Source organism: Accipiter gentilis, chromosome 10 (assembly GCF_929443795.1).
Source record: "Accipiter gentilis chromosome 10, bAccGen1.1, whole genome shotgun sequence".
Classification (NCBI taxonomy): domain Eukaryota; kingdom Metazoa; phylum Chordata; class Aves; order Accipitriformes; family Accipitridae; genus Astur; species Astur gentilis.
Window position 1 is genome coordinate 27404390 of NC_064889.1, and position 484453 is coordinate 27888842.

The following is a 484453-nucleotide window of genomic DNA, read 5'->3' on the forward strand; positions in this document are numbered from 1 at the left end:
CCACTTTTTTGGAGCCCAAACCCAGAGCTCACTGCTGAGCTCCATGCTCAGGACATGGGAAGGCTGATGGAAACACTCCGCACCTTTCCCAGGAGGAGCCCAGAGCCAGCCGGTGGGAAATGGTGAGCGCAGGGGTGCATCTGAAGTCCTGCCTCTCTGGGGACCAGACACCAAGGGGTGCTGGCGAGGGCACCTCCCTCCAGCGGGATCCAGAGCGCAAGTGTGCTCCCCAGCGTGGGGCCAGCAGACATCGCTCTGAGGGGCTCTTGCAGCTGAGTCCCCGGGGTGCTGGGGTGCCACGTGGTGTCCAGCAGCCCAGTGGCTATCAGTCCTGGCTGAGGAGGGGACAGAAGGGTCTTGGCAGCTCAGAGCCCGGGGTTAAGAAGACCGTGCAAGAAGAGCAAGGGATGGCTGAGGCCCCTCCCAGGATGGGACAGCTGGGGGCTTTCTCCCCTCAGGTTGGGGAGGGAGCTCTGGTCTCCCATTCCAAGGGAAGCTGTAATATCTGCACTGTAAAGGCAGCATCCTCTGGCAGCAGCAGGTTAAGTATTAAATAGCTGCTGTTACTTTTCTGTGGGACCCTGCTCTCAGCAGTAGGTAGCAAGACTTATGCAGTGCTGTCAGGCTAGGACAAAGTGCCCTCAAGATGTGCCAGGGGCTATGTGAGGAATCTAGCTGAGGGGGCTGGGCTAGATCACCTGAGGTTGGGGACTGAAAATCTTTGACTTCCCAGTGGCCAATGACAAAGCCAGTCTTATCAGTAGTCCTCTCCTGGGTTTTTGCTATTGTGTTGTCTAGGATGTGGACCCAGCTGTGTAACAGGCAGGAGTGAGGCACATGGACAGGCAGCTCTGGGCATGCAGTCAGCAGAGGGAACATCTAGTTTGAAAGGGAAGAGGCCAGTAAGTTGAGGTGTCTCCAGGTGTGGACAGTCACTCAGCAGTGCTTTGGGGATTGAAGGTCAGCATGTCCCCACAAGCCAGTGTTAGAAACCTAGTCTTTTTTTAAAAATGATCCAAATCTCAGAAAAGGGTTGTGAAGCAGGGCATAGCAATGAAGGAGAGGCCGTTATCCAGATGGCTTTTGAATATGTCCAGGGACAGACACTTCACAACAGCTCCGAGAAACCTGTGCCAGTGTTCAGTCACCGTCACACTAAAAAGTGTTTCCTGATGTTCAGAGGGAACCTCCTGTGTTTCAGTTTGTGCCCATTGCCTCTGGTCCTATCACTTGACACCACTGAAAAGAGCCTGGCTCCATCCTCTTTGCACTCTCCCTTCAGGTATTTATGTACATTGATGAGATCCCACTGAGCCTTCTCTTCTCCAGGCTCCCTCAGTTCCAGCTCTCTCAGCCTTTCCTCATGGGAGGATGCTCCAGTCCCTCAGTCATCTTAGTGGCCCTTTGCTGGACTCTCTCCAGTATGATCATGTCTCTCTTGTACTGTGGAGCCCATAACTGAACAAGTACTCCAGGTGTGGCCTTACCAGTGCTGAGTCAAAGGGAAGGATCACCTCCCTTGACCTGCTGGCAACACTTCTAATGCAACCCAGGACACCATTCACCTTCTTTGCAGCAAGGGCACATTGCTGGCTCATGTTCAACTTGGTGTCCATCTGGACCCCCAGGTCCTTTTTTGCAAAGCTGCTTTTCCAGATGGTCAGCACCCAGCATATACTAGTGCATGGGGTTGCTCCTCCCCATGTGCAGGGCTTTGCACTTCCTTTGCACTATTGGACCCAATATTGACCTCTGGGTTTTGCCTAACCAGTACTCAGTTGCACACTACCCTCAACATAGAAAACGCTTTGTGTTAAATGGGCCCTAAAAATTGCAGAATCACAAAGACTTTGAGTTTTACTGCCACGTTTACCAGTATTGCTAATTGAGTTATCTAAATCATGTGTGAACTTCCAGCTAAAGTTCCTTTGTGACATTAAAGCAAAGCAACTAAAGTGCACAGGCACCTCTACATTCCCCCAGTAAACTCTATCCTTTGCATACAAACAGGGTGAGATATCTGTAGGTTCAATAGAATGTCCACAGAGGCAAGAATACATATGCTGGCTTAGAGACCAAACCATTTGCCATCTACTTCAGGGACTTGGCATTCACAAGCTCAAATATTGGACTATCCAGTTCACTGAAGTTGGTCTCTGCTTGGTCCTTCAAGGAGAATCTGGACAATGGGACTAGCAGCTGGCAGGATCCAGTTCTAACAGTGGTTCTGGCCCATTCTGACTGAAACTGTTCTCAATATGGGGCTATAAAAGGCATGTGGAAATAGGCATCCTGAAGGTTGAGGGGTAGAAGCTTGCAACCCCAGTCAGCAGAATAACTAGCATCATTATCTTGAAGGTATGAATCTGGCAGATTTCCTATCACCAGAAAGTATCACCACATTCCATGACACAAAGAAATAGCAGCTATAGAGCTATTCCACTGAAATGGCAAGGAGCAGGCTCCCTGTCCCCAGAGTCAACAGGGAAGAAACTTCCTGCCAATCTGTTCTCCTTGGTCTTAGACTGCAGTCCTTGGACTCTGACAGTCCAGGCATGCTATGTCTGTGGTCACCTCCTTAGGAGGGAAAGCGACCTTGCATACAGAGGAATGATACAGGATTTACACAAGAGAACTCAGAAAATTGCAGTCAGTCACATACAAGAAAGACTGGGAATGCTGCCTGATTGCCCAGGGTGTAGAGGGGCTGCAGGACATACAGTCCCACCTAACCCTGCATCAAGTGTTGGAGGAGGTCCTACTTTGGCTGAAGGTTTCTGTGGGCATATGCAAATCTACGGTGTGAATATATATGCTGGCTTAAGTTCAGAGAAGAAGAAACTATTGTTACTGTGGATCCTTAATTTGAATTTCTGTGCCCATCAGTAGTATTGAACTATGTCTACATTAATAGCTCTGCATTGGTGCCTCAGAACCAGTATAAACCCCAAAGTTAGCACCATGTGACTATGGGTATGTGGGGTTTGCTTGGTATCTTGGAGTGAAATCCCTTAAAGGTGCTTGGTATTAATCATTCAAGAGTCTGAAGGATTACTGAAATATAGCCAAATTCTCCAGAACGTTGTATATGGAGATGTGGCCCTCATACTAAGAACAATTTATATACTGAGTTCAGCTAAGACTTACATACTTTACATTAAATAATACTACCTCCACCATGAAGCAGCAGTTATAGATGACACCAAGTGTGTCTGCTTACTTTTCTGTCAGCTGCACTGTAATACAAAAATAATCCTGGTGGCTTAGACCAGCAGGGGTGAAGAGGCCTGACTGAATTCAACATTAAACAGTCCAGTGCCATTCAAACTGAATATCAAGGCTACTCTAGCAACCCCTCTGGAAGAACCATTGGTAGAAAAACTCTTTCAGACAGTCAGAACAAGAAGATAAAATATTAAAACATTGACTACTTTCATTTGAAAACTCTAAATTTGGATCAAACTCTTTTTTTCCCCCTTTTGCATTACCTAAATAAAACATGGAAAACAAGAACTTCTCATTCAGTGTTTTCAGCAGAGGTTTTTAAAATAACTTTTTGAAGGAAATTATGAGCTAAAGCAATGGCAGCTGGAACAGCATGTGTTGTGAACATGGGTAGTATATGAACTCTCAGTGAATGTCTACTGGGGAAAGACACCTGACAATTGGACTAATTTTTTGGAGGCTAGAAGAGGAGGAAGAAGCAAGTGCAAAAAAGTTTGGGAGAATAACTTAGTGTTCAGTGTTTTAGTGTATGACATAAAGCTCACAAAAAGAAAAGTGAAATGTTTGGTCAGCTGGCATAAGCATCCCTGAAAAGGATTCTAAGCTACTGAGCACCTGCTTTGGATTTGTTTTAATTTATAAATCTCATCTATCCCACCCAGGTATCATATGACACTGGTATTGTGGCTTCTTACAAAGAAGCAGTCTCTGATCTGAAGTAGATGATCCAAGTTTCACTGTAGTTTAACTCTGTAGATGCCAGTGAGTTACATCAGGGAAAACTCTGCCCTGTTTCCTGTATCCAGGCACAGCCAAGGAGAAATCTGTCCAGGAAGGGATCTGTTGAAAGAAGTGCAGGTGCCTCAATGCAAAAAGAAGAAATGTTTCCTGCAAGCCATTAATGTTCTGCCAATCCTATTTCCATCACTGCAGGGCTGGACTCCACTGGGACCAGAAGGAAACCATGGCACAGTTAAAAGAGAAGAGGCAGACTGAAAGCCATCTCTGGATACAGACTGTGCTGCTCAGCGATGTGGTGTCGGCAAGGCATACATTCCCCATGGAGGAGAAAGGATTCAGTCATGCTGAAAATAGATACTCCTTGAGACAGAGATCAGGCAGCTGCCTCCCTTTCTGCCAGCCCTTAAGATGCATATTTTCTTCTCTTGGTCCCTGTGGTTAACTAAGAGACAAGGAGTAAGAAGGTATTTTTTAGCTAGGCAGCACAGCCAGACTGGAGAGGGGAAGGGGAAGTGCTTACAGACTGCTGTATGTTGGCTAGTGAGAACCTCCGTCTCATGCACGTTCAGGGTTGTCAAGCTCATGAACTGGAAACAAGAGAATGCACCTGCATGGCAGGAAGTTTAGCAGTAGGAAAAGAAATCATTTACTGTAGTCTGGTGATGCCCAGTCTTTCACCCTGGGAACTACTCTCAGGCCCTCTGCTCCTCTACCTAGAACAGACTGCCCTCCAAGAGGAAGGACTTTGGGGTTATGGTGGATATAAATACGAGTGCTCTCACTGCAAACAGGATGAGCCAAGTACCAAGTGGTGTTAGAAGTGTGGTCAGCTAATTGTAGGAAGCTATTATCCCTTTTTCTTGACAGTGGTGAGTCCTCATCTGAAACAGTTTGTCCAGATTTAGGCCCCCGAGTTCAAAAAGGATGTGAACTAACGGGAGAGGGTCCAGCAGAAGGCTAGCAAGATGGGCAAGGGTCTGGAAAGCTTGTGCTATGAAGAGAATTTGAGGGCATATTTAGTCTGAGGAAAAAAGGTCTAATGTACATGAGGGGCACTTACAAAGACAATGATGTGCCAAGCTTTTTTCATGAGTAGCAGACAATGTAACAAGGAGCAATGACCACAAATTGTTGCTTGAAAGTCTCCAGTTAGACATTAGGAAAATTCTTGACTATTGGGTAATGCATAAATGGCACAGGCTACCCAGAGAGGTTGTGAAGCCTCTGTCCAAAAAGCTTGGCTAATCAAAGCCATGACTGATCTGGCCAACATTGGCAATAGATCTGCTTGAAGTGGGAGACTGAACTAAAGACCTCCAGATGTTCCTTTGCAACAGCATGTCTGTGGCTTTAATGTACAGGTTTCCTCTATCCATCCAAAGTAGACAATCCTCAAACCTAAGCAGAGAAGGTATCTGCAGCTTCATGTCTTGTGCTAAGAAACAGAAATTTTCCTGGAGTCCTGAAAAACAGCTTTTCTCAAGTGGACCACTGAGCATGAATCTTTGCTCTCACTGCATTGTTGGAGACAGTTAATTCCATGCAACCTGTCAAAGCATATCCCTCCAGAACACCGGTTCCAGAATACCACTTCTGAAGTATGTCATCTGGAAATGTCCTCAGCAGCAGTAGGTTTTCGTAGCTTTCAGTCCTTGAAGAACCACGTGACATGTAGGCAGAGTCAGAGAACTATGGAGCTCACTGGGGCAGCAAGGTGCATCACATCACATCAGAAAGTAGTTCCATCAGGTGAGGAGCAACAGAGCAGGCAGAGTACAGGAGAGTCCTCTTGTTACCACAGGCTGGACACATTCGCGGTGGTAACTGTATGCTGGTAAGCATTTACCTGGCATCATTACAGGAATTTAGGGATCTGGTACAAACCTTTTTCATTCTGAGCCACTAGGTACCAGTTGTCAGAAAATACGTGCATGATATAGTGAACAGCAGCTAACATCACCACTGTGTGTTATTTCTGACCATAACATAACATTAAAGGAAATAAGATTACATGATGTCCCTGCCAGTGGCGGAGGGGTTGGACTACATGATCTTTAAAGGTCCCTTCCAACCCAAACCATTCTGTGATTCTGTGAATGGCTATACTGGGTGAGATCAAAGGAATATGTAGACTCTCACACCTGAGACATTTCTCATCATCCCAATCTCCCCAGATACCCACCCTCCACATGATGTCCCACCCATGTGGTGAAGCCTTCTAGAGTACAAACCACCTCAAGTTGGTGAAAAATGTCATGTAACTAGAGCAAAACTAAATAAGGCACACATGGGAAACCATACTGAAAACAGCAATGCATTTTCTGTGTCACTGCCAATAATGGGAGACAGAAGCACAAGCACATTCCTACTATCTCTATATGAAGCCTAAGAAGCCTTTGACCTTCTCAGGTCTCAGTGACTTACTTGTCCTCCTGCATGGAGCCTGTAATGCTCACAGGATACAGCAGACATCCCCTTTAACAGGGATTACCTTGCACACCATGCTAGTGAGCCCTGGGAGGCTGGAGAGAGCTCAGAACCGCTCAGCTTCTGCTCCATTAGGAAACCTATTCCTGTGGGTCAATGGCCTGGAGAGCAGGCTCAGGTGCCTACTCAAATAGCAGTGTCTCCTGTGCCTGGGGACAGTTCACTTCAGCTGCTCCTCCTCAGGTGTTCAGGCTCCCTGATGCCCCAACCAGGAATTGGGAGGTGCTCAGGGCCACTGGAGGGACCAGGAATGTCTGCATGGATGTGCTGCTCCTCTGAGCACACATCAGAGCTAAGGTGAAATGAAGTCAACCCTGCATGTGGTAGGTAATTACTGGCGATTACTCCACCCTGCTTCAGCCTCATCAGCTTGCTGGGTGACTAGTCTCCAGCAGTCACTGTATTTACAGTCACTGTTAATATTCCATAACATAGAATTTATATACATCTGTTCACTGTTTATGTACACATCAATGTCTGATGTGTTACCAACTGTCTCTAAACACTATGTCACACAGGTGACAGACTCAGTGACAAGCAGCTTTGTTTGGACATGCTTCTGAAGTTAGGTTCCTCTCATTTATTACGACCAAATATTACCTGAGATATTCAAAGGGTTTTATCTATCTGCCCCATCTGTGGTCTGCTGGAGCACCTCTCCTATGAGGACAGGCTGAGAAAGTTGGGGTTGTTCAGCCTGGATAAGAGAAGGCTCTGGGGAGACCTTACAGCAGCCTTCCAGTACATAAAGGGGGCCTACAAGAAAGCTGGAGAGGGACTTTTTACAAGGGTGTGTAGCGGTAGGACAACGGGTAATGGCTTTAAACTGAAAGAGGATAGATTTAGGTTAGATGTAGGGAAGAAATTCTTCACTGTGAGGGTGATGAGGCACTGGAACAGGTTACCCAGAGAGGTTGTGGTTGCCCCATCCCTGGAAGTGTTCAAGGCCAGGTTGGATGGGACTTTGAGCAACCTGGTCTAGTGGAAGGTGTCCCTGCCCATGGCAGGAGGCTTGGAAGTCGATGATCTTTAAGGTCCCTTCCAACACAAACCATTCTATGATTCTATAACTGGGTGCCCACCTGACCTGAACACACCACCTCAAAATGTCTGTGAAATCCATGGTGTGGCTGCTTTAGGGCAGCTGCATGGTTAAAGGAATCTAATGAGAGCAGCAAAGGTACCCAATGCTATTGTGAAAGCACGAACTGTGTGATGGTGACTTGGATGCTGTGTTCCTTCAAAGGTTTAGATGGGAGCTCACCAACTCAGCTACCTTTCTGTACTGGAATTCACTGCAGCCAAGGTTAAATTTTACACCATGATTCTATGATGTTACTTATTTTCAGAGGAATTAGCATATATTCCCTCAAAATCTCCAGAGGAAAAGCATCCTGCCTTGTCACTAGTACGAAAGAAACTGTTTGCACAGCAAACCCATTCAGAACAAACAGCAATTTTGCTTTCTTTTCTTTTGCTTGACAAAACTCCCTCAGATAGGTGCTATAGCACTAGGATGCTTCCTGATTAAAGACAATCTGATGCTGTTTCAAGCTATCTTCTCCCTTGCATTTCTACCTGTTATCTGTTAAGCAGCACTTGATAAAAGGGGTTTTTTAGCAATTTTGATGCCAGGCATTGGAACCAGCCTGTTCCTGCAGAGGGAGGTGGAAGTGGCTGAGCTTGAACAGGTAAGTGTAAGAAGATTGCTGACTCTCCAGGCTTGCAGCTGGTGGGATGGGTGGAGAAAAGCTGTTGCTGTGGTTTCTGGGAGCAGCTATTTAGCACTACCCACTGCTCCAGTATGCCTTTCTGCAGTGGTAATGTGGTCTTGCAGAGCTCTGGCATAGAAAAAGACATTTTGCTGTGATCATTATGTGATTATTATCCCCTGCTTCTGAACACTGCTGACTACAGCAGGCTTTTCTTAAACAGTAGGGTTTTGTTTTACTCCCTTCTTTCCCTTTCCCCAGGTCTTCAGAGAATTTTACTTCCAAATAATTTGCTTTTCCAGCTGCCATACAAAACTTAACGCCAGCCCTTTTGAGAGGATATGAAACAGCAGCTGTGCATCCATCTCCTGGCTGAAAATAATAAGGATCTGTAAGGCTTGCTCAGCTGTGAGAAAGCCAGGGCAGGTAAAAAGCATCATGCAGAGATAGTCTCATAAATTTGAGAATAAGCAGACAACCGTACCAGCCTAGAGCAAAGATCCATCTGGTATTTTGTGCATGAGTCCACATTGGATGCTTGGTGAAAATCCAATTTCACTTTCTCCATACTATTTATAATATTATGTAAGCATATCATCTTCCCAATTTGTTGTTCCTTTCCCAAAGTTAAAGATCATAGTCCGGACAGCTTGTCTCTCCAGTGCTCCCACCAATTTTGTCATCTTTCTCTGTACCCTTCCTAATTGCACAGGCCAAAACTTTAGATAGCAGGTGGTTTGTGAACCTGGTACAATGATTTCTGTTTTGTTCCTAGCTGATCCTGATAATTCCTGATACTCTGTTTGCCTTTTGTGGCCACCAGTGAGCACTGACTTGACATTTGGAGGCAACTAGTGACTATTTTGGTAGCCTTCCTATCTCCTAATCCTGGTCCTCCTTTCAGAGACTGAATTTCTGTAGGGCTCAGAGTCATTGTATGGAGAGAGAAGTTGATGTTTTGTTTCATCTGCATAAAGGGGGTTTATGACTGATTATACAGTCTGCCCTAGTGACTTGCAGCAAAATGACAGTGAGTGAGACTCAGGAGTGGCACAGCTCAGCTAACAGAGCAGTAGAGACAGGTAAAGCAGCAAACTTTTATTTGGGGTTGAGCAGCTCTTCAGTAAGTATCAGAGTTGTGCTGTTACTCAGACTCCTTATGTCCCCAGCAAACATCAGTGGAAGAGCTGGCCGAGGATGTGACATTCAGAATGCCCTTTCTATCACCCACCAAAGCAGCTGAGGAGCTCTTGTTACAGAGCAAGGGATTGGGGTGGGCAGGCTAAGACGCCTCCGGGTAAGACAAAGAAAAAAGAGAGCAAGTGGCAAAAGGGGGAGGGAAGGGGAGAAAAGGAAAATCAGGATTAGGTGCATAATATTAGCACTAGCAACAACTGTATCCTAAAAAAGAGAGCAATGAGGTGATATCTTCCTAGGCTGACACTCATCTGTGACAGATGCATAAATCCTACTTCTGGGCAGATTTCAGTGCTGTAAATGGAAATATACTGGTATAGAATTTGTATAAACCTCTTCACTTTAAGCATTAGGCCTTTCAAGGTTAAGACAGCCTACTGGATTACCGTAAGATTTTCTGAGTGCCAGAGTCACTGCAGTAAAGTTACCAACAGTATATGTAGCAGAATATTCTAGTGACATTTTCTGAACTAACTTTTTATGTTGCACAAAAGTTCCTTTTGCATCCTCAGGGAATTTGTCAACAGCCTCCTTATTTTATGCTGGCAGATAGACTTCCTTGGTGGTCAGCCTAAACATTTCCTTAATTGCTCTCTGCATCCACCGGGGCTAAGGGAAGGATACATGTCCCTGCTCCCTCTGAATGGCAAATCAGTTGTGTAAGGCAGAACAGCTCCAGCAGAAGACAATGACAGCAACACGCCACCAGGTAGCCAACAGCCAGGGTATTTTACATCTCAATCTGGACCGTGGCCTGAGAAAATATGTGCTAAATCTTCCACAGCTCAAGATGCAGTGCCAACTTCACTCCATCACTGCTTTGCTGAGCAACACAGGTGTATGTTGCCTTCCTTCCAAATCAGTCCCTCAGGTCCCTCAAAGTGTCTGCTGCTCCCTGAGAAGTGCCTCCAGGTGGACAGTATCTTGCAGGGTGCCTTGTAGGGTCTCACAGCAGACTCATCCCATGATCCCACACTGCTGTCTGCTTCTTACATTAGCTAAGATTGGACTTTACCTCTCTGGGCTCTGATCCCAAAGCCTTCATGTGTGCTGCACTGCATTTCTCCCAGTAGTACTGTTCCCAACAGTACTGTGCTGACATCGGGGCTGTGCTGCTGGCAAGGGGGTGGGGGTGGGGAGAGGCAGGGCCTGTAAGACCACAGTCATGAGACCCTAACAGCAAGGCTCAGATGATTCCTTCTCTCCTGGGGCTCCTGATTCAATTGTTGAATTTGACTTTACTGACAAAGAGTTTCTGAAGTTGAATGTTTTCAACCATTTGCTCTACTATTATTGGAACATTGCATTTGAGCTCAGGAGATCCCTGACCATCCATATGGCACAGCAGCTCCATACGAGCCCATCAGCTGCATCTATTTTAAACTTTCTCTCAGAGATGTTCGTTTATGGCTACTATGGACTAATGTTTTTCTCAAGACCTTTGCACAAGCCCTTATCAGGTGACAGGCAGCCTTACTCCACAGATAGAGTGTCAATGCAAAATGAGCCTCATTCTCCATAAAGCAGTGAGCAATTAATCTTCCTCACATCAGTGTCCCACTTTGATCCTGATAATCCAGCAGGCTTTGTAGCAGTAGATGTCAGTGGGAATTTTTTTTCCCAGCCTCTGCTCCTCCTGCATGCATCCTCCCGCAGCTCAGAACCACTAAGTTGTTCCTTTCCCCATTACCCCCTCCTCTCAGAATGGGCAGGGGTGGCTAGCACCACTCAGAGATGCTTAGCTTCTGCTCCCATCTCCTCTTCCACTTCTAGGTTCATTGGTTGTTTTCTTGGAAGATTCTTAAAAAAAAAACATATGCATGGGTGGTAGCCACAGGCTGGGCACACGGAGTGACAAATTAGGTCCCTGTGGGGTGGGCCACAGCAGCAGTTCAAAACTTGGGCCACTCTGCACCATCCCTATCCTCTTACCCCCTGCCAGAGAGAACAGCAGCTCCTGGGGTTGGTGGACCCCAAGCCGGGCTGCCTTCCCTGCCTGGGGAGCAGGCTGGGGGATCTGAGGTCTGGCCATGTTTGGGGGCTTTCACAGCACCATGTGTGGGCATGAGTGATGGGCCATGTGCAGTAGTAATGAAACAACATACCTCTTTAAATACAGATTAAATACAGTAAATTATTTCTTCATAACTAAAATTCAGCTTTACAAAGCCGTCTTTAGGTGGGCTATGAGTTGGATTGTCATTTGCAGATTATCATTGTAGTGTTCCCCAGCAGTTTCCCCTCACATTTGTCCCAACCTTTCTTCCCCAAACCTGATGCTGAGTTGCCATTTCTTCCACCCCCACATCCTCTACCATCTTATCATTTATCCCTTTTCCTCACACACATCCATCTCACTTTCCTCTTCCGAGGCTCCTCCCTGCACTCCCCAGCACAATTTCAACCCTAACTTCAGCACAGTGGTTACTTTTACTTCCAACCTCTCTCACTTACCAGCTTACTAAATTTTTCTGCAGCAAGAGTCACATGAAGGTGAGTTCAGCTGCTCACATCACACTTAATGCACTGGGGCCCCAGCTCTGTACTTGATCTGAACATGTTCATGGGATGCTCCTGCTCCACTTGGCTAAGAGAAGGGACATGGCTTTCTGCAATTCTGCTGGTCCTGGAGCAAGCTTGGAGCAAGCCCTGCCTTTGCATTCCTCACCAGGGAAGGGATTTATGGATTGGGGCCTGTTGCTGATCAGCAAAAAATGGGTTTTCAGGCCCACAGCCATTGTTTTCATTTGCTGCTTTACAAGAGAAGTGATGCCCCCACGTACCCCACAGTGAGCCCCAGCTGACCTCTGGAAGTACCTGGGCAGCTGCTCTGTTCTCCCGTGGGACAGCACGTCCCAGGAGGGCATGGCGAGCACCCAGGCGCTGGGCTGGCACAGCATCATTGCACGGACTTCAGAGGGGCCACTCTTGATTTATACTCTTACCAGGGACGGCACACTTGGGCCTGCTTCTTATTTTTAACATTTAACCTGAGAAAGGAGCTGTGCCAGAGCAAGTCTCTCTGGGGTAAGAATAGCATCTGCCGTCTTAGGACACAACACAGTTGTCCAGCTCCTACATGGCAGCACGTTGCGCCAAGATATAGAAGGCAACCTACCCGCCGAGGAATGTCTTCGAGTGCTATTACTGGAAGCATATCATCTGCACAAACAGGAATGACCCCGTGCCAGAGTCTTGCAAGAGTGGGACTATTTTGAGCTTTTGACAGTGAGGATGAAGGGAGACAAATGACAGCCTGATCGTCCTGTTATGGGCAACCTCCAAAGCTCTCTGAGTTCTTGTCTCCTCCTCTGGGAATGACTCTTGTGAAGCCTGATGGGCGATTTGGTGGGACCTCAGAGCCCAGGAGGTGGGGGCCAGGAGGGAGCTATGAATTTGCCAGGGACACGAGGCCAGGCTTCAGTCCCATCAGCACTGCCCAGCCATGCTTATGGCAAGTCCTGCCTGAGGGTGTGCACCTGTCCCTGAGCTTCAGGCATGCGTCTGCCTGCTTTATTTTCAACCATATCCATGAAAGCTAGAGAGATATGAGAGGGTGTGTAACTGCATGCAAGTGAAACACAAATCCTTTACAGCCGTGAAGGTATTCACCTCTTACTACCTGAAGCTCTATCTCTGAGTGGTTCTCTGGCATCATGGATGTTTGAGAGGCCCTTATTCCTCTTCCCAGCCATTATAAATCCCCTCCCTGACTTACTCCTATCCTTTTAACATCCTCTTTCTTGTTCTAGTACAGATTTCTTTCATTCCAATTTATTTTTATGTCTCATTTATTTTTTATTTCTGTTTCATTTTCATTGCTTTGTGAAAACCAGATCTGCAAATTAAGCTCTCTGGGGGAAAAAAAACCCCACTCTCCCAGAGAAGTTTTCCAGCTGGATCAACTGACCAAGCCAGTCTCCCTCAGGACTCCACATTCAGCTGGACCAATGCACAGCAGCAGTGTTAGCAGGCAGGAACAAATGGTCAGGGGATTGAATGCATATTAGGTAGCTTATAAAAACGCTGCGACTAAATGCAATCCCACACCTTTAGGGGATGGATCTGATGCTAGGTCTTGAAGACGGCCCCTTGGCACAGTCCCAGCCTTCTGAGCTGTTCTCAGGCATGTCCAGCACTCCTGCAGATGAAGCCTCAGTGGGTTCAACTGGCAGACCAGAGGCACAACTATTCATTCATGGGCAAGTTATTTTTCCAGCAGCCTAATAAGTTAAACTGACTCCTCCTACAACCCCCAGCAGTCTGGCTTTGCCAGGCACCCCTACACTAGTTGGGCATCTCCCTGTGTCTATCACAAGACAGTACAACTGGGTGTGGGCAATATAAACAGCTCCTCCATGGCTGCTCACGTAAAGACCAGGCTGGCGATAAAGAGAAAGGCTTTACCCCCACATCTTCATGCAATGTGATGAGGCTTAGGTTCCTACAGAGCAGCCTTGCCAGGTGAGGCTCAACCAGGTTCTTAAAACTTTCTCCCTGGTGTGGCACGCTGCGTGATGGGGATGTCAGACAGGGCTGCATGCTCCTCTGAGGCTCTCCAGCAGTGGAGCGCTCCCATTTGTGCTGCCTTGAACCATCACGGCTCAGCATGGGCTAAGCTTCCTTGCAGTAACTCAAGCTATGAAGTTTTGTGACCATGGCCATGCATTTCTTTCAATTTGTTTTATTCTTATTGTTTTATTTTATTCTAATTGCATAAAATTGGCAGTATACAAAGCGGACCACAGGCTTTCCACAGAGCTGCATTGCTACCAGCAGGCCATGAGCCCAGTTCTGTAGTCGTGCTCTCAGGATCCTCAACTCCAAACTAGCCACACTGATCTACACGCATGGCGTTTTATGCCAATGTGGGCACCGTGGTCACCAGATACAGTCAACCTGGGGACTCAAGACTGCCAGGTGGGAAAGCCAGGATCCTCCACTTGCCATTCAGCCAGCCTCGTCGTGAGTCAGAGCCAAAGCATTAAACCAAAAGAAAGTGAATTCCCCTTTTTGAAATGGGAGAGGGCTCCACTGCCAGCAGAAAGGAGCTGGTGGGGTGAGGGTAGTGATTATTCTGCTAAAGCCACATCCCTGCAGAGCCCCATTCCCTATGGCCTGCTGGGGCTGCTGTGCTCTGCCCACTGTGCTTCAGCAGGTATGAAGGAGCTTCAGAAGACCAGGGACTGTGTAGCTGGGGCAAGAGCAATCAGCAAACTTAGTACCAAAAGCGGGAAAGATGGCTGGGAGCCTTACATGACATATCCAAGCTGATGCCTGGAATGATTAATGACAGCTCCCTCATTAAGTTTGCTAGACTTTCCTAGCAGTTAATAATTTCCCATTGGTTTTGCACAGCTACTCCTGAGCAAATTACAGCTGGTTTTCTACATGTCTACGAAGTAGATTATTGTATTGTGCAGCCAGTCATTTGACACTGTGGGCTAGGCTCAGTGACGTGAACTAAGAGCAAAGCGGGACTTTGGATTGCATCCTGAAGCACAGCAGTGTGCAGTGAGCTGCTGAGAACAAGACGCAGGCAGTCTCCTGGGAAACTGCTGATTCCAGGCAGCAGGAGCTGAAACAGAATTCATCCCTTGGGAGATCAAAAGAGCAACACATCCAGATCTGTCCCAACTGGTGTGTAAAACTAACATTCAATTCTGATTCCCCAAAATCACAGGCCCATAACAGTGGATGGAGGCCCCTCTTGAAAGGATCATGATGTGGGGACAGTTTGGGGGGAAACTAATGGCTAGAATGACTGAGAAGATTTATCAAAGTTCCAGGTTTCTCAGACAAGCTGAAGATCTTGCAGCTCATCAACTCAGTATTTCATGAGGTTATTTTTTGGGCAGAGTGGTAGGAAAGTTTGGCCCACTGCATAACAATCATTATCAAACACTCCTAAGGAAATGTAAAAACCCATTTGTAACTAGGGCAGTAGTTTACAGACATCTGGAGAACAGGGTGAGAGGAGAAATTGGTAACCCCAAACCCTGCTCAACCTAGCAATAGTTCTGTTTAACTCTACCAGGAATCTGAGGGCAATAGTTAATTATCTGAGCAAAACACTTGTACTGGTGTTTGCAGATGATCTGCTTCCCACGTCTTGGGACAGAATGAACAACTTGACTGATGACAGAAGAGTTGGTCTGCAAGCTCTCTGGTTTGAGGACACAAGCAAGGAATTTGCCACAGACTTTACAGCACCTTGGCTGTACACTTACATGACATATCCAAGCTGATGCCTGAATACTCCGGAATGATTACAGCACTCATTCATGATGAACAGTTGTGAAGGTTTCAGAATAGGGATCAAAGCACTAAACATGATTGTCCCAGTGGGTTCAGAGAAGTATCTGGGTATGAGTATGGATTCATAGTTTGGACCATCAAAATGAGATCTCATTTCCAAACTAGACTTGTAGATTAAACCCACTTCAGAAGCTGAAAATGCTGAATGTGTTCACTGTTCCAAAAATCCCCATCTACTTTGAACTGCATTTCATATATGAAAGACAGTACACTCACTTTTTAGGATACCAGTATATGGCAGTAAGGGCCCTCCATATCTCCACATGTTGAAGGATAACTCTGACTGTTTTGTGCAAGATGTATTTTATATATATCAATTTAACAAGTAAGGCTGTAATCAGAAAGGAACACAGTTGGCATTCATAGGATAAGGACACCCTGGAACAATTAGGCCTTGATGCTTTAAGGATGCTTTTTGTGCATTGCCAACTTGGCAAGGTCCATCAGAGAGAAAAGAAACATTAAGGATAATTGGACCTAAGAAATGTACGATGTGACTGACGGAAAGAAACATCCTGCTCCAGAAGGTTCCAAAGGCTGGATGATTGCCAAAGAAGCATGAACTGGGGGAAAGGTAAAGGTGGCAGGGGGAGATCATGACATCCAACTCAATTCCAGGCTGGAAGAACTTGCCCCCCGACACCTGCAAGCAGCATGTGTGCTAATCTACATAGCAAGCGAGGCTAATTTGAATATAACTGACCAATAGTAAACAAAATGATAACTACTAACTAATGAATGTAAATTTAGGTGGGTTTTTACTAATCAGGTACAGAATAAATATATTGTTTTTCTTCTGTGTGTTGTGCTAGATTTGTAGAATCACCACCTAGCACCCACCTTCATGCAAATATGAAATAATGTCTCTCCTGAGTGTGTGATTATTGGCTCATTGCACACTGGGAAACAAATATGCTTTTCGGACAACACACGTGCATGTATAAGTTTTCTGTATTCAGTAACAAAAGGTGGGAATTGATGGACTTACAGCCTCATTCCCTTGTACAAGTGTGATGCTTGCACAGACTTGCTAGCTTAGAAACATGGCAACTCATCAGAGTTTCCTGGAGTGTGGATTTGAGAAAGGACACAAGAAGATGTGGCTGAATGCAGGAGACAAAAATGAGACACCCAACTTCCATGATATCACCTGCAATCCTGTAATACCCCAGCTAGTAAAGGATGCCAAGGAAATTGTGAGTAACCAAGAGACCTTCTACCCCAATATCAGATTCTTTGAATCTTGCAACTGAAAAAAAAAAAAAAAAAAAGAAAATTTCACCAGTGGACTAAACTACCTAGAAAGGCATGCTGTGTGGTACACTCTGACAAGTCCAGCAGCAATAATCACATCTAGATTTAGCAAGGAATCCCTGAGAGACTCCTCTCTGTGGCACTACTAAACTATTTTGTGAAGCTACAAGAAACAGCACGTCCCACCAGGAGCTGTGAGGTCAGAGCCTAGAAAACACATGGAAGCAATGCAGACACTGTCCCTACTCCCACACTTCGAGACCTACTCCCACACTTTGGGAGCTCACCTTGCAGTACCAGTCAATCCAATCAGTGATCACAAGTTCTTTGGCAGCCACATACAGGAAGAAACAATGGGCAGGGTCCTGTGAGCCCCATCCTAGACAGCAGGCTAAAGACCTCAACCACACTGAGCTGGTGTTTGTGAATAACAGAAGGGGCCAGACAGTAGGGAGAACTATCAGTGACAAGAGAAACATCTGTGCTAGAAAATACATTGCGATCAGCTTTTGCTAGAACACATGAAAGATCAGACACTTTCTAAAGTGTGTGTACATTGTGTTTCCACTGTGGGCCAGAGGGGAGTGATGGAGGGGTGGGAGGGGGTTTGGACCCAATGACCTCTAGAGATCACTTCCAACCCCAACCATTCTGTAATATGTGGAAAAAAGAGAAATGTTAGAGGCCTTCAATCTCCTGGAGTCCAAGCAATGATAGATTGACTGCTCTGTTAGTTGGCTTTGCTGTGCTCTGCAGGTATGACAATGTCTTTGCCAACCTGGGAAGCCATGTCACACCACCTTAGTTTCTGTAGTGGTTCCTAGGTGGTACTTCTGGCACTGAACTCTCCAGGTTTTTGCTCTCAAACTGAGATACCATCTATAGTTCATGCAGCCTGAACTAGGGATGTGAATCTCCAGGTTATCTGATGCAAGGAAGTGATGTACTTAATAGGCTGCAACAGGGGACTGTTCATTTGGACAAGGTTGTGTTCAGCAGTGGGTCCCATCTATAGCACAGCTCTACCTCCCTTTCTGCACACTGAAGTACAAATCCCAGGTCAGGTGGGCCAGATGTGTCTGGCAGATAGGATCTCAGTGCAAAGGGGTACGGTGCAGTGCTGCAAATGAGTAAAACTGTTGACCTGTGTGATGGCAGCCAAGCGATTAAGGCTCCTGATTATTTTGTGGTAATGGAAGAAACAGGTCTGCCATCCAACAGGAGCAGCCCATAGGTAGGTAATGTTGGACTGGCAAGGATTAGGCAGAGACATTGACCACGATGGTAGAGCCACCCTGACTCTTTGCCAAGGAGCATGAGTGCACTGGATGAGGAGGAATGGAAAAAATAATTGGGGGTGTAATAGGGAGCCATGGTGAAACCTTCAAAGGTGTCATGGGAGAGACAGGTATCTGCTAGTTTTATTAAACTCTTTGTAGTTGAAAACTGAGAAAGAGGTGATGCCCATCACTTTATTAGACAGGAGTGACAGAACATCTTGGGTATCTCCTCTCCCATCCTTGTTATTGACAGCAGAAGCAGGCCAGACTACTTCCTGAGTGCTGGTGTGGCTGTGTCCTGGAGCCAGGTAAAGCAAGATCCATTTGGATATACCTTTCCTAGGCACACGGACATGAAGCAGTCAGCTGGAACTTCCTACCAGTGTCAGCATCCTATTTGACCCAGCATCTAGTGCTGTGCACAAATTAACTCATCTTCTCAGAGCACTGGGATGTCTGCACACAGGTGTTCCATTCACTCTCTAGCCCTCACTGTGCTTGCCAGGTATGTCTCCTCAGCAGTCTTCACCAGTGCCAAAGTATCTGGGTTTTCTCACTACCTGAGATCCTGCATTTTCAACTACACCACACATACACCACAAAGTAGCTGAACAAGTATTACTTTTTGGGAAACCCCAAACAGAATTATGGTGCCCAGTGCTACTGGGGAGATAGGCTTCAAGCAGCTACTCAGATTTTGCTGCTAACACTACAGACCATTTGATTACTATTTCCAATGTAACAAGTGTGTAAGACACCTAAGTTCAAGTTTTCAACTGCTCGGAGCTGCAACACTGGATAGCTCAGAAGTGAGCCAACTTTCTGAAGTGTGGTTTGACAAAAAGGAGATTAGACATACATGATTTGTCATGCACACAGGTGGCTGTGGGCTCACAGGCTGGACCAGTCTTGTTCTGCCATGCAAAGATACAGCAGTGAAACTAAGCATGACTGCTGTAATTTTGTTCACATTGCATGTTTGACATACCACATCTGCTCATACAGTAGTTTATTCTCAGCTTCATTTAACAAGGTCATGATATCTACCTTCAAGCAGCAGGTATGGAGGAAGCCTGTCAAACACCTAGATCTTAAGGCCAGGACAAAATTTCTCAAACATGGTCATAGCAGCATTAAGACTTGAACCCACAGTTTTGACTATGCTTACCTTAGAAAGAAAATTACTCTCATCTGAACATCAACATTCAGAGCACCTGAAGTTGCAGATATCTACTTTATTGACACTGGTACAGCAGCAGAGTGACAGAAAATGTTTGTCTCTATGAATGGAAGATTACTTCCTACCAGTGCAGCTCTACTGCAAATCCACAGCTGGAAAGATACTTTCTGTAAGTACTGGTTATCCCAGAGGAAGCTCATTTTTCACTTCCTATCACCACCTGGAAAGGAGAGGCTTTGTTTAGTCCACACATGTCAAGATGAATCTTTTGGTCCCTAAAATCATCTGTCTCAATGCACCATCCAGCTAGGATGTGCAAGTAGAGCCCAGGTCAACGTAGCCGTGTCTGTAACCCCTAAGACCACACATCATCAAATGTCACGCTGTCAGACTGATGGGTTGAAATGGAGAAACGTATCTGTTGGCTTTTCTGAAGTGCTACTTTACTGTTGCAGTGCTTAAAAAATCTCCACACCCATCCTCAGGGACAAGGAGTATCCTAGCATTTCCAAAAGTGAATGGAAAGCATGGAAGGGAGTTAAAGGATGTATTGATCCATTGGATCTATTAAAAGATTTAGGCATTGCAATGCTTAATTTTTAGGCCTCCCAGAGCAGAATCCAGAACTCATGCCAGGTGCTCAGCCTCCATATATACTGCACAGGATCAGGCACCTCAAAGCAGGATCTGCAACGATAGCATATTGCAGAGAAAGTTGCCCATCATCAGTATGTTCAACCTGCCTTTACCTGGGGATACCGAACAGGAGATATCTGAAATCTTGCCTCTGTCTGGGCTTTCAATTCAATTAGAGATTCAGCATTCCCTCTATAAGGTAATCTCATATCTAGACACTTTGCTCAGGAACCTGGACTCAGCCTTCCAAGTGCTTCCCCTGGAGTCTTGGCAAGATACCCTGACAAGCACTAAGGAGTCAAAGCCTTTTATTGGAGCATGGCATTAAGTGACTCACTGAAAGTTATACACCACCCTCTGGCAAAACCAACATTATCTATCGAGTCTCAGGCCACAGCCTTCAAAAGAAAGCATGATCTCCATAGTGTCTCTTCTAGAATTGAAATGCTGTATGAGCAAGAGGATGCTGCGGGTAAGCAGAAGGCAGCCTGGAGCCAAGGTTCTCCATTTCCTGGATACATGCTCTAGGCACCAGTAATTTTTCCAAAACGTAGACTGAGGGTATTTTACCTCCAACCGTGGAGCTATACTAGTGCAGTCGAAAGATGTTACATCTGCTCAGATGACACTAGGAAAAATAGGCTCTAGATCTGGTACCAAACAGTCTTGGGTTGGAGATGGACAACTGCCCAGGAAGTTCAGCGAAGGACACAGTCCTGCTGCATATTTCTCAATCAAAACATTAGTTCTGCCTAAGGCTTACAGGAAGGTTGTTTCAGGAATGTTCAGAGTTAGGTTGGCTCTCATTACTTTCACTTTGAGGCAGTTTCTTAAATCTGAAACTAATGTGATGAAACTAGCCAAAATACTCATGCTCGGCACCAGAGCCTGAAATGCCAGAGTCATAAAATGATAGTATCACAGAACTGGAAAGGGCCTTTGAAGATCATCTAGTCCAAAACCCCTTCCATGGACAGGGACATCTCTCACTAGATCAGGTTGCTCCAAGCCCCATCCAACCTGACCTTGAATACTGCCAATGATGGGGTATCCACAACTTCTCTGGGCAAATTGTTCCAGTGTCTCACCACCTTCATCATAAAATAGTTCTTCCTTGTGTCCAACCTAAACCTACCCTCTTTCAGTTTAAAACTGTTGCCCCTTGTCCTGTCACTACAGGACCTGGTAAAAAGTCTTTCTCTGTCTTTCTTATAAGCTCCTTTTATATACTGAAAGGCCAGAATAAGGTCTCCTTGGAGCCTTCTCTTCTCCAGGCTGAACCCCAACCCTCTCAGCCTTTCTTCAGAGTCCCTTCCTTCCAGAGCTGTCCTTTCTTAATGGTGGCTATAGCCACCAGCAAGGCACAAATCTACTGCCTGAGTTGCTTGAGCAAATAGTACAAATTGCACACCTGCCTCCTGCAATAAAGGCTTACCTTTGTAGAAGGGACTTCTCGGGTTTTAGCTCTGAGCTTGTTTACTTGACTCTCAGCAATATCTGCCCTTTCCTCAGCCTCTTCTAGCTTATGCTGTGCTTTTCTGAATTTGGAGAGATTAGTATTGGCTTGTTCATCCTGAAATTGCAAAACAAAAGGAACTAAAAACCATCTGGCAACATGCTGGGGCACAGAGCCAACTTTTAAACTGACGCTCCTAGAAAATGGCAAATAAGTATTTGCTTCAGTTTAGTAACTCACAGCTTCCTCAGCTTGTCTTTTGTAGGATTTGATTTTCATCTGCAGTTTATCTACCAGATCTTGTAACCTTATCACGTTCTTCCTGTGTTCTTCATTCTGTGGAAAGGGAATGTGCAATTATACGTCCTTGGGAGAAAAAACATGAGGAGAATTGCTTTCTATTTATACCCACCTGGAAAGTAAGCTCTTTGACACGCCGTTCATATTTGCGGATGACTTTCATAGCCTCTGCAGATTGTTTCCGTTCTTCTTCCAGCTCAGCTTCTAACTCTCCGATCTGGTTAATCAATCAACAATTGACTTGAGGCCTCACACACGACTCAGAGAAGAAAGGTATCTTTGACACCCATGTTCAGTGCTGGTACCCACCCTGGCCTCCAGCTTCAAAAGTTGTTTCTTCCCTCCCTTCAGTGCCAACTGCTCAGCCTCATCCAGACGGTGCTGCAGGTTCTTCACTGTCTGGTCCAGGTTCTTCTTCATCCTCTCCAGGTGGGCACTGGTATCCTGCTCCTTCTTCAGCTCTTCTGCCATCATGGCTGCCTTGGAAGGGAGATGACACAAGAAACTGGAAGAATGTGAAAGAACAGTGCAGGCTGCATACCATCTGAGGATTTATTCCTGGTTCCTGCTGACCATTCCTGCCACGGCATTTCCTGCTTTGTTTTTTTTCTCTGACATGACAGTGGCAGAAACATGATAGGAAATAGTAGGAAAAAGGATGGGAAAACATCTGCCTTGCTGTACATGTGGAGCTTAGAACGACAGAAAAGATAAATGCTCTATCCCACTGTATGGTCATTACTGTGACCTTCATTGACACCCAGGAGCCGTGGAGTACAGCAGGAGCCACAGCAAACTTGGGAGTAGGGCATGGCACAGCTGGAAGGCTTCTCTGCATAACACACGTGGAGTGTGATGGAGTCTGCATGCCGTGCCTTAGTGCATGCCCTGTTATTGCCACCATAGCCTGGATGGCTAGTGTTACAAGGCAGAAAACAGCTTAAAATAATCTATGCTATTTAAGACAAAACTAAGATATATTTTGCTCTCAAACATTTGATTCCTATACAATCAAATTAAGCATTTTGGTGAATTATTGAGTGACATTACTTACAAATAATGTAAAATTCAACAAATTGCTTTGGCAGCAAAATACCTGAAAAGTCTAAATTGAAAAATGTGAGAATAAAATAACAACATTAGAAATTATATGTATCTATATAAATATATATATGTGTGTGTATAATTCATTGTAATGCTCTGTTTCTGTTTTATTCAAACAGAATACAAATGATCTAATTATATTTTTTTTCATTTTCATGAGCAACTGGAGAAGTTTTCCTTTATTTTAACTCCAAATAATGTTTTTAAGTGTTAAGATTTTGTTTTGGTCCTGTTCATCAAAAATTATTAGCAGGTTGGGTCCCATGATACACCAGCCCTATCACCTGGCTGAGCTTCACTGGCCTTGCACAGGAGGATACAGCACCACTTTTGAATGGAAATTCATAATTCTCATTTGAAAAGTTCTTAAATAGGATTTTGAAAAGATACATATTTAAATACATTAGACACTTTACTGGTTTCAATACTGCAGGATTTTTTTGTGGTTTACATTTTCACGCAGCACAGAAGAAAATTATTTGGTTTAGACTGACTAAATGTGGGTTTAGTCCATTATGACGTCAACAGCCCCACTAAATCATCTGTCAGCAAGACAAGTTCCCTGTTGCTCTAATCCTCCCCTGACACATAGCCTCTTCAACCAGGCCCACAGACTGATTCTTTGTCCAACTTGTGACAAGAGTATTTACAGTAACTCCCAGCAGCAATGCCATTGGGAAGCCCTGAAAATTTGAAAAAAAATAACCCAAACCACAGTAATATCCTCACATCTGTGATTGCCTTCTTTGCTCTTTCTTCAGCATTTTTTGCTTCATTAGTAATATCTTCCATCTCAGTTTGGATTTGTGCCATATCACTTTCAAGCTTCTTCTTTGTATTAAAAAGGCTGGTGTTCTATGAAGGAGAAAAAGAGAGGCTTTGAGTGTCTCTTTGGTCTTTTACACATAGAGACCAAGAATTACTATTCATTCTTACTCTGTGAAACTCTGGACCCAAAAATATGTCTGTCTTAGCAAAGCAAACTACCTGGGTATGAAGAAGCTGCATATGTTCAGTGGCATCCAGAAGCTCCTGCTCAGCCACTTTCCTCGACCGCTCTGTCTGCTCCAGGGCTGCCCGTAGCTCCTCAACTTCAGCCTGCAACAGGTTTGCTCTGCGCTCCAAAATGGCCACCTGCTCTTTCAGGTCCTCCTGTGTCCTGAGAGCATCGTCCAAGTGCAGCTGTGTGTCCTAAATATGAAGAGCCAATTTTTGTCCTAATGAATTTCTCAGGTACTGTGCTTAAAAATAAATCAACCAGAAAGGTAAACCAAGACCTTGAGAACTCCTTGGATGCTGTGCAGGTGTTTCTGTGCCTCGGCAGCCTGGCGGTTTGCATGGCTCAGCTGGACCTCCATTTCATTCAGTTCTCCTTCCATCTTCTTCTTCAGACTTAAGGATTCACTTCTGCTTCTGATCTCAGTTTCTAAAACACCCTGCATTGTCTCCACAGTCCTTTGATGGTTCTTTTTTAACTGGCTGATCTCCTCGTCTTTCTCAGCAATCTTTCTGTTGATTTCTGATTTAATCTGAGTCAGTTCTCGGTTGACACCAAGGATTTTGACCTCTTCATGCTCAAGAGCTGCCTTTAAAAGAAAAAGGGAAAAAACAAACCCAAAAGTAACATTTCAGAGAACATAATCATTGTGATGTTACTCAGTGACTTCACACAACTTCCTGAAGCTTGTGGCAATCAAACTTGCACACAGCCACTGCCCAGGAGAGAGAATAGAAAGCTGTTCAGGCTGCTCTCTACTTCTTCAAGTAATATTTAAACTAACTCACCTCTGCCTCTTCCAGAGCTAACCGCAACTCAGATTTTTCTACTTCAGCTTGCTTTTTGGCTTTCTCAAGGTCTCTGATCATTTTGCCATTTTCAGTAATTTGTTCAGTCAGATCAGCTATTTCCTCTGTGAGATAAGAATGACATCAGCCTGTGGTAGCCAGAGAAGTTGAACTCTATACTTTGTGACTGTGTTCAACACCTCTTTTGTATAGCTGCGTATATACATATGTATACACATATGTACATGTGTACACAGTTGTATATGTGTATGTATATGTATGTACAGATAAAAACAGATACAGCCATCTCATGCAGGATGACATAAACACAAGGGCATTGGTGTGGTTTCATAGCCCTCCTTACAGACAGCCTGGAAGATACCTGCATGTGTTTATGTCTGTAGATAGGCCATCAGGATAACACTACAGGTCTTGTTATTGTATGGTCACAGCACATCTGTAAAATTCACTTTCATAAACTGTACAGCCTCTTGAGGGCACCACCTTTATCTGGGAGTGGCACCTAAATGCCCTTGATCTTATGTCTCTGCAGCAGATAATGGAGAGCCAGGACATTTGCTTTATTAACTTAGTCACTTAGTCACACTTGCTTGACACCTTTTGGTGAGACATTTATATTCTCCATTAAAATGGAAAGAACAGTAATGACAGAGTCCTGTAACTTAGTGTACCTCCTGCAGACACAAGCATGCTTGTAGAGTGTGCCTTGTTGTGGTAGGACTGTGAACAGCTAATAGAAAACCAGAGCCAAACACTTACGCTTGAGAGTCTTGTTTTCCCGTTTGACTGTTTCAAGCTGATCTAAGGTTTCCTCACAGGCATTTTTCACTTTGAAAAGCTCTGTGTTCAGCAAGTGTGATTCTTTAGAGAGACCTTCCCGCTCCAGCTGGCTCTCCTCATACTTTCCCTTCCATTCTGCCACAACCTGAAAGACATCATGTTTCATTTCCTGCTAGTACTGAAAATGTTAAATTTTTTTTGTGGCTATTTTCTGCACTAGATAAATACCTCAGTCTCTGAAAACATGACAAATTCCTATTGGCACGCTTTAAAGGATCTTATAACTATTAGACTCAACTTGATTTCAGTATTGACTTAACTAGGGAGTATTAGTTTGGCCTTCTAGGAAGGCTAGGCTTAAAAGATACTGTGCTCACATATCACCTTATTGAAGTTCTGCTGGTTTTTGTCAAGGGCAGCTGCCAATGTGTTTGCTCTCTCTACATCCACTGTCAGATCCTCCACCTCCCCCTGCAACTTCAACTTCATCTTCTCCAAGGAGGCACACTTTGAATTCACACTCTCCGCCTGCTGCCCTGCTTCCTGGAGGCGCTGAGAGAGTTTTTTCCTTAAGGAATATAAATAAAATAAGCATATAATTCAAAAAATCAGTGTATTATGTAAATAATTTAATAAGTACAATATCAGATGTCATTTTTTTAATTAAGTGTATATGCAAACCCCAATAAAATCATTTAGGTCAGGCTACTAAAAGTAGATTTATGTTCTGCACAATGTAGATAACATCTGGACAGTTCATCTCATGTATCACGTACTTGGCCTCCTCCAGCTCCTCCGTGCGCTGAATAGCATCCATCTCATATTTGGTTCTCCACTGGGCCACTTCACTGTTGGCCTTGGACAGGGCACGCTTCAGCTCCCCCTTGGCTTCCTGCTCCTCCTCATATTGTTCCCGGAGCAAGTCACAGTCACGGCGTGCTGACTGCAAGGCATGCGCCAAGGCATTCTTGGTCTAAAAATTACCCATAATATCATGTATTTATGTTAGCTGTGATCAGCAGGTGACCCATGACCTTGCACACTAAAAATATGGTCACTGCAGAATGGGCAGAAGACAAAAAGCCAGAGGTTTATAGGTGTTCAGGCAGCTACCTTCAGCTGCAACCAACTTTTCTCAGCTCTACCACTAGAAAAGACCAAGACTGATGTTTTCACCTTGGCACATGCTGTAGCTTTTCTTTCCTGGGACTACAGAAGCAAAAGAACTCACATAGACCATGGCCAGTTAAAAAACGTGAAAAAATTCACCAAAATTGAAACCACTTTTAACGTGTCAAAGACCTCCTTAGCAAAGCAGAGCACTTTGTGCTCACTGTACACATCCTGCCCAGTAGTAATTTTATTGTGTTAGACTGTAGGCAACAATACTTACAAACTTCCAAAAGTGTTCTTTAAATGAACTGAGGCCCTGATACGTTTTGAAGCACGTGCTCAGTAGTTAACACTACCTTGATCTCTTCCTCTAGCTGCCTTTTCAGTTCTTCTATTTGCTGTGTAATTGCCTGCTTGCTTCTGGACAGTTGCAATATCATGGTTTCTTTCTCTTCGAGCCGACGGCTTAGTTCACCTGTGACAAGAAAAGACAAGTTTCCAGTACTGTGCAGATTAAGCATCCTGAAAACATTCATATATAAATAACAATCAGTAACAGACAAGTCGAATCACACAATGTTGTTTATCTTATCAGTTGTTACCTTTATGGATATACTTTTACCATTCTTATTTTACCATCCTCATCGCATATATTTTTTTTACCATGTCTTCTTTACTCTTAGCGTAATGCAGGGTTTAGTAATGAAATTATGAGACAGATAGAAGTCTCCTGCAATACTTACCTATTCTATCTCCTTCAATGTTATTCCTATTCTGCTTTAATCATGAGTTTTACTGTTCATTCAGACTTCCACATACACATGCTTAAACCACAATTCTCTCAGCTTTAACTACTTAAGCACATAGTACTTAGTTTCTCTACCATTTCAAACCCTCCTTTCTCTTTCCTTTCTTGTTATCCCTTCTAAATTTTTTCTATACTGACTTCCTTTTTTAAAAGAACATTAGGGAAACTGGCAATCCTGTCTCTAGGTCTAGATGTTTCCCTTTAAGTTGTATTACTCTTTCTAGCTTATCCTGTGTTTTCTTCCCATTCTTTTTCACTGCATCTTCTACTAAACACTTCAATACTCTCCACCGCTTTGTACAGGTTTAGTCAATTTGTTCTTGTTATCAATGTTTACTTGACCTCTCCTTTCTTTATTCACCTGCTCTGGAAACCTCTTCTTCTCTGCTCTGCATCTGCTGTGTTACTGTAAGTCTCTGGTCATGCTTGGCCCACATAGGGAACTTTCCTCTTTTCCCCTTTTCTTTCATTCCTCCTAAACCCATTTCATAATACTTAGTAATATTCTGTACTATCTCCACAACTGATTCCAGGTAGGTTTCCCTACTTTTTTTCCACACAGGCATTTGCAATATATAGTGCAGTGTGTTTGGGCACCCAGTGCTACAAGGAACCTGATTCATCACTGCTGCTGCCAGAGGACCAGAGCTACCTGTGCTCCAACAGGACTGGGTGACTGGCACATTGTATTTTGTCCTGCCCATATTTAAGCAACTCCCCATCATCTCCCAACTTATGGATTAATATTAGTGCTGCCAATGCCATTTTTGCCTTACCTATCTGTTGGACAATTTGACTTAAGGCAGTCATCAAGGAGGCCATAGAATGATCCCTTGGTGCATTATGTTTAACCTGGCTAAGAGCTGGTGTAGCACAAAGGCTACTCAGTTTACTTATTTCATTCCTACTTTATTAAACGTATGCAGCAGATTCTAAAAGTGCCACAGTCCAACCCATAACTGTACTTTCTTTCAGTGGCCCAAGATCTGCAGCTGTCTTACATCCTCTGGTGTAATTTCTTTTAATGTAACAAGACTAGTTTGATCTGCAGTATCTCTCTGTCATAGGATGGTGGTAGTAGTCATTGTATATGCTGCTATTACCACCTCCTCTTCTTTTTTCCATTCATATGTATTATCCCAATAAGTGTTTTCTCCTGACTCCCTGTCCTGGTTTCAGCTGGTATAGAGTTAATTTTCTTAGTAGCTGGTACAGTGTGTTTTGGATTTAGTATGGTAATAACGTTGATAACACACTGATGTTTTAGCTGTTGCTAAGTAGCACTTATCCTAAGTTAAGGATTTTTCAGTTTCCCATGGCCTGCCAGCAAGCAGGTGCACAAGAAGCTGGGAGGGACCATGGCCAGGACAGCTGACCCAAACTAGCCAAAGGGATATTCCATACCATAGAACTGCTCAGTATATAAACTGGGGGGAGTTGGCCAGAAGGGGCAGATTGCTGCTCAGGCATCAGTCAGCAGGTGGTGAGCAATTGCATTGTGCATCACTTGTCTTTTCTTGTTTGGTTTTTTTTTTTGTTATATTCGTTTTCATTACTATTATTATTATTGTTGTTGTTGTTAGTATTATATTTTATTTTACTTTAGTTATTAAATTGTTCTTATCTCAACCCATGCGTTTTACTTTTTTTTTCCAATTCTCCCCATCCCAGTGGGATGGGGAAGGAAGTGAGCAAGTGGCTGTGTGGTGCTTACTTGCTGGCTGGGGTTAAACCAAAACACTCCCATTCTAATTCTTCATTACTTCCTGCAGATCAGCAGCTCTTTTTCATTTTTGCATCCCAATCTGCTTTTTTTGCAAGCATCTAATTTTAGTTTTACATTTTTTATGATCAGGTCCCTTTGGAGCTCTCCCTTGGTCTGGGGTGAACTATTGCACAGTATGTTTTAATTATTCAAAATTCTTCTGTTGTTTTTCTTTTTCTAAATTCACCTGATTCTCTAATTCCAATTGTATCCCTCATTATATTTTTGAGCCACTAGATGATACTGTTTTTCTAGAAACAAATTTGCTTTAGAAAATTTGCTTACTTGTTTCTTTTAAAACACAATTTTCATGCTGTCACACTGGCTCAACTGACACAAAACACTTTAGCAGCTTCCTGTAATTGGTCCTGTGATACAAGAGGTATATCCTAAATTTTCACATCATAAGCTTTACAATAACTGGAAAACATTTATTTGACATCACCCTGTGTCCTGTGGGCTGAAGTAACACCTCTCTCCCTTCTTGGAGAGGTGCCTATAGCCCATGCTGTCATCTCTAGCATTCTTGAGTCTTCTTGTAGCCCTCCACTATTGCCTTTTTCAGACTTTTCCTGAGCCATTTTAGACTTTTTCTCAAGCTTTCAATTTCATTCTAAGATTCCCCTTGAGCACTACGCACAATGACATTACAACAAACTGGTCAGATTTATAGAAAGATTTTGCAAGCATGGTCACTTCAAAAAGATCATTCAGAAGAAGAAAGTATTTGTGTGTCATGTGTGTTCCCACATGACATTCTCCATCAAAAGGTATTGTAAATTCATTTTTCTTTGATAAGGGATAGAGATGGGGGAGTCACAGATCACAAGCAGTATTTGTTTAAACACCTTCTATTAATTAAGTTGCTACAGTTATTAGCCTTGAGCTGTTATTAATATGCTAGGCAACTCTGAACACAGCACATATGTCTTCACAGCTCACTCATACACACATTCACCCGTATCTTCCTAGTAGCAGCAACACCTGGAAGGCCAACCCCAGTTCTCTGCTCAGAAGCAGAGGATAAAACTGACAGGCCAGTGCTTGGTCAGAAAGACCCTCAGGGGCACCTGTTTTCATCAGGTGGTATGTATAATCAATCCTGTAGTCTTTGCATATGGCAGCCACCACCCTCTTGGATGTGGTTGGTCCCAGTTATACAACCCATTGTTGATGCTGGTGTTTGCCAAAAGCCTTGGGCTGATTTGGCAGTTCTTGGTGTTCTGAGTTTGGCAGTTCTTGTGGGTTCATCAGGACCACTAGCCTCCAGAGATTACCAGATTTTGGGAGACTTTCACATGCTATGCCCTCTGTGGTCTGCTGTTTCCTTGTAACTGTATCTCCATCCATGCACAGATGTGCCTATAGAGCTCGTTCCCATAAATTCATATAAATTCACATAAAAAGGGGTTTCATGGCAGGTGTAGCCCTATGGCTCAGCTGCTAGAACAGTATAAGCCAGCACTCCCTGATCTGCTATTGTGTAAAATCCCTAAAATTCAGAAGGTTAGTTTAAGCCAATTTAGTGGGATTTTAATCTGAGATATCTTGTAGTCAACCAGACCAAGGAGCATTCACACTCGTCGCTCACACCGTTCCAAGAAGTCTGCGTGGGAGCAGTAACAAACTTCATGAAGGTAGCACACACACAGATACTGTGCACACAGTGAACGTGTTCACTCTTGGAGAAGAAAGCGCAGTTCTAACAGGTTGCTCAAATCATTTGGGACTGCCCCAAATTCCCAGTCCCCCTGCACGGAATAAGTGAGCCGTGTCACGTCATTCTGGAAATTATTTACCCAAGCAAATAATATTTGCAATTGGCATATGAACTTTAAAGTGTCACTCATGAACTCATTTCATTTGATTTATTCTAATGTTGTCTGTGCCCGTACCAATGAGTCTGGAAGTTGAATACACACCTTGGGAACAATTAGGTCTCACTCATGGTACACGTTAAAGGGTCTCTCAGCTACTGAAGGGAAAAAAAATATCCCCTCAGCAGATCTTTGTGCCTTCCTTACCGGACTCTGTCTGGAGCTGGCCTTTTTGTATCACCATCTCATTCATATTTCTCTGGGTTTCCTCAAATTTGGCTTTCATATCTCTCATCTGGTCTTCCAGGGTGTGGTACTTTTTTTCCAGATTAGCCTGAAAGACAGTAAGAAAGTGGAATCTGTGTACATGTGTTTTTATTGCATTGAATTCTCACCAGACAGGAATATTGCCAATTCAAGCATTTCACTTATAAAGAAACACCTTGGACTTAGTAATGGTCTCTGTACTACTGGCCAAGTCATCAATCTCCATCTTCAGCTCACTCTTCTCCTTCTCCAGCTTCTGCTTCACTCGCTGCAGGTTGTCGATCTGCTCCCCAAGCTCAGCTGTGCTGTCCGCGTGCTTCTTCCGCAGGGCGGCAGCTGTGGCTTCGTGCTGCAGCGTGGCCTCTTCGAGGTCACGGCGCATCTTCTGAAATTCTGCCTCACGCTTCTTGTTAAGTTCGTTTTGAGCAGTGGTGGCTCCTCCAGCCTCTTCAAATCTTTCACTGATTTCCTCAAGTTCATTAGCCAGCTCATCACAATGCTTCTCTGCTTTTGCCCGCATCGCTTTCTCACTCATAGTCTCCTCTTCCAGCTCTGCAACACGGGCCTATATAATGAGGAAATAGCACATCAGGAATTAATAAGAGAACAGATAATTCAATGCTTAGGTTAACATGTAACTGTCATAGTAGAATACCAAGCCCATTGTTTTGGAGACTATAAATAAAACAAAGTCCCTTTGAATTTTACTGTTTTGCCATTGTAGGCGAAGGCTTACCAACAGAAAAAGACCTATGGATCAACTCATACTAACTTTAGCTCACAGCTTACTGTTGTGTGGAGAAAATTATTGCAATGTAACAAGGTAATTACGGAGACTGGGTCAGAGATTTTATCAGTTACCAACTGTGGTCAAGCATTATTCAACGCTACTACAGTTTAAACAAGCAAACAGTAATGATGAAGTAGTTACATAAAGTCTCTTGCCTGCAATTCTCTGATCTTCTTCTGCAATCGAATACCTGAACTCTGCTGTTCCTCAATTTTATTTTGCATCTGGTTAAATTCAAAGTCTTTCCTGTGAAGGAAATTTTCTTTTAATAAAAAGAAAATATGTCCAGTTAAAAACAAATAATAAATGTCACTGATTTTTTTCTCATACTTCCTTAATTTTTCATCTAAATGTTGTTTATCATTCTCCAGATCCATTATGGTTTCCTGGGCGAGTTTCAAGTCTCCCTCAAGCTTTCTCTTTGCTCGTTCAAGATCCATACAAACTTTTCTTTCCTGTTCTAAAGATCCTTCAACCTGTAACAAGCATATATAAACATGACCAATGGAACAACTGAAGAATCTGCCCCTTCTCCTTGTGTCCAACATGCTCACATGGTTGACTTGTTGCTCCAGCTTGATCCTAGCTTTGGTGAGGTTATTAACTTTTTCCTCCTCAATTTGCAGGTCATCCAGTGCCTGCTGGTGGGCTTCTTGCAGGGCTGCCTTCTCCTTGACTAACTTCACAATAGTCTCATCCAAACCTGTCATTTCTTCAGTTAGATTTTTAACCTATTATAAGGCAAAATACTTGAAGGTCACTAATAATTTTGGCTTTTATATAGGCTAGTGATCACATAAAGGCAATAAACTCGTTGCTAGACTACCAAAGAGACTTAATTGGTTGCATTATATGGTTAAACTATATAATCTCTCTGCTTATATATCAACCCTTCTGAAGTCACAAAGCAATTCTGAACTTTCATTTTAATGCATTTTTGTATGCTTACGGTTGGTTTTCCTGCACAATGGAGGTGATCAAATTTAACACCAGGCCCATAGATTTCCTTATACAACACTGTGTTACTGTTCAAGTTGACTGCACCTTTACATCCTATATATAGACAGAGCAACTATTATTAAACATGAAATTAGCAGAAATAAAAAGTACCTTGTTTTCTGTGGCATGCTTTTCCTTTTCAGCTTTAGCCAGTGTTAACTCAAGGTCATCAATATCTTTCTTCATCTCAGAGCATTCATCCTCCAGTTTCCTCTTTCTGGCTGCCAGATCAGCATTTATCTCCTCTTCATCCTCCAGCTTTTCCATTACCTCCTTTATTCTTGCTTCCAGCTGGAATTTTGTTTTGATCAGCTGGTCACATCTTTCTTCAGCATCAGCCAAATTTTCATTTTCCTTTTTATAGAAAACAAAAGTGTGTTTCATTGTCACACATTGTCTGACACTTGCAGAAATCACCTACTCATTATGCAATTGGAACATGAAATAACAGAATTTCCATTCAGCCCTTTCCTGAACACTCAGGCAAAACTGATGTAATCTGAGGAGCCAAAAATGGTTTAAAACTACGTACAGTTTGTACTTGCAGCTGCAGGTCCTTCTTCTCTTGCACTAGAGTCACCATTTTTTCTTCCAGTTCTTTCTTCTTGGTTTCTGATTTAGCCAGTTCTTTTTTCATTCTCTCAAAGTCTTCCTTCATCATGGCCATTTCTTTCTCAGTTTCCACACTTTTTAAGAGGGGTTTTATCTTGAAGTACAACTTCATCCAGGACCAGTGCTTCACGTTCATGAATGCACGGATGTTGTACTGGAGGCAGAAGATGGACTCCCTGAAATCGAAGTGATTCATCAGTACTGTGAAAAAAGCACATCTTTGAGAAACCAGACCTCACAGAAGACACACACCTTCGGTCTACCATTCTTTTCAATTCAAGTCTCCTCAGGTATCCCCTGCATAAAGCCTGTGTCTGTGTGATCAGTTGTCCTAAGCAATCATCTCGCATCTCCTCCAGGACACCTAGCAAACCTGCCTTGAAGAACACCTGCAATCAAAGAACAGAGATCAGTCCTTGCTTGGCTCATATTTTAATGCAATGAATGATTTGTTATTGTATGGAAAAAATAAATGTTTACCTTAGTGTGTCCAAATTTGTACTGAGTATGATCTATCTCAATGGAAGACAGCAACTTTTCACACGCCTTCTTGCTGTCAATAAACTGTCCTTCTGGAATGACACCAACATTCAGAAGGCGGTATCTGGTTAAATAAAGGAAAAAAGCTTAACCATTGGTATCATTTTAGTGCACAGGATGCTACAAGAACAGCTGTCACTTTGAAGATACAGAGGAAGGCTGAGTCTGACTCGCATCTCCAGCCTTAAATAGCAAACTAGTAAGAAGCAGGTCTGTTCAGTAGGTTCTCAGCATGTGTTACAGCCCTCACTAAGACTGAGGGCATGGACAGTCTGTTCTCTGGACCTGAGAGACTCTGCTCATCTGTGTCACAGTCATTTACACTAATCTAGGGGGGCAGCTCACTGGCTTAGCTGTAAATTAAAAAAATGAATGGATTTTAAGAATAGAGGGACTGCTGCAATTATCTAATCTGACCTCCTGTATAACACAGGCACACAGTTCTCCCAGTGCCTTGTTCATCCAGCCCCCATCTTGTGATTAATCTAGTTCTTTTTTTTAAAAATATAAAAAATAAAAAAGAAATTTCAATCTTATTTGAATCCTTCAAACCTTGAGAGTGTCCCAGGTAAGCTATTCAACCTCACTTTAGGAAAGGTATACTTCATTTCTACCTTGACAACATACTTTTTCAGGTCCCACCCTTGGACTCTTGCTTTAAGTCTGTCTTTTAGACAACAGGTTCCTGCAAATTCAGAAATCTTTACACCTGTAGGTTCTCTACACCACAAACAAATCATCTGTTAACATACAGTTTCATGAGTTAAATAGTTTGATTTAAATTTCTCACTGCACTTCAGTTCACGTTTATCCTGCAGCTCTTTTCTGAACTATATTCAGCTTCTTGCATTCCTCCTTAAGTATGTAAACCAGAATTAGACATAGTGTCTAGCAACAGACTTCCTAATCCTACGCTGAAAGATTATTCCACCCCCTATTCTTTTCAGCATGCCTCTCTTTACCCATACACAAATCTGCCCACCCACATCACTGCCTTGGGAAGTCTTCTTCCGTTAGTGGCCAAAATGCCACTTCTGCCCTTTTCAATGTCCCTGCTCTCCAGGATACCCTGTTCAGTGCTGTAAGTGTGGTGTACTTCCTTTGTTCTTAGAGATCTGACCCTACATTTGCCTTTTTTCAAATACAACAAACAGATGAACCCAGCTGGGTTGCCCTAAATTTAGCAACTCTTTCTAAATGTCTTATTTGCATGGCAAATATTTTGGTTGTGGGTTTTTTTATCTATAAATTAATGTAGCTAAGGTGCTGTAGAAATGTTAGCATATAGAATGTTACCCCCATACAAAATGAGAATGCAATGTGGAACTCATTTAGATGTCCTACTGAAGTTTGTTTTGTTAATGTAGCTACATTTGCCAGTCAAGCTTCTAATTTCACCAAAAAAGTAGTATCAGGTTTAACACAATCTCCTTTCAGTAAAATCATCTGGTTCTAATTATTTAAACAACATTCTTCAAACGTCTACTAGATAGTGGTTAAATATAGGAAGTAGTATAGACCACCCTCCATATTCTTGCTGAAATAAGCTTGTGACAAATTTGAGAATTTAAGCAAAGAATACCCAAATTTTCAGATGAACATGAATGAAATGAAAATAGGTTTTGGTATACGGTATTCAGGAAGGCATTTGGGTGGGCACTGCCCACACAGACCCTCCTATTAGATACGTCTTCTTACTTTCCATAGCTGTTAAATATTAAAATAGTCTTTTCCCAAGAACTGTATCATTGACTTGTTTAGCATGACTCTTCTCTCAAACAAATTGGGCTCCATGCAAACACAAGAATGTTATTACAGACCTTTGTTTAAAATCCCCATATAATATCTTGTTAGGAAATCCTTTCCTGCAGATTCGAATGCCTTCCAGAACACCATTACATCTCAGCTGGTGTAGAACAAGCTTGTGGTCCATCAGGCCTGTGACAGAGCAACATTGGTATATACTGATTTTTCTAGCATTGGTCAATTGGTCTTTCTGCCAATTTCTAATCTATGTTTTACAAATTACCTGGGGTCTTTGTTTCATTGGGAATGATACAACGCACAAAATGAGGATGAGTTGTTCGCAAGTTGGACATCAGCTTATTTAGATTTTCCTGTAAAAAAGAGATCATTTGCAATCTCTACCTTACTTCAAGACATAATGCAAATATTGTCAATATGATTTGACTCTGACGAAAATTAAAAATTCAGAAGTTTTTCCTTAGTTGTGTAGTGAATATTCTACAATCCTGTATAGGCATCAGCAAAGTAAATGGCTACTAACAGTACAACAAGATACAACTTTCCTCCTATCTTAAAATGAAAATATCTCCTTAGTGGTTAGAAGCTAGTCATAAGAGCTATTAAACAGGCCAAGGATGGAAAGAAATGAGTGATATTCCAGGATACCAATAGTTGTCAAGCTTTTGATCAAATGAATGAATGAGTTGATTCGTTGTTTTCATTACTTAGATACATTAGTTATGTATGTTTAAAAGTGAATTGAGCCACAAAATCAATGTTTGTCTATGACATCATAAGTCATCTGCTCTGCAGGATAGATTTTGTTAGCATTGCATTTCTTCAGTCATCTCATACAATAATGACATACTCTGAGTATGGCCCGTGTCACAGCGAGGTGGATGCTGCACTCCTCATCCTTCCAGGAAGGGCTGAGCCTGTTCCTGGCCCCAGGATATAGATGTGCCACAGCACCATCAAGGGGCTGCAACATGTAATTTGCGTTGCCCACACTGACTGCAAGGCACTGGTTGCCACACAATGCCCTGTACTGAGAGACACATCCTGGAAGAAGCCAATTACAGCCAAATAAGGGAAGGATGCTGTTAGCACCAAAGGCCAAAGCCAAGAACTGTGCAACCTGATCAAAGCGCATGACTTTCCTTCTCCACCATCATCCCATTGGACCTCATCAGCAAAGCAGAATTCAACCTAACCTTTACCAGATCCCAAAGCTAACTTTCCACAGTATCATATGGCAACAGAGAAAGTGGGAACGGTGAACTAGTGCAGGCAGGTCTGACAGGACTGCCTTCTCGGCGTTCTTCTGCAGCTGGCCCATGCTGGGCCAGAGAACACACTTACCCGAAAGAGTACAGAAACAGTTTGGAAGGAAGAGCCCTTTTTCTTGGTTCCTTTCTTCATAATACCACCACCTGCAGCTGGAAAATGAGATGACAGTCCAGCTGAGTTACTGCTGTAGATTCCTTTGACAGCATTATAATTGTGCATCTAATACATAGAGCACGAATACTGACTCAACACTGATTCAAGTCAGGTGATAGCTACAGTTGGAAAAAACAGCCAGGAAGCATAATCCTCTGATCTTACCTTCATCTATAGAAGCAAAGGTGGCATAAAGATTGCATAAAATTTTCGTAGATGATTTCTGATACAGCCCCACAACAGTTTCGTTCAGGGGGTCTTTGTTCTTCTCAAGCCAGCCAGTGATGTTGTAGTCCACTGTACCAGCATAGTGCACCAGGGAGAAGTGGGCCTCAGCTTTGCCTTTGTCAGGCTTAGGCTTCTGGAAGTTGCTGGACTTGCCCAGGTGCTGGTCATAGAGCTTGTTCTTGAAAGAGGTGTCAGTTGCCTTGGGGAACATGCACTCCTCTTCCAGGATGGAGAAGATACCCATAGGCTGAATAGAAACAAGGTGTTTTCAAATAAGATTAATTCAAGTTATAATAATATGGAGTGAAAGAAATGCTAAAATTAAAGTACTAGAGGTATTTTATAGAGAATTAGCTTGGGAGGAGCAGGTAAGCAAGATTTTCTGTGAACAGTTGGCAAGATATTCAAAGGCACCAGATTTTCATAAATAAGAGTTTTGAACTACCCAGACATTGGATAAAAAACAAAGAAGGCCAAGCAAAAACTGTGCAGTAACTTCTTGGAATACAGTAGTGACTTCTCCTTATCCAGAAGGAGCAAAAAGCAAGCAGATGTGAAGCTTTCTAACATCTAAATTTAACTGAGTAGAAAATCTGAGGAGGAACTGATATGCAAAGACAGAAGACAACTGGGGTAAATATGACAATGAATTGACAATTTATAATGATCTTGAAGAAAGAAAGAACAGAGAAATAAAAACAATGTCTTTTTAGAAAGCAGAATACATTTCCAGTCAGTGGATAACTAATGAGAAGGGTTATATTTAAAGGAAGGAAGGAGGTAACGAGACCTGGAAGCTTCACAGAGATTGTATTGAAGGCACTCAGTGCAAACACTCTCAAGAACCCCTTCCAAATCTGATTTGTGTGATTGCACAAGCTGCACAAGAAACTCACCTTTTCTATAAGCTCAATGCAAGCAGCTAGGTCCATCCCAAAGTCAATGAACTCCCACTCAATTCCTTCCTTCTTGTACTCCTCCTGCTCCAGTACGAACATGTGGTGGTTGAAAAATTGTTGCAGTTTCTCATTGGTGAAGTTGATGCACAGCTGCTCAAAGCTGTTGAACTAATATTTGAGTAAATGTGTTAATACTGTTAAACTGACTCAAATCAATTTATTTCACAGAGATGTCAAGGCAAGGTCAGCCAGACTATCCCTGAAGAGTTTTGATAATACCATAAAGGATACATCACAGGTGGTCCAGGCTTAGAGAAAAGTTGTGCTGTGCAGCACATGGTTGATGTAGCCTGCATTGGCGATATTTATGGGTGACCCTAATGTCACTAAATACAGATTCTGTGGGGAGGGAGACAGCAGCTTCATGGCTATGCTTCTGCCATTTCTTTTCTTTTACAAAGTGGGTGATGAATCTACAAAGGCAGAAGCAGCTTCAGAGACATTTGCCTTGAAGGCTGCATTGGGGTGAGGAGAAGGAAAGGTTGGAAAAGTCAAACAAAAGGAAAAAAAAGCATTTAAAGACAGCCAGAAGTCTAAGAGTGCTATTTAAAACCAAACCTCAAAAATCTCAAAGCCAGCAATGTCTAAGACCCCAATAAAGTGCTGTCTTGGCAGCTTTGTATCCAGTTGTTGGTTGATGCGCATCACCATCCACAAGAAGAGTTTTTCATAGACTGACTTGGAAATGGCATTCACTGCCTGGTGCACCTGCAGGGAGATGGTTCACACAGCTGTGTCAGGGCACTGCTTGTGCATCTTCAGAATAAAATGCCCTCCCACCATGCACAGATACAGTCAGCCCACAAAGTACACTAATAGGCCTTAATGGTCTTGACCATCCTCAGCTGTGACCTGCACCCACTCCTGTCCCTTAGGGACAGGACAGTCCCTGCTGTTCCCTGACACTCACCTGATCTGCTGTTTGGCCCTTCATGACATATTCATTTCCCACTTTGACCCGGGGATAGCACAAAGCTTTTAGCAAGTCTGCTGAGTTCAGGCCCATCAGGTATGCTGCTTTGTCAGCTTCTGTAAAACAAAAAAAAAAGCTGAAAGACTTTCTTCTTAGCTGGGACAGACATTGGAGCTAGCCAGAGCTCACTCTGAAACCTGGCAAACTGGTTGGCTTTATTCACAAAGCTTGACCAACATTCTCATTTACTTTTCCAAATAGTCTTGTAGGGCTGGTCCTCATGATTGAGTGGCTATGGCAGCCCCAACAGGTGTGGTAAAACCAGTGAATACACTGGTGATGGGACAACAGAGTGTTTTTCCCTTTGAGCCCCTTCTCCACAATATCACACAAGCAAAACAAGTCTGGATGTGTTACCAGAAACTGGCGAACACTACAGTAACATGTCCCAGGCACACAGTCCTTCAGCAGAGCCACCAGGAATAAAGTGGATGCAGAAAGTGAATCTACAGGACGTGGTAAGTTGAAGGTTGAACCTCCTTTTTATGTTCATCAGGAAACAATTGCTTCTTTCCTGGAAGAATCCTTGCATTTCTAGTGAAAAATGGTATGAAAACAGTTCAAAATACATCTCTCCAAGCCATGAAGGTATTACCTTCTGTGCCATCCGGCTCTGCCTGCTCCTCACGTGGTTTCTGCTTGAACTTCATGTTCCCATAGTGCAGGATTGCCCCTGTCAGTTTGTAAATCCCCATTCTCTCATCAGGGCTGAAGCCCAAAATGTCAATGGCTGCCTGCACACCAGATAGATCAGCTGATTATAATGGTGGTGATGGTAAAAGTGATACTGTGTCTCCTTGCTAAATGTACTCACATCTGTGGCAACAAGCTCCTCCTGGTCATCAATGCTGGCCACAGAAATCTCCCCTTGGCTGATGAAGGGGTAGTCATATGGGTTGGTTGTGATGAGGAGCATCTCTGAAAACCAAATGAAGGAGTGAAAGACAGATCCTGGCAATGAAAATGGAACAATGGCTCAGCAAGGTTTCACAGGCTCTTTTTCCTTTTACATCCCAAAACTCTTGGTTTTTTATTAACAGACAGGAAAGACAGAGTAAAGCCATTCATCTATGTTCTACTGGATGAGCAGAAAGTCCCAGGCAGTTTGTCAGTCCTACCAGTTTAATATGCTGTGAACCAGGAGCTGAACACTCAGCACTGGCAGACAAGGAACAAGGGCCATCCAAAGAAACAGCTTTTAAGAAAGATACTTTTAGGTAAGACTCATACATGCTTATCATCATACATGACATATACTAATCCATCCTGAATGCCCCTTGCATCCACTGGTGTTGTCTGCTGGTGCACATAAGTAATACAAACATGTGTGTTTATCTCCATCTAATTGAGGCCAAAATTCACAATTCATTTTCAGTCCTGAATCCTATGGCAGAGTAAGAGGAGAAGGGAAGGTGTGCAGATATGCAGTGGGATTGTGCAGCGTGAAGGACAGGAAGCCCTCCATATATAAGAAGATAAATCTGTCTGTGTCCTTGTACAGATATGCAGTCCCCTGGCACTCAGCAGTCTCTCTGGGAAGGGAAAAGGGAGGTAGTAAATGTTGGGAGGGCACATAGTGAGAGGATGGTGGTAGGAGCTCCACCTTGGGAAATGCTCTGTGGATAGTTGGGAGGGATGGGCAGAGGAGTAAGGATGAGTGCAGTAGTCGAGTGTGTGGCAAAAGGGTTTGGGACAGATGAAGGGCATGGGTAAGGCATGCCATGGCAGTGGGAAGGGGGAAAAGGCTGGAGGGGCTATACTGGAAACAGGAAGAACTTTTGCCCATATGATGAAGAATTCAGATAGATGGTTTGTAGATCAGGATATCTGGTCATTCTGCACCCAGGGAATTTCTCACCTTTCTGTTGAAGATTATTCACCAGATCTGGCCCATACAAGTTGGAATTTCCACACCAGCAAGAACAGCAAGGTGTAAGGCAGAGTAAATTAGTCACCCACACACCTCACCTGCACACAGTTTGCATTAGAACTTACCCAGGGCAGATAAATTGGAGGTGGAGTAACCCCTAGTGTGACACCATTATACAGAGATAAAAGTGCTGTGTACAGCTTTGGTAACCCAGTCATTGTTAATGCTGGAAACTGGATGACATTAATAAGCATGTGATCAAAGCTTCAGTGCTTTGCACAGCCTGAGGCATCTGCCAAAAATGGAAGCTGGATGATTGTGACACATGGTACAAGGCCAGAATGTGCCACTGGACCCTCCATCACTGAGCTGGCATATTTAGGGAAAAGTTTCCCATATTGATTTTACTGTAAAATGTCACCAGGTGATGGCTGTCCTTACCAAGCAGTTCAGGCTTCTTATTGGAGAGGATCTGGTAGAAGATGTGGTAGCTTCTCTCAGCTTTCAGCTGGAAAGTAACTCTTGACTTTTCCAACAAGTCTGTAATATGTATGCACATATAAATTCTTCAAGCTCTTCTTTAATTTTTATTAAAGCAGTAAGCCCCCCTCATTTACTCACAGGTCTCAATGTCACCAGAAGCCAGTTTTCCAGAGGTACCAAAATGAATACGAATGAATTTACCCTGGCAAACAGACAAAAGGTAGTGGTCAGTGCAGCATTCCCAGGGTAATATGCCAGAGTGTTTTCCTCTCTTGAATCTCAGTGACAGCATCTCCAAATCACTCTGAATTATCTTAGATATTCAAAGATAGATAAAGGGGAACAGTTTGTTGCAGCCCACGCAGCTATGAGCATGGAACAGCTGGAAACACATCGGCATCTGACAAACAACCAAGAAATTTGTCAGCAAGAACATTTCTCCCAGCCCAGTGGCTCCCAGTTGCAAGTAACAAGCAGGCAAACAGGATTAGGAATGCAGAAGGGCAGAGAGAAACATGACGACTCACAAAACGCGAGGAGTTGTCATTTCTCACAGTCTTGGCATTCCCGAAGGCCTCCAGCAGTGGGTTAGCACTGATGATTTGATCCTCGAGCGTACCCTGCGAGAATGTTTGAATAATTATTGAAAAACACCATGGGCTATGTGGTAGGAAAAAGTGACTATATTGCAGCTTGCCTGATTACATGCGCAACCACATGCCCTTCATTTCAGCTGTACAGCATTACTACAGCATCCTCTTGACTATAGTGCCAAGAACCAGTACTGTGTGTAAATGGTAATAATTCATTTTTCTCTTATTCAGAATTTCTCCCATGGACAGAGCTCTCATCTCTCAGACTGGTCCATGTGAAGAAACTGGAACTTATGATTCTTCCTGGACATCAATCCCCCAGTCCAGGTGAAGCTACACCTGGGCAGTGACAGTGGCAGCTCCAGTGGCTTGTATTTGTTGTGGTCCTAACTGCCTATCAGCCCCTGGTCTTACTGCCTTTTGAGAGAGTGGCTGAGGCTAATAAAAGATACTTCATATTTTGAGGTAAACATTTGTCACCAGTGTTTGTCCACAGCCACAAGCTGATAACATCCCAAAGTGCCCCTCTGCCAAGCATTTCTTCCTCACACCTTCATCAAGGACTCCTTCTTCTTCGCTAGGTCCCCACTCGCTGCAATTGTTGCAAAGTACTGGATGACACGCTTTGTGTTCACAGTCTTTCCTGCACCAGATTCTCCACTGTTGAAAGAAAGCACAGAGTGAAGAATTATCTGCCCAGTTTTTGTTGGAGACAAAGTTCAAAGCGACAGATATACTTACGTGATTAGGATAGACTGATTTTCGCGATCTGTCAAAGGGAAAAATAACTGCAGTCAGAGAAGCTGTAGGGAAAAGTGCTGGTTCTCAGGTAACCCATGATCTACTGTCCATTGAAGGGAAAGAAACAAAGTCTCTGCAAGCAAAACTGAAAAGATTCATGGTCTTTTTTTCCTGCTTTCTTCCCATCCCTGTACTCCATTTCTTGTCTTCTCTCCTCCACCTTTGCTTCATCCTTCACTCTCCTCTGCTTCTGTCTTTACCATTCTTTACCTTTACTACTATTTAATATGGGACAGGACTTGATTCAAATTAAAACCATGTATTTTGGTGAAAGTATTTCTTCCAGCTCTGTTCTGAACCTACCTGCTGTTGCTTGAAGCCATGTGCTGGTGTGCTGACTAGGGATTTCCCAGATAGTGTGTCCTATCCAACTGCAACTGCCCTTTGCAGTGGTTCCTGTTATGGTGCTTAGCTTAGTATTTAGACCAGAAATACAGATAATGTGCAGTAAAACAGCACAGCACTTCAAAAATAAAAAAACTACTTCAGGAGACAGGGAAAACTGTCTGGAGCTGGTTTTGCATCCCCTAGAGATAAAATAGCACATCTATTCCAAAGTACAACAATTGGAAGCCCAAGCAGATAATATGCAACTTGACACAGAACAAGGGATTGGGGTAGCACACTGTAAGAGAAGGCAAAGGCGACTGAGTCCGTGGCAGATGAAGAATGGCATTTGGCAAAAGCAGTGTTTCTGACACATTTTTCTATGAAATCTGGTCAAAATAAATAGAAAAGCTCACCAGTCAGCATGAACTGATAGGCATTGTCAGAAATGGAGAAGATGTGTGGAGGGGCCTCCTGGCGCTTCTTGCCTCGGTAGGCCAACACCACCTCCGGGTTGTACACCGGCAGCCACTTGTAGGGGTTGACAGTGACGCAGAAGAGACCCGAGTAGGTCTGCAGGAAAGGAAACAGAACAGGAGAGTCACTGAAGTTCATCTCCTGGCAGCTTGATTTTCTCCCTTGCCATGAGAGGGAACTTACATATATCATCCAGGAGCTGTAGCGGTCCTTGAGATTGTAGAGGACGGCAGGTTCATGCAGGTGGGTCAACATGGCCACATCCTCAATTCTGTCAAACTTAGGTGGGTTCATGGCATATACATCATCAGATTTGACAACAAGCGTCTATAATTCAGAAAGAAAGATTTAACCTTGATTCAGCAACTCTTGGTGCTCCTTCCACGTGTACACACAGAGACACAAACACAGAGAAGTAATAACATCTGTAAGGCTGCTCTAATTCATACTTTTCTTTCTGTTAAACTGTGCAAAACAAGATATGGCTATTACAGGGCAGACACTGCTGCCAGCCAGGAACTCTACAACACTGGCAAAATTACAGGATGTAAGTTTACTGTCCTGGAATTGCTACAACCACACAGACGGGATTTGTGCTGGACCAGATCTTTCTACGCATTATTGCTGCTTATGAACTTCACGTTGCTGCTGCTCATGGCTGTAATAGCCAGGGGCACAACTGCTGGCTAGTCTACCTTTCAAGACTCACACTGCACAGTGCTGGACAGATAGGACACTAACAGCATAAGATTCATCAACAGCAAATCCTTCCTTGGAACAGATTTGTTCCACTCCTGCCTGTTGCCATTCCTAATTAAACAAAGGCTCTAGCTCAATGAAACAGCTCTACTGGGCTCACATTGCGGGCGACCATCCTGTCACACAGCCAGAGACTGTGGATGGGTGGGGACGGGGGCAGATGTGCAGGAAAGCAGATGCACACAGATGGCAGCAGCTTATCTTGGCCACACTGAACCATGAAGGAGCTTGAAAATCCTGTTGTCATTTCTGCAGATGGCTTTTCCCATTGCTTTTATGCTGTAATTTCTGGTCCCATGGACTGGTCCAAGCAGACTAGTCCAATCCAAGGAAGAAATAGTGTTACTGCAATCATACTTGATTCAGAAAGATTGAACACCATTTCCAAGCTCAGGTCCTGACTAGTGGAATGATCTTGGACTTCTCCTGAGAAAGAAAGAATTACAGGCACAGTTTTCAAAAGCAACTTCCTGATATGTGTGCCTATATACCTTTCTAAAGTGTTCAAACACTTGAGCGACTGGGATTCATGGAAGTCTCTGTATAAAACAAGAGATCGCGCATTAACTGCTGCTCACAGGACCTATCTGGGAGTCACTATAGAGGCTTCTAACATAATGTCAGTTCAGTGCTCAGAAGAGGGCAGGAAGCTCTAAAATATTAGGAATTATTAGAAAAGAAAGGGAGAAAAGAAAGTTTTATGAAGGATGTGTCCATCAGCTCATTCACACCTTCATTACTGATCACACCTCTTAGAAAGGATATAGTTGTACTAGAAATACTTCAGAGAAGAGAAATAAAGATGGTCATAGGTATGAAACAGCTTTGCTATGAGGAGACCATAACTTGATTGGGATTTGGGGGTAAAAAGGAGACACTTTCAAAGTCTGCAAAGTCAGGAATAGTGGAGAGAACCATGGCCATAGCAAGGAAGAATTATTTACTTCTTCTCCTTGTGAAAAAACAAGCTGAAATTACCAGGCTGCATATTGCAGAGAAAAGGAAGCACTTTACACATACTTCAATTTTAAACTGTGGAAATCTTTCCCACAGGACACTACAGAGGTAAAAAGATCAAATGGATATAAAAAAGCCAGCCCCCAGGAAAGCAGGTCCTTATACACAACAGCCTGCTGCAGCCTCTGCTCAGTCGCATACCTGTGATTGCTGGAGGCTGGGGGTGAACCAATGGACGACTGCTTTATTCTTTATTTGCTTTCTTAAAAATCTTGTAGCACCTACTGCCAAGATGTTGGTTGAGGTAGTTCTTTGGGCTGCTGCAGCTATTCTTACAAAAGGTATGAGGACAGAACCTGCTAAGACATTTCAGCAGTTTTGCAAGATTAACAACTTGCAGGCTCCCCTAGGAAACTGTTTTCAGCCAGTGACACTGGTAATTTCACATGCAAAGGGGACTTCCAAAGTAGCTGCCTACTCTGCTACCAGTAAAGGAAGGAATTTATCAGTGGATATGACAGTGTTAGATGAGAAAGAGTTAAAAGCAGTGGTTGAGAAATACTAAGACTGGCAAGGCTGTTAAGACTGGCAACGCAACCTGTTTCAGAGCATTGCCTGATCTTTAAAGCCTAAACCAAGAATAATTATCCAATGGATACCTTCATCCCAGCATCCAGAGCAACACTTTCCTCTGGTGGCTGTGCTGGTCCCAAAGGGCAGGGAAGTGCAGGGCAGGACAGATTTCTTGTCTGAGCTAGTCTAGTGCTTTCTGTGTTCCTTGACACCCTAGCAGATGTCCTAGGGCCCTCAGCAGGGCAGAGAGGAGGGCCAGGAGGAATGCACTTACTCTGCCATCCTCTGTCTCAACAGTTATCTTCCCATCCTGTGCAGCCTTGATCTTCCCTTTGGTGTACTCCACCTCAGGGTCAGCCACAAAGCAGTAGGTCTTGGCATCAAATGGCTGGTTCTGGGCTTCTATTCTCTCCTTCTCTGATTTGCGCAGGTATGGTGCCGCCTCACCAAAAACCTCCATGACAGCGTCTCTGCTCATGGCTGAAGCTGACAGATCAGCCCTGATGTGGTGGTCCTCTGTGTGGTCCTTAAGAGTCAAGCAGAGTCGAGCTGAACATCCACCAGCCCTCCCAAGTTGGCTGCTCTGAGAGCACCCTTCCCACCTCCCGGATGCATGCTGCAAGGTCTTAAGGGAGGTATTTGCCTTTCAAAGCTGGAACATACAAAAGCAACAACGAAGAGCTGCCACCCTTCACAGCCTTAAGGAAAGGGGATCCATGCCTGTAGGAGCAGGAGGGCTCCCTGGGGAAGTGCGGCAAAGGGGAGGGATATCTGAAGAATTTACATAGTCCATAGTAAGACTGAAGCCCTGAAGCCTGTTTTTCTTCCAGTTCTCCATTTATGATTTTCCCCACTCCCTTTTAACATGGAGCCTGTCCTAGTCCTCTGGTGGGCAGCTGTAGCTGGCAGGAACAGACATGTACCATGGCCCCTTAGAGCAGCTCATGCAGGGGGAAGAATGGGGATCTGCCCACAGTGAGCACAAGGAAAAAGCCAGCTCATGCCAGTCTGGGCAAGCTATTAGTTTTCATGCCTCAAACTCACCTTAACAATCAGTCAACAGAAAGAAGGAACGCGTTGACATCTCTGATCTCTGAAAGAGAAAGAGTGGAAAGTCAGACTCCAGCTAAGCTACAGCCTCTCTGAAGGCCCAATACCTCTCGCTGACTTACTGCGAGCAACCACTCCAGTTGAGGACCAGTGAAGTAACCTGCAGATACCAGTCCTTCCCTACCCACAAAATGGCTCAGCAGGGAATCCACAGCAGATTTCCCACCACGAGGCTCCAAGCACACGGAACAGCACCTGTGGCAGGAGCCCTCCACCCCTCTGCCAGTCAGTCACAGCACGGCCACCAGCATGGCCAGGGGATCAGGAGCCACAAACAAGAGCTTTCCCCGTGACAGATTTTATAGGCTCAGTCCCTTCCCTTAGTTCGGCCCCTTGCCTATATTTGGAAGGATGGGATCGACACTCCTGCCTCCTCACCAATTCATATTTGTTTTCTGCCATATACAGCACATAAAGAAAGGAGCCGCTCTTTTTTCCAACTTTAGTAACTTCAGGACCTTACTGTGGTTTGTAGGCTCTTTGTTGTGAGAATCTCCTCTACTGGGAACATGCTCTCCTGCCAGCTACAACCACGGCCAGCACTTCACTCATACCTGCTCTCACCTATATGTCAAAGAAATAATAGTCCAGAAGGGACCTGCTCCACTGCTCCTATTCACGGGATGCCTGGGCAGAGTTGCACAGTGGCAAGGGAACGCAAAGCAGCTACCTGTGGGGTGGAGGGGAAGGCCACAGGATGGGAAAAGGGTGATGAGGATTCATGTAGGATCTGTTTTGGCAATTCTTGTGGCTTCCCATCACTGCATGGGTCAGGGAAAATGGGAGGAAAGGCCGTGACCGAAGTATGATGTGACAAACCATAGCAAAATAGAAGCTAATCAGAAAGAACAACACCCAAATCCAGCCAGGGATGGATGTTTCATGAATGCCAAACCCTGAATATACTACAGAAATTTAGCTTCAGATACTGCTTTGGCCACCTAGGACATTCACTACCCTTGCTGCCAAAAGGAGGGGCAGAAGCCATGTCACACCATGCTATCAGGTTCTTAGACACAGCTGATTGCAATTGCCAGGTGAGAAGGATATCGGTAAGGGGACATAATAGCTTCCAAAACATTGAGCACTACCCACTTTTCCATGCCAGCTAGGACGGTGCATCTCTGCTCAATCCTGAGCACATGTAACCCAGAGCACCATTTTCACGTGTATCCCTGGGGCTGTAGGCTCGGCCATGCCTGGGGAAAGTCAGACCTGTGTCTGAGAAGAAGCAGGCTGTGCAAGGATAATACACTGCACCTATGCAACTCTTGCTTGAGCAGCACAGACCAAGGACTGGCAGCAAGGCATGGCTGGCATAGGCTCAGACACCCCTCTCTCTTCCCGGGAGCAGGGCTGTGCCACAGGCTTCCAGAACCACACTGCCAAACCATCATCGAATCCACTTTAGCCTATGTGTGTGTCCTGAAAAGCATAAGAAACCAGCGGGAATTAGCATGGAGAAAAATAAAAATGTAGCTAAATTCTCCAGCTCTGCAGGAGAGGTTGGAGGTCAGGCAGGACCCAGAGCTGAGCTCTCCCATCTCAGGGCAAAGCACCATGACCACGGGGCAGCCCAGCCAGGCTTCTGCTGGGTTACTCTTTTTTCTGGCCCAACAACCTGTGTTCTTGGTTGCACGTTTTCAACTAAAAAAACCCCTCACTGACTCTTGCAACAGTCTCGCAAATCTGACTCAAACTCCTGCAAAGGGCGTATGAACCCGCTTCAGGCCAGGGTGGGCTTTGAATGGAGGTCTTCCAGTCCCAGTCCCAAATACTCTATTTGGTTGGTACAGAGCAGACAGGCAATGACTACAAATTGATCTCACCTGGCAGGGCAGGTGAGGACAGCAGTTGGCAGGAGTGACAGGAGCCTTCATGCCTGCACAGATAGAGATAGCTCCTGGTGCATAAGCAGAAGGGTTTCCTCTGCCCCAAGTCATTCTGCCTGTTTTGGTTGTCTTCTGTCACTGTTCATTATCACCCGTTCACCCTCCTCACCGCATGGACACTCATCCAAGGCTACAGCACCAGCCTTCCCTCACCAGAATGAAGCCTATAGGACTTGTGTGAAGCCAGAAGCCTACCCCAGATGGCTCCTGCCACCACCCAAAGCACCACTCCCAGCTGGAGCATCCCGGGGCAACTGCGGCTACTTCAGCAGCATGGGCGAAGTTACCTCATCTTTCAGACACAGTGGCTGGCTCTGCTTGTGTTTGCCCGAGGAAAGCCGACCCCATCGTCTTGCAGGAGTGTCACTGTCACTAGTGTTTTGACAAACACGTTCCATGTTGCCCTTAATTTCATTTAAGGTCACTAAAAATGGACACCACAGCCACATATCTCATGAACCATGAACTCCTAGAATCCCCCTAAGCCTGGAGGATGAGGGAAAGCTTTTTTTAGCAAGCATCCCGTGATCAGCCCTTTGAACTCAGCACAGTGGATGTACTGAGTGTCTGCAAAAAGCCAAGACACACCAGACCAACCATCAGTTTGGGGCTTTGTTCTGACACTGAACTGTCAGTGTGATTCAGACAGTACCTTTTGTGCTCACAGGCATGCCTAAAAGCAAGGGGGCCGGACCCTACTCACCACACCCAGCTGTAGGATCAGAGCAAAGAGCACACACAGGCAGCAAGGACACTCTCCCTGTTTTCTCTCCCTCGTTCAGGTGCCCAGCTGGGAGCAGAATGCAGAAAAACAATTAGCAATGAGCAATGACCTACAGGTAGCCCCTGCTGCCAACTAGTCACAGGCCTCTGCTGAGCGCTGCACCAAAAACATACAGGACTGCTTAAAACCAGCACGCAGCCATTGCCTCAAATGCTCTAAATCAGGGCCATCCAGTATATCCACAAGCTGTAGTATCATTTCATGTTCTCCCCAGCCCAGCAAGGGTTAGTAGCTAAAAAAAATACACACTACTTTCAGATCTCTAATTCTGATACATGAACTACGTAACCAGCTACAACAGCCATTGCTATTACATACCTGCTATTTGAAAAGGTCCCGCTTTTCATCATAACAGTCACACTCTTATTTCTAGCAGTTCTCCATCATTGTATGAAAACATTTCTCAAGATAATAGTTGCTGTAAAATCTTATCAGAACGTAGCCTGGAGCAAGGGCTGAGATACAAAAATGTGCCTGTTACACTGCAAAGCAGGAATGCTGACAGACTCAGGGAGTGCAGATATATCTGTCTAGATGTTTTGGGGTCTTTTTAATTTGGTCTTAAGGACATGCATTAGATTTTTCTGGCTCAAGAAATAAGTGTACAAACCTTTCTATGTTCAGACTTGTCTGTGCTTTGGAGCCTTTGAATGTTTGACAAGCTGTATGAATAGGGATGACAGAGCTTCATGCAAGTGAAAATCACAGTGTCATGATAGATCTAAAACTTAAATCTTTTTTTATAAATGACAATAGGAGTTGAATGAGTGGAACACTGCAGGTGTTTAAAACCAACCAAGGAAATACCAAAATTTCAGGAAGCTGAAGAAAGATTACTGCTTTTATTCCATGTGTCTGGAGTTTTCCAGAGAGCAACTGCTTTAGAAATACTCCATATTTCATCCTGGCAAGGTGGCTATTCTTCCCACCCTGCAGAGGAGATCACACATGAATGATTTGCCTCCTCTAACGGAAAAAGGTTGGGCCAGACTCAAAGCAGGCTGTGGACATCTGGGTGCCAGCTTCTGGGTACTGGATTTCAAGGTGAAATCCAGACCCCAGGGGCTTTACATGAAGCTTCCTGTGCTGCGCAGGGGATCATTAAGCACCTCAGAAGGACGATTCACAAACTCTGCTAAAAAAAGGGGGATCTGCTTAGCCTGAGCTGAGTGACAATGCTGAGCACCCAACCTTTCAGTGTCGGTCCCAGAGCCTGTTGCTGCCTTTGGAGGGCTTGAATGGAGCTTAGCCCCTCTGACTGGGCTGGCTCTGATTGCTCCCAGCAGGGCCAGCAGGCAGGAAATGGGAGACCTGAAATCAAACCTTTTCTTAGCCTGGGGATTTTTGGCTGATGTCTCTCGCCTTCCCAGAAGAAGTGGAGACAGATGTTAAAGAGTCAGTGTCAGAAGGAGGGGCAGCAGAAGGAAACCTCGCTGCAGCCTGGAGGCTCCAGGGCTCAGCTGATGGACACCTTGCTCCCAGAATAATGTCTGGTTTTTGTTCCTATTCCTGTAGAGAGATACTTCTTATTGCACTCCCAGGGCTGGAGGACATGTCAACCATTTCCCCTAAACACCAGGATCGTTCAGGATTAGTCTCCTACCCACAAAGCCATTACCTATGACAGGCCACACACAAGTGGCACCTCCGCACTTGTGGAGGATCCTGCTAGCCCTCAGGAAAACCCAAAGCTGCACGTGCTGGGGTAGAGTGGTCCGAGCAAGATGAGTGCAGGCCTTGGGCTTGCTGCTGTGAACCCAGGTCATTATGGTCCACCACATCTCGATTCGGGTGCCTGTGGCCCAGGAGCAAGGGTTTAGCTGCACACCCATGTTCTGAGCAATGGGCCCCTTTAATAGACATCTTTTCAAATGTAAACAAAATGCACTAAAAATATAAACTAAGTTAAGAAATAGTGTGGTGCAAAGGGAGAGATCAGTGGCTGAGGAGGGATGTCTTACTTTCTCACGAGCCTGTATGTAACACACAGACTCTCAGGAGCCATCATTGCTGCTGCGAGCTGGTGTGGCATGGAGGTGATGGTGCTGCCAGCAGCCCAAAGGGGGGCTGTCAGACAAGCTTCCAGCCAGCACTGTCCCTCCACTGCTGCAGGGCACCTGGAGCAGTGCAGGCACAGCCCAACATAAGCAGGTCAGTATATGCAGCACCAGCAAGGATGGGGCTACTGGGCCCTTCTAAGAAAGCCAGAGGGTAGTATCTCACCTTCTTCTACACTGCAGCTCTACATTACAACTACTTCAAAAGTCCTGGATACTAAAAACAACTGAAATAAAGTATACAGATTATATGTGCATCAAATTGCAACTAAGCTAAATTATCACTGCAACTAAGTGTTTTCTGACACAAGGAATGGTGCGCATTGCTGCATTCCTCCTTATGTTCACCAGCTTCTGGTTTCAATTACTTTCAGTTTTCTTGAATATAAAAGGACTGGGCTGACCTTTCCCTTGCCAGATGTCTATGGTGAAAGTTTTCATGAGGAGGTCAGCAAAGTACATCCATGATTTCTGGGACTGAGGCTTGGAGCATGTGTACTGCAGGGAGCTGCAGTGGGCACACTGCGCACATGCACAGCCAAGAGAAGACCAGGATCTTTTCAACAGGGGAAAACAGACCCAAAAGCAAAATGAAGACCATAGAGTCAGTGCCAATACTAGACTGTGCCATGTTGATCTCTCTGCAACGCCCTTCTCTCTGATTTGGTCCCTAAGATCATCCAACACAGAGCACCAACCTAGGACCCAGCAACGAGAACAAATTGCCTGCTAATCACCCAGCCCTCCTCCAGAGACCTCACAGTGCCATGCTCTGAGGTTGCCTCTCTTTTTCCAGAGACACCTCCCAGGCTGATCAGTGCCTCTGTACCTCACTTCACAGACCCAGGCTTAGGTGCAGGGGCTAGGTCTCATACCCCTGCATCAGGGGGACACCCCAGAACAGCTCCCCATGCATGGGGTGGGCAAGGGAACAGTGCCATATCTCCTCTGCCCTACAGCCAGCAGGACCTGGCCAAGCAAGAGGCTCATCAGCTGGCTGAGGCTGAACCCAAGAGTCATAGCTGGTGATGTGGTATCTGCTGCATCTGTCCCAGCAACTGGTGGGAAGACCCAGAAAGAGCTGCTGGGACCACAGCTTGCTGGAGAACCTACAAACAGTGCCCACCCATGGTGCTGGCTACTAAAATGTGCTCCCTTGTAAGTATGGGAAAATGACACGGCCAAATCCCAGCAAATTACCCCTCAAGCTCCACAGTTACAACATGAGGGCTCCCACATAACCTTAACCATGACAAAGAAATGTCTGAGACCAAGCAGGCCATTTCAGAGGACGTGGGAACCCAGGGTGTTACACATACTGGGCAACATTCATTCCCAATATTTTCTTATAAAAGCAAAGGTTGCTTATTTCTTGGCCTCACAACAGCTGGATTAGGAAAAGCAACCTTTTTGGTTTACTTGTTGAGTGCCTGGATCTCCTTTCTTGGCTCAGAGCTCTGGACTCCTTTGCTCCTCTGGACTCAGTGCTACTTGTGCCCAGGGCCACCCTGCCTCTCCCCTACCACCACACAGTCAGAGGCAGTGCCAGTAGATTGCTCCTGAGAACCGGCCAACTGCACGTGGGGTTGGGAGAAGGGTGCTGCTGCCTCACAACAGGGTACAAGGTTGCCCCTTGTGAAGAAGCACTGACACCATCCCATCACAGCCAGGACTGCCACAAGCTCTGCTACTTGGTGTTTGGGCAGGCATGAAAGGACGTTTCAGGAGAAGATGAGATTTAGGATGAGTCCCAGGCCAACGATACCCTGCTTTGTCTTCTCACAGGCAGAGGACAGTGAAACACCTTCCTTTACCACCAAAGCCTTCTTAGGGCACTGCAGAGAGGCCCCAGGGCACACATGTAAGTGCACATCTACTTGCAAACAGCCCTGGGGAACAGCAGCTGCATTACATCTGTTGCTCCATGCTGCCAACATCATTTGCAGACACAGAGCTGTCCTGAGGTGAAGGTCACAAGGGTGCTATCACAGTGAGCTGCATTGCCTTGCAAGGCTCTCTAGTCCTGGTGTTGCCAGGGAGCTTTTATTACTGCCCTTCATTCAGATAAGGGCACTCATGGCTCAATATACCCCCACAAATTAAAGGTGGATTTACTGGCTGGTGTCTTATCTATTTTTGCACAAAGAACTTTGGGAGAACAAGGAGATTTTGTAAGCTGTAGCTGAGTAAGTTTCCTGGTATGCTGAAGGAACCTACTTTATTAAACCAGTAATACACAGCTTAAAACATGAAATGAGCTGGCTCTTGCACAGAGACAGATGCAATCATTCCTGCCCAGGTCTCCCCAGCACAGATCCTCATACTCCCAGGAACATGTACAACTGATGCAGAGCTGCTAGAAGTCAGGGGCTAGACACTCCATGAGCAGCAGGGCTTGCTTTAAAAAAATCAGTTCCCATTTGAACCAAACCAAACCTTTTAAATTCTCTTCTGGGGGGAATTAGTTACCTTTTTTCTTTTCTTTTTAGGCCACAAAACCTAAGGGCAATCCAGTAAAACTGACCTGCTTATCAGTTCACATCTAATAGCAAGGACTGTGGCCATTCCCCCCATAGCACAGCCCAGAATATCTGCTTCACTAACTATACGCTCACCGCCCCAAGGCTGGCGAGCTCCTAAGCACTCCCAGCACACACTGTCCTGGGTCTTCTAGGTGAGCACCCTATGCCAGCAGCAGGGACTGGAAAGCCTTGGCTGCAACCAGCAACCTCAGTGCATCATGGCAGGCTGTTCATAGCTCTGTTTGACTCCTCAGCAGTCCACACATCATTTGTTTTACCTGATGGGAGAGACATACTGATTTGCAGCTAGGTGGTAAAGAGCACAACTCAATGCTCAGCCTTCAGCTCCATCCTGTAGTTCACCAAAGAGCACAAGACCCCTGACTCATCCCACAGTTCTGGCTATGGGCTGATGGGAGCGCATCTTCATAACGTAGGGTCAGTGCTTGGACCACGCAAGCCTGATGAAGTGAGAATATCTGCAAAGTTACTGGAGAAGGGGAAAAAGAGCTACAGTATCTCAAACCACACATAGCCTTGACCCAAGATAGGGATGAGGAAGACCTGCTTTCTTCCTCAAGCTGCTAATAGCTAACAAGCAGCAAGCATTAAATGGTGCTGGGTGGCTGCAGGAGGATGCTAAGTTTTGGGCAGTCTTCTTCCACAGCCAGGCATCTTTGCCACTGAAGCTCAGTGCTACCAGCTATAGTTTCTGAAGGACTGCCACAACAACAGTCATACCTCATTGTAACCACAGCTTGCAGTGCTCTGCGGTACTGGCCAACAATGCTGTTCAGACCATCATTGCCAAAATGCTGCCAAGCAGGGCTGGCTGTGGCATTTCCATCAGCATTAAAGAGCCTGAATCCTGAGCACTTCAGGAGCCTGAGTCTCCATCAGCTGAACCTTGTGTGAGCACAGCACAACACTACTAAACCCAGGGGAGGAGGTCAGGAAAAAGCAATAGGGCTGGGAAGACCCTGGAGGGATGCAGGGTGTGTAGCAGCCACAGTCAAGGAGGCGCAAGCAGAGTGACAGCCACATGGCCAGGTGTCAGCTGAGGTGCATACTTTGGTCTTCCATGCACCCCACTGTTGCCCCCAAGTCTGTCCCAACCCTTGGCCTCATGCTAGTGTTTTTTGGTGCCCTCTGCACAATCTGCTCTAGCCTGTACTTAAGCCTGCTGTGCATGCAGCAACTTCCCTGCTCCCTCCCTGTACCCCCAATACCCGGGATGAGGAACCTGATACACAAAGGCAGCTTCCAATCAAGGAACCACTGCAACAAGCACAGAAGAGCTGTCCTGAGCTCTGCAGCCCTCTTCCCTGCCCTCCCCCACTGCCATTGCAGCTTGTCCCTCAGTCAAGCTGGCTGGTTTGTGCTTTGGAGTGGCTTGGGAGGGCTCCTGAAGTTGCCTTTGTCTCAAAGAAGGTGCTGGTACAAAACTGTGCTGAGCAGAGCATGCCTGATGACTGCTCAGCCAGCAACCCAGGAGCACCCCGCAGGCCCCAGGCCAGCAAGCTCCTAGTCAAGAAATTCATCAACCCCTGGAAGCACAGGGGCCCAGCTGGCACCATCAGGAAATGTTTGCTGAATCTAAGTGGTCAAGGAAGATGACAGATGACTGTGGCTCTGGAGCCTACCAAGACACCGTACCTTGTTTCCAGAGAGCAGAAACATCTGGTTTTCCTCCCTCATCTCAGTTACTCCATCAGATGGGGAGTTTGTTTGGAGGCAGGAGGTAAATCCAGCGCTGTGGGAAATACCTGCCCTGGAATTGTCCTGGACAGTCCCTCCAGGGCACAGCAAGCTGCTCTGACTGGGGACAGTCACGAGTGATTTAAGATACTACCATCATTCAGATACACCATGGGACTGCAGCCAAAGCACTGTGTGAACATGTATGTCCCAGGCAGCCCTCACCGCCAAAGCACAAGGCACAGACTGAAGTAGATCTGCTCCAAAAGCATCTGGCTTCATGCTGGGGCACAGCTCAAGCTCAATATAAGTGGAGAACAGAGCTGCTCAGCAGCTCCTGGTCAAAACAAGCTTCTTCGAAATGAACACTGAGGACCAGGCACTGACTGGATCAGGCCAGGAAGCCACCTCCTCTCTGCTGCACTCGCCTGCTCTTGGCACAAGGGAGCTCGTCAGCTGCAGCACACGTGGTTTCAAAGCCGGGGAGCAGATAAACTCCCATGTCACAGGCCATTTGATCCAGGTCAATTCTCCTTAAGATCAAAACTGGATTTGAACTGAGCCCTTTTGGCTATCATGGCAGGCACACGGAGTATTTTCACACCGGCAGTACACGTGACAGAGTACGGAAAAATAAAACCTGATTTGGATTTTGCCCTGATGACTGTGGACTGATGCCCAGTCTGGCTCCCATGTCCTCTCAAGAGACATCAGCCAAGATCAGGGCTTGCTTTCCTACTAGGTTTAAGTGCAGATGAAAAATTTTCAATGAAGAGGGAAAAAAACCACAGAAATGTGTTTGGAGCAGAACACTGGGCACATAAAAGAGAAGGTGACTAGAACAGTCAGTGTGGATTTACTAAGAGGTAAATCACATCTGACCATCCTGCTTGCCTTTTATGATACAATGACCAGATCCGTGGATGTGAGGAGATGCTGCCCAACCTCAGCTCCCAAAACTATCTGCCACAATATTCTTGTGTCCAAGCTAGGAGTTTATGGTCTGGATGGGTGGGCAGCTAGATGGGTAAAGAACTGGCTGGGCAATAAGACTCAGAGGATAGTTGTAATGGGTCACATGCATGGGTCAGTCCTGGGAGTTTTCCTGTTTAACACCTTTATCAATAGCCCGGTAGAAGCAACAACACACTTGCTTATGAAGTTTGCAGATGGCAACATAGTGGAGGAAGCAGCTGATACCCTCTATGTCAGAGCTGCCATCCAGCAGCACCCAGACAGGCTGGAGGGATGGGCTGAGAGGAACCTTACGAAGTTCAACAAAGACAAATAATGCAAAGTCCTGCACCCAGTAAGGAAAACATCCTTGCAAAAACACATGCTGGGAACTGACTGGCCAGGGGGCAGTTTGGGGAGAAGAATCTGAGGTCAAGACAGTCAGGGCCCTGGAGCCCTGACTCGTACACAGGAGAGGCTCATATACAACAGGAGAGGCTGAGGGAACAGGGCTTTTTCAGCCTGGTGTCCTGGTTTCAGCTGGGATAGAGTTAACTGTCTTCCTAGTAGCTGGTACAGTGCTATGTTTTGAGTTCAGTATGCCAAGAATGTTGATAACACTGATGTTTTCAGTTGTTGCTAAGTAATGTTTAGACTAAAGTCAAGGATCTTTCAGCTTCTCATGCCCAGCCAGCGAGAAAGCTGGAGGGGCACAAGAAGTTGGCACAGGACACAGCCAGGGCACCTGACCCAAACTGGCCAACAGGGTATTCCATACCATGGGACGTCCCATCCAGTATAGGAACTGGGAAGTGGGGGCCGGGAATTGCCGCTTGGGGACTAGCTGGGTGTCGGTCAGCGGGTGGTGAGCAATTGCCCTGTGCATCATTTGTACATTCCAATCCTTTTTTTACTACTGTTGTCATTTTATTAGTGTTATCATTATTAGTTTCTTCTTGTCTGTTCTATTAAACCATTCTTATCTCAACCCACGAGTTTTACTTCTTTGCCTGATTTTCTCCCCCATTCCTTTGGGGGGGGGGGGGGGGGGGTGGTGAGTGAGCAGCTGTGTGGTGCTTAGTTGCTAGCTGGGGTTAAACCACGACACCTGGGAAGGAGAAGTCTTCAGGAGGACCTAGCAGCCTTCTAATACCTATGAGGAGGTTATCAAGAAGATGGAGTCAGGCTCGTTACCTTGGTGCACAGTGAAAGAACAAGAATTAAAATACTGGTGGAAATGAGAAGTTCAGACTGGATATAAAGAAAAAGATTTGTTCTAGTGGGAAACATTTTTTTACCCATCTAGAGAGGCTGGGCAGCCTCCATCCTTGGAGGTTTTCAAGGCCTAGGTGTTTAAAACCTTGAGCAACCTGGTCTGACACCATAGCTGTCCCTGCTTTGAGCAGGAGGTTGGACTACAGACCTCTTGAGGTTCCTTCCCATCTGAGCTATTCCATGATCTGGACTGCAAATGCAACATCAGGCTTTGCAGACATTTAAGCCATGATCTCTGTACCTCTTCAGTCCCTGGCTCTGCCCGTGCTGGTGGTGAGAATGTTCCTAAAAGGGCCAGCTTCACCCGCACAGCTTAAGTATCGCTCATTAGTTCAGCTCCTCCACAGGGTATGTGCATAGCACACAAAAAATGCATTGCCTTCCTTGGGTAGACAAATGGAGCCATCCCTCATTCGTCAGACATCTTGTCACTAGTCCCCAGCCTGGGATGGCAACAGCTCTACAGTCAGTATTATAGATGCCAGCTGCTCTGAAAAGATGCTATTTTCTGCCGGTATTTTACAGGACAAGTAGGCTGAGGCTGGGTGTGGTGTAGGCACATACAGTAATGCTCTGTGGATTGCCCTCTGCCAGGCTTGTACACTATTGTCCGTCTGTCCATGGGGTACCCAGAGGTCTCTGTTTACCCAAGGTAACAAAGGTTCACCTTCACAGCACCAGACTCCAACAAATTTGGTTCCCAAGTGAAACCTGTAGTCCAGTAAAGTTTCCACTTTACTGGGACATGGGGGAGACCCACTTAGGGAGACAGGCATCCCTCAGCCCCAGTCCAGCACACAGCACAGCCACAAGCAACGAGTCCTGTCATAAACTTTCCCTGCCAGACATGAGTTCCCTCTTTGTGGGCTGGGCACTGTACTCTGAGCTACAGGGTATTTGGGTACAATGAGTACAGGGGGTCTCCAAACAAAGGGTCTCCAAAGCCCCGCATTATATTCCCTTTCTCCCCACTACATATCCACCCCTTGAACAGCTCTGCCTCCTCCTGGTGACCATCCAGCACAGCCCTCGGTCCTCCTAAACATGCAGGGAACAGAGCTGTGCTCTCTGCTGTCACCAAGGCAGGGCAGTGAAAGCCTAACAGTTGCCTTAACAACAGATATTTTTTTAAAAAACAAACAAACAAACAAAAAAACCTGAAAAAAACCCCTACTCACTTCCAAAGAAAGCTTCCATCCTGGGAAAGGCCAAGGCAAAAGAGATGAGCAGATGATGAAAATTCGAGAGGCAGAAAGAAGCAGGACATCAGCTGCTTCCGCTGCCAGGAGGCAAGACACACAGTTGAGTGCCGTGACATGGCCCACAGGCTGGTCTTTCCATCCTAAATCTTTCTGTGCCCTTCCCACAGGCCCCCCAGTCTGCCACAAGCTTCCTGTGTCAGCTGGCTCCGCCTTTCAGAACACATAAAAACAAACTAAAGGACAGCATACTTATGCCAAAACATTTGGAAGAAGACAGAAATCTTACATTTGTCTCTGTAGTGGGAGTCAGCTGCAAATTAACTTTAGCGAAATAAATGTAGACAAGGTGATCCTTGACATGTTGCAGTGCACAGGTTTTGTATCGAATTTGCAAAGCCTTGGGACAGAGGCTTGGCAGGCTTGCCTTGTCCAAATTTCTACTTTGTTTTAACTTGGCTTAGCTGTAATACTGATTTTTTAATTCTGAGCAGGTGGTTCTGGATAATTTGTCTTAGTTTTACTTATCATTGCTTCATACAACCATAGTTTTACACAGATTGTACTCTGTGCAGAATAAGGTATTTGTCACTAACATACTGATGGAATATAAAGAAATACAAGACTGACAGAACAGCAGACACCTTCAGAAATGCAGACAAAGAATACTGTATAGAGCAGTACAGCCACAGGATGATAAAAGATGGGGCAGAGACTTGGCCAAAAACAACTCACAAGTGGTCAGATAAAGAAATACAGACCTGTAGGTGTCACCAAGGAAAACCAGTTTTGTCCAGAGACCAGGTATACAACGTATGTAAAAATGCATGAGACATGTAACGTGGAGTCACACGGTGGAAAAAAGGGAGCATCTTGTGCTATGACTGACTTCACTACAGAGCCAGTTTTTGTTGCACAGATATGAGAGGTGAGCAGCAGGCAATTTACCATTATACAGCAATCCTTCAGGAACAGGAGGCAATTTTTCACTTTTCTTTCCTGCTGCCAGCAACAACTGACCAGAACCTACTGAAGATCACTGTGCCAAGCAACCCATCTGCCTAGCCCTTCTCATGATATTTTTGCACAAGCATCTCCTTCACATCAGTTAAATCCACTCCCTTTAAACTACCTCCTGCTGCGGAGCACGCACATGCCCCTTCCACGCTTCCACTATATGCAAAACACCACCAGCACAGTGAGTTAGGGGAAAACTCAAGGAAACTGCCATGCTTTTAACACATGCTGCCCTGGTAAAAATGGAGGGGCAATAAGAGACCCCAAACACAAAGGGAGGTCTCAGTCCCAGGAGGGTGCACACCAGTATAGCAGGGACAAGCCCCCACATAGCACAATATGCAATCCTGGCATTTCAGTGACTGCTGCTGACAGAGATGCCCCACACTGCCAGAAGAGATAGGTCCCCAGGCCAAGCCCTGCTCCTGGCAGAGGCTACCACATATACCAAATTCAAACCACTCCTCTACTTAGTGGTCAGTTAAGTAAAATGGGTTTTAAATATAGACACCCTCTCTCTCCCTTAGCCCCACGATCAACCTGCTGCATTTTTAGCTTTGAAATACTGACTCTTTCCCATTCCTTTTGGAAGACCAATATGGCTAAAAAATCTGTATTACGAGAGTTTTCAGTCCCTAAAGATTCAAAGTACGGTATTAAAATTCATCTTTTCTCCACAGGGTATCATAGGCACTTGGGAGTAATCAAGAGAAGCACAAATAGACTTTAAAGAGGCAAACAAAGTATCCTCCTGGATCAGCTGCTCCATTTCTTAGTCACACTCCCACCAGGTCTTCTACATCAGTATTTTCAAGAAACACAGAACAGAGAGGAAAGGACTCTTTATACAAAAGCAGCAGTGTGACAGGCAGGACAATTCCTCTCCCCCAGCCTGCAGGAAAAATATTCAGATTACTTTTGACTTGTTCAAAAAAGAAAAAAAGTATTTCTCCAATGCAAGTACAGTAAAGAACAGCCTGGGGACCTACAGCACGAGAGGGCATTAGAAAGAAGCTGCACAGGCCTGCACTTCTAAACACTGTCTCCACTAGCAGTACTCGCTGCTAGTTTCTGTTCATTAGCAGTTAATATGCACTTGTCCACTACAGATTGACATGACTGAATGGCCAGAATGTTGGGCCACTGAGACCCATAAGCAGGTGGTACTTCGATGTTGCTTTTATCACAAGAGTGGATAAATATAATCTACCACCTTCTGTATCCTAATGCACACTATTGCACAAGTCATCCTCAAAACAACTGCATCAGAAGTTCAAAAAGGAGGTGATTTTCCCTGGTAAAGCTCACAATGAAAAAAGGAAACAGACACACACTCATCCAGAGCAGGGAGGCTCAGAGCACTGAGTGAGTACAGTCTCAACAAGGCAAATTTCATACAAACACAGAAGTGGTGATTGGAAGGGAGCTCCAGAGGTCTCCAGCCCTGCTTCCCGCAGGACTATAACCAGCAGGTCATGCCACGGACTGTCTTGTTTCAAAACAAACTGGTGCACAACCACCCGGACAAAGAAATGCAGAGCTAGTAGGCACCAAACGTCAGCTCTGTAAGGGAAGTTTTGAATAGAAATTACCTCCAGGATTGTGGGAAAAAATAAAAAGCAAGGACATGCTCTTGATAAACAATGCTGACACTTGCAACTACCCTGTGAAAATAAAATTATTGCCAGTGCCACTTATCACAAACACTAACATCATTGATAACACCTTGGATTTGACACAGCCTCTAATTGATAGAAGACTTAAAGTGTGAAATTTCCTTTGGAAGTCACTCCTATTGCCTACTGCAATAAAGCCAGCCAGCACAAGGAGGAAAAAACTAACTTCCTTTTCAGCTGTTGAGTTTAATTCTACTAAGACACTTTTTAAAACTCCCACTGTAAAATGACACAGAAAAATCCTTGCTGATCCTTTAAAACAGAAATAAAAAGCTTCTTTAAACTATCTAGCATTTGGGGGGGGGGGGGAGGAGGTGAAGTATCTTGGATCCTCAGGAATCTTCCTTCCTTGACAGAGCTTTATCAGAAAAGTGCAGCCATAGACATACTCTATCACAGTTACCTTCCCGCTACCCTCAGGAGGTCATCATAGTAGAGGCAGCTGATGTGGACCTACACTACTTTATCATGTTTTATAACTGCCCTGGAACAGGTTAAGTTTACCATTTTTCAGGATTTTGGAAAGATGGAAATTTACTATAAATATTGCACCTTTCCTCAGACAGGAACGTTCTCTTCCTACCCCCACACTCAGAGTAATATCAGTGCTACCAGTAGGAACACTTGTGTTCAGCTTGAAACACTCTGGGACTTGCACCAAGAACTTTTCTGTTTTGTCTCCTGTGGGCCATTCTCCACTACCTTAAAAAAGCACATTCAGCTTATGGTTTGCACTACTACAGATAAACACTACTTTCTAAAAAGAGATAAAACAGAGCAAGAATATGAAGGTTGACCAGTATACTAAGTTCTGTTGATATTCTAGTCAAACCTAGCTAATGAAAAAAAAAATATTGCTTACAAAAAGCAACCTTTATTTTCAAATGCTGCACTGCATAAAATTTATCTGATTGACAGCCCTATGCATGGACACAGACCCCCTTCATGCTCCCCACTTCACTATTCAGCATAGCACAATCAGGCCAACTATGCATAAAGTCATTTAGACCAGAAGAAAAATCTATTTGCAACCCATTACTTGCTTCCTTGTAAGTTAACAGTGTTAACCTGGAAAAATCACCAAGAAAAAAACATTTCATTTCTGCATTCAAGTGAAGAAGAGATAAGGCACACTACAGGGCTGGTCCCATGCACGGAAGCTGCTAATGCTTTCAGTGCTCTTCACCTTCTTAACCTTGATACAGTAGTACTCTTAAGGCTCTCCTGCTTATAATATTGTAACTGCCTCTCCCAGAAGGTAAAACAGTGCCGAAAAAAAGAAAAGAGGGCAGGAGTCCTCTGAGAATGCCATGGCCCACATGGCTGTTCATCAAGTAATCATCCTCCTGCAGTGACCATCCACTGATATCTTGCCAAGAGTTACCAATTAATTTTACCAGTGATACATGTTCTTCACAAATGAAGCATCTTCCATTTTTTGCTCCCAACAATGTTTCACAGAAGTCCCAAATTTCATTCTGTAGCCTAGATCTTGCTGCAAATAATATCCATGGGAAAGGCTCTATAGAGATTTTTGATAATGGTATTTTGCAGAAGTATGGATGCATTTCTTGTCTGGAAGAAAGGAGGCATGTGGTGACAGGATGTTACACTTGTATGCTTCTGCTTTAACTCCAATGCCCAATTACAGCCAAACCTACAGGTGATGTTCACATCAATCTTTGAAGACCTTGTGTTTTAGGATCTGTATTTTCTCATGTGTGCAGCAACAGAAGCAGAAATCTCAGTGCTCTTCTTATTCTGGCCATAATAGTCCACGAAGTCACCATCTGGCCCAAGGAGGTACATTATTATTGTGTGATCCACCTGCAAGAGAGCACATTGTGTCTTGGTAAAAAAGATCGTAGAATACCAGGTTGGAAGGGACCTCAAGGATCATCTGGTCCAACCTTTCTTAGCAAAAACACTGTCTAGACAAGATTGCCCAGCACCCTGTCCAGCTGAATCTTAAATGTGTCCAATGTTAGGGAATCCACCACTTCCCTGGAGACATTATTCCAGTGGCTGATTGCTCTCATTGTGAAAAATTTTTCTCTTGCATCCATTCAGAATGTCCCCAGGAGTAACTTATACCCATTACCCCTCCCCCTTTCCATGTGACTCCTTGTAAAAAGGAGTCTCCATCTTCTTTGCAGCCACCCTTTAAATACTGGAACATCCTGCACATCTCTCAAAGTCAGCAGCAACAGCATCCTGTTCAGCCTTTGGTTCAGCTGTCTGACAAGACTTCTCACCAAGAAGCTAAAGCAAGATAAGGAAAACTTTAGCACCACCTCAGTGACGTCTTCTTGTTTTACCCAAGAGAATAGAGAAAACTAGTTGCATATTCAGAATGTGTGAAGGAATACTTTAAGCAAAAGAAATCTTCCCCAAGCTGTTGACACCCTTCCTCCAGCACAAACAAGACTGGGGCAAACCTGTGGACTAATGGTCTTTCCCCCTCACTTTTCCTACTTTCTGTCTACTTTTCATGATGCTCCATGACCCCCACAAGGTATTCAAGCTCCTGCTGCTAATATGATGTAAATCCATATAACTAATATAACTAAATAAGAGGTATTTCATGAAACAAAGTTCATTATCAAACGATGGGAGCAAGAGCATCACTGGGATACAGGGGCTGCAGACAGAGGAGCTGGCAGAGGGAAATACGTGTGCTGGAAGGGGGCTCCCTCTACTGTCCGAATTGAAATAACCTTAAAAAAATGTTCAAAGTAACAATTACTTGAATGTTTGAGGTATTCCAATTTGATTTATGTAAAAAATAACTCCACTGTAAGTTTATTTAAAATGCCACTGCCAGTATTGTCTGCATCTGTGACAACATCTTTATAAGCAAAGACACAAAATACTGAAAATGGAGGCCATGAACCTGCGATTGCTCAAGTGACTACATTATCTCACTGCCACTAGAGAAAAAGAAATGAAATGTACTTATGCACTGAGAGTACAACTGTGTTTGAAATTAAGAAATCACATAAACATTTCCAGTACCACAAGCTAAAAGGATGCATTAAACTTAATGGCATTACTGTCACTGAAAGAATGTTTTTCAAAATTTTATTGAAACAGGTTTAATTCAAATATTTTACTCTAGTTTCAAATTTTCAAGATAAGATCACAAAATCATGTTGTAGGAGACAATTTTTTTTAAGAAATTTGAATCACAATTTAGATCCTTCAACTGGAAATTAGGGAAAAAAAAAAAAAGTCAAGTAGCCTGCTCAGAGCATCTTAACTCCCTGGCCTATGAAAGATTAAATATAGTCAGGATGGAGTGCAGTTTGTGTGTAAAAGACCACTGTTTTTCAAGCTGTGTCTGAAGCCTGCACTGTTCCCACTGTATGCACACAAGATCATCATCTGAGTTTCAATGCAATCTTGTAAACCACAGAACAAAAGAACTAAATTGGATATTCTGATACTGAGAGTTATAAAATTGATATTATAACATAGGAACTAGTAATATCCAAGTAATACTTAAAAATTCAATGAGGAGTTTAGAAATTATAATTTCTAAATGGTCATCTCAATGTTCTTTTCAAGTTAAAACAAGCAGACAAGTTTAATTGGCTGTAGTGGACCTATTCCTCTTCCCTACCTCCCAGCAGCCTGCAGAGGAAACTGAACCCAGTCTTGCTCAAACATCAGTCTTAATCACCCACTGGCACAACAGGCCCATGCAAGAGATAATGAGGTTAAAAAAAAACCCTTACTGGAAGAAATGACAGAGTAGTAATTACCTGGATAAGTCTCAGGTAGGCACAAAACGAACCTCAAGCTCTCCCTCCCAGGTCTGCTGTTGCTGCTATCCTCCTTCCATTTTGTTTCAGAGACTGGTATCCTCTGGCCTTCCTGCCCTGAACACATAGAGCTCACTGCCTCTCAAAACCAAGTGCCTATGACAAATCCTGAAGAGATGCAGGTATACTCTTCCTCCTTGGCACCACATTCAGGGCTCCCAGGCTGCTCTCCTCCTCCCAATTCACTGGTCTTTCTTCCTTGTTGCCCTTCCCTTCTCTCAGACTCACAAACATAGCACAGACCAGTGGTATCTCCCTGGATCCTGAATCCCTTCTACTTCATTACATCTATAATCACATTCTCCAGTTCAGATTCACCCTCCAGCCTCCCTTGAAGCTGACAACATCTATAGAGTTACTTCCCATGGCTGAACTCTGTACTTTCCCTTCACAGCCATGCCAGAATGCAGGTGTGGTTTGCTAGAATCCAGATGCAGTTTACTTCATGAGGAGCAGCACTCCTTCAGTTTTTCTCTTTTCTATTTCCATCACCTCTCCTCAACTTCAGTTCACTCATTTATTGTCAGATTCTAATGATTTTTTCCCTCTCCTGAGCAGGCATCCTTTGCCAACCCTGTTCCTGTAATCTACCCTTGCATTTCCACCAGCCCCCTTTTATAAATCTGGTTTTAAGCAGTATCTTTAGATTGATTTCAGATTGATGCTAGATTGATTTAAATTGGTGTTGAATTTCTCCAGCAAGCTTCTCTCCTCCATTCAAATATAGCATCTTAGACCCAGACTTCTGTAGCTATTGAGTTGCCACTTTAAGCGAAAACAAGTTCTTGATCTCCCACTTCACACTCCTTTAGTAATGTAGAGCAGTGCACATCACCAGTGTGATCCCATCTTCTCTTTACTGAGACCACGTGATGCTCTTGCCTTTTCTTTCTAAGCAACACTTTTTTGTGTTTTGTCCACGTGGATAATTTATTTGCTGCAGTCAGGTGGTTTTAAAAAACAGATTAAGGATAGACAATACCGGATTAGACCAAAATCAATCTGCCTCAGCATCATACCTCAAATAGTGGCCAACAATGATTGCTTTAAAGAAGAGTATAAAACCAACACCAAAAATATACTATCTTCCTCTATTACCTCCCAGTTTCCAAATACTTTTAGCTCCCAGACTTCCTGAACTAGCCAAGATTTCTGTCCATTTCATAACCCTCAACAGACTGTTTCTGCCAAAGACTAAAAAGTCTCCCTGTAGACTCCCATAAACTTCTACCATTTGCATCTGTAGCAAGTGATTCCACTTCTCACGTGCCCATTGCAAGAAGAACCATCACTTTTCCTTTTGAACCGGTTTTTAGTTTTCTCTGATGCCTTTAGTTCTTGTAAATGAAGAAAAAAAATTACAATCATATAACATGTATCCTCACTTGTCCTATAACTTGTACCCACCTTACTCTTCCAGTCTGCTCAGGATGTGCCAATTCAGGAAGGCCTTGGCAGGAGCTCTGAGCCCTATAACCAGTCCTAGTCACTTCCAGAAGTAAGATTTTTGACTACCCAGTTTAGTGTTACTTAAACCTCAGTTACCCCCTTCACAGTATCACTCTACATATTTTATTCCCACTTAATTTAGCATTAATATGCTCTCTCCTCCTGGTCATTTGACACAGGAGGAAGATCCCCACAGTATCTGCAGGCAGACTTTGCATCATCCAAGTCTCTAGCCAGGAAGAGTCTACTCCTTGGTGTCAGTTTGGCAGGGAATTAATTGCTACTCACTTTTAACTCTCATTTCTCCCTCTTCCTATTGCCTTAATTTCCCACTTCCATTTTCACTTTGGAGCACACAGGAAAACAGCCAGACAAAAACATTACATGACAAAAAAAAAGTTCAAATTACTGCCAGGCTTGCTAGCTCATATGCTATTCTGTATGCAGGCCTGGGATTGTACATTTTTAGAACATGTTTCAGTGAGGTTCTGAGCTTGTAAGAAGGCACATTGATTCTGACTGAGACCTCTAAAACACAGCTTAACACATCAGTGCAACAGGGCTCTGTCATGTAGGACTTCAGCACAGATTGCAACAGCTGCCTTCTGATTTTAAAATCTGCATGATGCTCTTATGCAAAGCCTTTCATTAGGCAAAGGCTGTACATTTACTCACTATGTAATCATCATCTTCATCTTTGGGACCTTCACTGTAATACACACGGTAAGCTTTAGCCACTTGGTCAATCTGTGCCTTGGTACCAGTCAATCCGATCAGCTTCGGAGAAAATTCTAGGCAGAAAGAAGACATTTATACATTTTAGTGAAAAGAATCCCATCAAGAGCCTCCTTTTCAGTGCTCTGTATTACATGCTATAAGACATCAAGGAAGAAAACACTAATACCTTTAACATATCTGGCAATGGCTTCTTCGTTGTCCCTCTCAGGATCAATGGTGATGAAGAGTGGGGTCAGATTAGGCAAAGTTGGAATTCTGTCTGTGACATTAACAATTATTATTTTTCTTAGAAAACTAAAAATCATTTCTCATCTCCCTTCAAACAAGCTCACAGCCAAGCTACCGTAACATCAATCCAAGCCTACCCTAAGTGACAAAAAAAGGTTTATGTAATTTGTGAATGAAACAAATGCCATGAAATCCGACGCTCTGTACTTCTGCTGGGTGCAGCTATACTTCCAGCCTCTCAGCTGGAGACCTTGCCCTGCTTAAGAGAGATGGCAAATTGGCTCTGATGCAGAAAATGCCATGGCATCATGCACATATCAAAGCACAATGGTTGATACAGCAAAAGCACGCCTGCGATGGTGGAGCAAGAGGATAGGTGAAGACACAATTCAGGCTCTTTCCCTCATGTTCCAGCCATAGCCTTCACTATTATTTTCTTCAGTTTAGTCTGCCCTCCCACTTGCTTAGTTACTGCTATCGCTGCTCTGTAACTCTTCAGGACCTGCAGGCTGAGAAAACCACCTCTACCACACAGCCTTCCCCCAACTTCCATTCCACAGCACAGTCACTCTCAGAAGAGACTCTCACAGAGATTTGTTCTCAGAATGAATAAAATAGAGGGGAAAACCCCCTGAAACAACCCACAACCACTTCTTGGCAAAAACACAACACAATGGCACTGTTCCCTGTTACCTGCCACCATCATTGCCAGCTGAATATGAGCCAGCAGTGTGCCCGGGTGGCCAGGAAGGCCAACAGCATCCTGGCCTGTATCAGAAATAGTGTGGCCAGCAGGAGCAGGGAGGTGATTGTTCCCCTGTATTCAGCACTGGCGAGGCTGCATCTTGAGTACTGTGTTCAGTTTTGCGCCCCTCACTACAGGAAAGACACTGGGGTGCTGGAACGTGTCCAGAGAAGGGCAACCAAATTGGTGAGGGGCCTGGAGAATAAGTCTTATGAGGAGCGGTTGATGGAGCTGGGGCTGTTTAGTCTGGAGAAAAGGAGGCTGAGGGGACACCTTATCACTCTCTACAACTACCTGAAGGGGGGTTGTAGCGAGGTGGGTGCTGGTCTCTTCTGTCAGGTGGCTGGTGATAGGACGAGAAGAAATGGCCTCAAGTTGCAGCAAGGAAGATCTAGGTTGGACTTTAGGAAAAAATTCTTTACTGAGAGGGCTGTCAGACATTGGAACAGGCTGCCCAGGGAAGTGGTTGAGTCACCATCCCTGGAGGTATGCAAAAAGTGCGTAGACAAGGTACTCCAGAACATGGTTTAGGGGGCATGGTTGATGGTTGGACTCAGTGATCTTGAAGGTCTTTTCCAACCTAAATGATTCTATGTTTTATTACCAAGAAGTCCCCTGTTGCAGAAAGATCACTGCCGTTGTGCTCTAAATATCAGATCCTATAGGCAGATTGATGTATGTATTACTTAGCAATTAATTCAACTACTGAATAGTAGTCAACTACATTTTTAAAAAAAATATATCATCCATTATTACCATTTGCAATATTTTACCACAATAAACCTGCACCTCCCATAAAAAGGACCACTACACGAACCAAATTTCCATACCAATTTCATCTACCACTTCAATCATTTTCTCCAGTTCATCAGGACAGATGTCAGGGCAGTGTGTGAAGCCAAAGTAGATCAGCACCCACTGGCCAAGGTAGTCCTTACTGGTCTTGGGCTGTCCCTCATGGCTGACGAGTGAGAAGGGTCCTCCTAGCAGCGGTTTCCCAATGCCTCGGTTTCGTTCCTTCTCCAGCTCTACAAAAAGACAAGAGAGGATCAAACACATCCATGCTACAATCAACGCTGCTTCCCAGGTGAGCCTCAGAAGCAGTTGAGAGTCAGGCAACCTAACAGAGTCACAGCCCAGAGCATTGAAACATCAAGTCTACAAACGTCCATCGTGCTGAAGTCCAACGTGGACAAGGCTTCCAAAAAGCATTCTATTTTGAGCAAAATCAAATATCTCACTAAACTCCTTTGAAACATAATAACGTCTTTCATTGTCACCTGATTGTATTTCTATTTTAAAAAAAATAATAAGGAAAAAAGGGAAAGACAGATACCTGGCTTGGTGTGAAACAGAAAAATTTGCATCTTTGGCAAATGGAACGCATCCTAAAAGCTGTAATATCTCTGATTTTCAACATTAAAAACGTGAAAATGAAACGCACGGGCAGTTACCGCAGGACAGGGAAATGCACGCATAGGCTACACACAGGGAAACCCACACGCACAGAAAATGCTACCGCCGTGTCTGTGCAGCATCGACTGGCAGCAGTGTGCATAATCAAATGCAACTATTCCGACAGCAAAAGCATATTTAAGAATTTTAAAACGCTTAACCTTAAAGGTTTTTTTTTTAATTTTTGAAAGTTTTCTGTGGCACTTATATACAAACAGGCATGAAGCGGCACTGTGCAAAGCATGAAGTGATTCAGCGGGATGCCTAAATGGGTAAAACACATCATCTGAACACAAAATACGACGCTCCTGCTGCTTCTCCCGCCCGCCCACACGCTGGCAGCCTAGGCTGGGTCCCGCCGAGGCAGCACGGCCTCCCGTGTAGGCGGAAAGGGTCCGGTCGCCCCCCCCCCCCCCCCCCGCACTCACCCTCCTCCTTACGCCGCTTCACCTTCTTCATAGCGGCCAGCAGCCCGCCGCACAGCACAAAGGTGGCCGCCAGCGACCGCCATGACACCAGCTGCTGAGGAGAAGCTGTTTAGTGACCGAAAAGGGGGAAACAGCGCGGCCCGTCCCGCCGCCCCGGGCTCCCCCTCTGAGGAGGGATGTGGCTCCTTCGCTCCTTCCTCCCTCCCTCCTCACCCCCTCCCTCACCTTCCTCTGCGCGCCCGTCCGCGGGCCGCTGCCCGGCGGCAGCCGGGACAGCGGGCGGCAGCCAGGCACGGGCAGCGCTGACCGGCCCCTCAACACCGCGTCCGGCAGCCGCCAGCACAGACCCGCCCGCCAGCAGCGTAGCGCTGCCGCCGCCATCTTGTCGGCCGCTCTTCCGTGCCCGCCCCTTCCGTTCCCCTCACCCGGGAGCGGCCGCCATGGAGGCGGCGCCGCTCTTCTCCTTCGGTGTCATCGCGGACATCCAGTATGCGGATGCGGAGGACGGCTACGACTTCGGCGGGTTTCGGCGGCGGTATTACCGGCAGAGCCTTAACCTGCTGCGGGACGCTGTGGAAGCGTGGGCCGCCGAGAGACCGCCGCTCGCCTTCGTGCTGCAGCTAGGTGACAGCATCGATGGCCTCAACGCCCGCAGCGGCGAGGCCGAGGGCGCCTTGGAGCAGGTGCTGGCAGTGCTGGGCCGGCTGGCAGTGCCGGTGCATCACGCATGGGGCAACCACGAGTTCTATAACTTCAGCCGGGCCCGTCTGGTGCGCACCGGCCTCAACAGCCATCCTGCCAGGGCCATGGCCGACCCGCCAGCTGGGGACTGCCAGGCCTATCACTTCAGCCCGGCTGCACAGTTCCGCATTGTCGTGCTCGATGCCTATGACCTGAGCATCCTGGGCAGGGAGCCGGACAACCCCCGCTACCAGGAGTCCCTGCAGCTGCTGCGGGAGAAGAACCCCAACGATAATCTCAACAGCCCCACAGGTACTCCCCAGCTCGTCCCTTTAGCAGGGAGCACAGGCGGCTGAAGCTCTGCTTCCCAGAGCAATAAGGCAGCTCCCGGGGCTGACATCTGGTTGCCAGGGGGCTGAGGCATGTGCCCCATTTCTGCCGACCTCCTCTGCCTCCCTGCTGTCAGCTGAGAGCCAGTCGGTGGGTCTCCAGGTAGGCACAGGAGATGCTTCCCCATACCCGTCATGCTGCTCTGGTGCTTTAGGGACGGGTTTATGTTGTACTGTGTGCCCTGTAGTATCAGAACAAAAGGCAGCTGTTGGTGCAGCTGCTATTGCAGAGTGTCAGGTGATGCCCACCCTATCCCATGCTGGGTGGGCAGACCCAAGAGTGGAAGTGCTGTGCATGCAGCATGACCAAAACACTGACAAATAATTTTCTCTTGTTTGTCCAAGGAGGCTGGAGTTTTGAGCCAAGAGATGCAAAAAAAAAAAAAAAAAAAAAAAAAAAGGTTATAAGAGTAAACCATCTATTGTAAGCTGACTTTCATAAGACAAGCAAATAGGGGAGCCATGAGAGGTGTATGCACCTATGCCTAACCTTCTTCTTTCTTGCAGGACTCAAAGAACCTCAGTTTGTAGAGTTTAACGGAGGATTTAGCCAAGCCCAGCTAGACTGGTTCAATGAAGTCCTCAAGTTCTCTGATGAAAACCAAGAAAAAGTTGTAGTTATGGGTAGGTGGATATGGGGGATATATGGGGATATGTGCAAAAAAAAGTTATGTAGCCAATGTATGTTAGCTGAGGAAAATATTTAGTGGCTTTGTAGTTCCACTGAGGTGCACACATAACCTGTGAAGTAGGAGAATAGCAACCATGTCTCCCACTCAGGTGAGCTTTCTGTATACAGTTAGACGTCTGAACTTCCCAGCAATGAAGGTAGAGTTTGGTTACACTTAAAGTAGCTCTCCTGCTTCTTTCCCTCTCAACTGCAGGTCATCTGCCCATTCATCCAGATGCCTCAGACAGAGTTTGCCTAGCCTGGAATTACGAAGATGCTCTTTCGGTCATACACTCCCATCAGTGCGTGGTCTGCTTTCTTGCAGGGCACCTGCATGACGGTGGCTATTGTTTAGACTCTCATGGAGTTCATCATCTGACTTTGGAGGGGGTTATTGAAACTCCACCTGAAAGCAATGCCTTTGGAACTATTTATGTCTATGAAGATAAAATGATATTAAAGGGAAGGGGCAGAATTTCAGATAGAGTTATGCATTTCTGAAAATTGTAAGCAAATACAAATTTCTCTTCTTCATGAAGTACTCAGATAAAAAAGCAGGGGATTCAGCTTATTATTTGCTTGTAGAAAGATGTGCATGAGCTTTAACTCAAAAATTTTTCTCTTGGATACAGAATTTTAAAAATTATGTTTCTGTAAGAAAACAGACCTAGTTTCTTCATGGAGAATAGAGAAGGCCAGTAACCATGTTTGAAATAAATACACTTGAATGCAGAATGTTGACTTGAAACACCCAATCCTGACTGGATTGTTACTTACTGTGAAAAAAATGCAAACCGTATTATGAATATTGTCCAAAAAAAGCCACTTTTTTTACATCAGTCAGAATTAAAGCATGCAGAATTGTACCTGCCCAGCCACATTTCAATTTTTTTTTTTTTAACATAGTCAATAATATCTTATGTCTGGCAGAATTAGTCCACCCTGCAGCCTAATGCAGTCTTCTTAACACTGCTTTAAAATACTAAAGCAATCTTCAAAAAAAGCTAAGCCCAAGGAAAATGGACCATCTATGCTACATCATGTAATGCTGCAGATACACCCACTGGGATCTACGTGTGCACAGCTGTATTAGCCTGCAGCAGTACTGAGCAAAGAATCCCTAATGTAGATCTAAAGCATGTTGCTGTGCTGCACCTGGACCTGTTCTGGCTCTCTCCTAGCCAGCTTGCATGTCCAAGTATATTCACCTGTGCTTCCTTCTCCAGGATTAGTAGTGGTGGAACACGCTTACTGTCACTGGGCTGCTGCGTGGGTTCTGCTTTCAAGGACCAGAAATTCTATGAGAAGCAGAGTTGTGATAGTCACCACATCTGCTGGTGGCAGTCTTGAGTACCCATCTTGCAGAAAATAAAAGATACGGAAGCTTTCATGGAATTTTCTTTAGAAAAATAGTATTTATACATATATAAATCCAGTAATTTTCAGTTAAAGGTAATAGCAAAAGTATTTCTTCAGATACATTCTACATACGATTTTAGCATAGGAACAGAAATACAGACTGCTCAATTTTTCAGTTAGTTTCAATGGACTATCCAGGCAGATATCTGGACGTTTTATGGCTGTAAGTAGTCATTTATTGAAAGAAAGTTTTTGCTTTACTTTTCTGTTATGTTACAGAACAGCAGATTTCCCAAGGTACAAGGTGGTTGAAGAGTGATCCAAGGATGCCAGGGTATCTTGAATATACCATTAGAACACACATTAGATCAACAGTGCTTTGAAGATGTATGACCAAGCCAGCCGAACAACAGTTTCCATAGAAGAATTCTCCTCTCAGATTTGACAGTGTTCCTCAATTTTTTTAACAAACCTCAAACCACACTGCTGGAATCAGTCAGGCATTCTTGGGTCCTATCAAACTGATACTAACCTTTTGTTAAGAACCAAAAGCAAAGGCAAGTAAGGTCAGAATATTTATTCAATACTTTCTCCCACCCAATTAAATCACTGTTTTACAGTGCGTTGGCCAAGATGCTCGCATCTCTTTGTTCACATAAATGTACAGCCACAAAACAAATGGGAAGAGGGCAACCACAATTGCAGCAATCAAACGAACTCCAACCAGTGGATTCCTATAAAGAAGCAAATGCAACAGAGCTACTTCAAATCAGGCTGCTACAAAACATTCACACCTGGCTGCAGTTGAAAAAACAGCAGAGTCTTTGGCCACTTTAATGTAGCTCCTGTGGATGCACCAGCAGAGTCCTTTACTGGAGAGACACCACATGTCAGCAGAAAAAGTTTTTTCTGCCGCCTCAGGCTACATAAACCAGGTTAAAAAAAAAAAAAAAAGCGCCCTGCTTGCCCAGAGCATGTGACCTTGTGACATGTTTTCCCAACACGAAGGTACTGTTTGACAGATTGGGATTTTTCATGCTCCCAGCTAACAGGAATTTAGCAAAACTGCTGTAGCACAGTCCTCTGAAGAGTCTGGAGGGGAAAAGTGTGGAGGCACTGCAGCCAGGCAGCCACCCAGAGCCTTCTGCTAGCTTTGCCTGCATCACCCACCTGCTCCAGTGGATGCAGCGGACACCAGTACAGAGACACTCACTGTAAAGTTCTGTAAATTGGGAGCAATGGCAGAAATAGCTTTGCAGTTCAATAGCAGTTGTGGCCAACACTCACTAGCCTGTTCCACAGAAGGGGTGCACTGTCCTTAGGCAAAGGGAGAATGTCCCCTGCCCATTATGGCAGGGGGAGCAGGAAAAATGTTTCATGTAGCTTTACCTTCCCTGCACAGACTTTTATCTGTTCAAGATCCTACAGGCTGTAGCACCAGTTACTACTGCTTAGGTATCTGAGAAGGTTCAGACAGTGACATGAAACAGAAAAACAAGCTGCCAAAATCAACTGTGTGTTTTCAAGAAGCTAGTCACTAAATGTGAACATATGAATGGATTAAAAAAAAAAAAAAGGAAACAAAACTTACTTTGCTGAACTGCGACAAAGACTCATCCATATTGTAATAATCACCAGACCAAACAACTCTCTAAAAAGCCAAACAAAAAACAGATCAGAAAATAATACAAGCAGATGTTTACTTTTAAAAAATACAAATTTTGCCTCCAAAACAGTAGTGTCTGCCCTTTTGGAGAAGTTCAATGTATTTTACTAGGATTATAATCATAAAGGTATTTACATGGAGTAACTTTGCTTCCTACCACAAATCTATAAACACACAACCCATCTGTACAGCTGCAAAAATCCCTGCTTCCATTTTTTGTTCCACTACTAAACTTACATTCCACAGCACATTTCCCTCATTAACACAGAACAAAGCAGCATCCCAGTGTTCCAGACCATAAACAGCTGCAGTAGCTGCCAGTGCTTCACCTCAGTACCATGCAAGTACCCACTTCAGGCAAACGACCGAATGTCCAGGTGAGAAATCCTCCCTCCCCCTCAACCCCTGGCAGTTCAGAGGACTTAGCGGCCCAAGCCAGATAAACATGCATATGGCATCACCTCAAGAGTTTTTAAAACCTGAATTCCCATACAGGTCCAGCAAGAGAACACAAAGCTGTTTCACTGTACTAGTGCCCTGGACTTTGAAAGCAGAACTGCCCTAAATTAAATCTAACTGCCACAATCAGGCAAGTAATCACAACTGTTCACTCTCCCTTTAGCTCTTTTGTCCAACAAATCGCTGGTGTGGAGCACTATGGTCTCTCCTCCTTGGTTTGATTCCCCTGGACCAAGAGCACTCACTGCAACAGCCCAGCAAATAAAGTTTAGCAAGGTGACCACCAGAAGAAGATAGCCTGGCATGCTAATTCATGTAGGGGAAAATAAAAATCACTGCTTACCTGCCTTCCTCTTCGTGCAAAATGTTTCCTTGAGCATAAGCAAACAAAGAACAAGCCAAGGCAACGGTCCCAATAATACAACCAGCAGAATGAAGGTCACAGAGGCTCCTCCAAATGCCGTTATCTGAGGAAAAAAATAGACTGCCAGCAACTGCAACGTAGCATGAAGTAAACCCTATAAATCAAAAAGCAACTGAGTTGCTAAAAAAGACGCCTCCAGCAAACACAGGCATCTTAGGCAGGAAGATAGAATTAATACCAGCATCTTTATGACCACAGAGATCTGCTAGAAAGTGGTGTTGAAAATAAAACACTAGTGGGCTTGGGGCTTGCTTTCCTAGGAATGCAACTTCTTGGCAGCAGCACCTCAATGAAAACGGTTTCCTATTCTCTCCAGCAAACAAAACCATTCTATGATTCTATGAAAACAGGCTCCAGCATTCAACATGCATGGGAAAAAAATCACAAGGTGGATTACAAATGAAAGTTTTCTTAAGCAGGAGGAACAGCCTTTCCAGAGCTCACAGCCACAACCAGATGCTCAGCATGACCCCAGAGGATCACTGGAGTCCAGGGGAGCAAGCCCCAGCTCCCAGCCAGCTGGCAGGAGTACCGAGCGCCCACCACACCGCAGGGAGCATCTTCCCTCACACTCCCTGATAAGCCTCTGCCTGAGATTTTGCCAGTGATGATGAGCAACACTGATGACATGTCTGCCTGGGGACTGATGTTTTTAAACAGAGAAATACAGATATTTCAAATACTGTGTGAAATATCTGAATGGGCCCACAGATTCTTGTGGCTTTCCATGTCCATTCCCAGGGCCTCGTGGGGGAGAGGTGAGCAAACAACACGGGCAGTTCTCCCCGATCTCAGCAATGTCAATGGCAAAACCCATAAAGTTCAAAGCAGTCTTTTCTGGGCACTGACCCCTCCAGGCAAGCATTAAAGACGACAAGGTGCCAAAATTCAAGAGCTCAGTGTGACCCAATGTAGTAATTGATGCCCCGTTTTGCTGAACTTACTCCAGCTCAGCAGAGGCAGAATCTGGGTCTTCCATAGACTTGAATGGCAAATATCCCTTGGTGAATTTACGTAAATGTCCAGTTATACAATAGTTGTGCTATTTTAATCTTCATTTTCCACAGATCTTGGCACAAGTAACAAAAACCTACTTGAGACTTTAACATGCAGATTCTCTTGACCAACCAAATGCCATCATGTTGAAGCTACACCTATCACACAAATAAACCTCCCCTGAAATGTTCAAAACCACAGGCAACCAACCCTCACAGGTTTTGGCTTTATGAATGCTGCCATTTTATATGCTTAAGGTAGCCAGAATGCTGATGAGACTACAATGGTGTGATTTGTGACAACAGCATGCACTCTTGAAGATTTTCTTTTTTGACTTAAGTGTGGTTTTAGTTTATTCAGAGTAAGTATTCAGCCAGAAAAGATACAGTCACTTTTTGTATATAAAATGTCATTATTTAAAAATTATTTCTACTGGATGAAAATACAAAAAATGGAACTATTTTCTGGAGTCCTGGACCAAATCTGATGTGACTGATTGTCTCAACATATGATGTGGCATTTGCCTCCTTAGCATATACGCCCTTGGAAACTCAGCCACTGCACTGAAACCTCTAAACGTCCCCATTGCTGCCCATGCGCTTTGTGAGGTAGCTGCAATACTTGATACTGAACAAGACCTTTAGCTCTTTCAAAGGACTGTGCAGAGCCCAACTGCTCTTCTATAAGGTAGATAGGCAAAAACACAGATTTACAACAAGGAAACAAAGTGAATCAACGGGCTAACATCAACACCAAAGCCAGGTTCAGAGCATGCTCCCAGGCTTGTGCTCCACTCAGGCTTTGAGTGCCGGAATCAGGGTGCAACAGTAAGACCATCCCAGCAGCAGGCCTTCATGCAGGGCTCCTCTGTTCACCTGCAGCATGTCCAACCACGAGCACTGAACCAACGACCAGCTTTTGTAGAAGCAGGTCCCACAGCTTTTTGCCCTCAAAAGGTAATAGGACACGTTTCCACGTGGCCTGAACTTAAGCTGTGATTCAATTAAAAAAACTTCTGGGAGCAAAATTTGAGCAGAGACTCTGTTTTGCACGCCAGTATCATACCTGTTATTGAAGGCTTAACGCTGACAAGCAGCGTCAGGGCAGCTGGCATTAAGTAGACAACCTGTTAATGAAACATAAATCTACGTTGTAGCAAAACTTTGCGAGATAAGGAAGCAGAAGCCCCCATCCATATCAAGGCTGCTCCCCTTCACAGCAGTTCGTCAGATGCACAGGACAACTGCCAATCCCTCTCCCGGTGGCGTAACCTGGCACTGCTACTGCTCATCTTCACCATCACTACTCAAAATCCTGGACCATCAGCTGAGTGCCAGCCCTTGTTCCTCAGCTTCTGGGTTACCGAGTCCTTGCTGCCCAGCCAGCCCGCTGCAGAGTCCCTTGCGCTGCATCTTGATCCCCTAGAGAAAGCCCCTACAGGACCCCCCCCTCCAGGCCCCCCAAACCCTCCACTTGTACCAGGCGGCTCCCCTGGGAGCAGAAGCCCCCTTTGCTGCCACAGCGCAGCCCAGCCCTGCGCTGTCAGCTGAGCTCACCCGCACAAGGGATGTCCCACTGCACAAGGGACATGCAGGGGACAGCCCCTGCCACATTACACAGACATTCCCCCTTGCCACTCAGCTCCAAGCCCTGTGCACACCGGGCCAGGGCCACCGGGCTGTTCACCTGCCCGAGAAAGGGCTAGCAAAGTGGGCAGAGAAGAGGGTTTCCCCCTAGGTTTCCCCTGGAGGCTGAGGAAGCCCTGCCGAGTTGAGCGGAGACAGAAAGCAGCCCAGCTGGTGATTCAAGGCACAAAGAGGTGGCGATGGAGGCAGGAGGTCGCCCAGTCGGGGGGTCGAGCGCAGGGCAGGAGGAACGAGAGCAGTTTGGTGTGTTCTGCACAGGGAACCAATGCTTTGCGAGGGGCTGGTACAAATCTCGGGTGAAAGAAGGAAGCTCCTGGAAGCACGGTCGGATTTCAGCCGTCACTGCAGTAGACAGATTGTCTTCCCGCCGCCTGCTTGCTCTTCAGCTAAAAGCAGGGAGCCGGTTTCCGCCGGCGGCCCCGGTTCGGACCAGGCGCGGGGCGGATGGGTGCAGCGGAGTGATGCTGGGGCCACAGGGGCCCCCTCGGGGAAGGCGCCGGCAGGCGGAGCCGCAGCAGAAGGGCCGCCCCCGGCGCCCGTCCCCAGCGCCCGCCCCGCTCCAACTGCCCGGCGGGAAAGGCAGCTCGTACTCACTGTCCACAGCCCGGCGTCGGGGTCGTTCACCTGCAGCGAGGAGGCGCGCACTGAAACCCTACAGCCGCCGCCCCGGCCGGGGTCGCGCTCCGCGGGAGGGGACCGCAGGGGAGCCGCCTGCCGCCCCCAGCCCCGCCTGCCCCGCCCTCACCTGCACGGCGGCCGCCAGCCCGAAGAAGGCGGCCATGAAGAGGTTGCAGAGCCGCCACAGCCGCCGCGCCGCCCGACCACCCGCCATGGCCGCCGCCGGCACCGGCACCGCCTCCGCCGGGGCGGGACGCGGCCACGGGGGTGGGGCGGGGCCGGTGGGGCGGGGCCGGCGGGGGCGGGGTATCGCGGCAGAGAGGTCGCCGCGGGGGCGCCGGGGTGGTCAGTGTGGTGTGTTCCCAGTTACTGGGTTTTTTTCAGAGAGGATTGAAAAATGCTTGCTTTCAAAATCGAGCCAAAATACAGAACTGCGCGGCGCTGGTTGCAATACGCGTATTCCGGTAATGACAGGAAAGCCAGGGTTCTCCTGTCTTTCACCGGCTGTTATCACTGAACACGAGCCAGTCTGCACATAAACGGGTCATCCATCAGCGAGCTCCTCTGGCAAATAAGTCCCAGTACGTCCCGGGCTCCATGAAGAGAAGCGTGACCAGCGCATTGCAGGGAGTTATTATTCCCTCTTTGACCTGGCGCTGGTGTATCTGCAACTTTCGGTCCTGTCCAGGGTCCGCGGTGAGGAAGGATGTGGAAGGTCTGGACTGGGGTCCTGCAGACGGCGGCCAGGATGGTCAAGAGTCCAGAGAATGTGGCCTTTGAGCAGAAGTGGGCAAAGAGGAAGCAAAATCCAGTAATAATGTGTAACTGCCTGTGGGGTAGCTCCAGAGATGAGAGAGACATATTTTCCTTCTTGGCAAAAGATGATATAGCAAAGGGCAGTGGCCACAAATGGTGGCTTGGAAGGTTTTGACCAGACATTAGGGAAATATCCTCATCAGGAGGGTTGTGCGGCCTGCTGTGGGTGACCCAGACAGGCTGTGTGATCTCTATCCTTTGGGATTTCTAAGGCTTAACTAGACAAAGCCATGGCTCACCTGATCTGATGTTGTGACAATCTTGCTTCAGTTGGGCTGTTGGACTCGAGACCTCCAGCCATGCCTTTGTAGCAACATTTCCATGTTTCCATGATAACTCATGTACCTGAAAGAGAATTAGATCTTTGTCTCTGTGAATACATATGAACAAACTTGTACAGTAAAACTGGCAGGTAGTTATGCAAAAGTACAAACCCCTCAAGAGGGGCCCAGCAGTCCCTGCCTGAGCTGTTGCAGGAGTGCCCACCTCCAGCTCAGCCACAGCCTTGCCTGTGTTTGCCCCATGAAGCCTGTTGATCCAGTCCTTGACCCTTGGGCTGACTTCCCAGCTTGACGTCAGACCTGCCTCATCACCATGGATCTCACTGGTCATCACTGGGCTATGTTTGATGCTGGTTACCCCCCACTGGGCCTGATCCTGACCCATAGGTTGACTTTCCAGCTTGACCTCAGGCTTGCCTTGTCTCTGTGAATTTGGCTGGTGATCTGGGCTCTCGGTTGGATCTGTCTGCAGTCCCTGGGTCTGCCCTGCTTGCCCCATGCCAGGGCAGTGGGACGGGCCTTGCTTATGCTCTGTTGGCCATGGTGTGCCTCCTGGCTCCTGTTCCTTCGGGAGCAGCCGGCCCTCACTGCTCCCTGATGAGCATCTTGACCCAGTTCAGCACATGTGTGCTGGTGGCTGGGCAGGGCAGGAAGGTGCTGTCAGGGTAGCAGGGAAGGCCCAGAGTGCAGAACCCTGGTGCAGACTGGTTGAGGCTGTGGAGCTGCATCATCAGTCATCACAGTGGACTGATGGGTGCTGGGGCATGACTGAGCTCAGAGACCTCCCATGGAGGGGTTGGGAACAGCCATGGCTGTCAGTACAGCTGCAGATCAAACCGCTAGTGGTGACACTGATGGGCAGGGACCAACTGTTACTGCCGTTTTGAGGGATACCTCCGAGGTCAGGCAAGACTATGCAAGACTAGATATTAATTTTTCAGCATAGGCAAGGCAAAATAAGGAACCACTGCAAATCCTGCGGTCTGTGTCAAAACTAACTATGAACAGTGAAGTTTCCACTGAGTTTCTGTCCAGTCTGTCCTTATAGTCAAGAACCATCCTGTTTAGTTGCAAAGGACATTGTGAGCCCACCTCTACATCCAACCTATGTGTGAGAGAGATTCGTGTTTGTCACAGTTAACTTTGGCGGTAGGTATCTGAAAGGGTTTTTTTCTCTACTGTAGAAATAACTAAGCTGACTGAGAGCTGGCATGGCAGAAGAGAAGGATACGTCTCCAGAAAGGCCTCCTGTAACACAGCAAGAGTGAGCACCAACTCCAAGGATCCCCAGTGAGCTTGTCACAAGTGTCTTCTGTCTCCCAAGGGCCATGAACAGATGTGGCACTGGGTGTCACAGCTATGCCAGGGCTTGGAAATTTGGTGATGTTGAAGAACCATGGGTGTAGGGGAGGAATAGTCAGGAGTAAGAGGAGACTTCTTTCTTTTCCTTGCCAAGAGATTTGGATTTAAATGGGAATTTTTATAATGACTCAATGGTCTAGGATTAGTTTTGTGTTTAAGAGATTCAGTCTTCTCTGTTGTCTGGCGAACAAAAAAGGTGTTGCTCAGAAGCATAGTACTGCTTCATCATTTGCTGATCATTTATGACCAAAAGTGATGACTGGTGATGAATTGAAAGTGGGCCCTTTAGAAATGTTATATCTACCATATCCATCTACCAAACCTGAGTATCTGTCAGACAATTTCTCCCACTGATTTCAGCAACAGCGTAATACAGCCCTCTCAGCCCCCAACAAAATTAGGTCTTGCTGAACCATTATGTGGAGGACTTGTGAATGTGTCCACATTTGTGGAGAGGATTAATGCTCATCTTCTGTTATTTTTAACTGAGTCTTTCCTTAAGCAGGTTATGAGAGATGAAATTACTGCAGAGAAAGTCACAGAGAAGTAAGACCCATCTTTGTAAATGGCTGCCATTGTTACAGCTCCACTGAGTAGGCTGTATGGTTCATAATAATTGTGTTATTCTGTACATTAAACAACTGCTGGCAGCTGCAGGCAGAACAGCAGGCCATGTTCACTACAACTAAATCTCTCCCGACATTTAAATTGAGTCACATTCCCATCCCAAAGCCCAGGAAATTTAAACCACTGTCTACAGGTGCCCTTAAGAGTACAAATTTCCTATTTACAAGCACTCCAGGAAGGGACTACAAATGCTTAAAAGAAAGCTGGGGAACAACACTCCACATTTTGTTCTCCTCTTCCCAAACCCAGCCTGATGCATGGATGAGCAAGAGCAACAGTCCAAATGTCCCTGCAATTCCTCAGTAGGTCCCCATGGAGCTGCACTCCATCGCTAAGGCACCATGAACTACACCATACTCCTGGTTGAGTTTTTTAAGGAGGCAGGACTTCAGTGGAGAGCACTCAGTGATGTTTGTCTTCATGGTGTAACCTCTGTCCCCAGATCTTTAGTCCCTTCCCCTCACCTTGGTAGGAGCAGTGCTCTAGTAAAGAACCTAGTAACATGCTCTAGTAATGAATCACTTTCATGCTTTGTTTCTAGGTCAGCGATAGGCTTCTGAATGTATTTTCTAAGGGAGGGGAGGTATCTCTGGCTGGAAAACAGAAATGTCAAAGATTAAAAAGTAGCAGTAGTGTTAAGAATTGTGAGAAGAATGTAAGAGACTGTGTCTTTCATTAGAGTAATTTATATAATAGAAAAATAAAAGCAGAGAAGCCTTTCAGGCACACCAGCTCCTCTTCATGTGGGAAACAAAATTATGAATTACTGTCCATTTTTTCCAACTGTATTTGCTGATCTTGCAAAAAGAAAATTCAGTTGTGTTGAACTCCTATGACTCTTATTTGTCCGGTCACAGGTTATTGCACAAACCTGCACAGCCCACCTGGTTTCTGTGCCACGGCTGGGCTGCTGTTTGCCACACCACGTGCTGGGCTGGGCTGCAGGTCTGGAGGGGAGACTGCAGCTTCTGGAGAGCAGCTGTGGGAAACTGGTGGAGACTGGGAGAGAGGGAGAGAAACAGACAGGCTCCTCCTGGGCACTTGCAAGGGACGGCATGGAGGGTTTGGCAACCCTGTAAGCGAGCAAAGTTCAGTGACGCAAGAGCAAGAGCGGGCAAAAGGCCCATCTATCTCTTGTGAGGATAGGGTGGGAAGGAGGGGAGCAGTTTACCAACTGTGGTATCGGAATCTGTCTCGTTCTTTACTGCTCTAATTCAAAGGCAGTCGGGCTGTAGTGTGTTTCAGAAATGTAAAGGATTTTTAGTGTTTGGTGTGCTTACTGCAAAGAAGAGGTCGACACTGTTCACTTTAAAGCTTTACCAACTATCACAAGCACTTCCTATAAACACCCCCTCTCTGTGGACGGAGGACAGTTTGCAGAGAGTCTCCAGCAATACTGCTTTCTCCCATAAGAGGGAGGCCAAGAACATTTAGTACCCTTGAGTATAATTTGAGCTACTCGAAAATCAGTTCCTCAATATTAGATAAAACATTTTCCCTCCTTATGCCTCTCTGGAGTCTGCTACTTAGCCCATAGAAGCCCGAGCTTAACTTCAGTGAGAAAATGCCACCCATAAAGGACAGAGGCTTTCAAATGAGAGTGCTGCAGGTATGAACCCAGCAGCCAAGCTGTGATATTGGGAGAACCAGGCTGGTTCCCAAGCGCCTGTACCAGAGATGTTACTGCAACATTGCCATAGTCACCCATCCTAGTGACCCAATCCATAACAGCGCTCAACCTCGTGGACACTGATGCTGCTGCCATGAGTGACCACAGATTGGTTTTGATTGGATCAAAACTGGTTAAGAGGCTCCAGGTGGACAGGTGAAGGGCTTGGGGCCTATGGTGTGTTCCTGGCCCCAGGACCCTGACTGCAATTCAAATAGGGACACCTGCAGATAAATGCATGGTTACACAGGTGATATTGCCAAAAGGGCTTTGGTTTTAGTTGCTTTAACTGGTGAGTCAGGTGCCATGAACAGGGAAGGATGGAGCCCACCTTACTGAGACGGGGAGGAGCCGAATGTTCACTAACTTCAGGGGATACATGTCTAAAGTGTTCAATAGATTGCCCTCCTTCTTGTCCTTATTATAATCCTTTATTAACAACCTTCTTCCTACCTCATTAGTTTTATAGAGCTCACCCAAACTGATCTTGTTTATGCTTTGTCAGCTGCTTTCTTTAATCCTAATTTAAATTCTCAATTCCCAGGAAAGTTCTGGAACAACTTGTTAAACAAGGCACTTGTATGCACCTAGAGTACACCAAGGGGATAGACAACAGCCACCGTGAACTCATCAGGAACAAATGCTGACAAACCAGTCTGATGTCCTGGTAGGGCACAATTTTTTAGGTGTAAAGTGAAAAATAGCAGATGTCATGTATGTTGACTTTAGGAAGGTTTTTAACACTGGCTATTAAAGATGACCACATGGTGAGTGCAAAACTGGTGAGATAATTGTACCTCAAGTGCTAATTATCAGTGGTTGTCAAAATGGAAGGACATATTGATGGGATTTTTGCAGGGGTCCATTCTGACACCAGATCTTTTTAATTACTTCAGTTAACAGCCTGGATGATTAACACCCATGAGTGCCTTATTAAACCTGCAATTACTCCAGGCTGTGAAGGACAACAGAATTCAACACTAGGCTGACAAACAGGAGAAATGGGCTGAAGCCTATAGGGCAAAATTCAACAGGTACGACTTTGATCATTACCTTTATGAACAGTGAGCAATACAAATACAAGTGAGGGAACTGAGTGGATGCAGTTTTTCAAAAAAGAGTACAAGGTATAATGGAGAGCAAACTGAACACCAGCAATGGAAAAGGCAAACACCACTCTGCAGCATATGAGCCAGGAGCATAGCCTCCAAGACAAGCTGGAGTAATATGCCTAGCTTGGGACACTGTGCTTCAAAAAATGCAGATCAACAGAGAAAAAAAAAGTCAAGGAGGTCAGTGAGGATACTGGGAGGCACAGAAAACATGAAGAAAAGCTGAAATAATCAAGTTGATGTAGTCTGTAGAAGGGAATGCTAGAGCAAGGAGGGGAAGGGAAATATTACAGTCATCAAGTGCCCAAGAGGTCATTTCAAAGAAGGCCACGGCCATAACAAACAGGACACAATATAAAGGATTTCAGCTCAGACGAAAAAAAGCTTAAGTTAGGCTTTCAGGTAATGTCAGAAGTGTGCCAGAACAGATCGCTGGGGGATGGTGCAGTCTCCATCACTGGAGGTCTTTAAGGACAGGTTTCACAAACATCTCTCAGGACAGGTTTTGTTGATCCTCCCAGATTTGCAGTGTGGGGTGGGGGAAGGATAAACAGTATGATTTTACCTAATTGTAAGCAAATCACATGCAGGTGGCACAAAGCAGAGGGGGAAAACAGCTGTCAGCTGCTGCCAGTAGGCACTGGTTTTCTGTATCACAGCTTGCAAAATGCCAGCTCTGGACCTGCACTCTTGGTTAGGGCAAGAGAGAACGCTTAAGCAAGAGAGGGAAGAGAAAAGAAAGTTGAGGAACTTGAGGGCCTGAGGAATGTCTTTTGTGTCAGGAACTGGACTGCACCCCCCTCCCAAGAAGTTTAACCCTCAGTATTTAAGGCCAGTTTGTTGGTGAGAGCAAGCAGTTGAATAAGCACGAGGTGGCTTTGGAGCACTTTGAGAAAAAGCTCGAAGAAGCCTGGGGCGGGAAGAAACCACTCTTCACTCTTTTGTCTTGGGAGCTGTTTTTAGCCAAAGCTTTTGCTCTGGTTACCACCTAAGCTATGTTACAGCTGTGTTGCTGCTGTGCCTGGCCCTGTCCTGGGGCCATGAGCTGGGCCCTGACCTGGGGACTTAACCTCAGACCTACCTTATTGCTGTAGACTTGTCTGGAGTCCAGGCTGAACCTGGTTACTGCTACAGGACCTGCCCTGCTTGCCTTGCTCAGGTCTGGGCTCTGGCTGGTGAGGCCGCTGCCCGTCCACCGTGTTATGCTCCACTCCCATGACTCCTTCATTGCAGAGCAGCTGCCCTTGGTGCTCTCTGGCATTATGTAGGTGAAGATATAGGGTTGGGATCCCGCTTTGTGCTATGTATTGAGGTGTCCCATATGGGAGTATGGGAGGAGAGGATAAGGGCACACCTTCACCTGCACACGTGTGCATGTGGGGCTTGCGGTCTTTGTTACAGGCTCTGCCAGGCACTGGTGCTGATGGTAACCACCCACTGTGCCCACAGAAACCACAGTCAGGAAGGGCTGTTCCTGTGGGAAGAAGCTCTGGGTGCAAGGGCTTCCTGCACCTCTCCAGCCAAAGCCGTGGAGGGGACAGACTGTATGTGGCTTTGAAAGAGTTGGCAATGTCCCCAGAGATAGCAGAGGCCAGAGTGGGACAGAGTAGGGTAGCAGCCTAAGTTTAAACCCAGCAAACAGGTTACTGAGATTTTGGCCTGAGTGTGTGAGGAGGTGATGGTGTTCCCCAAGGCAAAGGAAAGCTGCGTCCCTGACAGGGAGGAAGATGACTTTGCTGGACTAGCAGGAGTTAGGAGGATAGAGCGGAAAGAGGGGGATGGTGAGGACCAGCTCTGCCCCCTTCTCCCACCTCCTGACAAAGGGGAGCTCTGCAGAGCGGGAAATATTCACTGGAGAGCAGGGTTTGGGTAGAAGGCTGGGTTCCTTCTGTGCCCCAGGAAGGAGTACTTGGGTCTCAGCCCATCTCCCTGACCCCATGTGCAGCTGAGCAGGGAAACCAGAAGACTCTAGGATGGGAGAAGATGCTTTCCCAAGCTCAAAGCATGAGAGGAAAGTAAAATCGTGGCCTTAACACGAGGCGAGATAAATAAACACGAGCTGAGCTGAGGGAGAAAGAAGAAAAAATGAAGGCCAGAAGGGGAGGCAGCTCCTGCCCCAACCTCTTTGCCCCATTGCATTTGCACTTGCACAAAGGGTAATGGTTGGCAGCTTCTGGAGGCACATCCAGTGGATGTTGAGGTCTTGAGGTGTTTGCTCTGTCACTACCTTCATGAGAAGCACGGAGAAGCCTGGGCAATGGAGGAGCAGGGAAAGGGTCTGCATGCTGCTGTTTAGCACTTGGGCGTCCAGCTCTTTCATCAGTGGATCTCAACTCATAAAGGAGGTCAATATTATTTCTGTTACACAGATGAGGAAACAAGGACCCTTGTAGGTGAAGGGACTTGCCCAAGTCACGCGGCAGGCTGGAGAGAGAGCCCTGTGCCTCTGGGGGACCCGTTTCACTGCTCCAATTCCTGGCATGTGGTGTCCCTACAACTGAGGCTGTAAGCTTGCTGGAGTTAGAGGTAGGATCAGAAACGATGTGCTGGAATGAACAGCAGTGGCTAAGGGAGGAAAGAAAACGTGGAGGAGACTGATGGTGGCAGAAAGGGGACGATGGCCTGGGTATCACAGAAAACAGCGGAGGAAGTTGTGCCCTGTGGTGGCCAGGGAAGAGGTCTCGGGGAAGACATGAGAAGTTTGCAAGCAGCTGCTTGTGTGGGAGGAAAAGTCATGGGTGAAGACAAGAAATCCGACCAACTGCCGGCCCTCAAGAGGCCTCCCCGGGCACAAGGAGGAGAGCAGATGGTCGGGCACCCCCCGTCGAGGGGGCTTGCCGGGGCAAAACGCGTGGGACACGCCATGGCACGGGGGCCCCAGCACGGTGCAGGCCTCCCGGGGGAAAGCCGTGGCCCCCAGAGGGGCTGGGGGCGAAGGCGGCGGGCGATGCCCCTCCCGCCTGAGGCAGCGGGAGCGGAGCGGGGCTGCCGGCGACGGGCTGGCGACCGCGGCGCCGGGGACGCGCGACTCCCGCGGCAGGCAGCGCAGCGGGGGGCCCGGGCGAGCAGCGGCCCCGGGGGCTCCCCCTCCCTCCCCGCGGGAGGCAGCGCCCGCGCCCGCCCCGCCGCAGCGGCTGCCGCAGGGCGCCGGGGCTGCGGGCGCCCCGCCTGGGAGGGGTTAAGCGGCGGCCCCAGCCCGGGGGCGGACGGGGCGGCTGCGGCGGCGGCGGCGGCTGCTATACGGCGGCGGGGCTCTAGGTGTCCTGCCTGGGAGGGTCCCTGCTGCATTGCAGCCGCCGCGCTGCTCCCTCTCCGCGCACACAATGGCGACTCCCAGCCCCAGCAGCGGCTCCGGCGCCGGCGGCGGGAGCGGGCCGGGCCCGGGCGGCCCGCAGGCGCACGCCGCCGCCAGCAGCATGCAGGGTAAGCAGCCCCGCGCTAGGCCGCGGCCGGGCCGCCGCCGCTTCCGGGCCGGGCGGCGCAGCCCCGCGCTAGGCCTCGCCGGGCCGGGCCCCGGGAGCGCGGTGCCCGCCGCGGGTCTCGCCCTGCCCGGGCCGAGCGCGGCGGCGGCGCCGCCGGGCGGGCGCTCCCGAGGGCGGACCCCCGAGCGGGGGTGTGTGGGGGGTGGGTGGCGGCGCCGGCTGCCCGGTGGCCCCCGCGCTGGGCCGCGGGCGCGGGCGGGCCGCGGCTCCGGGCACCCCGCCGGGGCCGGGGCGCTGCCCGCGGGAAACACACGCCGCGGCCTCTCGGCGCGGCCCCGGTTCGCCGCGGGGGGAGCGGCGGGGACCTGAGCCCGGCCCCGGCGGGCCCCGCTCCCGGCCTGCCCCGTCGCTCCCCGTGGCTGCCGCCTCCTGCCGCGCCCGGCGGGCTCCCCGGGAGGAAGGGCGGCCCTGCCCGCCGCCGCGGCGCTGCGCCGGGGCACGCCGAGGGGAGCGGAGCCCGCCTCGGAGCTCTGCCCGCGGCGGGGGCCGCGTCGCGCCGGACGGCAGGAGGGAGCCGCGGAGCGGGACAAAGGCCGGCGGAACGCGGCTCCGGCTTCTCCCGGCCGGGGACGATTTTGCGGCCTCTCCGGGGTGACCTGCGCAGGCCGTGGGCTGCAGCAGCAGCAGCAGCCCGGAGGCGGCTGCGGGGGGGGGAAAGGGCGTCGGGGGCGGCCTGTCCCCTCGTTGGGAGCCTCGCGGTGCTGCCCGGGACGCGGCCCCGGGCGGGGTGGGAGCGGGCAGGCGGCCGGGACAGCGCTTCTGAGCGCGGCGGCCTGCGGCTGGACGGCCGGGCCCGGAGCCGGTGCAGCCCCGGCTCTGCTCGGCGCCCTGCCTCGGTGCGCCGTCGTCCTCGTCCCTCTGCGTGCGTTGAGGTTCTGTTCTCAGGGCAGACGTTGAAGTAAGAACAGTTCAGCGGCGAACTTCTGGTTCGGTTTTGTTTCATTCGGGTGGAAATTTACAGTGTTCCAGCAGGGTCATGTTGCCAGGGTTCCCGCCTGCACTTGTTGGTGGTTGAGTCTTGCAAAAACAGTGGATATTTATGTTTCAGGAGATCCGCAGCAAACACATTTCGAGTTTTTCCTTTGAAGCTAGACCACTGAAAAATACTCGCTGCTTGAACAGCGTTTTAGGCTTCATTAGGCTGAGGAGATGCAGTACTAGTTTATTTATGTTAATTTAATACAGAGGTGGTAATACTAAAGAAGCTGTTTACCCTGTTTTGGGAACTCTTTATTTTTTTAATAGAAGAAGGAAAGGTCATGTTCTCTGTGAGATGTGCAAGCACTCTCAGCAAATAATGTTTGTCATAGTTGTTCGCTATAGTCTCTGTTTAGTCCTGCTAGGACTCTGGGCAGAGAACTGATGATACAAACTAAAGAGTTTGGTATATTTGGAATAAAAAGGTGAATTTTTGCTCTTGGCAGCTTCTGCTGTGTGAAGCTCTTGTGCTTGCTAGATGAAGGGGTGTGTGTGTACCTGTTGGGCTCTGGGAGGGTGGTATTATCCATGTTTACAACACCTTTCAAAAACCAGAATCCCAAAACTTTTAAATTAAATGCATGGATTAAAACCTTGTCTGTGATACACCAAGGTGGTTGTGATAAAAGAAGAAATAGCCTTCTTGCAGTGCAGTTACAACTCTCTGTGTTGCCCCTTGTATTTCCACCTGACCCCTGTTTTTCATATTTATCATCATTCCCCTGAATCCTGTGTATCTTCAGGGCTGAGAGTTGGTTTTGCACCCTGACTCCAGAACCTGTGATGCCCTGTAAGCTTGTGATGATGTAGCATCTGCATCCTTTCTCCAGGTGGAGGAAGGGCACTTGTTTCTGTTGTAGTTGTTTTAAAGTGGCTATTTAAATATGAATTCAGGACAACAGGGCCAGTTTGATGATATGCAAGTGCTTGTGGTGAAAGCTGGTGTTAGGGTGTTTTTTGTTAAGGTAACAGATGAGTGTTGCGCCCTGGGAGGAGCTGAGTGTAGGATTCTGGGTGGGCTCTGGAGGAGCAGGTTGCTGTGGCAGCGATGGTGAAGGCAGGTTCCTGGAACCAGCAAAAAACTCCATCCCAGGCTGGGATCCCTCTGCTGCTGTGTGACCGCCTGTGCAAAGCCGAGGGAGTCTGTGGGTGGGATGGGAAGGATCTGGACGTGTCTGATGGTGGTCTGCAGTCTGCCAGGGCAGGTCTAGCTGCTCTCAGAGGTGCACCATGGCCTCGCCCCCGGCACATGTTCAGCTCTCGCTGGCTCCCTGCTGATGCCAAGGTAAGCTGAGCTGTAGCAAAGAAAACCCACCAAAAATTGGCCAATTTTCCGTAGTTCGGGTGCCCAGCGTTTGCTCATGGTGGGGTTGGGCAAGCACTGGTGCAAGGGAGGTGTGGGAATGTATTGCTGGGTGGGGAGAAAAGTAGGTAGGACTGCGTCAGTGTTGATTTAATTGGCTTAAACGGTATGGTGAGGTGGAACAGGGAAGTTATTAAGCTGGAAACAAGTAATTATATTTAAAAAAAAAAAAAAGTTTTGCTCAGTTAATTTTCAGCCAGAAATACTCTCTGATCCAGCTTGTGCAACTGCTGCTGCGAAGGAGGTGGTGGGAGTGGGAGAGGGTGGGACAACTCTGGCCATGGCAGTGCTCCTCCGGACAGCGATCCATTGCTTTTGGAGACCATGCCCAGAGGACACGTGCTTGGGCAAGCTGGCCTGAGGTGACAGCCTCTTGGAGGGGTTTTCTGTTTCGGTGTGGGGGCTGATGGTTTTGTAAGGAGTATCTGCTGTCAGGAAGTTTGGCAGGCGCTGGGGATAGGGGGAAGGTGGGGGTGATGGTACAGGGGAGAAGTCTTCATGGAAATTGAGGCCTATCACGTTGGTGTCTGGAGCTAGGGCAGCAGATCAGAAGGTCTCTACAGGCCACTCTGTTTTGTTTTCAATTTGATATCCTACAGTGTTTTTGTTGCACACAGGCTAAAGCCCCTCCAGGTGACAATACTGAGACAAAGGGACACCTAGCTGTCCTTACGCTGGGCTTATTGTGCAGCCATGGCCCTCAAGCCTTGCGATCAAGCAAGGGGTTGCTTCAGGTCTCCTCACGCTTAGTGTTCTGCATGCCCCAGCTTCATGCTCATCTTCTCCTGGCTAAATGCATCAGCTGTTCATGCCCATGAACTTGGGAGCTTCATTTTTTTCCCAAAGGGTCCCCCTGGCCAGTGCAGTTGATGGTGCCGTGTTTAAGGCAACATTGACAGCTCAGAGACAAAGGAGAACTGGAATTCTAAGTACTGAAAATATAGCCTATTTCATAATTTTTGAAATTTTTATTAGTTGTGTGCAAACTGAAGTCTGTCTGGATGCTGGTGACTGCTGGTGTGAAGAATTGTCCTCCTTAGTTATGTGTAAAGTTAAAAGTCCAGAAGCAGTCCTGCATATTTAGTGTCCTGGATGTTTTGCGGAGAAAACAGAGATTCTGTGGGAAGTAGGATATCCCACTTTGACAGTGATTTAAGAAAAAACAACACTCAGACTGTAATTGGAGCAATTTTGCATTTGTCTCATGGCCAAAATTAGTTATAGTCTTTACTGCTGACATTATGTAGAAAATTGTCAGTTGAAGAATGGTGGTGTGAAATCCAGAAATGTAATTAATTCTAAGGCACAGGAAGAATTTTGATTCTAATTGCAACCTGTGGAGTCACTTGTCCTACCTCCAGTGCCAAGCAGGAGCAGGAACTGCTTAAAACTGGCTGGTACAGATTCAGCTCCTGTGTTTAGAATTCAGGAAGACTGGAGGCAACTGGGACTTCTCGAAGTACTTGCTGCTTGGTATGCTCTGGTGTCTTTCAAAAGCAAAGCATACATACTGTATATGTTTTTTCAGAGTGTATGTGATGGTTCAGATGTGTTGGGTGGGAATTCCTGACCTGTTCAGCTGGAATTTGGGATTCTCAGTTACCTTCACATGCATGGTCCTGCCTGCTCCCCCATTGAGGCCTTTGTCCTCTCTACCCCACTCCAGCCATAACCTCTCTGTTTTTAGCAAAAATCAGAGTGAGTCCATAGCTGGTTAGAGAATTGTCTGTGGGTATGAGGCAAGGAACCTGGGCAGAGAGGTTGCCAAGGTGCATCTGAGTGCATCAAGAGACTGTCTAGAGTCCCACTCTCGCCCTTGGATGCCATTCAGGACATCAGTGACATATTGGAGTTGGGAGATGGGTTTCTGCCTATGTACGAGGAAGCTCTGCCCTGTACCTTTCTCTGCCTGGTGGAAAAGAGCTTCTGAGAGGCTTTTTGAGAGGTCAAAAATTGTTCATGTTTGGCAGATGACTTAATTGGTGAACACTGTGAAGGACTTTGTCAGTCACTGTGGTCAGATGAATTTGGCGACAGTGTGTAATCTATGCTGTGTCTTTGGGGTAATCATAGTTACTTCAGACAGCTTGCCCGATTGTCCCAGCATTGGAGCAGCCAGGTGATAATGTGCTCACCTGGATGATGGCTGAAATCTTTCCACATGTCCTGCAGCTCATTCAGGGATAAGTATTGGGTGATTACCTCTGGTTCTGCCTCTTCTTCCTGTTCTCGTGATGACCCTGGTTCATCTTCATCCTCACTAAGCGAACTAATTTTTTTGTGTATTTCTTCTGCGTGTGGACAACTGATACTGTCATGAGTTGGTTCTCTGGTTCAGCGGCAGTGCTTGTCGCAGGGGCTGGAGTGGCTACAGTGCCTATACAGATGGGTTCTGCCCCTTTATAACTTGATGGCTTTAAGCTACACTGTGCACTGGGCTCTACTAGAGCTTTCAAGTTACTGAGCGAGTGGCTGCGTAGTGCTTAATTGCTGGCTGGGGTTAAACCACAACAGGTGTCAAAAGCAGAATATTACTTGAAACCATTTGAGGGCATCGCTGTGACTGGTACGATCCTCGGTACAGGAATTCGGTAAGAGATGCCATGACTTCTGTACCTTCTTCCTCTTTGTGTTGCTGCCTTTGAGTGCAAGGAGTGACTGGAGCGGCTCTTCTCCCCACTGCTGAAAGTGCTCCTGGACCCAGGCCTGGCAGGAGGAGAGGAACGAGGTGCTGATCCCTCGATGTTGGATCTGCTGGGGCACAATGTGGGCACTGTCAAAAGGCTGGCAGGTGGACTTACTTTCTCCCTCCATTATGCCCCTCTGCTTAGAAAGGTAAGAGGAGCCCCAGTAAACACAGCAATCTGCTTAGGGAACCTCAAAGAGGGGAATTTGGGGAACAAGACGACAGTTGGGAGGTGGAGGGAAGGGTGAAGCAAAGGGAGCAGCAAGTGAGCAGCTGATGAGGTATGAAGCAGTGTATGAATGGCCAGGTAAAATGAAGCGTGTGATGTGGATTAGAAAACAAGGAAGACAGAAAAGAAGGAGATAAGAAAATAGAGGGGACTGGGAGAATGAATCCTTGTCCTCAGTAGGTAGTAAAATAAGTGTTGTCTGTCACTGTGTATTAATTACCTGTTCTTATTCTAATGTAGGCAAAGTGAGTTGTATCTTTAGCAGGTGGGAACTGATTGAATAAAATCGGAAGGTGGTTGTACTTACTCTTGCTCACATTGGAATTACAAAACCGGTGTGTGTTAATGTACACCGCTGGTGCAAGCTGACACTGGCAGATTTGTCAGATTGATGGGTGTATGTCTACTTGGATGCATTTGCATTTATTATGGAAGGTAAAGATAGTTGTGCGGTGAGCAAACCCATGTGTTCCAGTTCATTTGTGCCTGCCAGTTTATTCCTGTACAGTATCTCCGCAAGTATACGGTCAGATATGGCTGACCGTATCTGCTTTGTGTTTGAGTCTTAGTGTACACCTGCGCGTGTAGGACTGTATTTATATGTAAGCATGTGTTTTTGCATTTCAGCTTTCCGTTTTGGTTTACTTGTAATCAACTGACATTCTTAATATGTCTGTTTTACTGGTAAAGGGGCAGCCCCAAAATACTAGTTAGTCTCGTTGGGCACTGGGAGGCTTTTTCAGTTATTTTATGTTGATTTTAACGGAGCCAGCAGGAGTGGAAATCACACTGTTGCCTGTCAAAACAAGGACCGTCCAGCAAGAGAAAGATGAGTTTTGTGAGGAAGCAAAAAAAAAAAAAAAAGTGTGCTTTCTAAACTTGATTTTATTGAGGAGTCCCCCAAATTAAATTTATTCACGGTCCTGGTGTATATGTAGTGAAGCATTACTTACAGGAGTCTTGTGCAACCACATCAAGCTCTGCATTTATCAAACAAACATGAACACCTTGTTAGGATCGTACAGCTGGGATGTGATTGCTGCTTTTGAAGTCAGATGTCTTCTGTTGGATTCAGGTTTGATAAGATTTTATGTGAGTTGAAAGAAAAAGTGGGGGCCTACTTTCCAATGGGAGGAATAGCTGCTGTATGTCGCCAGTGGAAGCTAGAAAGAAAAACTGCCTGAGAGAAAGAAGCTGCACAGGGTGTTTGTGTAACGCTCTGCCCTGCAGCGCAGGAACCAGCAGCAGATGTCCATCCAAGTTTCGCTGAAGTGATGTTTATAAAGAAGTTACAAAAATCTCTGAATGGATGTGATGCTTCTGGCATCCTCTCAAAGGCTGGAGTGCACTGATCTGGACCAGCTTTCAAAAGGTGCTGGTTATGTTCCCAGATCTCATGTACCTTATTTAAAATGGACTGCATTGTATTCACTAAAGCTATCAATGCCTGCTTAGATCTGTATGTTTTTGTTGCCCTTCTGCTGCGTGCTGAGGGAACAGCATCCAGCTCAGGGAGGTGGGAATTGCTGCGCTGCAGCAGCAGGGTGGAGAAAACATGCCTGATTTTGGCAGTTGAACCTTTTCATCATGGTTCAGGGGTTGTCACCTTGGGGCATGGGCTCTGCCATGGATGTTCTGGTCGGGATGGATTATTATTATTATTGTACAGTCTGGCCTCCTGCTTTGGAGGGATGAACAAATGTTTAGGAGATTCCTGTGCTGACCCTGGTCATTCATGGTTGGGCTGTAACATCTCTTCTACAATGAGAAACCCAGTCGCTGTAAAGACACCAGTTCAGGATATTCTGTGTCTTTAAGTAAATTGGTCCAGTAGTTACTGCATTTTTAAGCTGGTGTTTTTTTTAATATCAGTTTGGTTGGTTTCTGGTTATTGGTTGCTGGCGGAGGAGCCCTTCTCCAGCAATCTCCCTGTGCAGTCACTGTGCTGTTTGCTTGGCCAGTGTCTTAAGTAATGTGAATCCTGCACTGTGTTAATCAAGTCTGCTGGCATTCCCTGCAAAGGGCTTTTGTTTGTCTTCTAGATCCTCAGATTTCTTTTTATGTTGCAGGATTGTTTGATTGCAGAAGAAATGTGTGAGCAGTGGGTAAATGACAGTGCAGTGCCTGTTGAGCACTGAAAAATTTCTTCCTTTTAAAAAGGTGTATTGCTATGGCTGGATTAATTAATGTGTGGTAGTTAACTCATGGTGAATCCCTAGTGAGAAATGCTTCACCTGTGTTTCTTTGGTTCAACTCGCACATAACTTAAATACTGTGTCTCTGCTAGGCTTTGACAGTGGAATAGCTAATGCCTGTTAGTTACCCCTCCATATGCACATGCCACTCTTTGGTGATGATAGCAGTTCTGTTTGGAGAGTATCTGAAACAAAAGCTGTGAGGCTTACCCCTCTCAGTAGGCAACTGACTTGGATGTTTAGGGTGACTGTTAAAATATCAAAATATTTGATTATCAAAATCAATGAGAAAGGGCTCTAAGTTATTCTGAAGGTGCCTAGGGGTTAAGTCATTGTCCATAAAGCATGAAATGGCAGGGAGGGTGTCTTTCATTTTGTTCTCCTGGGGTGGGACTGCAGGAAGGATTTGTGCAGCCTTGAAGCCCTCTTCAGTTTTTAGTCGGGGGTCTTCTGGTTGTCTGAACAAGACAAAGTTATTTTTGCTGTAACTCTGCATCCTGTTTTCTATCCCCACCCTACCTCCTTGTACCATTGCTGAGTTGTTGGACAAGTTATCCCTGTTACAAATCTCTTGCTGAGATTTGCTAGGTGGACTTGTATAACTGTATGTAAGATGCCTGGAAAACTGCCACTGCAGGTGGCACCACTTGTGGCAGCCTCTCAAAGGGGTATTCCTGTGTTATGAGCTTTGTATTGACTGCAAGTGCTAGTATGGATATACCTTTAACACATATATACCTTTAACATATACAGCCCCTCTATCTGTTCACCTTGTAGGCATCTCCCTTGTTGAGGCCGTGTTGGTCCCTTCACCCTGTGACCGGTCCCAGCTCAGGAGCTAGCCTTCCCCTTGGAGGGGGCAGAGCTCCCCGAGCTGTAGTGCTGGTGAGGGGGTAGGATGCTGCTGCTGGGGGTGGCAGGAGGTAGGACACCTGCCTTCCCAGAGGCAGGCAGGGAGCATGGTGGCTTGGCTCCATCACTTGTTAAACTGTGCCTGTATGGCACACTGGGCGTAGGTTTATCCTAAATCCCATGCCCACTAAACTAATCTAAGCCTAAGTCAGTTGCTCGCATTAGGAAGCAGGTCCCTTGCAAGCTCCTCTTGGGTGCTGACACGATGTCAGTGTCTTAAGGCCAGGCAGCCCTCATAGCTTGCGTTGCTGGCAGGGCAGAGGTGTGTGCTGTGCTGTCTGCGGGACAGCCTCATGCTTCTGACTCACTGAGGAGCCTCTCTGCTGCCAGGCTGCACCTCTGCCAAAATAATTCGTGTGGCCTCCCCAGCCACTGTCTTTCCTGGGTGCATCATTGGTGTGGGTGGTAGGCTCAATTAGTTCAACTGGCTCCTATTTTTTTGTGTTGGGTTGGGGTTTTTTTGTGTGTGTGTATGTGCATGTTTGCTTGTCAGGGATCAAGCAGATTTCCACAGTTGCGTTGCACTGGCAAGCTGCAAGTGTATGAAATCGGCGCTCTGGTGTGCAATAACCTTATGAGTTAGAAGAGCACCATGTTGGAGCTAATTAGCTTCCTGCCTGCCTTTAATCCCAGTATTTTCACCTCTTAGTAACTGTGCCTGACTGGATTGGTGGTTTTTTTGAGGCACTTCTTACAGTTGAAGGGAAGGATAGACTGCAGGGAGATTTGCAGTGGGACAGACTTGAACTAATTCATGTGATTTAATATGGTAAACTCGAAGCACCCAGAGGATGGGAGGGATTAATTTTAAACCAAAGGATGTAAAAGAAGACCAATAAATTTTGGCAGCTGAATACATTTGGAAATGACAATACAGGGGGAAGGGAGAATTGAAAACTTGCACTGCCTCAGTGTCTGGGTGTGCCTCAGCCGTGGCAACAAAGCTTTGTGTCGGCCTGCATTCAGGAGACTTCTGGATAATTTTAAACTTTTCACTCTGCTTTATTTTAAGTGAGGTTAAGCTGTCTCCTATGGGCATCTGCAATCTTATTGGGATTCCTTTTGTTTGAGGGGAGGCTTTAGATCTTGAAGATACCTATGATGTGCATTTCTTGGTCTACTTAGGTGGCTGTTGTTTCAAGGTAAGTTCTGCAGTTTGTGCAGCTGCAGTGTGTTTGTGCCTCCGCATGGTTAGGTGGAATGGTGCAAGCATGGCTTTTAGCAGATATCATAGGTTTATTTAAGTTCCTGTGTGCCGAGTCTGTGAATTTTTGAGGAGACCAAACTATTGGTAAGCAAAAGTCCTTGTGGACCTCTCTGCGCTGCCGGTTGGATGCCTGCTCCATGCCTGTACAGACCCTGCGCAGGGTGTGTGAGATATCGTTGGTCTGGATTTGCATCAGGACTGTCATGTGATGCTGCAGAGCATCTTCCAAAATGTGTGACCTTGACTCCTCAGGCTGTAGCCTCTGTGGAAGAATCTCTGCTATTGCTGCTTGTGAGGAAATACAACATGGTGTTGCCAAGCATCTGCTACCTGTCTCCCTCCCGGTCAAGCTAAACTGCCATTGAAGTGAACCCGTGCAATAACTTTGTGCTTAGCTGGGTACAGCCCATTAACTTTTGTATGAGCATCAAGGGAGATGGAGGGTATGTATATTGCACAAATTGCGTATTTATTAGCTGCTAAATTGATTTCCTCTTCTGCAAATCGAAGCCTTTGTGTTTGCCCTTTGCTGGAGGCAGAGCAAGCCCTCCAGGAAGCAGACAGCTCGACCTGATCCTGGAGCAAACAAAGAGTCCAAGCGTCAGGAATTAGTCTGTGTTTTGAATAATTTATCTGATCTTTCTGAGGTGCTTCAGGAGATGCCCTGTGGTGTAAGGAGGACAGCTGTTGGGAGCAGGCAGAGCTGAGCCAAAAGGGAGTCAGTCCTTCTATCAGTTTTTTTCTAGGCTTATTTTTTTCTATGGACCAAAAGGGTTTTATGGTTTGCTTTGGACCCAATTCTCTGGAAGTGGTTCTCTGAACTGAATTAGCCATCGCTTTGCTTTTGGACCAGAGAGCAAAGTGTTTGTACTTTGAAGAGGTTTGTGGACAGAGATAAAACAGTTTCCTTTAAGAACACATGGCTGTGTTGCTTTGACCTGGGAGGGGTTATGGACTAAGATAAAAGCATTGCATTTGGAAATCCCTTCTGGGGAGTGATGGGACCGAGTTTTCTCGTAAAGACCAGTTCCCCTCCTGAACAGTGTCAGTTAAGGACCTGGTTTCATGCCAAACACTGGAAACCTCACCCTACCTTTGATGTCCTCTTCTTTCCTCCTGTCCCACTCAGAAATGTGGATGGGCATAGGGTAGGAAGGGGGAGGATGATCAGAACTGCTTCGTGCAGGGCTGGCCAAGTCTGGCGGCCCACAGCCAAGGATAGACATGCGAGTTCAATCCTTTCTTCAAGGTACTTTTTGCCTTGGGATAGTGGGAACAGTCAGAATGTGGAAATAGGGGTGTTTGGATGTCTGCTTTTAAAGCTGGTTTCCTTACTGATTTGTGGAAAAGTAGAGGTCAGCTCTCTCCTTTCTGATCTGATGTAGCCCAACTGTTGTAACTAGGAAGTGTGACTGTATGGTACAAGTATGCATGCAAGTTTATGCAAAGGAGTTGTGAACAAGCTCGGACTTCCATTGGAAGAAGAAGGGGTTGGATGTAAAGGTTTGGAGATGTGCTGCTTTAGGCAGCAGCTTGGCAGTTGAGTTGTTGCTGCACTGGGGGCACGCATTGTTGAGTATATGAACAAGCTTGCCAGAGTTCTCCTGGAAATACAAAATCTATTTTAAAATATGTTTCTATTAATGTATTTCTTTTTGAGAAGAGTTGGAGTAACATCCTAGAGCTTATCTGCAGAGCTGGTTATGCCAGTTGTGGTCAAATATGCTTCCTACATGTTAAGTTTTGCCACTGTGCGTCAGTGCTAGATATCCTCAGGGCTGAGAACAAGGATTTGCTCTCTGGCCTGCTCCCATGGCTTCATCCCTGCTGATCCTGCTGGTGAGGACCACAGCTGACCAAATGAGAGAAGGATCTTCTCGGCAAGCGTGGAAGTGACAAAGGTTGAGGCAGGAGTGGAGGGAACTGTGGCCCACGTGTGTCTGTGGACTCGCGTGGGAGGGCTCAGTTGGGTTCCCCATCAGGGACATGATTTGGGATCTTCTGTGAGTTGAACTGGAAATTCCAAGTCTGATTTGTCAGTATGGCTGGTTTTTTTCCTGCCCTACAAAAATAAACTGTAAATGAAGAGTGTGTGAATGCAGTGTTTATTTCAGTGAAGACATGCAATGTTTCTGGGGCTGGTCATTTGCTTTAATATAGACAGGTTGCAGTCACAACTGACTTGAACGGGAGCCTGTAACTGAACTGGCAGCAGGGAACCTGCTTCATAGCTGAGCTGCCAAAGGTCTGAGATGGACCCTGCCTTGTGCCAGGGCACTGTGCTGCTCTCACAGCACCTGGGATGGAGTCCAGGAGCTGCTTGTCTATGGTGCTATTTCCATACAGTAAATGGAAGCTTTCTGGGAAGGTTTGTGTTGGGTTTCCTTCTCAAATCTGATTAGTACTCTGACTTCGGCAGTGAAGCTTTGACTGCCCAGCGTTCACGTCCTTAGAGTAATGCTGTGCTGGCATATCCTGAGTCTTTGAGACCCAAACCAAACACAATGAACCCTCTGTGGTGATGTTCTTCAAGGGGTTGATTGTCCATACTGTGGAGCAATGCACTAAACTGCGGATGTAATACTGGGGTCAAAATTGTGCTATCCCTTTGGGCATTGCATTTGAGACATGTGGGTTTAGCAACCAATATTGGTTGCTTCATGGCAGCTGAGCTGGTGAAGATGAAGTTTGGGTCATCTTCGTCCAAGCTGGCAGGAGCTGCTACTGCGTTACTGCCCAGCAGGAACATTGACTCATATGCCAGGAGAACAAGCAACTGCTCAGTCAGTGTTACATCCAGAGAGGTCCACAGGACGACGAAGCTGAGTGTCCCTGTTCACCATGGGTTACAGCATTCTGCATTTGCAGCAGTCTCATACCAATAGTTTCTTCCAAATTTGTACCCATAGTTAAAGTCCAAAAGCTGCCACTGTGATGTGCTGAAGGAAGAGGCTATTCACAGCACTTTGGATATTGCAGAAAAGATAATTCTGAACAGAACTTGCAAGTGATCCTGTGAAGTAATTTTGTCCAGTGCTTCAGAGGACCAAGGTAATCTGTATGTGCTAGAAGAAAAGTTCCCTCAGTCCCCAAGTATGGCAGTTGTTTTAGATGACTGAGTTTGATATGTTCTGGTCCATGTTAGGGTCAAAGACAGACAAAGACCCTTGGAAATCTCTTTAAAAATAAAATAAAAGTAATCACAGAATGGAAACGCAATGAGAGAATTCTGTCTGGCACCTTCCCTACGTGTGCACTCGTACTCACTCTGCCAGGATCAGCCAGAGCCCAGCTAATAACATAAGCCCTTCACTCCCCCCTTAGAGATACTAGTAAGTTGGATCCCCAAGAAATCCTACCACAAGTTTGATATTTTGTCTCCAGTAGTTATCCCTTTCTACCTCATACATAAGCATATCAAGCTGCTTTTTAAAAACAGTTTGGACTCTTTGCTTTCTGGAGGACAATTTCAGTCATTAGCTGCAGATGTTCTTTTGGTTGCCAGACCGCGGTGATTTCATGACAACTGTGTAGCTGTTGATTTGTCATCTTCAATGTGTGTGCTGCTACGCCCTCTGCAATGCCTGTTTCTTGGAGATGTTTCATGGCGTGATGGTATTCCTGCCCTGGCGTGCTTTGAGCTAGGCAAGCAACCACCCTCTGCTACCCTTTCCATGAAACGAATGCTCTGTTTCCGCTGATGGCAAGTTATTTGCGATGACTTTGGAGTTTGCTGATGGCCTTGCGTGGGGCAGAAGACAGGGGCAGCAGGACCAGGCTGATACCTCCAGCTTCCCCCTTCCCCTGGAGTGCCTCCCAGGGCAGCAGCACCAGAAACAGACCCAAGCTGTGCTGGTGCAGCATTTGATCAGCCACGAACAGAGATGAGCATTGCATCACTAATACAAGGGCAGCATTAAGCAGCTTCTACCTTATCAGCAAAAAATCTTGAGTCCTGCTGTAGTGAAGAAATTGTGGCATCTTAAACCAAGGCATTGCAGATCAGTTTTCTCTGCGGTGAGACTTAAGGCAGACAGCAAGCAGTGTTGGCTCTGGCCATAGGCTGCACACAGATGGCTGTGAAGGTAGAAAACTTCTAGTTTTGTGTGCTCTGATGCCTTGCAAGAGCCAAGAGGACCCTTTGGTGGTTTTGTGTGGCACAGTCAGATTTTGTATGCAGAACTGGTGCATGAGTTCCTTTCTCTGGGAGCTCCGGGGGAGGAGGAGTTAATGGGGATGAGGGCAGGGGAAGAAGATAGCTGGATCTGTGTTGGGGCTACTGGCTGATATTTTTGCAACAGTCTTCTGTTACCCAGCATGAGACTGTGGGGATTAGCCGGGCAGACTCTCAGGCTCCTTCCGTACTGAAAACCTGCCTGCCCTCTGCACAGAAGTAGAGCTTTTTTTCCAATGACTTTCAAAATCAGTGGACTTCAGAAATTTTTGTTGAGAGACTCCATGGTGCTTATTTCTTTAGCAGAGAAACTTTGTGTTTGCCCCTAGTTCTGGGTCTTTGAAAGTATGAAAAAACTTGTATAACCTCCAAAAGTATCATGTCTGGTGTAGTAGCTTAACGTGACTGAAAATAAAAGTAAGGAGATGAACAGAAAAAAAACTAAGAGGAGATAAAAATGGCATTCACTGTCTCTGAAAATCTAAATGTATTCAGAGTTACCTGTTTGGACTTCTAAACCTGTTTTAAGGACCATGGTGTAGCTGAGCAGCACGGTAGCATGCACGCATGTCCCTCAACCTGGAGCTAAGAAAGAAATAGTTCAAGGGGAGAGCAGAGGTGACAGACACAGAGCTGGGCCAAAGGAATGGGAAGAAGTTTTAAGGCAAGCCGGTAAACTTCCAAGCTCATCAAGAAAGCTGAGTTGGTTTTGTAGGGGTAAAAGGAAATTCCGTTGCAGTATGGCATAAGGATTTTTTCCTTTCTTTTAAATTTTCATGTTTTCTTACCAGTCAGGTGGTTAGCTGATGCATTTCTCATTTTCACTAATCAGCGTTATTAAGATTTCAGAGCCTTAGAACTGACATTAGTAGACTTCTGTGGATAATTTCAGTTACAGTTCTTGCTTGATTATTGCACTCTGAATGTATTGCCAGCCTGCTGTGGTGGCTTTTTTTTGTTGTTTTTCAGTTTTTGTGTGCTACTGTAGAGAAAAAAACAATTAAAAAAAATTAAGTCTTATTTAGAAGATTGTGTAAGTTGTAGCTGCTGGTGTGAGGGGACACCAGGTCTTGTGAGACCCATGGTGAAGTCCAGAGCTGGCAGCAGTGTGCCCATGGGGAACATACAGTGCTGCCAGCCAGGACCCATGGTGGGAGAGAGCAAGGCTGGAATTTTTGTTTCTCTTGTTTTGTCTCTACAGTGTTGGGTTAAGTAGTTTTTGTGCACTTCTCATTCCTTACTCAGAGTCAAAAATGTCCCATGTTTTTTGTATCTGAGGTTATGTTAAATTGAAATGTGTCTGTAGCACATACAGTGTTTTTTGAGAGCTAAAATAGTTGCCTGGCTCAAGCCCTGCAGCTGGACGATGAGCATCCAGAGTTTCCTGTCTGGTGGATGATGGTTCTTATTCTGGAGGCTGGCACGTGGTGACATGCTCGTGCTCTTTTTTTGCTGTGTGCCTGACACGCGTGCACGTGCTGTGCCATTGATGCGCTCCCCTTTGGCATGCCAGATGCTTCCCAGAAACCTGTCTCTGTGCAATTCTGAGTGGCTATGGGGAAGCAAGTGACCTCAAGCCAGGTGCCCTCTCTCTGGGTGCCTTTAAAGCTTTCCTTACCATATGATAAGGTGAGGCTGTGGAGACAGCAGAGAAGATGGTGTTTGTGCTGGTACGAAGTATGGCTGCCGTCCTGTATGGCTGTAACGTGTTGGGCGGACTTAATGTGGCTCATACTGGATCAGATGTAAATGTCCCAGAAAAAGTCAGAGGTTAATACCCATATCCATTGGCTTGGTCAGCAGTGGTGGAGAGGGATGTGGGTGGTTTTTGGCCCTGCTGCTGGCCACACACCTGCTGCCCATCCTTAGGTCGCCACTGTGCCTGAGGGAGATGGGTTTGCAGGCTCTTCTCCGGGTACTCAGTGCATTGTTGCAGGGAGCCCTGTGCTACCTGTGGCTGGTGTGGTGTCAAATCCCCCTTAAGCAATGCTTGGTTTCCCCTGCTTGTATTTTGTCAACGTTGAAGGTAAAATGGTCAGAAACAGCAAGTTTACAGCTTCCCAAGAGTGTGACGGTGCTAAATTCCCCATGCTCATTGCTTTAGTGCCTCCATCACCATAGCCTGCTAGGTCACACGTGCTTGTTAGGAGTGTTGGTTGGTCGTTTTCACTGCTTAAGGAGTTGGAGCTTTGCCATGATCTGCCCCTTATATCAAGCAACGGATCTGTACCCAGGACTGAAGTGTGGTTACTCCTGGTGTGACCCTGGGCTTACTGCAGGCGGGGTCGAGGAGCGGGCAGCAGCTCTGCATGGAGAGGCAATGGGCTGTGGACATTGCTTCTTCCTCAGGTTGCTCTTACACAGCATGAACTGTCATTAGCAGCACCAGCGTTGGGATATTGCCATGTCATCGTATGTGTCCTGTCCTGCTCTGGGTAGGCTTGTTTGCTGTAGATGTGTAATGCTGCCTGCTTTATCAGGTCTGGTCTTTTGCTGTGGTGGCAGTGGTGGACAGCTGGTCCCTCTTGGGAATTCACCTGGGCATGTGCAGCTGGACTGTATATTACAAAATATTACTTAGTATGAGCAGATTTAATGCAAACCTTCAGCTTTCTGGGGATGGAAACAACGTCTTCAGTCTTAAGAGTGTTACTTGTTACCACCAAACTCGCATGATAGAGCTGTTCTGTTCAAGTAGGCTTTTTATAACAGTTGGCAAGAAATGCCCAAATAGTTACTGTTGTAGTTTTAATAACAGCTGGAGGAAACTAATACTCCTTATGGTACCCTGATCTCCTCTTTGCCTGCCAGGTACCAGTACTGGTTCCCTTGCTGGTCTGTTGATCTGTGCCTTCTGGTGAGACTGGTTTATAAAATGATGGATCCTGACATGACGGGGTTGCTCTATATTCAAAGCAATGCAGTCTAAAATTTAATCTAAAAACTTAATTTTATTTATGATTTTAGAGTTAATACTGAAACATAGAAGGTGATTCTTAACAATGATGTGCTGCTTTGACTTTCAGCGAATGAATGAGAACTGGTCTCTTTTGCTTTAGGCTTTCAGGTAAGCTTCTGTGAAAAGGCACAAAATAAGCTATGCGGGGTTTTTTAGTATTATCCTGCTTTTTTTTAATCAATCTTGGTACTGGGAATTTGCTTTTTTGTCCAAATAACCAGCTGCAGCATTCCTGCTCCTAAGACAGCCTATGTTTTTCACAGTGCTAGTGAAGTAAGAGCTCAGTTAAGACGTTTTAAAAGGTCAATAATTGTTGAGGTGGCTTTATGCTTTCTTCTTTACCTGTAACAAAAGAGCAGCACTCTTATCAGTATACAGTTACGCTAATCGTAGATGCAGTGTATGGAGTACTGGGGGGTTGCTGCTGGCTAAATTGCTATGAAATACCAGCTGGCTGGGATTTGGCAGTTTGACTTGCGCTTGTTAAAACTTCTGCTGAATGAAGACCTGACTTCTTAGGTGCTTTTACAGAGCAGGGAACAGTATCTGTCATTAGCTTACAGGTGAATACCTCAAATTTCTATCTTGGGTGTGGTTCGCATGGGCACCGGATCCTCTCATGGGTCACTTCTGGGCCCGCTTCTTCGTGAGAAGCGAGAGCAGGCAGGGAGGTCTGAGATGTTGTTCCCACAGGCAGCGCTGAGGGTGCCCAACGCTGCCAAGCAGACCCTGGGACTTGGGGAGCTCTGTAGGATTTATCTTTCCATTTTCTGTCATTGGCTTAGGCTGTGCATCACTCAGACATCCAGTCAGAGTACCCTCTGCAGTAAGGTGGGAGCTGTATTAGAAACCAAGTCTCTGCATGTTTGGTTGGTTGGGGTTTGTTTTGTTTTAATTAAATCTGAACTGTAGAAATCTTGAGACTGCATTTCTTGCAATTTGCATTTAGATTTTTTTTTGCACTTAATATGCATATTTGTTACAGTGATTCTAATATTTAGAGAAATGATTGTACATGTTTTTTAAACAATTGGTGTATTTGGGTTTTATCTCTGTATATTTTGTGACCACTGCTCAGACATATTTCTTCTGAGATAATGTATATAGGAAATTCTTTGTTGGCCATAGCTTTTCACAGTGATGCTTTTCTGTCTTGAGCTGAGAAGGACGTATACTCCAGTGTTACAGTGCAGAGTGAGCCTGTGTGTCAGAATTGCTCCCTAGGACAGGGTTGGAAAACACGTATTTATTCTTTAATAATTTTCTATTAGCACAGGATATACAAATCTTTATGAAACTTGATGTTCGAAGCAGGAATTTCAAATCTCTTTTGCAAGCTAGAGCTGTGTGGCAGGATCGGAGTTAGACTTGTAAACCTTTGTGGTAAATTCCTGAGATGACAGTGACTGCAATGTGAAAAGAGGTGGAAGAAAAGCATCTGCCCAGACAGAGTGGAGTGGTGGAGCTGTGTTAATGGCTCTGCAGGTGAGACAGAGTAAGAGATGGGACTTCCAGCTGGGAACAGCTGGCACATGATGTTTCATAGGAACCTTGGTAGCTGAAGAAGGTTGATTAATATTTATTGAGGACAATGGCTTGCTTTTGTGTCAGTCTTTTTGCCAATTCCCAGTTGTCTGGCATGTTAAGAAGACTGTAAATGCTTCTGCAGGGTTTTAGTTACTTCCTTAACAGTGCTTTTCGTCTGAAGCTGGAATCTTCTGTCAGCATAGACAGTCCATGTGCATTGGAGGGGTTGAAATCTGGTACAAACCAAAAAATCCTCAATAAATGATGTTGGGGGGAGGGGGCGCAAAAAAAATAAAAAAAGGCTATGTCATCAGAGCATTTTGCAAAGTTAGGTTTTTTTCCAGAGCTTGGCAGCTGGGTCTGATGGTAGGTAATCCCTGAAGCAAGCTGGTAACGAATGCAGTCTTAGGGAAGGGAATTTGTGGTTTTCCCATTGCAGGAGTGGGTGGGCTCTGAGGCTACTATAAGCTGAGCACCAAATAAGCAGTGAATCTTTTCTGAACAGCTGGGTTGACTGTGTTGGTTATCAAACTCATGAACCGCTTGCTGGTGGCAGGTGAGGACTGTGCAGCATGTCTGCTAGCAGTACTGTGCCAGGGCTGCTGCTGTAAGGACTTCAAGAGAGCAGGCAACAAAAAACCCTCTAGCTTCACTGTGGATTTCTGACATTGGTAGTTTTGTAATGAAAATTTGTTAGTGTTGCCAGCTTGCGGTTTGTCCTACAAGCAGCAGTGTGCTGCAGCCTGAGGGGATGGGGTTGGTGGTTTTCCACCTGTGGTTTTGGAGGTACATGCTGTAAGCTGCCCATGGCGGCATGGTTGGTCACAGACCCTGTGCAGGGGCTCACAGTGAGTAAGGCTGTAAAATACTTCCATTAAAATTGTTTGGCCGACTCCTATACCTGGAGGTAGGAATGCAAGGAGGTCAGACCCAGGAGGCTGAAAGGCATTAGAAAACCCCTCACACTCTTCCCTTGCTCTAGTGTGGGGTCCCTCCCATGGGAGACAGCCTTCACAAACCTCTCCAACGTGAGCCCTTTCCACGGGCTGCAGTTCCTCACAAACTTCCCTGACGTGGGTCCTTTCAGCGGGCTTCAGTTCTTCCCAAACTTCCCTGGTGTGGGTCCTTTCCGTGGGTCGATCTTCAGTCACACACTGCTCCAGTGTGGGCTTTCCCATGGAGTCATGGCCATCTTGGGGGGGTCTCTGCTCCCCTCCATGGGCTGGGGGGGGACAGCCTGCTGTCTCATCACAGGCTGCAGGGGCATCCACCTCCTCAGGCGCCCCTCCTCCCCCTCCTTCCTCACTGACCTCGGTATCTGCAGAGGTGTTCGTCTCACATTACAATCCCCCTACTCATTACCAATTCCCCTTCTTAAATCTGTTCTCCCAGAGGTGCTACCACAGTCACTGATGGGGTTGGCCTTGGCCAGAGGTGGCTCCGACTTGTAGCCAGGGGAGCTTCTAGTAGCTTCTCACAAGAGCCACCTCTGTGGCCCCCTTCCCTGCTACCAAAAAAACTGCACCACACCAACCCGTAACACTTTTATTCCAGGGAAAGTTTCACGTGCTGCTAAGGGAGAAGAGCGAGTGCTTTCTTGCATGGTGTGGGGTTGTTGGCCTGGTTTCCTCGCTGCTTTGGAAATCTGTGTAAAATGTGGTCAATAGGCTGTTTCCCAGCGTTAGTCATTGAATCACAGAATGGTTTGGGTTGGAACGGACCTTTGAAGACTGTCTGTTCCACCCCCTCTGCGAAGGACAGGGACATCTTTCACTAGATCAGGTTGCTCCAAGCCCCGTGCAACCTGACTTTGAACACTGCCAATGATGGGGCATCCACAGCTGCTCTGGGCAACCTGTTCCAGCATCTCACCACCCTCATCACAAAACTTTCTTCTATACATCCAGTCTAAACCTGCCCTCTTTCACTTTAACACCATTGAAGGTATAGATGAAAGATCTACATTTTGTCGGCAGTAAGTTTAACCTAACACATTAAGGTGCTGGGAGAGCAAGCCTGCCTCCGGGAGGGGGCCTTGTCCAGCATGCCTGGGTGGGTTTGGGGGGAGCTTGCAATGAGCAGCGGGGGCCGGATCCAGGGACTCTCCTACCGGCACAGCTGCAACCGGAGCAGCTGCCTGTGCCACAGAATGGGCAGCATGTGACAGCCTGGAGAGCTGCTGAGAGAGGGGACAGTGGCTTTTGTCCCTGTGTATTTTAACCAGTCAAATTGAGAAGTGCACTATTAGGAAAGTACTCAAGAAGATTCTTTTGACAGGGAAAATACCTGATTTCTTCCTAGCAATGATTATTTACAGGAAAGACAGATTCTGATGTTGAGTATTTTCCATTAAAAATACTGTTGACTGTTACGTAGTGACAGTGTGTTTGCTTGAATTACCTCCTAGATTATATTTTAATTGTAGTTTTATCTTTAAACCACATTTAAAGTGTTAGGAGTATATTAGCTGACTTTGTGCATGTTACGTGCAAATGTCACATTTATTTTGAAGGAGAGGGTAATGGAAGCATTAACGTGTTTGTGAATTCTCTTACCCACTTAAAGACTTTCTGTTTCACAGGCAAACTTTGTAGGTCATGTTTGCCAGCTGTTAATGAGAATGACAGGAGATACTGTTTTTTAATTTATTTTTTCAAGTCTGCAATCAGTGCTCAGTAACTGTGGGTAGCAAAACCGGTGATGCTTGCAGTGGGCAGGAGGGGTGTCACTGGATCCTGCACTAGGTGGCACATACCTGTTGCTCTCTCCCAGTAAGTGATGGTTTCTGCTGTGGATCCAGTTTTTTGCCAGAACATCATCTAGCCTTTAATCTGAAGGTGTTTTTCTGTGCTGAGAAGGGAAAAGGCTGTTGCTGTTCTCCATGCAGGAAGATCAGAGGTGTGCAGCAGAGGGGAGATGCTTTGCAGATCCTCTCTTTGTTGTAAATGAAAAGAATGTAGCACAGATGTGTGAATTTCTCTTATAAACCATAGAGAAGTTGCAGGATCTGATCCTCAACTCTCTATAGCTCTTCCATGGAAGAACAGCAGCAAGTATCTCAGTTCAGGACAGAAGCTTTGCCTTATTGAATAACTTGACAAAACTGCATGCTGTCAGGTGGGGTATGAAGTCTGTTGATTTTCTGTTGAGCTGTATTTGAGAGACCATGGCAATAAGCAGTCAGTTTATTAATAAACTATGAAGAGAGGGGGAAAGGTTGCAATGTGACCGGCTTCCCACTGTCCTAAAAAGAGCATCTTTTTGCTAGCAGCTTCTGCTGTGCACACGGGGGTGCAGCTAAGCGAGGCAGCTGAAGGCAACACTGAACCTCCTGTGGCTTTAATCCCCATCCCTTTCCCGTGGCTTTTCTTGCCCAGGCAACAGCCCAAGCGATTTCTCTGTTCTGCTGTAGCTGGGCTCCTGCCTGCACCCAGCATCTGCCCTCTCCTGAGGGTACACTGTTCCCAGGGGTACTTCTTTCCTATTTATGTTTTCCTGACAAGTCCGTAAAGCAAAAAGGAAAGGCTGAGGGCCTGTTCTTTTGTTTTTTCTTACTGTTTCTTTTGGGGTTGCAAACCTTAAAACTGTTTGAAGTTTGTTTCCCAGACTTTGATATTAAGATCGCTTCCCAGTGTAATCTTATTTCTCCTCCTAAGAAACTGTGTAGCATTAAAGGAATGCCATGAACCAGTACATTTTTGTAGACTAGCTGTTTCAGTGCTTTGGCTACTTTCTTAAAAAAATACTGTGCGTGTGTGCAATGACATTTTTTAGAGTGAGAGCCATTGTATTTCCATGGCAGCAAGAGCTGTGCTTTTATTAGGCTTCACTTCAGCTACTTTCTCTGGTTTTGTTTTGATAATGAATCAACTTTGTGTAACTTTTCATGCTTTTGAGCACCAGCTTGCTAATCTTTCTGAAGCAGTATTTACCAAATCATGTGTTGGGTACAAAGTGCCCTTCAAGGGACATGTGAGACTAAAATGTGGAATAAAACATCATGTTATCTAAAAGCAACAAAAGCATGCATGTTATACAGTTTACTGCGTATCCTGTGCTTGACAGGTCGTATTTAGGGGGTTTAATGGGTATTATATGTGTTGTTCAAGAGTATTCTGAGTAAAAGAGGAGGGTAGCATGCTCCCAAGAAAATAGCAAGGATGAAGGAGAGGACCCTGGTGCAGGACCAGTGAGTATAGGTCAGTAAGGGTGACGTTTTCCAAAGGGCCAGTTCTTCCTTCCGCAGGTGAAACATGCTCCGGCATCGGGACTACAGGCAGGGGTCCAGGCACTGAGCTCCCAGCTGGGTCCTAGTCCAGAGTAGGTTTAGGTTTGCATCACTGGCCCCTTTGATGATGGGGAACCAGAATTCAGATTTAATCATCGCGGTGACAATTTTCAAATGACCTATAAATGAAGACAGATATAGCTTTAAGAGAGACTTTTGTCGGAAGATATTCCTGATGCATATTTTCTTTACTAGTATAGATCAGAATAGGCTTTTCAGGATACTGACCTTGTGGGTTTTTTTTTGGTTTTTTTTTGTTTTTTTTTTAATACCAATAATTTTCTCTTATACCATGAATCTTAACATATAGGGCACCAGAAGTTAATGTGCATATGATTTTTCTTCTTTTGTAACCAATATGTAAAGCTAAAGCTGTGATGTTCCAAAAAAAGTCTGCTTTATGCTTTTAATTGCTGGTGAAATTACTGTATTATGTCTTTCTGATTGAATAAATTTGGGCAAAATAAGAAATGGAAGCAGTCCAACTATCAGATATGAGGAAATAAAAAAAAAAGTTTAAAAAATCAAGAACAACTCAAAGAGTCTTACCTAATTAGCTTCATAAACAGTTGTTAAAACTGGCTTATGCAAATCCAATATCCTTTCAATTTTAGATATGTATTTTATAATTTAGGGGAAAGTTGCCTGCTTTAACAAGACTGGTTTTGCTAAATTTGCAAAACTGACCTTATTAAATTTTTGGACTGTGTTTAAAAACAGAATCACACATATTTTTGGAAATCTATTAAAAAAAAAGTGTGGTGTTTTTTTTTTAAAGTAAGAAGTGTGTATTACAGTGCTGTCTGCTATAACCCAGGAAAGAGAACAAAACAGATAAATTGAGAGCTGGTGAAGTTTCAAAGTGCTTTGGACATTTGAATATGAGAATATGTGGAACATTTGAATATAAGAATATGTGAATATTTGAATGTGTGGAACAGTTCGATGGTATTGTTCACTGTGTCTGCTGATGCAAGATTTGATACTCATCAGGTTAAACTATCAAGGAGGCAAGTTAAAAAAAAACCAACCCAACCCAAAGGGAAGTGGTTCTTTTTGCACTGGGTAATTAGGCTGTGGAAACTGTGGTACACAGTGTTGTGGGTGTTAAAAATGTAGACGTGATGGAGAAGAGTGTGGACAAGCTCTTGGAGGGAACAGTCCAGTACTGCTATGTATGGGGAGCGCCTCTGGAGAGGAGGTGGGTGAATACTTGGCTGGGAGGGTACTGAGAAGCAGGGTGTACATTTGCCCAATTGTGTATGGTGCCCTGAACCCTCACGTAGGCCATGGGGAGACTCAGTAGTGAGGTGGGACATTTGCTCTGGCAAGGTACAGTTGTTCCTGTGCTGAGTGAAGAAAGTGCTCCCCACCCCACATCTTTTCAGGAAAGGATGGGATAGACGTACATGCCAAATTGGGTATAAGCTATCTGCCCCTTGGCATCGAGCCAAGTAAAAAGGCACACTGCAAATCCCATCCCACCTTCTGATTCGGTGGGGTGGGATAAAATCCTTATGTTGATTAGTGTGTGCCTGTCTTGAAGACTGTTAGCTGGGATGCTGTTGATGGATGGAAGTGAGTCCTTCAACGATTGCTAGATTATTTAGGCAGTTCCTAATGGCTGTATTAGTAAAAGAATGACACTGAAAAGCTCGGGTGCTGGATGGCATACTAAATTCTGCTTTCCATTAGTGAACATAAACTTTATTTCAGTTCTTAATTGATTTTAATATCTTTAACTTAAACACAAAATGGTGGAGTCTGTGATTTAATTCAATCGAGAACTCTGGTGCAATTGTTGTATTCCTCAGTGAGATTAAATTTACCATTTATTTTAATTCATGTATGCAGCTGTATTGGGATCTTTTAGTTAAATGGCTTCTTTTGCTTAATATTTAGAAGTGTCAACAGTAACTAGGAATATATATTTTGGAGGGAAAACAACATTTTGCAACATAACACGGCTCATTTATAGATGCGACAGGGACTAAAGTTGGCAGTTCGCTCGAGGCAAAGCATGAAACGTATCTGCTGGATGTCTTGTGGTGAGAGGACCGCTTGTAAGTTAGAAACAGTTCATTCTAGAAGTGTCTTGGGGTTTCTCAAGTAGCAGCAGAATAAAGCTGATGTGATTCTTACCAGCTTTTTTCCATAAATTAGGAATTTGAATTATTTGCTGTAATTTATAGCGCTGCTTGTTCAGACCCTGTTTTGTTGTCCTTGAGCCTTGGAAGAAGAAAGTTTCAGTAGAAGAGAGATGGCCATGACTTGCACAAGTAAATGTTACTTCTCACAGGCACTGGGTGCTTCTCATCTGAGTTTTCAAAATAAAGTAATGAAAATTAGGGTGGATCTGCATCTCCAGACAGTCCCCTGCCCCTTCTAGGAATACAAAAACCTTATACTAGGAAGAGAAGAATGGCAGTTTGATCCTGACTGGCATTGTTCACAGACGTGGGACTTCTAGGTAAATACAAATTCAAAACAATGTGTGCATGGCTTGCACTCCCTGGGCTGGATTAATAAAGTTCCTAGAAAGTGTTTCTCTATGGGAGAGGGAAGCCATGGGGAGTATTCAGAAATTACCAGCCAGAGGGAGCTGTAACTTGTGGGCCAGGTGCTCCAGAACCGTTTCGTTTCTCCAGGGATGTTGAAGCCTTCCATCTCCTAAGCAGTTGGGAGTTGTTGGTGCTGAGCAGCAATACCAGTGTGCCCCTTGCAATACCTGCTGTCCCATGTGCTCTCAAGGGTCTTGAGTGTCAAAGTGTAATCCTGCCCCTTTCAAGACAGTCTTGGAAATGGTGGCTACATAGGTTAGGTTTTGATGAGCTACACAAAGTGTGTTTCCATGTTCATGCTGAGCAATTTGCATAGTGATGAGCTTTCAAGGGCATGGACTGTGTGATTCCCACGTGCTCCTGTGCCCAGAGCAATCTAGCACTAGGAAAATGCAAAGGAAAAAAGGAGTAAGAAACAACAGTCTTAGAAGGATGGCAAAGTGAAATTTCTTGCAGAAGTAGTTGGTTTGGTGGGTTACAGCTATCTGTTCTGTGCATTGATTTAATACTCTGGTTCCAGGGTAACTGAAAAATAGTGGTGGTGTTGAAGGAGGCTGTGTTGCTTTTCTCCCCCATTCCTGTGCTAGCTCGTAGTGTGTGCAGCTGGCAGTGAGGGTGGTTGAGGTAGCAGTCTGGGTTAAAACTAACCTCGGGGGGGGGGGGGAAGTCAGGGTTGAGCACCTGTGGGAAAAGGCAGGGCTGCAGCTTCTGGGGGTAACCCAGGTATGAAGCAATTGGAGATCCTGCTATGCTGGTTCTTTGCAATGACAGGTCTTCCTTTAGCATGACATTACAGTCCCAAGCACAGTAAGACCCAAGTCCCAGGGTCAGGGCCTGCAAATAATGCTGCAGGATAAATACATAGTATTAAAAAGCAATTTTTTACAGTAAAGAAAGAAGGTGTAGTAATAAAAAGGCAACCTGTTGCGATTGAAGTTCCTGCACTGGGGAAGGAATGGGTTTGTGTGTCTTTCAGGCAAGTGCATGTCAAGGAGCAGAACGCTTTGAGCTGGGTGGTAGAAGGAGAGCAGAGCTCTTTACAGAAGTTACACCTCCTGACTGTGATTCATATGCTGGAGCCAAGGTCTTCAGAGGCTCGGTTTTGTCCTAGCTGGAAACACTGAGATTTTACTCATCTGGAACCACACAGAAAAGGAGAACCACAAAACCATCAGCTTCCTGCTAAAACCATCAGCTTCCTGCTTTGCAGGTTAACATGATGCAGCTCTTCATTTTTTTATACTCTTACTTTCTGCACAGTGTTTGCTCTCATTAGGAATGGCTATATTAGGATCAGTAGCTATATTTTCTTATATCCTCTTAGATCCATCCTCCCTACACTAACCGGATGCGAGTTCTTTGTTTAGAGTTGCATAAACTGATACACCAAAGCTGTAGTCTGTAGTATATTGCTGCAGATGTTTGTTGCTGCAGATGTCTTGGCTGTTGGTTCAGAGTCAGAGTTTGTTGTGTGCAAGCTATCCAGTTCTTCCATCTATATTATCTTTGCTAACAAAAATGAAAATTTCTGCCACATAGGTAAATACCCACAAAAATTATGAGAGCAGCCAGCCGTTGGCCTGTTAGAGGCAGTTCCAGCTGTCTGCCAAGCTCTTGATGGTGGCAGCACTTTGACTATGTCCCTTGTTGCATCCAGGCTTCAGTTGAGGCATGGAAGAGGTTTGGTACCTGCTGCTTGCTGTCCTTCCAGCACAGCAGCAGAGCAGCAAGGCTCAGTCCTGGCATTTGAGGTGTTTTGGTAGTGAATGAAAACATTGGGCAAGAGTGCCATCACTGTGCATCTTTCTGAAGAGGTTTTGATGCTGCCAGGCTATTAAAACTACAAATTCTGTTGGAAACACCAATTGTTAGACATTGCCCGCCATGTCTCAGCAGTGTGAAATGGGGCTCCTTCGTATGCTCTTCGATGTGCTATATAGCATATTACTAATTCATAAAGAAGGCTTCAGAAAGACAGCATAAAGCTTGAATTTTTATGAGTGCACAAGATGTTCTTTTTTTCTTCTGTAAGAAAAATGTGAACCCAAAAGCTGGTGTTAGCAGTGCAGTGGTGCTATGTTTAGTAAGGCCTCTAAGTGCTCATTAAAAGTGCGTTATTTTGGTGATGAGAAATAACTGGACTTACAGATGCGTTTGGCTGTTTCTGCTGGTTTTCAGCATGAAGAAGTGTTTGAGCAAAGTAATGAAAAGTAAAAAAGTTTAAGTTTTTTTAGGGTTTTTTTTGCTTTTTTTCATTCCTTGTGGTGTGAATTTTCCTTTTTTTTTTTTCCTCTCAAATACCTTGAAAAGCAAAGTAGTTATGGTGCTCAGAGATGAGCTATGACATAGTAGCAGGATGCTCGTGACCTTGGTGAAGGCGTGCTGGGCAGACCCTAGCGCTGGGTCGTGTACGTCCATTGCAGCATTGAGGATCTGCTGTCCTGTGAGACAGGGCAGGAGCATATGTGGACCCAGTGGGGACAACCAGATGCGTTGTGCGGCCATGGTGAGGTCCATGCTGCTGCTGCACTGGATGGGGCCATGGAAATACAACAGACTCTGGTTGTGTCTCAAATGCAAGTGCCAGGGAAGGACCTGTGCAGCAAGGAGAGAGAGTGGATGGTGACAGGGTGTTGGGCATGGGTGGCAGCTCCTGTCTGTTCTGACAGCCTGCACGTAGCTGAGCTGCTGGGTTGGGTTCATGTTGTGCAAACTGCCTTTGTGTCCGAGGGCTGGAGAGCCAAGTATTGGGTTGAGTTGTGTGAGCTCCTTCCAGCCTGGTGTGACGGAGTCTGACAGCTCACAAAGAGACAAGAAGATCAGGGAAGTGAAGGCCAGTGACGGTTATTATATCCAGGGATACCATGGTTGGCAGAGGAGGTCCTTGAGCTGAAAGTGGCTGGAGGCTGAGAGAATATCTGAAGGAAGGATGTCATGGGTTTGGTTATTGCTCTCTTCACTAGCATTTTCTCGGGGGCGTGGTGGAGTGCAGAACGCTGTGCTACATGGACCACTGCAGCTGTTCTTATGCTCTGTGTCTTTGGGTCTAACCCTTACCTCTCGAATTAAAACATCTTTTTCTGATATTCTAAATTGGAGATATACAAAGTTAGATCATTGCCTGTCTACAGATACCGCTTTTGAAGCTTAGCATAAAATTGCCTTGGATTTAGTGTCTAAAAGTTGTCTGAAGAAGGAGTTAAGAAAAAAAGTACTTTCAAAGACAACTAAAAGCTTTATATGTTCTCTAGACTTGTGTTTTGATTTCTTGCTTAGAAGTTGAACATACCTCCATTATAATTCAGCAGAACTAAGCAAAAATGCTTTTTGGGACCATGTGTTCCTAGGCATTTTTAAGATCCAGACCAAAATCTTTCCCAATCTAACAATGCAGCTAGATAAATATATTTTAAAGAACCTTGCTGCTGAGACCAGGCTTTCAGACAGGCTCAGCTCCTTTTTAAGCCTGTAAAAGCAATGATTAGATCTTCGAAAGAACAAGGCACTTGGGAGCTCACAAACAAGGAAACCGGCTTACGTGAAGCAGATCCTAAATTGAGAATTTGGCTTGGTGTATTTTTAGCTATGCACAGATATCAGGCAATAGTATTTGGAAAAATAAGCATATATTGCAAAGTTTTGGATCCAACCATGGGGATCTGCTGCCCTTGCATTGCAAAGGATTATTTCTTGTGGAAGTAGTCATCAAGTGGAGAAACAGCCTGATGCTGGTATCAAAGTATTACCCCTGCCCAGTGGAGTCTGGAGCATGTTAAAAACTTGCTCCAGTATGACTCTCTTCACCACAGCACAAGTTGTTTCCAACATTTTATTTGTGCAAGTTAGTGCAGCTTGAACATATTCATGCACACACACTTTCTCTGCTTTACCTTTTTAGTTATTCAACCAGTTGGTGACAGGTGGTAAGTATTCTTTTTCCCCTAACTCTGAAGGGTTCCTGAGATATTCCTCTCAGCCTTCCCCTGCCCAGTTTGACTGGTTGTTGCTTCAAAACAACTTAATCCATTTTCTTAAATATGCTCTATGTGTGTGTGCTCCATGTGGCTTAACAGTAAGACGAGGTGACAGCGTTGCAGTGGCGACATCTGTGTGTGTGTGCACCATGCACTGCTCTTAAAGGTGAAGCAAGGAGACAGCATTGCAATGGTGGCATCCTTAGGCTAAGGTCTGGCTGGGCACGTGGTGCCAGTGTTGCCTGCCTCTGCCTGCCTCGTTGGCCTGTCCTGTGCTGCTGAGCTGCATTTCGGTTACCTGGACCTCTGCTCAGGGAGAAGGTTGTGTCCTGTCCTGCCTGCTGCCTGTTTGCCTGAAGTGCCATCCAAGCTCCCACCCAAGCAGATGGCCTGTCTTTGTCCCCTGGTAGCACTTTGCACAGAGGCTGCCAAGGGCTTGTTTTAATGGGAGATGTCAATGTGAGAGTTGCAACAGGAGCAGTATCTTTCGGGGTCGGTGTAGCCTGGCTGACCCTGTGCCAAAACCACTCGTAGAAAAGCAGCGCTTTGTCAGGCAGCATCCTCCACATAGATGATACGAGGCTCAAAAAAATACCCGTTTGGTTTAACAGGCTTAACAGGGAGAGACAAAGATGAAGCCTCCTGTGCCATGGGGATGTGGAGCAAAATGTTCTGCAGTGGGGGAGAGCAGCACCGGCACAGGGAGGGACGTGGGGAGGAGGAAGGCAGGGATCGGAGCGCGGAAGTCCCTTTCACAGTTTCCCTCTTCCTGAAAGGTAGCAAATGACAGCCTGATGAGCAAAAGGCTGGAACCCTCCCGTACAACGGCCCTTGGGAGAAAAGCAAGAGGCAAGACAGGGAGATGTGTGCAGGAGTCAGACGCTTCCCTCGTTTCTGTTGGCATCTTGGGGAACATTTTTCTTAAATGAGTCCAGATTTACTCTGCTAGTTCCACCTGAGAGATCAGTGAGTCACTGCCCTGTGGATCTCTCTTCTGTTAGAGAGTTCTCAGCAATTACACTTAGGAAATCCAGAACTGCTGTGTCAGGAGATGCCTCTTGGCTTGGTGGCCAAGGGCTTTCCTCATCCTTCCCTATGGACATCAGGACAGTGATTTCTTAACTCCCAGTGCTGTTTCTTGCCCTCAGCAGGATCCACTTGTGGTCTCTTTTGTCTTCAGAATTAAAAAACCTGATACACTAACAATAAGGTGGACAGCATCAGTTGCTCTCCCCAAAATAATTGTGCCTTAAAAATGGAAAAAGCCCCCCTCCTGTCCTCTGGTTCCTGCTTTTCTTCCCAAGCTGTGGCTGTAGGGCTCTCAGCAGCTGGGTCTGAGGTGTTTATTAGAGCTGGTGGGATGCAGGCTGTGATTGACATTGCCACTTTTCTGGCATAAGGTATCTAGAGGGATGATGGAAACATACTTGTTGCTTTATCCAAAGAAACTAAATCCTTTCCATTGACCTTAAGCAAAGGCCTCGTGGGCTGATTTTTGTCCTTGCTTTTCATCTAGGTACAAGCTCCTGAAATTAAAAGGAAAAAAAATCAACCAAACCCCTCCCCTGTCTTCCTCCCTACAGTACATTTTATAATTCTTGCTGTGCTGTTTCATAATGAGAAAGTACCTGGCATGGCCTTTCAAATAATTTAGTATTGTTTTACATCAGGAAGGGCTCCAGGTGCCTCGCAATAAATTTCCAAGGGCAGCGTCATCATTTCCTTCTGACAACTGCTCTGGTACAGTCTCCGCAGGATTATACTGCGGCTGCCTCAAACACGAGTAGTGTGAACGTTTTGCAATATTTGTGACTGAAACAAAGCGCTGCTTTGAGAGCAGCCCCATTTCCATAGACATCTGGTCCAACAGCACCTCCTGCATGCTGGCTGGTTGAAGGTGCCTGGGACAACTGGACCCTCCAGGTTCTCTCCATCGGTGTTTCACCAGGCTTGGCATTTGACTGTGACTATGAGCGATGGGGTAAATGTTCTCCAGTGAGAATTTGCCTGAACCCCAGTTTGGGAGGGAAGCTGCCATCTAACACTAGCACTATGCTCTCTTCTCTCTGCAGAGAGCTGCCCGTCACAGCCTGACACAAGCACTGCTGTGCATCTTGCTGCGCATGTGCAGCCATGTGCTGTTATGTTCACCATGCAACACTTGTCCAGGCACAGATTTAAGCTCTTTTACCACAGCTGATGCGTTTAGGAGTTTGGGGTACTTTTATTTGTGCTTGGGACTTGGGTAGTTTTAACTCTGTTTAATGGCTGTTCATACAAATGGTATTTCTGTGCAGGGTAGCGTCAGGGATAATAAATATTAAAGGTTAATGGTGCATTTTGGAGGTTTCAGAGACTTCATTCTCAGGTCTCCTTTAGTGCTGGGAGTTTCTGGTCTGAGGGAACTAATCGTAATCTGATTGCAATTTCTTGCACTTGAAGCCTAACCTACTTTAGCAAGGCTTCATAGTGGAGGTATTCATAGAAGCTGTTGTAAGCGCTGTTGGATGTAGCATAAATCATGTATTGCAAGTTGCAGAGGTGCGTGTCTGCTGGTACAGGGAGCGTCTGTGCAACTGTGAGCTACCTCCCAGCCTTAAATCAATGAGATGTCCTTCTAACATTTTGTTTAGTACAAATATTTTACTGTGTAGGGGTTTCATGAAGGTAATGGCCAGTAACCCTTCCAGAGACCTGGCTGATCTGGACTTGAGTGTTCTTGTGCTCCCTAAGTGGAACACACGTGGGGCTGTAGGTGAATTATGGATAAATGCTCTTTTTAATGAGGTGGCTTCTAAAAATGAGCATATTTAGCACATTCCTGCAGTGCAAAATCGTCATCTTGGATTTGAATGCTCTTGGATTATACTAAATTGAAGGTTTCATTGAAGGGCAGTAAATGCCAGTAAGAGACAGACATACTGTAAATACCGTACACTTAAGGTTCTATAGTTACGGTTCTTAAAACTAATAACTCAAACCCCAGGCCACCTCTTTCAGATTGCCGAATATAACTGCACTATATGCTGAAGTTTTTCATGCTTTGTTTCAGAATTTGACTAGTTTTTTCTTGAAAAATGGTTTGTCTGGAGGGCAAGGCTGGAAACCCTCTTTGTTCCCACATTAGTTGTGCTGATGTTGGAGTACACCCATGAGCAAGACTGGAAAGGAAGGAAATATAACTGCAAGATTGTAGGTTGGAAGGGTCTATGGGAAGGCAGTACTGTGCTAGCAGCAACAGAGATAACGAGCTGTGAATCCTGGGTGCATTCAGGACGTCAACAGCTGTGGGGCTCCAGCTGTGAACACAGGCAAATGTTCCTCAGCTGTCTCTACATCAAAGCAAGCATTTTGTTAGCAGACAAGATCTAACGACTTGGATAGCAAAGCTGTTGGAAGAACAGAGAGATCTGTGGTGGTGGGATTTTTTTCCATCTCAGGTGAGAGCTGGTACTAACTTTGCTTTGAGATGCCCTGGAAGAGATCAGACCTGATAGTTTTCTCTTACGAAGATAATTTCAAACATTCAACTCCCTTTCCAAATGGAAGAAAATCACCCAACCCATCAGGCCCCCTGACACCCCTTCCTCCCCATTTTCTCTGTCTTTTTGTTGATGTGTTTTAATTTTACAAGGGAGAGGTAAAAAGGCTGCACGGTTCATTGCAAATACTTTGGTCATCCGTCCTGCTGTTTGCTGCCACAACTCATTTTCCTGTGCTTGGGGGTTTTTTGTTGGTGTTTGGTTTGTTGTTTTTTTTTTTTCTTTTTTTTTTTTTCTGGTTATACTAGAGTAAGGAAATAAAGCACAGACTTGGTTCCTGCCATATTGCTACTCCACAAAAAGCAGAGACTTCAGCCTCTGACCAGAGAGAATATTCACCTTTGCACTATGACAGACACGCTCACACTGTGACAAGAGGTTGATACTGCAGATTTGAATCAAGTGGAAAGCATTTTGGCAGGGATCAATTTGTATCCCTGCAAGACAGAAACCTTGAAAAAAAAATCCATTAAACTACTGCTGTTTTGAAAATCTTGCTGCTTGGAAAGTAAGCATTTTCTTATGCGTAACCCAAATACCATTAGCAGTGTTGTTGAGGTGTGGCATGCAGGGATGGGGGGTGAGGAAATTCTAGGAAGAAATTAGGATTGCTTTCTCCAACAGGAGGTGACTCCAAGGCTTGAAGAAATCATAGATGTCCTAGGTGAAGTAAAAATAGTAATACGGAATATAACTCTGGACGAATACTTTTGGACTGCACATTATCTGCTAGATAGCTGTTTCTTCTTGTGTGAAGACATGTTGGCTGTAGTTGTGGTAAAGGGGCCTCAAAAAGAGTGATGGGACCATAAATGCAGAGCCAAGTGCTTGGATTAATCCTTGTGATGGATAGCAGCACATAAATAATTACATACGTAACCTAGCATCCATTCACCAGTGCAGCAAGAAACAAATGTGTGCTATGAGTCTGAATTATTCTTCTGTGGCCGTTGTGTAGGTGGGTCTCCAGTGCGAGCTTTTCAGGGCTTCCCAGCTGCTTTTCACTGTGTCCATTTAGGCTATGGTCTATGAAACACCAAGGGATGTGCATTTATGGAGTAGCAGGACACAAGGGATCACTCCCTCACCTCAGTTCCATGCAGTGGCCTGTTGCTAAAACACCACCACCCTTTTAAAAATTGATTTGAGAACAAGAATACTATCATTTTAAGGCTGCAGTGATTTGAAATAAGGATTGCTGTCATTATGGGTAGAAGATTAACTTACTTACAATTAGAAAGCTATTTCAGCTGTCTTTTTCTTCTCTGAGAGCAGCATAACTTGGCATAACAATCTTGTTTAGATTCCCTCAAAACATAAGGAAATAATTCCCTTACCACTTGAGCTCAGCCAAAGCCAAGGCCATCCTGCATTCAAATATAGTCTGGATTGAATATAACTATTAACATACAGCTGAACAAATCCACTAGTCAAAATTGGGAAGACCCTACATCAAGAAACTTCATAGTTTCGGGTCTGGTTTTAAGGATTAACCTAATTTAGGAAAAAGTGATATGTTCCAAAGTCAGTTTTGGTTTCTTCCAAATCATTACTTCTCCAGTACTCTTTAATTTTACAGTTCTCAGGGAAGTAGATGTTATAGTGGTCGATGATTAGAATTATATTTTAAGTTAGCAACACTTTTAAAGGATGTTTAATTTACATAAGGTGGATATTTCTGCAGCACATTTTAGGACAATTTTGAACACACAACCTTGGTGGTGATGGGGGCATTAGTGAATTTCAGAAGCAACATTTGACGCTAGGCCTCTATTATAGCAGAACAGGGTGGTCTGAATTAAATCTGTGCATAGCAAAATCACCAGCAAAACCAGTTAGTTTTGAGTGATGTTTCTGCAAGGAATAGGGGCGCGGAGCTGTCAAAAGTCTTTTTTGGATGAAACTCAAGACTCGTAGAGTATATAGCTGAAGTACTTGATTTTTGAAAGGCTACTGGAGAAGACAGCTTGCTTTGACTCTCATCAGACTTCTAGTTCATTTTAATGTGTTTCATTTACAGTACGCATTTCCACGTGACTTGGGCTGAATGGAAATTCCTGGCATTTCTCAGGATGTCTGTTTCTCCCTGGTCATGTTCCTTGTTCATCACCTGAACAAAAGCAAACCATCCTGTTTGCTTTTGAGGGGCAGGTTATGTTTCTGTATTTGCTGGATTTGTAGAAAATACAGCTCTAGATGGTGGATCGACATCATTGAAACTATTCTTAGAAACCTGCTGAGATAGAAATCAATAGACTGACGTTTAACAGTGATAAAAAATGTTGTCACAGTGTGAAAACAGGAGGAACCTTGGTGTATAAAGTTTGCAAGTACTAAGAATAGGAGCAGATTTTGAGAAGAGGAGGTTTTCTGGTAGGAGTTTGTAGTTAATTGTGTCGTTTTCACTGTTGCGCCACTTCAAAAACAAATGCTCTTTTAAGTTGTATTAACATTGCTGTTAGAAAGGGAAAATCTTATGGCACTGTATTATTGCCCTTGAAAGAAAGGGTAGGGTTTCAGGCATGTCAATAAAACAAAACTGGAAGAATTGTGAATGCTGTAAATCCCTGGACGCTGTCTACATAGACTTCCTATTGCACTGCCTACTCTAGAAGATTTTGGAGTGGCAAAGTCCGAGCAGGAGGGATGGGTTGCTTATCTTCATGACTATGCTATGTGTATAAATGCAGTCCTTTGTCTCATCTTGCACAAAGTGAGTAATGTTTTGAGTACACGCAAGTAACATAAATAAAATATTCCTCATACTCAGAGCACTGGACTGCGTCAGTGAAGGGCAGGGATGTAGGTTGGTCAGAATTTAGAGATACCAGGCCATTCCGCTGAGCTTGGGGAGGGACCCTATGGCTCCAGTTAGATGCTTTTCAGGAGAATAAATGATGTGTAATAAACATGTGGAAGAAATTGTCTTTATAGGAAAAAGATTAAAGAAAGTTTCGAAAATGCTAGCATTGTTCAAAGGTGGAACCTTGTGCTGGGAGGTCAGCTTGTCAGACAAGATGGTTAATGGATATTTTGGGCATTCTTTCATTTGCTAAACTACGTTATTTCTTTAATATTTTTTTTTCCACAAGACAACAAAATAAGAGGATGCTACTAAAGGGAAGGTACCCTAAAGCAGAGCAGCTTTCAGCACCAGCAGTGGTGTTTCTCCATATTCTGATGGACAGATCTATACTTTTACTCTTGAAAGGAGTAAGCCATTCATTGCTTACCTTGTTGCAGTGTGCTCAGGATTTTTAAAAACAAGTATTTTATTGTTTGTCTCCCTGTAGTCCTGCAGCCTAGACCCTACTGTGCCATCTGGTTTTGGGTACCATACACAAGAAGGATCCATTGGGAGTGTTTAGCTCTGTGCTGCAGCAGTCCTCACCCAAACCAGTTGTACCCAGGCTGGGCATCCTCGCTTTCCCTCTTCTCCACCATGATTAGTGATGAAAGGCCCAGTATCATTGACTGGGACCTTATGGAAATCTGCTGGTGAATTGTTACCAAAAAATGGTGATGTGTTGTTTATTTTAGGTAGTTGATACAAAGCTTTGGATAATTGGTTTCACACTGTTGGATTTTGTACAAGTTTCTTGTGTTTGTCTAACAAATTAGGTGATATTTAGAAAATGCAACCTGTATGCAGATACTTCCAGATTATTGTATTGCAGCAGGATCAAAACTGAAAGTGTGTACCAGCAATTTAAAAATAAAAGGTATGATAGAGGAAATAGGTGGTCATCTCTACGTGGAAATCACAAACAGGGAGCAATAGGAGTCTCGCTACGGAGCTCAATATGCTGTAGGTCGGGTAATGCCAGCAGCAGCACCCGTGCAGTGAGACCTCAAGGCAGAACTTAACCCAACTATATCTGAACCTGTAATTTGGCATCCAGCTGAGCTTGTCTGGGATGGCAGGTGTTAAGGAGCCTCAGCTGGGTGCAGATGGGTGTTTGCTGGCCACAAGCTTTCCTGCACCTTCCACACTGTGGGGTGTGTGTATTTCTTTTGAGGGCATCCTTAATTCTGAGGTTTGTTGGGTTTATCAAGCTGGTTTTAGATGTGTGTTGCCGAAGTGATCTGAAAGGTCCTTTCCAACCTGAATGATTCTATGCTTCTCTTAGTGAGGTGGGAGTTGGTCTGTTCTCCCAACTAACAAGTGATAGGACAAGAGGAAACAGCATCAGGTTGTTCCAGGGGAGGTCTAGATTGCATATTGGGAAAAATTTCTTCACTGAAAGGTTTGTCAAGCACTGGAACAGGCTGCCCAGGGAAGTGGTTGAGTCACCATCCCTGGAGGTATTTAAAAGATGCATAGATGTGGCACTTAGGGACGTGGTTTAGTGGTGGACTTGGCAATGTTACATTTACAGTTGGGCTTGGTGATCTTAAAGGTCCTTTCCAACCTGAATTATTCTCTGATCCTTGTAATATTTCATGCCCTGAAATTGCAGTAAAGTGCTTTGACCTGTAACTGGTTTTTTCTCTCTCTCTCTCTTTTTTTTTCTTTTTTTTTTTTTTTTTTTGGCTTTGGTTTTGGAGTTATCCAAAACACCTCTTTGTGCAAGGTAGAGGAATGCTGCAGAGCAGGATGGTGCCTTCCTAGGAGGGCTGTGAGATGGTTGGGAATACAACACGCGCTCTAGGGTTAAGGCAAAGGAAGGTTGTTGGAGGAATCCAGGTATTGTGCTAGCTTCAGGTGGCCGGTGCCTCCTGGGATGAGCAGTAGTGAGTTGTTAAGACATCGCCCAGGCAGTGGGAACCCCGGAGGGGTTCAGTTGCAGGCTCCTTGGAAGGTGGGGTGGAAGGGGTCCATCCCTATCTCTGCGTGTTTTGGTGGAGAGCAGTGCAGTTTTCCTGTGGCTGAATGGGAGCAAGACAGGGTCTTTTGCAGCTCAGTGAGAGGACTGGGAAGGGACATCTCCCTTCATAGTCCCTGATCCTGCTGTTGCTTGAGCAGGTCATCTCAACGTCAATGAAAAATACATAGCCAGTGGCTGAAGTGGTGACCTGGGCCCCTCCCACCCTACTATTTATTTATTTTCTTTTTCCCCATGCTTTCTCAGTTGGCTGCAGAGCAAAGCTTTCTCTCACCTGGTCACCCCTCTGATGGGCTGAATTTTGCTCTGCTTGGCAACCTGCTTGGCAGAAGGAGTGCACAGCAGATCTCCTCCATCCTCACTCAAGCCTGGTTAACTCCATTTGCATTAGGCTGAGGAGGGTCAGGAACCCTGTCAGCCCTCCTATGGTTGGGGTGTTATATAAAAGACATCCCAAGGTGCCCTTTTCCCTCCTCAGTGCCACCTGCTGGGTCTGGTGGCATGTCCAGGCTGTGCTGAGCAAGGTGGGCCCCTTTGCCACTGTAGCTGAAGTTGAGCCTGCCAGCATGGATCTGTTTAAAGGAGTGGCTGTCCGTGGAGGCTGCTCAGAGCCCTGGTGTGGAGGTGCCCTGTGGCTGCTGGTGGCCAATGCTGGTACTCCAGCTGGCACAGGAGGTGCTTTGGACACCTTGCTTTGGCATCTGACTTGGAATGAGACAGGGGAAGAACTCGGGGTGAGAGCTGACTCCATTTCTCCATTCCTGTGTCTCTAACAGAAGCTATGATTTGCTAATGTTGTGAAATGCATTTTCCTTTTCTTAAAATATGTCATTTTTTCTGTTTATTTCCAGATGCTCTTAATATTTTGTTGCTGACAAAAAGTTTACTTTGTTCATTGTCTCCCAGGTAAACGCAAAGCGCTGAAGTTAAATTTTGCAAATCCACCTTTCAAGTCCACAGCAAGATTTACTCTAAACACTTCTGGAGTTCCTTTCCAAAATCCACACATGTGAGTATAAAGCCAAAGGCACAACTAGTGGAACAACTTCAAAATTATTTAGCCAACGCGCAGCGTTATTTTAAATGCAGTTTGATTACTTCAGTTATTTGTAGGTTGTTCAAATCTGTCAGTTTGAATTATTGTAGATTTTTTTTTTTCCTCCCAGAATTAAAAAAAGGTTAAATTTGGGATCTTCCTGCTTTACACTGGAGCTACTGCCTTCCAGAATTGATTAAATTGAGATAAATTATAGCTAATAATGCAAGATATGCCTGTAATTAATTTCCAGACCTATTCACTGTCATTTTCCTGTCTCTTTATTCAGTGCTTATTACTTTTCGTTAGAAGTTCTTGTTTCTATGTTATTTGCGAAAGACATAACTGTGATAGATTTTTTTTTTTTCTTCTTTTTTTTCCCGAGCACTAAAATAAAAGTTTTTGAGGATTATCATTCTACCAACATGGAGATGTCAGGGAGCTACGCGGTGATTAGCTCTCACTGGGTTTTCTAGACAGCTAGGTACAGGATATCTCTATCCAAAGTTTGAATGGAAGTGTGGCACAGAGCTGTTCCTGATGCTAATAAGTAACAGTAGTATGTCATCACAGAAAATATTAGCTTTGTATCCTCAGATCCACCAATCTAGATGGATGGGTGATGCACCCACAGCCTGTACATGTGGCAGAATGTAGCTAGCATGCGAAGATATCCCAAATTTTTCCTCTCTAAGTTCCTCAGCAGGTGTCAAGATTTTTGTCAGTGGCAAGTCTCAGAAACTGCACCTGCAGCTTCCCCTGCCGACTGGACTCTCTGGGGTGTCCCTGGTTATAGGCTGCTTCTGCTTGGCTCTGCATGTTGCTGCCTCTCTCCTTGAGCTCAGTGCCTTCTGCTTCCCCAGGACATACCTTCTGGGGTCTGTTCCTTTTTCTGGTAGCTTCTTTATGCTGGGGTTTTTCAAGCAAGCCTTTATTGAGTTAGAAGCATGTTTCTGATGAGTTATTAACGGTAATTACAACATCTAGGAATTTTATGTAGAGTTCTTTAGATGATTCTTCTTACCATCCCAAGTACCTTTCCAGCAAGTCCTCCGCTCTCCTTCTCTCTCTTTTCCTCTCTGAAATAGAATATTCTTACTGGTTGTAGAGCTAGCATTTAAATAGTCACTTTTTGTGTCTCATCATATCATCAAACCCCTGTAACAATTTTCTGTAGAATCTCATCTGGGGCTCTTTCCTCTCTCAAACCTCCCTAGTCCATTAAATAAAGGACTTAGTCTCAGCTAGTGAGTTCCCACCATCAGCCATCTATAGGGATTTGACCTTTCTGTGTTTATCTACATGGATTTCTGTCTCGGATTCACTGGAAGTCACAGTGGCTCCTGTCTAGCACAGAAGAGCTTTCATTGTTAGTCGTTGACATCCTAAGTTTCATGTTTGTGCAAGTGACTGTCAACATTGTCCATTAAGAAGGTGCTGCTCTGTCTCCATGGGAGTTGCAGTTGTTGGCAGGGGTTGGATCCTGGGCTGGTGAATGGTGTAATTGGTTCTGAAGGCTTGGAAGTGTTTTGGGTTGGATATGGTAGCTGTTCAAGTGTCATAAATGATGGTGATGTGTCTGCGCTAAAGCTTTCTTGGGACGCTACAAGCTGTAATAGCCATTTCTGTTTGAAAGAAGTGGATGCTGTTGGTTGGATTGCTTTCTCTGTGTTGAGGCTGACCAAGCTTGGATACAGCTGATTCATCTTCATGTCCTTTGTGTTGTCTATAGTGGATGCTGTTCCTCAAAAGCAATGTTCACATCTTCTGGTTGCACGCTTCTCTCAAGTGTTTGTCTTGCAGCTGGTGCATCATGGTGATGTATCTGCATCTCCTGCTTGCTTCTCAGAGAGACTGGAATGTTTTTTCCTCTGTTGTCTAGAAACCTTTCTAGACCTCAGATTTGAATTGGATATTCCAGACCTCCTGGCCCAGATGCGTTCCGGATGCAAGGTTTGTTTTTGTTCACTGAGTCACTTCTCTTCCCCAGCCTGATAGAGCAGAGTGGCCTCGGTGCCTTCCCGAGATGAGTGCTGGCTCAACACTGCTGGGGATTTCCCTGTGTAGACCCTGTTGGTCTGGATGGGTGGATCTGAAGATATCAGAGAGGTCAATTTCTCGCACGAAATTTGGGTTTCTGTGACTTGGATCCACCGATCCAGAGGTGTCCCATTGCTCCTGCCTCCAGGAAGGCAGAGGGTCCTGTCATCAAATGCGTGTTGCCTGTGCCAGGCTCTGGCTGGGGCACAAGAGGAGGCAGTCAGCAGTGACCTGCAGCTGCCATGAGATGTAAATTGTCTATTAGCTGTATTTTGCTTAATTAACAGGTTTTGGTCGGGGAACAGATCAGGCTGGATTGGTGGATATTCAGGTAAGAGTGTGGTTTCTTACTATGTAGACAGAAAGCAAAGGAGCAGATGGGTCTTCTCATGCCCGTGCGTGTGTTAGGAGGGAGGAAACCTCTGCGTAAACTGCATCACTGGATCAAAGACACTGCTGCCGAGGAGGGAAGGCATGTCATGCTAGAGGTGGCCTTGGAAATTTCAGGATATTGGGTGTAACCATGCTCCTCCTCAGTGCCGAGGTTCTGTACTGTGGTAAAATGGATACACACCCCAAGTACCCCATCAAGGTGTGAGTTCGGCTTTCCTTTTAGGGATTGTTTCTCGGTCTAAGAGATCTCAGGAATGTTGGAGAAGAAGTTGGGGAGTGTGGAGGAAACCATTTTGGGAGTCACCATAAGCCAGGCTGGAGTTTAGCTCCAGTGAGCAGGGGTGATGCGCATGTGGGCTGGAAAGGGACTTGGAGTGGTTTCCACAGGGAAGTTTCCCAGGTGATCTGTGTGTGATTTCTGACTCCATTCATGCTAGTTCCTGGGTTTCAATGGCATATTATCTGGAGGAACTATTTCAAAGGCCATGGAATCTCAAATGCAAAACGTGGTGTTACTAAGACTCTTGACCAGGGCTTCCCAGTTGCCTTACATCCCGTGGCACAGAATACCCTCTGTAGCCTGCCGAGTATCATGCCCACTGTGCTCCTGCACAGAGGCTGTTACCAGAGCTTTGCTGCTCTCATGGGTAGAGGCTTTTTGTTAATATATAGGCTGTGCTCTGGAATACTATTTCCAGGGGGAGAGAGCATAGATTAAACACTACTGAATAGAGAATGTTGTGACATGGGTTCCCAAATCTTTTTTGCTGCCCTCCTTGTCTTTTCTTTCCCATCTGCAGTGGTTTTGAGCCATGACATATGGTTTGGGTCTCAGGTTGGGGCTGCATCCCTCCAGGCTGTAGGAGTGTGCTGCCATGGGTGCGCAGGGAGCACAAGAGGTGGGTGCCAGGGCATGATACAGAGCAACACGTAGGAATGTGAGGACACATGAAGGAGCAGGAGGACCTGCTGAGTGGTTGGGACCTCTGAGCTTTGCTGTGCTGTCTCTGTGATGGCCTTGTAGCTGAGCTGGTGAGGACTGCAGTGGCCAAGTGGCAGCGGGTGACATGGCCCTGCTGCTCCTGTCCCGTCCCTGCCCAGCCCGCAGCACCCCAAGCCCCTGCTCAGGACGCCTCCCTTCTTCACCCTTCCCAATACATCTGCTACCAGCTGTGTTGGGATGTCTTGAAGGAGGTCGCTTTTATCACAGATGACCAGGAAACTAAGCGAGGAGGAGACTAGCAGAGTAGAGGCCACAAGTGCTCAGACTGGAGCCAGTGGCAAAAACCTCTTGCATCTCCAGTGCTGCTAGAGTTTTGCCCTAAATATTTTCTGAGTTAGAACATGTGTTAAAATCAAGGGGCTTTGAAGTGACCTTTAAATAGGAGACTGACTCAGGGTGGCTTTGAATGAGATTAGAAACTGGAGGTACTTTTCTAGTTGCTAGAATTTGGGCTATGGCTCCCTGAAATCTCCCTTCCTGGTGATGCTGAGGGCTGACACATCCCTTATTGAAACTAAAAGGCGCTGTGAATGGCTTTCCTGTGCAGATCCTGTGGGGCAGGTGGGCAGGGCCCTGGGATGACGTTTTGAGCAGCAGGGAATGAGGCAGCGGGTTGGAAGGGAAGGTCTGTTCTGGTTCTGTGACTGCATGTGACTGATGGAGCTACGGAGGAAGTGTGTCTTGTTTGGTTCAGCCATGACTGCTACCACCAAATCCACTTTATAAGTGCAATGAGAGGTTTTGTCTAGGTACAGCATACCATATAGTCTGTATGCAGGGTATCTAGCACAGTGATATACATAATTTTACATGTGATCTATACAAGGTAAAGGCAGAATAGAGCCTGAATGAGAGAGGAGTTGGGGAGTAAAATTCTTACTTGAAAGGATGCAGCCTAGAGAAGATGCAAGTGTTTTACTGACAGCTGATGCCCCAGTCTGGGGAAGTGTATGCTCCTGCTTGTGCCTGGTCAAAGTCAGCAAGGTTCTGTGTGATTGCTGTGCTCTGCAGGCTGGGTAACAGTGGAGGCTATGGAGAACTGTCAGTTGAGACCGTGGTTCTCATTAGTTCAGACTGTATTTCTGACTTAGACCAGATTAACAAATGCTTTGTTTTCCCTGCAGCAGACAATTGCAGAGGCTGGAGGACACAAGCCATGGTTAGGGTGAGCTCTTAAACTTCCAACCCATTGTTTTTCAATCGCTATTTCCAACCAACTGAAAAGCATCCCACCTCTTCTACCTCATCTGTTCTGTGTCCAAGTAGGATTTAGGCCACAAACAAAACTAGATTACTGGATTATGTACATGTAAGCTCTACAGACCTACTTGCAGCTGGTGGCCTTTGCTGAAAGGAGGTTCAAATAACACTAACGTGGGAATGATGCGGCAAGATGTGACTGTATAGCTGTGCGTGGCAGGTTTGCCTGGCAGCTGTCTGTGTTGTGCTGGCCATTGCTGGCATCTGAACTAAGTTGTTTGGTTGGGTTTAGAGGAGTTTTTTGGTTTTCTGGAAAGTGTTGTACTCTTCTGGTGCAGTGATGCCTTGATCTTGACTTCAGACTACAGAATTTAGATCCACCTGCTAAGAAATGAGCATGCAGAAAGAATTTTGTTTAGCATCTGGTTCACAGCATGTTGCTGCTCGAGTATCCTGTCTGCTGGCTGGGAAGTCTCTTGGCTGTCAGAGATGCTACCTCTCTAGAACTTGAACACTAGAGTGTTGCAGTCTCATCTGGAAAGGTGACGAAATGATGTCTTTTAATGCTCACAAACCCAGCTTCTGAACTGTCTGGTGGCCTGTTGGACTCTGTAGCCTTCTTGTAACATGTGGGTGTCTTCATGGATTCTTTGTGACTTAAGTTTCCAGAGGTGCCCCATGTGGACCACCTTCTTGTGACACCTGGGAGAGTCACACACTTTCCAGATAGATGCCCCAAGAGTGTGTTGGGAGATGTTTGTTTAATAGACCTTTGGGGTTGGATTCCTCAAAAGCAGATGGAGGTCCAGTTGCATGTCAGACTCTGCTGTTTCCTTTTTCTCTGTACAGTTCAGGGATTGTCATTATTCCTGGAAAGGATTTTTCTGGCTGTCCCAAAGTATCTCTGAAACATCTACTTCTCTTTTAATCTACTCTTACACTTTTCCAAACCTTTCTGGCATGTGGTTTACAGGCTCTCTAGCTGCATAGCCTACAGCTGGCTGAGTTCATTAGAAAATAACCTGTGAGAGTTACTACCATTTGTCTAAAAAATATTAAAAACCAAAGTGCAATATCCTAAATTGGCATGTTCACAATTACTTGTGTGAATTTTCCTGTAAATATTTCTCAGTCTGTTTCCCATTTCTATCACAGTCATTTCACATCTTTATTGTTAGTGTTTTCTGATACCTTTCTGCTGCATGATACCTTCCGATCGCAGGGTGTGATGCCTGGAAGCTTTAGAGATGGGTTTCAATGTAAAAGCTACCAGTTAAGAATTTGAATTATTTTCTGTGTCTGTTCTGTAACAGTTCCTGAAAGTTGCAGTATCTGAATGTAACCAATGGGAAACTTGCTTGTATTTTCAAGCAAGCACAAGTAAAATGGATACCTCCAAGGACTCAGCAAATACATGTATGAGTGAGTCTGTGGAAAACATACTTTCACTTTTAATACAAACATGACCTTTGTTTAAGTACTACAGCAATGTTTCTTACACATTTTTTTCAGGAGTTTTCTTGACAAATTGATGAGTTTTTTGTCTGTACTTTAACCTTCCTGCCTCTTCCAGAAGTTTAGAAGTTCGTTTAGCCAGTGATCTCTGTGGCCTAGATGACAAAGAGGTAGTATGGTTTGTAAAATACCCATGCTCAGTATCTCAGACTTCAAGTAGGTCGCCTCTTCAGAGAAGGTGCTGCCAAAGTTAGCATTAGATTTTGCCTGAATGTGCTGCATTAATCTCTTTTTTTTTTTTTCTTTCTTTCTTATTTTTCCTTACCTTCTAAGTTTTGGTATACCTCTAAGGTGCTAATCCTGCTCTGCAGAGGAGCTTTTTGGTATCTGCTGCTTCCAAAATAGATTTCTCTAGCAACTTCAATGTCCCTTCGAGCATCAGTGCCCTAGTAGGACTGTTCTCTTCTGTCTGCAAGGGTTTTTGATATTTCAGCACTCTGCTTCTGAATTTAGGCCTTCCACATCTGGAAACAAAATTTGGAGCTTGTGTATCTCCATTAAGCTAATTCATATTGATTTTTCAAAGGTGCTGAGCACCTAGCTTCCTGCCACATCGTTGGTACCTGGGATCCTCAGAACTTCTGGAAACCTAATCACCCACCTTTGGGTGTCTAAATCAGATACAACCCGATGTTATATACTAATCTGGCTCCCATGGGTTCTAAGTGCTTCACATGTGCTGAGCGATTCAGTTTTGCAAACCTAAATGGTTGCATAAAACTCTGTGTTCCCCATTTTGCAGATGGGAAGCTGGGGCATGCTGTATTTTGGAAGAGGTAAAGGTTAAGCCAGAAGCTTGTGACGGGGTAGAGAGTTCAACAGAGATCTCCTGATAATCTGTGGTCTACAGGTTAGCTCTGTTACCTGTCCCATCGCTGGCGCACTTAGGAGCTGTTGTCCTGGCTCTTGTGTGCACACAGCTGTGACCAGAGCTGCTCAGTTGGGAGCAGCGTTTTGACCTTGCAGCCATGACCTTCTCAGTGTGCTGTGCGGTGTGTAACTGGTCCCCTTCCTGGTGCACAAGGGAGGCCTGTCCCTTCCACCATGGGGAAGAGTGACCAATGGGTAGGAGGCTGTAAGAAGATGGTGGTAGTGGCAGTTACCTTCCAAAGCACCAAGACCTGGCCTGTCCTGCCCAGATGGGGACAGCAGCCTGGGTGGTGGGAGTGGAGGAAGAGCCTGTGGTGGCAGTGGGTGTTATCCAGAGACAGGGGAGGCTGGGGGCTTCTGTGTCTGCCCAGAGCCACCTGGGGCACCACCCTGCCTCTGCGGGCCCCCGTGGGGAGGTGGCTGTTCTCAGTCACTTGCAGGTCCTGGCAGTTGGCACACAGATGTCTGAGACACACCAAGGCATGAACATGCAACATTTCCTAATTCAAGGTGTGGTGTCTGATGTTCATACTGCCTCCTCAGGCCCTTTTTCACTGTCACATTGGGCGAGGGAAGGTGATATGGGGTAGAGGCAGAGCTGCCATCCTGTGCTGCCTGCGAAGGTGTTTTTAGTGATGCTCTCCATGGTTTTCCTCCTCCAGGGACACCAAGGTGGTGTCTGAGGAGAGTCTCTGAAGAGCAGCAGTTCTGAGTTGACTATTTTTTCTGCTGAGGTGAGTGTTGTGTGGAGGGAGGTGAAGCATTCTGGTTCGATGGAAATTCAGAAATTATCAGGTAGAGCAGTGAGGTGGAAATGTTCGCTTTCAAACTGAACCTGACTTCATTCACCATCAAATCTGCATTAATGTGGCTGTGTGTTGGGACGCAGAGAGGCTCTACAGAAGAGCAAAGCTGGGCGATGTCTCCCTTGGATAGAAGTATACTGTAGACTTTCCTTCTAGTGCCTGGCTTTTAGTGAGATGTGCTGCCTACCCTTTATCTCGTAACATGGCTCCATGGGTGACCTGTGGCTGGCCAGATCCTTCCCTGAGACATATAAGTTAAGTCATCATCTTTGACTCCATCCATGCTCATGGCAAAAGACAGGTGCCTGCAGCCTGCTCAGGACCAAGCTCTTGCTTTGGAGGTACCTGTCACACTCTAGAACCTGGAGGAGAGCCAGGAGAGCCAGTTTGTTGCTTAGTCAGCTTGGTTTAAAAAACCTGGGTTTATAAACCTGAGTACAAGGTCAACACTTTAGTAATATTTTCCCTGGTCTAATGAGGAAGACAGTTTGAGAAATGTCTGTTGTCCTGACTATTGGAGAGTTGGAAATTTCCCTCAGTCTCCCTGCTGTGTTTGAGATGGGGGGTGGTGCTGCCTTTGTCTGAAAGCAGTTCGAGGTTTCAGACTACAGAGGATTCAGTGTGTTTTAAGAATTTTGGGTTTTTTTAAAATTCTGTTGCTTGTATCCTGATGGTTCAGAGGCAGCGCTGGGTCTCACAGGAGCTGTTGCATTGGTGTTCAGTAGACCCTGGGGCTTCCTGAGTGATAGCCCTCTTCACACATCAGGAGGGACACATCTGGTCCTGGCATAGCTGTGTAGTTCACATGAAGATGTAACTACTGCAATGTTTATTTAAGAGAAGTGAAAGGTAGGTCAAGTAGTTTGAGAGTCAGCATCAGCTCTTCTGTTCCCTTCATACTGCTGTGATAACAGAAGCACGATTTTCTCTCCTTTTTCCCTTTATTACTAGGTGCTGTAACCCCTAGCAAGGACAGCAGTGTACATGCTTATATGCAAACTGGTTGTAAATCTTGGTGCGTGGAGATTTTAGAAGCATTCTGGACACCAGAATTCCTGAATCCTGTCTAGAGGATTAGAGAGAAAATGGGAGACGACACCTCCATCCATGTTGGACTTTTCAATAACATTTGAATCTGTTGGTGTGTCTTTCAGAGTATTTTTAAGACCTGTGTGTCTGTGCTTTACCATTTTATTTGGTAAATTCTGTAAGCCATTCTAAAATTCATATTTCATACTTCATAGGGAAGGTGTGATGCATTGCCATCTCTGAGCCTTCAAATGGTCTCATTATCTACAGTCAAAAGTAAGTTTATCTGATTAAGAAGTACAGGTGAGATCCAGAATTCCATCTGGGAACTAGGAGTTGCCAAAATTTCTCCCTCCCTCCAGTGATGAGCAGTCTTTGGGACTTGAGCATTTTGATTAAAAGTACCCTGTGGCACCTGTGTGTTATCTGTGTCCCAAGGTGCCCCAGGGATCTGTTGAGCTGTGCTCATCGCTGCTGTCCTGCCTAAGAGAGGAAGTTGAGCATCCCCATATCTGAATTCACCAATTTGTAAGCCATGCTCTGAAAACATATCAGATGGTACTGATTTCAGTTAAATTTTATTCAGGGAGCGGGAGATGCTGTTGCTCATCTGAGAGCATGGACTGCCCTCTTGGCCTTTCTCCTTTAGCTTCTTTTCTTCTAGACCTGTGAATCTGGAGTTCTGAGCTGGGGATCGATCCAAGGTCAAGAGGGGCAATAGGTGTCCCATCCTGTATGTCTTAGAGACCTGTGTCCTGAAACATGGATGAACTCCTGAGACTGAAGAGAGCCTATATCCCCATGTTCCCTCTTCCTTGGGCAAATACAGTAACTGCTAGTGTAATATGCAAAAACCGCTGGTGTTTGTAGAGGAAAATGAGAGGAAGCAGATTATTATATGTAATGTCTCTGAATTAAGTATATATGCACACACAGGTTTGGCCTCTACCTATTTTTTTGATAAATATATTGTGCAATAATTATTTACAAGTAACAAAGCAGGACATCGCTTACACATTGGTCTGAGCTTGGTGCCTATGTATAGGAGTGGTCTCTGCTGTGTTGTACAGATGGTGTATCTGTTTTCTGACCTTAAGTGGCTGTCACTGTTGGACTCCAATTAATCTGAGATGGTCAGGCACAGATGGGTTTTTTTTCTGCTTGTGTGAAATGCAGAAAAATCAGAAAGAATTTTATATATGGACCACCACTATTCATATCTGTGACTTAAGTTGGACTCCAATGCTACGTTTCCAGATGTGGACCTTGCAAACCACATTCCTGCAGGAAACCCCAATAAACAACTGCCATTGCTAGCTGTAGGAATAAAATTTGCTCATTGGTGTTCTGTGTACTTGGGATCACACGGTGTTTCATCAGAGCAAGAGTACATCCTTTATCTTCTCAGACATTAATCGCCACCTCATAGTAAAATATCTTGCATTTTACCCCGGCTATGGAGAAGTGAGCCAACTCTTCTGTTTTGTGGGTTCAAACTGAAGGAATCAATCATCCCTTTTGTCTTCTGTACACATCAAGAAATGGAGAATAGAGAAAGGAGAGTCTGCAGATTTGGAGACAGCTTTCACCCCACAGGTCATTGTCAACAACTTCTGTTTTTGTCCTTTGCATAAATGAGTGACTTTCAACGTGTACTGTGGAGGACATCTGGACTGAATGAACACGATGTACCCATGAAAAGCAGCTGCTGTACAAAGAGCTCATGGAAAGGACATTGTGGTGGATTGGATGGATATGACGGAGGTGGGGGTTAGCCTGCTGGGCGGAATTGGTTTTGCCATTCTGATTGTTTGAGGAACTCACTTCTGAAAAGGACTTAGATTAATTGGGTTCATGGTATATTATGTTGGTGAAAACTACAGACATCATCTTTGAGATTCAGATGGATGTTCTTACCTCCCATTGTGAAGGCCCCTCCATTTTGGGAAATCTCAGAAAAGAGAGAACAAATCACTAAGCCAGTCTACAGTGGATTATGACGACCCTAAAGGGTCTTCTCTTTGAGCTTGTTTTAATTCCCTCCTATATAAAATATGCTTGGAGTAAATCTGGATGAGCAATTGGTCCTTTGTGACCAACATAACTGATGCATTTGCTGAGACAAGTATGGATCACTTGAAAGTGATTGTTTCAAATATCTCTTGCTACAGCAGTGTAAAGGTGGTTGTCCTTTCTGAGGAGTATGAGGGCTCCTCTATAATCCAGCTGGATTTGTGTGTCTCATGTTCTAGGTGGGTATTTGATACCAGTGAAAGATGGGAAAGGTGATTCTCTGGGGCCATTGGCCTAACTCCTTACAGCATCCTTAATTTTCTTTAAGCATCTTTACAGAGCTTACAGAAAATCACCTCTTGGCTCTTGAGAGTCAGTGGAGAAAACTCTGCTCCACGTAGCCATCTCGGAGGAGACCAACATTTAAAATCTCACCATACTACTGGACCGTGGAGCATGGGGTCCTTCAACACGCAGTTGCTTTCACTGGCCTATAGGAGTCTTAGGTCTTAGAGAAGGGGCACTTTAGAAATACAAGTCACATTTGGTCTACTTAGTCTTGTTGTAAGGTCTGTTTTGGTCACCACGTTTATGATAGCTCCATCTCTCTGAAAAAGCAATCTCTGTCTTGCAGTTAGGCGATTTCTTTGTCTCCCATCTGTCCTTGTCTGCCACAGAAAGAAAAACACTGCCAGGTACCTTCTTGGCACTGAATTTCATATTATTTCAGGCTGTGATGCAGCCCAAAGTGTTTTGTGTTTTTATCCCAAATAGAAAATAAATCCTGAAGGAAAAGTTGGAGAGGTTTTAGCTTTCCCAGACCAGGGTTGGAATTTTATGACAGAGAGAAGTTTAAATTAGAAAAATCACTTGTTAAAGTAGTTGAAACAGAAATGTTTCATGTAGATGAAATAACAGTGCTCATTTTCTACCGCTCTCAAGTGTTCCCAACAAGGAGCTGAGCAAAACCATAAGTTTGCATTGCTGACTGTTTGTAGATAGCTGCATTGGTCATTTGTACAAGTACTTGAGTGCTTGTTTTCTGTGTGCCTTCCACAAAGTGCTTAGCAGCAGCCCATCTTGCCTGAGCTACTCGAACGTCCTGAGATAACAGGTCCTCGTATTGGGAAGGGAGATTTCCAAAGCTGGATAGCTTGAAGGACTCGGAGATCCAGAACCTGATTTTTGTTCTTAGAGAAGTCTCGTAATACAGAGTGATAATTAAACTTCATTTATCTGTTAGTTGTCTGGCTCTGGAGGTAATAAGAAGGGACGCAGATGTTCAAGTCATGCAAACTTATTTATTAAGAGAGGGGATAAGATGAATGACAAGTCCACCTGGGAGATACCACCAGTCCTAGATTGGTGGATTCAGGATGGAAGCTAGATTTAAAAGAAAAAATTATTAGTTCTGCTTTAGAGACCACAAGAAAAACAGAGCAGTGATGGTCAATGTGCCTCGGGGAAACAGCATGTCACTAACATAGAAGTATTTGGTTAGTAAGTTGAATGCAATTATTCATGTTTCTAATCATAGTAATAATACAGTTGGAAATAATAATTGTCATTGCTGTAAGAAAACAAATTGCATATGATTTAATGTGTTAAAATACAGCTCAAATCATCAGAAGTTGCATTGCTCCCAATGAAGGGAGGTTGCTTAGGTGAAATTTGGAAGAAAAATAAATAGCTCACTAATTTCTTATGCTAAGCACTCCGTGGGTAGTGTGAATAGCTGAGTATTGTGTTATACGTTATTGTGTCATGTGATAACAGCACCATGTTTTCCTGTCATTTTCACAACTTTTCCTGGCTGAAGTGATACACAAGCAACCCTGGGTAGTAATCACATTGTCCCGTTCAGTTTCAAAAGGAGAGAAGCGGACCTCATCCAGAAACTTTCCAGCAGGCTACAGTAAGCTTAACTGTCTGTTAGCCATTGTCAAATATTTTCCATACCCACAAAAATGGCATCTATTAAAGTAATGGAATTTGTCTCAGAAATAGTGTCATTCCATTGAGTGATTTTTGTGTAATGATAATGATATTGCATCTCAGTATCATTTTGCAAAGTATTTAAAGTATGTATACGGGATCTTTGTTGATTCTTATGGATGTGCTCGTGTCTCTGTTTCCTGTTCTTTCTCTGGTAGCTGACCATGGCTCAGCAGAGGTCATGTTTCAGTAAAAGAGTCAGCATTCTCAGAAGGGTTATTTATATTAATTAGCTCAGTTTTTTTCCAGTATTATTCTGAAATGCTTGAATCTAGTGTAAGCTTTGAGTACCCAGCCGTGGTGGGTTCAGAGAATGTGCTGCAGTCTGGCTCATGTCCCAGTCAAAATGAGTTTGAGATTAATGTGCTCAGTTAAATTCGGTACAGGCTGCATCACGATGAATTGAGAGGTTTCCTCCATGTCAAGGGCAGGGTTAATCAAAATCCATTGTAACTCAGTAGTTTACCAGGAGAGCTTAATAAAAAAATATTGATATTTTAAAAGCCTCAGCCAAACCCCACTGAAGTCAGGGAGACCCTTTGCAGCCTTGAGAGTGTGCTGGACCAAGTCTTGAGGGCTGTGGAAGGGGCTATGCAATCTTCCACACTTAATTAATTATCTTTATTGTAAAGTTTTGGAGGAACATAGAAAGCAAGAACAGTGCTAGGGAGAATTTCTGCCAATTGGTCATTATGAAAGGGAGCAAGTGTGCTTTTGTTTTTAGTCTGAGTAGGTAAGAGATGCAAAACTAAATAATTTCTTTCCTTTGACACGTTTTCTGTGTCTCTTGATGTCGAGGAATTTGTTATTAAAAATAACTAAGCCTGAGAACAGCTTACGTGGGTCAGAGCAAAACCAATTTAGTTCTGTCCCTCTTGCAAGGACACTGTTGCCCAACAGCTTATTGGAAGCAGATATTTCTTCTCGTGAGAATCCAAAAGATGTGTGAGAGCACCAACATTTTCAGCCCTTTAGAAAAAAATGGAACATTTCTTTTGGAGACTTTCTCCAGTGAAATTTAAACTAGGGTTGCTATTTTATTAGTATTAGCCTGCAGGGTCTGAAAACTGTTTTGTAAGTAACAGACATTGGAACAGAAGCATTGCAACCTCTCTGGGCTATTCAAAAGACTTGGTAGAAATGTGTTAGTCAAAGTCATAAGCCATGTTTTTACTCTGAAGTTACGAACAGTGCACAGTGTTATTAAAACCCTGCAGTTTACATGGAAGTTTTTTTGTTAGGATTTATGGTTTAGCATTCCTTTGGCTGATAGACCACAAATCAGTTTCTAAAATCCCATTGTTTTGAGCAACTTTTTTACAAAATTTGTGGAGATGTAGAGTATATTCTCATTATCCACAGTGTAAATAGGAGCTATAATGAGAGACTTCCTAGAAGAATCCAGCACTAGGCAGGCTTGCGAAGCACAGCTGGTTTGCTTGGATCTTTTTGACTCTGCAGATTTGTTTTATTCATGTCAACTGTAATGTTGAATACTTCAACTTTTGGGCTTCTTTGAGTGCTGCAGAACTGTTAATGAAGTAAAACAAAGAGGAGATAGGTAGCTACCTACAGTATCTTTCTGGCCTTGCTTCATGTCTGATAACTTTCAATTTTGCTTAAAAAAATCCACCAACTTTTCTCTGCTTCTCCCCACGGTCCTTCTTTTTCATGCCAAGGAAATGCTTGTTTTAAAAAGTTTTGGCATCCCTGCAGTTCAGTGCTAACAGCAGGGCTCGGGGAACTAACACAGCCTGTCTGAGAGCTTCCCAGTGTCTCTGTGGTTCTTCCCAGCAGGTTTTGTGGGCCTCTAGCCGTGGCAGACCTTCCCTTGTGAGTCTAGCTCACCAAGCTTGCAATGAGCAACCTCCCGTCCCGAATGCGTGTGACCCTGTCCTTGGCCTGGCTGCGGTGCCTGGCGCCAGCCGTCCGCCTGCCTCCTGCCAAGCTGGGCCCACAAACATTTTCATTTCTGACAAAGGGCAACTGTTTGGAGGAGTTGTTGTCTTGCTCTGTGCTCCTAATCCCTGGAATAACTGCTGTGACAAGCATAGTAACCATCTGCAGTAAGACTGATACATTGGTGCCTTTAAAGTGCAGTAATTGCAAGGACCTCCTGAGCCTATTTTTTTTTTTTTTTTTTCCCTCCTTTTAAAACTTTTTCAAAGCAAGACAGGGAGTTGGAAGCTGAAGTCCTGAACAAGCCATCAGGAGCTATAGTCCTTGAGGTGCATTTGCAAATACTACTTTTAACTGTTTGAGGAGTATCTGGCCCTCTTTATTTTATTTTTTAAATCATACATTAAGTCCCACAAGTCCATCTTACGCATCCTGATCATTTGCAGAATGTATGCCCAATTTTGCCCAACATTCCCAGCCTTAGAGAGATTTGGATTGCACAGTTTAAAAATGAAATGGGAAGAGGAGACATATGTTTGCTCACATCTGTGCAAACTCTAATAAACACTAAACACAGGGACTGAAATCTGATCGGTTGCAGAAGAAGGGTCTGGGCTTTAATTATTTTTCACCTTCACTAGACACTGTTCTCTGTGGTTACCCTTCTATTTTCTGAAGCAAGCTGTTGTAGTATCCAGTGCACTAGAACGTAGTGCAGGGTTTATGCAAGCTTTTTTGTGTTTTGGGGTCATGTCCGCCCTGTGGTTTTATGTCCTCATATATCTGCTGCAGTGCAAATCTAGTAATAGGTGTACTGCATTGATGATTTATTTGTTCTTATTTCCTCGCTCTGTTTCACATCAGAAAATTCCCATTTTATATCATTGCAGAGAATCTATGTTCTAGATTTGCATTTTTTGAGCTGCTATTTTGGCATGGAAATCCCTTGGGATTTTGATTTACACTGAAAAATTCCTGTTATAAAGTGTAGTTTTTTGATGCTAAAAGTAATCATTGCGTTCCAGTTACTGACCCTTAAGATAGGCCACGCTGCTTAAAGGAAAACTGCATTGTTCACATGTGACAAATTAGCTAAATGAGCAAAATCTGTATTAAAGTCTCTGTTACTCTGTCAAACTTGTCACTTGGTTATTTGACCATTTCCCTGGGTATTTGAAAAAAGATAAGCAGGAACTGTGATGGCAGTATGAGGCAGATGGCATCATAAATACATAGTGGAAATTAAGCCGAGCTCCAACACGTGAGGTTTTGTGGGTGGACAGTGACGGTACATCTTGATCCAAATCCCTGGAGCTCTGCTGCTCTGCACCAGAATACAGCTGCAGAGGGTACTCGGTGCAGACCCGCAGAGGGGGTATTTCCTAGCTCACATCTTCCTGGCTCCTTGAACCACCCATCCTGCAGCTGTGGGAACAATGGCACAGATCTGCTTTCATGCTACAGCTGGGGAGAAACAGGCTTCTTGTGTAACAAGGAAATAATGAATTCAAATTAGCTTTCTCTTCTGATGTAGGGTAAGAAACGCAAAGTTTCCTGGGCAGAAAAACACACAGAGGGAAGAGTGGAGATGTGTTTAATTGCTTTATTTGAATAAACGATGTCAACATTTAAATTTTTTTAACTGTATGAGAACTTCAATATGAAATGTTGTTTTGAAACAAGAGATGGAAAGGGTTTGCTCAGAAAATCAGATCTCACATTTCACCCGCCTGGTAACACCTCTTTGCCTTTTTTCCCCTGCCTTTTTGAACAAGATTTAGCTCTCACTGGTTGTGCTTCTTCCTGCGTGCCAGCTGACAGGAGGTAGGCAGGAAATGCCCATTTGCTGGTGCCTCCTTAGCATGATGCTTCTCACCTACCTTCTTCCTTCAAAAGAAGAACTATTTTTACGGTACTGAAAAAATAGGATGGTTGAGAAGTTAGATAGTAACCAATTCATGCAGCTTCCAACATAAGTTGCCTGCGAGACAGCTGGCAAGTCTGGAGGTCACGTTTCTTTTAATTTTTTTCTTTTCTTTTTTTTTCCTCTGTTCTTTTTTGGGGTTGTTTTACTACCTTATTTTCATTCCTTGCTCTTTAGTAATCCAATTCCATGGAGAACCCCACTCAATGCAGTGTTTTATTATGCACAGAAATTCAAAGATAGTGTAAATAGTGCTAATGAAGGGGTGCCCCCTCTGCTCCACGGGCTGCTGTGTCCGTCCCATCTGCGCTGTATTGTAGCACTATCAGTAGGTTTCCTGAATTATTCCTAAAGGCAGTGGAGGGACACTGTAGGGAGTGGCAGATTGAAAATCTCAGACTAGGCAGTTTAGAGATCAGGAAAGACCAGGGCAGGCACAGCATAGAAGTGGCGAGAGGAGCTGTTCAGCAAGGCTTTCATCAAACAGGTCAAGGGTTCGGGATGTGCAGCTGTTCAAAGCCCGGGAAGTGCTAAACCAAAGCATTGCAGAGAATCTGAAGTGCAGCAGATGAAGCCATTTGAACCATAGTTGCTCCAGTCAATTGACCTTTGGGCCTGACCTCATTGCCCTCACGAAACCCAGGTTCCAAATAAAACTTGGTGGAGGTCATGGTTGGATCCACCATTGCATTCAGCTGGGTAGCGTTTGCAGCTGCTGGTTGGCAAACGGTTGCATTTATCCATGTGGAATAGGCCAGAACATGTTTATTCCTCTGGCTGATAAACTGAATAAGCTTTATGCATTTGGTTGAACACTTCAAGTATGTTCTGCTCATTGGGTCGGACCCTGGATGAGCAAATGGTGGCTTGATCAAATGCCCAAGAGAAGTGATCAGAGTCCAAGGGATGAGTTTGACAGAATCTCCCTTGTACACAAGGTGGTCAGAAGTACCTGTGTGCTTTAATATCTGCGTGAGATTGGTGTGCCCTGGAGTGGGAGCTGTCTTTAATGCTGTTAATGCTACTCGAAAGTGGGAAACTCAGGCTTTTGGCTTTCTTTACAACTTAAGAAGTGCGAATCGGCTAATCAATTAACGAAAACCTGAAAATTTGCATGGTATTTTAAGATGAAGAGTGTTGAAAATACTTGTGCATTTCCTACTAATTCAGTGATAGCATTGCTGCATTTGAATGAGTAATTGGGGGCACCTTAAAACAACTGTTGAACTCTTTAGTCCTACAAATTTTGGGCATCGGTCTGCTCCTTACTGGGGACAAATCTTGGTGGAGCAAGTAGGAGCAATGTTTGCCTAAAAATGTTAATTTAGGTGTTTGATAAAGATACACTTGAACAGGCAGTTTTTGTTTTCACAGCTTGTCTTGCTTTTGAGAAATATAAATTATTGGCTCTTTATTTGTTTTTTTGAATAAATTGATTATCTAAAATGTTGGTGGGTTTTTTTTTTTAATTAATTGCAGTTTTCCATTAAGAGCAAACTCTTTCTAAAGTCCCATTGATTCATACAGAAGAGCTTGCCTGTGTTGCATAGAAACCCAACTAGAAGGGAGACGGTGGGAGTGTGGTGGTACAGAGCAGCAGAAGCTTTGGGGAGATGGGGCTGGGGAGTGCTCTTCAGGCTCTTGGTTCTGCATGTTACCAGATCCTGCTTGAAGCCTGATATATTTTGTGCAAAGTAGAAAAAACTGTGTAAATGAGTGTTTAGAATGACTCTACTATATGAGACACATTGAATTTTATGCCACAGCTGGAGAAATTTATCCTTAATTGAAGCTGTGGGCAAGTGTATGTCATTTTTGATTTAACATTTTCCCTCACCCCTGCACCCCTTACCCCAACCAAAATCCTTTGTGGAGTCAGATTGTTGCTGTAGCCTTTGTGAACCCCTCTCTTCTAATGTTTAATCAAGTGCTGAAAAGAGAAATTTACAGACTATTTAAAATGTGGAAAAATTGCTTCCCAATATTTTTGACAGAGAGAGACTGAGAACACACAGCATTGAATCATCAGGAAAATTGAAGATTTCCCCTGAACAACATTGGGATTTTACAGCAGAGGACTTGAAAGACCTTGGAGAAATTGGACGAGGCGCTTATGGTTCTGTCAACAAAATGGTCCACAAACCAAGTGGGCAAATTATGGCAGTTAAAGTAGGTGATGCCCATACTTACATTTGTACTTCAGTCCATTAGGGATGAAATGTGATGGAGAATTAACGTTCTTCCATCTAGCACCCATCTACTGCTCTTTTCTATTTATTTCCAGTGTAAAGGCTGCTATGTGCTGAAAATACATTGTATAATGGGCATATTGTCAAGTGATTTGTGAAGCTCTCATAATTGCTTTTGCCCTTTTGAAAATGCCTGTCAGGAACCTACTGTTTTGAGGGGATCACATGTCTCTGGAGACTGATAATGGGGCATAGGCCTTTCACCTCTGGGTCACTGGTTCAGATACAGCCTAGGCTGGTGGTAGGCACAAGTTGACATCTAATAGCTTCTTGGTGTCTTTTGTGAAATAAGGTAGTGACTTAAAATCTGCTTTTTATGTAAGCATGTGCAATGGTGTGGTCTCACCAGGAGGAGCTGGAATGGAGTGGACATCTTCTAGGGAGTGTTTTGCTCTTGCTGATGTATGGTAGAGTATCTTTGCTTTGTGTTTACCATGCCAGACCTGCTCTGGAGATGGAAAGCGTAGCAGTTTTCTGGACTGACCATTTCCTACCTTATGCTACCCAAAACCTCACCTTAAAACCAGAAACAATATGCAGCCTTGTTTCCCAGCTGGGTGATACGGAGTAATCTTTGTCTTGCTGCAGCAGTGCTGCTTACTGGGCATCTTTGAGGAGCTGCTTGTCCATCAAGCTGGGTGAGGTGGGCAGCAGCTATTCTCTCTCCCTTTCTCTCCCTCTCATCCTTTTCTTTGCTTGCTGCTGCCTGATAGCTAATGACATCAATCTTTTATCTCTGTTGTTGATATCAACTGTCAGTGCTCCCATGGCTCCCATGAAAGAGTATAAGTGAGCCATGTAGGAGTCTGTGTTGCTCTCTTTCCCAACTCTCTCTGTCTTCTTTGGAATATTCCCTGAGCCGATCTGGAAATGTTCACTCCTGCTGGTCTCAGATGCCAGGTAGACATGTTTCAGCCCCAGCTCTAGCTGCTGTGAATATAATTCATACTTGTCTCTAGAGTGTTGGGTTACTGAAGTAACCACCATCCTTTCATTTTCTCCAGTAAATATTGACTTCCTCATAGCGGTGGGATCACTGGCCAGGTCTCTGAGTGGCTTGGATCACCACGCAGTGGTGTTTCAACCTGGTTTTGAATCCCTAAAGTTTTCAGTGGAGCTAGAGGAGGCTACCTGTAGCTAAAGGCTTGTTTTTCTTAGTTGTCTTTGGTGGAACTTTTAGATGGAGTTTGCAGATGATAGGTTGAAAACTGCAGATGTAGTGAAACGATGCCTGGGCACCCTCAGCTTCTCAAACCCAGGGCGTGTGACCCGGGTAACTATAGTTTTGCTGCTATAATTATGATAGCCATGGGTAAAAAAATACATACCTATAGCTGAGTGGCTTTGTTATCCGCAGCTCTGCAATGGGTAGGGCTGTGCTGAGCAGAGCGCTTTGTTGGGTTCGCTAACATCATCTAGAAGGATGGCACAGAAATTCTGTGGTCCCAGACTGTGTTTGTGGAAGGGGTGTTCAGCATTGTAGGATAGTCTTGTCAGCGTTGAGAGTCTGTGATGCAGGTACAGCTCCCATCTGGGAGGCAGAAGGCACCAATGCGTGTTCTTGAAGCACACAGTTGGAGATGACATTGCACAGCATGTTGACCTGGCTTTCCCAAGGGAAGAGAGGTGGTCTGAGCCTCATTGGGGTGCTGGGCTTGGGTGCTCACTTTTAAACAAGTAAAACCTGATAGGTTTACAGTGTCTAGACTTTGAAATGTCAATGTTGTGGGCTGGGATAGTGCCACCTTCTTTTCCCTGAATCCACTCTCCTGAGGCGGGCATGGCTAGGCCTGCAGGAGAAGGAAGGTTGGAGGGTCTGGGCAACCACATAATTTCAAAAATGTTAGTGGCAAGGGACTGTTCCGTTTGTCCCAGTGGGGATAAAACACGAAATTGAGCAAAGAAGACCTGTGGGTGGAACAGCCAAGGCAGCAGCAGCTGTTCCACAGCTTGGATGGTAGTTATTTGAGATGAGGTTTCAGGACAGGGCTGAGCTTGGGCTAGTGACTAGTTCATCCCAAACCATTCAGCCTTTTGTCAGATTGCTGTTGCTTTTGAGGCAGCTGAGGTTGTGCATTAATCTGCCTGCTCCTGTTCTATTTAAATCTGCCCTGTGGGCCATCCATGTTTGGGGCTGTCCACCTCCTGCTCCCTCTGTCTTCCCTCAAGCCTGTGGTGTCCTGACAGCTTGCAGAGTTATTGCTGTCTGAAGCCCCAGCTCCCCACCTGCATTCAGGAAAACCAGCTGCTCTCCATGGTCTCTCCTTGCTCTACAGACAGGGACTTAACTTGTTTTCTTCTCCTTCAGCATAATGCCCTTCTGTAAGAGAAGGTCGAGAAGGTTTAGAAGGGGGATTGTGATGTGAGAAGAAAATGTGTCAGTCTGGTGATTTGAGGTCTTGGCAATGATCTCAATGACATCTGCTTGCAACTCTGTGGTGTGTCACCAGCTGTGTGCAGGGCATCAGGAATGCTGCCCTGCAACTAGCTGGCTTGTGAAGCCAGTGTCTCTGGTTATTTGGTGGTACTGCTGTCCCTCTCCTGTGCTTCCCCAAGAGCAACACCAGCGCAGCAGGCAAATCATCCTTGGAAGGACATTCAGCAGTAGGAAATAGGTTTATGGAGGCCACAAGCCAAAAGTTGGCTGTTCTGTACTGATGAGTGAAACACAGAGATGGCTCCAGAAGCTGCTAATCAGGTGCAGAGAAAATTGGAACGGGGGCCTCCCCCAGCTGTTCCTCCATCCTTCTCCACCACTACCCAAATTTCCACTACCGCTGCTGCAAATTTCCAGCGCAGTCAGGTATCTTCCTACCTCAGTTCTGGAAGGGCCGAGTCCTGTTTGCAGCTACCATGACCCGGCTGCATCCCTTGTGGCTTGTCCGCCCCTTCTGCCATAGGCAGATTCAAATTCTCCTTGTTCCACAAGCGTGCAGTGTGAAAAGTTGCTCTTGCGCCCATCCTGGAGTCTTCCTCTGGCTGATGGCAGCTCCTGCTGTGTTGAGGTAGCCTGGTACCTCTGGGCAATTGTCCTGCTCACCTCTTGGCCTCTGCAGATGCAGCTGCCGGAGCATACCCTCAAATCCTGTTTCCAGCTCCTTTCTCTGGCTTTTTCCAGCCTGTCACGCCTTTGCACAAGGAACAGGCTTTGGTTCCTTGAAGCATGGTTTAACTTAGCCTTCCACTTTCTCCTCACTTGTTGCACGTGGCACCAGTGTCGGCATGGCACACGGGCTCCTGCTGTCCCCAAGGGCTCCCCGAGCACAGCCTTTTTGCTGTTTCCTGTCTATATTTCTTACCACTGCAGGAAGATAATTTGAGTGCTGAAATATCACTGAAATAACTTGAGATCTGCAGGTGGAGACACCATTTTCTTTCATTTTTTCCTTTTATGCATTTTGCCTCACCAGCCAACGTATGGATCCTGGCAGATGTAATCCTGGCACCTTTAACAAGGGTGTCTAGCTGCTCCCACAGGCAGGGCTGCCAGGCCCCTGGATGAGTCAGAAAGCTTTCATCTGTGCTCTAGCGTCAGCAGCAAAGGAGGAAAATGAGCCTTGTTGTGTCGCTGGCATGAAACCACTGCAGAAAAGCTTCAGCTGGCGGAGCATTGCTGGGAAGAGGCTCAGATGATGAGCTCTTGTCCCCAGTCCTGCTCCTCACTCTCCCTCAGCCTTTGTCATTCTGTACTTCTATGAATACCTATTCAAATAACAAAAAGACATTATGTGCCTCTTCAGGAACAGGCTGGAGGGGGTTGCAGGAGCAGGGACCTCACGTTTGTGAGGCTGCCAGCTGCAGCAGGTTGGTTTTGGAGGCAAACAGTTGCAGTTTTTGGTGTGATGCTTTTGCATCCCTTATCCGTTCTGCCATGGAGAGCCTCTTCCTACTGCCATCAGGAAGAGGGGAAGAGGATAAAGGAAAGAGGAATCCAACTCAGAGGATTTGTGTTCAAACCTTTCTCATTTTTGCCCCTCGAAAATGTTGCCTTATGTTTTCCAAATCTTAATAACAGACAATCCTCCTATTCATTAGGTCCCTTCCTCTCTCAGATAATCCTAGAGATGCAAAGTCCCTGTTTGCTCTGGGTCAGCTGGCATTGCGGTCTTCCCTCACTGGAAAAAAAGTATTCATTTTCTTGAGGATTTATTGGCATATAAGGTCAAGACTTTTCCAGGTGGGAAAGAGAACATCCTAATTTTGTCCAGTGCCAGCTCTGTCTCTGCAAACTCACAATTGCAAGGCCAGTTTGTACGTGAACGCCTCATGTCCTTGGCAGGTTTCTCTTCTGGGCTCTTTGTTTCCTTGAAGAAGTCCTTGCCCTGGCTGGCATTTGCCTGCAGCACCAGCACTCTGCAATACTGCCTGGTCTGGCTTCCAGTTCTACCCAGTGTCCTTTGACTTTGCTTCTGGTTACTTGTTTTCTCTTTAGTCTGTTTTTGCCCAGACTGTGGCAGTTATTAAGTGACTTGTGAATAATCTCCTGGGCTGCTTCGCTCCTTTGAGAACCCTGGTCCCCTCTCAGGGTCTGCTCCAATGCTGTCACTCCTGGGTTCATCCCAGAGACTTCACAGTATGTGTAGTTCTCCATCCTGCTTTTGTATTTGCCCTCTGACATCACCTCATGGTGCTGTCCCAGCTGCCTCAGGGGGCTGTGCATCTCGTTTCATGAGGGTACCACAAATTCAAGGAACAGGACTGTCTTTGGCACATTGGAGGAACTGTAGAGAAGTCCCATTTTATTTGGGTGAACTGGTTTTCTTGGGAAGCTCACCAGGCAGCTGGGGAGTTTCTTTCTGTCCTGAGGTTTCCCTCTGGCACTGGTGATAGTTCACACAAAAAAAAGTGCTTTAAAAGACCTTTGGCATACTTGGTTTTTCCGGACTGGTATAAAAATACATAAATTAAGAAAAGCCCAGACTGGAATGAAAGCTGGGGATTGTTCTCCCTGTTGGAGCAGGATACTGTTTTTTACCATGTAATACCTGGTGTGGGATTTATTAGCCAGGGTACTTAAAAAGGCCTCTCAGAAGCTAAGAAAGTTTCTTGTTTGAAGAGTTCACAAAATAAATAAGCGAGTATTTAAAATAGGCAACCTTCCATCTCTTAGGTGGTACCTGTGCGGGTCAGGAGCCTGAGCAGTGATGTCCTGAGCGTGCAGGTGGCTGGCAGGAGACCTCTGCCTCCTGCTCCTCTCCCCCTCAGCCCCCCTAGCCCCAGGGGGCCAGGCAGGTCCTTTCTGCCCTGCAGCAGGGAGCGCCTCCAATATTTGGGGTACAGTATTAGCAGCTTCTGCCAATTCCTTTCCAGCCAGTTCAACTAGCTGAAAAATACACCGTCAAGAGACAAGTAGAGCGTTTTGTGCTTTGGTTGACCTTCAAGCTTCCTGTCATGGCCCCATGGAAACATTTTGTACCTCTTTTTAATTGAATTCTTTTTCTGTCAGAAATAGTTACAGCTAGGCGAGTAAGCCACTGGGGAGAGGGCATTTTTGTCCACAATCCTTGTGCTTGGTTTTCGCCTACCCCAAAAGATGTAGTGATTTTCAGCCGTATGCCATAATTTTCTGTATCTTCCAATATCTATTGTATAAATAAGCCTAGCTGATTTAGTCCCACTCTGCGATATTGCCTAGTCTCATCTCCAGTTCCAGCCAATGTCTTCAGACATTGTTGCTGATTTCTTGTTTCCTCTTTAGTCTAGCAGTATTTTTGACCAGACTACAGGTTGTCTTCCACTTCTTCTGCTCCAAACTTGTCCTAAGAAAATCAGAAGCAATTTCAAGATCAAGTGGGTAAATGGAGAAGCTGGCCAAGGCACTGTCTCTTAACAGAGATATGCAAAATTCAGGAGGTCAAGCCTATGTCTATTAAAGATCCCTGTTCTTCCTGGAGAAGCCAGTAAGCTGTGGAACCATTTCTTTTTCAGAGCACAGTGCCTCTTTTGACTTGTAGTAGTCAGTGCTTACTCTTTCATCCATAGCTTTAAAACAGATGTTCATGTCTTTGGTTTTCACAGGTTTTCTCTGATGGCAGTCTCACAGCTGAAATAGGTTGCTAAGTATCAGATATCCCTGAGAGCAGAAATTTAACATTTATTTATACCTCCATAATCTCTTCATCCTTACCTGGATGCCTGATAGCCTATAAAAACCCGCCAAAATGACACATTAGTGTATTACGCTCAGCCAACGGGCAAGTTTCTCTGTCCTTCCAATTTCCCAAATGACTTCTGAAGAGAAGTCTTGGGGCTTTTTGCAAGCTAGCTTTATTGCAAATCATCATTTCCATTCTTCACACAATTAGGTACCCTCTCCCAAGTTGATTCCTTGTGGTTTATTGAGCAGAATTTTCTGTTTTGCTCATCTGTTTAGATAGCTGACTGAGAGTTGGGGAAACCAGTGCTCCAAGCCCTGCTGGTAGTACACTGGGAAAGGAGTGAATAAGTAAGGGCTAAAAGGAAATGGTGAGAGAGAGTGAGAACCTTATTGTAAGGAGGTGGACAGCTAGTTGTGATCAGTGGAAGACCTGACATACTTCTGTCAGCAGTAAATGTGTTTTGGATGGATAGATAAATATTCTCGTCCTCAGCAGTGAGTGTGCAAACCCCCTTTTTCCTGCTGGTTTGGTGTCCTCAGTCCCTGCCATCCCCTGGGAGTACCAGCCCTCCAGTGGCGCTGCGAAGCACTGCTGTGCTGTGCTTTCTGCTGAGGACACCTGTGAGCCTGGTATGCAGGACAACACTGTGTTGTCTTGCAACTCAAGGAGTTGGTTTTCAGTTTGGTGTTTATAGCTTTTTTTCTTTTTTTCTTTTCTTTCCTTGTCTTTTTTTAACTGGTCAGTACCCACTGCACCTGAATCTATTGGGGCTGTGGGATGTCTCTTCTGTTTTGGATCCAGTTTCTGGGATCTGTCTGCTTTTAGGTTTGAGTGTGGTCCAATCCACAGCATAGCTTATCCTTTTGCTGTTGATGCTGCCCAGGGCATAGCTTTCAGAGCTCTTGTTCCTGATATCAGAAGGCTTTGTCCTAACATGTGTTTGTATTAAAAGGGCTGGAACATTTTCTCCTGGAGGATTTGATGCAGTTTAAGTTTGAGGCCAACAAGGAACTGTTAAAAAAGAGGCTTTCCTTACACCTCTACTACAAAAAAATGCTTTTTCCATATGTGGTTTGTTTGGCCATGTCAGTGACTACATGCAGTAGAGAGACCAGGCTGAGAGGTGTTAAGACCTAAAGCTAAGTCAGACCTGTCCATCCCTGTCTTAAATGGTGTCTTCAGGCTGTTGCCTCACCTTGTGTCTTCCTTCCCTGCTATCTCCCATGTTCCTGGGGCAGTCTGTCTGTGGTAGCTGCTTGTCTTGCAGTCTGCCTTGGAGCTAGATAGCAGATGGTCATTATGGCTCGTGTACTATTTGGGTAGTGGCTGCTGTTGACTTCAGTTACCTTTTGCTGTTTCTTCCTTGTGTTGCTGGTGAACACTCGTTCCTTAGCTGGTAAATGGAGACCGCTGGCCTGCAACAGACTCCCTGGTGCACTCCAGCTAGACAAAGCCACCTTTTCCAGCCTGGGCTGACCCCAGCTCAGTGCTATGCTGCATGCTGCTCCTGATAGTTTTCCTCCGCTCTTGAATTTGCCAATCTCCAGTCTTTAGTAGTCTTGTATGAGACCTACCAGTCTTGCATCATGTCATTACCTTCAGTCCCTGAAGCAGTGTTTGTTGGTGATTCCATGCTGGCTTCTCAAGGTGTCCTTTGGCTCCTGTGTCTGCCTGGATGCTCTGCCCTATAGCTGACCCACTGTCTGTCCTCTGGGTCTTCTGCCTGCCCTTTCTCTTTCTCCCTGGGGAGACTGTGTTTGGGAAAAGGAGGAATCTTTGGGTTCAGTAGTGTTCTGGGGTGCTGTTAAAATTGTCTCCTCCATACAACACATTTCACATGCTTTCTAGAGTTGGAGAAGTAACAGCAGATGAGGAAATGTCAGAGGTGAGAGGAAATGCTCTCAGGGGAAGTTATGGAGTTTGAGGAGCACACTGTGGGGATGATTGCGACAGGATTGTGCAGATGCAAGGGGAATGCAGAATGGGGGCTGGGGAGACTCCCAGATGACCAGGAAAGAGGCTTTTTGGAGACACATACAGAGTTGGCACAGAAGGGAGATATGAGTTACAATATGGAGAAAAGCGCCTTTTGGTATTGCTCCTCACCAGAGGTGAACTTTTCAGAGCTGTGGGTAGCATCTCAGTGAGAGACTAAACTATTCCTCATAAGTCCCACCATGGTGGCTTTGGCGTCCATCATCTTTTATCGAGGTCAGAGCAATGGCATTATCATTTCACACAGTGCTGATGGTGTGCCACCTAGAAAAAGACATTCAATCTGCTCAGCCTTTGATATCTCAGCAGGGGGTTGCAGTGATTATATGGTGTAGACGCAAGACAAAGAGATAAACAAACCCATCAGGCTTCCTTCAGTGATGTGTCTGAACTTCTGTGAAACAAACTTGAACCAGTGACCTAGAGGTGAAGCATTTTAGTTTCATTACTAGTCCATTGAGCAATCTTATTGCTCTGTTGTGACTACAAAATCCCACCCGCTCAGTGGCACTGCAGGGCATGGATGTTACAGATTGTGGGTGTGCTGGGCAAATCTCTTGCCAGTTTTCCCAAGTACTCTAGAATTCACTGGTGGGGAAAGGGCAGTATGAACGTGACAATTACTGGTCTAGGCCAAACTAGAGCTACTAGAACATTAAGAACAAGTGGTGAAATACCAAAATATCAGGATACACCAAAGGTAAGGAAAATTATAGTGTCGATACTGTCCTCATTTTGTGTGGGTCATCACAAAATAGTCTTAAGGTACATTATCATCCACTGTTTCTCAAATGGTGCTATATGAATGGCCAATCTTGAAAGTACTTTCATATACGTAGTCTTGTGCTTGCTAATGTGTGTGGTCTTGATGCCACCAGCAGTTGCTCACAGGGCAGTATTGTCGGTGAGAGTGGGTGATGGTGTCTTGCAGATTTTTCCCACAACCTTGAATAATTTTTCTTTTCTTGGATAGCCAAGTAGTTTCTCTCCTCAAGGAGGGTCCAGGCTACCTCTGTTGCTTTGGACTTCTTGCCAAATTTTTTTCTTGTTTTTTTTGTTTTTTTTTTTTTTTTAAAAAAAAGATTTTTTCAACACGAGTCACACCTTCAGGATCACAATTTCCTCACCTGTGATTCAGGGAGTGCATTAATTAGTGCAGGATGTTAAATATGTCTGTAAAATCACATGAAAAACTAGGGATGGTCTTCTCCATCCTTCATTTAGCAAGGTTCATGTTTGAACACGTACAGTTTTCTGTTTTCAAACTTGCATTGTTGTTTTAAGCCCAAATAAGACTTTCCTTTATATATAGTGTATATATAAAGTATAGTGTGTATACATATATATCTTTATATACATGTAGCATATATATTTTATACATATATTTAAAGTATCTTTTATATAGTGTTAATGTTCCCTAGGCTAGTACTAGGTAAAGAATTGTTAGTTTTATGAGAAGAGCTCACGGGACTATTGCCCACCATTAGCATTACCAGAGCAATGTGTTCCCTCGGTTATGTGATGGTCCCTTTTCACCGTGCCAGCCATGGCAGAGACATGGTGGAAGGAGCCTTTTTGTCTTCTGTGCTTGTCTTAGAAATTTTAAACATAATGTTCCTTGGTTAAATTTCAAAACAGTCTTCGAGCCCTGTCCAACATGGCTAAGAACTGTGTGGGAATTTGTTTGGAAATGAAAGCCTGAATGTGTTGTTTTGCTGTAGTTTTCAATGAAATCTCTGCTTTTTAATTTCATTCTGACATTTCATCTGAGAGTGTTGATGCTCATGAGAGGACTGGGGATTTTAGAGTCTGAATTAAATGGTTTTAGGGGTTTTCAGTTATATTTCTTATTTGAGAACACAGCTTAATTCTCTAGAGTGTGTTTGAGCATGCCTTGGGGATTGCCTGGTCAGCCATGGGTTTGGGGTCCCTGGCATGCTTCTCCAGAAGCGGGTCTGAGGATACAGTAATGGCATGTAAGTGATAAAGTCTCTGCCACTCTTCCTCTTTCAGAGAATTCGGTCGACAGTGGATGAAAAAGAACAGAAGCAGCTTCTGATGGACCTTGATGTAGTAATGCGAAGCAGTGACTGCCCGTATATTGTTCAGTTTTATGGCGCACTCTTCAGAGAGGTGGGCACTCCAAACTTGCTTCATTCATAGCAGAGTTTGGTTTTTACCTTCTTTTTTTCTTTGCAGTTTCCAACTTGCATAAAGAGGGGAATGTTATTTATGTTAGGTTTCTTAGCTCTCCACTTCTAATCAAGGGTATTTAACCAGGAGACCCAGCCATCTGGGTCTTACTGAGCACATACATGCTATTCCCATGCATTGTTATGTCTCTCTGCATATTTCAGTCTCTCCTTCTTTCCTGCTTTTCTTCTCTCTTGATGAGCTCCAGGCCTGTGGCTCCCCCACACAGAGTGTGTGCTGCTGGGTTCAGCGCAGCTCTGCGGCACAGCACTTGGACACAAATGTGGTTTATATCAGCGCTTGTGAGATGCAACCATGTGGAGGACCTGTATCCCTGTAATGAAGGTGATTGCTGTGATAGTAGTCACAGCTCCCCATAAGGTTATCTGATGTATGTATGTATGTATGTACATACCCAGGCTGTGTCAGAGACTCCCAATTGACATGCATCTGCCTTGAAGTGGTTTATACCTGCAGATACATAAGAAAACAAGGGCAACCATGGTGGGTCAGACCAAAACTCCTAGCAGGATGTTCTGTCTCTGGCAGTGGTCCACAGGATCTGCTTGCAGAAGCACGTATGATACTTTGCCATAGTCTTCAGTTGTATGTAGCTCTCTTCTGAGCTAGATGTGCTGTCTTTGTGCTCAGTGACTCTTACTGGATTTCTTTTCCATGAAAGTGTTCAGTTTGCCCTTGAATACATGTACATTTTTTGCATCCATGGTGCTCCCTGAGAGGCACTTCCCTTGGTTGTCTGCCCCTTGTTTGAAGGCCCATCACCTTGATTCATCCTGAATTTTCATCCTGCTGTTTTGAGTGGTGCCCCTAGTGCTTCCCCTAGTTTTTTTATTTGAAGAGGTGGTAAACAGTTGATATTTAGCCATCCTGTCCAGGCCACTGAGGATTTTATGGACAGTTCCCATATTCCTCCTCTGTCATATCTTACCCAACCTGATAAGTGCTAGCCTGTGTCGGACACGGAACCCCTTCCAGACCTTTGATCATCTTTCTTGCTGTTCTCTGCATCTTTTCTATTTCTGCTCTGTCCTTTTGGGACAGAGACCAAAATTGCATGACTGTTCTTGAAAGGAGAAACATCTGCAATAGCTAGTCTAGGGGCTGTAATTTTGCTTGGCCCTTTCATGTACCTAGATAGTGTGTTCTGTGGAGTGGGTTTATTCAGTGTGATACTTTGATGAGTACTTCCAACTGAAGAACAGATTAGATCATTGAAAGCTATGTCAGATGACCACCATTAATCCCGACATACTATAGCTGTTCATGGCCAGGAATATGATGTTAAACATTGCATGTTTGTAACTGTTTTAGCATATACTTATTGTAATTTAAGGTAGATATTACACTGCAGGGCCACAGAAGGTATCCTTCTATCTCCTTGTGCTTTGCTCAAGCACTCCCATTGCTATCTAGCTTCGGATGACCAGTAAAAACCGTTGGGAAGCTGGCCTTCTCCATGCAGCCCGGACAGTCTTATGCCATGGTTGGAGGCCAGTCATTAGGCTGAGCTGAGTCTGTTCAGTACAGGCACAAGGAGAGGATCATAGCATTGGTGAGCAGTACTGAATTGCAAGCGTTTGGTCCATTTGCAAGAACAAGAGTTTTGGAGAAGATGAATGTCAAAACCTGACTACTGCATCCCCTTCCTCCAGAGAGCAGCAGCTCCTGCAGCTGTCCTGCAGGTATGGATTATTCCTCTTCCTGTAATTGCTCTGGTGTTGAAGCTGGCACAGTATAGGGGGATAGACATTTAGCCTTGCCTGTTTTCCACTACTTCAGCACAAATCCAGTACATTACTCAAGGGAAGAAGGAAAATAGAGACCTACTGGCCACTGGTCATCTTTGCATGTTATCAGGCATAGCAGCCTGTGCAGAGTCTTGCGGGGTTTACCAGGGAACTGTTAGAGAAAGAAGGTCAATGTTGTAGTTAAAACCCAAAACTGGGACTGAATATTCAATTCCTGCTTCTTAGAGAGCCTGCCTCTGTAATTTTGCCAGGTCACTCCTCTGGCTTTAACTCTCAATCTTTAAAATAAGGATAATAATCCTTCCTTTTCCCATGTTATGCTTTTTCTTATCTGTTTAAACACAAAGCCATTTCGGGCCAGGAGGCATTGTCCATGTTCACACAGTACAAGCTCCTGCCAAGCGTGGAGCCTCAGCCTTGGCTGAAAATTTCCAGCTTTGCTGAAATACAGATGATAGGGCTGTCAGCTGGTGTGAAGAAAAGTCTCTGGGCAAGACAGTATCTTGCCAGATGGTGATAAGCAACATGTTCAGAGCTGTGCAAGCCTGTCACCTCTGTGCAGCTCTAGGCACATCCCAGGATAGAAGTATAAATACATAAATAATATTAAAACCTACCTTGATCAGAACCCAAATATCAGCCTGGCTTCTGCTGCACCCTTTGTCTTGCCCAAAAATCCTGTCAGTCTGTAGCCAGGCAGGGCACCTTACGTGCTCCGTCTGGCAAAGATTTCAGTAAGGTCACTCTGGGTTATATCATGTTGGTCTCTGGAATCCCTTTTTACCCCCACCCTCAGCATCAGTGGTATTTATTTTTGAGATGAAAGCAACATCCCCTCTCCTCGGTCCCATGCTGCCAACGTGATGGTCCAAGTCACGTACCTCAAAGGTACACAGGGTGTGAGCTGGTATGCTTGGATAAGGTTTTCTGTCTTGTCATATTAATTACATGTTCTAATATTTATTACATCTTTTAAAGCTAGGAAACTATGACAGCAGAGAAGCACAGAAAGGGAAAAAAAGAATTTCCCCAGTATGTTTGGACCTGTCTCACCCCCGCACTCTGCTTAGCAGATCTGTTCCCAAATAACTGTGAACGATCCAGGTCACTGCTGCACCATCCCCTGGAGTATAAGAGCTCATGGGACATTGCTAAAGACTGAACCTCTCTCAGGAAGTCCTACAGCAAAGCATGTATAAACAAAGCTGTTTGTTCCAGCAATTCAAGGTGAAAAGTAAGGAAGTAAGTTCCAAAAGGCAGATCCTCTTGGGACCGCCTGCTTTGAGCCAGGATTCAGATTTTCCAGGGATGGATGGAGCTACAGATGGGAAGTGGTCTTCTGCCTGCTCCTAAAAGGTGAAAGACTTCAATTTGAGCCTCTTTAGAGGAGCTTAAATGCTTAGTGGAGGAGCTTAAATGTTGAGTAGGTGGCTCTCACAATCAGACGATTGGCAAGAAGATTATAAACAGCTTCAGGAACAGCAGCAGGGCAGCTGGGCTGTTTTGAAAGGCAGGTAACCTCTCCAGAAGAGTGAGCTGTTGATGCAGAGAAGCAGAGCTAAGCTCTTGCATGCTGACAGTTTGGGGCATGGGAGTACTAAACCAAACTGGGCAAAACTGTTCAAGGTTTTATTTTGCAGACAGACAAGTATCCCAGCTTGCAGTCAGAAAAGTAACTGTAAACAGGCAAGTTACTGTGGCAGCCTCTAAGACTACGAAAAGTTGGATTTGGAAAGGCAAAAAATACTACAGAAATATTTCTCCCTAGTGTATTCTGTCTCACTTGTTCAGCAAGCATTTTCTGATAGGGAAAGTATTCTCTGAGAACTGGTCTTGCTTGTCCCTCAGCAGGCAGCATCTTAACACTTATCGTTTGCTTCTTGTTCTTCAGTCATATGGGACATCCTTCTGTTATTGTGTATGTCTGTGTATATAATGTAACGTGTAACAATGAAAAAACTACAAGTTGATTGCTGGCTACAGGACTTAGCTTGAGTTTATTGGCACCCATTAGATGAGATTAAATTGCCTGTTTAATGAAACAGGAACAAAGCTGAAAAAGCAGAAGACAGCTTTTCAGCCTTTGCATGGAGCCAGGGGCTTCATTGCACTGATGCCAAATAGTGCACGTGATGGAGTCAGGTCCTCCATGCGACAGCGCTCTGCTCACTTCTGCTCTCCTTGATGAAGCTGTGACCTTCATGTCAGCATGTTGCACTTCCCCATGATGTTACAGCATCCTTCATTCTTCTAGTGCAGCTGTTGAGGGGACTGCTCTGTTACTTGGCTCTCTAATGATCCTCAGGAGAAAAAAGTCAACCTTTTTTCTTTCAATAATGGAAAGAATCCATGTGCACTGATGTTGTAATATGTGGCAGTTGAAATGGTTTTCATGTCCATAGCCTGACTTCTCAACAGAAGAGAGAAGAAAGTTGCATCTAGTAGAGGCTGCAGAATGAAGAGAATCAGAAAGAGAAAGGCCTGGAGGAAAGTGCAGAAGGGGTAGTTATACCACTGGCTATATTCATGGTTACACGGGCTATAGAAGGGATTCAGTGGCTGATGAATTATAAAATCATCAAGTCACAGAATGGTTTGGGTTGGAAGGCAGCTTTGAAGATCATCAAGTCCACCCCCACTGCCATGGGCAGGGACATCTTTCGCTAGATTAGATTGTCCAAAGCCCTATCCAGCCTGACCTTGAACACTTCTAGAGATGGGGCATCCGCAACTTCTCCGAGCAACGTGTTCCAGTGTCTCACCACCCTCATTGTAAAATATGTCTTTTTTTATGTCCGAGCTAAATCTAACCTCTTTCTGTTTAAAGCCATTGCCCCTTGTCCTGTCACTACAGGCTCTGGTAAAAAGTTTGTTCCCTTCTTTCTTGTAAGCCCCCTTTAAGCAGTGAAAAGCTGCAATAAGGTCTCCCTGGAGCCTTCTCTTCAGGCTGAACAACCCCAGCTCTCAGCCTGTGTTCATGGCTGGTGCTCCAGCCCTCTGATCATTTTTGTGGCCCTCTCTGGACTTGCTCTAACAGGTCCATGTCCTTCTTGTGCTGGAGACCTCAGAGCTGGATGCAGTACTCCAGGTGTGGTCTCACCAGAGCAGAGTGGAAGGGGAGATTTACCTCCCTTGACCTGCTGGCCACGCTTCTTTTTATGCAGCCCGGGATACGGTTGGCTTTCTGGGCTGCAAGCGCACATTTCCAGCTAATGTCCAATTTTTCATCCACCAGTATCCCCAAGTCCTCCTCCTCAGGGCTACTCTCAATCCCTTCATCCCTTTGTCCTTATTTATACTAGTGAGTGCCCCGATCCAGGTGCAGGATCTTGCACTTGGCCTTGTTGAACTTTTTGAGGTTCTCACTGGCCCCATGAAGCCATGTGGTTTCTCCATACTGCACCAGTGAGAGCCCTGACTCCTGTAAATGCACACAGAGCTTTCCATGTCATTCATCAGAGATGCTGTGTTGAAGAGGATCTGGTTATGCATGTCCATTTGTTACGTCTCAGAGCAGTACTTGCTAGGTGGGGGAGAAAAAAAGATGATTTCTAGGGTTTCTGCAAAGGTTTCACTTGAGTCGCTTTCTTCTAGTGAGAAGAGAGGAGTGTTGGGCTGAGCCATAGGACTGCACTGGGCAACCGTGTGACTTTGCCCCCAAGTGTTGCTGTTTAGAGAGTTTTTTAGGTCTGAGGGGGAAAAAAAAATCACCTTTTCTTGCATGTCTGCTGGAAGCTTTACAGCTAATCTAGTTTGAGACAGTGCCTGTAAGGCTGGGAATGTTTGGTTCATTATCATGACCACACTAATTGCTCTTTCAAAGTAACTGTTCCTGTTACTTTCCTTCTCAAGAGGGGGAGAGGAAAAAAGCCTTGTCTGGCTTAGGATCTCAGCAGTGACTCCTACACAGTGTGAGTGTAGCTGAGCCAAGTTTAAACCAACAAGGTCAATAGTTGATAAAATTATTCAATGAAAAATTCATTGCAAGTTGCAAAACATGCCCGGGAAGCCAGGTATATTAGTCCTTGGGGAGCTTCTGCTGGTAGGAGAGAAGAGCCTAGTATGGATGTGTCAGTAGCACAGTGCTGACATTGGTGTGATTGTGGACGTATCCTTGCTCAGTTGATACAAGGTGTTTGCTTTCTTTGCTATTGATGCACAACATCCTATTTCTATGGAAATCTTTGGCTGTGTTGAAGTTACTCAAGGCACCTGTCCCCATGATCAGTCACCAGTCCTTAGGAAGAGTGTCCTCTGGGTCACATGAGGATATGTGAGGGCGATGACATTCTTCATTCTCTCTCACTAGTGTAGATGCAACTTGCATCAAAACTTGGCCACTGCCTGTAGTGTGGTAATGTGATAAGCTTTCAGTATCACAGAATGACGGCTGTTGGAAGGAACCTCTGGAGGTCACCTTGCCCAACTCCTGTGCTCAGGCAGGGCCACCTAGGGCCACTTGCCCAGTACCATGTCCAAATAGCTTTTGAATATCTCCAGGGATGGAGACTCCACAGCCTACCTGGGCAACCTGTGTCAGGGCTCAGTCACCCTCGCAGTAAAAAGTGTTTCCTGATGTTCAGAGGGAACCTTCTGTGTTTCAGTTTGTGCCCATTGCCTCTGGTCCTATCACTTGACGCCACTTAAAAGAGCCTGGCTCCATCCTCTTTGCACTCTCCCTTCAGGTATTTATTTACATGGATGAGATCCCACTGAGCCTTCTCTTCTCCAGGCTCCCTCAGTTCCAGCTCTCTCAGCCTTTCCTCATGGGAGGATGCTCCAGTCCCTCAGTCATCTTAGTGGCCCTTTACTGGACTCTCTCCAGTATAACCATGTCTCTCTTGTACTGGGGAACCCAGCACTGGACACAACACTCCAGGTGTGGCCTTACTAGTGCCGAGTCAAGGGGATGGATCACCTCCCTCGATCTGCTGGCAGTGCTTTGCCTAATGCAGCCCAGGGTACTCTTAGCCTACTTTGCAGCAAGGGCATATTGTTGGCTCATGTTCAGCTTGTCCACCAGGACTCCCAGGTCCTTTTCAGTCAAGCTGCATTCCAGCTGGGTGGCATCTTTTTGACATGCTTGATTGTTGACTGGGAACTCGGGACTCTGCATTGAGAAGCTGAAGCATTCCAGTTGCTGGTTAAGGAGTTTTTGTGTATGTCCTAGAGATGGGCAGCAATATTTTGAATGAAACGTGCAGGGTGTTCCTGGACATGTTTTTGAATGCCTACAAGATGTGCATTAACATCTGGTAATTTAATCGTAGAATAATAGAATGGTTTGGGTTGGAAGGGACCTTGAAGATCACTTAGTTCCAACCCCTCTGCCATGAGCAGGGACACCTTCCACTAGACCAGGTTGCTCAAAGACCCATCCAACCTGGCCTTCAACACTTCGGGGATGGGGCATCCACAATATGTCTGGGCAGCCTGTTCCAGTGTCTCACCAGCCTCACAGTGAACTTCATGCTTACATCTAACCTAAATCTACCCTCTTTCAGTTTAAAGCCATTACCCCTTGTCCTATCACTACACGCCCTTGTAAAAAGTCCCTCTCCAGCTTTCTTGTAGGCCCCCTTTACGTACTGAAAGGCTGCTGTAAGGTCTCCCCAGAGCCTTCTCTTATCCAGGCTGAACAACCCCAACTCTCTCCACCTGTCCTCATAGGAGACGTGCTCCACCCCCCTGATCATCTTCATGGCCCTCCTCTGGACTTAATCCAACAGGTCTATGTCCTTCTTGTGTTGAGGGCCCCAGAGCTGAACGTACTACTCCAGGTAGGATCCCACAAGAGCAGAGTAGAGCGGGAGAATCACCTCCCTCGACCTGCTGATCATGCTTCTTTTGATGCAGCCCAGGATGCGGTTGGCTTTCTGGGCTGCAAACGTACATTGCCAGGTCATGTTGAGCTTCTCGTCAGCCAACACCCCCAACTCCTTCTCCTCAGGGCTGCTCTCAATCCACTCATGACCAGCCTGTATTTGTGATTGGGATTGCCCCGACCCATGTGCAGGAGGACCTTGCAGTTGGCCTTGCTGACTTTCATGAGGTTCACACGGGCCCACCTCTCAAGCCTGTCAAAGTCCCTCTGGATGGCATCCCTTCCCTCCAGCATCTCAACCACTCCACACAGCTTGGTGTCATCAGCAAACTTGCAGAGCGTGCACTCAATCCCACTGTCCATGTCACTGACAAAGATGTTAAAACAGCACTGGTCCCAATACTGACCCCTGAGGAACGCCACTCATCACTGGTCTCCATTTAGGCATCGAGCCATTGACCACAACTCTTTGAGTGGGATTATCCAGCCAATTCCTTATCCACTGTGTGGTCCATCCATCAAATCCATGTCTTTCCAATTTAGAGACAAGGGTGTTGTGTGGGACAGGGTCAAATGCTTTTCACCAGTCCAGGTAGATGACATCAGTTGCTCTTCCCTTATCCAATAACGCTGTAACCTTAGAAGGCCACCAGATTTGTCAGGCATGATTTGCCCTTAGTGAAGCTGTGTTGGCTGTCACCAGTCACCTCCTTGTTTTCCATATGCCTTAGCATAGTTTCCAGGAGGAAAAGATCACTCCATGATCTTGCCAGGCACAGAGGTGAGACTGATTGGCTTGTAGTTCCCTGGGTCTTCCTCTTTTACCTTTTTTAAAATGGAGGTTATGTTTCCCCTTTTCCAGTCAGTGGGAAGTACCCCAGACTGACATGATTTCTCAGATATGATGGATGGTGGCTCAGCCACTTCATCCACCAGTTCCCTCAGGACCTGCAGATATATTTCATCAGGTCCCACGGACTTGTGCACCTTCAGGTTCCTTAGATGGTCTTGAACCTGATCTTCTCCTACTGTGGGTGGTTCTTCGTTCTCCCAATACCTGCCTTTGCTTTCTGCGACTTGGGTCGTGTGGCTGGAGCACTTGCCAGTGAAGACTGAGGTAAAAAAGTCGTTGAGTACCTCAGCCTTTCCCAGGTCCCGGGTAACCAGGTCTCCAATTTCCTTCTGAAGAGGGCCTGAATTTTCCCTAGTCTTCCTTTTATCACCAACATATCTATAGAAGCTTTTCTTGTTGTCCTTGACATCCCTGGCCAGATTTAAATCTATCAGGGCTTTAGTTTTCCTAACCTGATCCTTGGCTGCTCAGACAATTTCTCTGTATTCCTGGCAGGCTACCTGTCTTTGCTTCTACCCTCTATAGGCTTCCTTTTTGACTTCCTTTTGACTTCAGGGGAAGTGTCTTCCTTCTGCTGGTCCTTGCAATTGCAAGCTTCAATTCTTCTGCATTATTGGCCCCCTCTCCATTTTGTGTGTGCTGGTAGGGGAGTTTTTGGCTGTTTGGCCATGCTGTCTGTCTCTGCCGCAGGAGAAAGGTCTAGGCACTTCCTGCAGTCTGAGGTCTGCACTGCAGCCTCTCCCTTCAGCAGCTCCATCTGGGTGGAGGCATCAGCCACCGCTGGGGTAGATGGTGCAGACCCCCCAACCAGAGCTTCAGCCTTTGCTCTCAGATGAGCGGCCACCATTCTGCATTGAGGGTCTGGTAGGATGAGTGCCCTTGACCTGTGCAGTTGGTCCCAGAACAGTGCCTGATTGCTGGGTTATGTGTACTTCAAGTCTCTCCTCAGCCAGTGGAATGTTGCTCCTTCTTCCAGGAGACCAAGTAAACCAGGTCTTTCCTTTGGTTCTTTTGATCCTGTACAGTTTTTTTATGCTTAAATTAACATTGGATAACAATTTATTGTACTTGTTCGAGTTTTCAGTAACACAGGCATCCCAGCGCTGCAGATGCACAAAGTATATTGTGAAGCTTTTGTTACGATAATGGCTCTAATAAGGTTGCATGTTGTTTCACTTTGATTTGCTTTTGCTGTACATCACTGGCCATTGTAACCTGTGCAACTGAAGACACTCACAATATTGGTGTGATTGGACATAAATACAAGGCTTCAGGTGGTCGGTAATATTCTGGCATTCTTGAAAAATCCAATCCCCTGCAGTCTAAATACAGTAACACAGGAATATAGCTCAGTACCAATTTATATATAAAGCTGGTCAAAACAGAAGCAGTGTTTTGAATGATCCTGCAGCCAGTAGCGTAAGTCCATGTTTGCTTTCAGTACAGTTAGCTTGTAAGGGTCTGGTGTGGTTCCAGTTTCACCTCATGTATGCACATCACTAGCACTGGATCTACGTTGCTTTCTCTGAGGCACCCTTGATAATATGGAAGTACCTCAACTGCACTTTGCATTTGTTGGCAGTGCTGAAAAGGAAAATTTTCTGCATGTGTTGCCTAATTTCATTTCTGCAGTTTAAATCTGAACAGGTCCTCAGCCATATTCATCCATAGCCAATCTTTTGTTCTCCAGCAGCCTGAGGTCACCTTTCTCCATGTCCTCTGAAACACCAGTCATGTCCTCTTCCTGCTGCACTGCACTTGTCTCTTTCACCATGGTGCCTCTGCTTCTGTGTCTGGCACAGCACCTTCTTGATCAGTCTCTTCTGCTTTGTTTTGGGTGAAATGCACGTTTTCTGGGCTCAGGCTTGTAGCAGCCATTTCTCTTGGGTGGATGACATTAGCTCCCGCTCTACCTTGTACTGATGTAAAGCCTGGTGCCAAATGAGCAGTGTAAAATGGGGCTGCCCATGGCGCTGAACCCACAGTCGTCTTCTCCAGCCAGCCCACTAGTGGCTAAGCCCTTCCTAGGAAAGCAGATCCCCTCTTCTCAGAAGGGAGAAGCTCTCCACTTGGAGGCAGCATCCCTCCTTTGGAAGGAGGTGGTGGTGGATTCACTGTCAGTGAAGCAGCAGCATCTGTACTGCTGGTGGCATGTGGAATGCTTCCGGGCAGTTTGCTGCCTGTATTGCTGAAAACAGCCTTGCATGTGTGTGAGCGGCCCAAGACCAAGTGAGGTGGCACCTCTCCCTCTGCTTATACCAGCATGCAGTATTTGACACCACCTTTGCTGGGCACTTCTGTTCCTGCTAAACCAAGGATTTGAACTGGAGGCATCTTGGTGGATGCAGTTCTTTGGCTTGCATTTCTCAGGAAGTCATTCTGAGTGGCAGAAAAGCCCTTTTGGGCTTTAAAACCTGTGGCTCTACAAGCTTTTCCATCAGCTAAATACAACTTGAGAATGACCTCTGATTCTTATGAGCACTGGGGGATTGCTTCAAACAGAAGTGACTTGGGTGTGCAGGATGGGAGCATGGGGCTTTGACACACCTCCAGCATGTCCATACCCTAGGTTTTGTTTCTAATTTCTTTTCCATGTATTAACATAGAATTTGCTTGGTTTGTGTTTTGTCTCGTCAGGAAGAATCTACCTTCTGTAGGATAATTACTTGGGGAAGTTTCTCCTGTATTTGTTGCTTCTATATATTACAGGAGTGTGCAGCTTAGTCATAACTAGACAAGTATCCCGTGCTTTGAAACACCCAGGCACCCCAGGGTAGCACTACCTGCACAAGCTGCTGCTCCTTACACAAGTGTTTTAAGTGGTATTTAGCCAGGATGAGACAACCAGGCTAATCTACTCTGCTCTGCATGTAGTTTTTGATAGCTAACGCAGTTTTAACACTCATTGTGAAACAGCTTGTAGAAGATGGGTATGAGTATGTTATTTCTGGTGAGGACAGGTCTAGTTCTACAGTGTTTTAGTATTTCTAGCCATGAAGAGTTGCCTGAAGTGCATTAGAGTCTACAGAAATAGCTCACACAAAGCCTTCTGTCATCCTCAACTGGAGCTAAAATGTTTGAAAAAATTTAAATAACTAAGATCAATCCATGGCTAAGCTGCCCATCACCATATGGTAGATATATACTAAAACAAAAGATGAAGTCCTTTTATATTGTGGGGATCCATTTCTCATCCTCAGCGAATCCATTGTGAGCAGGTCAATTAACAGATCTCAGGAGAGTTTGATAAAAAGACATGTTATTCTCCTATGGTAGTTAAGCTTAGCTTGGTTTGACACAGGTACTAGTATGTTTTACAATTTTCTGAGTTTAAATTGTTTAACTGTAAAGTGCAGATCAACAAAAAAACCCCCACATATTTGGGTTTATTTTCATTTTCTCTTGCTTAGATGATATCTCTGAATGTTGTGTGAAACTGTCCTCTGCAGGGTAATCATAAACGGAAGGGATTTTTTTTTTTTAGTCTTACTGTGTATGCTGGTGTTTCACTGTGCCTGCAGCTTTCTGGAGAGCCAAACTTTTTGAGACTTGGATTCCTCTAGGTTCAGGCGTCTAAAATGTAATATTAGGTCTGTGCTGGTCACCTAGATGCCTCTGCTGGTGGAGTCAGGGAGAGGTGCATATAGGGGCAAGTCTTCCATTGTTAAATTAATCAAGATGAATTCCACCCTTCCTGTCAAATGCATGTTGCTGCTAATGTATTTTGTTGGATTCAAGGGTTCTCTTTATGCTCTCTGGATTCTTGTTTCTCATTTTTATCTTGACAGTAACACAGATTCTTTTCTCTTTCCAGGGTGACTGTTGGATCTGTATGGAGCTCATGTCTACCTCGTTTGATAAGTTTTACAAATATGTATATAGTGTATTAGATGATGTTATTCCAGAAGAAATCCTAGGCAAAATCACTTTAGCTGTGAGTATTTTGTTAAACCTTTTTGTGTATGTTTTTGAAGCTAACGTGAAAAATTCAGATCTCTTTCACTCACATGTGAGAAAGCTGGTTGATCTGCATGCCGCAGAGCTGCTGCTGTTGTATTGCACCACGCTTTTAACGATCCTTGAGTATACTCTGAATTTTCCACAGTGTATTTCATGACAGAAAACCAGGTCCTGGGGTCTGTAATCAGTTCATAAAGAGACCCCAGGACCAGCTTCCTGCTCTGTCTGCTTAAACATGGGCACCGACAGCATAGGCACCAGCCCCCTCCTCAGGGATTGCTTCATGTGCACTGGTGGTGGCATCAGTGGAAGCTGGACACAGGTCATCTCATCCCAAGGAAGGTGCCTAAAATAGACGAGCTGTGTCCCCTTCCCTTGTTTGTAAAGGGAACAAGGGATTGGGCATTTATAGCCAGGACATCTGAACCCCACCAAACTGTTTGAGAGTAAGGGTCTGGTCTCAGTGAATTGCCTACCCTCTCTCTCAAGTCACTGGGGAGAGGTTGGTGCCTCTGTGTGGGAGCTGAGTTCCCATCTCGTGGTGCCTTAGGTGGTGAAGTGAGATGAATCCCACCCAGGGTATCTGAGTGCAGCCCTGCTACATGAGGCCCACTGTCTCCCTTTAACGAGCCCTGTAAAATTATCCTTGGCTGTTGCAAAATGAGCCCTTAGTTGCCTAAATGCAAGGACGAGGTCTGGCCCTGCAAAACAAAGTTTTGGGTTTGGGCTATGGAGGAAGGCATGTTGAAAGGTATCCCAAAATCTCTGTCCTGCTGCTGCCCATAAAATTGTCAGGCCTATTGGATTTCTGCAAGGGATGCTGGGCCACTCCAGTCTAGAGAAATCTCTGGTAGCCTTGTGCAAAGGCTCCCGAAAGTAAAAGGGAGTCTTCAGCAGGTGGGGAACCTGGCTGATGTTTTCTTGACTTACCCTGGAAGTCCTGGCCCAATAAAAAGTCAAGACCAAGCCAAACGAGTTAGTTTAGTGAGGCTGCTGGAAGATGAAAAGCTGCAGAAGTGGAGCACCATTCAGGAGTAGTGGGGAAAATGTGAGCGAATGCTGGAGCCGTGCCATGTTGGTGACAGATGGGCAAACTGCCTCTGCATCAGCCTCAGCAGGTGAATGCCGCAGTAAGCTGATGTCCTGAGCTGTCAGAGTGGTGGGATGGTGCTCAACAAGTCGCAAACCCTGACCTCTTGAAAGAATATGGGCAAATTCTGCTCAGGGACAGATCTTTGGAGACAGCCTTCTTCACTCTTCTTAGGGGCATCTTTATAAAATGTTGAGCCTACCTGGACCTGCTGCTATTTCTTACAGATAACAGGCTGCCTTGACGGCTCATGCACTGTCATGTATTTACATGTTTATAGCCAAGACTGAAAATCCTATCAAAGGCAGCTGATGGCTGTTTTGCAGCCCATGGGATGCATCATCTTACCACCAACAAACTAAATGCGTTACTGTCCAAAGCAAGGCTTGAGATGTAGACAAGAGATGGCTCGATAAGGTCTGTCCTTCCAGAGTAGTCTGCTTGGAGTTACATGTAATTCTGGGGGGGCTGGGTGGAGAAGAAGGAGATCCTTTTAGGGTTTGCAGGGTATTAGAGACACACTGGCCCACATTTTGGCTCAGACAGACCTTGCAAGGTGTTTGCCTGATTAAGATAGTTTGGACAGAGACTTGAAATGTGCTTTGAAGCTCTCAAAGGGAGTTTCTCTACTTACCCTGTGCAGACAGCAACCTGTGAAAGCGCACCAAAGCTTTAACTCCTGGCCAGGAAAATGGCCACATTGGTTGTTTCTGACCTGGGACTGAGTGATGGATTGACTGAGTAATCTAAAATTTTCCATACCTGATACCCACAACAGATCTGAGGATGTGAAGCCCAGTTGTGCTGTGTAGGAAGTCGTGGGCTGCTTGTTGAACGCTGCTCTCCTTCCTTCATGCTACACCTGAAGGCAGCCCAGCCCCAGCAGCTCCCAAGGGAGGTCCTCTGCACAGACTGGCTTTAGGAGTTAAGACAGATTCTGACTAGGTCTTGTGGTCTAGGGTTCATTTTTGTCCACTTTTTTCTAGAAAACAAATGAGGAACAGCATTTAATAACTCTAGTATGCGAATACTGGCCCTAAGGATCTTAGACCTTGAGGGCATCCAGGTCCAGAAGGTCTACATGTACACTACCCTGCTAGCCCCATCATGTGCAGGTGGGGTATGTGCTGCAGCTCACAGCTCGGTGTGCTCCACCAACCACCCTATATTTCATGTTAGAGCTCTTACCCCAGGTTGAAGAGCTGTGGGCTTCTGCTTCACCCACTTGAGGGTGGGGGCAGAAGCCTCTGGCAGGGTCAGCTGGGATTTAAACCAACATTCACTAAAATAAAAGCTGGCTTTCTCTTGCTGAAGCTCAGGTCCAAGGAGGCCATCCAGTCTCATAACACCGTGGGCCTGCCTAGAAATCAGTTGATGCTGTTGTTCAGAGAGACGTAGTAGCTTCTGCTGCCAGAGCAGAAACCTGCACTGGAGGACCAAGGTGGGCGGTGAGGAGGAGACAGCACTTCAGCTGCCTCAGAGCCTGCCAGAGCTTTTAATTACCTAAACACTTGAACATGGGGTTGGGCAAGCAGGAAGGACCAGTCTCTTGGAGTTGTTCCTCGGTGCTAGACTTCATCCTTAGAGTAGCACAGCTTTGGAGAGCTTTGCAGCACAACACGATCACCTTCTTGCCTTCATCTTCAAGGCAGTCTTTTGGTCATAGGTTTTGATGATCTTCTCAGCAAAAGCAAAACAAATTAAAATAGTGAACTTTCAGGGTTTTTTTTTAAATCATCCTGTGAAATCAGGCTCCCTAAGTGTCTCTTGATGGTGAATGATAAAATCAGAACAGCCTCTGCTGCTCCCCACACTGTTTCTGCTCAGCCAGTGGAATAGGAATAGTTGTTACCTGCTGAAAAAGTATAGCATAGGGTTTGAAATAAGCTATTACTTAAGATAATTAACATCAGAAATTGCATGACTTCACCCCTTGCTCCCCTCTCCCAGAGTGTGATCTTTCTAGGTTACAGGTGGTATATGTTTACTTAAGCACATGCCCTCTTTTATTTCACCTTCTGTTTGCAGGAAAGATTGGGAGAAAAATGCTTTTATTACATGGCTTATTAGAGCATTGATATCTCAACATATTAAATGCTTTTTCCCCCTGTTCTTGGTGCTCCAGAAGTTTAATAATCACAGGAATCTTAGGACATTTGCTTATTTTTCATCTGTTTTTCTTTCCTAGACTGTGAAAGCACTAAACCACTTAAAAGAAAACTTGAAAATCATTCACAGAGGTGAGTTCATGTCTTCTTGCCTACAAAAATAATTGCAAGAATTTTAAGCAGCCTTTGCTTCAAGTCAAAGTGTAATTAGCACATGTAGTACTATGAGTGTGAGTACAGGTTTTGCACAGGTGTGTCCCCAGTGGCTGTTTCATTGCCCCTTTGGTCTGTGCTTTTCCATAAAAGCATGATTTTAAGGTGGTTGGGTGTCTGCCTCTGCCTCCAGGCACATGGCATCTTTGGGGCTGGCTCCATCTCCTCTTGCTCCCAGTCAGGACCCTCAGCAGCAGTGAGAGCATCCAGTCACCACCCACTAAGGGGCAGTGGCAATTGTGCAGCACTGCTGGTGTTGTTTCTCTGCAGCTGCTGTTCTTGAAATTGAAACCTCCAGCTGTGACTTACTGATTTAAATTTCTTTGCCTTGCAGACATCAAACCTTCCAATATTCTTCTGGACAGAAATGGAAACATTAAACTCTGTGACTTCGGCATTAGTGGGCAGCTTGTGGACTCCATTGCCAAAACGCGGGATGCAGGGTGCCGGCCGTACATGGCGGTGAGTGGGGATGAGCTGGACAGCAGGGAGCTGGCATGGCTGTGGGCTGTGCAGGATCTTACCCTCCTTTGGCAGGCCCGGCTCAGCATGGGCCTGCCTGTCGTCTGACTGAAGTGTCAGCCTGTTTCCCGTGGGATGAGCACCCCCTTCCCAGATGAAACTGAGCTCTGGAGTGAGTGCTGCTGCTGGCAGTGTCAGTGAAGGCATCCAGGCTGTGGCACAGTGACCAAATTCCCTTTTTTTTAGCTGGGCTCCTTTGCTGCTGCCAGTGCTGCGGTGCTGGAGCGGAGAGCTTCTCTGTGCCTTCCAGCAGTGCTGGCTCATGCTCCAAAACAAACACTGCATGGGGGGAGGCAGTGCCGTTGGGGTGTGGGTTTTTCTTGGTCTGCAAGAAATCCATTTGCTACGGTAAGATTATGTCACAGGAGTTATTGCAGAGCGGAATTATAGTGATTTTTGCAAACCGCTTTAATTCCAAGTGTGCTGTAACTTAATTCCAGGAGAATGTGATTCTGGAGAGCAGCGGTAACAGAGCAGCTGCATGGAAATCACTCGGGCTGAGCTGTGGCTCCTGGGAGTCTGTCCTGTTTGTTTGCTTCCCTCCCCCCTCCCAGGAAGAAAAACTGTGGTGGTGATTTTTGAAGCTGTATGAGGGTTTTAAACACTTCGGTGCATTGTGCTGCGTCTCTTGGTTTCATGTGAGCTGAGGATACCTTGTGCAGGGAGCTCTGTGTCTGCTGCTGTCAATGTAACTTTCATTTCAGTGGATATATTTAACTCTCATTGCTTATCTCATGGCTCTATATGCTGAAAAATACTGTTTTCTGAACTCTTTTTATCTACCACCAAGGAGACAAAAAAGGAGTATCTCTGTCTTTTAAGGTACAGTGCCCATCTGGTCCAGGTAACGACTCTCATATGGCTTTTGTCTAACTGTGGTGTCCAAGGCAAAACCTGTCTGCCCCAATTCTGATCTGTGCAAGCACAGAGTCTGAATTTTGGAGCATTTGACCTTTTCTTTTCACTGTCCTCATAGCAGAGCTAGTTACTCAATGAGCTGGACAGAATATTACAGATGAGTACTGTCATTGGAGACCAGTACTGTGGTACAGCAAAGTCTGTGCAAGCTCCAGACCTATGTAATGTAGTGAAACGGGGCAGTTTGTTTAAATAAAGACCTTGTGAGGCTGCAGAGAGGGCAGAGGCATGTCTCTGCTCTGAGCAATTTTGGCAAGTGCATGGAGCTCCCCACAGGGAAGAGGATCAGTCAGAGCTGCCCAATTTGTTGTGTTGGTAGGGCATGGGATGCTGAGGGCATCAGGAAAGAAAGGTGCCCCAGGAGGGGATGGGAGCCAGTGCAGTCTGAGCTAGCCTGACCCAAGGATGGGTATTTGCATCTCAGTCTGCAGGCACTTCTGATAGCATCACTCTGTGGAGTTACGGCTCTTGTTGACTTTTCCCTATCCTCTGAGATGTGTATCAGGTCTGTAAATAGGGCTCTTGAAAAATTTCTCTCTCCTTTTCCCCTCCCAAGTGCAGTGGGGTATAATTACAGGAATTAATGTTCCCACTTTTTCTTAGAACTGTGGGTAGATGGTTAGCTTTGCTCAGGCTGTTGGTTTGGTTATGACATGACAGTTACTGGCATGTCTGTAAATAGCTGCGCTGCTTCATTTCCCCTGGGACTTGGGTGGGTGAGTGCTTCCGATAGCTCCTTGGTTTTCCTCCCTGTCTGTGCAAATGTGCTCTGCTCTGGAATTTGTGGATCTCCATCACCAGCTCCAGACTCTGTTGGATTTTTAAGTGAGCAAAAGTGTTTCAATTCAGTTTGTGTTTTTAAGAGGCTTGGCATGGTACATGGTTTGTGGTACAAGCCAGCAGCTGGCGAGTGGTGTGGGAGACGGCTGGCCTCTTCCCTTCTGCTCTCCTGATTCAGTGACTTCTCTCCAAGTACATGAGCATTTCCATGTACCAGGAAGCCTGGGAAATGGGGAGATGTCCCCAGCACGCAGGCTCATCTTCCAGCTCTTTCTCCAAGCCAGCAGAGGCTGATGGCTGTAGTGATGCTGTGATCAAACCTGAATATACCTGGGAAGCAGTCAGGCCAGTCACACCCCTTTCAAAAGGAAGACAGTGTTATTTTTTTTCAGTGTAAAACAGGCAAAGGGCATTAGCTGTGTTCAGCCAGGGAGAGTCTGATAAGGGCTGCTGGATGATGCTCCCTGACAATGAGAGCGTGTTGCTCTGCAAGGCCCACTTGGCCCATGGCACTTGCAGTAATTCTTGTAGCATGAGCACTTGCCCACTGAAGGAACCTGGTAACACCGTGTTCACTGGACCTAGGTCCTCAAGTAGCCACTGATAACAATAACGTTGGACGTCAGTCAGCTTGACTGTGAGCAGTCTGATTAGGCAGCAGGAGCCGTGTCCAGCTGCTAAGCAAGTGCTGTGTGGCTTAACCAAATTGTTAGAGCTGCCACAGAAAGCAGCGTATCAGCCTTGGAGCTGCCAGTGCTGGAGAAGTTGTTCTGCTTTTGGCTTTGAATTCCCCTGCGATCGTTATATTGAGTAAAGGCATACATGTTGATGCCTTGTGTTCTCTGAAAGAAAGAAAGGAAAGACTGAGCCCCTGTGCTGCCCGAGGTGGCAGCCAGCCCCCAGAGCAGACTGGGCTCTTTGCTGAGCCCTCCAGAGACCTATGCCGATGCCAGCATTCTGTGTTTGCTCTAGGTGAGGTTTCACAGCATGCTCACAGCAGCTGTAAACCAGCAGTGGGGCTGAGATTGCTCCCGGCCAGCCCTTTGTCCACCCCCTCTACTGCTCCCTGGCGATCCCTGCATTGCCTCTTGCTGTGGCGGGTGCTGCTGATTTGGGTGAGAGGGGAGGCTGTGTGAGCCATGCTGAAGCTGGTGGTCCTTGTGGCATTACTGCTTTTTGCCTATTTAATGCTCAAGTGAACCCAGTTTCTGTGTCAGAGAGGAGGGATGAGATTGGAAGTGCCTGGTTTAGGTAGGGGAGGACCCAGCCAGTGTGAGGATGGATGTCCTGCCCTGCCCTGCTCCTTTGGGACCCCCTCCAGGGGTAGAGTTTGATGGTGTCACATGTGTCCTTGGTCCCTCAGGTCCTTTTCCCAGGTCACCTGAGAGCTGCCCGCTGCAAGCTGCAGCTGTGCCTGAGTGCCAGTGTCCTGTGCTGCTTTGCCCACCCTCCCCAGGGCTGCCCGCTGGGCTCTCCCTGAAGAGTTGTCAAGATGAGGGGGTGGGCAAGGGGTTGTGCAGTGCTGCGGTGTACAGAGCAGCCTTCTTGGTGCTAATGCATGATCTGTGACCCAGCAAACACAGTTCTGCTTGTCCCTGCCTATGCAGGAGTAGAGGGCCAGTGCAGAGCCCTGTTGCTGCAGTGCTGCTGCAGACCAGCGCTCAGGATGTGTTTCCTGCTCATCATTTTTCCCTGGTGAAGATGGGCAGTCGCTGCTGGCCTCAACATCCAGAGCTGAGTGGAGGCTGTGTCCCTGTACTCAGATGGCTCATGCAGAGTTCAGGCCGTGCATGGAAAAGGGAAAATTCCCAAAGCAGGTGACAGAGATGGCTCTAAGCCGGGCTCTTCCAGCCTCCCTGTGCACATGCAGGGAGAGGCTGCAGGGATGCAGGAGCTCTCTGAATCCTTTACCCAAGCAGAGCTGCAGCAAGAGCCTCTGTTTCAGCTTCACATTCCTGACCCAATGCCCAGGTTTTCATCAGGCTCAGTCATTCATTTATCTGAACAGGCAGGCTGTTAGTTTGAATTCATGCAGCTAAAATCCTCTTGGATGCTCCTGAATATTGCTGTGCGTTGGACTTTTTTTTTTTCCCCTCTGAATCTTGGCACCCAGCCATAATTTTTATGACTGAGAAAACAAATCTGGGAGGAGACTGGGAGACATGTGGCACCGTCCCTCTGCAAGCAGCGCAGACTGGATCCAGGCTCTGCCGCCCGCGGTGTAGCAAATGCCGGGGGAGATGCCTGAGCTCTGAGCACAGCCCTCTCTGCTCGTGTGCTGCTGCTGTCACCCGCATGTTTCAGGGGTTTCAGCTGAGAACATAACCTCCGCTTACTCATTCACCGACTAAAACTGTCTGTGAGGTTCGCCCAGCGTGGGACTTCTCCAGTCTAAACTTGGCTCCTGACATCACGCGGCGCAGAGCCCATGCCGAGCAGCTCCACTGCAGCACTGAGCTCGTGTCTTTGCGTTGGCGCTTCCACCCCCATCCTGCCGGGGACGCAGCAGGACAGGATTTTCCTCCTCGCCCGTTTAGACGCTTGTCTGCACAGGCAGTTTATATAAACCTGGGGAAGCATTTCAGCAGCTGCCTGTGTAAGCAGACCACTTGGCCAGAAGTATTGCGGGCAGGATGTGAGTTTTGTGGAGGAGAGTATTGAAATGGGGGAGAAAAGTCATTTTGGCCACTGGGATTTACGTTAGAAGTTCCTAAAAGTCAGGTTTGGGAGATAGTTGCCCTTGGGAGGCATTGGAGGCTCAGCTGGAAACAGCAGGCTGCTCCTGCTTGCCATGGGTTTGTTCTGCGTGGGGCACGGCTGGCTGTGCTGGGGTGGCCCATGGTAGCTCCCGCAGCTGTGATTAGCTGCGAGGTGGCTAATTGGAAGCCATAAATAGCAGAAGATGATCATCAGGGCAGTGAAGATGCAGAGAGGGATGGACGAGGCTCCTTAGGGCAGGGTCAGGTGTGGGGAGAGGGAGCGAAGGGTTGTGCAGGCCCCAGGTCCGCAGGTGTGAGCCTTCTGTCCTCCCTGAGCCTGTTTGGCTCTTGCCACTCGTGTGGGTGAGGCTGGGGGGGGGGGGGGGGGGGGAACTCTGCTTCAGGAGTACCCACGGGGATTTGCAGGGGTATTCTCCACCCCTGTGCCGAGCCTTTTCCTACCAAGCATGGGAGCACCCTGCATGCCTGTCGCATGCTCGGCGCAGGCTGGGGGGCTGCTGGAGCCGCTCAGCAGCGCCCCGGCCTCCCCTGACGGCTACCCTGGCACCGCTGTCTGGATGCAACCGAGTCCAGCCTCCACCTCCTCCATCTGTTCCCTGCTGCGGCATGACCCTTGGCAGTGGAGCAGGCAGGGCACGACGGCCGTGGCAGGGAGGGTTCAGGACCCACGAGGGTTCAGGACCAAATACTCAAACCTTTGCAGAGCTCCTATTTCCCATAATGTGGGAAGGACCGGGGTCAGGACTAGACCTGGGGGGTGAGGGTTATGCTTTGCAGGTGCAAACTTCCGCGGGTGATGAGGCCAGAAGGAGAGACAATTGAACGCAGCTAGGGAAGCCTCCTGATCCTGTACCCAGACCAACAGCTTCTGACTGAATGGAAGAGATCTTTAAGAAAGAGAAAACAAATTTTAAGGCTCAAACTACTAGTGACTCCAGCCTGGCCCTATCTGAGTTGCTACATGATGATTCATCTTTGCTGATGACCACCTGCATTTTCTTGTGCTTGATTTCTGGTTAGGACACGTGTAACTTCATCTGTAGACACCCTCTCGGTTCCCTTTCTCTGCTGCATCATATTGTCCTCTACGATCGGAAGTGATCCCCTTGCACTACCTCCTGCTGGAGTCCTTTTCAGTATGTGTTTGAAGGCTTGCCTTTTGGTTAGGCATTCAGGCTATGGAAAAATAACTGGGCTTCCTACAATTCGGTCCTTTGTAACTACCTACTTCAAGGACTTCTAGAGCATGCCCACCAAAATTGCAGGCCCTCAGTGAGGTTCTGTGACAAAGTTACATAGCAGGGCTGAAATGATACCTTACAGCCCTCCAAAACTGCTGCCGCTCTGGAGCTTGGCCCTGTTAACCTAATACAGTTCTTGGAAGCAGCGGTGGGGATGGCACTGAGGGGATGTGTCTGGGGTACTGGAGGGTGGCCTTCCAAAACAAAGCCAGATGGAGAACACCTCCAAAGTCCTGAGTTAAAGATGGCCTCTTCAAGTGCTGGAGAATTTACCATAGGGCCCATGAAGTTGTCCTGGTCATTAATTGTGCTCCTAATACTATATTTTTAATACAAGTAAGTCTTGTTTTAATGGATGGCTCTGGGCTCTTGTTTCCACATCATTTGCAGAATTAAGCAGTCCTTTACTTGCCCCAGCCTCTTTCCCCAGGAGGTACTTACTGACTCTGATGTAGTCGCGTCTTAAGCTTTTCTTTGAGGAGATTAGGGACTGAGCATCTTATGCCCTTAAGGCAGATTGGATTGTATTATATGGCTGTGCTATAAACTCCCCCCCCTCCCCCCCATTTTTTTAGCATCCTTTTACAAACATAGACCCTGAAATTGAGCAAGCTTCCAGTGTTTGTATCTCCTGTGGAGTGTATAATAAGAGCAGCGGTTCCTAGCGCATCATCCCAGCTACACACCTTTAATATTGATGGTCTTCTGGGATTTCATGCTCTCTTGTCCTTTTCTAGGAGCCTGTCTGTCACCCCAGAGTGCTGCTTTTTCTGTGTCTGGTTGAGTGAGTCAGCATCCAGCCAGACCCCAGCTTACCAAACATTCAAATCACACTAGTTCTTCAGGAACCCTTATTTATCACACTAGCAATATTTTTATAATATGCAGAATTTAGCAACACTAATTTTATATTTTCTTGGATATTATTAGCAGTAGGCCAAGGAAGGTCACCTTTGAGGTCCCATTATAAATCCTTCCTTTCCCACTCAGTAGAGTCCTTTTAACAACAGTTACATTCTGAACTCTATCAGTGAAGCCATTTACTGCTGCAAATTATTGATGCTTGATTTAGTTGCAGTCCACACAATGCACTGCACTAGTCCAAGTTTACTACAGCCACACATTTAATTTTTTTAACAAGATGAATAAGGTAGTTGAGAATATTCTGTGCTAAGCCCAACAGGACCTCGCTGCCTTCATTAATGTTCCTGCCAATCCTCCTGTGCCTAGCAAGTGTCCCCCGTCCACCAGTCCATCACATTTCTGCGATCTTCCTGATTTTGAGATCAAGGAATTCAAATGCTGTTAGGAAAGCCAGCTGGGAGGGGATGGTAATCTCATGCGAACGGAAACCAGTGCCTCCACCTGGAAAATGCTGCTAGAGAAGTTTTTAAATGAAACATTCTCTCAGAGTAAATACGTAAAGGAAATAGGAGGGGAGGAAAGGCCATTCTCTAGAAACATGATCTCTGCTGATAATCTCTGTGCAGCCACAGGCTTCGTGGCTGACCTGGGGAAGAGGGAGGGACAGGAAATCAAAGAACAGAGGGGATTTTGGAAGGAATGTCTGAATTCAAAAGTCCAAGCAGGGATGAATATTTTGGCTGGAGTATTTTTTGACAATACTACTCTTATCTCCTGTGTAGTGTAGAATTAACAGTGTTATTGCTGCTGTCCTAGAGGTGGTAGACTGAGGAGCAGGGGGAAGCTGCAGATCCACCTAGCCAGCACAGACAGAAGAACCAGTGCTGTCCACTTCCCTGTCAGCTCCTCCACCCATCACACTGTGTGTCCTTTGCTCTGCTGCCTCACACCCTGGCTGAGGAGCTGTGTCTCCTCCTGCAACTAGGGCAGGCTGCTGCATAGGATGCTGCACGACCCCTGCAGCTATTGGCGCTGTGATACAAGCCCAGAAAAAACAAAGCGTTAATAGCTTTTTCATCGACCACCTGGTACTGGAGGGGCGGGTATAACCTTAGAAAAGCCTTTGCCCAACACAGTGTGACTGTGATGCCTCACTTGCTCCTGTGAATGACTCATGTGTGTGCTTTTAGACCCAGGCTTTTGCAGCACTGAGGTCACCTTCTGTGAGCTCCTACGTGCCCAGGAGGAGATCCAGAAAGCTTATTAGGCTTCACTGCACGTAAAGATTGAGGTCTACGTGAAATTAGATACCTCACCTCTTTAGCAGCCAGTAGAAGAATTTGGTGTCACCAAAGGGAGATCACTGTCAGCTAAGGGAGAGCCTCTGAAAATTCCTGTAGAGCAGAGCACGAGTGAGCGGATGGATTTTCACATCTGTTTGGAGCTCCAGCACCTACTGTAGGGTTGCATCTTGGGCACTGAGGTCTGCTTGAGAACCAGCATGGTGAGTCCCCAAGGACAGTCACCTCACAGAGCAGACTGCCTCTTTTCTGGGAGATGGTGGACATGTTCACAGGGCTGGTAGTGAGCATCTCCTGGGGAGGTGAGCAGTCAGGCTTTTCCTCAGCCTTACAGGGTCTGAACTGCCAACCCAGGGCTGTAGGGAAGTCAGGGAAGGGACTTGCAGGAATGATACATCTGGAGGTCTCAGTGAGCAGATGAGAGGGAGCTGCATGCAGCATCCTAGCACTCTGGAGGAGGAGGAGACAGGAGAAGCAGGTCCGAGAGCCCAGCGAGTCAGTGCCTCCTTGCCTGTCCTGCTTTGTGCCCGTCGTGTACATCCCAGCCTGGGCCGTGCTGTGACACTAACACTGGACATCACTCTGTGCTCCGGTTGAGTGTATGAGAGTCCTGTGTAGGGGAGAGCCCTTAAGGAAGAACAACTTGTTTTTCACCGTAGGAATATTCTTGAGAATTACAGCAATGCACAAAGTGAGTGACAACGTTTTCCTTTACTGAACAGCAGAAGAATTTCCCAAACGAGTTATTTATGGTCCTAAAGATGGTTTCCATTGCTGTTGCACAACCCTGCAGGCAGCTGTTCAGAGACATTGCTCCTTTCCTTGCTGTGGCTTCAGTTTGGAGTTGGCCCTGAGAGCCAAGTCACTCGGGCAGTGACAGATACTTCTTTCTGTGAGCACTTGCTGAGCCCCCTCACAGGGCACTGCCACCCAAATGAGAAAGCCATGGTAATGGGGTCACCACCGTGGGAGAGATGGCATTTTTGTCTTGAGCATCCCTAACAAATACACATTTGGTATTTCAGTTAATACAACAGCAGAATAGCTTGCTAGGGAGCCATGGCTCTTGCGTGCAAGACTTGTAGCCAGTTTCTGTGAGAGCAGTGAATGTCTGTTAATTCTGGCTGTCCCAGTTCGTAACTCACTGTCTGGTTTGCAGCTGAATTTGGTGCAGATGATGCTGCAGCCCGCAGAGCCCTGCTTCCAGCTGTGCAGTGCTTTACCTTGTTCCTGCCATCAGCCAAAGCCAGGGAGGTCCCTGGACTTCATTCATTTCACATGTTTTTTAGTGCGAGAAGATAGTCTCCAATGGAGCCTGGTAGCTTCCATCGTGCATCTGTCCGTGCCCATGGTTGGAGCAGAGAAAGAGTTTGTATAGTGTAGATTTTGTTCTGCTTTTTGTATTGCAAAAATTTAGCTCTTTATGGTTGTTCTTTGTTCCTGGTGACCTTTTATTTTATTTTAGTTTAGGGATGCATTGACCTAAGTAGCAAATAAGAGTTTATTATGTACCTTTTAATGCCATGGAGGCAGTTTTGAATTTGCAGTGCATGTGGGATAAAATTCCCTGATGATATAACCAGTGAAAATCCAGATCAGAGCTTCAAGAATTGGGTTTTCCCAGAAATGCTACTTTACTCTTTAGCAACATGAAACAGCTGAAGACTGCAGGGAGTCATGTGTGCATGTGTCCTTGTGTCACACCCGGAATTGCATATCTTTGCTTAGCTGGTGGTTTGGAGGAGAGGGAGGATCAGTTGCCCACTTCTGCTCATTTTTCAATCAAGATGCTGGTGCTTAGGTGGACACTGAAATAGAGAGAAGCCCTGTGGCAGCCTGCACCCTTCTTTGATGCATTCATACCCGGCCCCTTCACACTGTCAGCACATCCAGTGGTGGGTCTCAGTCTCAGCCATTTCCTTTCCTCATGCTTGGCATTAGAAGGACACCTGGCACAAGCTGGGCTTTGTCTGCAGCCCTCGTTCCAGGTCCCTGGAGTGTGACACACTGACTCTTCCTTTGTTGGTGCTAATTGCTCCCATGTCGTCTAGATGGAAAATTCCCAGGATTATTTCTGCTCTGTGTTTAGATGGGATTTATTTTGGTCCATCCTGCTTTCCCTTTAACTGTGCCACCACGGTCTAGTGCCGAGTCCCTGTTCCTTGTCTTTGCTCTGCTTGGTCGACTGTCTCACCAGTGCCACCTACCTCACCAGTCCCTGTAACACACAGCCTTTTAGTACTTCGCGCCCTGCCCAAGATACCTGCTCTCCATGCAGCCCTTTAATTCACTGTGCTGCATGGAAAGCGAGTCCTTCTGCAGTCTGTGAACTGCTCTACTCTGTTGTAGCACATCCCTATGGATCTGCGGTGTGGGGGTCCTGGCACTGGCCAGGCCAGCATCCCCATAATTTTGCGCAGCCCTGTGCTGGCTGGTCCCTGGTGGCAGCCTCCTGATGTCATGATGTATCCCCAGCAGCACGCAGGGCTGGGCCACCCGCCACCGTTCCTGCACACCAGTGTCTGTCGCACGGGCGGTGTGCCCCACAGGGCTGTGTGTAGCCTGCTGGCCACAATGCTGTTGTGCCTGAGGGATGGGAAAGGAATAGCTCGATGTCCTTCACACCCACTCTCACTGCTGGCTGCTGGAACCTAGAAGGGAGAAGGATTCACCTGTGTCTGGCAGGAGGGGTTGGAGGCAAGAGAATGCAGTGAGAGCTTTGCACAGAGGGAAGGCAGGACTGGTGTTGCAGGGCTGCAATCACAGCAGCACGGTACCGGGCATGCTGCTGTGCTGATGGAATCTGGCTGTTCTGGGGCCTGAGACCCGGGAATGCTGGAGGGGCTGTATGGGAGCTGTAGGAAACAAGGCTGTTGGGGAGGGACAGGCCCATCATACTGCCAGTGACATGAGACAGGGCAGGGTAGACATAGCATCACTCATGAGCATGATTGATGAGAGTCTCTGGAAGCGTCTTTTCAGCTTGTAACCTTCTGTACAAGCGGACAGAGGAGGTGCCTGCCTTGCCACATCTAATGCTGGTCTGTTGTTGATGCCATGTTCTTCTATGCACCTTTCTCCTGCTGGTATTTTCCACTTGCTTTCTCATGAATATTTTGGACTGTTCACAGATACATATCGCTGAGAGCATTTTGATTTTTTTTGTACCCATTAGGTGATGTTATTCCAGATGTTACTTCCAAGCAGAGGACAGCTTTGATTTATAAGTCTGAGCTCCTCTTGTCCTTCCTGAGCCTGAGTGTGAGCCAATGCTCACCCACAGGCTCCTCCTTGAGTTGTTTTGCTTCTTACTGAACAGTCCAGTAACCTCCTGAAACATCCAAGAGCATCCACGTCCTCAATGTTTGCTGCTTATCAAACCTTCAAATAAGCAAGTAGCAGGGAGTGGGAATATGCATTTTCCATTCAGATCCTCACTCCTCTTGATGTTTTCACATACTTTTCCCACTGTCTCAACTACAAAATTGTGGAGAAATTGTCATTAGATTTCTGTTCCCCATATTTAAAGACATGAATGCTTATATTGGCTATTAATTCCTTATTGGCTGATTTGGTAGTCTGTTGATATGGTGTGCCCAATACGGAAAGACTGAACTCATCCAGTAAGGGCAGGATGCTGGCCTGTGAGCAGTTAGAAGCATGGGTTAACCTGCAGTATAAATGTGATAGGTTTTGACTGACCTAAAAGATGAGCATGTGAAGGGCTGATAGTATGTTTAATAGAGTTGAATTTTAGTAATTTTATTGTTTTGCCTGCCAGAATTATTCAAAAATCCATCCAAGTTGTGAGAGGAATAACTGATACATGAGTTTAAGATGAATGGAAACCATAACCAAAGGATAAGCAAGCAAAGTGAAGGGCAGACCTAGGAGGGTGGAAAAAAGGCAGTGTGTTCAGGGTATGGCCTTTGAAGCCAGACTGTTTCAAAGCAGATACTGTAACTGGTAGTAAGGATGATAAAACACATCAGTGGCACTGGGAAGGCAATATACCATGTACTGAGGAGTAGTGGACACAAGAAGGTTGTAGAAGAAGCGACATGTAGAACCACTGAAGCTTGGTGGAAACTTCTTCTCCCTTCTCTATGTGGGTATGCATGGGTGATGGCCTGGGCAAGTTTCCTTGTTGGAGAAGATCCTGGTGACTAAGGGAATGGGAGAGGTCTGGAAGCAGTCACAGCTGGGGCAGCCATGTGTAAGTGGTGGGCTGCAAAGAGGAGAGCTGGCAACATGGCAGAGCAACCAGAAATGCCATGAGGGTTTAGGGGCTGGGAGGTGTTGTGGGAACATGGTAGTCTTATGCTGTAGTCCACTGGAGGGTTGATGTTGCACTAAGGGACTTCATTCACTGCATGGCACTCATCAGCCGGCATCTGCCATGAAATTGTATAAAAGTGTAGCTTACAAAGCAACCAGGGCTTTCATAGTATTTCCTGTACCTGATAATTTAGTATTTTATTGCAATTCAGGTCTCTTTATCATTGTTGTAGTCAAACCTGAATGAGACACTGTTTCTTTTGACATTTTAATTATCACGTTTTTAACAAAAGAAGGCAGAATTAACCTTTTCTGAGAAAGATGACATGTAAAGCATAAAAATGTTTTGTACTGGTTCTCCTCTCTGGATAGCTTGCTCTTAGGTGCAAATCACCTATGTCTGGCTCAATATTGTTTTCTATGGAAAACTTTTTGAGTGTCTGAAGACTTTGTAACATCATAGTTGCCTTCAAGGGATGCCCAAAACCTTGTAAAGAAGAGCTGTTCTTAAAATGTATTGTTTTTAATACCTCCTGAGGTTTAGTGACCAGCAGACAGTTGGGAAGAAGAGTTCTGATAGATGCTGCTAACCTCAGTTGCCTCAGCTGGTGGGTGAGAAGACATTTATTCCAGTTCTTATGATTCCCTAGGGACAACTTCGCTGTAAAAACAGAGAAAGCAAGACTTTGTGTTAAAGAGATCCCAGAATTAAACAAAACTAAATAAATAGACAGTAACAATTATTCAAGCTGCTTTTACAAAAGGGGAAAAAAAAAAAAAAAAGATTGGACTGTGCTGAATTGCCATTTCAGATCACCTTTCACACTATACCTCCATAAAAGCAGTGTTTGATTCCTTAACAGCTTTCTCTGCTGGGGTTAAATGTCTGCCCTAGCAACAGGTTTGCCTCTAGGGCTGTGCCAGGTTCTGCCAGGTGGGACGAACTTGGAGTTTTTTCTAAGTTTGCAGGTGCTTCTCATTCCTTCCTGCATGGCAGTGTTTGACTGGTCCTTCTACCTGTTTCAGCCTGAAAGGATAGATCCCAGCGCATCCAGGCAAGGCTATGATGTCCGCTCAGATGTCTGGAGCTTGGGAATTACATTGGTAAGTGAGTGGGGTTTAAAACCTCTGCTGCGCTGTACTTTCCTGGTGAGTACCCTTGGTGCGCTTTGCAGTGTGATGGAGTAGGTTGGTGTCAAACACGTGCTTGAAACAAAGCCCAGCTTTGCTGCTGTGAAGCATTTGCATGTTGTGATTGCAGTGGGCACGTCCTGGCTCAGAAACAATATAAATCCCTTCAAGGCAGATGGCTCTCCTGAGCCCCTGAGGATACATTTAGCTGCAGCTATGTTTTGCAGAGAAAGAGATGTGAGCAGGGAAGAGGTGTTGGATCATAAATGAATTTTGTCTTCAAAATCTCAGATGAGAAGCATTGGTGGGTGCGGTGGTGCAGAACAGAGCATCCAACCTGTGTAAATGAGCCTCTCGCAGCCCTGGCATCTGGTGTACTTCAGCTATGCAGAAAGCTTCAGTTAATCCTGGATCCTGGTTGCTGATTCCTCTCTGGCTTAACCACAGCACTTCTGGATGCACACAATGATAAATTGAAAAGATCTTCACTTCTCGAGGTGGTGAAATAGAAGAAAAAGCAGAAGCAATAAATATGAACCAATAGCTTCTGTCTTCCCCACTAATGTTTTAAAATGCTTATTTTCATTGTCCTGCAAGGAGCAGGGAGTTGGACTCCATGATCTTTAAGGGTCCCTTCCAACTTGAGATACTCTATGATTGTGTGATTCTCATTATCCATTTTCTCCAGTGGTTGTTAGGATGCTTGGGAAGGGACTGGAGAATTTTACTCTCCTACTTTGGAACAGTAAGAACATTGGTTCATTTTGTAGTCAGTAAAGGAGAAGACATTGTCAACATGAAAGCATGGGATAGCCAAGTTAAATCTGGAGGTGCTGCTAATGTAGGCAGCAAAACTTACTATTGGGTAAAACTTTCCCTCCTCGTGTCTTAGCTGAGCTTTGTATAGGGAATGGGATGAAGAATCTCATCTTAGTCTTCCTTTTGGGGGCTTCAGGGTCCTTGCAGACATTTTCCTACCTTGATTGGACTTACATTGTGTAACCTCCCTGGTGCTGTTGCTGTCTCTCTGCAGTATGAGCTGGCCACAGGGCGATTCCCCTACCCCAAGTGGAACAGTGTGTTTGACCAGTTGACACAAGTAGTAAAAGGAGACCCACCGCAGCTGAGTAACTCAGAGGAAAGGGAGTTCTCCCCAAGTTTCATCAACTTCGTCAACTTGTGGTAAGTGTTTCCTACTGAAAGCACTTGGAGTTGGCTTGTTTTGTCATTGCTAGGTATTTGGCAAGGGTTGCATGCCAAGCACTTCGTAGCTTAGTTTCACATTTTTGCGCTAATGTGAGGGTGAGGACCTTTCACATTTCACTGGTTTGGAGGTGATGGGAGACTCATCTGGGTGGGGGCTGAAGGACAGATCTTTGGAAACTGCTCTTTGAGGAAGGGATGAAGGAGAAAACCTCTGAGATGAGAGTCTGTGCTCAGGAGAGGCGTGATAAGACCCGTGGCAGGAGGTTTACATGACCAGGTAAGGGCCTGGCCTGTGCATCCTGTTCCTTGGTGTGGCACAGCCTTGGAACAGACCTGCTGTTTGCTTTTTCTTCTGCAGGCAGAAGCCTGAGACACCTGGCAGTATTGTCTTGTTGTTGGGCAGAGGATCTGTACTGGTCCTGCCTTTTGCCTGGCAAGGCCAGGAGCCTTCCCACCCAGTTCTGCTCAGCACAGTGACTGTCAGGACCTGTAGTGGGTGGCTTGTTTGGTTGTTGGCTTCATGTCTTGTGCCAATCATATGTCAAGATCAAGACTAGCGATGGTTTTCTGTAGGGCAGGGCCTCCGCAGCATGGTCAGTGTTGGATGGAGCATGTGCATTGTCTGCCCAGGAGGGGCTTGGGGCAGTCCATCTGCCTGCCACGTGTGTTTAGTCCTGCTTAGGTTAAGGGCTGATTGTGAATTTTCTGATGAAGTATTTTTCTCTCAAGATGTGAAAATTGTTTAACATAATTTTGTTAACCTAATACTGAAGCATACAGGAGATGCATCAGTGTGACCTGCGTTTGTCTTCTGGGACCTTGTGCCCTGGGCAGACCCAGGTGATGGACATCTCCAGCATAGGGGTGTCCATCTCAAAGCTCTGTGATACAGGAAGACTTGGCTCTAGACAATTTTAACTTTCAAGAGGTTTTGTTTCAGGGTTTTGCATCTGCTGGAGATGTTTTTGGGGTTTGGATTTTACTCTTTTTCAGAATCCTGAATTTTTATGGAGGCCAGGTTCCACTTTCCAGCTGGCTGTAAGGAAAGCCTGGTTATTGTCTTTGGGCTGCAGAAAATAGAGCGTCAAAACAGTTTGCTGCTCAAAAGAAGTTCCTATTTTTCAGTCAAAAATGGTGTAGTATTTGGTTAGAAAGTCAGAGTTGCTTTCCCTGTGTACAGTACAAGCAATAGTTGGTTTCCCACATAGTTCTCTGCAGAGGTGCCATGTCATTACAGAGTTTGCAAAGCCAGGAGCTTACTTTTCTGCCCTGTATGCACTGGTGAGTTTGGCTCCAGATCACCCAACAGAGGAGCCTGTGTGGCATCTCTGCTAAACAGCAGCATCTTTGGCCCATGGCTCTGATTGGGTCAATTCATATTTCCAGCCCATTTAACCCTCCCAGGGCCTGCTGCTCTGGAAGAGCCACAATGCATGGAGCACGAGGCAGTTTCCAGTCTAATTCTGGTTTTTCTTTTACCTGGTTTTGTAAATAATCTGACTTCTGCCTGGAATCTCTCCATAGCAACACTGTAGTAAATATTTCTCTTAATAACTGTTAATTAAGTGCAAACAGTAATCTTTGGTGTTAGTAAGCAGGCAGGTGAGTCTCCAAAAGGCTGTGCTTTTAGGTAATAGCATAAATGTCCTGGGCATTACCCTACAAATGCGAATCTAATAAACTTCTATTTTTGTGCATTCAGGAGTCAGGAAAAATGTTGAAAGAGAGTCCTGCAGTGTTGCTGCCTACTCACTGTGATAGATCAGTGAGGAAAGGATATTTTTGATAATGTTAAAATGTTTCTGGGATTTATTTTTTTTTTCTTTTCTTTAACTTGCTTTGAATCCCAACGGTGCTGTGAATGCCTGGGTGGAACATTTTTCCCCTTCAGCCCACTTCCCTGTGTTAGATGCATATCTGAAGTCACACTCCTCCTGGAATTGCTTACAGCAATTCATCTTTCTGCTCCAGAGTTTGCAGAGTATCCAAGCTTTGTGTCTGGCTTTTGGAAGCCTCGTGCTGGCAGCTGCAGAGCTAGCCATGCTCGCAGGCAGAACCGTGAGCTCCTGAGGTCTAGCGTGCCTGGGGAGGAGATTGGATGTTCCAGCGAAGGAGCTGTACAGCACCTGGTGCTGCAAATGGCCACTCCAGACATGCAGCTTCACGTCAAGCTGGAAAAGAAATGAAAGATTTCTAGGACTGCTTTATGAAAGCATGCATGGACGTTTCAGAGCAAACTTGGTCTGTGAGCTGAAGTTCTTACTAGTTGCCTTAAAGGCATTGCAAGGAGCATGTTTGAACCCCTGAGGTCAGAAATGAACTCCTGTTGGGTAGCAAAGGCCTGAAGCGAGGATGTTTGTGCAGCAGCCATGGGATTTCCTGCCCTCTCTGCCCCTGTGCAGCTCTGCAGGCAGGTCACAGGACAGAGCAGCGCTGGGCATGCAGTGTTAATTACCCTCTGCTTCTCTGAATAATTTGAGGCCACACTGTAGTAGTGCTGGAGCCTGAGAAAGGTCCAGCCAGAGCCTGTGGGGATGGAAATACGGCTGTTCTTAATTAGACTTAATTCCCCTCATTTGGGAAAGATGCTACAGTTACCCTTCCTCTTCCCAGTGGTGCAGCTCTGGCTCCCAGGGCAGGGGCTGCCAGTGCCACCCATCACTGAGCCCTGTCCTGCAGCCCCTCTGCCTCTGGTCCTCATCGCCTCTGCTGTCCTTGCTATGTCCCCCTGCTGCAGGGCCTTTGGTGGCCTTCGCTGCCACCTGCTGTCCCTTGGTGGGTGGTCGAGGTGCCAGAGGACACTGCAGGAGGGGACACTTTCCAGCTGGCTCCCCTGTCCCCCAGCTGCCTGTGGGCAACCACGTCACCTCTCCTGTCCCTTCCCGGCGGCTGTGGCATGCTCAGTGCTGGATGTGCCACCCATGCTGGGGATGAGCTGGGAGGGCTTGGGAGCCTGGACCTGGCCCAGCAGAGCAGTTTGGCTGTCTGCTGCAGCCTTGGCCCCTGCCCGTGCATGCCAAGATGATGGTGTGGTGCCTGTGTTCCCTGCCTGTGCTCTGGCAGGCAGCACTGGCTCTCCTCTGCCTTTGAGCCCTGCTGCCTGATGGAGGAAGAACAGGCCAGTCACTGCTGCCCAAAACTTGTGGTTATGCTACAGTCAAACCCATTTCCGTATGGAGGCAGCGGCAGCTGTGGTAACATTCTGCTTGCAGCTCCCTTGGGCTCTGTCCCCAGCAGGATTTGTTGGTGGCCACACCTGCTCTTTCATCCATGTGGGGAGGGAGAGAGGGAGTCCCTGTGGTCACTCACAGCTCAAGGATGGCTTTACCAGAAAACAAAAAACAGCGAGTCCCACCATGACAGCAGTGGATTCAACATCGTGTCCTGTAAAAATTCGCATTTGATGTCTGTCACAATTTCCCCAATCCCACTTTCTAATTCTCTTTCTGCTTTCTTTAGCCTTACAAAGGACGAGTCCAAAAGGCCAAAGTATAAAGAGCTTCTGGTGAGTGCAAAGTGTGGCTGTTCATGCCAGCTGTCAAAGCTCTGCTGGTCACACAGCAGGGCTGTGTCACATGTCTGAGGTCACTCCTTGTCTTCTTGGGCCATCAAAGCAGAATGTTCAGCTCCACAGCCTGAGGAAGAGCACCACCTCCGTGCCACAGTCTCTGGCCTGTGGTCATGGGAGTGGCTGAAATCGTTAGTGTCTGTACATAAACACAGGAGATCAGCATGGGGGAAATGCCCCACTGCAGCAGATCGGTGATCCCTGAAGTTGACAGGCTCGAGCAGAAGCATGCTGGGCGTGCCATGTAAATGCTGCCTTTGCTTGAGGTCCTGGTACTGCGCAGCAGCCCTGTCGAATTGCTGACCAGCACTGTCACGTGTAAATGCCTCCAACGCACAGGTCACACAATGAGGTTGGGAGTGCTCAGGCAGAAGTGAGACCTGAAGGAGCACAGCTCTGGAGTAAGACAGCAGCAGAGCCTGCCTGTGGTGGGGGGTCCTAAAGGAGGGAATGCAGCAGTGCTTTTGGGTTGGATAAGTCACATGGCAACTGTGCACCTTCAAGGAGCTCTGGGCATCTGGAAGCCACCTCTTCAGGGGATGTGTGAAACCATGCCCTGGGTCCCTGATGGTGGTCACGTGATACGAAAGGAGTTTGCCTGGCATCCTGGCCCAGAGCGTCACCGTGTCATTACTTCACAGCTGCTCAGAGTCGGGTCTGGCCAGTATGGCCTCCTGGGCAGAGCAGAGGGTCAGCATTCAGGAGAACTGGGTTTGGGTCCTGATCTCCTGTTTGACCTCCGCAAGCCACATCTCCCTGTCACTCCTGTCTCCCCACTGCTGATGAGGCTGATGATGAAACGTCTCTTGAAAGTATTTCAGTACATGTCCACAGTACAAAGGAGCCAGGTGCTGCTAATACCGTACCCTCGCTGCCTCCTGCCCAGCAGTTCCTGACACTCCTGTAGTCCTGTCCCACCTCCATACTCCAGATTTAAGATACAGATTCCCTGTATGTCAAGCCATGGACCAGGCTATGTCCTGTTGTCCTGCAGCCACCATCAAGCCCTGTGTTCTTGCATCAGGCAAATCCATATGCTGATCTGGGGTAGCCAGCATGTGTCAGAAGAGCGAATGTAACCTTGGTTTTTTTTATCTGATTCCAGAAACATCCCTTCATCCTGATGTATGAGGAACGCACAGTGGATGTTGCATGCTATGTTTGTAAAATCCTGGATCAAATGCCAGCAACTCCCAGCTCTCCAATGTACGTCGATTGATATTGCTGCTACATCAAACTCTAGAAAAAGGGCTGAGAGAAAACAAGCTGTAAAGAATTTTCATCACATATTGCAGTGTTTTTAATGCTCGCCCAGACACCATGTGCAATAATATTGGTGTTATTTCCATCCTGTCTGTATACTGTTGTCACATATAAAGTGCATCCCTGTAATATCTGATCACACAGTGTTAGTGTTGGTCAAAGAGAGACCTCATCTTGCTCTTTTGTGGACATATTCATGAAATGTGGAAATAAGTACATTTATTTGTTGACCGTGATTGGATAGCACCTAAAATTCATTTCTGACTCAAAACTTGGAGACTTCTCAGCAGCTACTGGAAAGATTTTTCTCTCAAACTCTTCCAATTGTTGTTTCAAGTAATAATAAAAAGCAAACAAACAAAAGTTAGGCGTTGTCTGTCTGAACATTAAGAGACTTTGCCTGGAGGGAGAAGAAGTTGCTTAACCAACGAGATGCTTTGCCTTCTGGAGCTAGAAAGGCAAAGGAGAATTTTATTCTTCACAAAGTGCAATAGATTTACTGCTATGAAATTCTGTTGCTTTACAGTCGCAGTGTACTTTCTGGGGACAGTGTGCTCAGCTGAACTTCCTGTTAAAGAGAGATCATGTTAAATATAGTGAATATGTCTTTACCAAAAATATGTTGCGTTCAAAGAGGCTAACATTAAACTATTCAGAGATGGGACATAATGTATTCTTTCTCCTTTTACCAAGCCAGCCACTCTTCACTCTTAACTAGGTGTCCTGTAAATTGTTACCTGGTAAGATAAGACCTTTGACCTGAAGAATTATTAAACTACTCGATTGAATTTAACCTGCTTGTGACCTGATTTATAGCTGCACAGTGCTCACCACCAGCTGGCTTTTCTTTGTCTTCGACAAGTGCTGTTCACAAAGTCTGCAGCTGTTTTAATGAGCCGCAAAAGAATGTCTGTGATTTCTAGCCAATATTTCTCATGTTCTTCACTGTCCCCAGCCCTGATGCTAGCGGCTTTTCACTGACCCCGAGACCAGGCCAGCAGCACTGCCACCTCCCAGCCCAGTGCCCTCACAAGACCAAACCTCAGCGCTTCCTTCTCGCCACTGCAAGCAGGATGGTGGGCATGTCCCCCTGTCGCAGTGGGGCTCTGTGCCTGCCCTGCTGCTGCAAGTCATGCTCTGCTTAGCTTGCTGGAGACTTTGTTCACAACCTTCTGGGCATATTTAACCTCTTGTGACCCTCCACAGCTCTTGTTGCTGCACCCTAGAGCGAACCTCACTTAGATTTTTGGTGCAGATAGAGATGAGGTGGAGATGAGGGAGTGTCTAACGCCTTGTGGGCTTTTAGCTAACCCAGCAATGCCAAGCAAGCTATATCTTCTGGCCCATTGCTGAGCAAAAAAGCACATAATTTGGTTTTTTTTAAAATCGACATATTTTTCAAAGATTAATTTTTTCCAAAAAAACTTCTTTTTTTCCAAAACTTTGCAGTTTTCAGGTATTTAGTAGCATACTGGGGATAAAATGGAGGCTGCAGCGTCTCTCACTTCTATTTTTAGTTGTCTAGTTTAGGCATTTGGTAGGACTTCATCAATGTTAGAGCAACCTACTGTCAAAGCTATGTGGCAAAACTGGACCCAGGACACAGAGGGCTAGAGATGCAATGGGAGTGAAAACACAGCGGTACTGGCAGGATTCCCCAGGAAGGGCTTTCCATGTCAAATCAGTGCTACCAAGGGCAAACTGGACTGATGCAGGAGCACTGGAGACCAGCACATCCCTGCCCCAGTTGCTCGGTTGGGAAGGGAGGGAGCCGAGGCCGTGCTCATGTGGATGCCTGGTGTTTCTCTGGCCGCAGAGGTGACACCTTGCCTAAGGCTTGCAGCACTGCGCATCTCCCTCTTGGCTGCCAGAGCTGGTCCCTCTGGCACCAAGGCTGACACGGATGCAATCCCTTGGGGCACAGTGTGCCTGGCTGGGCAGGGAGGTGCAGTCCTCATGCCCTTCCTGGATTACATTCCTCCAGGGCTGCTCATCAGGCGAGGCAGTCACTAAAGTCTTCCCAAAACGGACAAGGCAGAGCTTTTTGAAGTAACTAGTCATTCCCAGCAGCTCTGATAAATCACGTGGAAGGATCAGTTGAACAAGATACACAGCATATCTAAAGCAGTAATTCTCCCCCCTGCCCTGTAGCCTCAGAAAACTTGGCTTTTCTCAGGCTTGGCAAATCCCCACAGCTGTGATTCATCTCACCAGCCTTCAGCCACCAGTAATGGGACCTTGGGTGTGCTGGGTCTCACAGGGTGCTGGCTGGGGGCCTAGAGAGACACAGATCCAGTAAAGACAAGACGCGTGCAGAGGTGCTCTGCCTCTGCCCCCACCTTTCAGACACTGAAGTTGATTCAGAGCTGCCCAGGGACAGGGAGTCCAAAAATGTTTCAGAGGGCTAACACTGAGATGGATCCTCCCAAAAATCGGTTTCCTTCCAACGCAAGTGACTGCCTTGCTCTGCTCTTTTGCAATGGCTGGGGTCCGTTTGCTGGTGCTGGCCCTGTCCGGAGCTTGTCTTTAGCAGCACAACCAGTTTGCTTTTGACGGATGGGAAATGGAAACACAAAGCTTTGAGCTGCCAGTGGAAAAATCAGGGTTGAGGTGCTGTGGCATGTTTGGCTGTACAGAAGGACAGGTTTAGTGTATTAAACATAGATTATTATAAACTATTAAGGGTGCACCATTTATTACGATGTATCTTTATTAAAAAAGAAAAAAAAAGGTGTATAGTGTTCAGAAGCTGTGAAAATAGTGTAAGAACTGTACATTGTGAACTCTGGTTATTTTTTTTTCTTGTACCATAGAAAAATGTATAAAAATTATCAAAAAGCTAATGTGCAGGGATGTTGCCTTATTGTCTGTAAAATGGAGCTCAGGAACATAATTGCTTCAAAGAGCTTCAGAATATTTTATCTGGTATCCTGGTTTGACTTCCTCCTCTATTTAAGATATTATACATGGATCAGAGTGTTTATGTAATAGTTCTATCCTTTTGCCTGCAGGTCAGTTGTAATAAAACTAGGATGCGACTGTGACCTTGTTATTTTCATTTTGTAAGGTCAGACACGAATGGGAAGATTCATTAAAAGCTGTTGAAATACCTGGCTTCCAGGCCTTTCCTCCAGGTGGAGGCAGCTGTGCAGGACAAAAGCAGCCTTCGAAACTGCTATGCTAAATTTAAAAAAAAAAAGTGTAGGGAGACCTGGATATATTTTCTTTCTTTGGAAGACTGCTGAGCCCTCTGAGCTATTGGGGTGCCTCTCAGGTGAGCCCTGTTTTCTGCACAGGAAGGTTCTGGTGGCTCAGGACACCTCATCCCTCTGAGGAAGGCAGGTAGCTGTGCCCACACTCTGGGGAAAGGGCAGCTGATGCTCACGGCCTTGCAGGCTTTATTTTTGCAAAAGCAGTCAATGTCTGCAGAGTCCTGATGATCTGAGAGTAAGAATTCCTGGGTAATTCCTACTGCCAAGCCTCCTGGTGCTGGGATAAGTGTCTCTTCTGCCTGAAAGCCATGGAGGGCTTAGAGACTGTCCAGGCAAGTGGACAGAACTGGACCCCAGCAGCCCCACTGGGAAAGAAGACAGTGTCAGGGGAGAGGGGCTGGCCATGAATGCCTGTGTTGCTCAAACTGGTTTGATGGGACCCCCCCCAGGAGTGCCCAACTCAGTGAGGGGAGAGACAGAGCATACTGGCAGGGATCATTGGTCATACCACAGCTCAGGACCAGAAGTGCTTACAAGCGAGTGGAGTAACCTGACGTTGGCTCTTGCAGTGTCACTTCACTTGGAGGGTGACACTTTTGTCAAGAGAAGGGAAGGCAGATAATGGCACTGAAGAAAGTGTTGTTGCGTAGAGATACATGGTGTGAAAGGTTAGTGGCAGCTGAAGTCTGTCAGTTTGCCTAATTCGGTGTTTACACCACACCAACCCTTTTTCTGGAAGGTTCTTGTTGCCAGCACAATGCTTTGGACATTTTTGTACCACCTGCTGTCCTCACTCTTCAGCCAGAAGCCAAGATCCCTGATTTGGTGGTCTCATGGTAGAAGACAAAATCTGACCACACACCAGCAAGACTCCTTCCCTGCTGGGCAGACACTGGATGGCCCAGCTCCTCACCTTGCAGCTCCTTTTTCCATGAATTGGAGCTGCTCTGGGATTCTGTACCTTTTGCACTGCAATCTGCCTTTGCATCCTGAGATTTGTTCTCGAGGAAGCTGGCACAGCTGAAAGAAGCTGGTGGCTGTATGCAAGTCCACCTGCACATCCCTGCACTGGGTATTCCCACGCTCTGAAGGAGGCAGAGGATTCCTCTTGTCTCTTTTACCCTGCGACTGTGTGGCATGCCAAAGGGACTGCATTTGCAGCCATTTCAGTTCCTCCCAGTTATCCCTTGTTGAACTCATGCTCAGTTTTTCCTTCTGTGGACTCTTTTCCTTGCTTATTTGCACTTCACTGCCTTCACTGAGGACCCCCGTTGTCATTGTGTCACTGCTGAGGGTGGTACAGAAAACCTCTGACCCACATCCCAGATGCTGCTAGTGTCTCAGACAGGACCCACACCTGCGCAGTGTCACTGTTGTGCTCCTTTGAGCCCTTGGACAATTCCAACATTCCTTGCTTGAGTGATGTATGATGGCTTTCTCCAAACCCAGGGCTGGGAGTCCTCCTACGGGCATCATGACCAGGTCCGTATGGCTCGACTGTGGCTTCTCCCTCTGTGCCACCACAGGGGCTCTAAGGCTGCCCTGGTTTCAGTACTCGGTGCCAAGGCTGAGGAGCAGATGTTTGAGCCAGCCTCCAGGTAGACTTTGAGCCATTGACCACTCTTTCTGTGCCCAGTGGTCCAGGCTGGCACCTCATACCAATTCCTCACACCGTTATGCCCACTTGCATGGCTGAGGCACTTCTCTGATCTTCACCAAGCACTATGTAGCATCCACAAAAGCATACTGTGCTCTGTTATGATTATTATATGTCTATGGAACTCCAAGACCAGCTTTGAGGTTCAGATGAGTTCAAACACATCCCTGCCTGGACCCAAGCAGTATGAATGCAGATGTGCACCACCACCTATTCCTGTCAGGAGCTCTTTGATTTGTGTGGTCTGTATTTCCACTGATCTTCTGCTTGGCTTCCCCCGACCTTCATCCCATCCTCTTGTCCCCTTTGGTGGCCAGGAAAATATAAATGAAATGCTCAGCCCTGGGTTAATATCACAGGTGCTGCTTAGAAAAAAGTTCCATTTTCACTTCGTGTCCTGATACAAATCACAAGTGCAGTCATTGGTTTGAACATGTTTAAAGATCCAGGGAAAGAAGGAGTGGCTGCTCTGATGAATAAGAAAAGAAAGCAGCTCTTGAATTTTTCCATTAATTTTAAAGCTGTGTGAATGCTTGGAGAACAGGATGAAGCACAAACTCCCTCTTCTGGAGATACACAGCACCATTGTTTTATTGGGAATAAAATAGCAGAGCAGGCTGCCTGGCTGAACTGTGGGGTATCTGCCAGACAGTGTGTCACTAAAAGCCATTATCTTTGCATAAATCCCAGATGGAAGAGCTGAGCAGGCCTTACTGTCAAGAGAAAGTGTCATCTCCAAACAGCAAATCTCTGCTCAGCTGCACCAGAAGAGCTGGGTGCAGGGATGTTACTCCACAGGTGTAGCTGTGCTAACAGTCCCAAAAGCACATGCACGCTCAGAAAGTGGGAAGGCTGAAAGGGTTTGGTGTATATAGAAAGGCCATCTACTCACACTAGAGATGTGCTTGCTTGCAAGGTTGTGTGTATTAAAGTATATGGTATCTGTGTGGGTGTCCATGCTTGTGCTTGTGTGGGTGCTGACCTCAGAGCTACACCGAAAACCATCAGACAAAGTGCTTTGTGTGAGCCCGACATCTCTTTGGACACTAGACACCTGCTCTGGCTCATTGGCAGTCATGTCCCATTGTCCTGCCCAGAGCAATTCTGCTCTGTCCCTTCTTTTCCCAAATTTGGTCCATGCTCAACATGTCAGCCATCTCAGATAGAAAGACAAGAAGAAAATGAGGGCCAGTAAAATTCGGATGCCTCATTTTTTTCTATGCCACTGGGAAGAAAGTTTACTTTAGTGGCTGACCACGGAGGCAGCTCTGTCCTTCAGCCAGAGAGGAATGCAGTTTGTTGGATAGAGATGGAGCCAGCCAATGCTGCGGCAATCCAGGTTATGTCCAGTCAGATTATTTTGAGAAGAGGGGGAGATGCTGCCTGACCTTCCAAGGAAAACAGGTTTCTCAACAGATTCATAATGGACTGAGAACCCATCTGCTGCAGCATACCAACAGCTTCATGATGGACCGATTACAAGTGATTTGTCTTGAGAAGCTGTTGTAAGTTTCTGAGAAGATGAGAAGAAAAAGCTTCATTATCAGGCCCACCAGACATTTGCAGAACTGGTTCATGAGCTATTGAGTTTGTGACCACCTCTAATCCCACTGACCCAGGAGACATGCTGAAATCTCAGTGTTCCACAGAAACATAATCTCTGAGTGCTGCTCCATGTGATCAAGCACACCTTGGCCAGCTGAATATGCTTTAAGAGAAAAAATACCAAAACATGGAGGAAACAGTGATGGGTGCATGGTGGGAAGTTGTAACTCAATCTTCTGCGTACTGCAGACCATGGCCATTCTCTTGGTTCCCTGCTCCAGAATCCTGTGTTTCTTTCCTTTTCTCCCTCTGCACTTGGGTTTAGCTGGAAAAGCAAGAGGGAAGCAAATAAGGAAGGAGGACAGAAAGATTCAGATCCTGGGTTTCCACATCACAGTGATTTCTTGCAGACATTTGAATCTGATCCCATTTTCAAGAGGTTGGTGGAAACCATCTTGAAATCCAGCCAATTCCTACTTCCTCCAGAAAGGTCAGTGCAGCTGAAGCCACCTTTTTCACAGGATCACTGCCACATCAATGTGTAATCTGAATGTAGGGGCATTTCCAGCAAGGGGTGGGTGCCAGAACCATGGCTTTGCATGGTGCTGACTGAAGTTGGCACCATGAAGAGCATTTACTTGGATGGGAGAGGTTCAAGTGTCCCTGGAGAACGTTTTCTTACCAAATAGGCAATGCAGGAGATGATACTTTGTGGCCTCTCCTGAGGTCCCATGCTTTTGTAGCTTTGCAGCCCAGTAAATACGGTGCTGCTGCTGCTTGTATGAGACCACAGCCTTGTGCTAAGCTAGCAAAAGGGGTCTCAGGACTTGTCAGACCTTGTCTGAACTAGTCTCAGCCTGCTTGGAGCTTTGCTTTAGCTTGTTTAGCTGTAACAGCAATTATCTAATGACAAGATGATCATTACTTGCGTTGGTTTAGCTCTCCCTCAATTGTGTGATGTAACACATTGTTTTGTGTATATTTTTGTAACTAATAGCTAGTAATACCAGGTAGTTCTTCTGTGTATAAATAACTATCTATGCCTCTATAGTATAATGCACTGTGGAGGACTACAGGCACCGGATGACAGCAGGGGCCTGAAGGAACAGGCACAGGATGATGCCAGGGGCCCCAGGGCCATAAACACCTCATCAGTGGCCAGTCACTGGCCATCAAAGAAATGTAATTTGGGGGGTAGTGTAAAGCCAGCCTTAAACAAAGAGAACAAAGAACAAGCCTCTGGCATATGTAAATCACACCAACTACAGTAAATTCAGTTGTAATCTGGAGTTATATACCAAGGAAGAATGAGCATGTTAGCAGAGGTGTAAAAAACTACCTTGGTTTCCTACAGCCGACTGTAGAGTGAGGAGGAAAGCCCCATCATTATCAATATCTTTGCTTCTCCTGGCAAAGACTGAGGATGCTGACACATGCCATGGCACCCCACACCCTCCTCCTCCAGGCTGAAAGCCCCAGAGAGGTCGTGAAGGTGAGCAGAGCCCCCCAAAAAGGTGGTGGGTACAAGGAGGTCTGTGAGCATTGATTTTAATTGTATGTAACAGAAACTATTACTGTCATTGTAACTGGACTAAAACTATTTCTTTGATTCAATTCTTAAGACGTTAATGAAACTAACAAATTCATGGCTTTGTATAAAAGCACGTTTCCTTTTGCATGCAACAAAATTTTGAGTGTAAGAAATTGGTAGGAATACAAGGAACTTAGTCCCTAACTTGCATGCAACGAGTCGGTAGAAGCTTGAGGGTGGGAGTGCTGTGATAAAAAAAAAAAAGCATCTCTATGAAGGCCATCTTGTCCTCCTGTAGGTAAGCCAAGATGTGCAGATAGCTCTGGTGATCTCAAAAAAAACTGGCCATGCAGCTGTATCACTACCAACGCTCCAGGGTGAAAAAGGGTCTGGGCTTTAAAACTATGTTGACGATGCTGAAGCCCGCTGAGAACCTCGGTGCATCCTGCAGAGCCAGAAGAAGTCCTTCTTCTTTGGTGCCCTCCTTTTAGGTGTTGCAGATATGGGAGTGACAGCAGATCAAGGGGGTACAGAGGGTCCATGCATGGGTGAGGAGTGGCCCTGGTCCATCCCCAGTGAGATTGAGTGAAAGGAGGATAGAGGCTCTGGGGGAACTGGCCAGGGATGAGCCAAGGGGTCTGGATGGGTGGTGAGTGGCAGTGTGCTCAGAGAGGGGTGAGAGGTGGTCCTGTGCTGGTTAGCAAGTACAAGGGGGCTGTACACACTGGTGCAGGAGGCAGTGGGGGCCTCTGCGTGGGTGATGAGGTGCCAGGGCTGCCTGTGCGCAGGAGGAACCCAAGGGGCCCCCGGGCGGTGGGCAGCTGGTAAGGACTGGGCTTGGAGCTGCTGTGGGTGTGGAGGTGGTATTGGGGTGCAGTGGGGGGTGCTTGTGTGGGTGTCACAGGGATGGGGTGTTGGTGATGGGATGTTGGATGCTGGTGTGGGTGTCACAGGGTGATGGGGTGGCGGTGGAAGGCACTGACAGCTGTGGCACTGGGCTCTGGGGCTTTCGGTCCCCCTCATGCTGCAGGTGTCTCTGATGGGTACATGCCAAGTTTGTACCTCTGCAACCTCCTCATCCCACACCCCCCCACCCAGGGCAGAGGGTACCCTTGCTGAGCCCAGAAGGGCTGAGAAACAGGTGTTACCCCATGTCACTGGGGAGGGAAACTGTACCTAAAACATGGTCTGTCTTGATCTGGGAGCTGGTGGAAAGATGTTGTTGATGTCTCAGTGCCTCTTGTGGAGGAAACACTGAATGATGCACTGAGCCAGGCATCTCACATTTAAAAAACTTGCCAAAGGCATGAAAAATGTTAATTTGATTCTTGGAACACTTTTTGGCTTTTTATTTCGTGAATTTTTCAGGCAGGAAGGCCCAGGGACAGTGGCACATCACCGGAATCCTCCAGCTTGGTGTCAACAGGAAAGAAAACCCCAGGACCCTAAATCCCTTGGGACAGGCTGTGTGGGAAAATCACCCACACATCAAAGGCTGAGCGTAGACTACCCCAAGGCAGTGGGAGGGGAGACCATGTCCTGTCCTGCCAGCACAGCCAGTGCTTTCTCAAGAGGCTGCTCTGGTGGGGCTGGAGAAGGGATGGCTAGGGTAGAGCTGAGCTGAGCTCTTCTCCAGGCAGCAAAGGATCTCTGCTGCAGCTATCCTTCAGGGCCTGGAAGGAGAACTTAGGAGGCCCTGAGATCCCTCCCTCTGCCCCACAGCAGGACCTTGGTCTGGACTCAGCCTCCCTAGATGCTCTGCTCCAAATCTTGGCACCTGACAAGCATCTTTCCTGCACTTTAAAGCTGTGACTCCCTGTGCCATGCGACCTGCTCTTTGCTTTTTACAATGAGAGACTGGCAGCACGTCCTCCCAGCTCCTCTTCTGCACGTTGAACAACACAAGCAGGTCTCCTCAATGGGCAGATGGGACAGGTGAGTGCTGCAGTCCACCAGTATTCCTGAAACAATCCTAGACTGAGGCTTGTCTTCTCATTCTCTAACCATAACTTGGCTCAGTCCAGGCATTTTATAACAGTATGCTTAGTTGCAGGGTGTAGAGATTAAAAGATGTTCATAGGAAATAGTGATTTTTTCACCTATATCTTTTCAGATTCACTTCTGCAGTGTCTCATGATCATTTCACTTTTTAAGCCCATCTGTGGACACACAGGCAGTCCCTCCCTGCAAACAGGTATGTGAATGTCCTGGGAACCCTTTTTTAAGCAAAGGAAAGATGCAATGAACCTGGAAACTGGCACTAATGGGTACTGGGGAGAAGGAGCCAGGGTACCCCTGGGGAGAGGTCTCCAGCCTGCTCTGCAACTCACCTGCGGGCAGCGGGAGGTTCAGCTGCAGGGAGAGATCTGCCCGTGCCCTCAGAGTGCCCTGTGGCCAGCAGCCCGCTGCTGCCGGGAGCTTGGCTGCTGGAAAATGCAAAGGGGTTTGAGCAGGGTGCGAACCACTGCCTTTGAAGGGCACACTGACCCAAGGAGCGGGGTTTGCAGGAGAACAAAGGGAAACCTAAACCAACAGAAGAAAAAACCTTCAGAAACAGGAGACTCCAGCTAGCTTGTTTAGAAGTCTTCCAGGAGAAACTTTTGCTGTGAAAGAAATACTTCTGCTCTTGCAAGGACTGTAGCTGTCCCAGGGCACGGATCTGATGCCAAATGTTTGCAGCTGGGACAGCTGTGGCTGCCCCAGCCTGTGAAATCAAAGAGCAAACTGCGAGCAGAGTGGCAAGACAAAGGGGTTTTTAATAATGAAGTGTTGCTGGTAACATAGGTAAGGAAATGTGCTTGCTTACAAGTTTGAAGCTGACAGCATCCCTTTAAATAAGGAAATACATTTGCTGAGAGGAGAAAGTTATCTGGAAGGCCCTGTACAATGATGCAGTGTAGCAGCTAACACTACGCTGTTTCAAGTGCTATTAATATTCTCCATGGACCGGCTTTGAAAAATCTCTCACTTAGAAAAAGGACTTCTTTTAAAAAAAAGCAACCTGTGATTGTCTATCCTAGCAGTGCACTGTGACCATTTGTACAATAGAAAAGTGGTGCTTTAAATAGTGACTTGAAAGCTACTGCCATGTGCTTTATACAGCATGCAACAACACCACAAACTGGAGACACAGCAGGGGCTACAGAGCCTCCTCCAACAGCTCCAGCATCCCTGGGAGGAGTGTCCCACTGGAACCACAGCCAGACTGCCTGCAGGCCCCTCACGCAGGATCTCCTCCCCAGCTGCTGCATCTCCGATGTGCTGTCCTTCCAGTAACAGAAATATTAAATACACTCAGTCTGTAAATAGTTTAACAATCTTTGTCAGCAACAATATTTACTTTGGCAAAACCAGAATTGCAAAGAAGTAGACATGTCCGTCAAACAGTCTGCAGCAAGTCCTTTGGTGGAAGCCAAGAAGTGAAGCAAAGGCTCCTTCTTGCTAGAGCCTGAGGAAGTATATTGCACAGAGACTCATAGGAGAAATGCTGGTGACTTCAAATAGGAGGCATCACTGCAGGGGAGCATCCATCTCTGCCAGCTTCAGGAGAACTAGCTCCTCCAGGCTTAGTGATTCACAGCTGTTCTCCGGATGGCCTTGCTCTGGACCAAGTGAACAGTGATGCTGGAGTAAACTCGGGAAGAAGGGGATGACTGCTGGGGATCAAGGAGGAATGGGAAGAAGGATGGAGGGATGGATGACAGAGGAGTGGAGGCAACAAAGGAAGATGCTCACACAAAATCACAGCCATGCAAGGGCCTGCTCAGCCCTGCCCCACATGCTGGTCGCTGAGTGTCTGTTTCTGGCTTCACCTGCTTCCAGGTCATGCAAGGTGGTGGAGATCCATCCTGACTTCTGGCTGTGCAAAGGACAGCCCCTCCAAAGCCTGGCTGTATTTTCCATACAACTTGCTCCTACCTTGGACCAAAACACATTACACATCTCTTTGTCTGTACCATACTAGCTGGGATGCAGCAGGTCCACCAGGATGCCACATCCCTTTGATACCTGCACCTGCAGCCTGAGCAGCTGCCTCCAATGTCCAGAGCTTTCTGCTCCAAGGTCACAGGCTTCAGCCTGATTCAGTTCAGACTGCAGCTGCGATGTCTCCTGGGCTTTCAGCCCCCTAGGCACCATGAGGACATGATGAGGTGCCACCATGAACGTGGTGGTCTCCATCTCTCATCCACCTGGAGCAGAGCTGTGCAGGGACTGAGCAACATAGCTTCAGGGGCAGGAGGCAGGAAGCAAGGCGAGCCTGACTGTATGGAGAAGTGTGCTTGTCGCTCTGGCTGGGCAGAGCCTCCCTGCTCCCACAGCCCCATGCCTGGTCATGGCCAAGATGAGCCCAGCAGGATTGCCTAAAGGGCTGGATGGGCAGGAGAGTAGAGAGGGCAGTAATGGGCTCTCCTCTCCATGATTTCCCATTGCTGCCCAGGTGAGGTTTCCTCACTACACAGTTTTGTCACGAGCTGCTCCAGTTCTCATGAGAGTGACTGATAAAATTGGGGGGGGAGGGGAAGATAAAAGAAACAAACCTGAAGTTCTTGTCAATCTAAAAAAGTGTTGTTAAAGGCACTGTTGTCCTCTGTGGGGACGTGTCGGTGGAGGAAAACCAAAAAGTGCCAGAGCTGTAGTGCTGTCAATTTGCAGTAACTGGAAATTCGAACAAGTTTATATGCTGGGAAAATAACTCCAGTTTCCCCTGGATGTGGCACATTAGCCCTGTGTGTTCTTTGGTGTGACAGAAACACTGTGCTGGCTGCTGCAGGCTTATCATGTCCTGCTTCCACCACCCTCCCTTTCACCACTGCTGCAGATGCAGGTCCATGCTGGTGTTTAGATTGAGATCAGTAACATCTAGGAAATCAATGTTGAAGATGCTGGGACCTGCAGGGGTGAGTGAGCCAAAGCCAGTGGCAGAGCTGGGGGGGGTTAGGTCCAGCCACTCCATTGTTTCCCATGGAGACTCAGTGAAACTCATTTGTAAACCAGAGCTGTCAGCAGGGGAAGGGGAGAGCTGTGTTTCCATGGGTGAGAGAGGAGTCTGTAAAATCTCCTGGGAGGTGAGCAGTTCATCTGCAGCTTTGCCAGAGAACCCCTCTATCATCCCTTCAAAGTGGGACTCTTCTCCCCCCATCTTCAGCAGTGCAATTTCACTGACTCTCCCCAGGGGGCTGTGGGCATTCAGCAGGACCTCAAGGTGAGCGTCGCTGCTGCCTGGACAGTGCTCAAAGGAAAGCTGGGCTGAGGAGACCTGCTCGAATGGGGCAGATGACTTTGGGAGTGAAGCGCTGGAGTTCCCTGTAGACACCGTTATCTGAGGTACTTTCTGGAGGCAGGACCGATCTTCCTTGGCATTGGCTGGCATTTCTGTCAACAAATGAGAGGGGTTTGAGATGCTCTGGCACTGCTGGGCACAGGGGCACTACCACAGCCTCCCAGCTGGGAGCTTGGGCATGCCTACGGAGACCTGCTCTCCACTCAATCCCTTTGACATTGCTTGCCCACCCTCCCTGTGGGAAATCTCACATGTTCCTGCTTTCTGACCTCGACTTCCCTGGTTTTGGACATGGTCCCTAGGGCACGAGCACTGGCAGCTGTCCCCATGGGGCTGAGCATGGGTTGCGCATGGGAAAGGCAGCACTTTGCATTCGGGAGGGCACTGGCAGGACTGGGGAAGGTGTGGGACACTGGGATCTCTGCGTGGGGAGGATGCTGGCAGTGCTGTGCACAGGGCTGCTGCCCTGCTGTCCCTTCTCTCTGCGCAGTCTGCATAGGCGATAACCAAGCCCAGACCACCCCACTGGCTCTGCATGTGCAGGAGCAGGCTCCCAGAGGGCCAATATGTTTTTGGATTCAATCTCAGTGTCTGCTGGCACAGGGAGGGCACATGAAAGCTGTACTCAACTCAGACAGCTCTGCTGGGGTGCACAGAGTGCACTGAGCCCCACAGACGGATGCTGGCTTGGAGGGGAAGCCCTGGAGGGGAACAGGGAAGCAGTGCGTACCTCCGCTCTCAATCAGCACGTCCAGGAGCTCGTCCATCTGCTGACTTCGTGTCATCTGCTGCAGCAAACGACAAAGAGGAGAGTAGAGGGCATTAGGAGGAGAGTCCCTCCAGCCACAAGACAGGTAGGTGGCTCCAGACCCCACAAACGGCTTTCTCCCATGCAGGAGAGATGCCACTCCAACACTGGGCTGGCAGCAGCGTTCAGGTGAGCACTGCAGGAACCTGGGACAAGCATGGTGGATATGGGGAGCACGGCGCCAGGTTCCCCCACCCTGCTGCTGACCCTCTGCTCAGTGGCCACAACAGACTGCCTCTTCCCGGGGCTGTCAGGACACACCAACTCTTTGGACCCAGCACCTTGCACTGGCATGTGCCTCCTTGCACTCCCTGCAGCTCCCTGGGAGCCATGCATCTTCATCCTCCTCTCCCTGACTGGGGTCTGGAAGGACTTTCTGCACACCTCCCTGCCAGCCAGCATAAGCCCATTTTTATCACTGCCAACAGCATCACTCTGTTTTCCTAAAGGCACCATCATGACCATCACTGAAGCTGCTGCCAGACTCTCACAAGAAGTAAGGGGTTCGTGGGCGATGGAGAGTCCTACCTATGGGAACAGCACTCCAGAATAAGGCTAAGCGAGGCAGATGGCATGGAGCAGGGCACTTTGCTAATGGGCTAAAGAGGGAAGGTGAGGTTTCCCAGTGACTTGGGAATGCTCAAGAGTGTTTCTCACATAGTGAGCACCCCAAAGAAGAGTACACCGAAGTCCTGGTATATTTGTGTGCGATGTCAGGATCCCAGGGTGGACTGGCACCTTTCATCAGCACAGAAGATGCTATCCCATCCAGCGTGGTGTCTGACTGCTTTGTGGCAGTCATTCAGCCACTAACTCTTCAAGAAAATCCCATGCCTTGTGGAAACAGACCTGTCCTACCCAGAGACCCCAAAATGGGTTGTAAATCCTGCAGATGATTTGTATTAACCACAAAAGAACACCCTGTACAGCCCTAGCCCTATAGAAAATAAAAATCATGCAGTTACCTGCTTTACTGCATCCTCATAGGGTGGAGGCTGCTTTACCTCTGAGAGGGCTGGGCTTGACTTACAAAAACTTGGGGATGGAATAGAAAACTTTTGACCTGCCTGCGTAGCCATCTGCGTGGGGGAAATACAGGGAAACGGAGTCAATGCACAGGGAGGCATGGCAGGAGGCCCAGCTCTCTTTCACCCCTGTTGAAGCTAGTATGGTGCCAGGGAAACTAATGATTTTGTGGGTCAAATCAGCTTGCACAAGTTGCTGGCCTCTGGGCAGGAGAGAGGGAGGTAAACTAGTTCCATCAGGCTAGCTCTGAGACCCAGGGCCAGGCTCACCTCCGGTCGTTGCTGGAGCACAGGCATGATGCCACAGAGCATCCTGGTGCTCAGTCCAGCCATGAACGTGCAGAGCAATGGGGAGAGAGAAACAGGCTGCTGGTGGTCAGCTGCACCCAGCCAGTGATGCAGCGCTTCCCCAGCTGCCTCCCAGCCCCTCTGCTGGGGACCCTCTCCATCACTGCCTGTCCAGGGGCATCTCACAGAGCCCAGGCCAGGGAAGACCACTCAAAAGAGTCATTGCCAGGTCAGCACCTAGGCTTTCCTTGTGCTTGTGCCAAATACCTGCATATCAGTGCCAGCTTTTTGCCGGTCCCCCCTTCTAGGAGGTACCTCATCCCCATGCTGTGACCATCACCTCTAGGCCCTTGTGTGCCCTTCCCCACTGCCTGGCCACAGCTGCCTCATCCCATAAGAGCCAGTGCCAGGGGATGAAGCATGGCCCCAGCAGGTGGGTCGGATCCAAGGCAGCAGTGAGGCCATTCAGCTTGGCCATGCACATCCTGGCCACCTTTCTGCAGAGGGCGGCTGGGAGGAACAGTTTCCCTGGCTTGTGGGGACAGCACTCCAATGCTGGGCAGAGACAGAGCTGTTGCTGAAGAGGGATCCTTGCCCCTGGGAGCCCCTCACAGGCAGCAGAGGAATGCCCAGGATGGGCAGTGCCACAGCCAGGATGAACTGCAGGACACCATGGGGCCATCCCCTCTGTATGCCTCTTGTGCTCAGGCAGCGAGGAAGGAGCTGGAGATGCCCCCAAGGTGTTGATGCTCCTTGTTGATGCTCACTGATGGCTGCCCAGTCGTCCAGAGCAGCCCTGCTGCCTGTCTTGGAATATCTCCTCACAGCACTGTGTCCCACAGCCTATTGCACCCACAGCTCTGCCGCATTGCCCAGCTCACCTCTACAGCTCCGTGCTCCACTGCTGAGGTCACCCACTGCAGCCCACTGCATTCCCTGCTCTCTGCCCCACTGCCCAGCTTATCCACAGCACTGCTCCCTACTGCCCAGCTCACTCAAAGCAGTGTTCCCCACTGCCCATTTCAACCCAGCAGCAAGCTCCACTGCCTACCTCACCCCTACAGCACTGCACTCCACTGCCCATCCCACTGGCAGCACTCTGTCTCTCTGCCCCTCTCCCCCTAAATTGCTCCCCATTGCTCACTTCACTGGCAGCGCTGTGTGCCAACTGCCCACATCACCTATCTCACTGTCCTCTGAATGGCTTAGAGACAACACTGCGCCCCACTTTCTGCCACCTCGCAGCACTGCACCCCTCAATGTGCTAACTGCGGGAACGTGATTTGTGTGGCTGTCACCCTGCTGTGCAGCTGTCGTGCACTCAGCATGCACTTCCTGAACATCTGCCCTGAATGCAGTGTGCATGCCTTGCACCACTGTGTGTGTTTCACAGACTGTATAATAGGTATTGCTGCTGCCTGGGAAACCCCGGTAGGGTGTTGGGATGAATTGGGGCTGTGATCAGCAGCACCTTGCGCTGCTTTTATGTGTTAGCAGCATGTGCCTCTCTCCAAGCTTTTGTACCTGTCCAGAGGGCTGAGTGAGGAGTGGTGGATGCTGAAGGGACAACTCTCTCCTGTGTTGGTTGCCTGGTGGGGAGGCACAAGCTCTATCTGACTGCAGACCCCAGTTGCAAGCCCTGCTTTATCTCCCCAAGAAAAGGCTTTCCATATGACTGGCTGTCCTGGTTTCAGCTGGGATAGAGTTAACTGTCTTCCTAGTAGCTGGTACAGTGCTATGTTTTGAGTTCAGCATGTGAAGAATGTTGATAACACTGATGTTGTCAGTTGTTGCTCAGTAGCATTTAGACTAAAGTCAAGGATTTTTCAGCTTCTCATGCCCAGCCAGGGCACAAGAAGTTGGCACAGGACACAACCAGGGCACCTGACCCAAACTGGCCAACGGTGTATTCCATACCATGGGACGTCCCATCCAGTATAGGAATGGGGAAGTGGGGGCAGGGTATCGCCGCTCGGGGACTGGCTGGGTGTGGGTTGGTGGGTGGTGAGCAATTGCCCTGTGCATCATTTGTACATTCTAATCCTTTTATTACTACAGTTGTCATTTTATTAGTGTTATTATTATCATTATTAGTTTCTTCTTTTTTGTTCTATTAAACCGTTCTTATCTCAACCCAGGAGTTTTACCTTTTTTTTCCCCGATTTCCTCCCCCATCCCACTGGATGGGGGGGGGGGGAGTGAGCGGCTGCGTGGTGCTTAGTTGCTGGCTGGGGTTAAACCACAACAGGCTGGGATAGAGTTAATTTTCTTTCTAGTAGCTGGTATAGTGTTATGTTTTGAATTTAGTATGAGAAGAATGTTGATAACACACTGATGTTTTTAGTTGTTGCCAAGTAGTGTTTAGACTAAAAGTCAAAGATTTTTCAGCTTCTCATGCCCAGCCAGCAAGAAGGCTGGAGGGTCACAAGAAGTTGGGAGGGGGGGGCACAGCCAGGACAGCTGACCCAAACTGACCAAAGGAATAATCCATGCCATGTGATGCCAGGCCCAGTATATAAACTGGGGGCAGTTGGCCAGGGCAGGGCAGATCGCTGCTCAGGAGCTAACTGAGCATCGGTAAGCAAGTAGTGAGCAATTGCATTGAGCATAACTTGTTTTGTATATTTAAATTATTTTATTATTATTATTGACATTTATTATTATTATTATAGTTATTTTCTTCCTTTCTGTCCTTTTAAACTGTCTTTATCTCAACCTACGAGTTCTACTTTTTTTCCCAATTCTCTACCCCATCCTACTGGGTAGAGGGGGAAGCGAGTGAGCAGCTGCATGGTGCTTAGTTGCCAGCTGGGGTTAAACAACAATACCGGGGTAACTGCCCTCCTTCAACCCAGTGGTCAAAATCCTTCACACACTGCTAGGAGCTGCAATGGCTCAGCAAGATGCCGAAAAGCCCTGCAACACTGCACTGGGGTTCTCCCAGGGGTGTAGGACCTGTGCCAGGGCTCTCCCTCAGGCTGAGGGATCTGTGCTGGTGCTTCCCTGCTGTGGATAGAGCTGTGCCAGGGCTCCATGGGGCAGGGGGAGCTGTGCCAGGACTCCCCCAAGGGCACAGCAAACTGTGCCAGGGCCTCCCCCTGAGGGGAAAGGCAGCTGGGTTAGGGCTCTTTTAGGGCAGAAGAAGTTGTGCCAATGCCCCCCCCAGGGCAGAGGGAGCTGTGCCAGGACTCCTCCAGGGGCAGAGGGAGCTGTGCCAGTGCTTAACCAGGGGCAGAGGGAGCTGTTCCACTTCTCCCCAGGGCAGAGGGAGCTGTGCCAGGGCTCCGTGGGGCAAAGGATGCTCTGCCAGGACTCTCCCAGGACACAGGGGCCTTTGCCAGTGCTCACCCAGGGGCAGAGATATCTGTGCTGGGGTCTCCTGGGGAAAAGGGGAGCTGTGCCAAGGGTCCCCCAGGGCAGAAGGAGCTGTGCTAGGGCTGAACGGGGCATGGGAGCTGTGCTGTGTCCCCACAGGGCAATTAGGTGTGGTGGGAGCAGGTGTCTCCAGGAGGTGCCCTGCAAAGGACCCTGTGGTGCTATCAGCTTCCAACTTGTTGTCCATCTGGGATACTCTGTGCCTTTCCAGGCAGCCCCACATGCTGCCATGCCCCCCTGGGTACCCACCCTCGGTGCCAACAGTCCTGGTCTGATAGGAAAGGACTCAAACTGGGATGTTTGACTGACTGCCCACAGACACCAGCACATTCACCACCGCGATGACATAAGGGGTGCTCTCCACTTACCGATGCTGTGCGAAGGCAACTGTTTGTCTGCGGGGACCCACTGCGCCCTTCTGCCTGTGAGCCGGGGGACACCGAGAGGAGATAGTGACTGTTGGGGGATGGTGGCAGGCTGATGTGCTGGGGGCTCTTTGCAGCCCCGAGTGGAGAGTGCTGGGGGGAGCACTGTGGGCTCAGGAATGTTGAGGAAGTGAGGGTGCTTTGCCCTGCAGGCTCCAAGCAGTGACTATTTACAATGTGAGGCAGCTGCGGCACCCCACAGTTACTTAACTTATCCGAGCTGCTGGCTTGGCCTTTCAAGGCAGTTTGTTTGGATGCAAATGGACAGCTGGACACTGCGTTTTCTTGCTTGATGGGGACACCAAAGAAATGCTGAGCAGTCTGCTGCTTATCCTCAAGGCCATTGCTTCTCTTTCGCTTCTGGAGCTGCATTCGTAGCTCTTCCACCTGCCTCTGTTCTTGCTGTAGCTTCCATGTCAGTTCATTGATGACCTTCTGCTTCTCCACCAGCATCTTGTCTTTCTCTGTGTCAATCCCTTCCAGCTCCAGCTGGATGCTCCCTCCATTCATGCTGCTCATGAGACTTTCTTCAGCACTGCCATGAACTGGAGATGGCTGGAGACCAAACTGTGGAGAAGACATGGGCCCATCGTTGAATGTGTCTGGCAAAGAGCCACTCACAGAGAGGTCGGAGGAGGCTGGAGAGATAGGTGGGGTGGAGCTGGTGCTGCCAAAGTGGTAGAAGCCATTTGATAACATGCTGGTGGAGGACTGCGACTGGTAACTTGAAAGGGTGCTTGTCGGAGTGACGGGGAAGGTGACAGTGGTGATCTCACTGAAGTTTGGCACCGTGTTGCTGCCGCAATCCTGGAAGGGCCGCAGCCGTTCCATCAACGCTGTTTTGGTACCTGACACAGGCAAGCCTCGTATTCGGAGCTGCTGTCTCAGTTCTGATACCTGGAAGGAAAGTCACCAATGATCAGTCCCAATGGCAGATGAGCCCTTCAGAAACCCAGCATTTCTAACAAGGAGTCTCAGATCACAGGCTCCCAGCTTCCTGCTTTAAAGCTCTGACCCCCCAGGTGCTCACTGTCTCACCTGCAGTCACCATGCACAGCCCTGACCACCATACGTCCTGCAGGTTCTCGACCTTTCCTAACAGGAAACCTTCCTTCTTCCTCCAGGAACTGTGACCACTCTCCATGAACCAGCAGTGGTCCTTGGGCCATGAAGGTAACTCAAGATTCCCTTCCTAGCAGTAGGTTTCTACATGAGCAGAGGACTTCCACACAGACCAGGAACTAGCTGATGGCATCCTTTAGCCCAGAGAATGTGACCATGTACCTTGGAGCCAGATACTCCATGTTCAGGCATCTGCACGTGGTTCAGGCATCTGAGCTGGGGCATCGCTATGGCCAAACTCATACTATTTCTACCTCACTTTATTTCTTTCTTGAATAATGAGTATTGCCCCCAGGTCTCTGCTCCTAAAAGGACTTGGCCTTCCCCATGGCTGAGGGTCCATTAGCAAAGTATAAAAGAACTTACGCTCTGCCTGTCTTGCCTACATGAGAGATTTAGGTACTGTTCAAAGCAGTGCTCATAGCTGCAGACTCCAGGAGATACCTGCTTGTGCAGAGAGCTGAGCTGGCCTGGCTGCAATGATGACTGAGAAGCTGAATCACTAAGTGGAGGCCATGCTGACGTCCTAGCTTCTGGCTGGTCTGCTAGCAGCACCCATGATGTCCACCGTAAAACCACAGATGGTAGGACCCATGAGCTGCAGAAGCAGCAGCACAGAAGTCCTTTAGTCCTTGACCTGGTGGCCTGGCCTGCAGCCATCTCAAGTTATACTTAAGGTTTTCTGATACATGCCCTGGAGCAATATGCACCCACGCCACCTGCAGAGCAGCAAACCTATGTTTTCAGTTACCGTCACGATGATCAATTTCTGACCCAGTGTGATGTATTCCTGGGTTTGCTCACAGCATGGTAGTTCTGGTTTGCTGAGCTGTAACGCACGGTCACTCCCAGCCAGCTCAGCCTGTCGTGCTACACTATGTACTTCAGGGGTAGAAAAGCACATTCAGGCTACAAGATTCTGCTCCTGCAGTGACAAAGTTTGCACTCACTTTCAGATCATCCAGGTTAGACGGCAGAGGGCCCGGCTTGATAGATGAGACACAAGTCTGGCCCGAAAAGGTGGTTTTCACAGGAGAAAGAGGGGTGTTGTTGACAGAAGTTGATGAAGAATTTGAACTTTTGACCATTTGCTCATTTGATTGCCTGAAATAACAAAGGAGATTTGGGGTAATTTTTCTGTCCCCTGAGGTCTCTGTTCCCAGCTCACCATCTCTTTGCTCCCTTGGGACTGCTATCTGCTGTATGAGACCTGAAGGATTGCCAACCCCAAGGAAAACCAGAATGGGCTGTAAAGAGATTGCTGGTGACCCACCAGCAGGTCACAGATGCCCCAGCCAGTGCTCAAAGCCAGAACAGCTTTGCAGGAGACTGTGCTGTACCCAAGCTTTTATGTTTTACCTGCATGCGTCTATCCCCCTTGCACTGGCACAAATGGGTACAGCAGGGGAAAGTTTGGAAGAGAGACAGAACTAAACCCTGTTATTGGCACATTGCCACTCACTTTAGCTGGCCTTGGTGCATCCCTGGGTAGCTGAAGTGCTGCTGCTGCTGTTGCTGCTGCTGCTGCTGCTGGCTGAGGATCTGGAGCTGCAGGAAGAGCTGCTGCTGCTGGAGCAGTCTGGCATATGCAGAATCCATGGGTGGAGGGGACTTCTCTGCCTTCTGGTCTGGAGGGATGTACTGGTGATACTTCAGCTTCTTCACCTTGGGTTTGGTGTCCTTGGGCTTTTTGTGACGGTTCTTGCTATCACTGGATGATTTGGACTGTTGGTCCAAGAAGGAAAGGAATTAGCTGGGGAAAGATCTTCTGCCACGCCCAGCCTGGGGCAGAGCAAGGGTAGCTCCTGCCGGCACCCTGACACTCCAGCTCCAAGAGCTGCTGTGCCTGTAAGTGGGGGAATCCCTAGGGGCTGTGTCCCATCTCAGTTGTGCTGGACAGCACATGAGATGGAGAATGACCCTTCTCACCGGGAAGGTGTTTCAGTGTTGCCTTATATCTCCTTCTGCTCCTAGCCCCAGGGGACGTTTCCAGTGCAGGACCTGAGCAATTACCTTTAGCAAGGTGCAGTGCTATACCTTGTACCGTGACAAAATGAATCAAATTGTAGTTTTTGACAACATGGCTTGTCTCCCTGCATTATTCCAAGCCTTTAAGGCCAAACCCCCAGACCCCCCACACATGTGGGGTGCAGCACATGGGTACTTCAGGCTTGGACGCAGCCAGGTGCCCTGGGCTTATTCTGTCTCCTGGGCAGCCTGGAGGCACAGGCATTACCTTTACAGCGGAGGGCACTGGGAGGGTTGGGCTTTCCTGCCCCGCCATCTGCTTGGGGCTGTCACACTGGCTGCCCTGCCCCGAGGCCGGGTCCGGTGCGTGGCCATCAGCACTGTGGGGGTGATCCTGCAAGGGAGAGGCGAGCTGTGCAGTGGGAGAGAGGATGTGGGGCCAGTGCCAGGGGCTGGCCGGCCTGGATGGCCTGTGCCCACAAGGGGCACCTGGTACCCCATTCCCCCTGCCCTGTGATGTCCCCAGTCCCCCAGTCCATCCCAGATGCCTCAGTCCCTCCCAGTTCCCCCCCCCCCCCCCCATGTCTATCCCAGCCCACTATCCCCACTCTCCCAGGCTATCCCAGGCCTTTCTCAGTCCTCTGTCTCCCCAGTACAGCCTAGTCTCCAAGCCCACCCATCCCACCTCAGCCCTGTATCCTCATTCCCCCCAGGACACCGCTGGCCCCTCAGTGTCCCCCGGACTAGCACAGTCACCCCAGTCCACATCTGGCTGGCCCCAGTCCCTCTGGTCACCCCCCCCCCCCCCAACCCCCAGTCCGCTTCAGTTCCTCCCAGTCCATCCCAGCCCCTCCAGTCTGCCTCGGTCCCCGTCAGCCCACCCCGGTCCATCCCATCCCCCAGCCACTCTCCACCCCGGCCCGCCGCCTGCAGTACCCGCGCCCGCCAGCAGGGAGCGCGGCGGCCCCGCTCAGCCCCGCGTCCTCCGGCGGGGCCGTGGGGCCCCCACGGGCAGGAGCCCGAGCTCCGGCGCCCGGCCCCGGCCGTGCCTCCGCGCTCCCCGGGCAGGCAGGGTGCCTCGGGCCCTACCTGGGGTGCCCCGGCAGGGGCGGCGGGGGCTGGCTCCGGGGCCTTGGTGCCCGCCGCCAGCTCGGTGGAGCCCGGGGAGTCCTCACTCCTGGCCTGCTCCGGGGACAGCCCGTCGTTGCTGCTGTCCTCCTCGAAGGCGAAGGCGTCGGCCGACTTGGGGAAGCTGACCTGGGTGCCTGGCGGGGGGAGAGGGGGTGACGGTCAGGGCCCTGCACTGGGCAGGGGGGACGAGCCTGACGGTGGGAGGGATGGGGTGAGCCTCGTGGCAGGCTTCCGTGCCTGCGCCCAGCTCCTGCAGAGCTGGCCGTGGGCGAAGGATGTGGTGCTCAGAGAGCTCGGACGCCTCCCCCCGTCGCCAGCCATGCACAGGGGCAGCGCCTGGCTGTGCCCCCATGGCCGAGGCTGGTGGGAGAGGGGCTGGTGTCGGCTCCTGGCCTGTGCCGTGGACCGTGTTACTCGGGAGCGGGAGAGAGGAGGCGTCCGACGAGCCTGGCCTGTCAGGGGCAGGGGGCTTTCTGCAGGCAAGTGGGGCTGGCGCAGGAGTGGTTCTGCTATCCTGCCCCACCGCTGGACTGAGTTGGGGAGAGGGGTGTTAGCGTCGCCCTCTCCACCAGCTGAGCACCCCAACCACAAGCCCACACCACGCCTGGGATCCTGTCCTCAGCATTAGAATGGAGGTTGAAATCCACCTGGAGGGTGACCCATCCGTTCATGGCACGAGAGCCAACATGAGTGGACCTGGCTGCAGCTGAATAGAGGCTTCCAGATCCTTGTCCCTGTCCACAGGCTTCACCCACACGGCATGCTTCGAACCACCACCATTGCCTCCCTGACGGCCCCAGACATTGCTTCTCCCCCCTGCAAAGCTCCCGGCACGCTATCTCCTAGTCAGATGGGCAAGAGCTCTTGACCCCCAGCTTTTGCTGATAAATAAAGTGCTGAAATAAAAAAGGTCTCATGTGAGTCTCAGGAGGGCTGCAGGTCGGGCTAGAGGAAGGAGCAGTGCAGCCATGCTCGTAATCTCCTCGTGCTCATGTCTGGCATTTGTCAGGCAGCCTGGCATGCCGATAGCGAGGTGACAAATGGGGAAATAGGAAGGGCCCAGGGACAAGCTTCCACCTGTCCCTGCTGCCGGTCTAGCCATGTGCACCTCCTCACCGACACGCACCCTCCTGCTCTGACCCCTGCCCCTATCTGCAAGATAAGGGTTATCTTTGCTTGCTCCGGCTTGTGGTGCCAGGGTGGGCAAGGAAGCAGGGAGCCCTGTCTCCCTGTCCTGAGCTGCTGCCCAGCCACCATACGGGGTGGGGATATGAGATCAACTGTGTCCTGTGGAGACCCTCTCCTCCCTGCCCTCCAGGGCATGGGGCTCCTTATATGTCCCTGGAAATAGGGCCTGTCCCCTCTCTCTCAGAAACAGCACCCAAACTGGGTCTTCCCTGAGGAACTTCAGCACTGCGTGGTCTACCACCTGGGCTGGGTGGGAGCTTCTCCCCATGCCTGCAGACGAGCGTGGGCATCTTCTCTCTGGCAAAATGAGACCAAGCGAGGGGGACTTGTGGATCTGCAAGACTCCCGCTGTGCTGACATTTAATAAGCATGCATGGAGAAGTGGTGCCAAAACCAGGAGCCCAAGGGACCTTCAGGACACCATGGCAGCCCAGAGCATGACAGGAATGTGCTGCATCCTGCTGCTTGATACCACGGGCCTGTGCCGGCTGGGGAATGCTGCCCTTATCTGTCCTGCTCTCACCCAGCCCGGGGCTGACCGTATTGTTTCACGATCCCATGTCTCTGCTGTAATCTCAGGCAGAATGGTGTTTGCTCGGGGCTGTTTCTAATGCACTGGGTATTGTCCTCTCAAGCGTATTGGACAAAGTGATGACAAGGACCTGGTAAAAAAGGGTTCTTATATCACTGCTCAGCTATGTAGGGCACTGGCGGCCTCCTGTCACTGGGACGTTAGGGCTTTCGGTTGGGGTCTGGCACTTTCTGCTCACCCTGCCGGAGGTGATTAGAGGAACACGTCAGCTGAACTTTCCACTGTATAAACAGTTGAGATTCCAAGGTTAAAGTAAAATGATTTTAAACCCTGTCATCTTTCTGGTATTGCAAAAACAAAAGGCTTAATGTTCAGCAGTGCCAGTGCTCATCTCTGTTCTGTGTTCAGCCCTTCACCCCAAATTGTGAGCACCACAAGGTGCCTCTGACTCCAAAAATCAGCTTGAGGAGCTGTCACCCTGGGGCTTCAAAGATGAGAGCTGCGATACGCCGGACATGGAGCAGCTCAAGGGCCAGACTGGAGAAGCCGCTGTACATATGCTGCTTACACTTCACAGTGGGAAAACCAAGAGCAGGAACAACTGCGGGGTAAGACAGAGCAGTATCTGAGCCTGGAATATTTCATGTCATTTATGCTGGTTTCTGAGATGAAATGAAAGTCAAAGTGCTTCATTTCAATTCCCACTTTCAGCATCACTCCTGTCATTCAAAGACCCCTCCCTCCTGTCCCAGAGCCCTGCCACTGTCCCTAGTTTGCTCTGAGCCCCAGAACAGGCACTTAACGTGGAATTACGCCAATGGAAATAATCTCATGAATTGAGGAACCTGGAGCAACAGAACAAGCAGTTCCTAGGGGGCAGAGCATTTCACAGTGCCTCACTAGAGACCCGAGGGCCAATTTGGACATGGAGAGATGGCCCCAGGCTTCAAAAATACAGGCTGCTGTCCTGGCACTGCAGGACCCTGCTGGCTTTCCTGCTCCTTTCTCTGCTTTTGGAACTCCGTGTCCTGGCAGTGGGCCCTGGTGAAGTCTGAGTCACCTTTTTGCTTTGTGTCAGCTCTGACACCAGCCTCCCTGTGGCAGCATGGGGGAAACAATTGCAGAGGATTCTGCCTTCCTCCTCTGGCTGGGGGGTAGGTGATGGAGGAAAACCAAGTTTAGGCATAAATCAGGTGCTGGGTACTGGTAGGTAGGAGTGTACCCTGCTTTGGGGTGCAGGCTGCTACTCATATTCCTCAGCAGTCTAGCACCCCCGGGATGCTTCCCCACCCCAGCAAGGCACCATCCTGCTCTGTTGGGCCTTGCATACCACTAGCATCATTGGGGAAAAAAAAAAAGACAACTGCAGCCTCGCTGAACTGGGGCAACTTCACCCCCACCTACTGGGATGTAGAAGCTTGGCAGGGCACAACTGGGAGAATCCAGGCTGGCCTCACAACCACACATGTGCACCCAGGTCCTCTCCCACGCAAGGGAGGAAGGAATGTCCTGTCTCCAGTAGTATCATTTGTGCACTCAAAGCCATGGGGAGGGAAGGGGTTTAAGAAGGGATGCTCTTTCTGAGGAGACATGGCTGAGAAATTCTGCATGTTTCAGTAGTATTGCTCTAAGAAGATGAGAGCTCTCTTTTCCTAGGTCTGGATAAGATAGCAGGGCTGTGCTGGACTGCGCTGATTACTGTGAAAATAACAAAATTTAAGCAATAAAAGCAGTTCTTAAGTCCAGGTCAGTTACTTCCTGCAGTCACTGTTGTACATCCTTATAACCTTGCCAGCCCCTGTCCCATGCCATGCATACAACATAACATGCACGTTCACTTCCACTACCTTTTATGGCCTCTTTCACAGCTGAGTCGACAGGAATAATATTCTTCTCCACCAGCTCCAAAGGACCCGGCCTGAGAGCAATCTTTTCATTGAGATCATCGGCCAGTCGGGCTCTTTTCAGCTTCATTTGAGTAGACTGAATGGACCCTTCTGCAGCTGAGTCTAAAAGGCCAAATGGAAGTGTCAGTTCAGGACCCGGGGTATCTGTAAGCACAGTGTTCAGCAAGAACATTCTTCAGCAAGAATGTTCTTCCCCTCCAGCACAGCCTTTCTGGGTTGTGGCCAAAACCTAAGCATGGCTCAGTGCACAGCAGGAGGTCCTCTGGGCCTGGGAGGATGGGTCTGGTGGGGTTTGGGACATGGGTCTTCCTTTGAACCTTAGGTCCAGGTTCTCCATTCCCAAGCAAGAGCCTCTGTCTACTAGCCTAGGCTTGCAAACACAGACTGCAGCTGGAGCATTCTCCCCAAGGTCCAGCAATGATCTGCAATGGAAATTTCATTAACAAGCTATGACTAACATAAGAGCCAAAGTGGACTCCAGCTCCTGCCTGCTAGGAGCCCATTGGCCCTTGTGATCCCTACTTCTGGGCAACAGCTGGAGAAAAGACCCATTAACAGTGTTAGACAACTGGAGTAAATGGCTTACACTGCAAGATTGAAAGCTGAGTCTTTGGGAGTGGACATTTGGAGATGGAGTGATTACAGTGCTCCAGGCCTTCAGGAGAAAAACAAGCTGGAGAGGAGCATAACAAAGGCAGCTAGATCTGGAAGCTACAGCCCTACCAAACCCAGCTGAGAAGTCCCCAATTATCAAGTGGTGACAGAAGAGCAGCCAATTAAACAGAAAGGTTTCCTGAACAAAGTTGATCTGGCTTCTCTGGTGGCACAGGCATGAGTATTGAGGGAGTGGGATTCTAAACTAGACCATGTCTATACCTTTGGGGGTCTAAAGTAAGAAGGGCTGCATTTAGGTTGTGCTGTCTTCAAAGAATGGACATTTCTAGAAGATATACTGTAGGCAACACAAGCTACAGGGTTTGATGGCAGGGAAAAATTCTCTGCGGGAGGTCAGGAGAGCTGATCTAGGGTCACTTCCGGCCTCAGACTATAGGGCAGTGAACATAGAATCATAGAACCACAGAATCATAGTCAAAGAATGGTTTTGGTTGGAAAGGACCTTAAAGATCACTTAGTTCCAACCCCCCTGCCATGGGCAGGGACACCTTCCACCAGACCAGGTTGCTCAAAGCCCCATCCAGCCTGACCTTGAAGAATTCCAGGGATGGGTCAACCAAAATATGTCTGGGCAACCTGTTCTAGTGTCTCACCAGCCTCACAGTGAAGAACTTCATGCTTACATCTAACCTAAATCTACCCTCTTTCAGTTTAAAGCCATTACCCCTTGCCCTATCACTACACACCCTTGTAAAAAGTCCCTCTCCAGCTTTTTTGTAGGCCCCCTTTACGTACTGGAAGGCCACTATGAGGTCTCCCCAGACCCTTCTCTTCTCCAGGCTGAAGAACCCCAACTGTCTCAGCCTGTGTTCATAGCAAAGGTGCTCCAGCCCCCTGATCATCTTTGTGGCCCTCCTCTGGACTCGCTGCAACAGGACCATGTCCTTCTTACGTTGGGGGCCCAGAGCTGGATGCAGTACTGCAGGTGAGGTCCCACAAGAGCAGAGCAGAGGGGGCGAATCACCTCCCTTGACCTGCTGGTCACACTTTTTTTGGTGCAGCCCAGGATACAGTTGGCTTTCTGCACTGTGAGCACACATTGCTGGGTCATGCTGAGCTTCTCATCAACCATGACGGACATAGCTGTGAGCAGATGCTCTGGCTAAGAGGTGTGTGTGGGGCAGCACAGCCAGCTTGCTCAATAGACAGCCAGGCAGTGTCTGCTCCACCTCTCCTCTGGCTGTGTCTGGCTGGCCCTGTCCATGCCCGGTGACAGCAGCTGCCTCCAGCTGCCTTCCTGGTTTACAGCCCCCGAGCCCCAACTCCAGTCTGTATTGCTTCTATTATTTAACCTAAGGGAAAGACAATTTCCACCTGTCAAACAAGCAATGGTGCTAGCTCATTTTAGGGATGGAGACCCAAGGGAAAAGCAAGGCAGTGGCACTGATCCGGCATGGGCCTCTGGCTCAGCCCTCCTGCGCACCAGAGGAAAAAGAAATACGGACTTCATCCATGCTGAGAGCAGAGGACAGCATTTACAATTGCCAGAGAGTGATCTGCTTCTTCCAGGCGACTGACAGGACTTGAGGAGAGAGGCTGCACATCCTCCTTGTTTCTAAGGATCTTGTTATCTCTGGAGATAACAAGGGACACTGCAGTGTTCTGCTGTCTGTGATGGGATGCAGCAGAGCTGTGCCAGCTCTCTGGCTGGGAGGGGACAGCAGGATGGGAGAGGGGAGAACTGCTGTGGCTCATGGACCGATAGCAGGGCTCATCCTATTCATATGGCTGTGCTTGGATCATTGACTGCATTGCCATGAATTGTCACATAGAATATCCAGAATTATGGCAAAACAAAAGATGTCCAGCTTTGGAAGGGTATCGCAACCATGTGCTACAGGGATTTCAGTGCCCTGGACACCAAATGCCCCAGGTATGCTTTTCATGAGGATCAGATGTCAGCACCTCTGTCTTACAGAGTCCTCTCTCGCAGCTGTTCTCTACCCCACTGTCCTCTAGAGCATCTTATGCTGGTCTCTGCCAGAGATGGGAGAAAGATTAGATGGCCTTGGGTCTGCTTCTGTCAGGGAATAAATGTGTGTGCTGCCTCCTGAAGACCAGGTCTGGACTGACTTCTGTACAACATGTATCCCATTTCAATCTGCCTCTCATGAGCAGCTGGGACAAAGTTAATCGTTATGAGAGTCCTGAAGGGAATCCAAGTGGGGCAGTAGAGACATGAGTCACAAGGCAGGAGACACAAGGATTATGTGGGAGAAGCTCAGGCAGTCTTACCTTGTAAAATGTGCATATTGACCAGGTCTGATCGCTCAGGCCTGCTTCTGATCTTGTGCTTGAGATAATCTTCAGTCTGCAGAACACAAATGCAGAGAGTTACCTGGCTAGAGCAGCAATGAGGTACAGAGAGCATCTGCCTCTGTGCCATCCCATGGTTTTTTGAGTTTATTACAAGCTGGGTTGAGTGGGCTCTTAAATGGAATTATTTTTCACTCAGACACTGGCTTGTTCTTGGGCAGTTCTTCAGAAAGGGAACAATGTGCATGGAGCTGCTGTCTGTTCACTATACCCACTCCTAAGCTGTGTCCTTTCCAATCTCCCTTGGGCTTCTGATGCCTGAAGTATTATGAGAGCTCATGGGAAGGATGAGACCTATTCGCTGGGAGTGGTGGATCTGCTCCTAGCTTAGCATACCATGTGGCCTTTGAGAGTTGCACCAAGGCAGCTCCAGAGTGTACCATTAGCAATGGCTTCTGTGGGAAGCCTGGCACTCTGGGATGAGGTGTAAGGCCGAGCAAGTCATGAAGATACCCAGACTCTCTACCCAGGTCAGCCACAAGGCTTAGCCTTCCTGCAGTCCTGCAGCTCCTGTGTTCTGTGATTCCTCACCCCAGCTATGATGTGGGGTTGGGAGAATCCACTTTACAGATCACTGCAGCAGAGCTTGTGATGAACACGGTCCTGGAGCCTTGTGTCAACTTCCTAATGTCTTTAGGAACAGAAAGGCATGCAGAGGTATAATAACACCATCCACTAGGGCCCAGGAAGTCAGTATTGAGGGCAGCTGACCTCAAGAATACAAATATAAGCTTATCCCCTGCTGAAGAAAAGCTAGGGCACAACTTGGACAAATTATTAGCCATTTGCTAAATTGAGATGCAAGAAGAAATAGTACCAAAAAATGTACATAGTTCAAAGAGGTTAAAATCTTAAGGATAAATGTAAAAGAACAGTACAAGCAGCTGGAGCAAAACGAGAAAACCCACAGTACAAAATGTACAGTATCATGAGAAAAAGATTTTATAAGGACTTCTGTAGCCAGGACAAGGCAATGGAAAGTGCTGTCTGTGTTCCATAAGCAGGAGAAATAATTGTGAATGCTGCTGAGATGGCTACAGGATTTAATGCCTTTTTAAACCATCCTCAATAAAAAGATAAATGGCTATTTATCCATCAGATGACTAAACCAAGAACCTTCAGCAGCAAAAGAGAAGAGGCTCTAGTTACTGGGTTGGAGAACAGGTTGGAGAATACTCAGATGAGTTAAATGTTCTGAAACAGTTTGAGATGCAGAATGCTATAGTAATAACAACTATCTGTGGGTCTCCAGGAAACTGGGCAAGGGAGAGCATAATTTCTTGCTTTAAAAGAGAAGGAGTGAAGAAACCAGGAAATTATAAACCAGTCAGCAAGTTACTGGAACAAGTAATCAAACAATCTATAAATTGATTTTGAAGATAGCAAGGAGGTGAGTAGCAGCCAAGATGGATTCATCAAGAACAAACTATATCACATCAACCTAATTTCCTTCTATGGAGAGATGACAGATTTCTGTTACAGGAATAAACAATTAATGTCATGTAGCTTGACTTTAAGCATGTTTTGACAATATCTCACATGTCTTTCTCATATGTAAGCCAGAGAAATTTGGTCTGGATAAGACTAAAATAAAAAAGGAGCATAGCTGTGGGTCACCAGAGGAATTAGGAATGGCTCACAGTCTAAACAGAAGAATATATCAAATCATGTTACACAGCAATTCTTCCTACTAGTCAACATATTCATTAATGCCTTGGATGATGGAAGACATACTCCTTAACTCTGAATCATTCAAGGCTAACAGGTTACAATGCAGCATGATTTGGAGTAATTGAACAAATGATCTGAAATACATTTGATAAAATTTCAAGAGGATATTTGGAAAGGACTGCATTCAGTTCACAGTTAGCCACAGCTAAACCAGGTGATTAAGCACTGGGGTGGATGAAGACTTAATCCATCAGAGATGCTTCTGTAGTGGTCACTGGACAGTGGCCTTAGGCAGAAATTAGTTACTTCATAAATAGACAAAAAAATATAAAAGGAACCGGAGAATCTAGTGATCAGCAGCTGAACCACATCCTTAGACCAGCAGGCAGCTTTCTAGAAAGACAAAATGAAGGATGTCAGATGGGCCCTAGGAATAGCAAAGCCCTATTCTATGCCCTGTATCTGAAAGGGTTCATGGGAAGGGTCTGGACAACAGCTACAGAAATCATTACTGCACAAGAGATGGGATCAATGAGAAGAGACTGAAGGGAGGGGAGGTTGGTCAGTCCAGGGGTAAGATGTCTATAGGGAAACAGGATGCAAAATACTTTTTAGAAGTGCTACAAGAAAAAAGATAAACAGTTCTGCATATGCATGCATATAGGAGAAAAAGTAATGGGCTTAAACTTCAACAGAATAGCTTAGGCTGGGAATTGGGGGACACTTGCTAACAGCGCAGGTTAGAGAGCACTGGAGCACGTTGCTGGGGGGTGGGATGTCTGTCAGTGGTCACACAACTGTCAGGAATGACCCAGATGGGGCTGTTCTGCTCTGGGGCAGAGGCATGACAGCTGTCCCCCACAGTCCCTCCCTGCCACACTTGTTGGGGTGCTGGGAGTAAGTACTAAAGCCCTGCTGAGCCTAACTGCCTCAGGAAAGTCAGCCTGCTCTCTGTCCTCCAATCCAGCAATCTATTATAGGACATTGACTTCAAAGTCTGCTGCAGTGGCTTGATGCCAGCCTCTAACATAGCCAGTGACATGTTTAAACAAATAATAGACATTTTATTTACTGAAGCCTTTACAATTCCTTACCCTTCCCCCCATATTTTTTCCCCAGCTTATTTTCACCAACATGATCCCTTGCTTGGACCATGTGTAGGTTTGCCTGGTTCCTGTGCCAGGTCAGAGCAGGCTGGTGTCTGCACCTGAGTGCAGTTAAATTCACTTAATGCATTTCCAGCTAATCCTCAGATCGGGTCCTGACTTGGGCTAAGCTTGAATTGCCATCTTGCAGATGTGGCATTGTTCATGTTGAGCCCAGCATTCACACTGCGTTAGCCTGACTTTCTGCTGTGATTTCAGTTCCCTTTGACCTTTGCTGTTTATAAGCTGCATTTGTGTCACTGGGGTGCAAATGATAGAGAAAGACTTCAGATGTGGGGATTTTTAGCATCAGCTGAAGCAGAAGAGCTTTCAAAACACATGAAAGCAGTTATTGTTATCTGCTTTCTGTTTGCAGAACTTTAGTTGGGAGGAATATGAGCTAAACAACAAATACCGTTGAGTAATTATCTGGAAACAGCCACTGGTCCTTCCCTGTCACAGCTCTAAGCAGGGCATCCTTGCAAAGGAGTATATGTTTGTTATGGGCTGTGCTCATTAGTGTCTTCATTAGCATGCTCTAAAAATGTATGCAGTTTGGGATAGACTAGATCATCCTTCCCTTTTCCCCAGGCAACTAGCCAGTGAAAGCTTTTGAAGAGAAAGACAAAGAGACAGAAATATATACTTAAACTGTAAAATATATGACACTTCAAGGATACTTTGGATTGCTTGAAATTTTGTAAGCATGCTAATTTTTCAGAGTCATGTTGTGTTTCTTATGCTAGCCATTTATTACCGCAGGAGAGTTGGGCAAGCGACTGGAGTGTGTTTAAGTTCAGAAGAGCACTTCTCCATATTTCACAATCATTCTTCCTTGCAAAGGTCCTTTTCCATGTGAGTGCAAGCATGTTCTGCAGATTAATGGAACAAACTCTTGTGTTCAAGAAAAAACTGCATGACTGATTATTCATTTTTCTGTGGACACCCCTCCAGTTTGGTCAAGGCTGGATGATGGGTGCTTGGAAAACTGGTGTGAAAACCGGAGTGATTTCCCAAAAATCAGGTAAATCACATCACAGAGTTTCGATGTGTTCTGGAAATGGCTACTTATCTTATCTCTGCCTTCAGCAATATTTAGGGAAGCCTGAGTGCAGTTAGATAATGGGGCTGGTGGGAGCCTGGCCCACTTAGCCCCTTGGATGTTGTATGTCGTAATGGCCAAGCTACACTGCTGAGCTAAAAGCCAGGCTCCTGTCTGATGACAAGTGTGAGCTCCCTGGGGACTCACTCCAGGTGACAGAGGGCATCTGCATTCCTCCTGCACACTTGCTAAATAGTTAGGCTCCTTCAGTCCTGTTTGCTCCTGGCTCTGCTCTAACCCCGCTGACTAGAGCATGAGTGGAGAGCAGGCAGCAGAGTGAGGAGTGGGCTGTGGACCTGGCCCGGAGAGGGAAACAGCCCTTCAGCTGGTTGGTTGTCTACTGCAAGGACTGCCAATGCCATGCTGAACTACACCCTGCCCATAGTCTCTTGTAAAACTCAGGAGCTGTTGTAAAACCCCATAGCTCAGGGCACAGGTGGTCCCTCTGCCCTTTTAAAACTTCCCTGCTTGGAGAAGGGTGCTCCAGATAATTTGTGAACCCTGGCTTGGCCCAACCATGTCTGGAAGCAGGGGAGACACGCTGACCCTCATCCTTGGCCACAGGGCCTCAATGGAGGATGCCAGAGGAGGGCACAGTGGTGGAAGGTGCTTTCAAACCCCACAACTCATGCAAAGCGAGCCCACGTGTTCCCTCATCGGGGTGGCTGCAGGAGTTACCTTGGCTCGCTCCAGACTTTTTCGCTGTTCATGGAATGCAGATGGGCTTTTCAGTGCTGCAACAGGAAAGAAAGAGGAGCAGTCAGCACAGGAGTGGAAGCAAGCAGCCACCAGGATATTCAGCAACAGCATTTTAATGAGTGCTGTAAAAATAGTAACACAAACTAGCCATTCTCTTTATTGCGCTGACTAAAAATAACCCAGGAAAGCTCTGGGAAATCCCATGCTCTCAGCCAGTCCATGGCAAGAGAGCAGGGGGGATGGAGAGTATGGGTTTGCTCAGGAAGCACATGGGGAGGGAGGGGTGCTCTGTGGGACACGTCAGAGAGCAGATGAGGCTTTTCCCTGGAGTGCTTCCTACATGTCGTGAAAGGCACCACAGCCCCCAAAGACAGATCTGGGAAAAGCAACAACCTGAGAGGGGATCTCACCTGCAAGTAAAACCTGCAGGTGACTGAGGCTTGAGGCCAGCAGAAAACCAGAAAAGACCTGCCTCACTTCTTGGGGTCATGTGGGTGCAGCCTCCAGCGAGGGTATTTCAAGGCAAGGCCCTGGATCTGTGGTCCTTTGTCCCTCTTCCATCGCTGACTACCCCTCCATCTCTCACTGTGCCTTTGTCCTGTCCCCTGCCCAGAAGCACCTGTGTGACATGGGGCCTCCCTGGGCAGGCAGCTGCCTGGCCAGGTACCAGGTAGTAGACTATGCCCTCAGCATCTCCTGACACCAAGGAGGATTAACCCAGAGGGGTCCCAAAAAAAGGCCAATGATCCCTGGCTCTTGGACCAGTGAACACCAGTCCCATGGAGCAGTCTGTATTGGAGTCATGGATAACCTTGCACATTTCCTTGTTTACTCTGGGTCAGTAGAAATAGGAGCAGAATTTGTATGGTGAAGGGGTTAATATTTCTCAGATTCTGCAAAAATTCTTTTCTGGCTGTGTAAGTGGGCAAAATTAACTATTCCCATTGGGACAGGGAAGGGGAAGGTATCCTGACCCACAAAAACAGTCTGCTACAACTCTTTGTTTGGCAAGAGGAATTCCCTTTCTGTCTTCTGAATGGGATCCAATAAGGATAGAAATTATTTTCACACAGGACATGTTATCCTCTATCAGTCTAGAGGAGGATGAAGAGAAGACTGGGGGCAGCTGGGACATGTTTGGGGGCCCTCTGAATTGGCTTTTGGTAGGCAACACCTAGGGCAATCCCCATAACCTCCAGTGAATCACAGTAAAACACAGAAGGCACATTCCTGCTCCTGACATTTGGAAAGCAAACATACAGACAAGCTAGTGTTACTGTGCCATGCTCCGGTGAGCAGCCAAAAGGACTAGTGACAGCTGGTTTAATCAGAAGCAAAATAAAATGGTGCACACAAGAAAAAGAAGTTAGCAAGAGAGATGACTTTTACAGCCCTGCTTACTGTGAAGTACTGACATTGGGAGTGTGCTATGGGCATTGACCAAACGCCGTGCTATTCAAGAGGAAAATGTTTTAGAATTTAGTCATTTACCAAGATTTTTGGAGGAATTATGTGGATGCTGCAGCTTGTATTAGTCTGCAAAACAAATAAAGACATCGCTAGCACTAGTTATTCAGACAACTTGTCAGGGGATAACATGTCAGCTTGAAATGACTGAGGGCCTGGAGGCAACAGGGCAGAGCTGCTGTGCTTGTTGATAATCTTGGAACTATTGCGTCTAAGGTTTCAGTTAGAGGATGAGGTGGTGGCTGCGTACAGCAAGAGGGTCTTTACTTCAAGCGCAGCTATTTCTGCAGCCCATCACAGTAGGGGGAACCTTGCCTTGAGGAATCCTTGATCCTGCAAGCTGCCTCCCCCTCCTTTTGGGTAGGTGAGCAGGATCTGGCTGGGGTCTGGGGCAGGCATCTGTGCAGGTCTAGAGGGAGGGTTCATCCATGCTCAGCCCTACAGCCTGCCTTTCTGCAAGTGACCCCACATGCTCTTGATTTAAAATGCTTTTCCTGGGTCTGTACCAGTTTCACTAGGACAATAAAACTGCATGTGTTGTTGCATGAACTGGAAATTTCGTACTCAGTGAGCCTGAAGAATGGGGCAGGCTCTGCTCTCGCCTGCACTCCTATGCTTCAGGAGCATGGCAGTGTCTCTATGAACCTGGATCTCCCCTTGCTTTCAGAGGATCCTCCACAGAGTCACAGGGCTGAAGGAACTCAGAGGCTGCTCTTGCCTAGCTGTCTGCACCTGTCTTTATTTGCAGAGGTTTTTCAGTATTGTTGATTGTTTTGCCAGCCAGTTGTTCAATTTACAACCTGAAAACATCTGACAGTCAGAGTCCAGCTTTGAACCTGAAGTCTTGTTCAATGCTGCTGCTCCTGAGCATCCTGCTTTAGGCAGTTTCCTGCCTTCTCCAGTGATGGGGCAATCTGAAGGCTTCACATTTCTTAGAGGAACATCTAAGGGAGTGTGAACAGAGCTCAGGTATGCAATGGCATTAATCTTTTCCAGTCAAACCAAATGCAGACTGGGCTTTGGTAAGGATATTCATCTCACTGCGCTATGCTCAGGTAACACTGATACTTCTCCCTGCACTATTCTCTTGGATACCAAAAACCAGCCATCTTCCTAGGACTTACTCCAATGGTTCACACATACTGTGCTATAGCTGCACTGCTGAACAGCTCAGCAGGCTCTGCGTATAGTCATCAACTCCCCTTCCTACAATGGTTTTCACAAGCCCTCAAATCTTTTATCCAATGCTATTCTGATACTCTGATCTTCCATCTCTCTTTCTGGTCTCTGTATAAAATGGATCAGCTAGAAAAACAAAGTTTCTCTGTCCTGGGATTATATCAACAGAAAATGTATACAATGGGTTGAAAGCAATCCTTGTGCAAGATGTGATGTGCAATGTGGGATTAAGTGCATGCTCCAAGCCTGGTACTAAACCCGACTCTCACCATGGAGATCAGCAATGCCCATCTTTTCTCTTTCCAGAAGGGCTATACTCAACCAATGTGGGTAACAGACATATGGGTTTATTTCTCGCGCTCCTCCAATGCATGTGAACAGAGATCCTGTCCCAGGGCATCTCCTAGAGCCCACCTCATCTGCTGGTCCTCAGAGCCAACAGGGCATGGGAACACTTGTTTTTCATAACGAAAGACTGCACATGCCCAAGCAATGGGGGGAAGCTGGCTGGGGCTCCCACGTATTAAATGTTAACATCTGACTCTTCCTCCTGAGGTCAAATTCAGCAGTTAAATTCTGCAGGTTTGTTTTTATAATGGCAAAAATGCCTTTCCTTCTATTACTTTTAGTGAGTGAACTCTGCTCAAGCTTTCCCAAATGGCCTTCTTGGACAGAAACCAGACTGCAAAATGTCAGCCTAGAAGTTGGGAGTGCAAAGAAGCCATAAGTAACAGGAAAATACCCTTCAGTTGCCATCACATAAATTTGTCTTAATATGTGGTTGGCAATGTGTAAGGTTTCAAATGTTAGGTGCCATTTGTAAAAGTGCAGTCCCATGCACTCAGCCTTGCAGAGCAGTGTCAGGTATGCAAACCTCTCAGTTGGCACTACTGCTCCCTACATGTGCAATGGGGTGTCCTGCACCTTATTTGAGTGTGCCCACTTTTACAGAGTAGACTTAGCAGTTCAGGAGATGTTAAACATATTTTTGGCCACTCACTGTATTGCCAGTGCTTGCAATACTGTAACAAATGTCACAGTATTTTGCTTGAAGCTCAAACTCCTGGAGTCCTGTGATTAAAATGCTTGCTCTTTGGTGGCAGGTAGCATAAAATCTGAACGCTTAAATAAATAAACATAAGAAAAATGGAAAGAGCATGCATTTATCAGTCTTAAAACCATGTGATCATTTTGACAGTCATGATTTTTGTCATCCTACTCAAGTTTTCTTAATGCTTGATGCCGGTAATACTGTACTGAGAAGGGGTCTGTTACTGGCTACATTGACACAATCCTCTAGGAAGGCAGCTGCATGAGAAGGACAGAGGGATGGACAGAGTGCAGCAAGCAGTGCTAGAGCCATGTTCTTAGTATGTTCTTGTTCTGCTGTTTAGACCAGAGCTGCATCACAGTGTTCAATGTTAGCCAGAAGAGGTAAAAGTGACACAGCCTTTGGAAAGTTGTGATCTTAGCAGTGAACCCAAGGGGCCCTTGATGAGACAGAAAGGTTAATCCTCTACCTGCATCCTAGATAATCACAGATTCATACACATGGAGCCTGAACTAGGTCAGTTTGGAGTTATCCATTGAGCAGGGCTGATGTCTCAACATCATTTCTCTGATAGTGCTACAGGTTTCATGATGCACCTGCAGGTGCAGAAGGGACTCATTTTCTTTCACTTACTTTCTGGGCTTTAGCAACTGGCTTTCTGATGCTGAATGATTACATGATAATGCTGGCCTGGAGCTTGTCCTTCAGGCTTGAATGACAGGTTAGCAAGGATGAATGTGGTCAGAGAGGTGAAAACATGGACATAATTTGTCAGTCTGCAGCAAGAAGGTCCAGGTGGGGTTTCACTGGCTTCAAGTGTACACTGAGAGTTCTGCCCTGTGCAGTCCTGGCTGGGCACAGGCACAAATCTGGATATGTCTCACTCATCCAGGGGCTGCCTCTCTGCACTGGGGCCAAGGCTGTTAGCCACCTCTTCCTTTTTCCAGAGGTTCCTGGCTTTTACAGGAGGACATGATATTCTCTGCTCTTGCCTATGTGAAGAGCTTTGCGAGTCTTCTGCTTGGAGCTGGATATTTTTGTCCTGCCACAGTGACCTCTGGGACAGGGAGCTATTCATCTGAATTTTTGGATGGTGTAAGCTAAGCATCTCTCCTGACTTCAGTTAAGCAGCAGCATTATAATCTGTGTGGCAAATACTGGGCACCATTGTATAGCACCAGGGACCATAATATCTCTACAGGGCAGGAAGCAAAGTTCCCGCAGTAGCAATCTGCTCAGAGCTGAGTGGGTCTGAGCAGGCAGCTGGTGCCACACAGTGCCCCAGCGTACCCAAGATGAACACAGCCCCTCTGAGCCACGAGTGGGTGAAAAAGGCAGAAAAAGATACTCACGTGGCATGATGCCTTGGTCTGCCAGCTGCTCACGGGTCCTTCTCTGCTGAAGCCGTAGCTGCAAAACTGAGAGAAAGGGAATTTCAGGAAAAGATGCAGGATTTTGCTGAGCTACTAATACATCTATTAGAGACAATGTGTCAGGGGGTCTGTGTGTGGCACAGAGATCTGGCACTGATCTCTGCTGCTGCTGGACCAACCTTGGTGCAGCAGAGTGCTCCAAGCCAAGGAATACTGCCATGGAGGAGACGCGCAGCCTGCAGTGACCCAGTCCTCACTTTTGCAGATAGATAAACAGGGCAGGTCTGTTTCTGGTGCAGGCAGTGCCCTAGTGCCTGGGACGGACTGATCCCTGCCTGGCACCTGTAATAGCAGCCTCAGGTGACCATGGCTTCAGCTCAAATATTTGCTCAGCTCTGAGCTCTGAAGCTGGGAGGTCTTCCCTTGCGCCAGCACTTTGGGTTGAGTGGAGTTTTCCAACTCCATCTCCTTCCTGAGGGCCTGGCAGCACATTTCCAGCCCTGCAAGGCTCAGCACTGGATGTAGATATACTTACTGTACCAAGGGGGATGTAGATAATGTGGTGAGGAGAGATTAGTGCCATCTCTGTATTAATCCACTGCTCCAAGGACATGCAATCTCCAGTATAACTTCTTTTTGGAAACAGTGCACTGACAGATGGGAGTGAACCACTGATCAGGGTCACTAAGTGGCTTAGCAGCATGGCTTCAGCTACAGAGCATCGATTAGGCATCTAACAAAGAAGCACCTCTCAGTATTTACAGCACATAACGACAGCCCACCATACAACTGCAGCCTGCCTTCTGCAAGGTTACAGACCCCTGCATGGCCCAGGACTGTACAAGTTAATTCATCCCATCACTCAAGGGACCCTGCCTGTACTTTGAGTTAGTAACTTCAAGAAGACAGACTCTTGTATCACAAGGTAAAACATAAAACTCACTTCCATATTTTCCTGCTGGAAACTCAGTACAGCTTGCCATGAGGACATATATGTTTCAGCGGTCACAATATAACTGCATGCATATCCCCTGGCTACCAGCACAGCCCCAGACTGTATCCCCTTAGCTGCCCAGAGCGAGCTGGTATTGGAAAGGGAAGAGAGGGAAGAACAGCTATTTTGTCCTCAGGAGCAACCTGCTGAGCTCTGCCAACAGCTCATGTCTACAATGCAGCTTCCCTGGGATGTGGGATGGAGCTGAATAATAATCCCTTCCAGAGGAGTCCCCAAAACACAAGGCTTCCTGAGATGCCATTGCTTGTGACTTTTCCATGTCCTCTGTACAAACCACATCTCACATTCAGAGCAAATGTTTAGTGAAGGCCCCACGTGGGACAATGATCTCCTGCCAAATGCCAGCACTTCTTAGGGCACCAAAGATAGATTCGTGCCGTGAGGGAAGAATGTAGCCTTCAGTACCTGGTAAAGTCTGCATGTGTGCTGTTCCCCTTATGCCAGCATGAAGCTGGTGGCTAGAAGTCACTGCCAAACCTTGCTGCCAGGGAATTCTGTAGCCCTCTGTTGCCCCATGGCACCACCCCCAGTTGGTGTTGGTTCTGCTCACGGACACAGATTTAGATGCTTGCACTCTAGGTATCTGCATCCCCTTTGCAGGAGTCATTGCCCTCAGGGAACCTCAAAACCAAATTAGACTGTCCATGCTTTAGGAATGCCTGTCTTTCCTCCTTGACTATAGAGGCAGTTTAATGGTAACCAGCTCTTGGCAGGTATCTTACACAGGGTGAGGTGAACCCCACTTTGTCTGTGTAGAACGTTCTCTGTGACTGGTCACAATATTGAAGAACCATGCAGAGCTTTGCACTTTCCCTGAGGAAGACATGTATCTTTATGGAATAGGTGAGCTGAGGGAGGTCAGAGACTGCTCAAGAATAAAGATTTGTAGTTCACCCAAAAATGGTTCTCTGCTCTCCTAGGTCCTGGTCCAGTGTCCTGAGCATTAGAGGATCTTGCCTTAAACTGAGGCAATTTACACATGACATGCTGTCATCAAACAGGAATTGGAGATAGCAAAGGCTTCTACAGCCACATACAACACCTTGCCAAGGACACAACAGTCTGCCCCATCTAGCTGTAAAATATCCCAAGTTGAGGATGCTCCATCACTTCCCTTCACAGCTCCCACATGTGCCAAACTATTTGCACCATTTCACTCCAACTTCTGACACAGCCAGACCAAGTGATATACCACATCCACATGATCAAGGGGGATGCTATCAATCAGACGACTGTGCATTCAAAGGCCACATTCTCTGCTGCTTCTGCTTATTTTATAGCCCTTCCTAGCACACAAATAATTTAACAGTCTCAGGGTGCAGTCAGCTGTCAGCCAGGCCTGTTTAAAATAAAAAGGAGATATTACAAATTCCCTTGAAGCATAGTTTGGAAGGTGATGACGATTTCTAGTGTGGTGGCTATAAGATTCAGCATCTGCCTTGATGCAAGAAGTGCTGAAAATGTGTAGGTTTCACTGCCATAATTCTCCCTTTGCTTGGGTGCAGGAGTAGCACTCAGAAACCTAGATTTCCCAGATCCTACTGCCTTCCTGCAAACAGTGTACAATCTGAGGGAACCTACCCTGCTGATAGACCATCACAGAGGGGACCTGATATTATTAAATGATAATTTTGTGCAGGGAGAAAAGGTCTCCAAATTGTTTTTCATGCTGACAGCCATAAAGGCTGTGACCCAGCAATGACACAAGCTGTTCTGAGCATGAGAGCTAACATCTTCCATGGGTGAGTGGCTATGGGCAGACCATGCAACCTCCCCCACATGGTTCATCTTGGGCCATGCTGAGCTTACAAACTTCCTGGCCCATTCTTAAGCCACAGGACGTCAAGGAGGAAAAGTTTATCCATCCTTGTCTGTTCAGGGCACACTAACAGAAAATGTGAAGACAGGCAAGTGCAAAAGCTGGCTATTTCCAGGAGCAGCCCAAGCTCAATGGTTGAAAAAGTTATTTCAGCCACTGAATATTCATCCAGATCTGGACCTCCTCATGCAGTAGGATGCATGCCTTGACTCTCAAATATCATCTCTATGAGATTCCAAAGCTTGTTGCAAACCATCTGAAGAAATGTAGCTGTGGACAGTGTCAGATAGTAACACTGAACATCCCTGCAGGAAGAGGTAAAGCAGCCACTACTTTCGGCAGCCTCTAAGTCAGTGCTGCAGCTTGCAGCTTGGTGGATGCCAACTCAAGGCTTGCACCTTTCCCTTACAACCAACAATGCTTAAAAACAGGGCTGGAGGAGCCCCTGGCAACATCCAAACAACCATCACTTAGCTGCTTCTTGAAGGGGACTTGAAATCTGTGTCTGACCCCAGCTGCATTCCTGTCCTCTTCCTTTGCCACATGTCTGAAGGCCTAAGCTCTGAGTGCTGCCTGTGACTCACTTCGAGGATGCTGTCACCCTCCACATATGAGAATTACTTTTTTTCCCTGAATATTTTATTTTTCAAGGAAACTGCTTTGCTAAAACTGCAGAGGAACATTTATGTTACAAGGAGTGATGACTGGAGCACTGATGAGACAATCTTAGTCCCACACCCCAAGCATCCTTGTTGCCTGCCTGCACCAGCTTGGATGGTGAGAAGTACCCCCAAGGGAGCAGTCATGCATACTGGTCACCCTGTGGTACCAAGCTTTGCTGGCACCATCAGCTACCTTCAGCTGAGACACAGCCTTGCTCCCTCCCGTGGTACACCACGATGAGAAATCTCTCCCTAGATGATGTGAAGCATGTCAGAGCTATTCCAGAGGTTTTGCTCGTGAACTTTTTCCGTTAGAAATGATGCTTTCTTCTATGCTAGCACCAAGTCCCATTTAGTGCTACAGCTTCCAGAAACATCCTCTGCAGTGGGGCTGTGTCACTGGTGCAGAGAAGACCTCCTGGCATCAGTCATAGCTGGCTCTGGTGGCCCAAGCCACTGCCCATGACTCGTAGTCATGAGTCATCCTCCTCCCTAGGAGTTGACCTCAGAGCTTTACAAAGCTAAGAAGACAGCCTGGGCCTTGCCTGACCTGGTGATGCACTGGAAAAGGCATGTTCAAATCCTCCCTCCACCCCAGAAGTAGGCAGACCTGGCTTTCTCCTTCAGTCTGTGGGAGCACTTTGAGTCCAGTGCTCCGCAGATGGTCAGGATGGGACTTTTCCCACCTGCATGAGAGCATCCCCCATGCTGGGGCATTGCCAGAGCACTCATAGCACCATCCTCTCTCTTTGGGGAGTGGCTTTAACAGCTGAGCAGCACAGAGGCACATTGCTCAGGGAGGTGGGGGAACTGCCCTTCTCGCAGGGTTCAGCACAAGGACAAGCAGACAAAACCATGGCTGACCTGACCTAGTGTTGGTGTCGGTCAGTCTCTGAGAAGGAGGCTGCACCATCTGGTGCTGCTGGGCTGTGCAGTGAAGGGGACCAGCAGAAGCACAATGTTACGCCAATTTGACCCAAGTGTGTGACCATGATGGGAGTCAGCAGTTTGACAAACAAGTGAAGCTGCCACTGCCACTGAAAAAACCGTCCCCTCTGCCAGCCACCCCAGCAGCTCATTCCTGCCCTTTGGGGCCCAGAGCTGGGCTTTGAGGAGCATGAGTGCAGCTCAGTGGTGCACAGGATGGGGAGTGCTCTGCTGGGGCCAGGGAGGAGTTGGCAGCAAATTAGAAATGGGGTGATGGGAAGGAGGGACTCCTGTTTTCAACAGCAGCAGCTTTGTTGCATGTCAAACAGCAGCTGAGCAAATGTGAAACATGTGTTTGTCCATGGCCATGGTGTGTACGAGAGGAACCTGGAGACTCACCGCTGCTCACACACTAGCTGACAGAAAACAGTCCTGTTTTGGACCCAGCCTCCCTTGAAAGGCAGGACTGCTGCTGGCTTCGAGACTGTCTTTACAGATGATGTCTGAGGCTTTCTCACGTGAGCATGCCAGGGGGAGAGAAGCTGCCCAGTTGGAGATGCACATGGGATCCTTCAACTCTGCCCAGGTCCCAGCAGGGCAGGAGAAGGGCTGGCTCGGTGGCAGGGTGCAGTCGTGTTGCTTGTGGCCTTCTTGGGGCTGTGGCTCTTGCGGCTGTGTCAGGACCAGGAACCTGTATTCAAAGCAGGATGTCCAAATGGGCAGGGCAGCCGGGAGCAGTGGTGCTCTGTCCCAGCTGAGCAACAGGCTGACATCAGGCTCCTGATGTGGGGGCTGTACTTGGGTGAATGTGGAGTCACCCCGAGCTGGGTGACAAGCCAGCCAACCTCCTGGGTGCCACCACTGGCAGGGTGAGGCACTGGTCCAGCAGAGCATCGTAGGGCCTGCTCTTCTGGAGCTGTTGTTTTGCAAAAACCCTCCATGGCTGTCAGCCCATCTGCTCTGCCAATAGCCAGGTGCCACAGAGTAATTTCTCTGTAACATCAGGTCTCTAGGCCCATGTTATCCTCTGACAGCATGGCCTGTGTGGGGCCTGTGTGGGACCTGTGTGAGCAGAGATGAATCTCAGCCAGCCACAGCCCAGCTGAAAATGGCACCGCTCAGCCAGGACAGCCATGGAAAGCCCTGGTCAGTCCTCTCCTGGCCAGGCGCTGCCTCAGCATGGGGCCAAGCCACACCAGCTTTACCTCTGCCTGTGATGCTCAGCACTTCAGAGGTAGGAACATTTTACCTTTTCCAAGGCAGACGTGCTACGAATTTGTATGTTACCTGGGAGGCTGCACTGTGCTGAAAATATCATCTACATTGGTGAGAACAACATCTCTAAACCCACGTCTGAACCTGCAGGTGCCTTGGAAGAGACATAGACCCGCACCTAGCTAGCAAGGAGCCCAGACCACCAAATGGGCACAGGTCACCACTAGAGAACAACCAGTGAAATCCCTCTGAAGTCTGTGTCCATCATAATGTGCAACCCCAACCTTGCCATGGTCCTGAGAACAGGCTGCCACCAGCCCTCCTTGAAGTCATCCCTTCAGCATCCCCGTGAGCAGCCCATACATCCTTTTCCTCAAGCGCAGTGAGATAACTTTCAGTCTGTGCTATAACATATGCCTGACTGACAGAGAAATATATGTCTGTCAGCTAAAGCACCAAGGTATAAGATGCTGGAAAAACAAAACAAAGCACAAACCAATCTACAACAAGTCAGTGTTTTACAAAAACTTCACAAAATCACAAAACAGTGTCATCAGTTACAGAGAGGCTGAGGTTTGAATGCACACACTGATTGTGAACTGTATGGCTTCATGACCTGAGAGGAAACACATGCGCATGCTTTATCTTTGAACACTGGGAAAAGGAAAATAGGGGTTCTGCCAAAATGCCTTGCCTAACACCCTACCAAGACCTACTCTCTTCTGCCTTTATTAACCTGCTGATCTTGGTCCAAATCACTCTCTCCACCAGAGGCAAACAGAATAAATTCCTCTCCCATCTCAAACAGCTTCATTCAAGCCCTATGCGTAAGCATGAATCCTTTCCTCGTAGAGCCAGGCAAGTCTTCTCTGCAAATTCACACCCATGTGTCCACAATTAGGCCTGGATCTTACCGCATGCCAAGCCATGCAGAGCCATATTTAGAGTGTTAAACTTTCACTTCTCAACAATTATCTGAACTACCACTGATGTTATGCAGATGTTGGCCTTGTAAACTCTCTTTCCATATCGCTGGACAGAAAAGGTCAGAGTTAATGTTAAGTCTACATTTGCCAGCTTTGTTTGCCCTGTCCAATGACAATGCGTCTCTGCTGCTGGAGTACAATTGGTTTGTATTCAAAGCAGTAGATCACTTCACATAAATGATCGTCTCTGGGAAGAGTTAAATATGTTTCTGGAACAGCCCTTAGATGTCCTGGTTGATTTAGTACAATCCTATTGATAATTGGAGAACATGGGATAGCATGGCAGGCTCGAAGAATCATCATTCCTGCAAAATTTGTCAGGATGACCTCAGATCAGTATATTTATCTTTGGCAAAACACACAAAATAAACATGCACACAAATCCTTGAGGAAGGGGAGGGGGAACCTGAAGGCCTGCAGCTTGTTGCTGATTTGATTTATCTCCTCTGGAGCGGTTCCTCGTGCCCTTCACCAGGGTAGCTGCAATCTCTCCACACTGCATGGCTATGCTGGCCATTCACTTTGGACCACTGGAGAGTGAAGAGCAGGAGAAAACACTGTGGGACTCAAGGAAGGATTGCTGGGCATGGTGCGAAAGAGCCACTGCCTCCACCAAATCAGCCTTTCCTGGACAAACCTTTTCTTGCTACTGATGCTGCCAGATGGAAGCAAGAGACTGAAATGTGACCCTCTAGCCACTCTAAGAGGGACCCCTATGTGCCACCATCTTCTAGTTGCCACCTCCTTGCTCCACTTTCTGCCTGCTGTGTGCCACGGAGATTAAAAGGATTCTGTGATGAGGAAACAACAAGCATATATATCTCTAATCATAATATATCTCTAGCACCCTTTAGCACACACATGGCTCTTTCAGCTGCTCAATGTGTGCAAGCCATGGAGAGATGGCAAAAGTTTAGTTATTAAGAATTACTTCAGCCCTCATTAACACTGGCCTGGAATCCTTCAAAAGGGATTCACACTCGTCATGAGTCACGGAGCACAGCTAATCCTTCCCAAACCTGGGGAGCAAGCAAAGCCTCACACCTGCCTGCACAAGACCATTTCCAAAGCAACGGCGCATCGTGAAGCATGGCTCCTTGGGGCTTGGCATTTCAGGGTCTGATCCCTCCTGGCTTGTCCTTCGCATGCTCCATGCAAGCTACATATCTCTCTGTGTAAACTGCTGCTGTCCCGTAATGTGTTACAGCCCCTGAGCCGTGCAGGGGGTGTGGTGCAGGGCGGTGGGTTGTCTGAGACATTCATTCCTCTTCCAAGTGAATGGAGGACAGTAAATCAGAGCACTGCACGTTCTGCCATGTTTGTGGGGCTTTACAGCTACCAAAGTCTGCACACGGAGCAGGGACACTGGAGGAAACTCTGTCACATAGAGGCTTTGCACATAAAAGACATTCAATCACTTCAACCATTAAATGTTAGCTTTTCTTCTCTATTCCCCATGTTACTAACAATCCAGCACAAACTGAAAGCAGCATTATTTATTTATTTGTATTCCTTAGCATCCTGCTTTCCTCCTGCCTCACAGATTGTGATGACCAGGGTTGTGCCATGGCCATGTCCCACATTACCTGTGGCAGTCCCAGCGGTGGGGAGAGTGAGGAGCAGACACTCACTTGGGATTTTGGCAAGCCCAACTCAAACAAAATAAATAGACAGAGAAATCTTGTCAAATGGGAAACCTATCTCTCACCAGGCAATAGTGAGGGATGGCAGCTGTGGGAATAAGTCATGAACCAAAGAATGCCCCACAAATTGACTGCTCTAGAAATGCTGAAAGGCACGAGAATTTATGGATGAAAAGACCCACAAAGTTTACTTTTACTGGAGAATCATTTGAAAAATATGTTTAGAGATCCCACTGTTGGTTCCATAATAAAGCCAGCTTACAAATAAACCAGCAATGAGCCTTAAAAACAATACTGGTTCATTTGAAAAGAATGCAGAGGCATGTAACACAGCTTGTCCTCCTCTCGTCAGAAAGGTGGCAGTGTTGCTTTGTAGTTGCTGGAGGAATTATTACAGACTGCGATTTTTTTCAAATGAACAGCAATGTACCATAATATACCAACAAAATCTAAGGAATGACTTAATCTAATGAAATGTAAGATCAGAGCGATATGGAAACCACACCAAAGCCCTGGACCCAAGTTTTGTATAATTCAGCCAGACTAGGACACTTGTGTTTGCACACACACTCTTGGGTTTTCAACCAACTGCCAACTTTGTATTTGCTGAGAAAACAAAGTTTAAGTTGACCACCCAGCTATCTAAGAGATCCTGATAACACCACTCATGTCTACCATCAGTATCATAAATCTCTGATTTCATTATCTACAATGCACAAAGAGGCAAAAACACACACGGCGTGGGTGACATGCCAGACCGGGTGCATGTTCCAACGTGACTACCCCGTCCGGTTTTACAGTGTCCCATACAGCACATGCAGCTGGTTTGTCTGAACATCCTCCCAGATAATATTCCCAGGGAGAACTTCACCTCTGGGAAGGTCAGAGAAAGCTCCTTGAGAACATTTTTTGACATTACCATTAATGTTACAGTACATTATGGTCATTTAAAAAAAATTACAAGTAAAGATATTCACTCACGAACACAGCATACTTACTATAAATAAAGCCAGTGAATAAAGGCATGAATATCCAGCAGAGGGTCTGATTTAGAAGTGACTGTCCCATAGTTCACCTTCACTCACCTTCACTCACGCTGAAAGTCCTCTGAGAAGCCCCTTATCGGTGCTTCTCCTAACTTACGAGACGGAGGCATGTTTTACTTGCAAACCCTCTGAGAGTGGCAATCAATTGTGTGGCTCTGGTTTTATTTCTCTGATGATGTCACTTTAAATACTTTTCATGTTCCATTTGTTATTTTTACTTCTAAAAATGACGCATTTCTTCAAATTCATTTTTCTCCAATTAGTCACGACTTAATGGAACAAAGTCAGCTGCCTGCATGTCAGAGAGAGTGTCAGGCCCATCCTCACTGCGATTATCACAGACGGACCCGCAAGAGCACCTAGAATATATGGACGGCATTAGGTACCTTGTTTATCCCAGATGCCCTTTTGGCTTCCTGCCCAAATCCGTTGCAGCAGGGCCAGGGCAAGAGACCCGGGAACTGCAGTTTTACCAAAATAAACCACAGACATAAATCGAAGACAATGAAAAACCAGGGGAAAAAAAAAAAAAAAAAAGCAACAGAGAGGAAGGAAGATGCGTTTCTCCACTTGCGGAACAGCCTCTGTAAGAGTAAAGCCGTGACAGCTCTACGACCCCTTGAATATTTTGCTTGCATGCTGCTTCCAAACATTTAATGCAAAACAGTCTGTGGCTACGGCTTGCCGGAGAGAGAAGTTTTAAAAGAAATCTCAACATTTCCCCTACCTGATCTGAACTTGCTCCGAATCAGCAAGGAGTGCTCAGACCCCAGGAGTGTCATGGTGACTCGGGGACCAGATCCAGACGCCCCTCACTTAAACCATTAACTTCCTCCACAGAGAAAAGCCGACCAGACCACAGCTAGTGCTCAGGATTCATCCAGCTCTCCTGGACTCTCTAGGTGCTTTTACAGCCGGCTGGCAAGAAGCAGCAAGTGGCTTTGAAAGTTTTGGTCCCATCCAGCACTGACCCTCCACAGACACCAACTGCTCCCCCTGTGCTGTGTTGAACTAATTAACGTGGAGCTAGCGGGAACCTCCTCCTGCCCGGAGTTTACTACCAGCAGCTGGGTGTCCTGGCTGATGTCATCGTCTAGCGGGGAGCAGCGACTATCGGAAAGGGTCTTAGCAAAGACAGAAGTTTGATATCTGATACTAATTACTACCGGCCGGTGCGCAGCCAATCAGGACGCTCCCCGTCTCGGCCGACTTTGGGAGCCACTCGGAAATATCAACAGAGCGAGGGCTTAACTCTTTGCAGCATGGTGCGAGGCAGGCCCCACGACCTCCCGTCTCCCACGCTGGGGCAGCCAGTGTGGTTTGTGGTTTTTCCTTCCTAAGACGAAGGACGGGCTGGGGTCAGGGCAAGCGTCCCAGGCGAGGGGACGGCTGGGCACAGGTCCTTGCACCCGAGTGCCGGGCTGGATGGCTATCCCATCAGGGAGCCAGAGGACCAGAGAGGACTTGGCTACTCGGCAAACCGGGCTGTGACTCTGGCCACTGCTGCTGCCCCTCGTCCGGTTCGGTTGGGTGCTGAGGCACAGAGCAGCCTGTGCCCTGGGCTGCACAGATCCGGGGGTTGCACTAGGAAGCTGAAAGTGAGCACAGGGGTGTGCTCAGATGTTTCATCTGTGCTTCTCTCTCTTGCAGTGTAGGTGTTCCCAAAGCTGTGCTGCTCGGTGCGCACCTTTGTCAGTATGTGGCTGCATCCATGGGATTATCTACTTGAGATGCTCACGTACACTGCGGCTCAGGTAGCATGTGCTGCAGGCACTCAGAACATGTCCTCTTGTTCTGTTATACACAGACACTCAGAATAATGCCAAATATATGGGATGGGGCTAATTGTTGGCTTAAAGTTTCCTGTGCTACAGGTGAGCACAGTAATCCCAAAGACACTGGGCAGAGCCATGTGCTGGACCTAGCTGCAATGGAGGATGCTTCTCCACCTACCAAACATTCTCTCAGAGAAGAAAAACTTTTTGCCAACATGCAAAGTAAAGAAATACACATCCTTCAAGGCTTCCCCTCCCCAAGCCCACATCCGGTTCACTTGAGGTAAGTGGAAGAAAATGAACTGGTGGCACCTTTTAACTTGTAACATAACTGGTACAAGTCAAGCTAAGTCAAGGACAGGTCTCAGCTTCCCTGACACATGGGTCTCAGCTGGGAAGCTGCCTAAATTCCTGCTAGATCATAAACATCTACGTGAAAACTCCTTCAGACCTGGTTTGGGGTTTTATTGTTTGGTTGGTTGGTTGGTTGGTTGGTTTGTTTTGTTTTTAAATCCTATGGTTTCTGGGAAGCCCTCTTAAACATTTTGGCTTGGTGATAGGAATTTCACAGCTTCCAGACTTGTATGCCCATGTTGCCAGGGCCCTTAGAAACCCGGTAACCACAGAAGCTCTGATTCCAGTAGTGCCCCACTTAGAGCTAAGTGCTGCGGTCCCTCACCCTCAAGTAGTCCATGTGATGAGGCTGTCCTGAGCTGAGCCCTCTACCTGTCATGGACTGGACATGTGATTTCTTGGTCATGCTACATCTGATTAAGCCGATATTCCTTAATGTCTGATGGTGAACAAGTTATTGAAATAAATTAATCTCCAAGCATTGACCTGAGTCAGTAAACAGAGCCCTACTGCAGTATCCAACAAGGTGGCCAGGAGGCTTGTTCCTTACTAATTTTTCCTAATGTTTAGTCCACTATGTTTGAAATGTCCCATCTAATGGACTTCTCCTCATAAGTAGTCTTCTCCTGAAACAAATGCCACTATTTAGCAGAACCACACCATGAGCAGCTCAAGGACAAGACAGGACTCGTTGACACCCCTAGTCTCAAACTGCACTTTCTGTACTTTTTGCATTGCAAACTTCTGGATGATTTACTGGCCCTGCTGGCCAAAGCACCACTCAGGTATCCCTGCTCCCTTTGGAGCCTGCTGGTTCCTAATGTCTTCTCCATCATGCATTGGCTGGACCTGCCTGAGCAGGCTTTGGCCATACAGCCCCTCATGTGCTGATCTCACCCTGGATCTGTCCCTCTACCCCTTCAGGACTATCTGCAGGTGCGATAGACAGATCCCTGGTTCCACATGAGCCATGACAATGCCTATGTCACCCAGCAGCCCAGAGGAAGGGTCTCCAGGACTTTTTCACTCCAGTGTTATGTCTTCCTGCGAGAATGAGCTCTGCTTTCTCAGTCCGCTCTTGCTGCTGCTGAAGTGGTTCATGTTCATGTCCTTCTCTGCCTGCAAGTTACCAACTCCAGTCTTTTGAGTTCAGTGGAAGAAGAGTGGAGTGCAAGGGAGATACTGCATGGTGCAATCCTGCTTGGGGTAAGTTTTCCTGTGGCAGTAAAGGGCCATCAGTGGGGATGGCTTAGGACCAGCAAGGAGAGGTGATCTGCCCTAAGTGCACAGCACCTCATGTGCTGATCCCACCCTGGATCTGTCCCTCTACCCCTTCAGGACTATCTGCTGATGTGATGCATGGGCACACAAGCTCCAGGCCTGATACTAAATACTTGGAGGAGGCTGGCAGGACAGGCCTGCTCCCTGCTGCAAGGCACTCTGCTGGGTGGGCTTCTCCCATTACCTCCACCACTGGCATCTTGTCTCTGCTGAGGTTCATGCACAGAAGAGGACTTGTCGAAAGATACCACATCAAGGATTTAGACAGTGCAGGAGCCTTCTGGGCCCCTAAAGCCCTTGAGTATCATAGTCTTCCCTCTGTCATGGAGATGCATTGCCCACCTAAATGATAAATGAAGACAAAGGACTTTTTTTTCTAGCATGGACTACTAAAATTATTAGTGGGTGAGATGGATAATTAGGACATGTGGTCTCCTAATTTTTCAGAGCAGTCTGAAGGTGCCTCTAAAGCAGTGGATAAACCAGAACCAATTAAAAAATTCAGGTTTTGACTTTCAGAAAATTTTTCACATGGTCCCATACAAACTCAGAATTGTTCCAAGGCAGGAAGCAAAGTATTGTGATGAGTCAAAATCAGGAATACACAAGAAAAGGAAGTAGAAATGTTGGGCAATGATCAACAGAGAAAAAGGGCAAGCATTATATTTATTACTTTTTTAGATGGGGTAGGGGCTGCAACATGTGCAGCTGAAAACGTAAACAGGTTAGTAAAATACCAGAATGATCAAGAAACTGGTTCATGGCCTGCCTCAGTTGGGGAGAATGGCCAGACAGTGGCAGATGGAGCCCATTTGATGTGGATAAACTCTTTACTTTTGTGTCAGAATGGAGGATGAACCCTGCAAACCCCCTAAGCACAGAAGCCTGGGAGATGGAGTCATGCAAGGATCACAGGTTCCTTGAGCTTGAGTCACTGTGAGTGTGTACAGAGGTAAGTGGGCGAGATGGTATCTATACTTCAGAGTAAAGCTTTCTACTTACTTATTCAGTGACTTGTCATCCAGATTAATGCATAAAATGTGGTATGATTTAGCAGGCACATCCCAGTTGATAATTTTCTAGGGATGTACATGGTGTCTCAGCTGGCAGACCTGACCTCCATTTTAATGGGATGCCTTCGTTCCTCCCTACTCTTTTCTCACGACTTTTTATTAACCTGCAGACAATTCCTGAGCATTTCCCCTGGAAGGCACATGTCAGACCAGCACTTCATATGGGAGGTTGTACTGGTCATGTATCTCAAGGTATGTAGGTACTTCTCCACTGGCTGAAAGAGTGAGACTACTTCTGTCTGAACACATTTACACTAGATATTTAGCTATGTGAGGCACCCAAGCACCCACTCACACAATGTGAGTTTCTCAGTGCCAGGGTTTGCTCAAAAGAGATGTCAGATCCTGTCCTGAATGCCAGTGCCTGTGCAGGATTGCTAGTGTTATGGCTTTGCTCCCTCTTCCCTGGCATTACAAGCCCATGAGGGAATGGATAAGACTGTTGCAGCTTGCTTTGATTCCTTTTTCTTGTCAGCTACAGCCTGTTGGCTACTGATAGTCCTTCCCCTGAATGCCCAGATCCCAACAATCAGCATTGGCACTCTGCTGAATGCCACCAAAAATGAAAGGGAAGAGCCGGAAGATTGAAGTGTTGACTGAGGGGCTCAAACTGCTGCATATGATCTCATCTAAAAACTCATCTCCTGGTTAAACCAAAATTTTCTTAGGGAGTCTGAGGAGAAACTCTGTGTCAGCACAAACAACATCTCAAGATGATCTTGCTTAGCTGGCACTTTTCTTCAGGCAGCTCCCTGTCCAGGTGGTGTTGGAGCCACCACTCTGAGAGCACCGAAGTGTTTTTCTGAGATGGCTATAGAAACTGTACTGGTCACTTTGGCAGTCACTAGACATGGTGCTGTCATTTCTCAAGTCTGAAGTGACCCCAGCCTCTCTTCCTTGAGTGGTAATTGCTAATGCTGGGCTCTTAACTGATGCATAGAGTGGTCATTTCTTTTCCCTGCTTTATGTGTTATTTACATTTATTGATGTAAAATCTCATCTGATGTTTCATCTTTCAGGCATTCAGCATGGAGAGAGCATTCTGCAACTGTTTGCAGGAAGTTTTGCTTCTAACTGCTTTTAGTAATTTTGAATCATCAGCCCTTTTCCCTGATGTTTCTGCTGAGGAGCCCTCTCCTCTCACATGCTCCTTTGGCACTCCACAAACTACCTCACTCACAGGTGAAAAATGGCCATTTATTCCTATCTTTAACAAGTCATTAGTCCCTGGAACGCTCTTCCTCTTCCTCTTCCCACCTACAAGGTTGGAGCTAGACATGTCTGAGGAGAAATCTCATTGAAAGGTTGGTGGAAACCCATAGCCACTGTATTCTTTGGCCCACTCTTATCTGTACTGTCAGTGAATACTTCAAAGACTTTTGAGCAATTGGCAGGCATGATAACCCTCATACATAGAATTCCTCCATATCTCTGCTAAACCTATTCAACAAATTTACAAACTGGAATGAACGTCTACTGTCTACTCATCAATAGTTCTTTGGGTCCTCACTGGAGCCTTTTGTGATAATGAGCATCAGATTTACCACTCTTATCCACACATGGCAGATAAGCATGTTGAGTCTCACACCGTGCTTAGCAGCAGGGATGTGTTCCTTTGAATATTTCAGAGTTCTGCAGTACTCTGGGACTACCAGGTCACAGAAATTTGTTACTACTCATTTGACAAATTTCTTCTAAAATCAATTCTGATGCTACTTCAACAGCTCCTTAATCACATTTGCAGGACAGACAGACCCCAGCATACTACTGGCTCCAGAGATGTTATTAGCTGGCCACCATCCTTTCCACCTCTTGCTCTTCTGCTGGTGCTTTCAGTGACTGTTCCTCTCTCCTTGGGATGCTTTACATAGTATGCCAGTTGTTTATCCCAAATTAGGGCAATGCCCTGCCCTTACCAATCCAGGCAAGTAAGGTAAGGTAAGTTGCACAGGTGTTTAGGGGAGGAGCAAGCCAGTTCATGAGCTCCACTAGGCACCCTATTTAGGTTCCTACTGCCATGTACCCACCTGACATCCTCTCAGAGAATTAACTAAAACCCAGTGTGTGGTTTACCACTCTGTTTAATGCAGAGATAAGCCTGTGATAGAATTAAGTGATAATGAAGAAAGCCAGTTAGTCATATTGTTAAACAATGCCTGAGCCTGATTGGGCCAGGAGAAATTTCTGCTGCCTTGTGAACACTGTACACATGCTGTACCCACAGAGGTACCTCCATGAGGAGCAATGCCACAGGTTTGGCCTGGCTCTTGCAAACTGCTGCCTCTCCCTGCTAGGGCAGGTGTGGAAAGGGATCAGGCACACATGGGCTCTGATGGGAGGCCATGTTCTTAGTTGACCTCAGGCTTCTGAGATGGTGAAGATTCAAAGTCCCATGATGCCGATTCCAGGACCTGCTCTTAGAAATCCTTTCTCCCCTCTCCAAAACTGAACAGCCACAAACTATGCCCTGTAAAACCATGCCACTGACAAAGGCTGAGAGGTCAGAAGAGTTGAAAGACATTTTCTTCTCCTCCTCTCCCCCTCCCTTTCCCTTTCCTCCTGCAGGGAGTACCAGTGTCCAAGTCTTGCAAGCTCTCAGTTCACTGTCCACGCTTGTTTCTTAGGAGGTGACGCAACCTCTAAGACAGGACTCATCTACACAGATGACTCAACTGCTGAATTCACAGTCCAGAGCTGGTGTTTCCCTATGCTGGTCATTAGGTGAGAGTCAGCCCTGACCACATGTATTCCTGATGTCCTCAGGAAACAGAGGTAAGTTGTCTCCCATAAACCTCAGACTAGAGGCAAGGAGGACAGGCACTGAGATCACACCACAGATACTGAGCCATTTGCCTGAAGGCAATCTGCCTTAGGTAGTCCAGAAATAGTAAAACCCTCCACAAGGTCTTCATGTGTTTCCAGAGTTCACACTGCCCTCACATGTCTTGAATGTGTCTGCCACCAGGCACTGTGCTGCACCACAGTCACTCTTCAGCTCTGAAAAGGGCAGGCATCACAACCAGTTACCACCTTTGGAAGGTGAAACAGGCACATAGGTAGCGAAGACCACAAGGACCAGTATTGCTCCCTGTTCTCTTCTTTTCAGCACTGCTATAGGCATCTCTGCTGTAAACAGGGTCATATCGACTGCAGTGAGTGAAGGAGTGAGCCTTAAATACCAAAAAAAATTAGTCATGGTAGGGAATTCCTTTGAACTGAGAAGTCACACCCCAGAGCCATAAGGATATCAGCTCTGTGTTGCTCACCAGATACCAGGAAGCAGTCCCTTCTAATCTTCCAGTACACCCTATTGTTTATGGTACTGATTTATTTTAAAGCAGATTGTTTGTTTCTGTGTAGATTTGCATCTGTGGGAAAAAGACCCAAATGAGCTGATGTTTCTGTGAGATCCCTCTGGGGACTTGGAGGGGTCAGCGTGTGACACAGTGTCTGTGGCACAGAAAGCCAGACTCCAGCAGGTCTCAGGGCTGTGGAGCTGCAGCCCTAGGGAGGGATGTCTCCCAGACCCCTCCCAGGGCTGCACTGCCAGGTGAGGCTGGGGTCTGTCTCCTGCCCTCAGCCTCATGCAGGGGATTCAGTTTGCCTGGCCCACTGCTCTGCCATTTGCTTTCTCATTGCACAGGAGATCCAGCTCTGCACCAGGGAAGACCTGCTATTTTACCCATGTACTCCAGCTACTGCTGGTGTTGATGCCAGCACAGAATGTATTTATCGGCATTGTCAACAGCAAAACCCTGAATTCAGCAAACTCAATTGACTGTTAGGCTTAGGTTTGGATGTAGTGCCAAGTAAAAGGTCTGGTAAACGTTTTGCAACTGTCCAAGCAAACGGTTCTTCCCCAAACCTGGTATCGTGCTAGTCACATCTGCTCAGACTGTCCTCTCTTGTGGGAATGAGCCCAGTTTGCCTTTGGCTTCTTCTCTCTAACACCTGGAAGCTCCATTTGGTGAAGAGCCCTCCTGCCATGGCCTTGTTTCTTGAATCTCCACAGCATGCTCTGGGAAGACAAATCTGATGGGATGAAGTTGTGACCCTGACTGTCCTCATCCTATGTGTAGGCTAGTGATAATTTGCTGCATGCTTGTGTAGCTGTGCTGGTGAAGGTCCCATGGGGAGATAAAGCTGTATTCGCACAGAGCTCCGTGCTGAATGTCCCCAGGCTGGTATAATACTGAATCCTGAAGGAGGGGGAAAGCTGGAGAGAGATTTCCCTTAACAAATGTGTTGCTCAGGAGGAGTGCATTCTTCCATTCATAACCAATACAGCTGTGATAAACTGAGTGTAGGGCAGGCATTACAGGGAAACCAGTAGCCAAGGCTCACAAGGAGCTCTGGACATCCTTTGAAGATACTCACTGCCAGGATGTCATCACCTTAGAGAGTGGAAGAAGCAATCTTTCCCCAGAGGACACTTTTACAATGGGCCAGGTGAACTGCCCATTAATGTGTCCAAATGATGGAGACATGGATCGCTGCACATCTGAAGTTAGGGCAGATATGAATCTCCTGCTCTGAGACTGCCCCAGCAAAGCTCCAGCTGTGCTGTCAGTCATGGTCTTTAGGAACCTGCAAAGAAATGAGCTTGTCTTTGCATGCCTGAGACTCAGCCCAGGGGTGAATTGCACAGAAAAGAGGTCATCTGCCTCTCACATGGCAAATAGTCAGGACCCTCTCCATGACCTGGGACAGACAGACCTTTTCTGAGCTGGAGCTAGCAAAGCAGCAGTGTCTTTGTCACTGTGAAGCAGAGGTGATCTCTGGGGAATAGCTCAGAATGAACCTAGCTTGGTCCTAGCTCAGGACTTAGCCCAGAGCATGGTATTTCTTTGGTCAGGAAGCTGTGAGCATGGATAATCACCCAACACAACCCAGTCCTTACCTTCTGATTGCATCAGACCCTGGTAAGTGCCATCACAGCAGCATTTGCCTACTTTGAATATGCCACAGTCTACCAGGCATTTAACTGCTCTGTCACCTCCCTATCTCGTCATAGAGCTTGAGGGCAGGAATTTATGGTGAAGATGTCATGAGCTCTTCCCATTCTCACAGCAGACAGGTCTTGCTTGAATTCAAGCTGTGAACTATTTATTACAGTGCTGCAAGCATCCAAGCAAGGTCCCTTAATTTATGAAGGTCCAGAAGATATTATGCAATTGACAACACGAACACAAAAATACTTCTGCACTTTACTAAAGCTACTATTAAGCTGCCTGATATTTTCATCATAATATTTACTTCTTTGTAAATATGCTAAATTCTCCAATTCCAATTCAAAACAGAGAGATCAGAGAATGAAAGTAGGGAGATGACATAGCTGTTTAAAGATTATATAAAACGTTTTTTACTAGCATAAATATTTGATTGTAAAACTTTGCCTGTTGTGTTTACTGAGCAGGGATGCGCAGTGAGTGCAGAGAGCTGCCTCAGCCAGGCACTGTGGTGGAGCCTGCCCCATGTCCCTGCCCAGCCCTTCCCATGCGGTCCAGGCTGCGGGGACAGTGGATGCAATGACAGTCACCCCTGTCTGGCTGGCTCTGGGCAGTGGGCACAGCGGGGAGCTCACTCTTGACACACTGACTGGTTCTTTGGCTGCAGTGGCTGCAGCCAAGTAGCCATCATCTCCAGGAGTCTCAGGGCAGGGTGGATCAGAGGGAGTGAAGGAAGAGTTAAAGGCTCATAGTCTTAGCCTGGTTTGAGGCTGGGGAGGTCAGCGGGAGGAGTGATGCTCTTGATGGGGACTCTGGCTTGAGCACAGCTCTAGGGTCAAGCGGGCTGCGCTGGCAGGAGTTCAAGGCACTCGAGGACCTCCTCTGTCCATGCAGAGCAGGGAGAAGAGCCAGGCTAGACACGGCCCATGTTGTCCAGAGGCAGCAATGGTCTGGTCTGTGGGATGGAAGATGCCAAGAACTGCCTCCTGACTCATGATCGTGGGGGGACACCAAGGTCAGGGCACTGCCCTTGGTGGGAGGACCAGCACAGCAGCACCATGTGCTCTGAACGTGTCCCTGGTACGGACCCACAGGTGGTGGAGGGTCTTCGCCCCATGGTCCTGTGGGGAGGTGATGGGGAGGAGGACTGGGGACAGGCTTTGCTGATTCCCTGCAGGCAAACCTGAGGGAGCCATACGCTGAGTGGAACTGCATATTTATGTGTCTCACAGCTGGGGCAGGTGAATTTCTATTTTAATCCACTGGAGATAACATTTTGGGGATGGTTTCCCAATGGAGCTGGGCAGGGATGGCAGAGTCTTGTGACTTGCTCCCCTCAGGGAACTTCTCTAGCACCCACGGCTGCTCTGATGTCTCAGGCCACAAGCAATGTGCTCTCTGATGCTGAGCTCCTGTTGCAGTGGTGCCTGGGGTAAGCCTCAAATGCTGCACTCCAGGAAAGCAGGGACTTACTCCCTCGATCCTGCAAGTAACTCGTGCATAGTGCAAACCAAGCCTATGGTTGGTTGCCTGTGTCCTTCCTCCTGCATCCCTCAAGCTTCTCCTCCTTCTCCTCCTCCCTTGAGCAGCCAGCCACACAGGTCACCCCAGGCAAGAGTCCAAACATGCCTTCGCATCCCCAGACCATGCTGCTAGATACATTCTATGTGCTGTCTAGGCTGCAGTTTCTGAAGGGATGTCACAGTGAACGAGACAGCTGCTGCGTGCAGTAACTGCTCGGCTCTCCTGCCTTTAATGCCAGCCAAATGTGCACTGCCTTCGAGCAACCCCCACCCTGCCCCAGCTTGCGCAGCACGTGTTGCAGCAGCATTGGTGCTCAGGAGTCTCTACCAAAGTATGAGAAGGGAAAGGCTGGGGCTGGGCTGATACCTCTACAAGCAGGGCATCCCAGCCAGCCAGTCTTGTGCAAACAGCTGCTGGACCAAGTATAGAGAGCAATAAGGAGCATGTGAGCCTCCAGCCTGAGCTGGTGCATTTTGTAGCAGTGATGAATGAGCCTTTGGCTGCTTGCTGGATGGCCAGTGCAGGCAGGAGGGGTTTTTTATGCCTGGCCTGGCTGCTCCAAGCTCTGGTGGCTTGGTGGCTGGCTGGAAATGAGGGAGAGAAGCAATGGCAGTGTCAGCATCACCACCAGAGGCCCCAGATTACATGCCTTGCTGACCTGTGTCCCCCCCTTCACCCTCTGCTTCCTGAGTGTTTGCAGAGAGATATTCGGCAGCACACGGGTGTCCGGAGGGGCTGCACAAGTCCCATTAGTCCATGGGAGAAGCTCGGCAGCCAGGCAGTGCAGAAACAGTTAGGGTAATAGACCCGAGGAGGATGTGCCTGAGCAGGGCAGTGCATCCCGAGAACTGTGGAGGCTCCACAGGGCCCCGGCTGGTGGAGTGACCTGGCTTCTGTTCCCTCTGCAGCAGGACTTTGGGCAAGTCACGTCTCCTTTTGGTTTCCTTATCTCTAAACGGCGGTAATGAGGGTATCCCCTTCGTAAAGCTCTTAGAAATCTCCCACCGAGCAGGGCCAGATAAGAGCTGTATTGTTATAAGCCCTGCAGCAGCTCCAAAGCTTGAGGTTTTGCTATAAAGCAGCCTACCCAGCCCTACCTCTGCTTTAACGATGCAGGAGAGCAACAACGAATTGAACATTTCCATGCACATCCCTCCCTCCTGCCCACTAAACTATCTTGACACAGCCACTTGTTTTGTGGTTCAGCTGTAAATAAGGAGCATGTTCTGGAGGGGGTGTGTGTGTGACAGGCACTAGCGAGCGATACGAAGCAAAGCTGGGCCCGGGTTAGTGGCGAGCAGAGCTAAAGCCCCAGATATACATCGGATGGGCTGGGAGCATTATGTATTTCTGGAATGCCTTCTGGTCTTTATTAAAATGAAACCACAGCCAGCCCAAGAGAGCTCATCACCCAGGCACGGGGCCAAGTATAAGTTACTTCTACAAATATTTATTTAACCATATCAATGACAAACTCTTTTGTATAAATGTTTTTATTTAATCATAATTTACCAATTATTTTAAATCAATTGTTTGCCTGGTTTCTAAACACTAATCAAGAGGCTTGCATTAGCATTACTCAGGCGGATTAGATGCATTATTTCACTCAAGCTTGTGCCATTGCTTGCCTGCCTTGGCCATGGAAGAGGATGCAGATGGATCCCAAATTTCACTCAAACTGTCATATTCCTGGAGGACCATGCCTGCAGCATTGCCAGCCCTCCCCACCCAGGTGACCTCTGGGCTCAGATGCGTTCCTCAGGCACAGGGACACACAGATGCTGTTCCCATCTGAGCCTCTCAGGACAGGACTTTGGTCTCCCTGGGCTAACGGTCCTTGCCCTCAAGGAGGTGCTGGCCCCATCACAGATGCTTCAAGTGCCCTGGCCTGCCACTGCTCACCCCTCACACCTGAGCCTGGACCTTTCACCAGGGTAGGAGACGTTCCTCAGTGTCCCCTCAACCCAGAGTACCTGGCAGGAATATATGAGTGTGGCCACGGTGGTTTGGGGCAGAACAGGAGCCTGTGGATGATGGTGTCTGTTTCCTGTGTCCAGCACCCTGCTCCCAGCCCTCTGAGCTCCCTCACCTCCTCAGGAGCATCCTGGAAGGCTCCCAGCTCCCAGGAATCCTTTACCCCAGCTCCCTCACACATGGACCTTCTCCAGCCCAATTATCCCACCTCCATTCCCAAGATTAGACAATGCTTGAAAACAGAGAATCTGCAACTTCTGCAGGGCTCTGCCTCCTCCAAAGCACCACAAGATGCAGTGATGGCATGGTGTGCACCCAGCAGAGCTTCTGGGGAGATGGACGCTGTCAGGGTCCCTGGGGGTCAGCACCCATCAGTGTGCCCTGAGGGCCCTGTGCACTGTGGCCTCTCGCACATGGCAGCCTTCAGGGAGCAGCTAGTCCTGCACTGCCGCGCAGACCCGAGGCAAGAGCAGGAATCTGCGTGGTGCGATCTGCCTGTGTTGTTTATTTATAAGATTTTGGGCTGCTACTGTCTTGCACCTTGGCTCACTGCTCCGCAGCGCCTGCTGTAAGCACCGGGTCTGCAGGGAGGAGTTCTCTGTTCATGCACATATCTGTTCATCATCTGCGGCAGAGACTGCACCGTTTACAGCATGTGAGCTGCCAGCTTCCTGAGAATACCGATTCCCCCTGTAGCCCTCCATGGGATAGCCATCCTTCTGCTGCAAAAATCACTGCCCGCCAGCCTTTCACCTGGGGTATCTGAGACGTCTTCCTCCATCGGTCACTCTCTAATCAGAAATGGGAGCTGTGTTGCCGTGAAGCCAGGACAGCTGGTGGTTAATTCTGCTTACAGCAGCCCCACCAAGTCTCACTCTTCAATCAGTTTAGGCTACTCAAGGAGGAGAGAAAGCAGAGACGTTTAAATTCTCCTAGCTGGGGAGGGATACGGAGGTGCCAAGGTTTGCAAAACACAGATTTGGAGATGAATAACCTGAGCAAAGACTTCGTTACAGCACTGCAGCAGAGATGCAAAATTTCCAGAAAATTTCTTCCAAGATAATAAAACTCAAATAAACAAAAAGAGAAACTGGGGCAAGTCTGATGTAACCATGGGGCTTACCTACTATTTTAAAGATTATGAAAACAGAAATCAATGCTAGGTATAACCTTTTACCATGTAAGTATATGTTTTTTTCTGAATGATGAGAAATAGACCTGCTGCTAGAGACAGAGCAGCATTGCTTTAAACCACCTAGCTATATGTCCCTGTTCTCTACAATGAGAAAACATTAAAGCAAAGGTAACAGGGAGATTCCTACTGTTGACTTGTAAACAAACAGGAAAGTTATTTGGACAGGGCTCTGAAATGCTGTGTAAACATAGACCTAATGCTACAATGCAGATGAAGAGGAAACTCTTGGAAATAAAATCACTTCACACACTTCTCTAAAAAGCCTTTTCCTGTCTATTCTAAAGGAAAATGAACCAAAAGGAGGTGTCTGTCCTTGTTCTTTACATTACCCTATTTCTTACAAATCTGTTTTTAGAAATTAACTTTGTTGGTTTTTTTTTTCGTTGAAAGTATTGAGGGATATTTCAGAGCCTCGTGTTTCTGGATGAGAAGGAAGAGATTCTGTGAGAACCCCACACCTGACCCATGCTGGCTGTGAGAGGCGATTCTGTCCTGTGCTGGTGGGAGGTGGCAGTCCTGAGACAAGCAGGGGCTGCCTTTAACCCCCTGCTCTGTTGTAAGTAGCAAGACTGCTGTTCTGTGAGAGCTGCATTCATTCTTCCCAACTTGACTCTAAAAATTAGATGCAGAGTGCAGCTTTTAGGTCTCCTGCAAAGGCAAAGGACAAAGCAGGTGCTGGCAGAGAGCCATCTGCTCTGCTTATCTTCCACCCTGAGCTCAGACTGGGAGGAGCTGGTCTTTGGAGGAAACGCTCTCTTTCCATCAAGCAGAGAGGAAGCCTAGATGACAGCCAAGACTAGATTCTAACTTTCAGATAACTGACGTGAGAGGAGATGAATCCCACCGGACGTGGCTGAGATCAAACGGCAGAGAGGACAGTTGGTCACTGGACAGCACAAAAAGATGAGTGTAGAGGGAATGGACTTGTGGGGGCCAAAGAGATTCCTGGTAAAGTGAGAGTAGTGCAGCAGCACGGTAGGAAAAGAGCAGATCTGAATTCACGGGAGACAGAGACGCAAGCAGCACTGAAGAGTGACATTAGAAAGCATGCAAAATGGGGCAGGAAAACCTGGTGGTACAAAGCAACTTAACAAGCACCTGGGCTGAACACTGGCACAAACCCTGTTCTGCCCTGTCCTCACCTTCTCTTCAGTCTTCTTCTAAAACCCTCCCCAGGTGGCCAGCCAAATCTGTGTAGATATATTATGGAGTTACGGTGTTTATGGTAAAAGCATGAAATCTGCTAGTCTTAGGATGTGACTTAACAAGACCTTCAGATGTGGAGCTGTTGCCAACTCGCACCCCATTACCTGGGACAACATCTTTTTGGCAAATACCATCTTTTTATGGCTGTGTGAGGGATGGATTCCTGGTTGTGGTTCAGTGTGATCTTATCACTGGCAGAAAAGTTTAATGTTTACTGTACAATTACAACCTAAATTGTGTCATCTAATGTCAGTGTCCCTTTGTGGGCCTGGCACAGAGAGGACAACATTATGGGTTGTCCCATCTGGCGATGGGATGGTTTAAGTGGATGTGAGCTTTGTGAATAGATAGCAGGGCATTGAAAACAGACCAAAGTGGCTTCCCTCAAATGCCTACTCTCTCTTGAATGTCTCTCTTGTCTTATGTGGTGTAGTAGGCTCAGCACATCTCTGTCAGTCTGGCCTGTGTGCCAGATGTCAGTAAAATGGTGAGGCTCTGCTGGAGTGTGTGCCAACTTTAGCCACTGTACAATAAATCCAGAGTGTCTTGTACAAAGTAACGTGTTGTCATTGTGTCTAATGAATCTATGTCTCCTTGGAAAAGGCCTTGGAAAGTGATCCCTGGGGCTCTCTGTACGGGATAATACTAATAACACGTTGGGGCTGTTCACATCTAAGGTATGACAAACCTTTGTACAATGCATCCAGGTACACTCAGAGGGCTCCTATGGGGAAATATCACAGCCTGTAAGACATGACAATTTTTCTTGACCAAGCTCATAAGCAAAATAATGTGAAGATCACTGAGGACAGTGAGGTTCTTGGTCCACTGCAACATCTAAGTCTGTTCAGTGCTGATGACTGCAGGAACCAGATGCTCCAAAGGGATACAAGAGTTTGAAGCCACAGTAAGAAAAAGAAACTGCCTGAAAATGATCTGCAGGACAGACAAAATCAAATGAAAGAGGTGTCTTTCATGAAATACCAAAGTACTTGTTCAGGTCAGGGACAACTGTAGAAAAGTGGATGTGCTGTAGGACATTTATTCTGATTTAATTCTGTCTGAACAGTGGGCCTTACGTCACGCAGCTTCAGACCCCTAATCCCAAACTGGTCATCCAGGCACATCTGGAAATGTTAAATATACTGGGAAGCAAGGAAGGATTCCTGAGTTCTCTATTCATTTTAGGCTGACTATTTACATAAGATACTTTTCTTATATTCTCTAACTATTTATAGTTTTGTTTGTATGTTTGGGACCTAGACATATCCCACTATGCTTCAATAAATCTGAAATATCTTTGTTGACAAAAAGAAATGTCGTCTGCTGTTAATGAAAAGAAGGTAATCATTGTATCGAGTTGCTTGTATAATTAATATTCTCGTAAATGCTCTCTGGGTAGATGTTGACTCATATACATTAATTCTTAATATTTTTTTTTTTTTTAAAAGTTAAGAATTAGATGTTTAAGTCTGAAGCATATCCATACTATGAAAACCAGAAATAAACCAGACAAAGTTAAGAATTAGATGTTTTAGTCTGACAGGTATTCATAGTATGAAAACTAGGAATAAACCAGACAAAATAGATCATCCTTCCAAAAGATCTAATATTGTCACTAGCACTCCCCAGCACATAGGTCCATACAAATGTAAAAATGACTTTCAAATACCTGCCATCACCAGGATTGCTTGTGCTGGTACATGAAGGTGATGGAGTACAAGAATGAGCCACCCGGCTGATCAGATCACCCAGGTGGTTCCTACCTGCAGTTTCAAGCGTTAAACCCCAAACAAGCACCCTGCCACCAAGCTGGGGACCAGCACCCTAGACCTGAAAACAGGTAACCTGGGCAAAGCAGTGACAGAGGGGTGGTTGTGAGTGAGAGGAGCATGTTAAAAGTGACAAATTAGAGCAGGAAAAAGAAATCACATCTTTTTTGTTGAAGGAAGGGGATTCTGCAAGCGATTCGGTGTTTTTTGGGGGGCTGAACACAGGTAATTTCATCAGGTTGCCAAGCCGGGTGATTTAAATACCTCCTTCCTAGCCTCTTTTAATAAAATTGTCTCTGAACATGTCCAGTTTCTCTAGACAAAAGCTATGGAGGGAGTTTCGCAGAGTCCTTGGATTAGCGTAAAATGAGATTTACTGTATTCCCTGCAAGCGGCAGCCAGGGTGCCTTCACATCGAAGTGGGGGTGGCAGCCCAAAAGCCTCTCTTCTGGAGTTGCTCCAGAACTAATGGTGCAGAGCACGATGGTGTGGAATGATGCAAAGCAAAGGTGTCCTCAGCCCCGTCCCCATCACATGGGCTCGGAGGGGTGAGCTTGTGACCTCCGGTACCTGGCCCTATTCGAAATGAAAATAGATAGGCTCTGCTCCTTTAATATGCCTTAAATATTCTGAAAATGAAAGGAGGCAGGTTAGTTTGATTTCATTTACTCTGAGATTTTATTTTAATGTAGGTTTGATAACTAAATGGAAAACAAATGTGGTGCATTAAAGGGAGGCGGCCCAGCCCAGTGGCGGGAACAGGACCGGTGCAGGAACATTTTTCTAAAGATCCCTTCTGGAATGTTATTTTGAACTCTTTGAAACAGCAAAGGTTTTTAGACATTGTATGTTTTGCTAAGTGTCCCTCGGGAAAGCTGGGTTTAAAATTAGTCAAACTCTTTCACTTTTTTAAAACTCTTCCCTAAAATAGTTGATATAAAATTTGGTGGGAATTCTGCTGAGAGCTTAAATTGGCTGAAACAGACAACCTAATGGAAATGACATTTGGGGAAAAAATGTAAAAAACCTGGTTTTCTTTCTGGCTTCCAATGACATAATCGGGACATGGCAGGACTGCCTGCTCCTCTGAGTGTGGCCCTGACCCCGGGGCTCTGGTCACCAGTTTCCCTCATATGGGAGAAGGAGGGAAGTAGCTGGGAGACAGCTAAAAGAGGGACATGACTGCTCTGGTACAGCACTGCCCATCCTCAGTTGTATGCCTTTGTGGACTGATATTCATCACCCTTGGAGTACATAATCTGGTGAGCAGGCCAGCAAACATCCACAACTCTGTCCAGAGGTGTGTGGTAGAGCTGTTGCCCTCCGATGAGACACCTGGCTGGTTTTCATGCTTGGGAAAGGAGGGGCAGACAGGTTTTGGCCTAAAAGGAAATATGGGAGAGTTCTCTTGGTGACACCCAGTTCAATGCTGTATGGAGGTCTCCAGCCCAGGGGCACCTGGCTCATCTTCCCGGTGGTCACATCATCACAGGTGACCAACATCTTTGTGACAGCTCACATCACATTCCCAAGGGACCTGTTTCTGGATGAGACTGTGTGACCCTGCCCTCGCTCACCGAGGTCCAACAGAGGGAGACAACTCCTCTGACTGCTTTCCTCACCATGGGTGTCAGATGTGTGGATTGCTATGGGCAGTCTGGGTGCCTGCTCCATGCCCTGGTCCTGTTGATTTTTCATGGGGTGTGAGGAACGTTTGTGCTGGCAGTACACACCACTCCTCCATGAGCTCCTCCCTGCTCAGCAGTGAGCTGTGATGGTTCAAAACATGCCCCAGAAACACATCTGGGACCTTTCCCAAACCGGTAGCTTATTTACTCAAGGCATTTTGTCACTTGGGGAGATAAAGCTGCCTTCACACACCTCAGGTTCCTCTCAGCGCAGCTGGGAGATAAGGGCTGAGGGACGCTGGCTCCTACTTGCCATGAACCTTGGAGGATTTTGAGGAGAGGCCTCTTTGGGAAGCCCCCTCTGCTATCGCTTTGACAGGTGTCAGCTGCGCTTTGAGCAGCCAGCCACAGACAGAGATTAGCCAAATGTGTCTCCTGCCCAGAGCGCTCAGGCTCTCCAGGCATTGTTTTAAACACAGAATGGGAAAGGATTTTGAGCTGAGATAGGGGGCTTTATTCAGAAATGGTCTGACCTAAGGACCTCACTATCAGCATCCCCAGCAGTCATCACAGATGGGGTCCCTTCTGAGAGGGGTCTAGATGATAACATGGAGGAGGGGCTGTTCTACCATCACAGACCCCAGTTTACTGTGTGGAGTGCAGGGGATGAGATTGTCTTTTGCAGTCTGCTTTCTGATCCCAGAGGTGTGCCAAAGACACAGCCACACCAGAGCAGCCACTTGGGAAAGTGGTGATCCCTTTGGAGAAGTAAATTTGGGTGAACTCTTGCTGTGTTACTGAGAAGACACCTTATTTGGGGGATATCCACATGCCTATGGAAGTTATATCAGCCAGAGAAACAGGGACTTCCACTACACAGTCACAGCCATAAAAGTTAGCCCTGCCCTGAAGCCTCCTACCTGCTCATACATGCATGCAGAGCATGGGAGCATGGTCCACGAGCAGTGGAGTTCAGAGGATGTGCAATATGGCTGAGGGCAGAAGGGAAGAGATGAATCAGTGTGTGGAGACCAGGCTCTCTCAACGATGGGGCAGGGTCCTGTAGAGAAAGCAAGGACTATTCAGGGGGAGATCAAGAAGTAGCCAAGAACACAACATGCTGATTGAAGGTGTGTAGGGCCACTGGGCTTCTGGGGGTGGTGGGTGCACATCAAGTTGGAGAAACTAGTTTAGGAGACAGAGTACTGGTTGGCACCGATGCTCAGGGAAGCTTCTTTTGTCACCCGCCAGCCTCAGGGAAGTCCCTCTCCAGCAAGTCACTTCTTGGCCCACTTCCTCTCCCACAAGGGGTTTACTGAGATGCTAAATTCCTCTGGATAGGGGGTGTCCCTTGTCATGGTCTGTACAGCTCACATCCAAATGCCTCGTATTCTTGTTACCTCATTGTAGATGGCATTTTTCTGGAATTTGTGCACTGTTGCCTGGCCAGTCAGATTGCCAGAAGCACTGTGCATCTTTCCACAGGCTTTTGCTTACCAGGCATGCCTGATCTATAGGTTGTAGCATACAGTCAGGCACAGGGGAGGCACGTATTCTGGGCAGGGCATATGTATCCATGGTATGCATCTATTGTGGGGCCCATTCTGGTAGCACTGAAAAATGGCATTCCTCATGGTACCCACATTTTCATGCCAAGCTAAACTTTCTTGTCCTTTTCAGAGATATTTATAGATGGGAATCTGGACAAGAATGAGTTTCTGTTTTGGAAGGAATAGTTTTACATATTACTAACTCTGATTTGAGAGTGTGTGTGTGTGCTCAAAGGTGCAAGCAAGTGACAAAAACATCACCTAAAGAATGTGATAAGTTAATCCCTGGGGGGGATGATGAGGAAAAATGAGACAGTCTTTAAAGTGGATGCTAAACAACTTGACACAAGCAAATACACTCCTCCTGTTCTGGATGGTGTGTGGGGCCAAGGAAAAGGGGCAGGCGCTGCCAGTGAAACTGACAGGGTCTCATCGCTGCATTGCACTGGTGTGTGTTGTGAGCAAACAGAGCCACGCTCACAAGGGAACCCTTGCTTCCACATTGCAGACTGCTGATACCTCACTGAAGCACTATGTGCTTAATTCCAGTGTTTTCCAGAAAGGAATTGTTGGGTTTTTTTTCAGAGGAAAACTATTGGCTAAGAGGTTTATGTAAAGTTGCCCTGAATTAGACTCACTAATATCTCTGAAAGGCACACACACCTGTGCTGTTATGGGAGGACAGGCTGGCTGGGGGGACTAGCCAGTCCAGCTTGGAAAGAGCGATATTTCTCAACAGACTTATTGCAGGGTTTTCACCATTACCATAGTGATGAAGGGGACAACGAGTAGACATGATGGTAATGACGACATATGCATTCCTGGCAGTAGCAAATTTTGGGAACACAAGATGGCAGGCATGTCCTGCAACCCCTCCCCTCGCTGGCTGCCTGTCTCAGTCTCACCTCCATGCCTTGGATGGCCAACCCCTTTGACTTTCCTTTCACCAGATCCTGAATACATCCATGCACTTCTACCCCCAGGTGCCTACAGTCTCTCATCCTGCATGCTAGGGTTGGAATAAACTCTTAAGTCTCTTCAGACAGAGGCTGTCCTCCAGAAGGCAGTTCCGTAGCATTATGAAGGCAGCAGGAAGGTCTGACAAAAAGTAGTGCAGAACTGTTGAAACCAACTGAACGGTACCCAAAGCTCTGCATGATTTTCTGCTTGTTGATGAATACAATCACTGCCTTCAGCAAGCAGAGATCTGCATTACCACTATTAGGTTGCTGTGGTGGACAGTTCCCATCCCTTCTTGGCTGCACACCAAATGACCAAGAAAAAAATCTGTGCTACAGCCTGGGAGAAAAAAAAGAGATTTGGTTTTCCCTGCTTGTGAAAGTGTCTGCATCTTGACATGAGCTGGGATGAAGAGGAATTCAAGGGACTTGTCCCTCCCCAGAAAAGAAAAGAAAATCAATTGCTTCAAAGTGTTTTGACTGCAGATTGTATATGGAGCAACTAAATAAAGAATAATGCAACACAAATAGTGCAGAAGAGAAAGAGATGCGTGGAACAATGTTTAGAAATCCAAAATAAGGAAAGGAGGCTTCAGGCACCCATGTTTTACCTCTCAGGTATCAAACACACACTGGCAGCCTCCAGGGGTCAAAACCTTCTCCTCATGAGATAAAATGCATGGCTGCACCTGCAAAGCAGAGCTTCAGCATGGATAAGAGACTGCTTTTTGGGAATCTTGCCCAGAGCAGGGCACTTCTCATACCCCTCAGGAATTAATGAGAAGCTGCTGTAGTACAAGTATGGCAAGTAAGGTGTCCTGGGTTCAGCTGGGATAGAGTTAATTTTTACAGGAACCTGGGAGGTGGGGGCATAGCCGGGGCAGCTGACCTGAACTAGCCAAGGAGCTATTCCATACCATGTGCCATCCTGCCCAGTATATAAATGGGGAGCGGGCCGGGGGGTGGTCTCTGTTTTTCGGTGGGGGAAGTGGCGGAGCGTCGGGTCCCGGGTGGTGAGCAGTTGCACTGTGCATCACTCTTTTTGTATATTTTTTTTTCATTAGTGCCGTTGTTGTTGTTGTAATCTCTTTGTGTTTGTCCCAGTAAACTGCCTTTATCTCAACCCTCGAGGTTCCAGTTTCTTTTTCTTTTTTCTCTCCTCCGTCTCCTCCCCATCCCACCGGAGGGGGGCGGAGTGAGCGAGCGGCTGCGTGGTCCTTTGTTACCGGCCGGGCTGAAACCACGACATAAGGTTTTCTCACCTTCCTTCCAGGTAGACTAGAGCCAACTTTGGCATAGTTCTGCTACTGCCTGGTTAGCTGAACAGTTGCCTCGTGTCTGTGGTTAGCTCTGAGTATCTTCCCAGAGCAGATAATACAGCTTCTCACCTTCAACAATTTCCACTCTTTCTTCCTCCCTTGACATTTCTCTCTGGCCTAACATAAAACTTTGTGACTTAATTAAATATCTCGAGGACTCTGGAAAGGTCTATGAAAACCATTAGCATTATCCTGCTGACCTTCCTACTTGGTTTTAGCAAAAATTGTGTGTTTATAGTTTGAGTCACCATCTTTTAGCACAGGAGGACTGTGGTCCACAGCAGGTGCCACCTCACATTATTTAGAGGTGCTATAGCAGTATCTCCAAGGTCATTGACACAGTTTGAGAATAGCCAACTCCTGGCAGCAGAGACCACTTCTGCTCAGAGAAGACAGCCTCGCTAAGAACGATGGTGCTCCTTACAGACAATGTCAAATTTGGCCCAGTGTGACCTTGCCTTGTAGTCACACACAGTTGTCATCTCCTACACTGCTGCCGTTGCTTCCCATGAAGGGTGAGTAGTCTGTGCAGCTATTGGACTATTTGCTTTTACCCCAGCAATAACCAGACGAGTATGAAACAAGAACCACCTGCTCTTGCAGATGCCACTATCTTTGGAAAACCTTCCCAAGAGAAGGAGTGGACTGAGCTTTCCAACACCCACTCTGCCAGGACAGCAAATGGCATTCAGCAAGGGGTGCCTACCTGCTTTTACAATACCTGCCTGCACTGCAGGTACTGTTGATCCGAGCCAAGCATCAGTGAACCCCCCAGATCTCCATGCACTGGATCGTGGTGGTGATGACTGAGCAGGCTTCTGGGCTGGGGCCATGAGGTCCAGGCCAGTGGCTGGGGCTGAGCTGGGGCTATGCTCAGCTGTGTACTTGTGTACCTCATATCTTTTGCATCTCTGCTCCAGATTGCTGTAGACAAACCCTTAGAAACACAGTTCAACCATGTTCCCACTGCAGTTCTGCAAAGCCCAGCATTTCTCAGCAGGAATGTGACACAAAGATGGACACGGCCTGATCTAGCTGCTGCACTGACCAGTGTGTGGCACAAGTGTGAGTACTGCACTACCTGGTGCCCAGGAAAGAGGTAACCACCTCTAATCCTTACAATAAACCTGCATTTGTAGCACCTTGCATGTGACTGCGCTTGTCACTTACTACAGAAAATGACAGGAACACTGTGTCCATACGAGGCGGGGATGTGGGATTGTGTTGTTCCCAGCACACCAGTCCCAGTGCTGTGCACTGGAATCTGGGCAGGCCCACTGGGGGACATCTTCAGTTGTTGCCAACCTAAGAGCAATCCTCTCTGCCAGCTGTGTGTGCTGCTATGAAAATGTTGGTAGTTTGTTTTTAGAGCATCTGGACACCTGCAGATCAGCTTCCCACCAGTGCTGTTAACTTCTGATGTTGGCAACAGGGACTCAGTGACAATTCATTCAGACCTCTGGAGCGCACAGTTCCCCAGACCGCATAAATAGGCATGTGATGATAGCCTGAATTGGTGAATTTAGAATCCCTTTTCCCGGGTTCACCACTAGTTATGTCATTCTTGGTCTACATATCCCACTGTATTTCCAGTGACTGCAATAAGCAAAGCAAATTTAAGTACACAGCCAGTGTGATGGGGCCAGGAGTCTTCCAGAGCTTTGATACAGGGCTACCAAGCTGTCCTTTTCTTCATGAGTACCCCATGTAGCAAAGGGCCTTTAAATATAAAATTATTTCAAATGAAGCCAGGAAGTTCAACGTAAGACAGAGTGCAAATCAGCAGGCTTTGCAAACAAGATACCCTTGATCCACTGTGCCCTGACTGGGAGGTCTCTTCTTCGGATTTGCTCTCCAAAGGGGCAGCCTTTACATAGGAGAAGAAAACAGGAAGGGATGTTCAAGTTCAGATGAGGATGGGCACAGTTCCTCAGAAGTCTCCATTTCATGCCCACCCACCCCCCCCCCCGCCTCATCCCCATCCCCATCCCCAGGGATAGTGTTGGACATCTCAGACAATAGACACAGGAAAGACGTAGCTGAAGCAATCCTCTGGGGAAAACCAGCCCTGGAAGAGGGAGGCCAAGATGCCAGCTTCCCAAGCAAGCTAAGACACAGCGGCAGCTCTGGAATGCATTTCTTATTATAATCCTAATCATGGCTTTTATTGGTCTGTATTTTTGTAGCTATTTCTAATATCACAAAGATTTGCATTTCCCTGATTTTCTGAGATCCATGACAAATTCTCAGCTGCCATCTACTCACAATACCATCTCAGAGACTTTACGCAGCTGAGTGGAGAACCACGCAGATCCTTCAACCTCTTGGAGGACCTATGCCAGAGATGCAGTGGGGAGTCCCGTGATGCAGGACTCATCTTCAGCCTGTCCTGCAGAGGCCCATCTGGATATTATCCTCTTTACTGACATACACTGGCGGCGGGAAAGGCTGGGGCAAGGGACAGGTCCTGACCCTGTCCTTCAAATGTAGCTGGGCTCTAGGCTTTTGGCTGTGAGACCTCTCCTGCACTGAGATAGGCCTGCCTCCTCTTCTGGAGAATCGAAGGTCCATGGAACTCTCCCTCTTACCAGGAAGGAGTGATACACTTGCAGGATAGAGGTGATTGAATCCCCTTCAGAGGCTATTTGACACCAGAACTGGATTTCACCTATGTCTCCAGTAAAAACCCCAAAATCACAACCTGGCACTGTTCTGTTACAAACTCTTCCCTTGAGTTTCCAAGATGGGATGCTCAGACAGCTCTGTCAGGAGGTCCACCTCATCACGGTGGATGCATCAGGGGTTTGGGATCACCTGCCTGAGTGCCTCCCTAACACTACTCAGGATATAAAACCTGCTCTGAATCCTTCTAGCAAGTGAAATGTGCCTTGGCATATAACACAGGCAGAGTTTGCAAGGCACAGATCACCTGAACAGTGTTTAGGCTATGGGAACCGGCAGCGGGAACGCTGTCAGCCCGCAGCACAAAGCAAAAGCAGCATGGTGACTCAGGCAGGGAGCCACTGCTGCTTTTCCAGCCTCCCTCGCTGATTTGTGTTCCCATTTGCACTCTCTGCGCAGCAGCTGCCTGGGACATCCAACGCTGACAGAAGCAGCCTGGACCCGCCTGCTCCTGCAGCTCCTGCTAAAGGAGGATTTTCCTCGGCAGCATCCCTACAGCCCTGGGAGGTGCAGCTGACAGTGATTTGCATGTGCTGTCCTCCATTTGTCATGCAGCCTTGTGGACAGGCTGCAGAGGTGGCTGCCTCAGGATACATAGGAGCCAGGCAGAGCCCTGCAGCAGGACTGGGGATAAACCATGGCAGGTGACTCTTTCAGCCAAAAGTCATGACTCCTAGATGTTTGAAAGCCTGCTGGTGCCAGGCCATCAGGAAGGAGCTGGGGTCAGCATGGCCAGTAGAGAGTTGAAGGGATTAACAGCTGCCAAGCATTTCTCTGCAAGGTTGCCTTGCCAAGAAAGCCAAGCTCCTCTTGAGATGTAGAGGTGATGGAGAATAATTGTCAGGCTGAGGGGAACAGTAACTCTGCACAGCTGCACCCACAGTGATGCTCGGTCATCAGAGGGGCTGATGGCCAAGCCAGCTTTCCCTAAGCTAACGAGCCCCTGGGAACCAAACTCTTAACACAGACATGCCTGGGCTCCTTAGCAGCAAGCAGGGAGAATCTGAAACCTTTCTTGTAGAAATATTATTCCTTAATTCCCAGAAAGCAGGGGAGAGATGTGAAGCACAGAGCCGTTCAGCCATGGGCTTAGTGCTTACCTGACCTCCTCACCCACAGCTTCTCACCCAAAGCCTGCCTTGTTAGCCCAAACCCATCTCAAGGTCAAAACGCTTCTGAATTAGGAGATATCCCCACCAGTGACAGCTGTGTGTGGTCAGGACCCCCATCCTGCTCTAGAAATCTCCTGAAATGGGCTTCCTGTCCCTAGATATGCTGGCGGAGCTACTTGTGGTTTCCTTGCCAGCCAGTGTCAGTCCCCATCGCTGCGCTCCCTGGCAGCCTGACAGCCATGCTTCCCCACTTGAGCAGAGCCCATCCTGAAGAGGTTACACAGCAGTTCCCGGGAACTCACAAAGCACTTCCTTGGAAAGTCAGCATGCCTGATCCTGGCACTGTACTGCTTCCTTGTGACGAGTGGAGAGGAGCTCTGTGCTATGTCTGGTCCAGCAGCACACCACTGCCTACCTGCCAGGCAAGCTCCCTGTCCTACATAAATAGCAGGATTTATCACCTGTTTGAAATCACGCAGCAGTGTCTGGCTCCCTGTTTTCCCTGCAAGGACTCAGAGGGCTGCAGCAGGTACCAGCTCCTGTTTCCAGAAGGCCTCTGGAGAGACAGAGACATTTTCAAATGGAGATGATAGGTGGTGAGAAGAGCAGGATGCCTGGCAGGATGCCTTGCACTTTGTGGTGCAAGTTACTGCCCCATGGCTGCACCTTCCTTCCACACTCTTTTTGCTCCCTCCAGGCAATGGGTAGAGTAAGAGGAGGCAAAGACACTGAGTCACTGATATAATAGCTGGCTGTAATACCTGCAGATGCTGTTATAGCCAGGGCACATGGAGGCATTGCATTCCTCCTGTCTCCTGTGCACACCTGTGCCCAGCCAAGTGGTGGCTTGCAGGAGTGCTGAACAGGCGTAAGCTGTGAGAGAAGGGGCTGTGGCATGCACCAGACATTGCGCAGGGCTGCTAGCCATGATTCTTACTTGCCCAGACAGAAGCCATCACCATGAATGGTTTACCACATCCATGATTTCCACCTCTGCTTGGCAGCCCGGAGGAAGGAGGTGGAGACAGTGTCAGCAGACCTGGACGGTCTGTATCTAGTACAATGTTGTGAGTTGTGATGGCAGCAGGTATCCAGTACAAAGCTCACAGCAAAGACCTGAAGCAACACTTCCTCCATTGGAAGATGTGCAGAAGAGATCACAAAGCTCACAAATAAAACAGGTGAAACTTTGGAGAGTACCTTGCCCCGCAGTGCTCAGAGTAGTTGCTCAGTACCCCCTGGAGCCAGTCACACAGTAAAGAACAGGAGCTTTGCCAAGATATGTGCTCAGCATGGCTTGATGTCCAGCTTGCTGGGATTTCTGGGAGTGCTGGGGTTCCTGGTGAGCACATGCAGGGCAGCTCCACGCTGGGGCAAGTGTTTGCAAAGCAGAAGCATGCAAATTCAATCCCAAGTGAATATTCATCTGATATTTCTTACCAGAGTGTATTTTTGGGTCTCCTGCTTAAAAGCCATCCAGTTAGGGAACAGAAACAATGGCAGATGATTTAAACTATCAGTCACACAATGTGAATGCTAACAAATAGCCAAGTCAAATGATAGCTGTTTAAACTCCTAGCTCATGAATAAGGGCACATTGGCAGAGCTCTGGGGGAGCAGCCTGATTTCTGGCTGTGGGGTCTCCTCGCTCCCTCTTGCCAAGTGGTTGTGTGAGGACACTTGCTGGGTCTCACCAGGAAAGGGGGGTTAAAAGCTCCTCAGTATGAGAGAAGCTGTCACTACCCTGTGCTAATGTGGAACACATCCTTCTTTCCCTCAACTCACATCTCAGCAGGCTCCTGCCTGTTGTCTGCTCTGGGTACATGATAGGAAGGATTTACTGAGTTCCTGTGTGGGTTGTGCTTGTCTCTCCCTCTACCCCCCATTACTGAGCCCTCTGCACATCCCCTTCTCCCTACCTGGAAGTGGAACTGAGTTTCCCTGGGGCTCTGCACAGCTGGGCTGCCCAGGGAGGAACCAGGATGACCAGCTACAGGAAATGTGTATGGCAGACATATGCTGTGTGCCCTAAAAAAGATCATTGTGGGATTGTGTGGTGCAGAGATTTCATAGGGGGTAACTTCTGAGAGAACATTTGCTGGTTTTGAGGCACAGAGAACTACAATGTGAGTATTTAGCAAACCCTCTCCATCTGCACACACACACTGCAGCGGTGCCTCTTCTCGGCACCCAGAAACTCCCAGTCTGGAAAAAATGGGACTTCAGTGTGTCCTGGGAGATGAAAGACTGTGCAAAACAAACAGAACATTCTGGAGAGATGAGAAAATTTCAGAGGAAGGGCTGATAACCAGATCGTCTGCTTCAGCTCTCCTCAGTTCCTCTGCCCTGGCAGTCCCCTGTGCACAAGGCAGATTGTGCCTGACACTGGCAAGCTTGTGCAAACGGTGCACCGCCAAGCTGCAGTTTGGTGGACCTGACCCTACAGACAGCCGTGTGCCTTTTTATCCTCCAGTGAATCATGTCCATTTTGAAGTGATTTGATTACTCTCTACTGTTCATAGGGAAGGCTGTTCCTGTATCCCACTCCTGACCTTCAGACTGTATTTCCTCATTTTCAGAGTAAATTCATAATGACCAGTTTATATCCATTTGTTCTTTTGCCAGCAAAGATCTTTAGCTTAAACAGCCAAGAACAGCTCTTCTTAATCACTGGTATTTACCCCAGACTTATGTGCAGAGAGCAATGACTGTGTCTCTCTTGAAGCAGGCAAGCACAACTGCATGCACCTTTCCAGACATGGTCTCTCCAGGGCTCCCTGGCACCAGTTTCTCCCTATCACTGCTGGGAGGAGCCATTCTGAGGCATCCTGGCATTGCATTTGCCTCTTTCATGGTTACATTACATTGGTGGATTATACTTGTCTTACAATGAACTTGTGCACTCCAGTCTTGCCTGTGATTTCCAGCTGCTGAACTCCCAGTCTGGAGCAGAAGCCCACTTCCTGAGGGCATGATCCATGCTGGTATGTGGCAGCCAATTTCCAGTACTCCAAGATCAACTAAAACTAAGATCAAATATCATTCATCTAATCAAAAGTGTTATTTCTACAAAGCGCTCTCCTGTCATGGCTGAGACCATCACCATAGCAGCAACAGTAGTCCTTCCAGTACCCCATGTTTGGTAAATTGTATTAGTTATTGTTACTTACTTTCCTGTTTCTTTAATAAGGAGAATTGCAAGTAACAACCTTCTACCAAAACCAGTGAGGCATGTGTCTTTGACAAGGAAAAACAACCTTGCATTTCCATCTTGTCATGCTGACCAACTCCCCGTGCCATGGGACTCTGCTTTTTGCTGCAACTGGTTGATAGCATCATTTAGTTTAACTGAAAAGAGCAGCCTAGGTTTTAGCCAGAAATGCAGAAAGTGTCCTTGTGCCTTGAAAGGATTGCAGTTTAACACAATTGGGGAGCAATCCTTACATTGGCCAACCTGTGCCTGCTCACCTGAGGATCAGCTCACAACATTGCCTGAATTCAGCAAAATAGCCATAGTATTGCAGTACAGTGACTTCTGAGACATTGTCGCTCTCCCTAAAATAATGTTTCAAAAAATCACGTGCTTTTTTAATTACGCCTAGCTGACGAACTATCAAGAGATGCAGTGAAGTACAGGGTACCTTTTACTGCATGAGGCAATGTCTTAAAGGGCATTCAGAGCTCCAGGAAGAAGCTGAGGGGCAAATCATGCTGTGAGGCTGTTACCTAATGTTGTGATGTGCCACCGAACCCGTGCAGTGGGAAGCTGGAAGACTGTCATTGGTATATTTTATGTGGTGTTTATTTGGCTAGGAAAAACAAGGATTATTTGGTCTAGCAGATTTAGTTTCCATTCTCTGAAGTCCCCAAAATTTCCAAAGACTGGAAAAAAATTAAACCACAATGTTCTCTGATAATAATGCAGAAAACTCAACACCTGAGAAGTCAACCCCCCTGTTACTGGCTGTTAAATAAACTGCAGCACACCTTGAGGTTTGGCATAAACCAGAGGTTATGCCATGGAAAGTGGCAGAAAGCTTGTGGGAAAGCTGGGCAGAGAAAGGATGCTGAGAGGTCACAAAAAGCTAATCACTGCTCTCGGAGGTCCATGGGCAGATAGCGTGACGTCAGAGTTTGTAAACTGTTTTTCTTCCTTTGGCCACAGAACTGTGTTGTTATATACCTGCTTCTGATAGATCCAAACTGTTCCCAAGGTATCCCTAAAAATCCTCAAAACCCCACCCTGTTTTTTCCCTTCCCCTTTCCCCTGGCTGCAACTGGGGCAGAGACTGAGGTGCTGAGACCTGCTAGGCTCTTGGGGGAGCGCTGGGACTGAGCCTGCCCTATGGTGGGTGAGGTGGTGTCAGACCTGCCTGTAGACAGCTGTGTGATGGGCTATAACACAGAGGATGCTGCTGGCAGGGTGAAGTGTTCTCTGGAACTGGCAGTGGGCTCACAAACGCCTCCCTGACAGCTGCTGTGGGTCGCTACGGGGCTGGAGGGAGGCTGGGCTGGGGCTGGGAAGGTGAGGAGGACAAGCCCAGGTTGAAGCCAGTGCCCATGTCTCCCTGACACCAGCACCACCAGCAGAGCTCTGCCTTGGTACCCAGTGAGCCTGCGAGGACCCTTCAGCCTCTGCCAGATGTGAAGTGTCTGACAAGACCATGGTGGACAGCCAGTGATGGGGCAGGAGCCTCTCATTAGTAGCACTCTGCTGTGCAACGAGGTGACGGCTGCCCTTGCTTTTGGGCACCCTCCCCTCACAGCTGAGATGCTGGGCTGACTCAGTGAGAAGCTGGCTCCAGTCCTGACACCCCTTCCTTCATGGACTCGGTCACAGCTGCCTTAAATTTCCTGCCTAAATCTGGTGGTGATTGTTGCCTTGACCTGCTGTGCTCCATGTTTTCACCAGCAAGCCAGAGCACAGCTGGGGACCACAGCTCAAGTTAGGGAAGCTGTTCCTGCCAGAGCCAGGCTGGCATCTCCCTCTGGAGGCTGCTTCTAAGGGTCTGCCCTCCCAGAGCAATCTTGCTCTGCTTTCACGTGGTTCACTGCCAGTAGGTCTCTGTCCTGTATCAGCAAAGGCGATCATAGGCCAAAGGCAGGAAGCAAGCGAAATAAAACAGATAAAATCAGAGTGAGAATGGAGATCCACAAATGAGTCAGGTGAAGGTGAAGTATGCTCTGGAACCAGCTGCATGTGGGGTTTGGATGGGGGACCAGCTCAAACGTGTGGGGGACCTCTCCCTTCCTAAGAGCACATGCCATTGCAAGTACATGCACAGCCCTTGCTGGGAAGGGCCCTTTTCCAGCTCATTTAATTGCATCAGTGCCAGAACTCGGAGGGGGGTTTGGGAACCTTCCCCCTCGCTGCCTCGCAACCCAAGAAAATATCCCTGACTGCTTCAGCATGAAATCCCAGAGCTGCCTCCTGTGAATCCTTAAGAGAGTAAACATGATGGCATGGGCACATGTGGGACTTGATGGGAAAAGGCAGGGGCACCATCTCTGCTGTTGTTGTTCCCTTTACAAAAAAAGCATGAAATGCAGAGTAGATAAGTAGCAGAAGTTAAAACCTCACTTTTGCCCCTTTGGGGAGCTCAGGAAACTTCAGCAGCTCAATGCGCCGAGAGCGCGTGCAGCTAAAGCCAGATGAACAGGAAAAACTGACCCAGCATCTTCAAAGGATTAAGGCGACAGGCGTAAGCTATACACCATGTAAGGCTCTGACAGGGGAAGCAGAGCTTTTTAATGAATCACTGCACAGTCTGCTGTCTTGTATGCCTTTCCCTGCAGGATGAGACAAAGTGATAAGCATTCCCTAACCTGCCTTGAACACTCAAACAGTGTTTCATCATTCCCCTCCCCACACTGCTGAGAAGTAGAACAGAGACACAAAAGCTGAGAAACAAAGCTCACATCCCCCTCTTGGCCTGTATCATCTTCCTTTACACCAGTAAAACTGAGCCCTCCCTGTCCCTTGCAAGGGCATGTCCTTCGGGGCCACCTTTCGAGCCTTTCGTCCCTGATCACAGAGCAGGGAGAAGTGACAGTGACTCACCAAGCTTGAGATCTCAGTTCCTGTAGGCTTGGAAGATTTAAATGGCACTTCAAGAGCCACGTCTACATGAAAAGGGGCTTAAAAGCAATCAGGCAATTGAGTACAGAGGAGATCTTGTCAACTAGCTGGTCCCATTAGCATTGTCAGGAACACTAAGAATATAGACATTACATGGTTTGAAAATGTTTCCAAGAGTTCTGTGTATTATTATGTTATCTCTGATCTAAACCCCTGTTAGGGATTTCATGCTCTTAGCCTGTGTTTGAGATTCAGCACATTAATCAGTGAGATCTCTCTAAGATGTGTCAACAAATTCAACCCGCTGTTCCGTGTTAGCTGCTCTGAGTGAAGGAGCACCATGTTTAGGAGCAGCTTGAACCTGCAGAGACTGAGTGACACTCAGTGCAGGACCTCGCAAAGGAAGAAGATGTACTGGAGTGCCTTTTCCTAGGGCAGTGGAGATCACCAAGAAACAAACCGGGGGACAAACTTTTCTGTCCACTCTGGCTGCCCTGCTCTTCATTATTGCTTCTCTTGAGAGGTGAAAATGGAGTTTCAAAACAAGGCAGCTAAATATTAAGAACTTGTATAAATGGAGCATTTGAATGTTGATAAGAACCCAGGGAGGAGGAATGCTCCAAATACCCCAGCCTGCACACAGAGCAATGAAGAGACTGAGTGGGGACTGTGCCCAGACCCAAGAGTACCCTCTTGCAAGAGGGGGCCGGTGTCATGCCTGCAGTGTCTTCTGCATGGAAGGAGGTGGACATCTGGCAAAGGGACAGTGGCACTTGGGAGAAGGGAGTGACAGATTTCTGTACCCCAGTGTTCCCAGTCACAAAACGAACAGGCATGCAGCCACGGAGCCAGCAGAAAGGAGGACATGATAAAAGGTTGTGAACTGTTTGTTCATCCATAGCTTGTGTTCCCTGCAGCATGGACAGCTGGGCAAACATTGGGGTCAATGAAGATCTATGCTTCAGGCTCTGGAGAGATGGCATTTCCATCAATCCCAAGAATGCAGAGCACCCTGTGGCCCATCTGTATGAAGCCCCAAATATTAAGGAAGAAATACTGCGATGGCACATGACAGCAGGCCTGTGTTGGTGAGTGGGTGCTGAGAGCAGGAGCACACTGTGTCAGCAGTGCTGGGAGCCCCAGCATGTTTGCCTCAGCACATGCATGTGTCTTATTGCAAGTGATAGCATCCATGTAAGAACATGAATATTTGCGTGAGTACATTGGCAGCGCTAAGTGTACGTGTGTGCTAGTGATTGTGTAAATGTGCGAGGGAGACATCATGAGTTTCCACACGCCATGCCCTTAGATTTCATTTCCTCTCTAATGCAACCCATGCCTGGGAGTCAGTTGGCAACACGGTGCGGTGCAGTACCCCGACGTACACTAGAAATCTAGTCCAGAAGGCTAATTATTCTCCCTGTTGACCAACATTTCTGAGACAATAGAAAGACGAAAATTAATTGCAGAACTCATGTTTTAAAAAGTAAATGGAATTAAGCAAAATGTTCTCTGCCAAAATCTGATCTAGTAAGAGTAAGAGTGAAAGGGAAAATAAAGGGAACGTCACGGGAAATGCTACTTTGTAACACTGCATTTCCCCAGCAAAGATAACCTTGGATACAACCTCTGATCAAATCCACATTGTCCTAACAAGGTACCACTGCATTAATGAGCTGCGTTTTTAAAGGCTGGAACAAACTCAGCCAGTAGAACTGAGTAAAACAGCCCAGGAGCAGCATTGTCACGCAGGACCTTATAACTGGCTCACATGAGTCTGCAGAGCCCTGAACCATTTCACTGGCTAACAGCATTGGTCAAGATCTGCATTAGCACTTTGGCTGGCTGTCGGTGATGGCTGCCACAATGTGTGTAAGCTGTATTAACCAGACTATCTTTGTTTAAGCAACTTTTGTGATGACAACATCACCCCTCCACCTATATGTGTTCATAGTGTTGGTGCAGACCAGCCTGTGCATCCTCCACATGGCAACAGATTTTATTTTCTTACAAATGTGTATAATCATAACCTCAGTTAACAACACTGTTTTGGTGGTAAAGATATCCTTGTAGTTCACTTGATCCTCTGTTTTTGTTACATCCTTCTTGAAGCTTTTGGACAAGTTTTTATGCTTCATCTGATCATGGCTGGCAGTGCTGGGGACCTCTTGCACTTGATGCTATTAAAACTCAAAGGGAAAACCAATTTTTGCACCAGGATCCCATGTGAGCAAGGATTGTCTTGTCCTGAGTCTGTACAGTGCCCAGTGCCACTGAGCTCTGGCCAGTGTGCACTCAATGGGCTGCTCATGGTTTGAAAAGTATCAATGGCCGAGATCTGTGCTACAGCAGAAGCAGAGTGCTGCCATACCCACTGAGCCAATCCCCAACACACGAACCCTTAGCATGAACACCATGGTGCTCTGACGTTGTGCTCTTGTCCTGCTGGAGATACTGACACCTGCCTAGGCTTCTGCAGCTCACCAGCAGTCTGATGCCACCACGCTGGGTTTCTTTGCACCATGGCTGTTCTTATGTGGGTCTGACTAATACAGTAATTTGACAGAAGATAGCTTAAGGACCATGGAAATTCATGCCTGTCCTGTAACTCAGGCTAAGTGAAGGTGTTTCTCCTTAGTGAGGTTCTGCCAGTCTGCTCCAGAGGCCTGAAGGAACCATGCCTTTGTTCACGTTCAATGTCTCCAGGAGGTAGGGCAACCTCTTTCAGTTCAAAGCTCCTGCAGGGTCATGGTTCCAGCACAGCAATCCCTTGGAGGTAGCAGGACACCACATGTATCAGCAGGCAGTTACAAGGAAGATCTACCCAAACATATAGGGTGTTTAACTGGTGAGGACTGGGACCATGAGGGCATCTGGAGGATCCCAAACAGGCTGAAGGACACTGATGTGAACTGTACCAATTATTTTACCCTGCTGTGTCTCTCAACAGTGGTACTACTGCTCACATCAGCCCTGGGGGAGCACAGCACCAGCTGAACTGGAGGTGGCTGCAGCCTGGGCTGCAGGAGAGAGCCGCTGCCTTCATGGGAAGCCCAGAGGGGCAGTGAGATCCTGCCACCTTTACAGATTAGAGTCCTTGGAAAAGAGGCCAGTGATGGCAGCTTTCACCTTCCAGACACTCAGGGGAGTGAGAGCCTCTCAAAGGGTCTCATTCATCACCTGAATACTGGTGTCCCATTGCAACATGGACAGGAAACAACACTTCTGGCAGCCCTGAGAGATGACACCAGTGTTTCCTTTTGTCCCCAAGAGGTGGTGGCCCTGGAATTGACCCTGTAACAGTGAAAGTGTCCAGGAACCACAGGTGGGTAGAGGTGGGAGCCTATCCATGGAGAAGAGAGTGAGCCAGGCTGCTCTGTCTCCCTACCCTTTTGGATGGAGCAGCAGTCATGATCCTATCCTGCCCCAGCCTTGCTTTGGTCCCTTGTAATTGTCACAGAAAAGCCACACTGTCCCCTGCCACAGCATGAGCAGTCGCAGTCACCTACGTAGTGAGGGCCTCTGGAGAGGAGGAGCCGCAGCTCAGCAGTGGCCATCCCTCCGGGGATGCCCTGGGCTGGTGTGTGGGGCAGGACCAACTGCTGGCCAGGGCAGGCTCGCGGCAGCCCTGCACGGATCCTGCCTCCCGGATGGTTCAGGAATGAACTGTGCTGAGCTCAGTTCCAGGGAAACACTTAGGGCTTTTGAAAACATGAAAGACAGCTCGAGCAGTGTCCAAACTGCCTAGCTCCACCTCATTTTGGGAAAAGTGAGAAGAGGAGGATATCCAAAATAATGAGTTTTCTGAATATTTATTCAAAACATAACAACAGATAAACTCCAATCACATGTTGCATTCAAATATTGGAATATTTATTCCAAATATGGTCCTGTTGCAATTGTATGATAAACATGAAAGCGGGAGTGCAGTTATTTATGTCCTGCCTTCAGCTTCTCAATAGCATGTTTAAGTTTAGGGTATTTATGCTCTTTCATCCAGCTGTCTGACTTTATCAAGTCCTGTACAAGTTGGGAGAGGCAACCATGCCAGCGGCAGAGCAAGCCCCAGCAGACCTTGATAGTACAGGCTTCCCTTGTGGAAAGCACACTATGTCCCTCCTGTGTCTCTCCTGGCCCCCGTGGAGCAGTACTGGCAGAAAACCGTTGTATTACATAGTCCCCTGGCAAGGAGGGAAAGCCTTTCTCCCTGGCTGGGGCTGAAGGAGCTTCCAATATCATTTAAATGAAACAATAACTCAATGGTAGTGTGTGAGGGTTATTTGGGGTGCTCCAAGAAGGCACATACTGTGCCCAGGAGCAATGGAAAATTAGGCAAAGGGAAGTTTTGACTGAACAGCCAAAAAAAGCTCTTGGCAGGACCGCCTGTACTCTGTGGAGCCACCTCTCGTGTGGCAGGACGGGTGCCCTCCTTAACTGCTGATTTGGAATTGGATTCACACTTACTGGTATGATACTATGTTTACCTTCATGCTCTGCTCTGCTCTGGCCATGGACTGAAACTGTCAAGAGTCCCAAAGAGGGACAGAGCTGGAACTGTACCCAGCACAGATATTCTCCTGGGCCTTGGTCAGGCTCCAATGCTCAGCCTCAGAGAATGGGGCCAAGGGGTCTACATCTAGCTGGTAGAAGAAACTTGAGGGCACCTGCGTGGGGCGATGGAAACTGGACAAGCCACTATCACCTGAGGTGAATGCAAAACCAAGAAGGAAAACACACCCTCTCTTGGCTCCATCCTCGTTCTGGATGAAGGACCTCACAAATCCACTGCTGACTCTGACTAGTCTGCATTGTGGGCTCCAACACTGTGATTCTGTGCTCTGTCAGAGACCCCAGGGCTCTTTGCAAGTAAAAGTTTCTTAAGGGAAATTTATTAGGTGAAGGACTACTAGGTGGCAAAGTCACAGAGTTGTGAAGACAAGAGATGTTCCTCCTGACTTGCCAAGCCATGAGAACAGCAATATGCCAGCAGCAAAATATTCCAGGGGTAATCCAACTTCTACTAACATATATCAACATGTATCAACAGGCCCAGCAGACAGGTGTCCTGCCTCCCCAGGGGATGGGAAGCAAGGCCACTGAGTGCCACAAGTAATGGTAGACAAATTCCACCCAGAGTCACCTTGTGCAGAGCTGTGTGCATACACCCAGTGCTCCCCTGCGTACTGCTTGTTTAAACTATCTCCCAAATCTCCTGATGTCACTGTCCCTCGACCCCAAATTACAGACAAATTGTTTCGTCAGGTCTTCCAAGTGCTCATCAGTTTATCTTCTACAGAGAGCTCCTTGGAAGTTCGACCTTTTGAACCTGCCCATAGCAGGAAGCACAGTTGCTGCCTGTCCCGCACACAGGCTGTACTAGATGCTTTGCAGAGAACATAAAACTTTCAGAGGAAAATCAGACAATAGTTCAAGTGCCTACTTTGCACTTTAAAAGTAGTGTTGGATAATGCCTCGAAGTCTTAAATTTATCCTCTGAAGCTTTGTCGCAGGAGATTTCTTATCCATATAAATGTATAACATGCTCAGAATCCATGCGGTTTCTGCATTTACAGCATCCAGGTTCTCCTCTAGCTTTAACGTGTTATTTTCTAAACTCATCAAATGTGTCTTAACACTTGAATGATGACAACAAAGAATGAAGTGGGAACCTCAACATGCTCTGATGTTTCTCTGCTGTCCCTCAGGTTTTGTGTCTATATACTATATCACGGCAACCATGTACCTTGTCCTCAGGTAGGATGCTTTCTGCCTCTCTTTTCTGCTCCTGATTGCACCTTTTCTGTCTTCACAGCATCCTCTTCTGAGGTGAGGTGAGTGATCCATCCCAGGTGAATGCATGCCAGCCTTTTACACAAGCCTATTGGAGGGTAAGGTTCTGCCCTTGGTAGCACTAAAAGTAAGCCCATTTTTGGTTGCTTTTCACTACACTTTTGCAATGACCTCCTGTTTGGACTCAGCACATGTAATTCCTTTGAATGCAAAAGTTTGCACTACCAGCTCAAAAATTCACTTGTCAGACTGACCTAAGTTTAGCTGGCTTCCTTCCAGTCTTGACTGAAGTCATGTAATTTTTCAACACCTGCAATACTGTCCACTTCACTGTGTGAAGCCATTATTGTATTATTTAATATAAATCTCATTAAAGCTGGTTCTCTCTCACATGGTTGTCCAATTATTGCCCTACTTTGTTTTTTCCAGGCAGAGACAATCATGAATGAAAAGATGCCTTTATCCTTAGTTCATGGGTATATATTCAGAGAACAACAAAGCAAAGAGGCACATGCTAAGATGTATGAACAGGGTGCTTGCCCTTTTGAACCACTGTGGGTTGTGCAGAGGAGATGGTCTGAGGAAAGACAACCAGGCCTCCAGGACATGAAAATACAAGAAGCCCAGTCTGGAATCCAGACCGTAACACACAGATTTGTAGAAACACTTTTCTGGATGGGCAGAGTGAAAGGTATTCTGGACTGCACCATTTCAAGGTGGACAGACAAGGGCAATCCCCTTTACAGTGGTTTCTTAGAGCAGAGTTTTTTCCTCTGCACAAATGAGTGCATTCACATCACCCAGTTATGCTGCAGGCCTGAATGTGCAAGTTTCAGAGCTGTGTCCACAGTCTAGAGGTTTTTCTGCATTCACCAAACAGAACCTCATCACCTGGCAGAAACCGGCTTCTTCCACATCCACCCATGAATGTGCCACTCTGTTACACTGAGTACTCCTGCCCAGGCATCTCATAAGTCACAACGAAAGCAAGTGGATTGTACAGGCGTCTCTGAGGCTGGGATTTAAACCAAGCAACACAAAGTTCTGCACGTCTGTTGTTACTGATGGTGGCATCTCATCTGGAAGGAGCCCAGCATGTTTCTTGCAGCCTGGAGTGCTGCGGTGCCAGCTAGAGAAGACACGGCTGTGTTTGTCAGCTGAGACCATTGGGTATGGTATCTGCTCCTCCATCCTCTCCTCCTGCAGCTGTGCTAGTCCTTGTACTTGCCCTTTAGCAATGTTTCCTCAAGCCCTGTGCTAGGAAACAGCACTGGACAGCCCTCTTTGGCTGAGCTAAAATCAAGGCTGGAGGCAGGGAGATAAAACCAGTTCTCCCACTGTGCTGTACTCAGCAGAACTAATTGAGGGGCCTATTAAGAAACAATATGCAGTAATATCCACATTCTAGAGTCATTTGTGCAGGCCAGAACCACACTTAAAAACATCTTTCAGTTCTTTTGCCACCCGTTTCATTTCCAATCTAGGGAAAATGAGCATCAGGGGAAGCTAAGAACTTGCTGATTGCCTCAGATTACTCAATAAAGTCTCTCATTAGCTGCTTTCCATCTCTATGATCTGAAGGCAGTGCTAACATGGAGTATAAGCAGAGGGAATGCTGCACATAGGGAGGTAAACAGATCTATTTATCCAGTAGAGCACCACAAATTTTCTGCTAAAAGGCACTGCTTATGCAGGTTTTTACACTCTGAGTCAAGTAGAGGATCCCAAACCATTTGAGCACCATTTATCTGCAGCAGCATTCCCATTGCCTGAACCCTATTGCTTTCGAGAAAATAGCTGACTAGGAGCTCAAACCACTTGGAGACAGCATTTGGCTTTGGCATATGAGAATTTAGGCTTCAAATCTGGTAAAGTTTAAGCTGATACTGGGAGCAACAGTTTGAAGACGAGGCTGAGGTGTGGTGCCCACTCCAGGCCACATGTGGGCTGGCGTTGCAAAGGGATTCCCGAGGTTGAAGAGGAAAAGTGCAGGTGAGAGATGGCCAAGGTCACACACTGTGCTGCAGGAAGCAGGATGTTTTGATATGGATGTTAGTAGGGCAGGCTGTTGCCCCAGTGGTGGCCTCTCTGCAGCCTGAGGAATGAGATACCAGCTGCAGAGCCATGCATCAGAAATGCCTCCTCAGAGCATCTGGCTACTGCATATGGAAACATAGAAAAGGAACGGCAAGATGGTTTGTGCTCAGGCAAGCCAGCAGGAGACAGAGTGCATGCGGTCATGTAATCAGTCTGTGCAGGAGGAACAGTAGGGTTTAGAGATAAAGAAGAATTATGTGTACAGTTAAAACTAATGAATGGACTTCACCTAGGAAGAAGAGCAGGCAGAGAATGAAATAAGAGTTTGCAATCCTATGGCACCAGAAAAAGGAAATCAGCCCTGAATCTGTTAGAAAGGCTTGTCCCGAGTCTAATAGCATGATCCCTGCTTTTGCCTCACTCAGCCCTGTGTGACAGCTCTGGTGGTGGGCAGGGGATCAGCTGAACCATGACAGGGCAGGGCAGAGCAAAGTAACCCCTTTCCCCTGCTGATGGCCCGCTTTGAACCTTGAAGAATCATCCCCAGAGGAGCAGGGGATGCGGCTTTGTGCTGCCACTTCCACAACTTCAGTTCTGGTGTGCTGTGACAGCACAGCTGTGCAGGAGAGCACCAAGAAGAGCGAAGGCTCGGGCTGCAGGTTGACCGTGGTGCCACAAGCTGGGTGCATGCAGGTGGAAAGCACTTTATCAGGAAGGAGCCCAGTGCAGGCTGTGCTGCAGTCCAGCACGAAAACTTCTCAGGGCACCTTCTAGGGAAAAGAGCACCATGGTGTGACATCAGACAGTGAAGCAATGATAAAAGAAATTGCAAGTACTGGAGGGTAGGAAATCAAGAGGGTAGCAAATCAAAAGGGTAGCTCCGAAGGGAGCCCAGAGAGACCAGTCTAGACTGAAGTGGCAAGCCAGAAGCTAACTGAAGGGAGCTGAGGTGAATCTCAACCTGAAGTCGAGCAGCAGCCTAAGGGAATGCCTGTCTGCAGGCTAGGAAGAGATGTAGCCTTTCTCATTTTATTTGCAAGTCCGGAGCAAAGAGACAAATATTTACTGGGATGTTTATTTGAGAACAAGTTGGTGGGAAGAAGAGCACGGCTGATATCAAAGGAATGCTCATTCGTGTCATAGCCTTTGGAAACAGTGTTTATGATTAATTCATCTTTCTATGACCAGCACTATCCACAGAGTGTTTGTTATTTATTTATTCATTTATTACCCTTTTCTGTATCCATCAGAGTGATTTATAACATGTAATGAACCAAAGATCATTAGTGCGTGACTGAAGAACTGGTACAAGCTTATCTGCAGGACATTGCTCGGCAAAGCACCAAATTCTCTTCTGAATTTATTTTTCTCCATCAATGCATCATCTAAGATGTGGTGTTTTCTTGAGCCTGGCCATTCCAAAGATGTTATTTCCCTTTGGGAGGCCCTGGTTGTTCGAATGTTCAGCAGTTGACAGCTGCCTGGAACGCACTACAAAAGGATTAAAGCCAACAACATTTCTATCTTTTCATCTTTCTAGCCTTAGACTGAATCAGGCACTGGCTGCTACTTGTTGCTGCTATTCATGACATAGCTGGTGTTGCTGTGACCTTTTCTCTGTTATGGTCTTATCTGATGTTTGCAGGACTTTGTATAATTGAGGGGTTTATGTGTAACAATGTTTCTGGGTCACTTTCTCTCTGTTTCTGAAGGAATTTATCATTGGTGAAAGGTGCTGCAGAAATGACACCACAGGACGAAATCCTCTGGGCAGTCATAAGGCAGTTATAGCAAGGAGCAGCTCAGCTCCTCCATGCTGCTCTGAGCAGGCTGCCTCAGTCCGGGGCAGAGAGGAAATCCCACAGCCCAACGTGGGATTTCCCAAGACACAGGAGGCACTTGTAGTCACAAGATGTGGGAGAGCCCACACAGCTGCAGAGACTGTCTCTCCTCTCTCCAAGGGGTCTGCACCTAGCACTGAGCTATCAGTGGAAAACCCATATCCAGAGTGTGCATTATCACCTGCTATGGTAGCAGGTGAAATAGAACAACTCTTCTTGCTCCAGAGTTGTTCTCATCCAGCAGAGCCTGGGGCAGCCCAGCAAATGAAATGTGAGTTCAGCACAAGCTGGAGTGTGTTTTTCTGTCCAAGTTACCATTTCTAATAAAGTCCTACCCTATCAAGGCTGCAACACTGCAAGCAGGACCATCTTCTGCTCTAGCAGTATTAAATCTCTCATCCGCAGTGCTCATGGTAGGGCATGATGTTGTCACACCCCTTTTGCCTATTCACACATTATCACTCAAAGCCCGCCTGTGACATGTCCCACTGGGTCTTCGTGCCTAGATCCCCCAGTCTGACATTGCCCCTGGGAAGGGTATGGTTTCCCAGTGCTTTTAGTGTTTCCTCCTGCTCTGCTTAATGTGTGCACAGCCTGAGAGAGGTCTCCTGCTGTAGCCACTTGTCCATGCAGATCACAATGATGCTGATGGAAATGGGTGAAAATGCACACTCTGGATATGGGTTTTCCACTGATAGCTCAGTGCTAGGTGAGACCCATTGGAGGGAGGAGAGACAGTCTCTGCATCTGTGTGGGCTCTCCCACATCTTGTGACTACAAAAGCACATGTCTAAGGGAGGAGACATGGGTTGAAGAAGTCAGTTCCCAACACACATCAGACCAAGTTTTAGCAGCAATTTTAACTTCAAATATGGGACAGAGCCTATGTCTGAACAGCCCCAAGCTTTGGATGAGTCTTGGTGTTGCTCCTATGTAAGCCCCTGAAGCAGCAACTTCATTTCTCATACCTTCCAGCTTAAAGCATAAATCTTTGAAAAGGCTGCCTGAATTTATAAGCTGCAACTTCTGGGCTTGTGAGATCTAACACTTTCTGCCTGGCACTGGCTGCAGCACCACACAGCATTTGTGTTATATTGCAAAATTTTTGAAGGCTTTATGACACTTTATTTGAGAAAATAAAACCATCTTTAGGAAGAGTAACTGTGTAACATCCCTTTCAGAGGCTGTATTCCCAGCACCCAGGGGAATAAGTGTGTGTCCTATTTTGAGATAAGTCAAACAGAATCCATCTCCCTGAGGCAGAGCACACACTCTGCACCCTGCAGCTGTGTGGCATTGCTGAAAAGCAAAGAAATCCTCCAGGAAATCTTGTGAGAATACAACTCCAATGGAGAAAAGCAGGTACGGTCTGGTGGGAAGGTTTGCTAACTACGAAGTCCTTCCTTTATGAAAATAAAAATGTTTTAAGAAGGAGCAACCCTTATATGATGTCCTCTCCATATGGCTGTTGTAACAGCAGCCCTGAAATATAGCGGAGGAAAGAATCACAGAACCACGTGTCGGTCAGCAGAAAGGGACCTTCATGTTGTCCATGCCCTACCCCGAAGAGGGATTATGAGGAAAATCAGGACAGGTCAGCCATCACTTATCTACCCGAGTCTTCAAGACTTCCAGGGATGGAAAGCCCATAGGCTCTCTGGGTGATCTGTTCTAGTGCTGCATCACCCTCTTGCTGGAGTTTTTCCTGAAGTCCAGTCTGAACTTCTTACCATGAGTGGCACTTGCTATGTTGTCTCCCATTACTGGGAAGAGTTTGATGCAGGCGCCTTTGTAGCTGCCCTTCAAATATTTGCAGTCTGCTGTTAGATTCCTTCCGAGCCTCCTTCTTGCCAGATGAAACAAGCCCAGCTCCTTCCACCTCACTCCGTAGGCCATCTGCTCAGGCTTACCTCTGTACCATCCCCAGTGTCTCCCCATCCCCATCAACTAGGAGGACCCAGCACAGAACACATTCATCCTGGCACGCCCTCATCAGTAAGGAGTAGAGAGAGGCAGTAAATGCCCTCAATTTGCTGCCCAAGCTCTTCCTACAAGTGCTTTGCCTTGTTCACAAGAAGGGTGCACCGCTGGGTCATATTCAACCTGGTATCCACTGCAAGTCCCAGGTCCTTTTCAGCAGGGCTGCTGCTTGGCCCTTGCTCATGCTGCAGAGGAAGACCCACTTTGGGTGCACCTCTGTGTTCTCCACCCAGCTTCCAAATTCAGTGGTAATGCTGTACACCTACCACAGTGAAATAGTTATCTCAGCATGCTGGGCATCACTAATGTTCATTAACTGGGGGGCTTCTGGTGGTGGATGGGAAGAGGATTGCTGCCCCAGCGAGTCAGCGGGCAGCAAAACACACATGGGAAGCCTGCTGCACCCCACAGCCTGGCACGCAGAAGCTCAGACATATCAGTACTGCCAGCACCACGCTGAGGTGGCAAGGGACGGAGATCTCCTCTGCACCCATTTCAATCTGCGTTATTGGGAGGACTGGTGCTATCTAGGCTGGATGTGGTCTGTGCCAGAGGGTGCGGGAACCTGGTTAAAGGCAGAAAGAATGGAAAATGTTTGCTGCTGTTTCTGTTTAACGTTAGGAACTGATCCAGCTGAGATAATAACAGAAGAGTTCACTTTGCCATGTCAAATATGCAGGTACTTTGCAGTATTAAGATTTGATGCCCTGTTCTTATAAAACTGGCCCCTGCTGATTATGGGAAGAGAAAGTTGCCCATAAACAACATTTTATTTCTTATTTAACGCAAATTCTTGGGCAAAAGGAGTCAATCAATTTTTCATAAAGTATAAAACAGAGATAAGTGCTTGGGATCATGTGTGAGTCCCTGTCAAACAGAACCGATAAGTCTGTGATGCAGTACTGGGAGTGCTTTGCAAGTATTGTCCAAGTGACCTTTTCATTAGTTTGCCTTAAGCAGTTAATCTCTTTTTTCCAGGATACAGACTATTTTAAGTCCCATTACATCATACGTGCATTTTAAATATTAATTTTTCTTCCATGTCATGCCTAGGAGGATTTGGTTGTTTTTTACTTTTTTTAACACAGTCCTCCCCATCTTGCTGTGTTTTCCAGCAGAGTCAGAGTTAAGGAGCTTCCAGGCAAGAACTGAAAGTGCTTGTTTGGAGTGAGTATGTGATGGCTGAGGGGCAGGATGTGAAGCCCTGTGATTTAGGAAAACCTGCCAGGCCAGAAGCGAGGATTGGACCTCTGCAAGGGCAACCCTGTGAATGCAAGGAACTACAGGGCCAATGAGTGGAGGCATTTACTGCCTGTGTGTGGGGTACCATAAACGGGAGAAATTCAGGCCTGAGCCAGAGCGCCTCAGCAGGGCTCCAGCTTCTACAGAAAAGTACTTGAAAATTATTTAGAGGAAAAAAAATGTGCTTCAAAAGTGTCACTGGCATGTTGTTGTTTCTGATTTGTAAATCATTTCAAGCTCCCTGTGCCACTTAAAAAACCCCAGACGTACCAGCTGCTACCTGTGAAGGAGACCAGAGTCTTTAAACAAATCTGTTCCTGGCCCCACCCTGGCCCTCAAAACAGGTGTAAAAAATGCCTCAACAACACCTTCGACATATTCCCATCTCCCCCATATTTGGATTCACTGACCTCATAGCAACAGCGTCCCTGGTACAGAGATCAACTTTGCATGGAGTTTGTACTTTATTATTAGCCACAGTTGAAAGAACAATAATAAATCAACTTTGTTCTTTCAGAGTTATGGGTAAAACAGAGATCACGATATTTATAAGCAATGTTGCAAAGGGTAAAGCAGTAACATGTTTTGTTGATATCCAGCAGTAACATGCACTGCTGAGCCCTGTAAGCCTACACTCAGCAAACCTCGCCTCTCCAAAACTGGCTTATTTTATTTTGCGGAGGGGAGGTCCCACCAGGCTGTCCCATGCTTTGCACAGTTACGTGGAGAGTCATTACTCTGCTGCTGGATCACTCTGGCTGGGCACCCCCCGCACCAGGGATCGGCTCTGAGTTTCCAGCCCCTTGCTCAGAGGATCACTATGCTGCTGCGATGGAGGACTGGTTCCTGCCTACTTGAACAGACCCTGGAGAAAGGACTGGGCAGCCTGTCCTCTGCAGGACCAGGATGTCTCCCAGGTCCTCCTCCCAAACCCGAAGACATAGGCTGTAGGTGGGAGCCCTTATTTCTGTCTTGCACACACTTTCTGCTTCTCTTCAAACAAACCTGCTGTGGGAGAAAGCATCTGTGGAAACACCCCATCACTGGATTAATATAGTTTGTGTAAGTTAAAAAAAAATGTAAGGGTTTTTGAGAGCAGTCCAGCAAAGTCTAACACAGAATACCTGGGCTTGCCTGGACTAAAGTCCCTTTCTCCAAACCTTCTGGAGGCCTGGAACTAGTGGGACAATCACCTGGCACATTGCCAACCAAAAAGGATCACCCAACCATGGTGACCCCAGCCTGCTGAACCCAAAGTGAGGAATCAGGGGCCTGGAACCATGCATGAAACAAGGAGAGTAACAAGCCAGTGTTACACATCTAGTTTGGCCCAGTCCCATGCCATCTATTCTGGTTCCCCTGCCACATCACTGGCACTCTTCAGGCCTCTCTTCTCTGTGTCTCAAGTGTTTGGGATTGCTCCTGTGACCCTGCCAACTGGGACACGCCCAAGCCTAGATCCCACCATCTCAAGGACCAGAGCAGATCAGATCTATTTCAAAGAGGTTCTTCACGTCCCCAGAGTTGAAGAAGAGAAGATGGCTGGATAAATCATTCACATACCTATTCCCTCAGGAAGCCTGGTATTTCAAGAAGATAAAAGGGATTGTCTCAGATATTTGACTGAAGGATTGGGGGCTGGAGACAATTCCTCTCCATCCTCCCCTACAAGAAGAGTGTTGGGGGCTGAGGCAGAAGACAGACAAAGGAAGAAGAACCTGCCTGCCCCTGTGTAGCCTTGATTAGCTCCTCAGATCTAGTTGCTGACTTAGTTCTACCCCAGGAGGTGGGCAAATGGGGCAGGAGGCCAGTCCAGAGAGCTGGGCTGAGATAAGCTTCCCCCAAGATTCACTAGTGCTGAAACTTCCCATGGCCTCGTGTGTCTTGGCCATGGCTGCAACCATGAAAAGCCTGAACTGGCCATGCTACACTATTGCTACACTTCCTGCAAAGCCAGATCAAGGAATTAAAACATTAGTGATTTTTTTATAATCATGAATTTCTGAGGTTTTTGTGCAGCACTTCCATTTCCCCCCTTCCTTCTTATTAATAATACACAGGATTTTTTTCTTTATATTCATATTATGCAAATGATTTTACAGTTACAACAGCACTTACTCTGATAGTCCACTTCTCCTTCCCTTGTTGTTACCTCTCACAAATATTTAGTCAAGAAAAACTACACCCTGGACCATTCTTTGGACAGATTTTTTTATTCTGGGCTTCTGTTGCAAACTTAATAAAAATATTTCCTTTTCAGCAATAGCTTTTACACCTTTTTTTAGCTAAAGGGATTCCCTTCCCTGTGTTTCAGAAGGGAGTTTCAGTCCACAATCACAATAAAACTGCACAGGTTTAAAAAAGTAAAGAAAAGCACTTCTTGTGCTGGTCTAGGCTGAGTGTCCAGCTCTGATGTGCTGGCTGCCTCACAGCAGATCCCGTCCAGTCCAGGAGTGCTTACACCAAGACCTCTCCTGCAGTGATTTAGCCAACACAGGGAGGGAGTTTAACTTAGAGGCACTGCAAAAACAAAAATACTTTCTGAATATGCAGCAAGTCAGCTGAGTGTTATCTCAAGCTAAAGAGCCAAACGCTGTTCGTAGCTACTTGATGAACTGTTAGCAAGCTGAACTTTCTTGATGACTCCAGGACCAGCTTGCCAGCCCCAAGGTCTGCCCAGCAAGCACCTCGCAGGACCTGACCCTTGGCGTCTCCCAGAGCACAGCCCTACCACTAAACAGCTATGCGGCTGCGTATACTATGCACCAGGAACGCATGGACACGTTTTCATGCAGACTGTTGTGGCTGCTGCAAACACATGAAATGTAAATTGTGAAAGTGAAGTTGCAAGGAGAGCTAATCTCCACATTGTATTAGACAAAATACCAGCGTGCACGCAGATAAGCACCAAGTGTGAAGTGTCCAGCGGGAGGAGGTTTCACATTCCGCCTGACTCAATGGAGCCTTAAAATAGCACTTCCCACTGCAATACTTTAAACAAAGACATCCAAGGGATTATTAATACCATGAGACAGAAACCAGTTTCATGTATTCCAACACAGATGGGCAGAAAGGGAGCTTTACATGTTTAAGCCATGGATGGGTGCGTGTGAAGGCAGCCACTGCAGGCAGCTCTGCCCTGCCGGAATGCCGGCTCTGCCTGTGCTCAGGGGAAGGAACCTGGCTTGCAACTGGCTGCACGTGCCTGTGGGATCTGTCAGCCTTTCTCCGGGCTCAGCAGAGGAGGAAGGGGACACGCCGCCGCACCAGGCACGTTGCTGCTTCCAGACAGCTCATCAGAGTTACTCTGCTCCGGGACTGCAGGATGAGCGCAGCAGGGCAGATACTATTGCCACAATGCAAAATCCTGTACCAGTCCCTGCAGACTCTGCAGGCTGTAGTGGGGGCAACAGCTCGGTGCTTCCCCTCAGCCCTGGCAATGTGCTGCTTTTTTGGATGCAGCCACGTGAAACAAACAGGGACTAATGGTCTGTTTTGGAGACCCCCCTGCAGCAAATATCCTCTGCCTGGAAGTGTGTGAGAGAACAGCATCCTCTCCTCTTGCAACAGGCGGTTCTGCCTGGCTGGCAGGTGCTCTCCTGCTCTCTGCCTGCACTCAGACTACCTGCCCTCTTGGAGATGCCCGGGCATGCCTGCTCACTGGGGACAGACACAGTGGTTCCCCTTCTTCTGGCAGGCATGCTGTTGTCCTCCGGGAGAGCCCTCTTCTCCACCCCTGTGCCCTGTGCCCTTTCTCAAAGGGCAGGGGAAGTTTGGCAGCAGAGACCTCACTATTTTTTTGGCTGTCCCTTCACTGTCTCTGACCCCATTCCCACCATTCCCTGGAGCCCCAGAGACTCCAGCTGCCATCTACATGCAGCTTTTCTTTGTAGACTGTTTTTTATCTGGGTCTTGGGAGAGAGAAGAACAGAGGAGGTGCATGAGCCTCAACAAACAACTTCCCATTTTTATTTTCCCTATTGCAGAGTGCTGTACAGAGCATGCAGAGTCCTTATCAAACCAAGAAGCCCAAGAAATGTCTCAGCTTTCTGTATTTCTACCACTACATTCCTACACGTCACGGGCAATACCAAACTGGAATGTACATTTGCAATGTGCTGAATGAAACATCCTGGTGCACTGAAGTCCTCCTTCCAACACAGAGAGAATTATCCTCCAATGGATGCTGCAGGACCTGTCCCTGCGCCGGGCACCTGGGGCACTGCATGGCATGGAGCTACACACCTCCTCCCACAACTCTGCCAGTTGTGGCACATACTCCTCCCGGCTCTGTGGGACACCCACGTCTGCCCAGCCCACACCAGTCTCCCAGTGGGGAACAGCTAGAAACACACTTGAAATCTCAAAAGATCAACGGGACTGTGAAAAAACTGATAGTCTTCAAAAGCCATCTGAAATGACCACACTCTGCTACATCCTCTGTGCTCTCAAGGAAAGCGAAAGGAAACCACAGGGGCTGCATGAACAAATTGAACCAAATAGGCTGTTTAAGAAACAGACTTATCAGACCAAGTGGTGAATGCAAGAAGCAGAAAGATTTCTCAGTTCTCTGGCTTTCCAACGACTCTAAGCTGACTTTGCCATAATTAAGTAAAACAAAATTTGGTCTTATACTTCCTTCGCAGGCATTGTCAATAGTCATTTTCAGTCCCTGTGCCTGCCTTTCTCTTTTGCCAGCACAACCACTTCAGTGGCAAAACAGAGGTCATGGAAATGGTGTAGGTTAAAAAAAAAAGTAAGTTTTTTTCTATTCTAGACTCTAAATCTGTGTAACAATATAAGTCAGATAGATAGATATTGTAACATGATTTCTTTCAAGCCTGAAAATTAATTCTCCCCATCATCATTCACTAGTCTTTGGACGTATGCAACATTGAACAATTAAATTTCACTAAAGAGAAGCATTTCTGAGTGGACCAGGATAATGCTTATCAGACTAGAGAGACAGGCTATCCCACACCAAAGCAGTTAATTAATACATTGCACAAGATGCATTTAATAGACCCAGGCACACATCTGAATGAGCCCTTCTTACCTAGCATTTATAATTTTTTGTAATGTAAGTATGATGACAGTACACCTAACTTAAACCCAGTCCACAATGCAGCAGTGGCACAACTATGGCAGCAACGTAGCATCTGGCAAAATCTGTGATGGAGCAAGAATTTATACTGGCTAAAGGTTTTCCTGCAGACTGCTTCATCTCAGTAAAACTTCTTGAGAGTTGACTGAGATGAGTGCTTCTGTGGGCTCTTCTGAGTTTACTTCTGTTGCTTAGGGCTGTGCTGTAGATACAGTGGCACTGAGGACTCCCCTGCTGTGGAGTCCCTGCCCACAGCCAAAGAGGTGCTGCCTGGATACTGATATGCTTTCAGGGACCTAAATATTTAATTCAGTCAGGTTTTAAGTACCAGCTCTTGATGGAATATCTTGATGGAAAACCAACAAGGACTGCATTGTTAAGGACTGTCAAACATTAATCTGATGCAGGTATATCACACCCAGTCACAGATACACTGGTTATTGTCACAAAATTTAGTAAAGTTTCTGCACTGTGACTGATTTGTTCTTGTTCTTCAATTTGCAATGTTGGGGGTGAGGCGTTTGGCCCCATAGTTCTGGTTAACATCTCATCCAAAAATATGAATAACAAGGATGTGTAATTATTTTTTCACATAAAAATATTGTTGTCAAGTTAAAATACAAGGTCTGTTATTATCTCAAAAACATTAAGGAAAGACAGAGTATTGTAAACAGACAAGCAGAAAGTGATTTATAATAAACATGTATTGAACCAAAACTTCCACACAGCCCTCACTGCTGTCTCTTTCTGCATAGTTGCTGATAGATTTAATAGTACTTGCTGCCTTTGGTCACTCCCTGGTGCATGGCTCGCAAAGTGTCCGCACCAGCCCCCAGTGTCCACTGACCTGCCCAGCATGCGGGCACTGCAGGGACATCGTTCAGTGGCTAATCTTCCAGAATGCACACTTTTTCCAGCTTGGATTCCTGACACCAAGCACACTCCTGGGACACAATCCAAACACAGGCAGAGTGAAATCCTAAACTGTCCGTGAGACAGCACATGCAGAGCAACCGACTGACAGAAACCCCAGCGAGGTGTTTCCAAAGCAAACATCTTGTACGCAGTGATAGGATCTGAGCTGGAGCTCTTTGCTGGAATCAGCCTTTGTTGTTTTCCTTATGGCAACTACTAATGAACTCAATGGTAAAATATGGCATTTCCCAAACAGCAAGTCTCCTCCCCAAGATGCACCATCTCCGGTATGGGCCTGTCATCAAGCCTTCACCTTTAATCACTCAACACATGTTTTCAATCCGTGTGTTCATATGGTAATAACTTCACTCTATTAGTTTTCGTTTGTCAGACCAAAATGCCCTTTAGGTTGGAGTATGCTCTAGGACATTGTCCAGGCAGGTTATTCTTAGCAACAGATGAATTTACAAAGAAAAGGCAGGTCTGCAGTTCAGCCTTTTTATTGCCTGCACTGCTCCCATCATGCCTGACCCCCGGCCTCTCCTCCAGTCCCTTCCCACCCCAGCAACAATTGTCAGCTGCCCACTTTGCTCTGTGCTTTACATAAGTTATTAAAAAATGACGATGAGACCTTCAAGTTCAGCTTGTTTGGGCCTGGAAATTCCCTTTCTGCCTCTTTCCCCTACACCCATGGCAAACAAAATCACATGTGTCAGCAAGACCCTGACAAATCCAGCAGAACTAGACTTGTGGATGCAAAGGGTGATATGCAACAGTACATGTCTATGTGCCACTGCTGGAATACACTACATCTGCTCAATGGCCCCTTTGGCCATGCTTTGGCCTTAAAGGCTGCCAAGGGCAATGCAGCTTCTCCATGAATAAAGACAGCAGGAGCCTGGAGGTGAATTCTCCGCAGCCACATTGCATACCATGGTGCAGCAGCCCTGTCATCCTGGATAGATACAGTGTGTTCCTACTATTGCAAAATGGGGAACTGCATGTAGTGGTGGTGTTTGTTTATTACACAATAGAAAAGTAGTTCTTGTGAGGCAATTGAAAAGTAAAGACTACTCTGTCAAAGTACTCTCAGAAAGTGGCTTCAATGAGAACTGTATCAATGCTAAATCTCTCCTTTCACTTTCCTTTGGGGCATTGCATTTGATGGTTGGACTCAATAATCTTAAAGGTCTTTTCCAACCTAAATGATTCTATGATTTCTGAGATGTAACTGTATGCTCATGTTCATGCAGTTACTGCTCTAAGCTCTGCATCCTCCCCATCAGATCTTCCATAAAAACTAATCCATTTCATCTCCTGAGCAGGAGGTGGTCTTGAAGCTGACACACCCCCAAAGGAAATAGTTTGAGACTGCTCGATAAATTACTGGTAAGACGGTTGTTTCATAATGGTTTCTAATTGCCCTGTGCTGATCACAGATCTCAATCATATCTTCCAAAAGGCTGTTTAAGCCTATATATGGTCAGAAGATCATTGGGCCAGCATATTTGTTTTGTTTTGCTAGAATCAGATAGATAGGGCCCATCACTGACTCCAATGGGGTGGAGAGAGAACACTGCAAAAGGATGACATTTCTGAAATTATGGAGCCTGTGAACTTGAATACCAGGAATTTGCTTCTTCTTAAAGAACAAATGTTGGGAAGAAGGAGGCAAGTGAGAAACAGCAGCAGAAATATCAGAGATAATAAAAAAGCCATCAAGTCATTGCACAGCTCTCAAAGATGAACAAGAGTTAGTGGAAGCTGCCTATTCCAGTATCAGTAGAAAAATATTTCCAACAACCTCCTTCCTCTGTATCATTGGATACAGGAGGATTTGGCATTCAGTCAAGGGAGGATGCACATAGGGAGTTAATATACATTGGCCATGTCAGCTTAGTTGTAACCAATCCTTTCTTTCACAAGTGCTAAGTACTACTAATCATGACAGAAATTATTATGGTATAAGTTGCACCAAAAGCAGTTTGCAGTTCTGCTGCATCATTGTCATTAAGGGGAGACTGAAAGAACTCTTTTTCATGCAAAGGAAAGCAATCACAAAAGTGCTTGCATCATGATGGCTGTGCGGCCATCTCACTGTGCCCATACCAGCCAGCCCCTTGTTTCTTCCTGCTCATGCCCCAGCTCTGCCCAAAGACCTCTTCCAAGCCCTTAGTTGCAGGCAGCTGCCTGTCCCTGGTCTCTCCACTCGCCTATGCACACAGTAGGGTTGGGATCTGCTGCTCACTCTACAGGCTGATCTCAACCAACCTGTACATTTGCAGTGATCAGCAGCACCTTTCAAGGGCACCATGGGGACACTTAAGAGCACAGTCTCTCTTTCAGGTGCAACACGGGAGGGAAAAAAATGGGAGGGTCTGCTCTGTGCTGTGTTTCTCAAGGGGTGCAAGAGCAGGGCTGTTGGGGAGCAAAGCCTTTGCAATTAATAGACCTAATATCAACCAGAGGTCCTGGACCTCCTCTGGTGACTGAGATCCACATCACCCATGCACTGCTACACCTAACAAACAGGAGTGAGGTAAAACTGCTCCACAGGGGGCCGTATATATTCTTTGCAAGTGGACAACCTCTTCTAGGTGAGACTTGGTTCTCAATTGGCAGGTTCCCAATAGCCATGGATGTTTAATGGTATGAATAGGAAGGGTCAGGTAGGTGGTAGAAACAGCCTTTTCTCTTCAGTGTACACTTGCTCACTTGGAAGGTTTTGCTCAGTGCTTTCAGTATATACCTGAGGAATATGATATGGTTTTCAACCTGCTTCCACCATTTTATTCTTGAGTATTTTGAAGATGGCTGTCAGAAGGCACTGTTGCAATGACAGTGTATTTCAAGGTGGTTTCCAGATATCAAACAAAAATATGGTTAAATTGAAAGAATTGTACCTGGTTTGGTTGATACATCTTACTGCTGATTTACATGAGCAGAAGTACAAATTTAAGCCTGAAAGGCTATTTGTACTGTTTAAACTAATAATTTGCCACAACTCATTCATTGCTCAATGAAACCCTGAATCAGTCCATCTTGGAAACACAATATATGCTGTCAGAATAAATATTTCTCTTTACCAAAGGGGTCTCAGAGTACATGTATGCACACAAATGTCTCTCCAAGGTAAAGCCATTAATATACATATTGTCATAGCATTACATGAAACCACAGATATAAATCTGTCTCTGAACTGTCTCTGACACTAAAAAATTGAATAAAGGATTTGTTCCCTGTTTGTTAATAAGCAGAATTTTCTTTCAAGGACATATAATCCCATCCTATTACTTTCTGAGACACAATTATGCACAGTGTTAAATAGTGGTGTTTGACTTCTATGTTCTGATGAAAACTAAAATACAACTTTGCATAAGAATATGATAACTTATGGATCCCCAAATTCCCACAAGTTCATACATTGCATACCTGTACCTACGAATTGCCCAGACCTGCTTTTCAGTGTGCCAGGAGAAGCCAAAAGAAAGTGAAGATATTCAGACACTTTTGATGATCCATTAAAAGCACCAGGAAGTTCTTATTTGAAAAATCATCAGTTCAGCCCATTTCCCAGGGAGATTTCTGAACTGGTTTTGGATAGTAGCATCTCTCACTATTGAACTGAAATCTTTAGGACAACCCTTGCTACAGGGCTGTGATCTGCTGCATGGAATAGCTATCAAAAGCCATACCGCTAAACAAGTAATTGAGCCAGAAGTAGCAGATTTTCATGCTGTTCTGTCCTTTCCTCAGCCTAAGAGTGTCATCTGGCATTTCCTAAGTGTGGCTGTAAACACTCTGTCCCAAGCCTTTGTTAGAGTGCCTGTGTCCCAGAGCAGCCTCTGACTTCCGCCTCTGCTCCCTTCTTTTTGGTATCAGATGACAACTTAATAAAAAAGATGCCCTGCAAATCTTATGCCTTTGGTTTCTCAGGATGTATGAGATCCAACAGCATCTACACATTATTGAGAAAGAAACTCCTGCACATGCTTTGAACCAGAGAGGATGCTTCTTCAAGCATCTCTTCTGATGGCCTCATATTATAGGTCCTGCCAGATGCTGTGATGGATCTAGCAAGAATGCAGAGGCCCATACTCTGAGGTGTTTCTTCTCTTCAGAAGGACATTTTCAGCTTCTTGGATTACTTACTCAGAAAAAGTAAGAAATTCTGGAAGAGCCGCTTCTTTAGCTTTTGAGGGTTCATTACCACCTGATCACTCACAGCAGCAGCATACCAGCTGGGTTATAGCTTATGCCAAAACAAGTTGTTAGCTTGGAATAAAATGTGCCTGTTGTCCCACCAGTCCACAGAGGCTTTTGAACAGATGCCTGAAGGGGACTTGAGCAGAAACTACACCTTGGTTTCATTTCTTTGTTTTGCTGTACACAAGGGGAGAAAACCATCGACAAGTGTCAAGAGCTTGGAGCTACAGGGACATTGGAATGAACTCATTTTACAGAAAAGAAGCAGGGTCAGAAGCAGAAACTAACTTCTCCAGTATGTGACAGGTAATTAATGGGACTGCAGGGAACACCAGCCCTAACCTCCTAATGGGAAGAAAAACTAAGTGTTTTGTTTAGAAAAACCTGGTTTAGGTTAATTTTTTTCTGAAGCAAACTGGACCAACTGAGTGTCTTGACACTGCCCATTTTGTCCTCAGCCCTGCAGGACCCTTCTGGCAGCTCCTACACATTGGGCCAATACAGGCAATTGCCTTTAGAGAGCTCAGAAGCTCTGGGAAACTCAGAGGAAAAACCTGGGCAGATGGCTCTGAGAGGCAGTCATTTTATTTCATTGTTTCATGCTCTGGGTGAAGCCAAAGTAACACATTTATTTGTGATATAGACCTTACAGTCATATACCAGCAAACTTTCTCCAGCAATTCTTATATTTTGAGATGTATGAAAATATACACAGAGCTGCAGACACCCAATGAAACTAGAGCCTTCCTGTACTGTAACAAATCTTCCTCTGGCAACATTCTGGGCAGAGGAATGAGAGAAGGAGATCAAACCACTCTTATTAGTAATTTCACACAGCTAGCAGTGCCCCTGTGCCGTATAGAAGTACATGCACAGAACAAAGCCCCCAGAAGGAATGATTTATCTCTGAAAGGGAGTTTGTTTCTATTCGTGTTTCTATAAAGTGGCTTTTCCACTGGACAAACTCCTTGCCAACAGCTCTTGCATGTCCGGCTGCAGCTTGCTGCCTAGAGGGCCTGCTGGAGACTGTCTCCACAGCACTTGCTGCTCCTGTCTATAAATAACATTTCAGATGCCCAGGCCACACAGTCACACTGCAGGAAAGGTCAAGCATAACCGTCATCGCCCAAAGAGATCACTGTCCACAACTGCCCTACGGCTGAGGCTTGTTGTCTGGACTGCAGCCAACGCTCCGGACCTTATCAGGGCTGGATCTCACTGAGAATTTTCTGATGAAACAATTTTATTGGAAAATGCTGATTCATAGGCATCAAAATGTTTCATGGAAATGCACCATTTTTTATTAATTTACAAGGAAACCCAGACATTATTTGGATGTACTAGTGACTGGTTGGCTGCCAGGGTATCCCATGGCTTCTAGTGTGTCTCGTTGCAGGACAGCTGTGTCCTCTGGACTGCTTCAAACACAGGAGCCTGAGCACTGCAAAGGCCTCTGATGGTTTTGCTCTGATCTAGCTCTCCGCAGCCCTTAAACCTCAGCATGAGATGAGCTGTGGGGGTTTTGGGCTCCATAAACTAAAGCCCTAGGGGGCCACCAGGAGCTTGGCGACTGTGAGCTGCCACACTTTTCCTCCTTGGAAAGCAGGGAAAACTGTCTGGTCTCTTTCCAGAAATACGGATGATTTTTTTTTCCTTTTTTTTTTTTTTCAAAATTACAATAATCCAAGTATACTGGCACAATCTTCAACATGTCAGAGCTTTCCTGGAGCAGGAGCCATGCTGCAGTCCTCAGCCTGGTGCAGCAGCCCTACCTGCAGTCTGTCTCCATGTCTCCTGCTTTGCTCCCATATACCATGAATGCATAACAGCAGTGCGTCACAGACACAACCTTCTGGCTCACTACCTCACTTCAAGGTCAGCTGGGAATGGCCCATCCATGAGCAACGGTTATCCAAAATGACTCTGTCACCAACTTCTCAAGCTCCTAGTCCTTGGAAGCCCTTTCCCATGAGGGCAGAGGAGCCCTGTGCTGCAGGACAACATCTCTGTGGTGTGCACTGCCATGAAAAACAGAGTCCTACACCAGGGTTTTGCACTGGCAGAGGCCATCTCTGGTAAGACCTTGTATTGGATGCAATTTTTAGGCTGTTCCCATTCACTCTGCATGCTGGAGGCTTGCTGCTGCTGCCACCCTTGAGGATTTTCTGGTTGGTCTTTCCAGGTCGTTGTAGCCATGTGCAACAGCCTACCAGTGTCCTGCTTCATGTGACATAGCAATAATGTGATCACCATCCTCATGGCCTTATCCCTTTCCTTTAGACCCCCTCATGGCTGCTGTTTGGTTTGGTCTGTGACTTTTAAGGACCACAAGACCCAAATCTTACTCCCTCCTAGAAGTGAGCTTCATGAACTTCAGCTTAGATATGTTTGATACAGAAAAGCTTAGGTCTCCAAAGAAAACAGACTGTAGAAGTTTGAAAAAAGACCTGATGCACTGTTCACAGTGTCTTTGCAGACATGGTGTCCTCTTACCCAGCAACCTTCAGTACCTCTCTTGGTGGCAGCAAGCTCTGCATGGTCTCTTCTGGGTCCAGAGAAAAATCCCTTTCTTTCCATCATCCTATAGTTGCCCTTGTGTCTACTTCCTCCTCCTCAAGAATTTCCCATCTCTGCTCCAGCACAGGGCTGTGTCCTGTGGACGTCCTGTGGTGTTCCCATGGACTCTGAAATGCAACTGAATGGACTGAACTCAGGGCCAAATTTACCCTGTGAGTCCATCCTGTAGGCTAATCCCTTTCCCGGGCTGTAGGGGCATAGCTCCCACACTGTGTTCAGGTATCTTTAGACTATCACACTCAAAATGGCTCTTCCCTTGCTGGTGGCTCCCTACCGCTGTGCTTTGGGCACTTCTACCCAGAGTGGATGGGTGGGATAGATTTCTTCTCCAAACCACAGAAAATAGACTATTCCACAGATGTGGGAAATTGAAACAGTTGTAGCTGGCACCACAGGAAAAGTGAAGCTGACCACAGGTTTACCAGAGCTGGAGTTTGGGTTTCCTTGTGCACAAAGGGAAAGGGGGAAAGCTTGTGAAGGCATGAGCTCCTCTCAGGTAGTGGGGGGAGGAAATGTGGGGACCAAAAGGAGGTAAGTGGCTAAACAGCATCTGTGAGAAGAGGATGCAGGAGAGATTTTTGCCAAGGCAGCATTCCTGAGTTTATGGGAGAGGGAAGCTTATTGAAACAAAACAAAGAAAGAAAGAAATTAAGACCTGAAAACAAGATTTGGTCTGAGCAAGGTAACATTCCCATTTGTTTTGCATGCATGGTACATGATGAACTGTGAAGTGCCGGAAAGGTACCGAGAAGCAAGCTTGTATTTTTCTCTGAGTGAATTAAAGATTAAACTTTAGATTTCTTCTATTTTTACAGCAATAAACTCAAAGTTATTAAAATGCTCTCAGTCAGCTGTAGTGGGTTATGCTATATACGGTTAACAGACTGCGCTGCATGCACGACTTCCATAATGCTCTATTATTTTATCAGGGCTGGCTTGTTGATGCAATCAGTATAGGATTACACCTTGTGCTGGGTCTTGCAGGTGTAAGTTTTCCATCTGATACTGCATGTGGCATCTTCTGGCTTTCACTTATTCCCTCCAGCAGGAAGGATGCTGGTGGGCAGGTGGCTGCCCAAAGCTGAGGGTGAAGGAAACCACATACAGTGGAAGGGCACTTCATGCCTGTGGTGTTTCTGCTTACAGCCTGAAAGGAGTCCAGGCTGGTTCTGGCATCGTCATCAGGGTCTTGGCAGCCAGGAAGGAACAGTGCTAGCCTCTATTTTCCTCCGCATTGATCTTTCCCAAAGACTGTAGTATATCCAGGACAGGGTCTGAAAGGGGCATTTTGAGATTTCTCAAGCTGCAACTTGGCATCAGAGAGAGAAGAAGATTTTGTTCAGCTGGGAAGAAGAAACCAGGACAATGTTCCTGGGTCAGATGGAGAAAGAGATGTCATTCCTGGACTCCCTTATTTCCTTGGGTAGTCAGTGGTACTCATGCTCTTCTTAGAGATGCTTTGGGTACCTGCTCCTTCTCTTCCCCTAATACTGTCACCCAGCCTTGCTTTTTGCCCCAGAACACCTTGCCTTCTTGTTTCCTGTGAGGGGGCAGTGGGATCATGCAAAGCATGGGGATGTGAAATCATACCCTTCCTTCCTCCTGCTTAAGATGCCTCTATTTACATATCTACTGTTGTCTTTAATTAGTATGTTTGTGGCTTTATGCATCTGGTGAGGTGCATTTGCTTACAGTCCATTTAAGATAGACTTCTTCACGCTGCCAGCTGAATATGAACTGGCAGTGTGCCCAGGTGGCCAAGAAGGCCAATGGCATCCTGGCCTGTATCAGAAATAGTGTGGCCAGCAGGACTAGGGCAGGGATCTCCCCCCCCATACTCAGAACTGGTGAGGCCACACCTCGAATACTGTGTTCAGTTTTGGGGCCCCCACTGCAAGAAAGACATTGAGGTGCTGGAGCATGTCCAGAGAAGGGCAAGAAAGCTGGTGAAGGGTCTGGAGCACAAGTCTTCTGAGGAGCAGCTGAGGGAAATGGGGTCGTTTAGCCTGGAGAAAAGGAGGCTGACAGGAGGCCTTATCACTCTCTACAACTACTTGAAAGGAGGTTGTAGTGAGGTGGGGGTTGGTCTATTCTCCCAGGTGGCAAGTGATAGGACAAGAGGAAACAGCCTCAGGTTGTTCCAGGGGAGGTTTAGATTGGATAGTAGGAAAAATTTCTTCACTGAAAGGGTTGTCAGGTATTGGAACAGGCTGCCCAGGGAAGTGGTTGAGTCACCATCCCTGGAGGTATTTAAAAGAGGTGTTGATGTGGTGCTTAGGGACATGGTTTAGTGGTGGACTTGGCAGTGTTAGGTTTACAGTTGGACTCAATGATCTTAAGGGTCTCTTCCAACCTAAATGATTCTATGATTCTATGATAAATCATTATTTTAGTTCTTTGAGAGCAGCATGCATGCCATGCACAGAAACAGCAGGATTTGCAATGTACAGGGCTAGGCTGTATAAACTCCCCTACACTGAGAGTGCTGACTCTTACACTACTTTTCCAGTGACACCTCCATTGTGGGAATACTTAATTTTTTTATTAAAAGGGAATTACAATATTTCCAGCCTCCATGCAGCTATTCCTAGTGCTGTCCTCTGTCTCTCATTAGTATGTTTCATTTCAGGATAATACACCTTCATGCAAAACACAACCCTAAGCCACTGTCACATGTCCACTGGGCCAACCACCCAGGAAGGAGTAAGTCTTGGAAATAATTAGTAAAGGTACAAATGGACATAATTCTGCCCTCTATGCAATAACTGGGAGATATACATCTGTTGTAATGTTCTAATAGGTACTGGCAACTTAAACAGATTTTTAAAGACACAAGGCTGGAATAGAGATATAAGAGTCTTTATAGCTTTCAAAAATGGTAAAAAGAATATCTGTTTTTTAAAAAGGGAAATTATGGATCAGCTAGTTCAACTTCCATTTCCAGAAAAGTACTGGGACAACTAATTGAGCCAACAAACAAATACTGAAACGAATCAGGGAAAAGAAATAAAAAACAGCCAGTATGAATGTGTCAAATCGAATCCTTCTGTGACACTTGTGGATAGGGAAGAAGCAGTACATGTCATCTATCTTCCATTTAACAAGGCTGTTGACACTGTCTGACATGACATTCTCAAAAGCTTATTGGGAAAACATGGACTGTATGAAACTGCTCAAGGTGGTGGAAAATGCTTAGAAAGGCACACAGAAAAAAGCTCTCAGTGGATCACTAAATGCCACAGACTCCCCTTGTCTTCTGTGTCCTTCTACAAAGTTGAGTAGAAAATTATTTTATTTAATAAGAGATGAAGTTGGAAGGGTGCACATGCATGCAGCAGAGCAGCATTACAGCTAGAAATGATTTTTAAAAAGAACTTAGGAGGTGAGGACATTTACAGAAACAAATCCAGTGAGAATTAATCAGGAATGGCCTATTGCACATACTCAATGTACGGAGCAAAATGCTCTGCAGCTGTTCTGTGGAAACAAACAGTCAGGTCAAGACTGTCGGTGATGCTATGCAAGTGTGAGAAGGGTGAACACTGGGCTGGTACAGTGCAGACTATGAAACAAATCACTTAAACCCCCTGCTCAGCTCAGCATGGGCATGCACTTAGCTTGAGTACTATGTTCTGCTGTGCATCACATTAAGAAAGATGAGAGATGACAGAAGAGAGCCCAAAGGACAGAAAGACACGCCAGTAGTCTAGAAAATAAGACATTCAAGGGAAGACACAAAGACTGAGAGTCAATCTGGAGAAAAACAGGCTGAATGAAACCTTGATAAGTTTTTAAATCTAGAGAAGACTACTATGGAAACAGAGTATTTTATTCTCCATATCCATATCGGGTAGGACTAGGACTTATGGGCTTGCACTTCAGGAATGAGCTGGAGCAAAGATGGCTGGGGAAAGAGTTGTAATCTCCATCAAAGAAGGTTTTTAAGAACAGGGTGGACAAAATTCTATCTGGCATGACTGAGGGAAAGCTAATCTTGACTTCGGGCAGGAGAGGTTTCCTCCAGATGTACCTAGCATGCCCATATGGTTGTGTGGATTTAGAGGGGATGTGTAATGCTTAGTTCCAGACTCATGACAACACCATGGCATTTTATATCATTTTCTCCCAGATGCATGCTCTCAACTTTAACAGCTGAACACTGTTTCTTGCCTAAGAGGACCCTTTTCCCTCAGCTCATCTGTGCTCCTGCTGCATAAGCACCATAAGGTCCATAAGCACCCTGCAGAGATGCTTAAAGGCAAGCAACAGTGAAACCCTGGCAGAGCTAACCAAGAGGCACCTCAGGGACTCGGGCATTATAAGAACCCTATTTCTAGCCTCAAAGCACAGACCATCACTGGAGCCTTTGTAAACAACAAAAAATGAGAGCTATCTCTGTTTCTCTGGAGAGTGCAGAGGCAGCAGCAGCAGTGATGCAGCAGCCGGGGAAGCAGCTGTGGGAGGAATGCTGCCTGTTTCTCTGGTTATTGCAGCACAGCTGTGATTTACATCCCTCAGCAGGCCACAGCGGAAGCAGCAAATCACCTCTTTTACAGGGGTTCAAAAGGCAATTAGACAAATCCATGGAAGAAATATCCACTGAGGCCATTAAATCTAAAGTCCTTCTCCTGGTTAAGGAAAGCCCTACATGGCTAATTGTTGGGTGGGAGAATTGCTACTGTGTGATTGCCCTGGGTTTCCACATTTCTTTTGACTACCGGTGCTGTAGGTGGAAGGGTGAGCTGGAGAAATCTCTGTCCTGTGCATTCCTGTGTTTTTCAACTGCATTCTCAGTGCATTCATCTGGGATGGCCACAGACCCAGAGGTTTATTAACAAACAATTGGAGGCTGGAAATGGGAGAGAAATCCTGTGTCTCGGAGTCAGGCCACATCCCAGACTTGCTGCTTTCTGGATGTTGTTCAGGAAAAGCCAGGAGCCCTGTCCTGCTCTGACTCTTCCCTAAGTAAGCATGGGTTTCGGCTGCAAGGGGTCAGGACAGGATTGAGCTCCAAGACTTTCTCTGCCAAACAGATTCTCCCCTGTGCTGGACAAACAGCAGTAAAACAAAGTAAAAAAGCAAATGCCATCCCATGTGCAGAAGCATGCTTTTATTTAACTAGCACTAAAGTTTTCAGATGCAAATAGCTTATTGAGTTGGACAAAAGTCATGGCAATAAATGTTTCTTTCTAACTTCACCCTACAAAAATATCTTTGAATAATAGGATTGCGTTTTTCCAAAAATATTCTTTATTGATTTACAGCAGTATCACATTAAAGCACAGCATTAGAGTTCCTTCATTAATGAAATAAGACGCAAAAGTCTTATTATATTAGTGATTTTCACAGAGTAACTCAGTAAGCTATTTTTAATATTCTCATGGATGCATGCCAGAAGGATAATATTTTTATGTTCTATAGCAGAGAAATATACTTTCAGACAGTTTTGACTGACTTTAAAGTGTGCTTGAATGCCCAGGCATGTTTTCCATCCCTACAAAGTGACCAAGGAAAGAGGAGTCTTATCATTAGCACAGACCAAAACCCTAACAGAATGAAATCCCAGTTGCCACAGTGTCAACAGTGTTTCCCACACATGGTCACAAAGAGGGTTGGAAATAAAAGATAGTCACTCATCCCTCTTTGAAGGCAGTGGAACGAACCGCTGCTGCGGCACTTTTGTATCAGGAATGCTGCATTTCTCCCTGCTACAGGTAACAACAAAAACCTCTGGCCTTTTTCTGCAGCTGCCATAGAGATAGGAATCCTGTCTCTTTACCCAGTTTCCAGACTCACTGTATCTTGTCCAGTGCAGTTCTCTCTCCAATGTCTCTCTACTCTTTCTATATACTTCCTTGGTATTCCAACTCAGGAAGAGGGAGGACCAAAATATCACTGTCCTAGGTGACATACAGCATGAGCAAAGCAACACTTCCAAGCAACCTGTGCAGCTGTGGCTGGACCAAAGTGCAGGCATGATGTCAGTTTCCTTCTGCTGTGCTGTGACTGTTCTTCTTCATATGATACCTATTCCAGACAGTCCCACTTTGCAAAGGGCTATTTCAGGCCTAATAAGGGGCTCTTATCAACTTTCAGGCTCATTTTCAGTGAAGCAAATCTCTACTGAATGAGCATGATCACCACACACACGTCAGGGGCTGCCTGAGGTTTTTAAGGCAGATTGACATTTGAACCCACATTTCAAACCCTGGTTCAGTGCTAGTAAAGACAGCCTCCTTCAGGGGACCTTTGGGCATACAGCAAAGCTGCTGATCATTCCCATTGAGAGTCCAAGGCTTCACAGAGCTAAGGGGAGCAGGCACCTATCAGTGGGATGTTTTAGAGCTACCAGGTGCATATTTGGATGACAACAGTCCATGCTTGTACAAACCACACAATGCAGATGGACAGATTCTGTGTCATTCCCCTGTGGTTTCAACAGAAACATCCGAGGGCTGGCAAAATCTCCCACCTTCTCAGGACTGTTGCTCCCTTTTAATCCCCTTCTCTGCTGGAAAGGGTCTGTGTCTTCCTCCCTTCCTTGGTGTCTGTGCAGAACTCGCCAGGGTGGCAGAGCATTTTCAAAGTGATGCCCAACCATTATCCCTATACAACACACATCAGGGTCTGTAGGAAGCTCTCTCGAATCATCACCACAGACCTTTATGCCCAACAGATATTGCAAAGTAAAAATTAAAATATGTTGCTAAGGTTTCAAGTAGCCAGGCTGCATTTGCAAATTCTGGAAGCCAACTTAATGGTCACTCTTGGAAGTTCTTACTTTGAGCAGTGACTATGCCAGTACAGCAGACACGAAATGTTTGCAGGGCTGAGCCTTGAATCTGAGAAACCTCCAGTCGTCATTACTTTTACATACCCTTGTGCTGGCCTGGCATCATACGCACCACAGGCATTTTAGCTGAGCTTGACCACCACATCTTGGGATGATGCAGAACAGTTCTGGGCTGTACCTGCCTGTGGGATCTTCTCAGCAGGTCTGAAGGCACTCTTAGTCCAAAAGGAGTCTCTTGGCAGCACTCTCCTCTGCTTCCAAATGGGCCTCAATTGCAAACAGATGGTCATAATTTTGAAACCCCAAGAACCACAGGACGAGACTGTAGCATGCTTGAAAGCACCTTCAGAAATCTCTGGCAAGATCTCCAATGTGACAATGATGTTTATGGACTACATGCATTCATCAGGAAGGGATCTGTCATGTTTATGTTAAAGTTACGATTCCTCTGGTTTTACTAACATCTTTGCTAGTAACCATGTTCCTTCCAAGCACTGCTCTGGTGGTTTGCAAATGCAGTACAGAACATGCAGTGTTTCTTCTGCTGGTTTCACATTAGTCTCTCCTGTAACTGATTTGGATAATAATACTGTAACAAATCCACAGCCACCTTGGTCTCCATGCCTGTCACTATGCAGCAAACCATGGCTACTCATAGCTGCAGGCGACAGCAGCTCTGGCAGTCCAGTGCTCCTGCTGCTTGGACAATGCTCCTCCAGTTGTGAACAGCCTGGAGCCTGTTCCAGGCTTACTTTGTGGTCCTCCAGGACTTCTTGCTCCTAGTTCCCTTGCAAACATACAGACTCACCATTTGGTGTTTATGGGCACACTAAAACTTTGGCCAGCCTCCTGATGCCATCTCATAATTAACAGTGCCTATACATCCTGTTTCTTCTTTTTCTCCTCAACTTCCCTGTGTAGCTGGAAGCTACGCTTCAGTGTGAGCAGTGCTGTTCATTGTTTATGTTCACATTTCCGAACAGACTGTTGCATCCTGATCAGTTCAGCCATCCTTGGCTAAGCTGCGTACCACTGAGGACAATGTCTATTGTCCTGCATGCTGCTGGCTGGCCAGAGGAGCGCTTCACATCTGGTATGAGCATTGTAGGACTGTGGTTTTGGGAGAAGCACCCATAAAAGGAACAAATCGAAGTCCATTACCCTGAGCTGATTAGTGTTTAATGTCCACTGGTAACAGCAGTGTGTGCCACACCCCTGCAATTGCAACTCCAGCCCCTGCAGCTCTATAGGTGCTGCTGACCTCCAGAAGGTTTAACAAGTGCTTGCAAGCACCATAATCAGCCCTGCAGCATCAGGAAGATAGGGACAGTGAACACAGCGATGATAGGAGAGCCTGGCTTTGTGTTCACAGGTGCCCATGCTGCCTGGTCAGTGTGGAATTGCAGCCATGATCATGATGGTGGTTAGCCAGGAGATTTATTTTTTGGCTAGTTTTAACATGAGACAGGAATAACCAGTCGGTGAAAGGCTCAGCCAGGCTCCTGTGCCCTGCCCTCTCTATTGGTGTTCAGTAAGTCCATTCAGGGGAAGCAGTTTTGGTCTCAGTGAGTTAGCCTCCCTCCTTTCCTGTTCCTGTAGTACATCTTCCCACACATGCCCCCACCTGGAAAGCCCGAAACTCTCCAACCAGCATGATGGGTGAGAGGCACACAGAGCTGAGCACCTCCCTGGGAGCTAACAGCCCGGACAGGCTGTTCACCATTGCAGGGGAAGCTTGTTATCCTTCACCCAGACAAAACAAGTGCAAAACAGCACTGGGGCAAGAAAACCAGCTGCTGCCCTACCCAGCCTGGAGAGCGGTTCATAAGCCCTAGTCCAGGAGATGTGAAAGCAAGCAGTGCTATAAAGTCCACGGTCATAAAACACATCCCTCTCGGCAGCCTTGCAAGAGCTGATGTTGTGCAAACAGGGCACTGACTGTTAAACAGATACTCAGGTACAGATACTGATTTATTTGCAAAATCTCCAGGTTCTTCATCTGATTTCTGATCTTCCATCTGTGATGGCTGTGACAGTACTTTGGTTACCAAACATTAAAAGAGAACTCACTGCAGTGATTTACATCCCTTACTGTGAAAAGCAAACACATCATCCAGGGAAACAAAGTACTAGCAACACAACACAACTGGGCATGAGGAAATGCATAGTAGAGCCAAGAGGTTTCCCAGACCTCAGCTATCAAAATGTTCCCCTCCTGTGGCAGAACTCAGTAAGATAGTGTGGAAGACAGCATTGGGAAGAAGGGTTTTTAAAGCAGAAACCTCAGCAATATAGGAAGGGAAGTACAGGTCCTACCCCAGTCTCATGGGTCCAGAAAGGCCCAGTGAAGTGGTACCCACATTGATCTCTTGTGTCCCCACTTCATAGCCTCCAGCACTGCGTGCCTGTGAGCAGCAGGATTTAGGGGGATGGAGGAACAAGAACGTGGCAGTAGAGATTTCCCATATATTCTGGGAGATGTAGTGCAGGAGAAACAATGGGTATGCAGACCAGGGTTGCAGCAGTAGCTATGGAGAGATTTTGCTGCTGATCAGCAGCCTCAGAAGGAACAGCCCTCTCCCTGCGGCATTCTCTATGTCCAAGCCAGAAACAGGCCTGATTTGGCCCTAAATACATATATAACAGACACAGCTGTGAATTTCCTCTCTTCTGATTTTAAAATATATGAGCTGGTTTGCACAACCCCAGTATGAAGCAGCTTTTCCCATCCACAGAGCTGTTCTCCAAACACCACCCTAGCGAACTACTGGGAAGCAGCCACAGCACTAAACATCTGCACAAATGTATTGTGCCAGATGTTACCAGAAGACGATGCAGCACTGGTTCTGGAGATGGATTCCTGGAAGTGCCACCCCTTCAAGCCTGCCCAGAACAAGCCCTGAGAAAGCAGGATTTACAACAAACATGGGAACGGAGTGCAAGAGCTACGATTGCAGCCTGTCTGTCCCCCTGGGAGATTTTGCTTGTCGCACAAACAGAGCAACTGGGCACACAAGGGAGCACGAGGGCAGACAGAGCTATTGTGACAGGAATGTCAAAGGAAGGGAGGAACTAGCCCTAGCCAGCCCCACATAACCAGCTCCAAGCAGGTCTCCCACAGAGATCTTCCTGGCTGCTGATTAGCCACAGGAGCAGGCTCTGCGTCTGGCACGCTAGTCTCTCTGGTGCTCCCCAGCTCTCCATGAGGTCTGTGGCTCTGGCTGCACTCTCAGTGCACAAGACCCAATCAAGCAGCGGTATCTATGGATCATGCTTTCCAGGCATGGGTGCCTGCACTGCCTCCTCCCAGCCTCAGAGCAGCCAGCGCTCCCACCTCCCGATTGCTCAGACCTCTCTTCTGGGCTTTGCAAGCGAGTGAAACACTGCAGTGGAAGCGCACATAAAGCCCTGGTCCCGTCCCCTCTGCAGGAAGATGGAGGCCAGTCCCAGTTCATGCCAGATACTGGCTCACTACTGAGGGTGGACGTGGGTCCTCGAGGAGCCTGGCACCCTGTGGCAGTGCCCTCCCAGCTGCCCAAGGAAGCCCCACACCCAGGACCTGACCTTGGCCTATGTAGGGAGCCCCTGGTCTGATTCCACCCGCACTTCCCCCAGCAGGGGCCGGTTCCCAGGCATTTCACCCTGGGCTGCCTTTACTGATGAAAATTTCCACGAAGTTAGTTAAAAAAAGAGCTTGCACTGCACCGTGGAGAATGTCATGAGGATTATGTGGTGCCATGTGGTTTCTGTGCTGTTCCTCTGTAAATTGTGCAGAGGTCAGACAGCTCTGAGCAAAGTGCCTGCGGGGTTCACACATGCACACGTGCACGTCCACACTCACAAACACTTGCGCACACAGACACGCAGATACAATTTACGTACTTGCTTTCCTTGCTGTCTCTTCATTTGAAAAGTCATTCGGAGTGAAAATGTGTTTTCTCTTTGTGAATGGACAAATCTAACACAGATGGTGCATTAACTGGAAACATCTTGTGTCCCAGTATGTTCACATAGTCATTCTGTTCAAGGGCAGAAGGCTCCATTTATGATCATTTCTTCAATGTTCCTGATCTTTACAACTTGGTGATCTCCTACTAAAAGCTGTAACAAGTCATCATTTCTTCCCTTCTTACCAACACTACAAAAGCATGGGTCTAAAGGCTATCAGTCAGCAGTGAGGCATCAGTTGTAACTTGCTGGTGTGCAGCAAGGCTGTCCTTGCGTTTGACTGCAATGAAGTCTATAGTACTTTGTGTCTCCTGTGACAGCCTTCCGTGACTCCTTTGGGCTTGCTGCTCACCAGCTGAGAGCACTCAGGCAACAAAGTATGAAGCAAGGGCCAGAGAAACTTTCCCAGATGTTTCTGCATAAATGTGTAATTTCCTTTTACATAAGAATGGATCTTTTGGAAGGAACCAGTGCATCCCAGCTGAAAGACTTGAACTGCTGCAGATTGCAATAAGTTCCTAGATAAACTGGCCTAACAGACAAATTACCCTGAAGAACTATTTAAGCCTCATTTCTTAGTAAATTTTTCTATTAGGCCATCTGTCGTGGTTTAACCCCAGCCAGCAACTAAGCACCACGCAGCTGCTCACTCACTCCCCCCCATCCAGTGGGATGGGGGACAAAGTCGTGAAAAAAAAGAAGTAAAACTCCTGGGTTGAGATAAGAACGGTTTAATAGAACAGACAAGAAGAAACTAATAATGATAATGATAACACTAATAAAATGACAACAATAGTAATAAAAGGATTAGAATGTACAAATGATGCACAGGGCAATTGCTCACCACCCGCCAACCCACACCCAGCCAGTCCCCGAGCGGCGATTCCCTGCCCCCACTTCCCAGTTCCTATAGTAGATGGGACGTCCCATGGTATGGAATACACCGTTGGCCAGTTTGGGTCAGGTGCCCTGGTTGTGTCCTGTGCCAACTTCTTGTGCCCTGGCTGGGCATGAGAAGCTGAAAAATCCTTGACTTTAGTCTAAACACTACTGAGCAACAACTGAAAACATCAGAGTTATCAACATTCTTGGCATACTGAACTCAAAACATAGCACTGTACCAGCTACTAGGAAGACAGTTAACTCTATCCCAGCTGAAACCAGGACACCATCTTACCTAGGGACTTATTGCAATAAGTGTTTTTCCCTACCGTTCCCTGTTAAATTCTCCACGTGCATGCTTGCTCATTATGATGTTGTGGATATTCCCATTACCTCCAGAAATATCTAATGCTTTCCAGAATCCTCCTGATTTTTTGGTGTCAGTGAGCTCAACATGCTACTGAGTCATGCAGGTTAAACATGCATGGAGCAAACACAGTGTTATTCTTGCAAGAGGATGTTTTCTTTTTATGATTTTAGGGCTATCAGGTTTTATACCAAAGATCACAGTTTCAAAAGCAAGTTTCACATGTTCAGATGTCATTCACATGCCATTCATCAGGCTGGATCATGAATGAAGAAATATGTCCTGGATCAAACTTTACCCTTGACTAGCTAGCCCTCAAAATGAGCTACAAAAGAGAGGGAGATGCTAAGGCAACCTGACTGCAGGTGCTCTGAGCAACGGCCTCAAGAATGTGCAAATCATGAAAGCAACACAGAAATAACCACAAGCGTAAATGAGATGAAACACAAATGCAAACTCTGCACGGAGACATCAGTGCCCTTTCCCCAGTGCAGCAAGGAGGGGAAAGCTTATAGTCACTGACATGCTTTGTTTATTTAGTCACAGGCATGGTTACAAGGGAAGGACAAGAGGCAGAGCCTGGATACGGAGTGCTGAGCAATGGTCCTGACCAGTGGGGCACTCAGCCCCACCCCAAGAATGGACTCATTGAAGATAACCGGTACCTCAGCACTACTGTGTTTTGTGGTGCCCAGGCTGCGATAAGCAGCAGGATGGGGTCACTTGTGGAAGCATTGCAGGACCTGGTTCAAAGCACGTGGAGATGGAACAACAAGAAAGATCATGACAAATGGCTATCCACATTTCAGTTTGATTTCTGAAAGAGGAAACAAAGCAGCAGGTTTGAGTCATAATGAGATTGAAATTGTTCTTAGAAACATTTCAAAAGATACGTGAAAAAGAAATGGGAGTGACTCACACATATCCCCACTATAAGAGTGGGGTGAAGGTGATTACACAGAGTTGGGCATAGCCTTGTTTTTGGGTAGAGACCAGGCAGCTGGGCAGGGACACCATGGGACTGAGAGCAAGGGTCAAGGGATGGGGGAGAGGGGAACTGACTCCAGTCTCCCACACACCATCCTCACCCTGCATCTGATGTCCCCATATAGCAGAGAAAGGAACCACGCCTGGGGAGTGTGGCCAGGGCCCTGCACACCCAGTGGGTTTCTGTGCTGGAAGGTGAACTTGGGACTTGACACATGAGAAAACAAGACTCGAGGTGACTCTTAGGCTACCAGGCAGGTGGTTGCAGAAGGCAAAGGTCAATCTGCCTGTGAGATGAGTTCTGTGCAGGGTGGGCCATTTCTCTCTGAATGCATCCCAGTGTGTTAGAAACTGGGAGAAAACAGTTCTGCAGTGTAGCCCCCTCTAAACAAGCCAGTTCCTTTATCCTGAAAACTGCAGCTTGCAAGGGCCAGGAGCCAAGAGCAATGCTGATCATGAGGTGTCAGGAAATGTTTGCCATGAATCTATCCTTAGAATAACCCCTGTAGACATTTTGATCAGCAAAGAAAGGTCCTACCCAGCCTCTTGGTGCACAAAGCAACACAGACCCCCAAGAAGGAATGATGGCTCACTCAATGAACTCCTGTTAAAATGATAACTAAACTCCAGATAGCCAACAGGGAGTGGAGTGGGACCACAACTGGTTGGGTCCAAGGCAGGGTCTTTGTCCTCTGCCACCACTGCTTTGATTGCTCAGCCAGACTGAGAGCCTGTGAAAGGTTTGAAACATGCAGGCAAATAGGTTCCCCCCCAGCTGTCTAAAAGAAAAAAATAGATCCTAGGAAACAAATGAACCTCTCAGTGCCTTAATAGAAAAGTGATGTGTGTGGTGCTTGTGCAAGTGAGACACAACTCGGAGCTCTGTTATGGAAATTTTGCTCTGTGACAAATATGTTATGAATGACTTGTCTTGAAAACATGCCAATGTGTAGGTGCTGCTATCACAACATTTGATGCCTTTAACTTACTGTGAACGTTCTTGCGATAAATCATGGAAAACCTTGCTTGTGCTATCTTTAGTCACTGCAATGTTTCACTCTCACAAGTCACTCACAGCTCTAAAAATACAGTTTATATCATTGGATTCCTGGAATTCTTTTAGTTCTTACATTCTGACTTAAGTGGCATTAAAGCTGGGCTGCGCAGTTCAAGGCTTCAGGCTGATATTTCATTGTGGATTAGATATCACCTGGGTTCAATACAATGTTTGCAATATTTATTTGATTTGGATCCAAAGGTAATTTGGAAAATCTTCCTGTAGATACACCTCTTACCTGGCTATGTGGAACAAGGGCTAGATTTTGTTTGGGACTAGATAGTAATTTAATAACCGTTCCAATATAGATTTAAACTAAAACACATGCTCATCATAAGAACTGAACAGAGACTATGTGGGGTTTTCTCCCCCAAACCTGTAGGTCTCTTGCCTGTCCTGGACTATGCACTGTGATGTTGTGATGACTTCTAGGTCAGACATTTCTTTCTCTTTTTTTCTGTTTCACTTACATGTCTTTCACAGTAGTTATTGATTCAGAAACACCAAGAGCAAAAGAGCCTTGACCTCCCACCAGCCTTTCTGGATTTGATTACCAGCTCACCAATGGCTGATAGTTTGAGCATAATTTAATGCTTTCTAATTTTCCTTGATAGGGTCTATGAAGCACGTTACTTTTTTTTTTTATCCCAGCTGGCAGCTCAACAAAGCCCAGCAATATAAAGCTCCATTTGTGTAATAAACTGTTGTACAATCTACTACTTATGAACACGGGCCCTGAAAATGTGCAACCTTTCTGCACATTACATTAAACGCAAACCAGATGGGCACTTGAAAATCCTCCCCTTTGTTGCAGGGGGCTAAAGGAGCTGGTGGTCAGAAGGTCTATTTCACTATACAAACAAACAGAAGAGTTTAACTACATTATTTTCCAAAATCAGCAATGGGAAACCTATGTAGAAACATTATGAGCAGTTAGCAAACTTGCTGCTTAACCAGAGTAGGCACGAGGGGAACTCTTCAGCTCTCCTAACTGCAGTAGCCAGTCAGTGGCCTCTGGCCCCATGCCTGCGGAATAGATCCATCACCTGCAGTGGGAGCTCTGACACCCTAACTTAGAGGCTTGTATGTGCAGACAAATGGGTAAAATGAATCTCTTCTCTAAAGGGTGTCTTGGTCAGACCTCGTCATCTATACTCTGATAGTCACTGGAGAGAAATGGGACCCTCCAGAGGGGACTGAGCCCATCCTGAGCACAGTTTCTGAGGCAGAGAAAGCTCATCAGATCAGACCGGATGTCTCACGCTTTGATAACTCTGTAAGTGAAACACATCTCACTCTCAGAGTCCTAGGGCAGGGAACAAGGAACAGTAGCTCTGAGCCAGGGACTTCCCTATCTCTGGACTGTACCAGAGGATGCCTAACTCCTCACAGATTGAGCACACGTACTGAAAAAATTTTGGAGGAGCTCTTTGATAGTAAGTAGCTCCTGCAAGTCCTCTGACCCCTTTTCTTGTGATTGTGTTATCATTAAGTTCTTTCTGAAACCCACCTGGCCAAATTAGCACTGGGAAAGAAGCATGGCCAAAGTCATCCACAGAACCTGCATCCTCACTCCCTTCCCCACTGTCAGGAAGGTGCGCAGAGAAATTATCTTCAGTCACATAGGGAATGAGCAGGGTAAAGGCAGTCTTGATACAAACCAGAGAAGACAAGAAAAATTTTTAACACCTGTTCCCATGGCACAGCTGCCACAGATAAATACAGGTGTGTAGCATGATGGGATGGGGTGAGATGGAAGCTGTTACCAGCTGAAGAAAATGATTTTTGGGAGCATTGATGCTTCAGAGTGTAACCACTGGCCCTGGTGTCAACATGTGAGAGGGTTTCAGATGGACCTGGGAGGGAAGAGCAGCTTATGGATCCTAAGGATGCTTAAGGTGCTGTCAGAAACTGCTATCCAACCAGCAGGGAATTCAGTTTATTACTCAGACACAAGGTGTTAAAGAGAACATGTTTGTTTTCCTTGACCCAGTAATTAGGCCCCATGTGGAGGGGGTTGCCCTGTAAATCCCTCTCTGACCCCAAACTTGGGATGACTGTGGATGACTGAGCCTGTGAAGAATGCATGTACTAAGCACCTCTGGACCAGGGCGTGATGACTATTTGGTACCTGCGCAATGGGAGTTTGTTTCACATTGTGCAGTGCAGACACTGTCCCTCATCATTCCCAGGCTGAAGGCTCCAGCACACTAGGGAGCTGGAGGCTTCAGCACCTAGGGAGTAGAGTGCTGGGGACCCCAGTGCCCTGCAGAGGCCCAGGTACCCACTGCATCATGAATTATCTTATTGCTTTTTGTACCTGCCTTTGTGTGCAACCAAATCAATTCTGGGAGGAATAGAGGTGTAGGCAGAACATCATGTGTCCTCACTCTGAGAGAAGCCGTGCATTGACCTTGCGACTCAACAGTCTCACTACATGGCCAGGTGAAATGGGCTGGGTAGAGCATTGATTGAGAGGGTAAAGTCACCAGGTTGAGCTCAAAGTGCCTTTCTCTGTCAAGACAGAAGTGCAAGAGCTCATGGAACCAGTGCCCAGCCAAGGTGCATGCATAATGGGTAGGGTGGGGGGTCTAGGCAAATCTCATCTCTAAACCCAGAATCACTAGTGACTGTAGGAAGACCCACAGCCATGTTTGCCTTAGGATCTTCTAAGACAACAGTTCACAGCTCTGCCCAGTTCAGGCCAGTGTGGACCAGAACTTAGGAGGAGAAGATGACATTGAGCATATAAACACCATGGGCTGTGGGACTGGGCAGGACAGGAACGGGGCGAGGGGTTAGGGTTACATCTGCACAGGCAGATGTCAGGATTCCTGCTTGTTGTAGAGGTAACAGTCTCCATTTTCCTGGACCTATGCATCCAGTCCTGGGTTTTGTAGGTCCTGCTGAATGGGCTTTCTGCTTGCTCAAAGGTGATTTATTTTTACAAATTTAAATAAAATCCCTCAGCCATTTTTGAGTAATACTAGAGTTAAAAAGACTATTTTCCTATTTAAAAATGTTCTAGCTAGACTGTTTTTATTAAATCAAAGTTAAGTCAAATAAAGACTGCAGTTTGAAAGTTCAGACTCGGGCAAGAGCTAGTCCTCTCTGAGGAGCTGTGCCCATGACAGACAGGTGTCTGTCCAATGTCCGCTGAACCACCACAGACCACCAGCCTGCAGCTGGAAAGAATACGGAGTAGTGGCCAGATCCTGCCTGACTGAGGTGTGCTCACCCTGTACCCTCAGAAGATGGGATGCAACAGGGCAGGAGAAGGAGGAGGGGGTCACACACCTTGCACTTGCTTCTCCTTGCATGTCCTGGCAGATCCCCAAAGACAATAGATGGGAGTTTCATCCCTTTCACCCAACTCATTCCCAGGCATTGTCTCCTTCAGTGGCATAATCTTGGATGGTGGGTCCCTGCTCCCTCCAGCTGCTCTCCCCCATGCATTTGTGGGGTGAAGGATGAAGGTGGGAGTGGTGAATACACCTGTATGGGTGCCCTTCATTGGGGTAGGATATGAGGAGACACTGACATCTTGCTTTCTCCTCACAGCAATCCCAACTACTGACCCTCCACCCTGCGGTGGGGGGGATTGGGTAGAAGGTCTCTGCTGTGACAACCCAACAAATGGCACTGAGTGGGACAGGGGTGCTCTGCCCTTGGCAGGGACAAATCTGCTACAGGGCTCTGTGGTGTCGTGGAGGGCAAAGGGAGGTGACTGCTGTGTACTGCTGGGGAGGGCAGCCTGTGAGGCCATGGGATGCCCCCCTCCCTCTTTGTTCCATAGCCGGGTGCTCATCAGGCTGCTCCACCAGCCCTGCGGGAGCTGTCACACCAGAGAACGTGACATCAAAGGCAGGCGTGGGTGCCACTCGACATGCGTGACACTTGGTGGGCCTGCCAGCTCCTGAGATGATGTGAGATGAAGGGAACAGGCTGTTCCCAACAGGAAAGGCAGGAAGAGCCGAGCCCCTATGCTGTCTACATGTGCAAAAGAAAGGAAAAAGCAGCAAAAGGAGGAGAGCAAAGGGCTGGAGGGATGCCCAGACTGTGGGGGGCTCTTCTCGCTTAGAGACTCTGCAAACAGCCCAGCATAGCGGGGCTGCAGGGGCAGAGCCCTGTCCCGGTGGGCCACCAAGCCAACAGCACTGGGGGCATGAACTCCTGACACAGGGTCAGCTGCAAGGCAGATGCTCGTGGTACTGCAGGGCCTAGTGTGGTCCCTTTCTGCATGTCTGCTGGGCGTGCTGGGAGGCAGCTTTTGCCTGTGGGCACCTGGAGATGTTTCTTTCTTTGCCTTCCCATAACACAAACCATGTGGTAAAACGGATGCAAAAAATAAGGATTTGAAAGCTAGAGAAAATGTGATTTCTTTACATCACCAAACATTCTGCCCCTTTATAAGTCCATGTCATCTTTTCCATTGTTATCATATTATCTTAGGTATACTTTGATATCTGGGACTGTAGAAAAGAAGTGCCCTCACTGGTGTGACTTAGTCTGACTATGGGCACACTCTGGGCCTGGTTCTCTGCTGTGTTACTCCAGTCTGACACCAGTACATTGCCATGATGACATCATTTGGATTATTTCTGATTTATAGTGTTTGAGAAAAATTGGGTCCTGTACAATAACGCAAAGACGCAAAGCAAAAATAGTGCCTTCAAGCTGCACTTTCACATTACATGATATTTTGAGGACTTAATGTTGAAAGCCTTAGAGTGCACAAAAAGAATTTTCTTCATTTCATATATTATACAGTTGCCTAAAAGAAATGGCAAACAACTCCTCAGCCTGAGTATGCTTTGCGCAGGCTGAATTGTGGGCTTTTCTGTCCATCAGCTTTCTATCAACAGATCTCCACTGAAACTCAGATCAATATCTGCCAGCAAGACTAGTTGCTGGACCCATGTCCAAGGAAAAGCAAATGACCCTTGCGGAGGCCAGGGCCAAATTGTGCTCTCTGTTACACTGATCTTAAGCAATTCTGCTGAAGACAAGTTATCTAAAGCATCCCATGCTCTGTGAGAGCAGATTGGGTTTATCAGTGCCTCTGCAAACAAAATTCCCTTTCCATTTCTTCTCCACTGACCAACTTCAAATAACCCTAATTCCCCAGCAAATACCTTAACTATGGTTAGAACACCAGTCTCTTCCTAAGAACTTGAAATGCCACATTTCAGCCAAAATTATACCAAACGCTTGGATCACAAAGAACACGGTAACTGCCTAAAGTCTGACAACAGCATTTAAGGCTGACCCAGAAATACTGAGCTGAGGAGCCACTGCCATTAAAACTTAAAATGTTGCCATCAGAAACACCCTCAAAAGCACCACACATAAAAATAATGATGAGCTGCAAACTCAGAAAATGCAGGAGATGCTAAACCAGCATTTATCCAGTCTCACTTCCCTTCTATTGACACCGCTGGGTGAGGAACTTACCGTTCTTCCGCTCCGCAAAGGGTGGTGGCTGGAGCTTGGTGCCACCTCTCACTTCACTGGCAGCCTTTTCTTTGGGTGCCTTTTCTTCTTCATTTCCACTTGGTGCACTTTTGTGGTCCGAGCAATCCTGTTTGATCACACCATTCATCACCGTGCCTGAAAGGATTGGTCCAGATTCTGGCTGCTCCACTTTGGATGATCAGGTAGAGAAGCAGACACCAAAGTGGCCTCTGGAAGAGAAGAGAAGCAGCTAAGGACCAAGTCCCTGACCAACCCTTGGAATAGTGAACAAAGACTGTCATTCGTGAAACAATCAGATCACAGAAAATTAATTACTCTATCTGTTCTCCTGCATTAGACACATTGCAGGGGAAGACTTCAAGATTCCCTATTGCCTGCTTTATTCTGTTCTCCTTGTCTTCTGGGTTTGCATCCTTGACTGCTTTGCTGGAAGAATTTCCACCCATTAGCACAGATTATTTGCGGAAAGCCAGGGGTTTTATGAAAAAACACAGTCATTGGGCACCCACATGAGAGAGCTCTTGAACTGTTAGATATACAGAACAGATCTACAAACGAGAACAATTTTCCTTTATATAAGGCTCTGGTTTGCTGAGAAAACTGGGTGACAGAAATAATTCCACACAACACAGAATAGCCTGATAATTACATGATATGGATAGCAAATGACAAATAGCAAACACCAGCTAGCTTTTACACCATGAAGTGTACAAACACCCTGCAAAGTAAAATATGTATGCAAAACCTATTCTTTGACATCAAAGTTGTGATTAGCACACATGATGGAGTTAAAGCCTTTATGAAGAATTTGACCACTTTAAGTAAAAAATTTTGAGACTTTTTGAAGAATGGGAGGAGTTGTTTGTTTACCACATTGTTCTATTCCGAGGTTTATGTGGGGTTTATGGTCAAAATAGATCAGGAAATCTCTCAGGAAATTCTGCAAATTCAGGCTGTGTTTCTACAGACTTCCAGGCAAGGAGGTGCTTCCCTTGATGGCACTCATATGTCACCAGAAACAGGGAGAGGAAGGATTCAGCTCATGCCAAATGTATTTGTGGGATGCAGGCACATGATGCAGGAAGAGCTGCTCATACTAAGCACAGCAGAAGAAAGCTGCAAGGACTGTTTCAACATAGCATTGTCCAAAAAAAATCGCCAGATGCTAAGTGAAAGTGAATGCCTGTAAGAATCAGCACCAGCTCCTAATGAGTCCCATCAGGAAAGAGCTGAGGAGGGCTAAAAAAGGTCATTTGTAGAGAACAAGAATAGAAAAGTGCAAGATTGATTCAGTGATAAACTCTGATTTAATACAAAAAAGTTACAAATTTACTGTATAAGGAAGTAAGAATAGTGCATTGTATACGATACCATCTCCTCCATGCTACGTGCGCCAGGACTGTCTCACACCCCTCTTTCTGCCCTGCACCAGCAGGGATTTTGCCATCTGCTTTCTCATCCAGCTCACTGTCCACCCCCACCTGCACTAAGCATTCCCTCACTGGCTGCAGGTCAGATACTGCAGCCGTCTGTCCTGCTTCACACTGTGTTTCAACGTGGGGAGATTCCATGTAGTGTGCCCGTGGGGTGGAAGCACTGGCCAGGGAGGAGGTCTCAAAGGTGCATGTGTCTCTCTATCACTTTGCAGGGTGGGACATAAAACTGTCCCCATGTGCATCGCCTAGGACAGACTGTGTCCATACCCAACCCTGCTGTCTGGGCTCTGAAACAAAATGCAAAACCACTCTTGATACAAACTCAGCCCTTACCACCAGACCCTCCCTTCTGCTGTGTGCTTCCCACCACTGCCTTCTCCACTCGCTTTTGTGGCCCTTTCCCCATCTCCTGCGCTCAACTATTCGTATCAAGATCTGACATGCTGCCACTACACAGGTAAACAGCCCTGCAGGCATCCAGACAAGCCAGGGCTGTGTTGTGTGCCACATATTTGAACTGACAATCTCAGTTTCTACCTCTGCTTGAGCATTTAAGCTCCCTTGAGCAGCTCATGGTCTTATTTCTAGCGGTGTGACTGCTATGCAATGCATCATCCCCACTGTGATGGGCAACTAATCTACTGCACATCCCTCCACTGGTGTCTGTAGGGCTGCAGACCCACTTTGGCACAAGCAGCATTAGCCCCTAAGCTCTCTATTTAATTCATGAGTAATGTGGAACGTGCAATAAGTGTTTACATTACTATTTTAAAATGTACAATTTTTTAACTTTTAGAAGTTGCTGATATGATGCATCTTTCCAGTGGAAACAGTCGGTGATGACAAGACAATCCAGCAAACTGTATCTGCTTACAAAAATGAGACTTTGTTCAACTGAACACTAAATCTTTGATAAATTAGTCAGGGCTTTGGTGACGTACATGTTGAACCAATATGACAGTTTTATATGGATTATGATTATTAATGTTTTTGGAAAACTAGAAAGCATGAGCCAGACATCCAGTGCTGAAGCTGCAAGACCACCAGCAGAGGTAAGAGCCTTTCAGGAAGGCTTCTTACAGGCACTGTGTACAATCTTTTTGCACTCAGAGCATATGCAACATTTTAATTTGCAGTGAATGTACTGGGTTCTTACTGCCTGAGCCAGGAGGTCACGCTGTGACCCCAGAGATGCATGCTTTCACAACACACTCAAGTACCACTGGCTCAATGGTGTTTTTTTCTGAAGTCAAATTTGGCCTCAAAACATTCCACATTGTTCACTCGTTTCAGCCTGAACTGATTGTATTTACAAAGCTTAAGCACACTTTTGAGCTTCAGAGCACATGTCCCATCAACCACTGCTGCCAACAAATAAATTGCAAGACTATACACAGTACAGGCCATGTCCTATCTCTCTCTGCCTATAAATATTAAATTCATAAAGCTGGACTACCATGGTAGCTCATGGGTGCTTCCTTGTAGATCCTCTGGAGCTGATGCTTGGTTTACAAGCATCCTTGCTTTCTGTTCAGAGAGCAATGTAGCATGGATGTGGATCAGATTCACTCCCCCCTAGACAAGCTTGCCCACCCATAAAGGCCTAGATGGGGCTTGGTTGTGTCTCTTTCCCAAGGGCTTTGGCTCACATATAAATCAAGGGTCTTCTGAGAGCAGCCTCAGTCAACCCGGTCAGGGAAGGGGTACCACAGCCACAGACTCCCTGGCTAGATCTTTTCCTGGGCCAAGTCAGTGCAGCTCCACAAGGGCCAGACACTTCATCTTATGTATGGCTTTTCAGGAGAAGGCACGGGTTTCCTGGTTGATGCAATGCCTGCATCCCACTGCCACTTTGCAGTGCTCTTCAGGCCAAAACTGAGGGCATGGGAACACAACAATTCAGTTCTAGTGGAGAGGAGAAGAGGGAGAAAGCACAACTGGCATGAAGCCTCATGGTCCCTGAAGCCTGTAGCTGGGTGCTGAGCTTGTCGCTGAGGGATCCTGAGCCCTGTGTCAGCCCTGTGTCCCTGGGATATGGGCCAGGCTGGATGGACTCTTCTCCTGACTGCTTCTGGGGCAGGCACTGGCCAGGTGAGGTACCTGAGCACCTTTGGGTATGGCCAGCTCATGCCACCCATGGCAGCATCTCACATATTCCCTTCCTTGACTTTGAGTCTCAGCAGCATAGTGTGCTTATGCGTTCTCCAGTGACTGTCACCCATTGTGTCCCTAATGGCTGCTGCTGCTGAGCTTGGGGCCGTGACACAGGCGGTTCACGTTGGCCCTGCCCTGCACATTGACCACTCTGCACAAACACGCTTGGATGCTGCCTTTCTCCCACCCCTTGTGTTGCAGGAGGAGGTAACAGAGCAGCACACCCGGACAGGGTGGCCCTCTCCCCCCATCTCCTGGGCAGCCAGTGCGCTGCCCAGACACTCAGAGATCTGCAGTCCTGCTCTCTGGGGATGACCGTTTCTGCATGGAGGGAGCAGGTTTGGAAACCAGAAATCGAGGCAAGTGCTGCACAGGCATATCCCTGGTTAGTGGCATGGACCTGGAGCATGGCTGCATGTTCCCCCCTTTGGGTTTCAGCGTTCCTCACCGTCCAGCCAGGGTAACTCAGCGAGGAGATAGCCCCTGCATGGGGGCAGCTTGGGGAGACCCGCTCTGCCTCAGAGCTAGCTGTCAGGAGGAAGACATGGTCCCTGTTCCCACCACCCATCACAGCATGGGCCTGTGTGTCTGCTGTTTCCTCCAGCCTCCCCTTCCCGTCTCTGCTGAGCCCTGGCTGTGTCCCTCTGCTACCTGGCAGCCCCCAGCCCACCACCAGCAACCTGCAGGTAGGGTCACAGCCAAAAACTGCTGAGCATCAGGGCTAAACCGTGAGCTATCACTGCCCTCATCCAGCCTGGGTGCTTGGTGCTGCTTGGGCCTTGCAGAGGTGCTGTTGTGAAATCACCCAGTATTAACTGGAGGAAGAGCTCAAGTACACCGCCTACCCACATGCATGTCACCTGGGGCGCTGCAGGCTGTTCTGAGTTTGTCACAGATGCAAGGAAGTAATTTTTCCCACACAGCAAAACTTTCCATGATTTTTATAATTTTCCCTGATCCTAAATTGAGATGGGAAGATACTGCAAAATAAACAAGATAAAAAAAGGGTAGCAGGTAACTCATAATTTTTCAGTGGATAGTTCTAAAATATTTTATTTTTTTAACATTTTTAACTTCTTCTTAGGAAAAAGGAACTAAACCACTGAAATTAAAAATTATTTTAAGAAATGGGGAAAAACTTTATCTCCCTGGGAAACAGTTTTGGCTTCAGCAGCTCATCTTCCAACCAAAAAAAAATAGTTTGGCTGGAAAATTCCTAAACTCGAAAATTTACTGTCCAGGTCTCAGCAATCCCCTTCCACATCTCAGGTCTACACATGTCAAGCAAATGCCTGGATCAAGCTTCTTACTAGCTTTCCAGGAGTGAGCTTTGTGCCAAGGTGCATACCAGAAATAGGATCTGCCACTCGTTGGAGCCCTGTTCTGGAATCTAACATAGGGACAGACACTTCTTCCTCTGCTCAGTGCCAATGCTCTCCTGCAAATACACCTTGGCAACCCAAAAAGAAAAGAAAAAAAGGAGATGGAGAGTCTCTCTGTCACAGGAAGCATGCAGGGCTCCAGTCTTGATCCTAGTGTCTGAGCAGAGGCCTCCAGCACCATTTGAGATACCCCTGCTCAGCTGGCAGATAGGATGCAGAGACTATGGCAGCTGGACCTGAGGCACCTCTACAGGCTTAAGACACTCATGTTTAGGCACCTGACTCCTGCCTGTAGCCTGCATAGGATTAGGCACAACACCTCAAAGTGCACTTTGCTTCTAACCTTTAGAAATGTCTTGATGAATGACACTTCCACAAGGCTGACTCCTGTTTAGGTTACTGTGATGCATCTTTGATGGTCTGCACAGTTATTCCCTGCCCAGCATGGACCCATACATCTAATCCTCACTTTCTACCTTCTCACCTTTTTCCCTGTGCCACCTCCTGCATGCACCGAGATGGGAATGAGCATAGCTCATTCCTCAGGTAGTGGATTCATCTAAATCCTTTCCTGTTTGCTCTATTGGAGGTTGAAGTGGAAGTAAATACATTTAGCTCTTATGCATATGCAGTGCCTCTTAAGCAATCATGACCCACCATAAAACTTTAAATATCCAAAGAGAAAAAACAGGAGAGAGATGTTCAGAGATGCAGTTTAGCCTTATCAAATTTTTCACGTGTTAGTTGTGGTGTGTTTGTATTCCTAGGCTTCTGCTTGCAGGAATGTTGCTGATAAAACCATCTCACTAAACATGGACTTCTTGTGTTTTAGCTGATGTTTACAGTGCTCAGACAGTAGGAGTAGCTCTGGGTTCCCATGGGCAAATGTGCTGTGGACATTTGCACTGTCTTGTTGCAAATATTGTTCAAACCCTGATACATACAAACTCCAGCAGGAATTCTGCCTGGTCCTCCTTAGAGCCATGTCATGTTTGACTAGGCAGAAGACAACTCTGACCACTTGCCCCTGTACCCAGAACAACAAGAGACCTTTGCTCCTCTGAGACCTTTCAAGGGCTGCCAGGGAATGCACCACTGCTGTTATCTCATTGTTTCCCTTGCAGACAATGTCCCCATTGGATGATTCCCCTCATTGAACTCCCTCATGCCTCCTCAGGGATGCAGAAAGCCCCATCCTGTGACGGTGCTGAGGGCAGCGGCACGGCGTGGAGCCTACAGGCTGTTTCCCACACATCTGTGCATTTCTCCCATGCCCTGGAGAAGTGACCTGCTCACCACTTCAGCCTCCACGCAAGGAGATGCAGCTCAGGAGGAGCGCCTGGAAAGGCAGCCAGGGGACTTCCCCAGTGAAGGGAGTACAAACCAAGGAAACCTGCCACAAGCCTGGATACCCCTCTTCACTGACAAGTTATTCCGTGCAGCTTTTTGTGCAAACCCTCTGTGGGGCCAAGACCCAGTGAACAGAGCTGTGCAAACATGATGCCGTGAAATCTTCACTCAAGGGAAACTCGCCTAGTATTTGGTCACACTGTAATCCCCACACTCAGCAAGGTTTGCCAACTGTTTGCACCCCAGGGGTTTTAGGATATTATCTCCTTCCCAGCCTCCAAATTCCCAGCATTGATATCTGCTCCAAGCTGCCCATAGGCCATGTGGCCTGAGATGGCAGCAAAGAGCCCAGTGATGGAAAGTGGCAGCTGTCTTCATCCAGGACACTTCCTGGCCTTCAGCCTGGGGAGGATGATGAGAGATAGGGCTGTTCTCAGAGGAGCATCTCAGCTCTGGCCTCAGCCCTGTCCCCTTGAGCTATTTTGAAAAGAAGTGATTTCTCCTTAATTTTTCACAGAATTAAGCTTTAAGTGGTGAAAAATAGTAGAGGAAGTGCCGATCAGGAAATGGGCTATTACCCCAGATACTCCCAGGATCCACCTCTCTGTCAGTCCTCTAAATAGGCTGAAAATATCTGGGACAAAATCAGACCGACGAATTGTATGCTTCTGAAAAAAATTGATCTCAAAGTTAGTGTAAACTCATAGTGATCAGATTCACTGGTGCAAATTCCACAAGAACCGATTCCCTGCTTTTGCATCCATGTCCATGGCACATCTGCTGGCACCCAAGGGCCCTCCCCAGGACAAGGCTCCCTCATGCTGCACTGTGAGCACAGGCAGGCTGGTGTGACCTCTGTAATGTAATTTATTGTATTCTAGTAGCACCCAGAAGCTAATCTGGAGAGTACATATCATGTGCAGCATTGCAGACCATGTCATCATGTGGTAGCAAGGAAAGACAAACACAGAAAATGTCAGAATTGAGAAGAACCTTAAAAATGAGACTGAATGACTACAGTTGGATATGGTGGCACATGGTGACCATCACAAGAAGGTAAGGCTACCAGGGCAATGGGTTGGCACAGTGATGTAGCTAGAGTCTAACACCGTGGCAGGAGATGTCTCCCTGGAGGGCAACCCACCTGATGGGCTCTGACTATCATCAGGACACACCAAAGAGCTGTCAGCTCTCTTTAACCTCCTGCTTGCAGTGCTGCAGAATTGACACAAATGCTACCTCCTTCCCTTGCTAGCAAATTTCCCATGAACATGGGATGTGTGGGCATGCCTGGCAGAGCCTGCAGCATGGGTGGGGTCTGGGATGAGCTCTTGGGGATATTTCTGAGTGACGAACTGTATGGAAAAGGCAATGGCAAAGCACTTCTCCCATTCCATGTCTGCCTGCTTCTTCTGCAAGACCTTGTGATTTTTTAGGACAATACCGGGTCAGTATTAACCTTCCAAAAGGTGACAGCTTTAACCCTTTGCTAAACAATGAGCTTTCTCGGGGGAACTGGGAGGAGGCCTGTGCTATACAATATCCCTTAGCTGACATGTGTGGAAAATCCACAGCTGTGCCCACTGCCAGCTGTCTGATGGGACCCAGAACACCAACAGTCTCCAGTAAACATCCAGGCCTTGAGAACAGTGTGTCTCAGGTTGGTGACCCGGTGCAGGTCTCAGCGCTTTCCCTGTGGTTGGCATCTGACCAAATGTTGCAGTGCAAGTGCAGGCACTAGAGCTAGGCACTCTTAGCTCCCTTTGCATTCACAAGGGTAAAACAGGAATTTCTAGTGCCTGTCTGTAAGCTGAAGAGTAGGTGAGATGATCTGCTCCCTAAAGCACCCATTTCTTGCCACTGGCTGTAAAAAGACCCTGTGTGATGGACTCAAATGGAGAGGCCTAGCATTAGCTGACACAGTGGCCACACTGTACCACTTCCAGTGATTATTCCAGGGTGTTCAACCCAGAATCCCAGCTTTTCTTGGAGTCCTTTCATTCACAGCAGCTTGAATAAGAAATTATTTCTTTGCTCCAAATGGCATTTAACACAGCCCTGGTCACTCTACAGCCAGCAAGCAAGCAAGTAAGCTCTCCTCAAATCAAACTCCACAAGAGAGGGGGCACGTTGTCATCACTGGTGTGGCCAGGAGTGAAAATCTGAGCCCTTGTACATCATGTTGCCCAAGAGAACTGGGAATTTTGGAAAATCTCTATGCAAATGGAGCACTTGCTCTGTGACTGATCAGCATCATACTTGGACATCTCATAGAGCCAGCACTCCCTATGTTGGCAGCTGGAAGAGATAGGCTCTTTGGTGAGCCTGCCACTGTGGAGAAGTTAGGTGCTGAGACAGGGTGGAGAGGATACCCCTTTTACACGCATTGTCCTCAAGTTTTGATGCCTTCATTTACAGCATTACTGCTCCTCTGCACAGGCTCTGTATTGGCACAGAGGCAGCCGCAGCTTCTGGCACCATCCAGGGAATGATGTCCCTGCAGCCAGCACACTGCTAACAAGACCCAACCACAGGAGGGGTGTGAGTGATGGATGGTGGTGTAAGGGATTGATGGCAGTGATAATGCTGGGACATTGTACTGTGCTCCAGACACACACAGCAAATGCTCCAGAGGGAAAGGGGGAAAAAGAGTCATCCACATAGGGTGGAAGATTGAAAGCTTTGAAAAAAAGGAGCAGAGTCTGCCTGAGCAGCGAGACTACAGGAGCCATAGTAGTAAAATTTCATTCCTGGATGTCAAAGACAGAGGACGTGTCTTCATGTTGACATGTGGCAGCCTGAGCACTGCAGCTGCCTCTGCTCCTGTCCTTGTACAGAGCTTATTCAGGTCTGGTCACAGCAACAACATTGAAGATACCTTCAATGGATGGCAGACCCAGGGCTGGTACTTTGGCCTTTCTGCAGACTTGATGTTGCCTACTGCCACATGACACAACCCCTGTAGAGACTCCAGCACTTTTCCCTAGTGCCCTGTGCTGATCCCTGACTCCTGTGAGCAAGCCCCTTGCCACTGACGCCAGCCTGCTCTCCCATTTACAACCTCTTTCCATGCTGATAAAGAGATTCAAACACCCAGAAGGCCAAAGCTACCACCTTGCTCCCTGCAGTCCCCAGAAGTGCAGTACAGTGGATGGAGAAGTTGGGTCAGGAGCTAAGCCACAGCACAAACCTACACAGTCGTCCACGGCCTCTGCCCTGACCATGGGCTAGCCCTGGGCAGGGCAGAGGAGCTACAAGCCCTTGTTACTCAGCCTGCTGCACTACTGCCCTCTGCTACAAGCACTTTGAGTTTTGTCAACTGTGGTTGTGGTTTCTGCATTTGGCTTGAGATTAAAAGTACTTAAGGATTGCAGTTCATGTGCTACCTGGCATTTGCCACCAGTTCTTAGCCCTGCTCATGTGTCCGGGGCTATTTCCTGGCAAAACAGTCTGTTAAAAATACTACTATAACTTTACTGCATAACACATGCAAGTAGTTCTGAGTTAGATAAAACACCTCTTTATGAATCTGGGCCATGCTTGTAGTTTTTAAACTAATCTTACAATAAACATAAAGTCTTAAAATAAGTGGTAATGTTCTAAGTATGTTTAAAATGCTCAAAAAGTGGCTTACAACCCCAAATTTGTTCTTGTTGCTTGTTCTGTTTGCAAAATTGCTTTTAGGCTAATCTTGTAAATTGTCCAGGTCTGACTCATGAGTCCTGTGTGCTGGGGCTGGTGGTGCTTGGATCACACCGGTTACTGCGGAGAGACACTGGATGCAGGGCCCTGCACACCTGGGGACAGCCCCGTTCCCAGCAGCCTTGGTGGGCTAAGGACACAGGCAGGATGAGTCTTTTGACAGAAGTAGCAGTTATTTGTAAACTATTATTTGATTTGATTTTGTTTTATTTATAAACATTTAGCAATTAGCTGTTTCTGCTAGTGGCAGTGCAACCTGGACTGTTTACAAAGGACAAACAATGCTCCTAATTCAAAGGAAACGGCATTGTTTTCAGAATTTGGTTTAAATCCAGCCTCAGCCAAAACTCACGTTTTTCAACTTTTGTGGTGAAATACTAATCCCTCGTGTCTAGAAGTGCCCCCTGGTACTTAACATTACCAGTATTGCTGTTGCCATTAATACTGACAATGCTTCTACTACCAAGTCATGGCTCGGACAGCTACATAGTGAGCAGGTTTCTCATTTCAATGAAGCATAGAGGGTTTCTGAGGCCAGGCCCTACAGCAGGCTTACCCATCCTATTCTGAGATTCCTGAGCTTGTGGGCACAAGTGTCCAAAAAATCCAGGCTGAGTTTTCTCATAGCATTGCATTGGATTCAGGAAAAAACTTACTGACATAGAGAGCTGTCCTGGACTCGGTAACATGGAGTCTTCCAGGTCGTGTCTCTTGCAAGGCTGGTTTGCTTATGAGGGGCCATGCAGCACCAAAATGAGACACTAGCTGAAGTCCCTCAGCCCACATAGGTCCATAGCTCAGTCCTGGGCAGGGCAGCTTCTCTCTGAGACCTAGGTCTGGTTGCCCTGCTCACATGGCGTTACACAGCATGGATTCCCTTTGTACTGGGTTTGTGCAATGTGCTCACATCCCACGGTCACTCCCTCCCCAGTACATCTGTTAAGACCACTGGAGCCCAGCTGTCAATTCAGGTTCTCCCTCTGTGTGGATTGTGGCACTGCGGCCACCAGGCAGGTCTAGTTGTGATCAGTCACCCCCGAAAGGCTCTGCCGGTGACACTTGCACCCCTACTAACAGCTGCCTCCCACATTTCTGCAAGCAAGCATTGGCTTCTCTTGTAGAAGGTCATTTGAATGTCTTTGGCTATTGCTGGATCGTTTAACTGTGTCCTAATTTTGCGCCATTTGCGGTTATGTCTGATCTTTGTCTCTCTTATTTTGTTACGTTTTAGAAACGTAATAAACAAAATCTTTCTAAAAGAAAGAAAACATGGCAGAGATTTGAAATGGAAAATGAGTGCAAACTGGACCCATGCCTCTTTATTAGATGCCAGAAGGAGGGGAAGAAACAAAACCCACAATGACAAACACTATTAATAAAGTGACAAAGGCGGTTCTCAAACAGGAGTGCAGCTGGAGGCAGAGCCAGCTTGCTGGCCCTGGACGGTCCCTCTGCCTGGCGCGGGGGCCTCGCCAGCTTGAGTTGGCAGAGGGAGCATTCAGTGGGTGGGAAAGGCCACAGACTGACCTAGCAGGGCTTTGGGAAAGGTCCCAGACTGCTGGCAGAGGACTTGTGCCCAGAGGGTGTGTTCCTGCTGCAGCAGGGTCTAACCTGAGCCAGACTATGGAGTGGACCTATGCCTGGGGTGGGTCATGCCCTGTGTGTTTCCTCTCTAGCCCCATGGCTGTGGGTCCAAACACTGAACAAGAACATATCTGGTGACAGGGGTCACGTCTAACTCTGCCTTCCAGCTTGGTGACCTGGAGCCTCTCTGCCTTTGGCTACCCCAGAAGGAAAGAAGCCAGGAAAGGCAGGGCAGCTGCTGACCTCTGCCATCTCCTTGCTCAAAGTCTAGCAAAACTATGGGGTGTGTTTGTCCAGACCTCTGTCTCTCTTGTCCTCAGCTGTCGGCACGGGCAGCAGCTGGAGCACCATGTGTCTCCTGCACAGAGAGCAGCCATGCCCTGGTCTCTCCCACCGAATCACCTGGGCTTTGGCATGCATCCTGTGCAAGCCACTGTCACTGCATAAATTAACAGAGCTGTCCAGTAAAAGCTTTTAATAATAAACCCCCCTAGGGAATCTAGGGCACAGCCTGTCTTATTGTGTTCATTGATGATGTCAAAATACACTTTAATATGGATAGAAATAGAATAGTCAATAGAAAGTGCCTAAAGCTGCATGGCAGGTGCAAAGGGAATAAGAAGGAATGGAAAGGAGGTCCTATGTGCTGAGATAAAGTACTGTTCAACCTTTAGGCCTGCTCCACAGCACTTTGCTCCAGAGCCATCACATCCTCCACCACACCCATGAGAAGTCTCAGAAACAGCATAGCTGGCCCTGTGCCAGCACATGGACACCGTTTATGTTCAGGGGTGGACAGAATAGCTCTCAGTGTCCCTGACATTGTATGCCCACAATGCTCAGCAGTGCTGGGAGCAGACTCTGACTGCAGAGCAGTCTGGATTGGGACTATGCTGTGAGGGGATTCCCTCTCCAGCGTGTTGTGCTCCTCAGCCATCACTGTGGATCGGCGCTGAGCCCTGCAGAGGTCTCCAGGGCAGTCTGATTTTCTGAAAAAAGCATTGATGCAACTTTCAGATTACAGGCACTGCAACTGGAAACCAAGAGTGGGACACTGGTGAAGCTGCCACAAGCTGGAAGTGGCTATAGGGTTTGTGTGAAAGACTCTGCTTCGACTCTTCCCTCTATAGGTTTCAAGCACCCTTCACCTCCTTGCTCCCAGATCTAGTGTAGCCAAGCCTAGGATGTTCCTCAGTCTCCTGCCGGACTTGCTCAGTGCTGTATGGACCAAGGGACCAGGCCACGTGGTCATAACCAGCCCAGGATTAGCAAGGAAGGAGCCCCTCTCAGTCCCTCTCTAGCTTGGTAAATGGTTTTTGCAAATGGGACCCATCTTGAGGCAAAAGACATATCCCATGGTTTTCCAGTGTGCTGCAGGAGGCACAGGCCCCCACTTTGAATGAAGGATGATTGCATGATGGTCACAAGCTTGAGAGCACCCTGAGGCGGGTGACTCACTCACTGTCCCATAGCAGTTATGCCCATTAGAGTGAGGAGCTGAACTGTTCATGGGCTGAAGAAAGGACATGCACCAAGTCCTGCAGGAGGCCACAGTATCTACAGGAAAGCCATCATAGGATATTCATGATTCATACTCATTTCTCTATGACAAGAATGAGTGACTAGGGGATCAGCACCAGTCTTTGGGTCTGATGCCCTAGAATGATCTCAGTGACCAAAGCAGCTAAACATCTACCTGTTCTCCCTGCAGCCACAGGACTTTTAAAAGTGAAACTCCTAGGTGAACCCAGGTGTACACACACTTCATCCCATAAAGGAAGGAAAAGAATACAGGTGGACTTGACACTCCAGCTAAAGGCAAAATGCTGTGCAGCTCCAAGTCCAATAAACTTTTTACTGTGAGCAAGATACCTCACTCAGGCACACAGGAGTGCTCTGACACTAGAGAAGCAGTGTATCAGATCCAGATCCCATCTCTAACCAAAATGCTACGAAAGAAAGCAAGCTCCTTTCTTCATCCCAAAAGCCAAGGCTGCATCAGGGGGAAAGAAAAACTTGTGGCTCCTTCAGACAACTAACTAAAGCTCTGTAGCATGGGGATGATAAACAATAGTGCAATAAAGAATATCAAGAACTGAAGAACCCCTCTCTTTTTAGCAGTCTTCCAGAGATACTAGAAACATTCAAGGCCCATTATCCCATGACTTAATTTTTCACTCTAGGATCATTCCTGTCATGTCATAAAATCCCTTGCATTAACTTATCAAGCTCCATCTAGAAACAACATAGGCTCCTTGCCCCTACTTTCCGGTTTGGAAGGCTGTTCAAGAATGTTATTCTTCTACTGGCTAGAAATTTTAATATATCCTCCAATCTAAATTTATCTGCAAAATCACCCAGACTCAAAGCACCAGGCCTGTGACCAAAAAGGGCCATGTTTAGGTAAGTACAGGTGGGGTTATTGCAAGAGACAAGGCTTGGCATTAACTGGAACTCCAAGTCCAATTGCTAATCTCATCACTGGTCCCTCTCATTTCAGTGACCATGACCCGCAACTCCCTGAAACACCTGAGAAATCAGTTCCCTGGCTGTGTGGGAAAGGATCAGGAGACACAGTAAAGCTGCACAGGCATTACAGACCTCTTTCATCATGGATAACATCGATGCCAGAAAAAGAAAATAATTATTATCCCGCAGTTGTACAAGGACAGATGCCTAGTGTTTCCTTGCAGAATCTAGATTCCTGTTGGAATATCCTTTCTGGAGGAGCTGAGCCTGGCTTGGAAAGGACACACACATAGCTACAAGACAAGATGCAGTGAAATGTTTCCCATGATGGTTTTGTCTGTATCCTGGCAAGTAAGATCCTTTGGGAAAAGGTGTCTAGGGGTGTGAAAGGAAATCTCCCCAGTCTCGTCAAATACCCCAGAAAGATCACCAATTATAGATTCTCCTGAGGCAATAGTATTATATCAATGGATCCCCATCTCCAAGCCACAGCTCACATTAATAGATTTAAGCCTTCCCTAACCACAAACAAGCAGGCTCTCAGCACGAAAGATGTCAATAAGTGTAGCCAGGTTCAGCGAGGTAGAGGAGAAATTTTCCTTATAATGCCCTATTACTCAGTACCATGAAAAAGAAACCTCATATGGAGAGCTACAGAAGGATAACCTGGTATTGAGTGGCTGAGTGATAAAAATGCAAATGCAAAGTAATGTCCGTGGGGAAAAATAATCCACAGAGAAAAGCAACAAGGATGACAAAAAGAGAGGTGAAATGTGCTGGGGCTCTTAGCTTGGAAGGAGAAGACTGAGGCTGGAGACCTCGGTCTCGAGGACTGCCCAGTCAGGAGTGGCCCAAACAACATTGATAGGAAATGGTTGTTCATTGCAGGAACTAGGGAGAATCAATGAAGTGCTCAAGCATCAGGTTTAAAAAAGACAAAAGGAGAGATTTTCTCACCCGCTTTATAGTTCAACTGTGGAACTCTTTGCTGCTGGATGCTGCACATGCCAAAAGGTTGGATGGGTTCAAAAGGCACTCAGATACTTTCATGAAAGAGAAATCCATCACGGGATATTAAGCACAGAGATGCTAGGCCTGGTTCAAGGAGCCTCTGAGGCACAGATGGTTAGAAAACAGATAGACCCACAGCAAGAAGGGTCCCCGAGCATTCAGTGCTCTCCTCTAGCCATGTCCCCATGGTTGGAGACCAGACACTTAACTAGACTGACCTGTCTTTTGACCCCCAATAAAGCCATTCTTACACTGTCTGCCTTCCACAGATGAATGTGCTGCAGTGACTGCCTATCAAATCTGGTCTGTGGCATGGTGGAGTGCAGGCAGGGAGGAGAAACATGTATGGATCAGGAAAGGATGGAGGTTTGTGGCAAGAGCTCTTGAGGCCTGGCTGAGACTCAATGCACCCAGCACAGCAAATGCTCCAAGGCTGTGAGGAGCTCTATGGCCCCACTGCATCCCCCTGCTGCCAAAGGACATTCCTCAGAACTACTTGCTAAATAATGGAATCTAAATTTCCGCCTTCTTGTGGCAAAGTTAAAAAAAACATTAAAATTAACCAAATTATACCCTGGTCTAAACAAAGGAGGGCTGGGGCTGCCAATTTCACAATTATCCCAAATGGCTCTTAATATGACACAGATAAATACTTTCCAATTACCCAATGGAACAAGGCTGCCCTGGGGGAAATGGAGAACAATATAGAACAGGGGCCAGAGACCCAGGAGATTAAGGATTTACACTCCACTACTCCTGCTGCAATCCACACATGGCAGGGGAGGGACACAGCGGGTGAGAACCCATCCTCACGAACCCCCTGGTGCTGCAGGTGGGACTGTTCTCCCAGCAGTACACAGACAATGGGACACCAGGGAACAGGTCAGCAAGGGGGATTTATAATAAGGATTTTGCAGCTTCTGCTGACAAGAAAGCTGGGGGTGGGCTAAGGGCTGCTGACTGGCTGCAAGGTGCTAGGACTAACACTGTTGTCCTCTCTAGCATGCTGCAAGTGTAGGGTGCTCTCTGTCTTGGTGCACAGAGAGAATGGATCAAGCGGCCTGGGGCTGTGGCAAATGCTGGTGGTACTGCACCCACAACATGAATGTGCTCTGGGCTGCTCCTGGGTCTCATGCTCATCTTGCTGCCCACAGAATTCAGTCTGGCCTCAAGGGTTCCCTCAGACCAGCATTTTCCAGCTTTTCCATGCGCCTAGGAGAGCTGCAGGCATTTGTATCCAAATGACTATCCCTTCATCCCTCAGCCCCAGGATCCGAGGTCTGGAGACAGTGCTGGACAATGCAGGGACTGTGAGAAAGCAGATGACCAGCTGTGGCAACTTCGGCTGCTCCTGACTGCGTGGTTGGGAAAACTGTACCAGGGACCTCATCCAGCAGCCCATCTCTGGCATGTAGTGCCCTGTGTGAAACACTGCTTCCTTACCTCCTGTTGGCAGCTGCACAGCAGCTGGGAAATGGACCTGGCTGGGGCAGGAGAGGAGTGGGAATGTGATGACCAATGTGCTGTAGGCAGAGGGACGGGTCATGGACATCCCAGAGCCTGAACAGCTTGCCAGTGGCACAGCTTTCACTGGAAAACAGTTGAGGACCTTCAAAAAAGAGGTTGAAGACTGCTCCTGGGCTGCACAATATCCTCAGAAGTCTCAGGATAGGAGCTATTTTTCAGATGAAAGTATACTACTGCTTTACCAGGCTTGGCGAAGGCGCTGGGGTAGTGATGGGGTTAAAAAGCCCTCAGGACAGGGACTGTCTATCACACTCAGGTTTTGGAGCACTATGGCCACCAGAGCCTTGCACAGAGCCTTGGCACTGCACCCAGGGCCATAGCCATCCATCACTAGCACTGCTCTGGACAGGGGTTGTGAGGTCCCACCAATGCACCCCAAACATGAGCTGGTGTAGCCCCGAGGACCAGCTGGGCAGAGGTCTCTGGGGCTCAGGTCTGGCAGTAGTATGGCTGCATTAAGCATGGCTCTGGGCCTGCACCCTGTCTTGTGGTCAGCTTAGCTCTGCATGCTTGGCCAGGGGAGCCATACCTTCCCCTCTGCACTTTGCTGCATGTGCAGGGGCCCTCCTCTTCCTCAGCCTGCCCATCTCAGTGGACAGAGAGGTGGTTCCCCCATGGGGTCTAGCGTAGGTGCTCCTCACCTTGGGTATCAGCTACAGAGCTCTGTTCATCCCAAGAGTTGAGCAGGAACTTTATTGCCACCCACAAAGGTCCTCACAATCTCAGAAATGCCTCTTCTCTATCACAACGAACCCACAAATTTTGGAAATTTTGCTTTAGGGAAAGATGCTTCTCTCACAGGGGGAGTTGAGAGCCCAAAGCTTGCTCTGGGGATGGCTGAAGGACCTGAGTATGTGAAGATGTGTCCATGCTGTGGGCAGCAGCACAGGGCAGGCTGAGCCCTGGGGAGAGGAGCAAAGCTCATGCACTGAGCTGAGGGGGTAGCTCATTGCATCGTGCTGTGCCAAGGGTGCTGAGACCTTCCCCTCCTTGCCATCCTTTTGTCCATCCAAAAAAGCTTAAGTACCTACCTGTGGCCTCAAGCTCTGGGTCTGCTTAGCTGCAAACCTCCTATCTTGCTTTCCAGGGAGCCAAGGTGCTAAGTGCTATAACCATTAATACTATAACACAAGGGAGGATACGGACGTCGGTTACCTTAGAAACTCACAGAAGGGTAATTTTCTGTTTCATATCAGATCCAGAACCAATGCTTTAAAATTACATATAAGCTTGTTGTTTTGGTAGAGTAACCAAAAGCAGATGCTGGATGGAGCAGCCAGCGAGACGTGTAAGGACTCCCTATGGGTACGCACAGCCCAGCACACAGAAACAACCGGCCTGAGGAAGGATTTTCTTGCTACCTAAAGCACCCTGCCATGTTCAGAGACAGCCAACCTGGGCCACTGTGAGCCCCGCTGCCTCCTGCAGACTGGGCCTGTCATCTCCCCTCTTTCAGGGTCCCTTTGTCCCTTCGGACTGATGCAGTGACAGAGCACATCTTGCATCCTCCCTGATGCTCTGCAGGCCTTTCCTCCCCTAGCTTGGGTGGGTTTGGTGCTCCTATGAACTCCTCAGCAGATGAAGCTTTGTGGGGAAAAGTGGTGTTCCTCAACCATGGGCTCCCAGGGATAAACTCAGAGGGGGACACAGAGGCCACCAGGGTATACTCAGTACTTCTTAGCTGCCAGGCCACCCGTTTTCTCCCCCAGGGCATTTCAGCTCGTCCCTGGCAGCAGTTAGCTGCTTTTCACAGGTAAGATGGGCACCAGCACTTCACCATGTGTAGGATGGGTGCATGATCATTTTGCAAACCATGCTCTGTTTGCAAGGGGAAGCCCTACAAACTAGCTCCATGTACTTTTTGCTGCCACCAGCTCCAGGTGCATGCTCATGGCTCACCCCACTCCCTGTACGGCTCTTAAACCCTCTTAACCAGCTGAAAACCTCTACAGGAAAATTCACCATCCCAAACCACTCCGTGCCCAATTTGCGCTAGCTCAGAGCATCCATGAGCATACAGGCAGCTAGTGAGCTAGGCACAAGCAGGCACAACCCTTTCCCACATGTCCCTGGCATCTTCCTGTCCTACCTTTTCTTTGTCTGGGACAATTTGCATGTCACCACATGGCAAATCCAGGCTGGTTATAGATGGGCTTTTCCTGTGTCCTAGCCTCACCCCACTTTCTGTCTGCAGAGGCTTTGGCTGCTGTACTGATACCCATGCCTTTGGGAGAAGTACAAGGAAGAGCTGAGAGCACACTAGGACTGGTGGGCACTGCTCTGGGGGACTCTCTTGCATTATTTAGTACTAGTCCTGTTAGTACCTCCCAAGAATCATGCATGTCCTGCTCAGGGCAAGTTTCTCCCCAACAGAAGATGAACTAGGGGTGAACACAGGGAACTGAAGTGTGGGGTACACAGAGGTGACTGTGAGGCCCATGTGCAGGACAGAGAGCACCACGTGCTCCTCTGCACATCCCAAATCCTTCTGAGCCATAACCACTGATGGGCCTTTGAAGTCCCCAATCTCTAGTCCCTGTTATCATGGATTTCTGTAATTTGATCACTGATCTTAGGTAAGATTTGCGACTGCCTCCTGACCACAAGTTTCTCAGCAGCATGCTGCAGAGTGAAGCAGAGAAAGCCTGTGCACTGGGAGAGGCAGTGGTGGTAGTGCTCCATTAGGGGAGTGAAGAGTCAAGTGAAGAAAGAAGGCAATGAGGAAAAGAGATGAATGCATCCCTCTGGTCACCAGATTACACAGTCCTTCAGCTGGAGAATAAGATGAAGGCACCCTGTCCTGATGCAGACTGCACCTTTCCTTCCAAAGATGCTGCTGTGAACTTCTGCCATCTGCTCCTGGCACCAGGTCTGTCTCCACAAGGCAGAGCTACCTGTGCTGGAACAGGAGCTACCGGGCTGCCCTCTCTGACACAAGCAGCCTTTATGCCACCTTGAGCTGGTTTCAAACCAGAGCTGGAGACAGATAGTGAGGGACGAGCCTGGGGCTTCTCAGTGGAAACTCCATTGATTACTCGGTGCGGTACCTTCCCGACATCATGAACACCTCAGCCCTGGGGGAAAATCTGGGTTCTATCAGCTCTTATAAGCAAGTGTTTCGAAAGGTTTACAGAAAAGTAAAGTAAACAGAGCTCTGAGTAACAAAAGAGCCCCGTTTATGCATTCTTTGATTCACTGTAAAGGATGGTGTAAACTGACTTTTTAACCAAGCATTAGGCAAGATTTGGGCCCCCGCCATTATATAATAAACAGTGACATGGCTATATTAAAATATTTACTTAATGCACTGAAGTGACTTATAGTATGAGTGGCTACTCAATAGGATGGCCTAAGTGTTAAGGCGTCAGGTGCCATCGCCTGTATAAATATTCTGTGTGCACTTGTTTATAGGAAAACCCCATCTGGATTTGGCTAAAACAGCAGACACCCTGCTGACCCCAGTTTTTGCTATTGGAAAATATAACACAAGTGTTCACTCATCTAGAATAACAGCAGCGGTTAAGTGCCATCTGACAGACAGAAGGGTATTGGCTTTTCTCAATAGACAGCAGGCTTGGTGCTGTGAAGGGTTTCACAGAAGCAGCTCCCCAAGATTTACAGCATCCTGTGGACCAGAAGCAAAAGGCTCTGACTCCCTGCTCACAGCCCTTGGCAGACGGGAGATGTCAGGATGCCTAGGCACATGCAAAAAGACACAGACACCCCCAAATCCTGCTGAAACACAGTGGTGGGCTGTGCCACTTTGTGAGAAGACAGGAAGTCAAGTCCCCTTCTCCATCTATCTGGCTGCTGTGAAATGTTAAGCAGCTTCTGCCCATCTGTGATGTCCACCTAGTTGTATGCACCCAATGGAAGAAGTATCTGGGGCCAAGTAGAGCATATGCTGGCACAGCACGTTGTGACCTCTTGAGATGGCAGTGGGAGCCTGGGACTCACTGCCAGAAATTTTCTTAGGTCCTTGCTGGCAGGGAATATTCTCATGGGCTGGAATGGAGAGGTACCTACTCCCAGCTCCCGTATCTCCCAGCTCCTCTCCCGACACAAGGCCCTGACCCAGGCAAGCACTGCTGTCCCCCAAGGATGAGTTGCTGTTCCTCCCACACTACACTCCACATGCACACAGGCATATCTAGACACCTGCTCATCCTGTGAACTGGTTTCTGCACCTGATTCAATCAGAATTCAGCTTTTTCTGAAGCGAGTGACATGAATTATGTTGGTCTTCCAGGTTAGACCTCTTTAGGACCTGCCACAACAGCACCAGCGTTCCTCTCACAGAAAATATCATCCCTGACAGAATTGCATCTTTGTTTTTCACAGATATATCTTTTTTTGCCAGCCAACCTACAGTCAAATAACAGATTGGCATCTTTCTCCTACTTATTTTCAAAGAGTGGGCTCACCTTAAAGGAGATATGGGGCCATGCTGGGGGAAGGAAGAGAATGGCCTGTCCTGGGTCACCCCACTTAAATGAGGGGCTATGAAAATGTCTGACCTTCCCATCACAACGTGGGCCAGGGCAGAGACGAAGACACCTTAACTGCTGATTATCTTGACTTCAGTGCCTATGACTGTCAGTGCTGAAACCACTGTGTCCACTTTGGCTCCAGGAGGTTTAAACACTGGTGGGAGACAGGGGAAAGAGAATGCAGATGCACTTGTCAGACACAGCACAGGTGAGTCCTTCCAGGCAGTGGGCTGATCCTGGGAGGATTACACATGCTTCAGGCTATCCCAGCGAAGGTTTCCCCTCAGTCTTGTGCAGTCACAGGTGTGTTGGTGGAAGGGAACTCTGGAGCTCTCTGGGCCAACTTCTGCTCAGACTAGGACTCATGACAACATGAAATCAGGTCACAGCTTTGTATAGCTGGGTCTTGAACACCTCCAATGATGGAGACATCATGCAGGAAGTCAGTTCTTCCCTCTTTCAACCCCCTTGGAGGATCCTCTGTTCCCAAGGGCAGGCAGAAGGAGAAGAAATGAGAAGGTCACTGGGAGTCTGATGCCCGCCCTCAGGGAAGGCCCTTGCCACTTCAGTTTCCTCCAGAAGGCTGCTGGCTCCAAAGTCCTCAGGTCTTCAGCTCTCCACATGTCCTTCCCTGAGCACTCCTGAGTGGGACACATGGGTGGCTGGGGTATTCAGTGCCCCCTGGTTCTTGTTTGAAAGGCTCTTGCCTGAAAGGCTCTTGCCAGCTGGGCTTTCTTACTGCAGGCAGATGTGAAGCTGTCAGACAGATGGCATTTCAGATTGTCAAATAAAATCTACTAAGCTAGTAAAAGAAGGATACTTTTCCTTTGGAAAATGATTCTGAAGGAAAATTTATGACCGTCAGTAGAGTTCTGTGTGCCCTGGAGGCTTGGTCTGACTGTGGGCAGTGATCTGGGAGCTCTCCACAGGGATAGTCCACCAGAGCTCTCCTCCCCTTGGCCAGTCCTGCAGGAGGCAGCAGCTGGCTAAAGAAACCAACCTATTCCCTGAGGGTTTTGCATACTGCTAGTGGCTGCAAGAAATCCCCATCCTGCCTGTACTCTGAGGTGAAGATCTACCACAGGTCCTGGAAGACAGGTATGATCTTGCTAGCTCCTGGGTGAGCCCAGCACCAGCCCAGGGCTGGATGCATGCTTGGTGCTCCCCCTGCCCCCCAATGTGTATCCCAAGGCATGGGATCTCATTGCTTTCAGACTGCTTCTCCAGTTGCTCTAAACCAGTCTGAATCCTAATCCTGACCTACTGTGAACTTCCTCTTCTTCCCAGCCTGTGATCAGTCACTGAAGCAGTAACTACCCTCTGCTCCATCGCCCTGCTAATTCATGGAAGTCTTCAGGGATACCCCAGTTGTCTCATTCACCAGAGCCTTTCAGACAGACACCAAATGATAGTGACCACTGAGCATACTTGCTACCTTATTTTGTACCCAACCTTTAGCAATTCCATCCAGACCATCTCCTGTCTGCACATACACAAGGATATCATCTGACAGCATGCAAAATCTCTGCAGCATTAAGTTATTCGACAGCTATTGCTTCTCCCTGCCTGTAATACATAAGTTAGCACAAAGGAAAGGAGGTATTTCAACGTTATATTTTTCTTGACAAATCCATGTCAGCTGGCTGCTAAACGTCATCATGTCCTAGTCTAGATGTCTGCAAATGGCATGTTTGATTATTTGTTCCAGTACTTCTCAGTATAATTGGCATAATGTGGATCAACCCTTGTATCTGGATACTTTTTTCTCCCAGCTTGAGGACAGAGATAATCTTGTCCCTGCCCTTGTTCTCAGGGATTGCTGCCAGGAGTTGAGATGGCTTCAGTTCCCTAAATGATCTAGAGAAATTCAGCAGAGGTGAAAATAAGTGGATTTCACTTATTTAAGCACTCTCAAACTGATTCTTTCTTACTCAATCCATATTTCTCCCCCTTTGTAGCTAGTTAATTGCATTAATCACTTCATTTAAGTTAATTACTCTAGGAACAACTGAAGCAGAGAAAGCATTGAATTCTTCAGCCTCACCATTTCATCTGTTGTTAACTTTCACTCTGTGCTGATCAGAGGGCTCACTTTCTTTGACCTTCCTTGGACTACCAGCCCAGAATCTTTTTTAACTAGGAGGAAACCTCAACTGGGCAACCTTGTGCCCTACACGAAGAAAGCACAAGCCTTCCCCTGTGGAAAGCCCCTGCAGCATGCAGTGGGTGTATGAGGTGAGGGAAGGACTGCAGTGATGGACAGGCTCCCCTCCACCCACCTCTCCCCGTGGTGGTCCCACACTGCCATACATCTGCCCTGAGGTCTGGGTGCTGCTCAGGTGGCTCTGCTCGCCCTGACTGGATTGCAGAGGGCTGGAAGTTCTAAAAGGCTCCCAGAATCTGAGCCTGCAGCTCTTGCAGGTTTGTTTTTCCCTTCCCTAATCCCCCACCACTGTCCCTTTACCCTGTCTTTCAGCCTGTAATTATGTAACAACCCAGGTAGTGTAAATACAATCCAACTCTCACATCCTGTCAGACAACACTTAGCAGAGCAAACCTGCCTGTAAAGTTGCTGGCACAGTGGCTGCACACACACTCCCCGTGCGTTGCACTATCTTTACGAGTAGGATAGTTTAGTCTAGTACCATTTCTGTTGAATAACACCATCATACATAGGGTCAGGATGCAGAGATGACAGCAGCCTTACCTTGTACTGGGGTTGTGAATTGATGAGATACCAGCTGAACTTTTGTGCAGGAAGGATGGTGTATGCCAGCCCCCTGCATGCTGCAGGAAAGCAGCCATAAATCCTTAGGCACAAATTTTGTTGCTCCTAAGAACATGTTTCCTGTGGCTGCTACAGCTGTTAATGGGAGGGCACAATGGGTTTTCTCACCTGGCTGTGCAACACCAGCAGAGTGAGGTGGGCCACTGCAGAAGGGGGCAGATCTGTCCTGCACTGAGCCAGGAGGAAGCCCTGTGTCAGGAGTGGTGCAGATGACCACCTTTTCCAGGGAGCTTCCCTACGTCTGAGGCAGGTGTGAACCTACTTCTCAGGCAGCTCCTCAGGAGTCCTGACCATCCTGCCTTCTCCCAGTACCACCTCCTGCCCAAAGCATCAGGGCAGGAGTGTTCCCTGCCTGCCTCCAAGCACACTGAAATGCTCTTGGGTCCTGCAGCTGGTGCAGTTCCTATGAAGGCAAGGCTTTCTTATCCTCTCCCACCATCATGCCTGCATGGATTGGTATAGCCAGGCTCTCACTCCAGGAAGCCTGTGATTGCTTCATGTGCAGTGGGCTCTCTTATCCCTTGGGGATAACAGAAATCAAGAGCATCTGCTGCCTGCTTGGACCTAAAGTTACCAGCTAAAGATGGACCCTGAAGCTGGGGACTGTAGACTCTAAGGACACAAATTAGAAAAGTGTCAGGTGGGTGGGAAACAGAGAAATTGGGTAATGGTTTGGTACAGAACTATGGCATTTCCATCACAACAGGCATCACGGGGAAGGACTACCAGTGCTGAGTGTGGTGGCATTGAGGCAAAGACTAGAGACCATGGAACTGGTGGGAAAGGTTGAGACACTGGAAAGAATGATATATAAGGAAAGATTAAACATGACTGCTGTAGGCAGAGAAGCATACTGAGCCCCTAATTAGTGCTGCCCTATGCCTTCTGTAAGAGTCCTAACTGAGCACTGGAATAATAGTATCACTGGCTAAAATGCTAAAAAAATATCCTAACAAGATTTTTTGCAGAATATTTTTATGAAAATAAAAAACAGAAGCAGAAACCAAACATTTGCTAATAATGCAGTTTCAGTGTTCAAAGGAAGATTTTTAATTTTTAGCAAGCTCTGCTATCAACTTAGCTGGAAATCAAATGTCAGGGTTAAGTTTTCCTAGAATTGCTAAAATCTCAGCAAAATCAGCTCAGCCACTTCTAAATGGAAGAAGGAGAACAGCTGATGATAGTTTCTACCATGTTCAGAAGTTGAACCAGGAAACTGGTATTTGACTGTGAGTCTGGGGAGCAAATAGCCTCTTGCAGGTCACCTAAATGCCACCAACATCTGGATGAGCTACAAGCTGGCACTTGCCCAAGATCTAAAGATCTTTGTGCTGAAGCTCTGCTGGTAGGAGTTGGGAATATGCTGCTTGTCTGAGCAGAGTGCGACCTGTGCTGCACTTACCTGTCAGCCTCACTGAGACTGTCCCAGACATAAGGCATTGGGACAGAGCATGTGCTACAGCAAGGTCTCTCTCCCCTCTCTGCTACAACCGGTTCATGCACCCTCAAAGCTTGCCTTGTTGGCAGTTGATGCCACAGGGAGAGCTCTGTCTGTGTGAGGGAGCTCAAGAGACAGAATCATAGAATCATAGAATCATTTAGGTTGGAAAAGACCTTTAAGATCATCGAATCCAACTGTCAACCATGCCCACTAAACCATGTCCTGAAGTGCCTTGTCCAAGAGCTTTTTGAATACCTCCAGGGGTGGTGACTCCACTGCTTCCCTGGGCAGCCTGTTCCAATGCCTGACAACCCTTTCAGTGAAGAAACTTTTCCTAATATCCAACCTAAATCTCCCTTGCTGCAACTTGAGGCCATTTCCTCTCATCCTAGCTCCAGCCACCTGGCAGAAGAGACCAGCACCCACCTCACTACAACCCCCCTTTCAGGTAGTTGCAGAGAGCGATAAGGTCTCCCCTCAGCCTCCTCTTCTCCAGACTAAACAGCCCCAGCTCCCTCAGCTGCTCCTCATAAGACTTGTGCTCCAGGCCCCTCACCAGCTTTGCTGCCCTTCTCTGGACACGCTCCAGCACCTCCATGTCTTTCCTGTCGTGAGGGGCCCAAAACTGAACACAGGACTCGAGGGGCGGCCTCACCAGTGCCCAGTACAGGGGGATGATCACTTCCCTGCTCCTGCTGGCCACACTATTTCTGATACAGGCCAGGATGCCGTTGGCCTTCTTGGCCACCTGGGCACACTGCTGGCTCATATTCAGCCGACTGTCAACCAGCACCCCCAGGTCTTTTTCTGCCGGGCAGCTTTCCAGCCACTCTTCCCCAGGCCTGTAGCGCTGCATGGAGTTGTTGTGACCCAAGTGCAGGACCCAGCACTCGGCCTTGTTGAACCTCATACAATTGGCCTCAGCCCATCAATCCAGCTGGTCCAGATCCCTCTAGTAGAGCCTTCCTACCCTCAGGCAGATCAACCCTCCCTGCCAACTTGGTGTCACCTGCTCACTTACTGAGGGTGCACTTGATCCCCTCGTCCAGATCATTGATAAAGATATTAAACAGGACTGGCCCCAATACTGAGCCCTGGGGAACACCACTTGTGACCCTCCACCAACTGAATTTAATTCTATTCACCACAACCCTCTGGGCTTGGCCATCCAGCCAGTTTTTTACCCAGCGGAGAGTACACTTGTCTATGCCATGGGGCAGTGTCTTCTCTTCCCAGCAAGGCTTCTAATTCTTACCATCCTTACCCGAGGGAACAACCACCTTCCTGCAGTAAAACCCCAGCCCTTCATGTCTCTCTGCTATGTCTGTTTGACCTGAGTGATAACCAGGAGGTCTCCTGCCCATCCTACCTCTCCTGTTGGAGTGGTGTGTAAAGTTAGAGCCCTGACAGATCTAGGGAAGCCCCTAGGGACCATGTAGCCACATGCTGGCTGACATCTCAGCCCTTCTCCTGGTGTATGGCCAGGCAGGCTGCAAGCTTTTGATGGCAGATCTTTGCAGACAGCTCAGCCACATATGAGGGAAGGGACACATGATCCTCTCCCATCTCTTACCCCATCTGTTCACACAGTGCTGTAACCGAGTCTCACACTGTGCTCAGGGCATGGGTGAGACCAGGTGTAACAGACTTCCAGTCTCCAGGTGCATTCAGCATGTTCCTGCTTTCCAGACCTAATGCTTCCCTTCTTGCTCTGCTCAGTCCTGAGACTGGCGAGTGTCACGCACTCCTGCCTGCATCACTCCTGCCATAGCAGAGGCTCCCATGCCTACAGCAGGTCCCTTTGCATCACACACAGAGTTTCTTCTGGGTTACAGCAGCTGCAGAGGCAGCTGCACCAGCTGCTGGGAGGAATCTGGCTGTGCCAAAAGCTGTCCTCCAGGCTGAGCTCTTCCAGACCCTGCGGTGTGTGCATGGCTAAAGCTCAGCATGGCCAGGTATGTTTGAAGTGCCATCTGTTGCTTGGCACAGATTCGGTACTGGCTTTCCTAGGAATGACAATGCCATCCAGTAGCTGGATTTTTGCACTCCCTCTCCTGCCTGCAGAGAGGTGATAGCACAGAGCAGTTGCTGCCTGCTTGTGTTTCAAAAGCATCATCCTGGCAGGGTTCCTGACTCTTTCACAAGTGATGCAGTGGCTCAGAAGCAATAGCCCTATGACTTCAATGAGATTCTCATCATTAAAGCAACTGCACAAAGCCTTCCTCCTGATTCTGATGGTGGGAGTGAGACTGGTCATGCTGCTGCTAAAGTACTGGTGGACTTTTAGGAACAAGAATATGGACAAGTGGGTCTTTCATTTCTCAGAGATAGAAAAAGCAATCCTGATGAGACAGTGCAGTCTCACTATTGGAAATCTGTTGTCTGTGCACAGACAGGAGTGCTTTCTCTTCTCTGTGCATGCACAGATGGCAGTCCTTCCTTCCAATCACTCCAGATAGTGGAGAATTCTCCTTCTGGCAGTCAAAACTGTCTTCTCAGGTTGAGGGCCCAACACTGTGAAGCTGCCATGGCAAGTAAGGCAAAGCCCCAACTTGGAGATCTCCCCAGCTGCTGCCTGGGCTGCTCTGGGAGACGGCTGAGGTCTTGGTGGAGAGGTGGGGAAGGAGGCTGCAGGTTTCAAGAGCAACCTCCTTCTATGTGGCACTGGGAACACAGAAGTGCAAGGTAGGTTGTGGGTGATGGTCTGTAAAAAGTGAGCTCCAGTACTTATCTGTGGCCTTTTGGCCTTTTTATTCCTGTTACACCCTGCACTGCTGATGAAACACATGATTCCAGTGTCCCAGTCACTGTTGCGAAGCTGCCAGTTTTACTGTGAATTTCCAGTTTTGGAGCCACTTACACCTCATGGGGTACAGAGGGGACCACACCAGTCGATGGAGAGAGCCAACAGACCTTAAGTCTGCTAATTTCCCTCCCCTAATGCTAGGAACAAGTCTGCAGTTATCCAAGCAACAGCCAAAGCTCTGACTTCATCCTATGCACTGGCTACATCCAAACGGCTCAGCAGGAAACTTGTCCCATGACAGAGAACTGAGCAGTGGTGCCTTGTGTGCCTTCAAGGCAGAGCGTCAGGCATGACCACAGCCAGACCAGATACACCAGACATCATTCCCTAGACTGGTTGCAGCCCATCCACATTCATCCCCAGCATTATGTTAGTTATTGACCTAATAAATGTCTATTTGATAACACTAGAGATAAAACCTGTGTTATTTACAAAGCTGTGGTCTTTCCTCTGCTCACAAAGGAGAGGTCACACCTTTGCCTTGGACAACTGCCCTGGACCACATCAAGTCTCTGGTTTACAAAGAAAGGTACAAAGCATCCTCAAATATTTTTCTCCAGTTAACAATGATGGAAGTCCACAGTCACTGGTAAGAACATTCAGGGAACAATGTTCCCTGGAGGACAGAATGGGATAAAAACTTCAACGCTGCCTGCCTAGGCTCCTGTCTGTTACGTGCCTCACATTAGGCACCCTGAACAGCCCCTGAGGCCTTCTGCATCCAAGTCTTAACATCCTGCACTGGCCACAAACCCTGACCATGCTAATCCCAACCCTACCCCAGGTCTTGGGTGTCAGTGAGAGGCAAATGTGTAGGAGTACACAGGGCAGACCCATTGCTCCCATCCAAGCTGCTCCCTTGCATGGTGTCTGGCCCTGGGTTCCTCTTTGTGCTTCCCATCTACTCTGGGTGATGCCAGCAGAGACCCACCATGTGGTCCAGGTTACGATGTCCTCCCTCTGCTTCTTCACAGGCTCCATCCCTCAGCACCAGTCAGCACAGGGGCCCTGGGTCTCTTTGGGATACTAAGTGGAGATTGCATTCTCGTCTGGTCTTTGCCTTGTACAAACAAATACAGTTGAAAGCATTTCTTTTTAAAAGGGAAAGACTCCACATTTTAACCTTTATGCTACTCATTCATCAAACTACTCCACTGAAAGTAACTCTCTTGAGAAGATTTTTCTGTCTCCCATAGAGAGGAGTACCACTCGCTGTATAAGGCTCTTGAACTGGAAGACACCTTAAGATCAGGACCCTTCTGACTCTGATAGGAAGGCAATCCACATTCATTAGATTCTATAGATTCAACAGCCCAGAGGTAATTTGGCTGGAAACCAGCCTTTCTGGAGGTGCCTATCATGTTGATCTGTGCCTGGAGGAGGGAGCCTGCTGAATGCTAGTGGTGGTTATGAACACAGAAGATGGGGAGCCTCAGGCCCAACACTGGCCTGCCAACTGTGCTTGGGTATGCTCCTCCACCTCCTTGTGTGCCCTGTTTAGGTTGTCCACCTTTGGGAAAAAGGTCTCTCCTATTTACTTTCATACAATGCCTATTAAAATGATATCTGGTCATGCCTGAAGCTTCAAAGCGATCTAAGTACCAAGCACCCCCTCTCACAGATTCCTGGGTGCCTCATCCTGCTCTGCTGTCTAGCTCACTGCCTCTTCTCTGGCCCAAATCCTTGCACTGAGATCCCAGGCCAGCCCTCTTGCTGTGCACTTTTTCATTCATCCTCCAGCTCTGAGGTCCCAAGTGGCCTCATGCCACCTTGCTCCCCTTTCCACCTCTCCTCCAGCATCACTTGTTCTCAGACCTACACATCCGAGACCTTCATCCAAGTACCCATCCTACCCATTCACCACCTAGATCCCCATACTGTTTCTCTGTCGTTCCCACGTGGGCTCCTGAGTCCATCTCCACCCGAAGACCCTTCTCACGTTTTCTTACTCTGCCCTCCAGGATCTGTGTTGCTTTTCAGGATGGTCACATCCAGAGCCTGCTCCTCTCACAAGCCTGTCCTCAGCAGGACTCGGGGAGAACAACTCACTGAACAGGGCTGCAGTGTGACCAGTGCAGACAAAGTCTTGCAAGATTTTAGGTGCTAAACTCTAGCTAGTTTCCATTGAGGCTATGTGAACTGGGACTTTTCACGTTCCCAAATTTGGGCACCTTTTCTCTAGGATAGCAAGAGGCACACCTTGACATACACAGCACCATCTCTGCCAAACGTCACGTGCTGCTCCATAGCCTGCATGTGCTGGAGCTTCTCAAACTAAAAGTCATAAGAATTTTGGAAAATGGGCAAAATCAACTCTTTTCCTCTAACCTCATTCTCTGATGCAACTTAGCTGATTGCAGTGCAATGTTTCAAACAAATCCAGCACAAGGCAGATACATGGCATGAGGAATCCTGGTCCTGGGTATTCAAGTTATTGACAAATGAAGATAGACCCTTGAGACAAGAAGTGTTGAGTAACCAGAACTACAAAGATTATTACTCATTTGCTTGTCATTAACAACAAGCCACACTACGGTCTTGAATATTAAATTTAAGCTTTAATTGCTCTGAACTTCAGATTTGGTTTACTTCAGAGGTACCAGTCATTTTGTAAAGGGTGATGCTGATGCCAAAATCCAGGACATTTTGTGCAAGACGAGATCAGAGAAATTAAAGTTGTCAAAACACAGTTCTCTAAAGTGCTGTTGAGAGCTCACTTGGTCTGCCCTGATCAGACAAGACAGGCCTGTACCCAGAATTGTATTTGCCAGCCCTTTGCCTATCCTGTGATGATGCTTCTTTCCTGGAAGACTCTTCCATCTTCCAGCTGGAGTTTGTCCTGATAGTCAGAATAAAAAACATATGTGACTTTGACCAAGAGTGTCACATCACTTGGATTATTCTTGGCACATGAGGATTCTCCTAAGCACTCCCCTGATGCCCACCGAGATGTTCAGGCAGATCCACTCCTACCCCAGTATCCCGCTCTTACCTGTTTCTTACTTGTCTTCCTTAAATGAGCCAGCACATGGACACCACAAGCAAGAATAATTAAGAAAGGTGATCTCCGAGCTTAAACATTTGAGTAGCCCACACTGCAGCTGGTGGACTGAACTATAATATTTAAAATTCACCCCGCGAGGGTATATTGCACACATCCTGTCTGAGGCCAGAAATACTCTGCTTCCCTCCCAGTCTGCGAGACCAGACCTGAGAGCACAGACATACCTGGAGTACCATCAAAAGGCACAGGCTTGAATTTCTGGTACATTTACAGCATGCAAATGTTTCAAGGGTCAAGAACTATTCAGTGACAGAGATTAATTGCAGATCACGGACAGATTCAAGACAGTCACCACCTGCTCGCAGTCAAATTGTAGGAAGATGCAGGCAAAACTGTCACATCTGTTCAATAATTAATTATTAACCTTTTCTATGCCTGAACCCCTGGAGCAATCTCTCTGCCTGTGCCACGTAAACACCCTGATGGTCTGTGTAGACTGAGAACACCGCACCTTTCATTGCTGTTTAGCTCAGCTAGACATGCAATGTTTCAAACTGCTGCTAAATGGTTTGCATTTCTGCACCAATATAAACTTGTTTGAATACAATTCAGCTTTTCACGCTGCCCCTGGACACTGCCGAGTGCCTGGACAAGCAACTGCTCTCTCCAGCCACTCTGTTATTCAGCTCAGTCATCTTCAGCAGTTACATGGATTGCCACTTCAGAACCTCCTTATTCACAGCCAGGACAAAATTACTGTAGGGAAGATAATTTTTCAGCTGAGGATACTACACACAACACTGCCAAGAACAGTATCACAGAATCAAGGAAACTTAAGACATATTTTGTACTTACTGAATTTAAGTTTGTCACTTCCCCCCTCCTTTCTCCCGTTTTCTTTCCTACCTTTGTTTCCTATATGGTACTTTCACAAAGATGGTATCTTACATCTTCCTGTTTGAATTTCACTTTTCCAGCCCTTGACCAGTTCTCTCACCTTTCTGTGCCTCCACCGTTAGTACCAGACTGTTGCAGCTGGTGCTTGCAGCATGTCCACTTGGTAGGACCACAGAGTACTCCAGTAGGTGCTGCGGGAGCAGGAAAAGTGCAGCCTGGTGATGGTCTCCTCTCCAACAACCAGGGGAGCTGACCTGTGGGCCAGTGCAAGTGCACGCACCAGACCACGTCCAGCCTCCTGCCTGGAGGGTCAAAATATCTTCTTCACCCTGAGGGGAAGGCTCAGAGCTGAGCAGGAGTAGCACCACAGCTTCACAAGCAAATGGGGAAAAGCTGTGAAGGGGTCAGAGGGTGAAGATCACCCCCAAATCTGGTCCCACTGAGATAGAGGATTCCCTTAATCCGTTAATCCCTTCTCCTGTTCCATGGTACCATGGGGTCAGTGCACACTCAACATGATTAAAGTACTGCAGGAATGAAATGCTAATAAATAACTTTTATATTCTTCATTTCTTCAGTTGTGACATATATAAAAGAGATAAAATGAGCCCTCTGAGAATCCAGCCTTAGCTCTTATCTTCTGTTTGAACCGTTAAGTGCCAGCTTGGTTATTACTCATGCTCTTGACATTGAAGTTTTTCCTTGAGCAGTAACTCTTGTGCTGAGGTTGCTATGAGTAATCTCTGGGATTTAGGCAGCTGCATGCTCAGGCAGACACTCACCAACACAGTTGAGCCCCAATGCCTGCTCCCCTTTCCCTCTGCTAAGCCCCAGCAGAGCTGGCTTTACCCATTCCCTCCACCTGTACTCAGGGATGGGAAGCATCAAAGAAGTTAAGGCCCTGGGTGCAAGGAGAGCTCACCAGCCTGTCTTTCCTGGGTGAGAGGCAGGACAGCAGTTCACATCATACACAATGGCCTGGTTCTTCCAGGAGACATCTCCGTTCACAGAGCCAGGCCTGTGCCCTTTGACTCCCTGGACCAGCAAAGTTCACCTGCCTGGCCCAAAAGCCCATGGGGCCATGGTGACTAGGAGACAACTGTCCTTTCCAGCTAGCTGGGACACGTAGGTTCACTTGGCTTTCAGGTTGTCAGTAGCAAGTTCGATGGCAGGTCGTCCTGGAGAACTGGTGTCAGAAATGTCCAATTTATACAATAGGTGTGAGATTCACATACATCAGCCAGGACATTACCAGAATCCAACATGATGCAAGGAAAATGAGATGGCTTTAGCTCATTTCCCAAGATTTGACACAAAGCCTGAGTTGTCCAGGTCGGATGGGGACAAAGGGCCTGGCTGCAAGCCAGTCACTGTCCCATGGGTTTAGGACAACTTTTCTGACTTTGGCCTACAAGGAGGAGCAGCAACTTTGTATCCCCAGTGTTACTGAGTCCATGGGGATTCATCTTTACTACACATTTTCCAGACCAGGTTCCCAGAATAATTTTCTTTCAGTCTTTAAAATATATCTTATTGCTAACAAGTAAAGCAGTTTAAAAGGCACCTGTCTACTGCTAAAAACCTTTCTGAGGATATGGCTGTGTAAATCAGTGTTTGTCCATGCTCATCACAGCCTGCTAAGCCACTCTTATCACAGGAAACCAAGGGTCTGCTGCTGCTGTCAGCTATAGATCTGCTACAGCCCATCCCAAGAAAGCAATCCCACAGTGCCTCCCTGAAGGGACACCTAACCCAGGCTGTAATGATCCTCCAGGATGGAAACCTGTAGCCCGGACACAGGGCCAGTGTTTCCCAGTCACCCACATGTCAGCTGGAGGTCTGTGCTGGTTTTGGCTGGGATAGAGTTAATTTTCTTCATAGTAGCTAGTATGGGGCTATGTTTTGGATCTGTGCTGAAAACAGTGTTGATCATGCCAAGATGTTTTCATTACTGCTGAGCAGTGCTTACAAAGAGTCAAGGCCTTTTCTGCTTCTCACCCCATGCCACCAGTGAGGAGGCTGGGGGTGCACAAGAAGTTGGGAGGCAACACAGCTGGGACAGCTGACCCCAACTGACCACACACAGGGACATTCCAGACCTTATGACGTCATGCCTAACATATAAAGCTGGGGGAAGAAAAAGGAAGGGGGGGGACATTTGGAGTGATGACGTTTGTCTTCCCAAGTCACCATTACGCGTGATGGAGCCCTGCTTTCCTGGAGATGCCTGAACGCCTGCCTGCCAATGGGAAGTGGTGAATGAATTCCTTGTTCTGCTTTGCTTGTGTGTGCAGCTTTTGCTTTACCTGTTAAACTGACTTTATCTCAACCCATGAGTTTTCTCACTTGTTTACCCTTCTGATTCTCTCCCCCATCTCCCTGTGAGGGAGGAGAGTGAGCAGCTGCATGGTGCTTGGTTGCTGGATGGGGTTAAACCACGACAAGGTCTTACCACACCAGAGGGAAAGATTTTGGCCAGGAGTTTAATGGACCTCAGTGATGGATTGGCCAGTTCAGCTGGAGGTGTGGGCAGCCATATCTCACTCTATTGAAGAGATGACTCACTCAGCCCAAGGCAGCATCCTACCCGTGTCCAGAGGTCCAGCACTACTGCTCAGAGTACAGAGCACCCTGTTGCATTGAGGGGTGTCTGTGAAGTCTGACCTACTGCTTTCTTAGTTCGAGAACAACAATGATATCCATGCCTAGAGTCTCTGCCTGTGGTCACCAGCTAAGGCTACAAACACTCAGAGCCAGTCCTGATCCAAAAGCCAGTGCCTTCCTCAGAGAAGGCATTTGCCTATCCCTGAAGGTCTGAAATCCACCTGAACACACTGGTTTCTTCCAGCTCCACCCACTGTCAGACCTGAGCAGAGCAAATCAACAAAACAAATCAATAATTTCTTCCACCTCCAGAGTATGCCTTATTTTCTCTGCAAACAGTCCATCTCTCCAGTCTCATCCAGTACTGCCTGCAATCACAAAGTGAATGGCTAAGGAGTGGGCTTCAGTGCCTGTGACAGATGGGTACTATGCAAACATACCTATCAGTGCTGGGGTGAAGCACTACATTAACTCATCCTGAGCAAGATGGAGGCAGACAGGTTTATAGAGAAGGCTCAGCCTCCTTTGGAGAAGGTTCACACACCTTGTGGTGGTTTAGAAGCACTGTTGGGTTCCTGAACTTTCACAGCAGCATCCACAACTGGCGACCCTTGCTGAACTTCTGCCATGCCACTTCTCTAGGCACAGCCTTCAGGATGTGGGATAGCACTGGTCTATATCAAGTAAGGCTGCATGCCCCTTGAGCAACATGAGGTCCTGCAGGGAGATGCCAGTCCCATCTGCCACTCATCATCCTTATAACCATGGCAATTAAGTTCAAGGCTTCAGCCCTCACCCCCCATTGCCCCCAGCTTGGTGCAGCAAAGCTGCAGTGCTGCCTGCAGTTCTGCATGGCACAGGACAGTGCATCCCACAGCTTTGTGCATCCCCTCTCTGTGGCAGCAATAGGTCTTATCCCCTCAGAGTGCAGTGTCTGTAGTCTCCGTCCAGTAAATGTCTTGCACCCAGCTGAGACATAAGTCCACACAGTGCCACAGCCCAGGTCCACACTCCAAAATGAGACTCTGCTCAGGACAAGTCTCTTCATTGCCTGAGCTTCTCTCTTTGGTGAGTAGAGGAGAGCAAACAAGAGGCAAGACAGAGCATTCAAGCAGAGCAGGAAAATACTCAGTACCTGCTGTGGTGGGAACCAGAGCAGAACAGAGACCTGCCCATCCTGGCAGCCATACATACCTCTAGAGTAAAAGCTGATTCAGGAATGCATGTGAATTTAACACAGAGTATTAGAAATCAATATTCAGCTGCTTCCTCCTCTCCAGGGAGTGAGGCCAGGTGCTTCTTTCTGAAAATGGTTCTGAATCAGAGATGTATTTTTCCAGCCAGAAAAGTCCAGCGTGAAAAATCTGTATGCTAAAAAGCTGCAATAAAATTGATCTTTCATCCAGAATAGACAAAGCCCATCTTTACTCTGTTGCCTTCCCTCTCTTATCACTCCTGGCAGGAGGTGGTGGGTCCTGCTGACCTCATGTTTCATGGACAGAACAAATGGCTTCTCCAGCAGCTTTCTGCTGGCAGGTTTCCCTCCTGGAGCTTCAATGGGCCCCTTCTTTGCTATGAGATTGGTCCTTGCAGACCCTGTAAGTACTGTCCACAGCAAAACGAACTGCCTTCCCTCTAGACTTTTCACCCTGCCATTGTAAATCCCACTGGCTTTGTTCCAAAGACTATGCTAGACACAACCATAATACAGTCATTTTTCTTCTACATGTTGGAGAAGGAAACAGCAGAAATGCTATTCTTTCAAATAATTTAACAAAATACAGACCCCAGCTCAAGGTAACTCTTTAACCTCTTAAGTGAAAGTCTTCACTCTTGCCAGGGCTGGGCTGTCCTGCAGTCTGTCTGACCACAGCAGCATGCGGGGGCTTTTCAGGGAAAGGAGCTCTGCAGTGCTATCAGAAATCAGATCCACTTAGAAGTGTGCTGGTAGTGAGCAGGCTGGATAGATGGAGAGATAGCAGCTATCCCTTGAGAGTCTTTTATGCAGTGATAGGTTAGATGAATGGATTTACTTCTGGGAAGAGCCGTCCTTTGAGACTCAAAAAGAAATCAAGGAGAGGAAATGCTGTTTCAGAAAATGCTTGTGTCTCTCAGTCCTTCTGGTCTGCATGCAACAGCAGCCTGCAGTGTCCCAGGCAGACCCTGCTCCCTGTGCATGCTCCCATTCACTCCAAAACGTGTCTGACATGCAGACTTGCACGCTCATGCGTCTCCTGCTTACTCCCATGCACACAGCACAAGGGCACATCAGCTGCAGGAGGTTTATGCCCAAAGAAAGCAAAGCAGAGAGAGACTGGTCTCGGTCCACAGACCAGTTTGAGCAATGTCTTCAAATCATTTCAGAAGCATTTCATGTATTGACTGGAGGACCAGGGAGAGTACAGACTCCTACACAGGCAAAGGACAATCCAGAATGGACTCAAGGGGTGGCAGTTTCCCCTAGGAAAGCTATGATTCAGTCTTCCTTAAAATGGTACAATGACTAAGGCATTTCCTCTCCATCTCTGGGCCTGCAAATATGAAGCCTTTGCTCCAGTGAAACCTGCTGCGATCCAGACGTAAGCTAGTGCTGACTTCATCTCTGTACTTGTAACGCAAACAGAAGTCACGAGGTATTTTTTGACCCTGACTGACAACTGCCTTGTAAACAAAGACTTTTTTCTAGGGATCCTTTGAAAGAGTGACTGGCAGGGTCTTTTGGCAGTCAGCATATAGGAAGATGAGTATATAAAAGTCCATGAGACAATAGGAGCTCATTTTGGATTAATCCAAAATGCTGAAGTGTGCAACTCTGTCAGTGGAGCTGCAGCATTCAGACAGGCGGGAGCAGACACAGGAGACACGTCCAGCTAGGCTGCACTGTGCAAAGCCTGGCCTTGTCGGGCAGCATAGCCACCTCTTACAGCCCTGCAGGTCTTGCTATGAGGTCTCTGCAGCTCAGCACACTTGCAGGCCTCTCCAGCAGGACGCCTGGTTGAGGGTGTCCAGCCTGTGGCTGGACAGTCACTAGTGGCCCTGGAGGCTTTACAACCTATGACGATTGCTGTCTGAAATGCCACCAATCTTGAGAGCCACCGACACTTGTGGAAAGCACAAGCAGAGGCTCAGCCTACCTTGTCCTGAGGAACATGGAGCAGCCCTGGTATTGACTGCTCATCCTCATGCTGCTCTGCCTTCCTCTGAGGGTGACCTCATGGCCTCTCCCGGTGGCACTACCACCTGAGTCCACATCAGCTCCCCCAGGGCTGAGTAACAGTGAACTTCAAAGAGTTCCTTGTCCAGCCTGTAGTTCACAGAACCTTTGAATTACTGACACCTCCTGCTCTTCCCACTGAGGCTGAGGCCAATGCCTCATGAGACTGACACAGCAATGCAGCACAGCTGAGCCCAAGTGGACCCCCCCAGAAACGACAGTCAAATTAGGTGGACCATGGAACCGTGGATATCTCTTAGTTCCTGATAAGACGGCAGGTCATGTACTTCCCTGCTCTTTATATCAGAAAATAAATTCTCTAGAAGATGAGGTTAAACATTAGGCCTAAAGCCACTGTATGATGGCTAAACTCTGAATTTCCAGGTTATCCATCTGCCGCATGCCAGGTATACATTCCCAGCCACCAGGATTTCAATATACATTGGATGTGGGGACATCCCATGATGGATGGTGTCCAGCTCAACCACCAAGTCAAACAGCTTTTGACGCTGGGTTCCTGGAGGAAGGAAGGGCTCCTCCTCACTGCAAATGGAAGCAGAGGATTATGGCAGGGCACAGGCAGAGTCCAGGCAGCTGTCTGCCTGCACAGCGCTGAGGTAGCCAAGCGTCCCATCTCCCAGGCCTGCAGTGGAGCTCAGAGCATGGATGACAACCTCCCTGTGCTTCCTCAGGTGCTTTTCCCACACCTGCATCCCACTTGCTGCTCTGCGAGACCCTGGGAAGAGGGTGGTCAGTCCGGATGAGCTGCCCTCCTGGAGCAGGTTGCACAAAGCGGGCAGCCTCAGCACAATTAGCAGGTGTGTTTGCTGGTGACAGCAGCCTGCTCGTTGCTCGTCTCCAGAGCAGACCTGTTCATCCCCACACGCTGGTCTCTGCTGACACAGATATATAGGCAGCAGGCAAGAGCCCTGCGTGTGCCGTGTGGTGCAAAGCTTTACACAGCCCAGAGATCCTGCCTGGGCCCTGCAGACAGAAAGGGCTTTTCCAAGGAAAAACAGGACAGGAAAGACCTAGTAATCCCCTGAAAGAAACACCAGCACATTCCTCCAGGCAAACAGTTACGTGACAGGCGGCAGAGACAGCTCCCCAAAGCTGCTGGAGAACAAGTCGACAAGTACCATGTGTGGAAATTTCAGCTCCAGTTTTGCAGTGCAGGCTATAATCATGTAGGAGGTGTAGGCCAGCCCTGCCAAGAATTTGGGGCTCTGCTCTGCAGAGGCGCATGCGCTGTGTCCACTTGCAGTGTGCCCTCTGCCAGACCTGACCCACGTGTGCCTTCACTCAGGGGTGTGCTCCAACAGCGTCTGCGAGCCAGGAGTGCTCCTGCCTCTGCTACAGAGCACTGACATGCTCACTGCATGTCCTGCCCCTGCCCAGTGCACCAGGCAGATGCAGGCAAAGGGGGACTTGGTTCTACATCTCTCCATCCTGCTGGAACTGGAGAAGAGCCACCCAGCATCCCTGTCCCGCCTGCTGCCACCATGCAGCAGGACAGCTGATGAACACAGATCTAGGGTCTAGCACAAGTTCAGTAGGTGGTGGGGGATCACTGGGGTACACTGGTGCCAGACACTGCCTGCAAGGGCCACACTGCATGGGAACAGCCTGGTGGTATGTTAGGACAGCCAACTTATTAGCACTGGGGCTGGCAAGGGAAGCATTTAGAGCTTGGAGACGTCCCACCCCACGTCCTGCACGTGTAGCTGAGTGTTACAGGCTGGCACACTGCAGGGACCTCCACAACACATGCCGTAGCCTGGGGCAGCTCTGACAGCATGGAGAACAAGACAGAAGGTGACCAGAACCCAGTCTCTGCATGTCAGGAAGAGACATAGTGGAGTCAGAGAAAGTCTGGAGAGCAGTGATGGAAATGAAGAGGGGATGAAGCTGCTGCTGTATGAGCAGATTCCTGCAAGGACACTCTGGAGAGGAAAAGGCTAAGGCAGGAGGTTTTACAAATGCATGGAGGTGATGGATAAGCTGAATGCAGGACTGCTGTTCCCCCACCCCTGCTGTGCTAGAAGGATAAAACTGTTAAGAGACCAATTTGCAACATATGAAAGTACTTCTTTATACAACCACTAATGAATATCTAAGTACTGGGCTGCCATGAGAGGTTGTAAAGGCAGGTGCTATCAGCAGTTCAAAAAGAAATTAGATAAATTAATTGATTGATTAGATAAATTAATTAATTAGACCCCTGTTAAACTGTCAATATAGCAACAGAGGGATTTCAGGGCAGTATGTGGCTGTGGTGTCAGAGCCCTGAGCAGGGCTGAGGCCAGCCTGCAGGAGGGAAAGCATCTAACACAGGAGGAAGGCCAAGCTTGCAACTCATCCTCATTTACACCCCATCAAAAAATACTGGCACGGTCCCTGCAGTGGCTCAGCAGAGGGTGAGAGTGCTGAGTGAGGAAGGAAGGTGATCCCAGGGCTGCTGGCAGTGCTGCTGCAGGGGCTTGCTGGCAAAACTAGTCTGTGAAGGTGGGGCCCTTTTAATCAGCTGGGAAAATAAACCTGTTTACAGCAAGCAGAGATGCAAGGTGTGAAATGACTGACAGGAATGAAAATTGTTCACAGTAGAAGTCTGGATGAGCGTATTGGTGATCCTGCACACATACGTCCCACAGGTGTATGGGCACAGCCTCCCTTCCCAAACCCCAGTAAGTACCAGCCCTAATCTTCCAAACTACTGAAGAGACCTTTCCAAATCAAAGCCTTGAGTCCAACAGGTAGAACTATCAATACCAGACTCCACGTGACAGGGAGATACATCACAAGAGGAAGAGGGCTGGAACAAGAATGTGGTTGTAAACAACCTGTGAAGCTACTCAGGCTGTAATGAGAGGATGGTCCCTGGCTGCCAGCGCATCCTGGGGCTTCACACCTTCTGAAGAGGGTGATGGATCTTGAGTCAGTCAAAGCAAAGACTGGACTCCAGCCCGGACGTCCATGAAAGCCAGTCCAAAGGGTGGGCTGGTCTGCAAAATACCTTAGGCTGTTCTCAGAAAGGTGCTGTGAGCTGCCTTGCAACCGCACATGAAGGTCCACAGCTCTCTGAAAACATGAATCCAGCATCTGCTGTCTATGTCTCTAGTGTCAACTGAGCTGGCTTTCAAAACCAGGATCCTGATGCTCCATATATGACAGCAGAGATCTAAACATGACCAGGAGTCAGGTCTTGAGCAGGACTATCTCAAGCAAAGAACCACTGCTTTTTTTTCTTTGCAAAGATAATCTGACAGCAGATTTCTCCCTCTCCCCCCTGCCTCCCCTGCCACCCACCTTACTATTTTCTGGGGAAAAATATGAAAGTCCAAAGAAACCTCCCACTCAGAAATGATCTCTGCAGCAGTAGATGGAAAAACAGTCAAAAGACCTCAATAGCACAGCAGCTGAGTTCAGCGTCTAGAAAAACGTCACCAGCTGTACCACTTTCCTCCAATGCATAGACTATAGCCTCCCACATCTTGTGTCTTTCCTTCTGAAAAGATAGTCCAGAAAACTTGTCACCACTTTATTTCTGAGAAAGAAAAGGGAGGGGAAGTAGGTTCCAGGAAATGGCTGAGATGGGACCAGTGACAGGCCTAAATGACCCGGGTCGGGTTCAGTTGCTTTAAGAACATTTCTGTGTGCACATGGTTTTGCTGCTGCTGTACATCTTATGTGGAAGTACTGAGATAAGTACAGTGATGGGAAGCAGCACCAAAGGCAGGCAAGTAGACAGACAAGAGGCTCTTTTTTCTTTCATGAGCTCTCATCCTTCATGGCAGGTTTATAACAGTTGACTCCAGTGGTGCTGGACTTGCAGAGAACGAGAAAGTCGTTACCCTTCTGGGAGCTGGCAGGGCACAGGAACATTCACCTGGGACAGGGCCCAAAGTGTCACCTTTCCAGAGCCTTGAACTTTCTGGGTGAATGACTTAGTTTAGATTAAAGGAATCAACAAAACCAAGTGCAAGGCATTCTCCACTGGTAAGACAGCATCAGCCCTGCCTGCGCTGCCAGCAGGCTCCGGGGAATTTAAAGGAGAAGCAGACAGAAAGCGAATACTTGGGAAATACAGAGATCATGATTACTGGGTAATGTGCTGGGGACCAGAGGATGCATGGTCAAAGAGGAGCACTTTTAGTTTCAAAGACACACTTGTGTTTTGATAGCTCAGTTACTTTTTTTTTTCTAATAACTACCAAGGAAAAAGAAACTGTCTGCTCAGAGATTATCTCTGCAGTGATATGTGGAAAGCAAAGCAGAGCTGTAAAATATCTACAGTTAAGGATCAGATTCTGGAAGAAGAAAACAGGAAACATGAAACCAGTGGAAACACAAAGATAAATGATAGTCCAGCTAAGGAGCGTTTGAGACAGGGAGATATTTCCTGCTGAAGAAAGAAGGGTTTGTGGAAGTGACACCTCATCTTATACATCAGGAGAAGACTTTCCATCCAAGAATGAGGCAAAATTATTGCCTACCTTGAGGAAAAGGAGAAAGAGGACAGGGAGAGCATTTCAGCTCTGCAGACAACACCATACTGCATGCCATATGGAGAGATGACCCGTGACAGAGCTGGCAGGTAGTGCTCAGGTCCTATGGCAGAGTTATTTTTCCCTGGAGTGACCTGAGGTCAGTGAGGGGACACTGCTGCCCACCCCCTTCTCTGAGCTAAGCTATGCTTCATGGTGGGACAGGTGACAGGACTGTGCTGGGGTCAGCTGTTGGGGTAAGCCAAGAAGGAACCATCACGGGTGCAGCACAGCCATTATGCACTTCTCTGACCACACAAAATCCCAGGAACCAGGAGCAGGTGGAGATGTCTGGAGGAATAAGCACCAAAGGGAGTTGAAGCCACCTTCCAACATGTGAGGCAGTGATTTCCCATCCAGCTGGGCTGCACCCCACGTGTTCTTCTGGGTAGGCTTCTCCAATGGCCGTGGGAACTTTTCCATTACTTAGTCTTTCTGCACTAGCAGATGCACCCTGGCATTTCCTGGCTCTATAGCTCATGCTGTTGCAACCGTCTTGGTTTCAGAAGGGAGAATTTGGGGAATGGCTGCATGCACTTTTTCCCATTCAGTCTTGTCTCTATGGACAGCATGCACCCTGCCTTACTGTGGCCCTGAAGGGCTGGCATCGCTCTGTGCCTACTGACATCGCAGCCAAGGGTGGAGTGGGGAGAGGCTGGGAGAAATCCTTGCCCCACTGCACTCCAAGGCAAAAATCCCATTGGCTTCAAAGGAGTGAGGGTTTCACTTGCTGTTTTTTTCAGGCTGCACTTTGTTAGAGGTCCACTTGGAAGCTTTATCAAAACAATGTCCAAGCGAGCTGCCATGACCCAGGGGACTGGAATGTGTCCCTGGGAAAGCCTCCCCAGCACTGCTGCAGCACCAGGCATAGCACAGCCATCCTTGCTGTGAGGAGCCTGGCCTAACCTGCCACTCTCTCCTGCTTCTGATCAAACATGACCATAGTCCCCAAACAAGCTGTCCACACCAATTGCCATCATGCACGGCACATTCATTCCCCTGTTCTCCCATCTGACTCTTGCTTAAAATGTACTGGCCCTGGATGCGGATCACACATACCAGGGACTGGATCCAGCTGTACTGAGGTTGGGAAGACAGCACAGATTTATGGCACAAACTACATGGTCCATGCCTCACAGTGCCAAGGATGGGGGTCTATTGACCCTTCAGACATCTCATAAATCCTCACCAGCAGGCTATGACTCTTTCAGCAGTATGACTCTTTCAGCAGCCCATGGCAGTGGGTGTTTGGCTCACAGCATTTGAGTACTCTAGGAGAAAAAAGCAGCCTTTGTAACAAGCCTTGCCTTGGGATATCTGCTTGATGGTCCACTTCTCAGAGCCCTGACAAAACCCAGCAAGCTGGATGACTGACTGTGCCAGCTCCAGCTGGCACCAAAAATCAGCTTTCACTGAAACATCTCCTTCCTCAGTGTCTGGGTCTGTAATCGATTTCCTACTCTTCTCCAAGCCCAGCTGCCTGCCTCCCTGCCCATCCTCAGAAAAATTGCATGGTTTTACACCTGTGTCTGGCTTTGCATGTGTTAAAGGCCACAGCAGGGCTACATGCAAACCATGGGGGAGGTGCAGCTGAGGAGGTTTCCCCCATCAAGCCTCCTCTGGAGGATTTAGAGCCAAAGATGCTTGTCCTCTCTATGTGTTTTGCTTTGGTATTTTGTAGATCTTTTTTTTTTTTCTTTACTTGAGTGTGTTATTTTAACCTCATGCCTTTATATAATACTAGAAACATAATGAATAATAGTACCAGGCTCTTCGACTATTTGCTCAGTGTTTCCCTGGGGTTTGACGCATGCTTGCTTTCCTACCCTCATTCTCTCTGTCAGTCTTTTCCAGCAAGGCAGAGAGCCTGTACTCTTTCTGTTCTATGCTGGGGATGCCACTGGCACCTCTGTGCCATGAGGAGGAAGGACATCCTCCAGCTGCAGCACAGTGATTCACATTCACACCGCATGGCCTTACCAAGGTCAGAGGTGCTAAACACACAGGTGAGGCCAGAAGAGACAATGGTGGCATCTTCTCTGGTTTGGTCTATAGCAAAAGGCAAGAACCAGCTAAGAGGAGTCTTCTATATCCAAGCCACATCCCTACTCAGTGGGTCTACAAGGTCTCCATGCTCCCCCATGTTCCCTATTCTTTTGTGGCCAGGATTTGTGCCTTACGGGAGGTGGTAGGTGAGCACCTTGACCCCACAAGCCAACAGCTGCACCAGGCCATGTGTGTGGAAGCATTGAACTTTTGGACAAGCTCTTACCCTCCTTGGCTGGTATCACTGTCCTGGTGTCCATGGCAGGCAAAGACTCACATCTTAGAGCATTCCACTTTCCCTTTTGCTTCCCTGGGTTGCTCCAGTAGATTTGCAGCAAACTGGGCTGTTTGGGGGGGGGGATCACAGCTTCCTTACACAAGCAACAGGGAGGAAAAGAATCTGAATTCCCACCTTCTTCTGGCTACCCTGGCAATCTCAGCACCTAGTCTTGAGGAAGATGCCTTATGTCAGATGGAGGGAATGCCTCCTTAGCTTCTCAGGCTTGCTCAGCCTTTGTGCATAACTGGAGTTCTTAATTTTGGCATGAAATCCTAACCAGTAATGAGATAGTTGGGAAAAACTCAGCCCTGAATGCTGATGGGTTTGGAGGCCAAGCTTTCTTCCCACCCACATATTTGACACCGCAGGCCTCACACATCCTTGACCCCATCCCCAACTCCTGCTAGATGATGTTCCTCCAACCCTGCCTATGTTCTCACCAACCTGCTGGGGGCTCCCATCCATCCTCTCCCTTGTCTGATGCTGACCCAGTCTGCAGTTCTCATCTCCTGGCAGTCTTTTTGCGGAAGCTGAGACTTAAAAGTAACCTGAGAGTGTGAAGAGGTCTCCTGGGTCAGTATACCCAGCTGTAGCAGGATTTTTGTCTGCTGGTTGCTTTCTATTGCCCACACCCTGAGGTGGCATCTTCATGCTGAAAACAGCAACCACTGATGCAACTACTGTCAAACTGGTTTCAGGTTGGGAAGCCAAGACATTGAAAAGCAGAGTGTCTCTTACAAACGGCAGGAACCTGAAAATCTGCACACAAGAGTTTATAAAGGCTGGGCCTTGAGCTCTGCCCCATTAATGTTTATTTTTAACAAATGTTGGAATATTGTTCCAAAGGACTGGAAAAGGCCAACAGTGTACAAATATTTACAGAGCATAGAATAAACTGTCAGCCTCTTAACTTGACATCAGTCCCAGATGAAATTGTGGCAAGCTGATACAAGACAACTCAGAGAGAATTCAAAGCTGTTTCTGGTCTTGAAGCATGAACTTGATATATAATTTTATGGAGTTTGGTCTTTAAAGGTAACAACTGACATGCTGGCCTTCCCTGAAGACTGAAACTCGGTGATATTTTGTGCTTGAGATTCTCATTGACCAAAAATGACATTTGTTCTGCTAAGTGTATTTAAGTCTGCCCAACAGTCAGATCCTGAAATATATCTGCTAATAGGGTGTCATCATCTGATGATTCTGCAGGATTTTTGGGGGGCGGGGGAGGTGGCGATGGTAGTGTCCTGCTCTAAACCCTGCACAACACAAGCTCTTTATCAGTGATCTGAGAAAATTATTTCCTGTTGGGGAAACATATTTGCTGTTGTGATTTTAAAAGTTCAGGAAATGTGTTGTAGTGGAAAACCATAAGTATTTATTGTATGAAGCATTCAAATGGTGTGGTAATTGAGGTTTTGTTTAACTAGACATTACTGACCATGCATTTTAATATCACTAAAGCCAGATAAATTTTATACTTTCAAGAAGGAAGATGAAGATGTCATTGACAGGACAGTGTACTCTACCCTGGAAAGCCATGACCTTGAAAATGACCTAGGGGTCACTGTTGATAATATTAGCACAAATTGCCAAAGTGATGCTTTGTCTATATGTGGGAATGCAATCTTGCCTGCAGAAACTGGGTAACACTGACTCTGAGAAGAGTGTCAAAGTTATCTGTTTATGACATTGATAAGACCGTACTGGAAGAGTCTTCCCATTTTTACCCTTACAAGTTTCTTTTAAGATACTGAAAAATGAAAAAAAGCAAGGGTTCAGAAAAGAGCTACAGAAAAGACATTGTATCTAAAGGGCATGTTTTAGTGAGAGATTAAAGTAGGTCAATTAATTTAACTTATCCAAGAAAAGATGATGAAGTGACTGAACAGTGTTTATAAGTCTACATTTCTACAAGAAGAATCTTTGATTTAGTGGAAAAATAAAGAACAGGGCTTACTAGCTGGTGGTGGAAGTGAGACAATGCCAGCTGTAATGGAGGTGGCCAGTTCATCAAATTCAGCATCTTAGCTCAGGGGTATGGTGGTTGCTCCTTTTCCCTGGATTGTGTGGCTGGAACTACTTTCCACCGAACTGGTGCTGGAGGGCTGCACATGGATATTCCTGGTCTCAGCCTTGTGGTTGCCCCTGACTTGCAGCCAGGGATCTGTGAATCTGTTCTGAAAAGCAAAGGCTTTCTGTGCTATCTGCTCACAGGAATTGTGCTGTGACTCTGGAAAGCATCTGCAGGATTCCTAACCCTGATGCATTAGACCCCAGCAGTGATGGCTGTTGCCATTACAAAACAGGGCTTGGAGATGACTGAATTTGCAGGCTATTGTAGGTACTGGCTGCACCGAGTCCAGGTATGTGACACCATATTAAATTAAGACTGTGAATTCATCTTATGCTGCAATATAAGGCAGCAACAGACTTCATTGGCAAGAGACACATGTAAAAGAGAATTTCATCTCAATTAACAATAAACATTTCTTCCATGCCAACAGCTGCTTACAGGTCGTACCCAAGCACATAAACCAAACCAACACAGATTGTCAAAAATAATAGGGGTTCATCCTTACTGCTGCAACCTGACACCTTCCTAGTGCTGTGGTAACACATGGGGTAGAAAAACAGCTGGATGTCCCTAGCTGGGCATTCCTAGGGAATGACAGCAGCTGGCATTGCACAGAGGAGCGAGCACAGTGCCCCTGGCAGACCAGGATGCTTCTGATCTCTGGCTGGCTAGAAGCAGAGGATTGGATATGATCTTGGAGGCTCCTTCGTATGTCAGTGGTTGCTCTGAGTAAATGCGGTGGGTCATTAGTTATCTTGTCCTCAAACAGCAGAATCGTTGCTGGTATGTTTTGAGTTTCAATTGTGCAAGATAAATGCTTTCAGACTAGATCTCTACTTGAGGTGGGTACACAGGATCCGCCTATTTTTCTGCCTATCACGTTTCTATGGAGTGATGCGTAGGAGCTTATTAGACACTGTACTGCATGAGGGGCAGCTCACAGTGGGGGAGTGCTGCATTGCCAATGCTTCAGCAGGTCCACATGCCAAACTTGTGACAGACAGACCTCACCATGGCTTTTCCAGCTTCTTATGCACAACAGCAATACATGACAGGATACAAAATGAGCTCAGACCCTTTGCTTGGTGGCCAGAGCATATGGTAGGAATCTTCTAGAGTCCAACACATAAGGCATTTGGACTTTGAATCCTATTTTCTTCTCACTCTCTTGAGCACCAGGGATTATAGGCTTAGGCAAGTCAGCTGGGGATAACAGAGCTGTGTCCAAGGGCATAAGTAGAAAATGGGGAGGAAAATCTCTCCAAAACCTATTCCTCAACTCCAAAGAAAACATGAAGCAGCAGCATATAGCATCAGTTAATTCTCCTGCCACTGTTTTGGAGACTGCTGTTTACATTAATGTGCTAGCTCACATAACAGAATGTATAGCTCTTGACTCCAGTCCTAAGGACAGGAACTGAGTACAGCCGTGCCGTATTACCCAGAGGAAGTGTTCAACAAAAAAAAGGTACTTGGGCTGCCCTGCAACTGCAGCTCCACCTGGCAGAGCACATGCTCTCAGGTGTTAGGTAAGGCAGAGGACACACCTAGACTGGCCCTGTTTGCAGGTGTTGGCTGTCCAGGGAGAGCTGGACAGAGCAGGTCTTCCCATTCTGTGGCACTGGCATTCCTCAAGCTCTTCGCCTCCACCTCCTAACTGTGATGAAGCCTCAAGACAAAGTGTGAGCCAGCATCATGCCAGACTGCCATGCACCCCACCACTCCCAAGATGCATTGCATTGAGGGCAAGGACATGGCCAAGGACATGGCCACCATTTCCAGGGGGAAGGGTATCCAAGTACAGCATCAAGCAACCATCTCTGAGGGCTCTGTTATTACCACAGTGAAAGCATCTTTACATGACCCAAAGCAGCTAACAGTTATTACAGACTACAAAATCAAGGAGATCTACAAGTTCTACCTCCCAGCTGCACTGAACCACCCCTCTGCTTTTTGATGGACCACCAGAACTGCACCCCATGGCAGTGAATGCTAAGGCTGCCCAAGGCTCCCTGACCCAACACCACCCTGCTCAGTCAGGTGCCAACATCAGGAGAAGGAACAGAAAGCATAACCATCCAGAACAGATACATCTTCACCTGGGTGTCTTCACCTGGGTTTACAACTGTGTTTTGGGTTTGTGTGGCAGGGTTTTGGTAGTGGGGGAGGGGCTGCAGGGGTGGCTCCTGTGAGAAGCTGCTAGAAGCTTCCCCAGCTCCAAGTTGGCACCACCTCTGGCCAAGGCTGACCCAACCAGCAATCGTGGTAACACCTCTGGGATAACATATTTAAGAAGGGGAACCTGCAGCAGGTGAGGATATTGGAATGTGAGAGAAACCCTTGTGCAGATACCGAGGTCAGTGAAGAAGGAGGGGGAGGAGGTGCGCCAGAGGGGGGGATGCCCCTGCAGCCCGTGGTGAGATGGCAGGCTGTCCCCCCCAGCACATGGAGGGGAGCGGGGGAGCAGATGCCCACCTGCAGCCTGGGGAGAGAAGAACCCATGCTGGAGCAGGGGGATGACCCCCAAGATGGCCATGGCTCCATGGGAAAGCCCGCACTGGAGCAGTTTGTGACTGAAGGACTGCAGCCTGTGGAAAGGACCCATGCCGGAGAAGTTTGTGAAAGACTGTCTCCCATGGGAGGGACCCCACACTGGAGCAGGGGAAGAGTGAGGAGTCCTTCCCCTGAGGAGGAAGAGCGGCAGAGACAACGTGTGATGAACTGACCCCAACCCCCATTCCCCATCCCCCTGTGCTGCTGGAGGGGAGGAGGTGGAGAAAACGGGAGTGAAGCTGGGCCTGGGAAGGAGGGAGGGGTGCAAGGAAGGTGTTTTTAAGATTTGGGTTTACTTCTGATTATCCTGTTTTTGACTGTATTGGTAGTAAATTAAATTGATTTTGTTTTTTCCCCAAGTCGAGTCTGTTTTTTGCCCGTGACCTTAATTGGTGAGTGATCCCTCCCTGTTCTTGTCTCGACCCATGAATGTTTCTTTATAGTTTCTCCTCATCCCACTGGGGCTGGGGGGGAGAGGAGTGAGCGAGCGGCTTTGCGGTGCTTTGTTGCTGGCTGGGCTTAAACCATGACAAACTGTAATTCTCCTATTCACAAGTGTCCCAGTTCCCTCCAAAAACTGTTCAAACCCCTCAAACTGGTTCAATGTCACAAAGCATCCAGTGTTTTAACATCAAACAACAATCCTCTGGAGGATCTCCTAGTGCCTTCATTGTGATAAGAGAGGAAAGGCTACTCAGAAACTGATGTTAGCCACCTGTTTGAAACCCACAAGCTTGATATATGCAACCCTGGTGCCTCTCACACAACTGGAAATAATTTATTCTGTAATAGCAGCATTACAGACATTTGAGAATGGCCCCTAAGCACATGTGTCACGGCATGTCAAATGCATGGGTGGTCATGTTCCTGGATTTTTGCTCTCTGCTATCACATCGGCAGGGCAATAGATGGGAACATCTGTAAGAGCTGTGGAGTTGCTGTGAGATAGTATCAGAGGACTTCCAGAGAATATGAAAGTCCTATCTTCTCAAAGGCTGATAGGAGGTGGAGGTGCCTTGCTGTCCAGTGCCAAAGCCATTGGCCAGTTCTCAGAAAATCCCAAATCTGTGATGTAGGGCAGGAGCACTGCCACAGAAGGCATCAGAGGATATAGATGACAAATTTCCCCACATAGCCTGGCTGTGGCATCAAAATGAACTGTGTGCTTCAGGCACTAGACCCTGCTGGGAGCAGCAGGCAACCTGTGTAGAAGAAATCCGTGCCCAGGGAATCTCCTGAACTAAATCCAGACCTTTGTCAGTCTAATCCTGATCTCAGTGAAACTGGTGTAAGGCATGAGTAAGTCCACAGGAATGAGGATGTATCCAGACTGATCCACGGAGGGGACACACATCAGCTACAGCAGCAGAATCACAGACTCATCTCTGCATGGTGCACTGCATCAGGGTTTGATGAGTTCATGCATGGTGAAGGACAGCAATTAACCTTGGCACCACTTAAACTCCCTTGACCCAAATCTACCCTGAAGTGAATTTGTCTGAAAGTAGGCTGTGAACTGTATCTATTTGCACCCACCACAGTAACCAACAAATTGCTGCAGGTATTGCACATCGTTCAACTTCCACTGAGGCAAGATCCTCCACGAGACAAACTTAGTCTGTACAATCACTCCAATCCTTGGCCCTACAGCACATCCCAGAACCACATGCTACATCCAGACAGATGTTCCTAGAAAAAATACATTGCCATAAATGGGATCTCTGCCTCCTGCCTCCTTTCCAGCCCATGGACCTGCAGAATCACCTTCACTGTTCCACCATACAGGAGGAGCTGGGAAAGAAACTTGCAGGACAGAAATGAATGCAGGTGTGCAGAGAGCATGGGGGTTTCAACCAGGGGCTGAAACTGAGTTGTGCTTACTCTTATTTAACCTGGGAGAGCAGTGTCTGTATAAGGCAGCATTAGTTTGAATGAAGATCAGGATCCAGGGCTCCTTAGGATGCTTAAGTTTTGGATTTCAGATGCTTTGAGCATCACAACACATTAGTTATGGACACCATGAGGAATGCGGATCTGAGAGCACATTCACCAGCCTTCCCACCACAGCTACGGACCCCATCTTAATGTACAGTTCAATTCCTGCCCGTTGGCCCTTCATGCTCTCTTCCTTGCTTTGCTGCCACTCCACAGCTCTGGGGTAGTAGTTTGCTGTTCCCCTCTCCAAAATCCACTTTAACTGCTGCCCCATCTCTGCTGCCCATGGCCATGATGCCTCCAGACTAGATCTTCCCACCTCCCTGGTCCTGAGACCCTTTTTGTGCTCCCATGTCCCTTTTCCAAGATGAAAAAAGGCCAAAAGTTTTCTCTCAAAATGGAATCAAATACCACAAAAGGTTTCTTAAAATATCATCTCTCACTGGAAAGGGGTGAGTTTTCTAATTAGAAAAGACATGTCAGGGCCTCATGGTGTTTGAGTCAGGTTGGACTACAGCCAAGGACTTTCACCATGCATCAGCCCAACTCATAGGAAAGACCTCATGGAGCATCATGGGTGATGTAGTCCAAACTCAGAAGGCTGTCCCAGGCAGGATGATGGTGACAGGAGTTTCCAAAACTACAAGTCCAGTGAGTCAGCCCTGTGGCATCCCTGGGTCAAACTGCCTGGCTTTTAGCCAGCTTTCCACAGAAATAATGTGGGCTGTGATTTTTCACTAAAAAGTAAACATTTTTCCAGACAAAAAGCCTTATTTATGAGAAGACTTGTCTGAGCACCTTGGTGCTTCTCTTTGGGCTGCCTACCCCTGGGCAGCCTAGGCTGCGCACCCCTGCTCCCAGCAGCTTCTGGATGGAGGGCTATGTGTTTGCTGTGATGCAGCCCTATCTCTGCTCTCCCACAGACCCTGTTTTACAAAGCCGAAGGTACAGGCACTTTCAGAAGCAGCTTTTCACCATGGTAAGGAGGCTGTGGGACTTCCCTTTGCCCTCCTTGGGAGTGGTGTGAAATCCAGCCTCTTAAAGGCACTGCTCATTAGTGATGTGTTTGTTATCAGACAAGGCTGATTTCTGACACCATTTCCCATTCATAAGTGTTCAGCTTTGCAGAAAACCAAGAAAGCTCTTACCCACAGTGCTAATTCCTTTGATGATAAAGCGCTGGATGTGCCATATCAGCCCTCAACCTGCCTACGCCAGGAAGCCTTTATTTAGCATCGACATTTATCATTGCTAAATGTATAAATAATACCATTAGCCACTCCAAGCAGTGATAAAATTAGCAGTGTAAACAGAGAAAGCGAGTGACCTTAGCGGAGAACCATTGTTGATTTTGACCCAACACCTACCAGTATGATTAGTCACAGCAGAACTGCTCAGGGAAAGGGGCCATTGGGGCTTGTTTGGAAATTAGAGACTTGCGCTGTTTATTTTATGGAGCAGATCTAATTCCTGCTGAGTTTCTCTATAAGCACCAGGTCATGGCCCCACCTCCGTTCCTCCGGACGCCGCAGCTCCCCAGGGGCTCATCAGTTGGGAGCCTGAAGGCTCGTGTGAGTAACGCTCCTGAAAGCTGGACTCTCTTCCACCCAGCCAGATGCTTCCCTGAGTTTCTACCGTGCAAAGCATCAGCATTTGCCTCTCCTCCTCTGGCAAAAGTCTTGGTGGATATGTGGCTAAGTGATGAGGAGTATGGGAGCCAGCACAACTCCTGGTTCTGCCAATAGCCACACAAGTGAGGGGTCTCAGGGAATATGTGTCTGCTGAGGGACAAACCTGCCTGTAAAGGTGGCAGCATGGACAGCTACTCTACCTGAAAAGGCTGCCATAAGAGCTGTTGGAGATGGATACACAAGCAATCAGAATTCAGTGTGTGCTAGTTATGGGTTCACGTGCTGCTTGTGTATGTCCTAAGCCGTCAAAGAGCAAAATAAACAGGGAACTCCCAGGGCTTCACCTGGGCTACAGTAAGTGTGTTGCTTTGAAAAGGTTGCCCAAGTGTAGCTGTGAAAATTGAGATGAAATCATAGAAAATCACGCAAACTTTGCATTTCTTTATTGTTTTTTGAAATGGGCTCTTAAAGGTGGCTGAGAGTCCCATCTCCTGAAGGGTCTTAAATGACCTACAGTCCTGTGCACTGGGAATATTTTTGAATCCAAGGACCTTAAAATCCTGGAAAGATATTCTCCCTAACTGCAGAAATGAGACTTAATTAGATCCACCGGGTTGCGCCCATGGCCTCAGTGCAGTTGTGTCCCATTGTGGCCACTGAGGGACATCTGACAGAGGGACCTCTCAGGACAACAGCTCAAAAATGGGCAAAGGACGAGTCCTTGCAGCCAGCAGGCTGCTCGTGGCCTCTAATGGATGTTGTTTGTAGTCTTGCGGCTTCCTGATGCCAACACAGTTGACAAAGAAATCTGTGCTTATATTCTCGTATCCACTAATTGACCATCAGGCTAAAGGAATCCCTCAGCTTACAAAACATGATTCACAACCCGTGGGCAAGTAATCTCCAGGCAGTCAGTGATCATGCTGATAGAAAGCAACAGGGTCCTCAAGATCACCTGCTAATCTTCTCAACAGCAAGCCAGGGACAGAGGCTGAACAAAATCACAGGACCCACAGATTTGAACCTTCAGGGTCATATTTCTTTTCCTAATCCCTAGCATCAAACAGCATTGCCTCAGCCTTAGCATTGGGTCCCAATCTCTGTGTTAGCCTGTCCATCTAACTGGGAGTAAGCTAGCACACGTGAGCGCAGTGACACCTACCACAGCTTTGCTCTCTGAAACATTTCCCTCCCTCTCTGTTTTTCTCTCTCTCCCATGTATGTAGTTGGTAGGTAACAAATTACATGTTTAATGCATATAAGAAATCACAGCCTTTTCATTCAGGTCTGTCATTTAAATGTGAAGCGTGACATACTTTACTCTTTCAGGTTGGATGGGGTTGGTGTACACAACACCGGGTTTAAAGAAAGAGACAGACTATTACATACTCAGTGCCGCTCTGGTCAAACTGCATCAACTGACAGCAGAGATGAGCAGAGTGATCCCATGGGCAGCAGAGTAGCTGAAGCCCATGTAAAGGGCTGACTATCCTAGGACAAGTTATTAATAGAAGCAAAGAAACATTGGTTGGAGGGGCTTCAGGATGGCGTCTGGTCCAAAATCCCCATTGGGTTGGAAGAGACATAGCTAGTCAAATGATAGCTGATTTGTGAAGTTCAGAGCTAAACAAGACTGATGTCTTTCCAGAAAGCTGACATGGATCTGTTACTTGATTTACTATAATTTAATCAAGCTGATCATTAGGTTAATTTGATCATCTGATGTAGAATAAGATGCACTGGAACAAGTAAACGAGGGCTGTGGGAGGAGTTCATACCATTGCCAACTCAAAAATCAATATAAAACAATCACCAAAAATACGTGCTCTACAAGTACTCACTTGGGGAAACACTCTGGCCTACTCTGTGCAGGAAGACAAGCCAGATGACGTTCCTTCTTGGACTAACCAGCAATGACTCTCTAAGTCCCTTCTCCAACCATCCCTCTGGCTTTACTTAGTTACCTAGTTCAGTTATTAATAAACATTATATGGGCACTGGTAAGGTTTGATGGTTCCCTGCCTTGCTGTTAGGATTTAGAGATATCCTACAGTCAATAAACAAGAGAGCAATCTTGGAAACTTTACCCAAGGTCCTACTATTGTCCTACTACCTTGGAAGAGGAGTGTGGTTGGGTTTGGAGGTGAACTGGTTTCTGTGCAGAAATTGTCTTCCCATGAGCAAGGTGAGTACCCAGATCTTAGGGAGAGGGGATGCAGGCTTTGTCCAGATCCTTAAGAACCACAGACCCTCACTGACTGTGAGAAACTAATGAGAAACAAGAAGGAAAATGCCCTGATACACACCTCAGGCTACCCAGAGAAACTGCTCTGCAGGGTTTTCTTCATTCCATTGCTCTGAAGCCAGCCTCCTCCTGCCCTTTCCCCCGGCAGTGCCTTTCCATGGGATTTGCCCCTCGTCTTCAGCCTGCTTGTTCCCCTTCCAGGAAAGAGTGGTTATCTGCTCATCTCACCCATGTCTGGGCAGACCCTAGGCAGTCCCCTCCTGTGGTTCATCGTAGATTTGGCTAACGTGCTTGTCTTTCTCCTCCTATAACTGACTGCAGACAGGCATTGGGGAAGATTTGTGGCCTAATTGTAAGCACATGCTGGCCAGCCCTGCTCACAGCCTGATGGTCAGAGCTGTCTCAGGAAATGTAAGCAAGCTCTGACGCGTGTATGTGTCACATTAGTTTTCCTGTTGTGCTGCTGATTGGCATGTTTGACCCAAACTAAACAATACCTATGCCATACACTCCACAGTGCTTTCCCACTTGCAACTGCCAGGTGCTGGCAAGCACAACAGGCAGGGAGGTTGCAGAGCCTTACCAAAGCCGGCAGGCAGGCAGGTCGCAGCATACTAAGGCAAGCTTGCAGTGAGCAGCACTATCCTCAGGAGGGAGAGCAAACTGCTTTCTCACCCTTCTTTGCTATTTCCCATTTGCTCCCTGCCTGGGTTCCCATCACAGCCTTTCTCAGCTCTGGCCCCAGCCTGCATGTTATCCATTTCTCAAGGGCCTTCCCTGGGTTTGGATCTCCTTCTGAAGCCTTGCGAGCTGGGATGAACATTCTCGCAATCTCACGCTAGCCACAGACTCCCACACTCAGTGCCACCCAGGATTTCCTTTTCTTCCATCCACTGGCTGTTCTTCACAGACTGAGTGGTTCTGTGTGTCACCTCCACCCACAGAACAAGAAACGGGGCTCTCCTCTGAGGTCATTGTATGTGCTGACATGCCAGGTTGAGCTAAGTTAGCAATGGGTTAGCAAACCCCCTTTGGCTTGAAAATGAGTCTAAGGGAGTTGGCTGCTCACAAAAGGAGAACTTTTGGAGGGGAAACAGAAGCAGGAAAGGGTGTACCGCCTGTATGGACACCTTATAGCTGAAATGAGGGGAAGTGAGGCAGCCAGAAAGATGATGCAGACATCTCTCTCCAAAGTGCAAGGCTGATATGAACACAGTGCCACTGTGCAGCAGAAGGGACTCAGCCGCAGGAGGTTTTGGTGGCACCCATAACACGGCAATGGAGTGGAGAAGAGGCTGCAGTCATGGAGTGAAGAGGATTGATGCACCCAGAGTGTGCAAGGATCAACAACACTGGTGAAGAGGAGCACCTATGTCCCCTGCCTTCTAGCAACAGCGGTTCAGCTCACTGACTTGACCTCCTTCTGAAAGTGCACTCCCTGATCTCTACTGAGCAGCACTGCACACCTGTCAAGCCTTGCTGGAGTTCAGCATGCCATTCCTATGAGCACCCGCAGCCCCTGCCCTCAGCGGCCTGTCCGTGCCAAGGCATTAGTGCCACCACTCGTGGCACAAAGAGCAGAGCACCTGCATCCCGCTCTGGTCTCAGCCATCCACAGCAGGCCTGCAGCCATCAGCTTGTGCCCACCCAGAGATGCAGCTCAGCTGTGTGTTTGCAAGCCACCGCCGTGCTGATGGGGATCTTGCAGAGCTGCCAGTTGCATTCCAGCTCATTATGTTTTAATTTAGTCAATCCATAGGCTGCCTATTGTGAGGATATCAGCACTGAGAAGCAAAATCCAAATCCAGAACATTGCAGAAGAACCAAACTGCCAAAATGCAGAGACAGAGAGACAAAGTAAATCTGTCATAAGGCAGTCCTGACAGACCTCCCACCCTGAGAGGAGCCAGTTCCCAATTAGCACAAAGAACTTGGGCAAAGAGGAGCAACGGTTTCAAAAACAAATGAAAGGGACCAAAAATGGTCAAGAAAAGGCCAGTGGAAATACTCAGGTCAGCACTGTGCCACGTAGCACGGGGGGTGTCCCTCTGTGCCTTGGAGCTCTCCCCTGGCATGGACCTGCCCCAAACCCGCCCCAGCAAATCTTTGTGTGATCCCAGGAGTGGGGGTCTGTCCGAGAGCAGCTCCTGCCTGGCATGCAGGACACTGCTCTTAGCCATGATGGCAGCTAGAGATGAGGGGAGCAGATGGGTACAAGGGGAGGCTGTGTGGGTCATGGGGTGGCAGGGATGTCATGGGAGCCCACAGGGGCAATGAACACCGCTCAGAGGGGAGAGACATAGGGATGCTGGGAGGAATGGACAGGCAGCTACTCAGGGCACTGAGGGGAGCCAAAGCCCCTCCCAAGGTCACTGTGCTGCCTCTATATCCAGCCAGAGCTGCATTTTGTCCCCAAGGGGCTCTGAAGACACGGCCAGCAAATGACAGGCCATGAACCAGCAGCAAAACTACTGCCTTGGTGCTTGTGTGGGGGCCACGGGGCAGTGGTGTCCCATGAGGCTTCATTCCCTGGGACATGTCTGAGCTGGAGACATTGATGCAGGTAGGCACTTGAGTGCTCCCCTTGTCCTTCAGCTGCCCATCAGTGCTGATGGAGAAGAAGGGAAAGCAGGGCAGCGGGGAGGAAGAAGGGAAATAAAAAACTCTTCTAGTGGTATAAATCATTCTGGCTCCATGGCTGTAGCACTATTCCAGCTGAGCATCTGCCTGTAGAGCTGGAGGCCAAAGGGATGTTGGGTCTGACCCCCTACATAGCGCAGTGCTCCTCAGCAACTCCCTCCTTGCGCCAGGCTTGCGCTCAGACAGCACATTAAAAGCCATTTCCCGTAAGAGGGCTTCTCAGCCCGAGTTCTGATCACATCCAGCACTGCGGCTTGCACTGATCTTGCTGTGATAAAATAGTTTCCGACTCACTTTGAAGCTTTCGGGCTCCAAGTTCTGTCCACGTTTGCTGGCTGCCTCAGTTGGGATACTTGGGATGCTGTCTGGGGAAGGAGCAGACATACACATGCTGCAGCCCCTGGTGAATGGTAAGGGGTGGATTTCAGCTCCCCTGAGAGGATATGGGACCCCCACAACAATGCTAAGCCTAGCCCTCACTCCTGGCTCATTGTTAGACTGGTTTATACAAACATTAAATCAGTTCTTTGGTGTCTGGTCATATTGGAGAGGCCAGATGAGAAGAAGGGGTCACAAGCTGCTGTCAGATAAACCCACTGAACTTCCCAAACCAGCCAGGCACCAAGCATTACCCCCTCCTGACTGTCCTCTGGTCTGCCTCATCCTTGTCTTCCCCCTGGTGGGCTCCTTGCCCTGCTCCTGCCCTCCCACCACCCGCCCCTTTCCCTGGGCACCCTTTGGCTTTCTTCAGCTCCCTGCAGTCCTCTCCGTTCTTGACTAACCTAAACAAGTCTATGGGCTTTATGAATTTTTTCCCCTTGCTGCTCAGCCTGGTTTCCAGAGCATTGCAGACTATGCAGATCATAACAGCTATATTTAAGGTTGCCTGACAGTTTCCATGATATGACCCATTGTTCAGTTGCTTACAACACTACCAAACTTTAACTCTTTGGGCTCAATAATTTGGGATAGCTTTGACAAGAACAAGTTCAGTCCTTTTGAAAAGCAAAATTAGGGGGAAACACTTGGTTTGCTCTAGTTCTTATTAAGGCTTTGCTGGGAAGCCTGTCCTTCAGAGATTCACAAGACTACTTGGGGAGGGTGCTTCGGTCTCAGGTCTGTGTCTCCCCTCTTGTGTCTCTTGTGACAAATCCACCCAATTACATAAGGACCTGAAAATCACGTTTTCTCAACCACCTCTGAAATAGCACTGTGCCAGGCTATCCTCTGCAATTGCTGCGACTGCAGCACACCGAGCCTGCACCCTCTCTCTCAGCCCAGACAAACCATGCAATGGGGAACACACTGCAGCCCCAGCCCCTGGCACTCCACTACTGCCCTGGCTCCTGAGCCCCCACATCAGAATGCCACCTTGGCCCTGGTCACCAGAGTGAATAATGGGGACCCTGCCTCTCCTGGGCTGTCGGTGCTGGGACACTGCAACGCCTGACTCGCACGTCTCCAAATTCCTCTGCTGTCAGCAAGCTGCTGAGAAGCCAGCAGGAGAAGGCTTTGCTGGTTGGCCCACACTGTGGGCGACACTCTGCCTGGTGCTCTGGCTCTGTTGAGTTTGGGTGCTGGAGGGAAACTAACTCTGTGGTGACCTTTTGTGCATCACTATGAGGACAGAGCTGATGGTTTTGCTGTCTTTTTTGAAAACAAAATTGCATTTAATTACTAAATGTTTTCCTGCTGTTAAACATATTGTATACTCCAGCCTCTATGTGATTGCTTTATCTAATCACAAGATCTCAGGGAACAAAGTAAGACTGTGTAATTAAAAAAGCTGGTTTCTATAGAAAAAAAAATATTTGTCTTCATATGACTGAAACTATCTCACAAAGTTAGAAGGGGACTAAGCTAACCTGCACAGGCAGGTTCTGTATTGCACCTTCATATCATCTCCCTTCATTTTTGTGCAAAATCTGTAACAATACGTGACAGCACAGAAGCTGGCAGGAAACCTAGAAGCCCTGTTGTAGGTCTGGATCAGGACCAAGAGGTCTTACTTCCATTCCTGCCTCTAGGTTTTGACCCCTGGCTGTGCCCCAGATGATCCAGCTTCTTCAGCCACCTCTTACAAGGGACTTTTGAAAGCCCATGCAAATTTTGTCAGTGATCCTTCTTTGCCCACTGTTTTGACATGCTCAGAGGACATTAATACAATCTTTGTGCAAACGGTGCCAGGCACATGCCATCCTACCACTCTACCATCGATGGCCAGCACACGTGTGGTTCCTTGATCTCTATGAAATTTGTTACTCACAAACCCTGCACAAGCACCAAAGCCCTGTCCTGGATGGGGCCCTAAAGTTGTTGCCAATGCCAGTTATGCCCTGTTCCTCTCACCATAGTTAAAAAATCAAATCCATGCCCTCTGACACTAAAACAAGGACTTGGAAAGAACGCTGGCTGTAACTGATGGGTCCTGCACAAACTGCGTGCTTCATATGCTACAGAAACTGTCTGGGTTCTTGGGGGGACGCTATGGTTAACAGCAATAGAATTCAAGAGTGGTTTGCATGCAATTTCTTAGCCAAAAAGCTGACACCACTAATTTTTCCAAATTCCATTCAAGCTTTTTTCTCAGCAATGAATACACCCATATCAAAGACAGACAAAAGTGGAAGAAAGGGATGAAAGCTCCTGCGTCCCTCCAAATTATCCTTTAAGTTGGTGGATAACTCTCCTGCATCACCTGCCCATTAGTGAAGATGACACTTTTTATGACCAACATCCCCATGTGCCACACAGGAGAGCACCATGAACTTCTGCGCCCCAGGTCTCCCTTATAATTCCTTGGAGAGCAAAGAACAAGCACTAGCTCTTCCTGTCCTCTTAAAAATAATATTACACAACCCACTTCTAAAGAATGATAGTCTTTCTTATAGTAATTCTGAAACCTGAATATTTTATAACGGATAAAATGATCACAGCAAATTCCAAGGACAGCCAAGGAGCTCAAAATGATCCGATCATGTTTCCAACCATGAGACCTTTGGAAAGAGCCCCAGAAAGAGGGGGAAACACATTAATTTTATGTTTTAATATTCAACAAACAGAGCAGACTCTACAGAGCTGCAGCGTCCAGTTGAAAGTGTCAAGAAGTTTATTTTTCTTCAAACCTGCAATGGGACTGAGTTTGGGACTCTCTGTTTAGCTTTTCAGCCTGTAGTTACATTGTGTAAACAGTTTATTTAACATCATTTTTGGCACTTCTTCAGTAAACCCACCATAATAATCCTACTGGCAGACCAAACAGATCACAGATTAGCAGACAAAGCTGCTGTAAAACACCAAATTACCCATTCCCCACTTTCCTGTTTTCCTGAGATGTGAAGTCCTGTACTTAGCCGTGTTTACGCCTCGTTTCATGGCTGCACCACCAGGTCACAGAGCTGCTCCTATTAACACACAGCCTCAGCCTCCAGCGGCATTGCAACGTGGAAGCGGGGTGGGGATGGATTTTTCAGCCCTTTTAGAAGCTCATAAAATGTGCTGGGATGCTGGCTGTTGCTTAACAGGGAAGGTATGCTAGCTTGATCCAGATTGGAAAAGACTCTAGACTAATGCTAAAGTCACCTATTGCTTACATTTCATTTTAATGTGCTTGAGTTCAATAAAAGTTTATCATCTCCATTAAAACGGTGCCTATTGGAACTGATTTAATCTCGTTAGCACAGAAAACCACATGAAAGGAATCAAGTTCATGGACAAGATTGAACACAGTTACTTTTGGAGCATAAATTACATAAAAGCAATGGATAATCAGCCAGAGCCACAGTGCCTGTCACCTGCATTACTCACATATTTATGCCAATGCACTTTGCTAGGGAAGGTGCTGGGCACGAGCCATATCACAGCGGGACTGAAGGCCTGCCAAGCACAGGAGTAATCGGCTGCTTAATGTCACAGCATCAACACTCTCCTAAAGAGTCTACAAATTGTGTTATATTTGAACAAACAAATGTCATGTGTAGGGGTGCTGGTCAAACGTCTACTGGCAACAAGACAACGCAGCTGTAAATCTTGCCTTCAATGTCACCCTACTTTCAGCACGGAGACACTCTGCCTTTCTCAAGGGAAACGCCAGCTCCACCCCTGGCCTGGCTGCCCAGCGAGTGCCCTTGGTGCAGGCGATGGGCCAGAAATGCGCTGTTTTGGTGCGCGTGGGTGCAAGGAGGAGCAGCCATGGGATTTCAGTTGGGCCCTCGTTTGCGAGCATCAGCCCCGGCCTGCCGGGCTCTCCGCAGGGCGCTGCCGGCGCTGCTGCCTGGGGCTGGCTGCTGCGATGCCCTTGAGCGAGGAGGGTCGGCAGCTCCTCAGGGCCTCACCTCAGCTGGGCACCAGGCATGCCGCTACGGAGGCAGAGCTTTGCTCGGGGAGATGCCCTGGCGCTGCAGCCGCAGCTTGTCTTCCTGATGATGGGGGGCAATGGAGGAGGGCACTCCTGTGACCCTGCGCTCTGCTTTTACTGGCTCCATCCCCTGTTTCCATGATGATGGGGGAAGACTGAGGAGGAGAACATGGGAGGGCAGAAGAACAGCTGGGAGAAAAGTGAAACCTGCCTGTGCTGCCTCCCTCCCCTGACCTCAGGACAGGCCGCTGCAGCAGTGTCACCTTTCACAGGCCCCCCAGATGGGGCATTTTGCTGTGAGCAGCCATCCTCTCCTGCTCACCAGCGGCAGCCTGGCCTTGCAGACCCCTGCTCTGCAGGACAGCTTCACTGTGCTGCTGCCTGCTGCTGCCTGCAGAGCTGTGGTTTGCTGACACGGGCTCTCCGAAGAACAGGAAATCTCTTGGTGTCTGGCCAATATCAACACCACACACCTCTGTCTCCCAGTTCCCTCAGCGCACAGGCAGAAGCAAGCACTGGAGAGTTCACCTCCTCTCCAGCGTCTTGCTCTGTCAACAGCATCTGCTCTTCCCTGCCACGGTATCTGCAGCCCTGTCGTCCCCCTGGATTCCTCACTGCTGCCGGCTGCCCAAATCCCACCATGGGCAAAAAATTACCTTTTCCTCTGCCAGTGGTCAGATAATTTTTGTCTCATTTTACTGGGAACAGCCCCAGCTTCTGACCTTCCTGGCTGAGAGCCTGAGTCCGTGTCTGGACTTGATTCTGACTGACTCCAGCATCTGGGTGTAAGGCACATCTGTTACCCAAAACTCTCTGAGGCACAAGCCCCGAGTGTCCCATAGATTCATCTCCCCACTGCCTGCCTATGCAGCCGGGTTTTGCTGCAAGAGCTAAGTGTCAGGCAAGTGGGAACAGCAGTGGTCAGAGGGGCAGGACCAGGGCAGATGAACACCTCTGCTACGGAGCTTGCTTTTGTGATGCTGATTCACTCCTCTGAGCAAAGACTTCCCCAAATAATTCTTTCACAAACACATGCCCAAAAGCCCATCATGACCTATACACATCCTTAACACCTGAGTGAATGCAGACCCTTCCACACTGCCAAATCCCCTCCCCTGTGCACACTTATGGGGTATGCCCACAGCTACATAGATGCCCAGATCCCGACCTGCTCACTCCCTGCCGGCAGCACTTACTGGAGGCCCAGAGACAGGAACAAAAATGCTGAGCTGGCACATTTAACTAAACTGTTTGTTCTTCAACAACCTAGGAAAGAAGTGCTAATGGCACACCAGGATAAAATACAGGCATGGGATCAGGGAGGATCCTACAGGCACAGCAGGAACAAGGAAGATGCCATGACTGCCCTGTGTCTCTGCACTCCAGACATGCTGAGGCTGTAACCCAACAGGGTGCTGTTAGCCACATGATCTTCTGGGGGTATGTTGAATCTTACTGAGCTCCCTAAGATGTTCTGGGTGTGCCAGGGAAGCTCCTTTGGGTACCTGTGCCTTCCCTGGGCCCTACAGAGCCAGTGCACCTGGGATCTGCAGTGGGATCTGCCCTGCCACAGCCCTGCAGCAGTGCACGACAATCATAGTCATCCTCATCCTCATTGCAGCCAGCAGCGCTGCTCTTACTGCCTCAAAGTGAAAGACCAGGAGTAGGCTCTGGCAGCTCTCCATGTGGCAAAATGACATGTGTACAGAGGGACCTCAAACTCTGCATCACCATGGAAGCATGAAGGTGACCCAGAAAGAATGCAAGATCTGAAATCACAAACGCATTGAATATATATGTATATACATGTACATATGTATGTATGCATATACGTATGTATGTAAACACACACACTAAAGGGAATACATTAAACCTGGAGGCCCTAGAGCTCACAAGTTACTCCTTGCTATATTGCTGTCTCATTCTGGGCATAGCACAAGGCACCAAGCCCCAAAGCCACCTTTCAGCTGGAGGCAAAAGTGTTTTCCTCAGCTGAGCACAGAGCTCTGAGCACGACGGGCACAGGGAGCCCATCATTTCAGCATGGAGGAAAGTGACACTGGGCATACTTCATCCTTTAGGTGTGATAACCGCCAAAATTGCTGCTTAGGCAACACCAGAAAGAGATAAGAGAAATGGGAGAAAACTGGGTTGAAAGGGTCTGATTTGTGAGGAAAGATTTGAAGGAGGATTTACAGCCTGCAGGTCGTGGTGAGGACCTTGACCTTTGCTACATACTCCTATTTTGGAAAAACTCTTTGCTCAGCCAAGCTGATTTTGCAGGAGTGTGTCGTGCACACTGCAGCCATGGATAGCAGAGGACATTTCCTTAAATATTGCCTGGAAAGAGGCAGAAAGCCTAACTTTCTGAGCTCCAAAAGGAATCTGGGAGGGAATAGGATGTCCCTGCCAGCATATCTGCACTAAACTGTGGGGGAAGGAGATACTCCACTCGCTGGACAAGGCCAGCACAAGAACTACTGCCTTTATATTGACCGCAACTGCACTTGTGGTGGACATTAGCAGTTTCTAATCACCACTGGTTCCAGCCAGCCTATGAAAACAGCAAGAATAAACCCAAGGGGCAGCCTGAGGCCCCAGCTCCCCAGGCTCAGCATGTCATTGGGGCACACTGGCCACAACCCATGCTCCTGCTGCCTGAAACCCCCCTTGCCACAATGCCAGGCAATGCTGTGCCCTCTGAGCAGGATCCCCGGCCATCCTGCCTGTCCACCTGAGCACACACAAGCAAGCACAATGAAGCAAGGCCTTCCCTCTGCTCTTGCTGTTGTTTTGCTTTCCAGCTATCAAACCCACTGCATGTGCAGCCAGTGGGGCTCAGGTCACCCACCTGCTCTGTGGCTGTAGATGGGCACTCACACAGAGGAGGTGGGATGAAACTCATGCCACTGGCCACCATGGACAAATGCAGCAATGATCCTACCAACTGGCAAAGAAAATTATTAATTGGTGTGCAAGCATCCTCCCCAGTCGCCACTTACATGTTGGTGCCATATATTGGACGTCCTGATGCATGAAAACCCTGCACCCTGGTGCGACTCACTAGTGGCTGATGTAGACCAGACACTGGACTGCAGTTGTGTGACACTGCTTGGCTGATACACCTCACAGCCATAGAGCTCATGATGTCCCCAGAGAAGCATTTTGACACAGAGGCCACACGTGGCCTATGGATGCCATCACAGCACAAGCTTCCATGAAGAGACCTATGGTGCCATCTCAACAGGCAGTTCAGGTGTGCGGTTACAAAGGCTTTGATGCACAATGGTTGCAAATAACAGGAATGTTGGTACTTACTCAGGATCTTTCATCAGAAGACATCAAAGCTTCTCACAACAGCCAGGCGGGCAGAGGACACCTGTGTGTAGGTCTCACTCCGTTACTTACTCATTGTCAGAACCCAGCTGCAATTAATTTATATGCATGCATCCCTTCTGATATGTGCAAAACATTTCAGGTCATTTCGATGTAAGGAGGCTGTAGTGACCCCTTGACCTCAGAAACATTTACAAGAAGAAGCCCTTTCTCATCATGGTCAAAGGGGCCTGAAGCAGGATTTACCCATTATTAAAAATCTCGCTGAATGTAGGAAAGTTCACAGAAGGTTTGAACAAGATTTTCCCCCTTTCAACTGACTGCCTGCGTACACCACTTCAGAGGGAATGAACAAGCATGAAATTCAATTATACAGGCACCCACTTAAACACTTGAACCAGAACTGCTTCCCTTAATCTTTATGTTGAGGACAGGGTAAGACTGCGAAGCCACTCTGGGCATGACAGCACTTTATTTCATCTGCAGTCCTGGTAAGATACACAATTCACTTAACTGAAGAGCAGGGATTTTGAGCTGTGTGCTCCTAACTCTTTTTGTAAGCAACACAGACTAGTAGCGCTGCCCATCATTGTCAGACCTCCCCTTAGAATGTCAACTGGCAATAGCAAATAGTCATGGGCCAGCTGAGACAGAAGTCTTTGCAAGGCTCCTATAAGCACCAGTACATCTAGTGATCCTGCAGGCACAGGAGCAACAGGGTGATCTGGAGAAAAGGCAAAGCTCTGAGCTGCCCATGTTCCTACGCGTGGGCACGAGGTGAGCAATGCATCTGTGAGGTGTTCTGCAACAGACCTGTATCAAGAGGAGACTTTTGCTTCCACCCTGTCCCACAAACAGGCATCTTGGAGCTACAGCAAACCACTGTTCACCTGATTAAAGACTTGTTGCTGTCTTCTGGACTAAGATTTCATTTGTACGGCAAAAAGCAGAGCTGTGTCAGCCCTGAGTTATCAAAGGCATCAGCTTACTGCCAAAGATTTGCAATGCTGTGGCATTCAAGAAAGCAACTGAGTCTTTCTGGCAGGCCCAGCAAATGTTAGGTGGACCGACATGCTGAATATTTAAACGGTATTTCTCAGTTTCTGCAAGGATGCAAGAGTAAATCACTCTGCTGTAATAAACTAGAAATTACAAAACCCTTAAAGATGGCAGATGTGTTTGAAGCTGCTCAAAATGGGTTTCCTGACGTGATTTAACAGGTCACAGCACTTACGGCAGTGAAGCACCCTCAAAACAGTGCGTTATCCTTTAGGCTGCTCTAAGCAGCAATGCACAGAGCTCTAATTTGATTAAAATAATAGTCTTTTGCTTTCACATCTACCTCAGATTGCAAATCATTGGGGCAGGTCCCAAGGTCTGTGCCAGCACATGGCAGAGGAAATGACACTGTGGCCAGGCTCCCCTTTGGCTATACCCCTACCAGGGCAGAGGATGCCCTGCAGTCTCTGTTGACTGGATCATATCCTGATCTCATCTGAGCCTACGAGGTCTAACTCCACATCAGTCAGTGGCCTTAAAACAGAGTAAAACTGGTATAAGATTAGATCTGAATACACTTTGTTACAGTGTTTACAAACCAGAAAAGTCTTATTTTGGAAGTCTTTTGCCCTCTGTAAAACCCCCAAAGCCTCTCTGATGATGAGTTTCATCCATTTTCTGCTGAAAGCACTCCTTGAACATCATCTGTGAGCTTCACACAAAGTAATTCAGCCCTGCCTTCTTGAGTCCATCAATAAAGCGGACAAGCCATAGCCCTCCTAACCATTGTTGGCCATGAGCACCCACCATACCAGGGAGGAGGCCCTAGGACCACAGTGTCTTAGAGAAATGATCCAGCTGTCTTTCATGCCACAGTGTCCTGACGGAGATTCAGTGAATACTGTAGCTCTTTTAAGCTGTGATCTTGTGAGCAGGCTGTAGTCAAAGACCTCAGAGGAGGGAGTAAAATCGAGGATTGGAGATGGATGCTGAAGTGGAGAAAGGCTCTCAAGACTGGAGCATTTCTCCAGTGCTGCTGTGCTGAGGTGCTTCTTAGAATCATAGAATGGTTTGGGTTGGAAGGGACCTTAAAGATCATTTAGTTCCAACCCTCCTGCCATGGGCAGGCACACCTTCTACTAGACCAGGTTGCTCAAAGCCCCATCCAACCTGGCCTTGAACAATTCCAGGGAGGGGCCATCCACAACTTCTCCAGGAAATCTGTTCCAGTGCCTCACCACTCTCACAGTGAAGAACTTCTTCCTTACATCTAATCTAAATCTACCCTTTTTCAGTTTAAAGCCATTACCCCTTGTCCTATCACTACACGCCCTTGTAAAAAGTCCCTCTCCATCTTTCTTGTAGGCCCCCTTTACATACTGGAAGGCTGCTATAAGGTCCCCCCAGAGTCTTCTCCAGGCTGAACAGTCCCAACTCCCTCAGCCTGTGTTCATAGCAATGGTGCTCCAGCCCCCTGATCATCTTCATGGCGCTCCTCTGGACTCGCTCTAACAGGTCTATGTCCTTCTTATGTTGGGGGCCACAGAGCTGAACACAGTACTCCAGGTGGGGTCTCATGAGAGCGGAGTAGAGGGGGAGAATCTCCTCCCTCGATCTGCTGGCCACACTTCTCTTGATGCAGTCCAGGATACGGTACGCTTTTTGGGCTGAGTGCACATTGCCAGCTCATATTCAGTTTTTTGTCCATCAATACCCCCAAGTCCTTCTCCGCAGGGCTGCTCTCAATCCCCACTCCAGGTGCAGGACCTTGCACTTGGCCTTGTGGAACTTCATAATGTTCACAAGGGCCCACATATCAAGCCTGTCAAGGTCCCTCTGGATGGCATCCCTTCCCTCTACAGTATCAACCACAAAACTCAGCTTGGTGTCATCCGCAAACTTGCTGAGGGTGCACTCAATCCCACTCAATCCCATACTTCATGAAGTCTGCCCAAGCCCAGGCTCATTGCACACCATGAGTAGCTCAGCTGTCTCACCAGCAGCCTGTCCCTGGGGTCAGGTTTGCTTTCTATTTAGCAGTGCTGCAATGACCGTTTACTCCTTTAATAGACGGAAAACCCCATATTTGCTGGGGTACTGCCTGAGGACAGCCAGCCCTATGGCCATGCAGGCTAGTTGAGACCCACATATCTGGCTAAGCCCATGAGAAGATCAAGATACTGTCAAATCTGGTTTCTGCAGGGGAGAATTACAGCAAAACCACAGTTTTCCTGCACAGAACTGGCTGTTCCTGTGAGCAGACAGTATGACTGACCTTACATTGAGCCCAGCAGCCCCTCGACGAAGGTCCAGAATGTGTAAAAGAAATATCTCCTAGGCAGATTTTTTTAAGATTTTTTTCCCAACCAGAGAGCATAAAGTATTTGGAGCTGGGGTTGCAAAGACAGAAGAATTTAGTTGCTCCAGCTTTCTGAACATGGCTTTGAAACATCAGAATTTTTTAGAAAGAGCAATAAATGTGTTTCCTCTGTTTGCATTAAACACTGTGCAGATTCCTGTCATGAGGAATGAAAACAGGAGTTGGGTCAGCAAATGATAATGAGCCTCCATGTGCCTTTCAGGGGGTCAATGCCAGATCACAGAGCCCGGGCCTGCGCCAAGAATCCGAGGGAGGTTTCCTGGAGCTGCTCAGAGCATGAACAACCTCAACACATCGGTCCCAGTGCCCCAAATGATTCCTGAACCAGGGAGTTGCTGCTCGTTTGAAAATGCCTGCAGCTCCGATGAGCACTAGAGAGATCTGTCACACCACTGATCCTTGGGGCTGAGCAGATATTTCGTCCCTTACTGGAGAGGGGTATTTTTGCCAAAGCAGAAATTTTAATGGAAAAAACCAAACCAAACACCTCATCTTTCTCCCCTTGAACTTTTGGGAGGATTTTCATGGAAGAAAACCAGGAGAACCCTTTAGAAGTAAACATTTCTCAGTTATTAAAAGCAAATAAATAAACAACCCCTGTTGTATTCCCATGTAAACAGGAATACTTTATTAAAAAGATGAAAATTCTATGTTTTTGTGAAAGAAAAAATTAATTCCACACTAGCCCCAGAGGCTTCTGGCCTTGACTGGATGTGCCTCCATGTTACAGTGCTGGAAGCTCTATGCCACCAAGTCCTCCAGACACGCACAGGGCTCAGAAGTGGCCAGCAGCAATCAACCTGGGCACAGGTTTCGTGGGGACCGGTGACCCTGTTTGTACAAACAGTGTGTCTCCTGCTTGATGTGCCATGGGTGCATGGTGACCTGGGTCCCTAGTTCCTGCCTGCTGCACCCTGAGCACTGGCTTTGCTCCAGAAGGAGCAATACCATTGCAGGGGACACATCCCCCAGCCATGAGATGGCACATCACTCTGGATCAGGCACTGCTTGTCCCCCAGTGTGAGAAGGTGAGACAAGTGGCTATGGCTTTGGCAGCAGAGCCTGGTCATTTCTGGGAGACTGGAGGTGCTGTTCTTGTGCCTCATGCTTTTTAGGATGGATGCTGGGATGGGGATAGAAACCATCGTGGTGGGAGACCTAACTTCTGCTCACAGGGGAGAGGATGACTATTATTTCCTTTGCTGAGACGAGGTGTCCCAGGGAGGAGACCATCCTCTCCTCTAGCTGAGGATCCCACTGCCCTGGTACAGGGCCTGGGTGTGGAGGGGGACAGGGCAGACTGGTGGCACTGGGGGCACAGAAGCCTTTTCCAGAGCTGTGAGGTGCAGGGCTGCTAAGCAAGGTGGACTCAGCAATCCTTATACCTTGCAGAAGAATTGCTGTTCCCAACAGTGAAGCAAGGTAGCAACATGCACAGAAGTGATTTTTGCCAGCCTCGTCTCACCCGGACTGTTCAACCCCTAAAGTGTCCAAGGCACTTTCAACATGGGTTGAGCCACTTGGGTGACCTGGTAACACCGACCTCTTCCACCACCCTTTGCTTACCCCTGGAGAGGAGCACAAGATCATTGCTTGTCCTGCAGAGAAATTCCAGCCAGGCTTATTGCTCATTTTGGTGTTTAACATTCCCGTAGATTATCCAGCACTGCCTGAGAAAAATGTGCTTGGAAGCAGTGAAGTATTGTGTCTGGGGGGAGCAGTGGCTGCCCCCGGGGAGCTCTCCTCCTGCAGACCTTTCCTGCCAAGTCTCAGTTCTGACTATAGCTTTCCTGCCAGCTCCCAAAGCCCTGGAGGCCCCATCTCTGCAGGAGGCTGAGATGGGCATGTCCCCAAGCTCCTGGTCCTCACAGCACTTTGGACCAGGGGACCATCCCACTCCCACAGTCCCTGCTGCAGGGGCATGGAAAGGCTGGCTCTGTCACCTTGTCTTGTTAGCTTGGGGATTTGGAGGATGTTATTTAGGAGCTGGCTGCATTTTGGCTGCAAATTTTAATTGCAAATTTAATCTTAAATCTATGATTCAGGAGCCAGATAGCCATCGATGCTTGCCAAAGCTCTGGGCTCTCCTCCAGCCTGCAGGCACTGGCCCACATTGAGGAGGACATACAAGTCAGCCTCTCTTGGTACAACCAAGGGTCCGATCCTGCTGATATAATCAAACATGGTGCTTGTGGGGGGTGAATTATTCCACGGTAAGGAGCAGGCTCAGCCAGCAATAGCCCCCCAGCAGCAGCAGCAGGCCCACACTGTTGCTCTGGACCTCCACTACCACATTCACCACCCCAGCAATACCCAACCCTGGCCTTTGTTCCTGCAACATGTCTTGAAATTAGGTACGATATGGACACTTCTCTCTTTCCTTGCCAGTACCATCTTACTGTTCGAGCTATGTTGTGGTCAGCATTTCTCCCCCTGCTCATGGAGGAAGATGGAAAAAGCTACTGTGCTGATTTCTTATTTCCATTCTGGAATTCAGCAGTATTATAAAAAACCATGGAAAATGCAAGCTCTGTGATTAACAGAGACAGGTAACGTCGATCAATTCTCTGCTGTAAACCCTTCATGGCGTAGAGTTTGCCAAACCCCAGATTTGACTGCCAGGATGTCTGCTTCCACTCGAGGATTTTGCAAGCACTCAGTTTAAATAGGTCAGTGATTCCTCAGAACAGGCTTTGGGAAAAAATATTTTGCTTTATCCATGATGAAAAGCTCCTCAAAGCCACCATTCAGAAGTTTGAACCACTTCATTTTGGAGCAAGAGCTCACAACCAGTTATCTTTGGGAAAATTCAGCTACCTTTGATCAAATTACACATCTCCAAAAATCTGAGTATACACATCAAGTCCCAAGGAAAAATAACACCTGTTCATGTAATCCCACATTATATCAGAATGGAGGCAAATTAAATTGCCCAGGCAATCAGAAAATTTTAGGAATTTATTAACAAAATTTGAGTAAAACATTTTGGCATTGCAAAGTGCAGATCTGTCAAAATTTAAACCTGCAAGAACATACTGACTTTTTTATTTTGCTTGTTAAAAAATAAGAAAGATATATATTTGAAGATGTTGAAAGAACTCCCATATATATGTCTGTGCAAAACTTTTCCAGGTTTTCCTCTCACAATGACACATTGTTTAAAGTTTCAGATTTCTGCATTTTGGGTTCTTTTTAAATGAAAAAAAAAGACCAAAACTCATGTGAAACATTTCAAATTTTCTGAAATATAGAGTTTTTTCTGTTCTGATCTGTGCATTTTTTTGAAGCACCTAGCTGTAAGGAAAAATATATATATATATATTGCTTCTTTATTTGGAACACAACAGAAATTTTAAATGTCAGAAGGGGTCACTTGCTGGAGCATCACCTTCCTAGCTTATCACCTATCCAGCAGACCTGGATGGTGCCTTTCAGTGCTCAGATCTGTGATGAAAGCATTGCCCATGAGTGAGTGTGGTGGCACCCAAATCACATCCTTCATCCCAGAGCCTCTCTGCTCACCTGTCATTCACTGTTCCCACACATGGTCTTGCTTCAATAAGGTTGTGAGCACAGGACAGGTGTTGTGTGTCCTCCTGCCTTGCTCCAAACCAAAGAGACAAGATCCTCTAGGGATGTCCTGTTCCTGCTGCTTTGTACATGATTAATAGTAATAGGGCAGATACCCTGAGATGTGCACCCAGTGCTCACCATGGGGAAGTGGCTGGGACACCACACACTGCACCCGCCATGTCTGAGCTGCAAGTGAAATTGCCCTCCTGGTTGCAACCATGAGACAGGGCTGTCCGGAGCCTGGATAGCTGTTGCTCAGAGAAACAGGAACAGTGGGGATGGCAAGAGGGAAATCTGACCAAAGGGTCAAGGGCAAGTAGGACGTGCTGGGGTTTGGGAGCACACAGTCCCAGAAGATATGGCTCTGTCTCACTCACAGATTTACTGTTCTTTGGGATATTGGTGGGGCTTGTCTCAACCCTCATTATATCCCCAGACCTTCCAGATAGGTCCTTACTGCACAAGGGAGGGCTGTGCTGGAGTCCCCATCTGCTGGAACAAGTGCAGATGCCACCAAGTGAGTGCACACCAACAAGGGCAGGACAGGGCTGGGTGAGTGTGCCAAAATGAGCACACACTCATAAACAGTGTGGAGGGCTGGGTGAGCAGGCCCAAGCGAGTGTTTTGGGGTGGCACGGTGTGAAGTTCTGGGAAGGTTTGTCTGAATGCACTCTGCAGACTGGTTTGGCACAGGTAAGGCAGACGTTTTGGGGGTGCAGCAGCCCCCAGAAGCTCTGTACACAGGGAGAAGCCCCTTTTGGTCACTGCACGTCTAAATGGTGCAGAACGCTGTCGTGGCATGGGGGCTGTCCCAGTGGAACCTTCGGCCACAGGCAGCCTGGAGCCCATTCTTGGGTTGCAGCCACTGTTCCTCAGATCTCTGTGCTGTTGTCAGCCAGGACAAGGGGAGAGCTTGCAGACTGGAAGAGCTGGCTGCCTTCCTCCACTCTGTGCCAACCCTAATGCTAGTTCAGGAATTTCCAAGCAAACCCACATCTCCTCAACAAACCCAGAGGCCATGAGTATCGCCTGGCCTGCTCACAGAGTGTCACTGCTGCCCCACAGATTCTCACAAGGTACAAAGGCAAGGGGAACACTTGGCATTTCTACTATTTGAAATCCCTAGTGATGCAGTGCTCTCTTCAACCCTCTCCTCCTCTCTGGATGGCTCAGGGTGGGCCACCAGCCCAAGACATCATATGGACATCACCATGCCCCTGACTACCCAGGCACCAGACCCGAGGAACGTATCTGCAGAGGGTAGGGGAAGGCGAGGAAGGGGAGCACAGGATGGCCTTAGGGCTTGGCTTCAGGAGCTGCATGCTCTACACTGTGCAGGTGCAACAGCCAGGGACCTGCCCATCCACAGCACCTGACTGGGCACACCCGGCACTCCATGGGATGGGCCCAGATTTCCATGAATGTCCAAGAGAGACACATGTCCCCATGCCCATTCATGTTAACCTCAACCAACCCCTCCAGGCAGCTTGTGCCGCCCTGGAAACCTCTTTACATGACCAGCCCAAAGGAAATCAATGGCTGGCTGCAAGGACACCATGGTTCCCTTGCCTTCCTGAGGGTGGTAGAAGATGGGGAACTGTTCTCCCCTGCCACAGTCTCCATGCACCACTGTGAGGCAGACACCCTGCAGCAAATGCCACTGACATCCCAGGGCAGGCAATCTGGACCCCTTCCTGGAACAGGCAGGAGAAGCAGGAATGAGGGCATTCGATGACTGGCTGCAAAAAGCTGAGCTTGTTTACCCTGGCCATGTCTTGCAGGTCTCCATCCAGGCAGAAGGCAACTAGCTGCCTTTGCTCACCCCAGCCCAGCCCCACTGACCAGAACTGAAGGACTAACACAGGCATCATGCAGGGTGTGTAGCTGGCATGCATGACCTAGATCAGAGAAGAGACTTGAGGAGAGCTTCATCATTGGTTTCCAACAAGCTTTCAGTTCTGCTTAAGCCAGCTTTTACATTAAACACATATGAGGTGATAACTGCTGGCAGCTGTTTGTACTTGCCACGGTAATTCCCCAGTGTGCTGTTCGCCTCTCTTGTTGCATCCCTGCTGGTGTTGCTTCTATCCCAAAGCTTTTCTGAGCTCTCCCTCCCCCATATCAGTCAGCACTGATGTGTCTTATCCACTCTCTTCAGCTGATCACACTGGCTGCCTGCTATGCTTTGGAGGACGTACCTTTCTGCTCCATCCCACACAGCCCATCACCCTTGTGATCACTCCACTCAGTGCCCCAAAGCCACTTCATTAGCTTCTCTGGATCTTTCCATCAGCCTCTGCTCCGCAGCATGTGTGCACTGGCAAGAGCAACTTTCTGATTTATCTTCTGCACCACATTCACCACAGCAAGTTCCCAACCAAACCTCCAATGCAGACAGCAATAGCTACAGCACGTCTGTGGGTCACAATGGCTCCATCCATACTACTAAAGTAAAAAAAGCCAGGGCCTATTCCCCAAATTTGCCATAACCAAATGGCAGGGCCTAAAATCTCCAGGAATAATTAAACTCTCTTAATCCCAGAAGAGGCTGGCTGCCTTGAAACTGAGAATGGTGGCTGGGCTGAGCCAGGCACTGCACCGCACCCGGGTACAGGCAGGGGAATAGCTAGTGAGCCCCAGCCAAACCGTGCCCAGGGGTGCTGCCTGCCCAAGGCCATGCCCTGGTCCCTTTGCTCACCTGGATGCAGCCAGCAGGTCTCAGACACACTACTATGAATATAAAGAAACTGTATAGCGAAAAAAAGATCTTCATGTACTGTTATTGCCTTTCATCCCACCCATAGGAAGTGCTTATCTCACTCCCAAAGGGCTGGGATGTTAACAGCAGCAACACCAATGTGTCCAATACTGCGGGGGCACACAGTCCAGCCAGGTCCCTACAAGCAAGCTGGCCTCCCCTTCGTCTGAAGTCCCCGCCAAGCCAGCTCCTATTTAAGAGGCTGCGGAGAAAATCCCCTCCTCAGTCTCTTTGCTGCACCAGTCTGGGGTACTCCAGAGAGATGACAGCAGCAGCTCAGCACAGCTCTAAGCCTGAACCTTCAGGAAACAGTCCTGTCCACAAGCGTAGCAGCAAACCCTGGCTGCCTTGTTCCTATCCCGGTCCAAATTCTCACAGCGTGGGTGGGTGGGAAGCTCCCTGAATTGCTTCCCCACTTGCTGAAATGGGCTGAAATTCAGAGCTGATCACATTTTCCCTGTGCCTGTCAAAGCCCAAACGGGAAGCCCAGTAACCGACATATAAAGCTACTACTGATAGCAGCACACTTGTTCCAGACAAAAGATCAGGAGACGTATGTCATAAAAAGGCAGAGATGTCTTCCAGATGTTTTTGTGCATTGGGTCTGCACAGATGTTTTCGATGTCTGCCCATAAATGTAAGAAATGTAAAACATTTGTGTCCCACAGATGTAGAGATTAAATTATGCAAGAGATGTGATAAATCTCTGGGTAATGCGAGAAGACCATGAACTATTCACATTCATTGTTTTTAGTAAAATCGGCCCCATTTTCCAGAATGTGGCTGTGAAGGAGACTTTTATTGTTATTAAATGTGACTAAACATTACGTAGGATGTTGAAAAGCAGCACACATGGAACTGTATGAAACCATATATTGCAAACAGTCTTGCAAGACCTTCACCATGGAGCAGCCAGCTGAACTGCAAGGTGAACGCTGGTGCACCTTGGAGGGGTCAGGTAGGACACAGGGGTGATGGTGTTAGAGCAGCCTCCAGCCAAGCTGAGGCACTGCCTGTGAGGGTAGGACGGGCAGTCCACAGCTGCCCATCGGTGCTCTATGTGCAGGCAAACGGAGACGCTCCTGCCCTCACGACCACCCATGCTCCCTGTAAGCCAGGGCCAGGCTTGAGCAGGCGTCTGTGGGTCAGGAGGACTGTGCGCAGCTCTGTGCCGTGTACGATGTGCCTTCCTCCAAGCATGTGTGCCTCCTTCTCCCCCGCGTGTGGGGGAGAGCTCAACCAGGCAGCAGGGTGGGAAAAGGCATGTGAATGTGTTTGTAGGCAGGTTTTGGGGGGCAAGAAGAGGCAACACACCCCAGTAAGGCAGAGCTTGAAATAACCTACAGTGCACAGCACTGCCAGGGCAGAAACTACTACAAAGATGCAGTTGTTGGTACTTTCTTGTGATGTTACATACCAGCCTAGCACTTTATATTAAACCCACCTGAACCTCGTGCTTCCTGAAGGAAGTTCAGGTGCTGAGTGCAATTCCAAACGATGCTTAGTCCCAGAGTGGATTCTGCATGCACCCACTCAGCGCAGCAAGTCCCAGGTGTGGGTGGAGCCAGGGGCTGAAATGTACTGCTCCAAAATCCTGCGGCATGTCTCTGGCCCCAAGCACACATGCAAACACACACAACTGCCCGGCCCACACTCCGGCCAGGCTTCACTGCACACCCACCACGTCACTGCCAGGAACAAGTGACACATCCCTGAGCAGCGAGGCCTCATTCCCTGCAAGCTGTTGTGCTTGTGCATCCCAGCTCTCCCCCCCATTACATCAGAGAAAAGTATGAGTTTTGTGTCTATCTTTGTCAGGCATGTTGAGGAGAAACTGTGCCCAGATTTCACAGCTTCCATGATATGCCTTTTGCCTGGGGAATTTATTGCTATGCTCCCTGCATGGCAGCCACAAGGGAAAGAAAGGTCCCTATTTTGGGGCTTGAAATTCAGCCTAGCTGTGTCTCAGCCTGCCCTGCACTGACCCCACTGCCTGTGCCTGGCTGAGGGAGCTCTGCACACACCTCCTGAGTACCTCAGGTTGGGCTGTGCGTGCACCATGGCTGCACAGGTGGCAGCAGGTAAGCAGACAGCTCTCACCTGCCCTGCCACCTTATCTTGTCCTGTACTCCATCACACCTGGGGTGGCATGGAACAATGTGTTGCAGGCTGGCAGTGTGTTGTCACACCAGAGGACACCAGCTGCTGCCCAGCTAAATAGGGGTCTCGGCTCTGCTTTGCACCACTCATCTGCTCTGTGTGGGAAGTAGCCATGGTTCCCAAGACATCACTGATACCAGGTAGGATTAAGAAGCACTTAGAGCAGACCCCAGGCCAGATGGACAATTCCCTCCAGCTCTGGCAGGTCTTTTGTCTCATGAATGAGCGCTGGCTAGCTCAGCTACTTGATTAATGTCTGCACCCCTTTCAATTTCACCAGTGCGGAGAAGAGCAGAGCAAGTGTTCCCAAACCCTCACCCCATCCCTGGGCCTGCTGGGGAGTGTTGGAGGCTCCAACTCTCCTGTCACTAGGAAGACCTCAGTGTTTCCCCATGCCAGTGTACTAAATCCTTGTTTGCATCAAGGAGACATGGCATTTTCTTGGGAATCCTCTCTGCTAAGAATATCCTCTATTTACATATTCGCCAATGTGGGGGCGGATGGGAAGCAGGGCAGTGAACTGAATGTACTTGGAAGATGTCTGTGTTTGTTACTATAGAGCTGTGTGGCTGGCTGTGTCTCCGTGTGCAAGAACCACGTGTGATTACAGCATTAATGACAGCCTCAGGGGCCGGTTCTGCCCTGACACCTGCCACCCGATGGTGGTCACTGCTCGCAGTGCCCCTGCAGTGCCTCCCGCTAGCTTTCAGGCTGTCAGGAGAGCACAGACAAGGTGTGCGTCAGCACAAGTGGGGTGCACCTGCTTGTGTGTGTGCCTGTGTGCGTGTGAGGGTCTCTGTGGTTTCCCTGGTCTCTTGTAACCACCAACACACATACCCGTGTGCCCAAGCAATGCCAGCACCAGTGTTATTTGTAGGAGCACTGCCATTTGGCACAGTACCAAGAGGTGGCATTTGCCCCAGCAGAAGGCAGCAGCTCCACGCCAGGGAGCGGCTGTCATCTTGGGTACCTTCTCCTCCTTGGTGGACTTGGCAGTGTTAGGTTTACAGTTGGACTTGATCTTAAAGGTCTTTTCCAACCTAAATGATTCTATGATACCTCTCTGCAAAGCCTGGGCTCTGAGCTGGTCAGTGGCAGCACGAGCAACCTGATGGCAGGGGGTTGGTAGGTCAAGGTGCACTTCTGCAGAGTCATTCATCTTGTCTGAAGGCTATGGCAGTTAAGATGGATCAGTCCAGGGATTAATTCCTCTTTCTACATCAACCTCAGAGGGAAGGTCCTGAGACCAGCTTCTAACTTCCGCTTATGAGCTACCCAGCAAATTACTGGTTCTGTGTTTTGGCCTCATATACCTGTTGCTAGGGGGAGAGGATGGCTCCTGTACACCTAATGGAGAACAGGCTGGTAATTAAAGCCCAGAGTAGATCCTGTTCACCCAGAACAAAAGATTATGCAAAACCTTGGCAAGATGAGGTTTTCCAGCTGCTCTGCAGAGGGCTGGGGCATGGGCATGTCTACACCCAGTCAAATGAATCATGCACTGAAGAGGCTCATTTCTCTCTGATGGGGATGGCTGTCTTTGGGATGTTTAAAGACCAAAGCTGAAAAAGAAGATAGAAATTAATTGCCCTCAGGCTGAGAGTCAGGAAGGCAAGGACAGCTTTGAATAGGAGAGAACATATAACAGCACACTGTGTCAGCCCTGTGATCACCTGTGCCAGTACACCCTCTCCACTGGTGGCCAGTTATGTATGCTGAAGGAGTATGTAAGACAGTAAGGATCTCTGCTGTGATACTTCTCTGTGCAATTCCCAGCAATATCTGGCAAGCGAGAGGTTATCACTAGACCCTTGTGTTTAATAGTCTTAGTGATTTTTCTTCCTGAATGTAATTGCTTTTTGAAGTCCATTATACTTTTGGCCTTACACTGTCCCATGGTAATGAGTTTCATGATGAATTATGAGTTGTGTGACAAAGTACTTCCTTTTGTTTGTTTTAAATCTGCTACCTGACAATTTCATGGAGTGCCTCCTAGTTCTTGAACAGAAAGAAGCAGTGACTGATTGTCCCCAACCACCCTCACCAGACTGTTCCGAACTGCTGTACATTGGCCCTATCACAGCCACTCAGATGTCTCCTGTTGAAGCAAAAAAGCCCTTGTCTATTTAATAGTTCCTATGGACACCATTAAATGCCTATGGTCATGGTGGCTGCCCTTTTCTGGTTTTCTGAACTCTCCTGAGAAGAGAACAGGAGGACACAGGAATGGATATGCCAGCCAGCTTGGGGCGTGGGGATGCTGTGGACTTACCACAACAGAACTGCATTTTCTGTTTTGTTCCCAGTTCCTCCCCTAATCATTCCCAAAGTTTGATTCCCTTTCTTGCCCCCTACTGAGCTGATGTTTTCCGTAACCTAGCCCAAGAACCCCAGATTTCTTTCCCCAGCAGTAATTGCTAATTCAGAGTCTAGTGCTCAGTTAGTGGGGAGTCCAACCACTACATTTTTTTCATTCTGTTCCAGTTTGGACTCGGATGTGACTGAAGGTATTCCAGTTCAAGTCCAGGCTAATAGCAGTTCATTAGCTGTTTGCATGCAAAAAGGGCCCAGGGTCATACAAGGTACCCACAGCACAGGGCTTCAGTCAAGGATGGGCACAAGCCCCTGCCGCTTTTTCCCCTCTCCTTGGCACCTCTCCAATCCCAGCACAGCTTTTCTTGTGTCCCTGGTCTGCACACTGCTGAGGAGCCACCGTGCTGTGCTCTGCCGTGTCTGGTGCCAGCACTGTGACAGTGGGACTGGAGAGAGGAACTAAGGGTGTAATGGGCACGCAGTGAGACACACCAGGGGATCGTGGTGGGGAACGGGGAGTGATGGGCACCCACAAGATTTGCAAACAACAGCATTCAAGTCCTCCACTATGGGAAAAGGGGAATCACACAGCATCTGTCTGTCCCATGCTGGCCAAGCAACAGAGTAAAGGGTTACTAAAGCAGGTGCAGAAAGCTCCCATGCTAGGTAGAGCCAACAGTGGCATCACAGCTTGCCTTGCAGTGGTGGCATTAAGGTGGGGAGATGCACAGGGCAGGGGAAGGGTGGCAGCTCACACTCTCTGGGGATGCAAGTTCCTGTGCTGAATGGGACCTCATTGTGGGACATTGGGGTTGAGGCCAGCCATCTTTCCAAATGCTTCATTAGGTTCAGCTCAGGTTTGCGCTCAAGAGTATTTCCAGGTTTGACATTTCAGTCTGAGAAATTGATTTTTGCAGTTTCCTTGGTTATGGAATGGAGGGTTGTGTAAAGGATGGGCGCAGTGTAGGATGCTTCCTCTTCCCTCCCATTGAGCATCAGTTTAGCTATTTAGCTCTTGCACTGCAACATTAAGTTTCTTCTGTCTTTTCCTACACAGATCTGAGTCAGGGCCACTCTCTGATGAGCTTCCTACTATTTATGCTTTGAGAAATGTTTTATTATTGGCTTTTATGCTTTTAGCAAGTTTTCCCAAAAATATTTTTGGCCTCTCCTTATTATGGGTATTACATCTAACAGACATTCTTTGTACTCCATTCTATCTTCCTTCTTTGGAAATTATTTCAATTTTGATGAATCTCTCTTTCTTCTTATAACTTCTTTCACTACTAAAGCATGGTATTTATTTTTTTTTTTCTGGATATTTTAGCACATTCTAGATTGGTTGTATATATTTATTCCGAGCCTCTAATACTTCTTCTTTAAACAGTTTTTATGCCTTCTGTAAATATTTTACCCATTTAGCTTTTCTTTTGAATTCCTTTTTAACTACTTTTGTATTTTTATCTTGTTCCCATTCTTAAAATTAAACTTTGGGATAGATTGCTTTGTTTCTTTTCCTTTTCTTTCATCTTTCAGTCCTGGAAGGGTTTGGCTCTAGGAGAAGTTCTCTTTGGTTGTGGGCCCAGCAAGGTCCAACAGACAGTGACTGCACAAGTCATAGAGAGACTCTGTGGTCCAGTGGATCCACCAGCGTCAGAGATGGAGCCTGAACCTCCCTGAAAAACTTCTCTGACAAGACCTCAAAGAACATGTGGGAGAGGAAAGGAAACATCTCTCTCAGAAACTCTCTACCTTGTATGCTAAGTAAGGAGCAACATGTTCCAGATTTTTGCACACCTGCATCTGTGTAGCTATGTATCAGGCTAAGTAAATGGTAAAATGACTAACCCCATTACCAGCATCCAGGGAAATGCTGCGCATGCTTACTGGGGTAGCCTTCGTGGCAGACACCTACCCCAGGCTCTGGCTTATAAAGCTGCAAGGTGATGTTCAGTCAAGCAGGATGCCAGATAACAGAGCTATACTCTGGTTTCCAGAGTCTCAGGCAAGCTGAGACGTGCCCAACATGCAGCCTGCTGGAGGTCCAGCCTGAGCAAAGCCCCAACAGCACCTCCCCTGTCAGGGACCATGGCCATGCGACCTGGGAAGAGCACATTTGTAGTCATGAGCTCCCCAGGGACCACTGGCAGCCCAAGAGGCAGCCTCCCAGCTCATTCCCAGAGTCCTATACAGCAAACCTTAGAATAGACACCACGGAGGATCCCAGAGAAACAAAACAGGCTTGTCCACCCCCTCAGTCATCTCTTTTCAGTTCAGCTCTGAGAAACATCGGGCTGCCAAATCACAGAGATGGCTCTGTGGGAGTAAGGAGCAGCAGCCTGGCAAGGGGTAAGCCAGGGATAGGACAGTTATTATTTATCACTTGCAATGATTGTAGATAAGCTCAGCCATTGCCAGGTCTTGGTCCAGCTGCCCATCTGTGCACACGCTTGGCCTGGCTGAGGCTGGGTATGGCTGGAGAGACTCCTGGAGAGGCGGCTGGTTTTGTTGAATAAGATAAATAATAAGTAAAAGTTCGTGGGCTGTTCTCAGTCCCTAAGGACAACTGCAGTGACACAGCTTGTGTCTACACACCTAAACTCTCTTTTCCACAAAACACAGGGGCTCTTCTGTCCTCCCCATTGAGAAGTGTCCCTTGCCCATGCTTGCCCCCAAAGTGCCCAGGAAAGCCCTGGCTGCCTGTGCCAGAACCACGCTGGGGAACACACATAGATACAGGGTGGATGGTTGCAGCTCAGTACCTGGGCTGTTACCTGACCAGCAGACAGCCAGAACCTAGGCAATCCTAGCAGGGACAGGGAGCCCTGTTCCTCAAGCCCAGCCAGACCTTGCACACATCAGGACCCAGGCAGCAAGGCTCAGCTCGGGCATATGCTGAGCCAGAGGGAGTTGATTGTCTCTCACCATGCAGTGCATAGACTGATTAAAGCCAGGATGTCCCGCTCTCGTCTTTACTAGAAGCAATATTGCCAAGCTGGCAGCTCCAATGAGTTTTAACCAGAAGAATAGAAAATTTCAGGGCTTTCCAGCTCCGAATTATGGACACAAGCTTTTGGAAGAGGGCCTAGATCTAGTCCCTTTGGCATATAGACTGGAAAGTCTCAGCTACAAGTGCTTAATCTCCCTGCAGAGGTGCATTTCCTACTCGGGTATCACTATTGCACGCCATTCTCCTCTGCAGTGCCACATACCTTCCCTTGCCCACCACCAAGGTCAGGCTGTGCTCCTCTTACAGGCCTGGGATGCTGTTCTGCTGCTCAGCACAGGGCAGAGTCTGTGCCCACCATGGGAGGGGAGACCACAACTTCCATCCTCTCCCTGCCAGTACGCCCTCCGGCGCAGTGCGACAGCTACTGCCATGAGGCTAAAGAACGCAGCTGAGTAGTCACGCCGTCGGGTGTGGATAGTGTGTGCAAGCAAACAGCCATCCTGAAAATGTTTCCTTTTTCTTGAAATTTCATGGGTTTGGAAGAAATTTTGCTTTTTGTTTTCTGGTTGGGTAGTTGTATTTGCGTTTTGTTTGTAGCTCTTCCTCATAATTCTTAGGGGGATGATGTTGATGATTTAGTGTTGGAGAACAGGGTGCCATGGAAATTTCAAAACACATCTAGTTAAAAACTATTTCACCCTTGTCAATAATAATAATAATAATAACAACAACAACAACAACAACAACAAAAACTAGCAATATGAAAGATTATCAAGCATATCTCAATACAAAATACTAGCATGTACATCTCAGTCTGTTTTCTGCTCTGATGCATACTTGCAATTAGTTCTTGTATGCAGAAGGCAAAGCACCCTGTTTATGGTTTTACTGTAGCATCCAAGTACTTCATATGCTTATTTTTCATAACAAAATTACTTTGTCCATAAATCAGGCTAAACTTGGAGGCAGATTTGACCCATTACCCCAACCTTTTGCTGTAGATCAGCTGTTCATAAACTGTGTGCCCAGATTTAATGTCCAGGGTTGCATTAGGAATAAAATATTTGGGAAACACAATTTGCATCACAGCTCTCTAAGTAAGTATTTGGCTTCCTGGAAATGATGACTCATGGTTTGGATGTGCAGAAATGTACCAATAACATAACCTTTCGATCCTCTAATGCCAGACAGATCCATATAAACCCAGGCTTCGTGCTGCCCAGATGAATGGTACAGCAAGCCGTATATATAGTATCACTTTAGACTTGGTCTTTTTGCAATGTGTGGGAAAGATAAAAAAAGGGGTAGAACATGACACTGAGGTCAGTCAGCTCCCAGAGCCATGCTTTATCAGTTCATCTCTGATCAGCTTCTTCCTCTGCCACCCAGATGATTTAATAAGCAATGGTTTCTGGAATGAGTCCTGTGTCCTGGCACAGTTTGTAGGATCTTTTCAGCATAGCGGCATGTGTTAGGTATAAAAAGCTTCACAAAGAAACCTTCCGAGTGTGGATGTAGTCCCTGGCAGGGTGAAGTAGCTGCACTGTTATTGCTCAGAAAATTTATATACAATTGTCATCAAAGAAGCCTCATTTGTTCCCTTCCACACATGGCTAGCAAGCAGAAGGCTAGTTTTCCAAACAGGCACCATGGCAAGTGTCTGTTCACCATCCAGAAAAGGTTTGTGCAGAGCTCTGCCAGCCATTAGACACGTGCGAAGCCACCGTGCTCAAACCCACCTTAAGCGCCTGGTGGCCTTGAGCTCAGTTTTGCAGAGGTGCATGTAGAAGTGGACCCTGCTTAGAAGCTGGATGCAAAATACAGAGTAAACCAGAATAAACTCAATTCCTCTGCAGGACAAGTGAGCTCTGCTTTCTGCCACAATGATCATTTCCTGCAAGAAAATGCACCTCTACAAAAACAAAATCAGATTTTTCCAAGGGAATTTTTTTCTTTCCCAGCAATTCTGTTCGGCATGAACCCTGCATCTACCTCAGCGACTGCACTGCATCCTCGGCATTCCCAGTCTGGCCAGTCAACTAGGCTCCTTGCCCAGATCTATCCCCCATGATGGGCTCGAGCCACTGAGCAGATTGGATGCGCCTCGTGGAAGCTACGTGGCTGCTGATCAGGTGAGAGCCACCTGGCCAGGAAGCCCCTGGCAGAGAGCAGAGTTGGCACCGGGCATTAAGCTCTGAGGGGCAGAGCAGTGCCAGGGCAGACTCTGTGTAATGTGCAACCCAGGCGAAAGGAAGTATTTTGTCACTTCTGGGATGGCTTTTTTTTCCTGAATATTTTGCTCTTTGAGAAAAGATTCACTTTTCTTGGACTGAGTCAGGACAAAGAAGAGGAAGAAGAGCTTCCTTCAAAACAGCAGTCTTCTGCTCAGCTCCAGCTGCAACAGGAGGATGTCTCAATATCGCTGCCCAAGGGCAACAACCTCATGTTCGTCAGGGGAGTTTATGGATAATCCTGCCTCTTACACGCTTTCTGTTTGGCTCTCTCTAGATAGCTGCAGCCCCCAAGTGATGTTCAGTGCAAGCATTTGCCCCAGGCTGTGTCACCCTAAACAACCCCAGCCCAACATAGCTTGACAGATAAAACTTTGAGCATAGACCAGCCCAATGGAAAGATACTATGAGAAGCAAAGCACCACTAGATACCATTTTTTGGGACTTGTCCAGTTGCCAAATGTGGAAAGGCTTTGCACTTTGTCCCTGCAGACCCCTGGTGCACCAAGCCTCAGGGACAAAACATCTGCATCTGCGTCAAAGCAGGTGGCACCGAGGACAGGGATGCTTGGTGCAAGGAGTGAGTCTGCAGTGCTCACACACGAGGTCACACACCCTGCCTAGCCCAAGGACAAGGAGAAGACCCAGCAGGCCATTGACCCCTTTCTCTTTGCAGATACAGGGCTTTTACCATGCACCTGGCCCCACCAGGCTGCAGAAGGCAAAGGGGATGCTGCCGTTTGTGGCCTTGCCTTAAGGCCTCCCTCTGCTCTGATGCACGTACAGGGCTGCAGCTGGCACGTGGCATGTGCTGCAGATGGATTGCACAGCTGTGGGGATCTGGCAAGCAGCTGGCTGCCTCTGCACTTCTTACCGAGGAGAGCCGAGTGGGGATCTCCTTTGCTCCAAAGGGCCCTGGCACAGCTGCCTGCTCCAGCACGCTGCCTGCCACAGGTGCCCAGGCACAGGTCCTCGACGGGAACGGTCCCTCTGCTCTGCACAGGAAGATGGGGAAGCATGAACCTGCCCACATTTCTGCATTTGCAGCAGCACACTAGGATTTCACCCAGGCTCTGCCCTGCACTGCAGCCAGTCCCCTCCTTGGTCTTCCTTAGGTAGGAGGGGAACTGAGCAGAGCCATCCAGGGGGCATGCATGCAGGATGTTTATTGGGAAGACTGAGCCCATCCGACATCCCTGCAGATCCCAGAGCATGTACTGGCAGCCACAGACACAAGCCCCAGGTCCTGACAGCCCCAGCTTGCCGTGTTTCAGTATTTCTAAGCAGGGCAACTCCAGCATAGCAGTGGCAGGGTCTTCTCCATGCTCCCTCCACGCCTGCCAGCAGTCTCTGCTGAGGAGGGCAAGGGTCCATTTGCTTGGGGCCACCGGTCTTCCTCTTGCTTGGCCCAGCCTGTCTCTCCCCAGCAGGCAGAGAGCCAGAGTACCATCACCTCCAGCAGGCAGTTTTACTGGCTGACACTATAAATGTACTGTGCTCTCATGGATCTGATGCTGTTTTTATGAACTTGGAGCTCAGTGTGGCTGTTTAGTTTGAGATGAGCGAGGAATGTATTAATAGTTGGGTAAAGCGCACTCCAAGCTTCTAATCTGACTGAGCTGTTTGCTTTAGGGAAAAAACACTTCACTTTTTCCATTCATTACTATTCTTTGTTAGTGGCTCGAGCACCCGCCCACAGCACACCGGAGACCGCTTTAACCCCTCTCCCACTGCACCCCAGCCACCCACGGTGTCACATGGAGAGGACAGAGCATTTGGCAGAGAGCGTCACAAAGCCTTTTCGCCCCTGGCCCATGCTGAAACCCATGGGCCTGAATCCTAACTTGTGATTGCAGGGGGAGCAGTGACACAGCACTGGGCTCAGCCAGATGCATCAAGATGCTGCGTTGCAAATGCATGGCTGCTGGCACTGCACCCATGGGCCCCCAGCAGCTGCCAGGGTCTCACCCATAGCCCACCCAGGCAGGACTCTTCACCCTGACAGTGCCCACAGCCAGGAGGACACTGGTCTAGCAGCTGTGTCCACCCCGCTGATGGCTAGACCCAGCTGGAGCCTGGGTTTCATAACCTGGCCGCTGCCCTGCTCTCCCACTGATGAAGAGAAAGTAAAGCACATTCACCAAACAGTCTCTTTTTAATTAGAAAGGACATGTCGTGTGCCGGGGGCTTGTTCTGCTCCTGCCTGCCCAGTCTGCCTGGAGTGCAGCAATTGATTTACGTTCAGATGAGGATCTCAGCGGCGTCCTGCTAAGTCTCTTATCCAGCATGAACTTTCCATAAGCAAGGCTCTATTTTTAACTCTGCAAGGCCTAGGAGAGGGGTTGTCTTGCGGGGCGGGGGGGGGGGGGGGGCAAGGAAGTCACTCTGCACAGCCTTCAGCTGGGCAGGGTGACCCCAGGAAGCTTTGAGCTTGTCGGGGGGACTGGTACCAGCAGACCACCCTGGGCACTGCTGTGCCACCCCAAGTGCCAGCACGGGGGGAAAGCAATGGTGAGATGGCACATGGGCTCCAGGTCGGCATCCTCCTGCTAACATGGAGGGGTCAGTGCAGGAGCAGGCTCTGGAAGAGACTGTTCTGGTGGAGGAATTAACTGGGGTGAAACCAGGGGAAGCACAGTGTAAATCCCATGCCTGGCAGCCTCGGCACAGCCCAGGGCAGGGATCAGCGGGCTGTCCCTGGGGCAAGACAACGTGCAGAAACGGGCAGCCCTTCACAGGGGTGGTGAAACACCTCTCCAAGAGAAGAGTGCAGGGAGGAATGGGAGCCCAAGAGAGTGGGGAGAGAGCTGGCACCAGCACGCCAGGAACATGGAGGACAGCTTGAAGACCAACCCACTGCACTGGCAGGCTCGATCATTCATGCATACCTCCACCTGCTGCCAGACACACGTGCATGAGTAGGCTTTGACCCAGCCAGATCTCCAAATCTGTGGGGCACGAAAGCAGTGATGCAAGCGCCAAGCTCTAGGGCCACATGCTGCAACGTGCCACTGAAAGAGGCTGGCCCAGGGCTGCAGGTACCTGGCAGACACTAGAAGAGCCTTTGCTTTTTCATGGCGGGGTAGGCGTGGGGGCAGGCAGTGGGGTGTTCTCCCCTTGGTCACCATGGACGGGAGATCCCATGGGGGGAGCTTTGCGTCCAGCCCAGAGCTAGCGGGGCAGGACCATGAGGGGTCTCATCCCTGTGCCACAGGGTGCCTGTCCCCCTGTGAGTGATGCTAACGGGCCCTTCCAGCACTTGGGAGATGATGGTTTGAAGTCATCACTGATGACCCAATGAGTGCCAGCAGCCCGTTGTGTGGGGTACAGAGGTTCCTCCCCCACTACAAAGCCCACACTGAGCCCGGCTTCGCCTGCAAGGACACAGCTCTGCTGCCCGTGAAGGGAAGGGGGAAGGTCTCTGCGACTACCAGCTCACCCCCCAGCCAGGGTCACACGCAGCCTGGCATGCAGGGCCAGAGCTCAGCTGCCTCGAGCGCTGGGCGTTGCAGCTCCACCAACGCTTCCTAGCTCCGCTTGTTTATTATGATGTTTTGAAAGAGAAGCACAAAGGTTAGCAGATCCAGGCAGAGCACCGTAAATCACGGTGGAGGGACGGCATGCTGCGGAGGATCTTCCAGAGAAGAGCAGCCCACACACCAGCCGGAGAAGTGCAGCGGCCATCCCTTCTGTGGCAGCACCCACGGGATTGCCACGTGTCCGTCACGGTCCAAGCAGACCCAGACCAGTGCTGCCTTGTAGGAGGAAGGTGATGGTGTGGGGCCAGCAAGAGCCCCTGCAGTGGCCGCCAGTGTAGGGGGCTGCCAGACCTGGGATGGGGGCTGAGCTGTGGGGAGAGATCACGCCATCTCCCCAGGTATTAAAACCCCTCCAAATTCCTCCCTGGCACAGAAAGGCCAGCATCCCACCAGGAGGGGGATAGAGGGACAGCAGAGACCCTCTCCCTGGGGTCTCACAAGAAGTAGTGGAGCCCCTCGGCCCCTGCCCCAGGGGACTGCCACATTCTTGGTGGGCCTGGGGCTCAGCAGGGACCAGCACGGTGTGCAGCTCATCTCTCCCAGACCCAAAGCCTCTTTCCCCCATTTACTCAAATCCTTGAACTACTGACTGATCAACAGATATATCCCTCTGCAGCAAACTTTTATTTTCCATGTACACTAGATTTTCACACAGTCACAACCCCACAATTAGCCTCTACAGCATGTTCCCAAGCACTCTGTCCCATCCAATTTTAAATTACTCCAGCAATAGAGCGCTTGCTCTGTCCCCTGGGAAACTACTCTGCTCCCATAGATCTCGCTGCCCGGAAGACAGGATTTTGCTGATATCCAGCCCACATGTTCCTCCAGATTAATTCACTGTGGGGCTCTCAGCTGTACTGCCACAGGCAGTTACATCTCCTCTACTTCCATAGTTCTTCAAGCATTTGCCTATTTGCAGTGACCTTTCTGGTCAGCTGTTTTTCCTACTTTTAGCTCTTCTGCCCTTTAGGCTTGTCAGCCTCTCATCATTCTGTTTAGCTTTGCACAAGAGATGGCATCTCAGCAGGGCCGTGTAGGGATTCCTACAAATGCTTTCCAAATCCATGTCAGGGTCTCCCTTCCCCAGCTTTACAGTACGCAAACTGCTATTTGATTGGAAAGTGCAGGCCCCACCTTCTGAGTGGGACTTGAATGATGATGCTCACACGTCTGTAAAGGAGGTTTGCTCCCCTCAGTCACACAGATGGGCGTCTTCCCATCCCCTGTTCCAGACTGAGTGTTTACAGTTTTCCTTGCAAAATAAACTTTGCTTTATTGTTGAGACAGAGAGAAAATTAAGTATTAGCACTGGGTTTAGCACAACAGGCGTTTGGAAGAGTCACTGGTTTACACATTATGGTGCACAGGTTGATTCAAAACTTCCCCTACACTAATTTACAGTGGGGATTAATGACTTATATCCTGACAAATCAGAGTACCAGTAAATCAGACTGCAAGAATGCAAGAACAAGAACACTGAATTTCCACCCATCGGAAATGTCAACACTGAGAATTTTCTTCTGATTCTCATTAAATTAATGTGTAAAAGTCTTGAAGTTCACTGGGTCAAAACTTTAAAAAGTACTTTCATATTGTCTGATTACTATGCCAAAGGTAACAATATGATGCCTAGTATATAATAACTAATGGCATATTATAAGATCAAAAAACCCACCAGAAACATAAGAATAAAAAAAATCTACCTCATGAAATAGCATATTTGCATTGAAGTGCTTCTAGCATTTTAGTTGTGCATATAAAACATGAAAATTTCAATGATTCATTTAAACATTTTTCTAACAATAAGCATGGAAAATAAGCCATTTGTATGTGCTCTCCACAGTAGCATCCAAGGGAAAATGCTCAACCCAAAACTTCTACGTGAGGAGCCCCATGAGGAGCCCTGAGACCAAGGACCCCCTGCAGCTGAGCACCCAGCAGTCCTCCCTGGCCACATGGTGCCAAAGCACAAGCCTTCCTTGCCCAATTTCCCTAGAAAATTTCTGGGGGAAAAAAATACACCTTGAAAGGGGGAAAAAATATAGTGACACAGAAACTCTTAGCCCCAGTTCCCAGTATATTTAATTAGAAAATTTTTTTTCCCCACTTCTTTTCTCAGTTAGTTCCCCGCCGCCCCCCTCACTTTTCTTGTGAACACACAGTCAGGCCTTGGGAAAGATAAAGAAGCCGAGCATTTCCCCACTGGCACACCATCATTGTGCCCTGATGTGCCGAGGATGTTATGAGTACCAAGGGCATCATAGGTGCCGAGGGCATCGCAGGAGCTACAGCAGGGGCAGGGCCAGGAGCAGGGTGGTAGGTGAGGTGTCAGAAGCTCCCTGATCCCCCTGAGCGATGGATATCAACCTGATAAGCAGCTTGCCAGCACCCTGCCTGTCGGGAGGCAGAGAGCCTGGCTCTCACTACGTTTTTACTGGCACATTTCACCTCTAATTTGGGAAAAAATCTGGCATCCCACCCTTGCAGGGCTGCCAAGGGCTGCTCTAGATAATCTCTTTAAATAGAATGATGCGAAGTCTCCACTCTGCTGATGTCATGGACAAAATTCCTGCTGGATTCGGCGAGACCCTGGCCCACCCGTGGTCATCCCAGCGTGAAGGGGACGAGCCTGTCTGTCCATCGTTGCCTGGGCTTGGGTGTTGTGCCTGCCAGTGTAGGATGGGGACAGAGGTGGCAGGTTTGTTCCCACGGTTCCCTGGGCCAGGGCTATGCCCAAGTATGTGGCAGTGGCTGTCGGCACTGGGTGGGATTTCACCTGCGGTGAACCGTGTTGCACAACTGTCTGACTGTCTGGGATCATGACCCCATCTGACAATTTCCCTGGGGTGAATGACACTGATGCCACCACCCTGACAAGCTGCTTTCCATCCTCCCTAGGTGTGACAATGACAGCAGAGACAACAAACAAATTTTGTGCCAAAATGTCCCTGCGCCTCAGCCACGGGGAGCTACTGGAGGACCTCAGGAGCAGCCAGCAGTGCCCCTTCCCATGCAGGTGGTGTCATCCCTCCAAACACAGAGGGACATTACTTGGGCACATGGTCACTCCCCAGCCAGCTGAGTACTGCCTGCACAGCCCTGTGGCACATCGGTGACTTGGACAGTTCACAAAGAAAAGGGACCAGGGCCACTCAGGTCTAGAACCACCAGGCAGAGCTCCCCTGCCCCATATGACCACCTGGAGAAGTAGGAAGGATCTTCTGCTCATAAGCCCAGCCTGAGTTTTGGGGTCACAGGCTGGGGGAGACCTCAGAGTACATGAAGTTCAGTGCCTACAGCTGCAGCACACATTGAACAACCTCTTTTGCAGGCTTATCCTGCTCCATCTGAGCCCTGGCCCCAATCTCAACCTTTTCCAAAACCTCCAAACTTGTTCCTCATGGCAAGCCAGCTCCCAGCCCTGCCAGATCATCCTGCGACCCTGAGTGAGCCCTGCACAGCCCTCAGGAACAAACTCTGAAGCTGTTTCAAAGCCTTTTCTTATTTTTCACAGAGAGTTTTGATTCCCAGGTGTGCTGGTTTTGGCTGGGGTAGAGTTAATTTTCTTCACAGTAGCTAGTATGGGGCTATGTTTTGGATTTGTGCTGGAAAGAGTGTTGATGATACACGGATGTTTTTGTTACTGCTGAGCAGTGCTTACACAGAGTCAAGGTCTTTTCTGCTTCTCAGCCCACCCCACCAGCAAATAGGCTGGGGCTGCACGAGAAGTTGGGAGGGGACACAGCTGGGACAGCTGACCCCAACTGACCCAAGGGATATTCCATGACATATGACATCATGCCGAGTATATAGTGCTGGGGGAAAGAGAAGGAAGGGGGGGATGTTCGGAGTGATGCCGTTTGTCTTCCCAAGTAACCGTTACATGTGACGGAGCCCTGCTTTCCTGGAGATGCCTGAACACCTGCCTGCCGATGGGAAGTGGTGAATGAATTCCTTGTTCTGCTTTGCTTGCGTATGTGGCTTTTGCTTTACCTGTTAAACTGTCTCTATTTCAACCCACGAGTTTTCTCACTTTTACCCTTCTGATTCTCTCCCCCACCCCCCTGTGAGGGAGGTGGGTGAGTGGCTTCGTGGTGCTTGGTTGCTGGGTGGGGTTAAACCATGACACCAGGAAATGATTGAAGACCAAAACCTCCAGCTCCTATGCTGAGGCTGTCCTTGGCCATGGAGTCTTGCAGGTGAGGCCGGCTGGTGGGGACAGCCCTTGGAAGAGGATGGGGATGGAGACAGGGGAAGTCCAAGCAGTTCAGCTGCCAGGCGATGCACAATGAAAGGCCAAACTGCAGTTCCAGCCCATTCACTTTTTGATCAAAAATTAGAAAGATTTAATGGAAAACCAATTTATTTCTGCAAAATATGTTTTCCTTACATGAAAGGGTTTTTTCCTTATCTCCCTCAGTTCCCTCCTAAGAAATGGGGTAAGAGCCACACTCCTGTCTCTCCAGCCTGTTTATGTGAGATACACTCCAGAGGCAGGACTCATCTTGTGCTGGGGGCTGGTTCACAGGGCTCTATGTTGCTCAGGCTGTGCTCACACTAACAGCATCAGAAACAGCAACATTCCCTCAGGCTGAGCGGTTCCCAAGACAGCACCACACCAGTGTTTTCTTGATTTAATGTGGTTCATGCAGGAATAAGCTCTACAGGTGCTCCCAGAACTGACAAAACACATTTTCACAAAAATACACATATGCATGCTTGCACACAGACACACACATGTGCACAAGGTAAATAACCTGGGGAACCCCCTGCTGCCAGGTAACAAAGGCATCTTGCAGATGGGACAGGTTATGATGCTTCTAACCCCACTTGAGCAATACAACTGAAAATAAAATGTAGTAGTGCAATAAATCAGTGTCTATGCTGCACACAGATTAGGTAAACACTTGGCAGAGTATCACGGTATCACTATGTATTACATGGATTTCCAGGCCTTTCTCCGAGCTAGTGATCAGAGACAGCAGAACATGGGGCTCTTCATTATGAAGAAAATTTGAGAATTATCTGAGAAAATTACCCCTAGATCCAGTCTACTGCTTCCAACAAGAAGACAGCTCTGAGCAAAGGGATTTTTTTTACAGAGATCTAAATGCTAGGTGATGGCTAGTGGGTTGTCTCTGCGTCAGTAATGCCAGGGGCTCCCCAGTAAACACCTTCCATGTAAAACCAGGGTGGTCTCCCTGGGGTCATTGGCTGCTGGGAGGTCCCCTGTGCTTCCAGGGCAGCGGACATGTCCCTTCTGTGGATGGGAAAGTCTGTAGCAGCTGGGTCTGATCCTACCTGGAGCTGAGCACCTCCTACAGCAATGCCAGAAGTGCAGAGTTCCTCCTTTCCTTTCTGTAATCCCTGAATGCCCTGCAATCGGGGGGTGCAGGATCTGGCCCCTCCTAGTTCTCTTCTTGGCTGGTCTGTGCTGAGTTAGGGGAATAGAGATTGCCCTGTCTCAAGCAGCCTGTTCTGGACCTGTCCTTCCCTGCAGTGGCCAGGGGCTGGGCTGCCAGCGCTGGGCTGGGTCCATCCTGCTTTCCAGGCAAAGCCAGGGAAGGCGAGGGGGCTGTCCCCATCAGCTCTTCTCAGACTTTTAGCAGTGAATGAGTTGCACCAGCTCTCAAGGAATCATCCCTCTTGCCAGAGCCGGGCTGGGCCAGGATGCTTTTTGCAGGCAAAGGAGGGCCGAGAGTGCGGCCGTAACCAGACAGCATCCTAGGATGGGACTTGGTGGACACTGAGGGCAGCATGGGAGGGCTGCTCAGGAAGGGATGCATTTCCTAGGCTGACTCTAGGGGTCATCAGCCTTCAGCTTTTATATATAGGACTTGTCAACTCGCTTATTCAAGCCCTCTGAAGGCAGCTGTCCCCGAGGGCCACAAAGAGACCCAGACAGCCGGTGGATAAACAAACACTGTGTTTTGCTGAAAGATGGGAGTCTAAATCCAGCTCTTCCAAGCAGGAAGGGCTCCCCACCACAGCAGCATGATGCAGGCTGGGGCAGGTGGCAGGCACTGGACCTTCCTGAGAGGAAACCACACATAACTTCTGCTCAGTGGACAAAAACCAGCTCTGAAAGGAGCCAGACCTGTCAGCATGACAGGCTTGCAGAGCACAGGGTTGCCTCTGGATGGTGGTGACCCAGCCTCGTTAGGTGGAAGGGACTGGCAGTTGTATCTAAACCTTGCCCAGTTAAGTTAATAAGCTGTCTGCAAATGCCTACTTCAAGGTAATGCTTCAATACTTCAAGCCTACAACAGTTTCAGGGCAGGGGCTGTTTGCTTGATCTACAAGGGGAAGATGAATAGTGAATTTCAACAATGAATTAACTGGCAGCACCTCTCTGTGTAGCAACAAATTAAAAATACCTTCAGGTTTTCTGAAGCAGGGGCTGTAGTAGTTGTCCAGCATCACAAGAGAAGCAGCTCCTTCTCAGCGTGCCGACGAGCCCAGCTCAAGGCAAAAGAAAGGCTTTGGCCAAGTGCCCCAGACTGTGAGCTAAAAAGCACCTGGAAAGGACTCTCATAAGCCACTCCAGAATGTCCTGCTGCTGTTTCCCAGTGAGGTTTGCTCAGGAGTGATAACTGCAGAAGTAAATGAGGATGCAGAGTGCACAGCAACTCAGCACCAGGTGCCCTGCTCCGCACCCAGCCTGAGTGCAGGCACATGCCGCTCTCCCCAAAGCCTCTGCACTGTGGTATGGAGTGGGCACTCCCATGCAGAGTCAAACCACATACCACACTACAACAGCCCTGTGCCTCTGCCTGCAAGGTGTGGACAGAGCACAACTTCACAGCCAGGAGCCAAAGCAAAGAGCTCCTAGCTGCCTGAAACAAAGTGCGTCAGCAGTGTTATGTCAGACTCTTCAACTGAATGGAAATGGTCCCGTGGGATGTTTAGATTATGCTGTACTAGTGTTTTCTGGCTGGAAAGCCTTTTGACCAACCTCTTAGAAGAACCGTCCTTGGTGTGTGGCAGGAGAACATGCCCATGGCCATCCAGAGCAGCAGAGCAGAACTGAGACACAGGAGTGCTGCACAGCCCCTGGCACTGGTGGGCAGAACTGCCAAGAAGGGAGGGGATGGGGTGCAAAGGGAAAGGAGAAGAAAGGTTGGAACAGGAATGACAGTGGCCACAGTACCCTGAGGTACAGAAGCAGGGAGGATTCAGTTGTAGGAGCAGTTTTGGTTCCCACACCCCTTGCACCGAAATCCTGGCACTGTGGCTGCGCTGGGATTCAGGCACCGGCTGGCAGCAAAGTGCAGGAGGAGCAAAGGGAACCCGAAGAGATGGGAGCTGGAAAATGCTAGGGAAGGGGACAGCATGGAGGGAGATGTCATTATCTGGATGTTAACCTGTTGCTCCAACGTGGCCAGACACAGTCTGGCCCCAGCTCCTGCAGCAGTGACACATGGCTCCCAGATAAATGCGGAGTGTTTGCCGTAGGAGCTCCCCAGGGGGAGGCCAAAGCAGGGGTATGGACCCAGTGGGGAGCTTCCTCAAGGATACAGTGCATGCCACTGACTGACACCCAGGAGGGGGAGCGGAGATGGGCTGAGGGTGAAAAACGTGGCTGTGAATTGTCACCTCTGAGCTCAGCGGACTTGGGGACCAAGTGGTGTCACAGGGTAGTACTAGGGGACCCTGGGTGGGATCTATGCTTTCAAGGATGGAGGTTACTCATTGGCAAATGAGTGTGCTGACAACTTATTCAGCCTCCATAGTTGTTGTTTCAGGAGGACGCAGGGAGGACTTGAGTGCATCAGTGCTGACCCGTGGGGGGCACGCTGCCCATGCTGGCCCCCTCCCAGATCTGCTCCAGAGGCATAACAAGTGAGGTGCGCATGCTCACAACTCAAGCTGGCAGGGTCATAATCCCATTTCAAAGAAAATTCTGACATTTGGAGATTTGATTTTGTCTCTAATCAGGATGAAAACAACAAATTTTCAACTGGCCAGTCACATGTAATTTGAAGAATGGCACTAGGGCCAATTGGAGCAATTCAGTTTGATATTTTTTTCTTTTACTTCTTATTTTTATGAGGTATACTGGAATAATAAAGTCAGTAGGATATAGAAACAAAAAGTCAAAACAAAAAATCAAAGCATTTCACCAGCTAATGTAAAAGCCAAACATCTTGACATCAGCAGAATGTTTCATTTCAATGGTTTTTCTAAACAAATCTAGTTCCTATGGAAAGTTTCCATTGAGATGAATTGGCAGAAAAGTGTGACCAGCTCTCCTGGCAGGGCACAGGCTGTCTCTGTGGTTATACACATCCCTGTGCACAGAGGAATGGTACACAACCCACCTCTGAGCACACACAGGCACCCACATGCCTCCTCCAGTATGTTCCTCAAATTCATCACCTAGAAATCCCTGCATGCCTGTTGTGGAGTTGAACTTGAGCTCTACATCCAGCTATCTGCCTGGTACTCGTTATAATCTAGTGGATACGGAGCCACTGAGCCACAAATCACCTTTAACTGGATCGCTTCAAACTGGAACGTGATCTCAGGGGAGGTTGTTCATCTGCTGTTGATGTCTACCAGGCTCTGCCCCTGGGAAGACTTCCCTGCTGTCAGTTTGGGGCACAGAAATGAGCACGTGGGCTTTGTAGCTCACTCCCTGCCAAAGCAGCGCTTCTAGTCTGAGCTGGGCAGAAGGTCAGATGGCCCCCCAGGATGTGCAACTCCATCCAGCATGGCTGTGGAGTCAGTCAACATGGGGCACTCGTGGGTATATTTCTGGGTTTAGATGCCCCCTCATTCAGTGGCAGCCTCTGCTCTGCCTGAATAACCACCATCTGGCACCCCTGGACAGGGGGAGAAAGTCCACAGACTTCACTCACACAAATCATTGGAGAAGGCCACAGCTTCCATTTCCAATCCACCACGCAGGAGGCGGCAATGCCCCGTGGGGCACAGCCATGTGGCTTTTGTCTTCCACAGGCTCTTACTGTCTCTAAGCAAGTGAACAAAAGCCTGCAGGTCAGGACTGCCAAATCCCTGACCATCCCTCCCTGCTGATACACACTGGGCACCACGGCAGAGGAAGGCTGTGCTTGCTTCTTGAGCCCTGGCGATCCTTCTGTGGGCATCTACCTGCCAACTCATGTGTCCCCATCCACTGTGACTGGCTGCAGTGCCTGCCACCCCGATCAGAGCTGAGCTCTCAAGCTGTAACCAGAGCTCCCTGGGAAGGGATGAACCTCCCCACTGAGGGTGAGGCATTGCTGCATGGTTGTGGCATTGCTTGTTGCAAATGTCACAGGGCACACAACGTGCTGAGGTCTCTGAGCACCACCAAGCTGCTTCCTCACCTTGGCTGCAATGCTGACAGCAGCCTGCCTGCAAGTGTGGTGCTCACAGCAGGAGCTGGGCAAGAAGAGCCTCACCATTCCAACAAAACCTCTAAAAGCATCAGAAAATATTCCCCCCCACGCCAGCATCAAACCAAAACCTTGAGCAATTTCCACGAAAACCCAAAGACTCTCCCAAATGGATTGCCATGGCATGAAACCAGCTGGGGTGTGGGAAGGAGGACCAAGGTCTTCTCCAGCGCTGGCAGAGGGGGAACTTGGCTGGAAGTCCCCCAGACCCCAGCTGAGCGCTCAAATAGCCAGGCTAGCGCGTTTGTATGGCCTGTCCCACTGCAGCTTTCCACAGTATAAATAAAGGAATAATCACTTGAACTCAAGCCCAAGTCAGTACCTTAACGATCAGACTGCAATCCAACTTTCCCTTTGACTTAATGAATATTAATTAACTGTACACAATTGAGCAACTCCAACAAGACAGGAAAGGCATGCGCTTGTCCTGGAGTGTAACAAGCGCTGTGCTCTCCTGGGACACAGGGAATAGGGTCAAGTCTCTACATCGCTCTCTTCCTCTCCCAGCTGTGTCCTGACCGGTAGGTGATTGGCGATTGCAGGGTGGTCTGCCTCTGTCTTAATGAGACATTCCTTCCCAAACTCCTGTGACCTTTTTAGATAACTGGTGCATTCCTGTGCGACATTTTCCTTTTGATTAATCAACTCTTTCATTCCCCCCCCCCGACAAAACTCTATTGAAATGGAAAATTCCCATCTGAAATAGAGGTGAAGTTGCTGCCTGCAAGCAGGCTCAATGCCATGGCTGTAGGCTGTTGTTCTGCTGAATCCCTAGGGCGGGTGGGCACAACAGCCTTGCAGTGCTTTGGCACACATGGAGAGACAGGTCTTTATCTCCTGCATCAGCCAAGCTGATTCCCATGAGAGTTGAGACATTAGGAGACCTTCCTCTGCTGTGAAGCAGGCAGGTGAATTCACAAGGGGGATGCAGCCTAGAGCAGGACAAGCAACTCTCCATCGGCAGAGCCAGCGTGGTTGTCCCTGCACCCTGCCATAGCCTCCCGCACAGTCGGGAGCAGAATGATGTGCTCAGGCAGGACCCGATCTGAGGATGTGATGGGGGCTTTGGAGAGTGGGGATGGGCTGCTTCTCTCATGCTGGGGAGAGCACAGCCTCCCAGGAGCATCCATGCCAAGAGTTCATGATGCTCTCCAGATGCTCCCTCTTCTGCTCACAAAGGCAGAGATTGACACAATAAACAAACTATTTGTAAAATTCCTCAGTGAGGGCAAAAAACCCCACATTAAATGGAAACATCGATACCCCCTGAAAGAGTGCAGGAGGGGGGAGCATTCCCAGGACCTGATGTTATACCAGTGGGTATAGAAATGGAAACATGCATAGGACTGGATCTTCTAGCAGGGCAATTCACCAGAGAATATGAAGTTGCCAGTCCACAGTCCCCAGACAACATATTGACTTGTTCAGCAAAGGGGAAAGCAACATGTCTGCACGCGTCTGGGCAAGCTGGGGGGCAGTTGTGCAGGAGGGAGCACAGACACATTCCTCACGAATTGCCCCACACTGCGCCTGCCACCGTCTGGGCTGGGCTTCTCCTCCTGGACTCTGCTCCCTGCCCCAGGCAGTACCAGGTGTCATGGGCACGTTCACCACCTCATGAGAAGGTTCTGGCCACCCAGTTTGGTGTTAGGGGATTTTATTTAAAGCCCTATGTCCTGAAGATTCATGAGTATGGGAGAAGTTTCTCTAAAACTAAGTAAATTGCTTGCTTTTTTAATTTCAAAGAATGGCTCAAAATCACACCTTTAAAAGGCTTTGGAACAATAACTCAAAGTAGAACCCTAGAATGGATTATTTTAATCCTTTTTTAAAAGCCAAGGCCTGTTTCAGGTTTAAATCAGTATTTTCCAGCTTACATGGAAGAAATTCTATGAAAGAGACCATGGTTCCTTTGTGAGATCTGTCCCATGCTTCCCACATTGTGCCACCAGATTGGGTCTGGTTCCAGGAAACCTTTACTCCTGGCAGCATTATCCTACCCATAAACTCTCTGAAATATGATTAATCAAGGACAATAGTCCAGCTTGTCAGGGTCTGGCTTCAAAGAAGAATCTGACCCAGTCTCCTTGGAGTCACAGTACCAGGCTGTTGGGTGCTTGGTACCATGTCACGGCACTGTGACTGCTGGTTCTCTGCAGTCTGCCCACAGGGATTGTCCAAGGTCAGCACAACCAGTGTGACCTGCTGTGTTTGTGATGGCCCAACCCCAGCCCTGTGCTCCTTTTCCTCAGAAATGCAGCATTTTCACTGACCTAGGATTCATAGGATATGGCAGATGTCCACCCAACACTGTCTATTCAAGTCCCGTTCCTGCTATGATGAGCTTTGTGGTACCAGTTTTCTTTTTGTTCCTCATTTCTCTTCTTTGGAAGCTTTTCCGGTGTCTCCCTGCTTTGATGGCTAGAAAACACCTTCTATTCTTTCATGTTCATGATTAGATTGTCCTGTGAGAGCAACGTCCTACAGTTTCAGTAACTCCTTCTCCACCTAGCATTTATCCCCTTATGTGTTCATATTCTGGAGTCACAACCCCTCACAGCCTTTGCTCTGGATTGTCTGAACAAGACAAGGCCTTGAGTCCCACCTGGGGTGACAGAATCTCCATTCCTCATCTCTTGGGAAGTGACATTCCTCTTGTGCTTCGACTGCACTTTCCAGCCTTGTATTCAGCATAGACTTCTCCAGCATGCTCCCTCTTTTTCATAGAATCATAGAATGGTTTGGATTGGATTGGAAGAGACCTTAAAGATCATCTACTTCCAACCCCCCTACCATGGGCAGGGACACCTTCCACTAGACCAGGTTGCTCAAAGTCCCATCCAACCTGGCCTTGAACAATTCCAGTGAGGGAGCATCCACAACCTCTCTGGGAAACCTGTTCCAGTGCCTCACCACCCTCACAGTAAAGAATTCCTTCCTGACATCTAATCTAAGTCTACCCTCTTTCAGTTTAAAACCATTACCCCTTGTCCTATCACTACACTGTTAAAGAGTCCCTCCCCATCTTTCCTGTAGGCCCCTTTAAGTACTGGAAGGCTGCTATAAGGTCTCCCCAGAGCCTTCTCTTCTGCAGGCTGAACCCCAGGTCTCTCAGCCTGTCCTCACAGGGGAGGTTCTCCAGCCCCCCTGACCATCTTCATGGCCCTCCTCTGGACCCACTCGATCAGGTCCATGTCTTTCTTATGTTGGGGGCCCCAAAGCTGAACACAGTGCTCCAGGTGGGATCTCATGAGGGTGGAGTAGAGGGGGACAATCACCTCCCTCGACCTGCTAGCCACGCTTCTTCTGATGCTGCCCAGGTTACGATTGGCTTTTGGGCTGCAAGTGCACATTTATGGCAAACCCATCATTTAAAGTAATTTAAAAGCATAAGATGTCAATGTTTCTTTGAAGAACCCCACAAATTACATCTCTCCAAACAGAAACTCCTCTTCTCATCTTGATGACCATCTCATCTCTTCTTGCCAGACCCACTAACTGCTATCCTGTCCAGGCTCCCTTCATCAATTGGTAGAGTCAGAAGAAGCAGCAGATTTCACCACCTCTGCCACAGAATAAGATACAGCTGCAAACTCCTGCCCCATGCCAGTCATTGATGTTAGGATGCAGTGTTGCTCTAGAACATCTCCTGTGACTGCTGTGCCAGAAAACCATATTTGTTCCCAGGCAAATCACACACAAAGATGCACACACTACTAGGAGACCCTTCTCCAGCCACCTAATGTTGGGAAGAAGGTGGCAGAGCCCCTCAGAGAGATCCTTTCCTTGGGCTGAGATGGATAGCAGTGTCTTGTCAGCATTACAGAACCGAACTGATGCTAACAATAGCCTTCAGCTACAGGCCGTTTGGAGCCAGGTCTGAAAACAGCCTCATTGCAAGTGTGGCCTATACAGGAACAGCTCCAAGAATGATTCAGAATCAGAGTTTGCATGATCCTGCCCCCAGTCCCACAGAGATCCAGTTTTCACACGACTTAGGTGGGCCATTACTGTAACTCACGTCCAGCAGCTGCTCCACTTCTTATATCAGATAAAGTACCAAGGACTCATGTCCAGGACTCACTAACAAGCAAACTGTGGAGCATGTGGGAGCGGGAAAGAGGAGAAAGGCTTTGGGTTTGCTGCAAATTCCAACAGGCTTTGCAGAGGCAGGAAAGTCTTTCCTGAAGTTATTTCTGTCTTTCCGTTCATTGCAAGGAGGGAAATGGCATTGTAATTTCTAACCAAGATTTCACTATACTATTGCGTCTTCCTGATTTACCATCCTCAAATCCCAATGGAAGTGCCTTAGCTGGTCTGGGCCAACTTTTACTTTGGCAGTTCAGGAGGAAAAATCACAAATGTCTGTGAAAGTCACCAAAATATTCCCTAAGTTTTCATCACTTGAATGAATAAAAAGAATAAAAAGCAGAACAGAGAAGGGGGAGGGCTGGAAGGGGTGCAGAGAGCAAACAAACATCGTTTAGAAAAGCATGCTGTTATTCCTGGAAGTTGGTTTGTGGAAACACAATTTACAACGCCTATGAAAAGTTTGGCTATTCATACCATTCCCATTTGGAGCTGGTAACCACAATGGCAAGCTCTCCTTTTGCGTACAATTACATAGCGTGAGCTCCAAACCCAAACAGCTTTACCCATCCCAAAGTGCTGGATTTCCATCTACGTTGCTGGGGCAAATGAGATGCATTTTACACAATGGGTAAAACTTGGCACCATAAATGAGGCCACTATAGAAAATTGCATTTAGCTTTTGTTTGCCCTTCCCCCTTTTTGCAAAATCAAAATATTTTGTAGTTTGTTTCCAATTTGTTTTCTACAAACCATAAAGGAATTCCTGCTGGTGACAGAGGGAGATTTGGAAGGGGGAAAATCAAAGAGCAACCACTGAGAAATAGATTTTTTTTAAAAAAAAGGTCTTAAAGAAGGTAGGTTTTAAATTGTATTTCTCACCAAAAAAGTAGTATTGGGGAGATATGGGAAATTCCTACTGATTTTTGTGATGAAACAACCCAGCAATGCTCAACACAGGGCTACCTTTCCTGTGCCCCAAGGCAGGCAGAAGCGTTTGGGCGATGTCCAAACCTCTGTGCATCCTCCAACTTGATGGAAGCATCAGCACTGACACCGGGACTCCTTCTGGCTCAATTCCACTTCCAGCCAAGTGACAGATGTTGCTGTCAAGGTCCAGTCCCTCATCTAAAAGTTTCTCTGGCATGGCATCATGCAGCCAGCACAGAGCAGATAGGTAGTTGACTCTAACTCTCCGAACTTCAGGGCTGTCTCCCCATTCCTATGGCCACATCCTGGTCTCAGCCCCTCGCGGTGGCTGAGAGCTCAAAAGGAGACAACAGGGCTTCTCCAACTGTCCTGCACTGGGTGCCCTGTCCACTTTCACCTGTAACTGGTCTCTCTGGAACATCACATTTGATCAGGTCAGCACTTTAAGGGATGGTCCAGTCTCTCAGGAACCAAATCACCTAGATTTGGATGCAAATCAGATAGCAGAAAAGCCCAATTTCTTCTACCATAATTGAGAGGGAAATTCCCTTGGCTACCTTCTCTGGGCAAGCAGGGAAGTGGAGCATTACCACTGGGGCAGCAGAGCACAGAATTTGGCTTTACCTCCTAATGTAGCCTAACAGTCTATGAAACAAATCAAAAGGGTTTTGAGCTTAAATGTGTCTGCTTTTTGATGCTCTGTGCCCCTTTCCTGTTCACTGGAGGAGGAATAAATCTACCAGAATAACCTTTGCTGGATGAACAACACGGAGAGACAAGCTCAGCTCCTGCCTTCCCCTGTGGTGAAGGGAGATGGTCTTGTGGGGAGGGGGTTGCTCTGAGGCTTTGCTCAGCCCTTGCTGCCTGGGGCACGTGGGGAAAGCACTGCAGTGAAGATTTATATACCCTGGGACACCTCACCCTTTGGTGACTGAGCAGCCTGAATGAGCAGCCAGATTCTCCCAGATTCAAGAGGTCTCCAACCGTTGCAGCTCTCAGCCGCGCTCACATCCATGTTAGCCCATGCTTGGGCACAGGGAGCAGTGAGGGCTGCGCTTGGCTATCCATTGCTCCTTGGCTGTCCCAAGTGCTCAGCCTGAGCCTGCACCAGCAAAGTCTCTTGCAAAGACGGAGCCCGTCCACTGCCAGGGAGCAGCGACCCGCGGCTCCGCAGCACAAGCGTGGCACCATGGGCAGAGGGCAGCCTTGGTGGGGAGTGTCGCTTGTGACAGCACTTACTAAATAAAGAGCCCTTTAAAATAAATGCCAGAACATGCATGTTCCTGAACTCAGACTCATGCTATTTAGGGACTCTGCAAAGTAAATAAAATGCCTGTTACAAAATAACTATTCAGAGAAAATACTGCAGAAAGATCTAGAGAGAACTATGTGTTTTAACATGGTCTGTTTACAGTGCATCATTGCTAGTCTGTCTAGAGCTGTGCTGTAACACAGCAAAAATGCATCTGCATTCCTTTGGTGCAAAAATACTCATGTACAGACATCACAACAGTATCACAGCTATTTTCCTTTCTCCTTGGCTTTTTGTTGTGTTGTTGTTGTTTTGGGTTTGTTTGCATTTTGATACTTTCCCAGCTTCTAGAAGATTGACCTAATATATATTTGGCCCAGGCTAGTACTGTTAGTCAAATCACTAGTAATTAGCTCTGCTGCTAAAGTGCTGGGGAGGCTGGTAGCTAGGGGACAGATCATCGATGCCTTTGTAGCACTGTAGCCTGGGGATGCTGACACGGAGGCTTTATGGCGCTGCAAGTAAACAGCGAGCAGTGACCCATGTTATTCCTCCTCCAGCACAGCTCATCCCTTCTTGGGGAGAGAGTCTGGAGCTGGGACACACTGTGGCTCTCCCGCTGTGTCCCAGACTTACTGCCGGAGCCCCTTCAACCACTGGCACCAGAGTGGGAGAGGGGAAGCAGATGAACTCTGCCCTCGGGGATCTGCTCTGAATAGATGGATGAGGAGAAACACTTGCCAGCAGGTATGCCAAGGAATCAGCCAAACTCTGGAAAAACATCTACAAGAGAGTTTTGCATTCAGGTCATTTGCCAGGCTGGATAAAGTATGTGGTGATAGTGGCAGGGAAAAGTTGCTAAAATGACTTGGCTAAGACAGTTTCCCAGACACGGACATCTCCACCTCCACCTCCACCTCCATCTCCATGAAGAGATGGGCAGATGGGCAGGTAGATTAGTTCTGTCTCTTGATTTTAGACAGCCTGGTGGCTGTAATGGGAAAGTCTGGAGAATTGAAGGCTTCTGACCCTGTTTTCTAGCCATGAAGCTGTTTGGACAAGGGGGACTGAGAAGCAAAGGCAGCAGAGTGCTGTGTTTCCTCAAGCTGCTCCTGCACTCCCCAACAGCCCTCAGGGAGACCTCTCAGCTCCTTCTGACATCTCTCGCTGCCAAACTGCATGCCAAAGGCCCCAGCTACTTCCAGCACTGTCAGAGGCAGTGGCACAAGGCAAAACCCATTCATCCGATCACCTCTCTCTAGAGCTGGCTACTGCCCATGCACCGCTCTCGGCAATCTGCCCTTGGCTCCTGGGTGGGAGTCGAATGCCCTCCCAAGCGGGTGGCTGTGCATGTGAACAGAAGCTTGCAGGGAGTTCAGCTACATCATCCTGCGCTTTCCCACTTCTCAGTTCTTCTGGCTCTATATCCCTGTAACATCCATGCTTTTTTGTTCCTTCCCTTTTGCTGGTTTATTGCTCCCCAGCCCACTCTGGGTGAGCAGAGCGCTTCTGGGACAGATTATTTACTAGAAGGTATTTGGTACATTGCTTTAATAATGAGAACAATTTTTTTTTTCAAAGCCTTACAAATATGTTTGAAATCTAAATACAATGAGGCAATGCAACATCATTTAATAGTTCCAATAATATGCCAAGCCTGAGAATGACAAAAGCTGCCAGCGGGGTGCTACAAAGCAGGGTTCAGAACCCCACCGCTTCCCAGCTAAGCAGAAACAGATTTCCAGCAGTAAGACATTTGTTAACCATTTTCAAGGCAGCAGGATGGGGCGCGGAACAAGCCCAGCCGCCAGTGTGTCACTGTGTTGCAAAATCCTTGGCACAGGCATGCATCAGCGTCCTTGGAATTAAGGCCCTTGTGAAGACTTAAAGGCTTAGTGGACTAATATACTTAAGATGGATATTTCCAAATATTATTCTAAGTCATTCAGAGACACCGTGTCCTGGTGCTGATAAGTGTGAATGAACATAGCTCTAGGAGCAGAGCTGCCATGTTCCAGCAGCTTTTCCTACAGGGCTGCGCATACGAACAGAAGATAAGATGGGGCAGTTGGGACCCAGCCCCCAGGGCTGTAGTGGGAGGCCAGGGCCATCCGCCTGCTCAGAGATCCTGTGAAGCGTGGCGTGCCCCAGCCTGGATCTGTCCCTGGGACTGCCCGGTGCCTCCAGCTGCACTCTCAGGGTCACTCCTGACTCAGGGCGGTGCAGGGATACAGATGCTGTCCCAGGCAGGGCACCCAGGAGCGGGTCTCATCTGCACCCACGGATGAAACTCCACTGATACGGCCACAAGCCTGGAACCACCGTGCTGTTGCTGGGGAAGGGACTGTCACCTCCCCCTCGAGCACAGGCTCCTCCAAGCAGAGCTGTCAAAGTGTCAGGATTGGGCCCCACATTGCTGGTGAGGATGCTCACCCAGAGCATACGTGCATCTTGTCTGAGGACAAGTCTGGTAGTGACAGCCTTGACTCAGCGCAACAAGTTCACACGGCCCCAGCGCCTTCGCTGCTGCAAGGCTATGGGTTGGGCACTTCCTCATCAGCTGGGCTCATTAGCACCGGCCTCTGGGGGGGCACTGGCTGGCTGGGAGCCCAGGAAGCACAAGCCCACGTCCCTTTGCACCGCCCCGTACCACCATGCCCTCCACAGCCCCTGCAGCCCTGCGTTGGGTCAGTCTCTGGCTCCCTGCCACGCAGCGCTGCGGCCCAATCCCACTCACGCTGAAGGCAATGTTAGAGTTGGCAACCTGACCCGTAGGCAGAGTCCCACCACACGCTGCAGAAATTGAGATCCTGCTTGTGAGCAAGGCGCCACTCTTTATTTCCCAAGAGGAAAAGGAGGAGAAAATAAAAGAGCGACTATTGACAGCAGTGTGAGTAAGCCAGCAGAGAGGATGGAGACCTAATGTATTCTTCAGCAATCAAAACCAGCCACAGTTTGGTATTGGTCTCGCATAGACCAAAAGTCCTAATAAACTGTTAATGGGAAAAGTGATCATATTTATTACAGGAAAACAAGTTTATGATTACTACAGAGATGACATCATAACCCCCCGTGCCAGTTTAAACAATATTTGGAGAATTCATTTGTTTTGTACTATTTAAAATTATAGTGTGGGAGCCTATTTTAAGTGCTCGTGTGAGCTTGTATGTGTGTGTGTGTGTTGATGTATCCATGCTAATGTTTATTTAAATCTTTTATTTATAAAATTGATGTTCCTACGCCTAAAATGGAAATTTTCTGCTCTAAAACATCTCTTAATTGCGGAAAATTATTGTATATATTTACATTTTTCCTCACATTCACATCTGTACGCTTATCACCAGGCACTTGCACGTACACATCTACATGGTGACACACGTGCCTGGACCTCTCTGCTCAGCAGCTGGTGCTGCCACCCATGCTAAATCCCCCACAAAATGGCGAACACAAGGAAGTGAGCAGCAAAGCCGCAGCACACACACCCACCCCAGACACACAACCGGGTGCTCCTGCATCTGCTGACCAGCCCAACGGGCAAGGGACAACCTGGCTGCAGCAGGGCCTGTCCCCTCCGAGTCTGCCACCGGCAGGGTCCTGCATCCCTGTAGCTGCCCCGCTTAGCCCAACCCTACAGACACCGGCAGCGTAGCACTGACGTACCACAAGCCATCTGTCAGCAGGGTGAGGATATCTACTGGTACCAGGACTTTTGGCTCCCACCTCCCATATAGGGGAGAAATGGCCCCCTGCTTCTGCTTCTGCCACTGCTCCCAGCACCACTGAGCATCACATCCAAGCATCCCTGCCCTTTCAGACTAAGCTGCCTTCCCTTTCCTTGCCCGCATTTGCAGAGAGGATTGCTCCTTTGGTGGTCTCTCGTATCCCTTTGCATGTGGGCAGCCTGTGGTTTTTGCCTGCTCCAGCCCTTCTACACTTCTCCCCAGCCCCACGCATCCAGCCCAGCTCTGCTCCCATGGGGCTGAGACCCCCAGCCAGGATGGAGCAGCTACTTGGGACCATTCAGAAGGAAGGTCCAGGCTCCCTGCAGACCCGTTGCCAGGGCCAGGATCCCACCCTGACCCCATCCCCTTTGTTTCACAGCAGAAGGGGAGCTGGAGCTATTAACAGGGGGTGCATCCTGCTGCTCCCCAGGGGCAGCACTGCAGGACGGCCTGATGGCCAACACTCCCCCGTGCCCCTGGACAGTGCTGCAGCATGCTTTTTGGCAAAATTCCCCCTGCTTGGCTGTAAGATGAAGAGCCAGACAGCCAGAGGCAGGCCTCCTGCCTTTCACCAGGATGTACCCGTCTTCCCAGGCAGGTCAGAGCTGGTCTAGACATGGGGGCCATAAATCTGCTGGCTGCCACTCTGTGCAGCACTCCCACCATCACTGGGATGGGGGGAGGCAACCCCAGCACAGCCTGACGGGGAGCTCAGTGTTAAAAAAGCCTTATGAACTGACTGTCTGAAAGAGGTGGAAGGATCCTACAGGAATATACCCTACAGCCTCCGCTCCTGGGCACCTGGGAAGCTTCAGCAGCACCACGGAGCACCTTGGGACCTCAGGAGAAGGGCCCACGTGCATCCCAGATGATGTAGGCACCCAGTATGTTTTTTTCAGTTTTCAGAGCACTTATTTTCCTTTGCAAGTGGGGAAACTGAGGCACAGCCTAGGGCAATTTGTTCCTCTGGATGATGCAAGACTTTGAGTCACAGCCTGTTCCTGACTTCTCCCATGTGCCATGGACCAAACAGGGGCCAGGGCAGACCCCAGCACCCCGCTACTGGGAGCTGCCATGGGGTGCACGGGAGCAAGGCTCACTGAAGTGCTCAGGACTTGCAGCCACAGCTGTGGGGTTCAGGACAGCACCATCCCCTCCTGGTGCCCTCTCCCTACCCACCTGTCAGCACCCAGCCTTGCCAGTCTTGGCCAGCAAGCAAAACCAAAGGGATGCATGCAGGACCAAAAAAGGAAGGGCTCAGATGGAGTGAGGATGAGTCTCTGTGGAAAGCCCAGGACAACTTGGTCTGGTGAACCCTGTCCCTGGTGCACGTGAGTGGTGGGAGAGCTGGGCCAAAGTCCCAACAGTCTGATCCAGCTCCAAACCACCACCATGCCCAACTCCTGTGGGTTTGGCATCCCCCTTGAGGACCCAGACCAAACTAGCTTGGTGGGTAAAGGTCACATACGCTGCAGCTGAACATCTTCCTGGCAGAGGCATGGTTGAAGCATTAAGTAATGGTGAGTAAACTTTGTTTAAAGGAGACAGCTGTGCAACTGGAATGAGCTACAAATGAGTGAGATTCCCAGTGACGTGTCTCCATCTCTGCTGGAGTCTCCCACCGCCCACAGCGCAGTGCTTGTAGGGCTCTGTCCCCGAGGAGCAGGCGTGCAGCTGAAATCTGGTTGGAGTTTTGGAAGAAGGTTTTAGCTCGTAATCACTCCTCTGTTCAGAAAAGACTGCCCAGGGTACAGGTTTGAATGATATGCAATTGCCGACCTCTGCCCCTAGGCTCCCCTGGGGTGCGGCACCCATGCAAAAACCATCCCAGAGGGAAGTGTGCTTCCAGCAAGTCAGGGTGGGAGATGGCATGCGCCTGAAACAGAAACGACGGCCCACTGGGGACAATCAGACAGCTTGGGGCAGAGACCTGTAATTCCAGCTGAAGCTTTAAACACTGGTAGAAGGCAACTTCCTTCAAAAGAGTCCAGGAAGAAAGTCAAGACTTTTCCTTTGGGTGTATTCTCCCAGCTTTCAGGTTTCAAAAGCTCCAAGCCTTTCCCAGGGCTTGAAGAACGTGCCTGAACCCTGCTCCCACCTCCACCAGCCAGGAAGAGGTGAAGCACCATCTGCAGCAGTCAGAAGGTGACTTAGGCCTGGGCAGCTGGATCAGAAGGGAGAGCTGAGCTGGGGACAGAGGGCCTGAATGAGATCCATCCCTGAACTCTCCCTGAATGAGATCCACCACTGAAAGACATGGCTGATACTTCTGGAGAAACAGAGCAATCCCAGGTACTCCCTGGGAGGAGGCCTGGACACAGCTCTCCTGCAAGGGGTTCAAGGCTAGGAAAGGGATCTTGTGACCACAAAATTCATAAAAAATTGCTTGCTAAGTTTTCTGAGCCAGGGTAGCAAGGCCAGAGCAGGAAGAAGACAGAAAGGGAGGGACATCTGTATTGTATAAGGATGTTGTGTAACTGAAGGGGCCAAGGAGCCTGGGGAATGACACCGGGGCAAAAGACCTAAAAGATGTAAAAACCCTCACTGATGGAGAGAAGCCACATTAAAGCAAATATTGCTTATGGTGAGAGTGGCTGAGGAGAGGATATGGCAGAAAAGTGCCAAGTGTATGGCTCCAAGCAAAGGGAAGAGATTATTGTGCTCTGTGAGAGCATCGAACAGTGAAGGAAATGGGAAAGCCCTGGGGTCCCGGGCTGACAGGAGCCCCAGGAGAGGAGCTGCTGATTCTGCAGCCCTCATGTTACAGGTGAAGGAGGGCACAGGATCAGCGTCCCATGGCCCTTCACAGCCAGCCAGGCTCACGAGGTTCGCGTGGCCTCATTGAGCTTTCAGGAAAGGAGACAAGGGTTAATGAGCATGTTGGGAAGAAGAGCCTGGGGGAGCATAGTCTGTCTGTGTGGGTGTGTTTAAATGAGTTCAGCTCAAGAGATTCCTTAGATTGTGGTGTTATCTCTCACGGCAAGGGATGGGGACCCAGCTCAAACCGGAGGAAGTCCAAATATCAGGCTCCAGCGGGCGGTGGTGCCTGGAAAGGGGCTAGCCGAGCACCAAGAGGGAGGTACTCAGCTGGGGTCCTGTGCCCATTCCAGCCTATAAAAGGCTCTTTGCGTGTCAGAAACAGAATTGACTTCCACTCCTGACAGCTCCTAAGCTCCAATGTCTCCTAATAAACTCCATATCTTTATGCAAAGGAGTTGCTTCATGTATACAAGATATGCAGAATGATGAGGCTCAGAGCCAGCCTGAACTTCCTGGACAAGGAGTGCCTTTGTACCCTGGAGGTCTGCCTCAGGAAACTTCTTCACTCTGATGACAGTAAGCCTGGAAACGGACAACCTTTTTGTGGGAACAGTAGTTTTCGAGGAGTGTGCACATGGCAGGGTGAGAGCCCATTCCGGAAGCAGGTGGGTAGAAATAGCTTGTTGCCTCCAGTGAAGCTCCAGATGAACACTGTGGGAAGGGAGTCCCTGCAGAGTTGCAATACTAGGAATTGACTTAAGGGGACATGCCCTCAGTGGTGTATGGTAGTAGAAAACAGCAGTGACCCTAAAGTGTCACCAATGACTGAGCTGGCAAAGAGCAATGCTCAGAGAACTGCTTCCCCCCACAGCATTCCTTTTCCCCAGGCCTGTCACACTTCATATTTGCACAGTTTTCCTCTCAATTGTCCCTTCTGTTTCTGGTGGCTGGGTACCGGCACAAAAAAAATTAGCCACCATTTCCCCCTCCTTCTGATTTTCTTTCAAGAATGAAAAAAAGTATATGAAAGTATGAAAGAAAAAGGAAGGATGAATCCTGGACAGCTGGGTTCACTTCCAGACAGGCTTCCTATGACTATGGGCCTTTTTTGTCTCTGTTTTCACAGTTATAAGAGAGGGCAGTGACATTTTTCTGCTTTGGATGCTTACAGTCAAGGGCAGAGCTGAGCGGTAGAGACATGTAGGCTGGTGGCATCTCAGGGGGAAGCTGGGTTCATGCCTGCCTCAGCTGTCTCCATCCTGGACACATACAGGAAGAAGACATGATCACAAGCTTTGCCACAGAAACCACAAGTGTCACAAGTGCTACCAACCATCAAGAGCCAGGGTCTCTCCCTCCATCAGCTTGTAGTGATCAGTGTAATGAGTTGTTCCTCAGATGAGAACAACATGGGAATAATATGCCACTGCAAAGAGTCATTCAAGGTCAATATTATGGGCTTGCCAGAAGAGAAGCCATGTCCTGAGGAGGGCACCCACAAGGCACAGAGGTGGCAGTACCCCCCATATGGCTGATGTGCCAGGAACCACATCATTCCCCACTGTCTGACAACCCAGTGGAGGATCAGCCCTGCCATGTCTGAGGACCTTGGCTGGAAACGGCTCCCAGCCACAGTTCTGTCACTTGAACAGCCCATGAACAGTGACTGATACATGCAGTCATTGCTGGATCCCTTGCTGGCCTTAAATATGGTTTGAATACACTGGATAAAACTGTGGGGAGTTAGGTGAGTTGGGTGACCAAAGGATTCTCCCCATCACCACTGCTGTACCACATCTCACCGCTTACTGTCACACAGACACATGAAATTGGAGTTTTATACAAAGTACCTGCTTTCTAAAGAGGCACCAAGTCTCCATTGGACCACACCAAGGCAGAGGAGAACCAGTCACTGCTGTAGCTACTGCCCCTCTGTCATCTCTTGCTGCCACACACTGCTCATCCCCTCTCTGGAAAGGTGTGTGACTGACTACACGTCTTCACTTTTCCACCTGCAGTGTCTGGTTGCCAGGGTGGGTTGTGCTGTTTAGAAGGTGTTAACCCATAATGCAGACACATCTCAGGGTTCCGCTGGATCACCCAACTCCACACAACTCCCTGGGGCAGTTTCTTCAGTCTTGAAGTCAATATGTGACTTTTCTCCTGACTGTAGACACTCTGAGAAGCACTGGCTCAGGTCAGAGAATGACATTCCCTCCACAGGGACATTCCTGCAACACTGCAGAAAGCATGGCTCCTCCTCAGTGCTCTGATCCCCATCTATGCATCAGCCCTTTCTCTGCAGCAAGCCCACTTGCACTGACTTCAGCTCCTCACCAAACTCCCTGCTCCCCTCTGGCTGGCACAATATGCATCCCTGAACCCATCTGGAAGACAGTTTTCAGCTGCTGGATGATGAAGATTCTCTGGATTCTCTACCTGCCATGTGACCCAGCTCAGCTTCCTACAGCTGCCCTCTCCATAGCTCTCCAGGAGCTATGGTCCTCTGCAAGTGTTAGCAGGAGAAATACTCCTCCACTGCTGGGTCAATGAAGAAACACTGGCACTCCGGCTGAGAAGTGACCCATGCAGACACATCCACAGCACTGCTCTGCACCAGAGTGACCTGCTCTGTTTCAGGATCACTGTTAAAATCACAATACTCCGTTACTGAGTCTGACAGCTCCCCACCCCAGGCACAGTCAGTCTCTCCATCCCCTTCCCCAGACAGGCAGGCAAGGTCCTAAAACGGCGCCCAGTAGCCAGGGCTGGATAGGCCTGCTGGTGTTCAATGCCACAGTCTCTCCTTTCACTCCCCAGCTGCTCTCGGCCACACAGGACCACCGCAGGAGCTGCTGTCAGCCTGGCACTCCGTGCCCCACGACTGCCTGAACTGCCATGTGCAGGCTGTGTCAGTGCTCCTGGAGAGGGCGGCCGGGGCCAGCAGAAACCCGCTTGTGAGATGTGCTTGCTGGCAGCCAGCAGACAAAATGTCCTTAAATCTGAAGTCCCCTGGGGAAAATAAATGCTCTCCATTTGCTGGGATGGCTGGGGTCTGCTGCGCCGACCACACTGACCTCTGCTCATGGCCTTGGCCCAAGGCTTCTTGACACCAAAAGGCAATCAAGAAAACCCAATGTGGAAGAATAAACACAGTCCATGATACCCAATTTGGGCTGTTGGACACTGGGAAGGGCAGAGACACTTTGAGTGGATTTCACAAGCCTTTAGATAATTTATATTGGGGCACTGAGGTTAGTGGCTCTGGACACTGTCCCAGGCGCCAGGGTTAGCCAGCTCCCGCCGCTGTCCCAAGCATGGAGGTTAGACAGCTCCTCGGTTTGCCAGTTCAGATGCCAAATCTGCCTTGAAGGGTGATCCAGCATGACAGCCTAAAGGTAACCTGAAGCTGCAAAAAGTCAGGTGTGGGGCAGGAGAGAAGCAAGAAGCAGCAGGCAGACGCTGATACCCAGAGCAGCAGAAGGTCTGAGAGTTCTTCCCCCCAATGCTGGGGATGGGGCAAGTGGTTCAGCCCAGCCCCAGGTGCCAGATGAACACAATGTAAGAAGCTGATGCTCAACCACTGCTGCACCACAACTCATCAGGCTCCTGGGTCCATTCCTGGGGAGGAACTGTTGACCTTTCCGGGCCCCCCACCCCACCAGTATGATGGGCATCCTGGGGTTGGCTTAGCCAAAGTTGGCACATCAGGTGGAGCCCTGATGAGCTCCCCATCCCACCCAGCACCGCCTGCAAGAAGCATTCTTTCTGAGCACCCCAAGAGGCTTTCTTCTGCAAACCCTTCCAGATAAACCTAACTTATTTAGCTGATAATATATAAACAGTTTATCAGCTTTGCGCATTTGCAGTGCAGCAGGATGGATGTTGTTCTTGGAATTCTGTTTGGTCATAATATTTAGAAGAGGGCTCTGATAGCAAAGATAAGCAGCTCGCCCGCAGCAGATGGCTCGCAAGACGCTCAGCGGAGCCAACATTCTGCAGGGAATGAATAAACTTGTAATGCAAGTTGTTTGTAAGTGGTTTTAGCTAAATGTCACATGTAAGACTGCACAGACATGCTCTGTCCAAGGTGTTTGAATTTATAGGAGCAAGGATTCAAAGTCAGGGGCCAAATTTGCTTTTAAACTTCCTTAAACAAATGTACAGAGGATAAAATACCTCTGGATTTGCTCTTTGAGCAGGGGTGTGAGCAAGATGCATGTAAAGACAGAGCCCATCCTTTCCCAGCAGGTCCTTGCCAAGGGGCTGTGCCTGCAGCCATGCCCAGCATGGACTGATGGAGTGAGGCAGGGCACCATGACCTCCGCTGAGATCCCCCTGGCCCCCATCCACTTTATGAATTACCTCCGCTGTGGCTGGCTCGTTCACCTTCCCACATAAGGGAAACAGGGAAATACTCTCTTCCAAGCAAGCACCCAGTGAACTCTTGCTTTATCCCCTCCGACCTCATGGCCAGGCTGTGAATGGATCCTAGGGAAGCTCTGGGCCACCATGCACATTAAAGGCATCCTGGAGCTGAGCTCCTCCATGTCAGCCATGCGGGTCTCTCTGGCCCTTGCTGGAGAGGTGCTCGGCAAAGGAGATACCAAGACACACCAAGCTCACAGCTCTGCAGAGGGGGGAGGTTGTGGCAGGGGCCATCTGGGCTGTCCTGAATTTGCAAGCCTCACATCCATGCTGTGTGCATCTTGTAGGTGGGTTTAGTGTTGCAGAGCAGGGCCAGAGCTTGGGCTCTGTGTGAAGCCTGGGGACATGCAGTCCCCTGGTCCCACACCACCAGCCTTGTCAGGGCAGGCCGTTCTGCCAACCCTCATCTGGGGGTCTCGGTGGGCTTCTCTGCCTGTTTCACCTGCTCCATCCCTCCCTGCACACTGCCACTGCAGGAGCCAGCAAAGGGTGCAACACACCGCACTTCTGCTGGTCACTGGGAGTGGTGGTGGCTGTCCAGTGGCCAACCACCCCACCGTAGTCGCCCAAAACAGAGCTTTCCATGATGGCAGCCCTGAGTACCCCAGTGTCCAGTGCCTCTCTCCTCACCACAGCCTTCCCTCCCCTTCCCATGTTTCTAGGACAGTGATGCTGTTGAGCTGCGAAAAGATGTAACTGTGGGAGACCACTCCAAGGAATGTGCCAAACTCCTGCCTCGCAAGTGAGGAGACACCATGGGCAGTGCTGCCTGTCCGCTGGAGGAGGCTCTGTGGGGCTGTAGGTGCAAAGCACAGCACCCCCGGGATGGAGCCGGGGGAAGCCCTGCACCTGCGCTGTGACTGCGCTCCCCTCCCTCGTACCCAGATGTAGGATCAGGTACCATGAGCACTGCAACCAGCACAGCTGCTCATGCCTCATGTGCAGCAGACTGTCCCTCACCCACAATGCACCCCTGGAGCCACTGTGCAGAGGAAAATCTATACTGCTTCATTTCACCTAGGTCTTCCTGGCTGACTCTCCTCCACAGATACATGCAGCACATCAGTGCTCCGATAAAATAAAAGAGCTCTTTTTACTACAGTGTGGAAGGAAAAACACACAGAAGCTGGTGTTAATATGTATTTCTTCTAGGTTTTTTTTTAAAGGCTTCTGCACAACTCAGTAAAGGCAAGCAGACAGTCTCTCTGTCTCCTGTAGAGCCCATACAGGTTGAGTCTCATATCAGAGTATCTATCTTCTGGTGGAAAAAATCAGTCAGCACTAATTGCATGTGCTCAGCTGGCTGGAGGAGCTTGACTGAGAGCCTCCTCTCACAAGCTACCTCAACACCCAGAGGTGACTCCAGGACTGGCTCCTCAGGATTCAGACAAGCATCCAAAAAAGGAAAGAGGCTGAAGCCAAGGAACATTTGTCTTGCCCTGTGTTGCATGAGTTAATGGACTTGGTGTTTCCAGCCCACTCCATTCATCCAGCCTTTCCCTTCCAGGTACTAAAGAGTCACACAGGTCACACTGCTCCAGTATGTCCCCATGCTAGAGCTGCAGAGAGCTTTGTTTCCAAAGAGTCAGCCTCCTGCCCCAACATAATAGTGTTGGGCTTTTTTAAGTGCATCTCCTAATTGTCTAGATTTATGAGGCCTCTACTGAAATGTTGAAGACAGCATTTAGAGTCCCTCAGTTCTTGTTCTGTTTAATTCATTCCCTTTTTCCCCGGGTTGCGATTCCAGCTCAGCATGTGAAGCTCTGCCATTGCCAGCAGGCTCTTTCATTTCCAACATGAGGCAGATTGAAATCTCTGCAATTCTGTTCCTTTCCCTCTTGCGGTCTCTCTTCACCTTTTTTACAAGTTGTTTCATTGGCAAATTAACTGAGGGCTGGGCACTCTGTTCACCATACAAACAGCCTGGCACAGGGGATATAAATTCTTTTGGCCAGCAATAGTGACTTTCTTGTTTTCCTAAGGAGGACATTGTGTTTGCAACCTGTATAGGGTTAGTGTTTTGACACATTCAGAAAACTTCACCACCCCTGAGCTTATCAGTAACATCAGTCCTACCACCTTAATCTCCCCACTGTCTCCAGGGCTCTCTCTGAGGGACAGATTCAGGCTGAAGGTCAAAAGCTTACTGATTCTGGTCACAGACTTGAACTTGATCTCCACAGCCAGAGAAATACCAAAATGAACAAGTTTTGGTATTGGTACCCAAGATTGGTACTTTCACCCTAAGGCATCCTCATGGAGCAGTTTCCCTTTACACAGACTAATGCATGCATACACTCAGAATGTAGGTGATCCATGATCCTTCCCCAAAAAATCATAGAATCATAGAATGGTTGGAAGGGACCTTAAAGATCATCTAGTTCCAAAACCCCTGCCCACATGGGGCAGGGACACCTTCCACTAGACCAGGTTGCTCAAAGCCCCATCCAACCTGGCCTTGAACAATTCCAGGGAGGGAGCATCCACAACCTCTCTGGAAAACCTGTTCCAGTGCCTCACCACCCTCACAGTGAAGAATTCCTTCCTGACATCTAATCTAAGTCTACCCTCTTTCAGTTTAAAACCATTACCCCTCGTCCTATCACTACACTGTTAAAGAGTCCCTCCCCATCTTTCCTGTAGGCCCCTTTAAGTACTGGAAGGCTGCTATAAGGTCTCCCCAGAGCCTTCTCTTCTGCAGGCTGAACCCCAGGTCTCTCAGCCTGTCCTCACAGAGGCGGTTCTCCAGCCCCCCTGACCATCTTCATGGCCCTCCTCTGGACCCACTCGACCAGGTCCATGTCTTTCTTATGTTGGGGGCCCCAAAGCTGAACACAGTGCTCCAGGTGGGGTCTCATGAGGGTGGAGTAGAGGGGAAATGTTCAATTATATTAATAAGAAGGATTTAACTGAAGCAATGTCATCAATCTACCTCTGAACTGAGAATCAACGCAGGATGGTCATGTATCTGATTCTTATTTGTGCTTAATTCTTCTGCACTTTCTCAGACCTTCTGCCGCAGTCCAACTCAGCTGCTGCAGATAGATCTGTCTATCTTTCTCTGGTCCTTCAGCACCTCTGCAAATCAGCCAGAAGTACCCTCCCCAACTGCAGCTAACATGGGTGGCCTGAGGCACAAGCTCTTTGGAGACCAGTGAGTGAAGGCAGCTATGGAATCTAGACTTAGTGCCTCAGGAGGACACTTCCAAGGTTCCCCAGCAGATCATGGACCCTGGTCACTCTCAGTGAGCTCTGTCTCTACTGCTCAAGGAACAGGAATCATAACCTGGAAACTTCAGAGCAGTAGAAGAACCAGAAGTTGAACCAGCAGTAGAGCAGAGCTCAGTTGCCCCCTCCCCTGTCCCAAGAGGATCCCTCCACAGATGGGGTCCTTCAGAGCTGCGCCAGCAGCTGTTGCTCTCCACTGAGATGCAGCCATTGAACAATCCCTCTCTAATTGGCATTGTTTGCTAAAAATAAACTCCTCCTGCTCAATGAAACACAGCCAGGAAGACACAGCACCCCCAGGGCCTGGGGTCTCCATCAGACCAGCTGTCCTCATGCATGGCTGTGATCCTGCTGCAGGAATGCCCAAGCTGCTGGTGGTGACATGGGCAAGTACAGCCCTTCATTATCTGGGTGAACTCTTGAAGGCTGTGACTGCATGTCGTGCAGGTCCCAGCTCTTCCACAGCATGTAGGACAGCTGCCTTGGCAGTAGATCATGAGTACCCAGCACAGTTACTGCCTCTCTACCCACAAAGGAGTGTGCCACAGGTTTGGGTCCATCCTGGGTGGTCATGTACCCCCCTGCATCCCCAACAGTATGAGCATGGTCCCAGGCAACCAGCACAGAGACACTCCTATCCAAACGAGGGGAGGAAGGCAGATAGCAAACTTCATATGCTGAATTTTCTAAAACTAACTATAAATGGTAAAAACTCAAAGTCTTGCTTTCTCTGGAGGTTTTCAAGCAAAATAACCCCAAGAACAGCAGCTTCAACTTTTATTCGGATGAGAAAACATTCTTTTATTTTGACATCATCTTTGTCCGTTTTTATCATAGGGATAAAGTATCTTTTATCTGGACATAATGCATCAAGTTGCAGAGTGAGTCATAAAGTGAATCTATACAATGGAACCAACATGCTGTGCCTTGGTGAGAATTGGCAAAGTCTAAATGTCACACTCAAGGTACACAGCAATAAACAGGCATCTTTGCTCTCCAAGCAAGCAGAGTCTGCTTTGGTTGAAGTGGCAGAAGAAACTGTTGGTGTCACTTCAGAGACACTCATGTGAGGCTGTTGGGGAGCTGGGCATGGACCAGATCGCATGAGTGAACCTTTCTCACACCTACTTATTTCAGCAAGATGCAAAGTTTATTGATCTGCTGCAGATTTTGTTACACACACTGACGTGTAGGCAGGTGTGGGAGCTGCTGTGGGTTGATGGCTGATGCTCTGTCAGCAAGGACTGAGCAGAGTTTCCATCTGAAGCGTACTTGAGCTTTCCATGTTCAGTGTTAAACATTCAGCAGATTAGCTCAGGGGCTGGAAGACACCAGGACACAGGTCTGCACTGTTTGTATTGGAAGCCACCCTTGCACACACTGCAGAGATGTGCCATAAATGTAAGTAAGCAGGAAATAAAGCCTCATTCCTTCCTTGATTGCTTCAGACTCATGGTCCAGAGCCACCTTTGGTGGCAGGTGTGTCCAATATTTGTTCACCTTTTTTGATAAGGACAGCAACATCCATGCATCACATCATTGGCTCTGGAGTGTTGTCATGATAGCCTGTGTCTATCAGGATCTAACTTTTCAGTGGGCAGCAGCCATACCCCACCTTTTCCTTGTCCTGGAAAGGCTGCTGAGCCAGCTGTGGGTGAGGAGGAATTGGGCCCCAAAGCATTATAGTCCTTTATGTCCCTGGGACTCCCTGCATCCATCCTTTGCCACCATGCAGGGTCCATACCAGACCACAGGCAGGCTAGGGCTGCATGGCATATGTGCTGCTTCAGGGGAAGTGTCACCACAGCACATGGCCTGCCGTTAGATGCATCCCCAAAACTGGTACCAGGCAGACGAGTAAGAGCAAAGCACTAATCTAATCAGGTTGTGCCACCCAAGGGCAGGCAGATACATCAAACCCATGTCATGGGAAAGCCTTCAGACAAGCCCATGGTTGTCTTTGCAAGGCTCAGGACCAAGAGAGGCAGCACAGCTTCCCAGCGCAGAGGAGGCTCAGTGCTGGACACCAGCCACCTCTCCAAAGAGCCCAGGCCACCATGCCAGGGGACAGCAGTCCTCCCTCCTCACCTGGCCAGCCAGACCTCCCTGTGCACCTTGGTGGGGAGCAGGCTGCAAGGTGGGCACTGAACTGCCCTGGAGATGGCAGAAGGAGTTTACTGCTGGTGGTTCACTGCTGCCCAGAGGGTGATGCAGAGCTGACACTAAGTGTCTTCCATTCTCATACCCACCATGTGAAAATCCATTCTGTTCTCCTTTCCCTCTTGGACACCATCAGAAAAAAGCACTGGCACCTCTGCAAAGGACAGTAATTCTTCCTGGGATGGGAAATTTCAGCTTTGCTCTGCTCAAGCTTCCCAGCCCAGGTCTTCCCGGAAAATGGGCTGTCCTGGGAGGCACTGGTGGGCAACAGGTGACTGTCGTGGGGAGACGGCACTGCATCACCTGCCCCAAAAGCTGCCAGCTTGGATCTCACGAGTCTAGGCCAGGAAGGAAAAAGACCTGCTCTTTGTCTCCGGTGTGTTGTTATTTCCCTGTAAAACCTTGCCATTAGTCAAACAACAGAGGAGGACATGAGAAAATAAACTGACTTGCTTCTAACTACAAACAGATCCAGTCACCTATACATGTGTTTGGGGGCTCACAGAGGCAGAAGTAGTTCATTAATGAAGAGGTGAGGGCTGAAATGAGCTCTTCTGACCTAAAGCAGCTTTTGAGGGCTGGCTTTCTAGAGATGCCAGTGAACTGCCTGTGGCTGCTGAATGAGAGGAGGATTATTGGGAACATGGGGAGTCAGAGCTGTGGGTCCTCCCCAGGGGACCAAGGCCAGGTTAGCAGCATCATCTGCTCTGACTCTGCAAACCAGGACCTGGCCCACAGCTCAGCACTCCCCAGGTGACAGATTTCCTCCAGTCAGAGACACTAAACCAGCAATCTCTCACTCCTCTGGGGGAGACAACATGACTCAGCTTTTACCTACCCTCTCCTCAGAGGGGTCTTTTACTCTCCAGGGCCCTCGCCTACCCCCTCTCTCAACTCCTACAAAGCCGTTGGATTAAAATTCAAAGGTGAAAGCACAGCAGGAAATGCTTTGATACCAGGAGACGGACCAGCCGAGGAATGTTACAGGATTTTTCCATGGCTGTTTCTTCTCAAGCATGTACGCAAGCAGCATTGGGTTGTGCAGCTTTGCATCAGTGCCTTCTAGCTGCTCCAGGCAGGGGAGAAGCGGGCATTATTTAGAATACCCCTCTCCTTAAATCAAGCTGAGAAATGTGCACTGGCACGAGCAGCAGGACTTGCAAAGTGTGCCAATTCCAAGTGTTCCCACTAATTTGTACAACACAGCATCTTTCCAAGAACAAGGGAAACTCTGAAAGCCCATGGCAGTCTAATAACATGCAGTCTGATGGGAGTATATATCTTGAGGGCAGGTGGCAAAGTCCTTGAGGATGTGGCCTGGCTTGGCTGACAGCATAGCCTGACCACATGGCAGGGCCTGAAAAGCCACTCTGATAAATAAACCCTCCAGTAGCCTTATAGATTTGGATTCACTTATCCTTGGGAAGCAGCTCCCCTTAACCCTCCCACAGATGGTTTTCCTCCACCCCTGTGCTGCAGGAACATCTCACTGCTTCCAGCTGCTCCACCATACTGGGCCACCTCAACAGCTGCAGGACACAGTCATGGTGCCATGTGAATGGCAGGACACCTCAGCCTAAGGCTGGAACAAAAGGGTATGGGAAGAAAGACACCCCCTCACAGTTTGTTTCCACATACTTGACATTCAGAAACTTCAGGACCAGACAAAAGTGTATCCTTCAGCTTTGAAGATCTCAGCTTTGCTGTCTGGCCCCATGATCTCCCTAGGGCTGGGCTGCAGGAGGGAGGGGACTACCTAGATCTCTTAGTTCTGGTGTTGGGGATCTGCCAAAGCTGTATGAGAGCCCCGTTCTCAGGGATAATCTCAGCTGGATGCCCCCCTTCCAGTTAGGAGGGGAAGGATGCTATTGAGGGAACCAAACATCTCCTCTCTGAAGTCTCAGAGACTCTCTGCAGAAAGTGCAGACAACATGGGTGTTTGGTGGAAGGTCTGTGCCTGCAGCACTCCTCGTGCTGTTCAGTAGCACTCACATGTCTCGTCCTGGAAATCATCACTAGCAGCTTGGAGTCATCATACTTGCAAACCTCTAGAGGGAACGTGGGAGCTCTGCTGCCCATGCGCACTGAGGCTCTCGCACGTTTGGCTTCCCTCCGTCCTGAAGCTCCAGGCAGGAGTGAGACCATGGCTTCCTGGGGTTCCTGATGAGGGAGGATTAGTGTGAGCAGCTTCTGCAGGTTACATCAGCTTTTCTCCTGCTAGGCTGCTGCTTTCACACTGACCCAGAGGAAGAGCTCTGCCGACATTCCTGCACAAGCTGTACCCTGAGCATAGACCACGAGCAGCTGTGCTGAGCATCTGTGCTCTCCTGGAATTAGGATGACAACACCCAAGTGAGGGAGGAGAGCTGGGCAGCACAGCAGCCACCTCCTGCATCCCTCCATCCCTCCAGCCTTTTCTTAGCATCCTGCAGCTAATGGGATGCCTGTGCAGCGGTCTGCAAGTGAGTGGCTTGGTGCAAGCATACATAGTACAGCAAAAACACACAGCACACTGTAGTTCAAACCCCTGCTTCCAGATACAGCTGCTCTGAAGGAATCAACTCGGTGGATGTCTGCGTAGCTCAGCGCCAGACTGGGTGGCAGAACCAAGCCTGGTGCTCCCAGCCAGACCAGCCTCCTGGGGAATGCACCATGCTGGCTTGGCTTTTATTTTTAGTTCCTCCTTATCACTAAGGAGGTGGCTGCCAGCTGCTCCCTTCAGTGCAGCACAGGAGAAATAATCAGCTCTGGCAGCAACTGCGTTGGCAGCAGAGCCAGTGGCTGGTGAGCCAGGCGATGTGTGCCTCGCTGCCCCCAGCTCTGGGGAGCAGAGCAGGGAGAGGCACCCCTGTGCACAGGCAGGTGGGCTTCCCTGAAGATCCTCATCCTGGCCACATGCAGCACATCCCCCCCAAGGAAAACACAGTGTTCGGTTTGCAAGTGCTAGGGGGAGAGGCTTGAAAACCATCTGTGTATCTGTGCTCATCACTAGCAAAGGAAAAGTTCTCTGCTGGCTGCTGCTCTGGGATTTAGGGTGCTCTGCATACACACCTGGGGGATTGTGCTCCAGTTTTGCTGTGGGTAGAGCTGCCAGGCTTTTTTTGCCAAACTGACTGCTGTGACTGCCGTGGCCCTAATTCAGTGCTGGCTCTGGACCACCTGTCTCAGCCAAATCCTTGGACAAAGGAGTCTAGCACAAGCTGGGGAGAAAACAGAGAGGGGGTGAACCATCTTTGGGCACGTGGCAGAGACCCCTGGGCTGTGATGCACATTCCCTGGAGGGCATGATTTACCCTAAAAATGATGCAGCAAAATCTTTCCCAAGTAAAGGGGAGGTCATCCAGACTACAGCATACTCCCAGCCACGAGCAAAGTGGTCTCCACAGCACACTGATAATTAATGACGAGGAAAGGGTATTTCTACATAGCTCAGGAAAGCACAGAACCAGGCAGGCAGTACAGAAAGATCAGGGACGTCCAGTGGGATCGCGACTGTATGTGTCAAACAAGTGCAAACAGGACTAACTGCTGAGGTCCAGCGGGGCTTTTGGCACAGGACAGAGATGGGGAAGTCCGGGCTGCAGCTGGAGCAAACTTTACCCTGCCACCTCCAGGCAGATGAGTGCTGCAGCCTCTCCAGAGAGCAGAGGCAAAGGGTGCTCTGAAAAAATTAACTGCAACCTTGGATGGTTGAGGAAGGAGATGCAGTACAGTGATCTGGATCACAGCTCAGCAAGCAGGTGCTGTGCAAAGTCCCAGAACGCACCACAGACAGAGCACTGATGCTCTGCCAGATGCCAAGCACTACTGGCCATGAGCTTTGAGGAAGGTAGGGTGAAAAAAACATTTCAGAATGGTTCAGGTAGCTTCTGCATCACATCCTAGAGGAGCCCATGAAAAGCCATCTCCTTTATCCAACACATCCTGTTCTGGGCCAGCATGAGGGGGGAACAGAGAAAGCTGAAACCCCACTGAAATCACAGGAGGTCCCTTGTGGTTCCTGGCTTAAGCTGAAGCAGATCCATTTCAGCTGAATGCAAGATTATCTTGACAGCTTGAAAGCTATTCTTAAATGTAGCTCGTGCACAATGCACTATGTAGCTAGGGAAGACACTGTAAATCACCACTTGGTGGACATGGGATACCAAATAAGTGAAGAAGAGATAAGAGACCATAATATAGGTGTGACTTGCTTTGACTAATGTCTTTGAAATGGCAATTCAAGGCTTCATTATTGCAGCCACATGAATCAGAGAAAAAGGCTGTAATACGACAAAGACCTGGATTAATGGATGATTCAGTGGACTCAGACTTGCTACCACATCCTGTGGCACCTCACAATTCCTACTGGAGTTAAGGGCTGCTGGGATGATGGACAAGAGCCACGATGCCAGAATCAGAGAGGCTTCTAGGGCCAAAGTCAATTCATCCTAGTGCAAGAAGTAACAACTCCACCTCCAAGAAACAAGGCAGAAGAGCTCCAGGCAGAGTGTAGATTATTCCCAACACAACATCTAGGCAGCAAAGGGAATTCCAGGGTAAATGAGACTCCAAACCTTCCTGATGGTGTGCACTACCCAAAGGTGGCAAATGTACAGCAGCTGAGTGGCAGCCAGCAAGTCCCTGACCTCGTTCCCTGTTTCAGCCTGACCCTTTGTAATGGGCGGCTTTCCCATAGCTCTGTCCCTTGGGCAAAAGCAGAATGCTACTGGTGATACAGAAGGAGCTTTTCCTCTGCTCTTCAGGAATTGAGAGGCAAAGAGAGAAGGAAAAAGTAGAAAAACTCCTACATCTCACAGCATGTCTGATCCTTGCCTTCCCTTCTGCTCCTCTGCTGAGCCACCATGTTTTCCTTCCATTTCTACCTCTGCAGTGCTGGGCATGAGGGGGGAGAGGGCAAGAAAAACCCTGGCAACAAAGCAAAGCAGATGCAGCATGCTGATGGAAGACTGCCCAGGATGAGCAATGTGGGGTTGGGGAGCATCTGGAAACTTGATATCCTCAGGGAACCACTGCAAACTCTGCAGTGAGACCCTCATCCCCTCACTCAGAAATCAAGGATGCACCTTGTGTGGGGAGCCTGGATGTGTCCAGGCAGCAGCTGTCCCCCACCATGGGGTCTATAACCACCCAGAAAACACCAGTGTGATGCTCTCTGGGCTGTGGAGGCAGAAGACCGTGAGTTCACAAGGCTGCTGTTTGGAAGTGCCCATGCTATGACCTGCAGGATTTGCTAGCGGGGTGAGGATACTATATCAGGTTTATATTTTCTTCACATCACTAAAAGCAGCCCTGTCATCAGCAGTGCTTGGACCGGAGACAGCTCTGATGGTCCCGCGCCCGCAACAGGAGCCAGGAAGCAAGCAGCAGTCATTTTCCAGCCTTGGTGGGGCTGGCCCTTTCTCAGATGTCGCAGCCAGTCCTTTGGACCAGCCCTGCAAACCAGAAAGGGTCTTTAAATGGTGAGTTTTGAAGGTGCCAGCATCTAACCCAACTGCTTCTCTTAATTTTTGCCTTCTTGCCAGTCCTCTTGTTTTACAGACAGGACATATCAGTTTTTCTAATTGCTCAAGGACTCTCTGGCCAGGACCCACGTACAGGTTTCTGCCATTAATAACAGACATGGAGCCATATCTCAACCAGTGTCCACCTCCCTTACTCACAGCTCCCTCCCTTTCAGGTGTGTCTCTGCCAGAAAAGATTTGGGATCTGTGGCAAACTCCAAGGCTCTCTGAGTGCCTTTGGCCTCCTCCACTGATCTCCAACCCCAACAGAGTGACTATTTGCTTGCTCAGTGCAAGTTTATCCTGGAAGCCCTCATCGATACTCAGCCACATTCGTCACTTGAGTCTCTGCAGACCCTCTGCCAGTTCAGGTGGGGTTTCTTACTTCTCCCTTTCCCCCCAGCTCTTAGTTCTGTTCGGGCCAACTCAGAGAGATGCCTGGCTGTAAGCCACACATCAAGAGCTGGTATCAGATCTGGATCACTGAGTCTCTTTTTTATGGGGATAAATTTGGCAGCAATTGGTCGACTCAAGCTGATGACTAAAACCTCTCCTCTCGGCTGGTTTTCCCAGCCATTCATTGCACCAGGATGCTAAACCAAGCCAGAGGCACCTTCTGGGGATATTTCACTCCAGGCAATGGTCTTTGACCCCATGTGAGAAGAACAGCCCTCCACATCCTGTACTAGCAGGAGACAGTCTACTGCAAATGCCAGGTCCTGCCCATCTCTACCGCCTCAGACTCTTCCTTGCTGGCAGTCATGCAAATGGGCTTTCTGCCCCAGCACCTTTTCCACAGGTCTTCTGTGAAAACTTCCAAAATGATCTTTAACACTTCTGATGAGGTGTACACTTCTCTTACAGCTCTTCTCCATTCCTGGGCTATTGCTTGCAAATATCCCTATCATCTATCTCATTTTAGTTCACCAAGAATATCAACTCACAGAGTGTGCTGTGCACACTCTTAGTCAAGCCCTGGGGTCCTATAGATTTGCACTATTAGACATTTCTTTTATACAGTCTTGTTTGTTTACCATCAATTGTGTACAAAATCGTGTTTTTCTGTACATGCTGAGCATCAAATCACAGGGGAAACTCACTGTTCTCACAATCTCCAGCCTTCCCTGGGTCACTGCTCTTCCCAAAAAGTCCTCTCTTAGGAACTGACATTTTCTCCCTGCTCAACAAATGCCAGAGCACACAGTCGCCTCTTCACGCCACTGATACATCAGTGCTCTTAGTTCATGTCATTATGAAAAGTCACAGCAAAAATTACCATTAAACCTAGAAGTCTTTAAAAATACTACCTATTGAAGAAAAAAAATATACTAGAAGGGACAGAGCTGCAGGAGGCAAGACAGACAATTATGCACTCATAAGAACACACCACAGGTTTGAGAGATGCTTCTCTTCTGGATACAGCAGAGCAAATTAAACTACCACAAGCCTGACCTGGTCAGCTGTGTGAGAGCTGCTCTGTTCTGACCCTAAGCCAAGGAGATCAAAGAAATTGGCACATTCACTCTTCTTTTCTTAGTTTAAGTTTGGTACTCATAGCTCCAGAAAGTTAGAACAGCTCACAGAGATGTCCTCGCTGGAGGAACGTTCCCTTCACATTTCTTGTTTAATGTTCCAATGAGATTTTTATTTTTTTTAATTAGTAAAAAAATCAGACAAAAGCCACACTGTGCTGCAGTACTGAAAGTACATCTCAATAATTCAGAGTAAACTACCTTACAAGACAGAAGTACTAAGTGTCCAACCAGCCATTTGAGCAAAGGAAATTCCTAAAAGACCTGGCCGATGCTAAGGATACACACAGTTAACCTACCCAGTTGAGCCTGATGCTACCTTAAACACTCCTAAAAATTCCTGGGGGGGCGGGTCAGCATCCATGGACACCTTGCAGAGGAAGCATTCAAAGGACTAATGTCATCTTTCTGACCACATGCCCCCGCAGGCTTGGACAACAGGCACATTTTGGTGAGCACTTGGGGTAGAGCTGGCCAAGACACAGCCCAGGACTTACACTCAGAGCAGGCTGGTGGCCCTGTATATGCATGGTGACACCACAGTGTCAGCCTCCTCTTCCCAGGTGCTTTTAATGGCTAGAAAGTGACCCACGGCTGCCCCAGGGAACTGGCCCCAGCCTCCGGCAGCCCTTGGTGGAGCAGCGGTTCTGAGGGTTTCAGATGGCCGTAGGGAGCAAGGGTGGGCATGGCAGCCTGCTGCGAGGGGCCTGCGCCTGATCTGAGCTGTCCCCAGAAAGCAAGGGTGGCCTAGGGAGCACGCTTTCTAGCTCCGTGCATTGAGCAATGTGTGCTGGCCCCAGTCGGAAGGGCTGGCCCGCATGTGCATCTTGCTTGTTTTTCGTCTCCCAAGGGGTCAGGCAGCCCCTGCAGTGCTGTTAAATGCGGACTGTCTTTCAGGCTTACTCCTTGCCAGCAGTCTCTGTGTGAGGCCAGCACAGTTTGCTTGCACAAGACAACAGAAAGTGATTTTTACACTTGACAACAATGAAGTATTCTTGCGTTTAACAACAAGTATGTGCTCTCGAGACTTGATGCCTTTTGGAAAAGACCTTAATCCGTCAGGCCCATCCCGCCCTCCCAAGGGGTGCAAGCGACAATCTGCCTGTGCTCTGCTTCTGCCTGGGGGAGATGTTCTGGGGCAAGCTGCTCACATCCCATGGGACAGCAGACACCCTAAACCACAGGGGAAGAAGGAGGGTGGGAATGCAAGCCAAAAGCTGTGGCTTCAGCTTGTTGATGGGAAGAAAGGCGGAGAAGGCTGAGGGAATGAGAGTTGGCCAAGGTGCATGCTGGTGCTGATCCCCACCCAGGTCAGGATGCAGGGAAGGGCCTCAGGTCTGTCACAGCAGGGCCATGTGCTGACTGGCACCCCGCCACCGCTCACACCAAGAGCTCTGCATGGGAACAGGCAGGCAGCCTTGTGTCACGAGAAGGCACCTGGGGAGCAGCGAAGCCATGCGGCGTGCACATGGATGGGGCCCCTTGTAGTGACCTGGGGGTCCCTTGCTGCAGCCACCCTGGGAAGTGTCCCAAAGCAGCAGCATGGGCTTGGTCACAATCCATTCCCGGGGTGCTGCTATCCCAAGTCATGCTGCCATGATTAGGGAGTGCAAACTACATCATACTGCCTTTCAAAGAAAGTTTGGGGTGTTTCATTTTCTCTCCCCTTCTAGTATGACCACAGACTTAAGATCGTTTGAGTGAGGAGCTGGCCACGTTTGCTGTACTTCAAGCCACTCCATGGCACTGGAAACACCACTAGAAAGCTGATTTGGCAGGATTTCATCATGAACTGACAGTCTGGAAACTGCTGGCATATTTGGCCACATCATATATAGCTGCACATGGTTCCCACCTTCCAGGAAGCACACCTGAGGGAACACCAGCAAGAGAGCCAGGCACCACCAGAAACTCATGCAGAACAAAAGCTGAACCCAAGCTAAGAGCCACTCCAAATACTTGTCTAAAAAAGGAGAAAGAAAAAAAAAAAAGAAAAAAAAAGGGAAAAAAAGAAATTACACATAGGGAGCTTCAAGCTGAATCAAACCAAACATCATCATTTCTCATTGTCCTTTTGAAGGTCCCTCTCTGTTGGTTTTCAACTGAAAAATGCCACTGATAAAGCACTTGTATTCAAACAAAGCCACCTGGTTCCGATTCTGATACTTACATTTACTAAACCAATATTTCTTTTTTCCGAGAACAGATCTTTTTCTGTGCAAATCATCCATTTCAGTGAAATCCTCTTGTTCAGCAGAAAAGCTCATGGCCTGAGAAGCAGAGGAGGAGGAGGCTGAGGATGAAGCCCTGCAGCCCAGGAAGAGAGGATCCCAAGGCTGGTGCCCTGGCCGCCCCAGGGGTATACGTGGCACCTGTCTTTTGCAGGACCTACATCCTCCTGTCCATAGCTCTGTTCGACCCAGCCAGTGCTGGGCTGCAGCCCCCTCATGCAGCCATGCTGAGCCCTCCCAGGGCTATGCAGAGGGCAGACATGGGGCTTCTGCAAGCCTGGGTGAGGACTGAGTCCTGGCACTGGGTGCACTGCTGGCACGAGGCCATGGGGGCTGGCACACATCTCTCCCTGGGCATATGCCAAGCTCACGGTCATCTCACTCACCCAGGGCAAATGAAATCTGTGGATCACTTCACTGCTGTGTCTCCATCCGAGCTGAGCAGGGAGGAAGGCTGGTGGGGCTCGCAGCAGGGCTTCCCCACTGCCAGGGAAACCATGCTCACTCCTCTCCTGGAGGATGCCACATGCTCCCATGCCAGGGACACTGGGACAGCATCATGTATGAAACATGGTGGCTTTCCTACTGCTGACAAGTGCTGTCATGCCAGCCCCAGCTCTGCTCCATCCCACAGCGGTGCCAGGCCTGGTGCCATGTTGCTGGGGACAGAGCCCATCCCACAGATAGCACCCTCCCTCACTGCAGGGATCTGCTCTCCCTGGGCACTGGCCAAAGACACTAAACCAAACGCACGTGGCTGGTATTTACAACGTGCACTTGGTCAGAAACAAGTGGCTGTGGGGCGCAGTGCGTATTTCAGCTCAGCATAACGAGGTATGAGCTCATCGTATCTGCCATGACATCACATGGCATGGTAACCCACAGCCCAGGGTATCGCGCGGGGTGTGCACATGGGGTATATACTCCCCTTAGAAACGTCTGGCCTATAAATGCCAGAATCTTCCCGCAAGGAACTAAAAACATTTATTCTGGAAGAGTCTAGATGCTCGTGGCTAAAGGCAATAAATACAGATTTAATTTCATAGTTAATACCCTGTCCAGGGTAAAATGCTCATTTTTAATATCGTTGCCTGCAATCTGACATTACCAACAAGATGTTGCAATACAATATCTGAGTCATTGCGCAGGAGATAATGGTATTTTCTTGAGTTCAATCTGGAGGAGAGTTGGCCCCATTAATCAGGCTTGAAAAAACGATGCCAGAGAGTCTGCCAGAGAGTCTGTCTGGCCTGCTCTGAGCTCGAGTTACGTGACCCAGGGCTGCGGGGAGAGGGGGAGAGCATGAGCAGACCTGGATGTCGTGATGGGAGATCTCCTGGGAGCGTCTCACGTGCACTGGCCCTTTCTTGGGGTCAGCCAAGAGTCTCCTGAGTTTGGGGTGCAAGGGAGTCAAGAGTGACCATGTCACTTCAGCTCTGCCTTTGCTTTTACACTGCCCCAAGGGAGCTGCTGTCCCACAGCGTGACCAGGGTGCCTCGGCACAGCTGGCGTTGGGGATCTGGGGAGTCCTGGTGGCATGGAGGAACTGGCCAACGTGACAGGGTCCTTCAAGTCTGTCCATCACCAGGACTGAGAGCCCCATCGCTGCTGAGCCCAGGGCCAACAGTGGGGTGCAACAACACTTGATAAAGCAGCCGAGGAAGGAATGTCCATTATGGACAGGTCAATAAAATCTCCCAGGTAGGGACACGGGGAATGGAAGCCATGAGGAAGCATCCCATCAAAGAAATACTGCCCTTAGAAGCGTGTGTAAGTCTTGTAGGTCTCCTCAGGGTAGGAAGCAGAAGAAGAGAAGGATGGTAGCTGGGAGAGAAGCCTGCCTGGGCTGCCTTGGGCTCTGGGAGTGTTAATGGAGCTCAAAAGGTCTGGAGAAAACCAGAACCTCTCTCAGGAATAACGGGCTTTCTTTTCTGCAGGCAAGCAGGAGCGTCTCCAGTTATCCAGCAACACCAGTGTGGGAGGGAGACCTCTCTGGCAGAGTGCTCTTTAATCTGGCAGGCAAAACCCAGGATCTACACAGAAATATGCAATGCACTTTTAACACTGAGCACTATTGGCCCATTGGACCAACTTGGCTGGGGATACAGCAGATTTGCTTTCAGAAAAAAGTCTTTAATTCAAGACTGGGTACCTCACTGTAAAAGAAATGCTTTTTCTTGACCAGACATTGCAGACAGGATGCAAGAATCAGCAGATGAAAGTCCCTGGCCTGCTATGCAGAGGTCAGAGCAGATGATTCCTTCTGTCCTTGAAAGCTAGTAAATGGTTCTGCAGATACTTAATGTGTGAATGAAAAAGTGACTCATGAGAATAAGACACATTAACTCCTGTAATCTTACCTCCAGAGGCAACGTGCCATGTCTGGGGAGAGCAGAGGCTGTAAGGCAGAGCTCAGCCTACCCTGGTGTCTAAGCGAGACGAGGGGTGAGGGAAAGCACAGTGTTCACGAAGGGTCCGTACAACCAAAGTGTCCTTATCAGGAGGGTGCACAGACAGGGATTGTGCTGAGACCTTCTCACCTGGTCATCTGGAAATCTCCTGTGGGTCAGCAGACACCCAACCCCATGGCTTGGGTGGACAGTCCACTCTCCTGCTCCCCATGGTTTTCTGTGGGTTTCAGGCAGCGATGTGCCTGCAGTGACCACTCCAGCTGTATCCACAGCCACCTGCCTTCTGCTGCCTTCTCCTCATAAAGCAGCGTGGTCAACCAGCAAGCAGCCAAGGGGTGAAACCGCTTTGGACTTGCCCTATTACCTCTGTGCACCGCCTGACATGCAAAGCTGGCAGCAACCCCCGAGAAGGTGCAGAGGGAGGTCTGGTATCTTCTCCCCAGCTGATCTCCACTTGCTTCCCACAAGGACCCATGAGCTCCCGACCACACATAGGGTGATTTGGCTGCTGGACCAGCACATGCTGCCCAACAGTATTTCCCTGTCTCTTCTGTGGATAAAAGACCCGGTCACCCACTGCACCATTACTCTGGATTGAGAGCAAATAGTGGGACCTGTTTCTGGGACAGAGGAGTCCTGCCATGAGCTGGGCAACTCAGGAGAGACATTCCAGCTCTAGGTATCCCCCACAGAATGAGTCACAACTGCTGGCTCAAATGTTTTGTCAATGAAATGTGGTATTTTGGACATCAAATTCACGATTTCAAAAGGAAAAGTACATTTCCTACCAAAAAAAAAAGGGGGGGGGGGGGGGGGGGGAATTGGGTTTCCAGTGAAATCTGAACAACCCCAAAGTGGTTACAAAGTTTCTCATTTTAGCTGCCAAGCTCAAAATGTTGGGGAAATTTGGAGAATCAAAAAAGTTTTGGACTAGGTGTCTCAACCTTCAGTTGCCAAAAGAGGGACAATGCCATCTTCACGCAGCTGGATTTTAGACAAGCCTCATTTTATTTAAATTATATATATTTTGACAAAAAACATTTCATGAAAAAAAACTTTTCTCAGGAACAATTTCCATTTCCCAGTCCTGTGACCCTAAGATGCATGCCAAATTTCTCTAAGAGTGTTTTATTTCATTTAACTGAAAAGCAAAATCACAATAAAGTGAATATTTAAAGTGTACCACTGTTCTGAAAATATATCTACTTAATGCTAAAAAGATTCAGTTTCACAGAGCTGAAAACAATTATGAACCAAATCAATTGGGAGAAGGATTTTAATCAGAAAAATGTGAATGCTAAGTGGGAATTGTTGAAAAACATTTTACGCGTTGCCCCAAAACCACAATCCCACAATTGAGAAAGAAGGCAACATTGGTTAAAAAAAAAGATGACTCTGGCTTGTGAGGGAAGCGAAGACAACTGTGAAAAATAAGAAAACCATATATAACTTAAGAAAGTGGAAACTGATAATAATGAATGAGAAGTGAGAAACTGTAGAAAACTGATAAGGAAAGCCAAGAGCTGAGGACAATGTATGGGCTGCAAACCTGAAGCTAATGCGAAGCAATTTCTCTCAATATAAAAGGAATAAATATAGCTCTTCTGAAGTTGTTGGTTGTATTAGTCTATCTCTGGATGGATGCACTAGAGCAATCAACAGCAATAGAAGAAAGCTCATGTTTGCCAATGTTTATAGAAGTATTTGGCTGGACCAGATACTGGTAGGGTTGTCAGCCTGGCATCAGCTCTGGGCAGTCACCTCCAAAGGCTGCTACAGCATGCAACAGATAGAGATTTAAGTAAAAGAAATATGATTAATGCTAATTCATATAGACTTACAGAAAACAGAATACGTCAAACTGAGATTCATCTTTTTCCTGAAATTACAAGTTTGATTGATAAAAATAATATTGGTGGTGTAATATACTTAGACTTCTGCAAGGCAATTGACTTGGTACTGTAAGACATTTTGATTAAGAAACTAGAACAATACACAATCGACATGGCACATATTAAACAGATTAAAAGCTGGCTGGGTGACGTGTCTCAGATGCAATTGTAAATGGGAACTCCTCACCCAGCAGGGGTGGATTTAGTGGAGTTCCCCGGGGGTTGGTTCTTGGCCCTATGCTATTCAATGTTTTTATCAATGATCTGAAAAAATATTAAATCATCTGTGGTAAAGTTTGCTGATGACACTGAGATTGTGAGACCAGCAAATAGAGAAGAAGCCAGATCACTGCTGCAGAATGGCCTGGGTTGCTGGTTAAACTGGGCACAAGCAGATAGTTAATATAGCCAAATATAGTCATACATCTAGGAACAAGGCAGCAGATTATCAGCCACATAAACAAGTCAGGGTGCTCTGTCCTGGGAAGTGGTGACTATGAGACCCTAGAGAGTCCGGTGGACCTCGAGCTGGCTGTACCCTCCTTGCACGAGAAGGTGGCCAAAAGGCCAGCACATTCCCTGGACAGTAGCCTTCAGGGGCAGTAGAGAAATTATAGTACCCTGAATTTGGGTGCCTGTGTCCACCCAGCACCTGGTTCTGGTTCTCATCATGCACCAGGATGTTGAGAAATTGGGGGAAAAGCTGTGAAGATGATTAAAGAGAACCAACTTTTCAGTGAGAGCCCTCCAGAGCTCAGTCTATTCTGCTTGACAAAAACCAGGTACTGGGGTATCTAGACCACATGTATTTCCCCACAGAAGACTCTCCAACCTCGCAGATAGTGTTTTAGTATGATCCAATGTCTGGAACCTGAAGCTAGGCAAACTGAAACTAGTAATATGGCATAATGCTTACTGGCATACTAGCACGGGTAATTAACCACTGGAACAATTTACTAAGGCAGTGTGGGAATCTCCATCATTAGCAAATGTTACATCATGCTTGGATGCTTGCTCTGATTCAAGCACGAATAAATCTGGGCTCAGATTACACCTGGTAGCCAGACTAGATAGTCACAAATGTATCTGAAAGCCTCTTAGTCCAAACAATGATGGAAAGGAACTCTGAAAATGAAACCATCACTACTCCTGCTGACTCTGCTCGTACTTACAGGCGGGGACCGAGTCCCACTGTTCCCTTTCAGTCATGCCTCATTGACAGCAAAAGCTTCAACATGGGCATTTTTCCTGGTGATAAGTTGCTACCAAAAAAAAGCTATGTCCATTTCTTAGAGCTGCAGTGATCTTATAGAGCAAAAGAGGTGAATTATCACAGCAGCTTTGTTAAATCATAGAGCATGGCAGAAGTGACCTTTCTTCCTTCCAAGACCTGCTCCTTAGGACATCCTTGCCCTGGCAGCCTGCGAGCCATGGGTGTTATGAACTCCACGCAGACACGTGGCCCTGTGGTAGGACTGTGTCACTCACTGGACCCAAGGTTGGTGAACAGGTCTCCAACATGAAGGGTTAATTACGGTCAATTTTAGAAGGGACAAACAGTCTGAAAGGTGACATGCTGTGAATGCTGTGAAGGGATGGACAGCTGGCCAAATGCACCTTTTACTGAGCATTGGGCAGCCCCGGTGACTTCCTTCCCCTTCTGATACATCACACCAGGGCATTTGTGGCCTCTACCTTACCTTGTCCTTTACAGCTCTAATCCCTCTGTTTTCTTCTTTCACGACTCCCCTTTTCCATCCTCCTCCAAATTAACTTTTTACTCATTATTTTCTCAAAAAATAAGGCTTTTACTCTTGACAGGATTTCTTTTCAAATTCTTTGGGTTTTTTTATCCCAGATTGACTGAAAACTGGGCTTCCTCACAAAGCTTGTCTCTGTGTGCTCCTACCTAAGCTCTAACTTCCCCTAATTCTATATGGCAAGTGGTCTGTCTTATTCTCTTTAGATGTTCAAACAGGAACACAGCTGACCCACAGTGGCCCAAACCCAGCTATTAATTTGCCATCTGACATCCTCTCCCATCCTCTTCCTCCCTTTCTCTGTCCCTCCCTCCAGCACTGCCACCTTCCCAGATGCTCACACGTCATCTTTGGTTCTTCAGCTGCAGCCAACCTAGCTGCTCCTATCTACACCACGTACAGAGCACTAACCTGTCATCTGACCAGGCTGTGAAGGCTCTTAAGGGACCCCAAGCGTGAGAAGAACTGCTGTCATCCATATCTCATGACATGTCAGGAATTGTTCGCAAAATTGTTTTCCAGAAACTCTGACCTCTCAAAACTGACAAGCATGGGAGACATCCTGTTCTGGGGTCAGACTTTTTTGTCATTCTCCACACCTGGGTGAGCAGGTATAGCCTTTATAGTCAGTGGTGTTTAGGAAGCAACTTATCTTGCACTAAGTAGATGTCTAAATAAGGGCAGACAATCCCCTACATAAACATGCCAAATTCTACACAGTGAAACAGTGGCCAGGGATTCCTGGGTTCCCTGCACAGCTCTTCCCTGAGAAGCTCTGAAGGCTCTTCAGTGCCTTGGAGCCAGGAGGACTGTGGCTCTGCCCAGCATTTGGAAATCTCTGCATCCTGCTCACAGTGAAGGTAGCTCCAGGAGCTGCGTAAGGACTGCAAAGCCAGATCCTACCCCTTGTACAGACCAGAGCGTGGAGATGGTCACAGAAGGAAGCACAACCATGGCTACAGGTAGCCAAGGCTTCTTGCTCCATTTCATCAGGGCTTTGTGAGCCCTCGTGAGCTGCTGGAAGAAGGTGGCTTGCAGAGAAGCCAGTCCATGGAGAGGCCATTATCCACACTGTTGCAACAAAATAGAGGATGAGGGGAGCAGAACCAGCTCCTGGAGCCCTGCACACAGCTGTTTGGCCCTCATCTGGCTTGCACAAGTCTCCTCTTCCCACTGCCCACCTGCCTGCAGCCACAGGGAAGAGGCAGGAAGGAGAAGGGCCAGTCACTCCTTGCCTTAACAGGGCAGAGGCCAGTCTAACCTACAGCTACGATTGCCGTCATTCCCAAGTGGAAAGAGTGGCTTCGGTTTGCTTCGGCTGCCTATGTGCCAACATCAAACATGTTTTACAACTGACCTGCAAAGAATGTGTGTCACTGAAGAGGATATGTAGCCCTGGAGAACATAAAACACAGCTGCGTTGTTTAATAGTATCTCATCCACCAGATCGGAATAACAGGCGAAGATGATCTCAGGGAGATAATTCTACCGAGTGTGTTAGCAGGAATGACTCCGCTACCTTCGCCAGTGGAAGATTCTTATAAATTCACTACTCCTGCCATCCTTTTGCAAAGGGTCAGAAGATGTACTGACAATAGCAGCATGCAAATATTTCAGAACTTGGCCACACGCTGAGCAAACACTCTGGATAGCTTCACAAGTAGATTAAAATGCCAGATCAGCGAGCAGTGGTGCACTTTAAATATGCTCACTAATTTATTAAGTTTATTCTTAGCAAGCTTGCAGACTTCAGAAAGTTAAATTTCTCAGTGACAAATGGCTGGGGAGTTGGGCAGCCAGAGCGTGCGTGCTGCAGTCAGATGGCCCCGGAGAAGGCAGCGCAGGGGAGCAGATACCACCAACTACACTGTATGGGTGAAAATCCCCAACGGAAAAGCCTACATGGGCTAATTGTCAAGACTGCTGTACAGCTACAGAGTACAAAACCAGGGCTCTTGGCACATACTACTCTTCTCCAAAGAGTCGCTGCCTCCCACTCCGGGCTTAGACATCCCTTATCTCTTTCTTTAGGCCTGGCTGTGTGCTATGGGTTAACCACTGTGAGCACCAGTCCTCAGTGCACTCTTTATGTCCCAGCTTTTATTAAAGTCCCTTGTGCTCTAGTAACAGCAGTGCTCCTCTTGCAGCAGCAGGTCACCTCCTGCACCCAGGGCTGAGCCAAATGCACCTGCCCTCCAAGGAAACCATCTGCCATGGTCCCAAATAACAACCCTGTCCCTTTTCCCAGGTGCCCTGATCATGCTGTGCCCAGGACCTCTCCACCCTTCAACCCTGTCTGCTCCCTGTGCTTAGCCCATATGAGCCAGAGGCTTGGACTCAGGAGCTTACTGGTGCCTCGTCCAAGTCAAGACTGGTGGGAGGTGTCTCAGATGGGACACAGCGGTTACCAGATACACCTTCAAGCAGAAGTTGTGGGCCATAGCTGCCCCTCAGCCCTGTGCCTCTGCTGTTCTACATGGCTCTGCAGACCTGGAGCGGGGACTGGAGTAGCAGAGTTGCCTCAGGAACAATGCTGGCACTGCTGCTTGATACATATATATATTTGGTATCCTTCTTGTTCAAACTGGACTAAGGAGTGTGTTTAGGAACCCTTCTGAAAGGCCTGTGTCTACCTTTCGCTATTGCGCAACCCTGAAGATGAAGCATGACAGCAGGACAGAGCACTGGGACGATGTGGAGAGTCCTGTGCAGGAACATTATCCAACCTCTTGGGCACTGGAAGGACCCTGGTGGCCCCACAGCACTGGGTGCAATGTGGACATGAGAGTCCCTGCCGGGAGGACCCTGAAACTACTGCACTGATAGGGATAAAGGTGTTATGCACCTTCTTCATGTCTGTTTTGATTGCACTGCTAAAGAGAGGAGGAGACTCTTTTCCTGCAAGAAAGCACCGCAATGGGATGGGGATGCACACAGCCCCGGGAGCCCTGGCTGCTCTACAGGGCTTTACGTTGGAGCCTGGTGGGACACAGGCCTGGAGCTATCTTACAGAAAAGCCCCAGGGGAACAGAGAGAGTACAGAGCAGTTGCACAGGGATGCGTAACCAACGGCACAAGGAATTTACCAAGCTCAAATACCACTTAAAGGGCCATTTCTGTCATTTGAACTCCACTCAGCAGTGAGGGCGGGGGGAGCAGCAGACCTGGCTGTGCTGACAGCAGCTCAGCACTCCATGAGCTATTTGCAACCCCTCCTGGTCTTCGCTGGGCCACCCCAGAAACACCCGGCAAGGGGAAGCCCGCGTGGCACAGGGACACGCACGCTCGTGCAGCAGAGAGAGGCAGTCTCCGGGGAGGGAGCCGTTTGTCAGCCTTGAGCCCAGGGACTCCGTACGGCATGCCGGGACGGCTCCTCAGGGTGGTGATGACAGCCACTGGTGGAGATGCCTACGTGCTGTTTGTTGAGCAGAAATAAGACCCCGCGAGTTTTCCAGGGACAGAACGCAGCAGGGTCCTTTGAGCTGGAGCTTGCAGCTATGTGAGGCTGTTTCACAGCATTTGCCACATCTCTGGGGAGTTATTATTCATCGTCCCACTTCAGAAAGGAGTTGAGCCTCTTCTTCTAACACTGGGAGGGAAAAGACTTTCCCAGGAACATTTCCTGAGCTGAGAGCAAATCCCACATGGCATTGCAACCCTCCATCAACTGCAAATGCATGTTATTGTTACTTGCACTGCAAAATGAGCTGTTGGACCCAAGGCAATACGTGCTGCTGCTGGTAGTTAAACAAACTCCATATGCCCCGTCCAGCAGCTGGCTGGCCGATGTCAAAGCCCTGCAAAATGACCTGCTCTGACAGGCCTTCTCCTAGTGATCCACTTTGATTTACTGCATGAGCCTGCAGTGCAGATAGGGAACATCACGCACAGACATGTGCTGGATCTGGATCCGCATCCAGTTGGGTCCATGTGCTCTCTTCAGCTCTTTCATCCCCAGGTCCCTCTGCATTTCAGCAACTCCCTGTAAGAATGCCTTGAAACTGGCTCCTACAGCAAGATGCTCAGCCCAATTTCCTGATCATTTGCCCTACCTCAGCAGCAAGCAGCAAAACCTTAGCGTCTAGAAATGCAGGAAAGTTGCAAAACTCAGTGAGTTTGGGAGTAATAAATTGTAATGCACTGTGGGAACAGCATCACCCTGTTGCTCACAAACTCATCCTAAGAGCAGAGAAGCCTTTCTAAATGAGAATATGTCAGACTGTCATCCTCAATAGGACATAGCCACTTTATTTTCTTCCCCTCCACTGGCTACAGCAGCACGTGGGGATGGATTGGCCTCAGAAGGCCTGAAAAATAACATAAAGGATAAAAACAGCTCTGCAGTTAATGGGATCGGAGGACTATAAGGACAGAAGAAAGCCCTGGGGACTGGTCCAGGGAGACACAGAAGCTAAGTGTGAGCTGCTGCCCTTGGGTGACAGCTCTGAGGGCTCAGGGACAGCTTTGCTGCAAAACACCCCCCTGGGCAGCATGGTTGGCACTATAGGCACACCACTGGGGAAAGTGGGAGAACCGAACCAGAGCAAACCAGAGTGAAACACTGCAGGTTTCTGCAGGTCATATCTTTGCTCAAAATATCCCAGGGCAGAGACACACCAACTCTCCTCCAGGCAACCCTCAGCACCATCGCATGCAGGGCTGGGACAAGGCTGGGCAGTGGCACAGAGGAGACAGGAGATCCTGAGCCCACACTGATGCCGACAGAGAGAGCAGCCATAGCTTTGCACAAGCTCTAACAGGGCAAGAGGGAGGTTACAAAGGGAACATTTCAGGGTACCAGAAGCCTGACAGATGTACGGTGACCTCACAGGTGTGTTCTAGATATTTACTGGGAATGGAGAATATCAGGCAGACTGGACACCGTTCATGCTGCTAACATGCAAAACGCCGCGGGCAGGCTTTCCCATTAGAGGTCAGAGTCTGTCTCTGGGCTGGAAATGCTCACTGAGATACACAGTGCCAATATGAGGTCCTCTCTCCTCAGAGCCCTCAGAGACAATGAGGAACCTCCCTGGGCCCATGCTTAGTACTGGCAACACTGGTGAGTGTCCGAATGGGGTCAGCGCAGAGCTGTTGCAGGTCCCACATATGCCCTGTGGCTCCCAAAGAGCAGCTCTTGGCACTCCAAGGTCTCCTGCTGCCTGCACTCTGCAATGCCGGGACAGATCCAAAGACGAGCAGGAGCTGGTGAGGGCTAGGGTGCACCAGGCTGGGCTAGTTCCTGGCCAGCATGAGGGGTGGGTGGAAAAGCCTGCCTATTTCAGCCTGGATTTTATTTTAATTAATTTAACTCCTTCTCAGCTCTGAAAGGCATCCATTGGTCCTTCATCACACATCTACAGGCCCACCGGGGATGCCCCATCGGTTGACACCAGGAATCACATTGCACAGTGTGCTGGTAGACGGGCAAACATCCTAGCAAAAACAAGCCACCTGGGAGGTTGGCTGTTCTCCATGAGGCAGAGCTCTGTCTGTAGGGGAGAAACTTTACACACAGCATGCAGCTCACTCCAGGTGCAGAGTCCCACTGCCATACCTGCAGGAGAGGCAGCAGACCCCACACCCCAATGCTCAGAGAGAGGGCACGGTCCCGTTCCTGAGGGTGGTCATGGCTGTCACACCCTCACCATGAGGTCCAGAGCCAGGAAATCCCTGGGGACAGCTGATAAGCCCTCTGCATCTGTTCCAACAGTGCCCATGCAAGCAGGGTGTATTTTTGGCTTGAGGTTGGGACATACATCAACATGCTTATGTACATCCCCAATGCCAACAGCACTGAGCTGGTGGCTTCTGTGTGCCTGGGACACATTGCACGATGGACATAGGCAGGTCCCAGGAGCAGTGGCCAGAGAATCATGAAGGTCACTGCACTGTCTATTCTGGCTTCAGGATCATGTGCCAAGCACCAACGTGTGGAAGGGGACAATCCTGAGAGCAGGATTACCCATATGCTCCGTGAACTCAAGGAGAAGAGCGTGCTGACCAGGAAGCCATGTGCACTACACACACAGCACAGCCTGGAAGATCCAGACAGCATGGTCCCACCTGAGGTTCTCAGAAATTACCTCATAGTTTAAACTATAAATCATTAGCACCTGATGAACTGCACTAGCTGGCAGGGCGGGAGATACTCACAACACATCATGGTGAGGCCATTATGCATAAACTCTTAGTCATGGGAGCCCATCTTGGGGCCGTGCAGACACAAACACGTAGCTAGAAGGTCCCAGGGGAGTATCCTCTGATGGATGAACCATTCTCATGTATGATGCCCCATGTTCACAGCTACACTTACAAGACAGAAGCTCCCATGGCCTGGCACCTGGTTGTAGGTGTACAGAGGACAGAGTCTGCACTGCCAGACTGTTCCCCCACTCATGTATCAGTGCTTGGACATGGCCACAAACTCTCCCCTTGCCTGCCCTGATTGCATTCCTTGCACCACTGTCTCTGGGACTGAAAACCAGCTAGGGGCTGGCTCAGAATGAGGGACAAGTATGGAGGGTTCCTCTCCCTGCCTGTCCCATGAAACTAGCACTCCTGGTTGCAGAATGTCCATCCCTGCTTCAAGGCAAGTGGCAGATGAAACAACACGCCTGGGAAGTGGGGAGTATAGGGTGAGACTCACTACCACCTACGGTCAAGTGAATGAAAGATGGGCCATCACAGAGATGGCAACAGCCCCACCTCCAGACTGCAAGGCTGGCAGCAGGCACCAGGAGCCACAATGACTTGGGAGGAGTGTTTAGAATCACGCTCCCAAACATCAGTGCCTATACCACCTTTGGAGCTCATGTGGGATTCAGGCAACCCCAAAACAGAGGTGCTTCTACAGAAGACACAGAGCATGGTCAAAGGCTCAGGCTCTGCGGACATAGCAGGGAAATCTGACATCCTTGGATCACCTCAGCCAAAAAAATGATGAACTTGCCTCCTGTTCCTTTCCAGAAAGGTCCTGCCTGTAACTCACCACAACAGTGCTATTGCAAGTCTCCTGAACAGCAAGGAGCTGGATGCCATGATCTGGTGTGCTCTTTTTCCTGTTTCACAGCTATCAGCTCACTGCTCCTCTCCAGACCTCCCACACAGGGGCTCAAGGCTGGACACAGTCTCTATATCTGATGCCTGAATCCAAGCACCTGCTGGCCCCCAATCCCAAGGGTGGGCATGTGTCCCTGAGGAGAGCCTGGGAAGGAGGCTGGCAGGAGAGGTGGGCTTTGGGAGAGTTTCTAAAAGACAATCTTGTCCATGGTTCCCTCTGGGAGCCAGGCAAGTGCAGGGAAATACAAAGGTTGACTGCTTTTGTAGGGCATGCAGCTGGGGCTGGAGGAGGCCTGGAGGCTTTGGCACTGGTGCCTCTTACTTCTGCTCCATTAGGTGCAAGGGTTTGTGTTGTACCTCTGAAACATCCTCCAGCAGAGCTGTGCTGATGGGCCCACGGGCAAGGGAAGCCTTGAGCAGGCATCCTAAGCCATGACCCCAACCGTGCACTGTGGGACATCACTGAGCTTCCCCAGGAGCAGGGGACCACCTGCAAATTATCTGTACCCGACAGCCAGCCTGTGCTGGAGGACATGCACAAGCAGCCTGCCGGGAGCTCAAAGGCAGGTGGGGAGGTGACTTATAACCCTGTCATAAATGTGTCACATCTGGCAGAGCAACATCCCAGCAGGTCCCTGCCCTTCAGCTTGGGAAGCTCCGTCCTGTGTTTCAACCCTGGTCCAAGGTACCCCTAACTCATGGGGTGCATACATACCCTGAACTCAAGAGCAGGGGCTGGATCTCTTTGCCATCTAATACCCAATACATTAACTTAGCTCCTCTCCAATAACAGGCAAGAAGACCAAGAAATAAAGCAGGTACATTCCAGGAATACTGCGGCAGCAAACACTGCATGAATCATGTCAGGCAGTGTCTTCTTCCCAAGAAGACACTCTTGTTCACCCAGGGCGGGCAGCCCACCTTTGGAGCTCAGCCTTTTGAGCAGGAGATGGGTCCTTCACACCACGGCTGGTGAAGGAGCAGGATAACCTCCAGGCAGAGAGACGCTTTGCTCCAGATGTGACACGTGGAAGAGCTGCACAGTGTCCCCTGGCCTGCACCCTTCCTCCATCAGCAACCTCAGCTGCTCACCGGCATGAAACCAGCTCCACAGGTCTTGGGACAGGGGACTGCTTCTGCCGCAACCCCAAAACCTTCTCTGTTCTTCTGAAATGCCCCTGCCTGAATGCCAATGAGGTTTAACATGGCCATATGCAAAATGACGTGACCCTGGAGAAAAGCAGCAACATAACAAGGTTGCTTGAAGGGGCACAGTGAAAACTAATTGAGTAGGAGCTCTGGACATAGCACTGTGGCTTAGAGAGCAAATACAGCACAGAGAAAGACATCCAGAATTGGGGACATCATTACTGGTCCTTGTGCGTTCACAACAGGAGGGATGCTGGAAAATGGGAATGGGTTCAGACAAGAGCTACAAGAATGATTTGCAGCCTGGAAAACTGTGGTACCATGGAGGGTAGGACAAGCTCAATCTCTTTTCCTGATGCTGGGCAAAGCTAAAACAATACTTGGTCCTGCTCAGCAAGCACCTGGTGGGCAGCTCTCCAGCCCAGACCAAAATGAGCTCCAGCTGAGCCTGGGCACTTCTAAATGAGAAACCAAAGTGCCTGTTGCAAATAGTGTGGCTGCTTACCCATTCAAACCAGCTTTGACATGGAAAGAGGGGCTTTCTCAGCTGGGGTCACCCAGATCTGCTCTGCCCAGGGCTGCAAGGCAAGGGAGTGCAGGAGTGCGTGTCACCCAAGGAGCAGGCTGGCCTCCATAGACAGAAAGGATGGGACTGGTTCTCCTGCCTCCCTGACCCTTTCTGGGAGCAGTAACCATCCATGCAGTCCTGCAGCTGAAAGGCAGGCACCGGGGACCAGGGTGGCAGCAGTGGGGAGGCGGCAATTTTATTTGGAGTTGGGAGTGAGCGCAGGAGGGCCCATCTCCTTCCTCTCCACGGGGACCGTGCCAGCCCAGTGAGGTCTTTGCTGGTTTCCTCTTGGCTGTCAGGCTGCAAGCGCGTTGCAGCAGCCGTGCCAGGCTTTTAACACGAGCACAGCGCTTGCACAGCGGGACTGGACCGGCTTGGCTGGCCTCCAGCCCTGGCTGCCATAAAACGGGAAATAAGGGAATTGGAGTGAGACCGCAGCGACCACCAACCAGCTGCCACTGGCAGTGATGGGGCAATCTCCCCCTGCCAGGCACGAGCAGGCAGCAGCACATCACCCTGTGCCCGCCAAGCCCAAAAGCGCTGGCAGCCCACAGTGCAGCTGGAGTATGCACGGAGGAGGATGAGGATGGGGAGGAGGCCATGTGCCTCGCCCTCCTCCGATGCTCCCGGGGAGCAGGACAGCCAAGAGCCCCGGGATGCTGCTCACAGCAGACAGCGCAGCCCCACTCGCAGAACAGTATGGAGTTTTCTGCTAGTTACATGTTTTATGAAAAGTTGTTGGCAAAAATGTGCATTTGCTTTGGCTGCGTTTTGCACGGATTTGGCAAAAATGTAACGTTAGTGTCTCCCCTTGAGAGAACTTTATTGAGTGGAACAAAGTCGGATATTTTTAGCTACCCATTGTTAGCTGAAGAACAAAGCCATAACTAAGATATTTTGTCTCTTACACTGAAACGGGACTATCAGACAAATCCATGTACAGTCATATGTGGCTGCCCATTCAGATGGAGCACGAGAGGGAAACTATTTTTAGCCTGTACACTCCACACAACAACCACATTTCCCTTCCCCTGCATGCTGGACCACCAAAACACAGGGACAGCACCAGAGAGAGCAGCATCGGAGAGGGGGACGTGGGGTCACTGACTTCTAGTGTCCCTTGGGCCGTCTGACAAATTACATTTATAAGAGAGATTGGGTCACGCAATCCTAAAAAACAACCCTTTAATTTTTCTGCCTTTTTGTTTTGTTTTTTTTCCACTCAGAGCTGGAATGATGTGTGTTTCACCAACAGGCAACAGGGAAAAGTCAGCAAGGACCCAGATGGATCTCAGCAAAGCAGCAGTTGTAATACACAGCGCTAAAACCTGAACCCTCATCCCTTTTCCAAAAAAACATGTATATGCCCTGAGGGCTGCTCCGATGAGGAGAGAGGTCGCCCACAGGCAGCACTGGGTCACGAAGCCTGCGAGGAAGAGAGGGAACCTGCACAGCCCTTTCCTGGTAGCGTGCTGCCACCAGTCCTGCTCCTGCACAGTTGAAAAGGTGCTGGAAATGTAACTGTTTCGCAGCTTTCAAGGCGGTGCTTTCGAAAGCATTAACCCTGAAACACCGGAAAGCCCTGCACGAGGCGGACAAAACCTCCCCCAAGTGCTTTAGTGCTCAACAAATGACATCAGTAGTTTATGACTGGCAGCATTTTGCAATGCATTTATTTAAAAGAAACAAAGCGGTCCGTAAATGCCCTGGATTTCTGAGCGTAAGCAATGCCGGGAGCTTTTTCTAAACAGTTTTTGTGGGTTGCATTGGTGAGTCACGGAGAAGTTGCATTAAACAGCTGAGCATTTGGTGTAACCAGAATGACCCTCCACAGCTAATACGTAGCCATGAGATAGTCCTGGCAAAGCAGGAGAAAGAGGAATAAAAGTAGGGTGCCACTGCACAGACTGACCCGCTGGGAGGGATACCCTCTGCACTGCCTGGGCCGGAGGGATTAGAGTAAGCATCAGAGCAGCCTCCAAATGGCTGCAGCAAAGCAAGACCCTTTGAGAACCTCACATGGCCCTTCACCATCATCCTCCCTGCGCAAAGCCAGACGCTGCATCCTCTCCACATTTCCCTGCCAGCCTCTCCAGGAAGGCCAGGTCCTGATTTGCTAAATGCACCTTGTGCCTGTTCCCAAACAAGTGCCATGCTCCACACAGGTCTGCCCATAGTCCAAGACCTGCCAGGTGCAAGCGGCCACCAAGGCCCCACCAATAACCCAGGAGAAGCAGCAGGTAGCAGCGACGCCTGACTGTGCTCCATCTCCTTTGAGATGTCGCAGCACGTAGGTGCCGTGCGTCAACATAACCAAACAGGCACGTGAGAAAGCAGCTAGAAGAACAGAAAGACGTTAAGTAGGAAACATAAATTACCTGCAAACTTTTCGGCTGAGCTAGAGTGTCCTGGAGGAGATGCTGCTTTTGTGACTCCTTGCTTTCTCCGCAGATTAGGGCTGCTTTTATCAGGGAGCAGTGATTGTTTTTACAAACTTGAAGCACAGTAAGAACTGGTTTAAAATAGAGTGAAAGGAGCTGGTGCGGGTGGAATTAGACAAACTCTGAGAGCTGCTTTTCCAAAAATAAATTAACTTCTTGCAGCCCGCGGAGCAGAGGAGGGGAGGCCGGAGGCTGGCCGGGCAGGCGTGCGGGGCGGCGGTGGGCTGTGGCCGGGGGCTGGCGGGCAGGGAGCAGCGGCGGGGGGGAGGGAGGGCGGCTCTCACCTTGCCCGGCTCCGGCCCCAGGTGAGCGGTGGGGAGCGCATCCCCGCGGGCGGGGACCCAGCGGGGCCGGGGCGCGGGCGGTGCCCGCCCCCTCTCTGCCCGGGGGGCGGCGGCCGAGAGGCCCCGGCGCGGAGCCCGGGGGCGGCTCCGGCGCCGAGCACCCCGCACCCCCCGCCCGGCGCGGGGCTCGCTGGGCGCTCCCAGCCGCAGCCCGGGACCGCGGGCTTCGCTCCGGCCCCCGCAAGAGTTAAGGAAGAGGAGGAGCCTCCCCTGCCAGGGCTCGGCGGAGGGCGGCAGCCTCCCCCCGGGGTGCCTGCGCCTGCTCCCGCCGCCCCCTCCACCTGCCTTCGCACCCCTGACTCAGCAGCCCGGCCGCTCTCCTGCCCTGCCTTTCAGCAGGAAAGCTCCGGGGCTCACCGGGCAACCCTCTACCGACAGAGCCGCACAGGCGGCACCGGGGGGGCGGCCTCCCCTCCGCGGCAAAACCTGCCTGCTCCCGTCCGTCCCCGGCCCGCTGCACGCCGGGCTGCGGCAAGGAGCGCGGAGCCGAACGCTGCCCCCGCGTTGCACCGGGCTTTTGCCACCACCTGCTCGAATCACAGCCCCCTTCCCCCTCCTTTCTTATCTCTTGAAGTATCTCCGCATCGGTAGCGGGGGGCAGGGGCAGCTGGAAAAGCCCTACCCCGGCAGTGAGGAGCTGCGCAGGGCTCCCAGCCGGGAGACGTGCGAGTTAACGTGTCAGTCCCTGCCAGACTCGGTGTCTTACAGCCCCGTCCTCCGGGCAGCCCCGTTTGCCCAGGGAGGTGCAGTCTGGACGAGCAGAGAACCGGGTCTCCCCGGCACGGGAAACTGCCCGGGTTTTGGTGAACTGGGGCTTGCTGCAGCTCATGTCCTAAATCGTAGTGCCTGGGCTGGCCAGGGCACCCAGAGGTCTAATCCCCAGGTAACTGAGCACTAGAGGGCTTTATTGGGTTCAGCCCAGCATTTCCAGAGGTGCTGTCACCTTGAGCAGAGCACTCTCTGCTCGCAGGCTGATAACCGAGCCGGCGTGGCTTGTATGGGCTGTGAAACCCAGGATACAGGTGGTGGAGAGGCATAACTGTGCACCAGGAACCTTCTTGAGAGGCAGGTTCTGTACACTGAACACCCCAAGGTCAGTCCGTCTTTACTGTCTTTGAGGGGACGTTCGTCGTTGCCGCGGTAGGCGTAAGATGTGTCCATACAGCCACAGCAGCGCCCACCCTACAGACCCTCATGCTCACAGAAGCACCAGGCTATCGTCAAGGGGTACCAAAGGCAGTCTGGGGGGGCACCGCTGGCTGGGAAGGGGAAAGAGATGGGGAATGGAAAGGGGAAGGGGCAGGGGGTGCTTGCAGACCCTGTTCTCCTGTGTCCCAGTGACACAGCCTCACCTTGGGAATGGAGCTGCTTTTTTATCATGTTTGCTGCATCAGCAGGTCCCAAAGGTCTTGATTTCCCCAGACTTGGTCCTTGGGATTGAAGAATGAACTGCTGCCAAATGCCTTTTGACTTCACCTATGCATCAAAGCCCTAAAAATATCACTTTCCCACCTATAAAACCCCTTTTCGGGGCTTGGGCTAGCCTAGGCCATCCTGCTTAGCTGAGCTGGGGTAAGCTGCACCAGTGCAACCTGTAATACTTTACCATCCCTTAAATCAACTCTTTCCGTTTTAATCTCAGTGCCTGGCTGAAGCCTGAAGGTTTGCAGGCTCTTGCTGTTGGGAAGGGAACCTGGAGGGAGAGAGGGTCATCCCAGGTGCAGTCCTCATCACTTGGGCTAAATAGTGTTTTCTGAACACAGGAACAGCCCAAGAGGCAGCGTCTCTGCTCAGGCTGTACTTCTTTTCCCTGCTAACACCCCAAAGGTTCCCTGCCTGTGCTCCCCACGCCTCTTCTGCCTCTGCCCTACACACCCTCTCCCTGGTGCTTTCTCCTAGTTGATAAAGAGCAGAATGACTTCCACCCACCTGTGCCCCACGGGTGCTACTGCTGTGCTGAGTGCTAGGGAACAGTGCTGGTGGCAGCCCCCTGCCCCACCCAAACTTTCACCCTTCCAAAAAAAACCCAAACCACTGTAGGTTTTTTTGACACCAGCAGGTATCTCCCCTGAACAAAACCCCTCTTCTGACCGGCATCCAGCCCGAGCACAATCTTCCCCGGGTGGGCAGGATGCCGCTCCCCTGTGCAGGGAAAAACCTTTTTCTTCTATTTATTTATATCCATCTTGCTGTAAACTTACCCCCTGGTGAACCTGCTGTTCATACTAACAAACACGTCTCTTTGGTCTGTGCAGAAGTTGCTGGCCAGGCAGACATATTAGTGGGGGGATCTCCCCCAGCCCTTCCATAAATCCTCGGCTTCCACCAGGTTTGTTTACATGGCAGCTTGTAAGTGGAGCCCTTTTGGCAAAGCAGCTTCTGATCTAGGAGAGACCTAAGCCAGAGATCAAAAAGGGCCTGCAACAATATCTAATGGGCACAATGGTCCCTGTGGAAGTTACTATCAGTTGCATCTAGACACTGCCCAGGAGAGGTCTGTTCTTAGTGTGTTTGGACAAAGCTACAGTCCAGAAAGTGTCCTTTAGGAGCAGGAGGTTATTAGGACAGGGTCACAAAGGGAAACAGTGACATTTCTGAGGTGGAGAGGTGAGTGTTTCTGTATTAATGAGCTGTATAGTAGCTGTATTGTTATTTATGCTGTTATCATTAGGGTTCAGAGTTAACAGTACACACTGGGCAGTAGAACAACTCACCCTTCTCTGAGCTTTCTTCCAAGCCATCTGCTGTCCATGCTGCCACTGCTGACAGGGGACATTTGAGTTTTCCCTGGAAGGTCTTCACACTGGAAGGTCTTCACAACAGTTTCGCCACAAGAGCTCAGGTGGGACAGGACCACTCTGCCATGGTCCAGTGCTGGCAGCCAGGCCAGGGTGAGGGGAGGAGAGGGAGCTCTGGATGGATCCATTTCACATGCAGCTTTCAGAGGGAGACCTGCATGCTGGCTGTGTGGTGGGGCCAGCCACATGGCGGGCAGCTGGATAACACTGCAGGCCAGAGGATGAATTTCCTCCTTGCCAGCTCCACACGTGGTGAGTTTATCCCATCAGTGTCAAGTGCTGACAGCACCCCACAGCAGTGGGGCTCAGCTCCGTCCTCCGGGCTGTGTGGCCCAGGGCAATGAGCGGGTTGACGGCATGGGGCCATCAACAGGTGGCACGGAGGTGGTGTGGCCGTGCTGCCCACGGACAGCTTGGGTTGCCTCCATTGGCAATCCCATGGGAGTATGTGAGCAGCTGGCATGGGGGTGTGGGGTCATTTGCTGCCCATGCCACACAGTTGCCCCTCCTGTCTGCCCGTGGGTGCCGCAGTCCTCCACGGGTTGCAGCAGCGTGGTGGTGGCATGGCTGTGCCTCTGTGCACACTCACAGGTGCTCAGGCTTTGCTCGGGATGGGGAGACCAGGGGTGTCCCAGAGGTTTGCTGGGGGGAAGCAGGATGCAGAGGTTGCAGTAGCCCGGATCCAGGCAGGTGCTGGGGATGTGACCTGGGTTGTTTGGCACCGTACGTGCCTTGCTGGGTTTCCATCCAGCTTCAGCCTCCCAGCACCATGCCGGCTGTGTATCAGACAGTTTACTTTAGCCGTTGATGCGGGGAGGCGGAGGGCAGAGGCTGGAGGATCAGGGGCTGAGACTGTGTGGGCGGGAGGGGGGCCGTCAGCCCGTGCCTCCAGTGTGTGTGACACGCGTTTGGTGTCACCCGAGTGGGAGAGCTGCTAGAGGGGTGAAATATGAGCTGCGGGTTCCCAGCCGCAGCTGGAGGAGTTCATCCTGCAGCCTGGCCCTGTTCCCTCTCCAGGGCAGGAGGGGCAGGTCAGTAAGAGCTGGTGTGGATCCCAGCACCGGCTGAGTCAGCCACGCAGCCCTGAGCGGGGCCAGCCGGACCTCGGCTGGCTGGAATGACCCTGTGGCCGTGGGGCTCAGCCCTGGCCACGTTCAGCACTGGGGCAGCTGTATAGGAAACATCAGCCTGGCGGGGTGCATGCTCTCAGCCTGCCTCTGGGATGCAGCCAGCAACCGTGTAGTGTGATTTTAACTCACAGCCCTTACATCTCAGTTGCCCCTGAGGTGCTGGAAGGGTTAACTGTCCTTTGCCCAGCATCCAGCCTGATTCTGTGCCCTGTGCACAGGCAGATGCATGCCATATGCACCCCCATTTATTGATCATCTTGGCACATCACCTCATTCACATCTGCAGCCCAGCCCAGCAGACAGTGGTCAAGATCCCACAAAGGGCTCCTGGGCCACAGTGCGGCCCCACTGAAAAAGTGTAGGGCCTGCCAGCACTGCTCCAGGGGGAATTACCCCAAACCAGGGTGCCGGTGCTAGTGCAAGGTGGTCAGGTAACCACTGGGATGCTTTGAGAGTGGTACAGCATGGCTCGGCTTCAGAGCAGGCAGCCCTGTGTTCCTATGCATTTCTTTCAGCGGTGCATGTGTGCAAGGAGGGAGATCTTGGGGTGATGCTGCCTGTGTGATACCACACAAGGTGGTGGATTGATTTGCATTGAACTCTGGGTCCTGTGTACGTCTGTGCATGGGTGGGGGTGTGTAGGCACTCGCATGAGGCTGGGAGCGCAGGGCAGCGTGAGCTCTGTAGCAGGTTGCTCTGCAAGCAGCACACCAGGGCAAATGCCACCCAAAGACCGCAGTCCCTGCTTCAACCTGTATACCCCCTGAGCATCACCTGGCACAGGAGGGGCTGGATGAGTCACCTAGCCAAAAGTCTGTGCTGGGGCTGCTCCTTCTGTGCTGACATGCCCTCCTGCTGAGCTGCACCAAGCCTCAGCCCTCCAAGAAATCTCCTTCCCTGCCTGAGATCTGAGGGCATGGGGAAGAACAGGCTGGAGCCCATCCCCAAGATACTCTAAACGAGAAAAAAAAAAAAAAAAAAAGAAAATGAAAAAGTATAAAGCAATAAAAATGACCTTTCAGTGCCTGTGGAGCCCCAAGCCACCATCAAAGGGGAGACATAGGATCCCTGGGTCCCTGCGGTCGGCAGCCTTAGCAACTCCAGCCACCATGATGCAAAATCCAAGGGCTCTGGTATCGGGTGTACGTATAAGGCAGAGATGGGAACCCCAGTCCTGGGGGGGCAGTGGCAGGGATGGATGCAGCAGTTGTGCCTTAACACATGTAGTAGGTTCTTCACCCTGCACCCTGCCTTTTCTGGGGTGTACAAATACTTCCCTTGGACACCTGGCCAGCCCTAGGGGATGCAGGGATGCTTTCCTGCATCAGTATGCTCTGCCTAAAGACTAACTCTCTCACCTGACAAGTGGAATTGGGCACCTCCCATGCTGATGGCACCTGCCCGTGTGTGGACAGCAGGCTGGAGCAGCACTTGTCCGAGGGACACCTTGGAACCGGTGCAGCCACTCCTCTGCAGCAAGATGGGACCCTGCTCCCTCCCGGCCTCACTGCAGACTATGCTGGGCTCGGAACTGGGGGTGCAGGGCACTGCAGATGCAGCCAGCAATGCACTCCCCACACTATTCTTAGGAAGGGTAAAGTTTATACAAGAAATTTAAGCTTTAAACCCAGGCACCATAAATAGTCTATTTTTCAAGGGCTCCAAGTCAGTTGTAGGCTCAGAGCCAGAGCCAAAATTTGGCAGCTGTCTTTGTTTAATGATTAATTAAAATGAGGTAACAAAACGAGACATATCTATTAACGAGGGTATTTGCAGCGTCAGTAGAGGATTCCAAATGGCTGATTTTTTCCCCTTTTAATCTTCAAACTTCTCGTTAGGAAAACAAGCTTTTCCTCCATCCGCAGCCGGGCTGGGCGGGAAGGGCTGTGCCACGGCCCCTCGCCCTGGTAGCGGGAGGGGAGCAGCGGGCCGGCAAGGCTTTATCTTTATGGTCCTCTTCCTTTAAACAAAGTGAACCCTCCGCATAAAGATTTTTCCAGTTTGGAAATTTTATTAGACCTTTAAGTAAACTTCAATGGAGAGACCCTTGGCTGTGACAGAGGCAGGAGGGGGGTAGGTTTGCACGTCGCTTCGGCTCTGTGCCGGCCTTTCCCCAGTGGGTGCTGCACAATAAGGACTAAAACAGGAGCGATGGAGGCAAAGGGGGCATTTTTCAGGCTCTTTTTCGTGTGTGCCAGACAAATGGGGACAAACCCACGTCCCCACACTGCCTTGGGGCAGCAGCACAGAGTTTTCTGGGCACCTTGGGGAGGTATGACCAGACAAGGTGAGAAGGAGGATGGTGCTGATGGAGCCTGGGAGGCTTGTTCCCATCCACTGTGCTCTTAGCTCATTCCCTGACACTGGATACATTTTCTAGCTCAGAAAACCAAGTGGAGCACAACGCTGGCTCTTGTGGGAGGTGCCCATGGTCAGAGGAGGGTTAAAGTGTGCGGAGAGGTCCAGGGGCAGCTCTGGGAAGGGGGTGTGCATGAAGCAGGTTCACCCTCCCCAAGGCTCCAAAGACTTAGCCACATGGGAAAGCACCCAAGTATGAGGAAAAGGGAAAAACATCCCAAAATAGTTTAGTCTTGTTTTCTGCACTGAGACGCCCAGACAGGGTGGGAGTTCTGGTTGTGTCTGAGCTAAAAATTACAGTAAATAGAGAAGTGGCTGCAAAGCCCCATGTTCTGGATAAGAAGGACATGTGCAAATGCCGTCCATCAGGGTGAAGACGTGCTGGCGATGAAGGCCCATAAATAAACGAGGAGGGGGACGGAGTTAAATGAGCTCTGTGTCGAGGGGTGAACCATCAACCGCCTGCTGAAGCATGTCTTCCCCGCAGTGAGTTTCATAGGACGACACGGAAGGAAAGGAAGTGGTTTTGTACATAGGGACTGCTCCGAGCAGAGGTGGGATTCTGGCATCCCCCTCTGCACATGGGTCCAGGACTGCTGAGCCCACCTGGGAGCAAAGGGGGGCTGGTTCTGCCCCACTGGGTGGAGAAAAGAGTGGTCAGGACAGACCTGCTCCGGGCTGTCCCACTCTGCACCACTCTCCGGGCACATCTCAGCTGCTAGTGAAATCCCGGCATAAATACTGAAGTCTGATGTTTGGAGGAGGTGATAGGGATGATGGGTGGGTCGTCCCTCTAACAACTAGAGAGGTCCTGGGCATTTGCTCCTGCGGGGATCTGCTCCTGCAGCACACAGGCCATGAGTGGAGACTCAGAGTGGAGGAAGGCCCACTGCTCCTCCTGGGGGGATCAGTACCCCCGGGGAGGACAAAGGGCCTGCTTTCCATGGGATGCTCCATGGCCCGCTTTAACTGTTCAGGGATCGCCCACACCAAGCTCCAGCTTCAGGCCCCATAGTGGGCCCTGGGATGGGTGAGCTGGGGAAAACCCAGCAGCAACTCGGGGCCCTGGGCTGTCCAAGCTGTGGTGGGAGCAGAGCTGACCCAGGGGTGAGGGTGGGAAGTGGAGATGGTCCTGGGTGTCATGCCATCCTCGGTGAGGTAGGGTCCCATCTCCCAGATCTCTGGACTGCGGTGTAATGGCCACATTGGAGGGGGCCTTCTCCAGGGGAGGGGACAGGGCACCCCATGGGGCAGAGGTCCTGCCTGTGCAGCTGCTGGAGCTGGCTCTGCTTCCCTGGCAGGGGTCCCTCTGGGAGCCTTGGCCCTGCGTGAGGATCTGCGCTAAGGGTGCAGGGCTGGCACCGAGGGCAGCAGCGGAGGAGAGGGAAGGTGATGGGCTAGCCGGAGGGTGGGAGCTCGGTGCCGTGGGCTGGGAGGGAGCGCCCGGGGTCTCCGGATGGGGCTGAGCCCGTCTGTAGCAGCAGCAAGCGCTGGGAGGGACATGGGACAGCAAGGAGCGGGCCAGCACGACGAGCAGTGGGGCAGCCTGGAAGTGGTGGTGGGGGGGGGGTGGTACGGGACACACAGGGCGGCACGAAGCAGAAGGGACAGCGGGGCAGCACGGGAGGTGGCAGCCGGGCAACGCGGGGGCAGCACGGGGGGGAGCGGAGCTGCACAAGGGGCAGCAGGGCTGCATGAGGTGCAGCCGGGCAGCACAAAGGCAGCGCGGCAGAACGGCGGCAGCACGGCGGGCGCAGCAGGGCAGGACGGGGGAAGCGGAGCAGCACGGGGTGGCTGGAGGGGACGCGGTAGGGCTCGCAGGGGCTGCCCCGTCCTCGGCCCGCCCCTGCCGGGCACCTTCCCCCTCCGCCCCGGCGGCAGCGGCGCGGCCGTGCCTGCGGGAGCGCGGTGCCATCTAGGGCCGAGCCCGGGCTGCTGCAGGGCCCGGCCGGGCCCGGGCTGCGCGGCTGCCGCTGCGGGAGCAGTGTCGGGCGCGGCCCCGGGCCCCGGGCCCCGGCCCCGGCCGCGGGGCAGGAGCTGGCGCAGGCTGCGGGGCCGGTCCCGGGGCGGCGGGGCCGGTCCCGGGGCGGCGGGGCCGGGCCGGGCAGGACCGTACCTTGGCACCGCACCGCCCTCCGCATCAATCCTCTCCCTTCGTGCTGAACGCGAGAGCTCGGCGAGGACCGGCACCCCGGCGCTCCCCGGGTGAGGGGCGGGGGCGAGCAGCCAGCGGAGCTGCCGAGGGCTCTCCCCGGCCTGGGGTCTTCTCCCCCGGGGGTTGCGGGAGGTGGCGGGCTCTCAGCCGCGGTGAACCGCCGGACGCTCTGCTCCCGCTCCGGGGAGGCAGCCCGGGCCCGGGGCTGCAGCAGTGGAAAGCCGCGCTGCGCCCCAGCGCACGCCTTCCGCCGCAGCAGGGTGGTGCAGGCACGGCGGGGGGGGGGGGGGGGGGGGGGGCACAGGGGGGGGGCTCTCGGGCAGCGTCTGGGGGAGCACCCGAGAGGCGCAGCCCCGCAGATCTGCTTCGCGACCGTTGCGACCAGTGCTAGGCTTGGCACCCACCCACCTGCCCGGCCCCCCCCGTGCTGTGCAGCCCCACCGCAGCACCGGTAGCTCTGGGCTGGTCCTGTCAGTCTCCCCAAGCCATGCACAGCCAAGGGAGGGACGGAGGGAGGGAGGGAAAGCTGGCTGGGGTATTGTCTGAAGGAGAAGATGGAGGCCGCCTTCTCACAGTGCGTCCCCACGGGGCTAGTGCTTGGTGGGTGAGGGGGCAGCAGGTGGAGAGGTCCCAGTGCTCAGAGTTTGTCCTGGCAACGTGCATCTTGCAGAAGGCTCTGGGAGCACAGCTGGGGCTTTCTTGACTTCTGGCATTTAAGCCAAGGGCATGTACGTCAGGTCTTAAGTCAGTCTCCCAAAACTGCATGTAGCCTGCTTCCCAGAAGCACACTGGTGATGATGACAGTGCTGTGGCTGGACATCAGTCTGGTCCGCAATACCTTGCTGTGCTGTGAAGCCTTCTTCCAGTCCTTGGGGAGATCAGGCAGTTTCCCTGCCCACACGGTGGGAGGTTTCTCCACGTTGCCTCTAGCTCTCCTTTGGTTTCAGAAGCAGACTGAGCCTTACCCGCTATTTGAAACTTGGCTCTGAAGCACCCCTCAGATTGGCTTCAGTCTTGTGCAGCTTGGTCATGGGGCTGGAAGCTAGTCACATAGGCACAGTGCTGGCTCTGCACGGTGTGATCAGACCCAGATCAATCCTCCGGTGGGACAATACCAACTTCCTGGGTCGTACAGTAATAAGTACAGACGTGTCTTGAGAAGAGAAGAGCGGAGCACAGCAATAAATCCCTCTGAATCAGAGGCACGGGCTGTTTTCTCTATGCATGCAATTTGCCACAACCTGCAGCTGTCAAGGGAAAAGCTAACGAAGGCAAGGCTGGACCCGGGCACATGGAGCCTAAGGGCAGCCCAAGAGTGATGGACTGGACAGCAAGGGGCTGGAGGAGCAGGAGGGACCAGTGAGGCTGAAGCTGAGGCTGCCTGCATGCCCTGCCTACGTGTTGCTGTATTTCCAGGTGTTTGGGTTTCCTTAGCATTGATTCTACAGCAAACTTCCTGGTCTCAACCCGATTTCTACTATCTGCCCCTCTAAAGGCTTTCACTCTATGCTGCCATCTACAGTGTTCACTTCAGTCCCAGTTTAATGAAGTTTTGACCTGGAAAAGCAGAGAGCACAGGGCATTTTCCAGTGCACATCCTCAGGACACGACTGTGACACGCAACACACCTTGAAAGAGTTGTTCTTCCAATGCTGCATGCTGTCCCCTCTCCAGGTCTAAGCCACACAGTTTGCAGTTCACGGCAGGTGGGAAAAGCCTCAGTTTATACATTTCAACTGCCCTGTCTCCTGCTGTAGAAGGGGAAACTCTTTGTATTCCTGCTCACTTAACTCAGTTAAAATCAGTGACAAATTCAGCTATATGGTGCTGGCTGGATTTTCTGGTGCTGAGGACAGAGTAAATTACAGGGAGAAGGACCCTGTTCCTTCTCAAAACAACAGGAATTGATTTAATTTATAGTTTGACAGCCAGAATTGAACATAATCAAGAGCCCCTGCAGCTGGGTGCAGAGTGTTTGCCTTCCTTTTATTGAAAGAGCAGAAAGTAATATCCCCCCGACAGGGTTACTGGGAGAGAGAGATTTGCCTCTGCAGGGGGTCAGACATATCCATGCATCTGCTCTTCTGGCAGAAACAGGACCAGGGGGTCTGTGTGAGATTACAGATAAGAAATGTAAATGCTTTTTTAATGAAGCTCCCCAGGTTACACCTTGCTGTTCGCTCCCTGAAATCATTCTAAATTCAAGTATTTCTGTGGCCCAAGGAATTTGTTTCTTTCCCAATTAGCTGCCTGTATTTTTGCCTATTTATTTTCTGTCTCTTTGAAGGTTTTACTGGCTAAGGCAGTTCCTGTGATGTCCTGTGCCACTTTGTGAGAATGTCCCCACTCCTCTGTCAAGTATTGTCATTAATTGTCGGTGAGAAACAAGGCTTTTTCAGCAGAACGCCACTAATCTGAAGGATGAATCACATTAAGGTTCACCTCCTGGGGTAATTCTATCAATTAACTCCATTTGAATACCATATTTGTGGCAAAATAAGCATTGTCAAATTGATTTCTCCACCTGGATTCCTTGGATGTCTGTTCTTGATTACTTGATGTCATTGATAACTGCAGTTACTATATCGCTCAGAGACAACAGGTTTGCTGGTAAAATCCACCACCATGGTTCTGCAGAGCAGAACTCGGCAGAATTTAAAAGAAATCCTTTGAGCTTTTGATCCTGCATGTTGCAATGCTGAGCAAGAGGGGACTCTCTGTGAGACCCTGCTGTCCCATTGACCCATGTAACACATTTTGCAGGCTCACCACAATGCATCTGGTGATTTGGGGTTTTTTACACTTGTTACTTGGAAGGGAGTCTGAGAAGTCTTATGGGGAGCAAGGTTTACTCAGGAATCTTTGCTCACATGTAATTCCCTCTCAAGGGATGTTAGAGGAGAAGATTTAGGGATAATTTAATAATAGCCCCTTTTGGGAGCTATATAACATTGTGTGAGCGGCTTGCTCTGAGGATGGTGTTTGTGACACTGTGGCTCTAGTGTCATCCCTCTTTTGTTCAGTCATATGGAAAGTCTCTTCTTTTCATGGTGCATTGGCTCTTTCTCAGGACACAGGCAGAGAAGAGCATTTCTGTGGGCAGGCTCCAGCCTTGTCCATATCGCATGGTACCAGGGATAACCAGGGTGGGCTTCCCTATGGAAAGCAAATACATGGCAGGCTGCTTCTGCCACTCCGATTAACTCCACAGGTTGTAAGCTTCAGCAAGAGTATGGGTCTTGGTCTCTGTCTTTTCTCTGTGGATTTATTTCTTTTTTGCAAATACTTCTGTAGTCCCCTGGTTATAGCCCAGGCAGAGTTCGCTGTTGGCCGAAGAGCCCTACTGAGCATCACCATAACATCAGCAAACAAATATCCTGCAGTGCAGTGCTGCTTCTCCCCCAGAGAGGCTGGGGGAAGAGCTAAATCAAGCTCAGGCTCCATGGATCCCTGTGTTGACTCAGTCAGAGAGCACAGCTAGTGCCCAGAGGCCTCCATACAATAGCTTGTTTCCCCTGCATCTTCTCCCCCCCCCCCCCCCCCCCCGCCATGCTCCAGGTTTTATTTGTAATCATTAGGATAGAAGCAGCCAGATGCTCCTGCTTTCTGCTGGGTCATGGCTAATGGTACTCACACTGTATTAAAAGGCCCATTAGCACTTGGATTTCTCTCTCTTTGAAGATGAACATGCAAATAATCAGGTTGTTTCTTGACCTTCATTTTGGTAACACCTGGATGATGCATGCTGGCCTTTCTGCTCTGTCTCTGTATATGCAAGAGTGTGAGCAGAACACACAGACAGGTAGCACAGACCAGGGAGCTCCAAGGATGCTTCTGCTTTGCGACTGGCTTGCAGGTGAGGTCCTGCCTGTGATGGTGAGGGCAAGGGTGTGGGAAAAGCACAGAGGATAAGGAACCTTGTATCCATGCTTTTGCTATCAGCAGTGTGAACTTGGAACAACCCAGGGGAATGACCTTGGTGCTTTGAATGCCCCTCCAAGGTGCACACTGGAGGATGGACACTAGCTAGTACAGAGGAGATTGGTTACTGGATCACCTGTCTGGAGGACAGATCCTGAGAAGTAAGATACCAAACAAGGATCACCACCCCAGACAGTTGTCTCATTGGATGTTCCAATGGCAGGAAAGGCTTAGGGACATTCACATGAGTTCCCAGAGCATTTCTAATTTTCTCCATGTTTTGGGTTTGTATGGTGGGGTTTTAGTAGCAGGGGAGGGCCTGCACAGGTGGTTCCTGTGAGAAGCTGCTATAAGCTTCCCTGGGTCCAAGTCGGACCTGCCGCTGGCCAAGGCCGAGCCCATCAGCAACAGCGGCAGCACCTCTGGGAGAACAGATTTAAGAAGGGGAACCTGCAGTGGGGAGGGGAGTGGGATGTGGGAGGAACACCTATGCAGAGACCAAAAAGTCAGTGAAGAAGGAGGGGGAGGAGGTGCGCCAGAGGGGGGGATGCCCCTGCAGCCCGTGGTGAGATGGCAGGCTGTCCCCCCCAGCACATGGAGGGGAGCGGGGGAGCAGATGCCCACCTGCAGCCTGGGGAGAGAAGAACCCATGCTGGAGCAGGGGGATGACCCCCAAGATGGCCATGGCTCCATGGGAAAGCCCGCACTGGAGCAGTTTGTGACTGAAGGACTGCAGCCCGTGGAAAGGACCCATGCCGGAGAAGTTCGTGAAGGACTGTCTCCCGTGGGAGGGACCCCACACTGGAGCAGGGGAAGAGTGAGGAGTCCTTCCCCTGAGGAGGAAGAGCGGCAGAGACAACGTGTGATGAACTGACCCCAACCCCCATTCCCCATCCCCCTGCGCTGCTGGAGGGGAGGAGGTGGAGAAAACGGGAGTGAAGCTGGGCCTGGGAAGGAGGGAGGGGTGCAAGGAAGGTGTTTTTAAGATTTGGTTTTACTTCTGATTATCCTGTTTTTGATTTGATTGGTAGTAAATTAAATTGATTTTGTTTTTTCCCCAAGTCGAGTCTGGTTTTTGCCCATGACCATAACTGGTGAGTGATCCCTCCCTGTCTTCGTCTCGACCCATGACCTTTTCTTTATATATTCTCTTCCTCATCCCACCAGGGGGGAGGAGTGAGCGATTTGGCTTTGTGGTGCTTTGTTGCTGGCTGGGCTTAAACCACAACAATCCATCACTCTCCCATCAGCATCATCCACCCACCAATGCTCATGACACCAGGCAAGATGTGGTCCCAGCCCTGGAGTGGCAGGAAAGCCTCCCATCCCTTGGCACAGCTGACCCTCCCAAGTGCTGGGCATGCACCGCGTTCACCGCAGTCCTGCATGCTGGCTCAATCACTAATGTCGAGCCATGGGCTTCTGCAGTTTCTGGCTCAAGCACTCCATTTTACCGGCCAGCATCACCACAGTCTTGACAGGCAGCTGGCAAACTTCTTGTCCTTATACATTACAGGCTGCTATGGCCTGGCCTTCATTGCTGAAAAAGGAGAACTCCTTTTCCTGCAGGTAACTAATGTGTGAGGACAAAGAAGAGGTAAAACCACAGGCTCACTTTGGGCTAGCTGAGGCTATTCTATAGGAAAATCACACCTTTTTTAAGAAGTGATAGTAACTTCATGATCCAAACTGGCATGAAGGTGGATGCTGCTATGGACTCCCTCGCTCAGTCCCTCTAGTCTAGGAAATTATGCCATTTTTATAGGATGTTATGATGTCCTACATGTTCTAAGGACATGCTGGACTGGTGTGAAAACACAGGTTGCTGAACAGCTGCAAGCTCTACAGTGAAACGGGAAGCTGAATGCAGCAGTGTGGGTGACTGATGGCTGGTCAGTTTGTGTAGTGATGTGAACCTGACTCCACAGAGAAAGCAGAAAATGGTTCTTTGTAATCTGGCACTGCAAAATGCTAGCCCATCCCCAAGCTCTCATTAATATTACTCTTACATCCAGTGCAGAAGAAGAAATGCAATATTTAGAGCAAACTCCCTGCTTGGCCCACAGCCACCTCAGGAGCGTCAGACCCACGCTAACTTCTGCACTGACTGGCAGAAAGTGCACAAGCTAAATTCACTGCAACATCACTAGTGAAGAAGCCTCCGTCTGCAACCCGGAATGGGCTCAGCACTTGGCCCTGACTCTACGTCCTGCCAAGGAGAGTCTACCCCAGTCTATAGCAGCTCTGTGCTCTGTCAGGCCACCCTCAGCTGTGGAGCACATCACCCCTGCTGTGCCTTCAGCTTAGGCAGGATGTTCCAGACACTAGTCCGTTTGGGATTCGATTTTGTATGGTTTACATGAGCTGGACTTGCCTCTGAGGTGCTGCCAGGGTGGGCAGGAGTGTGCCTGGCCCAAAAGGCAGTGGGAAAGGGGGTCTGGGACAGCCTCATCCTGGAGTACCAATGCCACAGGGTCATGCTGTGCCTTGCAGGGAAGTCCATCAGGCTGCTGATGTGATGCTTCTGACCATTGTTTTCACTCCTGAGCAACAGAGTCCTCTCTGGTGCTGGGCCAGGCTTTGAAGCACCTTAAGGGCAAAGGCTGGGACCTGAAGATGCTCTGCAATGCTATACCTGTTCAGTACAGAGGGCATATGCACCGAGCCCTGGCTACAAACTCTTCCAGCTGCATGCCCAACAGCACCCGTCATCTCCCAGTGCCTCCTGTCACAGGGTGACATCTCCATCTCTGGGCAGCCACGAGCAATCTCTTGCAGTGTCACAGCTTCGTGATGCAGGACAGAACTGTCCCTCAGAGTGCCCTCTCCTGCTCCGTGGTGTTTCTGGGAGAATCCCTTTGCCTGAGACCAATATATTTTTGTTATTGTTTTTCCCTCAAGGTCTTCTATTTTCCACTAATTCTGCTTTGTATCTTGACCAGACTGGTTATCTTTACAAGCAACAAATTTTACAGGAAGCCTGAGTGGGCCACTGACCCACGTAAACTCTTCATATTGTCCTGTGTCATCTTTAATCTACAGGTAAACCTGCTCTTCTAATAAAACTCCAGATTATAGGGGATAATGGATAATCAGTATAATATACAGGGTCTGTTAGCAAACAAAAAAAAAGCATCAGTATCATCTTGGGAAAGTCTTGGAGATAAACATCCTCCTTTGTCTGTTCGTTGTATCCGTTGGGATATTACTTTTAAATCTCTCTTGTGGCATGGCTGATGTTATCACTTCAGCTAAATTAGTTAACCAAACTCTGCATTACTGTGTGTTATTTAAGTATTAATGGGCCAGATGGGGTGCATTTCCTCGCAACCCTGAGGCAGCAGGGATTTTATAATGACTCTCCAAGCTGGGGCTGATTACTGCATGTGATCTTCACAAGCTGGGAAGATGAGGCATTCGGGGCAAATTAGACTGTAATTTAGCATTTATTATCAAGGGGTCGGGAGACCTGTTCCAGGAGACTCGCTTGCTCCTGGAGTAGTACTCTGCTTCACACCCCTCCCCAGCCTGGCAGGAGTTCAGAAGGACCGTGGCTTCCCAGATCACTGACAGTCGCTTCCAGACAGCCTGTTTCAGCGCCCGCACCGCACGCAGGACGAAGGGGCTAAGGACGACACTGGGACAGGCCATGTGCCTCATACAGAGCACACGGGCATGAGGAGCGCCGAAAGAACATATAGATAGGAGGCTGCAAACCAGCTTGGGCTTTCCCTGGTCAGGAGGCAGGTTTTGATCTCTGTAGCCTCAGTTAGATCAGAAAGCAAGCCACTGGCCCATTAATCGGGCACCCCTGATGGTTGCTGCGCATTGCTACAACGGTGTCAAACAGCAGCATGCTGTTGGATGTGCTCTTGACACCCTCCGCAGCCACTGTCAGTCTGCCTTGCATGGACCTGAGCCCTGTTTCAGAACGGGTCTTTGTGCATGTGAAAGGCATGAGCCATTTTCAGCCAGTCACTGTAACGCTACATAAGTGATTTTGAGAAATAGAGATGCTGTCTGCAGCATTAATGTCTCTGGGTGTTCCCTGGTCCTCAACACAACCCAGGCAAAGCTCACTGCCTCTGTGCACCCAAAACGTGTACCAATAGACCACAACTGTTACTCCGGATGACTTTGAGATGGATGCAAAGGATGGCTTCAACATCCAGAATTTCTCAGAGAGAACTATTCCAAACTTTTACAAGGTCATGCCAAAAATTTGGAACCAAGATCCTTCCCAGCTTAATCAAGCACCCTATCTATAAGACAAAAGATAGTTTTCCAAGGAAATCTGAATCACAGCAAGAATTAAGTTGGCAAAATGTGTGAGTCATTCACTTTATAAGTACTACAGGTACTAAATTCTGGGATGTCCCTACTTTTCCACCAACAAATCTGTTAGGCTAGGACCACTCTCACCCAAAACAAGGACAAAAACTATAAAATAAAAGATGTTTCCTCCTCTTTGAAATTCCTCCCCAATACATGATCTGCCCAGACAACATTGCAGCTGAAATGGCAAAGGACAGTCGTGTGCTTTCATTAGCATGAACCTCAGATCAGATTCAGAGTTTTTTATTTACTTCCTGCAAAATCTTCATAAGACTGTTATTACAGCCAGTTTTGTCACTTTACAGAATTTTAGTGAAGTCACAGCTCTAAATACTGGCTTGTGCACACAAAACCAAGCCAGCAAGGTTGGACAAAATTGCCAGGTTTCATTTGAAGAAAAATACCACACACCATCTCAGTTATTTCACCAACTAAAGAAACATTGGCTGGAAACTCCATGCCAGCTGGTCAGAGCCCTAAAAAAGCTTTTGTGCTCCCAAAGGTATAAAAAAAATGCATTAAGCACAAAAAAAGGTATTTTCATACTTCCTAATTATTCACCTGAGCAGAAAATCATTGGCACAGGGAGGAAATGATGCAGCAATGGGGCAGGAATGCACAGATAGAGCGCTTGCCTTTGGGGAACTTCAACTTTTATTGGGAAACAATTTAAGATCTAAACTGGTTTCCCTTCCTATGTGGCTACAGGGAGCAGAGCCAAGTGCTGTGAGTGAGCTTTAGGCTGCAGGACTGTAACGTTTAAAACACGCGTGAACAAAGAGTTTGCCATTCGAAGGAACAAACCTTTTATTTCATCCAGAAGTGGGGAAAACCGGGAAAAAAAATACCACACTAATTTGAGCTATTGTGTGAAGAGATGGGAGTCAGAAGG

The 484453-nt window shown here is 48.0% G+C and overlaps 6 protein-coding genes across 17 annotated transcripts; 2 read left to right on the top strand and 4 right to left on the bottom strand.

Moving 5' to 3' along the window:
* Positions 1-16719: 16719 nt before the first annotated feature.
* Positions 16720-62763, bottom strand: LOC126043971 (myosin-3-like). 4 transcript variants are annotated; one of them, XM_049813028.1, is made up of 41 exons: positions 59847-62763; positions 47421-47469; positions 46651-46902; positions 44271-44414; positions 44027-44183; positions 43224-43251; positions 43034-43142; positions 42417-42509; positions 42028-42091; positions 41848-41946; positions 40351-40487; positions 40132-40270; positions 39474-39592; positions 39122-39271; positions 38501-38671; positions 37542-37851; positions 37296-37372; positions 36217-36304; positions 36008-36125; positions 34128-34251; positions 33900-34036; positions 33568-33823; positions 33147-33389; positions 32591-32767; positions 32367-32512; positions 32192-32282; positions 31422-31811; positions 31187-31313; positions 26946-27064; positions 26253-26449; positions 25861-26044; positions 25456-25621; positions 24676-24800; positions 24168-24476; positions 23878-24081; positions 23620-23745; positions 22096-22266; positions 21899-22003; positions 21727-21822; positions 21466-21603; positions 19419-19614 (listed from the first exon to the last, which is right to left on the bottom strand). In XM_049813028.1, exons 3-41 carry the CDS (start codon positions 46852-46854, stop codon positions 19591-19593), a joined length of 5862 nt encoding a protein of 1953 aa, XP_049668985.1. In that variant the 5' UTR covers positions 46855-46902; positions 47421-47469; positions 59847-62763; the 3' UTR covers positions 19419-19590. The 4 variants fall into 4 exon arrangements, 3 of the variants coding, with proteins under 3 accessions (XP_049668985.1, XP_049668984.1, XP_049668986.1); XM_049813029.1 differs by having other exon boundaries at positions 19420-19614; positions 40351-40454; XM_049813027.1 differs by having other exon boundaries at positions 32192-32512; positions 40351-40454.
* A 655-nt stretch (positions 62764-63418) lies between these two features.
* On the bottom strand, positions 63419-71808 carry LOC126043991 (protein SCO1 homolog, mitochondrial). Its single transcript, XM_049813081.1, has 6 exons — positions 71653-71808; positions 71428-71521; positions 70375-70572; positions 68738-68830; positions 68509-68624; positions 63419-64387 (listed from the first exon to the last, which is right to left on the bottom strand). The coding sequence occupies exons 1-6, from the start codon at positions 71806-71808 to the stop codon at positions 64259-64261; spliced, it is 786 nt and encodes a 261-aa protein (XP_049669038.1). The 3' UTR covers positions 63419-64258.
* A 26-nt stretch (positions 71809-71834) lies between these two features.
* On the top strand, positions 71835-74039 carry ADPRM (ADP-ribose/CDP-alcohol diphosphatase, manganese dependent). The gene is made up of 3 exons (XM_049813084.1): positions 71835-72420; positions 73005-73121; positions 73382-74039. Exons 1-3 carry the CDS (start codon positions 71868-71870, stop codon positions 73666-73668), a joined length of 957 nt encoding a protein of 318 aa, XP_049669041.1. The 5' UTR covers positions 71835-71867; the 3' UTR covers positions 73669-74039.
* A 531-nt stretch (positions 74040-74570) lies between these two features.
* On the bottom strand, positions 74571-80568 carry TMEM220 (transmembrane protein 220). Of its 2 annotated transcripts, XM_049813082.1 has the most exons (6): positions 80463-80568; positions 80312-80341; positions 79137-79197; positions 76995-77118; positions 76118-76177; positions 74571-75260 (listed from the first exon to the last, which is right to left on the bottom strand). In XM_049813082.1, the coding sequence occupies exons 1-6, from the start codon at positions 80547-80549 to the stop codon at positions 75128-75130; spliced, it is 495 nt and encodes a 164-aa protein (XP_049669039.1). In that variant the 5' UTR covers positions 80550-80568; the 3' UTR covers positions 74571-75127. The 2 variants fall into 2 exon arrangements, with proteins under 2 accessions (XP_049669039.1, XP_049669040.1); XM_049813083.1 differs by lacking the exon at positions 80312-80341 and having other exon boundaries at positions 74572-75260.
* An 8839-nt stretch (positions 80569-89407) lies between these two features.
* Positions 89408-193765, top strand: MAP2K4 (mitogen-activated protein kinase kinase 4). 3 transcript variants are annotated; one of them, XM_049813074.1, is made up of 12 exons: positions 89408-89625; positions 128012-128114; positions 140830-140925; positions 146823-146997; positions 157184-157303; positions 169624-169743; positions 173048-173099; positions 173515-173642; positions 186831-186908; positions 187969-188117; positions 191601-191646; positions 192815-193765. In XM_049813074.1, the coding sequence occupies exons 1-12, from the start codon at positions 89526-89528 to the stop codon at positions 192926-192928; spliced, it is 1281 nt and encodes a 426-aa protein (XP_049669031.1). In that variant the 5' UTR covers positions 89408-89525; the 3' UTR covers positions 192929-193765. The 3 variants fall into 3 exon arrangements, with proteins under 3 accessions (XP_049669031.1, XP_049669032.1, XP_049669033.1); XM_049813075.1 differs by having other exon boundaries at positions 140875-140925; XM_049813076.1 differs by lacking the exon at positions 140830-140925.
* A 9906-nt stretch (positions 193766-203671) lies between these two features.
* MYOCD (myocardin) lies at positions 203672-466748 on the bottom strand. 6 transcript variants are annotated; one of them, XM_049812115.1, is made up of 14 exons: positions 466458-466748; positions 319571-319800; positions 232625-232690; positions 227555-227610; positions 222878-222953; positions 219908-220069; positions 216299-216474; positions 215478-215603; positions 214704-214966; positions 214192-214345; positions 212063-213016; positions 207972-208085; positions 206929-206986; positions 203672-206290 (listed from the first exon to the last, which is right to left on the bottom strand). In XM_049812115.1, the coding sequence occupies exons 2-14, from the start codon at positions 319716-319718 to the stop codon at positions 205722-205724; spliced, it is 2922 nt and encodes a 973-aa protein (XP_049668072.1). In that variant the 5' UTR covers positions 319719-319800; positions 466458-466748; the 3' UTR covers positions 203672-205721. The 6 variants fall into 6 exon arrangements, with proteins under 6 accessions (XP_049668072.1, XP_049668068.1, XP_049668067.1 ...); XM_049812111.1 differs by lacking the exon at positions 207972-208085 and having other exon boundaries at positions 206929-206983; XM_049812110.1 differs by lacking the exon at positions 207972-208085.
* Positions 466749-484453: the final 17705 nt, after the last annotated feature.

Excerpts from the sequence above, each read along its gene's own strand:
- LOC126043971 (XM_049813027.1), bottom strand. The coding sequence starts at position 46,854 with ATGAGCAGAGACGCTGTCATGGAGGTTTTTGGTGAGGCGGCACCATAC. Across the intron at positions 37,852-38,500 it reads GCATTGAGCTTATAGAAAAG|CCTATGGGTATCTTCTCCAT; the intron begins GTGAGTTTCTTG and ends GTTTCTATTCAG. Across the intron at positions 24,082-24,167 it reads GCATCCAAGGAGTTCTCAAG|GACACACAGCTGCACTTGGA; the intron begins GTCTTGGTTTAC and ends CTTCATATTTAG.
- LOC126043991 (XM_049813081.1), bottom strand. The coding sequence starts at position 71,808 with ATGGCGGCGGCAGCGCTACGCTGCTGGCGGGCGGGTCTGTGCTGGCGG. Across the intron at positions 70,573-71,427 it reads GAAGCGGCGTAAGGAGGAGG|AGCTGGAGAAGGAACGAAAC; the intron begins GTGAGTGCGGGG and ends GTCTTTTTGTAG. Across the intron at positions 68,831-70,374 it reads TGAAGTGGTAGATGAAATTG|ACAGAATTCCAACTTTGCCT; the intron begins GTATGGAAATTT and ends TTAATGTCACAG.
- ADPRM (XM_049813084.1), top strand. The coding sequence starts at position 71,868 with ATGGAGGCGGCGCCGCTCTTCTCCTTCGGTGTCATCGCGGACATCCAG. Across the intron at positions 72,421-73,004 it reads TAATCTCAACAGCCCCACAG|GACTCAAAGAACCTCAGTTT; the intron begins GTACTCCCCAGC and ends TCTTTCTTGCAG. Across the intron at positions 73,122-73,381 it reads AGAAAAAGTTGTAGTTATGG|GTCATCTGCCCATTCATCCA; the intron begins GTAGGTGGATAT and ends TCTCAACTGCAG.
- TMEM220 (XM_049813082.1), bottom strand. The coding sequence starts at position 80,549 with ATGGCGGGTGGTCGGGCGGCGCGGCGGCTGTGGCGGCTCTGCAACCTC. Across the intron at positions 80,342-80,462 it reads GGCTGGCGGCCGCCGTGCAG|GTGAACGACCCCGACGCCGG; the intron begins GTGAGGGCGGGG and ends TCCTCGCTGCAG. Across the intron at positions 79,198-80,311 it reads CCGACGCCGGGCTGTGGACA|GTTGTCTACTTAATGCCAGC; the intron begins GTGAGTACGAGC and ends TTTCATTAACAG.
- MAP2K4 (XM_049813074.1), top strand. The coding sequence starts at position 89,526 with ATGGCGACTCCCAGCCCCAGCAGCGGCTCCGGCGCCGGCGGCGGGAGC. Across the intron at positions 173,100-173,514 it reads CTTGAAAATCATTCACAGAG|ACATCAAACCTTCCAATATT; the intron begins GTGAGTTCATGT and ends TTTGCCTTGCAG. Across the intron at positions 191,647-192,814 it reads CAAAGTATAAAGAGCTTCTG|AAACATCCCTTCATCCTGAT; the intron begins GTGAGTGCAAAG and ends ATCTGATTCCAG.
- MYOCD (XM_049812115.1), bottom strand. The coding sequence starts at position 319,718 with ATGAATGGTGTGATCAAACAGGATTGCTCGGACCACAAAAGTGCACCA. Across the intron at positions 227,611-232,624 it reads AGACCAAGGCATCATGCCAC|CACTGAAAAGCCCATCTGCA; the intron begins GTGAGTATCTTT and ends TTCCTGTTGCAG. Across the intron at positions 222,954-227,554 it reads AAAGTCTGGAGCGAGCCAAG|ACTGAAGATTATCTCAAGCA; the intron begins GTAACTCCTGCA and ends TGTGTTCTGCAG.